Source organism: Phocoena phocoena, chromosome 17 (genome assembly GCF_963924675.1).
Source record: "Phocoena phocoena chromosome 17, mPhoPho1.1, whole genome shotgun sequence".
Lineage (NCBI taxonomy): Eukaryota > Metazoa > Chordata > Mammalia > Artiodactyla > Phocoenidae > Phocoena > Phocoena phocoena.
Window position 1 is genome coordinate 6,620,366 of NC_089235.1, and position 576,716 is coordinate 7,197,081.

At 39.2% G+C, this 576,716-nt stretch overlaps 1 protein-coding gene and 1 non-coding gene across 2 annotated transcripts; both read right to left on the reverse strand.

Annotated features, from left to right (window-relative positions):
- Positions 1–90,912: 90,912 nt before the first annotated feature.
- On the reverse strand, positions 90,913–393,027 carry TOX (thymocyte selection associated high mobility group box). Its single transcript, XM_065895390.1, has 9 exons — positions 392,809–393,027; positions 242,817–242,882; positions 224,014–224,256; positions 137,116–137,397; positions 124,114–124,344; positions 112,067–112,147; positions 99,171–99,536; positions 92,247–92,392; positions 90,913–91,912 (listed from the first exon to the last, which is right to left on the reverse strand). The coding sequence occupies exons 1-9, from the start codon at positions 392,908–392,910 to the stop codon at positions 91,876–91,878; spliced, it is 1,554 nt and encodes a 517-aa protein (XP_065751462.1). The 5' UTR covers positions 392,911–393,027; the 3' UTR covers positions 90,913–91,875.
- A 1,884-nt stretch (positions 393,028–394,911) lies between these two features.
- On the reverse strand, positions 394,912–395,018 carry LOC136137368 (U6 spliceosomal RNA). Its single transcript, XR_010656708.1, has one exon. It is a non-coding gene; the product is annotated as a U6 spliceosomal RNA (small nuclear RNA).
- Between the last annotated feature and the right edge of the window lie 181,698 nt (positions 395,019–576,716).

The following is a 576,716-nucleotide window of genomic DNA, read 5'->3' on the forward strand; positions in this document are numbered from 1 at the left end:
ACTTGTAAATGGATTTTCCAGGCAGTTCCCAAAGAGGAAATTTTAAAATGTCTTGGGAAATAGTAGCATTTTTTGGAATAAAGAAAAAAAAGGTGTCGAGCTATTTAGAGATGACAAAGCATTTCAACTTTATTTTCTCATTTAACCGTAACACAGCAGAAAAGTAGATGAAAGGGATATTATTATTATTATTATTGTCCCCAGCATGTGGATGAGAAAACAGAGACTTGTGGAGGTCCAGTGTCTGGTTCAAGGTGCTGTAATTGTCCACTGTGGGAGTGATTAATCTGGACACGGGACAGCAAATCCCATGTTCTTTTAGCTCCACCACAACTCTACAGTGACTAGCTGTTCAGGGACATTATTTGAGATATAGTTTATGGTATTTTTGCTTTATGAAAAAAATCAGATAACTCTTATCATAAACCTATACATCTTGTCACATTAAAAAACTATCTGATGAATGGGAAGGAAGTCTGGAAGAATATCTGTCCAACCTGTTAGCAGTTGAAGGGTAACATGATATTATTTTCTTCCTGAAACAACACGAATGTATGTATTGACAATCAGAAAAAAAGGTGTTATTTGTAAAATCAATTTCAAAAGAATTAATTGCAGAGTTCACAATTCATAGGTTTTTTTTAAATTAAGATTTTATTTTTTTAGAGCACTTTAAGTTCACAGCAAAATAGAGGGGAAGGTTCAGAGATTTCCCATATGCCCTCTGCCCCACACCTATACAGCCTCCCCCATTATCAACATCCTGTACCACAGTGGGACATTTGCTACAATTGATAAGCCTACCTTGATACATCATAATCACCCAAGGTCCGTAGTTTAAACTACGGTTCACTCTTAGTGTTGTACATTCTATGGGTTTGGACAAATGCATAATGACATATACCCATCATATATGTAAGATGATGATATCAGAGTATTTTCACTGCGCTTAAAATCCCGTGTTCTGCCCACCCCCAGAAACCACTGATCTTTTGACTGTCTCCATAGTTTTGCCTTTTCCAGAATGTCACAGAGCTGGAATCATACAGTGTACATCCTTTCCAGATCGGCTTCTTTCACTTAGTGATACACATTTAAGGTTCCTCCATGTCTGTTCATGGCTTGATAGGTCACTTCTTTTTACTGCTGAATAATATTCCATCGTGTGAATGTACCACAGTTTATCCACTCACCTACTGAAGGACGTGTTGGTTGCTTCCAAGTTTTGGCAGCTGTGAATAAAGCTGCTGTAAATAACCACGTGCAGATTCCTGTTGCTCTATATCCTCAGAAGCACTGAGTTGTCAGTGTTCCAGATTTTGGTCATTCTAATAGGTGTATAGTAGTATCTCACTGTTCTTTAAATTTACATTTCCTTGAATTTGCATTTTCTTTAAATAAATTTTCAGAAGAGGAGTTTTTTTTATTTTAAATAGATAAATTCTTGAAAATGTATATAGGAAGAAGTTATTCTAAACTCGTAACTGAATAAGAACACATACGGTGGGGTCGGACATTTTTTAGTGATCTTTGATCTATTTGTTTAAAAACCTCTTTGAAATTCTAATGAAAATTGTGAACTCTTTCATCTGGAATATGTACATGATTTCAGAATTTTGCCTATAGTTAATTTGTGGGCGATCTAAGCACCATCTGGAGGCCATATACTACCTATTCCTGTTTTGTTTTTTTTTTCTGAGAATTTTCTTTACAACTATCAAAAGTTTATTTTTTATGTATTAGATTTATAACATCTTAATTGGTAAAATTAAATTAATATCTTCTCTATAAATGGAGGAAATATTTCTTTATTAGCATAGAGATATTATTTTTTATCGTCTCTCTGTGCATAAGTACCTGAATGGGTTAAGGTCTCCTTAAGAACATTATTCAACCTATGGACTAAATTTCCTCCCTTTCCCTTCCCTGACTCCCTTCCCTCCATCTCTTTCCAGAAAGGATTTAAGGCAGTTTACAAACATGCACTAGATAAAGGAAAAATAAAGATAATTCAGTGAGTAAATGTGGGCAAAGAGAGACTCGGCATAGGGCAAGTGAATTGAAATAATGTCTGCTTGGATGATCTAGAAGTGGACCACCTCTTGGACTCCGAGCTGATGACATCGAGAAGGAAATGTGGTGTCTCAGGTGAGTCAGTGATCATAAGAGAAGACTTAATCACGGCTTAGGAGAAGCACATTTATTTTTGGCACTAAGTCCAGAGAAAATGTTTTTATGGCGGTTCTTATCAGGAGGACAGGAGCAGTGGACTGAACAATATCTTTAAAAATATCCATACTGTAAACAGAGTAATGAATTACTCAGGGCTGCTTCTTATAGAGAAGATCTCAATAGAGATCCATCACAGTTCAATGAGCAACTTTCTGGGTAGGGAGCCTAAGGAATATGGCCCCTGTAACCAACACTACGACACTCTGACCTTAGTCCAACAACATGAGTAGAGGAAGGGTTAGATTGTCTGTCCTTCGGCAATCTTCCACAAAGATAGCTTTTCTCAACGACTTTTGATAAATATTTTTAAAAGCTCTATCAGGATAATACATGCATACAGTAAAGTACTGTGAAATAAAATTTGTATTTATGGCAAGACAAGAAAAATTTAAACATAAAAAATTTTCTCTTCCCTTTGACCTCCTCTCTCCCCAATTCTGTGCAATGTGTATCTACGTAATGCGTTGACCAAACCTGCCCCATCGGCAGAAATACCTGCTTAACCATAAAGAGCAACATTCTTCTAACCTCAACAGGACAACTCGTAGAAGACAACATTCCTACCTGATCATGTAAGGGGCCAGATCTGGATTGTGTAAACTGTCAATAATACATCATTTAATGTACAGCCCTCTGTTTCAAAAAACTTATATAACCACACCTTGACTTCTAACGGGCGCAAAGTTCTCGAAGCTTTCTGAGATTCTGTTCTGTTTCTGAGTTTTAATCCTCAATTGGGCTTGAATAAAAATTTCCATTTCCTTCTTAAATGGACTGATTAATCCTCCGTTGACAGTATCCAATAGTAGATAACAGCTTTGACACAAGCAACAACTTCCCCCCCCCCGCCCCCCGTCCTCCCCACCCTCTAGACTCATTCCACAGAGGCACTTACTACACTATGCTTATTTCTTCTAGTGGCTACTTTCAGAACACTAAGTAAACTTTCTTGATTTATAAATTTTAGGTAAAATCTAAACTTTAATTTTAGATTGAGCTGCGCTATATTACTCATCTCTGATTGGCAACTATTTTCAGTTCTTCTAAAAACTTACACTAATAAAACTCTCTCATACTTCATCTGCATGAAATAAAACTCTATTTCATCTGCATATAAGATGAAGATATTGGCACATCTAAATTTCTTCCCCCTTACCTGCCTTCCTTTGTAAATTATACTTTCATTTTCACATTGTAAATATTGCTAAAGTTTGCTACCATTGTATTATATTCTGTAACCTTGCCTTCTTCATATGCTGAATTACTTCTGATAAGCAGTTACCTTATTATGGTTACTAAATTATTATTTACTTTTAGACCAAGTGGTATACTAGGATTACATGTCCTTTTTGGCGGGTCCATAAAAATCATACGACATTTGAATTTGCTAATTTGGACCATAGTTTTCTTTTACAGCATTTGGTTTTGCCTAGAGTTTCTAATAAACTTTTATTTCTTGTTCACAAAATAGTAGTATTGATATCCTCGTATCCTCATATTTTCACATTCTTGCAGTTGGGCTACCTGTTGTGTGGGGTCCTTTTGCCTGGGGTCCCCTTTCTCGGTGGGGAGTCCTCCCCATGCTTTGTCCTCTGCCCCCATCTGGGTCATGTGTTCTCTGGAGCTGCGGAACTGCGTCACCTTTGGGTTTGTCTTCACTGCTCAACCTCTCAATGGTTAACCAAACCTTACATCTTTCTCTTTCCTCTATTTTCTTTAATCTTCCAAGTAACGTCCTAAGAAAGGGTATGAAGGAGTTAAATTTTCTAAGTCTTTCTTTGAATGGCTCAATATGTCTTTATTCTGCCCCGACATGTGACTGATCATTTGTCTGGGTAGAGCATTTAGGTTAAAACTCACTTTATGTCGAAACGTTGAGGGCCGTGCTCCATCGTCCTCTCACATCCATTGCTCTTGATGAGAAGTCTGGCATCAGTTTGATCCTTGAGTTTTTGTAGGTAACCTGTTCATTCTCTCTGGCAGCTTTCAGGAAATTCTCTTTATCCTGATGATCTAAATTTCATAGCAACGTGTGTAAATGTTTTCCCCACTCATTACATGGTCCTGTTCAATTGGTGGGTCCTGTCCTTCTGGACTTATTATTCAGATGTTGAACCTAAAGAAATGATCCTTTAATTTTCTTATATTTTCTCTCCTATTTTGTAGTCTTCTTTGTTCTACTTCCTGGGATATTTTCTCAACTTTATTTACCAACTTTCCATATTCGATTGACCCTTTGTGCCTCTTTTCTCTCATTCTCTATTTTTGAGGGGATATCTTTACCCACTTATTATACTTTACAAAATCTGCTTTTACTATTAACATTAAAGATTCTTTCCCAAGAGCTCTTACTTGGCTTCTTGATTATTCTCTTTCATGGCATGCTGTTCTGTTTTTGTGTGGTTATAATATCTCAGTTCTTCCTGAGTATACTAAAAATACATTTCAAAAAATCTATTTTCTGAATTTTCTGTTTTCTCTTTGTTTATGTTTGACTTTCATGCTGCTGGGTTTTCTCCTATTCCTGGTGATTTATGATTGACATTCCTATTTAAGAGAAAGCTTAGGGAGCCCCAAATGCCACAACAAGATCAGGTGTGGTCTCTCTAGGCAACCAAAACCCACACTAGAAGCTGTAAAACTCTCCAGGGAACATTCACATCTTTAGTAAATAGTCCTCTGGATTTTTTTTTTTCCCCAGAATTAAACGCTAGATTTCCTGATTACTTTGAGTGGTTAGGCAGGCTGAGGAACTGAAGGGTATATCCTTTGTGTACCCAGACCTTTAACAGATTCCCTGCTTCCAGCCCCACTTGTTGCTCCTGCCCTCTGTCAGATCTTCTGACTCTGAGCCTGGAGAATCATACATGTTCCCAAAGGCAGACGGTTCCCATCTCTTGTGCAACACCCTTGGAGCACATTCCTGATGGTCGCCCCTCCTGCTGTGTTCCACCTGACAATACATTCCACCCACTTAACTGTTTAAACATTTATTTATTTACTTATTTGGCTGCACCAGGTCTTCACTGCAGCACTCGGGATCTTCGTTGCTGCATGCAGGCTCTTAGTTGTGGCGTGTGGGATCTAGTTCCCCAACCAGGGATGGAAGCTGGGCCCCCTGCATTGAGAGTGTGGAGTCTTAACCACTGGACCACCAGGGAAGTCCCTCCACCCACTTTACACGGTCCGCCAATTTGTCGAAATCTCTCATATGCTGTTGATACTTCTCATTTGCACTGCTCTTACAAGATATTCTTTTAATGTATTTCTATAATTTTACTTCATTGGGAGGAATAGAAGACTCCTTCCATAAGTACTCAATGGCAGTCAGCTTCAGATTATGCTCTGTTATGCACTCAACTGTGTCACCTCAAAAGCCATAGGTTGAAACCTTAGTCCCAAATGCGACTATATTTGGAAATAGAAGCTTTAAGGAAGTAATTAAGGTTAACTAAAGTCATATGGGTGGGGCCCTAATCCAGTAGGACTGGTGTCCTTGTAAGAGGAAGAAAAACCAGGAATGTACATGCAGAGAAAAGACAATGTGAGAACAAATAAGAAGTTGACCATCTTCAGGCCAAGGAGAGAGGCCTCAGGAAAAACCAAACCTGGCAACACCTTTTTCTTGGATTTACCACCTCCAGGACTATGAGCAATAAATGTCCATTTAATCCACCCAGTCAACGGTATTTTGTTATGGCAGCCTCAGCTGACTAATACTTGCCCTAAGAATAGTACCCATAGTTCAGACAGTCCATATTACCAAGTAAGTTCTGGGCTTACTATTTCAGCTGACACATTCCCATGAAAGTGAGGAGTTCTAATGCTACATGGCAGTGGACTAAGGGAATTCTCAAGGCTGGCTCCAGACATTCATTTCTTAAGAAATGGTTTGGGGACTTCCCTGGTGGTCCAGTGGGTAAGACTCCACACTCCCAATGCAGGGGGCCTGGGTTCCATCCTTGGTCGGGGAACTAGATCCCTCATGCATGCCACAACTAAAGATCCTGCATGCCGCAACTAAGATCCTGCATGCTGCAAGGAAGACCCGGCGCAGCCAAAATAAATAAATAAATAAATAAATAAATAATATTTTTTAAAAAAAGGAATGGTTTGGGCTGTAGGTGATTTTGTACATATATATATATATATATATATATATATATACACACACACACGTGTGTGCACACATATACATATATGTATGTATGTATGTATTAGTAATGGGAAGGCTTTTCTAAAATTTATGCTAAAGACATAACTCAATGGAGAAAAGTGATCAATGTGATCACATAAAAATGTAAAAGTTCTATACAGAAAAAAATTGCCTTGATAAACAAGTTCCGACCATATAGCACGGGGAACTATATTCAATATCCTGTGATAAGCCATAATGGAAAAGAATATGAAAAAGAATATATGTATAACTGAATCACTTTTCTGTACAGTAGAAATTAACACAACATTGTAAATCAACTGTACTTCGATAAAATAATTTTTTTTTTAAATTCCCTTAGGCAAACAAGAGTTGAAAAGCTGGGGAAAATATCTGGGCAAGACATTTTTTAGAGACATGGGCTCAATGTTTACCAGTTAAATACTTTTTTAATGAAAAAGGTAAATACCATAAGAGAAAACAATAGAAATCAAAAGATAAGAACAAGCAACTCATTAAAAAAAGAAATATAAATGTACAAAAATAGATGTAAAAAGTATCACTGGTTTAGTATACCTGTACCCAAATACCACCACCTGGAATAGAACTGATCATAATGCTACCTGTCTTGGAATTATTCCCCACTTGCTCTTTGTATGTATGAAACAGCCATTGTCTGTGGTACACTTCCCGCTAGTACAAGCCAGCAGCAGCACGAATCATGCTCTCTGCGCCGTGAGCTTTGGCACTCTATACTGTCCTCTAAACGAGCACATGCTCTCCCAAATTAAATCTACTCTGCTAAATGCGGTATTTATTGCTTGGCCGCTAAGATATTTGTGTTTGGAAATAATTTTTACTTATAATGGCTGAAAAACGTATGCATGTTGTAGTGTTGAATTATGCAAACAATCAAAGTTAGAGCACCACCATGGATGCTGAGATGGAAATTTTAAACAGTTGCTTAAAGTATTTTTTAGAAAATGTTGAGGATATAGAATGTGTGGTAGCCACCTTCTTAGATGGGTTAGTTTCCTGTGGCTGTTATAAAAAAAAAAATACTGCAAACTTGGTGGCTTAAAACAGAAATGTATGTGTTCATTGTTCGGGACGCCAGAAGTCTGAAATATATCATTGGGTCAAAGCCAAGGTGCTGGCAGGGCCATGCTTCCTTTGGAGGCTCTTGGGGAGAATATGCTCCTGGCCTCTTCCAGTTTCTAGTGGTTCCTGGCTTTCTTTGGCTTGGGGCCACATTTTCAAATCTGTCTCCGCTCCATACTTACATTACCTTCTCCTCTGTACGTCTGTGAAAATTCCCTCTGCCACTCTCTCGTAAGGACATTTGTGATGACATTTAGTAGTGTCATCCACTTGGAATGTGCAGAATAGTTTTCCCATCTCAGGATTCTTAACTTAATCACGTCTGCGAAGACTTTGCCATACGCGATAACATTCACAGGTTCCAGGAATTAGGGCTTCCTAACTTTTGGTGGGGGACAAGATTCTGACACCAATCACTATGTGTGGTTTCTTCCTGCAGCGAGCAATTCTCAGACACCAGCTGGGTGTCCTACAATTCAACTCAATTCTGCAATTATGGACCTAGAGGTAGTGTCAGATCCCACAGGTTAAGAGCTCAGTCGTACAAGATTCCCTCCCCCACCACTGCCCCAACTTCAGAGGCTATTTGCAAATCCTCGTTGTCATCTGTGCTTCTGACCAACTAGTTATAGATTGAGAGTTCCAACAACCCCTTCCTTGGGTTCAATTAATTTGCAAGAGTGCTTCACAGAACTCAGAGAAATATTTTACTTATTAGATCACCAGTTTATTATAAAAGGGTTTAGCTCATGAACGGCCAGATGTAAGAGATGCATAGGGCAAGATATGGAGAAAGGAATGTGGAGCTTCCGTGCTCTCTGAGCAGGCCACTCTCCCCACAAATCCATGTGTTCACCACCCGGAGGCTCTCCGAACCCTGTCCTTTGGGGGTTTTGTGGAGGCTTCGTTACATAGTTGTGATTGATTAAAACACTGGCCACTGGTAACTGAACTCCATCTTCTGCCCCTGTCCCCTCCCTGGAGGTGAGACTGAAAATTCCAATCCTCTAATCCCGTGGTTGTTTCCTCTGGTGACCAGCCCTCATCCTTAGGTTACCTTGGGGCTTTCCAAAGGTCACTGCACGGACATAACCAAAGACGTCTTTATGGCTCTTCTTAGGAAGTTCCAAGGGTTTTAGGAGCTCTGTGCCAAGAATAGGGATAAAGACCAAATATACGTTCTGATTATAAATCACAGTTCATGGACAGGGGCACGATTCTTTCTGCCACAGTGGCCCCAGTAAACCCTATCTCCTGGTGCTCACAGCCTTGTCTAGTTCTCGCGCATATTGACTAGGGTTGGGCGACGTGACCAATAACATAGAGCGGAAGTGATGATGTCCCTTCCGAGATTAGGTTATAAAAGACTGCAGCTTCCATCTCAGGTGTCCTCTCTCTCCCCGCCCCCCAAACCCCACCCCTAATCACTCATCATTCTGGAGGAATCGAGCTGTCAGGTCTTGAAGACAATCAGACAGCCCTTGGGAGAGGCCCTCGTGGTGAGGAAATAAAACTTCCAGCCAACAGTCAGGGGGGAACCGTGGATTCCAGCTTTAACACGTGAGCGAGCATCCTTGGAAACGGACCTTCCAGCCGCAGTTAAGGCTTCAGACCACTGCATCCCAAGGCGACTACTTGACTGCCACTTCCTGAGAGACCCTGAGACAGGACCACCCACACTGCTCCCACATTCCTGAGCCTCAGAAACCATGAGATAATAAATGCTGTTTTAAGCCACTAAAATTTGAGGTGAATTTGTCAAGCAGCAATAGATAACTAATACAGAAAGTAGATTGGTGTGCAGCTAGGGATTGGTGGAAACGCACTGATATTGTGAGGGGCCGCACAAATACCCCTACAGTCTGTATTACGGTCCAAAAATTGTATAAAAGATAGAAGAGTTACCGTAGGAAGCCTGCCATGAAAACGTGGAATTTTAAAGAACAAAAAGAACAATTGCCAGGCTTCCCTGGTAGCACAGTGGTTAAGAATCCACCTGCCAATGCATGGTACACGGGTTCGAGCCCTGGTCCGGGAAGATCCCACATGCCACGGAGCAACTAAGCCCATGTGCTGCAATTACTGAGCCTGCGCTCCAGAGCCTGCAAGCCACAGCTACTGAGCCCACGCGCCACAACTACTGAAGCCCACGGGCCCTAGAGCCCGTGCTCTGCAACAAGAGAACTTGAGAAAAAGTTGTATTTTGTTTAATGTCAATCAGAGCAACTTGATTGACAGTGCCATTAGATTGTCTGTATTGTTAATACTTTCTGCTTCCTTGACCTATGGATTTTTGACAGAGGGGTGCTGAAGTCTCCAACTATAACAGTGTCCCCAAAGCCACTATAACAGTGGCTTTGTCTATTTCTTCTTTTTTAAAAAAATCAGTCTTTACCTTGTGTATTTTGATACTCTTGTTAGCCACATACATGCTTAGGATAATTATATCTTCTTGGATAATTATATAACCTCTGTAGCATTATGTAATGCTCCTTTATATTTAAGATAATTTTCCTCGTTCTGAAGTTTTGCGTTTGTTCTTTGTATATTTCCTCTTTTATGCCTTCTCAATTTTTAATGAAAATTTTTTATATAATCCCATTTTATCTTCTCTCTCAGTACATCAATTACACTTCTTTTTTAACATTTTCTTAAGGGCTATCCTAGAGTTTGAAATATACATTTTAAATTAATCTAGAGTTTGAAATATACATTTTAAATTAATCTGAGTTCACTTTCAAATAACACTACCCTGCTTCATGTGTGGTGCAGGTCTCTTATGACAGAATTCTGAACTCCCCACTTTGACATTTCTATCATGCATTTCACTTATCCATATGGTCGAATGACCCAATTGTTGTTACCATCATTAAACAGTTATATTTTATATCAAATAAGAATAAGGAAAATAACATACTTTATTCCTCCTCCAGGACTCAGCCTTTCTTTGTGTGTATACAAGTTTCCAACCTATATCATTTTCCTTCTGTCTGAAGAATTTAACATTTCTTGAAAGGCAGGTCTGCAAGCAATGAATTCCTACAGTTTTTGTTTGTTTGAGAAAGCCTTTATTTCTTTCACTTTTTTTTTTTTTTTGGCTGAGCCACATGGCTTGTGGGATCTTAGTTCCACGACCAGAGATAGAACCTGGGCCCCCTGTAGTGGAAGCACAGAGTCCTAACCACTGGACCACCAGGGAATTCCGTCTCCTTCACATTTTTTTTTTCCTCTTTTTTTTTCTCTCTTTTTTTTCTCTCCTTCACTTTTGAAGGATAATTTCTCCGAATATAAAATTCTGGGTTGGTGGTTCGTTTTTCTTTTTTAATACTTTAACTATTTCAGTCCACTCTCCTCTTGTTTCATGGTTTCTGACAAGAAGTCTGATGTAATTCTTATCCTTGCTCCTTTATAGGCAAGCTGCTTTGTTTTTCTTTCTGGCTTCTTTCAAGATTTTCTTTATTTAAAATTTTTTTCTGTAGTTTAAATATAATGTGTTGAGGTGTTTTTGTTTTTATATTTGTTCTGCTTGGTGTTTTCTGAGCTTCCTGGATTTGTAGTTTGGTCTTAGTGAATAATTCTGGAAAAAATTTGAGTCATTTTTACTTTAAATGTTTCTCCTGCTCCTTCCTCTCTGTCTTCTCCTTCTAGTATTCCCATTATGTGTATGTTACAACTCTTGATATTTCCTACAGTTTTTGGATATTTTGTTCTTTTTCTTTTTGAATTTCAGTTTGGGAAGCTTCTAGTGACTTATCTTAAGCTCACTGATTCCCTCTTCAGCCATGTTATGTCTACTGACGAGTCCACCAAAAGCATTTTTCATTTCTGTTGCAGGGTTTTTGCTTTCTAGCCTAACCTTTTGTTTCTTTCTTGAAGTTTCCATGTCTCTGCTTACATTACTCATCTCTTCTTGCATGTTGTCCACTTTTTCCATTAGAACTCTTAGCGTATTTTCATAGTTATTTAAAATTCCCAGTCTGATAATTCCAAAATTTCTACCATATCTAAATCTGGTTCTGATGTTTATCCTCCCTCTTTAGACTGTGTTTTTGCCTTTTATCATGCCTTGTAATTTTTTTTAAAACCTAGATATAATGCACTGGATAAAAGGAATTGAGGTAAAGAGGCCCTTAGTGTGAGGATTTATGTCAATCTGGTTAGGAGTTGGGCTGTGCTTAATGTCTATCGTAGGTATAGGTGCCAGAGGTTTAAAATCGCTCTAGCATCCTAATTTTTGTCTCCCTTCTTGACTTTGGGCTTTCCTATGTACTCCTTCTTGGAGACTGTGTCTTTCAGCTCTTTTAGCTGTAACTCACTGTTATTATAATAGAGCCATGTCAGTGTGGTGGTAAGGTATGGGGGACAGGGTAGCGTTCTATCATCTCAGTTTATTTATTTATTTTAAAGGATTTTCTCTTTAATTTTTCAGGCCCTTTTAAATTTATTTATTTATAATTTTTTTGGCTGCATTGGGTCTTCGTTGCTGTGCACGGGCTTTCTCTAGTTGCAGCAGGTGGGGGCTACTCTTCATTGCGGTGCGTGGGCTTCTCATTGCGGTGGCTTCTCTTGTTGTGGAGCACGGGCTCTAGGTGCGTGGGCTTCAGTAGTTGTGGCACGTGGGCTCAGTAGTTGTGGCACATGGGCTTAGTTGCTCCACAGCATGTGGGATCTTCCTGGACCAGGGATCAAACCCGTGTCCCCTGCATTGGCAGGTGGATTTTTAATCACTGTGCCCCCAGGGAAGTCCCCCTGCAGACTCTTCTTTACCTTTATGTGAACAGGAAGGCTAGAGGGGACTGGAAAGTCAAGCTAAAAGTACCTCTAGCAGCCTCCCACCACCCCCGCCACCAACCTAGTGCTCAGTTCCTGTAGAGAATGTGTCTCTCAGAGAGAAGCTTACCACTGTCTCCACCCTTATCTTAGCTCCAGAGCCCTGACTTAGGGATTTTATCTGAAATGGAGAAGCAGGCTGTAAAACAGATAGCTTCTAATCTTTTCTTAAAGGAACTGATTCCATATACAATAGAGTATGGAGAAAGCCAAGTCTAGGGGTGACCTCAAAAAGAGTAGATTATGATGGAAAACAACTGGAGCAGATTCAAGATACAGATACAGGCTAAGCTGTAGGCTGGCCAGGTTGCCAAAGAAAATTAGGGAATAAGTCAGCTGGGAGAAGCCCTCGTATTATGAACTAAATGTATGTGTTTCTCCAACATTTATTCAAAGTGACTGTGAACATAATCAACTCTGTGCCTCCCTGAGGAAAAATATCAGAAGCTTATGCTCTGGGAGGGGAAACAGACTTCTCTAAAATAATCCAGCCAATCACTAAACAAATAAACAAGCATATATCAACAACAGACCTCAGAGAGGGGTGGCCAGTATGAAGAGTTGCTGTCATGTTATATAATATCCAGTTTGCAACAAAAATTTATTAGGTATAAAAAGGAACAGAAAAGCAGGACCCAAAAAGTAGGCAACAGAAACTTCCTGTGAGAGTAACCAGATGTTGGATTTATCAGGCAAAGATTTTAAAATACCTCTTATAAACATGTACAAAGAATTAAAGGACACCATGATTAAAGAAATAAAGGAAGATATGATGACAATGACACACCAAACAGAGAACAGCAATAAAGAAATAGAAAGTATAACAAAGAACCAAATGAAGTTGGAAAATAAAATAACTGAAATAAAATATTCACTAGATGCCATATGCTCCAGAAATTGTGCTCCTTAGTATTTATCCAAATGAGTTGAAATTTTATATCCATACAAACACCTGCACACAAATGTTTATAGCAGCTTTATTCATAATTATTCATAATTTTGTTCAGAATTCAAAACTTGGATGCAACCAAGACGTCCTTCAGTAGGTGAATAGTTGAGCAAACTATGATATTTCATACAATGAAATATTATTTAGCAATAAAAAGAAATGGGCTATCAAGCCATGTAAAGACATGGAAGATCTTAAATGAGCATTGCAAAGAGAATAAAGCCAATTTGAAAAGACTACATAGTGTATGATTACAAATATGTGATATTCTGCAAAAGACAAAACTTTAGAGATGATAAAAGATGAGTGGGTGCTACAGGTTTAGCAGGACAGGGGCAGGGAATAAATGGTGGAGCAAAAGGAATTTTTAGGATAGTGAAGCTATTCTGTATGATACTATAATGATGGATGCATGACTTGATACATTTGTCAAAAACCATAGAAGGTATAACACAAAGAGTGAAACTTAGTGTATACTATAAAATTTAGTTAATAATAATGCTTCAGTATTGACTCATCAATTATAAGCAACTGACTCATCAATAATAGAAAAGTTATAGGAAACAAGACTGAAACAAATCTAAGAGGACCTCTCCTAAAATAAAATATTTTAAATTAAAAAAATAATAGTGTTACAGGAGAAAGCATACATGGGAACTCACTGTACTTTTTGTTCAGTTTTTCTGTAACTCTAAAAATATTTTTCAAAAAAGTCTCTTCATTAAGAAGTATTCAATAGAGGGGCTCACGAGTATATCTGAACTGACAGAAGGAAAAAGTAAGTGAACTTGAAGATAGAGATTATTCAAGCTGAGGAACAGAGAGAATGAAGAAAAATAAAAACAGTATCAGAGAAATGTGCAGCGCCATCAAGAGCACCAATTTATGCAAAATTGGAGAGGAGAGAGAGAAAGGAGGAAAATATTCAACAAAATAATGGCCGAAAACTTCTCAAATTTAATTGAAAGTCAAAAGACCTACACATCCAGCTAAAAAACTCCAAGTAGGATTAAATGCAAAGCTATCCACTAACAGATACATTACAGTAAAAAATGCTGAAAGTCAAAGATAAGGCAAAATCTTGAAAGCAGCAAGAGAAAAATAGCTCATTAGTTGCTAAGGGTCCCAATAAGATTAACAACTGACTTATCGGCAGAAACACTGGGGGCAGAAAACAAAGGAATAATATATTTAAAGTGCTGCATGAAAATAAAACAACTATATCAACCAGCAGTTCTATACCTGGCAAAGCTATGTTTCAAAAATGAGGATGAAGTAAAGGCTTTACAAGTTAAAAAAAAAAAAGTAAGAGATTTGTTGTTAGTAGACCCGCCTTACAAAAAATGCAACAGGAAATTCTTCAGGCTGAAAGCAAGTTACACCAGATGGTAATTTAAATCCACCCCCCAAAATAAAAAGCACCGGTAAAAGTAATTACATTACTATAAAAGATAATAAAAATGAATATTTTCCCTCCTTTCTTCTGTTAATTGATTCAAAAAGCAATTATATAAAATAATATGCATATAATACATTCTTGGGCCTGTAACATATACAAATGCAACACTTGTGTAATATATTTGCCAGTAACAGCATAAAGGAGGTGAGTGGGACAGAGCTGTGGTGGGCTGAGGAAATAACTACAGATGCTAAAGTAATTGACAATGTATTATTCCATTGCAACATTAATAGGTGTAACATGTATAACAGTAATATCACAAAAAAAGTGGAAAAGGGAAAGGAGTAACATTTCTATATATTACGGGAATTAAGCGTCTATAAACCAAAGTTGCCTTCTACCAAAAGTTTAAATTAATGCCAATGACTAATAATATATGCACATTCAAAAGAGACAGTAGTCTTTTACATACATAGAAAAACATGTAAGGCTAAGTGTTGAAAGCGGTTATCCTTGTTGGTGAGATTATGAATACTAAAAATTTTCTCTTTCTATACATCAATGCTTTCTACCATAAATATCTATCTATCTACCTACCTATCTATCTATCTATCAACTTTGTACTGGGAAAGATATTTAAAAATGATTTTGCTTCTGCTATAACACAATCAAAATCCCAGAGATTGTGGCTACAGCATTTTATCTTGAAAAATTCTCAAAGAAATTTTAAGCAAGAATCTAAACTTTCATAAAGCAACAATCTCAGGGACTTCCCTGGAGGTCCAGTGGTTAAGACTCTGCCTTCCAACGCAGGGGGTGCGGGTTTGATCCTTGGCTGGGGAGCTAGGATCCCACATGCCGTGGGGTGTGGCCAAAAAATTTAAAAGAAAACAAAACAACAATCTCAGTAAAAGACTCGCAGAATATGTAATTTTGAGTAATATAACCTAGCGTGCCCTTCAAGATTAACTGGCTAGAAAATCCTGGTAAAAAAGAAAGGGTACTTTATTGAGTAGGGCAGTAAGCTTTAAGCCCATTAAATGTTAAACAATATTTATGAAAACACAACTTTCACTTTGAAATAGTTTATCTGAATACTTTCTTTTTAGTAGCAATTAGATTGTTTAAAGCCACTCCTAGATTGGAACGATAAGACCTTGCTCTCTGTGTTTGGGCACTTATCTTTTTTCTACGTGAAAGTGTTAGTTGAATAGTGAAGGGAGTAATGTATCTAGTTCATTCCAAAATGTCATTAAATCTTTTTAAAAAATTTTTATTGAAACATAGTTCATTTACAATGTTGTGTTAGTTTCAGGTATACAGCAAAGTGATTGTTATGCATATATATATTCTTTTTAGATTATTCTCCATTATAGGTTATTACAACAAAAAAATGTCATTAAATCCATAAAGGATATTCAAAAGAGCAAAGAAAACACTGTGCATTCATATACTGTAAATAGAAACGTAAGGTAGCTGTGGTATGTGGGAGAAGTATAGATATTTATATAACAGACTTACTTACAAATCTCTCAAATGCTGTTTCATTCATATATATTTTAGATATATTATGCCAGAGTAAGGATATAGTTACCTAAAGTCATCCCCCCCACATGTCATCAATTTTTTTCCTTTCTGTTCCCTATTCCAAACATGGGAAACTATTTATAGTCTGTAACTGAAAGTGTTTTTTATCATATCAGTGTAGTAGTGCTTCCTTTTGCTCTTAGGTACCTCAGTTTATACGATAATTTATAAGGTCACCTGATCTGTAAGAATATGATTTAGTGTCACAGTTTGAAATATATGTTTATGGGTTTAAAATTATTTTACACATTTCTCTGTATGTATATTAAATGTGAACTTTTCAAATGGGTAGAAATGCAGGTGGGCCCAGTGAGTACAGAAATCAGGAAGTAATCCAGTAACATTATGGGTAGCATTTATTAAATACCTACTGTGGACCCAGCACTACTTGGTACTTTGCATGTACCTTCTCTTTTAATCCACACAGTCAGCTGATAAAGCAGGAACCTTAGGCTCCGAGAGTTTATATATCTTGTTTAACATAAACACACACTCGGTAAGTTACAGTTAGGCTTGAACCAGGTGTGTCCATCTCCAAAACCTAGGCGTTTTCCCTAATACCTCGGGGGAATGAAAGGATTCCTTTCTGATCATCTCATAGGCCTGGCTAATTTATGGGTATACTCCTTGCACTAATGTTGGACAGTAAGTTAGGCTTTAGCATCAAATAAGGATTTATGCTACTTACTACATGTATAATTTGGGGAAAGGCAGTTAAGCGTACCCGTTTTCTCATCTGAGAGTAGGGTAGAATACTACTGACTTCACTAGGTTGGTGTGAAGAGTAAAGGTAATTGCTACATATAAAGTCTTGGCACTGCTAAGTAATTGTTGGCTCTTATTGTAATAATGAGAAAACTGTCCTATCGAATCCACAAAATAAGATCCCACTGCTGTGATCATACTGGGTATCCCTTGAGGAGAGATGAAATTCCTATTGTGAGCCATCTTTGGAATTAGAATATCCTGGCCAGGAAGTGAGGCCTTGTAGGCTGACTGTAAACTGGGGTAAGACACATTCGCTTCTTTGAGCATCTCTCTCAGGCTTGGACTCTGGGGCATCTCTATGTCATTGAGGATATTCTTGTTTGGTGTAGAAACAATGGCTTCTTCCTCATGGAAGAAGCTGTGTCCTAAGCAAAGAGGCACACGTACAAAGGCAAGAAGGCAGTCATGCTAGAGACCTCAAGTACCCAACCTCTTGTGCCTGCTGGCTCCAGGAGCAGAGTGACCACATCGAAAAGGTCAATGTAAGTCTCACTCAGAGCTGTAATTTCCTCAGGACTTTAACACTGAATGCATGTTTCAGTCTGGTCTCAGCTCTGCTGTGGGAAATTAACCAGAGGCTCTGCATTCATGCTCTGGCTGGAATGGGAAAAGGCAAGAGAAGATGCCATGGTTTAACAGTTGCAATTGTTATATGGTACAAAATTCTATTCTACATGTATTTGTGGTTTGTTGAAATGGGTAGTTAAATGTGTTAGTTTGGTTTTCAACTGAAAAGTTGCTCCTGACACTGACACTGAAGTGAACCTATGCTTTCTGTTTCATTCCATCCATTCACTTATTTAACAAAAATGTAAGTACCACCAATTATAAACCAGGGCTTTTTCCAAGTGTCGGGGACATAAAGCTGATCCCTGAAAACAAACACACAATAAGGAAGCTGAATATCTGAATAAGTTACAACAGTTTTAAAATGGGGCAAGAAAAAAATTCTTTGAGACTCTAGTAGTGATAATTCTCTAGGATAAATACAGAACTACAAACAATAGGATTCCTTCAAATAGGAATAGGTTAGATATTGGGCATACCCCCAAAGACAAATGACCAATGTAACAACCCTAGGGGAAGATCCTAATAATATTCCCATTTGACTTATGAATAACTGAGGTAAAGAAAAGTTAACTAGCTTGTACCTGACCGCACAACCAGTGAGGGGCAGAACACGGATTTTAACCCACTTATGTCTGACTCAACTCCTGTGCTAGACTAAAAATGACTGCTATCACCGACTTACTTGTGCGCAGTTGATTGTTATTTGGAAAAAAGATAATTTAGATGGCGCCTCAATTATAAAAAAAGATCCCCGATTGTAGGACTGTACCTGGTATTAACTAATATAGGTATTTTTAAAATTATCACTTCAGATGGCATTAAGTATAATTTTAAATAAGATGGGCGCCTTATTTAGGGATATCTGGCATGTTTGGCAACTTTAAGATGGTTCTGCTGACCTTACCTCTTGGTATTTATGCCATTGTGTAATCTCCCCTTTTGAGGGCTGGTTCTGGTAACTCACTTCTAACAAACAGAATACAGCAAAAGTGATTCTTGATATAAATAAAGAATTGAATCAATCAATCGAGCAATCAATCAATCATCAATCAATCAAGGAGAAGAAACAGTTCTTCCTCACAGTAGAATTCCAACTAATAAGTTTAAAAGAAAAGTGGGAAATAGAGAATCACATTAGGCAAACACCATAGTAACAAATATTACGGACAAGACCACTGCTGGATGCTAAATTGACGGGCAAAAGTTTGAGGAGAAATAGGCCTAGTCTCAGATTATCTCCACCAAAGATATTACCCATTTCAGCGAGAAAGAGAGTACCTACAGCGGAAAACCCAGCCGACATCCACCTAACCAAGGGCTCAAGGCAAACATAACTGGTGATAAGACATTACTTTGGAATTTTATAAACAAAATATGAAACACAAATCATTAAAAGAGACTATAATAAAATTAAGAATGTTTACTTATCAAGACAATTTAGAAGGAGAGTAAAAAGGCAAGTCAAAGTAGAAGAAGAAATCTACTCATATATAAATGACAAAGATCATGCCCAGAATATGTAAAGCGCTCCAAAAACCAGCATGAAAAAGACAACCCACTGAAAAAAGGGAAAAATCTTACTTTAGAATTACCGAGCAATTCTGCTCATGTTTATACCCTCCCACACAACTTCAGAATTTTATGCTGAGAGGCACCAAAACACATGTATGAACACGTTCAAAGCAGAATTATTCATAATATCCTCAAATTGGAAGCACCCAGATGTCCACTGAAAACAGAATGGTTAAATAACTCATGCAATGGAATATTATATAACAATACAAGTGAGCTCACTATGTACCCTTCAATGTAGATCAGTCTTAACAATCTGTGGTTCAGGGGAAGAAGCCAGTCGCTTACACACACACCGCATGCCTTGTGATTTTATTCAGGCAAAAACTAAAATATTTCATTTAGGGCTACTCAGTTTGAAGCTAAATTATAAACAAAAGGAAAGGGGCAACCTGGGGCCTTTGGGGGTCCAGAGAATGTTCTATTTCATAACGTAGGTAGTGGTTACATAACTTGTTAAATTATACATTTATTTATTTAAAAAAGAAAGAATATGGTATCCATGCAGCCGTCTTCTGGGCAAATGACACTTTCCTAGTGCCACAAAAATATTTAATACATGACGCAGTGTGTTTAAGTACTTAATTTTTAGGATCATGAGTATTTAGATTTTTCTGAACTTTTGATAGTCATATACTTTTTTACCATAAGTGCTGTAGACAGAAAGATTCCTCACAAAATTTGTTGACAATGACAATCTGTTTTATCAAATTTTGCAGAAAATGTGAGCCAAGTTCTCTTATTACAACCATATGTAATGTGAAACTAAAAGTGAAGATTTTCCTTAATTTACTCCATTTTCAGTGAATGCCTCCAGGCATAAGAGGGGGATGAAGTGTCTACAAGTCATATTGTAATGAAAACATTCAGAAATGATACTTCTTCAACTAGTCCACTTGATGGCACTAAACTAACATAGAATGTGGGCTAATTCTTCATAGACGTTTGATGCATTGATGTGTTTTCAATATGTTGGCCTAATCTTAGACCTTATGAATTCTAAAGGTCTTTTTTGGCTTAGAGCTTTGAATATATTCAGTAGGAAAAAAAAGGATTAAAAATTCTTAAAGAATTAAAGCTGGTTTTGAGTGCTAAAGAAAGATATATTAAAAGTCTCAGGACAAATTGAGCTTTTCATGTCTTCCTGCCTCTTGCTTCTCCCACATCTCTAAATTATGTACCCTAGGAAAATAATTTTTGGTTCTAAGATTTTAGAAGATCAGGCTTGATAGATCTACATGCACTGCAAGACTTCAAACTGAATTCTTTTATGAGGAGAATGAAGTGGAGAAGATTTTGCCCCTGTTGTCAGCTCGGGCTGACTACCATAGACTGGGAGACCTTAAACAACAGACATGTATTTCTCACAGTTCTGAAGGCTGCAAAGTCCGAGATCAAGATGCTGGAAGAGTACGTGTCCGGTGAGGGCCCGCTTCCTGGTTTGCAGGTGGGTGTTGTCTTCTTGTACCCTCACATGGCAGCGAGCAGAGAGGGGAAGAGAGCTCTCCTGACTCTTCTTAGAATGGCACTAATCCCATTCACGAGGGCTCCATTCACAAGACCTATTTACCTCCCAAAGCTTCCCCCACCCCATACCATCACAGAGAGGATTAGGATTTCAACATGTGAATCTGGGGGGACACAAACATTGTTTATGATGCCATGGTCCATGCTCTGCACAGCAGACAGAGGAAGGGGCAGAGCCTTTGCATGCTGGCAGTGAGGATGCGGTTTCACAGGCTTGGGTTCTGCAGTTCAAGGAAAGAGGCTGCTTTCCTTCCTGGAGGAGCATCTTTGCTATGACTCCTCATCTGTAAGCCGTGGGAAGTGGTTCTTGGCCGGTGAAGAGAATTGGGAGACTGAAGAAATGGGAGAGGCTACTGTTTTTTGGGGTGCATTTACTGAAAATGGAGTAAATTAAGTGGTCCTGACTTCTAGTTTCACAATACCTACAGCTCTAAAGAAAGAAACTGTCCCACATTTTTCTGAGTGAAATAATTTGTTTTATGTGTGTCAGAATTTGGCATTGCAAAACAGTCGACAAACCTGTTAGTGCTACATGGAATACCAATAATGATCCCCAAAGAGAGCTACAAGGATCTCTGTTCTTAGATTAACCATAACAGGTCCTTTTCCTGACTCGAAATAAAGTAAGACATTTCACCTAAATTCTTTTTAAACATCCTGCAATGACTCCCTCTTCTGTGTGAAGACTTCAGGGTGCCGCTTGCCTGCCAATGACCTCTAGAGGTGGTGGGCTCTGTTTCCCAGGGAGACAGGGAAGCTTCTTGAGAGCAGAAAGAAGCTGCTCTTATCTCTGTTCCTTATAGCAGAAAACCCAATGATTTAGAGAGATGGATACTCAATAAGCATGAATATGACGACTGAACTGTCATTAGGCTCAATCTAAGACCTGATCTTATAGTTCCTTCCTTCCTGTGAAGATCTGGTTGTCTAGCATGTCCATATATGAATTAAGGTCATCGCAGCTTAAAGGTAGAAAACGTGATAGGAAATGAAATACTTTGTGTGCATACTTTTAAATCTAAATGGTGTACTTTTAAAAATAAAGCACCGCTCTGTGCCTTCCTTTCCACTTCCTTCCCCTTTTGCTGCAAAGGACCAGCAGTTTTCTCCATAATACTTCAGATAACGTTTATTTCCCTCAAGACTTGAAAAAGTTTGTGAGCACTCCTTCAGCATTATTTGACAATAGTAAGCAATTTTAGTTGTCTATTAAGTTTTAAAATGTTACCTGTAAGAAACAAACCAAAAAAAAAAAAAAAAGATGTATTAGAACAGTAAGAATTTAAAAATAAGTAGACCTTTTGGACTTTAAAAAAATATAAAAAACAAAAACCCAACACAGGCTAAAAAAACACACAAAATCTGATCCTTTTTTTTACAACACAGGACTCATCTTTATGTTTCTTGAATCATCAGCCATTTGTCAAAATGCCAGTGGCGATGTTATACACAGGAGGGTTATTAATCTTAACCTTAATTCAGCCAGGAAGAGCTCTGTGAGCCAAATTTGCGTTCATGGAGCCTTTACACAAATTCTCTGAAACGTTAGAGCAATAGGAAAGGACCACAGTGCATATTTCCTAAAATTTAACAACATAGTTTAAAAGCTATGAATAAAAAATCTCCCACCTTTTTAAAGAATTGCAGTATAGTTGATTTACAATATTGTGTTAGTTTCAGGTAAACAGCAAAGTGATTCAGATATGTATTCAGATATGTATATATATGGTTCTTTTTCGGATTCTTTTCCATCATAGGTTATTACAAGATATTGACTATAGTTCCCTGTGCTATACAGTAGGTCCCTGTTGTTTATCTATTTTATATATAGTAGTGTGTATCTGTTAATCCTATACTCCTAATTTTATCCCTCCCTGTCCCCTTTCCCCTTTGATAACCGTAAGTTTGTTTTCTATGTCTGTTCGTCTGTTTCAGTTTCGTAAATAAGCTGATTTGTATCAAACAAAATCTCCCATCTTTAATGAGTTTCTCCTGATGTCGATAAAAAAAATCTTCACAAGCAATATCAAATATTGCTATCATATGCTTTTATAAATAATAAAAATGTACAATAATTTTAGCATATAAGAAAAATTGCTAAGACAATGGTTCATATGGGTCTTTCTGCCTGGGCTTAAAAATGTTTTCATATTTTGACTCTAAATGTTGTTTCTATGTTTTTTTAAAAAATTAACACATGGAGGAGAAAAGTTACTCAATGGCTGAGTTTATAAACTAACTAATATTTGGTACAGACAAAAGTCTCCTGTTCTGGACATGTGTCCTCACTGCCTTGGCATAGTGCCTGAAGCACAGAAGGTGCTTGATGAATATACTTTTTTTATTTGTAATATTTTGTTTTGCCTTTATTCTTTCAGTTTTATTGAGATATAATTGACCTCCAGCACTGTATGAGTTTAAGGTGTACAGCTTAAGGACTTGACATATGTTGTGAAATGTTTACCACAATAAGTAAGAACTCTTTTTAAAACATAATCACAATATCCATTATCACAGCTAAAAACAAAGAAGTCTAACAGTAATTTTTAACGTAATCAAATATAGTCATTAAACAAAAACAAACAAAAAAAGGCCACTCACTTTTTCTGACTTTAAAAGCAAATTTCAAGGTTAGGAAGCACATGTGATATTGTCATCAGTGCAAGGTGACTGATCATTTGGTGTCAGAAACACTACGGATCAATATTCAGGAAATTACAGCAATATGTTTTATCTATTATTTGCTAACAACAATAAAAAATTTTCGTAAACAAACTCAAAAATAACCAATAGAAACAAAAGTAATTTAGGCTATCCAATTATTCAAAACAGGCCAAATAATCCTGATAATAAAAATACATAACTACCTCACACCACTTAGGATAGCTACAAGCAAAAAGCAGAAAGTAAGCGGTGAGGACGTCGAGAAACTGGAACACAGTGTTTGCCTTTTTGTGACTGGCGTATTTCACGAGCACAATGTCCATGGTGCTTATTCATGTCGTAGCACATGTCAGAACTTCTTTTTAAGGCTGAGTAACATTTCATTGTATTATACGTATATACCACATTTTGCTTATCCATTTCATTCGTCCATGGACACTTGGGTTGCTTCCACGTTTTAGCTATTAAGAAAAATTCTGCAATGAACACGGATGTATAAATATCTTTTTGAGGCTCTGCTTTCAATTCTTCTGAGTATGTACCCAGAGGTGGAATTGCTGGATCATAGGATAGCTCTATTTTTAATTTTTTAAAGAAATGTCATGCTACTTTGCACAACGGCTATACCCTTTTACATTCTCACCAACAGCAGAGAAGGGCTCAATGAATACTTACTGAAAGAAGGGACCACTGAACACTGTGGATGCTGCTTTCTCTTGAGCCCTTTCGTCCACCTCCACACCAATGTCACTGTCCTAGCTCTGGTTCTCATCTCTGGTTTATTTACTGTACTAGCCTACTGAACTGTCTCTCTGGTTACCGCCCATGTTTGCTCCTGTTCATTCTCTGCCATATAACTTCGACCTTTTTCCAAAGCAAATTAGGTCATGGTAGTAGCTAATATTTACTGATCCCTTGTATGTGCCAAACACTTTACATGCATCATGGAATTAAATTCTTGAAGCAACAATGGTAAGAAGGCATTATTGTTCCTGATACTAGAGATCAATAAATCAAGGCACAGAGAGGTCAAGTGGATAGACCAAAGGCAGTCTGGCTCTGGCAGTCTACCCTTCTGTGATATTACGCCACCTGATGTAAGGGGGAGATTAACGATCTCAGTTTTCCTGGAACTGTCTTAGTGTAGCACTGAAAGTCTGGTGCCATAGGAAACTCCTCTGGCCCAGGTAAACTTCAACAGTTGGTTACCCTACATACAGCATAACAACCTTGCAGTAGTGTACTTTCATTTCTCCCCTCCCAACTCTTGTGCTATTTTATCATACATTCTACTTTTCCATATGTTATAAATATTTCCATATTCCATTTCTAATATTTTTGTTTAAATAATTATTCTGAAAAGAGATTTAAATAATAGAAAAATCTTGCATGTTTTCTATGCTCATCAATCCTCTGCGTAGATCCAGATTTCCATCTGGTATTCTTTTCGTTCTGCCTAAAGGATTTCCTTTAATATTTCTTACAGTGTGAGCCTGCCGGCGATGCTTACTTCACCTTCTGTATATCTGAAATGTCTTTATTTTGATTTCATTTTTGAAAGAAAATAGAACTGAAAGAAATAGAGTTACAATTTTTTCTTTCAGTATTTTAAATCATTTGATCTACAGAATTCTTGCTTGCATCATTTCTTTTGTTTCTCTCCAGGTTTATTGAAATATAATGATGTATGATATTGTATTAGTCCAAGGTGTACAACATGATTTGATACATGTATATATCGCAAAAGGATTACCACAACATTAGTTACTATCAATCACCTCACATAGCTATAATTTTTATTTCTTCTGATGAGAACTTTTAAGATTTATTCTCTTAGCAACTTTCAAATATTCAGTACAGTATTGGTAACTAGAGTCACCATGCTATACATTACATCCCCAAACTTACTTAGAACTGAAATTTTGTGCCTTTTGACCGACTTCTCCCATTACACTTTACCCCACTGCACCTCTCTCCTCTGGCTACTATGAGTTCTTTTTTTTTTTTAAGTTTAGATACCACATATAAATGAGATCATACAGTATTTGTCTTTCTTTGTCTGATTTTTTCACTTAACATAATGCCTTTGAGGTCCACCCATATTGTCAGAGATAGCAGGAATTCCTTCTTTTTTATGCCTGAAAAATATTTCACAGTATATACACACCACATTTTCTTTATCCATTCATCTGTTGATGAACACTCAGGTTGTTTTCATGTCTTGGCTATTGTAAATAATGTGGCAACAAACACAGGGGTGCATATATCTTTTTGAGATAACGTTTTTGTTTTCTTCAGATAAATATCCAGAAATGGAATTACTGGATCATATAGTAGTTCTATTTTTAATTTTTTGAGGAACCTCTGTACTGCTTTCCATGTTTGTTGCGCCAGTTTACATTCCCACCAATGGTGCACATGGGTTCCCTTTTCTCCACATCCTTGCCAACACTTGTTATTTGTTGTCCCTTTGGTAATAGCTATTCTGGCAGGTGTGAGGTGATATCTCATTGTAGTTTTGATTTGCATTTCTCTGATGATGAGTGATGTTGAGCATCTTTTCATGTGTCTGTCAGCCATCTGTATGTCTTGGAAAAATGTCTATTCAGCTCCTCTGCCCATTTTTAAATTGGATTATTTTTTTCTAATGCATTGTATGAGTTCTGTATATATTTTGGATATTAACACTTTATTAAATGTATGATTTGCAAATATTTTTTCCCATTCTTTAGGTTGTCTTTTCATTTTGTTGATAGTTTCCTTTGCTGTCTAGAAGCTTTTTGGTTTGATGTGGTCTCACTTTATTTTTACTTTTGTTGTCTTTGCTTTTGATGTCAAATCCAAAAAATCGTTGCCAAAACAGATGTCTAGGAGCTTACCCCTATGTTTTCTTCTAGGAGTTTTATGGGTTCAGGTCTTTCATTCAAGTTTTAATCCATTTTGAGTTGATCTTTGTGTCTAGTGTAAGATAGGGGGTTTGTGTCTAGTTGATCTTTGTGTCTAGTGTAAGATCTCCCCATGTATAGTCTTGGCTCCTTTGTTGTAAATTAATTGACCATATATGCGTGGGTTTATTTCTAGGCTCTCTATTCTGTTTCATTAGTCTGTGTGTCTGTTTTTATGCCAATACCATACTGTTTTATTACTACAGCTTTATAATATAGCTTGAAACCAGAGAGCACGATGCTTCCAGATTTGTTCTTTTTCTCAAGATTGCTTTATTGGGGTCTTTTCTGGTTCCATACACATTTTAGGATTGTTTATTTCTGTGGGGAAAAAAAGCCATTGGAATTTTGATAGGAATTGCCTTGAATCTGTAGGTAAGTTTTGATTAGATGGATGACATCGCAAATTTTACCTTTTAGGTGATGGTTTTCTTCTATTCTTATAAATATTCTTGAGGTTTTTTCCTGGGACACAGTTGAATTACTTGGAAACAGGTGGATCCTTTCAGGTCTTGATTTTAATGTCTGTCAGGCAGAATTCGAGCTGTGCTCAGCCTAGGAATAATTTTCCCCCACTTCTGAAGTGAGACCCTTCTAGGTAGTCTACTCAAAGTCCCACGGATTATGAGGTTGTCCAGTCTGGCTGGTGGGAACAGGCATTATTCCTGGCCCACGGCAAGTGCTAGACATCATTACCTCTGATCTTTTGGATGGTTCTTTTCTCAGCCCAAGGAGAGCTGCATGTTCTGAGCTGGACTCAGCTGAATATCTAAGTGGGACCCTCTACTGACCTCTCACTGTGCAGCATTCTTCTCTTCAGTATTGTTCTACGAACACTAGCTGCCTTGGTCACCTGGAACTCTCAGCCTATCTCAATCCAGCAAGTCCTCTGGGTTCCCCCTCAGCCCCCATGCTGCACCACTGCCTGGAAAGTCTCTCAAGGCAGTAAGCTGGGACAATTGTAGGGCTGAATTCTTTGGTTTGTTTCTCAGGGATCACAGTTCTTTGTTGCCTGCCTAGTGTGTTATGAACTGTTATTTCATATATACTTGGTTTTTTCTATTTTTTATTTTGGCTGCGTTGGGTCTTCAGTGCTGTGCATGGGCTTTCTCTGGTTGTGGCACGCGGAGACTACTCTTTGCCGCAGTGCGCGGGCTTCTCATTGTGGTGGCTTCTCTTGTTGCAGAGCACGGGCTCTAGGTGTGTGGGCTCTAGGGAATGTGGGCTTCAGTATTTGCAGCACGCAGGCTCGGTAGCTGTGGCTCGTGGGCTCTAGGGTGTGCGGGCTTCAGTAGTTGTGGCACATGGGCTCAGTAATTGTGGCTCGCGGGCTCTAGAGAGCAGGCTCAGTAGTTGTGGCACACAGGCTTAGTTGCTCCGTGGCATGTGAGATCTTCCTGGACCAGGGCTCGAACCCGTGTCCCCGGCATTGGCAGGTGGATTCTTAACCACTGTCACCAGGGAGGTCCCTCATATATATTTGTTTATTGGCTGTTTCAGGTGGAGGATAAGTCCAGTCCCTGCTTCTTCATTTTGGCTGTGTGAGACCAGTATGTGTTGAATAAATGACCATAAAATGTTTGTACTCCCTTTCAGATTGCCACACATATTAGCACGCAAATTTAGTGTGACTGTTTACATGTTTTTGAACTTCATTCAAAATTGATTTCATGTCGTTAAATTACCAAACTTATGTTTTTGTTTATCTAGACATGATATAAATGAAAGGACTGAACATAAAATGATTAACTACAAAGATTCGCTACTTTACAGGAACAAGATAAGCAAGATAGTTCTTGGTTTGCTTATTTATGTGCATCTTACCAGTTGCTTTACTGGCATTTTGAAATAGCTACATTTAATTGTGCAAAAATATTTCAGATGGTCTGTCTAAATGTGATCTAGTTAGGTAATAAAATAATAATTCTTTTGAATGGCTAGTATCAGTTTACATGGATAGAATTATGACCTATGTAATCCGACTTATTGGAGTTCAGTGTTTACTGGATACATTCTATGTGCTGGACACTGAGCTAAGTCTGGAGACAGAGATGAATAGTAAATAGCCTCTGCCCTGGAGGAGCTCAGAGGAGGCAGGACTGATAAATGAGTTGACAGTGTGATAAGCGCTGCAGCTACACTAATTACGGGTTGCTATGAGAGCACTGAGGCGGGGCACCTCACACAGCTCGGGACAGGGTGATGGCTGTGGGTGGGAAGGTGTAGCTGATGCTCTGGGTGACCTGCTTCTCTCCTTCTTCCTTTGCTGCAAGAGCCCTGATTTGATGATGCCCTCTCCCCCTCCCCAGTGGGACCAGGAAGTGAATGTTCTCAAGTCTAACTCAGTCACTGGCAATCTGCACTCCTATGCTCATTTTCAATGACTGGTTTACGTGAAGGCATGTGACACACCCCCTGGGAAGGAAGATGTAAAAGTAATGCTACAGATGGGACTCGGGACAGCTTTTTCTCCTGATAGAAGGAGCCATGCAAGGAGAAACTTCTTTTCTGGCTTTGAGCACAACGTGACATCTGAGCTGTGTCATTCATGTTATGATCATGAAAGGACAGCCTCAGAATGGGCTGTAATATGCTGAGGACTGAAGAGCAGAAATAAGGAAAGCTGTTGGGTCCTTGCCGACATCACCGTGCTGCTAAATTACAAAGTTGGAATCTTCTGTCTCTATCTATCTTTTCTTGTTGCTGTTATAATGAGATAATAAATCCTTCTTATTTAAGCCACTTTCAGTTATTCCATTACATTCAGTCAAAAGTATCCTAACTAATATAGAAGATTTCCCAAAGAAGTGAAGCTTGGTTAAGGCCTTAAAGGACCAAAGATATTTAGCCCTGGACTTAGCTGGATGGAGGAGAGGGAGAGCTTGCTCCAGGCAGAGAGAAGAGCTTATTCAAAAGCTTAGAAATACAAAGCAGTACGGAGTGCTTGCGAAAGTACAAGCAGTTCTGTACTGGACTGCTGTTCTAGTAATTCAGATTTTCTCATTTGGGTAGAATGTCTTTTGCACATAGTAGATATCCAATTACTATTTGTTGCCTGATTGCTTTTATAATGTTTTCTTTAATTATACTGAATTCAGTCCAAGAATGTCTATTGATGTGCCAGGAATTTTACAAGCACATATGGTAGAATCTGACTCTCGTCTGTGGCAGTACCCACCCCAACCCCCTTAAAATGCTAAGAACTAAAAACTACATTTCCCAGACTTTCCTGAGAGGGTTTTGATTTATTTTCCATCAATTAGATACAATCACTCAGGACTCTGACTTGAAAAAGCACCCCAGTGAGGAGAGAAGCGGAACATGAGGCATCGGTGTCGAGGGTGTGAATATGGCCAAGGTGACGTGTGCACAGATGTGCTCCAGTGTCCCCCGGTTTGCACAAGAGGCAGCAGTCACCTTGGTGGCTCATGTGGGCAGTGTATTAGGAGTTATTCCCGGAACCTCAGCCTGGAGTCTGTTTCTTCAGCCCTCCCCAAAACTTCGTAAGTCATGTATACTCCATATTCAACTCTCTTTGTATAAGCTACTGTGGGCCCGGCGTCTGCATTTAGGAACCCTGGCTGATACAACGTGTGAGACAGCCCTGGAGCTCAAAGACCTCAGGGACTAGTGGTGCAGAACAGAGTCACCTTACTCTGGGATTACAGGATTACAATCTGTATAGCAATTAATACTTTCCACAGCACTTTTAAAGCACCTCACTTTTGTGAAGTTAATAGGGCTTCTGTGACACTAATAGGGCTTTAATATATGCTCTTTTGACGAATGCAGAAATTGAGGCCCCTGGGAAGTTAAGAGAGACAGAAATAAAGTAGTGATTGCTGAGACTAGAATCCAGGTGTTTTTGCCGGGTGCTGTGCCCCGGCTTGCAGGATCTTAGCTCCCCGACCAGGGATTGAACCCATGCCCCCTGCAGTGGAAGTGTGGAGTCCTAACCACTGGACCGCCAGGGAATTCCCTAGAATTCAGGTTTTATAACTCCTAATCTAGTGCTCTTTCCTCTAAGTGCCATTTGGAGAATGGGCTGTCCTACAGGGAACGCTACTGGAATTATATCTTTGCATTACTGGAAACTTGTCATACAGTCAGACCTTTCTAACAGAGATGCTGCACCCACTGGCATGTAGGTGAAAAGCTTTGTGGCCCATTACTGGTCCTTTGAATCACCCCTTCTCACTTGAATAGCATGTTTAATGGAAACTCATCAGCTAAACCAGAAGTATGTCAAGCGTTACTATCACTTCCTCCACTCTACCTTCTCAGAGCTCATTAAGTGGCTCCATTAAGTGTAATGGAGACATCATATTGACAAAGATAAATGAAAAGTTGCTCTAAAAGTTCAAGCAAAGTCTTAACGTATGTTTGATGAGAATCTACAAAAACGGTGGTAATAAAGTTTCTAATTGCATACTATCCTAAAACAAATTTTCAAGAAAAAAATGGCTTAATTTTTCATATTGTGTTTTGCTTCTTCAACAAAGAGAAATTAAATGCTTTTCCTAGAATTGCTAGAGGTGCTAAACGTAGCTACAATAAATGTTGACAATGGGAAAAAGATGTGAGCAAAATAAAAGAGAGCACGAAGGCCTGAGCAATCTGAATTCAGTGGACCAATCTGGGGCTCTGCCAGCTACTCACATTTACCTATTCTGACAGTGGGAATTGCAGAGAGATGCCATTTAGCTGGAGGGTAAACACGGTATTTATTTGACTGAAGCTTTTCTATTAAAAGGCAGATTAAGAAGACTGGCAACTCACTTTCTCCTTCCCTTCTATACTATCAACTTCTCCACTTTCTACCACTCTTCCCCCGTCCCCCCCATGTATGAGATTCATGCACAATGAAGGAAGTAAGACTCTTGCTCAGGGCAGGTTAGGAATTCTGCTGATACTCTTATAGTCACATAGGTATAAAAATATGAGAAGTCAAGGCAATTTCATTATGGGCATGAGTCAATGACTTGCCCCTGTGTCTTCTGGCCTCTGCTACAAGGAACATTTTCAGTGGCAGTGGGGTGGTGAAGGAAAGAAAGAGTGAACAAATACTGAGATTTACCATAGTTTAGTTGCTGTGCTAAGTCTGCATTTCCTCATTAAATTTTTACATTAGCTTCTGAGATAGTTACTATTATTATCACTATATTTGACATATGAAGAATCTATGAGTTCCAGGATTTTGTAACTTGACTGAGATCGTACAGTTAGGGGGCTTCAGACTTGTGGAGTCTCCACATCTGTGTTCTTTGCCACAAAACTAAACCTACCAGAATGAGACTTACTAACAAATTGGCTCCAGATAAATTCAGCAAAGTTTCAGGTTACAAAATCAACATACAAAACCCAGTTGCATTTCTATACACTAATAAGAAACTATCTGAAAGAGAAAAAGCAATCCCATTTATAAGAGCATCAAAAGGAATTAAGATACCTAGAAAAAAAATTTAACCAAGGAGGTGAAAGGCCTCTACACTGAGAATTATAACACATTGATGAAAGCTATTAAAGAAGACACAAAAAAATGGAAAGATATCCCACCTTCTTGGAACGGAAGAATTAATATTGTGAAAGTGTTCATACTACCAGAGCAATCTACAAGTTCAATGCAATTCCTAGTAAAATTCCAATGGCATTTTTTACAGAAGTAGAAAAAAACAATCCTAAAATTTAAATGGAACCACAGAAGACCTCAAATAGTCAAAGAAATCCTGAGAAAGAACAAAACAGGAGGCATCACACTTCCTGATATCAAGCTATACTATACAACTATAGTAATCAAAACAGTGTGGCAATGGCATAAAAACAGACAAATAGATCAATGAACAAAATAGAGAGCCCAGAAATAAATCCACACATATATGGTCAACTAATTTTTTTTTTTTTTCCCCACTAAGCTGCATGAAGGATCTTAGTTCCCTGACTAGGGATGGAATCCGCCATGCCCCCTGAACTGGGAGCTTGGAGTCTTAACCACTGGACCACCAGGGAAGTCCCACGAGTCAACTAATTTTTGACAAGGATACTAAAAACACACAATAGGGAAAGGATAGTCTCTTCAATAAATGGTGTTGGGAAAACAGAATAGCCACATGAAAAAGAATAAAACTGGACCCTTATCTTACACCATTAACAAAAATTAACTTGAAATGGATTAAAGATTTAAATATGAGACCTGAAACCACAAACTCCTAGAAGAAAACATAGAGAAAAGCCCTTTCACATTGGTCTTGGCAATTATTTCTTTTTTTTTTTTTAACATCTTTATTGGAGTATAATTGCTTTACAATGGTGTGTTAGTTTCTGCTTTATAACAAAGTGAATCAGTTGTACATATACATATGTTCCCATAGCTCTTCCCTCTTGCATCTCCCTCCCAGCAATTATTTCTTGAATAAGACACAAAACCACGGGCAACTAAAGCTAAAATAAGAGGGACTATATCAAACCAAAGAGCATGTGCACAGCAAAGGAAAAAAATTAATACATTGAAAAGGCAACCTTATCAAATGGGGAAAGATATTTGCAAAACATATATCTGATAAAGGATTAATATCCCAAATATATGAAGAACTCATACAACCGAATAGAAAAAAGCAAATAATCCATTTTAAAAATGGGTAAAGGACCTAAATAGTCATTTTTCCAAAGAAGACATACAGATGGCCAAAGGTACATGAAAAGGTGCTTATCATCACTAATCATCAGAAAATGCAAATCAAAACCTCAAGCAGATCTCACCTCACACCTGTTAGGATGGCTATTATCCAAAAGACAAGAGATAATAAATGTTGGTGAGGCTGTAGAGAAAAGGGAATGCTTTTACACTGTTTATGGGGATACAAATTGGTACAGCCATTACAGAAAACAGTATGGCAGTTCTTCAAAAAAGATTAAGCACAGAGTTACCATATGATCTAGCAATTCCACATCTGGGTATATTCCCAAAAGAATTGAAAGAAGGATTTTGAAGAGGTGTTTTTACACCCATGTTCACAGCAGCATTATCCACAATAGCCCAGATATGAAAACAACCTAAATGTCCTTCAATGGATGAATGGATAAAGAAAATGTGATATATATACATACATATATATATATATATATATATATATATATATATATTCCCTTTTCTGTACATCCTCACCAACATGTTATCTCTTGTCTTTTTGAGAATAGCCATCTCATCAGGTGTGAGGTGATATCTCCTTATCATTTTGATTTGCATTTCTTTGGTGATTAGTGATGTTGAGTACCTTTTCATGTACCTTTGGTCATCTGTATGTCTTCTTTTGGAAAAGGTGATACACACACACATATACACACAATGGAATATTATTCAGCCTTAAAAAAGATGATCCTCCCATTAGAAACAATATGAATGGACCTTGAGGGCATTATTCTAAGTGGAATAAGAGACAAAAAGACAAATATCATATCACTTATATGTGGAATCTAAAAAAGCCAATTTCACAGACACAGAGGATAGGATGGTGATTGTCAGGGGATTGGGGGGAGGGGGTATATGGGGAGATGTAGGTCAAAGGGTACAAACTTTCAGTTATGAGAAGAATGAACTCTGAGGATCTAACATGCAGCATGGTGTCTATCATTAATAATACGGCACTGTATAACTGAAAGTTGCTGAGAGCAGATCTTAAGGGTTCTTATCCACACACACGAAGAGTTAACTATGTGAGGTGATGAATGTGCTGATTATCTTGATCTTGGTAATCATTTCACAATGGATAGATATATATATATAAAATCATCACGTTGTACACTTAAAAAAATAAATATATGTAATTATATTTGTCAATTATTCCTCAATAAAGTTGGGGGAAAAAATCCCCAAAACCCAAATTGGCTCCAGCTAACTCCTTATTATTTAGTAGTGGCTGCCACCCCTGGGGAGGAGTGAATGACACAAAGGGTGCCAATGTGATTTGAAAATTATAAAGCACGTGTTCATTTACTTGTTTCTCAAGTATATTTACTGAATGCCTGTGTCACAGATTCAGAGAAGAAAAGACAGTGCCTGCAGGTGAGGACTTAATTAGCCTTAGGAGGAGATGGACAACAGTTACAATAAGAGCAGCGTCTGGGAGAAGTAAATGTAAGGGGAGATTACAGATGCCTCTAGAAGACAGGAAGGACTTCACAGAGATGGCAGGATCTGAGCAAGACTTGAAAGAAAAATAGAATGTTGTCAGTGCCGTGACCAGAGAGAACGTGACCCTCGTGTTTGTGGAATCACAATTACTTTAGCATCGCTAGAGGTCAGGCGGTAGTCGGTCAGGGGTCTGGGGTGAAACAAGCCCGGTTAGATATGTAGGGGCCAGATCATAAGAGACCTTGTAAGATACACAAAGGAATACACATTTCTTTAAAACAATCTTTTTTCGTTGCGGTAAAATACACTTAACGAAAGGTTTAACATCTTACCTATTTTAAGTGTATAGTTCAGTGGTATTAAGTGCATTCATAATGTTGTGCAAGCATTACCACCCCCATCTCCAGAACTCTTCATCCTGCAAAACTGAAACTCTAAACCCGCTGAACAATAACTCCCCACCTGCCCTGCATCCAACCCCTGGCAACCCCCATTCTACTTCCTAGAATGGTGATTTAGACTATTCTAAATACTTCACGTAGGTGGAATCATAAATTATCTGTCCCCTCTGTGACCGGCTTACTTCGATTAACACGTCTTTCATCTACGTTGCAGCACTGTCAGAATTTCCTTCATTTGAAGGCTGAGGAAAATTCCATCTCGTGTTTGTACCATATTTGCTTACCCAGTCACCTGCTGACGAACACTTGCTTCCATATCTTAACTATTGTGAATAATGCTGCTATCAACATGGGTATAAAAATATCTCAAGCTCCTCCTGTCAATTCTTTTGGGTATATATCCAGATGTGGAATTGCTGGATCATATGGTAGTTTTATTTTAAAGTTTTTGAGGAACTTCTTTTATAAATTTATTTATTATTTATTTTTGGCTGCATTGGGTGTTCGTTGCTGTGCGCGGGCTTTCTCTAGCTGTGGCAAGCGGGGGCTGCTCTTCGTTGTGGTGCGCGGGCTTCTCATTGCGGTGGCTTCTCTTGTTGCGGAGCACGGGCTCTAGGCGCACAGGCTTCAGTAGTTGTGGCTCGCGGGCTTAGTTGCTCCGCGGCATGTGGGATCTTCCCAGACCAGGGCTCGAACCCGTGTCCCCTGTATTGGCAGGCGGATTCTTAACCACTGCGCCACCAGGGAAGTCCCTTTGAGGAACGTCTATGCTGTTTTCTGCAGTGGCTGCACAAGGGTAATGGGTATACATTTTAGCCTCATCTGTGAATGGGGTCAAATAAAAAACTAGAATAAAATTATAACATTTATATGTTGTCAGAGGCGGACAGTGGCAGTGTGAAGGACGAATGAGGGAGAGGAATGCTGTGGAGATCTGAGCACTGGGGACGAGGAGAACGTGACTTACGTGAGAGCTCTCTGGACTGTAATTTCCAGGACTGGATATTTAATTGGTGAGTAAAAGAGAATGGGAGGATTCTAAGGTGACTCCAAGGGTTCTAACTCTGATAAATGGTTCAATGGTGCATGGCATGTTGATGTCATTGCCAACGAGAGGCAGAATAGGATGGGAAGTCGGCTTAAAAGGGGGAGGTGAGCTCAGGCTTATAAATGTTGGGTGTGCAGATCCACTGGGATATCCAGGAAGAAATACCCGGCACACAGTTAGATAGTCAAAGGTACAACTCACCATTTTTAACAACGTGGTGTTGTTACACATATACACGTATATATACATGTACATGACTTTCCTTATACATATTCTGAACGAGACTGTAAGCTCTTTGAGGGCAAACTGTCTTGTTAACTGCTATAAATTTCAAACCTACTAAAACATCTAACAAATAATAAGTGTTCAATGATTACTTGTTGGATAAATATATGGGCCTGAACACAAGAACAGGGCCCAAGGTGGGTATGAAGCTTTGCAAGTCAGCAAGTAAGTGGCAGATGAAGCTTTTTGTACCAGTTGGGGTCACAGCAAGAAGCAAATGGAGTTAGCTGAAGCTAATTTAATCCTTTACAAAGGTGTCAGCATGGATAAAGGAGCCTGAAGCCTTTATCAGAGCCTATAAGGGCTGGAGCCATGGAGTAGGGGAGGTCTGGCGGGAGATTTGGTTATAAAGGTAATAACGCCTGCCAGCACTGGGGCACCAAACAGAGAAGGAGAAGGAGAAGGAGAGAAAGATCCTGACCTCTTTTTTGTCCTGCTATAGGATGCCTCCTATTGGTGGAACCCATCGGAGGGCAGGAAGCTTCAGTGATATAGTCCATAGGGGTCACTTTCTCCATGGAACGTGCACTATAGTTAGAAGCATGCAACAGTAGAGCTACTGGTCCATGGTGAGGCCTCTGCATAGCTCCCAAAGAAGATAATGGTTGGTTGAGTTTCTGAACGCTTATTTACAATAATTGGCCTCGGATCTCCATAACCAGACAGCTTCTGCAAATACACTCCCATTCTGGAACTGTCCTTTTGATCACAGGAAACACTCCTTCCTGGTCACAGGTGTGAACTTGCCTCTTTCATGTCATCACATCTCTGACCACATCAGATGTGAGCCAAGACAAGGGCGTGCCCTTAGATGCTTGACCACCTGGGAGTTAAGTACCACATTCCTCCTTCCTTCCAGATGAATTTCTTTTTTAGAACCGACTCTCCCTCCTAGAGGTAAATTCTGATTTCAAACACTCTTTTCCCCTGTGCTAGATATACCTTGGGACAAACTGCTGGGACTTACCTAACACATGGCCAGGACAAGGCATAGGGTGAGACCCAGTTCTGTCCTCTAAACCTCTCCACTCAGGAATGCGTGAAAACCCCTTTACAGCACTTTTTCTGCCCCCTCATCCTTTCCAGTCCTCTCCCCATATAGCTGACAAGTTACAAGAATTTGAACCAGGACATCAGAGCATGTTCAGTTTTTGATTGATTATTGAGCTGTCCTCAGCGCTCAGAGCAGCTCTCTATGTCTTGGGGCCAATAGATGCTAGCCGCCACCCTTCTCTTACACAGCAAGTGAACAGTCTCAGGAAAGTCTTCCCTCATACTGTGCCCCTTCCCCGCTAAGCCGTTCACTGTTTCAGACATCTCCCTGAGCACAATAACAGAGTCTCTCTGCAATAAGGCAGTTCTTAGGGGGGTTATTGCACCAGATTAGATGGCCACCTCTCACTCTGTTTAATTGTGTAGTTATTCAACACCAAAGAGAAATTTCCTGATCCTCTTTCATATTAAGCATAGCATAAATAAGGGAGAATAAAAGATAGCTGACTTATCCAATTTATATGTTTAATTTTATCTAAACTACACATTCACAATGGTAAGGTAAAACAGAAGAAGAAAGATATGTATGTGTTTACAGATATATACAAAGAAGATGAAAAAAAAAAAAAAGAAAGAATAATTTGGAGCACCAGGCTTCAGGCTTAACTCATTCTTTCCTCAAGAGCCTATGTAACGAAGTAGGATAAGCCATGGATTCAATCACCACGAGTGAGTTTAGAGTGTGTCTCTGGACTCCTCTCCACACTGGGTTTAGATACTGTTTGATTCTCTGCCTGTCCTGTGGAGGGAAGATGCTATTAGATTTCACTCCTCTAAAGATATGCTCCTTCTTTATCACAAATTCCAAGGTTCACTTTTTACCATGACCCCTGGAGCAATGGTAGAATGTCACTTTCAACTATGATGGCTTCTCTGTGTGAATGTCATGTAACAAAGAGGATAAACCAGATCTCACCCCGTGTCCGCAGTTGGCTTAGTTTATTATGGACAACAAAACTAAATAGCAGTGGGAGAATTCATTGAGTTGTTGCCTAAAAATTCCTTCTGGGCCAAGGAAAGAAGAGTTGCTGGCATGTTACTTTTTATTTCTTGTTTGTACTTGGCCTTCTCCAGACGACCATGACTTTGCTCTCATTCCCCGGCCACACACCCAGTGGTGGCGGTAAATATGTGTGGGGCATTTTAACATGACCTGAAAACAGTCCCCTCTTTCAGTACTGGGGAATAATAGAAAAACAGGGAGCAGAGTTACATTCAGCCCTAAGGCATTTTTCTAAGTCATTTCAGTAAGCAGGGAACTAGTTGCATTGCTTTAGTCAGAAAAGTTTTCTAGGAAGTATGTTTCATCGATTTTACTGCTGAAAGTTGGGAATCTAAAGCAAAAAGACAGCTGTATCGTTCAGAACCTTGGAGTTGACCAGCCACAACTCAGTAACGTTCTTGATTCCCAAGTGTGATTTGCAGGATGAGAACGCACATGTCTCTCCAGCTTCTGAGATCAACCATCTTCAGAGTAATTGTAGCACAGTTGTTTATATCAACACGCAATTCACCCAATTCCAATTATCAAAATACTTGGGCCACAATATGGTTAGCCCAGATAATTTTAGTCAATTCATATCCAATTGACCTTTAACTAGTGATTTGAGGACTCTGTGATCAGCTCCTATGGCAACCAAGAAAAATACAACCAAACTGTGACAGACTCAGTTAAGCCTTACAAGCATTGTGGTGAAGCACCGCTTAAAATGCCCATTTGCAGAAAGGCACACACGTTGGCAGTTGGCCATATAGGCCTGCTCAAGTGCAGAGAATTACATAGTTTCCTTCAAAATCAGTCCGACTGCTAGCTCTTTCTTAATTAAAATAAACCCTAACTCAAGTCACATTCACTGCAGCACTCTTTGTTTTTCAGTCAATTAAGTCAGGCTTTTAACACCTAAGTTTTCCACAAACACCTGCTAATGAATTTCATTTTTATTCTGCTTTTCAAAATTCAGATAGAAAAGGCATTTGCATTATTATTAATATCCTTTTCAAAAATAACGTATTTCCGTTCATTTTGAATGGCCATACACTTTCCCCCAAGTTTGGGTGGAATCTTTCTGCATCTGGATTGTCACACAGACCAAATAAAAGCGATGTATGAATCTACTTCCACAGCTGTTCCAAACATCATCACCACCATCACCATCATTAACTCCTTACCATGCACGGCACATGAGTAAATGATTTCTGAGTAAAGTGAACTTATTTTTAACACATGTAAGCATACTCAAAACCCAAATTTTGTATGCTATTTAAAAACTTAATATGCCATCAAAATGATTTTATATTAAAGTTCTTTTTTTCTGTAAAGAGAGCTATAGCTAATCTTACCGGTAAGGTGTGCATAAGAATACAGCAATCCTTCTCATGGATAATATTGTTTGGCTGTATTTTGATTGTGTTACTATTATTTTTTTTTGGAGAGTATATGAAATTTATTTTCAGATTATATCATTTGTTCAGGGTTTTCTATTTCTATTTCTACACTTTCCATACGAAGTATAACACTGTGAAAGCAAATCCCCTGATTCTGTCTCGGCACCGATAATATGTCACCTAAGATACAGGACAGCTTTTTCTGTCTCTAGGGGCCGATGTGGACGGATCATGAATAATAAACTACCTGGTGGTTCTAAGGGATGAGTGCTTCTTTCTAGTTCTGCTGTACAACACGGGTTCTCCCGCGTGTAGAGGTGAAGCAGGGCCAGAAATGAAAAGTCCTAAAGCAGTGACGTGGAAATTCTCGGCATTCTCTTCTTTAGTCTCCCACAAGCGCAACACCTCTCAGAAATTTCCCCTCTGTCAGCCACTTGACAACCAAGAACACATCTGAATCCAAACCTTTGGTAGTTCAATATTTCTCTCATCAGATTCTCCACTCACCACCCTCTCCCCAAATCAGCAAACCACCCTCCACAAACACACCAACGCTTGAGGCTGATCCAAGTGGAGTCTGTCCTTTCTAGCGCTGTAATATTAATGTCGCTTCGATAAACGCACAACCCAGACCAGAAAACCCCGCAAATGCAGAGGGAGAACAGGCTCTGTTTCTTAATGACGTCAAATCATAGAATTTCCTGTCCACAGTCAAAGACTCCCAGACTGCCATGTATTTGTGCTACCCCTGATCTGGGCCTACACGGGTAAGATGGACTTTAGAACTCTGGAACCACAGTTCTCACCTGCAAAGTAGCCTGGCCTTGGGGATAAGGAAAGGTCTACAAAAAACTGTCTGGAAGCAGGACAACAAAACCATTCTGAGTGGGTGCGTTTTCTAATTTTCTAATTTATAAATTGTCTTCTGAGTATAATTCTGCTATTCTCAAGGCAACAAAAGTAGTGATGGCTTCACTGGAGCTGGCTGGCCTCACTGTACACGGGATTACAGCCACCTCCGCGGAGAGGTACCAGAATTAGAGGACGGCTGTTCTGGAGTCGGGGCTCGCAGCAGCCCCCAGTGGGGCAGCAAGGCCATAGGGCAAACGGCGAGGGGAGGGGCAACCCCATGTTTGTTTAGGTCACTGATTTTTTTACATGACAAACCAGGCCAACTTAGTAAAGCTATTTGAGTATATCAGCAGTGGTTTCCAGAAAGTATTGTTACCACAGATGTTACTGCAAGATAAACAAAAGAACACATCTAATTTGGGGATGTAGAGTACTTATTTCTGTTGCTGATTCTATCATTTGAAGCTTTCAAAGCTGAAGCCTTTCATGATTAAGCACATATTATTCTCCTGGAAGATATTTCTTTTTTGGCAGATAAGATAATGGAACAGATCCACTGTTTGTCAAGAGGAGTTACTGTGTCATTAAAAAGCCTTTAACACAATGTTTTTCTCTTTTCCAGGCTGATTGAAAAGATCTGAATGCAAAAGCACAGATATAACAATAACAGTACAAAACCTAAATTGTCCATGGAAAAGCTTAAACCAACTTAAAATTTTCCATTTGCCAAATGCTCCTCAGGCAATTTAAATGTAATTCAAAACAGGCACTCAGTAGCCACAGATGTGTGTTGCCTCAAAATGTTCTTTGTCTTGGTTGCATACATCCAATTTCTCTCTAAAAATTGTCTCCATTACAGCAGGACAAAAAAAAAAAAAAAAAATACCCAAATTCAATTATGAAATTGATATGATTAAAATCTTTTTTTGCTTATTAGTCCTGGAAAAGTGTTATCTTTTATCTCCAAAAAATCCTTACAATGTTCTTTAAGACTTCAGAACAATGCCAGAAGGGCTTTTTGCAGCGTAATGTAAGTTCATCCAATATCTAGAGTTCCGAAATCAAGGAAATGCCCTGAAACACCACTAGCCCGGGGAACGGACACGGAGGGGCTTCTATTTTTTCTCACGTGTACAGCCGAGGCCATCACAACATTGTGTCCACCAGAGGACAGAGATGCACCTTGAATATCTTTCAGGAGACAGTACTGCTAGGCATCACCCCGGAATGTCTGTTCCCTCGAACGTGTCTTTTGATGAATTTACAGTTTAGAAGACGCCTGAATAGGAAAAGTTACGAACGATTTCTGGGAACTTTCTGGAGGTGAGTCAAGGCTCCCGAACTGGCATGGACCAAAATATGCTTCTCTAGGACCTTCCTTTGCCATCTCCCATCTAGGCCCACACAGGCACTGTGCTCTACAGAACTCTTTAACCTGAGTTCTCCCCGGAAAAGTGGACTGTTTGGTATGTGGGTGCCACCAGACAATGATCTAGAAAGGGAGCTGGCTCTTTGGGGCGGATTCTCTCCTGCAGCTTCGGGGTCCTCAGGACAGTAAAGGGCCCCCGGAGCATCTGAGCCACCTCCTCCTTGTTTCCACACACACTTGGGGAGGGTGGTGATTGAGACCTTGACCTTGACCTTGACCTGGGTGGGCCGCTGGCCACCTCGGGGAGCAGGTGTGTGACTTCTCCGAGCCTCGGGGCTCAGAAGTGGTGTGAGTATCCGCCCTCAGGGCTCGGGAATTAAATGAGCTCCTACCTGCAAACGCTCAGCCTCAGGCCTGCCCTGCAGGGGCGCTCGGTTCTCTGGGGCGGGGAGTGGCGGCTCTGCAACTCGGGACGCTGGCGATTCCGCTGCGGAAAACGTCGAGCAAAATCCCCACGAAATGTCACGGTGCGCAGCTTCTCCTCTCTCAGCGCCCGTGCAAATAGCACTATGGCGCCGTGTGATCTGTCGAGGCCAGTGGCGGACAGAAGTCATCAACTCTACCCCACAGCTGTCTGGTGGCCTGCCATCCTCACCACAAAGCCCGGTAACAGTTTCCGCGGGATGAAGACAGAACCTGGCTAATAAAATTAAGTCTAACCTTTTTTTTTTCCTTGGTGTTAGTTTAGCTACACTTGCTCGCAGGCTGCCGTGTGCCGAGGCCGAAGCCCCAGCCCCAGCCCTTCCCACGCGAGCTCCTGGGGCAAAAGGGTGGATGCAAGATCGCGTCGGCCGCTGAGGGCAGGGGGCTGCGCACTGTGTCCTTCCCCCAGGAACCCCGCCCCCTCCCCTCTGACCTACAAAGCAGCCCCGCCCACAGCCAGTCCAGAGAACCTGTGCTCTATCTATCTAGAGAGTTCCCACCTGTCCATTCTCTGATCAAAGACTAAAGCTTTCCTTTGCTTCTGAACCCAACTTGGTCTCGTTCTATTGGTGCCAACGATACCGGGCAGCGGACCCTTATTGGGCCCCGAGTTTGGAAAGGGTGGGTCACACTGTCTCCCTTTTGGAGCTGGTCTCCTGTTGGGTATGGGAAGCGCGTAGATGAAGCAGTAGGGTTGCAATCCATTCTCTTCCTATGGGACCTCTTTGAAATCGTGTAAACACGCTAATGACATCCCTGACAAACAAGCTAAATGTTTTTTAGGACTGCTGTGGTAAACAAATCTGGAATCTACAGATATTATGGGACATGGCATCCCTGGAACCCCTGCAACCCCTCACAGCAGCTGTGCAACTCTCCGAGCTGGAAAAACTTCCGGCCTGAGACGGTGCTCCTCTTGTGTCAGTGATGCAAACCTCTTACGTAGCTTACAGATTTCAGATGTTAATGGGACTAAAGGATGCCTGCTATGGCCCGGCAGACCCCAGAGAGCCGCGTGAGGGTGACAGACCTCTCTCTGCTTTGTCTGTGACTCACAGTGACCTGTATCCTTGAAATTATTACTGAAGCTTGAGGCTGGGCCAGATCTCTGATTCCACGTGCATCCCTGACAGTCTGACCCTGTGTGCTGTCGTGTATGAGCTGTGTGGACACATCGATTCCTTTTTTTTCTTTAATTGAAGTACAGTTGATTTATAATGTGGTGTTAGCTTCAGGTATACAGCAAAGTGATTCATATATATACTCTTTTTCAGATTCTTTTCCATGACAGGTTATTGCCACACATGGATTCTTAAATCACTCTGAACACTAAGAAGGAGTATAGCGCCTGGTAAATAAAAACGTTCCTCCTAATATCTGTTGAATAAATGAAAAATGAATGAATGGGGACTTCTTATAGGAAACTCAACTGAAGACATTAAAAAAAATGAAACACTGAAGAGTGACCTTTGATAGTGCATTTCTGGGCATCACGATTGAAAGGGAGATAAGCAGATCAGCAGGCTTCTGGAACTCTTCAGACCTAGAACCCTGTCTGTTTGGTCTTGTATGGATTTATTGGAGGAGTAAGGTCGGGGGGAAGGGAGGTTGTTAGCTCTTCTAAAGGATACACCAAAATGAAATTTTCTGGATTAAAGTTAAGGGATAATTTGCCTTCAGACCTAGAACCCTGTCTGTTTGGTCTTGTATGGATTTATTGGAGGAATAAGGTCGGGGGGAAGGGAGGTTGTTAGCTCTTCTAAAGGATACACCAAAATGAAATTTTCTGGATTAAAGTCAAGGCCTGGTTATGCCGTAGCCTGAGCCTGTAAAACATTTGCTCATTGGCCTGAGTGCAAATGAACTTTAAAAGGACATTTTGTGGAAGAAAACGACTTGTTACAGGCATAGAGAGAGCTCTTAGAAGAAATTTTAGGACTTAAAATAAAGCATGAATCAGTCAAGACCTACTGAACATATTTTGGAATTACAGATTCCTGACAGTGTATAATAAGCCGAATCTTTGTACCAAGACTCCATCTTAGCTTAGAATGGATTCTCCATTCTATGCAGATCAAGGTGGGCATCAATGAATGGGATATTGTTGGTCTTACTGGAATAGACTTGGGGGGAAATAAAACTGTCACATCTGTTCTTTTCTAAAGTCCTGTGTACTTTCTACCTGACAGAGTAGAACTTGCATGATACTTTCAAGCTTTTAGGCTGCAAGAGAGAGGTCCACCACAGACCTCACTGAGGATTGATTAAAGGTTTATGATGTTATATTTGGCACTGTGAGGAAACCAAAGCTAAACTGATAAAGTTCTTTATAATCGACTTAAGCAAAGCAATGGAAAACCCCCAAAGAAGAAAACTCCATCACTGTAAGTTACGTTCACATCTGTTTTGTTCACCTTTGTATTGTAGCTTTATTGTCTGGCAGAGGACTTGATATATAATTAAGATTCAATAAATATTTGTTGAATTAATGTATAGAATTAATTTACTCTATTTTCTTAAACTTCAAAATGTTTGTGATCATCAGAAACTTGCTGCATCCAGTTATTCTTTCGGTCCTTGAGCCCTATTATGTGAGGGCAAAAATGAGAAGGCACGTTTGTTTGCTATTAGTGCTATATTTGTGAAAATTTCCACAAGAGCACACAGAATTCTGGGCTGTGCTGTGGGAGCTACAGGCTAGCTTTCAGAGTAAGATATTTAAGGCAAGCAATCTTATAATTATGTCAGCAGAGATTTGTAAATAGAAAAGAGCTACAGCCTGCCAAAGTATTTTTAAGGAGAGACATATTGTCGATTTGTTCCACATTTAACAACTAATAGAAACAAGAAAATTCCTGCCTGTTGTCATGTGTCAGACATTCTGTCCTTTAGAATAACTGCAACTTCTTTGGAAAACACATCTGGTTTCTGAGCCCAGCCCTGTCCATCAATAAAGCAGATGGTTTTGAAAGACAGAGATCAGAAGGCAGCACCATGGATTAAGCTCAGGCGGTTTTCCAAGTAGAATTTCCTTCTTGATAAGGTGAAAGCTTGGGATCTTCCTTGAATATTGAAACTCCATTTCGTGAGTTTATAATGTGCTGTGAAATATTAAAATTTAGAAATAGGAGTGATGGTGTAAACACAGAATTCACTGTCCACCTTTAAATCCTTAAATTCACAATTCTGGTTGCTTAAGCTGTAATGATAGCAGTGTGCTAGAAGACAAGGAAAAGTGTCATAAAAATGCATAGGTCAATAGGGAGGGTGGGAGGGAGACGCAAGAGGGAGGGGACATGGGGATATATGTATACGTAGAGCTGATTCACTTTGTTATACAGCAGAAACTAACAGACCATTGTAAAGCAATTATACTCCGATAAAGATGTAAAAAAGATGCATAGGTCAAAATTTACACTTTGAGTTCCATCTTTAGGTAAATGGCTAAGCATTTCTGGTCTTAGTATCCTTACCTTCAAAGTAAAAAATTAGGCAGGTGATTCCCAAGGCTCCTATTAGTCTTAGAATTCTATGGCTCATACATACCCTCATGGAGTTCTGAACTGGTACACCCTTTCTGAAAGACTACACATGTCAAATATATCAGAGCCCTAAAAACGATAACATATTTTGACTACACAATTCCACTTTCACACATACACCCTAGGGAAATAAGCGGACACGTGTAAGTTTGTATGTAAAAGGTTTATTACAGAGCAGTTTACAATAAAAAAGTTTGGAAGCCATAAAAACATTCATCCAGAGATGATAAGTATATAAATGTATTATGGTATATCCATAGGCTTGAAAAGACAAAAAAAGATTTCTATATCATTCTCAGCAACATTTTATTCTTACTAAATGGCATGACCAGAAAAAAAAAACAAAAGCCAAAGTACCATGGACGATACGTATTTGGGAAATGACATCATAGTGAGAGCCTATGAGTAAAAATTTGGCTCCCGGCTTTCGGACATTCTCCACCCCTGGGACTCTAGCAAAGGGGCCACTGGGGTAGGACCCTGCTCTAGTTGTTACATGTTAGGATTCCGTGTTGAGGCAGGAATATAGGGAAGGAACTATGGCCTCTCATGAGATTCACTCACTGGGCTGCCATTAATGCTTGGGAGTGGCCTGGGTAAAATTGGAGATTCAGGTAGACATAGCATGGTATCTAAAAAACTCAATGTTAAGTCACAGTTTCTGTCAATAACCAGCACCGAAGGATCCAGATGTGTCTTCTTAGGTGGACAGAGCAAAGACAATGATGGGATCCAGTTAGGGGTTCAGGAAAGAAGTACAACTAGAGAGGTCCGTCGATTGGTAGCAGGGGTCAAAGATGGGTGGGATTCAGGAAGAAGTTGCCACGGTCGGGGAGGAGATCAGAGGAAGATGGGTCACTATATTATTTCCTGAGACTGGGGCACACAGGGTAGAGAGGTGTGGGGGAAGCTGACTTCAGGAGTCAAGCCTAGAGCCATCTTCTCAGGACAGGTAAGGGGGGAAGTGAGTGACAACTCAGGCTCAACTCAGAAACCTACGTTAGCTGAGTCCTCAGCCTTAGATGGTTTAACGGAGAGGGCAACTCCAAGCTGGGGCCCAGTTAGAAGGTCTCATGGATGGGGAGGCCTGGTAGGCCAGGGTGGAGCTATGAGGGAAGGTGGTGATGCTGTGACCCTGGAGTGTGGTCCCTGTGATCTTTGCCACCGTCATCATGACACTCCAGGCTTGCTAATTTCATACCAGTCAGTCTGGGCAGAAACCAATCCAAGGACAAAAATGGAGCCAAGCAAGAGCTGGTGAGATGGTGAATTTGATGGCCCATTTTTCAATACCACCATGTTTTTCAGTTCAGTGAGGTTTCTCATTTCACAGTTGTCCTTGGACCATCGCGTAGCAGCGGTGTGTCTTTGTAGGTATCTACCGAATGGGCTTCCTTACACAGTCCACTGATTGCTTAATTCAACAGGCATCTGTTGAATACCTACCATGTGCCGTGGAAGCAGAAATGAGTCTCACGTAGCTCTTATCCATGAGGTGCTCTCTCTACTCCATAAAGGACGGGTGACTGTAAGCTTCTGGATATCAGGGACCATCTTTTCCTCTGTGTTCCCACACGATCGGTGCAGAACCAACTATTCATCCCACACGTCGTCTCATCTACCACTTCCCATGTTCACCGATACAGAGACCTAAGGGACTTAAATATGTGGCCCAGCACGATAACAAATGCTAACAATTACACAGCACTTGTGATAAGCTGGGCCCTTTCCTAAAATTCCATGTTATTAAATCACAACAACCCCAGGAGGCAAAGTACTTTTATTATTCCTGCAATTTGCTCAAGGTCACAGTTACCAAGTAGGAAGCTGGGGTTTGAACCAGACTGCCCCATTTCAGAGTACAAGCAGTTAACAATTAAGTCATGTCTTATTGGTGGTGGGTAAAAGAAGGGTATAGTCTCTACCACTGAGGAATTTATAATCTGCTTGGGGACGACAAGGCTGAATTTCTAAGATCAACAGTGGCTGACAGAGCACTGAATGTGTGTTCAGACTATAGAAGTTGAAGAAGGTGAGTCCAGTAGCAGGGAAAGGATTATTGGAGAGTATGTTGGAAAGTGAATAGGTTTGGGGAGATAAAAATGCAAGGGGAGGGCTCCCCTGGTGGCGCAGTGGTTGAGAGCCCGCCTGCCGATGCAGGGGACACGGGTTCGTGCCCCGGTCCGGGAAGATCCCACATGCCGTGGAGCGGCTGGGCCCGTGAGCCATGGCCGCTGAGCCTGTGCGTCCGGAGCCTGTGCTCCGCAACGGGAGAGGCCACAACAGTGAGAGGCCTGCGTACCGCAAAAAAAAAAAAAAAAAAAAAAAAAAATGCAAGGGGAGGTTGCTTGGTGAAATGGTAGTCAAGTGCGTGTGGGGTACACTGCTCAGCGCCCTCTACAGGCCAGTACTAGGTACCAGGCACTGGGTCCCAGAGGAGGGTGCAGGCAAAGTTAGGATGTGGTTTCTCTTTTTTTGCCCTTGAGGACAAAAATATTTCAGACGAACATCTTTTATTCATGCAGTCCTACTTCTGAAAAGCTAAAAGTAACCTACAGGGTCTTATCAATTTTAGAGAAGAAAATCTTTTCTGCCGAATTTTCAAAAACTGGTAGGATTATTAAAATTTTTAAATATTTGGGTTTAAAAAATAGAGTCGCTGCCCGTAATATGCTCTCTCTCTCTCTCTCTATATATATATATATATTTAATTTTTATTGGAGTAGAGTTGATTTACAATGTTGTGTTAGTTTCAGGTGTACAGCAAAGTGATTCAGTTATACATATACATGTATCTATTCTTTTTCAAATTCTTTTCCTATATAGGTTATTACAGAATATTGAGCAGAGTTCCCTGTGCTGTACATTAGGTGCTTGTTGGTTATCCTTTTTAAATATAGCAGTGTGTACATGTCAATCCCAATCTTCCAATTTATCCCTCCCCGCCTTACCTCCTGGTAACCATAAGTATACTTTCTACATCTGTGACTCTATTACTGTTTTTTAGCTATGTTCATTTGTACCTCTTTCTTTTAACTGTTGAATAATTTCGAACAGATAAAAAAAATTTGCTCAATACCTTTTTTTTTATCTGTACAAATTTATTCAACAGTCAGGACCAAAGTAATTACTACCACTGGGGCTTACTTATTAAAAACATATTCAAAGTTGATCTTTCCTTTATTTTAAACATAAATAAGAGCCACTAAGTAGTTGTGTGAACGGAAGATAAAGTCTGTGTTGTGATGACGCCAAAGCATTCAGTCAGTGTGATTCACTGAGGGGAAAATAGGCCAATGCTGGTTTATCACAGTAAAACAAAAGAAAAAAAACAGGAACATTATAAAATATGTCCCACATGCCAGAATTTCTGTTAATTTTTCATGCACTGCCTACTTTCATAGTCACAAAATTTCTGTGAGAAGGAGATTCATGTCCCTATTTTACAGATGAGAAAAGTGAGGTTTTGAAAGGTTATTTTCTCCAAATCACATGTGTGATAATGAGAACACAGTCTTGAACCCAGCTTTCTGCTTCATTGCCTCCACACTCCTAAAAACCACAGTTGGCTCAGTCCCAGATGCAGTCTGGTGTGACTCCCCGTAACACGACGGCTGTCCTCCGGGTCAACATTGAGGCCCCGGGGTTCCCTCCAGACCCTCCTTCTGCTGTGCAGACAGGAGTGTTTCCAGGTAGTGAGTGCAGCGTGTGGTGTGTGGATTGTAACACTTGGCAGATTGACTGTAATTTTCAGTATTCTCCTTGCACTCTTGCTGTCATCCCCGGATGTTTAACAGCTTACTCAAGGTTACAAAAAGGAAACCCAGCACTTGCTCTTCAGCCAGACCTCTGCTTTCTCCTCTGTTGGACTATTCCACTGGATTTAAGTCAAGCTTATTTTCAAGATGTGGCCTGCAGACAAACAGGCCTAACTGGAAGGACATCTCCAATTCCTCTAATTCCTTTAGTAAGAAAGAAGGTGCCTGTATGTGTTAAGAGTTGGAAGTGAGGGGGCTTCCCTGGTGGCTCAGTGGTTAAGAGTCCACCTGCCAATGCAGGGGACACGGGTTCAATCCCTGGTCTGGGAAGATCCCACATGCCGTGGAGCAACTAAGCCCGTGAGCCACAACTACTGAGCCTGCGAGCCACAACTACTGAGCCCATGTGCCACAACTACTGAGCCTGTGTGCCACAACTACTGAAGTCCGTGTGCCTAGAGCCTGTGCTCCGCAACAAGAAAAGCCACTGCAATGAGAAGCCCGCGCACCACAATGAAGAGTAGCCCCCGCTCGCCTCAACTACAGAAAGCCCGCGCGCAGCAACGAAGACCCAATGCAGCCAAAAATAAATAAATAAATAAATTTATTTTTTAAAAAAGAAAAGAGTTGGAAGTGAGGGAAAGAGGCATCCTGTCTGGTTGGCTAAATGCTATGCCCACAGCCCTGCAAGTCTGCTCCCAGCCACAGGCCTCTGTAAATTCAGAGTTCTTGGAAATTTTGTTGTGTTTGATTTGGCCACGTGTGTTTTGATACCTTGGAAAAGAGGACATCTTGGACATGAGAAATAGGAGAGATTGATGGTAAAAGGAAAGAGTAAGTTGGGATATTCATTAGGCTTCAAAATGAAAGGCTCATCCAGAGTAGCTCGAGATGCTTTAGCAGTTCTTTCTAAAGAGAACTTCTACTTATGACAAGACATTGCAGGGGAAAAAAAGTATATATATATATTTATTAAAAATATATATTTCAGGGAATTCCCTGGTGGTCCAGTGGTTAAGACTTGGCACTTTCACACTTTCACTGATGTGGACCCGTGTTCGATCCCTGGTCGGGGAACTGAGATCCTGTAAGCCACACGGTTTGACCCCCGCCCCAAAATTACATATATATTTATTTATTTATTTCAGTGTACACACACTTCCATTCCTAGGGGGTATTTTGAAACTTGGGGCTCTAATAGCCAGTCTGCCAGGGTTTAGATCCTGGTGATTCTAAATAGATCAAACAAATAGTAAATTTTACCTCCTAGTTACCCTTTCTAAGTATCAGTTTCTTTATATGTCAAGTGGAAACGGTAATAGTACCTACCTCATATTTTTTAAGAGTTAAATTTTTAAAAATCCATATGTACAAGTGCTGAGCACAGTGCCTTATTGATTAGCCAATAGTAACAGAAATACATAATAAATGAAGTCGTCATTAATATTATATTGTGACCATTAAAAAATGGATATAAGATATCTTGATCCCTTAGTAAATGAGATCCTAGATCTCTAAACCCAGAGTGACTGTACCCTGGTGTGTCCCTTGCCTTTATGATCTAGGCTTGGGAACTCTGCGGGCCTAGTCTGTGTCCATTGTGATTCTTCTGGTAGCTAACATCCCTTGGTTGGGGCCCAAAGCACATGAGTTAGCTGAATTTTATATGACAAGTCTAAGGCACCCTTTTTGGTATTCATATACCAATGGTCTCAGGCTAGTTTTAAAATCTTTTATTTTGACTTTACTTTTTTTTCTTTTTAAATAACTTTATCCACTGTTATAGAACAGATGGAAACGATTTGATCATAAAATCATCACTGCTAAATAGCCTATCTTTTTATGCACGATACGATCACCTTGAGAAACTGAACTGACCTCACGTTTTGGGCTTACATCTGCTTTTCCCACACTGTGTCAACTTAATCATGACAAAACCCACAAAACCTCCCTTACTTATCTCAGGGAAGTGGCCGATGTTAATTATACAGGTTTATCTTCTTTTAACCATGGTCTAGGAGAGTCGTTTTGCTACTTTATCACAGCTCTGATATTACAAGAAATGGAAAATTCATGCCTGCAAATATTGTTTATGAATATGGGGCAGGTCTAGATGCATCTTTTATGAACCTGGAACATTCGGCTTTGCATCTGGTAGCGTGGAGAATAGCACACTCAGCCCTGCACTGTGGGAGACGTCCAGATTACTTTACTATTACAATGGTTTCGATAACTCTATTGACTTTTCAGGCACCTGTGTCCTCGTAAACGGTTCAAACCTCACTGATAGCATTTTATTTCTATGACTTTTGAGAAGTTAGAGATCATTTGAGCTAGTTGGGTTTCTAAAAACATATGGGAACTAAATGCAAGTAAAGCCTTAGAAGCCAAATTTGTTAGTGCTTTATTTCACTGTTGCTACCCTTTTAAGAGACGACTCAGCTATGGAGAGCCTGCGATGGCTGCCATCAAGTCCAAGGCTTCCCTTTGGAACACATCACTGGCTCACTCTCTGTTGGTCTTAAGTCACCTCTTGATTTCTGGTGGGATAAATGTAACTCTTCTGTAGAACTTAATGCATAAATTGATTAACCCACATTAGTCTTCCGTATTTTTATAAGGAGCTCATAATTATATCTAACATTTATGTTCTCCAAGTATCTTTGAAATCTCCTATCTACTTTCAATCTTGCCCAGGCTACTCTATTGTTTGAAAGGATTGGATAGGAAAAGATGACTTGGCTTTTAGTACAAAAGCCACCAGAGAGCCTTTGGAACATTCATTTGTGCACTTGTGTCTTTTGACACTCACTCAGTAGGTGAACTTATGCAGAAGTGAGCCGTGTCTAATGGGACTGTCTGATTCTATTTATTTTTTGTTATCAACTTGCAGGGCTGTTTTTGGCATGCAGTCATTTAAGTCGCCAGTCTCCAAAAGACTGGGTAATGCCACGCGGGTAATTTCAAGTTTTCCCTAAACACCCAAACACTGACATTTTCTATGTGCTAACTTGGGTTTTTGTCTTTGAGAACAACTAGAAAGCTAAAGGAGAAGTGCCTCTCTTCTAATCTAGTAATTTAAATGTCTTTAGGTCTTATTTAGTTTTATCCTTTAACATTAATTTAAATATATTTGGGTTTTATTTCATTTCATTACTATTTATGCAACTTTTACTCCTTGCCATAAAAGAGTTTTGCACATTTTAGTTTAGGTCTTGATGTGTGTGTGTTTCGTACAAGCCAAATAATAACAAGTTCATGTGTGTCTTTGGCTGAGAACCAGGAAACAGACATTTGTCTCAGGATCCTGGACTCCATTTTCTGGAGCCCCAAAGAACTCCCCTTGAAACAACGGTCTGGAAGCTTTTTGATCTTACAATGTTATTGATAAAATATTTAATCAGCACCCCAATATATTTTCACATACTTGTCACCTAACAGTTTCTAAGTGGGCTTAGAGATGCTGAAATGCCCTTCCCAGGGCCCGCAAGGCTGTACGTGCACTGGCCCCTGCTTCTGCTCAGCCCTCCTTGTTGAGTGAGTGAATCATGCACCCGTCACTGTAGTCATAGAGCATTTGTATTCTAATCACAGACAAAAGCTAAAAAGATGACGTAACCACAGTGAGGTACCACCTCATAGCCATTGGGATTTTCTGCTTTTTTCATAGCGGCCGTCCTAAGTGCTAGTGAGGATGTCGAGAATGAAGTTGGAACCTTTGTGCCCTGCTGGGGGGAGGGGAGAATGGGGAGGGAGTTGTTGAATAGATACAGTTTCGGTTTTCTAAGATGAAAAACTTCTGGCGATTGGTTGCACAACAGTGTAAAAATACGTAACACTGTTGGACTGTATACTTACGAATGGTTAAAATGGTACATTTTATATCATGTGCATTTTATCATAATAACAAAGAATAAAATATTCAAGTCCTTAATATTTTTTCCTGCCTCCAGTGGATGAGTTTCACTTACCTCAGACTGGAGGCCATTGGTTTTACAGTGTGTCCACAGTCAGTTGGTGATGGACACACAGCCACACCCCCAGTTCCCTGCAAGAAGGATGGGCTGCCCAGCTGCGGGGAGTGTGCTCAGTGGACAGTCTGCTGTCAGCCACCCTGGGACCTACCTGCTGTGGACAGGCACCTGGCTGGGGTGATGTCCCTCCTGGGGCATCGGTGACTGACTGTGACTGGTGGGGAAAGCCTGGTCCTTTCAACTGGATGTGGGTCACTGGCAGTCAGCCCCCGTTCCAGACTTTCCTGTAATGTGGCCAAGCCTTCTTCGTCCAGCCTGCATTGTGGTTCTACTTCTTTCTCTGACCAAATCTACTTCCTTTCACAGGTGTGGATTCCTAATAAAAAATGTGCACCCAAACTCCATCTCGGCATCTGATTCTGGAAAAGTGAACTTGCAACACACATCAAGATGCTATTAAGGATGGGAGGGGGCTGGGAGGAGGATGGATTGGGAGTTTGGGATTAGTAGATGCAAACTACTATAGGATGGACCAACAACAAGGTCCTACTGTAGAGCACAGGGAACTGTATTCAACGTCCCGTGATGAATCATAATGGAGAAGAATATAAAAGAGAATGTATATATGTCTAACTGAATCACTTTGCTGTACAGCAGAAATTAACACAACCTTGTAAGTCAACTATACTTTGAAAAAAAGATACTATTAAGGTTAATGTAACCTGATTCTTTAATTTCTAAACATGAGTGAACAAATTTTTAAGTTACTTAGTGAAATGATGAAGGCCATTACATTTGAAGAATAAAACAAGTTGGAGTTCTGAACAGACATATTAAGGCCTTTTCTGATTAAGAAACACACACACATGAACCAAACTAACATTAAAAATAATGCCACAAAATGAATACGAACCTTTGCTCTGTTGAACTTGCAGTGTGTGTACTTCACGTAAACCTATTTTATACAAAGCAGGTATGATCAGACATTAATATTTGTATGCTTCTCCCAGGAGCATCCTCCCACATTGTAAACGTAGACAGTGATCAACAGGTTTGAAAGAAGAAGAGTTACACATAAATATCCAAAGACAATAAATAGGTTAATCTATCATCAGGCTAGTTCATAGTTATGGGGAGAGTAAGATAAAATGTGCAGGAAGGCCAAGGTGGGTGCTACCAGGTAAATGAATAGTTACCCTTTAAATATAGTTATTCCCTTTTGAGTAATTAGAGCTGTATCTCTGATCCTTCTCCCTGCCTCTGTGAAAGCCCATGGAATCTCAGAATTTCTATGAGAAATTCCACAAATTCCACAAAAAGAAATTCTACGAGGAATCTTTGCAAACATTACAGTCTCTGCAAATGTGTTTTGTGCTCAAATATAATTTAATTTCTACCTCACTTTGGCTTTACTTATCTGGATTTTCTAGGACCTTCCACAGTAGAACATTCTTAAACATAAACATATTTAAAACCTTCAAAAACAGAAGTCAATTGTTTGTGATCACCGAAGAAAGAAGAGAGGTGAAATGGTTTGTGACAACTGAATTAATTCTATTTCCACTTGGCCATGGAAGGAGCTAAAAGCTCAGCCTCCCAAGGTTTTCTAAACTGTGATAATGATATTCACTCAGCCTGCCACACGTACTTTACTAGGGTCATCTCAGCATTTCTTCAAAACAGCCTGCAAAGAAGGAATCATTGTCATATGCATTTTACAGTAAGGAACACACAGCTTGGAGGATTTAAATAACTTGCCTAAAGCCATAGGGGAAGGAAGTGAAAGAAACAGGAGGGAACCTAAGTGGCTGGCTTGAGAATTGGAGATCATAATGGCCCTGACTGTTACAAGTGAATGTAACCAGCCAGTTCAATTAACTGTTTAATTGATGGTTTACGTTGTGTGAACTGGTATTTTAATGAAATGTTCTGAATCATGGAACTGTATTACTTTGGACCATAGACTTTTAGTTAAAAAGCTACAAGACACTTCAATCAATTTGAGATCTTTTTCCGTTAAAAATAAATGTTGCAGCCATATTTAAGGAAAAAAATATCCAGACTAGTTGCAGTAAATGAATTGCTTTTTGGATGACTCACCTAAAGGAGAGAGGAGTGAGACATCAAATGATACATGTGATCATCGAATCTCATCTACTAGGGAGAGAATGATTCTAATTTCCTGAACTTTGAAGTTTACCCAACTGGTTGCCAGAAACATCACTGTGGAGCACAGAAATGGCAAATACATGCCATCTGTCCTGCCTGTCCTCCCTGCTATGCCTGTGGCAGACAGTACTAATAGATCACAGCACCCACGGAGCCCAGATGTGGTCAGGAATCTGTTTCAGCAGAGTCCACAGAAACCCGACGACTGGAAAAAATTCTACTGAGAGCAAAACTTTTAGTTCTCTAGGGACTGAAAAAGGGAGTCCCTTGAGAGACTGGAAAAAGGGAGTTCAAGGTGCAGCTCTGGGTCTATGAGGCATTTCTAATAAGTGATTTTTTTCAACACCCCTGAACAGTCCCAGCTTCCTCTTCTAATCAGGCATTTAAGGAAGAGAGGTTTTAGGAAAGGGCTATTCTCTCCCCTTCCCTTGAGTCCTTGTTAGGCAACTGGAAAATTAAATAATACAATCTCACTTAGATTGATAGAAGCTCAGTATATTGGTCTTCTGGCCAATACACTTGCAATGGCAAAGGAAATTTTATCTGCCATTCAGATTTTATGAACATTTATGTGCCAGACATGTTAGGTGATTTCAGAATCACTGGCTCTTGGAAACACACAATTGCACTGTTGGTTTCTTCATAGAACTCTACAGGCTAACAGGGACAGTTACTTTGAAACAAACTTTTTGGCAAACCTCAGATAACGACTCACCAGAGGTCCCTTTGCGTATGAGTAGGAATGGACTGTGGCTTACAACTAAATGGAAATAAATGCTCTCAGCAGGGAAGAGTCATTACCAATTTAATGAACCAGAGTTCTGTTTATAGCTCTGTGAAGGATCATAATGTGTGAATCTAAATGAAACACCATGGCTTTGATTTTAAGTGTTAATATGTGAAATATTACTCTCTTCCTAACTTTAAAAGTAAAACGTATAAAATTTGAATGTGTCTATCAAGTTTACTGACAGGCAATACACAATGAGAGACCCCAACAGAGATGCAAACAGGGCTCTAAACAGTGACATTGCAGGATCTGGGGTCCACGTGAATCAGTAATGTTTCATCTGTTATAGGGTTGATGGCTTTAATTAGCAAATTACATTTAAACATACATTTCTATACACTTGAATATGACACATCTTTTAAGTTGTAAACCAAAGCAATGAAAATGTCCTTTAAGATCGACTGGAAAGTCTCTTCTCAGAGTTCCTTCTGTTGGACTCTTCATCAACCCTCCTTATTTGTGGCATTTTCCATTGACTGACTGTAAACTCCCACACGTGGGGAAATGCCGGCCCTGTCCACTGCTGTCCTCTCAGAGCCTAGTTCCATGCCTGGTCCATACTTGGTGCTCAAGAAATATTTGTTGGATAAATGAACAAATGACTTTTCGAAAAGTCTAGCAATTGAACAAAGGCTCTTGTTTAAGGACTTCGTTTCCTATAATTAATGAGTTTAAGTTCCTGAACAGTTCATTTTTTTAATTAGTACATTCAATTGTCTGATATCCAGGGGAGTTCTATTTCAGGTGGACTGAATCAGCTGTCTTGGAACTGGGATCCAAGTACTTTTGGGGATGGGAAAGATTTTCCAGGTGGTCCACAGACAAAAACACTTTAAGGGAATAACATTTGGATGTTTGATTTCCACATATGCTCTTTCTCCTAAAATTAATTTTCCTGAGAACACACATGCAAATCACCTCCATGGTCATTATCATGTTTCTTCCACTTTATAAAAGAAAAGCATGTCTCACTCAGTGTGAATCCTGCGTAGAGTGGAGAAACTCTTGTGATGGTTAAACCTATGATCCAAACCTTAGGGGCATTTCTGAGAGTGAAAGTAGGCTCTATACATAATTAACTTGGGACAATTAACATTGACAAAGGCGTTTTGAAGATAACACAATTAAAATTCCCATCTCCCCTTCTGAGAATACTGGGCTAAAGGGACCGCTTAGTGAAAGAGTAGCAGGTAAATTAATAATCACTTAGTGTATATTGATAAAAATTTTAAGGTATTCTTCCCAGATATTGATAAAGTAAACAAATATAATGAGCTAGTGGTTTCCAAACCTTTGTTAGAAAAAAGGATGATGTAATTGAGTTGTCAGTGGATAGATCAAAAGAGATGTGCAAACACGTTTATAGCAGCATTATTCATAATAGTCCAAAGAGTAGTTAACCCAGAGCTCCATCAACAGTAGGATAGATAAATAAATGGTGACATAGGGATACAGTGGAATCCTACATAGCAATGAAAAAGAGCTATTGCTACATACAACATGGATGACTGCTGGGCTGCAATTGCAGGCCTGAAAGCTTTGTGTTGCCCAGCCTTGAGACTGAAGAAAGAGTCTGGAGACAGCCACAGAGACATAGACAGAGACAGGCTTGCTGGACGGGGGAACTTACGCAGTCTTGGAGCGACACCCTACCGCTTACAGCAGATGGCAGGCAGACAGGCGCACGGGCGGGCAGGCGGGCGGGCGGGCAGGTAGGTCATGGCAGCAATCTTCACTACTCGGGGGAGAAGTATGGGGAATTGACGTCAGATGGACTCAGTTACCAGAGACTAATTAAGCCCTATAATTAAGAGGATTGAATAGTCATGTGAGTGAAGCAGGGCCTGGTTGAGCAGGGAATCTACAGAGAGCTAGAGAACAGTCATCTTAAATGGCCTGACCACACAATGACTTTCACAGACACAGTTTCAGAGGGTACATACTCTATGATTCCATTTTTATGAAGTTCATCAACAGACAAAACTGGTTTGCGGTGTTAGAGATGAAAATAATGCTACCTTTGGGTGGATTATAGGCTAGCAGGGGGCATAAGAGAGACCTCAGGATAGATGGAAATGTTCTGTTTCTTGATCTGGGTAGTGGTTACATGGGTCTATCTGTATGTAAAATTTCACTGAACTGTACCCTTGAGATTTGTAAACCTTATTGAAGTTATACATTTACAAGAAAGAAAAAGAAATGGATTTATTTGATCAATAAAGGTGTGCTTATATACAATGCTAGGTGCTGCTGTTACAATAATGAAGTTTACAGATAGGATAAACGTACCCTAGTTAAGCCCTTCTTTGGCCATAATTACTAACACCTACTTGCATTCCCCAACATGTGCTGGTTTGGGTGATTAATTACACTGCTGCCCTATGTTCCAGTTACCTATCACTATGTGAAAAATCACTCCCCAAACTTAGGGGCTTAAGAGAACAATAATTTTAATATACTTCCTGATACTGTAGGTCAGGAATTCAGGTAGGGCTCAGCTGGGCAATTCTTCTACCTCTGTTTGCCTTGAGCGGAGCCCTTTGTGGTGCTTGACCGGCAGACAGGCTCAAGAAGGCTCTACTCACAGGCTCTAGTGTTTGGTGGGGAAGCTGGGAGGCTGGGGTCAGCTGGGATGATGGACTGGAGTTCTCCATGTGGCCTCTCCAGTGGGTGGTCTCAGGGTAGTCAAACCTCTAATGTGGTGTCTGGCCAGCTGGAAGCCACATGGGCTTCTATGACCTGGCCTTGGGAGTCACACAGGGTCTCTTCTGACTCACTCTGCTCACGTTCGAGAGGAACAGACGTAGGCCCCTTCTGCAGTGGAAGGAAGTCAGAGAATTTGCAGCCATTTTTTAAAAACCACAATGCCAAACTCATAGACAGGATCCAAGGAGACTTACAAGTTCTACATTCTCAATATCTTTTGCGTCTTTCCCCTTCTCCATCTTTAGTGTGACCTCATTAGCTTGGATTCTCAGTCTCTCATCTGTACCATTAGACGATGCTCTTAGTTGGTCTCTTGTTCCTGGCTTCTCTCCCCTTCATTTGATCTTGCTGGATGTTAACTAATATTCAATTTTGTGTCTGTCAAGATTTTGCTAAAAAAAAATTCATAACAAATCCCTCTTTATTTACTAACTAAAATCCAAGCTCCTTTGCCTGCCATCAAGGCCCTTTATCACCTAGTGCTACCCTAACTTCCAAACTCATCTTCCATAGGCCCTTTCATGTGCTTGAACATTCAGCAAACACCCCTTTTTAATTTCTCCCCTGCAGTGCCCACCCTTCACCGCCTCAGTATGAACTCACAGAGTTTCTTCTGTCTGAAACGTGTGTCTTCATCAACCTTCCCACCCCTCCCCACTCCCTCCACCCTCACCCAAATCTCACAGTTCTGTACGGTTCTGAGGAAACGCTTCCTCCGTGATGCTTAGTTCATCCAGCAAACATTTATGGCAGGGCTTTTTGTCAGGCTCTGTTTTAGGCTCTGGAAACACAGGGGGACAGGCAGACAAGGTCCCCAACCTCACAGAGTTTACCAGTCCTTATTTGGAAGTAATCTTGTCCCTTGAGGTCTCATGAAAAGTCATTGGTTCTTTTCTTATGCTACTTTCGGAGGTGGTGTATATGGAGTAGCTAAACAGTAAGGTCCTGAAACTGTGTGAACTTGAGAAAGTTTCTGACCTTCTCTGGGCCTCAGTTTTCTTTTCTGTAAAGTAGCGATACTAACTGTACCTGTCACATAGCTGCCATAAAGTTCAAACATGTGATTAAATATAAAACACCTAGAATAGAGTTTGGTAAACAGTGAAACCTAAATAAGCTTTAGTAATTATTATCATCATTATCGTTCTCAGTTATATATATATATTTTTTTTCCTCTTCTCCTGCCCCATTAGATTACAAACTTACTGTTTTGAAAGTGGGTAACATATCTTATGTATTTATGGTGTTTTGAAAAGAGTGTGAGCTTTTAAGTCAGGCAGAGATGTTTGAGTCCAGCTCTGCATCTCACTAACTGTTAGACCTTGGGCAAGTTACCTTTCTTCACATTATTTTTTTCATATTTAAATTCGGAATAATAATACCTAACATAGAGTTGTCATAGGGACTTAATGTGGTAACATATGTAAATCATCTGACCCCTAGGATGCGTCCCCCAAATGACAATGATGATAATTATGGTGAGTATAATGATTTTGATGCTAAAATTATAACTCTGACAATTCCTCAAACCCCCTCTACTTAATACGATACATAATTTAGTAAGTATCATTTTGGACAGCCCAAGGCCTTTATAAACATAATTTTCTCTAATTAGGATTATAATATGCTTAATTAATCTCCTTTTTTCATTCACTGTAAATAGTAGATGTCTTTAAATTTGAACCCATATAGTTTTGCCTCATCTTTTAAAATAATTACGTAGCATTTCTTTATATATGTGTACCATAATTTAATCACGCTTACAAATGAATATTCAAGTGTTTCCAATTTTTCCCATTATATGCCACCCTGTAATCAAATGAATTACATACACACGTTTCCACCCTATCATTTCTTTAAGACAAATGATTAGAAATAAAGTTATTTGGATAAAGGAAATATGCTTACAGATTTTATACATATTGATATGTTGCACTCCTGGCTAGTTGAATCTACCATTATTCCCCCCAGTGGGGGCCATCCCTATTTTAGACGTGTTTTCAACATGAGACTTTGATCGAGAATTTACATCTTCCTCAAGATTTATTTTTTCATTTATCCTTTTAACCTGTCAATATATCCCTAGTAACCCAAGCTTTAAAAGAAATGCATGTGTTTTTATTTCCCCTGGACTATGGGCTTCTTGAGGGAGAAAACCTTCATTCTTTTTGGTTGTGTCCATGAGTCACCGGTCCACTTCATTGGAATCTAGAATAAACACTTCTCTTTCCTCAGCAATTCTTTGCTGCTTTAAAGTTGATCCAGGTCTTAAACAAAGTCACCTATTTATTTGTTAAAGAGTGAGTGAGGCAGAGGTTTTCAGGTGATTAGAAATTAAATTTACATTTAGAATTTCCTTTCCTTTCAACTGTAACTCCTTTTCTTTCCTGCTGGTATTTCCCAAGTAGAATAGATTTAGAGGAGCCGAATGCTGCACCCACTGCTGCATATAAGGACTGAAATGGGATGAGGAGGGGTAATCTGAGAGGTTGCTGGGCAAGCACAGAAGTGACTATCTCATCTCACCTAACCAGCCAGACAGAAACCCTGTGCCCAGTCAGTGTGTTAGAAAAGATTTCGGCAAGCGTGGTTCCAAGAAGAAAATCATCTGGGGCAAAAGTGAGAGGAGGTGGCTGGTGATTACTATTAGAAGGTTTGGAGCAACATACAAGCGAGATGTGGTGCAGGAATACTTTCCTGCGTGCCGCCCTTCAAATGACAGTGGTACAGAAAATCATGTAGAAAATAATAAAAGAATTAGAGAAGCTTTCATATGAAAAGCATGAAAGGTTAAAAGAAACCCACTACATTCTAAAGCAATCATTTGCCACTTTAAGTGAGTTCAATATCCCAAGTAATATCTCAATATCCCAAAGAATTACATCTTAGCTAACAATATTGGTGCTTGAAAAACCTGGAGGTATCACACTCCCTGATTTCAAACTATACTACATAGCTATAGTAATCAAAACAGTATGGTACTGGCACAAGAACAGATGCATAGATAAATGGAACAGAATAGAGAGCCCAGAAATAAACCGACACTTATATGGTCAATTAACTTATGACAAAGGAGCCAAGAATATACAGTAGGGAAAAGACAGTCTCTTCAATAAAGGGTGTTGGAAAAACTGGGCCGCTATCTGCAAAAGTATAAAACTGGACTACTTTCTAATACCATATACAAAATAAATGGATTAAAGACTTAAATGTAAGATCTGAAACCATAAAACTTCTAGAAGAAAACTTGGCCAGTACACTCTTTGACATCAATATGAGCAATATTTTTTGGATCTGTCTCTTCAGGAAGGAGCAACAAAAGCAAAATTAAACAAATGGGAATACAACAAGCTAAAAAGGTTTTGTGAAAGTCATCAACAAAAAAAAAGGCAACCTACTGAATGGGAGAAGATATTTGCAAGTAATATATCTGATAAGGGGTTAATATCCAAAATATATAAAGAACTCACACTACTCAATAAAAAAAAAACCCCCACAATAATTCAATTAAAAAAATGGGCAGAGAATCTGAATAGACATTTCCAAACAGGACATACAGATGGCCAACAGACACACAAAAAGATGCTTGACATCACTCATCATAGGGGAAATGCAAATCAAAACCACCATGAGATATCACCTCACACCTGTCAGAATGACTATCCTCAAAAAAGAGAACAAATTACAAGTGTTGGGGAGGATATGGAGAAAAGGGAACACTTGTGCACTGTTAGTGGGAATGTAAATTAGGGCAGGCACTATGGAAAACAGTATTGCGGCCCCTCAAAAACTTAAAAATAGAATTATCATAGGATCCAACAATTTCACTGCTGGGTATTTATCTGAATCAAACAAAATCACTAATTCAAAAAGATACATGAACCCCAATGTTCATAGCAGCATTATTTAAAATTGCTCAGATATGGAAGCAACCTAAGTGTCCATGAACAGATGAATGGATAAAGAAGATGAGCGATGGAATATTACTCAGCCGTTAACAAGAATGAAATCTTGCCATTTGCAACAACGTGGATGGACCTAGAGGGTATTTTGCTTAGTGAAATAAGCAAGACAGAGAAAGACAAATACCATATGATTTCACTTAAATGTGGAATCTAAAAAACTAAACAGAAACAGACTCTTAGATACAGAGAACAAATTTGGTAGTCACCAGAGGGGAGGGGCAGTGGGCAAAGGGCAAAATAGGTAAAAGGGATTATAGAGGTACAAACTTCTATTTATAAAAGAAATGTCACAGGATGTAATGTAGAGCATAGGGGATATAATCAATAATATTGAAATAACTTTGTATGGTGACAGATGGTTACTAGACTTATTGCGGTGATCAATTCTTAGGGTACAGGAATGTCAAATCACTATGTTGTTCACCTAAAACTATTGATAATATTTCATGTCAACTATACTTCAGTTAAAAAAATGGTGCTTCCCATTTTATACAGTGCAGAGTTGTAAACTGGAGGCCCCTGGGCTACACTCAGCCTTCAAATATGTTTGGCTTATGCGTCATTGTCCAGATAGTGTTTTTAAAAAATTTTAGTGGTTACTCTGATTTAAAATCGCAGACGGGCTGGCTGTTCACCAAACTACTTCTGCTTCTTCCTGGGCACACGGCTTGGTTCATTTCTCAGTCTCCATTGCAGGAGTGAGTGTATGTCCATGTGACCGAGTTTTAGCCAATGAAACATGAATGAAAGTTATGGGCACCTCTTCCAGGTCTGAGCTGTAAAACCAGCCGTGAGTGACCCTCCCAGCTCTTCGCTTTGCCCTATATGGAAATATCCAGGGCAACCCGTTAAAGATGATAGAAACCTAGTAGCCTGTTTCCCTGAATGACAGTGTGGAGCAGAGCCTGCTTACCCACCCTTCCTCCTCCTAGGACCCGAACCCAACCTGGACCAAGATTACGTGAGCAAGGAATCCATTTCTGTTATGTCTGATCCATTAGGTGTGTTGAGGCGTCCCCACCATATCATCCATCCCATGATTTGGTGGGCAAGTCTGAGATGGCAGCAACGAAAATACCCTAACCCCTATTAATCATGGAGCATGAAATGAAAACAGTTCCTAATATTGACTTTTAGTTGGTGTTTCAGTTCCTAAAAGTCCCTGGACATCATAGAATAATTAGAAGAATATATTAGGACAGAGCAAATACAGATGATTCTACACTTTCAATAATTTTCTTCAGTGTTAGAATAAATTTTAAAATGGAAGAAAAAAGCCCCAGGCATCTTTCTCCTATAAAATCCTAGATGTTTCATCTATAAGAAGATTTATGTATCTATCTTAAACATTCTCAAGTCTCAATATATATATTGAGACCCTATTATGTGCCAGACTTTATACCAAATTTAAAAATGAAAAAGGTGACAGACACAAGGCAAAGCACTAAGACCAGCTAGGACAGTTTTACAGAAAACCAGGAGGAATTGTTCTTTACAACAGAGCAGAGAAACAAAATGCAAGTTTTAGACAGAACAACCAAAGAAACAATCCAGAGAGAGGAAGCAGCTTTAGTAAACCATCATATTTGAAAATTTAATTTAGACATAAAATCAAATTTCTTAGCTCAGTCTCGTTGTAATCAGGTGGTTACTTAAGGGAGCTCTTAAAATTCCTCTGGATGATCTCTCATAACGCAGTCCATGTAAGTGGTGGGGCATAAAAACCAGGTGGGGCACTAACATGCCAGAAAATAGGTTGGTTCTACGGATTCTCTCTCCCAGTTTTAGGAGGCCTCAGATTTGTGTGTTTAGGGGTATATCAGAGTTCTCCAGAGAAACAGACCCAATACGATGTGGGGTATGTGTGTATGTGTGTGTGCGTGTGCGTGTGTGTGTGTGTGTGTGTGGAGAGAGAGGGACACAAAGAGAGAGAGATTGAACTTATTTTAGGGAATTGGCTCATGCAATTGTAGAGGCTGGCAAGTCCAAAACCTGCAGTGTAGTGTAGATCCAGGGAAGAGCTGATGTTGTAGCTGAAGTCTGAAGGCCGTCTGGGGGCAGAATTCCTCCTTCCTCAGGGGACCACAGTGTTTTTCTCTTAAGGCCTTCAACTGATTGGACGAGGCCCCCCTGACGTTATGGCGGGTGATCCGCTTTATTCAGTGTCTACTGATTTAAATGTTAATCACATCTAACAAATACCTTCACAGCGGTATCCAGACCCGTGTTTGACAAAAACCTGGGTATCATGGCCTAGCTAAGCTGACACGTGAAATTAACCATCACTGCAAGGGGTGTAATTTTCCTTCAAGCAGGACTGTCACTGAGTGAAAGTGGAGAGGGCTGGTGCCTTCAGGGCGATGAGTCTCTGTAGGAAAACAGCACCTGCTGTGAGGGAGAGTCAGTGGCCTCGAGGAGGATTTGGGCAGAGGGACACCCAGGCTGCCCCCCGTCGTGATCAGAGAGAATAAAGCTGGCCAAGAAGTAGGAGGGCATGGAAAGAGGACAGAAGTGGGGGGAGAGCAGGGCATGAGGAGGTGCACATTCCATTAAGCCTTTTACCCACACAGAAGTAAAAGAACGAGATGCCCTAGAGTTGATCCAACAGTTAGGAAGTCCCGTCCTCAGACCTCCTGGGCTTCTGAATGCCTTAGGCCTAGAGACTCCTTCCTGGGATGGGGGCCACCAGTCAGCACCATCGAGAAGAAGGGTCTCTAACTGAAGGGCTTCTGAACCAAAGAGTTCAACTCTTTGCCTAAGAGAAGTGAGGTCATGGCAGGTCCACCACGGGGCTGCTTGGGGTTTCGGCCTCCTGTCACACATCAGTTGCTCTTTCTATCCTGGTGGGTGATTTTACCCACATGTAGAGCTAGAGAACCGGATCTGTCCTGAGGTTGGGAAGCTGGACCTTGTTCCTTCCCACATCCAACACCATCAATCGGGATATTAAGATTGGATAATCCTTTTGTCAGGGCTACTTCCTTTAATCCGTAATCCAATTAGATCCATTATTATTCTATAAATTTAAAATTTCCCTTTGCATTAATTTCAAAGCTTCATAATGGTTAGCTTTAATCAAAGACATTAATAATGAATGTTAAATAGATACGTTTACTTCACATAAATTCTTGTCTCTTCGAATTACTGTCGCCAAAATATTATAACGTTCATGTCTATTGATGTCTGTTATTTTTTTTTATTTTTATTTTTTTTGCGGTATTCGGGCCTCTCACTGTTGTGGCCTCTCCCGTTGCGGAGCACAGGCTCCGGACGCGCAGGCTCAGCGCCCACAGCTCACGGGCCCAGCCACTCCGCGGCACGCGGGACCCTCCCGGACCGGGGCACGAACCTGTGTCCCCTGCATCGGCAGGCGGACTCTCAACCACTGCGCCACCAGGGAAGCCCAATGTCTGTTATTTTTTAATACATCTCAAAATAAATGTCATGCCACGTGAGGCACCCAGAGAAAAACAAGGTATCTATGTATGTGTCTTTTTAAAAATTAATTAATTAATTTTTGGCTGCATTGGGTCTTCGTTGCTGTGTGCGGGCTTTCTCTAGTTGCAGCGAGCAGGGGCTACTCTTTATTGCGGTGCGTGGGCTTCTCACTGCGGTGGCTTCTCTTGTTGCGGAGCAGGGGCTCTAGGCACACGGGCTTCAGTAGTTGTGGCTCGCGGGCTCAGTAGTTGTGGCTCACGGGCTCTAGAGCGCAGGCTCAGTAGTTGTGGCGCACGGGCTTAGTTGCTCCACGGCATGTGGGATCTTCCTGGATCAGTGCTTGAACCCATGTTCCCTGCATTGGCAGGCAGATTCTTAGCCACTGCAACACTAGGGAAGTCCTTCCTTGGCCAAGATTGTATCACATCTTTCAAACCCAGTCATCACCGTTCAGGGGAGGGGAGATGCATGGCCATGTGGAGGAGGGGTGGCATTTCTCCCAAATCTGGTTTGTGACAGAAAAGAGGGAGTGGGGGGATGAATGTTATGTAGGAGGCCAATGATGTCTGTTTCCCCTTTGTTCGGACAGCTGAAGACAAACAGAGAGTTAGGATATGAGTGCTATGGAGTTATTATAGGGAATTATTTTTTCCCCAGCTCTGTAGAGCATGAATTATTATGTCAGAATTCAAATATAATGCTCTGGGGCAAAGTGGAGGACACTGGACATTTAGGAAGAGCAGATGGGTCATCTGAAGTGGACATTCAGGGACCTCATCATTGCACTAAATCAGCCCTGCTAAGGACTATACGGCCAGGGCCTGGGACAATTTCTAGTGAGTCAGAGAGAGGACTGGTGATTTTCTTTTATCTTCAAGCTGTGTAGTTATGGGGAAAATGTTGCTTTAAAACAGGTGTACCCACAGACACAGACACACACACACAATAAAATATTAGAAGTTATGGTAAATTGTGCTCTGTCCATCAGGTGTAATACACTGAACTGTGAAATAACCCCTATCCTTTCAGATCCTAGAATTTTCCGTTAAGGCCAAGGCCGGAGCACCATATGCTGAAGCTGAATAAACTACCAATGATCAGGCTGTGAACTGAGCGACGAGTGGACGTGATTCTTGCCTCCTCCAACCAAATGAGGACAAATAAGGCAGTTGGTGAAAGGTCAGCTGTAAAAAAACTTCAACCACCGAGAGAGTGAAGGTGTCCCTCCAGGAGAGGGTGACTCCAAGGGGCAGTGCTGTGCAGGCTTTATCTCCACCAGAGTTAAGCAGTTGCCTCAGATTTGGACTCTGGACTCCAGTGAAATCCCTCAGACCTCATCAGTTAGGTGAGGCCAAGGCAGTAGGACTTACATTTTAGAAAGGAGTTACAATTCTAAGCGTTGTATAATCACTATGATTTGCCATGAACAGCCTCCTAAACAGACATAGAAAGTAAGGTGGCCTGTTTATACTTTCTGTCTGAATTCTCTTAGGTCCACCCTGATATTTTTGGTTCTGATGTACATAAGCTTTGTTTATTTCCATGGTTATTATGGTATTGAAACCTCTTTAGACCTTTGATTAACTGATTCCTCATGAACGACAAAAAGATACTAATTTGATTCAATCTAGAATATGTATAAAAATATAGATATTCATTGTGCCATGAACAACTGAAAACATACCTCACTGCTGGCGAAACACCTCTGAGAATAGACGGAAACATCAGAGAAGTGCCACTTCAGGGCTGGTTGCCTCTGGCTGATGGTAATGCTGGTTACATCTCAGACTATGTTCACAGGCAAAGGTCGCAATATACCATACAGGTAAAGGATGCAGGGGAGAAAAGGAAAGAACCAATGTAGAAATCACTGAAATGTCAACTATTACAGGAATAAGAGAAAGGCTAGGAATCCTCAGAGGATCTGGATAAAGGATGGTCCAGAGAGGTACGGGGAGATAAGAAGAGCAAACAGTGTTTTGGAGAACACATGCCTAGAAAATTCTAGAAGGACTGGCAGTCAGCTGTGCTGAACCCTGCATGGGAGGAGGATGAAGGTCAGCATTCCCTTAGCCATTGCTTCATGAGAGAGTATTATCTGTGGGGCGTGGTGCTAGAAGCTAGGAATACAAAGAAAATCCAAAACATAACTTACCTTCGCATAACTTCCAATATGCTGTGGGAGAGAGATGTGAAAATAATTTAAATGCAATGAGGCAAATGGCACAATAAAATTATGTGAGAGGAAGAGGGCAGGGAGAGAAGGAATCATGATGGTTTCCTGGCAGAGGTGAAAGGTAATATGGAGCTAAGTCTTGATGAGGAACTTCCATGGAGAAAAGGGAGGTACGGGTGTTACCGCTGAAGGACGCAGGTAAAGGAGAGGGGTCATGAGGTCGCGATGCTTGGGGAGGGATAGCTGAGTGGGCTCAAGAATATGAGGTACATGCAGCCGCAAAAGCCAGCAGGACACAGATCACAAAGGGTCACGCACAGACGCTACATGGAAGAGGTTGAACTTTATCTGCAGGGAGTGAGTAAGGTGCCACTGAAAGACTTTTAAGTAGGAGGGATTTGAATGTTTCCTATTTTACAAAGATCCCTTAAGTGACACAAAGGGATGGAGCAGAATGAAGGGATCGCCAGCAGGAAGACCATCTGCCTACTGCAAATTCTGAGTGAGAACGAATGAGAACTACAGCTGAGGCAGTCGCAGTGGGATGGAGAGAAAGCATAGATCAAGAAGGGCTTTGGAAGGTTACAGCTAATTTTAGTGAACATTTCATTACAGGAGGTGAAAGAGATAAGAAGAAAGAGACAAGGTGGCTTCCATGTCTTGGTTTGGGATCAATGAGGAGAGAGTGAAGGATGAGAAATGAGTCGAGGGCCATGAGAAAACCAGTAGATTTTAAGAAGGATGGACATAATGAGTCCAGTGTCGTGTAAGTAAGAAAAGGATCACCATTGGATTTGTTGATTGGGAAGTTCATTCGTGATGAGAGAGAGACAAAGACGGAGAGACAGAAACAGTCTGAGAAAAGCAGAGAGGTACAAAGAGCAAAAAAAAGGAGAGAGTGAACAGGAAACTCTGGGCGGGAAGGACTCTCTTTCTCTAGTTTATTGCATATTTCTGGCATTTAAGATAGTTCCTTCCTCACTGTGTGTCTCCCCTAAATCTTGAATGGAACTGAGAAAGAGGAAGGGTTAAACCCCAATTAGGAAGTGGGCTCAGCCCTACCAGAAATACTGGCCAAAAATTTCATGCAATTAAAGGAAGAACCGACAGAGTCACTATGGTATCATCCTTTAAGAGTTACTCTAAGGAAATAAGATCACATAAATGGTATTTGGAGATTTAAAGTTTTGAACATCTGGCCATTATTTTAGCCCAGTGTTAGTATTAAAAATACAGTGGATAATTTTGTTGTCGTTGTTTAATAAGTGAAAGGTTGATAGATTCAATTGTCCGACAGCCCACGACAGGCCACTTGTGAACAACTTTGTCTTTGAACTGATGCTCAGAAGTTGGCCTACATTTTAATATAGAAACGACTCGGTTCTCCAGACTTGGTTATAATTGTTCCTGGAATAATTTCTAGGATTGGAAAAAACTCTACGTGGAGCAGATGTTCTAATGAAAGATTTTCGGATCCCTACAAAACTACCTCTCGTCCTCCATAGCAGGGGTTCTATTTAAGGGGGAGTATGAATACAGACCGGTTTTGAAAATCAGGCCCCCGAAACCCAGAAAGTACCCATATCAGCTGAGTTATATTTACATAATAGGAACCCTAGAGAAGATAGGCATATAAAACTTCATCTGCTGTAGTGGAGTTGACAGACTTTAAATAAATTTTCTTTTTAGGGTCCCCTGAGATTTTTTTGGTTTTCATTAATCTAACTGGATATTACCCCAGAAAGATAAGGCTACTTAATTCTTTCACAAGAAAATAAATGAATTTAGTGATTTTTTTTTTTAACAGAATGATCTTTTTAATTTTTTGGCCCCATGCATGACTTGTAGGATCTTAGTTCCCCAACCAGGGATCGAAGCTGGGCCTGCTGCCGCGGAAGCGCTGAGTCCTAACCACTGGATGGTCAGGGAATTGCCCAAATTTAGTGACTATTTTTATTATGTTGGGTTAACCAAAGAGTTTCCAGAAAAACATTTGAAATATGGTACGCAATCTGTAGGTGGTAGGAACAGGCATTAGAGGGCAGGACAAAGGTCATCTGGGTTCAAATAGCAAAAAACAGTGTAGGAAGCAGGAATCCCAACCTGTTCTTACTCTTCTGTCACTAGTGGTTTGCTGTGTGTCTCTTGAGCAAGGATTTCTACTAAATTGACAGTATAACAGGGAAAACTAAAGAAAGGCCTGTATGTGCCCTCTGCATACCTGTAGTCAGCATGTCAGCCCAGTGAGGGCAGGAATTACGTCTTTGATTTGAATCTCCAGTCCGCAGTACAGCAAGGCAATGGGACCAGAAGACCAAGGGGAAGAATCTGAAGGGGGTTCAGGGGTTTCCAGCTTTATTCAGGCTTAGCTTGGTTTTTGTTGAAGCGTTTAGATATTATTGTAATGACGAAGTAGATGTACCCATCAACCCCTCATTCTATGCAGGAACTTGTAGATTCGCCCCGGGGAGAATCTCCCGGGCAGGAACAGGAACAAGAAAATACGTTTAATTTTCTTTTCTCAAACTCCTGCCTGACTCAAACTGCCTTTTATAAAGAATTCAGAGCAGTTCTTTCAAATTGCAATGTTCATTTTTCTGTACTTGCCCTCATCATCAAAGAAGCTAATCAGGGCTTCCCCAGTGGTTGAGACTCCACCTGCCGATGCAGGGGACACGGGTTCGTGCCCCGGTCCGGGAAGATCCCACATGCCGCGGAGCGGCTGGGCCCGTGAGCCATGGCCGCTGAGCCTGAGCGTCTGGAGCCTGTGCTCCGCAACGGGAGAGGCCACAGCAGTGGGAGGCCACGTGTGACCCCCCTGCCTGGACAGAAATCCCACCTGGCACCTCTGAGTCTTCCTTTCAGTGGCTGGGCCTACTGCTGTGGCAGTCTTCGTGGTGGTTGCTGAATAATTCAAGATACCCCCGACCCCGCAAACCAGCCCCAGCACCTCCGGAAAGCCTCAGCGGAGACATGCCGGCACACTCCTTTCCTCTCCACTCCCTTACAGTCCTCTGCTTATTCCTGCGTCCCGCTCATCACGGGCCATCCCTGTCACTTTTACTGTTCTTCAAATCACTCACCTGTTTTATGCACGATGGTGGAAAAATGGTCGAAGCAACAAATGTAAATTCTCTACCTCACCATTTTTCTCCTGGGACTCCTGGGGTTCTGGTCCTAGGCTGGTCCTTCCCGGCGCCAGGGATATGTTGGCCTTCCATCACCCTGGAACGTTTTAGAGGATAAGTATTTGCGTAAGTACAACTGAATGGCACTGCGCTTTCATCATTAGAACACAGAACTACCTCCTGCTGGAATTTTCCTTCCTCCTCCTCTGATTTCCAGCCACACAGTTTAGGCAGCTCAGAGACAGTGGCGATCCCTCTAGCAGCCAGGATTTTGTCGCCCTCAACCAGTGAAGAGCCATATAGACTGAAACCTATCAACTTCAAAAACCGATCATTTCTCCCCTGGTTTATGAAGGCAAAAGAGAGACAGAGAAGCTTGGGTTTTCCTTGTTCCTTAAATGACAAGCTCGGGTTCCCCGAGGAGTATAAGCTCTCCTGCTTTGCTCGCTGACTCCCTGCCTGATGACAGGATCATGCCTAGGGATGAGAGTCTTCTTCCCACACCCTGTCATTACCCACCCAGCTTCTGTGATGGGAATCAGGGTCCTGGGGTGCAGACGTCCCGCCTGGCGTAGTCAATTTGCTGCTCATAAAGAGACCAGCTCCCCTCTTCTCACTTCTTTTCTCCTCTCCCTTTCTATTTGCAAAGCTAAAATTGTGAGTGTGTTGGGATCAAGATAACATGTTAACTCTAGATCCTAGGATAACGTAAGAGATGTTAGAAATTACTTGTGGGCCACATAATTTATGTTGATCCAAAATTGCCAAAACCGTCCTTTTCAGATACGGGATGGAGTCCTTTTGTGATAACTCAGCGTGGTGCAGATGAAAGTAATAGCGTCGTGTGGAGACAGCTCTCCAAAGCAGAGCTTCCAGGCCGTTCAGCCACTCCTCCATCAGCTTTCTTTTCCTGGATGGCACCTAACCTCTTTACTTTACCTCTTCAAGGACATTAGCCATAGCCAGTCTTCCACGAGCTATGATCTTGGCCATGTGGCAAAACAGATGGGGGAACTCTGACTTGAATGCAAAGCCAGTGTGAACTAACCTTTAGGCATCTCCTTTCTGCGGTTTGTAAGATGATGTCTGCTCACCGAGTGAGAAAAAATACGTTCTGTTTGCAATGGGATGCTACTGGAGTTTACAGGATGTCCAGAGAGTAACCAGGAGAAAGTCACATGAATCTCTTAAAATTTTTTGTTTCAAAATTCCCTCTACCCTCCCTATTGTTGGTTTACCTCTGAGACTAGGGCTCAAGGGAAAGTCAAACAGCAAAATGAAAGGGATGTTCAAGAAAGCCCCAGAGGCTTTAAACCAGAACTCCTACGATTCTTCAAAAGTAGGAGCAAACCCCAGTCCCACAATACTCAAAAGACATCCGCAAATGAGCTGCCTTTGCGAGGGCGCTGCTGGGACGCGGAGCAGGTGTGCCCTGCTGGGTGACGTCACGGTCAGCCCTGTGGTCTAGGTGTGCAGCGTCCACGAGCACCTCCTGGTCACCCGGTCCTTCCCCAGCAGTACGCACATACAGATATTTTATGTCCATTGTCTTGTTGCACTTTTGGTGCTATTTGTCTTCGAGTGAAATGAAGTCATAGATGGGAATACACAGAAAATACCCAAATTGTTATGGAAATAGAATGTTTTAATATAATCAAAGGCAGATAAGAATGGAACTCCCAGATTCTGTTGGTGGGTGTTCTGCGCCATCTTACTGTCTCCTGACAGGCTGGACCGGTAACCTGATTCCTGTTGCGTTGATCTCTCTGTAGAGAACACTGTCCCTGTTCCTACTGGTTTGCCAGGCCGGGTGGCACCTGGTCACAGCCTCCTATTCTTTATGGGCCCCCAGGAATCCACCAGAGCCTGATGGCAGGAGATATCCTGGTGTGTCGGGCCGGGGGGAGGCGAATCCCAGCAGCTCCAGCACTGCTGGGGGCAACTCAGGAGATTCTGGGCCATTTCTCTGAATCTGCTTCTCAAAAAGCATCTGTCCCTTCAACAGTCTTTCTGACAGTTTGGGACGCCCAATCTCCATTTGCAGTGTGGGACCACTCAGGAAGCTAGAGAGCGAGAGAGGACGGAGGGAGAAGGCCAGACACAGAGGGGTCTTGCCGTGAGCGGTCCCTTTGATCTATCGTTTTCTAGAATCTCAGATTTCCTTGCACATCATTTCTGAGGGCTGTTCCTGGGCACATCTCTAAATTATAAATTCATATTAGGTACATAAAAGCTATGGATTTGGGGATGGACTGCACTCTGCAGGTGAGAGGCCTCCATTCTCCTTCTCTTAGAGGTTAGCTTGTATCAAACTAATTAATCAAACGAAATCATTGGTCACACAAAAGAGTAATACCACAGGAGCAGGTGATTTCAATTCCCACACTGCCCTTGGAGGGGGAGCAACTCTGAATAGCTAGGGAGTGGGGAGGGCAGGGCAGGCCACGTTTGATGCACGTGGTTTTGCAGCTCGCCTTGGGTTGGGGGGTCTCAGGCCTGTGGGTGAGAGGGAAGGGTTTACATCTGCGGCCACAGGATCCGTGGGGTCAGTGCTAACACCGTACCTGTGTAGTTTTGTTCACAGTCCCTTTAGGTATTCAAGATAGACCAGGATCCTGTACGGCAAATCCTATGTAATAATTTCTGGTCCTCGAATTTCATTCACCTAGTTTCAATTTCAATACGAATGGATTGTGGTTCATAATTTAAAAGGAAGGATTTATGTGCACAGAACAATTTCAAAAGTGGACTCTTGATCTCTTATTCTGTAGTGTCTTCCTGCCCTTCAGCTTACAGGGCTTTGTAGGGGATAAGAAACTAGACCTTGAAGGGTACTTTTTGACTTGTCCAGAGGGTACCTTTCTCACTGATCAGCTTTAGAGAATTCCCGTTGTCAAACGGTCAAACTTTGGTCCAATCAGAAGCCGGAGGGACAACCATCCAGCAAAAAATGAAAGGTCAAATATGAGACATATGTTCCTTCCCAGCCAGAGAAATGAGCGAGGAGGAGAGATGCACCTGGAATTAGGTTCTGGGAACACAAAACTAGGCCTTTGATGTTTGCATTATCAAAATGCAATGGAATCTTCCTGTTTTCTGGCTGGACCGCTATAGAGGGACCTTTCCTCCTTGGAGCTATCTGCAGATCAGGTAGGTTTCCCCAGGTGGATGATAATAACAGGATAGGTTTTATTTTCAGACATGATTAATGTAATGTCAGCTAATTGGAATACTAGGCAATTTTAAAAATATGGTTTTATATATATAAGTTTTTTAAAAAAAATGTCTTTATTAAAATAACTGTCAAATGACTCAGCGCTTGTTGGTTAGTTAAAGCCGTTCAGGTACAAGTCCTTATGCTGTGCGCCGGTGACGCCTGTGTTTTCTTTGAGTCTCGCGTGGCTGACGGTTGGCTCACTCCTGAGAGAGAGCAGGTACCACTTTTAACACAGTTTCTTTTTATTTATTAGTACTTCTTTCATCCAAGAAACCAAAAAAGACGAACGATGCATTGTTTTAGGTTGGGTTTCCTAGGAAACCAACCCTGGGATAGAGCTCTGTGTGCATGAAGATGGTTGGGGAGGGCTCCGGGGATCCACATCTGTGCAGGATGAAGGAAGGAGGAATGGACAGAGGGAGGACGGCGACACGGCCACCACACAGGCTGCAGCTGGACCCCGCACGAGCTCTGGGGTGGGAATGGTCCTGCAGAGTTTGTTCTGGCTTGAGGCAACCACAGTGCCAGCCACGGGATGTGCATTGCCCCTGGGGAGGGGCCATGAACTTGGACAAGGCAGAGCAATTCCCAGAGAGGGACTCGGCTGAGATCCCAGAAGCTAACACTTTCAACAGCTGGAGAGCGAGGCTGGAGTTGTGCAGGGGGAGGTCTGGGTGGCCCGTGATGGCAGCCAACACACGCTCCTGTGTGACTTAGCTCTTAATTGTCTGCAAAGCCTGGCGCATCTCTTTCCCAAGGAACTCTTCATTTCCCATCAATATATTTGCTTAGTCTTGGGGTTAAAGTTCCTCTGTGCAGTGTGTGTGTGTGTGTGTGTGTATACACACCCACTATCATATATCCGTGTCTATTGCTATATCACATGATCTATGGCTGTATCTACCCTGGTGTGCTGTGCTGGTGGGCTCAGTGTTATGGGCCTTTCTGGGTGTGCAGAGGCAAACAAAGGCTAGAGGGGGGAGGTGCTTTTGAAATGAGTTTTTAAAAAAATGTATATGATTTAACATCTTCTGCCGGGCCTGGGTGTAGCTGTAAGGACCACAGCGTCCCGAGCGTTTGTAGCCCCAGGATGACCAGATGAGCATTTTCCCTCTGAGAGCAGTTTGTGGTCACTCTCTGGCACCTGGGCATGGGCTCTTAGACCAGAGAAACACACACCTCACGGAGGCGTCTCGGCTCTGAGACCTTGGCTGCGGAGAGCTGGTGAGTCCTAGAGGGCTCAGGGGCTGTGCTGCGGAGGTCCGCAGACAGTCCGGAGGTGGCTCGGTCCTGCTCCTGAGAGGCACGTTTCCGAATATCATTCACAGACTCAGGGGCTTAGGCTTGCACAGTGCTTGCCGTCAAGCCCCCAGACACTGGGCTTCCCGCGGTCCGATTTTACCAAGGAGGAGGTGGCTCCGTGAGGTGACGGCCTGCGGGGCTCATGACTAAGGTGCTCGGCTTGCCGGTCTGTTCAGCGTGGCCCCTGTCCATTCTGTTGCTCTGCTGTACGTCTAAGCAGCACCCCTTTCCACCCACATGAATTTCTTGATTCAGATGATGTGTGATCTGGCTTTTGAATCAAAGCCTCTTGACACCAGATCTCGCAAACGCCCTCTAGAGCCTGGCAAATGGCCTTAGGAGGTTAGAGCTTGTCCAGTGCACGTGGCCTAAACAACCTGGAACAGTCCCTTCCACAAGAGCAGTGTCCTTGGCTCTGCCCACGTCATCTACCTTCCTCCACGAGACAGACCAGGAGCAACTGGCGTCGACCACATTTTCCACTAAGGGTTTTTTTCTCAAACATACAGGATTACAAAAATCAAAACCAAAAGAAACACTGGCGTAAGGCCGAGATGTCGACTTTTATTAGGTTAATGAGGCACTTTTGCAATTTTTAGACTCCGGCCGTTTGGACGTGTGCTGGTTTTTATAACTGAGCTATACCATCTGGTGAGTAGATTAGCAGTTTAGCCTCTGAAAGTCATCTTCAATACTCTGCCCAATGAGATGCTTGGTGTTTTCCCAGGAAATGGCACCGTGAATAGAGCTGCTGGTAAGAAGAACCCATACCGCTCTTCCGGTATGAGGCTGTTGGCACTCTCTTGGTGGCGGCTTTGGGTGTGAGGCTGGCATTTGGAGAGTGTCTGAATAGTGAGAAATGCACCAGCATCAGCTAGCTGCTTCATGGCAGGAGACAGCATAGCACTAAAAGCCATAGAAAAACATCTCAAAGATTCCCCTCCCTCAAATAGTCCCAAGTGTTATCAAGCCTTTTTTGGTCATAAGAGCCATGATGGGGTATGACTTCAAAAAATATTTTATAATATTAGTTTAATATGACTCATACTTCAAAGCAACTAATTGGTTGGCTCAACATGCAAAAATCTATTCAGAGCAGGAATTAGGACACCCTCTCTTAGACATCGCCTAGAAGAGATGAGGCTTATCTTAGCAGTGAGCATAGATTTCTGTTTTTATTTAAAATGGCATCTCCCCCCTCCAACTTCTTTGCTAATGGTATAAAAAAAGAAGCTTTTTGGTTGGAATTTAGTTTAGAATAATTTGAGTAGTCTTAAAGAGACTAATTTCCAAAAAAAAAAAAAATTCTTATGCTTTTCAATAGTTTCACCATCACATGGTTGAAGGAGGAAAGAGAGATCTGTTTTTTTCATAAGTGACTTTTTAACCTACCGGGGGGAGAGAGGGAGAGAGAGGAGGAGAAAGAGAGACAGAGAGGGAGACACTAGGGTCTCTTTTATGTGTGTGAAAATAAGAAGTTTCTCATGAACATTTCACTTCTTGTTAAAATATACCAGCTAAATTAGAGAATTAGAAAGCTCCCAATTTAAAAACTAACAAATACACCCAAAGTAAAAGCCAAAAGCCAGCTAGTAACCCTCTCGCCTGAGGTTAGGAATGAACAGAAAATACCACTTACTCTTCAATAAAAACAATGGATGTCATTTTGGTTTCCAAGTAGCATTTTCCTGTACAGCTTCAGAAGATAGAATTCTCAGTTAAATAAATGACTCACTCGAAAATTAAAAGCACTGGAAAGGGCCCAAAGCAAAGAAAGAAAGGGAAAAGAAGAGAACAGAAAAAAAAAAAAAAAAAAGAAAGAAAAGAAAAGAAGAGAAAGGAGGAATCAACTAACTGTTCCTATTCTTCTTCTGAATTATTGATACTTACCTGGCAGCTTCGGGAGAAGAGTGAAGTCTCAGGTTAAGCTTGCTGTAGATACAGAAAAGTGTCTCTGGGTCACGTCTCATCAGAATTAGTTAGGCCTGTGACCACCTCAAATAGTTCAGTCACCACCATCCCCTCATCCCAGTTTTACCAATTTTCTGCTTCCGTGGTCCATTCATGACCTTTTTCCCTTCTCTTACTCGCCTCGCTGCCCTTCCAGGCACCCCAAAAATGTGGGTGCTCGCCATTCTGATGGGACCTTTTGGGCCCATTCAGTATGAAGATGCAATTTTGAAGAGACCATTTTGATAGAGCTTAAAAAAATGTAAAACTCCAACTCTTTAACAAATTACTAGATAATGTGTGGAACAGACATTATTACCTTATTCACGTACTTGACTTATTCTACTCCCATCTGGTCCTCTGGTTGCAGCCCGAGCCTTTGGGAAAGAAAGGAATGGGGTGAGTGTGTGCAGAGGTATCAAAGATTAGTTGGTATCAAAGATTTCTCTTTACACTTTCACTCACCTGTTTTGATATGACTGCTTCAAATTATTGCTCCCCAAGCGCCTGGCTTTGGAACAAGTCATCTTAGAGGAAAAAAGAATAATACGTCCAAGAAATGATGATGTAAAGAATTCCGAACTGGTTGTTAGCAGTTGCCCCAATTTTGGTTTCTCTTTTAGCATCCTTCTTTTATGTTATTTTGAAGATAAGCCTTTATCCCATTCGGGATGCTATGAAGTTCATAGCAAGGACTGCTGGAGTTAGAAATTTTCTTGGGATAGAAAATAATAATCTGGATAAAATTTCCTATTATTTCCTTCTTCAGCCCGGTCATGATATATAAGGGGGAAAATGTAATATTGTAATGAAATAAACAGAAGGAATAAAAGCAAGTCTGATTATTAAACTTGTATTTGGATGTTCACCCAAAGATTTTGAGACCCTCTCTTTATTACCGATGACAGTAATGTCGATGGCGTACGTACATACTGTCTGAAACCTACTTGTTCGTAAGATCTGCTCAAAGCCCCCTTTCCACGTCTCGTGGAAATCCACTCTTGGCGAAGGGGTGGGAGGATGGTCCTCACACCTCACCGGCACTCAGACTGCCCGTTCCTACATCTGCTAAATTTGGGGAGGTTTTTGATTATCTTGTTGCGGTCATGCAAGATGTCACTCTTCCCACTGCACTGACCGGTGTGGAAGTCAGCTCCTTTCCATGATGGCCACCAAAATTATGCATATAAATCCTTATGTCTATAGACTTAATGTTCCTGGACTTAAAAGTCTTTAAATTATTTGTATTTGGGATTAAAACTGAGAAAATTCAAATTGTGAAATCTTTGAAATATACAGGCGGAAACAGCTAATAATATAATGACAGCCAGTGTACCCACCGCCCAGACTTACGAATCTTAACCTTATGCCCTACTGTTTTGGATACATCTTTTCAGAGCAATAAAACATTATATAGTTAAGGTTCCAGTGCGACCCTCCCTGACCTTGGTCCTTCTGTCCTCCAGTACATCACTGCTCCCATAAACTGTTTATTATCCTCATGCCTGGCTTTGTGCTTCTACTTATACATGTAGCAATAATGAGTATAGATGATGGTATTTCATGTTTTTAGCTTCACATAACTGATATCAAACTGTACGTAACATTCTTCAGCTTGCTTTTTTTTCATCCAATATTGATGTGCGTAGCTCTGGTTCATTCCTTAGTAGCTGTATGGTACCCCACTGTAAGAATATTCCAAGAATTATCCATTTCCTGCTAATGAACATTTATGTTGTTTTCAGCCTTACCTGTCACACACAGTTCTGCATGAACATTCTTTCTATCTTTCCTTGAACACATGTGTGAGGGTCTCCTTAGGGGGTGAACCTAAAAGCCACCCTGAACTTTTAGCCACACCAGAGCTTCACCTGTCCCAGAGCCTCTAGCCTCAGGCTCCCTGCTGATTCCAATATTCCTTCCTTTCTAATTCCTCTCCCTCACTCCTTTTTGTGTAAAATATCCTCTGTCGCTTAAAATTATCTGCATTCTGTTTGAGGGCAGTTCAGCTCTTTTTAGCCCTTCCACTTAAACTCAGCTCCTGGTTCACCTTTGCATATGCAGGCCCGTTTTGGCATTCTGCAAGACAAAGCCAACCAGATAAGCCCCCTCTTAATAGGACCCAGCCTCTTTCGAAGGTGGTCATGATTGTAAAAGCAACTGATTTCTCCATTGCTTTGGGGAAAGGATTCTCAGAGAACGATGATTTGATGTACCTCTTTGTCTAGGGAATCATCACGTGCTTGTGAGGTTTTGTCTTGAAGAATAAAACAAACAGTATTCATTCCTTCAACAATCATTTAAATAAATGTTTACCTGGCACTGTACTAGGTGCTGGAATGGTCACAAAGATGAAGAGAATCTAAGGAACAATCAATCTTCTCAGGGAAATAAACCCTTAAACAAATACTTACAATACTTAAAAAAACTTTCCTCCAAGAATGGAACAGAGTGCTGTGGAAATATTGAGAAAATAAGTTTAATTTTATTGAGAAAGCTTCAGAAAAGAGACAGCAGCAGGAAGAATAATTGCTATACCAGCAAGAGCCTGGGAGTCTAGTGTGGTTGGGATTGGCAAGGAATTTGGTGGCCAGATTTTAGAATCTTGGAAGGAAAATTGAGAAGCAGTAACAAGGAAGGTAGATTGGTGCCAGATTTTGCGTGGTTGTATGCCCCAGGCTCAGCTGTTTGAATTTTAATCTATAATCAATGGGGATCCACAAGAGTTTAAAAAATGAAGGCGTTATAGTATTAAATCTGGGTTATAAAAAAGAAACTAGCGGTTGTCTGTAAACTTGGAGACCACTTAGGTCATTGTGGTGGTGTTCCAGGGCAGAAAGTAGGGGGACTGAACTGAGGTAGGTGGGAAGAATGGCAGGAAAGTAATTCAGGAAACTTGAGAACACATCAGGACTTACCACTGTCAAATGTAAATAGACGGTCCTATACTTGTGAGTGATGAAAGGAAGAAAAAGTTAAAAATCAAAAGAATCTTAGCTAGGGAGGCTAAGTAGGTCAAGATGCTGTTCTCCAAGAAAAGGACCTTGGGAAGAGAGACAAGTCTTTGTTGGAAGGACGTGAATTTGGTTTAGGTAACTTTTAATGTCAAATGCTCATAAGAAACCAGATGGAGTTGTCTGTCTGTGGTCAGAACTATGGTCTAGCATTTAGGAGAAGTAAGAATGAAGGGAGAGATCTGGCGGAGGGTTTCAATATTGCCAAAAGCAGCAGAGAAATCAGGGAAGATGAACGAGGGATATAAGGCCTCTGTGGTCGGCAACCAGGGGACACTTCTGGATATGTTTCAAGAGCAAAGTCAGTAGCGGGGCAGCAGAAAAGGCTTCGGTTGAATCAATGGAGGCTGGTGTGTTGGACACTGATACCCCATCTTGCAATTGTCTGTTCTCCCAGTCTTCTTCACTAACAGAACTCTGGTTTTATTTAAGGGGCAATGAACATCCAGGGACAACGCTGTGACATTGTTCTGGTCAAAGGGATGTAAGTGGAGATCGGTTGGGGATTTCTGGGGAAGTTCTGGCATCCTGCTAGGCATTGCTCCTTCTCTCCTGGCTCTTCCTCCTTCTTCCTTCCTAGAGCACTAAATGCGGCAGCAAGGATGGGGATGGATGCCTGCACGTTCAGGATGACGGGGAAGACGGCATTGCTGAGCGCCGTGCAGGCCTGGCCTCTCTGCCCTGCGAGCGCTTGCTGTGTAAGACCAAGAGCCTGACTTAGATAATTTAGAGATATACGAGCTGAGTGTGTTTTCATTATCAGAAGCTGATTCCTCAAGTCCGTATTAACCCCAGGAATTGGCAACAGAGAATCTCAGAGTCTTCAAAGTTGATGGCAAGATTGACTGGCCCTCCCCTTGGAAGGGGAATCTCTTGTGATAGCTAAAGAAATGCAGACACTAGGGCATCACCCTAGACTAACTACATCAACTTACCTGAGAATGGAGCCTGGGAATCTACTTTTAATACACTAAGGTTTGAGGAATACAGCTCTAATTTATGATTCCTCTATACCACTTTCAGGTTCGTGCATGCAGGCACATAATCCACAACTATGGGCAGCTAGTGAAACTGACTTTGTGTCTATTACATCGTGTCTATTACATCCGATGGGTTAAAAAATAATTAAAGGGCTATTTTAAAACCTAGTGGTGGAGAAAGTCAGGTTTGCACGCTGACATGCTCTGGCTTGATCCTATAAAGCATAAATCCTTGGTGCCTTTAAAATCTCCAAAGGAATGGCAGAGCTCCAGGCTACCTAATAACCAAGAGGGAAATCTACTCAAAGGAGTGAATCTACTCATCTCCCTGGCCACTGAGCACACAGGCACACGTGATACCATCGGGAAAACAGTCAGAAATATACCCATAGAGGTGAGGGAGGTGGGGAGAGGGAAACTGGAGTTGGAAGACAAGTTGCTTAGTTTACACCAGATACGTTTTGAGAAATCAGCCAAGTTTTCACACCACTGTATAGTTCTTGTTGTGAGTCTCTAGAGAAGATTATTATATATTTCCAGCCACCATTTTGATCCTTAAATAACAGCAGATAATTCTTTAAAATTCTTGTCCTTAACCCAGGAACACAAGGTAACATCTAGCAAGTAGTGTATGTCAACCCTGCACAACAACCAATAAGTGGGTAAAGTTTTGCGGTTGCTTATTTGCAGTCTCACTCTTTGAATATGTATTTTAAGAGTCCTTTTTTCAGTACGGTGTGCTGTCCAAGTGAAGATATTCTCCAAAGTAATGACATCAAGATAAAACCAAGATAGAGCGCTGGCATTATTACTTCTGGCAGCACACACGATACCTACAGTGAAGTTGAAAAGGTCAAAACTAACCTCATGGAAAAATGCAAACACTCAAAGGTTGTAAGAAACGATGCTAAGTTAAACGTGTAAAGCAATTCCAACGCCACTTTGTAAAAATGTAAAGTCCCTCGTAGAGGACTCATCAAATTCACTCTAGTCCGAAAGCTCGTTGGGTGGCAGGAATAATGATGATTAAAGTCTGAAACATCAGTAAACTCCTTTACAGCTACAAAAAGGGGAAAAAAAACCTTTAGCCAAAATGCTAAAAATAGACTCATTTTGGTGAAATGTAGCTGTTTGAATAAATGAAACTAATCGTTTTTATCGAAACCATGTGCAGTGTGGAGTGGGAAGTCGTGCAGAAAGGTCCTGACAGACTTCTGTTTGCTTTACATTAGTAAGGAGAGGGGAGAGAGAACTCGGAGTTTCCTTCCGTCTATCTGAGACTTAGCAAAGTGATCAGCAAAGTGACGATGGAGGCCAACCTGTGCTGGCTGCTGGCAACCTGGCTCCCCCTGTGAAGAGGGTGAATGTTCTGGAAACGCGAGACCAGAAGTCATTCAAGAAACTGGTAAGTTAAATAGAGTAGCAGAATCTTTGCGCTGTAAGAAAAGCAAGAATAGAGAGAGAGAGAATGAGAGAGGGAGAGAGAGAGAGAAACCCCATCTAACACTTCTGCTGTGTCGGTCGGCTGAAACCACATCTTGAAACCAGGTGTTAAAAATGACCCAACTCAACAGCGAGAATGGCTTTGTAGATAAGTGTATTTTGTAATACTACCCGGAAACTGCAGTCACATTTAGATAGACCATTCTTCCTTTCTTCTTGTATGAAACTCTTGCCAAGACCAGATTTAGGTTTCGGTGGGTCTACCCTGATAAAAAAACAAAAACAAAACAAAATACAGAATACTCCACAGAACTGGTTACAATTTACGGAGAGGTGAATTCTAAGGGGTTTCCTCAGGCTTTGGAAACTGGATAAAACTAGGTCAAAGATAAATCTAGCCATGATTGTTGGTGCGAGCTGCTTTCAAAAGGTACAACTTGTACATGTTTGAACATCATACCAATAATGTTGTTTCTGGAAGGACTTTATCCACGGACCGCGTGCCACGGGGATGGCATCACTTCCTTCACTGTTCTCTTTGGTTCTTGTGCAACCATAGTGGAGTGCTCCACAACTCACTGGACTCTCATCTAGTCTGTTGGCTTCATCAGATTTAATCTTTGAATTAGTTTATTCCTCACCTCCCACACTCAGTTTACTCATCTGATGGGAGAAAACGAAATCTATGAAACTATGCAGAAAAGTTTGCCAAATGTTCTCCTGCAAAACATGCCTTAAGTAATCCATTCCCCCTGCCCTCACCCTGGACTTTCTTGGATTCTATTAGAACTAATATTAATTTTTTTGGACTACAAGGTTGATGCTGTGTTCTCTGAACTCAATCAGCTAGCTGCAGGTGTGCTTGGACTCCAGCTAGGGCGCTGCCCCTTCCAGGTAAGGTCTGAGGAACCATCGGACCAAGCCGAGTGGGTGCATTTCTGCACAGTTCAGTATTTGGCCTAGTTTCTGGGTGGGCAGGTCCCTACAGCACCAGCTCTTGCCCTAGAAAGTGGCCACAGTACCCATAAGTCTAGGGCTATTTTAGGACTTAGAACACTCTGTGACTTAGGGCCATAGATTAATTTTTAAGTGGATTCTGCACTCAGATTTCCCTTTGCCCATTGCCTGGGCATGAGCTCCACCAGGAATGAACGCCCCAAGCCGGGAGTCCAGCTCAGTGGGTTCTGTGGGGCTCAGTGAAACACACATCTTGCCTTCTGTTCTCAACAGCGAGCCACTTCATTTCTCTACGTAAGTGCTGAGTTAGTGTTATTTCGTCCATCTGCGGGTTGTGTGTCGAGGATTAGGGATAGGGCTCGTGGATGACCGTGGAGGAACGGCACACTCTTAGGGCTGAGCAGTAGAATACATTTGTCTATGCCTTGGAGTTTGACTGGATTTGATTCTAATTCAAATGGCAGGCATCAGACTGCAGCAATAGCAAAGACTTCCAAAACAAGTTATTTGGAGGTTAAACATTGACAAACACCTGCCTTAAATGTCCATCCTGAAAGCGTAGCTCCTAGGCCAATTCCTTCCCCACCTCCGACACACACACACACACCCACACACGAGGTTTAACGGAAAGTGCCAATGGTGGAAGGGTTAAGAGATGACCGTATCCTCTTGCGTCTGCTCTGCCTGTTGCAACTAGAAAAGGTTGAGATTAATCTTCGTAAAAGCAGTCACATTGGAAAGACTAATGTGACTCTCACCATAACACTGGGCCCTTTATAGCCTGATGTCTAACTACATTGGAATGTTATTCTTTCCATTGCCTTTGTGACTGTACTTGGATTTGAGACTACCGGGTCTTGTTCCAGTACAAAACTTAATCTGCCCTTTCTTTTACGGACTTCAAAACATCCAAATCTGTCTTATTCTACAGGTTTCCACCGAATCAAAATGCGAGGTGCATCTTTTACCAAGTGCCTCTGTCCCCTTGCAGAGTCCTAGCGAGGAACCCCCGTTCACAGGGTAAAGATGAACGGCCAGCACTGAACTTTCCCCAGCGTCCCACCGTAGGGCCCTTGCCCAGCCTGTGGCCAATAGGACGTGCGCCAGTCTGAGGAAACAGGACATTAGTTTTGGAAATCTGATGGTACTAAGCCTTTGATCGCCAATTTCTAACTGTCTTGAAAACCTTTTTCGCCTTCCAACAGTTGCACACTGTGGTTTTTTGTCTGTGCGAGGTGACTTCACGGCACCGGCACTCTCTGTGTGGGGAATGCATTCATCTAGCACCCAAACCACCTACCGACTTCCGGGACCTCTTATCAGCTAAGCCATCGGCCACGAGCTGACATTTCAGCATTCAGAAGCTCCCCACTCCCACCTTAAAAAAAAAAAGTGACAGGAGGAGAAAAAGGCTCATTTGGCAATAGTTTGCTCTTGCTTTTTGGCCTGGAGAAAGACATTCAAAGTGGTAAAAGATTGTTTAGTAACAGCTGGCGAGCACCAGGGTGTGAGGCTGATTTTCAGATATGACAGGCACTTACAGGAATGCTGCCAGATACAGCTGTTTAAAAGCTTTAATAAACAGCAAGTCAATACTAATCTTTGCCAAATTAATCTTTTCCCTGACAGCCCATCAGAGCAATTGCGCTTAGGCTTATTGTAATCACACAATTGTCAAACAGGGACGCTGCAGCCTTTAAAATACTGTAGTTTGGTTTAGTCTCTCTTTAGAATGATTTTTTTTTTCTTTCTGTATGTAGAATTATGTCTTTCCATTTCATTTCCAGTCACTATTTTTTTTTTTTTTTTCTGGTCTCATGTCAGAGTGAATGAAATTTCACTTTCAAATGTCTTTGCTGGCAAGCTGTTAATAAAATGTGAAATGACGACAGTTGAGGATGCGCGCTGGTGGGTTCAGATAATGAGGCACAAGTCTGACCAGTGCTGACAAATTACACGTCTCTGTCCTCAGGGGTCTCCAGGTCCAGAGCAAGCACTTCGTCTTCACCTCCTACCTCCTACAATGTAATCTGCTTCTGGATGCAAAGGACAAGATGCTGGCTGCGTAAGAAAAGAGAAAACAGGCTCATGTCGCTGTAGACACACGTGTTGCAGAGCGTGTCTATCTTGCGTTAGAAGTGACCCCTCCCTCCCGCAGCTCCCAGCCTCCCTCCTTCGGAACTGTGATATCAGGTGGCTCCCATGCTCTTTGCACAAGCAATAGTCTTGTGTGAAGATTTGGAAACTTGTCTGTGAGGGAAGGCTCTTCCACGCTGGGACCTGGTCCAAAACAGACCTAGGGAAATCTCCTTTGAGCATCTTTCAAAAAAAGGACGGTTACCAGGGGGGAAATCGGGGGTGGGGGTGGGGGGATAAATTGGGAAATTAGTGTTGACATAGACACACTACTATCTATAAAATAGATAACTAATAAGGACCTACTATACAGCACAGGGAACTCTACTCAATACTCTGTAGTGGCCTATATGGGAAAAGAATCTAAAAAGTGGATACAGTATATGTATAACTGATTCACTTTGCTGTACAGCGGAAACTAACACAACATTGTAAATCAACTATACTCCAATAAAAAAATTTAAAAATAGTTAAAAAAAGGACCACTTCTTCTCATCCTGGTGTAATTTAAATAGAGTCCAGGATAAAGGGTCTTTTATTTGTTACAACAAGTCATACTTGCACTTGGTAATTAGAAAAACAACCCAGCATCCCGTTCATCAGTGTTTTAATTTAGCATTCTATAAACTTGGCTCCTGAAATTTCTCTCCTGCGCTCAACACTCCTACTTGTCTGACACCTTTTTTTCTCCTTGGCTTCTCATTTTCTCGATGAGACTAGTGTATGTTCCATCTTTTATTTTGTTTGTAACTAGAAACTCTTGTTTGATTATGTAGACCCAAAGAATACAGCATAACTCATTCTAAAATTCCTTCTTTCAATCTTTTTGTAACCTTAGGTTACAAAAAAAATTTTAATAAAAAATTTCCATTCTTCTTCACCTCCCAGTTCTCGTCTGTAATATTTAATTCCCTTCTATATTTAAAGGGCTTTTAAATGATCAAGAAAACACCATAGAACTGCTATGTGATGAGGATAGTTTGTGATGTGCCACTGACTTTTCTACATATCATTGTATTTATTGTACACCTACTATGCGCTATGACATTCCAAGTTGCTTTGGAGGTAAAGAAGTTATTCTATCTTAGGGAAACAGATTTGTACTGTTGGGTGACTCACATGGATTCACCCATTAGGTGACTCAGGGTAATAAATGTTTGGGGATTAAACTTATGATGTGAATTCTGTACCTTGCCTTGCCATTATTTCAATGTTCCGCCATCAGCAAAACAGGTGAATTTCTCTGTGTTTCTGTAGTTACCTTAAAATGAGAGTTATGAATGGAATAAGAAAATGCAGGTCAAATCCCCTTTCAACAAATAAGCATTAAGAGAACATCTGTGTGTAACAAAAACTTTCATGTTCCAGCAGATAATCATTACAAATTTCCGCATTAATTTTTTTAATATAACAAAGAAATAGGACGTTTATTGGGGTTTCCTGGAATCTGGTAATTTGAAATATTCTTTGTTTGGTTGAACGTAGCTGTCTGGGACTGACTGGAAGTGGGGCATCTTGTAAACAAGCACAACATTACTTCTTTGAGTCTTTTCTCTTGGGACTTTGTAAAGAACTTCTAACTCCATCTGAAATCATATCGACGTTGTATCCGAAATCCCATCGTCTCTAGTTCTCAACCATATTGGGTGGAACCGTATGAAATTGCCGTTTTGTAGGTAAAGGGGTTGTAGGTAAAGGGGTTGTAGGTAAAGGGGTTGTATATGGGCAATTTCATACGGCTAAATCTAATTACCTTCCAAACATGTGTGGCAACTCTCTTGCAAAAGGCTAAAGGTCCACAGGAAAGGTAAATGGATTGTTGATGTGCCTATTTTAAATTTTGAATTCATAAATTAAAAAAATTTCTTAGCAATGAATCTGAGTCAGGACACACAGTTCTTTGTTGTCAGGACACACAGTTCTTTTTTGTCATGACCGTTGACGGACCACTGATGCCTCAGTCAGAAGGGACTCCTTTCCTTTAAGGCAACAAGGTAGAAACAATCACAGAGCCCAGCTTTCATCCTTAGCTCTGTTCGATAATTTGCGTAGCTGAAAGTCATTATTTGACTGTTTTTCCATTGTCAACTCATTCACATTAGAATGGGAATTGGGATTTTAGATTATTCTTTCTTGTGGATGTTAGAGAGACAACTCAACCTCTCCTAGCCGCTGTCACACCTTTTTGTCTTTTTTCTTTTCTAATGAGTTATAATTTTGACTTTGGTGTGTTGGAAAAGATATTCGATGATCAGCATTATTGTTGAGTCTCTCAGAATGCTTTTACTGGAGGTCCCGGGATCCTGCGGAAGGCTACATAGCAGGGAACTCGGTGGACACCATCACTGGCCCTTACAGTTACAAGCTAGTAGCTGCTGGGCTCAGGCTGGATTCTGGGTTCCTTAAAAGTAGAGGATTTCTCAGGCAACACCTGACAGAGGGCGTTCTCAGTGTTTCAGGAAGGAACGCCTGTGGCTGGGGCAGCTGTTCATCCTTTCTGTGCCCGATCGCTTCTGCCATGAAATTTATTTAGGATCCCTCATCTGGCTGGGTCTGTCTTTCAGAGATTGATGGATATCCAAATAGAATATGGTCATGCATGGTCAGAATTTTAATTTATGATTTTTTTTTATTTATATTTATTTTTTACTGTTTTTGGTATCGAGTTTCAATACTCTCTCTACCCTGGTTGCACACCTGCTCTAGAAAAACTGTAAACAACATTGTACTTTCCTGTACAACCCACCTGTCAGAGCCAAAGCTGGTTGTTCTCACCCCGGTAATTACCTTCTCAGTTTAGACTTAACACAAGGGCAAATGTTACTTTATCATAATATAATAAATAAAAGACATTAGGTAATTAGTAGCGCTGGTATATTTCTAAAATACTAAACAGACAAACAATAAACTGTGAACTTAACCACATGAGTTCTTATACAGTTTCAAGACAGGAAAATTAGAGCTCTCAGCTACAGTCATTTTAATAATCACGTTGGATCTGCATTATTTATTTGTTATTACATGCTCAGCTGATTCAAGGTTGTACAATGCCTACAATCATTCCAAAGCAAGCATACCTTTTGTCTTTTTAATTCTGACTGGATTACACAGTGCATATATTTGTATTTAGTTAAATTGCTAAGTTTATTTCACACATTCCACGAAAAAGACATCAGCCATTCTCTTGATTTCTAACCAGACTAGCTTTCTTGATAGAACCCTCTGTAAGGGTGTAATTTGCTCTTTTGGATGTAAAAGCTATGCAAACCTTCAGCCAGATTCTCAATGCTTTTTGTTCTTTAGCAGATCTCCAGTACCCTCAGAATTCTCTTGGAAGACCCAGGAATTCTGAAAAGACAGTAGCTTGTAGAGGCACAAATGACAGCAAGAACCTCAATTTCTATCAACGGTTTTCGAATTGGGACTGCTTCCCCTTTCCTGTTTCCTGTCTGGTTACTCACCTTTCATTTTTAGATATATTCTTGACAGTATGCTTCCCCTTTCATTCCTCCCCCCCAACCCCCGGTTTAATTCCTAAATGTTTTCTGGATTTTGTGAAAAGCATGCAGCTTGCAGAATTTGATTGATTTGACTTTAATTCTTTTTTGTGGGGAGGGGAGGGAGTTTACAGATTGACTAAAACCAGCTGAGAACCAAGAAGCCACCTTTTTCTTTCAGATAGAGACCCATCTGTTTAGCCTTGGAGCCTATGTGACTTTTAGGGCGATTCTCTGTTCTATTTTATGAAGAAAGTTCTTAAATATCATAGTTTTTCGTTTGTGTCAACCAAAGAAATATAGAAATAAGGGTTGGTTACTTTAGCTTGCTGCTAAAATGAAAAGTAGATTTGGCTTTATTCACTGTAAAAACTAAAGTATTCACACCAAGCGTGAATTTTTTTTTTTTTTTTGCCAGCAAAAGTTAAAACATCAAAGAAACCTCTTTCAAATACTAACAAATTTACTTACAAACACCTATATTTATTATTTCATAAATAGGCGCAACAGTTTCCATAAAAAAAGATTAAATACAGACACAGTATGAAGAAATAATGATACAGAGCCGCATGTAAAGGTTATAATTTAGCTGTTTCCAATCTGTTTCTGCATCTAATAAAATACCATGTAAGCATTTGGCAGTTTTATACATAAAAGGACTTAAATGACATTTACTAACCATTACACAAAAAGTGATACAAAAAAGCAATTTTTCTGCAGTACAAAATAAACGTGTTTGCACTTCCCTTCACACTAGTTTCTTTTTGTCTGATCAATGAGACAAAGCCAATTTGTTTTTAAATGAAAATCGTTTGGGAATACGGTTTTTTTTTCAAATATTTTGAAAATATAGAACTATTAGTCAGTTGTTTTAAAAATGAAGTAAAAATATGAATGTTTGCCAATTTAACCCCTATTGTGAAATCAATAAACTGGAATGAGCCAGTTTCAAATCACAATTTAGCTACAAAAACATTCACATTTTATACTCTAGGAGAGTGTGACATAGATGCTATTTACAAACTTGCTATGACTGCTACATCAAGCCATTTAAAAAGTCTTTAGTAGTTTCATATAAACACCCATTATGAAAACCAATGGAAAATCCAGGACTTTTATCCAAGACATCTATAGTTGCTAAGGCAGTTACTATAGCGCAGCACTTCACAGCAAAAAACCAACATAAAATCTGAATGGTCCAAATTTCCTTCAGGGAAGAAGAAAAACAATGTCCATAAAGGATTAAAAAAATAATAAAGAAGCATGACTATTTCTTCCAGAGTGGGTGACCCACAAGCTCAAATGGTCCTAAGCGCTTAGCAACTTGTATTTTTCTAATAAAATGGAGAACTGCCTTGACTATACAAAGCAATCCACGGTGAAAAGACTTCCCTGAATGCCTCAGTGGAAAGAAGAGGTGTTCGGATTTTCAGGTAAGGTACAGTGCTTTGTCCCTCTGCATGCCCCTGTGCGAAGAGAAAACAGACAAATGATGCCTTGTTAACAGGACAGCCTTGCTACAGGTGACCAAGGGGGACGTGTCTATCTGCTCTAGCTTGAGGGGTGGAGTTGGGCACTGGGAAAGTGCACAGTAAAAGCCAACAGGATCTAAAGTCATTTATTCTTGGAATGGTTGGAAGGATGCTTAAAAATTTCTGCTTTCACGAACACGGAACCGTTCTAGATTATCTTTTGTAAAGCAGGAAGAAATGACGGATCTTTCCAACGACCAGAGAGCAGGGCACAACATGCCTGCTAGGAGAGCTGTCTGCCACCAGGTGGCGATGGCTGGCCACTTACCCACTACTGCAGTAGTCATTCCAGTCCACGGGCTGGGCGGGAGGATTTCTGCACCCAGAGCGCACATATTCCATGGCCTGGGTGACCACTTGTGCAGCTGTAGACGTAGGATTGATTATAGTCTGATAGTCGGGAAGATTAAATCCCTGAAAGGGAAAGCAAGTCCACAAATAAGGATCAAAGTGCCTTTTTAAGGAGAAAAGCACCTAAATATTTGTCCATTGTTTGCAAACACTACTGCCTTCTTGCTAGTGTCCCTGAAAGGGCAAGCTTATCCCAAGGACGCAGAAAACTTAAAACAAAGATGGAAAGGAAGTGCCCACCACCCATCCTTTTTACCTTTCCTTCATTTAACCATGTGCTAGAAAACCTTGAATTATACTCTTGAGCAGATAAATTGAATTTAGAAGCAATTTAAAATTTAGAAAAGCCAACTCAATCAAAACAAAGGGGAAAGGCCCTAAACCCCTCAGAGTTTATGTTTTCTATCAAACCTAAGGATGCATTAATAGTTAATCCCCAGAATATGCAACAGAATCTTTTTTGAAGGATCCAGGCAGCAGGTGGCTGAGTGTTTTATTAGACTACACCTATTCACATATTGTGCTCAAAACTCTTTTTCTTCAGTCAATCACAAAGGGACCATCTGCTTCTTCTTTTATTTGTACTTCTTTCTCAGCTAAAAATTTCAACCAAAGCTTTTTAACAGTTGTTGGACTAATATAGGGAAGGAGATTCAAAACAACTTGCCAGTGGAAAACACAGAGAAGGAAAAGTATAAGATAGAGCAAATATTTTTAAATTGAAAAGTCTATTAACTAAATAATAATCAGACTTCAGGAAGGTTCTTTTAATACACTGGTATGGTGAAGTGTTGACTGTTAATCCTTGCAGAGCTATTAAAAATTCAAGGACAGAATCTCTGAAGTAGATAGCTATATCTGGTAAACAAAAAGCATTACACGCTAAGGTTTATTTTTAGCTTATCTGGTGAATTCAAGAGCAGCATAAGCAAGCTTTACTGGAAATGACCAGAAAGGCAACTTAATTAATCTTGTGGCTGTCTCTTTTTGCAGCCGATTTCATACATGGTTCTTAACCACCGAAAGATCAAGGGATTTGAAAACAATTCATTCTCTATTTACTTGCAGGGAGCTTCTTTTGAAGGTATATTATTGTTGAGATTTTCACCTTTTTAAAAAAATTCAGCAGAATGAACAGAAAATTGATTTTCAACTATGGCTGTTTCCTTAGACTTTCACTCATTTGAGGGTACCTTGGGTAAAGACTCAAAGACATCTATTATCAAATGTCCTCAATTCTCAGTATTGGCTTTAAGATATTAATTTATTTTCCATTCAAGTGATAAAGACTTCAAGCCAATGTCCACACAAACTCCCACCAAAGCTGCTCATGAAAGACAAATCATTGAAAAGTAGAGTATTCAGCCAGCTGCGCTATTTGACCTCACACAGACTAGAAGGAATAGAATGTTTCCTAAACTAACAACTGGCTTGTGGGAGGTAAGTTAGTTTATGCAGACACCACCTGCAGCTCCAGCCATAAACATTTTCCAAAATAGGGGGGTGAGAAGTGAGAGGTATATAACTGGATATTTGGTTCTCCAGGCCTTTCCAGGCTGGCATCCTCTCTTTCTCCAGACCATCCTGTACCTCTGTGACACAAGGAGTTTCACTGGCTTCGGCAAACTCTATCCGTTTCATTATGGTCCCATAATGTCTTTATGGGGCTCACTGTCCAGCTTTCTGGACCTCTTCCCCGAGTGTCTCATGTGATGCTGTGTGATGCTAGGCAGACAGCAGGAAAACGTCCCCAGAGAGAAGAGCCTCGCGCTGACTCTTATTTCAGCCCCGTCATCAGGGCTGCCCAGTGACCAGAGTGTTTGTGTTGCTTACTGGATATTCTCAGGGTCGAACCCACAGTAGTGGGTCAATAAATCATGTGTTCCAATAAATAAATTTTAACATTGACTATCTGATGCTAATCTTGGAAAGGCCTGGGGAATATAATTGTGTAAATACCAAGGCTTTCCTATCTTTTTATTTATGTAAAGTTCTCCATGTTGGTTTTTTGCACAATCAACAATACGTAACCTAAAAGTAAGTAAGTCTCAAAAACAGAGTAGTTGAAAATATCTCGCGTTGAAGGTATGGAAACATATGAGAAAGCAAAAAATAAATAAAAATCAATCAACCTGCTTCCACCCAACACCACACAATCAAAAAACGGAAATGACCATTGTTTTTTTTTTTCCTATCCAATGAACATGGTCCCTCAAGCTTGGGAGAGAGAATATCAGGAGAACATTAATTTTTAAGTGATCACTTTAAGACTAAATGGGTAACTTCAGTTTATAAAACCAAAATTATGTGTTATCTACAAAGCTCAAAGATTTAAAATTCAGCTAACTTCAATGCCTAAATTTAAGATCACTAGTATTAAAACAACCAAGGACCAAGAAAAATACAAGCAAAGCCTGAAGACCATTATTTCACTTGCTTTCAATTTAGAAAATGAGACATTCTTCTGAAGACTGTATTAAGAGATGCTGAGGTCAAACCCAGAACTATGGACGTTTTTATTACTGATGTAAATATGAAACAACAATGATGATATAAATTTTTGAAAAACTGTTTGCTTAGCAGTCTAATTAAACAAGGCCGAATATTTTGCATCTTAATGCTCAAGAGAAAAATCACCAACTGTTTTGTAGCATGCCTGGAATTTTAAATTTCATTTTCTGGTGCCAGATTGAAATAAAAATAGGAAACATGATAAAGATTAATTTGATGTCAGAAGGGACATTTGCTCTTTAATTAGATTTCTGTAGCCCTAGCAGTTTTGTTGTGCCACCACAGCAAGTCCTAAAAAAGCCTGCAGCAATACCAAACAGTGATCTTCATATCCACACTTTACTGGGAACTAATTTCATTTCCTGCCTGTCTGGAGAGGTATTTTCAACAGGCATCAATGTTTTTGTCTTCACAACTGATTTATTCATCAATCTCAATGTGATTTTTTTAAACCTTTAAATTATACCCACATCCTAAAGCAGCTGTTTATTACACAAGGAAATTGAAAATCTGTCTGTGTGATACCATACAAAGATTTTTTTCTTAAGGTTATAAAGGAAGTTGACAGATATTAATGATTTTTTTTCTCTTAACATCATTCGACAATATAGTGAACAAAAAAAAGAAGAACATTGGACCAAAAAAAGCCCAGGTCTATGGGCTTACTGTATAAAATATTATTCCAGGAAAAAAAAACAAAACAAAAAACGATTACTCCTGGTGGACTATACAATCATTTTTGCGGGATACATTCATTTTCCAAAGGATAATAAAATAACTAAAGTAATACTGAAATATGAAACTCTACTTTAAAAATACAGGAGCCATTAACTTTCTCCTTCTCTTTTTTTCTTTGTTTGGTGTTTGAAAATGGGAACATGGCCCCCGTGCCCAGGAAGCAAACATTGTCAGGATAAAGATGATGGACCAGACAGGTCGAATCCCATTCATTAGCTCTACAACCACAGGCTAAAGACCCACTTGGATGACATGAACACTGGCCCCACAGACCGCTGTGACTGTAATAAGCTGAGTGACATGGAGCGGTGATGGACTCTCTGATCCTGATTGTAGGGCTGTCAACTCGTTGGGGCTTCCAGCCCCCTTAACCTGCAGGATCCTACTCCAGTGACCTACCCATGAATCTGACCTCATTGCCCACCACTCGCCCTTCCTTGCCAGGCTCCCCACTGGCCTCCTTTCCACATCTGCACAAGCCACACCCCTCCCAGTTAGGTCCTCCAGCCAGGAGCCCCTTTTCCTTGCTACTGCTCTCTGCTGGTATCTACCCTTCCCACCTTCTGATTCTTTTTTTTTTTTTGCGGTACGCGGGCCTCTCCCGTTGCGGAGCACAGGCTCCGGACGCGCAGGCTCAGCGGCCATGGCTCACGGGCCCAGCCGCTCCGCGGTATGTGGGATCTTCCCGGACCAGGGCACGAACCCGCGTCCCCTGCATCGGCAGGCGGACTCTCAACCACTGCGCCACCAGGGAAGCCTGCAACTTCTGATTCTTAAAGGCTGCTTCCTCTTCTCATCCACCTGCTCTTGAGAGGGGCCTTCTTTATCCATCCCAGCAAAAGACCTGCCGTTCCTCCACACACCCTGCAGCTTGCCCCCTTGTTTTACTTTTTCCATGGGATCCTAGTTATTTATCTGTTTATCTTATTACTACCTGCCACCTCCCCGCCCCAACTCTGATGTGAGCTCCATGCGTGCACAACTCACTCAATTTCTAGAGCCCTGACAGTGCCTGGCACACGTTAAAGGGTTCAATTAATCTTTTTTGAATAAATGAAAAGATTTAAAACTTCCAAGGATTTGAGATTCTACAAACAAGCTTGTAATTTCTTCCAATATTTAAACTTTTACTACTAATTTTTTATTCACTCATTTGTTCATTTGTCCCTTCAACAATTATTTTATTGACTGTCTACAATGATCAAGGCATCGTTAAAAGTGAGTTCAGTCACTGTGGTCTCTGCAGCTGTACTGCCTCTCCATTTTGGGTTCATGCCACTTTGTCTTCTATTATTAATGTAAATTGAAATCAGGTCCTACCGTCTCAATTAAGAACACTTTCTGACTTAAAGACTGATGAGTAACTTGTCCAATGTAATCCGTTCTATTTTTTCCTATTCAGTTAAGATTCTATACGGAAAGACACATCTCTTAAGTTTCCGTGTGTGGCCTTAAGCAATTTTGAAATGTTGGTCACAGCCAGCTCATCGAAGGTATGAGTATAAATGGAAAATGAACTGTCTCTGAGTGGATACATTAGTAGAAAGGCATTCTCTCTGCACAGAGCTCTGGCCCTCAGCTCGGGGAGGGGACCGTGACTTCCGTATTCTTTTCTCTGAGGAGAAACACCCCTCACTACAGCAGCACACCTAGGCAGGACTCGAAACACGTGACCGAAGGTCGAGTCCCTCGAGGTATTAGCTCTTCACTCAAACACTACTGGTTCATTAAAATGCGAGGACACCCAAAGAGTGTCCCTCTTATTGAGAGTAACATCTGATGGAAAGAATGGCAATTGGACCCTTTGAATATCACTTGCTGGTCACAAACCCCGCTGTAGACAAGGCAAGGTGGTGGATGGAGGTTGGCTTTCCCCAGTGGGTCGACAGACAGTCTGCTGACAGGTAAGTCAGTTGTCTGAGCTTTATCAATATCCTTGGCTTAGGGACCAAAGAAGACTTCAGTAAAGAGATGAGTCCTTTGCTCTCCACAACCATTCAATCTCAGAACTAACTAGGATGTAAAGACCCTCCCAATTCTCAGAAGAAACTGTTAAGAATTTACAAGAATGATTAAGAGTGAGAGGCCTAGCGTTTAAGACTCCAGGCTCTGGGCTTCCCTGGTGGTACAGTGGTTGGGAATCTGCCTACGAATGCAGGGGACACGGGTTCCAGCCCTAGGTCCGGGAAGATCCCACATGCTGTGGAGCAACTAAGCCTGTGCGCCACAACTACTGAAGCCTGTGTGCCTAGAGCCCGAGCTCCGCAACAAGAGAAGCCACCGCAATGAGAATCCCGCGCACCGCAACGAAGAGTAGCCCTCGCTCGCCGCAACTAGAGGAAACCCACACACAGCAACGAAGACCCAACGCAGCCAAAAATAAATTAAAAAAAAAAAATCCAGGCTCTGATTGCTGAACAGAGTTGGGTTTGAATTCCAGCTCTGACCTTACGGGCATGTTACTCAACTCTGCTGAGCTTGAGTCGCCTCACCTGTGAGATGAAGGCAACATCAGGACCTGCGCTGTAAATTTTCTGAAATTAAAGATGAGGTAGGGTAACGTCTTAAGGTTGGTCACTGTCACCTCCTGGAAACCCTGTCTATGACAGCAGCACCAAGGATGAATTTACTATATTTGACTGCTGTCTGCCTCCTCTCCACCCCACTGTGGCAAACTCTAGGCTCCAAGTCCACAGAGGGCTAGATATCGCTCCCACAGGAAGACTGTGCTTGCACATTTAATTACAGCTCTGGGACAACAGAGTCATTGGATTATAAAAGTGAGAGATTAATTTGATATGTTTTATAGGCTTTACCTTGATCTCTTTTGTTAAAACAAGCTTTTAGGATTTTTAAATGCTTTACGTTCAGTTTACATCATTTGCTCCTTATTCCCAAATTTTAAAATAACACCAAAATCCAAAAGGAAAAATTGACTTCAAAGAAAAGTTAAGATTGCACACAAATGTTTTCCATCACTGGGGGGTGGGCAGGGAGGCTTCCAAACCTCCTGTGTTTTCTAATCTATGTAGAAGCCAGATATCCATTTTTAAATAAAACTCTGGTTAACATTTTCATTTCTTAGGACTCTTAAGGGTGCACCAAATTTGATATTTCTGACTAGAAATAGTGGGCCTGATTTCATCTTGCAGCATTTACTGGACTCAACGGGCATATCATCAAGGCTTTCTCATTTCCAAACAACACAGGCATATATTTTAAAGGCAGACTTCTCAACCCCAAAGAGATCTTTAGCAGTAGTGGCATCCGAAAACAACAAATGTACTTTACTCAAGAGGCAGAAAACAGGAAGGGTGATTAGAAACATGAAGCAAAACGGGTATCATGGGAAAGAAGCCAGGGATTATGAAAAGCAGAAGCTACTGTGATCGTATGAGGCTGCCCAATTCCCCTGTGAATTACTTTTCGGGAAGCAGATATTTGTTGAAGATCTTCCATTCTCTCTCCACTTAAACAGAAGACCGGACAAGCCCCCCCCCTCCCGCCGCCGCTGGATGAACAGACCCTCCAGCAGCTCCGAAGGGGAGTCCAGCGCGCGGCGCGGCGCGGCGCGGTGCGGAGCGGCACGTACCTGCTGCATGGCGGGGGAGTGTAAGGCGGGCTGGACCTGCACGGGGAGCTGGGGGCCAAGGGGCTGCTGCATGTTCAGATGCTGGTGAAGAGGGGGGCTGATCTGGAGGGGAGGAGCGGGGGACACGGCCATGTTTGCTATAGAGACAGTCACTGGCATTTGGTTATTGGCCTTGGGGGCTATGCTCCTGGGGAGACTGGGATGCATGGTGGTTAGGTGAGGGTTCATTCCTGGTTGTTGGTGATAGTGAGAACTTAGGTACAGAGCTGAGTGGGCCTGGCTGGGCCCAGGGAACACTGACGGCGGCTTTGAATTGACCAGCTGCGGAGGCTGAGATGTCTTCACGTCAACGGGTTCGCTGTAGCTCTGCGGAGGAACAAACAAGAGCAGAGTTAAGAGACAGACACACGGGGGTTGCTTTTCCTTAGGAAGATGCTCTGAGTTCACTCGTGAACGGTCACGTGAATCAACACCTGTTACTACTCCTGACTCTCAAAAACCCCTCCTTCATCACTTGCCACGTGACTTTATGCAAGTCTGAGCTCATTGCACCTCTTTTATGAGGTGCGACGTATGATGACATCCTTTTTTCTTTGCTTAAATGCTAAGCTCTAATTTGGTGACTTTTCTCATCATCCAAAGAGAGAGAAAAAGATGAGGGGTGGGGTGGATGCCATCAGTGCCCTAATAGGAATTACCAGCCAGTGTGGCTCACTTGGAAAGGAAGTCACTTCTGGAGTTGTTCTGTTGATTGTATGTTTAGTTTTTTATTTTTCCTTTTTATATTCTCAGAGAGCCTTGGCATAGATATTTGCACAAAGAAACAAAGTTGGTTGATGGAACTGGATAAGGAAGAAAAGAGTTCAAAAATACCTTTCTGAAGTCATATAAAACCACATTAATATATCTTCAAAGTAACCATAGAACACGTTTTGATTTTTTGAAGAGTTGGTGATGAATTATCCTCAATAATGAACTGGATAAAAATAATCTCTCTTAGAAATTTTAGACTCCATCATAAATTAATATAATTTTGCCCTAACTTTTTTCACACCTTCACACGGTCATTTCCTAATAATCTTTTAATTGACTTAAAAACTAGACATTTCAGTGGAAGCTGAAAAGCATCAAGAATGAACCCCAAAGCATTTCTTCTTGGGCATGAACCTGCCTACTTCTGGTGAGAGGAAGAGGCTGATAAACAAATGGTGAAAGGTGAGACCAGCTGGAGAAAGAAAATGCTGAAATGTCCTTCTGGAGAAAAAAGTCACTTGGTCAAAACAAGGTCTTGAGGATGCCTCTGTGCCCTTGTTCTGTGACCTTGATGTCATGCTTCTTCCGTTGATAAGTCAGCATGAGCTTCTTGTTACCCAGAACTGTAGGGCCTTCCTGGGCTCCCCTGGCTGGGTCTCCGCACAGCACCGTGGACAGACAGGCACGTTCACGAGTCTGGCTCATCATGCACAGCGACGTGAAACTCCGCGTGGGAACTTCATTGCACAAGGCGGCCAGCAACACAACTCATTTCCTCCCAACGGTGTAGGAAAACTGAGTGAGAGCCGCAGGAAGAACGGCGCTGCACGTGTGCTGAGCGGAGGAGGCCAGGCTGGGGTGAGCACTGGTGGCCTCACATCCTCTCCCTGTGGGAAGGACGCGACTGCCATCTCTAAAAACATGTCAGCCATGGAGACATGGGGTCCTGTGAGACTCTGATTTTACTCCAGGCAGAGTAGATAGTAAGGTGAACCCTAAAGAATCCAAGCTCCTCTAAAGAATCCTCTCGTTATATTTTTCTCTGTGTTAGTAGTGATGCAGATTTTCTGAAATAGGAATAGACATGCAGACTCCCTGCTTTCCGCATTAACATGAAAAAGGTCAAAAACTGTTCACAAAAATTTTCAAGGGGAGGCTTTAGACCAAAGAAGCTTTATGAAATGTAGTACCTAAAAGGTGCTTTCAATTAAAAAAAAAAAACTTAAGTCATTTTCTTTTTTTGGTTCCATTTAAAAATTCTTATTGTTGATGTGCAGAGCAGTGAACAATTCAAGGAAAAGGTCAAATGGGTTAACTCAGGCTGTGTAAACAGCGACTAGCTTTACATCAGAATAACAGGTACTGCAGTGATATGCCTCAAAAGTCATTCCATATATGCCAAGGAGATTATGCGCTTATTGTGTGTCTGTGCGTTTAAGTCACGAGGCAAAGTGTTTTCATTGTGTTTGCATTCCCTCTTCTCTGACCTAGCACAGAAGGGCTAATTTCATATTTAGTTACATACCGCATCAACTTCATGCAGGAAAGGAACAGTTACACAATGACCAGATAGCTACAAAAATTAATACATGTTAGTGTGTCTTCTTTTTGGCCTTATAGTTGCTTTCATTTAAACAGGAGAAAAATCACTCACAAGTCCCATACTGCCCAAACTATAAAATCTATGGAGTTGTAAAATGTTTTCACTTTGTATTTCTGTAGCCAATAATCGCATCATTATCTAGTGATATGGTACACACAGAGCAGTGGATAGGCAGCCTGGGCTTGTATGAACACATATGTGTGTATGGGAACACAGCATGACAGGTTCAGATATGATCATACGATCGTCCCAGGAATTCCAACAAGGCAATTAAAAACATATTTAAATTAAACAAACCTAAAGGGATATACTTATGCTACACTTAGAAATCACGCTTGGCAAGCAGTTGGGCTGGCTTCATGGGCCAGAAGCCAGTCCTGGCAAAGCAGCTCTAGGGACTTTGCCACTTTGCCCCCCACCGACACAGTTTCCAAGTTGTATTAGAGGGGGTTTGTGGAAACATAAATGTCCTTAAGAAACAAGTTTCCATGACAAAATATGTGTGGGAAGAGCACTGGGCCACATCAGGTTAAGAGGGTGCCTCTCCTGCAGGACTTGTCAGAGTCTTGAGTGTGTTAATGTACGCTGTGAATCTCCAAGGGACCATCACAGAAGTCTTTCCTCAGTGGGCCATTTCACTGAAATAGTCTTCAATGGAAAACACTGGTTCAGAGGAAGAATTAATAAATTACACATGCATATTTAAAATGACAAATAGAACATACATTTCAATTTAAATAGTCATATTTCTTGCCTCAAATAAACTAACTTGTATTGCCCCCAAATACATATATAAATTACATCCATCCAGGTGTAAAACCAAAATTATCCTTTGTTTCACGTTTACTGGAATACTATCTGCATAGAGAATTTCATATTCTAGGCCAAGGAGAGTGACACCACTTCCCGAAGGAATTAGGAAGTCGGTATCTTCTCAGCTATAGCCTGGAAGAGCTAAGGCATGGATACATTAAGGCAAATTCAAAATAAACCATGAACCAAATTCTCCTGAATTCCACTTTCTAAATAATAACGTGCGGTCTGATGTATAGTTAGATGACAGATAGATGTAGAGATAGAGATATAGACAGATAGATACAGAAACAGACAGCAACTTACTTGAGGTACTTTACTGCCAACCTTGAGAAGACTCCTTCCTCATAGTAACTAAACACAAAACATTTTGTCTATCCAGCCATTAGTTTGTCATTTGTCTTCTCAATTCTAAAGCATGTAGAGATCAGTAGTTAAACCTATTTTGAAATAGTAGTAGTTTTTAATCACTAGAAGGACTATAATGAAGTGAAATTAAATAGATTTCCAAAACCAAGGATTTAGACAATACTTGAAACAATTTTTAACACAGAGAGAGAAAGAATTTTTGGGAAGTTACATGTTTTCTCTATATTTTCAAAGTCGTTGAATATGACAAGATAAATAATAACACATCTAGCTACGTGCCTAAACATTGCAGGCACTCCACTGGGTGTTCTCTTCCTGCATTCTCTCTTCACCATGATGTCCTGCACCAACAGGAAAGATTTTTTTTTTTTTTCTTTTTTTTCTGGCTGCGCAGCTTGCAGGATCTTAGTTCCCCCACCAGGGATTGAACCTGGACCCCGGCAGTGAGAGCACGAATCCTAACCACTGGACCACCAGGGAATTCCCAGGAAAGGATTTTTTAAAGGTCGGGACTGGAATCTTCTGTGTCCCATGCATCTGACACAGTGCCAAGTATAGAGAAGACAAACATGTTTGTTGAGTGACTGAATGACTGTTCTTGAACAATACCGCAAGCAGTCACTGTTGCCCTAGCTGATATTCCTGACAAGACATTCTGTTCCTCTTCCTAAGGGGTAAGGAAAGATCTGAAATCTCTGAAAACCCACAGAATATCAGATTGATCTTCATTCTCTGCTCTCATCATGAACCACAACCTTCCAGAAGAAATGAGAAATTATAACCCTTAGCTTTGCCCTTTGGTTAGGTACCACGTGCTTTGTTCCCCACTGGATCTTGGGTGGATGGCAGGAAGCAGGGAAGCTTACCGTGTTTCATCCATATTTTGAGAATTTGTATCTTTATGTAGAGATTCACTCATTTAGAAAGGGAAAAAAAACTGCTTCTAGCTTCACTTCTGATGAATTCTTAATCAGACTAATACAACAGACCACCTATTAATTACAGAGATATTTTATTGTTTTGGAAGATAGGCAGAACAAGTTTGTTTTCCATAGCAAAGTGTCATGAATTCACAGCAAAGCGTCATGATTAAATGGAAATATGAAGAAATCATAAGCTTAATATACTCTCACTGTCATTTTCTTCCAATTAAACTATGAAAGCAGGGCTACTATTTTGCAAATAATTACATTGTATATGAAGATCTCTATACCTTCCATTCAGAAACCAGAATTACTTTCTCATACAGTCTAAATCATTTAAATTTGTTTCTAATCTCAAATGCATTAACCACTTTTATTTAGTGGTGTGTGCTTTGTGTCGGTCACCTGCCAAATATGACCCTATCAGTGTATACACAACTGAAAATCCACCCTCGAATGTGACATTTTCATGGGATGAATGTGTATTTGCTATTGGTTTATAAGCTCTATTTCCTGTTTTCTTTTGGGCCCCTGATTCTAAAGGATGTTTTCTATAAGCAAAATGGAATGTGTGTGTGGGGGGCACAATGAAGACCTTTTGGGTCTTTTCAGTAGTCTTTCACAAAGGGTACGACTCTATAAACATTAAGGTACTTCTTATTAATCAAGTTGTTGATTGTCCAAGATAGTTTCAATCCCATTTACTTTGTATAATGAAGATAATAGTCTATAGTCTATAATAAGAGAATAGTCTATAAATGATAGACTAGTCTAATAGATAATAGTCTATAAATAGTCTATAAATGCTCCCTTTCTGGGATAATAAGTACTATAAAAATGAAAGATTGACAAAGCAATTGTTATTTAAAACAGCAAAGTATAAACACAAGACATAAAGCTCAGTGGAAATAACAATATAGGAGGCGCTGAACCAAATCAGATTAATAGTCCATCTAATTTGATTCTTGTTTCCAGTGCTGACCAATACTTGATGCATTGGAAATTAAAAAACAAAATGTATGTACCTACTCAACTGTGCATTGTTACTTTTGGAAGGAAAATTCTTCTTGGTACTTGCAGGTGATTAGCTTACACCCTGAAGCATGAGATTTTACTATCTTTAAATCACGATCTGGGCTTACAGAGCTGCAAATTTTATGTTAACAGTCATAAAATGATCCATCCTATTTTCATATTCAGACTAAGTATTTGTCTCAATAGCTCTCTACGGCGTGAATTCTATAAGTTACTTTCATCCTGTAAAAAGAAATCATTTCTTTTGTTTCAAATTTACTATCCTTTAATTGAACTGAGAATTGTGTTTCTTTACTATCGGTCATGGCAACAGAGAACTTACTTAATTTAGTTCAACACTGTCCTATACTGTACATTATAAAAAGCTTCCATCATCCTCTGTAAGTTTCGGCACCCCAGCTCAAGGTACAGACAAAATCTCGTATTTGATGTGTGACCTTAAAGTCATGAATCTGATTACTTATACTGAACATACCAGAACATATTCATCCAAACACTGTCTCTTTCCAGGCTGGCACTTCTGAGCAGCTGTACGCTTATTTCAATAATGCTGCTTTTACTTGGAATATTTGGGAACTTCCGTACAGGATTTGCTTCAGCGCCTGTGGGACATCGCTTTACATATCCTCAGACAACTCTTTGTCTTTTGGTGGTGAATTTGATTTTTGGGAACAGCTAATAGTCACTTGAAGCCAAGTCTGTTGGATGTATATGGGTGATGTTTGGGGAAAAGAATGAGGTGTGAAAACCATGCGACAATGTTATTTGCTAAGGGGGCTCATAAACTTTTGCGGAGTACGGTTCTAAAAGAGGACCTGCCGAACGTCTTCTGAACTCTGGGGCGATCATAAAGCAAGTGTGTAGCCACCCAAGGTGAGTCCTTTGAATGCAACACTCATTTTGGGAATATAAATTCTGGTCTATGAGATAAGATAAAGCTAGTTCCAGTTGCTTTAAAGTTATACGTTGCTTTCAACGTAATTTAGGCTCATGTCCAGGAATTCCTGAGTCTATGGAAAAACTGTATTTCCTTAAGCTTTACTTAACAGTCCAACCCAAAATGACCTGAAATAGCAGGTAAAACCACTGCAGCCCAGAAACCGTAGGCTCCACAATGGAATATATTCTTGACCTTCAGACTATTCGTAGGCTCCCTCAGCTAAAGGCTCATAAAGACATTTCAATTAAGGAACCCGTGTAGGTGATTGTTTTAAATGTCTAGATCATTTTTTATCTTTATAAGAGAAAATATGTATGAAGCAAATTTTTCTTATTTTAATGCCACTTTAAAATTTTCTTTACATCAAAGCGGCCTTGCAGACATTGAAAATATGGTCCAGCTATATCGCGAATCATATACAAAACTTTCCTAGTTCTTTGCACACCTATCAATAACGTTAAACATAAAATTGATAGTAATAATAATTGCCGGTATTAAGTGCTTTCCTGTGTTCAAGATCCTGAATCATGCAGTTTATATATAGTTTCCTATTTTATTTTAATGGAAACCTAATGATGTAGCTCCTATTATCTTCTCTGTTTAACACATTAGAAAATTGAGACTTTAAATAGTTGAATAACATGCATAAAAGCAAGTAGTTAGGAAGTGAGAAACCTGGAATTTGAACCCAGATGGAGCTGCCCTGAGTGCCTGGGGATGTTTCTGCCCCCTGAGGACTCGTTTTGTGTGACACTGGTGGTGCGTTAGAGGTTTTTAATGCTTCCCTTGGTGCCTGGGGAAGCACAGGTGCTGAAGACGCCTTCAAGATCTTCTCCAAACCTTATTTATAAACCTTTGCTTCCTGCTTTTAAATTCTCAATGGAAAGAAACGGTTTGCCTAAATAATCCAAGAGTTTGGTAATGCTCCCTGTTCAGATTAAATTCCTCTAGGGTAACATGGTGTTTCCATTCTTGTTCTGGATTCAGAGAAAGCAGAGCACAAGGAACCACTGCCCATGCCTGACACCCATCATGGGGTGAACATGCCCACATATGTGTTTCTCAGACTTAGTAATGCCAAATCCACTCTTCTCTGCTACTATCTCCCGCCCTCCCTTTTCAGTTGCTTTATGACTCTTTCCTCTGCAATCCCCCCAACTTCCCTCTTTAAATCATAGAGTCTAAAACTGAACAGGTTAGTTTTTCCAGGTGTTACCCGGGCTGTGCTTGCAGCTGCCAGTGTGCTCCCTTTCCTGTGTCCTTCACTGCGCGTGTGTTTCCACGGCAGAGGGGCTGTGCTGGGCGGGTCTGTCACCGAGCAGATCTAACCCTGGGTGGGTCTGTCACTGGCTCCACGTGACTGGGTAAAGCACGTGCACAGCTGGACAGCAAGGCACAGAACAGGGCTTCCTAAACATTCCGCAGGCCCCAGCGTCCTCTGAGGGTCTCGGGCCGGCCTCTGGTGGTGGGCAGTGGGTGGAAGGGAGGGGGCAGCTTTCTACCCTCATCCCCAGCCTCATTTAAACGAGAACACCTTTACTCTTGGCTGTCTAACATGTAAGAGTTGGCACAGAATTTTACTGAGGATAATAAGAGGCCGCAGTTCTAAAGATATAAAAATTGACAGTCACCCAGGGTAGAGAAAAGCCTACAAGCTTTGGAACCGGAGAGCGAGTGTGAGCTCTCCCTCTGCTACCACCAGCCTCTCCTTCGTCTCTTAGACTCTCCAAGTCACTTAGTCTCTCTGCCTAGGGACTGTCTAGAAAATGGGGCTAAATCTCACTTCGCAGGGTTATCGTGATGATGAGTAGAAATATATGTAAAATGCCGAGCACAGCGTGGGACACATAGAAGCTACTCGATAGCAAGGTGCCATGTCTATTTGCGTTGTTACTGAAAAAACTTGGGTGTCCAGCTGAGAGTGTGTCTGTATTGTCATTTTCAAGTACGAAGGTTAGAATATTCTACTACGACTTCAATTTTATTCGGGTCCGGAGTCATGTTAATTAATATGCCGGGTTAGATGGTGTATAATTCATTTAAGCTAAAATGTAACTGAAAGGAGAGGAGCACTGTTAATCCTATGACTCAGTCTCTCGGGTGGACCAGTATTCACTGGCTGCCTCGATTTTTTGTTTATGTTCTGTAAGAAACAGCTAATTTTAGAGTAGTGAGAAGCAGTTAACTTTAGAGTACAGTTTCAAACCTCTCAAGTATCACGAAACACTCTGATCTGTTGTGCCCACCTTTGGGCTCTCAGCACCAAGCCCTGTGCCTGATGTGGAAAAGGTGTTGTGCAGCTCTGGCTGGGATGCAGACTAGGGCCTGGAGTGGAAGCAGTGAGAAGTAGCCGCCTTAACGTGGTTACACATCAGAGAGGGCAAGAGCTGTTGGCCCAGGGATACAAGGCCTTGTTGGATGAAAGACATTGCATAGAAAGTTGGTACCAAAATACGTAGCTCTGGAGGAGTAAATCAAAATTGCCAGCGAGAACCTAGGGAACTGGACACAGAGCTTTGGCTAATACGGTATTTCACTGACAAAAGTGACCTTAGGAATCCATCAACAAAACGAAAAGACAGACTGTGGAATGGGAGAAAATATTTGCCAATGATGAAACCAACAAGGGGTTAATCTCCAAAATACACAAGCAGCTCATACAACGCAATATCAAAAAACCACACAATCCAGTCAAAAAATGGGCGGAAGACCTAAATAGACATTTCTCCAAAGAAGACATACAGAGGGCCAAGAGGCACATGAAAAGATGCTCACCATGGCTAATTATTAGAGAAACGCAAATCAAAACTGCAGTGAGGTATCACCTCACATGGGTCAGAATGGCCATCATCAAAAAGTCTACAAATAACAAATGCTAGAGAGGGTGTGAAGAAAAGGGAACCTTCCTACACTGTTGGTGGGAATGTAAATCGGTGCAGCCACCATGGTAAACAATAGGGAAGTTCCTTAAAAAACTAAAAATAGAGCTACCATACAATCCAGCAATCCCACTCCTGGGCATATATCCGGAAAAGATGAAAACTCTAACTAAAAAAGATACAACGCACCCCAATGTTCATAGCAGCACTGTTTACAAAAGCCAAGACATGGAAACAACCCAAATGCCCATCAACAAATGACTGGTTTAAGAAGATGTGGTTATATATATATATATATATATATATATATATATAAAATGGAATATTACTCAGCCATAAAAAGAATGAAATACTGCCATTTGCAGCAACATGGATGGACCTAGAGATTGTCATACTAAGTGGAATCAGTTAGAGAAAGACAAATACTATATGATATCACTTGTAAGTGGAATCTAAAAATAATAAAATGAATCTAATATATACAAAACAGAAACAGACTCACAGACATAGAAAACAAACTTTGGGGAAAGGGGAAAGAAAGCGGGGGCCGGGGGGATAAATTAGGAGTATGGGAATAACAGATACAAACTACTATACATAAAATAGATAAGCAACAAGGATTTACTATGTAGAACAGGGAACTACATTTACTATCTTGTAATAACCTATAATAGAAAGTAATCTGAAAAATATATACAACTGAATCACTTTGCTACACACCTGAAACTAACACAATATTGTAAATAAACCACCTTAAGTGGGCCTAGAACAGAGAAGATCGATGCTCCATCCTGACTTCTGGGGCAGGGGGTTAGGGAAGCAGGTCGAGCGCCCTGTCAGGACCTGGGGACAACATGGCCCGGCACAAGGACTGAGGGAGCGGGAGGTCAACACAGGGCTTGGGCACTTCTTGCCTATGTGATACTTTTCCTCTTCAGTGAAATGTTGACAATCAAGCCTACTTTGAGGGGTAAGGTATGGGGAGTGAGGGAAGTCATTCACATAAAGTTATCTTTTAAAATATAAATCCGATCACGCCATCCCCCTACTGGAACCCATTCAGTGGCGTCCCTTTGTACAGAAAACGAAACCCAGCTCCTTTCACCATCCTGCAAGGCCTTCGTGACTTGGCCGCTGCCCATCTTCCCAGCTTAGTCTCAGACCACACTCCCCTGTTCACTCAGCTCCAGCCACACTGACCATTTCTCCATCCAAGGAGGTATTTTTGTCCCCCGAGCCTGCATTTGCTGCACTGCCTGGTCGGCTCTGTCCCAGGCTCCCTGTGTCCTGCAAGCTCCTGTCTTCCCTTGCTCTCAGCTCCAGGGTCATATCTTCAAAGAGGAGTCAGCAGACCACCCTATCAGATGCCTTCCTTGATTTCCCAGAAGGCTTCAATTCACAAAGATCTTGGTCATTCATTAACTTATGTTTTCACTAGTGGTCTCCCCGGACTGAAGAGAAAGTTCTTTAAGTGCAGAGGACGCACCTGCCAGTTCTCCACTGTGTCCTCCGAGCCTGGCCCAGCGCTCGGCACAGACCACATGCCCAGGGAAATTCACCAAATGAACACATGAACGAGTGAACGGAGAAGATGGAGCTCGGCTGTCACACTGTGGTTGCCTGGATTGGTGACTGTTATTACCATGTAGCATTTTATGATTGCACCTTTAGATCTTCAGATCTTTCAGAATAGGGAAATAATTTATAACATACTAAAAAAAAGTATAACAGAAAAATATATGTGTAAACATGAATGGCTGCTATTTTCCTTGTGATAATTTTAAATGGAAAAGCAATGGATTTTTATATATGTTTCTGTGTGCAATCAGCGGATAGGCTGGTAAATTTTCTGCACGTGTCTGCAAGGTTAAACTGCAAATATCCCATTCACATACAACATCAGAAGGCCATTTTTCTAACCTGGAGAGGGTGTTTATAACTATTCTGCATTTTGTATACATACAATAGATAGTTGTACATAAATAGACATTCAACAGCTCCAGCAAAATTCCTGCTGCCAAAGAGAAGAAAAACGTCAGAGTAAGCTCTAAAGAAAAGTGCTGGGTTTTTTAAAATGTAGAAATGGCAATTCGCAGCATTTATACAAATTGCCGTATACTGAGGGTTGCAACTCTGAGAATGAATAGTAAGAAAAGTTGCAGCTAAGAGCAAATCTGAGGACACTTGTTTTGAAAGTAAAGCTTAGTCAGTATTACAGCATTCTGGCAATCTGCATAACATTAACCAGAGTGCTTTGTATTGGGATTGACACTTCACGTATTGATTTTCTCATATGTAAAATGTTCTGACTAAAACTTCTATTTAAAACGCTCCAGAAGAAACTTATCTTGGATGAAGTAAGAAGAATTCATATGCCCCCTTACATCTTGGGCATATTAATCTGAATAATACCAAGTAACTGTACAACCCAATTGTTGGATGGATCTAATATTTTGCACCTTGTTTTTTTGCTATAATTTTACATACATGCTGTGAATTCTATAAATATACAGAAATGTGTGACGGTATCAGCAGAAAATGTAAACAGCTTCAAAAGGAGTTAGAAAAATGAGAAAGTGTGAGATCCATAGTGAGATAGTACAGATGAGCTAGGAATTCTAAGGTTAAATAATAAATATTAAGTTTTCCCACAATGTCATACCTTAGAAGTGGAATGCAAAGTTGCATTAGACCAACAGTGTACCGAAATTTCTTATGCATTTGTATTTTGTGCTCCTTTTTCTTCTCTGTATCATATATTCAGTATATGTTTTCCCCAAGAAAAACTAAATGATATAATTACTTTAGAGCTGTTGGAAGGGGAATGGATATTTGTGGATAAAACAGAAAGTATTTTTCATGGGTGAATGGAATGAAGTCCAGAGCCCCACCCGCACTGAGCTGGGTACCAGCCACATCTGGACTTAAGATGCCACAGTGTCCAGTCCTCACAGCTTCAGCCCTGTCTCTGAGGTTACCTGCCTGAGAAATCTATAAAAGGAGATACAGCTTTAATAATCCAACACCAAACAGAGTTAACTCTTGAGTCTTTATACCAGCAAGGGCTCGTATTTGAGATATTCTAAAGCATAAACTATTTTAGTGGTGCTTTCATTTTCAAATGAAATGATGCATTTTCTTCATTTGTTCGTTTGTTCTGGTAGGCTTACATTCTGATGATGTTGTAATGAGGCTAGGATTAAAGACAGCTGGCATCTCCTCAGCAAAGACCATTGGGATGGGGTCAGGGTGGAGGGCAATTCAAGCGTGGAACATGGTGAAACAGAAAGTTGGTTAGGGATTAAGAATGCACTGTGACTAACCCACAAAATCAGTAATCCACAGGTGGGCAACAGTACACAGAAGGATGGATGGAACGACACCAGGGGATGTTGTTCTGGTCCTCTAGGTATGAACAAATACTTTCATAACATATAGCTTTGTTTAGGATTTACTTTTTCTTTTTCAGCAAAGGAGACTGTGCAGAAATGCTACAGTAATCTTTTATGCTTTCACATGACCATCAGAGTCTGCAATGAGATGGCCACAATCCATCCCAATACCACATGGTTGCATGTTACCTTGGATACCAGGCTGGCTCTGTATGCTGCTAGTTGCTTCAGGTACTCCTTCTTCGCAGCCTCTGTTTTCTTTTTATAGACCTGTAACAACAGAGAGTCTGAAATTAGGGATTAGAAAGCGCATCTGCTTTTGTTTCCAGAGAAGTACAGCGCAGAATGATAACTGTGTGTTCGCACACACACACACTCACACACACATAATACAATAACATACATCTCCCCGAAGATCGTGTTTTCTTACTGAAACAAGTTTTTAAGAAGTATGGCAAGAGATTAGATAAGAAAAAGATTAACTATAGTAAAATTTTCCATTTTCCATAAAGCATATGTACCGATTTATCTGGGGTACTTTGACAGTGGAGGTAGTTGGCTTAGAAAGATACTATTGATGGAGGTTGCCGGGGAAAGAAACTACATGTGAAAAAAGAAGTCATTCATATTTACATAATGGGCAGAGAATTCTACAGTGCATTCAAATCCCGATATATATTCTCCTTGCTAAATATAAAAACAAGGACAGAATTAAAAGATGATCAATTATGTTCAACATGTTAATCAAAGAAACAGTTATGGAGTTCGCAGGTTCATCGCTATTTTAAAATTTTGTGTCTTGAAGCTCTATTTTCAAAGACTCAGGAGTTGGTAGTGGCAGTCAAAGTCACATTTGGGAGTGGGCTGGGGACCCTGAGTGGCCGAGTGGTCATGCCCTTTCCAACAAAAACACTGGATGGCATGAGTGTGTGGAAGCCTCAGTGTGAAGAGGTAAAAATGTTCAGAATTGATTTTCAGTTTACAGAAGCTTTTCATTTTTCACAGGGGATCATTTTGCAAATACAAGTAAAATCATCCTAAAGTGAGCAAAAGTACCAAAAAATGACTTGGAGGTAGGCTAAAGGTCACATTGCTAAGTGAAACAGAAAAAACGTCATTAGAGTCAAAAACGAAAGATTAGCAAAGTGAATACACACGGTTGTCTGCTACCATTAAGCTCATTCTTTCAAGGCTTTAGAGTCTGTTCTCGTCAATCTTTTGAAATCACCCCTAAAGAATAAAATATTTTTCACCATTGGATGTATTTTCATCGATAGGACTAGTTTAAATTTCCCACATCTTGAATTTTACAGCAGGGAATGAGGCTTGCTTGGCTAGCATTTTGTAATGCTGAGCTCAAAACTAGACACAGCTCAGTGTGAAAAGTGGCTTTGGAATTAGTCAAAATAGTTAAATATAAATTATGTCTAAAGACCAAGTATCTGCCACAGTCGGCAGCAGAGGTCAGTTTATGGTTTCTCATGTGGAAGGTGGTTTGCTGAGCCCAGTCCCCAGCTGTGAAATTCAAGGTGTGAGAAATATTACTTACTTATGAATATTTTAATTAAAGCACAACATTTTATTTAAGGTAAACAAATGAGTAACCTTGTCAGCAGAATTATAAAGGACCCTGTGAAATGAAAGTGCTAATTTAAGGAGCTCTTCAGCCTAGTCTTTTATATTCGGCATTTTGCTATATTAAAGGCTATCATAAGAAGGCGATTAAGAATTTGTGCAACAGTGTCATACAATCATTGTGTCATCTTTACAATATATGGAACTAAAGAAACTTAAAAGAAATTTTTTAGTAAAAAGCCAAATTAATCCTTTGGTTCAATTACAAGAGAACTCTTAATTTACGGAGCTAATTATTGGAAATAAAATTCAAACCCTGTTTTAGACATTCAAACATGAAAACAAATAAACGCTGGATTACAGCAAACGTCTCTGAACAGCACGATTCGTGTGTATTGCATGCTTTGGTCACAGCCACAATCAGAAACACAGAGCCCTCCTGCTTTCTACTGATTTATTTCTTTCTCCAAAGACAGATTTCTGTTTGTAGTTCTTTCTCCCTCCAATCTCTTCTCCAAGACATAATTTATAATTAATGACCTTACACTGAAAATGTTTACATTTACTTTTAATACCTTAAAACTGTTTGGAGAGGGTTCTTCTCCCACACAGACAGAAATCCTATTCAGGACTTTGAAGCAAATATTTAGCAAAAATATCTTTGATGGTAGTATGCTTTTGTATACTAGAAGCATTTCTACCATGTTTTTTATTCATATGCTACTCTAACTGACTCCCTGGGCAGCTAACTAGGGTTCATTTAGCTTCCAAAGGCAAATATTACACACTTGGGTCCATAGCATTGCCCTAAGCATCATTTTCTAAGTGGCACAGATAAGATAGTGTTGCCAGATGGACAGATTGTAACATCTATCCTCTTTCTTGCATTTGGTTTCTACTGAAACAAGCAACAGTGTTACTATGGTGGGGTCCCCAGGGGTTAACGTCCCACAAGGTGTTAACTTCCCTGAAATTTGTTGATTAATAACCATGGGAGAAAGGTGGCAACTCAATGTGTTTTAGGCTGAATGTGTGCCCCCTGGTTTCACTGGGAGATCGATGTTGTTACGGGATACCTGACCAGCATTCAGAGTGCCCTGTTTCCTCCAAATGGCTCCCTATTGGCTACTCATGATTGGCTATGTGAGATCATCGTACAAGCGCCTAAATACCGCTTTAGAAAAGGGTAAACTCATCACGTCACACTACACGGATTGATGGGTCCGCTCTTTCCTGAATAGACGCAGGTGTTCAGAGGGAGGATGCAAAGGGTGGTAATTTCAGGAGGTATATTTCTGTAATTGTGTTTAAAGGGGGCGGTACCCTAGATCAGAATTAACATCTGAGGTGGTCTCCCCGATAGTAATTTTGAACCTCCACCTTTGAGAACTAGCTAATGCCTCAAATATTATTCACCCTGTATGTCTCTATGATGCTACCTTCTAAAATCGCACAAGGATGCTTTCTGAATTCTATATTTGATGGAAATGTCTGAAGAAAGGCCTCAAATGTACGCGTGAATGATAAAAAACATGTAAGAATTCCACATACTTAAATTCCTACTTGAGAACAGATATTTAAAAATCATCAGTAAAAAGATCCTCAAAAACGTTTCAAAGCTCTATTTATGGATGGAGAAAGTCTTCTGCTTGCTGAAACCAGAGATGACGCTGACTGCGTTTGGCAATGAACAGCCCACTGCAATGATCAAACCTTCTAATCTAGGAGGATAGGTCTGATTTATATCAAAGTTAAGTCTGGGAAAGAAATGGTCTCTCTCTCTCTCTCTCAGGGAAAGACAAATATTTTAAAGAAATGTGATTCACACAGTAAATATTAGTACTCAGTTGAACTACAAAATGGCTTCCAAATGGTCTACAGCTGTTTGAAATAAAGTGCAAAGTTGGCCAGATGAGGATTTAAAAATCATAATACATCATTCATCATTTTCCCCAGCTCATCCAAACACTTTTGAATTCATCCTGTCCTAACTTAGTTATTTGCTGTGGTTTGTTATTCTAAGAAAGCTACCATATCCTATCTAAGGATCGCATCTCAGTGGTTAAACTAAAACATATATAATGGCTAAACTAAAACATACATCAAATACCAATTCTAGAGAATCCAAATTCTGTTCATGTAATCTAGTGATTCTGTGAATCATTTTTTAAATGCTCTACGTTCCAGCATGTGTAATATATATGTCTTATAGGCTAATAATCTCTAATTAAAATCAGCAGTTCAGTATCAGTGAATACGATGCACACAAACAGAAAAAATTCTAATACAACCTGCCATTTTGCTTTTTCCACTTTCTGCTCCCTCCCCAAACAATCTGTCTAACTTATACAAAAAAGTAAAATCTTATAAACACCATTTAGTTCCTTCTTCCTTCCCTCTTTTCGGCTCTGGCCCTGAGTTAATCTCTAGTTGTAGTTGATTTCAACTCTTTACAGTAATAATAAGAAAAAACATAATTCTTCCAATCCTGGATTTTATCCAAACACTATAAAACTAGAAGGCGCTTTTCTTTTTCGTTAACTTCAAATGCAGTTTTTCCCCCCCAGTATAAGTTCATATTTATAGAAAATGCTTAGAAATTCAGTTATATAAGAAATACTAATTCAATCACAATTCCCCGTCATACACGGTACTGGAGAAATTAATGTCTGCAGCGTCTCTGAATGCTGTTATTATTTAGGATAGTGACAGCAAGTGCCTCTGTGTTTTATACAGAACTTAGTCCTTAAATGCAGTTAAATTTCCATTTGTGTAACGTGCTCAGCGTTTTCTTAAGCATTGCAGAACTCAGAGGACTTTATACATGAGTATTCAGAGCACTGAAAATATTACACAGTGTGTCAAAAATCTTGCTCTCGATTCTTTTTGGGATCCATCAAATGCATACAAATCGTCTACACAAAAGTGGTGTAACCTGGTTTTGGAATGGTAGGGATCAGAGAGAAGCAAGCTCCCCATCTGAACAAATGGCTGCAAAACATATCTGTAGATTCATTAAATGAGGATGACCGGGGCGAGTATGATGTCGTTTGGTTATGCTTAACAATGCATCGAGTATCTATTATGTGCCTTCATGGTGTGAGGAACTGAAGCTACAGAACCAAAAACAGGCATTAAGAATATGCCTCTAACATGTGCTTTTTTTGTGTCAGGCACACAAGAAATGCAGACAACCCCCCCCACATATACATATTATACATATATGTATAATCACATTGATCTGGTATCTAAGATCCATCTTTGCATCTTTGTTCATGCAATGGCTCCTCCTGGCTGCATGAGATCTCCCCCTGATGCCTCTCTTAGACCCCCAACTGCAGGGCCTGTCATCTTTTTGTCCACAGCAGAAGCCCCAGCAGGCAGGGCAGAGCTTGGTGCATAGTAGGTGCTCCGGAAATACCTGTGACCCAGTGTATAATCCCTAGTCTCAGGTTTCTCCTTCCATGAGTCAGCATGGGCATGGGTGTGCATGGTAAAATACCGAATTGCATCTTCTGAATTAGAGTGGGCATCAATAGAAGTAGAAGATTTGATATACAGACAGACAACCCGCCCACCCCAAACATGTTTGCCAATAATATACATAAAGCACAGCAGACTTGAGTATTATATTCAAGTTCTCTCCTTGCTGATGTCATGGAACCTTTCAAGTGGAATGTCTGCTCGCTCTGTGTATGAGCGTGGAATATTTCTACGTGTATTTATACCCATGAAGGCATTCCATAATCCCATTTATGTACCAATGATTATATGTATTTATACTTACCTGTGTTTTAGAGGTGAAATATGCTCACCATTGCATGTAATATTTCTAACTGCTGTTTTAAGTTTTTACAAATATAAACTTTTCTTACATTCTACAGTTTTTAAATGAACAATTATTTTATATATCCTTTACTCCTAGTTTAAAAAAATTGGTGAAAATGCATAGTGTTTATAAGGAACTGGCCAAGATAAACACATGTGTGAATGTGACAGTGCAATAGGATTTTAGTTAACCTGAAGTGCTGTTGACATAAAATCCACATTTTATCATGAGATACGGGGCGGGGGAAAAAACCCCGGCAGCGTATCTGTAGTGGGTGTTTGAGCACCAGTGAGGAGTAAATGATTTGATTCCGTGGGCTCAGAGGATTTGTCAGCTGCCTTATAAGTATAATTCTGGCTCTTCATATCCCTGCTGCTTCTAATTTAGCAGGACAGGCTCATAATTGAAGCAAATTAACTATTTACACTTGCCACTTCTACCAGGGGAAGAGGACACAGCAGCAGGAAAGAATGAGCAGGAAATTACATTCTTCCCACTTGTGTCAGATCTGCCCTTATATAAACACATTAACAGTAATTTCATAAGGCGTCAAACATAGGAATAAATACTGAGGGATAAAATAATGAGGTGTTGCTATTGAGCTGAACTGCTACGGCTAATATCCTTGGATATGAATTATGCATCCTGAAAGAAGGCAGATGTTACAATATTCAAACAGTTTCCCTGCAAGTGATATCTGCTCATTAGGCTCTGGATCTCGAGGTAAATCCACTCTCTGCTCCCACAACAGGGCTAGCATTTACAAAAATAGGCTCTCTGGGCACCGTGGGCTGTGGTTTCTCCTGAACACACCAGACTCTGAACCGGCCTTCCACTCCATTTTTAGCCTAACAGCATGTTTATTCAGCTCTTTGGCTGAAGCTCTAAAGCCATTTAATGTAATGTAAACAAGAACATTTTGTTTGTAATTTGCTAAATGTATTACAGCCCAACTGTGTCTCCAATTAGGAACTTAAGGTTCACTTAGTAATTTACATCTGGTTCTGATTTAAGGTGACTTTCCTTTCCCACTTAAGAGCTGACTTTCCATGGCTAAAAAGGACCCAAGAACACTTTACAGCTTTTTGGACCAATCTCTTCTGCTTCAAAGCTGGACGGACTCCTTAATTTAGTGGGGTTTGATTTGCTCTCCGTTAACTGGGAACTCAGATCCCAGGCTTGGATGACCAGAGTCGCAGAATTCAGAAATAACGGGGAGAGACAGGAAATCTAACTGGACCTTCATAAAGAAAGATGCTGAGGGTCGAAACTCCAAGGAGTCTAATACAAAGGGCGTGATCTTGTTATGTTATTATTTTTCTTTCTCTGTAGGTTCCAGTCAGTGAAAGATAAGTAGCAAAGACCAACATCACAGTCACGCTTATGTTTTACTTCCCTCTCTCCATCTCGTGCCTTTTTAAAACAACTTAGTACGGCTCTGAACTGGGCTGTCCACTGTCTTAGGATTCATTAGCATTTAAAACCTCCAGTTGGAATCCCAAACACTATCCTGCTCCCATTCCAGATTCAGCACCATCTTCCAAAGTATTAAAACGGAGAGATCTCTGACATGTGAAGTTTGTTCAGTGGCTTTGGTAGGAATGATTCATATGGGAGGTTTTGTGTTCCTGGAGGACTTTTAGCACTTCTTTCAGCTTCCTTCTGATTTTTCTTCTTTGAGAGATTCTTCATAGGAACCAAAGGACATATAGGTTCTCCCTTATCATGGCTTCTGAAAATAAAGATCTGCCCATCTGCATGGCTTGTTAGCCCCGCCTGAGCTCCACAATGAGGAAGCATGTGACACAGACACACAGCAGCCCTATTAGTCCTGTTCCCTCTGGCTGGCAAGTAAACATTCGATTGTAATCTCACTAATAGCTGTTTTTCCTTAAGTATTGTAATTTTCTGAGCCCCTAATAAGTCATCAATAATTTTGTCCATTTTCTCCAGTCCGTGTTTACATTTGTAGCTGTTCATAATTGGGGGCTGTTATGACAACGGGATGTTTGAACAATGGTGGTGCATGAAATCCTAGCCTTCTACTTGAACCAGCTGCCTACACGATGCCAACAGCATCACGTGGGGCTGTTCTGAAACATGCACATTTGTCCTAAAATTTGAAGTTTAATGGTCTGCCTCTAATCGGCTTCAGCAACATTCCTTTCAAAATACATAGCATGTGCTCCCCAATTTGAATATTAAATGAGAGTAAAATACAATTAATTTAAGCTTGAAATAGAGATATTATATTATGTTGGCACAATGAGTCAACATAAAGGGGAAGAACAGGTGGTAACACATCATGCTAACACTTTAGGATACTTTGCTGACATTCTCTTGATGCCCAAACGTGCGTCCTAGGCGGGCATGCACGCTTCTCTGGCCATTCCTGCAAACTGTTACACGGGGGCTGCCACGTGGTGTCCCAGCAGCCCCGTCAGATGCAATATGCTCCCTTTTGTAAGCGTGGCGTCTGATTTCATTCATTGGACCCTCTCTCTGCTTGTCCCTGGGATCGACTTGCACCCTGTGTCATAAACCATCCTTTTTGGCATACTCTGCAGTTTCACTCTCTTTATTAAGCAAGATCATCTTTTAAGAGAAAAGGATAAGCTATGCTGAACCCCTGTCAAGTCAAAGGAACATAAGGCATGGGGACAAACCATTTTTGAGTGACTCAGACTGCTCCCAATACCTTGTTTTGAAAATGGTGCTCAAATGTTAAAATATTAACTTTTCTAGAAGAGACAAAGATAGTTATTTCTATTAGTATATTTTCCTAAGCAATCTTAGCATAACTTTTTAAAACAACTGCATTTTGATTATGAAATTGCTTTATAATACCCAATGAGTTAAATAGGGTCAGCTATTATATAATTTCATCCTTTACTTATAAAACAAATTCTTGAAAAAACCCCCAATTATTTCCATTAAGAGAGAACCCAGCGACTTCCCTGGCGGTCCAGTGGTTAAGACTTCACGCTTCTACCACACAGGGGGTGGGTTCGATCCCTGGTCGGGGAACTAAGATCCTACATACCAGGTACAGCCAAAGTGTTTAAAAAAAGAGGAGAGAGAGAGAGAGAGAGCGAGAGAGCGAGAGAGAGAGAGAGAGAGAGAGAGAGAGAGAGAGAGCCCAAAGACAGACTCATTACAGGTTATCAAATTGGAAATAAAAGAGAATGAGGAAAATGTTTTGTCATCACAAGTATACTCGAAAGAGCTTACAGCATTGAGGCCTTGTCCCTATCCAAGACTACACATAGGGGTTGTCAAAGCAGAGAGAGAGGTGTGTCTTGGTGCTTGGATCATGGGTGGAGCAGGGACAGGGATGCGGTTGGGATTCCTGGTGGATGTGCACTCAGTTTCTCAATCCATGAAGCTGTAGTGAGTGGAGGAATGAGTCCCTCTACAATTCCAGCATGAGTGTCCAGCATCAGGGGGGAACCACACCTCAGCCTTGGGAGTGTGAGAGCAAACTGATCTGAGTTAGGATAGAAACCAGCTCTGAAATCCTCAAACAACTATTTCAGGTTTTCAGTGGAATCATAAAATACAATGTCAACCACCCTCTTAATTGTGAGATGAGTATTTTAATCGAATGCAAGGAGAACGTTTCTGTGGTGTGTTTTCCAGCCTAGAGACGACTCTTGTAGCAGAGCTCCACATGGTAGGCCTGTGCTTTCCTGTGAAGCCCTTCCCTGGGGCTGGCAATCTTGCAAAGGACATAAGAAAATGTGTAGCGACTTCAGATCATAAAGGACAGCTTTGGCTTACAGTAAAGGGGGATTGGAGAGAACCGGGGGAGTGGGCTCTGTGTTTCCTTAGCAACTGGTTTTACCATCACAACTATAATTGGTTCCATGAATTGGTGAGAAAAAAACTGTTAAGTTGAATGATAAGTTCTAGTGATAAGTTCTAGTCACAGTGTGGAATTTTAGACAAATCAATCAACAGAATGGGACTCTGTCTTATTCTCTGCTCTACTCCCAGTGTCTAGAACAGTGCCCGGGGCACACAGTAAACATGCAACAAATATTTGTTGAATGAATAAGTGACTGCATTTAACCATCTGGCCCCATTTCATAGTCTGCAAACTTCAGATAAAAGTATCTGTGAGGAAGGAAGACCCCTGCTGTGGGCTCAGCAGGTGAAAGAGCAGCTCCCGAGACATGCCAGTCTGTATTTTTGCTGTGCTATTGGGGATCAGGGCAGTGAACTAATTACCCTGGAAATAATTCATCATTATGTGGAATTACTTGACAAGTATTTTGGCAGTGTGTGTGAACTTGACATCATCTTTAATTTTGAGAAGGCTTATTTTATTTTGGATGAGTTTCTTTTGGGAGGAGAAGTTCTGGAAACATCCAAGAAAAATGTCCTTAAAGCACCTTAGCAGGAGGAAGCTGAAACCCCACCTAGTGTTCTCGAAGAAACTGGACTGACATGAACTCCCCTCCCCTGTTGATGACTTCTTGTGGCATTTCACACACTGTAGATGGTCACTGCCTTCATGTCCATGTTAGCTAAGGGCGTAAGATGACATCTTGTCAGTATTACTGTTCTGCTAAGCTGCTTCATTCAGGCCTACACAATTTTTTTTTAAAGGGAACTTTGGTTAATCAAGTGATAACAAGGGACTTAAATATGAATTTAGAATGAATGCAGGAAAAGAAAGGTACTTTTTCTGGCTATTTTAAAGTTTATAGGTCTGTTTCTCTTGAATAGATTATTATCATTACCTTGATTATGTGTATCTATGAATATGACAATCAGGCAATATACACTTATTAATTACTGTCTTTGGCAAAAAGGTTAAATTATGTGAAGCCTGGTTTTATGAAACCAAAGACTAGTGCATTTCAGTATATATGCGAATAAAGGGAATTGACATGTCACATATCAAGTGAATGAAAATTTCACTCTGTGTTGAAACTTTAGAAAAAAAACAAATGCATACCAAAGACCCTTATTAGAAACTAAACACCTTAAAACAAAGGGAATACACAAAAGGCTAATGGGATGATGCTGTTTTACACTAAAAATTATTTCTTAGGCATTCCAGACCTGGGAGGAGGATCAGAGATCAGCTGTTTCATAATAGTAAGCATGTTATTTTTAAGGCCAAGGAACATTCAACTCCTGAGATAAGTTTCTCGTTGTCATAATCATTTAGTCACTTAGTTGTATTGTTTTTGATGCCTCCCCAAATAAAATGGAAATGTTGACTTACCTGGGATCCTTAATAACAGCATCTTACGGAAAATGTTTTACTCTCTTCACAAAGTGTTGCATAAGTCATTGTTTAAAGCATGAATATTCCTTCCAGGGTACTTGTTACAGCCAAATGTATTTTACTCCCCTATTGCTTCCCTCCACTTAGAAGTGGAGCAAACTTTGGGGCAGCTTCCATCCCTTCTATGGCACTGCCTAGATATTGGAAGTCATAAGTATAAGACAGATACCACCTCCCATATGAACGTGTGAGTTGAATGGGGTAAAACGACATTAGTGGGCTCTATATTTTTTAAGGATATACAGTTGTTTCAATGTCACTTTTATATGTACTTCTACATATCTAAACATGTCTTCACAGTTTACACTTTCATTTGTATCTGCTGGGCTGGATTAAGCTTTGTTGTGACTGTGACCAATGTCCAGGCCACGTGAGCACTGTCTTATCACATCGCCAATTAGTTGTAATAAATGTCCAATGTACACCAAAAAAAAAAAGTATCTACGAGTATTGAGCAGAACAAATGAGATAAATCATGTAAAAGTGTTCTTCAAAGTATAAAACATGATATACATTATAGAGGTTGACGGATAATACAATATATAGTTCTTATAGATGTACATAGGCTTGAGATGTTCTGTTTCTTACATACTTCCCTGGACCTGGTGGGGAGAGGTAAAGAGTCTCTGTCAAGAATCCAATGAGACTAACCTGTCATTAATGCCGTAAAGTATTCTGCAGCAGCTAAAGCTTCAACTACTTAATCGTTTCAGTAACTGAACTTTAATGATAATGCTTGTCTAATTTTTCCTTCGTGACCATGAAATTCTAGATGGTGACAATGGCAATCTGGTCCCTGGTTTAGGAATCTGGGATCAATATTGCTTCTTTGTTGAAGTGGGCTACGTCTGCATACTGAACTCTTTCTCTCCACAGTTCCCACCCTCCTTAAGACATTCTGGGCTACTCGCCCTATGGCTGAGATACAAAGTGTCTCACGGCCCTCCACCGCCAGCAGTGTGGTCCTGAATCACACCACGGCAATCCACAAGAGAAGAAGAAAATAACCAGGCATCTGGGCCCATTTAATACAACCTAGAAATATAGTACAAGTGGGATTGAATAACATACTCGGATGGTCTTTAGGGAATGGATAAGGGTAGAAACCCTTAAATTTGAGGTTCATTTAGCAAAGAGCAAAGAGGGATTTGATGACAAAAGAATAAATAGTAAGTGCTGAAGAGAGGTGTGGACAGTTCTCAAAATACTTTTAGTATTTTTTTCTGTCTTTATGATCGCATTGGCAACATTAAGGAATGACGTAATCCTGGCTGGGATGCGTAAAAGTCCTTCCAAAAGTTAACTACGCTATATAAACTTTGAAACAAAGGAACTAACATGTTACTTATAACAGAGCAATAGAGGAGTATAAAATTATGTCAAAGTCCCCTGAAGTCTGGTTCTGATGGGGTACATTCTCAGCCTCAGTCCTAGTATCTGAAGATTCACCCAACATCCCTAGAAGCCATTCCTTTAGAATGCGTACACTTTCTCAGACCATGTTGATTCACTTCCTTTCTCATCTTTTCTTACCTGTTTTTGCTCTTCGCCTAAACCATCCCACATTGAAGCCACAATTTTAGAGACTTCACCAAAGGTAGCATTTGGATTTTGGCCCTTGATGGCAGCCTGAGTATCACGAAAGAATAACGCATAAGCAGACACAGGCTTCTGGGGCTCATTAGGGTCCTTCTTCTTCTTCTTTTTGGGGGTTTTTGGTTTTTTCCCCATGTCAGAGGCAGGTCGCTTCTCTCCACCATTGACCTGAAATAAAACACCATCTGAATTATAGAAGAACTAAGAAAATTTGAGGGCAAAGCATATTGCTCTCCCTTGAGACTTACATAGATATACTCACCCATGCACATCACGCAAACACAGACGTTTCTAAGGGACATTTGGTTTTGTTGGTGTTACTGTTTTTTCAAGTAAAACTTATTTCATGTAATTTTCAAGTAAAACTTATTTCATGTAATTTTCATATTCATCCTTTTCCAGCCTAGTTTGCATAACTTTAAAATAATATTATTGATTCTCTTTATACTACTACTGTACGGTTAGATATTATACCTTAACTCGCTCAACGTTTTCTTGTTCTCACTCAGGAAGCTGAATGAGGAGCAGCATCGTGACTGACAGCAGCAGATTCCTCGTGTGGTAACCCTACTGGATGAGCAATCGAACCTGTTTGCTTCTGGGGGCTTTATCCTCTTCCTCCTACTTATGATTTTTTTTTTTTTTTTTTTTTTTTTTTTGCGGTACGCGGGCCTCTCACTGTTGTGGCCTCTCCCGTTGCGGAGCACAGGCTCCGGACGCGCAGGCCCAGCGGCCATGGCTCACGGGCCCAGCCGCTCCGCGGCATGTGGGATCTTCCCGGACCGGGGCACGAACCCGTGTCCCCCCGCATCGGCAGGCGGACTCTCAAGCACTGCGCCACCAGGGAAGCCCCCTCCTTATGATTTTTAAACAACAGTGGGCAACACGTCCAATGAATAAAGTTGAATGGCTTTTGGTGTTGCACTTAGGTCTACGGAATGCTGCTGGCGTGGAGAATGGCATAATCTAGACCCTAGATCAGCGATGTCCAACAGAAGTTTCTGCAGTGGGGGTAAAGTTCTAAAATCTGCACTATTCAATATGGTAGCCACTAGTTACATGTAACTAATGAGTATGTGAAATGCAGCTAGCAGGAATAAGAAACAAAATTTTAAATTTTATATAATTTTAATTGCCTTAAATTGAAATAGTTACATGCGGCTAGTCGCTACCATATTGGAGAGTGCACCTCTGTAAACTAGACCCTCAGATCTAGACATTTCTAGAACAGCTTTAATATTCAGTTTCAGGATAGATTCCATTTTCTCCCATTTTTCCTTGAGTATGAATATTTGGATAATCTGAATTGTTATTATGCAAGTGGGAAAAAACCCCCACAATGTATTGATATTTAAGACGTCTGCATTTGAACTTTGATACTGATTATATGCGATGTCACTTTATCCACCTCTATAGAATGAGAGATTTGGGCTACGATTTCTTTCTAGTTCTAAAAGTATATGAATCTACATGAGTATCGAGTACTGCTGTCTCGGAAGGAACCGTCTTTCCACACGCCTCTCCCACCAGCACGAAGGCCCCCGTACACTGTCTCCTGAGGAAGTCACCATTATCAGGGAGGTTCTGCACCCTCACCTTCTCTTATTATGACGGTTGTTGCTTTTTTCTTCTTGGCAAACAATGTAATATGTATCTTATTCAGATGAATTGCCAGGTAGAGTAATATGTGTAAAGTAACTGCCACCATTGGAGATGAAGCATGATCTCCTGAGAGGCCAGTGGATGTGACATCAGAGGATCCACACTCATGTCCTCCTTTACTATTTTCAGCTGTGAAATCCTGGCAAGTTACATAATTTCTCTGGGCCTCCATTTCCTCTACTGCAAACCAGCTGCAGTGCCATTTTGTGATTACTGAGATGATATATATATAAAAATATGTTTAAAACTTTAAAATGATATTCAGATGTTAATTATGACATGGTAGTAACTTTTTACTGAATGAATGGAAAGAAATGACCTTAACACTAATTTGTGATGCCATATGGTCTTGGTTTAAAAGATATGCCTTGGGAACCGAACAGAGACAGGAAAAAAACTAAGTGAATTCTTTGGCTTTGGCTTTAGTGAGAAAGTTATTTAAAAGATTATCATTTTGAAACTGTCTACTGAAGCAGAATGAACAACCCCATGGGGACAGGATGCTCTGAACTGAGCTGACAAGCTAACATAGATTAACACGAGAAGATAACTTCCCCAGGATGGGTTTGAGGTGATCCTGTCAAATGACTGGCCCTCAGGTAAATCTGCCAAAGGACAAGGATGCTGGGACTGGGCTGAGTTGATACTGGGCAGACTGGTGTAACGGCTCTAAACTAAACATGTAGGCAAATATGACCTAGAATGGTCATTCTCAATGGCTGAATGTTAGAATCACCTGGGAAACTTAAATAACACCCTCATGTCCAGGCTTTAGCTCTATACTGATTAAACGAGTGAGTCTAGGCTCAGTCACCCTCAACTCTACTCCTCCAACTGCCCTTTAACTACTTCAGACACGCAACAAACAAGCCAACTTTCTCTTTGCCCCAAGGCTACACAGAGCCATCTTCCTCCTCTTCCAGCCAGACCCCTCCACGTGCTTGTGTTGGCTGCAGGCAGCTTCGGCAGCTCACTGTACCTCCCCGTTGCTTAGCTTTCAATAAGGTCGCCAAGGACCACGCTGATAAACCCAGTGGGCTTTTACTCTTCCCCTGACCTGCTTTCTCACGGGAGTGTCCTGTCTCTTCCAAGGGCTCCATGACATCACGGTCTCTGGGTTTCATGCCTACCTCGGTGCCCTCACTGTTTCCAGAATCATTTTTCGGCCCATCCTCCTCCACCTGGCCATTAAATGGCAGTGTTCCTGATGGTTTGTTTCTTTTTCTTTTTTTTTGCTGTAGACTGTCTTCTCTTGTGAGTTTGTACTTAGGATTGTCTTAAGACGCAGGGTTTCCATTACCATTTGTGGGTGGATGAGTGTCAAGTTCTTTTCCTCTGAATTCTGAGCATAGAAACAATTGCTATTTGACATCTTTATCTTATTTTTTTTATAATTTCCAAATTTTCTAAACATAACTGTTCCTATATTCAAAATAACAAAATATCAAGAAGAAAAATAAAAAGGATTCAAGAAAGACCACAATGAAGAATATTAAAAATGAAGGGATCGTGACATTGGAGGTCATATTTCATCAAAGATTGGGAATTTTTAAACAAAGGGAACGAAGTGTAGGGAAATGAATGGTTCTCCATGGGGAATATTTACCTGGACTCCTTTTAAATTTTAATTGAAAAATTAGTGATCTGAAACATTAAAATCTCCATGATTGCAGATTACATCTGTCTTTGTAGAAAATAATCAAATGTCAGTTGTAGAGATAAATTTCCTATGATTCATTGCAAATATTTTTATTAAAAGATTTTCCCAAATAATTTAAATAGTTTCCCGATTCCATTGTCCAAAATTGTGTTTGAACTGCTGATCTTTATGCTTCCTTTCTTTTTAAATTGGGATTGGACAACATGGTGCGATCTACTGGATACGTGATGCCCTGTGATAACAGAAAGGACAGTTATCCTCCTGCTGGGCAACGTGGCCCTTCTTTCTAGGGATTCTCTGCAGAAGCAGGAGAACCTGTTACTGCCAGTGAGAAGCTCTAGGTATCAAGTGTATGAAAACCACAGATCACTGTCTTGAGGCCACGTAGAGCAACCCTATAGGAATCTCTGAACAATTCCATGCAGCCAATCAATTTGGTTGGTTTTCTGGAGGCCTCCCCTACTGTCCCAGCTTGTTCCTATATTCTTGGTTCATAATATTCTGGCCACTTATAAAACTGAACTATGGTTTAAGATAACGCCCCTTCACCAAAAGCTGATGTAAGAGGAAACAATGAAAATAAAAATTATGTATGAAAGAGTTTTTAAAAATAAAACGTGCTTTGAAGGGAATCATTGTGATACTGCTCAGTGTTCCTTGTATAAAGACTTACTGGATATGTACAACGTCTTTGCTTTTAGGATGCAATAACGGGATGCAAATTCCTTGTTGTGGTCTGATGTCTAATGCACCCATGCAGGTGGGCAGTGCTCTGTGAAGTGAAGGCTGTCTGCCACGTGAACACTGGGCGTTGCCTCCTGATGTGTGAGGGTCTCATTTTTTATTTTGCCTTTTGCCTGTGTTTGGGAAGGTACAGAAATGAGCTGCTAGTTTAGAGTCCGTATAATGAACTGGGAATTTGTCAGGCCTACTATCTGGCGGTAGTTTCATCACATATCTGAAAACCACATGATCATATCTCATATACAAAGCCTCCCTAAAGAAAGAAATGTGGCTATAATTTGGATCCTCTTACACGCCAGGAATGGATTGTATCTTGAAAGACACCTGGCCTTTCTGACCATCAACTATTTGGAATGAACACAATGATGTGAGGAAATTAGCTAAGTGGATTTGTAATACGTGCCTGGATCTTAATTTTGAGTGTTGTCTGGATCCTGAATTCTTACTTAGAGGAATGAAAGCTTATAATTTTATGTCCTAATTTTCTAAGAGACCCTGACTTCTGCAGTCTAGAGCAGTACTATCTTATGGAATTTTCTGGAAAGATGGAAATGTTCTCTGCACTGTTTGAAAGGGTAGCCACTAGCCACATGTGACTATGGAGAATGTTGTGCTGGAGCAACTGAGGAAATACATTTTTTGTTTATTTAATTTTAATTAGTCAAATTTAAATGTACACAGTCATACAGGACTTGTGGCTACTGTACAGGACTGTAGAGCATTGTGTACTGGACATTGTTTTAGTGTATAACATTTCTAGAGTTACTAGGGTTCTAAGACTGAAGAGTTAAATTTAATTCCAACGTCATAATCTTTACAATACAGAAGGAACCATATAATGCAAAAATATAAACTCCCCACGATGACGAGCACATTGAGAGTAAGGACAAGATTCCGCTAATCTTTCCATCCTCACAGCATCCGTTCGGAGTCTTACGTGCAGCGGATCATCACACATTTCCACCCCTGTATTATACAGCAGTGGGCAGAGGCTTAGAATGACAAGGAAAAGGACATTTGAGACACATATAAAAGTTGTATGAGGGCTTCCCTGGTGGCGCAGTGGCTGAGAGTCTGCCTGCCAATGCAGGGGACATGGGTTCGTGCCCCGGTCCGCGAGCATCCCACATGCCGCGGAGCAACTAAGCCCGTGAGCCACAACTACTGAGCCTGCGCGTCTGGAGCCTATGCTCCACAACAAGAGAGGCCGCGATAGTGAGAGGCCCGCGCACCGCGATGAAGAGTGGCCCCCGCTTGCCACAACTAGAGAAAGCCCTCGCACAGAAACGAAGACCCAACACAGCCAAAAGATAAATTAGTCAATTAAAAAAAATGCAAATTCTTGAGTCCTACTCTATTCTATAAAAAAAAAAAAAAAGTTGTATGAAAATCATAGCAACTAAGAACATGTCTGGTTTGAGGCTTTAACCATAATCTCGATCACCCACAGGCTTATTTCATATTCACTTTAAGCACTCATGAATAAACAAATACATACACAAATACATAAAGATACTACTCTCACATAAGCTTTACACAGATACATGTGCTTCATGTAACTTACTTGTAGACACAGATGTATTTCCCAAATCCCTAGGGGGTGTCCTTATGCTTCTGGTAATCCACCTCCTGTCATGTCTTATTGCTTAATTATAGTGATGTATTTAACTTATTAATCACAAGAAAACAATAATTTTTCACTTCAAAAAAGCCATGTGTTAATGGTGCTACTTAGAGAACACTTCTTAAGAATACAGAGTACTGGAGTTAAGAGTCTCAAGGAAAGAGAATCACTGATGTTGAAATGTCCCTGGAGAAGTTAGAAACGTCTATAAGCATATTAAAAATAACCTGCCACAGTCCCAAAGCCTTTAATGGAGCTGGGAGAGCTGTTTAACGCACACGAACTTGCAGTGATCACTGTCGTTTAAAATAGATTTTAATCAAGCACCATCTGCATAATAGGCTGAACAAACAACACAGAGCTCCGCTTAGGACTCTTAGCACGTAAAGTAAATATTATAAGATCTTCGCCATAGTAACAGGGCACATCACAGCACTTTTCGTGATGGTACTGTTTCTGAAAGTGAAAAATTCTGCTACTTAAATTCATTCTCTCTTTTCTTTCTAAACTATGCCATCTAAAATCCCCTTATGAGAATAAATTCAAATAAGCATGGAAAGCAAGTCATCTAGTTACTGTGAAATCAGCAAGGTTGTAATACCTCTTTCATTTTACAATCGGGTTTATTATTATCATTAATAATAACAGTACATTTAATGACTCAAAACATCAATTCTAGAAAACCACATATAAAATGGTATACTCTTGAGATGATTCACCAGTGCAGGGCGTTGTATTGGTACTACAGTTTGTAAGATAAATTCATCTTTAAGGATCCTTGATTCTGCCAAAGATAACTGAGTTTAGTTTTAGGATGAGGTTAGCAAAAATACTCAGTGGCCTTATATAATAAGGTAAGAAATTTGGGCTACTGTCCAGAAAAATCACTTTAAGGTAAAGAAAAGATTTGATTGTAATTATATACACCTGTTAGTTATGCTTATCAATTTTGTTAGATTCATTTGGTCCTTTCTAAATTTGCCTGTCTAGGGCAATATGTTTACTTCTTATTATTTTTGACTGAGGGTTTCTCCTGCCTTACACAGAATGCACAAGCTATCAATACATGGTCCCAGTGAGTAAAATGCCAGGTGCCTACGTGTAGCCTCACTTGAGTTTTATTCCATGACTTAATCAAGTATGCTCGATTATCCAGAGTATGAATCATCTAAGAACATACACACCTTGAAAATACTATATCCTAGTATAATTTAATTACTTAAATGGATTTTAGGAACGATTATTTGGAATCGAGTACTAACTGGTGCTCGACTGAATTTTACTATTTTCCCCAGAACTACTTTGCTAAGTTCAGCCTTAACCGATGGGATACTTTATTTTTGATAAACAAGTACATATTAGCTGCTGGGATACTTCTAAGAAATTCTTAAAAGTATCATGCATATTATATCATGTGAAGTGTTTAACAACTGTGTAATAAATACAGTTCAATGTGGAAAACACCAGACTTTAAAATCCCAATTTTAAATATTCTGTCCTAATGTTAGACAGTGTGACCAGACATTTGGTACCAACATTGCTTGATTTCACTTCATGTTTATAGAAACCTGTCTGCTTATCATTTTTATTTTATTCCAGGAATCTTCTAGCCTTCAGAACGGTGGTAAATAACAAGTACTTTTCTAAAGGCTTATTTAATTGTTGCTCTAGTGACACCCTATTTTTTTTGAGAAAAAAATCCCTTCTCTTTCTGTCCAGTATGGTAATGTACATGCAGTGATGAACTAGCAAATTCTAAGAAACTCTTAAAAGCAAAAAAAAAGTAAGCAAAAGCAGGAACCCGGAGAAGTAGGCAGAGTACTGGAGCCAGCTTTCACCTTGAAGACAGCTGCTGAACCTGGTGAAACTGAGTCAAAGTCACAGCAGATAGAAGACAAAGCCCATGGCTGACTGAAAAAAGTGGGATGTTTAACGGGAGGCTTCCTATTAAAAGTCAGGACACAAAAGAATTAGACTTTCAGTGCAGGGTGAAATAAAATGATCTCCCTTGCACGTTCCCTCCCGAGACCTGCAAGGACGATTCTGAATGAGAGGGGAGGAATATCTTTTGTGATAACTCACAAACAGAAGCCAGCTTTTGTAAGGATTTATACCCTGAATGCATACTACTCGAGTGGTCTGAAAAACTTTAAGCCCAAAGCGGTTCTAGATTGTAATGGTCCAAGACGCTTGGGATGCTTGGCAGAAGCACACACAAATCATCCTTAGCGGAGTCCACTTTCCAACCAGGTCTAACAGAATTCTTATAAAGTTCTAATGAACATCAGCTGCTATTCCAAAAGCAAAAAAGCAAAATGAAACAAGGCAGTAAAACCAAGAGCCAGCAGCAACAATAAACAATAGAATCAGACCCCAAAAGGCATCACCTATTGGAATTAGCTTAAAGAACAAAAGAGATTAAATCTATGGATAAAGAGGAAGCAACTAAAAAAACAAACAAAAAAAGTCCAAACAGATTTGAGAAAGAACCAAATAAAACTAGAAATATAAAATAATTGAAATTAAAACCTCAATATATCGGCTTTAATTTCAGATTTGATATAGCTGAAAATTGAATTACAAACTGGGAAATTGATACAAATAAATTAATCAGAATGTAATACACGGCAAGAAGGAAACAGAAAATATGAAAGAAAAGAGTCGTGGAGGACAGGATGAGAAAGTCTAGCATTTATCTTATCAGAATTACAGAATGAGAAAGGAGTAACAATAGGGTAGAGGAAATTTCTGAAAAACACCCAGAACTGATGAAAAACAGAAATATTTAAATTTGGGATAAATTTAAAGGAACCCACATACTACACAATGATGCTGCAGGACACCGAAGGCAAGAGACGATCTTAAAACTAGTCAGAGAATAGAGGCAGATTACTTTCAAAGGAAAGACAGTGAGGCAGCAGAATTCTCAAAAGCAATAATGAAAATCAGGATTCAGTGGAGTAATATATTATCTTCAAAATTATAATAGAGAATCACTGTCAATCTAAAATTCTTTTCCTAGTGGAAGTACTTTTTAAGGTAATCATGCTCCCAATAGATCCTCACGAGAGAAAATTTTAAAGGCATAGGGAAAATGACGTCAGATGACAAACTTTACATGTGAATAAATCTAAAGAAAAAAGACTATAAAGACAATAAAAATAGTATTTCATGGAGTTCATAAAATTACATTTAATTTAAATTTAAGATAAATTATAATTTAAATTATAATTAAGACAAACAACAGCAATAACTGCTCCAGTATAAATTGAAAGGAGGGTGTTTGGAGTTAAAGTAATTTAAGAAGGGTAAAGATATCGATCAATGTTAGACTTTCACGCATTTGTGTGTCAGGAGTAGTTACTAAACAAAGAGAAAGATTATAAAATTTCCAGTCTTAAAATGGGAAATTTTGGAATGAGAAAAGTAAGAACATTCTTAAGGAAGGTAAGAAAGAGAAAAGAAACATAGACACGTGTGGGACAAATAGAAAGCAACATATCAATACTGAAATGAGAAATAAACCCAAATATTTTAGTATTTATATGAATGTAAATGAAGTCAGTTTCATTTGAAAGTAAAAATTTAACTATATACCACTGACAAGAGACACATATAAAACTTAAGAAGACTTTTAGCAGAGAAGCTGAAAGTAAAAGGATGGAAAAACATATCTTGCGATTCTTAGCCCATAATTTCCTTAAAGGGAAAACTGTGCTAAAAATACAGTTGTAATGCCAGATACTTTAAGTGTCTTAAAGTGTCTGTTATATTACACATATTGGATTACAGGCTTAGAACCACAAGCTACCCGAGTTTGTATCTCTTTGATGTTTGACTGCATGTCTAGTTTATGACTTCAGGCTGTCAACACAGCTCCAGAGCAATCAGAACCGTAAGGAGTGTTTATAAGGTGATAATTTATTTTACTGATGTATTTACAATATTTCTCTCTGTCAAAACAAAGTTATCTCATTTACTTGTTCAATTAGATAAACTGGAGTTAATATGCAATTGCTTAAGAGAGCACAAAGTATTAAGAGGGAAGGTTTAAAGCCTTCTTTGTCAGGTGTGAGACTAAATATTCTTTTTTTAGATCTCGTTGGAAATGATTTAAATGATCCTTTTGACTTAGCGCTACTTCACATTTAACTGGAGCTGCTGCAGTACAACGGTGCACATGAATCCTGCTCATACATGAAGGAAAATTCCGGTTTAATCATTAGCTGTGATGAAGAATGCCTGAGCATTTTCATCAGAGGAATTTTTTTAGCCGTTTAATAAACATAAGTTGAATAAATGGGCAGGAGAATTTTGTACTGGAGAGAAGGTGAAGGACAGCGCGTAGAGCTGGAATGGGAGGATGGATTTTGAGATGGAAAATGCACTTAAACTCAACATAAATTTGAGAATATTTGTGTAGACAAAAAGTCATTTTAATGAGGGCATTCTTGAGAAATCCACCCCTAGGCCTTCACACACAGCTTATTCAAGACTATACGACTATGGAACATAAATTCCACTATACAATGCTTACGTGATCATTAATAATAAGCTATACATTACTTTGAGATATGGATGTTAAGTGATTGGGTAGGATACTCACTGGCAAAGTTTCATGCTAGCCTGGAAACTCATAACATACAAATTCATACCTCAGCAAAATTGTAAGATATGGACCTTATGCATCAGTAGAAAATGGCAGAACCTGTCAATATTAATTCTATGAATTTCTGGTTTCTACTCAGTCTGCTACTCATATAAATTGAAGAGTGTGGAAAATGCTATTGTAAGTCAGAATAATCCTGCATAAAATTTACTGTCAGAAGATGCTAATTTTGCATTAATTTCCTGAAATGTCAGCAGTGAATACTGATAAAGATATAATCCAGATGCACCAATTGATCTTTACTATGAGTAGAACATTAATTTTTCCCCTTGCAGTATAGTACTTAACATCTGTGTTTAGAAATTTAACTTGAATTATCCACGTATAATTTGATATCTAAATCACTGGCCACAAACAGATTCCTGGTGCTCACACTTAGATCCAGGTGCTCATTAGCTGGAGACACCGTTAGAATAATATAGATTTTCTTAAAAATTTATTTTGCCCTCTAAGTGATCAGCCAAAGGTCAGGCTTCTCCTAGCCCAATACATTATTTATGTAATATCAATTAGTCTCCTCCCTCCTTTTTACTTTCCCTCTTGAGAGGCTGGCTCACTGACAGGGGGAGACTGCGCAGGTAGAGGGGCGCTGATATCTAGCTGTGCAGCTGTCCTGAAAGGTACCTGGGATTTGTTTTCATCAGGGACGGTGGACAGCAGACATGGAAATGAATGAAGTTTACACTCACACAGACCTAGAAACAGGAGGCCCGGCATGGCGTGCAGGGTCGTCAGGAGGCAGAGACGGGAGAGGGCAGAGAGTGCCCAGAGCCTTTACTGGGGTTTTTGTGGGAAGGAAGGGGCGAGGCAGGGTAGGTATACTGAGTAAGCTCAGGACTGGAATGTTTGAACAGTTTCAGTGGGCTTGGCTCTAGAGGCGGTCCCTAGTTATCCATGCCTAGCCCTGGGGGGAAACTCTGCGGGGAGGTGGTGTGTGAGTTTGATAAAGGAGATGACTGGGGTGTGGGCTCTGGATTGGTTGGTGTGTTTATCAAAGATGCGCTCCCAGGGGAGTCATTCACTACCTCTAGGAATTAGCTTCCCTGGTAGAGTTTCCAGGATCAAGGGCCTACACGCCAGAGCTTCAAGAATACTGAAAATAATGAAATAGAGCCAATAGAGCAGCCTTGCCTTTGTCATCAGGCTAAATAAATCTATGTGTCACTATCTGGGTTGTTAAAAGATTAGTGTAGCTAGCTAATGTTAAGTTAACCACATAGATCAGAATCCCACGGTATTGCCATTTGTCTCCCCAAAACAAAATTCTCACAAAGTGAAAAGAAAACGAAGGGCTGACACAAGTGACAATTCATTAGTGACATTAAACAGAGAGGAGGAATATGAAGTGTGCATGTAGCCACCAGTGTTTTTCACAGGAACCAGGCAGGGGTCCTTCTCACTGGGACAAATTTGGAAGATGCCTGACTGATAACCAAGGCAATAAAAAGATGATTTCGATGTTCTTGACTGAGAGTGTCCTTGGTTATGATGCAGTCATTTGAAAAGGCTGCCTTGAATACTTTAAAGAACTAACTACCTTTTGTAGCTAATTTTCCAAAATAAGGACAATTACGACCCATCTTCTTATACAGATAACTTAAGGTGATGCAGATAGACAGACAGACAACCATACTGGCCTGGGGTTAACAAGAGATATGTAATGAAACACCTAGGCTCCTTCTTCTGGAAGGGAGTCATCTAATATCTCTGGCCCTTCTTTTCTTCATCCTAAATATGAATTTTTTTAAAAAAATAAATAAATAAATTTATATTTTGGCTGTGTTGGGTCTTCGTTGCTGCGCACGGGCTTTCTCTAGTTGAGGTGAGCGGGGGCTACTCTTCGTTGCGGTGCGCAGGCTTCTCACTGCGGTGGCTTCTCTTTGTTGCGGAGCACGGGCTCTAGGCACATGGGCTGCAGTAGTTGCGGCACGCGGGCTCAGTCGTTGTGGCTCGCGGGCTCTAGAGCACAGGCTCAGTAGTTGTGGCACACAGGCTTAGTTGCTCCACGGCATGTGGGATCTTCCCGGACCAGGGCTTGAACCCGTGTCCCCTGCATTGGCAGGCGGATTCTTAACCACTGCGCCACCAGGGAAGTCCCCTAAATATGAAATGTTTGGATAAGATGATCTCAAAGGATTCCTCTAACCACAACACACACACACACACACACACACACACACACACACACACACAGACAGCGCCATCATTATATCCCTGGGATGTTGCCTTCTTAAAATAAAGTGGTTAAATTGAAAGATATTTTGGAATGAGTGGTGAATTAAGCTTGATTTTGGACACCGAGTCCTACAAGATTATTTATTTTCCCTTACTCACTATGCAGACCCTATACTGTGTGGGTACAACCTATTTTTATGTTTAATACATTTGCACTGAGAGGATTTGTTAGGAACTTAAAAATGCAATTAGACAAGCAGGTGATTTAATCCATTCGGTCCCCCACCAACGTTTCTCATTTGGACGATATAACTTGCATCCGCCATAGGTCAAGGGAAGTGCCCGTCAATAGTTTTTTTAGGCAGCAAGCCTTTCCTATTGGTCCCCAGAATAACCTCGTCATACCTTAGAGGTATCATCGCCTTCATCCTCATGCACTGAGCTGGACGGTGAAGGAGTTGCAGACTTGCTTCCGGGAGGAGACGGCGAGTTGTGGGGGACACTGCTTCCCCCCATGTTCAATCCAAGCTGAGCACTTAGCTGTGATTGGTTGATGGTGGTGAGCTGGCCATGCTGCATCATGCCTGGCTGCTGCCTGAGCTCTGCAGGCTGACCCCTTGGTCTCATGGCTGCCATCTGAGGATGGGAGCTATACTGACCTCCTTCTGGGCTCCGTATATCTTGCATCTGTAAAAAAAATGCAGAGGAATAATTTTTCACAAAACTTGTTTCTGGAAAAAATTTTAAAAATTCCTTAGGCTTTAAAAGTCCGTTAGGATGTCCTGCTAAACTATACACACTTCCACCCCGTCCCTCAGAGTAGGATAATCCTAACGGCATATATCACCCTGAATTTGAGAATTCAGTCAACATCACTCAAGACCTGGTTGATTACACTTACAGTCCTTCTTTACACTGTAATGAAATGCAAACATACAGCATTAACAGCTATTTATGGTGTAAGTTTCAAAATACTGATGCTTATTAGAGTGTCAATATTATATCATTATTAGTGATTACAGCATTCACAGTAATCCATGAAACTCTATTTCTTTGATTCTCATCATTTAAAAAAGGTTCTGAAAGTTAAGCATACTATGGTTCTCAGTTTACTTCTATATAGGCTAGTACTGGCCAAATGATCTACGAACTTCCGACTCAGAACATTTACAGGCTGGTATTAACCAATTGATTAATTGACGATTGAAATGATTTGACTACACAGTCCGATTTGAAAGTAAAGCTCTAAAGTTGCAAGGTCACCATATTAATCCATTATGCTATCTGGGTCACTGCTTTTTAGCCTTAATGAGACTCACTCTTACAATTCAAGCAGTGAATTTTATCTCTGCAAGAATTAGAATTAAAAGCATTGGAGGATGAAGCTCTTAACATGTCTAGAGGTCAAATGTGTTGTCAGAAGAGTGTGGTGGATTTCACTTAATGTTTCTCTGGCATATTTTTAAAATTAAAATAATGGGGACTATTTTGTGGTGCTTACAGAAGCAGCTCAGTTTTGTTCACTCTGAAGGGCATTGGGGAGTTCATGCAGGTAGAGGGTTTATAAAACAAGAGAGAGAAAAAGAGAAACAAATGGAAAAAAGGAGGGCAGTGAAGAGATATATGTTAACGTTACATTTGGGAATGGAAAAAGTAAAACTAATGTTACCTTTCTCTATTTCATTAAAAAAAAAACCCATATAGTGTCAGATATTACCACCATGACATGGAAATAATGAAAAGGTCAATTAAATAACTTAGTCATAGGAATTTTTTTCTTTTGGTAATAAAATCATTTTCTACCAATGCTCTCTAGTCATTTTACCAGCCTAGTTAGACCTCCCTGAAACTGGAGTGGTGACTGAAGAGGTGTCTGCCTGTGTTCTCTGTATTAGGTTTACTGTCTCCACCATAAGGCATCTTATTAGCCAATACCTTTTGACCTTTCCAAGTCTTGCTACTGCTTCATCTTCAGACTCAGTTCTAGGAATCGTAGACTCTGGCTCTCCTGGGTGAAGGGTTAGTCTGGCTCTATGGCTTTGTACCCATTGATTGCCTGGTTTAAATCAACCTTTTTCCCATAATTTAAACCACATTCCAATCCTTCAAAAGCAGCTCATAGCTCTCCTTTTTATGAAACCCCTCAGTAAGCAGGTATCACTATTCAGTGATACATGTGAGCGCTGCAGAGGCTCTGGTGACACGTTCTCAATCCACAGAAGAGGAGACTGAGGGGCTGTGAATGTCTGTTGAATAAATATATAAATGAATGACTAAAACCCAGAGATCTTAAATGACTTCCCCGAACCACACAGTTGGAGGTAAAACCTACATCCCTCAACTCCAGTCTTTGATCCTTCCTACTGTGTTAAGGAGCCGGTGCAATGTCTCACGCATCCCAAAGAGCGGGTTACAGTTAACTAAGGATAGCCGGGACGCCCATCCAGTGTCGCCCACACAAATCCACGGTTTTTACCTAGTCCCTTCATGTTGCCTCCACTCACATTGACTAAAATAGTTTTTGTTCCTGCTTAACTGTCCCTATAACTTCCATAATCTGACCTTCCCTGTGAGATAATACTAGCTTTCACAGTTATCCATAAAGTTGTGCTACTGAGTCTTTTCCAGGCCCGTACTCTAAGGCCCTGAGGTCCTCTTGTGTTCTTCCTTAGACCCTTAGCATGTAGAACTGGGCTCTCATTGTGGGCACAGAGTAACGGGTGCCCGTAAAGGGCACTGTCCTATACAGGGCAGCTCCCTCTCCCCGCCCTGCATCAAATAAAGCACTCACACGCATATTCAAACATATCTGTTTGTAGAGGACACATTTTTAGAGCCCTGCGAATCAAAAATGTTTACTAACAAAATCATACTTTAAATTATCTTCCCAAACATATGTATGTAGCTAATTGATATCGTTATTTCTCTGTCACATAAATCCCAGGTTACAAGCATGAACAGTTGTAACCTATCGGGAGCCCACTTCTCACCCTTTCAGAAATATTGTGGTTTCCACGTGACATTGCAGAAGATGACCTCTAAATTGACTTACACACAGAACTTCCAGATTTACGACCACAAATTTCACTTTAGAGCACCTATCTCTTCCTCCATTTTGTAATCCTTTTTATTGTTTTCTCATGCTAATTAGTGTGGTGGGTAGACCTCTGAGAACTAACATTGTATTTCCACCTTTGTTATATTAGTAGAAGGAGGTGGGCATGGTGGAAGGGGGTAGGGAATCAATCTGGGTCGGGACCACAGAGTACTCAACAGGGTACCACTGTTTCAACAGACTCATCGTTAGTTCAAAATATGGTGTCACCATGGGCTTCCCTGGTGGCGCAGTGGTTGAGAGTCCGTCTGCCGATGCAGGGGACGCGAGTTCGTGCCCCGGTCCGGGAAGATCCCACATGCCGCGGAGCGGCTGGTCCCGTGAGCCATGGCCGCCGAGCCTGCGCGTCCGGAGACTGTGCTCCGCAACGGGAGAGGCCACAACAGTGAGAGGCCCGCGTACCGCAAAAAAAAAAAAAAAAAAAAAAAAAAAAAAAAAAAAAAAAAAATATGGTGTCACCAATGGTGTTAGGCCAGCAGACAGCAGCTTTAACACTGAATCAAAGAATAATTTTCCTTTGTGGAGGGTGGCAAGCACAAATCAGAGAGCACACTCATCTCTTTAGGCCTCAGATGCACTTAGAAATAGATCTTAACACCCTTGGTGACATTTCTGAATTAGGAGGAGTTTTTCCATTTCACCTTGCTTTGACAGAAGCCAGTTTACTATTTATCACTGCCTAATGTATAATATGGGGCAAAGTAAACTGGAGGGACTCTGATTACTGAAAACTAAGAATAATTAGTCAGCTCATGAAGGTAAGCAAATGTTCTGATTACTGGTTTCCTTCTAGGAAGATGGTGACTAACTACAGGTCTTAATGTGAAATACGAAACTTCAACTTGCAAAATATTATTTCCTGTTACTCTCCGGTATTTTCAATTTACCGTGAATAATTCACTTAAGTCACGCTTAATCTCAACTGCTGTTCTGATTCCTCCCAGCTCCTTCACTGACTTTATTCTTCTTACAACTTTCCACCCCTAAATGGTTCCCTAACATTCTGTCTTTGAGTCGCATTTCTTCATCCAGCTAACGTGCATAATGATCTTGTTAATGGGGAACGTTCTAAATGAAAATGTACGATTCTGGCCCAAACTCCAGGTCTAACTCCGCTAGATGTCACTACTTGGACATCACCCCTGCTGAAAAACCGAATAATGTCTTCTTTCTCAAAACTATTTTGTACTCTGTGCCCAATTTCTTTCGATGATACCTTCATCCTCCCTGTCACTTCTACTCAAAATGTTCTAGTAATTTTGTGTTCATTCCTTTTCTATCAAACTCTTGTGAGTTCCACTGAGTCTGCTCTACAATACCTGTTCCATCTTCCCTTCGTCTCACTCACACACCATTCACGTATTTCAGGCCTTCATTTCATCCTCACTTGCAATAGCTACGTAACTAAAAAGAATATCTTCACATCCACCCCAAAGAGTACTGTAAAATTAATCTTCACGAGCCAGACTCAAAACCTTCCCAGTGATATCTGCCTACCAAATTGAATCCAAACTGTTTAGCATGCCATTCAAGATTCCAAATGAACTTTACTCCTTCTAAGTGTCCTTCACACACTTGATTGTCCAACCAAACCCAACTAATTGCTTTCCTTTGCCTCTCTCTCCCTTGAACACGTGTCTTTCTCTATGCTGCTCTTTCAGCATTCACTTTCTGAGCATTTGCTGTTTGAACTTTTGAAAAACAGTTACAAAAAAATACTTTGCTCAGTGATTTCTGGTTTGCACAGAACTTTTACCTACTGGGCCTCATAATTCCCCCTTGAGGTAGTCCTATAGAAATGGCTGTTTTGTACAAGTTTATTGAGAATGGTAGAGGAAAAATGGGCTCAGATCTCTCTACCAACAAAGATTAAAGTAGAAATAAGTTTATTTTACATATTTGTGATCTTTTCACAATTCCACGACAGCATTACCATATTCACATATCCAAACCCTGAATATACTGGGTTGGCCAAAAAGTGCCTACGGTTTTTAAGTAAAAATAGAAGACACATTTTTCATTTTCGCCAAGAACTTCATTGAACGACGTATTCACCCTTTTATTCCACTACCTTCTGCCATTTTCCAGGCAACTTCATAATTCCGTCGTCCCAAAACATTTTATCTTTTTGAGCAAAGAACTGTTCCAGGTGACTTTTTTTTTTTTTAACGTCTTTATTGGAGTATAATTGCTTTACATTGTTGTGTTAGTTGCTGCTGTATAACAAAGTGAATCAGCTATACATATACATATATCCCCATATCCCCTCCTTCTTGCGTCTCCCTCTCACCCTCCCTATCCTACCCCTCTAGGTGGTCACAAAGCACCCAGCTGATCTCCCTGTGCTATGCAGCGCTTCCCACTAGCTATCTATTTTACATTTGGTAGTGTATATATGTCCATGCCACTCTCACTTCGTCCCAGCTTATCCTTCCCCCTCCCCGTGTCATCAAGTCCATTCTCTACGTCTGCATCTTTATTCCTGTCCTGCCTCTAAGTTCCTAAGAACTTTTTTTTTTTAGATTTCATATATATGTGTTAGAATATGGTATTTGTTTTTCTCTTTCTGACCTTCTTCACTCTGTATGACAGACTCGAGGTCCATCCACCTCACTACAAATAACTCAATTTCGTTTCTTTTTATGGCTGAGTAATATTCCATTGTATATATGTGGCACATCTCCGTTATCCATTCATCTGTCGATGGACACTTAGGTTGCTTCCATGTGCTGGCTATTGTAAATAGTGCTGCAATGAACATTGTGGTACATGACTCTTTTTGAATTATGGTTTTCTCAGGGTATATGCCCAGTAGTGGGATTGCTGGGTCGTATGGTAGTTCTATCTTTAGTTTTTTAAGGAACCTCCATACTGTTCTCCATAGTGGCTGTATCAATTTACATTCCCACCAGCAAGAGGGTTCCCTTTTCTCCACACCCTCTCCAGCATTTATTCTTTGCAGATTTTTTAATGATGGCCATTCTGACCGGTGTGATACCTCATTGTAGTTTTGATTTGCTTTTCTCTAATGATTAGTGATGTTGAGCATTCTTTCATGTGTTTGTTGGCATTCTGTATATCTTCTTTGGAGAAATGTCTATTTAGGTCTTCTGCCCATTTTTGGATTGGGTTGTTTGTTTTTCTGATATTGAGCTGCATGAGCTGCTTGTAAATTTTGGAGATTAATCCTTTGTCAGTTGCTTCATTTGCAAATATTTTCTCCCATTCTGAGGGTTGTCTTTTCGTCTTGTTTATGGTTTCCTTTGCTGTGCAAAAGCTTTGAAGTTTCATTAGGTCCCATTTGTTTATTTTTGTTTGTATTTCCATTTCTCTAGGAGGTGGGTTAAAAAGGATCTTGCTGTGATTTATGTCATAGAGTGTTCTGCCTATATTTTCCTCTAAGAGTTTTATAGTGTCTGGCCTTACATTTAGGTCTTTAATCCATTTTGAGTTTATATTTGTGTATGGTGTTAGGGAATGTTCGAATTTCATTCTTTCACATGTAGCTGTCCACTTTTCCCAGAACCACTTACTGAAGAGACTGTCTTTTCTCCATTGTATATTCTTGTCTCCTTTATCAAAGATAAGGTGACCATACGTGCGTGGGTTTATCTCTGGGCTTTCTATCCTGTTCCATTGATCTATATTTCTGTTGTTGTGCCAGTACCATACCGTCTTGATGCCTGTAGCTTTGTAGTATAGTCTGAAGTCAGGGAGCCTGATTCCTTCAGCTCCGTTTTTCTTTCTCAAGATTGCTTTGGCTATTTGCAGTCTTTTGTGTTTCCACAGAAATTGTGAAATTTTTTGCTCTAGTTCCGTGAAAAATGCCATTGGTAGTTTGATAGGGATTGCACTGAATCTGTAGATTGCTTTGGGTAGTATAGTCATTTTCACAATGTTGATTCTTCCAATCCAAGAACATGGTATATCTCTCCATCTATTTGTATCATCTTTAATTTCTTTCATCAGTGTCTTATAGTTTTCTGCATACAGGTCTTTTGTCTCCTTAGGTAGGTTTATTCCTAGGTATGTTATTCTTCTTGTTGCAATGGTAAATGGGAGTGTTTCCTGAATTTCTCTTTCAGATTTTTCATCATTAGTGTATAGGAATGAAAGAGATTTCTGTGCATTAATTTTGTATCCTGCTACTTTACCAAATTCATTGATTAGCTCTAGTAGTTTTCTGGTAGCATCTTTAGGATTCTCTATGTATAGTATCATGTCATCTGCAAACAGTGACAGCTTTACTTCTTCTTTTCCCATTTGGATTCCTTTTATTTCTTTTTCGCCTCTGATGGCTGCGGCTAAAACTTCCAAAACCGTTTTGAATAACAGTGGTGAGACTGGGCAACTCTGACTTGTTCCTGATCTTAGTGGAAATGGTTTCAGTTTTTCAACATTGAGAAAGATGTTGGCCTTGGTTTGTCATATATGGCCTTTATTATGTTGAGGTAGGTTCCCTCTATGCCTACTTTCAGGAGAGTCTTTATCATAAATGAGTGTTGAACTTTGTCGAAAGCTTTATCTGCATCTATTGAGATTATCATATGGTTTTTATCCTTCAATTTGTTAATATGGTGTATCACTTTGATTGATTTGTGTAGATTGAAGAATCCTTGCATTCCTAGGACAAATCCCACTTGATCATGGTGTATGATCCTTTTAATGTGCTGCTGGATTCTGTTTGCTAGTATTTTGTTGAGGATTTTTGCATCTATGTTCATCAGTGATATTGGCCTATAGTTTCCTTTTATTGTGACATCTTTGTCTGGTTTTAGTATCAGGGTGATGGTGGCCTCGTAGAATGAGTTTGGGAGTGTTCCTCCGTCTGCTATATTTTGGAAGAGTTTGAGAAGGATAGGTGTTAGCTCTTCTCTAAATGTTTGATAGAATTTGCCTGTGAAGCAATCTGGTACTGGGCTTTTGTTTGTTGGAAGATTTTTAATCACAGTTTCAGTTTCAGTGCTTGTGATTGATCTGTTTGTATTTTCTATGTCTTCCTGGTTCAGTCTCAGAAGGTTGTGCTTTTCTAAGAATTTGTCCATTTCTTCCACGTTGTCCATTTTATTGGCATATACTTGCTTGTAGTAATCTCTCATGATCGTTTGTATTTCTGCAGTATCAGTTGTTACTTCTCCTTTTTCATTTCTAATTCCCTTGATTTGAGTCTTCTTGTCCCTTTTTTCCTTGACGAGTCTGGCTAATGGTTTATCTGTTTTGTTTATCTTCTCAAAGAACCAGCTTTTAGTTTTATTGATCTTTGCTGCTGTTTCCTTCATTTCTTTTTCATTTATTTCTGATCTGATCTTTATGATTTCTTTCCCTCTGCTAACTTTGGGGTTTTTTTGTTCTTTCTCTAACTGCTTTAGGTGTAAGGTTATGTTGTTTATTTGAGAGTTTTCTTGTTTCTTGTGGTAGGCTTGTATAGCTATAAACTTTCCTCTTAGAACGGCTTTTGCTGCATCCCATAGGTTTTGAGTCATTGTGTTTTCATTGTCATTTGTTTCTAGGTATTTTTTGATTTCCTCTTTGATTTCTTCAGTGGTCTCTTGGTTATTTAGTAGCATATTGTTTAGCCTCCATGTGTTTGTATTTTTTAGTTTTTTTTCCCTGTAATCGATATCTAGTCTCATAGCATTGTGGTAGGAAAAGATACTTGATACAATTTCAATTTTCCTAAATTTACCAAGGCTTGATTTGTGACCCAAGATAGGATCTATCCTGGAGAATGTTCCATGAGCACTTGAGAAGAAAGTGTATTCTGTTGTTTTTGGATGGAATGTCCTATAAATATCAATTAAGGTTATCTTGTTTAATGTGTCATTTAAAGCTTGTGTTTCCTTATTTTCTTTTTCTTTTTTTAAAAAAAATTATTTATTTTATTTATTTTTGGCTGTGTTGGTTCTTCATCGCTGTGCATGGGCTGTTCTCTAGTTGCGGCAAGTGAGGGCTACTCTTTGTTGTGGTGCATGGGCTTCTCCTTGTGGTGGCTTCCCTTGTTGCAGAGCACGGGCTCTAGGTGCACAGGCTTCAGTAGTTGTGGCTTGTGGGCTCAGCAGTTGTGGCTTGTGGGCTCTAGAACGCAGGCTCAGTAGTTGGGCACATGGGTTTAGGTGCTCCGTGGCATGTGGGATCTTCCCAGACCAGGGCTCGAACTGAATTCCCCTGCATTGGCAGGCAGATTCTTAACCACTGTGCCACCAGGGAAGCCCCACCTTACTTATTTTCATTTTGGATGATCTTTCCATTGGTGAAAGTGAGGTGTTAAACTCCCGTACTATGATTGTGTTACTGTCGATTTCCCCTTTTATGGCTGTTAGTATTTGCATTATGTATTGAGGTGCTCCTACATTGGGTGCATAAATAGTTACAATTGTTATATCTTCTTGGATCGATCCCTTGATCATTATGTAGTGTCCTTCTTTGTCTCTTGTAACAGTTTTTATTTTAAAGTCTATTCTGTCTGATATGAGAATTGCTACTCCAGCTTTCTTTTGATTTCCATTTGCATGGAATATCTTTTTCCATCCCCTCACTTTCAGTCTGGATGTGTCCCTAGGACTCAAGTGGGTCTCTTGTAGACAGCATATATACAGGTCTTGTTTTTGTATCCATTCAGCCAGTCTATGTCTTTTGGTTGGCACATTTAATCCATTTACATTTAAGGTAATTATCGATACGTATGTCCCTGTTACCATTTTCTTAATTGTTTTGGGTTTGTTATTGTAGGTCTTTTCCTTCTCTTGTGTTTCCTGCCTAGAGAAGTTCCTTTAGCATTTGTTGTAAAGCTTGTTTAGTGGTGCTGAATTCTCTTAGCTTTTGCTTGTCTGTAAAGGTTTTAATTTTCTCTGTCGAATCTGAATGAGATCCTTGCTGGGTAGAGTGATCTTGGTTGTAGGTTTTTCCCTTTCATCACTTTAAATATTTCCTGCCACTCCCTTCTGGCTTGCAGAGTTTCTGCGGAAAGATCAGCTGTTAACCTTATGGAGATTCCCTTGTGTGCTTTTTGTTGCTTTTCCCTTGCTGCTTTTAATATTTTTTCCTTGTATTTAATTTTTAATAGTTTGATTAATATGTGTCTTAGCATGTTTCTCCTTGGATTTATCCTGTATGGGACTCTCTGTGCTTCCTGGACTTGATTGACTATTTCCTTTCCCATATTAGGGATGTTTTCAACTATAATCTCTTCAAACATTTTCTCAGTCCCTTTCTTTTTCTCTCCTTCTTCTGGGACCCCCTATAATTCGAATGTTGGTGCATTTAATGTCCCAGACATCTCTGAGACTGTCCTCAATTCTTTTCATGCTTTTTTCTTTATTCTGCTCTGCAGTAGTTATTTCCACTATTTTATCTTCCAGGTCACTTACCCGTTCTTCTCCTCAGTTATTCTGCTATTGATTCCTTCTAGAGAGTTTTTAATTTCATTTATTGTGTTGGTCATCATTGTTTGTTTGCTCTTTAGTTCTTCTAGGTCCTTGTTAAACGTGTCTTGTATTTTCTCCATTTTGTTTCCAAGATTTTGGATCATCTTTACTATCATTACTCTGAATTATTTTTCAGGTAGACTGCCTATTTCCTCTTCATTTGTTTGGTGTGGTGGGTTTTTACCTTGCTCCTTTATCTGCTGTGTATTTCTATGTCTCCTCCTTTTGCTTAACTTACTGTGTTTGGGGTCTCCGTTTCACTGGCTGAGGTTTGTAGTTCCCGTTGTTTTTGGTGTCTGCCCCTAGTGGCTAAGGTTGGTTCAGTGGGTTGTGTACGCTTCCTGGTGGAGGGGACTAGTGCCTGTGTTCTGGTGGATGAGGCTGGATCTTGTCTTTCCCATGGCAGGACTGCGTCCGGTGGTGTGTTTTGGGGTGTCTGTGAACTCAATATGATTTTAGGCAGCCTCTCTGCTAATGGGTGGTGTTGTGTTTCTGTCTTGCTAGTTGTTTGGCATAGGGTGTCCAGCACTGGAGCTAGCTGGTCGTTGAGTGGAGCTGGGTCTTAGTGTTGAGACAGAGTTGTCTGGGAGAGCTCTTGCCGATTGATATTATATGGGGCCGGGAGGTCTCTGGTGGACCAATGTCCTGAAGTCGGCTCTCCCACCTTGGAGGCTCCGGCCTGACACCCGGCTGGAGCCCCAAGACCCTATCAGCCACATGACTTTTGGGAAGTCTGAGGTCTTCTGCCAGTGTCCAGTAGGTGTTCTGTAGGAGCTGTTCCACATGTAGTTGTATTTTTGATGTATTTGTGGGGAGGAGGATGATCTCCACGTCCTACTCCTCTGCCATCTGGAAGGTCCTCCCCCGGTGCCTTTTACAGTCTTCCAGGGAACTGAAAGTTTTTCCATTAAAAGAATTTTGTAAAGACCTAAATAAATGGAAATCCGAAGGTGCAGTGTCTGATGAATATGGAGAATGAATCTGAACTTCTCAGCCAAGCTGTAACAGTTTTTGTCTGATCATCTAAGAAACACGCAGTCTTGCGTTATCCTGATGGAAGATAATGAGTTTTTTGTTGACTTAATTCTGGATGCTTTTGTCAAGTGCTGCTTTCAGTTGGTCTAACTGGGAGCAGTACTTCTTGGAATTAATCGTTTGGTTTTCCAGAAGGAGCTCATAATAAAGGACTCCCTTGCAATCCCACAATATACACAACATCAGCGTCCTTGGATGAAGACCAGCTTTTGGTGTAGTTGGTGGTGGTTCATGTCACTTACACCAGGATCTCTTCCATTTCACATTACTGTACAGTATCTACTTTTCATCACCAATCACAATTTGTTTTAAAAATGGAACGTTTTCATTACATTTAAGTAGAGGATCTCATGTGGAAATATGGTCAAGAAGGTTTTTTTTTTGCTTAACTTATGTGGAACCCAAACATCAAAGGGATTAACATAACCAAGCTGGTGCAAATGATCTTCAATGCTTGATTTGGATATTTTGAGTATGTCGGCTATCTCTCACGTGGTATAACGCTGATTGTTCTCAATTAATGTCTCGATCTGATCGCTGTCTACTTCAACTGGTCTACGTGACCGTGGAGCATCATCCAGCAAGAAATCTCCAGCATGAAAATTTGGAAACCACTTTTGACATGTTCGATCAGCCACGCCACCTTCTCCTTAAACTGCACAAATCTTTTTTTGCATTTCGGTTGCATTTTTACCTTTCTTGAAAGAATAAAGCAAAGGGACTTCCCTGGTGGTCAGTGGTAAATAATCCTCCTTCCAAAGCAGGGGACACAGGTTCGACCCCTGGTCGGGGAACTAAGATCCCACGTGCCGTGGGGCAACTAAGCCTGTGCACCACAACTACTGAGCCTGCACCTCAATGGGAGAGCCCACATGCCACAACTAGAGAGAGAGAACCCACATGTCTCAATGAAGACCATCCTGCGTGCTGCAACTAAGACCCAACACAGCCAAAAAAAAAAAAAAATTTTTTTTTAAATTAAAAAAAAAAGAAATAAAAAAAAAAAAAAAAGAAATAATAAAGCATAATATCCCAAAAATGTTGTTTTCTTCCACCTTCAATATTAAAATGCTACACAAAAATTCACCCATTTTGATAAGTCTTTTTTTAAATGCATGCTGATATGACAGCTGTCACATATGATCTAACAAAATTGTTTTGAATGAAGTTAGAGACAACTAAGTGCTATTCTCATAGCCACCTTACGGAAGAAAATCAATGAACCTTTTGGGCAACCCAATATTTTGAAGTGAAGTTCAAAAGTCAGCTCATCTACAAAGCTTTAAGAACCTTCTTATTATGAACTGCCAGAGCATTCTGTTTGTACTTTCTTTGTGGGACACTACTTTTAAATTTCTTAAACGTGTACTCCTAGACAGTAATCATGATTTGTACATGACTAATGCATTTTTCAATCCTTCCTGAGATCTCTTTTAGTTACATTAGGTATTCCAAGTATTCAAAAAATACCTGCCCAGTCAGTACATAAATGAAGAAATAAACACTACAAGTATAAACTGACTTTAACCAGTTCGATGATCTTTATTTTTTCCTGTGAATGTCATCTAGCATTAGTCCCAAGATGAAAAGAAAATATGAATAATGTCTGCTTCCATTTGTGGCAGAAACCTCAAGCTGTGCCCTCTACCACTCATTTACTTTTGTCTGGAGGGACAGGCCTCCGGTAGTTGGCTGTCTAGCTGGAAAGCTGGCTAACAGAGGGCACTGCCTCCTTCCTTTGCAGCTCTGTATGGCCATGTGACCATGTTTTGGCTACTGAAATATAAATGAAAGTGCTGGGAGGTACTTCCAAGAAATCTCCTTGAAGGAAGGGTTCACATTCTTTTGTTCTTTTCTGCTGGCAAAAATGTGGATGTGATGATTAGAACTCAGGAAAATGTCTCGGACCAGCGCCCTTAGGATGTTGGAGGCACAGGAAAGAAGCTTGAGTGTCCAATTATCATGAAGACACCGGACCCTGGACAACCTACTTACTGTGGGAGTATTTAATGTGGAAGGGAAGAAAATGTCAATCTTTTTTCAGTGGTTTTGAGTTTCCTGTTATACGTAGCGGAACTAATCTTGACTGATACACCCTAATAGATTCAAAACTCAAAAAGGCAGGGATAGAATCTACTTCGTTTACCATTTTAGCTCTAGTATCTAGCACAGACCTTGGCACATAGTAGATACTCAACACATATTTTCTTGAGTTCCACTGAATAGATGCTCAGGTACATTTAAGATTGATGACTCTGGCTTCACATAAATAATACCACAAATCCCTGATCTTTGGGAAACTACCTTTGCTAAATTCTCAGGACTCAAATGTCTCAAGGTACTTTCTAACCTGTGTGTGAATTTCTCATTTTGTTTATTTCAAGCCCAGTGAGCTTTGTTTTTTTCTTGGCTAAAAGTCCTGCATGTTGTTGTATTTTAATTTTGAATGGCTCTTAATATTTATCTACCCATTGGGGAAACTCAATCCATTGAAAATGGATGCTAAATTTCACTTTTTTGAGAACGAGAACTGTTTCCTTAAATTTTGCAGATTGTTACTGAGGACCAATATTGTTCTTTAATTATGGGAGCTCACAAATGTCAATTAAAGTAATGGAGGAAGATTATGATGATGAAAATTATGATGAACTCCACTGAGTTCCTTCAAAACCTTTTTCCAATTAATGGAAAGCAAAAGCTCAGTTAAAACCAATTAGGAAACCAAAGCAGATATCATGTGTTCTCCCTCATGATCTGCCTTGTAATCCATGGCTTGATGCTAATACCATGTTCCTTTCTCCCCTGGCCCATACCTACAGTGTAAGAGCGCCAGGTTGAGGGTACAGCTTGAGTGGGAAACTTCAGGCACGCTATTCGATACATATTTCAACACGTGTTCTCACATTATTTTTCTTGGATTCTCTTTGAAAAGGAAAAGAAAAAAATACCCAAGTTGTTCATCTCAGATTATTTTTAAAAATGAGTAACACTTTGGTATAACTAATACCAAAAGAAAAGAAAGATCCTTAAAACAACATTAGGTGTATTCGTGACAAAAGGGCGTTAAAATCTCACACTTGAACGGCACCAGAACAAATGAAGGCCTGCGTTTCAGCATTTAAAATTGTGTGTTTCACAATCCTTCAGAGTCTGTTTTCTTCTTTCAAATATCAGCATCCTTCCCAGTCCAACATGTGAACCTCGAAAGCTATCATTATCGCTGCCTCTAGCAGACAATCCATATCAAAACAGTCGTGCACATAAAGCTCTAACGATGTCTTGGCTTTCTCTGCTCTGATCCAGCTGTTTGAGTGAACAGCAGTTGGTGAACAGAGCCTGGAACATGGGGAGCCCCCAGGCCTTATTTGCTAATGCGGCTCCACCAGCTGCTGCCTTCTGTGGGCTTTGTGGGCGAGGCCTGGAATTTTGCCAGTTTCAGCAGGAAGAAGAGAACGTGAGGAATCTCTGAAGCCCTTCCGTTTACCCCTGTCTGTCAGAATTTGACACCCTTTGCTGTTGAGTGCTTTTCCCAGGGCTATGAGGAGACCCCGCCGGCTTAGGCTGTGACAAGTGCTTACTCTCGGTCCCTTTTGTACACACTATCAAACACACACCGTCCTCAGCATCTAAAGAAAAACTTCTGAGCCTTGCTCTTGGTACCCCATTCAGCCTTGCATGATTAATCAGGCCAGGAAGGCTAAGCACTTCCATTTTTCTTAGGAATAATGCACTCTGAGAGGCTAGGAGAAGAATGTAAATGTTGATATTATTTAAGTCCCCAATTTGATTACATATTTTTGCCAGGGATTCAATTAATATGTAAATGTATACACCCAGACAAATTCGTGGGTAAATTTAATAGTCAAATTTTATTTATTATTTTCCTGAATGCATTTCCAAGAGGGAGCTAAATTATTTGTTGTCCAAATTAAATCATTTCTATGTGATCTCCTCGTGTGATCTGTTTATTATTTAAAAACGTATTTTAAATAAACTTTAACACTCTCTGCTATTAGATTTCTGATTTTGAAGACTGATATCTAATATCAGAAGAGGGGAAATCTGGGAAATACATATGCAGTTCGAAAGAAACATTAAAGATTTTTATGAAAATGTATTTTTATCCTAATATTTGGTCAGAATAACTTGATTTCAACTCTGAAGTTCCAAAAAAATTGTTTTTGAATTTAACATTCTACTTTTCTTCCAAAAGACAATATGAACAAATAGCGTGCAGGTTTCTTGACAGTGCACTAAAATGGAATATTTATAGTTTAGTTAGGATAGTCATCATAAAACTATTACAAGAAAGCAAGAACTCTGGAGCATAATTCATTAAATATTTGCCAAAAGCCCAGACACAGCACTCTCTAGAATTACCATCCTTGGGGAAGACTAAAACCACCTCGGAAAGCAAGCACTCATGTCCATGTGACATTCCATAACACCTGACCATCCTCCGCCCTCAAACTGGGGTCTCTCCCTCATCGTAGCCTCTTCCATGAATCAGGACCCTTATTACACAAGGGATTTGATATGATAGAGGAAAACATCACTGAAAGTTTTAAACATCATGGCTAAAGATCATTTTAAATTAAAAAATTTTAATTTAATTAACTTTTTGTATGCTCTCCCAGGGATGAACCAAAGATCAAACATCGAAGACAGAAAGCCACAGAAGGAGGGAGGACCCCCAACCTCTGAATGTCCTCAGTGTCTTTGCCAGGTCCTGACCCTCCCTGACAGAGCTTGACTTCTATTTCTGTTACATCCCCTAGATCCAGAAAGAAACATTTTAGCTGCCCTAGTGTATGCATCCGGATTCATTTTTACAAACTGGAAAAGCAATTCTGTATCATTTTATTTGATTTCTTTTTCTTCCTTTTTCCAGATGGGAGGTAGTGTGCTATGGTGGAGGAAACCCTGCTCATGACATCATCAGACGAGCTCTGATCCTAATGAGCTGTCTTACTTTTTTTTTTTTTTTTGCGGTATGTGGGCCTCTCACTGTTGTGGCCTCTCCCGTTGCAGAGCACAGGCTCTGGACGCGCAGGCTCAGCGGCCATGGCTCACGAGCCCAGCCGCTCCGCGGCACGTGGGATCCTCCCGGACCAGGGCACGAACCCGTGTCCCCTGCATCGGCAGGCGGACTCTCAACCACTGCGCCACCAGGGAAGCCCTGTCTTACCTTTAATAATTAATCTGGCCCTCATTTTCCACCTCTGCAAAATAGGTGGATAACAACTTTTCAGCAGCAAATATTTATTGAGTGCTTACTCTAGAGGCACTGCTCTAGGTACCAGGTAAACAACAGTGACCAGGTACACTGAAATCCCTCCCCTCCGCAGCTCGTTTTCCAGCGGGGCAAACAGACAATGTGATAAATAAGTGTTAGACGTAGTTTGTTTGATAGTGGTAAGTTTTAAAGAGACTAACCTGAGAGAAATGTACTGACCTTAATGCTTGCTTCAAAGTGCACTTGTGAGGATTACCTAGAATAAAAACTATGAACATGTTCTGCCAGATGTGAACTTATTTTGTGGTTGGTGCTCACATGCATTACCTTTTGTGGAAGAGGCTGATGTTTACCTTTTGCTATCAACCTTGTGTCACTTTCCCTGACTAGTTCTCTTTCATGGTGAGCCACTGACATGGTTGTAACCAAGCATTCTGGCTGCCCAAAGCTTGCATCTGTGGGGACCTTCCCTGGGATAAGCTGGGCAGCTCATGTCACAGAGTACAGGGGTTCACTGTGAGAAAGTAAATAGCCCAGATAACGGTTGAACTTATAACCCAGATTTTAATAGCTCCCTGATCAAGGCTAAGAGGCTAACTGGTAGATAAACAGTTCAAAAAATTTTTAATGCGTACAAATGGATTGCAGTTCATAGTATACCATTCTCTCCCATCAACCCTGTACATACAGTCTCTCTTTTGGATCACAATGATGGCCGGGAGGTTACGGGGTAGAGTGATGTCTTCTAACTGCACAGTTGGAAAGATTTTTTTTTTTACTCAAATCGAGGCACTCCATTTTTGATTGCGTCATGCCAACACTCTGTCTCTTGCTGTTACTGCTAAGCTATCAACATTTCAGTGTTACCAAGCTTCACGCTGTGCTTCAGGGAGCCCTTGAACGGGTCCCTCTGCCCAGCTCAAATAAGGGAGACACGCAAATGTACAGTGGGCGAGCTTGACTCTTAGCTGACAAGGAGCATCTCTCTTAATTCCAATTCATGGCAGGACGTGAAGGCTCAGGGACTGGAATTTCTCCCGTAACTATCAATAAAAGGGTTTGGGGGACCATGTGGTCCACCCTCCGTTTCCCCAGACATCTGAAGTAGCAGTTCCTACACACTTGTACACTTCTGGTAATAGGAGTCCATGAGTCCGCTCTGTGTCTACTGTGATTAGAGTCAGCGAAGCCCTTTATTTGTATAGATCCTGGCTTTCACGTCGGCACTGCAGAGTGTAGGCAGCGCTGTGTTCATGGGGCTAAAATCTTATATTAACGTGTATTCAAACATGCTAATGTCTGTTCACATTTCCTCTGCTTTGATGTTCTCAGAGAAGGGACTGAATAATGTGCCTTATTTTCAGAACTCTCTCAAAGGATTGTGTGCCTTGGAACAAAAAGAATGGATTGGAAGAATAGGTGATAAGAAAATTGGGAAATGTTACGAGACCTGCCCTGTGGGAGTTGTGGTTTACCTACGAGAACTTGCTCTGTATATTTATAGCATCACAAGTCAGCTTAAATGGTTTCTTATATTATACTTAAACCTGAAAATTTAAGTGAATTTCATAGTTTCTACTGGAATATTAATGGGATGCTGGTAAAAGTGCAGATGTCAAGTGGAATATTGACATCTTAACATCAGTTCAGAAAAGAGATATTTGACTTCATTTAGAGGCTCTTAAATCATTAGATACACATGACATTCCCTTAAAAGTGTATCTCAAGAAGCAAAATTAAAACCTTGTAGTCTGCTTGGCCCAGATAGCTTCCCTACGCAGAATATTTGTATGCTCCCAACTTACTGGGGACTTGAAGAAAAGTACAATTTTAAATTAGTATGTTATTATGGAAATCTTCCAATAATCCTTTTAATAATGTATTATAAAACATTAAAATAGCCTTTCTAAGATAGGAAAGGCTGGAAATCCTCTCCTATTGAGTATAATATTAATAAATTGGTAAAATCAGTCTAGGAAAATTACAATGTCTTTCAGTTCCTTTGAAGTGTCTGACTTGGTAAGTGACCTTAAGCCCCTTTAAAACAATTAAAAGATTCAAATATTTGTCTGCCAAAATTTTATAGCATGTTAGATAATGGGGTGAATGTAGTTATACATAGTCTCTATATTTCTGGGTATACCTAATTTAGTTAATATTAACATTACTCACTCATTTATGCTTTTATACACTTTGAGTCATATAAGGTCAAGGTCTCAAAACTAATCATAAAACTACAGAATGCTATTCATGCTAATATAATAACTCTTTCTTTAAAACAACTGCCAATAAATTTCATTATAAAAAGTTACTAAAAGTGTTAAAAACCTATTAAACGTCAAAGAATTTGCCTGACTCAAACTTCTAATAAAGAAAGAGAATAGGCTTTCTTTCTGAATTATTTAAATCTTTACTGACTGTGCATTAAACCATGAAATTAGAAAAGTGTTATTAGAAGTGTTCTCTGGTTTTTATAAAAGTTGGATCCCAGAATGTATCAAGCTATAGTCTTTAACTAGACTAGTTAAAGCCGTAGGTTTTTAATCCCAAATATATGGCTTCTACTGATATAAAGGTCATAATTAAAACTCTATCCTGTAACTTGGTGATAATAAAATTATTATTACAGAAGCACACATGTCCATTTAAAATATATGAACTACATGTTCCAATTTTAATTTGGACAAATATTTTCATTTTTTTCAATCTCTCAATGTCCACTAAACTGATGTTTTTAGGTGTCCTTTATAAAAAACGATGGTTGAAAGAACTTACTGGGGAAGATGTGGCTAGAATCTCGAATGACTGAATTTAATGCACTGATTCCTTGGGTAGGAAATTCAATTCGATATGTTTTCCTTCACACTTAAGGCAGGCCTGGTACTATTAGAGGCCCTCAGGGAAATAAAGACAGATATACTGTCCCTGTGCTTGAAGAGCTCCCAGTGTAGGGAGACATACTATAATACAAGTCAGAGGGGATTAATTCCTGTAGCCGGAAGTACCCTACTGTAGAGTTGCAGGGGAAGGAGTGTGACTTCCAAGTAAGGGACTAATGGTTGACAGATGGTTCTGAAATGTGCAAATAATGCTGCAACAAGGAATGTGTCTGCATTGCATTGAAACTGTAGTGAGCACCACTGAGAATTAAGAGTGCTTCTCAACATAAGAAGACATTTGGAAAATGGAAATGAATAGAATTTACCTCTGGAGGCTATATTATTGACACTAGACACACCAACTGATTGTCATGGTCACCATATCTGCTGCATTTTCAAGAAAGTAATGATTTGCCTATGGTAATATGAAATAAAATTGAACAAAAATAAAATAATTATGTGGCTTTTCCACTAAAGGATGATTTTTAAATATTAAAAACTCAATGCACGATCAAATCATATTTTTAAAAAATGTGACTAAGAGCAATCTGATAGTTTGATTTCTGTTTGGGAATCAGCAATTTGACTTTCAAGTGTTTTATCTTCTGAATCTTCGGATGCCTAGAGACTTAGTCTGTAGTTTCAAGACTATAAGTCAGAGTATATTCTGAAGTATCAAGGTGCTCTAACTGAAAGAAGCCAATAAAACTCACTAACATTTGATGCTACATAAGCAGAGAGACCATTTTATCAGTCCCCAGACCATTTTATCAGTCCCCAAATATGGGCCTGCGTTCTAAAAAAATATCTATGGGCACACAAACAACAGCCATTTTCACCTGGATCTTTACAACATTCATTTCATTAACTAAAAATGTTGCCACGTAAATTACGCTTTCACGGAACAAGTGGATCTTGTTTTCTTTATACTGCCCCACCTGTCAATCAGCGCCATTCACTTGTTAGTGAAGTATGTTACCCAGAAGGAAGAAAGAAGCAAAACACTCTGTGAAAGGAGGTAAGTGCACAAATCTTACTGTAGGTCTAGGTTGGGCTCATGGATAAGTGATATGAAAGCTTCAGACCTCTCTGAGACAAAAAGGAAAAGTACAAGGAGTATAAAACAGATTCCTTGTGGGGAATGAGCACTGAGTGGACATCATATGCTTAGAAAAATAAATTTCCTTCCTCTTTAATAGTAAAAGTTAGCTAAATGGATGCTTGATGGGTTTATGAGAGCTGGTATCAGGAACTCTGAACAGAAAAGAAGCGCTTTCTACACATTACATTCAATTTTTGATGAAGACAAGTTTTCCACCTGATTAATCATTAAGTGGCATCTCTCCCACCTGCTCTCCCTGAAGAAGTGGTGGATGGCTGGGACACTGGGGGAGCTGTTGATCTCGAAGCACGGTAAAGGGGGACCCAATGTAAGTTTTAAAAGTGGTCTGCAAAGGGTTCATCCACAGGAGGGTGATGAACACACGTGTTGATGATCATGATTCTGACGTGGCCTCTGCCTTGACAGGAAGGCTATCTTAGAATAAAAATTCACTTAAATTAGCAGCAACTCTGAATATTCATGCCCATAATCTGGGTAACATAATTTCGGTAAAATGTGTAAAAATTCCCAGGAAAGGGGGTGTCTCTTTTAATTTAATTTAAATTTAGTGTCTTGGTTTTTTGTTTAATTCTTGTTAAAAACGGTTCTAGCTACCTTTGCCCACTTTTCTGCCCCAGTTAAACAACTGATTCTAAATGAAATGTAATCCATATTCTTTTTATCAGGAATCTTGAAGGATTTCAAAAGCTTGGATCTGCCTCTCAATAATCATTTTGTAGTTCTGTGGCTGTGGAAAGTGAACTAATAGTTTGCTGATCTGTGGACGCATCCTTCCTAATGAACGTTTTTCTGATCTTTAAAGTGCTATGTGGCAAAAAAAAAAGTAAAATAAAATAAAAAGTAATAGTGAGCTGAGAGGTCTGCTTGAGTGGACTCTTGTTAACAGAGACATGCCAGGGGAACTTTGTTTTTATATTAGAAGTTATACTCAATTTATTATTTTATTACTTTTCCCCCTAAATTTCAGTAATAGCATTGATGTATTCTAACAACAGAAAAGAACTACTTCACCTTAGATAAAGCCTAAAAGCCTGTGTTTAGGCTAAATCCATATACTAACAGAGCTATTTAAACAATAAAAACCTGTATTATAAAAGAGTTTGCTTGCATCTAGTACATACAGAAATTGCTGTATGAGAAGGTATACTGACACTTCATCAAGCATTGGTTCAAAAGGAAAGCCCAACAAGAACAGAGTTCTGGACATTAGAAAGGATAAATAATTTCAAGATTTGCATAATTACAAAGCTGATAAGCCCCAAACGTTTCAATGCCACCAGAATAAAAATAGGAGCATTGTGTATTATGAAAATTTAATTGCAACAAAGTAACTGATAAAAACGACTGTTGTATTACAATTTACTTCTGGAGACATTAGTAACTTTTATGCTTAAGCAATGCCATGGGAGCATCTAAGAACATTTCTCCAAAGTTATACACTGCACCCAGAAAAAATGTCCATTTGTAGAATGGCCACTTAGAATAGCAGTAGAATCTTACTAATTGGTCAGTTATATATTGATACTTAATATTCTGCTGTCCCCTTATTCCCTGATAATAAAATAATCCAAATATCAATGCCAAATCGAGTAGCTTTTAAAAGAATGTTAAATATGTGTGCTACTGCAAGACAAGATATTTCTTGCAAGTTATGAAAAATGCACTTTGCTCATGGGTAAAATGTAGTTTAATGATATGGAAATAAGCTCACAGTTCCTCTGTATTGTATTTACAATTTTGTGTCTAAAACAGATTTAATATCTCTAGCATAATTATATGACCACAAGATGACAATCCAATAAATGGGGAAAAATCTCAATTACATTGATCAACTGAAGGGAAAGAGAAAAACTTACAACATTAAAGTTTAGAGCCTATTATAAGGGAACAAGGAAGAATATCTAGCCAGCAGTTTTTAACTTTAAAACCATCTGATCATTTTTCTACATTTATAAAATGTACATCTACATTTATAAAAGCTAATAGAAATTTCCAGTTACAATTTATTTTCTGAAGAAAAAAATGCTCTTGGAAAAGACAGAAGTCAGAACCTTTTAAAAGATGCATTGCATTTTATTTCCTCTTTCACAGGCCAGGGGTATTTTAGTTGAAGACTAGAAATATTTGTATTTTCATGTTCTTTTTTTAATGAAACAGGCAGATAGCTTTTTTGGGGCTTACGTTCCTTGTCTTGTTTGCCCCCAAAACTTTCACTGGATGCTCACTGTTTGTGGCACGCACTCAGGTGTGGCCTGGATTTGGTGGCGGTGGGGTGGAGGGAAGAACTGACTGGGGGGCGGGTGTCAAGATGAATAAGGCTCTACCCTTCGGTCTCTCGAAGGCAGCCTCCTCAGAGACACTTGCCTTGACAGGCCTACCAAAGTACATCCATCCTCCCCATCCCAGGCATCTTTTTCACAGCATGATGACTACCTACAATTATCTAGGGCAGAGCTCTGCAAATTTTGACATGCACACGAATCCCCTGCGGATCTTCCTAAAATATGATTCTGACCCAGGGAGTCTTGGGAGGGGCCTGAGATTCAGGGTCTCTGACAAGGTCCCAGGTGGTGCCAATGTGGCCGGTACATGAAGCCAAGTTTGAGTGGCAGGGCACTAATCAGTGTGTTCGTGATTGACTTCCCTGACCAGACTCTGAATTCTGAGAGCAGGGTCCTTTGCCTGCCTTGTTTGCTGCCCTTTCTCAGTGCAAGACTCAGGTACCCCGAAGAACTGGGCTCAGGGAGAATCATGCAGCAGCAAACTGAACTGCAGAACCAGCTGGTAAAGCTCCCAGCTCTCCCAAGAGAGTTTTGTCTATCCTTTGTGGATCCTTTTGCGTGTTTTTTTTTTTTTTTTTGGGCAGTACGCGGGCCTCTCATTGTTATGGCCTCTCCCGTTGCGGAGCACAGGCTCCGGACGCGCAGGCTCAGCGGCCATGGCTCATGGGCCCAGCCGCTCCCTGGCACGCGGGATCCTCCCGGACCGGGACACGAACCCGTGTCCCCTGAATCGGCAGGCGGACTCTCAACCACTGCGCCACCAGGAAAGCCCCTTTTGCTTGTTTTCACGCCGGGAGATTATGGTATAGAATTACCGACAGACAATGGGGCACTTTGACCTGGATTTTCGGTGGGTGGACTGATGAGAATGTTACTTCTTGCAGGTCTCAAGCTATTATTAATTAACTGGGGATGAGGAATGGGGGAGCCTCCAGCCACCAAACGTGACAGTTTATTGGCTAATGTGGGAATAAACTGTGACTCTTGGTCTTCAAAATTTTTCAAAATATAGGGCACAACCTTCCTAAAGTAGTTAAAAATTAGTGATTTAGAATTTCTTTACATGTAAATAACTTAGAAGACTAAGTGAAAATAAATTTTTATTTAATAAAATAAAACTTGTGTAATGCTGCAAAAGCACTGCTTAGAGGGAAATTTATACCGTTAAATGCACGTATTAGAAAAGGAGAAAGGTCTAAAATCAGTAACTTAAGCTTTTATCTTAGGAAACTAGAGAAGGAAGAGCAAGTTAATTCTAAACCTAGCAGAAGAAAAGAAATAATAAAAATTACAGAGAAATCAATGAAATTGACAACAGAAAAACAATAGGAAAAAAAAAAATCAACAAAGCCAAAAACCAGTTCTTTCAGAAATCATTAAAGTTGATAAACCACTAGTCAGGTTAACCAACAGAAAAAGAGAGGACACAAATTACCGATATCAGAAGTGAAAGAGGAGTCATCACTACAGATCCCAAGCACATTAAAAGGATAGTAAAGGCATAACACAAAAAACTCTATGCCCGCAAATTTGACAATTTTGATGAAATGGAACAATTCCTTGAAATTAAAAAACTTCCAAAACACCTACAGAGAGAAATAGATAACCCAAAGAATACTATATCTATTAAATGAATTATTCAATAATTAACAACCTTCTAAAAGTAGTCACCAGGCCCAGATGGTTTCTACAAAACATTTAAGGAAGAAGTCATACCAATTCTCCATAATACCTCCAGAAATTAGAAGCAGAGGAAACACTGCCTAACTCATGCCATGAGACCAGAATAACTCTAATACCAAAACCAGATAAAAACACTGCAAGGAAACTATAGACCAATAACTCTCATGAACATAAATGTAAAAATCATCAATAAGGGCTTCCCTAGTGGCGCAGTGGTTGAGAGTCTGTCTGCCGATGCAGGGGACACGGGTTCGTGCACCGGTCCAGGAAGATCCCACATGCCGCGGAGCAGCTAGGCCTGTGAGCCATGGCCGCTGAGCCTGCGCTTCTGAAGCCTGTGCTCCGCAATGGGAGAGGCCACAACAATGAAAGGCCCGCGTACCGCAAAAAAAAAAAAAAAAAAAAAAAAATCAATAAAACATTCATAACTTGAATCTAATAATGCATAAAAAGAATTATATACCATAAACAAGTAGAATTTATCCTAGGTGTGCAAGGCTAGTTCAACATTAGACAATCTATCAGTGTAATCCAATACATCAACACACTAAGAACAAAGATCACATGATCGTATCAATAGATGCAGAAAAAGGTGTGAAAAATCTAAACCCATTCATGATAAAACCCTTAGCAAACTAGGAATAGGAAGGAACTTCCTCAACTTCATTTAAAATATGTACAAAGACTCTGCAGCTAACATCATACTTAATGGTAAGAAACTGTATGTTTTCCCCCTAAGATCAGAAGAAAGGTAAGGATGTCTCCTTTCACCACTCCTATTCCACACTGTACTAGAAGTCCTGGTTAATGCATAAGGTAGTAAAGACATAAAACAGCTTGGAAAGGAACAAATAAAATCGTCTCAATTTGCAGGTGACATGTTGTCTACGGAGAAAGTCCTACAGAATCAATAACGACGACAACAACAATCTCTTGGAAATAATAAGCATGTATAGTAAGTATGCAGGATATGATGCTTTCCTATTTACCAACAGTTAAAAACTGGAATTTGAAGTTTAAAAAATGCCATTTACAATAGTACTCCAAAAATGAAATGCTCAGGCATAAATGTAACAAAACATGTACAGGCCCTATAAGCAGAAAACTAAGAAACACTTATGAAAAAAATCAAAGAAGATCTAAATAAGTAGAGAGACATTTTGTGTTCATGGATTAGAGGGCTCAATATTGTTAAGATGGCAGTTCTTTTCAACTTGATCTATAGATTCAACACAATCCCAATCAAATCTTAGCAAGCTATTTCATAGTTTTCAACAAACCGGTTCTGGAGTTTATATGAAAAGGCAAAGAACCTGGAATAGCTTACATAATACTGAAGAAGAAGAACAAAGTTGGAAGATGTACACTGCCTGGTTTCAAGACTCTCTTTAAAGCTACAGTAATAAAGACAGCATGGTACTGGCAAAAGAATAGACGCACAGATCAATGGAAAAGAATAGAGAGTTCAGAAATAGACCCACACAAATATAGTCACTGATCTTTGGTGAAAGAACTAAGGCAATTCAATGGAGAAATATAGTTTTTCAACAAATGATGCTGGAACAATTGAACATCCATATAAAAAAGAAAAAAGGTACAAGATCTTTCATTCAGTACAGGTGGGACTGTGACATGGTACAGCTACTTTGGAAGACAATTTGACAGTTTCTTACAAAACTAAACCTAGTCGTACTATACAATTTAGTGATCACACTCTTAGGTATTTTCCCAACTGATGTGAAAATTTATGTCTACCTAAGAAACTGCACACCGGTGTTTATAGCAGATTTATTCATAATGGCCAAAAAGTCCTTCAATAGGTGAATGGAGCAACAGATTCTAGTGCATCCATACCACTGAATATTATTCAGTGATAAAAAGAAATAAGCTATCAAGCCATGAAAAGACATGGATGAACCTTAAATGCATATTGCTAAGTGCAAGAAGCCAGTCAGGAAAAGCTACAAGTATGTCTAATTCCAACTACATGACATTCTGAAAAGGCATTACTGGAGGGATAGTAAACATTGGTTGCCAGCCATTCAGAAGGGAGAGGTGGTTAAATAAGTAAAACAAAGATAATTTTTCAGGGTAGTGAAACTATTCTGTATGATACGGTAGTGGTGAATACAAGACATTAAGCATTTGCCAAAACCCACAGAAATTTACTGTACAAAAAGTAAACACTCATGTATGCAAATTAAAAAGAATATTTAGGAGGCTGTGGGTGAGATGCAGGACATCACAAAAGAATCTTAATGTATTGCAAATGTATGAAACAATCTCATTAAAGGGGACGGGTAATACGTTACTGACCTATGTGACTTTGGAAACGAGTAGAGTCTACAAGACTAAAGGTAAAGGAACTGTGTATAAGCACCGTATCCTACTCCATAAACTTGTTTCCCACAGGAGTGTGGGTTAACAATTCTGATAACGTGAATAGACATTTCCAGGAATGAACAATGACGTAAATGGATAGCAGATGGTGGGGGTCAGGTTTCTCACTGTTGATGTGAGAGGCTACAGATAAGCAAGGGCAGAAGGCTATGGCAATAGATTAGAGTTGAGGACATCAGTATGAATTAATGTTCAGCTTAAACTAGATACAGATGGTTACACATAGAAGTCTTTACAGATATGTGTATGTACGTACACAGGTTAGTATTCATACGTATATCCCCCTACTCTGTCAGCTGAGAGGTCCTAGAAGAAATGAAACCCCAGTAGCAATGGGCAAACGTGGTGCCCAGATCTTAGTTTCTCCAAGAAAAGGAAACAGGGCTTCTTGGAGAATGGCTGGTTCTAGGACAGGAACAGGAAATATACAAGATGAGTCTGGAGTATACTGCAGTAACAGAAATTAAAGTGTTCAAAATACAAAAAAAATGAACACCTCCCCCCAGAACACACACAGAGTGATGGGTGTAATCCAGAGGGGTACAAGAAGCCAACTGAAAAGGCTCCAAATCCCCAAAGCTGGAATAATCTGAGATAGATGGATAGGTAGATAGACAGACAGACAGACAGATAGGTGGATAAATAATATTGGATTATAACCCAAAATGTAAAAATAAACACCCATGAGCCCATACTAAAAAAGGTAAATGATTCAATGAACAAACAAGTAAAAAAATAAATGGGAGAGAACAGGCAAGTCTTCAATGCGGACAATTTCAAGTAATTTATGTAGATACTCACCTTCAAGGATGGAGAACAAAACTCCCCACTCCTTGAATGTGAATTGCACAAAACGACTTTCTTCCAAAGAGTGCGGTATGGAAAGGGATAATAAAAAAAGAGTACATTTACAGTTTGGAAACTTGACAAACACTACTTCAGACCAGTGATCAAGCTTACCATCAACAGTGCTAAGTCATGTTGATAATATGAACCCTTGAAATGATCTGATGAGAATATGGCACTTTATGGTTTTCCTCCTAAAACTGCGTTACTCCGATCTAACCATAGTAAAAACCTCAGACCAATCTCGACCAAGGGAGATTCTATGAAATACTTGACAGTACTCTTTTTTTTTTTTTTTTTTTGTGGTACGCGGGTCTCTCACTGTTGTTGTCTCTCCCATTGCGGGGCACAGGCTCCGGACGCGCAGGCTCAGCGGCCATGGCTCACGGGCCCAGCCGCTCCGCAGCATGTGGGATTTTCCTGGACCGGGGCACGAACCCGCGTCTTCTGCATCAGCAGGCGGACTCTCAACCACTGCGCCACCAGGGAAGCCCGACAGTACTCTTTAAAATTGCCAGGGTTATCAAAAACAAGGAAAGTCTGAAAAACTGCCACAGCCCAAGAGGAGCCTAAGGATATATGATAGCTAGATGTTGACCAGGAACAGAAAATGGACATTAGGGAAAAACTGAGGATATCTAAATAAAGTATGGACTTTAGATGAGAATAATGTATTAATATTGGTTCATTAATTATGACGACTGTCCCATACTAATGGAAGATGTTAATAATACAGAAACAAGGTCTGGGGTAAGTAGGAACTCCTGGTACTATCTTCATAACAATTTTGTAAATCTAACACTGTTCTCAAATTCAAAGTTTATTATAAAAAAAAAAAAGCTGACCCAGTTTTACTCCCAGTAGTTGAGCTATAAGCTACACAAGAATCAGGTATATTAGTTTCCAAACCTGTTTATGCATGTTGTGTTTATTAATGCAACTGTAACATTTATTCAAATAGCATATAAACGGATTAAATTTGCATGCATGCAAAGAGAACTGTTTCTATATAAATTAAGTTTAATGCTCTGGAAAGGCTGAATAAAGATAGGCTACTTAAAAACTTGCTGCCTAATTGTGACCTAACGATGCTGTAAAAGACTAAGAAAAGTATTTTAAAAATCCATAAAGAATCTTCTTTTGGATGGTCTCATAAGTCTCTTTAACTTCTTGCGCCATTTTAAAGAAGCATAAAGAGAAAATATTCATAGACAAAGTTTTATGGCTGTTGTTCACATTACAAAGGCTGCACAGGGTTGCCATCTTGGATGCAAACACTAAGACACAGTGTTGGTCCTACCCCCGATGACAGGGCATTGACACGCTTAACCGCTTTTTTAACCAAGTAGCTGCTGTGTTCTGATCTTTCTTACTACAATCTAGAAATTTTAATTACATGTAGAAAGAGGTTCTCTGCACACCACAATGTCACATGTGTGAATCAGCGTGAGGCTAAGAATGTCAGCACTGGAGTTCTGTCTTTCTCCAGGTGCTCGATGGCCTAGCATTTCACGGAACTGTGCAACAAAAAGGCACCAAACTTCTACTGTATTCGGTATGCTAGTATACTAGCCGAATATCTGAATATGTTTGGTCTTTGCTCATGAGGGAGACTACATGTAGCTGCCTAGTTGCCAGAGGGTCCATGAATGTTGGGTATTTCTCCTCTCCTCTACAATCTGTTTAAGGGCAGAGACCAGAGATTTCCTGACTTGTCCCTTCTAAAAGGAATATACAACCCGAACGCCAGCACTTTTTCTCACCAAGATAGATGAGGACTCCTTGTTGGCCAAGTGTGACAGGAGCTGGACCCTATCATTAATCATACTGAAGGCACACAAACTCCCAGAGTGTCCCTTTTACCTGGCTAGTGAGTCTACTGTAAGGGGCTTCATCCATCGGTGCCTGGCACACACTCCACCAGATTTATAAGGGCTGCAACTGTGTGAACAAGCCCACCCGTGTTTTCGTTATCCCCTAGTAGATGTGTAAAACGTGGGTATTAAACTTTCTGTGAGGGAATTTTTTACTTTCCACAGAAATACAGGGGTGCCTTTTCAGAATGATGGGATTTTTATTTTGTTTTGGAGAAGGACAGGTCTGAGGGGTGTTTTGAGTGTGTGTGGGTAGACAGTGGTAGGGATACATGTGCTCCCAAGAACATCTTGGCTTCCTAAGACTGAGAGCTCTAAGGTAATTCTGGCTTCTGGAGTCACCGACTTGAGGCATTTCTGAGCCAAGATTAGAAAAGCAGAGCCAAGGATGAGAATCACGTACTATTTCTTGAGAGGAGAAAGTATATTTGTATTAGACTCAATCCCCAAAGAAAGATGTCTAAAACTCTCAATGGATATTGCAAAACGCTGAAGGCAAAATTAATTTTAATCCATTTTAATTTGAAACACAGATATTACGCCATGAAAAACGTTTAGGAGGAGATAAATGTGTTGCAAATGATGCAAAAATATGTGGGGTGTCCAACACCAGAAGGCTGGAGTCTCGTTGTAACTGAGACCTTTGGAGATTGTGTCTTTCTCTCTTCCACCCTGAAGCCTCTATCTAAACACTCAAGAGGAGGATTCCTACGTTTCATTTGTTCTGGAGGTCAGTGAGCACACAGAAGGCCTTTCGAGTACAAATCAGAGTTCACAGTGCCTTTCGATAGTACTTTTTAGTGTTTGGGACTAAGTACAAGCCCTTTCTAGTGATGAATTCTGTCACTGCATCCGTGTCACATGTGGGAAGACTACTAAGGAGATTTTATTTTTTTTTCAGACATTTCTTTCATTTTTTGTAAAAATAGAGATAGCGGCTCCTAACATGGTGAGCCAGCATGCATTTCAGAGATTCTGCTGAGTCAAGAATTTATCTTCCTTAGAAACTCTTCTTAAGTCACTTAAAGACCTCAAGGATGAAGGTATTACATGGATTGTCCGCCAGGTGAGGGATGCACTGGCAGAGTAACTCATTAATATTTTGCATTTGCTCTCTGCCATCAAGTTTCTCAAAGAAGATGTTCTGAACTCAGTGACTTTTTTTCCAGGGCAGACTCAGAAAAGAAATCTCCTCTTAGAATAGTAAAACAATCTAAAATAGAGCATTAGTAATTAAAAAGACCATGATTTACAATCTCCTGGCTGTCCATTAGAATAACTTAAACCAAAATTCTTCTGGTAAAATATCTTTAACATTTTTGGCGACACTCTTTGGCAACTGGTTTCGTGTGCAGTGAGAGCAAACAGGAGTGAGGGCAGGTACGACGCATGTCCTGACAAGTTCAGGACAGATCAGAAGAGCTGCACTCACCTCTAGGTTAGCCACAATAGACAATCACAAATCGTCTCTAAGCTTCAGATTTTGTTCTCTAAAATAGGGGTGTGACCAGATGATTCCTTAGGTTTTCCCATTTTGGGACTGCCGTTCACAAATGTATATTGTGTGAGTTACAAAAGAATCAATGAACAGCTTTAAGTCAAGATCATCGAAGCTGTAAGTGATGCTTAAGACAGATAGACTTGGCTCTCAAGTTCTTCTAGATTATTTTTTTTCTTCATGTACTTAACCCAAAATATTTGATAAAGCTTCCAAGGATGCCTCATTTTTCTGTCAGGTGATAATATTTCATTAATAAACTAAGTAAAGAGATAAATATTTCTAAACATAAACATTTCCACAAAATACATAAGTACCTCCAAATGAAAATATAGGTATTTATTTAATAATATATGATAGAGGGCTTCCCTGGTGGCGCAGTGGTTGAGAGTCCGCCTGCCAATGCAGGGGACACGGGTTCGTGCCCTGGTCCGGGAAGATCCCACATGCCGCGGAGCGGTTGGGCCCGTGAGCCAGGGCCACTAAGCCTGCGCGTCCGGAGCCTGTGCTCCGCAGTGGGACAGGCCACAACAGTGAGAGGCCCGTGTACAGCAAGAAAAAAAAACAACAAACAAAACAAAAACAAAAACATATATATATATATATATATATATATATATATATATATGATAGAAATTACATACATATATATATGTTTTTATCGGCCTGAATTTCAGCATGAGAATAAGGTTGTTAAATCAGGTCAGTCTTGGGTATTGGTGGGCAGAACAGAATGTGTTATGATTTGAGGAGGTCTATAGCAGCTCTCCAGACTCCAAGTACCTTGGTTAAAATGCACCCTTAGGCAATCACTAATTTGGATTAACATTTTTCTCTTCTAAAATGGGGGAGAAAAGGGCAACAGTAAATATATGAAGCCAGCCATAATCATGCACATCTCTGTTTGAATTACTCTAATCTGATTGCTTTCCTTTTAGAGTTTATGTGATCAGTTTCACCGAGCAAATGTGGTTTTGAAGGAGAGTGGAAGAAGATGTGGATGTTCCTGGGCAGGGGGCGGGGGGAGTGGGGAGCAGAGAGGATACAGATGCCCTGCTATGTGCAACTAGCGGGCAGCATGAAAGAGTCTAGGTGTTCAAGGAGCAGAAAAGAGGGATACTTAAAAGGCTGGAATAAAAAACTCGTGTTTTAGAATTTTCATTCCACAGCTCTTCATGCAGTGCCTTCTAAATGTCTGGCACTCTGCTGGGCGGACGGGGATAGTTACAATTTTGCCTAGCCCATTCTGTTTTTCTCCTAGAAATGCAAATAAACATGAACAATATACTTTCAGACATCCAGAGGCTTTTCAGAATTCCAAGTAGTAAAGTCTCTTCAGTATATTGTATTTTGAACTTTTAGGAAGAGACATTAATAATTTAACTTTGAAGTGAACTAAAGTGAAGTGATGTAGAATTAAAAGCATCACAAACGCTGCTAAAATATTTATGGAGACTGTATTTTGACTAAAGGATTACAGTTATAGAATGATTTATGTCCTAGTTCCTGAGATCTCAGTTTACAAAAGGAGCCAAAGCTGAAACCAAATTTCACAATTGTGCTTTTCATTACGAAAAAATTTTCCATATGTCTTCCTTTTTATTAATTATTACAATGATGTGTCTAGATGGTCTATAGCAACATTATATATTACTTTCATATAATTCTTCCATAAACATGGGGCAGATCTTCTTGTAGTCTTTATACATTAAAAACAGCAGTGAAATGGTGACATGCCGTTTAACATAACAGATGCATCAAACAAGAAAAGAAAATAAAAGCCCCAATGTTGTTAATTATAGTAGTGCTAGAGGGAATGTGCTAGAGGTCCAGCACAACTTCCTCTAAATTTTACTAATTGTGCATTGGTCCACCCTGATTTCAGTAAATGTATTCACTTTCCAATCTTGTGAAGGAGAGAATCAACGAGCCTTTTTAATAACCCTCCAACCTTGCCTGCTGTTTGCTCACACAGTTAGTGGAACCACAGCACAGTACATAATCCAATAAAGCTCACAACAGCCAAGATATATGTAATCAAGGATCTGAAAGAACATCCTCCACGTTAGATTCAGTCGCTTTTAACTTGTACTTCACAAAACAAACAGTCTCTTCAGGCAGAAGGAAAATACATGTTTGTCATCCAAAGCAAATATGAAGTCACACAGGGTACTGAAAGGTGCAGGCCTGTCAAACGCTTTTTAAATCCAGCAACAGCCTCTGTTTCACTGCAGAAGTAGTCGAATATTTGGGGAAAGCAGCACGTTAAACAAAAAGCGGCGGGAGAACTCTGCACTTGCTTTCGCCTGCTCTAAATATTCTATTCTGATTGCTCAGGGTAACGGGGATGACACTGGTGCTGCTGGAGGGTATCCTGACTCTATCTCCAAGCAGGAAGCAGAATAAGAGAATCAAATACTGATTCCCAAACAAATACCAGGTATCCAAATGTTCTCAGCAACCATGGTGCCTAAAGATGCGCTCTTAGGTTCCAGAAGAATTCAGATCTGGAACGTACCACCAGAAGTGCCAGCAACCTCTAGTTTAGCTCATCTTCACTAACAGCTCTTTCTTCTTCTTTACAGGAAATAAGCAATGACTCAGAGTCAGGTGGTTCTTAGAGGAAAAGAGAAAATCTAGAATCTTCTTTGCCCTCCCCAAGTTCATCAAAAGAACAGGGAGTAGTGCCATAGCCAAGGCCAAACAACATTCTGTAGAGAGCATGCTTGTATAACATCCTTTCTTAAAATCCCCAGAGAAATCTTTTGCGAGTTCAGAAAGAAACTTTAGAATTTTAGGTCTATCATCTCAGTCATCCTTAAAATCACTGGGGTTTACCCATTTTTCTTTTTTAATTTGCTCTGAAATAATTAATTACTTCATTCTTAGATGAATGTTGGGATAAACCAGGTCATTTGAAAATAGAGAAATCATCAATCAAATTCTATTTCACAGCAATGACACCAGAGCAATGTGTTCTTGGCCTAACACAGTCAGCTTCGTTTATCTTTGATAGGAATTCAATTTTTCCGTCCCTTTTTTGGGTCCTGTAACATTCCCAGTGCCTTTCCGTAGTTCCCAGCTCTCTTTCGGCTGAAAAGGAAATAAGCCTTTGTGAAGGCATTTGTTGGGAATATTTTATTCTTTGCCAGTACAGAGAGCCTCACATAAGAATTGTGTTTGGGTAAATGCAACAGAAGGAAAATGAATAAAATCTCATTTCCATTAAGAGCTACATTCATGTGCAAAGACCTCCAATTAGAGTTCTATAGAATCAACGATGCTTTGATATTTGCTACAGAAAGCATACTACACTATTGGCATGATAGCTAAGAATCTCTATGTTTCTATGGTAATTTATTTTAGATAGTTTTGCCATCATGGCTAAAATGAAATGTCAGTTAGTGCATATAATTTAGAAATTACCCTCAAGTCTTCCAGAATTTTAAGTAAAAGTCAGACGCTCTCCCCAAAGAATAAAAATTAACTTTATCCAAACGAGCATTTCAAGCAAACCTAATTCCTGCTTAAACCAAAAGGAATCACTTAATTTTGTGTATCAGAGAGTATGTGAAGCAACATATTTTTTGTCATAGTTATTACATCAGGCAAATACACTTTATTATAAGTGAAAAAAGTATATGCCCCATGAGTGCTCAACCATGTAATCTAGCTGTCTAATAAATTCTTCATTGTGGCTGACTAGTCCTTTGGGAAATGCCACGTTCATTCCCTGAAAAAAATCAAGGGACTGGCTTGTAACAAACAAAGCATTTCTTAAAAACGAAATGAAAGGAAACAAAACAAAACCTTAAGTTTGTAGTTGATCAAATTGCAAAACAAATTAGGCTCTATTGGACCAGTTTTCTATGACAAATCTCAGGATACATATTTTAGTTATTTGATCCCCAAGAATTAAAAAAAAATTTTGTAGCGCCACCACACATAGAATCTAGGCATGGGGGGGGGCCTTTTCTGACACTTCTCTTTTTATTACTCTCTTTGTTTTAACAAACAGAACTGAATAAGGGGTTATTATGTTTTATTACCTTCAGTGTCTTTTAAAACTGTTCAGATCTGTCTTGGAACATTCAAAAAGAAAGACTGGTTCACCAGGAAATTGATTTCTGAAGAGAACGAGAGCAGCCTACACAGCTGCTAGTCTGGAATGAGATTATTCCTGCTGCCCGGGAGGCTTGTAGAGGCACATACAGGCAGCCCTAAAGATAGAGGGAAAGACGGAGATGTGCCAGTTGCTCCTGCCTGCCCAGAAGTCAGAGTCCTGGGGAAGCAAGGCTGATGATGGCGCCGCAGAGGGAGGGCAGGTTATTTAACAACGCGAGCTCGAGTTCCCAAAACGTAAGCTGGGGGATGATAAGACCCAATGGCACAGAGCTGTGAGAAATAAATAAAATGTGCAAAAGATCTAGCATATATTTAGATCTTAACAAAGGGTGACTGCTATTAATACAGCCAGTAGCTGGAGAGAGTTTTTACACACTTCAGATTTTATTTTTCTACCAGAGAAAAGACCAGAATGGCGATGGCTACCTGGAGGTAGATGAGAAAAGACCAGAATGGCGATGGCTGAATATCCTCTTAGTGGATACTAGATGGGTTATCAAATAATAGGAAATGTGGGCATTCTCTTTCTTTTTACTAGAATAAAGACTCTAAAAGCTAAACACAGCAAAGCAAATGAGAGGAATAGGGATGTGAATGGCCCGGGATGGTGAGGGAGCGCACAGCAAAACAATGAGCTGCAAAGTACTTATGTGGACCTAAGATTACCTTTGAATCTTATTACAAATAAAATCTCCGTGCTATCCAACTAAGTTATTGATGCTTTAATGTAGCATTACTTGAGAAGAAGCAACTGGATTTACTGGATATACTGAGAGTCTTACTTTTGATCAATTCACGTATTGAAAGTCTGAGCAGCTACCTTAAAAATGTGACCAATACACCATCTAGCCTCTAAAGGAAACACATCCCCAACTGATTAATTTATTTAACAGATAATTCTTGTGGGCCTTTTATTTATTAACATAAGCTTTGAGCAATTTATTATCATTATACAGCACATACCTATAGTTATCATACTGTGCTCCTTACTACACATTGGATTATATATTATTACATAGATATTACATATTACATATTATCTAGTTAAATCCTTTCCTTTTTTTTTATTTTTTACAAAAACTAAAAGCCAGAGACATTTATTCACTATTCTAACGTGGTTCTGTTATATTCAGAAGAAAGGATTGAATATATTGGAGGTGAGTAAAGAAAGAAAGAAATCTAGACTCTTGAGAAACTAAAGAACCATAAAAAACTTCATTGGTGTTTGATGTTAGTCATCAAAACCTTTGAAGAAAGCTTCTTCTGAAAAGTGCTTTCAGAAACTGAGCATCAACAAAGCTGTGGTGCTGGGCTATAGCAAAAACTTCCCTTCTTCTCCTTGTACCACTGCTGTCATCTTAAAAGTCCTAGCAATTTAATCTGGTTTAGTGTAGACTACTTAATATTTTTCAGTACCATAAACTCTGTTTCTCATGTCTTCTTTTGACTTCGTGGATTCTTTCTTTCTTTTTTTTTTAACATCTTTATTGGAGTATGATTGCTTTACAATGGTGTGTTAGTTTCTGCTGTATAACAAAGTGAATCAGCTATACATATACATATATCCCCATATCCCCTCCCTCTTGTGTCTCCCTCCCAGCCTCCCTATCCCACCCCTCTAGGTGGTCACAAAGCACTGAGATGATCTCCCTGTGCTATGGGGCTGCTTCCCACTAGCTATCTATTTTACATTTGGTAGTGTATAGATGTCCATGCCACTCTCTCACTTATAAAGGAGGGATTTTCCTGGAGTGAGAGGGCAGGGGTGGGGCGAGAATTGAGCTGTAAAGATGTACATCACACATACCCAAACTTTAGGGTTTCACCACCAACAAAGTTTTTCCAAATGATGGGAATGACGGAGATTTACCAACTTTTAATATTATTAAACGAGTACACTGCAAACATGATTACTGGCTCATCACTATTTCATAAAAGATATTTTAATACTAATGAAATCTGGACGTGTCTGAATAAAGCATTATCCTCAAAAGGGAATAAATCTTGCTTTATGAACAAAAATTTCCTTATTTTTGTGAGGAGCACTAAGAACTTGAGTTAACTAGCACCCATTCTTACATGGGCATATGAGAACCGCCGACCAGGGGGCCAAGAGCTTACACTCTAGTTCTGGTAAAACGACATGTACACCGAGTCACAATATCACAACCGGCTAAGGGACCTGCGGTTATTATCATCTATTGATTATGCAACATCTCCAGCATAAAACTACCCTGTAAGGCAGATAGGGAAGGCATGATGTTCACTTTTTTTCAGAAGAGGCAACGACTACTTAGAGAGGGGCAATAACTTGCCCGAGGTCAACGTAACTGAGAAAGTGACTAGAACCCCACTTTACCACTCCAGTGCCATCTCACGATGTCACAACACGTGCCTGGTGACTGTGACTTGTAGAGAAAATAACCACTCTTGTTTTCTAGCCACACAAACCCTAAGACGGCATATGTATGGAACAAGGAGATGGTCCTAGACTGATTTCACTAGAGACTGACCCATTTCCTCAAAGAACACACAGCCAATGTCACTACAATTTTGAAAAAATAAAAAAAGCCTGGTTCAAGTTCAACATTAAAAAGACCTTTTAGGGCGTCCCTGGTGGCGCAGTGGTTGAGAGTCCGCCTGCCGATGCAGGGGACACGGGTTCGTGCCCCGGTCCGGGAAGATCCCACATGCCGTGGAGCGGCTGGGCCCGTGAGCCATGGCTGCTGAGCCTGCGCGTCCGGAGCCTGTGCTCCGCAACAGGAGAGGCCACAACAGTGAGAGGCCCGCGTACCGCAAAAAAAGAAAAAAAAAATAAAGACCTTTTACCCACAGACTGTATGGTATCAGAACAGGCTGCCATGCAAAGAAGTCAGCTCCTATCACTGAGAATGTTAATACACACGCTTGATAATGACATGAGAGGCAAGTTACAGACAGGTTACTGCACCAGGGAGAGGGATAACTGGGTGTGTCACTGTCAACTGCAAGATTCATCAAAGTGTCCCACACAAGCTTTATTTAGTGTTGGATCTATAGAACTCATGAGAGAAATATCCACCCAAATCGGAGATTCCACTCTTTAAGGTAAAGAAAAACAGTGCCTCACTTGCAAATATCCATTTATGAATAAAATCATTATCAAGGTAAACCATGAGACAAAGGTGGAAGTGTTCAAATGAGAGACGAAGAATCAGAAGAGGCTCTAAGGTCACATGCGGGACCCCACCTGTTCCGTGCTTTTGTCTTTCATTCTGTCTTCTCAGCAACCTGTGTCCTTATGGCTTTCTCAGCAGTGATTAGGCACAGTGCTAGGCTCTGGGGTTACAACCACTGTAGAGTTCAAAGTTCCCATGTGATGTCCTATGTGATGTCAGCACAGGAACCCCCAGCTCTGGGCTCCATGTCACCAGTGCGCTCTGACCTCTGACAGGAAGACATGCCTTAGACTCTGCCAGGCCTCAGTTTTCTCACCAGTAAAATAAAGGACTTTGATTACAGGACCTGTTTGTTTCCTTTCAGATCATACATTTTTAAAAAGTCTATTTTATTCCATTATATTCTCTCCATGTGGCCCATTAAAACTTGTAAAAATTTTACATGAAAAATGACTGATCTCACTATTTTTGTGTGTGTGTGTGGCTAATGATAAAAATGTTTAGTTTGGGAAGCTGAACTATAATAAACTACACTAAAACTTCTCTTCTTAAAAGCCATTTTCTAAATCTACAAATAATCACTCTGGTTTCAAAATTTTTCTCCAAAGCTTTAATCCTATATGGACATTAATCATTGTGACAACTTTGTAGAATGAAAACTACCATTTTCAAGCCCAATTTTAATCACTTATGGAAAAACATCATATGTTAGAACTTGTTTGTCTGGTTAAGTAGAAAAAGTATGGAATGTGGGGTTTCCATGAAAATTGTTCATTTGTATGTTACTTTTTGAAAAAGGTCTACCGAGTATGCAGAAATTGTAATAATGAGAAACAGGCCATAAATTGAAACCTCAAAGAAGACATCTGATTGACTTGAAAAATAATTGGTATCTTTCCACTTAATCTACATTAATGTAAACAATAAATCTTCTCTTAAACAAAGATTCTGTGAATCTTCATTTATCTTTTATGACAAGAGAGCAAAGGTTGTAGTTTAATGAATGGAAAGAAGCAACAAGGTCAGTTTTAAAAGCCTCACAGGTCAAATGTCTGACATCACTGAACATTAAAAAAAGAAGAAGCCCAAACATGGTTAATTTCTATTTTAGTCAAACCACTAGGGTCCAGCTGAGGCTTCAAGTAGAAAGAAAGAAAACACCATAATTTAGTAACATAGAGAAAAGTAATTGTAATGACAATATCCTTTCAAGATGTATTCACCAGATTTTAATAGGGTTGAATTAGGTAGATTTTAAAATAATTTTGAAGCTTCCAAGTTCTGTTGTCCAGCTGACAACAATCCCTGGCATTAATAAAGGGATTGGAAAAAGAAGAGCATATACTTTTATTTTACATATGCATTGAATTTCTCCCAAATGGAAGACCTCTGTCATCTAAAAAGGTTATTCATAGATCCAAAGAGCTGATCAGGGTCATTAATAACAATAGTAATCTGATCATCATTCCAATGGGACCTGACAAGTTTCTTTTCAAAGTGGATACTAATGTATTGATGCTTGTGAAGTTCATTACAGCAGTAATAAATCATTAGTCTCTGCAAAATGATTTATAAGTTGGTTGAAATGCATTACAATAGACTGTCACAGAGCTTTGCAGGCACAAGAAGACTCTCTGATGCTTTTTACTCGAAGTGAGATGGCTTACAGTAATTAGACACCAACACCAACTCTAACACTACAAAATACATTATACCTATGGCTGTTTCTTGTTCGTTCAAAACCAAGTTTTAATTCAGCACAGCCTTGAATTATTATTATCTTACAAAGGCTTTAAACATTATTTTTTCTTTGTTTACTCTATAAAGGTTCACTGTGACCCCAGCTAATTAAATTTCTTCTAGCTTTACCAAATAATAAGAGCATTTCTAGTTGCAATTATTCCCTTAAGACTAGGTGCATGTATAAGAACATGCACAGTAAAAACATTCTCAAGCATTTAACATTATGAATTAACACAGTAATGAAGTGATTCACAGCTGAACATGGGCTGAAATGTTTATTTCCAAACATGTGTAACAATATGTCTTTACATATAATGCTTTCAAGAGTTAGATGTGTTTGTAGGTACTATTTGTCCTCAGAGAGAGAGGGAAAAAAAGCTTAAGATAAAACAGTATTAACTTTTTCCAGAAAATAGGAAGGGCTTTCTGATGGTAAGGGTAGCTCTACATTACAGCAGAGAAATGAGTTCTAGATGATGTCTACTTTTTTAGTTTCGGTGTGGACTTAATGAAAGAAGTTATTATATCCTCCATTGTTCCTATGCTTATTGGGAAATATGGCAAAAGGAGTCATTTCATGGCTGTTCCTATCCATTTTAAATGAATCACCTGACATTATTTTCTTTGATTACAGCAGTCATATAGGAACCTACCTGTTGCTACATCTGGCTGGAAAACTGATACGAGTGTGCTTATGTGCAAACAATCTCTTTTCAGGGTAGCTTTAAACTGTGTGAGAAATCCCACCTCTTGCTTTATCACCTTTCTCTGGTCACCACTGACTGTTGACCTTGTTCTCACAAAATGAGGCTGTTCAGATAGAAATAATAATTTATTTGGCTATCTAAAGAGTTTTACTATATTAGTTAAAAAAAAATGTCAGTATGCCCTGTGAATGCCAAACATACCCCAAAGTGATTTTCAATTCAGATTACTTTATCACCTGTCCTCGTCTGTTTCCATGACTTATTATCACTTCATGACAAAGACTGCTCAAGCCCATGGTTAACAAGAGCCATCCTGCACTGAAGCACTGCAGGATGGTCTGATGTGTTTGCTGTGCCGGATTTTCAGAAGTTATTCGGTACAATCAAGCCTCAAAGCCTATGCTTCAATGAGGCCTTAAAATATTGTATAATTTGGCTGTCACTCTAATAATGCACATATAATATATCCTGAAACTTCAATCAAAGTGTTTACCTAGAGTAGGATATCTGCCTTAACATGGGTTTTGTTGAGGTATTAAATCATGACTCCATTTACAACATACTCTTGAGATGGAGACCTTGAATATAACTGCATGCTGAGGTTTCTGGGATTTCAAACACTGGTACACGTGCCAAATTTATTCCTGATGATTCTCCCAAAGCGCATTCTACCAATTGATGCTATCGCTGAGTCTAAACCAGAGACCCTAAGAGGGTTCAGGAGACAGCAACCTTCTTATTTGTGTCTGCTTCCAGCTAGCTTTTCTCAGAGGGACTCAGCCTTCATGAGCAGGATGCTGGAATCCCTAGCCTGTCACCTCCCCTACCTTCCATTCTCAACACTCTCACTCATGAAAATATCAGATATTAAGAAAAGCTACAGTAGACACGAATGCCATACAGTTTAATTTAAAAAAATACAACCAACTCTTAGTTATTTTATCAAATTGTTTACTAAATCTATTATTTTCTGCTATAAATGATAATAGTTGAAAGTACTGACACCACAGCTACATCAGGGGAAACTGGGTGCCAATCAGTATTTGATGAGATGCCATCAGGATGGCATGTTGACTGTGCATAGATGTATGTGTCTGAAGCGGATTTCTTCCTAAATGAAAAATAGCCACTCTTGCATCCCTGGAATAAAACTTACTTGGTCAAGATGTATTCTTACTCCTGATTTCTGTTTTATATTTTAATTGGGCTTTTGTGTTGATACTCATTAGTGAAACTAGTTTTATTTTTTTTAGCATGATTCTCATCAAGTTTTGGTACCAATATAGTACTCACTTCATACCAAAAAAGCTGCAAATTTCTTTTCTCCGCTGATGCTTTGGAACAATTTTTAACAGCTTTAAATATTTGTTAGAATTCCTCTCTACAGCCATTTAGGCATGATGCTCATTTTATTGGGAAGGGGGGCAGCATTCTTATTTTCTTCTTTTAATATCAGTCTATTTTGATTTTCTAGTTTTCTCTGTGATCAGTTTTTTATAAATTACGTTTTTCCAGTTTTTCAAACTTATTTACAAAGAATTAAACAAAGTAGTCATTTATGATTCTCTTAATCCTCTGTATGATTCTGCATTTATCATGTGCTTTACTCTTTTCTTCGACCAATTTATTTTTTTGTCTTTTCAAAAAACTGGATTTTGATTTTCTCAGTTCTAATGTTTTCTGTTTCCTAACTTGCTATTTTCTGCTCTTTATTAATAACTTTCTTTTGCTTTCCTTAAATTTATTTTGTTGGTACTTTTATAACTTACCCATCTCTCAAATCTAACTTATTTCATTTAAATATATTTTATATACTTACTGACGTATTTAAGGCTAAGAATTTTCCTATTAACACAGCATTAGCTATATTTTATAGGTTCTGATATGCCATATTTCATTTTTATTTTTTTAGAAAGTGTCCCACCAGATAGAAAATAGAAGAAAACATCCCATTATAACAGCAACATGAAACATAACTAGTAATAAATATTTAGTAACAAGTTTTAACAAGAAATATGCAAGATATATAAGAAGAAAACCTTAAAACACTACTGAAAACCACAAAAGAAGACTTGAAGAAAGGAAAATACATACCATGTTCTTGAAGAAAAGGACTTAATATCATTTATATATTGATTCTCTATAAGTTAGTTCAGAAATATAGTATATCAGTAAAAGAATACTAGGAAATATTTGTTTTATGGGGTTTGGCAAGTCATCCTAAAGTTCAAATAGAAAAATTAACAGAAATAGTCTGGAAGAGCAATGAGGAAAGATTAGCACTAATAGATACTACAGTGTATTAAAGCATTGGAAAAATTACAACAATGGAATATTAGTACAGGAACAGAAAGACCATAGAATAGAAAATCTGGAAAGAGACTCAACTACATGCATGAATTTACTATATAATAGAAAAGCCACCTCAAATCAGTAGACTAAAGATGGGCTGTCCACTCAATACACGATGAGCCAACTGACAAAAATTAATTTGTATCCATACCTCCTACCTCATACCAGGAAAAGTTCTAACAGACGGTTCATGAAAAAAGGAAATAGGAATGGCTCTTAAATACACGAAAAAACTACTTAGATTGTTTTCATTTGTCAAACTGACCAAAATCTGAAAGTGTTATCAAGTTAGAGTGAAGCAGACACTCTAATAGTTAGACAATGATAATGTAAGTTGTTATAACACTCATAGAGTGCAATTTGGCATATCTATTAAAATTACAAATGCATATGTTACGTTTTTTTTTTTAATTCTCAGCCTGAGGTTTTCTTTTTCTTTTCTTTCTTTACCTTATTTTATTTTAATTAATTAATTAATTTAAAATTTTTGTCTGTGTTGGGTCTTCATTGCTGTGTATGGGCTTTCCCTAGTTTCTGCGAGTGGGGGCTACTCTTTGTTGTGGTGTACACGCTTCTCATTGCGGTGGCTTCTCTTGTTGCGGACCATGGGCTCTAGGTGCTCGGGCTTCAAGCTCTGAGGCATGTGGGATTATCCGGACCAGGGATCGAACCTGCGTCCCCTGCACTGGCAGGGGGATTCTTAACCACTGCACCACGAGGGAAGTCTGTGCATATACTACATTTTTTTTTTAATCCAGAAATTCCACTGCACTTGGTCTCATACAAAATATTTGTACAAGACTCGTTATTGAAACATTATTTGCAATAGGAAAAAAAAAACTAAAGCAAAACACCTTGCGATAGGAGACGGCTGAATTGAATTATGAAGCATCTACACAATGGAACACTATACAACCATGAAAATGAATGAGGCAGCTTCGTACTTATGTGAAAGATCTCCAAGTGAAAAAAGAGGAGCAGAGCAGTATGTCATCTTTTGTAAAAAGAAAAAATGGGGGAGGGAATAAGGATCTATAAACTCTGGAAAATGAAGAAACAACGTCAGTGGTTATTTATTTGGATGGTGTGGGAAATGGGAAGATAGAAGAGTAAGAAAGGAACATCCCTCATGTTAAATTATGTGAATGTACTAATAATTCAATAAAAGGACAATTATACTATGAAAAAAAATCTACCAGCAATAGATGGCTCTCCTGTAGATACTTTGAAATAAGATTTTACCTCTTAAGAGGGAGCTTATCTAGTAGAAGTCATGGGTTAAGAAGTGATTTGCTGTATTCAAAAGAACTGTCACAGCAAAATTTCAATGCTCAAATGCCTTGCATTTACTCTAATTAATAATATTGCTAAATGTGTATTTCAAAATCAACTAAAGATATATTATTAGTTGCCAAGAGTTCGAAATTCAAACTATGACTAAAGTAATCTCTTAACATTATAAAACAAGGGTTCCAGTTTTGAAAGCTTAGAGGCACTATATACTATGAGATATGACTCACACTCTCCCAGATGGCTATGTACTACAGGCATACCTCATTTTAATGAACCCTGCTTTATTGTGCTTCACAGATAATTCATTTTTTTTTACAAATTGAAGGTCTGTGGCAACCTTGTGTTGTCAGATGATGATTAGCATCTTTTAGCAATATTTCTAAATTAAGGTATGTACATTGTCTTTTTTAGACATAACGCTATTGCACACTTAATAGACTACCATATAGTGTAAACATAGCTTTTATATGCACTGGGAAACCAAAAAATTCATGTGACTTGCTTTATTATGGTATTTGCTTTATTGCAGTGGTCTAGAACTGAACCCACAGTGTCTCCGAGGCATGCCTGTATTCACCAAAGATGGGGTGTGAAAATAGAAGAATATTTTAAAACATTATGTTGATAGAAAATCAGAGAAGGTATAGTCAATCATATACATTTTATAAGACATTTTTATGTCCATAACTTTGATAATCATCTTTTGGGGGGCTCTAATTAAAAATAAGATATATTAGATAATATATCAATTCATTCAATCAATATGAGTTACTACGTACAACATATGGTTGGCACTCTACACTGGGGAGAATTCAAAGAGGAAGCTAACGTAGCTCTCATGTTCAGAGAGATTACGGTAGAGTAGAGGACCTACGACACCTTGACGATCGGGGCAGAATGCGGCAGACCACCACTGGAGGGGTCCACAACGTTATGAGGGTACATTCAGTGTAGGAAACGAGATGAGAAGTAAAGAGAAGCAAGGCTGTGATGGGAGGTGGCGAATAGCTGACGTAAGACCTAGGGAAGACAGGGCCGCCATGCTGCATGCCCCCAGCGGGTACGTGCCACAGTGGCAGCTCTGCCCAGGGAGTATGTGTTTTCTACTGGGCAGTGAGGGATCCATCAAGGACTTCTGAGCACCGAAACGATACAACAAACCTATGTCTTAAAAGAAGACATTCTTGCAATTTTTGCATAAGGGAGTGGATGGAGAAGAAACAGTTTAAGACCTTAACAACATTACTCCAAACAAGAGACAATCTCTTACTTTCCCTTGCTTGGAATAGTTAGAAATCTCTCACATTGGATGCTGATGCTTGGGATGTGCAGGAAGTAATAATGTGAGCGCTAATGTAGAGTCAGAAATAGGCTTTTGGAGACCAGCGAGCGGCAAATGTGATACTAAGATTTCGGGTCTTGGTAACCAGAAGAATAGTAGTAGCACGGGTGACGTTAGGAGGAGGGACTACGTGTAGTGAGGAAGCTGTTAAATTTGACGTGCTAGCTTTTTGCTACCCAGGAGGGGTGTTCGAGAGGCATCGGAAGTCATGGAATTAGAGGCTGAAGATTAGAGCAGCGTGGGAGACACTGATGTGTACATTCCCTAAATGCGGTTGTGGTGGAAAGTGCGGGGCTGTCTGAGATCACAGGGATGCAGACACAGGCAGCACCATGGTGGGTGTGCTCACAGGACGACCGGCGGCAACTTGGAGTCTCAGACTCACATTTAAGCAGAAAAGGCTCTGAGAGCTCAAAGCGTTCCTTCCCTTAAACACACCGATCCCTAAGACCCTTCTTTCCTCTCTTCCCTTCCTGGCATTTTCCAGGTGAGCAAACTGAGGTCATGACAGGAGAAAAATGAGCCAGATGGTTTCCATCGATTCACAGAAGGAGACGTAGAGGCCTCCACTGAGGTCTGGGGTAAAGAAGAGGGGAGAGATGGGGCAGGTATGTGAGTAAACAGCAGTCCTTTGCAACAGTTGCTAACTGCCTTTTAAGGAAATAGGAGACTGATACACATCTGTGAGTAGGAGGTCAGTCCAAACTGAGAGACTCAATATTTAAAGATAAAGAGGAACATTGGAGGGCCCAGCGTACATTTAGACATGTTGGGTTTTTTCCCCAGCTTTCTTGAGATATAACTGACGGACAGCCATTTAGACATGTTTAAAAAAAAAAAAAAGGAGAGGCTTCTTCCTCAGAAGCCAAAGGGAAGGACTAATGAGAGGAATAAGATGCCATGCTGTGCTTTATATATTCAGCCCTGTGTTCTATGTAATTTCGAGAACACCAAGGCCAGGAGGGTTGTGGACACTGGCCGGCCTCGCACGGCGGTGCACTGTGAGGGGGCCCCACCCAAGCAGTCTGCTTCCCTGCCTCCTGTTCACCCCACCCTGCGGCTTACAAAGGGAAAGGGAGCAGGCACAAACAGAGAGGACACTTAGGAAGGGAAGAGGGACGTGGAAAGAGTCTGTGCTAGATAACTAAGACTTCTTCATGAAGTGAAGTTAGGCTCTCTCATGGAACTGAGACGCTGGGGGCTTAGAGAGACCGGAGGAGTTGCATTTGAACATGATTTTAAACACGGGAGCAACGCTACTTTTTGCACGTGAGACGTGCAGCGCCGCTCTTCTGCTTCAGCAGACTTTGCTGTGGGAAGAGGTGGGCTCTGTGTTTGGGCAAATAGTGTCCCATAGAGCGCTATGGCGGGCTATCATTTTTATTTACACACGTTGGTCCTCGAACGAAATCACCCAGATACTGCCACCCAGCACGCTTTCTAAACCATTCGTATTCACAGTGTACCATAGATAGAATTAGACAATGAGACTGCTACTGTGTGAGAAGGAAAAAAAAACACCATTCCTGGGTGGGAACCATTTCTAAAGAGCTTACTCACCGAGCTTCTCAGAAATTTCAACAATTTACTGTTGTTATAATTGCTTTGCTCCACTCGCTACTATGCAGAAAGGCATTATACAGCCTAACATTTTGGTTCTCAGTGTTTCTTCATTTTATGGCATTTCTAAGTGCAAAGTAAGGCATCCAGCTCAATGATGGGTTCAATTCCAGGATGAGCAAAGTTCTGAATGAGGCAGATTTAAGCGGGGGCGGGGGTTGGGAGACAGACAGACAGAAGATTTATTTATAAGAGACATTTTCTTCTCCACTTACAATGAAACTGCTTTTCCTGGTGGTTGGTGATTGCGTTTTTCTAGTGGGCACTGTAACAGTTAAACTGAACAAACATAAACTTGATCTGCCCTGCTATTAGACCGAAATCCATTTGGATTAGAGTTGTATAAAGGATGTTACCTATACTGTATCTAAAACTGATGAAAAAGGAATGAATACGGCTTTGGGCTCCCTTAAAAGTGCCACACAGCCACAAGAACTATGCTTGTGCAGGATTTAAAGTACTGAGTTAACAGAGAGATATGAAAATCACACACACCGGTTATATCTGATTCAGACGCAGCCTGCACGTGTCAGTTCTTGACTAAATGTATGGTTGTACTGCTCCCACGAGGTGGTCTTTGGATAAGTGCTATATTGGGAATAAGCTTCTCCTTGTTTTTACCCTCACTTCTGCATTAATTCTGTATGACTGTGGGCAAGTCACTTAATCTCCCAGCTCCCCGGGCACCCTACTGCTCAGGAGAGTTGGAGCGATCGTGGGGACTAAATATTTAGAATAGCAAAGATGTAAGCAACCGTAATATAAAATGTTACAGAACTATGTAATTACCTAGTCTTAGAAATAACTAGAAGCAGATGAATTTGTTGGTCCACCACCATAGGCTTCAGGTCAAATAAAAGTTTAAGTGCAAAACAATTCTCTTTATATTATGCTACTAAATTCCTTTATTTATTTTGCTCCAATTGCCATTTAACCCCTTAACTGCTTTGTGCCTATAGGAATTTTGTAAAGTTATAATTTTGCATAGGAATCATGATTTACCCTTCAAATTGCCCCCAAATTACTTACACACACACACACACATACTTACACACACTGGTATAAATACTGGAAAAAACTGAGTTCTCAGCAATTTCATTCTCATCTTTGGCTAGAAGAAAATATTTCTTGTTTCCCTCAAAGACACTATCTTTATCTCTTTTCTGAAATTAATGCCCATTCCCAATATTGCCCATTTCCAGATGACATTCACTATTGCAGTGGTTTCTAAGTAACATGTACCACACATCCTAGAAACAGCATTCGCAGAGTCTTTTCAAAAGAGAATATTTGGGGCTTCCCTGGTGGCGCAGTGGTTGAGAGTCCGCCTGGTGATGCAGGGGACACGGGTTCGTGCCCCGGTCCGGGAGGATCCCACATGCCGCAGAGCGGCTGGGCCCGTGAGCCGTGGCCGCTGAGCCTGAGCGTCCAGAGCCTGTGCTCCGCAACGGGAGAGGCCACAGCAGTGAGAGGCCCGCGAACCGCAAAAAAAAAAAAAAAAGAGAATATATGATTTAAAAATCTATAGCACATAATTATTTTTAGTACATGTTTATATAAACTCTTTCTTTAACCTGCCACACGTTCAGTGCAATTATCTTCATAAGACTGTCTGTTTCATTTGGCAGAAAGTAACAAAAGCTTTCGGGAAGTTTACTTCAAAAGACAACTGAACACTGGGATGTACCTTAATGTAAAAGCTACAGGAATGAAAAAATTTTTTAAGTATAAATGCATGAAGTAGCGAATTCAAAATATGCCCTGCTACTTAGTCAACAGGTAAAACTAAGAGCTATCCTAGTTAGCAGATGGCTTCGAAGACCTTCACTTTCCCCTTGCAAACTAGATGCACTATTTCCATATAAGGATCCCTTTTTTAAAAAAATGTTTTTTATTGTGGTAAAAGTCACATAACAGAAAACATATTATCTTAACCACATGTAACTGTACAGTTCAGGGGCACTAAGTACCCTCACATTGCTGTGCAACTCTCACCATCATCCACCTCCCTTTAAACACTAACTCCCCCTACCCCCCCAAAGCCCCACCCTCTGCCCCTTTCTAACTGAATATAAATCATCTTTACTAGAGTAAAATGGGCCAGCCTTTGGCTTACTGAAAACTTGATTTGCGAGCTTGCCTCCTTTGCTAAATTGTACTCGTGTCCTTTGAAGTAACAGTGTGATGATGATAATTCAAAGTTCCTTTGAAAGCTGAACACCTTGCCGTAGCACAAGCCAATCAGATTTGGATTCGGTGAATCTTTGTTGATTGCCAACCTTACTGCAGTTCTACAGTGATCTGGGCAGGTACTTTAGAAACGTAGTGATATTTAGTTCCCAACACAGCTCAGTGAGGGAGGTTCTATTATTCCTGCTTTGCAGATTAATTAATAAAGGCTCTTTGAAGTTAAGTGTCATCCACGACAAGTAAGAAGTTGGGCTGAGCTTTATTGACATTGATTTTAAAAGACTAGAAGAAAAAGCTAAATTCACATCAGCTTTGACATAACGATGCATTCTTAAAAGACTAACTGATATTGGCTTATTTACCAATCATTTACCTTTCCTAATATGTGCGTTATTAACAATTTTGGTTATTTTGGGGCTCTTTTAACTTGCATTCTTATTAGTCCAGTTGAGCAATCTTCCTTCTATTTTTAAAATATGACTGGTCTTTGGAAAACAAAAAAATACTTGGAGAGTCTATCCCCATAAACAAAAAGACTGTAGTTCTTTATGCATAAGATTATTTATGCATAAATAAATATATAAATATATACAGGAGCCCTGCCTTATGCAGAGTTTTACTTTCTTTGGTTTCAGTTACCTGCAGTCAACTGAGGTCTGAAAATATTAACTGGAAAATTCCAGAAATAAACAGTGCATAAATTTTAAATTGCACACCATTCAGCACACCGTTCAGTGATGAAGTGTCAATCGGTCCAGTTCCAGTCCCCCAGCCCCAACCACTGACAACGTCGGCTCCTGACATTCAACCTTTGACATCATCATGGCTCGATGATCCAGGATCATCCAAAGCAGCTGAGAGCCTGACCCACACTGGGTGACCTAAGTTATTAGAGAGTGATTTGTTACATATCCAGATTACCCTCAAAGGGGATTTAAAGGAAGGCACAGTAAGTGTTAGTAAGACTTATTATCCCTTTTTCACTCTTATTTGTGAGGGGGCGATATTAACAAGATTCTCATGTTTATGTAACATTGATTCACCAAATTGCACTGCTCTCTGCTTTTTAGCTATGTCAGAACATGGTGTAGAAGCTTCCTGGCATGATACAGATGGACTAGTCAGGCCACAGCCCCCTCACAAGGAGGCTCCAGGGACAGAGGCCTGGTGTAGGAAGATGCAAACAATATGGCAAGGGGGGGATGCCACACCCACCTGAGGAAGGGGCTCTGCTGCTGGGTCTCTGGTAATGGCTGTCACCTCCTTGAGCTGGCCTTCAGAATGCCATCTCATTCCAACATTGAAAAAGCCTTTTTAACCGTAAATACTGCCATTTCGGTACTTTTGTTTATATAACAGGCCGAGCTTAATACTATTATCCAGCATGGATCACCTGACAACTTGCAAAATAGGCAAGAAACCCATGATTTGCTTACTCACTATTATCCATCGCACAGGAAGAAATGCTGAAATTTATTACTGTACACATTCCTGAATTAGGAATGAGACACGTATTCTGCCTCAAGTAGCAGAAAGGCAAATAAGACATTTTGGTCTTTTATTTGTCAGACTGCCATGTTTCTTTTTCTAAAGGATAGCTCTGAATTTTTGTAATTCTTGTAACCTGGAGATATTTATAAAACATACTCCTTAATAATTGTTATCAGCCTTCTAGTATCACCACTGATGGATTGAAAGTCAGGATATTTATACCCAATGTTATAAAGTATCTTTCTAGAGACAGAACATTCTAGAAGCAAAATTTACCTACATGAAGTTGCCTTGCTTCTCCTAGATTATCATTACCATTTTCACTAATTATCACTTATACCATATCCTACAAACATGTTTATTTTATTTTAAATTAATATTCAACCTACTCTTGTTATGGATTTTCTATCTGCATGGCAGAACTCAGGAACCTGAACGTAGAATTCCTGGGTACTACAGAATTAATTAACAAGTCAGAAAGACAATATCCTGTGTGGGCAGTGGCTTTAGGACACATTCAGAAGAGCGTAAGCTATATATCATAAACGCATGTCAACCACAAGCAGAAAGGACCCCACCGTATGGAAAAATGTATCCCTCAAAATCAAAGTGTAACATCAACTAAAACTCAGTAATGTGTTCTCTGCTTCTTTTTGACCTTCTGTTGTTGCTTATTTGAAGATCTTGGCAACTGTCAGTGATGGAATATTCATGAGGCTATAGTCATTCCAAGACTAAAATGTTAGATTCTGCCACTTTTTCATAGACGACCGTAGAAGTGGGATTTCATTTAAATAGAAGTTTTTTTTTTTTTTTAAACACATCCTACATACATGAGTCAGTAACAATTGTGGTTGAACCATGAATGTAATTTTCATGAATGATAAATCCTGTTTGCCCTCTTACCCTGGATATTTCTACAAAAAATTTTTTTATTCTACTAGTGGCTTAGCAATCCATCACAAGATTGGCTAGCTCGCTCCCGACTGCCTCTGTGGAGAAAACATGTTTAAATGAAACATTTTTGTGTTAAAATATTTATTTTGAACTTAATACTGCTTTCCCGTAATCAGAAGGCAAACTAATAATAGGGTCTTAAACTATAGCAATATGATAACATTTTGAGAATATATTTGATACAAACATAAAATATTTTCGGGCACCTTTCTCCATTAACAGTCCTTTTGCTAGTAAGCGCACGGTAAACACAAGCAGAATGTATCTCGTAATTCTCTGCAAATATCAGAAAATTTCGATTTGGCTGTCTCAGTAACTACACACGATTATTGCGAGTGTAACAGTTTTATGTTCAAGTGGGATTCTGCTGTATTAAACTCACTGTTAATTGAATCAGCCAAGCTCTCTCTGGAATTTCAATTTACACCTTTGCAAAATATTAGCAGTGATTAATATGTGATTTATTCATGTTTGATTATTCATATACACCTTTAAAAAGAAGGCTCTCACCTCCCAATGCTGTATTCTTTTATGTTTAGTTATGCTGAAAAACATACTTACATTTTATTTTAGTCCCAGTAGCTTATCATTAACTCTGGTAATGTAACTGTTAATGCATTAAACATCAAAGCAAAATGTATTCTACGAAACTTCTGATTTCGGAAAGCAACTCATATTGTTTCTAAGTGCAAAGTATTTGTGATCTAGTAGCAGAGCATCAGGCCAAAAAGTTTCAGGAGATGCTAGCAGCGGGCTCAAGAGAAAGGTTTCTGGTGCAGGGGGATAAAGGCAGCACTTGGGTTACACCAGTGAATGACAGTCATTCGTGCTCACACTTTGGCTTGAGTCCAAGTTGTCCCTTTACTTCCCAATCCAGTTCCTTCACATGATTCCTTTGCAATGGAAAGTGCAGGGGTGGAATCTGCTAGCACACCAAGCAAGATTTAGAGGTGTTCAGCCTCATCCCTGCCTTTTCATCTGTTTGACCTTGGGAAGTCAGTCTAAGGTACAATGTTGCAAAGTGGTTATTTAGATTCAGATTCTATTCTCTTGTATTCAGTACTTATTACATGCTAAGTGCTTTTGCACATTTAATTTTGAGGCTAACTCTCTGAGGAAGGCAGTATCATCTCCTTTGAAGCAAATCGAGGCTCTATATAAGGTCCAGTGACTTGGCCAAGGAGACATAGTCAAGGGGCAGCCCTGACCGGAATCCTGGTCTTGTCACTCCAAGTCTGGTGCTTTTTGCAGTAAACTCTGCCTTTCTTAACGCTAGGGCCTGTCCTACTTATATCACGGGGTGGGCTGTGGAAATCTAATGAGATCAGGTAAAGGAAAGTTCTTTGTGAGCTATACAGAGCTGTAAGGTACAGGCTAACACAATCATTTCTCATCTTTACTTTCCTTTCTCCCACTAAGTGGTTAACAAGAGTACAAGCTTCTTATTGTCGACCAGGGAAGACCGGCCCTCACAGACAGTCATTCTAGGAAAAACCCTAATAATCAATATAGGTAGACACTCTCATTTTTCAGTTTTTGGCCAAAATCTGGGCTTTAGTCTTTTAAAAAGATATAAGTTCTCTCTCTTTTGATCAGCACTTTGAGACTTGCCCAAGCAAAATGATATCTGAGTCTCACACACAATTGTAATAGAGTGCTCAAGTGTGAACTTCTCTACCTTGAAAATGAGAAAACTGGGTTGATTATGGAATTCACAAAAAGGGAAACACCACTACCCTAACTTTAGTTAAAGGGATAACATAAGATAAGCTAAACACTCACACTGAAGTGAAGGTCTGAGGCTGTCAGTTGGAAAATTCAGGCTCCAGAGAAAACACTAGCACTGAATGCTACTGTCTGAAGTTACAAATTTGTTTGCGTTGTACACCAATCTGTTTCAACAAATACATTTTCAATGCTCTTTTTTAGTTGGACTGTAAAGATTGTGCCAAGATGGTCATTTTAAGAGATGATCCTTTCGTTGCTATCTGTATGGGTAGTTATTCTGCGTAAAATTCTTTCAATTTACAGTGATCAATGACATTTCCATCTGACACTGCCCCCCCCCACCCCCCCACCTCCCACCCCTTGAAACTACCTTGCTCTGGCCCAGGCTTGAATTGAATAGATACCTAAGGACAAAGAAATACCTACTATTCACCCAGTGGAATAAACATTGGCCCAACGTAGCTCTTTTTTCAACCAGCGATTATGTTATAAAAATGAATCATGTACTGAACAGTCAGGAGCAATATATTATACAAAATGGCTATTAAAAATGTAATGCTTGGCATTTAAGTAATACAATTTCCATATGTACATGAGTAAATGAATACATATGACACTATATTCTGCACAGCAGGATAAATATGGTACACAGAATATTCTAGATGTATACATAATGCTAATATAGGAATGTAGAAAGTGAGTAGCCAAAAAGAAAATCATACCCGATGCTTGAGCTCCCATTTTAATAGTTTCTGCCTTCAGCTGTTTTTAACTGTTTCCTCAATTTTTTGGTTGTTTACAGTTTCTACGAACCTAAGCAGAAGATCTGATTTACTTTAAATTGAAAAAATGCTCATACAATATAACAATTTCAAATATGTACTTTTAGTAGCTTCGGACACCACCTATTCATGTCATCCCAGTGTATTTCTTGGCACAAGAGACCTTCAAGGCAATACTATACAGACCATAATCTAATCACTGCAAATAAGGAAAACCTAGAAATAACAGAGAAATATATATATTTCTCCATGTGGACAGAATGCTAAGATTAAGATGTTTAAAACAATAAAATAATTAAATAGAAGATAATGTATAATTGGCAGAGTTTTTGGTACATATTTAGACCTCTGTTGAAACAAATTTGTACAAATAGCCATGAGTAAGATTTTAAAAATCCGTTCTTCTCTTGCATTTCATTGTCAACAGAATGGTTCTACAGTTCATACAACCAAGAAGAACCCACCATCTTAACCTCATACATACCTTTTACAACATCAGTAGAATTTTGAGTTATATCTAAGGCCATTCTTAATTAGAAACCAGTAATGGAATAGCTTATCAAATATTTTACTTCTTCCTTCAAAAATCCACATAGAATTCTTTGGTGACTTTGCTTTGAAGAAAGTGTCTTTTATTACTTATTTTAGTACAACACATTAAAATCAAATGTCTTCTGTAGCAAAAGGATTCAAGTCCCTGGAACTCAAATAATTTTCTAATAAAAAATGCATGAGATAAATAAATGCACTTTATGTTCCACAAGAAAAGGCAGTTTCAACAGGCTAATGCTCAGAGAAAATTCATTTTATCAACCAGCCATTTCATTCTTTGGTGCTGTTACAAGCTCCTTCCAGTTGCTAGGCAACCATAATTCATAGTACCTTTTAATGGATACTCTGCTACTGCTGAGAACATTAAGGTGAAGAGAATAAATGCCTTGGGTGAATCTTGAAATCTTTCATTATGCATGTCATTCTATTTCTGTAATGCTATAATGCTGAAATGTTTCTGTGGCAGGAAACTGAGTTGTAGTAATTGCATATTCCACTCATATATGTTTTGTAAGCAGAGCAGCACGTACTTGTCTAAAATGAGTTATTTCAAACATGATTGAAATTGGACTTTTCTACTTCTAAAGGTAGTAAGTAAATCTAAAGAAAGAAAGAACAGGTTTAGAGTAAAATGTCTTGAAATTTCCAGGAAGAATGAAGAAATCTTACAGCACAAACCAAAAGTAGTCAAGCTGGTTCAAGCTTGATTGGGATGGTTTATAAATACGTGGTACATGCAAGTTGAAAGGTAAAAATACAACAATGATTAGCCTACAGTACAAGCTTTCAAGGCCAACTTCATAAACAGGGGTATACATGTGCTAGTGATATTCATGTGTCCAAGGTTCACTGATTAGGACTGGGAATGCACCATGTATACTTTTCACACTGTTGTCAAATGGACAAGGTATCATATCTATTAACACAAGGTTATATTTATTGTATGGCATATGATTTTTGGCTTAATTCTAAACACTGTTTTAATCTTTCAATACTAGTAACTTATTTCTATATTTTTATATGTAGATTCATCTCATTGCATTAAAAAATAAATCTAGGGTTTCAACCCAGGGCAATCATCAATAGAATAAGTGTGCCTTTTTTTCTCTTTTCTCTTTAGCGTGGGGTACATATTTCTTTCAATGCAAAAGTAACAGCCTTCTTCTAGTAGGTGTCACTTTTAACTTTGGTCACCATCAATTTCTGGACTGAAAAAGAACAACCATGCCACCATCTTCACGTGTTAATGAAAAACAAATAATTAGATCCAGCGTCTACATGTTTTGTTCTTTTTTTTTCTAACATCTTTATTGGAGTATAATCGCTTTACAATGGTGTGTTAGTTTCTGCTGTGTAACAAAGTGAATCAGCTATACATATACATACATCCCCATATCTCCTCCCTCTTTTTTTTTTTTCTTGCGGTGCGCAGGCCTCTCACTATTGTGGCCTCTCCCGTTGAGGAGCACAGGCTCCGGACGCGCAGGCTCAGCGGCCATGGCTCACGGGCCCAGCCGCTCCGCGGCATGTGGGATCTTCCCGGACCGGGGCACGAACCCGTGACCCCTTCATCGGCAGGCAGACCCTCAACCACTGCGCCACCAGGGAAGCCCTCTCCTCCCTCTTGCGTCTCCCTCCCATCCTCCCTATCCCACCCCTCTACGTGGAAACAAAGCACTGAGCTGATCTCCCTGTGCTATGTGGCTGCTTCCCACTAGCTATCTATTTTACGTTTGGTAGTGTGTATATGTCCATGCCACTCTCTCACTTCGTCCCAGCTTACCCTTCCCCTCCCCATGTCCTCAGGTCCATTCTCTGCGTCTGCAACTTTATTCCTGTCCCAGCATCTACATGTTGATCCAAACCAGTGGTTCTCTATTGCTGGCAGTTATAGGGGGCTTCTGAAAAGAGAATCGGTTGGCTCACCCAGACCTACTGAATCACAATCTCTGGAAAATGGGTGTCGGTGGGAGAAGCACCTAGTTTGGGACTCAAACCCAGGCTGAGAATACAATGTCAAATCTGGAGGCTTCCCCAAATGGAGAATTTGGGTAACGCTTTAGGTTCCATTTTGCATCAGGGAACTTTTATTATTACTATAAGGATATGCTTTACATGTTGCCTGGAAAGATGAGCTAGTTGATCATGTTATTTTGTCAAAAATAGGACATAAATCCTTCTGTCTTCTGATCACTTGGGTTATTTAAATTCATTTTCCTTTTGATAGCTGCATGAATTACATCGACCACTTCACAGTAAAATATGGCTCTTTGTTTCTTCCACAGTCCATCCTCATGCCTAAAAATAATGCTGAATAGCTTTTGTGAGTGTTTGAAAAATCCAGCAATCTTTTCATGAACTCTACTCAGTACCCCTTCCTTAGAATAATGCCAGCTCTACTAGTTCTCTGTGTCACCCCGTTACAAAGCTTTAAAATGACTTTGTACTACCCTCTGCTCTCACTAAGTGCTGGCTGGAGGCCCAGCCTGAAGCATGGAAATGAAAGTAACTGTCCTAAATTTTAAAATAGTGTTTACTTTCAAAAACTATGTCTTTGAATGAAGCTTAACCTTTTATGAGAAGCACTAACTGAGCAAATAGGACTCATATGGTCCATCCAGGCAATGATCACAGAAATTAAGAATTGCAGAATTCAGTCAGAGTGAGACTAGAGGCCCTGGAGGTCTTCAAAGACACAGTTTTGTAAGAATTAGTGCTGTTAAAACACAGTATTAAACAAATGTTCCAAGATGGGCGTTAAGGGAATTTACTATATTTCAAACATGTAGTGGACTGTAGTTTTAGATGGGGTGTTAAAATTGACGGTCTTGATCATATGCCATCATTAAAGATCCCATGGTAAATGTACTTCTTGTAGAAGGAGGTGGGTTAGTCAAAACCCTGGACAAATTCCAACTGCATAATTACATCCTATCTAAATTCCCAGTGTAGTTTCAACTGGATAAGGTATTTTTCACTTCTAATCCAAAATTCAGCTATAGGTTTTCTCTGCACTGCTAAACAGCTGCTGCATTTTTACCCCCAATGGTATTTAGAATTGGATTCAGATGGGTTTTCCATCATTTCCAGGAATACTCATCTCTGCTTTCCAAGTTTAATAAGGGTTCTTTCTGAATGTTGGCCAATATTTACATTAGTAAAACTCTTACTAAATTGGGGCACATGGTAAATACAGAATTTTTGAACAGGGAGAGACCTCAGGGATCATCTAGTCTTGCATCCTTCCTTCATGGGAGAAAACCGAATTGCTAATGAATTAACATATATCCAGGGCCTATTATGTAGACTTAGAAATATTTAATGAATGGCCCAACATTACACAAATATATGATGTTAGATGCAGAACTCTTGACCCCGGGCCCTGGCCTGCTCACCCAGGACTCTTTTCACTATGCTATTTTGGTTTTATATATATTTCTAATAAAATGGATTCTCTTACTCCAGGTTACAGAGGTTAGATGAGCAGCAGTATAAAAATGAACCATACAAGTGACAGCAAAACCTTATTTTAGCAGTTAAGTAAGAATATATGTTTAGGGAACAGGGCTCAGATTATGTCTTATCAAGAGACGTATGGTGTGTTCCAAAGGAAAACTATTCAAATACACTGATTTGAATGGTTTTGTTAAGAAAGAGACAAATTCTGGATCCACAAAATGCTACACAGTAACAATTTACAAAATGCTTTTTCATTGTTAAATGTGTGACTTTTTGGTATGTGTGTTTAATATCTGTCTTTCCTGCTAGACTGTAAATACCACGATTGTAGGGACTATATATATACATATCTATATATATACTATTTTTTTTTTAATGCTGCTAAAACACAGAGCCTCGTTCCAAGTAGGGGGTACAATATCTGCTGTTAGATTATTTAGGGGTTTTTCTGGTTACAAAGAAGCACTTTTATGATTTCACTCGACTTCGTAGCCTATCGGGGACTGGAGAACCATTTCCACCTATGGCTGAGCTCTGGCGGTCCACGACAATTGCTGGCATTCTATTGAAACGAAATGACCCGTTCTAACCAGATTTCTGGCAGGCTCACAGATTACAGCTATAAGCCAACAATCACTTCTCTTTTTTTCTAACTCTTAAGTAGTGGCGGCAGAGGCCTAGCCATGGTAATGACCCTACTGTCTACTTTTTCTTTTCCCACGTTGTACTGCCTGATCGTGAATTAGTCTCAAAGTTTCCATGAGCTCACTATGACGTCAACATGCCTGTCCCATAGTAGGACCGGAATGTTTACTGATGAATGAATAAAAATAAAATTACCAAATTTGAGTGAATGCAGAGGAACAGAACAAGGCTCAAGAGTCGGCCTCTGGTCTTCACCCATGTTTTTCATGAATTAGCTATGTAACATTTAACGTCCCATATCTGGGGCTTCCCCATCTGTAAAATGGGAGGGAGGTGACTAAGTATCAACGAGTCAGTCCGCAGCTCTGAAAGCACTGACAGGCTTGACTTTCAAATCCTTCACCCCGTGACAGTGGTGCCTGGGGATAGGAAGTGAGACAGTTAAACGGCTGGAAGTCAGGCAGCAGATGAATGAGCGATAACATGTCTCTATTACACAGAAGTAGATAACTGGCCACTGAATCATTTGAAATTATCTTTTTGCGCTACCACCACAAGGGAACAATTATATTTATTGGTCGAATGACCACTTTTCTGAAACATTTTCTCCTTGAAAGGTCTCACTCACGTAGACAATGTTTCCCATTTGAAACTTTCCTGATTTGAAAGTTGTCCCTTGGAAAAAAATCTTTAATTACAGTTTATCAGAGATGCTTCGCTTTGTTTTGAAAATGGAAAATGCCTCCAATGCTTATGCTGCCAGAAGGTGACCAAGGTCAGTTATCCGTCAAGTTCTTTGTTTTCTTGGCTGGATAAGATGTATAGGTGGGGACTTTTCGATCAACGCTAAGCTGAGAAGGCCTCCTATATGTTGCGCTGACTTTGCTTCCATACGTCAATCTAAGGTTTCCCCACAGTTTGTTTGGGGACAGGTGTTCAGTGATTGTACGGAACGAGTTCACAACGTACACCACGGCTTGCATCACTCCTTTGTACTGTCAAAAGTGTAGAGTTACAATTCGGATTCCCTTTTCCATTATGTTCCATTATCCAATCATCTGATTTGGATCCTATGGCAATGTTCAGTCACACTTCTGAATGTTCTTTATGAAGATCGGGCGATGTTTTGTCACAATCATGCCGAAGACTCTGGGCAGGAACGGTAAAGCAGCTCATGATTTTGCCCTGACAGCATTCTGAGGCCACTTTCCTTTTAATTACTGTCAAATTCAATTTCACACCTTTTCATTCTTTGTTAAAGGAGGTACTTTTCTAGGGAATATAAAATATTAACTGGTATTTACACTTTGCAGAAGCTTCCTATTAATCTTTTCCTGAAACAAATTTAACTGTAAGTTCAATATTAATTGGAAGTTGATGGGGACGGCTACTACATAAACAGAGAAAATGAATTTCAAGTAAACATGCTTTTTCAAACCTTCTGTTTGGTCCAGTACGTGTACTGTAAGGGTCACAATAATTCAAGAAGAGCATGCAAAACGAATATCTTAGTTGTGCAATGAGCAGAAGAAAGTGGCTTCTCAATACCATTTACCAAAGTAAGAAGAAAAAATAAAAAATGAAAACAGAGACCCATCCAGTGGAAGGTCACAGCCAATAACGTTTCTGCAAATAGAAAAAGGATGCTGGAGCATCAGATGTAAATTGCTGTTTGCTGAAGAATTTTAATGGAGTTCTACGTCACATTATAAAATGTTTAATTGTGCCCCCATTTTAATAACACCATCTGATTAAATGAAAAGACGCCTTGCTGATCGCAATTACAATCTGTCAAACTGCATATTTATTTACAGTTTGGTTTTCTAAAACCATAAGATAAAAAAAGAAAACTCCATTCAGCTTGTCAGGAAACTATAATTATTGTGTATCCTTCTGTCAGTTTCTGCATAAAACTTTTGGTCCTAAAATGGATCTAATTATATCTACATCAACATTTTTATAAACGCTACATTTTTTTCTCCATCTCAGTGAAATCTTTGTCGTTAACTAGGAAAAACATATTCTCTCTTTTAAAAAGGCATTAGCCAGGCTTGTTTGCTTTCTTTCCTTCAAGATGTTATAAAATAAAACATCCTTTTCAAAATATAAAAATATTTGCTTCTATTCCCCTCTCTCCTGGCATGAGATTATGAAAAAAAAACACAAAAAACCAAAAAAACCTAACAGTTTTTGGCTGTTCTGGCAACACTGTTTGCGATTGTCTGGGATAGCATGAAATTCCTTCAGTCTGCAGCCGTGAAAATCGAAGTCTCTTTTCCTAATCATATTCTGACATTCAAGGCCTAGGGATCCTCTACAGCTGCAGGTAGGAACAAGCTGCTGGAATTCACAAGGGAGGAGATTGGTCAGCTGGGTTGTCCTTCCTCTGAGATCCTCCCAGCTTCTCCTCAAACCCCCTGTGTTTCCGCCGCCCACCCCCTTCCCAGGCACTCAGTGGCTTCACTCTTCCTGGGGTTGTGCTCTTTGTCAAACACCCTATGGAAATGTACCAAACACTGAATATGTATCAAATCATGCGTGTTTTACTTCCCGCCCTTTTAGGGTCCACTTAGGAGAAGGACTTGCTAGTTTCTATGTTTATGTTAAGATGTTTATCATTAAGGTGATCATGCTTGATACTCTGCCCATTCTGGGAATCATAATTACGGCCTTCAACTAACATGTAATAAAAGAGCCAGTGACCCCATTTAAAGGAGTACCAGAAATGTGGATTTCAGGCACAAAGGCAGCACATAGGGTAGCTCAGAACGAGGGCCCGAAGGGACCCTTCTGGCGTCCTAACACCTAGTCCAGCTTTGATGATGTTCTCTAATAAACCACTGGATTATTTCAGGTTAGTACAGTCATATCAACTTAGAATAAAACCATGGCAATTCTTGGAGAGCGCAAACGATGCTCAGGTTTTTTATATGGAAAGTTTATACAAGGCAAGTGATATGAATCCAAGTCATTGGTCTCAAATATGCTCAGTGTCGTCAAATATATAGAAAGATCCAAATTTATAAACTGGGAAGAGGAACTGTGATGTGCTAAATATGAGACAGCTACATGATGTTAAAAAGTCCTCATAGTAGAACTGCACGGTGATCACACGAATGTGGAATCTTGAGGTTCTACTTCCCACCGTTTACACACAACCCACACATCAACCTAAACATGGCCTTTATGATGGGACTCCTGCCCACCTGGCTGGCCTCCGCTCCCTGCATGTGTCTTACGATTTTATGCCTAATCTCCCGTTTCCCAAACATGCCACTCTGACCTCTGTGCCATTCTTTGATCATGCTGTTCCCTCACCCTAAGAGCCTGCCCTGCTTGTTCATCTGGGTTTCACTCCCCCAACACGGCAAACCTCAGCTTTGAAAGATGCTTGAAAGCCATTTCTGAACACTGCTGGCAGATTCAGAAGCGATTTCTCCTATGTTCCATATGCAATTCGTTTATACCTCCTCCAAAACAATGACCATAACATGCTATGTGATTTGTATGTCTTTTTATGTGATATTAGAGTCAAAGGCCATGGTATCACAGCAAGGCCTGTGCCTAGCACAGTGCCTGGAACACAGAAGACACTCAATATATATTTATTGACTTAATCCAAGTGTCTTGTTTATCCTTTTCCGATAGAGAGTCCTCTTGCCTCAAACTATTTCTTAGGGATAAAAATTACTTCAGCCTAGAGCAGCCTGCTCAAGGCATAGGCAGTTCTATTTTATAAGTGTTTTACTACACAAGGTTGAAAACTGCCTATAGCTTTCTCTCTTTTTTCATCATTTTGTCCTCTAGAGTTTCTCATGGACAGGATGACATTGTCTATATTCCCTTATTAAGAACCAGTAGGTTTGGAGATTAGTAGCTTTGTGGTTTTCCACCCTGGTTGCATGTTAGAGTCACCTGACGAGTTCTGAAAAACTACTAACCTTTGGACCCCACCCCAGAACAAACAGATCGGATGGCTCTGGGGCGGGGCCCAATGCATTCCGCCTGCTGGTGAGCACTTTGTCTTGACAGCAGAACTCTTCTTGCTGCTTAAGTGAGGGACCCTGGACTAGTGGCCAGGCCTCACCTCTCAGGCCCCACCCCAGACTTGCTGAACCAGATTCTACATTTTAACAAGGTCTCAGTGATTTGCATATACATTAAAGTTTGAGAAGCACTGACTACGCCTCAATCTCTTTTAGATCTCAAGCTCCCACACTGTCCATCAGGGAGCAGATCATGCTTCTGGGTAGGTGATATGGTAGACGAGGTGGGAGAAACGGACCCCAGCCTCAGAGGCCATGTTAGCAACACGTGTAATTGTCCTAATTGTCCCACATATTATGCAGTAATACCCCAATTTAAATTAGGACCTTTTGGGGTCACTGCAATGGTCTAGGGATCCATATGCAGACCATATAAACATATGGATGTATCTGACAACATTTTCCCAAGTCTATACAGAAGCTACTGAGAATCATAAAGTACAAGTGAACTCAGTAGCATTACTGAATCCTTGGGATGTTACCTAGCTTTTAAATCAATGAATCTTGAAAGTTTGACTGTTTTTAAGGTTGGAGGAATTTGATGAAGTTTTGGAATTAAAATGTAAAAAGTTTGGAACCTACTAGAGTTAAAATTTTAAGGGCTATCTGTCAAAGAAAGGGTAGATGTTTATTGGACCCTGTGTGAACAGAAATAACATGAGGTTTCAACGTCCAGCTGGCTCTTTATAAAGCAGTGGATACTTTCTTATGTCTAGTAGGTGGCCCACGTTTTGCTGGAGGATGTTGTGACAATATGAATTAGATTACTTGGGAACTTATTTCTTTCTCCTGGAATACCATTTTGATATTATAAAGTAAGTTAATTGAAGAGCATGATTTGATTTAACAAAATGTATTTTATAAATATCTTTTAAAGGGCTCCGTTTCCTTAGCAGCATAGGCCTGTAAATTCTGTCCAAGGCACAAAGAACTAGGCCTTGTGGAAGACTTATCTGTATTCCCCTATTTTAGCTGTGTGTATCCCCTACCCTGGGTCCTAGCGCTAGCCTGAAGCTATCGCTGGTGTTTATCAAGGAGATCTAAAGAATAGTTGCAAATAAACACAATCATGGTCAAATGATGTTAGAGATCTGAAGGTCAGCAGTACCTGTATCTTGGATGACTAAAGACACCTCTTTTTCTAAATATCTTGCTATATTTAATTGGTTGGTACAATATTTCCCAGTCCTCATTTTTGGCTTCCGAGAAGCATTATTCCCCATCATGTATTTTGTAGTCTTTTTCCTTTTCACTGTCAAATTGCACAACCTCTTGGATGTCTTCCAAATTCCCTTGGGAGTTTATTTCATGCTTTAATACAGGATGGCCCATTTTAAGCAGTTCCCTTTGAAAGCGTTGAGCAGGGACTCTTTTAAATGGCTCACTCTGAGTTTGGGACAAGAGCAGTTATTCAGTTTAATATCGTGGACATGTAGCTGAAGAGATCATTCGGAATGATCTCCAATGGTAATTGGAGTCCAGACACTCCAATGGTAATACTTGAAGCAGAATGGAAACATGTAAATAAAGTCAGAAATATCTAGCTCTACTCTAAATTTTTAGTCTATAGTATTTCTCTTCCTTATTATAGATATATATGTATATACACATATATTGAAGATATGTGTACTTTTTCTTACTAAATTTACTCTGCTTTAGTAATTTAATGATTAAATTCATAAAATGCACAATTACATAAAGTGTTACACCACAGATAAGCCTAAATTGAAAGTTATGTATTGTTCAGCATTGGTTCAATGCTGACATGGCTGAACTGAAGCTGGTTATTTTGAACTGCAGTGGAAGATGACCAAGTCATCCCAGAGCAGAAAAAAAGAATATATAATACTTAAGTTCAATTACTTTTCAATTTAACTCTCCTGCCACCACTCCAGCTAAAGTCACGGGCTTGAGCTAAAATGATAATGGAATTTTGGTGTTCCAGAAAGTATCTTTGTAATGGACTTTGGTTTTGTTATAATTCCTTCTGGTTATGGAACTTTATCTTATCTGTTTGTCTCCACAGATTCTATCATAATTTTTCTTAAATTTAACAAATTCATATTTTGAAAATCAAAGAAGTGTGGCCCACTTTGTTTCTTTCATGCATTTAAATAAGGTTTTCAAATAGATCGTTTTGTTCTTTCACTGGCGTAAGGAAACTGCGGAGTGCGTTTAAGTTCGTTTATGATTAGCTTATATCCTTAAAAAAAATCATTTTATTGAAGTATAGCTGATTTACAATGTTGTGTTAATTTCTACTGTACAGCAAAGTGATTTAAATATATATATCTGAATATTGATACGTATATATTGACTATACTTCCCTGTGTTATACAGTAGAAACTTGTTGTTTATCCATTCTATATATAATAGTCTGCATCTGGATTAGCTTATATCTTAAATAAAACTAGTTCAAACTTGGCCTATGATTCTTTGTATTTTCTTTTTTTTAAGAGCGGGAGGCCTAGATTTTCTTTTTTTTCTACTGAGCGAGAAAGAACAGTATTCCTTTGTTTTCAATTAAGTTACTCTAGAACATTGGTTCTCAAACTTGAGCATGCAACAGAATCACCTGGAGATCTTATTACAAGACAAGATACCTGGGACCAATAGCCCGAGTTTGAGAAGGTATGAGGTAGGGCCTAAGAATTTACCTTCTTAACCAGTTCCCAGCCGATGTGGATGCTGCCCATCTGCAAGCTGCACTTTGAGACAGCCCATGGCTCATGAATGAACTTTCCAGACCCAGTGGGGCACATAGCATGGGAACACAGAGGTGCTTTTTTTGTTTATCACCACCATTTTATTTGTATCAAATAAACATACCCTCTCCTTTCTCTCTGTGAGCACGATGATTATGCTAACTTTGGGCTTTCCCAATGTACTTCAGTCATGCTTTAATGTTAGGCAGAACTCTCTAGCCATGTTTGAAATCCACAGAGTGACTCAGGAAAAGAATGGTAAGCTGTTCAACTCCACCAATCATGTCTCCTTTGATTACAAATCCTCCATCGGTTCTCACTGACTAACAAATGAAGTTCAAATGCCTTGCTTCTTATTCAAGGATCTGTATGAAGCGGCCCCAGCCTAATATTCGTTCTTTCATCTATATCCACTCAATGGATGTTTGATGAGATCTGGTTCTTTGCCAGGAATTATCCAAGATACTCCCACTTTATGTGTCATTTCTCCCTTTCACCCATTTTATGATGTAATGAAATTAAATATTTTCGTTTGTTTTTGCTTTCCTTCACATATGCCTTTGCTTGTATTGTTACTAATACATTATTTTTTTGTAAATGTGGGAAATAACACGCATTTCAAATTATATAGTATGCTCTTGACTAATGCCTGTTTTCTATTTTCTCGTCATCTTTTCTTAATATTCTTAGTGCTTTACCTATAGTGTCATAGTAAAGTCATCTTCTAACTATTGCTTTAGTTTGACTTACTCATGTCTTGCCTCCTTAGCAGGTATCTCACTGATTTCCATATTTTTCACAAGGGTAGCATTCTACCTTGAAGCTAGTAGATGCTTAATAAAAATGTTGACTGTTACTGTCTTTATTATCAACACTTAAAAGTATGAGAATGTTTTATGAAGATCTATTCAAAAGTGTAAAAAATATTTAGTGCTGGATTTTAAGATGCTTGCCAAAAAAGGACAATTTGGATTTAAGTTAGAATTTAAGTATCACTGAATTTTGCTCAAAATTAGCTTTCATTAGCCATTTTTCAAGAAAATATAAATCATTTCCTGGTTATTGGAATGACAGTGGAGAAAGAGAGCTGAGTGTGCTCAGTGGAGTGGAGAGAATTGTATGTGACAGACAGTCCACCTGGCCTCATTCTGCAGCTGACTACATCATGGAAACTGGCCTAAGTGTGTTTGTCAAAATGGTTACCCAAGGAAAACGGTGAAGGTCATAGTTTTAAACACCATGCTGTCAATATCAATGCCTCCTTTATCCAGCAGCAATGAACTACAACGGCAAGAACCCGAAGACCGAGTCAGAAGAGGCTGGCCTAGTCCTGCCTCTGGTAGCTGTATAAATTTAGGCAGTCCTGAACAGCTCTGAGAATTGACTTTATTGAGTTGTCAAATGAAGAATTTTGCTTAGTGATCCACACAATTTCCAGCTCAAATCTCCAATTCTATGATTGTTCTTGCAAGACTAATACTACCAATAGGTGGAATCTGCATTTGCTCTTGCAGTGTCCTTTTAAGAGAAGGTCTGTGCAAATCTCTGATCACTGCCCATTCCCACATTTACAGAAATTATCTAGTTAGAGTGCGGTTCTCATTCAGGAGCAGTTTTCCCTCAGAGACATCTGGACACGTGCAAATCTCTGATCACTGCCCATTCCCACATTTACAGAAATTATCTAGTTAGAGTGCGGTTCTCATTCAGGAGCAGTTTTCCCTCAGAGACATTTGGCCATGTCCAGAGATTTTTTTAGTTGCAACAACTGGAAGGTTTGGGGTGCTACTAGCATCTAGCGGGTAGAGGTCAGGGCTGCTGCTAACATTCTACACTGCAAAGAACAGTATCCCCCTCCCCAACAAAGAATTATTCAACCCGAAATGTCAAGGGTACCAAGGTTAAGAATCCCTGATCTAGATAGTAAGCTAGATAATAACTTCTCTGTAAGAAGTTATTTCCTTGGCATCTATAATAGTTCTGGGCACAGAGTAAGAGCTCAGTGTATTTTTAAAGTTTCTGATATTCCCAGCTCATTAATCATTCCTTTGAGTTAAGATTTTGAAGAAAGATCATGCTAAAAATGCATCTATGACTCATGATGAGTGACAGAGAGACTGATTTCTTACATTAAGTGTCCAGTCATCTATTAGGACATATCCAGCTTTGTGGGGAGACAGTCAAGAAAGGAAACAAGAGACATGAAGTGCCATTCATTAAGGTCATACCACACAGAATGTCACAGAAAATCCAGCCTGGGGGCTGAAGGTTTTCCATCATCTTTTCAAGATGTGCAAGCTGTATTTAATTTTTGAAAAATTATTATAATAACCAATTATAATAATTATATAATAATTATAATATTGGTTATTATGATAATGGTTATAATAATAACCAATGGTTATTGGTTATTTATTATAATAATTATTACAATGCTTATTTTTGAAGTTTAATTACTAATCTATTGATACTAAGGGTAAAATAAGAATGAAGTCACCTAAAAGTCCATAAGCAACTTCAAAGAGGATATCCAGTTGATATTCCAACCCACAGAGGAATTGACAGGGTCCACATTTCATAAACAATTCTTTAAGACGTAAATCTATATGACAGTTCTCCAAAGCCCAAATTATTACCTACAGTTACAGAATGTCATAACCAAAACAAGCATTAGAATACATTTGGTGTGAAGGCCCAGATAAGTTAAGAACTTGCCAGGCTCTTTCAGTTACACTCTCAATACCTCTAATTACTCCAAAATGAGTGTGAATTTCACTACACAACAAGCATTCTTTTCCTGACTAGATTCCTAGAGGCAGAAATGGGAGAGAAAAAGAGAAGTTCCAAACTGTCTTCTGACCTTCTCTATACATTTTGTAAATACTTATGTAAATTATTTGCCAATCTACCAGATCTTATCAAAACTTTTTGACGTGAAAATTTTATAATTGTTTTTCAAAATTAGGTCATTAAACTCTTTCTAAACACCTCTTGGCCTCTTTAAATCTCTGAAAGAAGTTATGTTTTCAGTTTTCAAAGCTACTTGACTACATATACTTTTATCTTAATGTTTATACTTTAAAAGTATGTTAAGTCCAACCAACCACATAACTTTCATTATTTTGATGTTACATGAGCTACACCCCCCCAGATTTTATTATTTTGAGGGATTAGAATCAGACACCTTGGGATGGGAAGAAATCTGTGTCAGTCTCTCAGTGCCTCATTTCCCTCCCTGCTGGATTAGAGAATTCTGCAGGCTGACTCCATCTAAGGCGTCTGAGATGGGAACAGTAGCTGTTTTTAGTTTAGGATCTTCCTAAATGAAGGAGCTATGTAAATGCCTGTTAACAATGGGATAATCCATATGGCTTATACATCAGTCTTCCTGGTGTCTCAGTGATTTGTATGTTCTCTTGGAATTGTCCCAACTAAGTGCTTTACAAATTTGAGGTTCCCAGGATTGAAGTTTAGGAGGAAGAAGCCAGAGAGGAAGGGAAAGATAAGGTATGAAATATATTCTAATCATTATAAATGAGCACACTTACACAGTTAGAGTGTGTGTAATAAGTGTGTGTGTGTGTGTATGTGTGTGTAGACATACATATACACATGCCAAGCTGCTCTTGCACCTGCTACTGTGGAATCCCTGTTACATTAGGACAGCAAGTGTGAACTTCCCTGGACTCTTCAATTTCTTAAGGACTCGCTTAATCCAGCAGATACAACACTGAGTGCACACGCACTCACTTGCCAACCGCTGCAGGGGTGTCTCCTCTGACAGCGCTTCAAGGTGCGCAGGGTGGGGCGGGATTAGACAGCCAAGGTCCCCCACAGCGTGAGAGGCAGTGGGAGGCAGATCACCAACTAGCCGAGCAGACTACATAACTCGGGGGGACAGGGCTAATATTTATTCATTTTTTTTAACATGCGAGATTTGCAGTGTCCACTCATTCCATAAAACATGGCAGTGTGATGCGAGGTGAGTGGTGGTGGTGGGGATGGGGGCAGTGCCAGTTTAGACCAGTGTTTCCGAAAGGTGACATTTGAGCTGAGAAGTGAGCGTGAAGATCTGAGCCAAGAGTATCCCCAACAGCTCGAGGGTCACTGGGTGGGAGGCGAGTGACGGAAAACCAGGGTGGCTGCAGCTCAGGCAGGGGCAGAAGAGTATGAAGCACGGCCAGCAGTCCCAGAAAGGCCCTCAAGGTCATGTTAAGAAACACAGAATTTCTTTTTGTCTTAGGTGTGATGAGACGTCACTGAAGGGTGGCCAAGCTAATGTCTGCTACGATCGCACTGACGCTGGCGTGGAGAATGTCTGACGGGGGGAGGAGGGCTAGGAGAGGAGGCCAGCGAGGATACCTCTTCCATGATCCCGAGAGAAGACGGCACTGCAGGCCATGGTGGGAGCAGTGAAGAAGGAAGCTATGTGGGTAGATTCCAAATATGTTTCGGAGGCACTTCAGTCAAGACTTGCTGCTCATACACTGGACGTTTGGAGTGAGAGGAAAAGATGAACCAAGTCTTGAGGCCGAACACCCGGGGTGGACGGTGATTCAGCTCACACGGTCCATACTCAGTGAAACTCCCTCGCTCCAAACACGCCTTCCCCACGTCTCCCTGTTAATAATCGTTTCTCGAGACCCTGTTCTAACTCTACCCCTATTAGGTAGCCTTCCTCGGTTCCTCACGTCATTTTATAACTCTGTGATAGTAAGTGCCATGCTTTGAAATGCTGGATGACTTTTTAAGTATGAAGCTCATTTGTTTTTCTAGACACTTGAGGGCAGGAACTGTTCCCGTATCATTTTTGCATCATCAACATGCTCAGTGTCTCACAAACAGTCACTGGAACTGAAATTCCAGTGTCCCCAGGACAGTCCCAGTTTTAGGTCTCATCATTATTAGTTAGGTGCTTTACTCTCAAAACCGTGTTGGTTTGAATGATAAATTATATGGTCATCCTACCTATAGTAGATGCCCAATACTACCTAATTATTCTAAGACTCAAGGCCTATGTATATGAATGCAACACAAAGAGGAAAAATTGGGGCTCAATTTTAGACTCTGCCAGAGTCCAAAAGAATGAATTTTCTGATAAAGAATCCAACCAAAAAGCAAAGACACTTAGTACTGCCGAAATGTGATCTCCGCCTACAAAGAGGAAGTGGAATGCAAAACGAGCTGCAGGTATTCAAAGACCTTCGGACCTCAAGCATCTTGCTCTTTTAGGTAAACATGCATTTTTGGTATTGTACTTCTGTGATTTTCCATTGACATATGAAGTTGCAAAGATGGAAGAAGGGATTTCCAGATTGTACAGTATGTGTTAGAGTCGTTCTCACCTCTATTTTTAAACTAAGCAGCAATAGAAAGGGTTTGAAATGAAACTCCCTGATAGCTGTCAACAGGGTTACTGCCATAAACATTTGATCAAATATTCTCAAGGCAAAGGACCTATAACCAGGTTTATTCCTTGTCAGAACATCTGTTTGCCCTCTCGTGGACATAACCCTAATCACTTTCTCATCTCCTGCATTTTATGCCTGAGTGGCCGTCTTCTTCACAACTTGGACCAAGAGCGCCTTGGGCAAGATTCTTCTATCCCGGGTAGAGTGCAGCCCTGCATCCATGCAGGTGCTTATCCAATCAACTGTAATAAGAAGAATCCACGATTTTATGCATCATAAAGTTGTCATCCAGGGGCCTGAGGAAACCCTTTTGTGATCCAGGATTCAGAGTTACGTGCATTTGTCTCCCAGTAGATGTTTGATATTTTCTCGTCAGTAATATATTTTTCTCAGTATTTTGATAGATTGCCCAGGGAGATTTAATTCCTAATTTCATCTTTTCTGGCCTCTGCAGGAAGCTGTATACTGTAGTCATTTCTTTTCTGTTTACTTGGCCTGTGTTTTTTTGGAATAGTTTCACAGTTTTTCATTTCGTATCATAGGGTCACTAGAGAATGGCGTGAGAACATGTGAGGACAGCTGAGTTCCTCCCCTTCCTTGCTGTACAGTGCTTTACTGGCAAGAAGAACCCTGCAGATTCCACTGCGCCCCGTCCACAGCCACAGCCCATGTCCCGCGGCCCTTTCACCCTTAACACCAAAGCTTTCGATGGCAAGTCATGTGAGATTAACTCCAACTCTTCAAAGTAACCATGCTTTACAGCCTCAGAGAGTTAGAATATATTATTTTTTCTCTTTTCTTGTTTTTTTTTAAGTATAGTTCAGGTACAATATTAAATAAGTTACAGGTGTACAGTACAGTGATCCACAATTTTAATGGTTATATTCCATTTATACTTATTATAAAATATTGGCTACAGAATCTATTATCTTTTTAATTTAAAAAAGCCAAAATTTTAAATGAATATGAATAAGAAAGCATTACTTTGCAAATCATATCAGTAACATATAGTATAATATTTAATTGGTTTAATAAAACCTCATGAGAATTAAGGAAATCCCAATGTTAAGGTACGTTCAAAAGAAACAGATGTTCATCACCTGTTTATAATTTACTGTGTGAGAACCTATGATGATTGCCTTACTTGTACTATGTCATTTAATCTTCACAACAAGAGAAACACACTCTATTGCTATCTGCATTTCACAAATGGGGAACCAGCTGAAGTCCCCTGTGCCAGGTCCTGCAGGTAGGAAGGGCCTATCTTCATTTTTTTTTTTTTTTTTTTGCGGTACGTGGGCCTCTCACTGCTGCGGCCTCTCCCGTCGCGGAGCACAGGCTCCAGAGGCGCAGGCTCAGCGGCCATGGTTCACGGGCCCATGTGGGATCTTCCCGGACCGGGGCACGAACCCGCGTCCCCTGCATCGGCAGGCGGACTCTCAACCACTGCGCCACCAGGGAAGCCCAGGCCCATCTTCTTAATCACTGCATGAAAATGGAACTTCGAACTTAATGAGGTCATGTTTGGGATTCTCTGCCCTCAGACATCCCTGATTTCAGTACTCTTTCCATTGTACCAATGGAATGTGCTAGCATTCTAACTGTACCTTTTAAGTTACCTTGTGCTCTAAGAAGTAGCTCTTTGTTATACCACATTTAAGGGACTGTTCTTCCATAGCTTATGCTCTCTACCACTGAGGTGCCATTTTACTGTGCATGGACTATTCCAAATAGGCAAGGGTGGTGTGTCCCTTTCCCACTGCTGTGGAGACTGGTTGTATGATGCATAAAAGTACTTAGTCTAAATAACTACCCTGGTAGATCCACCCTAGACCAGATCCTGCTTGGGAAACCCTGTGTAGGCAGTTGAGTGCCGGGGCTCACTCGGATCGTGAATCACTGTGAAGACCTCACTAAGTGCTGACATGTTCAAACCTTCCAGCCCCTCCTCCGAGATAACTACGTGTGGCACCTGCAGGCAGAGTAAGTTGCCAGCCAGTCTCTGGCCCCACGAGGGCATCTCCAGAGCACTGCTCGCAGGAGCCGGGATGTTCCACAGGCTGGGTGAGAAGCAGGAGGCCGGTGACGTGGAGAGCTCTGAAGCCCACATTCTGACCCCACCGCCCTTCATGGATTGAGCGTCCTCATTCGCACTCTGGGGTTGATGGGGGGGGCCCTTAGCTCATGGGGGGCATCTGAGCACACTGTCCCTTTGGGACTTGGCCTGTCAAGATGCTTTTGTGACCCTGGCCACATTAATTTAGCATTATTGGACAGGAATGAAGAAAATCCGGTTGAAGTTTATACACAATTCACTGTCTATTTCTTTGGCTTTTATCAATTCCCTGTCATACAGAATATTCAAATATTTATGAAGAGACAAATCAATATGAACATATCAGAAAAAGTAGCAGGAGTTTAATAAAGAGAAGGAAACACTTCTAGCTAATTTCAGATCTGCTATCCTTGGCAAGATGCCCAGAATTTTTACTTCTTTTATTTATAAAATAATTTAAACATCTTTGTACTTTTAAAAGTAAATTTTGTATCTTAACGATGGAGAGGAAAGAACATCTTGAAGCTGGCTGATGGTGGGTTCCTGGCGCGTGGCAGACAACCCAACTACTGGTCACAGCGCAGAGCTCACAAGAACATGTCTGTTAGCGTAGCCTGCTGCCCCCTGAGGAGTTAACACCGCCTTCCTCACGGAGGACTTAAGAATATAAATTTCTGGATTTTTGGCAAAGAGCTAATATTTTTCATTAGCTGGAATGCTAATTTATTCAACATGATGACTAGAAAATGTACTTAAACTGTTAGGTACTAGAGATACTAATCTTGTATCTCACTTAATCCCCCAAACCACACGGTGCTGTAAATACTGTTGTCATACCATTTTCTTCCTGTTACAGAGAAGGAAACCGAGAGTCAAAGAGATCCAGTGATTTGTCAAAGTTACCAGCTAGAATTCCAAGCCCAGCCTTTTTTCATTGGACTATAAGATCTCTCTTTTCCTCTGCTCACTCTCTGATTATATTATTTCAGCAAGGTAGACATGAAGTGAGCTTATATTGTTAGAAAAAAAGAAGGCAGAATTGGGAATGTTGTCTGGCTGGCACAGCTGGTGTGAGCGGTGACGGCGTCAAATCCGTCAGAAACCTCCACGGGGGGACGGAGAGAACCGGAGGCCCCGGTAAGGCTTTCGGCGCAGAGTCATCAAGCCCTCACCCTGTGAGAGGCACAGCCCCTGCCTCACCGGGAATGCAGAGTGACAAAGACCTCGGCCTGCCTGCTTCACCACCTACAGGCTGCCACCTGCGTAACCTGCCTCTGTCCACAGTCCCTCCTGGGCAAGGTAAGGATCACACCTCCCTCTCCTAGTGCGACTGTGGGGATTAAGGAGGGAACTGTGTAAAACACTTTGCCCAGGACCTGGCAAGAGCAGGTGTCCAGTGAACATCAGCACAGTAGTTCTCGGAATGAGCCAGGCAGGAAGGACACTAGTAACTAGAAGAGGAACGACAGACAGTGTGAGGAAAACCCAGACAAGCAGCTGTGGGGGCTTCTGAGCGGGGGGAGAGCAAACAGCTGACATGAGGCACACTGTCTGCCAGGTGCTGCTTGAGGGCTTCAGACGCCTGGACCCACTGAAGCCTCCCAACCCAGGACAACGAGGCACACGAACTCACTCGCACACAACCACATGCAGCCAGTGAGCGGCCAGGCAGGGGCCAAGTCTGGGCTGCCTCGTCCCCTGAACCAGCGGGCGCACCCAGCACCCACACTGCTCCTCCGGACCCGGAGGCCACTGGTTGGTTTCTGCAGGTGACCGGCACTCCCTGGACAACTTAAGGAGTGGACCGCATCTGGGAACCTGAACTTACAGAGTCTCACATCTTCCGGGTTTCATATACGTAACCCTCACCTTTCCAAGTGAACTGTCAGCTCCTGGATTCTAACACTGCACGTGACACCTAGTGGATTGGAGGCACAATGAAGACACTCCAGAAACATGTGAAGATTAGGGTGAAAAGCCAGCTTGAAGCACCCCTGCCAGGAAGGCAGTGTCTGCTGTCTGCTGGGAAAACAGCCCCGTGGGCTGCCATAATCAGAAATGAGGCTGCTTTGGGGAAAGCAAGAACAGCCACAGAAACAAGAAAATACCCCAGGTGACACAGCAGCTGTCGACCAAAGGTCCCAACCTGCATCTTCCCGGTGGGCGGAATGGCCATTGCCAGCCACTGGTACGCTCACGATGGGATAAGAATCCCCGACACACACACACAATCAATACCTAAATGTGTAACTGCATATACTTATGTAGAAGAAGAGACAGAGATACATATATAGATGCGAACAGCTTACTTTTATTCTAAGTGAATATAGTTACATGGTTGAGCCTGACTCGTCTGCTCATCCTGGTAACTGTTCAAGCACTGTAAGATATGTGTACCACACATTTTAAAGCATTTTCTTTAAGGCATTTTAAAGAAAATGCTTTAAAATGCTAATAGCTTTATTTGTCTTTTGATAGTCTTAATAATATCATCGTTTTAGCAATAGCCTTTATGAATCTATCATCTTAATTAAAGAGGGACTTTATTTTTCATCCAGATCGTTTTCAAGTTTCATAATGTATGAAGGATTGGTCCTATCTCGATTTGGTAAGCCATTATTTACGTCTGCTGGTTAGCAGAAAATGTGATTAACTATGCATTGCATATAAAAATATGAAAAATGTTAATAGTGTAATATGTTTTGGGGCTTGAATAATATTTTATTAAAGACAATAAAGACTTTGATTAAAAAAACCCCCAAATCCCTTAAATGTTAATAATACTTTTCAAATGTAACGAATCTTGAGAAAGTTTTTTGCCTATCCTGAATTATAAAAAGGAGTTGAATCCTCCTTCTGTCAAATAGTACTTAGATTTCCCTGGGGAATTTGTATACTCCCTTAAATTCAGAGAAGCTCAACATATCAATTCTGTTATTATATATCTATCAAAATGTTAAATATATTTATTAGGTGGAGAAAAATAAAAAGACCTGTTCTCTGGATTACTATGGCATTTGTGATATTGTAAACGATCGAGAAAAGGAAAGATGAATCGAATATTTTAACCACTGCCCCAAATGGTTAAAGACTCTGCAGCACGTCATACCTTTTCTCCAATGGAGTGTGTGTTGCTTCTGGCAGAGAAATGTATATGAATGACTAATCTAAAACGACAAATATTATGTTCCTGTAGGTACTGTTTGTCCACATAAGAGAACTCAGAACTTTCAAACTGGAAAAAACTGAAATGGAAAAAAAAACAAAACCTGCTCTTAAAATGTTCCCATATGCTCTAGATAAGAACAGTTAATGAATAATGAAGGAAGTGGTGTCTTGGAGTGAGACTGGTTCATTGTTCTCCTGAAAAGCATTTTAGACTAATTCTCCTATGATTCCATGACTAAATGGATTTATAATGCACCACTTTAATGTTAATAATCTACTCGCCCAAATCAAGCAAACAGCAAGACAAAGATTGAATCATTTTGTGATTAAAGAAAAAAATCAACACTGGTCATATGAGCCAATCTTTAACGAACATTAATTCTCCACATTGTTCCTTCTGCCCCCAAGATTTTGGGGGACTAGGCAGAAATTTGTTCCTTTAGATGTCTTGTAATTTTGCTGATAATTTTTCTCCATAAAAATAGCTCTACTCAGAAAATGAAACTGTTCATCTAAAAAAGATCAACTATACATTATAATTAATTATCAAATATATCAATTTAATAGTGGTATGGGTTAGGAATGATTAGTAGTGAGTTGACTAAGTGTTAAGACTACAAAATAGATTTAAGTTTAGGGCTCAAATTCATTTAGCTAAATTGAAAGTATTATAGCAGTCTCGGTGCATTTAGACCCCACAACACATGATATTACACTTTTTTAAAAGCTGTAATATTTGTATTATTTTAGAAGACTACACAACTTAGAAGTGTCAGCAAAAAAAAAAAAAAAAAAAAAAAAACCCAGCAATAATGATCCTGTACTTGTCTGGGGAAAACTTTAAGGGTTCCACTGGGGACAAAGGAGTTCATTTATTGGATCAGAAATAGTTATCGAGGTCCTACTATGAGCCGAGCACTACTTATAATATTGTTATTAATGATTTCCACGTGGAAGTCTGGACAGCGAAACCAAGTGAGCTCTCAGGGTGTCTAGGTCCTCTTTTCTGCAAAGAGCTTGCCAGGCAGAGGGAGAGGCAGCAGAACTTTTCCCCTCCGCTGGGGGTGGGGGGTGGGGCACGGCCTGAGCGCTAAGCCAAGGGCCAGGCAGGGAAGGCGAGAGCCGGAAGGACACGCGTGCCTCGCTCAGCTCAGGGCCTGACTTAAGTCCAGGCTTGACCCATGAAGTGCTGTCATTCTTACTTAGGGTAGAGGGGTGAGGGTGGAACACTGCTCGGACCCGAAACTAGGAGGAGACGCAGACAGCACTCCTGGACGGCGGGGGGCGGGGAAGGGCCGGGCGGAAGGGCCCAACGCAGGAAGCACACATCCCACGGAGCCTTCAGGTACACGATTTCTCTCCTGAACAGGCTTCCTTTCTCACTTGCTGTTTATTCTTCTCACTCCCACCTCTTTTTCCTCTAGGCTCTGTGTTGCTTTTCCCCAATTCCCCCTCAACACTTTAGGAAATATTTTATTAACAACTGGAGGGTGCAGCTAGTGACTGAAACTTCATTGCCAGGACCTGGGGAGTCTCGCTTACGGGCCTACTTAGAACCTATTTGTCCAAGGACAATTAGTAGCCCATAGCTCTGTTTTTCTTCCCTCTCTTTGTTTGCCAAGTGCTATTTAAATAATGGATACCCAGCCAGAAAAAAAAGATGCCTTGAAGAGTAACACCATGATGTCCTTCCCAGATGTTTGCCTTTAGGATGAGAAATGAGTTACACAGAAACAAGATGGGGAATTGCTGGCTAGATACCAATACAGTAAGGGACACATGCTGTGGGAGTGATCGATGGTTCAGAAATCAAATATGTCAGCAATCGATGATGCTATTAAAGAGACTACCATAAAATGTCCATGTGGGGACAGAGAAGTATTTGAAAAATTCAGAAATTAATCTGCAACCTCAGGCAACGTCTGGAGCTCTGCCTCCCATTGTGGTCGGCATTCCTTAAAATCACAAATTAAAAAAAAATAGTTAATTTGACGTAAAAGTTGAAAAATAGGACCTCTGAGGAAAGGTTAAAGGAATTGGGGTTATTTGGGCCAGGTAAAGCACAACTGCAGGACTGACTCAATAATGTCAAAATACTTGAAATCAACTGTTCTTCAAGCATTCAGATGTCTGCGGCGGACGCAGCAGAGTGAAAGTGCAGTAAGATACTTCAGTTTAACTTTAATAAGGAACTTCCTGGAAGGAATCTAAATCTCTTGCTGCAATTTAACTTAACATTACAAGGTTAATTAAACACAAACAGACTACCAAGGAAAGCTGTGGAATCTTGGCTCTTAGATCGAAAACCACGTATCCTAACTGGTTTAGGTTTACTTCTGTCTGGAATTAAGAGACCGGATTGAATAACTCCCCGAGTCTGCTTACAGTATATTATATAACTGGTCTTATAGCTTTCTGATGTCTTCCGCGCATGGGCGAGGCACTGATCCACATGAACACTAGGGGTGAAGAAAAAGTACAGCAAGCCCTACATACAAAGTGAATCTTGAGTTTTTTGTACTTGGCATAAGAAAGGAAAAGTGTTATTTTTAAATTGACTCCTTTCCTGAACACTATTAAGGAGAGCTCTAGTTTGAAACAATATTTTATTACAGCACTAAAGGATAGTCCCAAACCATTAGCATACTGAGTCCACTGAACTACTTATCAATACTACATTCAAAGTAGTCTGTTTTGAGCAAAGAAAGGGCTTAAGTAGAGCTTAACAACTAACCACCACCAACGCTTATTTTTAGCCTTATTAGGGATCTGACATTAAAAAAAAAAAACCCAAACCACACACTTTTATTATATATGGTAAAAAATAAGAACAAAAATACAGCCCATTTTTTCACAGTATTACAGTGGTTTAATACATTGCTCTCATGTGCTGCAATATTCAAAAAAGGATAATTTGTGAAAAAAAATGGCTGTAACTGCTAAACATTTAATGAATTATGGTATAATTCTAAATAATTATTCTTCGTCTTTTTTCCTCTGTCAAAGTGGGCAAAATCATTTCTTTTTATTGCTTTTCTCCCCCTATTTTTTAAAGAAAGAAACAAACCAGGGTGACATCCATTCCATTTTAAGCTAATGCTTCTATCATTTCATATCTGAATGGGGCTGACATCATCAGCTCCTGCGTGTCCCGAAAGATACTTAGCTCTAGTCCACTGTTACATACTTTATGCATTACATGAAATAAGATATCTCCAGATTTTGAAAATATTTATTGTAAAAACAGCAATCAAATTGTGTGTAATCACATTTTCTGCCTGGCTTTGAAAGCTACATTATTCAATATGCCAGTGGTCCTTTCCATCATGGCGACATATTAGCAATTCATGCTGCTCTAATACATCTGACTTCCTTGATGTACAGCACGCCCTACAGACCCAGAGAAACACTCCTGCTTCAGTTCCGTGTGTACTGCCGCAGTACCTACCGAAGTGATGGTTGTCAAAACAGTTGTACAGTGGCCTTTGAATGCAAAGTGTGCCGTGACTGAAAGCTTCAAATAACAATAAATCTGAGTATATACATTATGCTTGCTTTTGTTGCCTGGAAAAACTAAGGCATTCGGGAAATAAACCCCCCAATTTTATTGCCTTTTAACATTTTTTTCCATTTTAAACTCCAGAACTGGAAATTTGAAGCATTCAAAGAAATTGAAATCTCCTTTGTTGCATTTTTCATTGTAAATTTTCTATACTGTGTCATTAGGAACCACCCTCTACAAAAAGCCCAGGTTCTAAATGAATCCCTTCTGTGAGGCCATTCTAAAACTTTGCACGGTTTCTCTTTGTATGAAAGAGCTTCTGTTGCCTGCACAAAGAACAAGCGATCACCACATATATCGGCCAGGCAGGAGCCTTCGATGACTTTATACAAGGTTGCATTTTGCCTTTTACCAGTCCGTGGTGAAACCCAGCAGTGAATGTGCCAGGGTGGAGAGAAAAAGGAGAGGCTCTTGATTTCAGTTTGTACGAATCAAAAGATTTTTCTTAAACCATGAATGCTTAATATGAACATTTTCTTATTTTACCCTTCTCCCAAAATAGCTCTGTAGTTTCTTTTTAACAACATGAAAACAACATCACTTTCTTCTTAATGGCAGAATAATATTTTCCACTCAAAAGAAATGTTCTGTCCAACAGGTTCAAATATCTTAATAACCGATTAGGTTTCGGGGTGGGGGGACAGGTAGAACACTGAGAATCTAGTCCAAGTGATGCTGGGGAAAATGACTTAGTAACTAAAGTGACAAGTTGAGTGAGTCGTGACTCTGGATCACAGTTGTGTGGTCGATAGAGAATGAATCATAGGAAAATGCCAGCCCTGGAAAGGGCCTCAGAGATCAGCTAGTTTTGTGGTTTTCTGTCTTCTTTGGGGGCAGAATCCTATGTTCAAGGGAATTTTTACAAGAAATGTGAACGAGTGAGATGAATCAGCGCAACACCGCTCTGGCTGATTCCTGGCTTCCCCTGGCTCCGCCTGATCTAGTCCAACCCCACTGGTTACACACAGGGTGCAGTGAATTGTCCACGGTTAACAAACTTATCCCAGGCAGGGCCTGGCCTTCCAGACTCTCATTCAAGTGCTCTTCTAACCAGATTCCACTCTTGGAAAAGCATAGGCGGTCAATTATCCACTATCAAAATAACTCAGGAATTTTGAGAGAAATGGAACTCTTGCATATTGGGTCGTGAGTGGCTGTTTAACTTGGACCTAGAGAATCAGAACTAGTTGGCACCTGTTCAACAGTTTATACTAATAGAAATTCGACACTGTTTTATAGGCTGGTCTTGGAAAATATGGACTTTAAGACAATGGAATCTTTTTTCAAGTGCCAGAAACCTTACTTTTTGCAGGAGTCCTGACTGACTACTAACACATAAAATGGCACAGGCAAGAATATACAAAAAGGAAGTGGTGGGAGATTTGGGAAGGAAAAACTGTCACCCTGTGTATGTTTCACCCCTGTATATGTTTATGGCAAGTTTCAGAAGGCAATCTAGATTTTCTACCCTGGTGACCTTTTTATCAGAAAGGGATTCCCACTGAATATATCTAGCACCTACTGTGTGACAGGCACTACTTTACAGATATTAACTACGTTAATGCTACAACAGTATGGGATTAAGTGTCTTATTATACCTATTTTATAGGTAAGGAAACTGAGGCACAAAAAGGTTATGTAAGTTGCTCAATGTCATGCAGCTGGTTTAGGTCTGTGCCAGGATTTGAACTGCGGTAGTGGTGGTCCAAAGATGTCAGTTTTAATCAAAATGATGTGTAAGAACACTCAGTAGAAGGTAAAGACTTCTTTGGTGACTAGCAGGCTTATTGCCTTTTTTTCTTTTTTTGGACAGATGTGAAGAAGATTAAGGATTTAAGTATAAATAACTCTTTTGGAAAATCTTCTCTCATGCACTTTAACTTCTGCAAAACAGTTATACATATACAGTCTTGCTTTTCACATTTTTTTTAGCAAACATATAATAATGCTTCCTATGTGCCAACCAATGGTCTAAGCAATTTTTAAATATTCATTTCACTCCATGAGGTAAGGACAATAATTTATCCTTGTTTTTCAGGTAAGGAAGCTGGGGTGTTCACTGGTTGAGCCACAGAGCAAGTCTCTTAAGTACCCTGAATCTCCATTTTTCATTTGTAATATTGGGATAATAATACTCACTCAGATATTGATTTCTAATTACAGACTAAATTTTTTACATCTAATATATTAGAAATTTGTTGGTAATGCTTATAACCAGTAAAACTGTATCACTTATGTTGCCAGTGGGGAAAGAAACAGGTAGAGATAAGAAAATTTAAATTTAAAATAAATTTTCAGAAAAGATTATATATTATACAAAACAGCAACATATATAACATATAATAATTCATGTATGTTAAACATTACAATAACCTCTAAAATATATACAATATCTAAATGAGAATTAAAATATTTTCACCTATTTGATCCATTCAGATTCTAAAATTCCATCATGTGAAAATACTAACACAAAGATCTGAGCACCCTACTAACAGAAAAAGTCTCAGCTTTAATAACACTGAAGAGTTTCTGGAAGATAAAATTGACGACAGTTGATCCTATACATAAATCTATCTAGGGTGGCTCATACTTACAAGATTTTAAAATCTACAGCAAGTTCATTATTTAGAATCCACAAGTGTCAGCTTTTATTGGTTGTTCCCAAACTGTAGGTGACCTTGAAAGGAGTTATCAGAAAGAGCCCTGCAATTTCTAGGTGGGAAGCTTTTACTTCCTGATTCTGTAGCCATTATTTCCTCGTCTATATGAACACTGATAACCTAAATTGTGCACTATTCCATTTCATACATATATCATAAATACAGGGGCTTCCCTGGTGGCTCAGTGGTTAAGAATCCGCCTGTCAATGCAGGGGACACGGGTTCGAGCCCTGGTCCGGGAAGATCCCACATGCCGCGGAGCAACTAAGCCCATGCGCCCCACTACTGAGCCTGCGCTCTAGAGCCCGCGAGCCACAACTACTGAGCCCACGCACCACAACTACTGAAGCCCGCATGCCTAGAGCCCGTGCTCTGCAACAAGAGAAGCCACCGCGACGAGAAGCCCGCGCACCGCAACGAAGGGTAGCCCCCGCTCGCCTCAACTAGAGAAAGCCTGTGTGCAGCAAGGAAGACCCAATGCAGCCAGAAGTAATAAATAAATAAAAAATAAATAAATTTATTAAAAAAAAAATATATATATATGTCAACAACTGATAAACCAATCAATCATCTGGTTAAATTTTGTGATCACATTATACACGAGCAAAGTTGCTGGGAAAGAGTTTTAGTCAGTTTTTATAAAGACACATGAAAAAAGTATCTTATAGACCTAAAGTTACTTCAAAGAAAATAATCCTTAGCCCTTTTTAACTATAAAATATGGTTGTTCATCTTCAGATTCATTGATTTGGGAATGATGTGCAAACAACTTAAGAGCTCGTATTTCTGTTCTCACTGTCACCACCCTGTATGTCTTCACACTCCTTGCCTGAGTTACAGCAACAGAGGGCTCCTCAGACCCTACACAACTCCAGTTTCCTGCCACTGCGAGATCCCTCCAGAGAGATGCCAGAAGGATTCTCCTTTGACACTGCTTTCATAATGCTTTTGCCTTGAGTGAAAACAGCCAGTGGTTCCTTAGACTCCCTCATATCAAGCCCACAGTCCTTAGTGATTTTTGAAACCTTTTGTCAAATCTCCTAACTTAAAATATCCAGCCTGCTTTTCAAATGCTCTCTCTCCTAGATGCCTTTTCTTTCCTTTCTGTTTGTCTAAATCGAAACCATCTTTCAAGACCTGACTGCCATCCTACCTTTTCCACTAAGTTTTATAAACTACCCAAACCAGATGACTATAATCTCTTCCAACCAGGATTCCTACCGGGTTCACGGCCAGTAAAATTGTGTTTAGCCCTTCTCCTGCCTCTAATTGCTTGATGTTTCACTCAAACTGTTTCATACGTGGTTACGTTTTTTCTGTAGTTTACAAGCTCCTAAAGCACACTGACCGTATTTTATCAATCATTTGAGCCCTTTCAAACATTTAGAGCACAGAAGGCATTTAAAATGTACACACTGATGAGTGGCATTCTAAACACATGATAGCTCAAAATAAGATTGGAGATGCCCCTTGTTTCTCAAAGGAATTAGTAGACTCCAGTAAAGTCGGCCTTTCCAACTTCATTAAATTTCCATTGCAACTTTGCAGTATTATCAAACTCTGGCTCTCGCAATCCAGTCAGAGATCCAAGCCTTGAGAAAGGACTCTTAAAACAAATTTCATCTCCAAATGTACTTTCTTCAAGACCACGCTGGCTTAAAAAATGGGTTTCCTGTAGATTTAATGTTAAATCAACATAATTAACTGGACCTACGCTCTCCAGGATAGTAGCCACTAGGTACATGTTGCTACCTTAAATGTAATTAAAATACAATAAAATAAAAATCAGTCTTTCAGTCACGCTAGCCACATTTAAAGTGTTCAATAGCCAATGACTATTGCTACTGGACAGCATGCATAACAGAAAAGCCATCATCACAGAGAGTTCTATTGGACAGTGCTGAAGCCTATCCAAAGTCTCGCCAAAACTTAATTTGTTGGAGCAGCCTTTTACTTACAGCATAAAATGCTAGGACCAGTACTGTGAGAGGCAAACTAGATGTCCACCTCAGAATACGGTTTGGAGGTACTGGGAAGTCTCACCATCCTATGAAAAACCCAAACAGACTCACTGTGCCAAGAACTGGAATGGAAATTAGAGCTTCACTCGCTTAGTTTAGGCTGAACAGGGACCCTCTGCCTTGTAAAGTGTGAAAAGTTCCAAGGGAAATACCATGTTGATGCGAAAATACCGAAGTCCGGTTTCTGACAGTGGGTTGGGTGGAAAGGAGCATAAAGAATTAGGATGAGCAGGGGCTCCTGACACGGAAGGAGGGAAGCGTAGTAGAGGAAGGGCCTAGAAAGTGGTGCTACACAGCTGCGACGAGATCCAGTCCCGAGCACATCATCTGAGGCTGGAGTGACTTAGCAAGGGTGGCCAAACTGGGAACATTCCAGGTGCATGTATACTGAGGTTGCACAAGCATCTCTTAAAGAGTGAATGGCGAATTGGGAGGGTCCTGGAATGCTGAGAAGGCAAATTATATAAAAGAAAAAGGGTTTTGAGACTAAAACTATGTAACTGAGTATCTCATTATCCTCCTGTGGCCCAGCTTCATTAGCACATGAGGAAGAAGCATAGAGGACAAAACTGGTATTCTATGTGCTGTGTTCGTCCTTCCTCTCCTTCTCAGTGAACAGGGACGTCTATAAAGCATGACATGGACACCTTATTGGCTCATGAACTGGGTCTGAAGGCTTAGCCCCAAAGAGGAATAGTCACGTGATTTTTCAAGGTCACTACTTTGAAGTACAACGTTCATCAGAGTTACACACTTAGCATGTTTTCTAAAAAATCCATCTTCCATTTTATGAAGCCACAGTTAATACTCTTAGGATAAATCTATACAGGTGGAGTATCATCTAAAAACCGGGACAATGGTGTCGAGTTTTTTGCTCCCGCTGGTGCTGGGAACAAGTCCTCCCCTCTTGTCCACCCAGCTACCTGCCAGTTCTGAGGAGAATTCTATACCCTACCATGGCCTGTGACATTAGGCTCAGGGCTTCATTCCCCCACAACTACTACGGGATCTCTTTCCACTCTCCTTTCTCCCCCCTTTATGTTCATGATTAACAGAAAAACCTTCTTGTGAAGTCATTCAAGTTAGAGATACATCACCAAATGATTTAGGTAAGTGATAACACGAAACGCTTTCCTATCAGAAACAACATAAGATGAGCAAGTTAATCGATTTGTTCATTGTGAATATGACAGAACTGTTCAGTGGCTTATAAAAATGACAACAGAGGTGGTTGGACTGTTAAGTGATTGAACAATGCAAACCAAAGAAAGCTCATTAGAAGTCACTGTTAACCTGAGAGCGTTTCATTACATGGTAGAAAGCTCTGCCCTTGGCCATATACTACTGACAATATTCTCTACTCCTTGAGATATAGACAGAGAAAGTATTAAGGTTTTAGATGACATAAAAATCAGACAGAAAGATTTTATGATGTCAGTATTTCTCAAGCATGGGATACTCGTTAAAAATACAGACTCTTGGACTTCCTGGGTAGGGGCTGGGCATTCACTTTTTGCTAGTCTTCTGGGTGATACATAGTCTCACTAAATTTGAGAAGTTTAGAACATTAGAAGATTCAAAGTGACAAACAAAGTCCAAGAGACAGAAACACTTCAGTAGAGATAAATTTTGATCACCCAAATTATACCTTGAAAACAAAGATGAAAATTGTTTTCTTGCTTTTTCCTATTATATAAATTGGTGGAATTTGAGAGCAGAAAATAGGGCAGCAACCAACTTTCACAGCAGTTCCTAGAAGAAGTGGGGATCTTGCTTGTGGTGAAGAATCCTGCACTAGATGAGATGTGGCACCTTTATGATAACTTTTTATCTAAAAGCTAACAAGACATTTTGACCATATGACCACACATTCAGTGTCAAATAGTATTTAGGACTTCGGGTTATAAATATGAGTGATCAAACATGTAATTAATTGATTTTGCCTTGACTTAAATGTAAAATGGAAAATTGCTTTAGGATTTTACCGGATCTATGGATTTAGGATTTCATAGCTAAAAATGATTCTAGTTTCAGAAAGCCACGTTACGATGATTGAAAGCTTCTCACGTTAATTTCGACCTTGTCCTCGCTGTGTCCCCTGCTCCCCCCCCACCAATCGGTCAGCAGACCCTTACCACAGAAATGGAGTTGGGAAGCAGCGCTCCGTCCTGTCCCAGCATGTTGGAGACGGTGATTTCAGGTAGGTCCATGTTTTGTGGATGAAACGGTAGCAGGCCATTATGGTTCATTGGGTGACACAGAGAGTGGTAACCAGGTTCGACCTCATTCAGGTGCACCAGCGAGTGGTCGGGGAGGGAAGGAGGAGTGATGGGTGGAATGTTAAAGTCTTCGCTTTCCAGGCTTGGACCAGGGTAGGACTGAAAAGACAATGGTGATATTGATGCAAATTATCATCCCCTTCTTTTCATCATGGTGAACAAACACACACGACCCTTTCAGATATTATTACAAGCATCATTAAGGATTTGGCAAAGACACTGCAAACACTCAGATTATCCTGCTGCAATTTCTCTATCATGCATGGAAGGAAATCACCTCGAAGGCATAGCCACTTCTCGTATAAAGAGTGCCACCATTAAGCAGTTTTATTGTTCCAAGAAGCTGAACTCAAACAGATTTCAAAGGTCCCATTAAAATGCTCCAGAGTTGTAATCTAGCTGAATACCTTTTTTCATGGGAATTGTGGGGAAGGAAAGGCAATTTATAAAATTAATATTTGATCAAACATGTTTCATGGGGCTCCCTACTGCTCAGATCATGAGATGTAATAAAACGAATTCCAGAAGTTCTAAGGCAATTGCTTCTGGGTTTTGAAGAGCTACATGCTCACAACTGACAAAAAAATTTGGTAAAGCAGTAGCTTAACCAAGTTGCATAAGTGTGACTTCAGAGAAAGTGTCATATATGAAGATAATGCCATTAAAAGCTATTTTTATCATGAAGATTGTGCCATCAAAATAAAAATGAAGATGGCTTTCTTGATTTCTGACTACTCACGTTTATTTGATCTACCCCTAGAAGGCAGTAAATAATTCTGTAATCATTTAAATGCGGTTCTGCCAATTTTGAAAGATAAAATTACACAAATATCATTATAATACTAATTTAGGAATAAAAGTCAATCAGTAAAATAAATAACAACATACGTGGGGCTTTTTCTTTTAGAAAGTAGCTTTTAGATAAAACAGGAAGGGAGGGAGCAAAGAAGGAAGACAAGAGTATGTGAGGACACTCCTGCTCACAAATAGAATGTGGTAAACATGGACCATATAAGGAGGAACTGAATAATAAAATATTGTTACCAATTCATATCAAAACACAGCAATACTTAGCAGTCTTTAGAGAGCAGGTGCCATAATACGAAGGAAACAGAGCGGGTCCAGATAACTCTCACAAGCCTATCTTTCAAAGTACGCGACTCTTCCTAGCGTCTGAGCACAGGGGTAGCAAGGACCCGCTTGTCTGGCAGTAGCACGCCTGCTGGAGTGTGCGAGATTGGAAATGAGCAGACTGAGGGTAGGAGCCAAAGAAAGGAGTGTAGGGTATTCACAGGGTGTTCAGCCAATCAGCTTCATGCTCCTGCTTCCAAGTGCCTGGGGTTATTTTTTTCCAGATGACGTCTATTTGTCTAACAGAAAGAAAACCTTCAAGTTGCACTTGCTAAATGTTGTACAAGTTTTGATATATTTGTTTAGGTTTTGTCAGGAGACACGCTTAAATGGAGAGCTACTTGGAACATCTGGCATTGAGACGTGGTCCCGTAGAGGCACGTGTGGGTTACAGACTGGGGGCGTACGAAGGGAAGATTTAATTCATCTCTGCAGATAATTTTTCTTAAGTATCTAAAGTTCTGTTAAAAGAAAAAATCACCAGCACTAAAAGTTCAATCATAAGTTATCAAAATTTCCTGTTTACAGCATCTACCTCTTGTCTGAAAAATATACTAGTGCCCTGTGTCAAAACAGCAAGTTTGATTAAATTCTCATTTGCCTAATATAATTTAGACCTTTAATCTGTAGACCGTTTTAAACCATCAGCCCCTGGTACAAGTATTCACATAAGAAGCATAAAAGACACAAAATGGTGGGGGGTGGGAGGGAGAGGAAGCGCACTTATTAATGCTGGCTTCGTAGAAAGCGCTGTGTTGAGTCCTTTGACTATGCTGTCTTCATTTAGCCCTTTGTCTTCAATAATCCTTTGTGTAGCTATTATTACCCTGTTTTCCTGAACAGAAAATTGAGAGTTTGAAGTTAAATAACATTCACTTAGCTGGTAAGCAATCGACTCAGTACATCTGAGGGATGGATATATGGAGGAGGAAGGCGTTTTTATTTCTAACACTTCCATAACTAGTTTAATTGCTATTATTTTATTAAGTTGAATGATACAAAGTTGCCAATACTCAACTGTTTTTGATCAATAAAATTTCACAATTTAAGAATCAGTATTAGCATTAGTATCAGGTTTTTCCTCTTCCCAAATTCCATCCCAATGCCCATCCCATTAAAATCAAATCTTTACCCTAGAAGAGCAAGAGTATTCCTAATTTGTCTTTCTGTCAACATTTCTAAGGCTGAACTTGTTGATACCTATCTTTTAAGAAGTTAATTGACATCTGTTTGAAACCTTCCTGAATAAGATACAATTAACGCCAGCCATAAAGGAAAAAGATGTTTTTAACTTTATAAATGACATTAAGCCTCTGAAATACCCAGGGATAGTCTACCTATGGTGTACTATAAATTTACATTCTAGAATTTCTCCAGCAGTTAAATCTTAATTTGTGGTGTTTTAAAGGAAGGTTTAATTGGTATCACTTTACATCCAGTGATAACAATTGTACTGCAATTTAACTAAGCTACATGGTTTATTTTCATGTAATTACACATTAATGTTATTTAATCCGTGCACTTACATACCAAAACCACAGATTCCACAACTTAACTGGTAATGCGTAGTTATGTGGATCAAGAATTTTAACAACAAAAGGTTACTTAGTAGTTTCTATTCTTCACATTAGAAGTCATGAGATGGTTATTTGCCAGGAGCCTATTACAATGTAATCGATGCCATATAAAAGTACCACGGTAATTGTATAAATGTCAAAATGTCACAGAACTCACAAAAACTTCAATGCCAGACTAATTACTAATTATTTTTTAAGTTTGGAAGTGAATTAGCTAATTCTTCAACATTGACTTCCATGGCATGACATCTTTATTTTGATTTCTTAAAACCTAGGACTTCCCTGGTGGTCCAGTGGTTAAGACTCCGCACTTCCACTGCAGGGGGCACAGGTTCGATCCCTGTTTGGGGAACTAAGATCTCGCACGCCATGCAGCGGCCAAGAAAAAAAACCTAATAAGTTTGACTTAACCACGGTAAGTTATACATTAAGAGGCAATTTGCCGTTTTGGGGGTGATGTAACAATTGCATATGATTCAGTATTTTCCCTCATTCCCCATGAAGCTGCCTGGTTACAATCAGTGTTCAATGTTTGTTGAATGAATTAACAAATGAATCACTGAATGAATGCATATAAGAAGAAATGAATGTGAAGATGACTCTTCAAAGGCGTGAAGTTTATGACTATACCACTGTTATGCCATGGGCTTGAATAAATATCCTGTATTCCCAAGAATGCACTGGCTAGATGACAGCATGGTATGGAATGCTGATTGCTCAGCATGTTGGGAAGCCAAAAGTACTGTATCCTGTTAAAGATGTAAAGGCTTAAGCAGCCTGAGAAAGGCTGGGGTAGGCGAGTTTAGTGTCCCTCTCTGGCTGTTGATCTGTCCCCCTGAAGTGGTTTGCACTCACCATCCCGTGGTAACACAGAAGTCCCAGAGGATTCCTAAGGGCGAGTTTGGGGCCCCCTCGCTCTCAGAAGTTGTTTGAACCTAATCCCTACTGCAGCTAGCTAAGGACCTGGCGGAAGCCTTGGTTCCGCATCAGGATCCCTTGGGGATGGCTACCAGCAAGGGCCTCACTAGACAAGTGGACAGAGAGTGCATGAGAGGGTGCTCTGAGCACAGAAACAGGGACATTGGTGATGAGACCAGGGACTGAGTAGTCAGAGAAGCTTCAGTGAAAATCATTCCTTGCACTCTCTCCTGATTCAGGGTCCTTTTCTGATTCGGGCTTATTTTCCTCCTTCAAGTCTCAGTGAGGCCAGGTATTAAAAAAAACTTTCATTCTCCAATTCTATTGAGACCAAAGATCATTTGATCCTTCCTAAGACCTTGCATATCCCGATGAGACACTGGGCTACTTTTTTTAGCCTGAGTGAGAGACCACCAAGGAGTCAATCCATGGCTTCTGAGAATCTGGGGGGCTAGGCTCCAGGCTACAACGCTGGAGAAGAGCAGGTACGGCCTTTCAAGGCGGCATCATCTTCCTTATCAGCCTTTCTAGTGCCTCTTACGCCTCCCAATCTAGAGATCAGAATCTTCTCAGCAGCTGCCTCTTCCCCAAGAAATGATAAAAGTCAACGGTGACCATCTACACAAATGAAGAGAAAGTACTTAGGGTTAACGGTATGAAATTCAAGACAATATATTTAATTTTATCTTGGATCTTCACCATGTTAATGAAAGGTAAACTGGAAACAAAGCAGCATGCAAAGTGATTTGCTCTAAACCACAGCTAGTCTGCATGATCTACATGAGTCAAAGACCTCAGAATCATATTACTGTTACTCAACCAGATTCTCCCTGATCCTAAGTTACTCACTGGTCCTAGACACAGGAGACTCTCCTTCTGTTGCTGGCGCTGGGATAAGGCTCTATCCTAGAGGGGGAGGCTCTGTGAGTCCCTGTGTGTCCAGGGAGCAGAAGCCAAGAGTCGTGATATGTGGGTAGAATGGGCTGTGCTTTCACGAGGCTTGGCTAACGCTGGACTATATATGAACTTCTCAGAGGCCATAAGGGGACTGTTGGAAGCATTAAAGTAGTAATTTCAAAATTATCCTCCTCAAGAGACTATTTTTATGGTTCTAAATAATAGATCCAGTGACTGTTTCAAGCCACTTTCTTGAACCCTTACCATTGGCATTTGCATATTTAGCTACAAGGTGCTACATCTTTCTCTGATGAGGCGACAGATCTTGGACCGGTTGAGAGTACTTATAATGCTTCCTCAGTGACTGATAAGAAGGCCACGGAACATGCTGGAAAGACTGGAAGCTCTGGAGTCCAGCAGACAGAGCTGCTGCAGGCTCTTTGAAGCATTTGTCAGTGTGGGTTCTGGGACAGGTTTCTCCTTTGAGCCTCAGTTTCAAAACCTGCTTTATGGGGTTCTTATGAGCATGAAGACAAAAAACATAAGATAGGTAAAAAGCCTAATAATATATGTCTGCCACATAGAAAGTTCTTGATAAATGGCAGCTTTGGCATAGCTGTGGTTATTGTTAAATGTGTTTATATATGCCGTGGATTGGGTCATGTCTGAGAAAACAACTATAGACCAAATAGGAGAGGATTTAGACATCGTAATGAAGGAATTTCAGTATATTTGCCATTGATCAGACCTCATATTGAAGCAAAGTGTAGCCCTATTCATACATAATGTATTCATTTAATTGCTCCCCATAAATAGCATTTGTTTTTATTTTAATGGGATTAGATTGCAGTTTTGAAATTAAAGAATAAAAAGATAGTGGGAAATGGTGAATAGGCGAAGATGCTGGAGAGCTCAGACAATAAGGACCTCATGTACAGAGGGCCACAACTCTGATTCTTCAGAGAGCTCTGCTGCAGGCTGGCCCCAGGCTGATCAGTTCCTGACAGTTCCGTCCTACTGACCCAGGTAAAAGGCTAATGAATGTGTGAAGCAGAATTTCAGTGTCTAAGTTTGCAACAAAAGCTATACTTGCTCACATACTGTCTTGTGTCCGAAGGAAAACTATATTCCCTGGGAGACTGCTGTCAAGTTGCTGATCAGATGGTTTGTTTTTGAGACAAGAATCAAGAGTTGGGTTAGGAAAGTAACAGAAGATCCTTCCGATCTGTTTTGATTTGATCTTTTGGGAACCTTTCTAGCCTCTTGACTAAAGCCATTGTCCTTCCCCACGTCCAACCACCTCCAGCATCCCCAATTCAGTGAAAAAGGAAGGAAAACGTCTCACCTGATTTCTGGACGATCTCATTCCCCTGCCTGTTTAATGACATGCTCACATTTCTTTTTCATCATTTTGCTTTACATATTCCATGGCCTGGGTATCCTGTTTACATTATTTTCTCCTTCTGCAATCCATACTTCCTTTCACTACAGCCTGTTCTTATTTTTTATTCTTATTCTACATTATTACATCTGGAGGTGGGATGTTAATTAGGCTGATTTTTCTTTTGACTACAGAGAATTTATGTTTTTGTACTGTTTAGATAGAGCGTTAATATATGCTGACTGGGAACAAATAATGGGAAATCTCTACTGGACTTTGTCTTGTCTTCTCTTCTAAAAATCTAGTTTCTCCACCAGAAGGGCCTTGTATCTGTGGGGTTTTGTCCACATATTGCAATCATTATACAGAGTATTCAATCTTTGGTGACAAGAGGTCCCATAACTCAGAAGAATTCAAAAGATATCATCTTGTACATATCTTTAAATTATGTGATGGCTTCATGCAATCATGCACACACTAAAAATATGGCTATGGTTATAACACTGTAAAATATGTTTCTCATATAGATCTTTATCTGAAAGATAAATAAATAGCACTGCCATCAAATTTATATGAAATGCCTTAATTTTTAATCTATAACATAATTTCTGAAAGTTCAGGATAGAAAAATGCCCATGTTTAAACATGTTTCATCTTGTATTATTGAAAATTCTTGTTGCATAATTTAAATAACTGAATGAAAATAAATAAATAAAATTAAATAAATTAATTAAATAAAATAATTAAATAAAATAAATTGGGTTCATTAGAAAAATAATAAACTTCCTCTGTATGTTTTCAGAAGTTGATATTGAATGTAATGGTGATTTCCCTAGGAAGAGTTTAAACAGCATCAACATTATCTCCAATTTCTTTTGAGAAGACCTTCAGAAGTAGGTATTTTTCAGATTCTTTTGTTTCTGCATGAACAAGCGTTGATAGCGTGAAACTATAATGTATTACTGTGGAAAGCTTTGGTCTGTTACATAAATCATCTTAACACTCAGCAAGAATTGTCCAGCAGGTGCCACTGATGTGCTCAAGCCAATGATCCTGCAAACAATTTTTTTGTCTTTCTTTAGATGTTAGACAATAGCAATAAATCATCTTCATTTAAAGACACACAATGTACTAATTTTTCAAGCAACAGTTATCAAAATGCATTTTGGGTAGAACGTACCACATTTATTTTATTTGTGCTCATTAGTTTTTGTAACCTTATTAAGTAAAAGGCAACGAGAGCTTCATCTGTCATAGAAGCATTTGTTGTGTACCTACTGTGTGTAAGGCATCCCACAAAGTATGATTTGAGATACAAAGAACTATAACAGCTTGTCAGAAAGGAAGTAAATTAGAAGAGATATAAAAACTTAGGCTTCCAATAAGCAGCATGTTCGACTGTCAAACTAAGTGATATCTGAGTGTAAATGAAAGAGGAATTATTTGAAGCTGGGATGATGGGGGGTGGGGAGGTTGTTATAAACAGATTTACCCTGACAACAGGACCTGAAGATCAGACACTTCTGCTGACATGCAGTAGGTGATGAAGGGAAGACCACAAAACTGACAAACGAGCGAGTCCAGACAGTGCAGCAAGGAGGTTCAACAGGGAGGTCAGGTCTTCACTATCTAAGAAAACTTCAAGGGCGAGATTGAGCCCACCGATCAAAAGAAACTTTGGGGTACTGAGCCCACTGCGAGCCTCTGTTGGGACTTGTTTTTATTGGATCACTGAGAACCAGGGTGCAAAGCCTCAACGAGACCAGAAAACAGGGTTAGCTTGAGGCCGCCCCAGAGAGTATCTGACACTGGGGCTGGGTTTGGGAGAGCTCTGACCTTGAGCTGGGGTTAACAGGCTGAAGCTTTCAGGATCTGTGGGTGTTAGGGCAGTGGGCCGGGCACTCTCAGATCAGGGGTGGGCAGGGCAGGGAAGTCCAGCACTCTTCTGTGTGCCATGACTGCTGCTAGGGCCACTCTTAAAAAAAAGTTTCTGGGAAACAAATAATGTGGCCCCCCCCCACCCCCCAGCACAACCCAAAACCACACATGGACGATGACTAGGGAGAGCATATTAAAGTGGGGAAGCTACTTCTGAAACCCTAGTGGGGGCCCCAAGGATGTTCCGGTAATAGGTCATCATTCCGTATTCAGTGTTTAAAGGGGATAATTAAAGCATTTAAAAATTCACTGCTTAGAATAGGTTTTATGTACAAATGCAGTCCGTCTTTTTGTAGTTTTCCAGATGTCTTCAATTCTCACACTGAGTTCTGAGATTCAGTTCTACAATTTTGGGGGGGGTTTATTTTATAAATAATACATGTTAATGAGTGAAAAAGAAGAAAATATACATGAAAAAAAAATCACTCGAATTCAACCACTCAGGAAAAAAACCCACAAACCTACACTATTAAAACATGTGCATTCTTTCAAGAATCTTTTCAGTCCACATTTGCTATCCTGTTTTGGGCTTTTGTTTTGTTTTTAATAAAGCTCTGATTTTGGAGCTAGAAATGCTATATGCAAATCTCATCTCATCTCTTAGCAGGCGTAGTTACTTAATTCTTCTAAACCTTAGTTCCCAAATCTGTAAAGTAGGGTTGATAACAGTATTCAATTCATTAAGGGTATATCAGGATTAATTGAGATAAATGAGATAATGATTTACATTATTATTACAAATTACATTATTATTACAAATTATTATTACAAATTATTTAAATTTGAGTAATATACTAGCTCATAAGAGCTATCAATAAATGTAAGCTATATTATTATACCATCATATAATTTAACCTGGTCACTTAAAAGGATGTGAATATTTTTCATGTCAATAAATATCATCTATTACATTTTGTTTAAATGACTACATATTATATCATTGTGTGCATGTTCTGTAATTTATTCCAGTTTCTAATTACCAAACATTTAGGGTATTTCTAATTTTTCTCTGTTATGAACCTCACTGTGGAGAATAACCTTATGCATTTTTTTTCTTAGGATAATGTTCTTGAGTTCTATATTTATGCTCAAATGAAATTACAGAATGCTCGCTCGAGAGAAGACCTCAGAGACTACGCTCCCACTTTGTAGATGCGAAAAATGTGTAAAGAGGTTAAATGATTTGCCTGTATTCAGAGAACTAGCTGAGCAGAGGGGAAACCCATAGCATGAATACATAGAATTTTTTACATTTCATAATTGAATAAAATGCATCAGGGTTTTTTTTTTAATTAATTAATTTATTTTTGGCTGCATTGGGTCTTCGTTGCTGTGTGTGGGCTTTCTCTAGCTGCGATGAGCGGGGCCTACTCTTCATTGCTGTGCGCAGGCTTCTCATTGCAGTGGCTTCTCTTGTCGCGGAGCACGGGCTCTAGGTGCACGGGCTTCAGTAGTTGTAGCACGCAGGCTCAGTATTTGTGGCTCACGGGCTCTAGAGCGCAGGCTCAGTAGTTGTGGCACACGGGCTCAGCTGCTCCGCGGCATGTGGGATCTTCCTGGACCAGAGCACGAACCCGTGTCCCCTGCACTGGCAGGTGGATTCTTAACCACTGCGCCACCAGGGAAGCCCAATGCATTTGGGGTTTTTTTTTGTTTTGTTTGTTTTTTTACTTTTTGCTTTTGCGGTACGCGGGCCTCTCACCGTTGTGGCCTCTCCCGTTGCGGAGGCACAGGCTCCGGACGCGCAGGCTCAGTGGCCATGGCTCACGGGCCCAGCCGCTCCGTGGCATGTGGGATCTTCCCGGACCAGGGCACGAACCCGTGTCCCATGCAGGTGGACTCTCAACCACTGCGCCACCAGGGAAGCCCGCATTTGGGTTTTAATATACTATTTTAAAGCATGTACGGCCTTTGAGCTTTAATAAAATTTTCTTTTTTAAGAAACCTGTGCTAAATTGATTTTTGCTTATGGTCAGATTCTTTTTGCTAAAGAATATATAGGCAGCCAGCATGGAATTAAGCATTCAGTGTTGGCCTATTTTTATATGTACATATTTTTGTGTAAACTTTAAAATACACACTATATGTGTTTATGGCCATTCTTTTCATTTTTTCCCATTGTACAGAAATCAGTAAATGTTGCATAGGTAAACCCACATTCTTCATGAAAAAGCCAGATTAGCAGAGGAGCTAAACAGATGGCCTCTGCTCTTGGTCTGGCTCCTCCCACAATCAAGAGGGCCAGAAAAAGGCAAGATCATCATTCACCGACAGGCAATTCCCACTGTTTGGATCTTTTACCAGGAAGCAATTGCAGTTGGATCCCTAGGTATCTGAGGACCATCTCGCTTCCTACAGTCTTCGCTACCAAGAAAGCTTATGCTGAAGCGGAGCTGAAGATAGGGGCAAGGGAAAAAAAAGACGAACAATTGGAGATAATTTCCTGAGTTTAAAAAAGACAGACTTCCTCCTCCTTCGGTTTCCCAGGAGCAGGATCCCTGAGAAAGCAGTGGAAGCGGTGCGACGTCTGTGATGGAAAGACCTCCTATACTTTGTTTATCTTTTGGTGGAGAAAAGGAAAAATGACAAGAAGGGGAAGAGTCCTGGACCCAGACAAGGAAAGCAATGAAAATACAGAGGAAAAGGGGACAGCTATGGAGGCAAAGGTTTGGAAAAGGCTGGAAAAGAGGGGAAAGAAGGAATCACCACTTTGGATAAAAGAAGCCAGGGACTGCAAATAAACACCTCACCTCTGCACAGCTTATGTGTGTGTTTGAACAAATATGAAATTGCTGCTTTGGTAGGGAAGAGATGGTCAAATATTTGGTTCAACCTGCTTTTTTTTCAGAGTATTCCCACGCACGGTAACACACGCAGTTATCTGAATACTAACAAGGTCTGAGGTTAGCACATCAACATTTTGACCTTAAAGTTCTAAAATACGTGAGGCCTTGCTGCCCATGGATGGAGTCTGACTTGGGCATTAGGCCTTTCCGGGCCAGGAACTTAGCTGGGATATGTACTATCTTTTTGATGTTTGGCCAGTCCCTCTATCATTATCATCCTCCAAGAACTGTTGTAAGGATTAAATGAGATAATGAGTGCAAGGCCTTTGCTAAGTTCCTTACAGACACAGGTAGCTGCCAACTGACAGTTGTTATTATTATGGATCGACTTCATTCCTTACCGTGGAGGTAGGGGAGTGCTAACCTAAACTTCCAGCCAAGCAGAAGCTTCCTACTAAAACTTACCATCGTCTTGGCAAGCAAGACATTTAACTGAAGTCAGAGCATAAGAAATAAACAGCTCAGTGCTCACAGTACAGGTGAGTTCAGGCCTCCCTGAAGGCAACTTCCGTACAGGGCGCTGGCCCTGCTCTATCCCTGCCCCCAGCTCCCCCTCCTCCATGGCCACTCTGGTGTGTGAGTTCAGAAAATAACTACTCACAATGGGCTTAGCTATTCTTGAATGCAGGACTTCTCCTGAAATGCTAGGAGGCCCAGTCACATCCAAGGAAGGCTTCATTACTGGTCTCAAATCATGACCCTCAGAGCCCTCCTGAGTTTCAGACCAGGATGTTCTATTTGAAAAATCTGATGCCAAAACCAAGACGTCACTTGTTTGACTTTGCTTGCAACAGGATCAGTGATCATAACTTACAAAGAGGAAGGAGTGTATGGAGAGCATTTTCCAAGATAGCCACCAATTACTCTCAAACCATTAGGATTATAGTTAGAAATTTTTATGTCCAAACTGCGAAGTAACACAGATCAGAAAAAACACAGGAGAAAGAAAGAAAATGTGGGATAAAGATGAAACTGAAACTCTGTGTTTCTGGGAAGTCCAGCTAAGTCGGCTCTAAAACCAAGGTACTGAAACTGCAAAGGGAAACTTGACACTTTTTTAAAGGTGTTTGGGTGGCAGGTGAGGATATGAAGAAGGTGGTCTCAGAAGATATAGGGATGGGTGGAAAAACTGCTTTTCTAAGCCTTTTCTAAGTGCTCTTATACTAAAAATGGGCAAAGTCGCTTCTACTTGACATACGGGCATAATGAAATTTTAGTGTTTGTTTGGAACAATCTTAAAGTGTCTTGGAAGTAGAGTTGGCATGGACAGATAACATCATTCAACACATTGCTATTCTTAACTTGAATATCATACCTATTTTTTAGACATCCTTCAGCGACAGGTTTATTATGAGTGATAGAAAAAAAACTAACACATATATATATATACTGCAAAATTTAACAGGAAGGATCATTTAGTTTTTCATCACTGCTCATGTGCTAAAGAAAAACAGCTGCAAAAAAATACGATTCTGAACAAGCTAAAGGGCTGTTTTCAAAACGTATCAAAATCAACTGTATAACTGGTCAGGCTGTGTGTTAGAGTCACAGCACCTCTTGCTGGTGCCTAAATGTCTTGGTGTCACTTGACAGCTGTTCACTGAGCAAACCATCCTTCACATGGAGCTCGATGCTTTTGGAGAATCTGTTTTTGTCACACATGCTATTCCATACAGAGAGTTTCATAATTTTTATCACTGAAATGCATTTGCCTAATGCTTGAAAAAACATACTATTAGACAATTATAATAAAATTCTCAAGCATACTCAGCAACAAACATTTATTTTCTGAAATAAAAAATGAGTCTTGCATTTGCAAATCCCACAGCTTGGAAATGTATACGATACACAACATTTAACCTGTCAGCAGCCTCATTAGTGTCAATGAGTAGGAACTGGCAATCAGTAGATGGTGTGCTCTACATGTGTTTGTGTTTTAAAATGTTCCCAAAATAGCTCTGCTACAGAAGTTGATATAAAACACTTCTACTGGACAAATGAATTTCACTTTAGATTTTACTGTCTACTTAAAATTTTTTTGAGGAATTCTGTTTCTCATGTAACTGATCATTTATAGGTTACAGAGTCGATACCCAACTAATAATAATAAAGACTGGGTGGGTAAAAAATCATCTAAATTTCAACCATACCAAAATGTAAATGATCAAGAAAATCTGCAGAAAGACTAATGTGTGCTTGACTGTCAAGAGCCCTAAGATATATATTTGCATGGCGCCGGTATTCAGTATCCATACAGCTATTAAGACATTTTTATAAACTGTATGAAATATGTGAGCTCTTTCAAGATATAATTCTGAAAAACAGATTTCCATGTAAGAAGCCAATTTAGGAAGAAAACAACATAAACAATAGTAACTTGTGTGCTCGAGTGAAGCATCTTTTTAATTTTGAGTAATGAAGATGTCAAGCCAAATGCTAGAGTAGTTTAACTTAATTAGGTGGCCTATTTTTCCAGGCAGCCTTTCATTTCCCATTGAAAACTCAGCTTGTATGCAAGGCAAAAGAGCAATTTTGTCTGTAATGAATACCTCCGGGACTGCGCAGAGTAATCATTTGAACGTTACACTGAAGACTGGGTTTGAGTAACTAGTTTGGGCTTGTTAAGATGTCAGACTTTGCTGGACTAACTAGATTACTCAAAGCCTGGCAGCTTTGCTATTTTATTGGGTGAATGGTCAAAAAGTCAAGCTGACCTTACTCCCGAAATTTCTGCCAAAAGGAACCAATCTAAAAGTAATTGGTCTAATTTATAGTTCAAATTTATGTCATGATCATGGAAATTTTATGGCCTAAGTCAAGAGATGTTTTTTCCAAAGTGCTCTTAAAAAATATTATACTTTCCAGGCCCTGTTGTCGTACCTCATTTATATTCTATCTAACCCTGAGAATTTTCTCATTAGGAAAACATGTAACTAAAAATACAGATATAGCTATTAATATGTTTGCAAACCTCAAAATATTACAATTCTAACAGTAGATTTAAGAGAACACTGCACAAAAAAGAACTTGGAAAGTCCTATTGGTTCTGCTGCCATTATATTGCATATGACAAATAGCAATCCGATATTATTGTAAGAATAAATGCCTGTTATTATCTAGTCTATCATCACATTAGTTCTCTGAGTCTTGGACTTGAAATAATCCTCTGAGGAGACAGAAGTGATGGTGTCTTTTGTTAATGTGCAAGGTGCTGACACCCAGGAGGAGGGGTGCTCCTGGAATGGAATGGGCATGGCCAGATTTGCTAAATGTCTGCACAGGAGGGCTGAAAACCATCGCAAGGAGAAGACTCAGAGAGTTAAGGTGATTGAAACATGTACACAAAATAATGCTGCACACTTCCAACGTGTCGGGCATCATCTAAGCACAGGAGATCCAGAGAGAAAGAAGGGCGAGTCCTACCACAGTCAGGTAGGCAGGCTACATGCCACAGCAGGGCAGATGTGTGCCTCGGTAAGTCCAACCAGACGCTGGAGAGGCACGGAGGTGTGTAAGGAAGGAAGGAACATGGATCGTTCAGCAACAGCAAGACGAGAGAAGGAAAGATGGAAATGAGGTAAGATGAGCTGAGTTAATGAGAACCTTTGAGGTCCAGAGCTCAGGCAGTAATTACACAGAAGGAAAAGAGGAGACAGATTCAGCAGTGATGCAGAGAAGTAGAGTCAGAACTACCTGGGATCAACTCAGGGCTGAGAGTGTAAGGGAGACTCTTCAAGTTTCTGTCTTGAGTGACGGGGCTGGGGGTGGTGTTAACTCTCACAACTATAGGCAATATAGGAAAAAAAGAAGCTTGGGGTGAGGGAGTGGGCTGGAGGTGATGAATTTCAGTTTGACGAATGGATATGTTGAGTCTGAGCTGCTGTTAGGGACAGGTGCCCAGGGAGGTTAGAAATCAAACCTGAAACTCACATGAGAGCTGCCCTAGATGGCGCTCTTCAACTTTTCCATTCAAGATGGATGGTACAAAATGCACGTTAGATGCTTAGTTGTAAGATTCCAGGAAAAAATAATATTGCTTTATTTTATCATAGTTATTTTTAATCTTGAAATGTGAGGAACCAGGTAAGAGAGACAATTCCAGTGCAGGAAGAAAAAAGAAGCAGAGAAAGCTGATCACAACCTAAAAATAATCTAAAACAGGATCTTAGGTCAGGACACGTAATACTTAGGGTTTACTATGATGTGCAGAATTAACAACAAAAATTAGTTCAAGCTTAAAGGATAACTGTTCATGGAAGGAAGGAGGATGGAAGGAAAATACGAAGAAGGGGAGAAGGAATGAAGGAAGCAGGGAAATAAAGAGGGAAAACAAGCAGAAAGAAATGGTTTACTGGAGTCAAGCCCAAGGTCAAGGAGGAAGTGATTTATTTAAAAACATGGTTCAATCAAGGAACCAAATCTTCTCCATGATCTGACACCAGAAAAATCTTCTGATTTTCCCTGTCAGGTGATTATTTCTTGTGTGTATGTGTGTGTGTGTATATATATATATATATATATATATATATATATATACACACACACACACACACACACACACACATATTAAAAAACAACAGTCCTTCTCAATCTTTTCCACACAGTTCCTGAACTGAGACACAGGTGAGAAGTGAAGAGTTCCTATGTCCATGGAACTGGTAAAGAATGTTGCCAGTGTGGGTGGAAAGCATGGAATGAATAGGTAGTCATGGAAAATGATATTTTTGTAACTTCCATAGAAGAAAAAGAATGAGGAAAAGAAAACTGGAAAAATAAGTAAATAAATAGATAAATGACCTTGGTGCCATAGAAAGTTCCTATCAAGAGAACCGGACTCCTGTTTCCTTTGATGTACTTAGTTCAAATGAACATTTATATCTTGAGCATAATCAATCACATATAAGGAATTATAGAAGGTACTAGAATTGTAAGGGCTGGAGAAAGGAGCTTGAGTTTTTCAGGGAAAGAGAAGGATCGATCCCCAGCATGAGTGGGCCTGGGCTATTCTGGAGAAGGCGCAGAGCTCTGGCGGGCAGCCCAATCCCCTTCCACCTCCTTGTCGTGTCCTTCGGCATGTTGGTCAATCAAACATGACACGTTAAGAATGACAAAGGAGTGTGTGATGGCCAGTGGCCCCTCCTCATGTCTGGCTTCCCTTCCATTAGCCACTCACATTTTCCCCCAAACTCTACAGAAGGGAACCTGCAAGTTCATGAGGTATCAAGCAACATGGGCCCCCTTAGCCAGGGTCTAGAAACCCACCAAGAAATCTTGCATTGCATGGTTCAAACGCTACCCAGAGTAAGAAAAAGCTAAATGGTCTCTAAAGCACTGAGTGGCACACTTAGGGCTATTATAGGAGAAAACAGTCAATATTCTAAGAACGAAGCCGGGAGAAGTGGAAATGTCATGGGTTTTTATTGCATACTTGTCAGGCTTATTACAGGGTGGTATATTCGATGTAAAAGCTGCCTATCGATTACAAAATTATATGCAAAAAAACTTAAGGATTTGTATACACTAGCTTAAGAGGTATAGAATTCACGTAGTAGATAGTGCCAGAGAGCCCTCTGGGACTGTCTAAAAGAATATCATTAATTTTTACAGCGTCCTTCCATTTCTGGAGCCATTCCAGCACTGGCTTTCTATAAAAATCATTTCAAGTTTAGAATCATGCTATTTGCCTGCAGCGACATCACAGGAGCAGTAGTGCGCCATATGCCACTGCTTAGCACCTTAGTCTGTTGGGTCCCAAAGCATGTACTGATTTGACAATTGGACAGGAATTAAAATTGTTGAGAGATACTAAGAGGCAAGTTGTCTTGGATTACTCAACTATGCAGATGTTTGATGTTATGTAGGAAAAAGAACAAAGCTATTTTTTTTCCTGCAGGATGACTAAAATCTTATTTATAGTTGCTGAAAGGGGTAAATTGATTAAAATTCCCAAAAGAATACCAGGTAATGAATTCCTGAATATACCATATTACAGTAAACAAAAGGAATGTCAAGTGTAAAATTTAGCTAAGGCCATTCAACTTACGTAATTTGTGAAGCTGATTCTCTGCCAGAGTGTGTATTATTTTACATTAGTGGAATTTTTGAAATAGCACATTCTAAAAACATTTTCATATGTGCTGCATTATTAAAAAATAGTTTGCTTCAGGCACACAAACCGGCTATATCTTTACAAAGCACATAACGTATCTGGAGCTCTTTCCTCCTTCATGAATTATCACTGGTATTTAAAACATTCTTGGTAACTCGACTTAAATATTAAGAAAAATAACGTTAGTTGTTTGATTTTAGTCAGGGTTTAATATTATTCATTGTACTTGAATTTAAAAATCTAAGTTGTTATAATGTATATCCTTTGAATTTCCAATCCTTTATCCAAAAGTCTTTAAGACGGACATAATGATTCTCTGAAAGGGAGCAGCTGCTTTATAACAGCAATCATTTATTGAGTTTGTGTTTCTACTGTTTCAAACAAATTCAATTAGCCCTTACACTTCAAAACCCTAAAGGCAACAAAGAGATGATACCAGGTTGCTTTAATCTAATAGTAATACTAAACTTGTCAGTACAGTTTTGGGATTGATGGTTGGAAGAAAATTAATAGTAACATTTTTCATTTTTTAATCAAACAGTCCTACTCAGAACTACCTATGGATCCTGCCGGCTACTTAGCTGAATGAATTCAGTTAAGTAAAAATTCTAAATGCAAAGCCCAGCCTTCCAAAGGTATTCCGAGAGTGATCGACTCAGTTGAATGGAAGGAAATGTAGTCCGGATCTTTGAACTTAATGATGACCTTCTCATCTGAACAATATAGTATAGTTTCCAGAATGTCTGCCAGAGAAGGCAGTGATCATAATGACTTCTAAATGCAAAGTTCATGGAGAGGCAGGCCTGCCTCTGTTTTGAGTTAAGCCTGAGACATTTTGTTCTTAGAGAAATTTCAAAGCCCCATAAAGTGCACCCCTGACACATACATTAGATTTAATTCACTGACAAGCATCATGAAGAAAAATCGTTCTATTTTTGTTCCCTGTTCCCCCACCCTTCCCAGTTATCACATCTATTGGGGCGGATATGAAAACAACTGTTTTCAATGTCTGAGTTTATGCTATAGTTACTGACACATGAAACTCCAAGCTACCATGGTTTTACTCTTCCAGAAAAAAATATGTGCAAGTCCAATGCTCCTGTGAACTCTGCCTCACTTTCATTTATTCATTTATTTGTTTTTGCTTACAAGTTTCTTACATATCATATTATAGTGGCCCCCTAGGGCAGTTACCACTTTGCTTCAAACGCCCTCTGTGGATCAAGGGGCCTGGTCTTAAGTATCTAAAAATAAATAGCCAAGCCTTCACGTCTATAAATGTAACCACTTACATTTTCATTGGACTTTTGTTGTCACTTCTCATGATGAAATACCTTGTCAACCGTTCCCAGGGAAATGGATACAAACGTGCCCTTCAAAGGTTTCCCATCATATCGCGGATTTTGGCTTGAAAACAGACATAGAGCACTTTCTGGCCCTGCGATGCTGGAGATCAGTGGAGCATTTTATTGAAAACTGCCCCAATAATTGATCATTAAAGCTATTTGCGACATGTGTAGCTTATCATGATTAACTCATCTATAGTCAGAAGCTCAAATAACCTGCACCTGTAAAGACTTTATTTCCTAAAGGTAAAACAACTGTTTAGGAAAGATCATGCTGGCAAAACAGCTGCTTGCCGTTCTGGAGAGGAAACAAGGTATTATCTTTCAACAAATGCCAACTCTGGTGTTTTATCAGCTCGATCTCATTAACTGAAAACAAGGCTTGAATGCTTTGTTTATAAATTATGATTATTCCTGATTGCGGCAGTTACTGATAGTGCTACTCATTTGCAATGCAACTCTTTGAATTTGTTTAATTACAATTTGAAACAAGGCAGAGAAGATTAATTAACCCACCTGGCTGGCTGGCACATAGTCCTGGCTCGGCTCTGTCATGCTCATATACATGTTCTCACCGTCAAACTGCGAATGAAATAATAGTAAACATTCAGCAATCTTGACTGCGTGCATGTTTGTTTTGTTTTGTTTTGTTTTTTTCCACCATCAAACTGGAAAACAGTAGCCATAAAAAAAAAAATACTGTGGTTGGAACTACGCAAAATCTGTCACAGCAAGAGAGCCACATCTATTCTTTGATGTTTCTGTTGTCATTCTCCTGACCCTGGATGTCAGTGATTTGGAGTAATTAGTGCTCTAGTAATTACAGCAAGCAAGCAAGAAATGAATGGTTTCCTTTCGTCTGCAATCTGTTTTAAAACAAAATGGCTCATTTTGCGTACCACGTATATACATATTGCAGTTCGGCTGTACTGAAGTATTAAGTGGATGGCATGATTTCTGAAAGAAAAGGACAATGGAAAATACACTGAGGCACAGCTCAATGCATTCTGAGTTTGGCTCTCAAAAATGAAAAAGTGCAGAGTTTTCATAATAGACTGAAATTGGCTTCATCACAATAGCCTTATGATTAAAGAATTTTATAATAATATTTGAAAAGAGCCCGTGCCACTACAAGCACGGCTAAGAATGATAATAATAATGGATAACAATAAAAATATACAGGCTCGATGATTAAACTTTCCTCTCCGAAGTTTTTCAAAGACACAGAATTAATGTAAGTATTACGAACGCATAGAAATCCGTATAGGAATTTAAAAATTAGGAACGAGATGGGAGGAGCAAATTCCTGGGGGCAGTTCGAGTGCAGAGCTGTGGAAGAGTTCAAACAACAACAGCAGCAGCATACTTTTCATTATTCGGGTTTCTGAAAGCAGTAATCACTCCATTCAAACTTAATCCTCAGCTATCTTTAGTCACTAGATAAACGGGCAAAGCATTTCCCTTTTAGTTAAAAGAAGAATTTTCCCAAGGAAATAGTCAAATGGACTAATACAGCCAGCTTCAAAGAGCTGAGTCTGAATGCTCTTTCACTGCAGGCTAGTTTCAGACACGGGAACTTGAAAATCTGAGAAGTTATTTTTCAAGACACAACAGTGTTCCTGATGGAGATACACGCGCACAGTTCTGTGGATGTACTTTTACACCACCGGAAAACTGTGTTATAGACATGGCATAAGAGGCCCTGCGAACGCTGGGGACACACCACAGCTTCGGAACTGGCTCTGAACTACAGACAGCAGCAGTCAGTGCCCTGAAGAGTCGCATAAACGTGAGCTGTACAAGTAAAGACCTCCCTAAGGACACTGAAGCACTCATCAAGTTCAAAGAACCGAAGGATTTCCTCACACATCATCCTGCAAATGTATTTCATGTTTTGTGAACAGACTTACCTAAACAGATCTGAAGTCACTCACTGAAAGATGTGGTTGTTCGGACAGATCAGAAATAGCACACCCAGAAAAGAACAGCTGGGCAGTTTGGCTGCTCTGTCATCTGGCATAGGAGCCCTGAGTCCGAGTGACTTACCCAAGGTTGGTTTTCCATCAGTCAGGTGAATGCCTTCAACCCAAAGGTAGTCTAGCCCCAATCGATCCTCCTGTTACTCCTACCGGCTCAAAACCTAACAAAGAGCATCATTTAGCATTTCTCCACCGCCACCCACTGTTGGTTTGTTTATAAATGTTTTTAACGTTAAGATGCCAAAGAACCATTTAAAATATGGACAGTTTCTCTGACTGTGGCAAACTAAACTGAAGTAGTGAAGTGAATCAAATACTCCACTGCCTATGCATATTCTATAAATGTGTTACTTTCTATTTCATCTTCTCTTACTCATTTTCTAAATCTGGTGTCATTCTCAAGCCAACTAAAGCTTTGAAGTTTTGGTTTTAGTCTATCCAAAGTGTATGCTAATTGAATACATGCAATGTTACTGCTCCTGAGGACTCTTTCCTCAAAAAGTATCAGCACTTAAGTAATACTGAGCCAGGGCTGAAACAGCATTTTAAATAAAAGATATGTGGCTACAGGAAAAACTATTGTTTTGAGTATATTCTATGTGCCTGTAACCTACCTGTATCTTTACGTGTATTAACTGGTTTAATTTTCACAACAACAAAGAGTTAAAGTATTATTATTACCTACAAAGGCACAGAGAATCAAAGCTAGAGGCTCGAAATTACACAGCTACTAAAAGGCAGGGCTGGGATTCAAACCCAGGAAACGTGACTTTCTAGCACGTGTATGTAACCCCCATAACAAATATAAATATATTCTGAATCATAATGATGAGTAAGCCATCAATTCTGAAAATGTCAATATATTATCAAAGCAGAGTGATGACAGTATCTCAATGGCGTTGAGATACTGTACAGAATTTCTATGGTATTGTGAGGCTTTCAAAAAAAAACAAGAGTCCCGGTGACCTGGCAATTTAGGAATCAGGCTGGCAGAATATTCCTGGATGCTTTATAATTAAGCCTTAAAACACAGGGAGGTGGTTTGACAGTTAATTTCTTGTTTGTTTGTTTGTTTGTTTTGCGGTACGCGGGCCTCTCACTGTTGTGGCCTCTCCCGTTGCGGAGCACAGGCTCCGGACGTGCAGGCTCAGTGGCCATGGCTCACGGGCCCAGCTGCTCCGTGGCATGTGGGATCTTCCCGGACCAGGGCACGAACCCGTGTCCCCTGCATCGGCAGGCGGACTCTCAACCACTGCGCCATGAGGGAAGTCCTGACAGTTAATTTTATGTGTCCATTTAGCTGGGCCACAGATATTTGGAAAAATATTCTGGGTGTGTCTGTGAGGGTGTTTTTGGACAAAACTAATTCAAATTGGTAAAATGAATAAAGCAGATTGCCCTCCCTACTGTGGATGGGCCTCATCCAATCAGTTGAAGGTCTGAATAGAACAAAAAGGCTGACTTTCCTGAGAGTAAAAAGGAACTCTTCCTGCCTGACTGCTTGACCTGGGACACCAGTCTTCCTGCCTTCAGACTCCAACTGAAACATCAGCTCTTCTTGGGTCTCAAGCCTGCCAGCTTTTGGACAGGAACTATGCCATTTGTTATTGTTTGAATATTGTTTTTTATGAAGAAAAAACAAACAACTCCTGGGTCTCCAGCTTCCTAAGTACAGATCTTGGGACTTCTCAGCCTCTATAATCATATGAGCCAATTCCTATAATAAATCCTCCCCTCTCTCCACCCCCCTCCTTCTCCCCATGCCTCTGTCTATATCTCAGTATGTCTCTGTCTATATATATATCTGTTGGTTCCATTTCTCTGGTGGACTCTACGCAGGTGGCTTCTTCTATTACTATCAAGATATTCACAACTCCTCTGAAAGTTTATCTCTGGAGGACCTGAAATGTAGAGACACATAAAGAGATGACCTCTATCTTACACTACTGCCTGCTTTCTAGGGGAGCGGAAGCCACAGTGATTTTGCTGTGAGAGTCTCTGGCCTCACCATGCCCACTTCCTGTGCCCCGGTGCATGTCACATACATCTGCACCTCTTTGTCCAGACTGCCTTCCTTCCCTTTTACTTGTTAAAATGTTTCTTACACCCCTCAGTTCCCTTTAGTCAGGGCTGTCTCTAGCCTCTGGGCACCCTGTGGTAGCTTTCTGGTTCCAGGCAGGTTTTGTTGCCAGGGGACTAACTCCATGGGGCTGTGAGCTACAAGACAGTACACATCTTGGTTACCTTTAGTGTCTTTATAGCTTAGGGCTGGCATATAAGAAGTCCTCAGGCAATGTCTAATTAACAAAAATTAAACTATATTTGCTTGGTTAAATAGATCATCTCCCTAGAGAAGGCAATGACTTGAGAGGAGGAAGAATATTCAGCTTTTAGAGAATGGTTTGAAGGCTTCTGAAAGGGGAAAATTCATAGTCTTATAGTGGATTAAAACTGGAGCAGAATTAAAATAGGAGCAGAAGCTCTTACGAAGAAAAAAAAATGTACAGAAATAACCAGGAGACCAATACTTAAATGCTGGAACCTGTCCTTCCTCAAGATTTTTATTCAATTAAGAAACATGTAGATTGACCAAGAATCAAGAGATCTGGCTATAAATTAACTTATGGCCTCTTTTTGAAGAATTCTGAGTTGCCAAACAAAGATAAATGTAGGTCAGAACAATCCTGGTCATTCCCCCTGTGTTTGGACAAAGTCTTGAGCCCGGGGAGAAAAATAAGCCAAGATCCCAGTGCTCCAGCCCCACCCTCTCAACCACAGACTGCTTTCAGGTTAATGTCATCCTTGTACTTTTTACAGCTCCACCCAACCACACCCCGGTCCAGGAGCTGGTTCCAGGGATCTCAACAGGCCGTGCGCTGACGCAGCGTTCTTAGAATGCACCCTGTGGCTTGGGTTTCTGCCTCGTTGCCATCTGAAGTTGAATGACAGTGCACAGAGTCCTAGAATTTCGGTCTTGGGAAGGTCCCTTGAAGGCATCACATCTGAACCCCTCATGTTATGACTGAAGAAACAGACTTTTTACTGGTCATGCAGTACATCTGGGTGTAGAATCAAGGTCTAGATTCCTAGCAGAAGAGTTTTCCACTATGACACACTGCATCACCCATATACTCCATCACCCACAAAAAGTGAGGGGGCATACTCTACGGCTACTGTTTTATACTCCATCGCAAATAATAAGTGGGGGGTCAGATCTCCGATGTTCTGTGTGTGGCTTGTTTGCCTACCCCACAGTCTGGAAGGCACAGTATTTGCGTTATTCCACTAAGGACCCCAGTTCACTTCATCTGGACCACATATTAGATGAACCTTATTCGTAATTGTTGTAATAACATGATTTTATTAAAAATAACTAACTTCATTTCCTTACTCCTTACGTTTGTCACAGTTATTCTTAGAAGTCAGCTAAATTTAGGCATTATAACTTTTCAAAATATATCTAAGCATCCTAGGACTTAAAATTTCCATGTATTCTCAAGTTAAAACCTGAAGCAAAGTTTGAAGGAATAAATAGGCTGACTTATTTAAAGCTAAATGTAAATGGCATCAACTCAGGATTAGCCTTTCTGACCAAGTGCGTTATACTCTTCCTCATGTTTTGATTTCAAAGCACCAGGGGATGCAATCACATAAAAAGTCATTTATAATCTTCTACTACAGTTTTTAAAAATTGTTTTCAGAGGATATTAACCAAACCCATAATCCCAAAGAGCTTTTCAAACTAGGTAGTTATTATTTCTTCTATTTAAAAACTGAAAGCAGACATCCAACACTGTCTGAACATAGTGAACGAAGAGCAGAAATGAGTAATATTAGGCTCCCAAAACCACTAACACAAGAAAAATCAAAGATAGAATGTGAAGTATAAAGCAATCATTGGCACTGCTATAGGAAATGGGATCTATTTAGGGAAACCATTAGAAGAAAACCAGAAAACTGCTGCTGGGGGAGGATGGGGGGACCTCATGGGATTCATGAAACAGTACCACATTGTATCTCCTGTAAAAGCGAAAACCTTACATTTCTGGGTGTTCTCTGAAGGAATATTGGATACTCTGTTTTTGTTTTTTTTTTAAAGGAGCTAAAAATGGAAATGTTTATAACAGAGAGTTAATTTGATATTTCTTAGAAGATAATAAATCACTATAAGACAGGGTAATATCGTCAAAGTAAAATGTCCACTTTTTACTGCTTGGCTCAATGTAAGATTAAAAGTCACTTTTTTTTTTTTTTGGTAATGAAACAAATTGCGTAAGTTTGGTCGATGAAAGCAAAGACTTTTGCTGTTTCATGTAGAGCAAAGCATTTTAAAAGCTATAGCATAATGTGAAGGGCGGTAACACGCGCTGAGCACAGCTGTCACCGCTGTTCACACGCAGAGTAATGTGTAGCCAATAAAAATAGAGCAAGGTGAGCTCCTAGCTTACTACGCATCCTCCATTCTCCAGGAACAAGGTCAGGAGACACTGGAGAGGGAGTATGTGTTTATTTATCTTCCAGCCCCAAGGCTGACTGTGGAAATGTGAGATGGTCTAAGGCAGTCCGCCTCCATGCTGCGCCAGGCTGAAAGAAACGTACTGAGCACTGGGGCTGGGAAAGCGGCTCGCATGCACTGAAAGGAGACCAGGGAGCGCAGCCCATCAACACCCAGAGAAAAGGAAACAACTGCTGTTGGTGCTTTGAATGGATGTGCATTACAACCTGGGGGCACACAGAGCTGAACAGGGAAGGGAAACCCCTCTCGGTCAGCTCCCGTCACTTGAACTTGAGTGGTAAACACTCTGCTGCAGATCTGAATGGCATGGAGAGGAAATATGATCTGGGCACAGAGTGGCTGCTTGAACACGTGGCCTCTGGAGGAGGAGACAGAGAAAATATCATCCCACTTGGCTATAGTGTCCCAAGTAGAACACTATACCCACCGCTTAGAATCTAGGCTCCACTTGGGAACTGAATTTATATTCACATCTTTGTCCTAGTGATATATTTATTTGGGGAAGAACTGTATATCATGCTTCTGTTGTTAACTTTAATAACTGACATTTTCAGCAACAGGGCTATGCATTTACCTTGATCCTGTCCTCATAAACGCTGTCCTATACCAAGGCCCAATGGCATGACTCGTATGGTAGCAGCAGTCTCCCTCTGCTGTTAAGGGTACAGCTACAGTGAAATGTGTGTTTGCTTTTTTAAACAACACACCAAACTTATTAACTCAAATGCACTCTGTATTAGTTTAAGTAGTCACACTTGAAAGTCACACTTGATGACTCCACACTTAAGATAATGATGCCATAATGGTTCAAACGAGTTCTAACCTTTGCAGGCACTTCCTAACCACGTTAAATATATTAAGCCACTTAATTTTTATAACAGTCTTGTAATATGGTGACAACTGTTACTCCCATCTTACAGATGACAAAACTGAGATACAAAGGAGTTAAGTAACCTGGCTGTGATGGATCCAATCACATATTCCCCAGGTCTGCTCAGCCTGCTTGACCCTCAGGCCTTGGCCACTGGCCTTTAATTCCACGGTGCTCATGGTGATAAAGTCGCCAGACCCACCATTCCTGCTGCCACCACAGGTACAGTCAGAGGTGCCCCAAGCCCACACCAACTGACATCAAGAGGCTCTGGCCCGGGGCCAGAGCCGAAGAGGTTCTGCCTTGCTGAGTCTATGCAGAAGGGCTGGTAACAGACCCTGAGAGCGTGGGGGAAGTATGGCCGAGTGGAGAGGACTGGCTCCCGGCGGTCCCTGCGGCCTTTGTAGAGAAGTCCCCTGTGCCCCACAAGCAGCGGTGACTGGCTGCAAAGCTACGGCAAGCCTGGAAACACGCGCCTTGTGTTCCGTTCTCCCTGCTTCCCTGCCGTGGTCCCCCTTGCTCTGGATTCCCTGGGCCAGCTCTCCTGGCATTAACATGCGAGCTTTCACCACAGGCTCTGCTTTCTGGGGCACCTGGACCAAGACAATGCCCAGTGAGTGGCCCAAGGTTAGTACGTGACAGCTCTTAACTGCAATGCTACATTTCATGCCGTCTTTATTCTGCTTCTATTATATTATTGAGTCATTAGCTCTATTTTAAATGCCAATGCAGAGACAGAAACAAATTTATGAAACAGTAATCAACAGAACTAAGACTTTCCAATACCATGAAAATATCACTGCATTTACTAAAAGCCCTCCACATGGTGTCTGATATCAGAAAATCAGGAGCAATGATTTCTGATTCCATGTAGGAGTTTTGTTTTTCAAATGAATTTCCAAGTAAATTCTGAATTTCTATAAAGCAAAAAGCTGTAAAACTATATACTGTGTAGTTGAAACTCAGTGTAGTTTCAAATGCTTGTTTCAGAACATTCCCCTGATGTATCACGTTGTAGACAAGTTTTTCTGAATCCATCTACTAAGAGAACAATTTGAGAAGTACATTCAAGCTTGCTGGCAATCCTTACCTAAGCGCACCATTTCCACATCACATCAGCTCTCACCTCATTTACCACAGTACCTAAATCCTGCATGGACGTGGAATGAAAAGTATGAAAGTCATTATTTGGGGGGGGGGTGGCTCTTTTATTTCTGGTATTCCTTTGAAAGCACGGTGAACATTTTCCAGTATCTGACACCTGACACATAGAGAAAAAGGTGAGAATATTTTTCGCACGTCTAGTCTGGAAGAGCATGCTCTATTCTGGGAACCTCAAAACAAGAAAAATGTAAGACTAGAAGTTCAGAGCATTGAGATGGTTCTGAGACTTGAACAACAGATGTAGAAAAAGATTAACAGAGAAGTTACATTTAGACTGGGATGGAAACTTTTTAAAAAGAGTTGAGGACAAACAATTATTGAATAATTTTGAGAGTAAAAGTAGTGGTACCAAATAAAAATACAAATAGGAAGGTACAGAGTTATTAAGATGGAGATTCTCACTTCCCTATTATTATTACTCAGAAAATAACACTGAGACTAAATATAACAACGATGTTACAGGAAGAGACTTCTGGTCATTAAAATCTCCTAATGGTAGGACAGGTGTTGAAATATATTTTGGTATATTCAGGGCAAACCTGACCAATTAGAAACATAAGAAGCTCAGTTTAGATCTACTCCATTTCCTTTTTGAGATCATATATAGCATTTATTTTTTTCAGGCTCCAGAGAGTTTCTGTTTTCTGAATGAAAACATACTGACATTTTGAAGAACTGGATTAAATCTTTCAAGTCATTGAGTATAAATCTGTCCATTAGGAAAGGAAGCAAAGCTCTGTTAGCACGGATCTTTCACTTTAAGGAACCTGAGAAGACACTCAATCCGTTTGTTTTATCAAAAGGAGTATAATTCTTAAATTTTCTTTGAGATCTTCAAATACTATATAGTTATACTTATTTTTTTACATCACCTTCTTTGAAATTTAACCCATGATCCCATGTAAATTTCCCTGCTGACTTATCCACATTTTTATGAAGATGATGGCATAATTTTCCTTGCTTTAGCTTAAGACTTCATGCATAAGATGCGCCCTTCCCAAGGCATGTTCATTACATGTACTTATAGAGTTTCAATTCCTAAGTTTCTTTTTATTGTCTTCATGTTTACAGTAGTTCTAACTAGTCCCCCTCCTCATTCTCCCACTCCAATTTGAATTTTGTTTTTGGTAGCATCCTCCCAAATACTTCATCCTCCTTTTGGACAACCTCTTTCTTATAGCATGATATGGTGCCAGAAACATGTCAGATCCGAAACAGGAAGTCTTGTTGCTGGAAACTGCAAGCCTGCTTCCACTCAAAGCCTTATTTATACTGCACGGTGAGAAGAGATTGGTCTCCTTTGTTGTACTTTCTGGAATGGCACCGTGTGATGCTCTTTTACTGAAAGATTGAGAGAATATCACCACATGGTACTATGGGGGTAAGCCACCTAGCACGGTCTTACTGCCATACAGTAAAACGTAATGGTAACCAACACAGTCCCAGATAAAAATGCGGTAATCGTTCATTCAACAAATGCTCGTTTTCGCACCCACTGTGTGCCAGGCCCCGTTCACAGTGATAGCAGCTAAGCTAACATTTATTTTATACTTACTGTGTGCCAGATGCACACATGCATTCACTCATTTGATCCTTATAACAACCCTGTGAAGCAGGCAGTATTCATGTCCTTTGACCAATAAGGAAACTGAGCCTTAAAGAATTAAGTCACTTGGAAGGGGTAGAGCAGAGCCTTAATTCCAGGTCTGTTCGAGGACAGAAAAGTACCTACTAGAAGGACATCTGCTAAAGGGAAACAAGGCCCTTGCAAAAGAAGAGGATCAAGCAACATGAAAGTTTCAGGTATCCCAAAGTGACTGTACAATTAATGAATATCGTTTCCAATTCAATGGCTACCAGGACAGCAGACTTCGTTATACTATTTTAGTGACAATATCCACGTAATGACAGTGGGTATTTCCTGTAAGTACATACTTTATTCCACAGTCAACGCTAATGGGACCAGAGCAGTCCCATTAGAGGCAGGAAGTGCGTTAGGAAGACCACAGAGTTGAATAATCCAGAGTAGGGTTTGAAACTCATGTTTGCCACTCAATAGCTGTGAACTTGGGAAGATGTGGCCTCTATGAGCCTCAGTGGCCCTCTCACAGGATTGTCAAGAAGACCGTACCTGCTTGGGGCATCGCCTGGCACAAAGTACATGACTAGCTGATTCTCAAAGACAGTCCCTTACCTTCCTGATTACTGCTTGATGACCTAGACCAAGCCAGACGCAGTACATTAAACTAGTCTTCCTTCTTCTCCCCGACTGCTTCAAATCTTTCAACGCTCCCTAAGGTTTTCAAGGGAAATTCCAACTTCCTTAGTTTAGAACACAAGGTCCTTCATGATGAGAACAGCAGTGCCACCTGTTTATGGATGGTGCCCACGCTAAACAGCCAGTGCCAGTGCCATGCCAATGTTACACATTTTTAACACCACTCCTGTCTACATCTCATGTCACTGATTGATTGTGTGGGTGGCAAATCCCTGCCTCTGTTCCTCCCCATCATTCCTTCTGCTTGGAATACCTTTCCACCTCCCACTCCATTAGTTCTCTCCCAATTTTCAAGTAAAAAGATATCAGGGAATTGATCAACCAACCTGGAACACTTCTGAAAAGTGAAGGGAGGTACTATTACTAAATATGATTGAACATCAGGCATATACTTGGCCTCTCCCAGACAAGAAGCATCTTCCCCCCAGAAGGTAAGCCTTCTCTGATGTCACTGATGACTTAGGGTCCCTCCTCTGTGCCTCCATAAGTTTGCTACAGCATCAGATGCTTATTGCAGCTTATATCTCATTGTGCTGTCACTGTTTTGTGCTACCCCTCTCCTACGCTGGACTATCAACTATGAGAGGGCAGGGACCTTCCTGTTTATTTTTCTATCCCCAGTAGTTAGCATATGTCAAGCACACAGTATTTACTAAATAACATTACATGAATGATTAAATAAATTCAGTGCAATATTGTGAGAACTAGAAGCATTTCAGGTATCTCACCATTCTGCTATTCTGCAGTAGTATTTATTCTATGTGCTTTCATTTCCAAATCAATTTCCATCCATGAAAATAACTGATCCTCCAGAGGCACTGGACAAAAGCTTCTGTAAGCCAGATCACACTCCAGTTTTCCATTTCTTCCTATTCCAAAGGGGCCGATTTTTTTTTTTTTTTCAGTCACTCCAGTTTGGATAATGTGAAAAGAAGTTCACTATATGAGCACCTAGATAATAGTGAAAACCTTCATGGCACCAATAGGCAAGCCCAGTTCCAGTAAGCAGACTGTGCCCATGCTGCTCCAGATCAAGCTGGTTTATTTTTTCACACCGACGTCAAGCTGCTGGTGAACACTTTGCTCTCTGAATCATCTCCAAATCTATACCAGCAAGCTAATGAAAAGCCAACTGGATTGGCAGACAAGAGTGCAATTCATTCCTCCCTTTTCCCCATGTGGTTTCTGAGTAATCCAGGGCCTCTTATTCCCTTGCAGGCATGGTAGAATAGGGGCAGAATTTAGGAGAGATTCTATCATAGACTGGATCTGAAATAAGAAGACCCAAGTAGGACTCCTAGTTCTGACACTTCCTAGCAGACTGGTCTGAGAGTAAGAATTATACTTTCTTCATGCGATTATTTCAGATTCAAATGAGATATGGGAAAGCATTTGTAAATTGTAAAGCACTAAACGTACAATCCCTGTGCTACATTCTGGAAACTATGGTACTTCCCCTCTGATGGCAAGTTTATCTGATTGTTTTCATCATTAAGTGGAAAGATCAACAGGCAGAAAGAGTGCAGAATCAGGCTAAATGTGCCCTAAATTAACCTATGAAGAGGTTTTTAATATGGAAAATGACATGTAGACATTATTTTTTTATCACTATATACAGAAGGGCAGAGTCCTACCTTAAATATTAGGTAAGAGAAAAGCAATGGAGTGGAAAAAAGAAAATAGTAGTGTAATTACCAGATAAATGAAAACTTTGTAGAGCATCATGTGTATGTATGTGCACGTAAATACATACACGTTTTTTTTACATACGTACATATTTATTTACTGCATGTGTGTATAAAATATTTTTTTCCTGAAATGTTATTTATTTCGTTTTTATTTAAGTTATTTTAAGCTACATAAGGGAGAAGCTATTATGGTTCAATACATTAAAAACTGCTACACAAAATTGCAGGAGAAATTGCCTGAAAATGTAGAGGATTACTGAACTCTTTTTTTTTTTTTTTTTTTTTGTGGTACGCGGGCCTCTCACTGCTGTGGCCTCTCCCGTTGCGGAGCACAGGCTCCGGAAGTGCAGGCTCAGTGGCCATGGCTCACGGGCCCAGCCACTCCGCGGCATATGGTATCTTCCTAGACCGGGACACGAACCCGTGTCCCCTACATCGGCAGGCGGACTCTCAACCACTGCGCCCCCAGGGAAGCTCTGAACTCTTCTTTCAATTCACAGAGAAAATATTACGCTGTCATGGCAGGCTACAACATATCACATTCACTAAAATTGCTTCAGGCAGATTTATTGTCATAAAATGAAGATTTCAGGCAGTTTTTGGCATAAAAATGCAATATTATACTTAAATATTAAATATATAGTAGCATGATATAGAATGATATAGGTTTCCTATTGCATTTTATTTTCCTTAGCTTATTAGCTCCATACATTAAATTATCCGTAAGGTAACAACTGCTCATTGTGTTTTACGGAACTATATATAACAATTTTTGTTCTAGTCCGACAATTGCATAACCTAGCTAGATACTTAAGCTGTTTCAGTAATCAGTTAATGTTCCTTATAATGCTCACATCAAAACAATTATGTAATCTCTACTACTCTGTAACCTATAATTTCACTTTCTGTAAGAAACATTACATTATTAATATCTTTTGCACATTTCATATTTGCTATGAAAAATTCTGGCATAATATATTTTTATAACCATTAAGTAAATTAACATTAATGGTAAATTATGTAGTTTCAGGAATTTTTGTTTGAAATGCCTTCTGAATAGTTCTGAGTGGAACATACGTATTTTATATATATATATATAGAGAGAGAGAGAGAGAGAGAGAGTCTTGTCTCCAAGAAATCCTTCAATGTTACTTGAGACATTAAACTTGAAACAATTTAAACAAGTATTGAAATAAGAATAGGATGGAAACTAAACATTAAAGCAAATCAAATGATCTAAGATGGACTTTAATTTTAAAAGCAGAATGATTTGTTTTTTCTTCAGAGTTAACCCAACTTTTCTCAGAAAGTTCTATTATAGTGCCTGCTCCCCATTCCACAAAGTTTAGGCAACAAAGCTCTTTGGACACAAGACAGGAAAATATCCCACATCTAATATTTAAAATCCATATCTTACAATATCCCCACTGCATACCATTTTCAGGCAGTGAACCTGCCTTTGTAACAATCCATTCATATCAGTGGTTCCACAAGCTAACAGGGTTTCTCAAAACGTGTACACTTGAACCTTTATGTAAAATTTTAAAACTGTACTTTTTAAAAACAGTACACTTTCACCCTGATTCTTGAAAAGGAAAAGGCTTGTGGATGTGTACTTTTAGGAAAGCCTATGAGGCACCACACTTTTTACCCATCAGCAGTCACTGAAGACTTTTCAGTCAAACGTTCCTTAAGGTGAGAGGCCGACTTAATGAAGGGTTTCTGTAATGCCAACTACATCAACCATATAGTTTGGCCATTCCATTATTTAGATGGTAATTTAGCATTTCTTTGGATCTTTTTGTATTGTTGCTTGGTTCATTCTATTTAATAATATCAGGATAGATAGAACACAATGAATGCAACCCGTATCTTCTATGGGAGTAGTTCTCAACTGGGGGAACTCTGCTTTTGCTTGTTACGACTGAGGGGTGCTACTGGCATCTAGGGTGTAAGGGCCAGGGATGCCTCTGTACATCCCGCAGTGCACAGCACAGCCCCAATGTGAACAGTGCTGCTCTTGAGCAACCCTGGTCTATGGAATGGGTTGAGTCTGAGGTTTTGGTAAACTGTGACATGAGAGATAAGATTCACTATGAAATGATTCATTTAAGTAATAAAGGTAACTCAAATCCTAAATCAATTCATAAGTCTATTTAAAAAAAAAATCATTCAGGTACGGCCTAAATAGTTTGTACAACGCAATATAATTACCCAACTCTTACGGGGCTGATAGCAATATTCCAGGTGCTTTGGGCATGGTGTTCAAAACAACAGGTAAAGAGCCCTCGTCATCCCATGCTTACAATTCTATTACTTCAAAATAAACATACGCCATATCACTTAAACTTTGGAGTTATAATTAGTCTAGGTACCTACAGAGTAACAAATTCTTCAAACGACACACGAAAACTGCCACCTGTCATGATTAAAACCCAAAACGTCTAAGAAAAATTAGTGATTTGTTACTTAGGATTCTACTTATCTTTTCATGCACAAAACTAACTATTTGTTTGCAAGATGTTGCATCTTCATTAAAACCATTAATATTCTGAGTAGATGGCGGTATTCATTTTATAAATAAAAATGGAATTTCACCACTGTGTTTCATGCAGTTCTTCGGACAATAATATTCTCACAAGATGTTATCTGTCTAAAAAGGCAGTTCTTTATCATAACACAAAGCAGTTATTGGTACATCTAATTCATAGTATCCATTATTTTTCAAGCAGTCTTCCTGGATATCAAATAGGCATATATATTACTCTTTGAGAGATACATATGCAATATGTGTATATAATATTGTTGGGAGAGTGTAGACGCTATTTACCAAACCCTGTCTTCCCCAAATACTGTTATATTTTAAAACAATATAAAGCCATCTCTTCAATTTTTCTAAAAAACGAGAGTCTATGACCAGGTTACCTTCTAAAAAAGCAAGAGCAAATAATCTAAAATTAATGAATAAGTGCTCCTAATTTGGTAAGTATTCCATATTTCTTAGGCAGCATGTTTATCCCCCCAATCATAACTTCATTGGTTAATAAAGTTATGAGGTTCATTCACTGGGAATGTGGTCGTTAGGCATCGAGATAAGTGTCTCAGGGATGCTCAGAGCAGCTAAGGGAAGTCAGCAAGGAATTTTAGATGGCCCCAGGCAATTCACAAAGTAGATGATCTGCCCAGTGGACGACGGGAAGTCAGAGAGGGCAGCCGACAGGGCCACTTCAGTTTGAGTGGAAACAGAAGACACGGCAAGTCAGCAGTGTTCAGGGAAAAACATCTACATTTAGGCAGAACTCTGGGAGGAGTTGGTCTGGGTCCTTTGCATCTTAAAATGGTAGACACTGTGCTGCTGGGGCCGACCTTTCAAAGTGGTTCAGTAACTTTAATGAAGAAGGCAAGGAGTATGTATGCAAAGTACTCTGATGATCTTAGAGGAAATAAACTACCTGTATGTTTGTAAATATTTAAATACTATTCCCTCCCAGATAGAAAAGTATACATTAATAGACCTGCTTTTTAAAACAGCGTTATCATTTAGCTTCTTAGAAATGAACAAACTTCACTTTGTAGAGCAGTTTTAAGTCCACAGCAGGACCGAGCACGAAGTGCAGAGAGCCCTCACACAGCCCGTCCCCGCACACGCACGCAGCTTTCCCCCACTTCCGACATCCCTCACCACAGCGGGGCGCTTGTTACAATCGCTGAACCTATACTGACACGTCATTATCACCCAAGGTCCACAGTTTACATTAGGGCTCGTGTTTGGTGTTGTACATTCTATGATTTTGGACAACTGTGCCATGATATGTATCCACCACTATGGTATTGTACAGGAAAAGAGCTATATTGGTGCCTTTTTTTGTTCAGTATTTTTTGTCTATACAGAGTTAAGAGGATTCTTTTTAGCCAGTACTGCCTCTACCTCCAAAAAAATACTGTTGCTAAAAATAACCCCCCTCGTCTAAGCTTCTACTTGTAGTCCTTACCACACTGAGAATGAATTGGATTTTTCTCAAATTAACATTAGGGAGGAGTATGGAAAATGACACGCCTGTTCAACGCTCTGCTCATTTGACACGGTATCTTTCCAGAAATATCTGTAAGTAGATACAGGATTTTACATGGATTAAAACGTCAGTAGTCGATTTCACAAAGAGGCAATACCACAATTACCGAATTTCTGGGAACATTTCCAACCTTCCCCACCAGTCTTTCTAGGTTGGTGACGAGGAATGCGTGCAAGCGACTAAATTTGTATCATCTGAGCAAAAACCTCCATTTGTGTTTCAGGCTATGTTGATACACAACAGAGCAGAGAACTGGCAATTATCCTATTAATTTGGTGAACGTGGACAGCCACACCAGATATTTCAAACCACCAAATAGAACTTTTTTTTGTCTCAACGATCTATTTTGTTAACCAGATAACTGCCAAGACTCCAACTTTGCTCTGTTCTGGATAAAATTACAATTTCTCTGCATCTCCAGTATCAGCTACTTAAGGGAAATATGTGGAGAAATGTATGGATATTTTTGCATTGAAGCTGTACTTCTCACTCCATACTGATGATGCAGCGTGAAACACAGAAAGAACATAGATAGTTATGGCTATTTTTATCCTGCTTCTCAAATAGCCAGTATTAAAAAGTATATTAAAAAGCAATATGGCATCATGGCTAAGATCAACAGCTTTGGAATCAGCATGCTTGAGTTCTAATGATGGCTCTGCCTCTTACTATATATGTGACCAATGCCTCAGTTTTTCTGTCTGTAATATGGGAACATAATAGTGCCCATCTCATGGGTCACTGTGAGGATTAAATGAGTTAGTTCAAATAAACTGCTTAAAATAGAGCTCGGATCATGGCAAGCAATGAATAAATGTAGCTATTACCCTTATCTTAACCTCATCATTAAGATTGGTTAACCCATGAAGGATCTCTGAGGGATAATGAAAATGCCCTAAAACCAGACAACTCGGTAAATTTAATAAAAACTCATTTAATTGTCCATTTAGCACAGGTGAATTTCATGGTAAGTAAAAGGCACCTCAATAAAGCTGTTAAAAAAATGAAACAAAATAAAGATTGTCCAGCCTTATTAACGCAATAGCATTAGGCTCCTGGGCTGTAAAGCCTGAGAGGAAGAATGGAGAAGCACGGTGCGGGGGAAGGAAGAGAGAAAATCTGAGGTCTCTCCCACTGTGTGAACAGTGGGGGAGGGGCTCATCAGCTGTCTTCTGTGCACTGCTTCTCAGCTTGCCCTCCCAGAGCCCACTGTCCAGCACTGGAAGACAACTTTGAAAAAGCTTAAGAGTTACTCCTCTGCTGAGAATGCGCTTTGAGTCTACTCCTAAACCCTCCATTTCCTGCAACCCTGTTACTTAAAATCAAGTACAAACGAACAATACTCAATCACTTTCTCACTTTCATTATCTCACTGACCGATGATCTTAAAACTTTGTTCACTGATTCAATCCTTAATTCAGCATTTATTATGCTACCACCCCTGTGCTCCAAGCATATTCCTAGAAGGTAGAGGGGGAAAAAAAGACCAAGATAGTGCGGTCCCTGCCCTCAAGAGCCTCGTAGCTGCTAATGTGGTTTAATCAATCTGGATATGGCCCTCTTTTAAGTCTACGCCCTGTTTCCCAAGTAAAAAAAAAAATCTTGACCCTTCTCCTAAGCTCCTTCCAACTTTCTGATGTAGATAATCCCTCTCACTCCCTCATCTCACAGGTCAAGAGGTAGAGATCAGAATTGGTTCCTTCCAGAACATCACTCCACCGCCACTTTCCACTTGTTCTCTTTTGGAGTCTACATCATCTGCTCATCCCACATTTTTTCTGTCTTAATTGTCGTCATCTGCCATTTCCTAGGACACGTCTACTATCTTTCCCTCTGTATTCATTACCTTTGCTGGTTTCAATATCCCTGTTACTGATCTCTTCAAAATTACCATCACTTTTTTCTTGTTGTTATTGCAGTTTTAATGAGTGACTGCACTTCAACTTCCTGTGGGCACTGGTAGCAATGTGGACTTGTCATCATACAGAATGCCTCTATGGATACTGAGTTATAAAATCCCTCGCTCTGACCAGAATTTCTTCCCCTTCCACTTCTTTCGCTTTTTAAATTTCTGAGTCTTCTATCTACTCTTCCAATTACCTTTAATAACTCCACCTCCCTCTAATCTTGGTTCCACTGACACCAAGAAGATGTAGACTAGATTTCAGAGGTGGCCATCTCAAGGAAGCTCTATTACCCCATTTCTTTTGACATCTTTGAGTTTTCCCCCGCTACCTGTCTCACCCTTCCCCAAACTGGGGAAATCCCACTCTCTTGCTTTCCTAGTCTCTGCTTCAGAGCTACATGAAGCTGCTAGAGACGAAATGAAGTTGAATTAATTAATTCCACTATGCACTTGTGTTTTCCAATCTTACCTACACGTTAATTAGCTCAGCCTTTTTTTGAGCAGGGGGAATCATATACCAGGCTGCAATTTTAGAACTTATTCTCAGAATTATATTGGATGGATTGCATTAAGAGAAGCCTGGGGATAGAAGGCCAGTTAGAAGACTAGGCATTTTGGACAAGAGATGATAAGGATGTAGATTAGGACTGAAAGGGTGGGAATGGGTATCTGAGATCTATAATCTGCAGGACTTGGTGTGCAAAGGGAGAGAAGTACTCGAAAGATATTTAAATTATGAGATTCAGTGACTAAGGAGCATGAAATGTGTCACTAATAAAAACAGAGGAACAGTTTTAGAAGGAAGACTCGAGCCTTGAATACAGTCATTGTGGGATTCCAACAGGTTTCTTTGATGACAATGGTCAGCAGGGAGTAAAAAGAAAAAGATGGATGTAGGTGGAAACTCTCATTGAGAGTTTCTATCACATTCCCAACCTAGCCTAATCCGAGCTTTTTCCTGAGAATCCTTTAGCACTCAATCCCTGATGAGCTCTCCCCAATGGAGACCCTGCTTCCTACTGTAGAGAAAAAGCTACCTGAATAAGCCACCTCAATTCTCCCCCTCTCCACCTCCAAACTTTTGTTTGAAACCAAATTCTTTCTTCTTTCCTTTTGGTTTCAGAGATACCTTCCCCCCCACCCCTTCTCAAGTACAGACCTCCCCTTGCACTCTCAACTATATCCTTCTCTGGTATTTGTCCAGTCAGTTATTTCTCATCTTTATCACTCCTCTGCCTACAAAATGGCTCAGCTCCTTCTTTATTCTTATAACAAAACAAAACCCAATCAATCAATCAATGGTTCTTTCCGGAACTCAACTACTCCAAGTTACTCATTTATCTCTCTCCTTTCCATTATCACAAAATGTCTCAGAATAACTTGGTGGGCCTGCTGCATGCTTTTCCTAACCACTTATTCACCTGTCTCTTGAACCCGTGAAGTCTTGGGCTGGCATCTTCACTCCTTACACTGTGTTTCTCCTTCTCTTTCCCTCATTCAGAACTGACAACCAGCCCTTCCCTTTTGGGTCTCTCCATCTTGGATTTTCGTGCTGATCCCCACAAAAGCCTCTTCTCTGCCCCCACTGCCCTTTCCTTACCCTCGAGTGCCATCGAAGGGGGCGGCTCCCTGAATCCCCTTCTCAGGAACGAGCTCACGTTCAAAGAATCTACTGATTCTCAAATATCTTTTTAGGAATGATTCCTCTGTCTACACCCATCTTTTTACTTTTACTCCCTGATGGCCATCGTCATCAAAGAAACCTGTCAGAATCCCACACTGACCGTGTTCAAGGCTCACCTCTTCTTCCTTCTAAAACTCTTCCTCTATTTTTTATTACTGGCACATCCACGCTCCTTAATCAACGAATCTCATAATTTAAATATATTTTGGATACTTCTCTCTCCCTTGCATACCAAGTCCTGCCGCAGATTATACATCTCAAATGCCCATTCCCACTGCTTCAATCCTAACCTATGCCCCATCACCTCTTGTCCAGACTGTTGCCATAGTCTTCTAACTGACCTTCTACCACCCAGGCTTCTATTCCATCCAATACAATTCTGAGAACAGTTTTTAAAATTACACCTTTTTTTTAAATTACAGGCTCTCCCCTGCTCAAAATATGCCCTGGCTTCTCACTGCCAACTGAATAAAATAAAGTCTTCTTATTCTGCTATCCAAGCTTCTACCATCTGCGCTCAGCCCAGTGAAGCTGGAACCACGGCCAACCGGAGCTGCTCCACACGCCCTCTGAGCTCCCCCGTTAACTGCACTGATTCCCGTGGCACCTCTGTCTGGAATGTCATCCTGTATCTCCAAATACCTAGATTCAACCATCCTTCTTTTATAGCCTTCCCTGAACCTCAAACCAGAGTGGTATTTATCCCTCCTCTGAATCAGAAAAACCTCCATTAGTACTTCCCTCACACTGATGTCACAGTCTGCATTTGTGCATGTGTCTACTAGCTTGTGAGGTCATCGAGAGTACAGGTTGTGGACTCAAGTCTAGCTCAGTGCCTGTACACACACCACTGCAGAGGGTGGTGGTTCCCATACACGTTGTGCAGAGAATTCCCTACAGGACTTGTTAAAACAGAAACTACTGGACCACCCCCCACCCCCGACCACGTTTTTGAGTCACCTGGTCAGGAAAAGGGTCTGAGAATCTGCGTGTCTAACAAGTTCTCAGGTAATGCTGATGCTGCTGTCCAGGAACCACACTTTAAGAACCACTGGCACAAGAAAACTGAATCCTTCTAGGCTCAAATTTATTTTCTACCTCTTAAATGCCACAAAACTTTGAATAAGTAGACAAATTTTCTGAGCCCCAGGTTCTTCATGAGTAAAAGTGAAATCATGATACCACTAGTTCTACATACATCAAGCATGGTAGTTAAAATCAATCGCTAAATATATGTAGAACGCCATATAAATAAATGTCAGATGAATAAAAATAATCAAGCCATCCACCTTGGAAATCCAAATCCATTTTGGTGATACTTTTCTCAGTGCCCCTTTCTTCTTTCTTCAGTGTTTGCTTTTTGGTTGATTCTCCAGTGAAATAATCACCTACCTCCCTTTTCTCCTGTAGAGGTTCATCTGTAAAAATTGCTGAATAAGCCACAGGCTACATTCAAGACCAGATGCAGTGAATATATTTCAGAAATTCTCCACTTGGGTCTGTCTACAAGGTGAACATGGAAGCTATTTGGCCCATCAGTTGAAAAATTCCCTTCAGTGGAAATGAATGACTTGGTTCATTCCATATGTGTCCCTGAAGTTCAGGGCTAGTACTAGGGTGAGGCCAGTTTGCCTCAGGAGAAAAACTTAAAAGAGTGTTAAAGAACACTTTATATTGAGTAGTCAATATAAATAATATTTTAATGCAATATTAAAAAAATTAATGCAAAAAACCCCATGATGACAGGGAACAGCTGGTACTTGGTACTTAGTACTTCCCTCACACTGATGTCACAGTCTGCATTTGTGCATGTGTCTACTAGCTTGTGAGGTCATCGAGAGTACAGGTTGTGGACTCAATTTAGGATTTGGTAATGATTTATTGGGTATGATAACAAAAGCACAGGTAACAACAACAACAAAAATAGATAAGTTGGACTACATCAAAATTTAAAACTTCTGTGCATTAGAGGATACAATCAACAGAATGAAAAGGCAACCCACTGAATGAAAGGAAATATTTGTAAAGCATATATCTCAGAAGGCGTTAATAACCAGAATATACAAAGAACTCCTACAACTCAAAACAAAACCCAAACAACCCTGTTAAATTCAGGCAAAGGACTTGAGTAGACCTCCAAAGAAGGTATACAAATGACCAGATGTTCAAAATCACTAATCATCAGAGAAATGCAAATCAAAACTACAATAAGATACCATTCACACTCATTAGGATGGCTATTATATTTAAAAAACACAGAAAACGACAAGTGTTGGCAAGGATGTGGAGAAATTAGAACCGCTGGACACTGCTGGTGGTACAGCTGCCATGGAAAACAATACGGCAGTTCCTCAAAAATTAGGCAGAGAATTACCATATGATCTAGCAATTCCATTTCTGGGTACATACCCAAAGAATTGAAAGCAGGAATTAGAAGAGATATCTGTACACCCATGTTCAGAGCAGCATTATTCGTAATAGCCAAAAGGTAGAGGCAAACCAAGTGTCATCAACAGATGAATGGATTAACAAAATGTGGTACATACATATTATGGAATATCCAACCATGAAAAGGAAAGAAATTCAGACACATGCGACATGCTACACATGGATGAAACTTAAGGACATTAAGGGAAATATGCCAGTAACAGAAAGGTAAACTGCATGATTCCACCTATATTTGGTATCTAAAGTAATCCAACTCACAGAAACAGAAAGCAGAATTGTGTTTGCCAGGGCCTGGGGGAAGGCAGACATTCCCCACCCTTGGTGCTTTACCAGGAATAGACATGATTGAAGTATGCAAGGAGACCTCCCGTTTTTAAAACACCCATTTCTTCTGCTTGTGAGGAAGAGAGAATCTGAGAGGATAAGGGGCCACCTAATAACTCATCAATAGTTATGAATCTTGTAAGGAGCCTTGTATCGTCACCGTTGAGCTATAATTTAAGTGCTCTGATTATTGCTCAAATACTAATCCTTATAATAATAAACGCTATAGTCTAGTGTCAGTGCACATCAATAAGCTCATTTAAACATCTTCACTACTCCTCTTAAACACAGTACTTAAGTGTCATCACTTAGATTTACTGATGTAGAAACACAGGACAAGAGAGTAAGTACACTTAAGGGAAGAACCCATGGCTCTGCTAATCAGAGGACGTGTTGTAAAAGAGCAAGAAAATCTTCATGGTGCTCAGGGCTGGGCTCTGGTGTCTCAACCATGGTGTCTAGGGAAAACTACCATTCGATTTAGAAAGAGAATACAGACTCCCGGTGCTCAATCTCAGTTACTCATCTGCAATTCCATTGGTTGCAACCGAAGCCACAGAAAAGCAAGCGAGATTATAGTTTGGCCTTTAGTTCACACAGCGCAAAATAACTTTAAAAAGCGAAGTCAGAAAGTGACTTGATGAATGTCTTTATACCTTTCATTTAAAAAAGCTGAAAGAGGAACCTGAATTATATATTCCATTTTATTTCTTACTGTTAAACACAGACACTGAAATGTATATCCAGTGCCTTTTAGGAATACAAAGTAAAAGCAATGCCAAGTATCGTGCTCCAGCAGGTAACACAGCAATTTAGGATTAGCCAAGAGATTTATCAAGCAGCTTCCAAGGGAAGCAGAGTTCAAGTTCGGGCTCATCAATAATACATAAATAAACTGAACAATTAGGTACAAAGTGGCTATCTTGTCAGAGGACTTATTGGCCGATAAATGATACACACTCTCTCGCTGCCTTGGGTACAGAAAGAAAAGACGTGTTAAGACCGAAGAAGGGTTGAATGAAAAAGAGAGAAGCAGCCCAGCGCTGCCTAACCTCCCACAGCCTCTGGGCTTCATTCCTGTGTCATCCTGCTGTGAAGGGAGGCCTGGGTGTTAACATGTAAAGGTGAATGAAGCAACACTTAGGAGCCTCAACTCTGAATTTCATTGCCTCTTTAAGCAGCCTAGAGCTTGACGTCGATAGGTCTGCACATGTTTTGGAGAAACTGCAGACAAGCTGGGAGTCCAGCAGAGTTTCACTTTCTGTGGGCTTAGGTTCTCAGGTGAGTCCCTAGGGCGGAAATTGGGGATTGTCAAATGACCCTAGAAAAGCCCATATTCTGCCTCATCCATACCAGGGAAAGCACAATTTTGAGGGTGAATTATAAACTGCTGCAACGTGAAAAAGTGAAAAAAATGATTGATTGTTAATTGAGGTACCAATTCCGGAACTGAGGTTCAGCTATAGATCAGTGCTAAGTTAACTGACAGGTAGAGTCAGAGCTATCCTCCACAGCTAAGCCTCCACCTTGGTGCCCAATGAAGTAGTCGGCTTGTGTTTAGCAACCGTGGGGTCCTTTGGCTAGTATCATAGCCAGCAAGATCTTGGTCAGCTCAGGGCCAGATTCACACTATCGGAGACACAGAAGTGAGGCTGGCAGCAGAGAGGTTGGGAGAAAGGACGGCAAATCCACATCCCTCAAGACACACATACTTTGGACGGTTCTACCCCCTACCCCCCAACACCAAGCGCTGGTGGAGACTTCTGCTCTGTAATGGAAGCTCTCTCTATTTTAAAGATATGTGGGGCTTCCCTGGTGGCGCAGTGGTTGAGAGTCCGCCTGCCGATGCAGGGGACGCGGGTTCGTGCCCCGGTCTGGGGGGATCCCGCATGCCGCGGAGCGGCTGGGCCCGTGAGCCGTGGCCGCTGAGCCTGCGCGTCCGGAGCCTGTCCTCCGCAACGGGAGAGGCCACGACAGTGAGAGGCCCGCGTAACGCATAAAAAAAAAAAAAAAAAAAAAAAAGATATGTGAATGAAGGCTCAGAGAAAATAAGTTGGCCCGAATCACGCTTGTTGGAAGTAATGCAGCAATCCCAACCCAGGGGTTCTTCTGAACCCCCAGGGCTTAGATGGGTTTATTACTGCTATGCAGTTGAGCTAATAACAGCAGGTAAACGCAAAGTTTAGATGAAGAGACACTATCTGAAAGGCACACACTGGACGAACAGTGATTTGGAACTGTCAGTGATGAACTAAAGTGTCCATTTCATCACTGCAAAGCCCGAAATGAGACAACTATAAAGAAATGAGACAATTATAAAACCTCAAAAGAATGAGTCAAAGGCTACTAAAGCAAAGGTTTTTGAGAATAAAAGTAGATTCTTAATAATGGATTTATTCATCTAATTCAGGGATCCATAAACTAGGGCCATGGGCCAAATCTGGCCAGCCACCTGTTTTTATAAATAAAGCTTTATGGGAACACAGCCATGCTCGTTTACTGACATACGGCTATGGCTGCTTTTGTCATACAATAGTCAAGTAATTACGACAGAGACTGTCTGCCCTGCAAAGCCAAAAATATTTATTACTATCTGGGCCTTTACAGAAAAAGTGTGCCAACCCCTGAACTAAGTCACGATGAAACCAGTACAGATTTAAAGGTATTAGTAACTAGTCATATTTGTTAATCCACATGAGTAATTCTCAAACTGTGTCTCACACATTCTTTTGAATGTTAAGAATTATTATGTGAAAATGGTTTCAGTGGACCAACAAGTTTGGGAAAGGCTGAAAAAAAAATATTTTTTAAAAGCCCATATGCACTGTGAATTTCCAAGTTAAGCTGAAGGGTGTAATTTTATGCAGTACTTCCCAAACTCATTTGACCAGTGGTGTACACACCTAGACCCAATGGTCTCAGTGACACCTGGCTGGTCCTCTACTACAGCTGTGAGATCTGGAGGAAGAAGTAAAGGAAGGCACAACTGCTAAGACTGGAAGAAACTTCCCTATTTCCTTACTGGTTCATCAGGTTCTTCACATGTAAGATAGAAATAAATTGTTCTCCTCTGAGAGTATAGCAGAGTTCAACCCACTATTACAAAGCCTTAGGAAATACAAACTCTTTTAGCTAAGCGTAGTGCATTATACTATAAAGTGCCCTTCTCAGTATAAACTAGTGTCTCCTGAGAGACCCAGTGGGTACTGAAATGCTGAGATGCAAGGTACCCATGAGAGAAGGAAGCATCCCTCTGCACAATGATGTGCCCAGTATTTGTGCGTGTGCGTGTGTGTGTGTGCGTGTGCATGTGTATTTAGCAGCTTTGCACATTTTGCCTCCAGTGTTTTGTTCCCATTAACTATGAGCTAAATGTCTGCTTGATTAATTGTTTCTCCGTTGGTGCTAACAAAAGAACATATGCTATTTCACTTGCATCTCATTAAGCTCTTCAAATATTAGAGTTGTAGGAGACTTGGTATTGCTACAGAAAAAAAGAATTAAGTGTGTTCCCATTAGCTGCATTTGACAGTGTGTTAATTATTCATGTAAACTATTCTCGAGTGAAACGTGCTGTGGCCACTCTTCCCTTGAACTCAGCAGGGTGTGCACACGCCACGGCCGGAGGGCTCATAAGCAAGACCCCAGTCCAATGAGACAGGCTGGCCCACGGGAGCCCTCTCCACACCTCATGGCAATCACACCAACCTGATCCAGAATTGGGGGCAGGGCATCCACAGGTACCCACTGTTCTAACTTAACCAGCCCTCAGGCAGTGCTTGCTGGGTCCCACTGTCCCCAGCCCTTTCAGAGTCTACTTCTTTTAATTATTATTATCTCCATTTCTCAGATGGGGAAACTAAGGCACAGATCGGGTAAAGAACCAGCCTATGATCACACAGCTAGCAAGCTGTAGTGCTGGGATATGAACTCAGACTGGGTTTGGGTCCAGAGTTTGTGCTTTTAACCACCCTGTGGTGGCTCTGGGGTTCTGCCGTCCTTCGAGACTTGCTTTTTCAATTCCTGGATTCCATGAAGTACTCCAGTATCCTACTAAATGTTCATTTTTGCTTAAGCAAGCCAGAGTTGGCTACTTGCAACCAAAAGAAACTTAATAGAGGAGAAAGCACTCCTCTCTTTTCTCCACAAGATTTCCCATAGAAACCATATCTGAAGGATGCTAAAGTCACTGTCCGTTTCCACCCTCAAAGCCGCAATGCTTCAACGCAGGAGTAACGTGGGGACAGCAAGGATGGGTGGGGGGCCGGGCCAGGGGAGCTCTGCAGACGCAGGGCCCGTGGTCGCTGCTGGCCAGGACAGTTGCGCCTTCGCAGCTCCCTGTCACAGGCATCTCCGTGCTGCTCGGTTGGTAAGCCTGTGACGGAGCACAGTGAGACTGGTGCCCACCTGCCTGGGCTCTCGGGGCGTCGTCCCACCCTCTGGCCCACCCTACTGTGCTGTGGAGCACAGTCAAGCTGAACGTATCCCTGAACAGTATCCTTTAGAACAAAAGGGACTTTTCCCACTTAGCTCCTCAAAGACAGTTCCTTTGCCCAAAGGCTTTCATTTTCTTTTTAATGCAACATTTATTTATCACTTAAAAAATTGAGCACTTTTCTAAGTGCTTTACCTTTATTAATTCTTATAAGTCCCACAAGAATTGTATGAAGTTTTACAGATGGGGGAAAGTGAGGCAAAAAGGAAGTGTGCAGCCAGGATCAAGCTAGGCAATGGGTCCCACGTCTGACACAGTCACATCGATTGTGTAAGGAGGTTCCCTGCTATCCCTATCTCTGTGGGTAAAGGCAACCAGCCGCATGACCTTCCCCTTTATGTCTTGGTCAAGTCTATCAACACCACCATTCACTACAGGTAGAAACAGAATGTTGTTTTCAAAAATGGAAATACCATAATACTGTATAGATTTTTCTCTTCCCTATATTGGCACAGAATGTCTGTCTGCTTCAGCAGTGTACAAACTATTCATATTCGGATATTTCAGAATGAATTTTTGCTTTTAAAATCACGTGCACATTTTAGGTCCCCGACATCATTTTTTGCTTTGGGTAGCAAATTCCCTCTTTTTGCCTGCGTGAATTGATGGTCAGTTACACTCTGTCATCTTCTGAACTTACTGTAAAAAATCTTTAGCATTAGCCTTCTATAGAGAATAATGGTCACTTCCTCTAGTGAAAGAAAACATCTACATCCCAATCAATCATACTTATTGAACTTACAAAGGGCTCTTTGCCAAGTAAAAGCTGCATTTTTAGAATTAAGCATTATTCAACCTTTTTGAAGCCAACTCAGTAGAACTCTCATCACTGTTTAACTGGCTTAACATTTTTCACCTCAACTCTCTTCTTCACTTACAAATTAAATTTGAAGATGGAGATGATAAAAATGTAAAGAAATTCTCTTTATCTGTGACTGTTTGCTAACTTTATAATTGCATATGTAAGGTATTTTCATTTGGTAAGATTCCAACAATGGAAGTTAGGATGGGCTCCCCCAGACACCCAGGTGAAAAAAGAAGCAGAGGACAGGTATTGTGGGAGAATGTGGGCTCCTTGTCGGGAAAGGCTGTCGGTCACTGGGCTCCGGAAGTCCAGCACCTCTGTTGTGTAGGTGGGCGGAGAACTGGGGCTGCAGCCCAGACAGGCAGCAGGAAGTACGCCAACTGCCGGGAACCCGAACCTTCAGGAAGAGCCAGCTATCTTGCTTTCGAGGCTGACAGCAGTGAAGGACTTCCTAGCAAGGACTGCAGAATTTCTGTGTATGAGAGGGCTAGCATCATTGTCTTGAAGTTACCTTTTTATAGCAAATATGGTGTTCAAATTGAGGATAGATTTCATTTGGGAGAGATGTGGGGGTCTGTGGGCAAGGGATATTTATGGCTATAGCCTCTTCAAGAGGCCACTGACTCTTCGATTAATGAAGCTCCACCAGGAACAGTAAAAGGAGGAACCTGTCAAGTAAGCACAGGATGTTCCCAAACCCAGGCTAGGAAAGCACTGGGCCAGATGGGAAAATGTCTTTCTCATCCACAACATGTGGGAACGGCCAAGCTTTCCATGGAAATACAATGAATGCATTTAAGATAAGTTGAGGCTGAGTTTCTTTTGAGAGGAAATGAAAACCGTGATAACACCCAGAGGCAAGACGGACATGGGGTTCTGGGGCTGAGAAGATGCCATTTCAGTCATGCCATTCAGTGTTCAAGCTGCTGGACAAGGGTAAGGGTCAGGCAGGGAGGGAAGACTACCTGAACATAATCCTCTAAAACGAGGATCACAGACCTTTACTCTTGACTCATCAATGTTGTCCTTTCACATAATATGCATTCTCAATTTACTTTAATAGCCCTTCTGGGAAATTCTAGAATCTTCTATGATGACCTAAGGGGAAAAGCATCTTGCCACATTTTTAGAATAGAGGGATCAGCATTCCCCGCATGGCTGGGTGACCAGTTGCCATGGTAGCATAATGTATATGGACTCTGTGAAATGTTCTACCTGTGGAAAAAGTTTTCAAGAATAGAGCACTGTTTACTGTAACGTAAGTCCACAACATTTTCTTGTCAGTTTTTTTCGGGTTTCTAGCGATCTGAGCCAAGTCTAAAAGAGCCAGAAAGCAAGAGTGGATAACTGGAAATAGCCTTTTTTCTTTGTCAGTCAGTCCTTCCACAAAGACCCATGTGAACTTTCTTTAGTCCAGAAAAGTCTGAGTTTTTGGTGGAAGCTCAGTCAAAGGGTATGACAGTGCCTGAGATGGACTTAGACAAATAAGCACTTAGCTTTGTAATGAGAGAAGTACAGATGAATCCATTCAAATTCGTGTAATAAGGGAATGAACAGAACAGATACACACATACATACATTTCCATTAAAGAAAAAAGTCAGTAAAGTCATATATCTATATTTAAACTGTAGCTTTTAAAATACCAAGCTTTTTTTTTTTTTTTTAATTTTAGAAAAGACTAAAATTGCCTAGGGCTCTTGGGAACTACAAGTCCCTCTAGTAGAAAAGTCCTATTGTCTGGAATGCTGAATTTTTTCCTGGCACCACTGCTAATTCTCTACTGCTAACTTCTAAGTACACCCAATGGCAGAAGTTCTATGGTAGTATTATGTTACAGAGATAAGAGGATGTGCATAAAGTAAGGCCATACCATTTAAAATATATATTAAATCAAACAAAGGTTCTAAAATACCTCCTAATCTTTCAGAAATGACCCAAAACTCAGTTGTTCCAGAGAAAGTTGTTGGTGTCTCTCCCATCTTGATGTGACTCTCATTTCCATACAGGTGACAAAACACTGGAGGAAGAGCCAACCTGTCTAGCGGTAGGATGCAGCCTATTGCCCTGAAGACGCCAAGAGCTGATGGCTCTTTATTACTTTCTGGTCGCTTCAGTCAACTTTTTTCTCATAGTTCAACACTCTTCAATGTTACTACCTCTTCCACGCATCATACATCCTTTATCTTTGTGTACACCACAGTCAGATTCAATAAATTATTTACACAACTGTCTGTCCTACTAGACTATGAGCTTCTCTATGGCAGAGAACATGTCTTTATTTATGTATATTCAACTGAATAAACAAAGCTTATTTAAATTTTTTAACCTTTCATCACCAATATCATCATCAATATCATTCTCCACTAATTTTATTTAAATTTCATTTGGGGAATAACTGCTAAGACAATGGAGATACAGATCTAAGAGTACAGCATTTATTATAGATTCCAGTTTATCTCCTCATGTGACTTTTTTTTTACTTCAACTTTCCAAAGACAAAATTAGATTCCTGAATTTCTGTTTATGGGTCACAAATTTCTTCTGATTTTACTTTTAAGAGAGTGCACGGCAAACACTCTATGAACCTACAGTCCCCTAAAGAGAAAAATAAAGATTGCAGAAAAAGCAATCATCTTGTTTCATTTTAATGTTACAATGAATATTATTTATTATTTATATCAATTGAACTAATACATAGTGAACACAGGCACTGTTTATCAAGATCTCTCCACTCCTCTGGATAACACATATGACGGAAAAGGTATGATATGAACAATAAAGCTAGGAATACACTCAAAAGTGATTAACTCCAAGATAGAAAAATAAATGTGTTCATTTTATGTTATAAAAATATGGTGAATTGGAGGAGAGAAATTAGACCCATCTCTTCATATGCTGGTCATCTTTTCCATCATGAAAAATATACTTCAGCATCTTGTACCTCAGTGACTGATGTACTTGCTTGAATGAATCCTTACCACCAGGTAAAACATCATTTCGATTACTTTGTGCCATTTCAGAACCGAGGTGACGCACTCAGTAATGAGATAGAGTAAAAAGCAGTTGTTTTTAGTGGGTTTTTCCTGGGGCAGGGAATCATTTTAATTTACTTGTCCAAGATGCCACATTTCATCGAGTTGGTTTTCTCTCTGTCACTGGGCCTGTTCTCCTCTTACTCAATAAATATGGAAATCTATTCCTAGTCCCGTTTGAACACTGTAATTTTTATAGCAGCTTTACTCTTTCTGACGAGCATATTTCCACTCTCCTTTCAGTCCTGGAGAATGTGAAGAGATGCACTCTTCCCTGAAAATGCTTTGCATGTGTGAGACATATTTCAGGGTTCAAATTTTCTACAAGTATTGTTTCATTAGTCTTTACAACAAAGGCCTCATGGTCTCTCCCACACTAGGAAGCTAAGCAGAGAATGAGTATGGAGTGACTGGGGCAGATCTGGCAGAGGCCAAGTCAACTTCTAAGTCCAATTTCAAGGGTCTTCCCTTCCAGGGTCTCCTTTCTGAGGAGGATCAAGCCCCCATCTCAGAGATCTTGAGGTCCCAGTCCTGCACACAGATTAGCTTCTAATCATTTTCCTTTCTTTGCATCCCTTCTGGAAAAAGGTGGGTTACAACGGAGAAGCAAATAAGTAACCAAGTAATTTAATAATGAAGGGAAAAACAAATGAGGTCAAAGCCCCTTTCCTATCATGTAGAGATACTTCTTTGTATCTCTAACACTAGCCAGTCTCCTTGCCGTACCTTGGTATTTTTTGTGCTGAATTATATCAGTGAGCCCTATTTGACAAAAACATGACATGAAAAATATTTATTTATATAAGCAAATTACAGCTACCTTTATTGCCGGTAAAAAACTATTCTTTGTTTAATAAAAACAACAGCAATGAACTATGTCATACCAATGTCTTTTGAAAGGGTCTTGATACCTGACTTTCAGGTGGTGACATGTTGGGCATGAGCTGAAGGTTTAGCCAGTTGTGCAATGAATGCACCGCAGCCTCGGCGCTGGAGCCCTACCCCAAGAGCTCTCTTTCCGGCTCGTTTAACTGTGGTGTTGATCTCCTACCTAAGTATTTTTAGAAGTGCACCATGATATGAAACACATATCTTCAGACTAGTAACCAGAAACAGGCTGACTGACCCCTCTGTCAGCACACTCTGAAAGAGGCCTTATAAAAATACAAAGGTTAAGACTATCTCCAATGCAAAACAAAACTAAAGGAGACACAGCCTTCCCTCCAAACATTCACAGGTAGAAATGTGAACGCTGTAGGAGTCCATGAAAAAAGGCAGGTATTCACAGGCAGATCTGATGAGAACGGTAACAAGTGGAGGGCTGCTTTGAAAGTTACTGTTGAGATGGGAGCAGTGAGTAGACACAAGCAAGACTTAAATAAAGCCAGGCTGGAGACCGGTGGTTTAAGACATGAACCAACAGTCCGGTTAAACAACCTCTGGACCCAATTTAAATGCATCTGTGACAGGGGACTAGGCCTTCGATGAGTCTTTTACTTCTGAAGACTTCACTAGGCCTCAAGGCTTCAGAGTCACAGATTCTCATCCCATCCAACTGGAGCAACTGTATTTATCAGCCTGCCAAGTGCTGAAGGACGCCAGGGTTAATCAGTGAATTATTCCTCTGATCTACTTAAGTATTGTGTTTATAGATATTATTCGACAAGATCTTATTGAGCATGTAGAATATCTTAAAAAGTTCAGAGTCACAGCCAACAGATAAACTGATATTTCACTAGCAACTTTTTACTTTTGACCCTGTATAAAGTATACATCTAAAATATGCAAATTGAGACAGACACCCTCTGACTTGAACTGCAACGTTGGCTTTTCCCCAGGTCTCCAGCTTGCTGGCCCACTCTGCAGATTTCAGATTTGCAGCCTCCATACTCACATGAGGAAACTAAGACTCAACAACAACTAACAACTTGCACTGCTTGAATGGACATTGGTTCAAGATGGCGGAGTGGAAGGACGTGCACTCACTCCTCCTGTGAGAACACCGGAATCACAACTAACTGCTGAACAATCATCAACAGGAAGACACTGGAACTCCCCAAAAAAGACGCCCCACATCCAAAGACACAGGAGAAGCCACAATGAGACGGCAGGAGGGGCGCAATCACAATGAAATCAAATCCCATAACCGCTGGGAGGGTGACTCACAGACTGGAGAACACTTACACCACAGCAGTCCACCCACCGGAGTGATGGTTCTGAGCCCCATATCAGGCTTCCCAACCTGGGCGTCCGGCAACAGGAGAAGGAATTCCCAGAGAATCAGACTTTGAAGGCTAGCAGGGTTTGACTGTAAGACTTCAACAGGACTGGGGGAAACAGAGACTCCACTCTTGGAGGGCACACACCAAGTAGTGTATGCATCGGGACCCAGAGGAAGGAGCAATGACCCCATAGGAGACTGCACCAGACCTACCTGCTAGAGTTGAAGGGTCTCCTGCAAAGGCAGGGGGTAACTGTGGCTCACTGCAGGGACAAGGACACTGGCAGCAGAAGTTCTGGGAAGTACTCCTTGTCTTGAGCCCTCCCAGTGTCCGACATTAGCCCCACCAAGAGACTGCAGTCTCCAGTGCTGGGTTGCCTCAGGCCAAACAAACAACAGGGAGAGAACTCAGCCCCACCCATTGGCAGACAAGTGGATTAAAGTTTTACTGAGCTCTATGCACCAGGGCAACACCCACCTCTACCCACCACCAGTCCCTCCCATCAGGAAGCTTGTACAAGCCTCTTAGATAGCCTCATCCACCAGAAGGCAGACAGCAGAAGCAAGAAGAACTACAATCCTGCAGCCTGCGGAACGAAAATGACATTCACAGAAAAACAGACAAAATGAAAAGGCAGAGGACTACGTACCAGATGAAGGAACAAGATTAAACCCCAGAAAAACAATTAAATGAGGTGGAGATAGGCAACCTTCCAGAAAAAGAATTCAGAATAATGATGGTGAAGGTGATCCAGGACCTCGGAAAAAGAATGGAGGCTAAGATCAAGAAGATGCAAGAAATGTTTAACAAAGACCTAGAAGAATTAAAGAACAAACAAACAGAGATGAACAATACAGTGACTGAAATGAAAAACACACTAGAAGGAATCAATAGCAGAATAACTGAGGCAGAAGAACGGATAAGTGACCTGACAGAATGATGGAATTCACTGCCAAGGAATAGAATACAGAAAAAAGAATGAAAAGAAATGAAGACAGCCTAAGAGACCCCTGGGACAACATTAAATGCACCAACATTCACATTATAGGGGTCACAGAAGGAGAAGAGTGAGAGAAAGGACCTGAGAAAATATTTTAAGAGATTATAGTCGAAAACTTCCCTAACATGGGAAAGGAAATAGCCACCCAAGTCCAGGAAGCACAGAGAGTCCCAGGCAGGATAATCCCAAGGAGAAACATGCCAACACACATAGTAATCAAATTGACAAAAATTAAAGACCAAGAAAAATTATTAAAAGCAACAAGCGAAAAACGACAAATAACATAAAAGGGAACTCACATAAAGTTAACAGATGATTTCTTAGCAGAAACTGTATAAGCCAGAAGGGAGTGGCACGATATATTTAAAGTGACGAAAGGGAAGAAACTGCAACCAAGATTACTCTACCCAGCAAGGATCTCATTCAGATTTGAAGGAGAAATCAAAAGCTTTACAGACAAGCAAAAGCTAAGAGAATTCAGCACCACCAAACCAGCTCTACAACAAATGCTAAAGGAACGTACTGCTAACTCGGAAACACAAGAGAAGAAAAGGGCCTACAAAAACAAACCCAAAACAATTAAGAAAATGGTCATAGGAACATACATATCGATAATTACCTTAAATGTGAATGGATTAAATGCTCCAACAAAAAGACACAGGCTCGCTGAATGGATACTAAAACAAGACCCATATATATGCTGTCTACAAGAGACCTACTTCAGACCCAGGGACACATACAGACTGAAAGTGAGGGGATGGAAAAAGATATTCCATGCAAATGGAAAACAAAAGAAAGCTGGAGTAGCAATACTCATATCAGATAAAATAGACTTTAAAATAAAGACTGCTGTAAGAGATAAGGAGGGACACTCCACAATGATCAAAGGATCAATCCAAGAAGAAGATATAACAGTTATACATGTTTATGCACCCAACATAGGAGCACCTCAATACATGACGCAAATGTTAACAACCATGAAAGGAGAAATCGACAGTAACACAATAATAGTAGGGGACTTTTAACACCTCACTTACACCAATGGACAGATCATCCAGACAGAAAATTAATAAGGAATCCCAAGCTTTAAATGACACAACAGACCAGACAGATTTAACTGATATTTATAGGACATTCCATCCGAAAACAGCAGATTACACTTTCTTCTCAAGTGCATTCTCCAGGATAGATCACATCTTGGGTCACAAATCAAGCCTCAGTAAATTTAAGAAAACTGAAACCATATCAAGCATCTTGTCCAACCACAATGCTATGAGATTAGAAATAAATTACAGGGAAAAAAAACGTAAAAAACACAAACACATGGAGGCTAAACAATACGTTACTAAATAACCAAGAGATCACTGAAGAAATCAAAGAGGGAATCAAAAAATAACTAGAGACAAATGACAATGAAAACACAATGATCCAAAACCTCTGGGATGCAGCAAAAGCAGTTCTAAGAGGGAAGTTTATAGCAATACAATCCTACCTCAAGAAACAAGAAAAATCTCAAACAAACAATCTAACCTTGCACCTAAAGGAAATAGAGAAAGAAGAACAAAGAAAGCCCAAAGTTAGTAGAAGGAAAGAAATCATAAAGATCAGAGCAGAAATAAATGAAATAGAAACAAAGAAAACAACAGCAAAGATCAATAAAACTAAAAGCTGGTTCTTTGAGAAGATAAACAAAATTGATAAACCTTTAGCCAGACTCTTCAAGAAAAAGAGAGAGAGGACTCCAATCAATAAAATTAGAAATGAAAAAGGTGAAGTTACAATGGACACTGCAGAAATACAAAAGCATCATAAGAGACTACTACAAGCAACTCTATGCCAATAAAACAGACAACCTTGAAGAAATGGACAAATTCTCAGAAAGATATAACCTTCTAAGACTGAACCAGGAAGAAATAGAAAATATGAACAGACCAATCACAAGTAATGAAATTGAAACTGTAATTTAAAAATTTCCAACAAACAAAAGTCCAGGACCAGATGGCTTCACAGGTGAATTCTATCAAACATTTAGAGAAGAGCTAACACCCATCCTTCTCAAACTATTCCAAAAAATTGCAGAGGAAGGAACACTCCCAAACTCATTCTATGAGGTCATCACCACCCTGATACCAAAACCAGACAAAGATACTACAAAAAAAAGAATATCACAGGCCAGTATGAATGATGAATACAGATGCAAAAATCCTCAACAAAATACTAACAAACAGAATCCAACAACACATTAAAAGGATCATACACCATGATCAAGTGGGGTTTATCCCAGGGATGCCAGGATTCTTCAATATAAGCAAATCAATCGCTGTGATACAACATATTAACAAACTGAAGAATAAAAACCATATGAGCATCTCAAGAGATGCAGAAAAAGCTTTTGACAAAATTCAATACCCATTTATGATAAAAACTCTCCAGAAAGTGGGCACAGAGGGAAACTTCCTCAACAGAATAAAGACCATATATGACAAACCCACAGCCAACATCATTCTCAATGGTGAAAAACTGAAAGCATTTCCTATAAGATCAGGAAAAAGACAAGGATGTCCACTCTCACCACTATTATTCAACACAGTTTCGGAAGTCTTAGCTACAGCAATCAGAGAAGAGAAAGAAATAAAAGGAATCCAAACTGGAAAAGAAGTAAAACTGTCACTGTCTGCAGATGACATGATACTATATGTAGAACATCCCTAAAGATGCCACCAGAAAACTACTAGAGCTAATCAATGAATTTGGTAAAGTTGCAGGATACGAAATTAATGCACAGAAATCTCTTGCATTCCTACACACTGACAACAAAAAATCAGAAAGAGAAATTAAGGAAACAACCCTATTCCCCATTGCAACAAAAAGAATAAAATACTTAGGAATAAACCTACCTAAGGAGGTAAAAGACCTGTACTCAGAAAACTATAAGACACTGATAAACGAAATCAAAGATAACACAAACAGATGGAGAGATATACCATGTTCTTGGATTGGAAGAATCAATATTTTGAAAATGACTATACTGCCCAAAGCAATCTACAGATTCAATGCAATCCCTATCAAATTACCAATGGCATTTTTTACAGAACTAGAACCAAAAATCTTAAAATTTGTATGGAGACACAAAAGACGCTGAATAGCAAAAGCAGTCTTGAGGGAAAAAAACGGAGCTGGAGGAATCAGACTCCCTGACTTCAGACTATACTACAAAGCTACAGTAATCAAGACAATATGGTACTGGCACAAAAACTGAAATACAGATCAGTGGAACAGGATAGAAAGCCCAGCGATAAACCCATGCACCAATGTTCAACTAATTTATGACAAAGGAGACAAGGATATACAATGAAAAAAAGACAGTCTCTTCAATAAGTGGTGCTGGGAAAACTGGACAGCTACATGTAAAAGAATGAAATGAGAACACTCCCTAACACCATACACAAAAATAAACTCAAAATGGATTAAAGACTTAAGTGTAAGACTGGACACTTTAAAACTCTTAGAGGAAAACACAGGAAGAACACTCTTTGACATAAATCACAGCAAGACCTTTTTTGACCCACCTCCTAGAATAATGGACATAAAAGCAAAAATAAACATATGTGACCTAATGAAACTTAAAAGCTTTTGCACAGCAAAGAAAACTATAAACAAGATGAAAAGACAACCCTCACAATGGGAGAAAATATTTGCAAACGAATCAGTGGACAAAGGATTAATCTCCAAAATATATAAACAGCTCATGCAGCTCAATATTAAAAATCAAACGACCCAATCAAAAGATGGCCAGAAGACCTAAATAGACATTTCTCCAAACAAGACATACAGATGGCCAAGAGGCACATGAAAAGATGCTCAACATCACTAATTATTAGAGAAATGCAAATCAAAACTACAATGACCACCTCACACCAGTTAGAATGGGCATCACCAGAAAATCTACGAACAACAAATGCTGGAGAGGGTGTGGAGAAAAGGTAACCCTCTTGTACTGTTGGTGGGAATGCAAATTGATACAGCCACTGTGTAGAAGAGTATGGAAGCTCCTTAAAAAACTAAAAATAGAGTTACCATATGATCCAGCAATCCCACTACTGGGCATATACCCAGAGAAAACCATAATTCAAAAAGACACATGCAAAAAAAAAAAAAAAAAAAAAAGACACATGCACCTCAATGTTCATTGCAGCACTATTTACAATAGCCAGGTCATGGAAGCAACCTAAATGCCCATTGACATACAAATGGATAAAGAAGATGCGGTACATATATACAATGGAATATTACTCAGCCATAAAAAGGAACAAAATTGGGTCATGTGTAGAGACGTGGATGGACCTAGAGACTGTCATACAGAGTGAAGTAAGTCAGAAAGAGAAAAACAAATATCGTATATTAATGCATATATGTGGAATCTAGAAAAATGGTAAAGATGAACTGGTTTGCTAGGCAGAAACAGAGACACAGATGCAGAGAACAGACGTATGGACACCAAGGGGGAAAAGCTGGTGGGCGGGGGTGGTGGTGGGATGAACTGGGAGATTGGGATTGACATGTATACACTAATATGTATAAAACAGATAACAAATAAGAACCTGCTGTATAAAAATAAAATAAAAAATTTAAAAAACAGTTGAATGAAAATAAAATAAAATATGCAAGTTATTTATAATAGTATTATAAATTGGGAAATTTCTTATTCTCAGGCCATTAGCATTATATTAATGTTCAGACAATAATTATCAGATACAATACTTTCATCATATTAACATCAGATAATCAATGGTGAATATGTACAAAATAATTAATTTAATATGAGGAAGAGGATTAGCCTTGACTCAATAACAATATATGGTAAGATTGAAAAAATGTTTCAGTTATTAATCAGAAGCAGCCTAAAAGTATATCTGGTCCCCAAATAATTAGGAACACATGATCATCATTCACTGCCTACAAAGACTCTATTAATTGAATAATCAATTCAGAAAGTTTTCCTATTTTGTAGTCCAAAGGTGGAGCTTGATCTCAAACAGTAAGACAGTCTGAGTGCAAAAAATTAGGTGAATTTCCTAAATCCTTCCAACAGAGTGCACTCCAAATTCGCCAGTAACTAATTCCTTTTATTAATTCAGTTCAATCTGTTGCTTCCTAGAGCTACCAAATGTTTTCTTTGGCATCATGTTTATAATCAAAATGTTTGCTTTAAAATTAAAACATTTGTTTTGGTGACATGAATTTCCAAGAGCAGCTGATTCTTCCCAATAACCGAAATGAAACTAAATTCAAATTGTTATAGAGAATTTTGGCAACTCTCATTGGTATCCAGACTGCCATCATGGGAGAACAAAATGTTTTTGCTTTTAAGATTAGAGACATGACTGAAAACAACTAATATAAAGACAAGTGGCCAGCCCATTTAAAATGAACCTGATGAAGAAGCCTGAAAACAAAAGAAAGCTAAATTCTGTGATCTTCGGAACATCAATACATAACTTAGGAAAAGATAAGAAATTAAAGCACTATGACCAGAAAAAGGAAATTAAGTCGTTGTATGGTATAGTAAGTCAAAAGTGAAAAGACACTAAAAGGTAAAGTCGACAAAGTTTCTGAACATGAACAAACAGTCAAGACTTTTGTGTAATACTGTAGACCCTGAAGGGGAAAGAAAAAAGAATGTGGAATTATGGGGTCAATGACTACCTAGGACCTATTTTGATATAAAATGTAAAATAAACACATTGAGGTTTGGTCACTTTGAGATAAGAATGCTGGAACAGAGGACATATCTTTTTTTTTTTTTTTATTTTTTGCAGTACACGGGCTTCTCACTGTTGTGGCCTCTCCCGTTCCGGAGCACAGGCTCCAGACGCGCAGGCTCAGCGGTCATGGCTCACGGGCCCAGCCGCTCCGCGGCATGTGGGATCTTTCCGGAGCGGGGCACGAACCCGTGTCCCCTGCATCGGCAGGCGGACTCTCAACCACTGCACCACCAGGGAAGCCCAGAGGACATATCTTAAGGAGGTAGATTCATGAGTCTTGATAGCACGACTATCCCCATCTGTGTGTGACAGAGACAGCAGAGAAAAACACTGGAGGCGGAAGCACCAAAGACATAATGGCACGGGGATATATTTTTTAAGAAAGAGGTATATGGGGAGCTACCGAGTCCAATTCACAATGTGACGGGGGATTTCTAGAGAAAAGCAGATTTATTAACTTGAATGAGTTTCTATCATGTCATGAGTGGAAGAGACAGCCAACCCATTTTGTGTGATCAATGCAGGAACTTACAAGGCAGACACAAGAGGGGCTGGATTTGGTTTTAAAATTCAGGTTTAACACTCAAAATAATGTAAAAGTATTTTTCTCTGTAATTCTGCAAGCCCAGAAATCAAGACAGGAAGAGCAAAAGAAATTAGGAATCTGGATATTTAGTTAAAATACTAATATATGTGTGTGTGTGTGTGTGTGTGTGTGTGTGTGTGTGTGTGTACACAAACCCACAATTGGGTACCCTTTTAAAATATGTCATGTCTTTACAGGAGGAAGAATTTGATCTAAAAAGATCTACTATATACAGGGTAAAAGAGTAGGGAATCCTTTGGAGGAAATGAAAAGAATGAATGTGTATATTCAGTTCTTATAGATAATAGCTGAGGGGGTTATAAAATAAGGCTAAATCAAATTGATTGGCAGCAAGGGAGAAGTAATATTAAAGAGAAAGTGATAAGAAAGGAAAATCACATCTATGGTGATACACTCTAGGAATAATAAAGTAATTATAGTGAAGACACTATGGGAATATGCAGCATGTACAAAGGGAGGTGCTAGAGGCTACATGAATATTATTTAAAGTTCATTGGAAAAAACGAACTGGATAATATGAAAAATGCAATTAGATATTGTCCTATCTGCTGGATTCATAAGTGAGCCAACGTTTTTCATTACAAATAGTTTTTAGATCAACCCAATAGTAACAGAACTTTCTTGTTTAGACATACTCAGTTCGGCTGAAGAATCTTTTAATTCCACTAGTAGTCTGTAGAATTAACTTGATTCAAATTATTTAGCCTTATTACTTAGTAGGTAACTTGCTCTAGATCAGCATTGCCTTGACTCTTTTCGTATAGCTGTATACAGAAATTGAGTTGAAAATTTCTATGTTTGACACTTGTGTAGCGATATTATTTCAGTAATCATAAACAGATACACACATACTAAAGAGATCAAAACTCCATTTCAAAGAAAATTTTCTTTTTGTCATGTATCACTATACTCACAGTAAAAATTCAGGAAAATACTGAAGTAATTCAAGAAATTAAATTCAAACCAGGCAATTCAATTATGAAATTCAAAAGTGATTTTTATCTCATTTGGGGTGTTTCTATCTCTCTTCCCACAAATCTATCTCGATTCTCTGAATAAGAAAGAGAATATGGACTCGTGATAGAATTATGATAGCAAGCTTAGTACAACTGGTAATGATCGTAGTCTCTGCCACAACAGCAATCTCTACAACAGTCTCCAAGCAGAGGTGAGTCAGCTAAAAACTGCAAGAACGGAGATCACTCTTTATCTGCCTCAATTTATTCACCTCCCATGTGACATAAAGCACTTTCCCAGGTTCCTCGCGTTTATACTGAGTTTCAAGGTTACAGCCTTTTAGATGTAGACTGTGATGCTCATATATCAAACAAACTAGCAAGGGCCACCTGAAAGTTGTTTTTGTCTTTCCTCTTCTAATTCTACACAAATAGTTTTCTTGACTTAAGTAATCCTAAATATTCGTGGTTCAATCTCCTTCACTTCTACCTAATGCATACTTCCCATCCACACCCTAAAAAACTGCACTCAGAAACAAGCCAACATCCAATGATGGAAAAAGTGAAGCAACTCACTGTAATCAGACATCAGTTTCTATGGGTCTTGAATTGACAGGACTAAACAAAATTGAGAACACGGTATTTTGTGCCTTACTCACGTAAGTGAGCGTACAAGATGCAAATGAGTTGCCATCGTCAGTTTTAATGACAGACCTGAGTATGAAGATTAAAAATAAGGAGCTCTCGGGCTTCCCTGGTGGCGCAGTGGTTGAGAGTCCGCCTGCCGATGCAGGGGACAAGGGTTCGTGCCCCGGTCCGGGAAGATCCCACACACCGCGGAGCGGCTGGGCCCGTGAGCCATGGCCGCTGAGCCTGCGCGTCCGGAGCCTGTGCTCCGCAACGGGAGAGGCCACAACAGTGAGAGGCCCGCGTACCGCAAAAAATAAATAAATAAATAAAAATAAAAAAATAAGGAACTCTAGAGATCCATTAGTAGAACAAAACCAAAAAAGATTAAAAAGTACTATTGTTTTGAGTAACTTTAGTCTGTTTTTTTTGAAATTTTTATCCTATTCAATTAGTAAGAAATAGCTTTCAGATGACAAAATGATATATGTTGCACTGTTAGTTGCAAACACACACTCAAATCTAATGAGAGGAGACCAGGAAAAATAACTGATAACATACTCAGAGTAGAATTATTATGTCTTATGACTAAGTTGGCTATGGAAGCTTTCTCTTTATCAATGAAAATGTCTCTCTGTTGTCAAGGAGCACCTTGACAATGGTACAATTTAAAATACTGAAATACTTTATTTTAAAATACAGGCACATAATAAAGTGAAACTCTAGTAATTTATTATTATATCTTCTAACCATTTAATACATATATGATACTAGCAGGTGAATTAAAATTATAGTGCTTTGCTTTTGTTTCACAAGGCAAAAAGACAGTAAATGGGCAATAAGATAAATATTATGACATAGTCTTTCTTACCAGGAATAAATCAGTCATTAATTTTAAGAAGTTTTGTGGCAGAATGGATGCACTGCAAGTTCAAGTCAACTAAAGCCATTTCTTGATGTTCTCAAATTGTTGAAAATGGTGTCTAAAATGAATAAAAAGGGATACATAGATGCCTATAAATGCTGAAAAGGAGAATTCCATTTCCTTACATTTAGAGTCGTGTTTCATTGCGTTTTCAAATTTTTAACTGGAGCCTTCAGAGCTAATTTCATGTTGATAAAACTGACCTTTGGTTCATCCTCTTCCAAAAATAAATGGCTTTGATGTAAGTAAACAAAAATCAAACCAACCTTCAAAATATTTTTACACATTTACACTTTTCATGAAAAGTATACTCTTTTCATAAAAGTTAGACTCTTAGTTACTAGGTAACAAAACTTAGCCTATTATTTCAATGTAAAAAGAAATAACAACTTGCATGGTTATTATTTTGAGTGCCTTTGTTTCCGCCTTGGTTACTACGTTACTTTGTTAAGTTACACTCATTGAAATGTTTTCTTTTTCAGGTCTAATTGAAGATTATTCTGCTACCCTGACTTGTCAGCCGTGAGGTTCTTTACACTCTGCTTTGCTCTGCTCTCACCTGAGCCTGGCCTATTTCCAAAGATCTATTAGCAATGGGATTTTAATGAGTGACAGAAAGAAGAGGGAGCTTACAGTCTTTATGCAAGTTCAGAATTCATGATGACTATGGAAAAGTACAACAGTGAAAGGCAGAAAAAAGAAAAAAAAAAGAATGAATAAAATGTTTGGGCTCCGACGTTAAATGATTGAAACAGTTTCTATTTAAATGCAAATTTTATTTTTTAAAAGATGGGACTACCAGTAACTGCACCCTAAATGGTAAAATGAAAATCAATTTGAAATATGGGATGAATAAAGTATATGTGGACTTCCTGGGAATAATTTTTTATTATGAAAACCTTGATGCATTTTCCTTTGCTCAATCCATCGTATAGACTTTGGACAGCTATGTCTGAGATGAAATGCAAACATTTTATAATTTGTTTAAGCACAGACATGATCAGCTCACTAGAACCTTCCTTGTTCATTCAAGTCAGATTTCACAAAATAATGATCAATAGTATGATGTATGTAAAATACAAGACCAAAAATAAGAGTTTAACTGCAGCATTATAATGACCAATAGTCACTATGTGTTTTTTACGATGTTGGGGAAATCACTTTTAAAAAATGGAAATCACTACATTCTATTGATTCAGGAACAGAATCTTCAGACATAAGTCAGCAGAGTTGACACTTTCAAATACATAAAATGTGACATCCGCGTTTACAAATGCACTACACAGGCTGTAAATCATCAAAGAGAAAAACAGTTCAATGTCATTTCAGCCACTGTAAGCTATGGTTTACAAATACAACTGAAAGATAAAAATAGTCATACTGTCTCTATGACATCTAAACCACTTTTCTATTGCAGTAGCCCATGTTCTAATTTATCTTTGTGGTTGAATAACTCACAATCAATTGTAAGCAACTAGTGTAGTTAGATTCCAGTCAACTTCAATTTTCTATAGCTTTATCTTTTCTCCCACTGAGGTGACTTTTAGTAATGTCCACAACACACTATCTCCATTTTTGTGGTTGCTTATGTAGGTCAAGCTTTTAGTCATCATTCTAAGGGCTAATATATGACACCAATCCATAAACGAAACATATTTTAAATAGAGACATTAGCACTCGTATGCATTATAATAATTAAAGACCTATATTCCACTGGAAAAAGAAGTTTTTTATTAGATTTAAGATAAGACCTGAAAGAGCATGGTCTTTGTGTAAGATTCCTGGTTCTACCACTTATTAACTATGAAAATTCAAGCAAATTATTTAACCCCTATAGGAATCAGGTAACTCATCTGAAAAAATTGGATAAAAATTCTTATCGTTCAGGGGCAGTTTTAAAGATAAAGTGAGACAACGTAAATACCTAATAGAGTGCTTGACATGTACTCCATGTAACATAGTAAATGGTGACTATTATTACTAATGTTGGGTTATTTTTTATTATTATCATTGGTGGAATAATAAAATAGCACACTTTTTTCTGTGGCCATAGTAAACAGCAATGTTTGTTCACTTAGTCCAGCATTGAAAGAACTCCAGCATAGTAACCTATACCTGAAATATGTGTGATTATACTTTAATTTTATTCTGCAAATAATGCTAATATTTAACTATTTTTAGAAATTTATTTTGTGTAATCGTAACATGAAAATGTCATTATCATAAGTGGTTTTTAAAAATTCTACAGTAAAAATGATTATAGCAAGTATTACAACCTAGGTATCATGTGTTTAAATTACTGAATAGAGCTAAAAGGAAGGTAGGTATAAATGAGTAACAATTGCTGGTAAATGGGAACCTATACATATCGATAGGGATTTTATCACATTTTTGCATTTCTAAATAGTAACTTATTACAATCTGGAAAAGTAAAAACTATCACAATAAACTATAACTAGTTTTCTAATAGAATTCACTTCCTAAACAGCCATCAGTTACCAAATTTCTATCATCCTTTTTTTTTTAATGAGCATGAAACAATGAGGAACGACCTGTTAACAATCAAGTTGGTTTCTGGAATGACCAAGACTTGCTCACTGACAACCTTCTTGGAACTGAAACGGTGTCTTTCATTTTTCTCCAAGGTACTGCTGCAGTGAAGCTCGAAGCCGACTATCTTGCTACCCACCAGCCCTCTGGCCCATGTTATGTTGAAAGAGCACCGCTGTCCTGGGTGGATTTAAAGCTATTTGTTTAGCAGTTTGGATGCATTTTTCTTCTCAAATCTTTTTATTAGTAAAAGCAGCACAGCCAGGGTCTGTACTTATCAGACCATTCTAGGCACAGCCTTGGGCTGCCCTCCTGCCTCGGTTTGCCAAATGTGCACACAGTGATTGTCTAAAGCACTCCCTGTCATATGCTCTTGCTTATGGAGACGTTTTGCATGGATTCCAGATTAATGTTTGAATAAGCCCGGCAATGCACTTCGACTTTCATTTGTCAGAGAACGAATGTTCTCTGAGCATTCACGTTTTAGATTCATGGTGTCCATGCTGCTTTTCTTTAGTAAAAGAAAAGATTTGACATATGACTCCTAAGCCTCTGGTCTTCGCACACATACGCGGGAACATACACTACGAGATTCCTGACAAAGAACAAAAGACATAGTTTCAGAAAAACTGGGATGCTGTTTTCCTAACTCACTAAGTCCTATCACTGGCTTTTAAAGTAATCCCGTGCCCTGATGGATTTACGTCCTCTTTTGGAAAAGTAGCTGCTGTTCTATTATGATGGACGTTTTCCTTGGGAGAAGGAAGGGGGGGTGGGGGAGGAAAAAAGTTGTAATTGGGTATACGCTTAGATCTTTTTGATTGGAGTCCTGTAATTCTATCCGCATTGTCAAGGACTGCTAGATTGCAATCTTATCAAGAACAGGTGTCACTTCTTTTCTATACTTTATATTTCTCCCAAAGGGCCTAATGTATATCTCGCCCTCTGATAACATTCATTAAATATTGACGGAGTGACTGCAATACCAGTAACCTTCTTTAAAACGTAATATTTAACTTTGGCCTTGGACATACCACCGGCCCTTAATTCTTAAGACACTAACTTTAAATAGATAATTGTAATAAGTTGGCCGAATTTTAGAATTTGTCTACTTCCACACTAAAAAATAACTCTTCGAGAAAACTCCATTTAAATGCAGGCATTTTAGTTGTGTCTTCTAATATTCCAGTGCCTCCAGGAAACCTCCTTCCTAACTCTAGAATGTACAGATTTCTTTCTTCTCTTAAAACTTCCATCAGGAATAAAGCTGAGTACAGGCATGAGTTGGGTACACACTTGCCAATAGACAGAATCATGTTGGAATTGGGCAGCAAAATCCTGGACCACCAAGGTTCAGAGAAACTAGAAGTGCCTTAGCGTAGCACCCTGTGCCTGACAAGGCCCTGCCAGTCCCTTGCATTCTCCAAGTGATCACAAAACCAGCCACCACTTTTCACATGTTCTTGGAGCTGTCAGCATCACCACTGCTCTGCAGGGAAGTATGGAGTTGTCACAACTTTTTTCAGTTAAGAAACCTTTTTTTTTTTTTTAATTATACTCTGTCATTTGACACAGTTCAATGAAATTATTCTTTCTTGAAAAGTTAATTTAACCTACTGGGACTATGTCTAAAATTGGTAGAAAAGAGGAGTAACACATAAACCGCAATGCATGAACTTCTTCAGTAGAAGACCATATGTATAATGTTTTACGTGATGCATGGGAGTTGTAAACTAGTTTCTAGAGTTTAGAACTGTACATCTCAAAGTGTAAACCAAGGCTCTATATTCAGAGAAAATATGAAGGGATCTGAAACATTCAGTCGGGGATAGAAATCAATGAGCAAAATTTGAATAATGATATCTGATTAATGTAACTTGTTTACAACCAAACCACAGTTTAAAGAGGAAGGAAATAAATTGTTGAATGAACAACAGAACCTCTTCCAATTCTTTCTGGAAACTGTGGGTACTAAGTAGATAATAAGTAACGGGGTAACACTATGGGTAATAAGCAAGTAAATAAATAAAAGAAATGTTGGCATTTTTGAGCAAACTTGATTAATCATTCTGTCCATGAAGTTGTAACATATGCTGACGTTATTCAAATATTTTCTAAAGATATGAAACTACATGAGTAAAAACAAAGTTGACATATGGGATAGCCAACTTTGGGGAAGTCTGAGAAGTTGGAAGGTTATCAGCTATAGCACTGATAACATAATTGAGGAAAAGATTTCTTTCTTAAGAAGACCCGAGTTACTTTCAAATTTAGCATGCCAATTTTTCCATGCAGTTATCTTTTACCTGCTTCACTTCCACTGAATTCAAATTTGAACTCATGATTATTTGGGCTTTCAAAATAGATAAAGTATACTACACATTTATTTTTCATTTTTATAGATTAAAATTATTTCTTTTTACTCTTATCAGTTTCTTTCGTCAAATGCAAACTTTAATTGGAGTGATTTCCATTTTCCTCAGGTCAACTGGTAAAAGACTGGTTAAATTATGTGTGCATTTGCTTGAAGGAGAAGACTGTGCTCTATCCAGACTCACAAGTCTCATCTTAATTAACCACATTTTGAGGCTAATTTAGTGATAGAATGAAATATATTAAAGAAACTGTACAGGTTTAAATCGCTGTCTGTGAGATAAGATTTTTAATGGATAAATGAGAAACAGTGGGAGTTCCATTGACTACACCCACCTTTTAATAAAAGAAAAAAAAAATCTGTGCTCACTGAGACCCTGTCCTGTCGGAGGGGCTGCAGCGAGGTACACGTGTTCCCGTCTGCCAGGCCTGCCCTAAGCCGTGAAGGGACACGGTCGGTGTGGCAACCCACTCCTTCATCTGAAGGTGGGTCCTTCCGTAAGGAGACACAAAAGTCACTGCTCCAGAAATCACATGAGACTTAACCAGTCGTAAAGCCTGCAGAGTTCCGTGGGAATGACGCATTCCAAGAGAAGTCTCTCAGTGTGGCCTCCTCAATGGCAACAAAATTTCTCATGGTGGTGGCCTTGTGGCATTTTTTCCCCCTGGAAAACTCACTGGCCGATCACGCTGTCTAGCTATAAAGATGGCCACATTCGTAACCATCGGTGAGTCAATTTCTTAACAGAATTTGGCACATTACAAATATTCAGTTAACCTGGATTAAAGCTATGAACAACGCTTTTTCTTAGGGAGCACAAAGGGAAGAGTGGGGCGAGGAAGATTTCAGTAGATACTTCACTCCAGTTCTTTTTTCTGGCTTGAATTTTGTTTAGTTTTTCTTCCTTCCCTCCAGCTCTCTATCCCTCCTTCCCTCCCTCCCTTCCTCCCTTCCTCCCTTCCTTCTTTTCCTTCCTCCCTCTCTCCCTTCCTTCCTCTTGTTATTCATTAATTCTTTCCTTCCTTCTTCTCCTCTTTTTTCTTTTTTCTTAATGAGTACAAGTCTCCCAGGAGCACCCATTCTCATCTTCCACCTTGAATTCTCTTGGTTCTTCCATCTCCCCTTTCCTTTCCACTCCCTTCCTCTTCCACATTCTACCTTTTCCTTTTTCTTTACTTTCTAACGGAGGTAGAGTATATTCTTTTAGATCCCTCCCTTTTCCACTGTAAGTTCCAGACTCTATTTCAGGACAATCAAATATAAAGTGAGCAGCTCCCAGTTTTGCACCTTCTGCTGCCATTTAATCTCACCTGCAGCGTTGCACCAGCAAAGGGCAAATGTGAAATAGGCAAGAAACATGCAAATGAAACATGTATTTAAAAATCTGACCAGCTGTCAGTAATTTGTAACACAGATTTGGAATAAACATGGAAGGAGAATAGGATGTCTCCTTTAGAGTTTTTGTTTGATTTAGAAGATTAAAGAGCTGTTGGGTTCCTATCAGAACTATACTCTGGGGTGGGATAGGGAGGGTGGGAGGGAGGGAGAGGCAAGAGGGAAGAGATATGGGAACATATGTCTATGTATAACTGATTCACTTTGTTATAAAGCAGAAACTAACACACCATTGTAAAGCAATTATACTCCAATAAAGATGTAAAAAAAAAAAAAGAAAAAAAAAGATCTTTAAAGCTTGTTTAAGATATAAAATAGTGCAGAATTTATGAGCATAGGCTCTAGAATTTGGTCTGGATTCACTTCTAGTTTTTCCACTTAAGTAGTTATAAAATCTTGGGCTAGTTTCTTAAAATCTAGAAGCCTGAGTTTTCTTACGAATAAAATGAGGATACAAAGAGTATTTAATGAAAAGATTATTGCAAATATTAAATGATACAGTGTAAATAAAATGTTTAATAAGGTACCTTATACTCAAAAAGCAGGTCATAAATATGTTAGTAATTATTACGCCTATTATTATTACTGTATTTCAGAAAGACCATCATGGAAAAATTTAAATATTGCAAAAGACAGCTGAAGTATTTTAGGTGGGAAGCTGCTGAGAAGATAATATTAAAATCTTGCATATAATTTTACGAATGAAGGGGTCAACCAAAATTGAAATGTAGTATCTGAGAAGGTTTCATTTACAGTTACCTCTCTGCCTGCCATAATCACTCTGGATTCCACCACGAGGTAACGGGTTTTGATGGGAGTGTGATCCCAGTTGTATCACCTGATAGCTGTATGAGATTATGAAAGCCATTTAACCTTTCTAAATCTCGGTCCTCACAGCCCTCTTCAACAAAACTGGGCTAATAATGCCTACCACACGGAGTTACTGTGAAGATCAACTATAACAATACATTCGATGCTTTATAATCAGCCAAGTGCTATCATCAGCATTCACTGCACTAAGGAAAACACAGGTTATTTCTCCTATAGACACAATCGCTATGAAAAACAAATGAGTTAAGGGACAGGACCAGCAGGGGTTTTGAAAAAAGATCACTGTGCATGTTCCCTCCACCGGCCTCCCTGATAAAGTCCAGGTTGCCGGTACGTGTGTACGTTTGCATACCTGAATCACAGTGGGAACAGTCGTGATAGTAAGAAAGGGTGTTTCTCGTCATTGCTCTCTGAAATGAAATACAGCTAGTGCCTCTGAGAAAAGAGGTATGCTTGGTTAAAGGAAGAACTCATGGAAAAACCGTGAAGCTAATTTCAGACATTGTTTTTTTAGATCCCTTTTCACTTGGTTCATGGAACATGTCAGTATTGACAATTACGCATAATTTATCTAAAGACCACAAAGATACAGGTAGTAACTGGACATATGTAACAAAAGCCAAGGTAACAAAGAGACCAAGGATTAGCCTGCCACCAATGTGGTTTCAATCCATCAAAAACTCTTTCCTTTGGAGGAAAATCCTATTTATTTCTATTCTATATCCTCAGCACGATGAGCAGCTTTCCCGTGTGGAAGAATCCCTGCCCCCAAAGCAACCTCACCCAGGAAAGTCTACTGAAAACAGCCTTGTTTGTGTGCTTGTTTTTTAAAGGAGCTTAAGCTTTCTGGACATGGCAGGCTGGGTTGGCAAAACTCAGCAAGTCCTTTTTCAAGTGTCCTGAAATCTTCTTACTAATATCTTTACTTGTTCATCATATCTTTCAAACTCGGTTAACTCTGGTCTGCAGGATAGGTAGCCCTGTCACCTACTGTCTAGAAGTTTTGATCAAGGTATTTAACTTCCCCCATCTCTTCTTATCAGCTTCCTAATTGATGAGAATAATGGTAATAATAATAATAATAATAATACCACCTCTCTTTGGGATTTACTTGAAGATTAAGTAAGATTATACATGGAAACTCCGATCCTGATTCCTGGTTCACAATAATAACCCCAATATCTTAGCTTCTCTCCTGCCACCTCTACTCTGGGGCCTGTGTCACCTGCTTTCTCTTGCAAACAGCAATTCAACACACTACCACTCCTTAAAGGAACATAGTGATGGCAGAAATGCCACAGGGAGGAATTCATTAAAGGTCATAGTGAAGCTGGACACACGAATTCAAGGGGGAAGGAATTCAATTCCGACGTGGCCTGATCTGACTTTTTACGGTCAAATCATCCCTGGGTGGAGCGAGGTCACCCTGGCGGCATCAAACCCCCTCCTCCCCATCACCCTGGCCTCCTCTCAACAAAATGCAATCAACCTTTCGATTCTTTAATGTGGCTATAGGAAAAATGAGGTACTGCAAGGTTTAGGAATTTAATGGTGAAGTGAACCAATAAGCAATCTGATATGTGGATTAGTGGCAATTGGAGCACCTTTGATTACTAGGGTTTTAAAATATATATATATATATTTTTTAATTTATTTATTTAGTTTTGGCTGTGTTGGGTCACTGCTGCACGCGGGCTTTCTCTAGTTGTGGCAAGCGGGGACTACTCTTGGTTGTGGTGCGCGAGCTTCTCATTGCGGTGGCTTCTCTAGTTGCAGAGCACGGGCTCTAGAGCGCAGGCTCAGTAGTTGTGGCGCACGGGATTAGTTGCTCCCCGGCATGTGGGATCTTCCCGGACCAGGGCTCGAACCCGTGTCCCCCGCACTGGCAGGCGGATTCTTAACCACTGCGCCACCAGGGAAGCCCCTGATTATTAGTTTTGAACAAGAGTCTTAATCCCATGTTTGGAGAAGGGTCAGGGGAGCTCAAGGAACAGACATTTCAGCAATAAGTTTGGGGCACACTAGGCATATTGGGAGGGGATGTGAGGGGGAAGCAAATGGACGAGGGAGGCCCAAGGCAGTGGGGGTATTTGGAGAATGAGATTTAAGAGACGTTGGCTCCCCCACAGGAATGGACAAGCGCCCACAGAGAACTTACCCTGCCCAGGGAGAGGCTTCAAGTCTCAACCACAGACCTCACACGCAATCACATTTTTTCTTGGAAAAAAAAAAAAATCTGATCTAAAAATCAGAATCAGGATATTATTTTCACTATAGAAAAGGCTTCTGGAATTATAACTAATGGAATAAAAACTAGGAAATTAATTTGTATTAATCCTCATAATTGTATCTTTCTTTAATAAAATATCCATCATGACCATAGCACATTTAAAAAAAGAATCATCTTTGTGCAAACATCTCACTTTCTCTTTGACTTCAAAAAATACAGAATCATAGGGAGGTGAGGAAACTTAGTCTCTCTACTTTACCCAGAAGGAAACTAAGACACAGAGAGTGAAACGACTGGCCCAAGCATGCTCAGCTGGCCAGCAGGAACCAGCAGAAACCTCCCGTTTCCAGGTGGTGTACTCCTGCTGCACCCACATCTGTTCCCAAAGGTTAAAAAATACCCTAAAAATAAACTGAGTCAGGAAACACTAGTGACAAACAAGCTAACCTGTGGTTAATCGAGTGCTATAGAGTCCTTCGTAATATGCCAGCAATTCTAGTCCTACTGTTGCTTGCAGTTTACAACTATCAGCCCACGTGCACATATTCCTTCATGCAACTACGGGTCTTAATTCTAGGATTTCCGGCAGGCATGGGGTGAGATAATTCCATACCAGCGACTTGCTTTTGCCTTTCTCTCCTAGGACCTTACTCCCGTCCTGGATTTTGGAGTCTAACAGAACTGTTAAGCAAACATTTTATTTTGCATTTTGTCATACAAGGCTACCATCAAACGTCTAATGTACTCCAGCCATAATGTCCTAAGTATGAGGTTTCAGATGACGTTAAAGAAATCATTCCATAATTTAAAACTCTAGGTTTTAAATTCTGCCTCTCAGATAGTCTTGTATGAGGCGCAACTATTCACATGCTGAGCATACTCTGGCCCCAATTTTCCCCATCTGAATTTAACTGCAACTAAAAGCATTTTAAATTTAATTCAATTTAGTTAAGCAGACTGTGCAAGATAAGTGAAGTCATGTTGTTTCCTTCTGTTTATTTTGATTAGAAAATTAAGCAGCATTTTATGAAATAACCGTGTCTCTCTTTCGAGGAGTAAGTATAACATTAAAACACCTTGCCAGACTCTAAAGGAACCTTTTTCTAAAATCCATTATCTGGTAGGGAGAGAAAGGAAACAGTCATTGTTTTAGAAATGAATAATGTAAAGAAAAAAACTGTAATCATCCAGCATATTTAGAGAGCGTTATTTATTAAGTATTAATGTATGAAACTGTTATTGGTATATTGAAAATAAGACTTGTACAATGGTGAAGTTGACAATACGTTATTATTCTGTGGGGTACATAAAGAAATTAATGCATTAGCTCAGAAATAAAACAATGATAAGAGTAGCTAAAGATGTGCTTCACAGAAGTTCCTTTAAAACCAGACCCTACAAAAGGTGAATATTGGAAGCCTCCCTGTAAAATTACCAAGTTCACTTTATCTCTCTCAGCACTAATCATCTGAAATTCTCCTGTCATCTGTTTTCATTCTGAATGTCGAGCTTTATTTTCCCCAAGTCTCTGGAAGGGAGGAGGAATCAAAGTCTATGTTGATATGTAGAATCTACACTGCAGCTAAAACTGGAAACGCTTCCTACCGCCAGACAAAGCAATCCAAAATCAAGCAACTGTTAGGTCAAAACTCGTGAAGACAAGATAGAAAAATACACTGAGGGAAATGCTGATGACCTGCTTAAAGCTTAAATATCTTTGTTGCAAGGACAGTGACAAACAGAGAACGGTTAAGAGTCATCTGGAGTACCAAAATTTCATTCCACAACTGTATTTATTTTTAGCATTTATTATTATTCATTGGGTGCTCCTAGAATAATGGTGGTGTGAATTATGCGTAGCAAAATGGAATGGAGGAATAGTGTTTATAATTCTAAATTTACAAACACGAGAGAAATTAGTAATACTATAGTTATCAAAGGAAATATTAAGGAAATAACTGCTACAAAACCACATGCAACTCAAAAACAGAACAAGACAATGCAAATTTAATGAATGCCTTTAATATTAATTACAGAATTCTTAACAATACATTGGGACAGCTCTCTTGGAGAATTCGGCTTACTGTTTAACAGTTTCTGACTAATTTTATTAACCTGTACATCTGAGAGGATCAACCCCCTCTGGGTTTAATTAGAAGAAAATTCAATTTAAATCTAAATGTCAACAGTGGTTACTAATTATGGCAGGGCCCTGGACGGGACAGCAAGTCTGTAATCCAGCAGTTCCCTGGTAACAATTAACACTTTTTCTGAGTTATGAGTGCGTTAGGATATTTTAAAATAAATACGATTCAGCATGGGACACTGCTAATATCCATGAGCCCCTACTGCTAGGTGCAGACACGCAGAATAGGATGCCAAATTAAATTACAGAGATTTCTCAAACATACAGCTGAATAATAAGCAGCTACAAAACTAGGTCAGGGTCGAAAAGCCAGAGCTGAATGCCCCTCCCCCAACATGCAAAATAAATATACCCACTATCTCTGAATAGAAATCATTCTTTTGTTATGCCCTCTGTCAAGAATACATTATTGCAAAATGATATTTATTTCCACAATCTCCACAGCTGTGAGCACGACTGAATTAATCTTTCTAGAACTGATTTCATTTGCAATTTCATGATTACGATTATAAAATGTAAATTTATTACTTAAAAAAGAAATGATTATAAAAGACAGATAAAAAAAGACAGTTCTTTATCTATTGGTTTGCTTTGCTCGATACTAATGGAATAAATAGCTGACTAGCCCTGAAATAAAAACAAACAGTATAAAAATGATTGTAAAAATGTGAAATGAAAGCTAGGAAGACAATAAAAAAATCAACTCTTTTAACGTAACACATACAGTGATTATGTGGCTCAGAGAAGTAAGTACCAGGACATGCAAATTTTTTCCTGGTGAGGCTAAAGCTTTAATGGTTTAGTCATTTGAGATTTTTCTATTGCTGCCATTCTTTAAATGTTAGCATTAAAGATAATACAGAATATACTTGGGTACTACTAATCTTTTTTTTTCAGCTTTCAGTTTTATGCTCTTAAAAGATAATCTCCAGCAGGCCATTTTCAGACTGTTTAATATTGATGACCTAAATAACAAATTAGTTTAAAGAAATCCATATTTATAAGACCTCAATTTTTAGTGGAATTCAGTCACTAAATTGGTCTCTCCTTGAAATATATAGCTTCTTTTAATCAATATTAAGTGCCTACTGTGTGCAAAGAACTGCACTGGATGCCAGGGTATACACAAGAAGACAAGCATGAAGACAAGCATGGCTGGGTTCAATATTACTGGTAAAATAATAAAGTCAGGTTTTTGTAATAACTAGGACCAAAAAACCATTTATTTTATGCAGTAGCTTTATTTACATTAACTCACTTTTCCCCCCAAACTAGTGATCCATTTTAAAAAAAATATCGATTGAATTTTCCCTGTTTAACACTGTGACTCCTAAATACACAAACACAATTAGTACAGTTATATTAAATATACTGAGTGTCAAGTGTCTATTTACAGAAAGACCACTGATGGTAGCGATGGCTCAACTAAAAAATGAATGCCAATAAATGGTTGTAAGCACTTAAGTTCATAATAGACGAAATAGCATCTTAAAGTAAATACTAACATGTTAAAAGTGCTATTTATCATGTCGACTCCATCACTAGAGATCATATTTCTAATACCAGGACTGCATCGGTTAGCTTTCTGCAAAGCAAAAATGCAAGCACTGTCACATTTGTGGTATTCAGCTGGATCCAAACTAGCTGCAGAGGAAAAGGCTATTTAAGCTTATGTGACAAAATAAGCTATGTATATAGAATAAATTATTTTTTACTGCATGATTCCTTTCCATTTGCTTTACCTGTCTCAGAGTCTGAGTTTTCAATAAGCTATTTCTACTTAAGACTTTCATAGCTTTGTAGAATGTGAGTCTGGCAGAGTTTTGGGTCATTCTCCCAATCCAAATATTACCTATCACTCCTCTAGCAGGAAGGTTAATAACTCTTGGCTGAAGATGTCTCTATTGCTTCTTTACTGTTCAGAGCCCTGGACACTTCCACAGGCGTGGAAGGCATCCTTCATCCTTGAAGAGTCCACATTTCACCTCTGGGAGGCACGATGCCTCCACCAGGCTGCTACCATCAGAGTGCCTAGCTTTCAACAAGCAATCACCAGGTTGGTGTTATTACATTTTACAAGGAAACCTTTAAGTAGGTTGAAATAAACATACCTTGCTTGGCATTGTCATATTGCTTTGTAACTCCACGTTTAAATGAAATATGGAGAAGCCACACCTATATAAACTGTGCCTTGATTTTTTTCTTTTCTTTTCTTTTCCCTTCTCCCTCCCCCTCCATCTCTCACCTCTCTTCCCTCCCTCCCTCTCTTTCTTTCATCTTTTTTTAAATAGCATTGCGCATCAGAGAGGTTTTCACTAACTCCTTCAGCTTTCTCCAGTATCTTTCAAAAAGCTAGCCCAGAGGGAAACTGCGTAACAAGTGTGCCTTGCTGGTTAACTGTAAAGTTCTCTTGAACTAGTAATTAATGACTGGTTTGTCCTTTCCCCAGGATACCTTTATGATAATTTTCATAGGCATTCCATTATTAGGTACCTGTTAGGTTCTGGATCTCTCAGAAGAAAGAAACATGTTCTTTAAAACTAAGTGAAGTGAATAAACAAGAACAATGACATTAGATACATGATAGGCAATATAATAAGACATATTTCTTACGCCAGTTTAAAAATGTAATTTACCGGGTAATATTATTCTGAATGTTGTATTACAAACACAGAACAGGTGTCTAGAACTATTTTCCTACACTTTTAAATGTTAACTCTTTCTCTCTGCTTAACTGAAGCTTTAGTTAAGTAAGATCTTGTGATAACAAAACGGAAGCTCTATAACCACAGCTCAATAATAAGGTGAATGGAAAAACAGTTGGTTTCCGTCGCCCTCAACTGCTTACCTTGATGTGTTCAAGTCAAAAAGAGAAAGAGAGAGTGTATGTTCTCCATTATACCAACAACCACAAAGGCAAACGATAAATACAAAGCACTGTTTTGTACTCCCTGTTGGTATAAAGTCTTTATTTGTTAAATCTTATGAACATTTTATTTTAATTTAGGACCATAAATTTCAAGCAAAGACTGAATGGTTTCACAGTGTCACACTGTTCAAAAAAGTGTTTCCAACCATTAAAATGGTAACGTTTTAAAGAAATCAACAGTGTTATTTTAAACCTGATGTCATATTATGGTACTTTCACAGTAACTTCTCGGAGAAGCAGATTTAATCCTTCTGCGGACAAGGACCCAGGTGAGAAAGAAAATACCCTGTGCCCCAAGTGGGTGTGCCAGTGGGAACAGGGAATTAGGAAGATTCTGGGGAATTGCTCCTCCATCCTTCCCCCAACCCTCTACCCTGGCGGTAGAGTTTAGCAATTCCCCAGAAGAACTGCCCTCATGTTTAATTTTAGGATCAGGAAGATTCTAGAGTAGCATTTCCCAAAGTGGGTTCCACAGCATGATGGGAGGTTATACTTAAGCAGGTTAAGTAAGCTGGGACATGCCAGGTTAAACAAAGGTCAATAAGCTTTATTGAGAGATTTCTTCCCAAGGGCTCTGAGTCAGGCAAAAGGATTCTAAATCCATATACTCCACGTGCTTTTCTCACCTCTTTACTGTCTAAGGCGTCTCTGAATTGTTCCACTCCTACGGAGGGACTTCAGAACCTAGGGTAAACTGAAGCTCACTGTGGACTCCCCAGGCTGAGTTCCACAAGTGTGGACCAGAAAGTTCCGGCCTTTCCCCCTTGATTCTAGTAATCTGTTGATACTGAATGCCTTTCTTGCTGAAAACACACACACACACAGAAAACACGACAAATTTCAGGGTACATCCAACAATCCCACTATGATTACCCAGGGCTGAGAACAGAATAATTATAATTTAAAAAGATGCTGATTATTATGGTTGGCTTGACTCACGGCTCACTCTAAATGAGTTAAGTTGCCAAGACAGTTCTGTAGACTTCTAAGACGGCTGCGTATATAGTTAAACCTTGTTAATCAGTTAATCACTATCGCTACCTTGTTTTAACTTCTTAAAATGGGCCTTCATGTTGGGGACTTCGTACTGATCACTAATCTCTATTTTATAGAAATTTTTTCTTGGGTAGGCCCTGATTAATTTTCTCACCAGGATAACATCTTTTGCTTTCTTTAATATTTAAAACTCATTTGATTTATTTAATATTCAAAATTTAAACATTATATGTTTTCTAAAATTGAGATATAATTCCATAATCTAGAAAAAAGATATGCAATAGATTAATAACCACAGTATTCTTCAGGGCATCAGGTCTTCAAACGTGCATATTGTTAAGTAAGGTACTTGTTAGCCTTCGGCACTGAAGCCAGATTATTAGCAAACAACTAAGTAAAACCAAGAAAAAGCTACAACCCTGACCTTATCAGAATAATTATAGAACCTTTAATGTCCCACAATGCACAGAGAGAAAAAGAACGCAGCAGAGAAAGAGGAGCATGATGCAAACAGACAGAAGTAGGACAGTCATTCTACTTCTTACACAGCAGACACAAAATACTGTGGAAAGTTGAAGAGAATACAAAAGCGATCACCAAACCAAAAATGAAATTGTAATCTGTGTCTCAACTGAAAAATATTAAGGAAATGTATCTAAGTAAAATAAAAATAAATTGTAATTTAATTAAGTTACTCCTGTTTTCATATAGATACATAATTGTTTAGGTCAACAAATGTATACTCTTATGCTTGTGTGCATGTATGTGTGTATGTGCATACATATGGCGTTTATATTTGACTACATAAAACGGAATGTAAGTATGCATAACATGTGTTTTGGAATCATTACAGATTATTATTTTACTCAGTGGACAGTGACTTAATGTCTTACAGTCTGGCTACATAATACTTATAAGTTGACTTGCTACACAAAATATTCTTCTCCTAATGAACTTTGCCTGCATCTCTGCAATAAATCATATTTCTCTCTGTAAGTTTAAAGATGAAACAAAATACACTTATCAAATAACTGCATGGCACATGGTAGCTACTCAGTTTGTAAAATGACTGAATGAATAAATGAGTGAGTTCTAGATCTTGCCCGTGAGTCATTTCTACAGTGGTAGCTTTCACCTTTCGCTTGGAAGATAGCACTAAGAGTTGTGAGCAGGTGCTTTAAGGGCTAGCCTTCAAAAGCAACTACTTCGCTTCATAAACTATATACTAGGGTTCTACTCAAAATTTCACTTATAAAGGACACAGTTTTTAAGGTAAAAACTGCTGGTCCTTGTTATGGTTCAAGGATTTCACAGTTGGTTACCACCCCATTTTCCCATCTTTTTTCTTTGTCTTTCACTTGGGACAAACTGAACTACACATTTGTCATCTCCATGACTTCCCACCAAGTGGGACTTGTGTTGCTCCTTCCTGCACAGGACGCTTTTCCTTATCCCCTCCGCCTGTCTAGAACGTACTCTACTTTCTAGGCCCAGCTCCAAGTCAGAGTTTCTGCATAGCTTCCAAACTGTCCTCACAGCTACAAAACATAAATATGTGTTGATGAATACAATAGAGTATTTAAGCTACAGTTTCTGTCAAAGCCCTAAAATCCCAAAAGCACTTATACGAAAAGGCATCAACTAGTTATACCATCAGACGTCTTAGGATTTCTTTTTGAGTTTCATCTGAAAGTGTTACCATACCCTTCATAAAACAAGCATAGTAAAGTTTATAGTGAAAACTGCTGATAAATATCAACTTTCCTTAAAGTGTTATACTTAAAGAGGTATCTGTAGGATACAGTTCAGGTAATATTAATTTTTCCTATGTACAAAGGAAGTTTTTCCTTTTATTAAGAGTAGATTTAATTTCCCTAAGATTTTAATTTCTCTAAACAAATGTAACAGCAGAAAATGTCTAAAATTTTCTAACAAAGGAACAATTCATTCCAACCTTTTTTTTTCATGTTACAAAAAATCCTATGACGTCCAAGCGCTCCTGTGCATACCAGGTCCTGCTGGAGGTGGTGGTTCGAGAGAGACACAGTGTGAGATTCCTTGGTAGCTAATAAATACATGACTACTGTCCCTGAAAACACTGCCATCTGTTGTCAGAAGAGAAAGGTCACTTCTGAAATTTTGCCAGGCGATATTTTTTTCTTCACTTGTAGAAAACCTATCTGGGACTGTTTCTTAACTGAGCAGGTCATCCTACAGGAGAGAAAGGTCTCCACAGAAACTACAATTTGGAAGATGTCCAAAGTTCAAAAACAGATTGGTTTTCTCAAATAGTGAAATACTTCTCTAAAACAAGGTGACACTGTCTATGCAGCTCTTATTAATTACCATATACTGGTCTATACTTTCATTTTCTTTCAAATACATACAGAGAGCCAAAATCATGATTGAAATTCCAACCATCACATCTGGTTAATACTATCTTTTTCTTAATTTTTCCTAAAACTTTCCATTAAATTTTATTAGGCAATAAATGATACAATATTCCCTGTGGATCCATAATAGAAGAGAAAGGAGAAAAATCACCCAAATCATCACCTAGTCAGTCTCTATGTAAGGGATTTTAAAAGTCTGTAGTAACATGTTATTTTCTGTTCAAAGTAATTCACATTTCATGAGAAGGGATCGATCGTTACAGAAGCTATTTGTCAGTTACCCACCCTCTGAAGTTTCACCATTTTTAATTAGGAAATTTAAGTTGCAGCCCAGACAAAATGTAGAGGTGTTTATGAGTCATCATTACATCAATTTAGATTTTCTAAATTAGACTGAATATCTTAACTATGACTTAGAAACTGTAATCATAAAGTGAAACAGAGCTAAACTTAGGTTTAGTAAATTTTATGAATTTCATTGGCATGTTCCCAGTTCTTAAACTTAACCATTTTAATTTTGGTCACCCACAACTGTCTCCCTAATGAAGGGGGAGGATCAGTGTAGAAAATCCAACCGAAAACTACACCAGGTCCCATGCTAGGGCTCGACATACAGTCATTTAATCCACAAAACAACCGTATGAGGTTGGCTTTCTGAACTCCATTTACAAATGAAAAATGAGAGAAATCACATATCTTCCCTAATTTCCCACAGCCCGTAACAGACAGGATTCAAACCCACGTGCCTCCAGCTCCTTAGTCCTCGCTTTTTCCTATATGTCACACTGCCTCCGCACATGCACAGTTCTACCTGTTTCCAAACTGTGTAAGATTACCTTTTCGTGTGCATGGTGACTGATTTGCTTTTTCTTCAACCATTTCTGCTTCTTGAAATACAGCAACTGGTAGACTCATGGGGGTGAAGGTATCAGCTAGGACTTCCAGGTGGGAACTGATCATTAGCATGACAGATGATTCACAAAGTAGAGATAAACAGGTGAGCAATCAGGGTTGGGTGTAAAAGGCTAGCAGACCTGGATGCTGCACGGAGTGGCCTGTTGGTTCGCTTTATCTAGAGGGCCACTGCCTTGAGCGTGACAGCAAAGCCCAGCTAGTTGTGAGGTTTGGAACTGATACCTTGACGACTCTAAGGGGAGAGGTGAAAAGCATCTATTAGAAGCACACACACCATTCCCAGATGGCTGGGAACCAGTTACTACTCTGAACTCAGACTCCTTTAACTGACAGTTATGTCTGAATTATGAAATCTCAGTGGTGTATGACTTCCACTATGCAATTTTTCAAGTTCATATTAATGATGTTTGGCAAATCTGCTTTGAGATCCCATCCTGCTGAGAAATAGAAGGCCTTTGAGAAAACCTTTGAGCCCATAGCTTAGCTCATGGGTGTTCAATGCCTTTCACACCATTTGAGAATAATGAATGAATCCTGTTTAGTACACAGTTAATGCCCTACCTAGGCCTGGTACTGTGATAGTCCATAATCTTAATAACAGTGGTTCATGGGTCCTTCAGACTCTCATGAACTGTGAAACTACCTGAACAGAATGTTTTTATTAAAAACCATCCTAGAGGTACTCTGTGACTCTGGTTTTCAATATGTGAGAATCATGTAACAGATAAAAAATACTTGTGTGTTTCATCTAGTCACTCCTTTAATTTTACAGTTGGAGAAAGCTACCCAGAAAGGTTAAGGGACTTGCTCAAAGTCCCACCACCACTTAGTAAAGAACTCATCCACAGCTCTTTCCACTATATTCCAGATAAAAGGCCCTATTATTTTTCCATAGTTGAGAAGTTTTGACTGTCATAACGCCATGTTAGGTCACTAAGATTTATTTTCTGGGCTTAGAGACTATTGCTAAATTATTATTTTTAAATTATTAGCTTCTCTGAACATTGCTTTCTTCATCTATAAAACGGGAATAGTAATAGTTACTCCAACATGGAGTGCTGTTAGGCCAAATAAATGGGTTGTTCTCCTTCCAATGAAGTGTCCCATCCCAAAGTGATGACAGTCACTCTGTGGGTCACAAGAGCTTGGGCTTGAAAAAAAACAAGTGAAGCGTGTTCGAACTCATCAAACTTTTTACTTTCAGATAAGTTATGGGGAAAACCAGAGAGAAGAATTCCAAGTTATGCATATGAAAGAAAAGAGTTTATAGTTTTCGCTCTAGTCAAAAGTATATTTAAGATCCTTATAGGTAAGAGGAAGAGTAAGCAATAATAATAAAAAAAAGGAAAGGGAAGGGAAGGGAAAGGAAGGGAAGGGGATGGAAAGGAAAGGAAAGGACATCTGTCTGGGACTTTCTGGGGAAAGCCCTCTAAGTCGCTGGGTGGCATGTCTTTCTCCCTGCTTACCTTAGGTCTCTTCCACTAGATTACAAACTTCTTGAGAGCAAGCCTCATCCATCTTAATCTTTGTAATTCCCCAGAAGTTAACACAGTGTCTGACATATGAGAGGCATTTAGTAAGTGCTCTTTGTGATTCAGAGACAAGCTGTCTGGTTAGTTTTCTTTTACTTACAGCTCAGAAAGAACCTACCTTCTAAAAAGCTTTTTAACCATTTTGAATATAAGTATTTCTAAAATGAACTATGTAATTATGAATTTATTAAAAAGCTTACTTAACATAGTTTCTTTATTCTTGATAAATCAGAATGGTATACGCAGTATGAGATTGAGGCCCAATCCCTACTCCCCAGAGGCTGACCATTATCTAACTGGGGAGGCAACACTCATACACGAATCAGGCAGCCAAGTTTACATCTCTTAGCTAGGCACACAGACCTTCATGATACAATCCCAGCCTCCTTTCTAGTCTCCTCTACAGCCATTCCAACCTTATAAATGCTGCATTTTAAACACACCAATTCAATGGCTCTTGGCAGAGAATATCCGATACACACGTTTGCACATGGCTGTCCTTCTGCCCTCTTCCCCATGTCTCTCAATCTCCTCGGTAACTCCTTCCTCAAGGCCCAGCTCAGACATCACCTTCCCAGCAACGGCCGGCTCTCTTTCCCCCTGGCAGGACTATCTGCGTTCCCCTTATACTTCGTACTCATCATTATTACTGCACCTATTGTGGTGTAGAACATCTTGTGCTCATAACCACCTCCCCGAGTAAGAGGACTCGTCAAGGACAGGGACCTTGCCTTGCTCCAACTTCACCTCTAGGACTAGTGGAGCTCCGAACATGGAATGGGTGCTCAAAAATGTTGACTGAATGGAATTGAATTGCTTGTGATAGATGTGTCAATGAGTGGTACAGACACTCGGGACTACAGCTCTACCAAGGTGTTAAGTCTCGAGAGTGAAAAGAATGAGACAAAGGTTACACACACGCTCTTCACTCATTCAGGGCCATTGATGAGCTTTAGATTTATGTCACTTCATTTATTCATTCAGTCATTCATTCAACGAAGTAAATGACCCCAACTGAGTCAATATTGAAATTGTGCAATATCTGCTTCTAGTTTTTGTTTTTTTTTTTTTTTTTGCGGTACGCGGGCCTCTCACTGTTGTGGCCTCACCCGTTGCGGAGCACAGGCTCCGGACGCGCAGACCCAGCGGCCACGGCTCACGGGCCCAGCCGCTCTGCGGCATGTGGGATCTTCCCGGACCGGGGCAGGAACCCGCATCCCCTGCATCGGCAGGCGGACGGACTCTCAACCACTGCGCCACCAGGGAAGCCCTCTGCTTCTACTTTTGATCCACCCTTTTCCTAGGACATTCCACAGTTCTGTGTCATTGTGATGGCTTACTTCAGAGTGCTGCTGGCATCTTAGAAGGCATGGTTTTAGTGGCAGCAAAGTCATGGACCAACAGGAAAGCCTGAGGCAAGTGTAAGAAAAGCAATAGAAGAATGAAACTTAGCAAGCCATGAACGGGAGAACCTCACTTATTCAATGCCAAAAAAAAAAAAAAAAAAACAGGAGAGGTGTGCCTTCTCTGCACAAAATCATGTTATGCAGTCTGAAAGGTCTTCTTTCAATCTGATAAATGAGCTATTTTCCTCTAGCAATCTGGGTTTGGATAAGAAAGATTACAAGATCTGGAATCCACTCTTACTGTCAGTCTTACAAGCCTATAACCCTTGGACACCAAGAAATGCGATTAAGAGCACTTGCCATTTGAGTGACGTTCAGGTACTGTGCACTGGACAGAGTGAGTCTATTGTTTCACTTCTCGAAGTTTCAAGTTGCCAGAAAGAAATATGTTTCACTTAAGTTCCAATATTTAACAAATGTTTGTTTTCTGCCCTTCTTGCTCCAAGAACACCAAATATTTGGATGCAAAGTTTCCATGAGAGCACGAAGCAATTTAACACTGCTGTAGAGTTGCTGTAAAAACACAACAAAATCAACAAAAAACAGCGTCCTTGTGATTAGGCCAGAAGTGAGGCATGAGGGAAATATGGGGTGGGGTTTGGAAGGTGGAGTGGTAACTGCTAAAGGCTTTCATGATCACAGCAATTCCACTGACTAATTCCCTGCTTTCACCTCTGCACCTCTTTTATTTGTGGTCTCACCAGTGAAAGCTACAACCTGTTAAAGAAAGAGACTGGGTGCAACCTACAAGGAAATGCTTCTGGCTTTTGGTTCAATGTTAAAACTGTGTCCTGACTGTCTGGTCCTTAGCTCTGCGACATTACTGGTTACTACTAAAAGACTAGGTGACTGAGAAGGTCAAAATTTCACATAATATATAAAACTATCTATCTATATATTACCTGTCCATCTCTCTAATCTCTAGTACGAAGATGTATCTATTTATCTAAGAAATGTTAGAATTACAGAATATGAAGTCATCCTTCAATTTCACTTCAGATCAAAAAATGGAATCTTTGTGATTTGCAGGCATTTTTGCAGTTTCTTGTCTTTGTTTCTGTTACTCTTTTTGTAACATGAACAGGTTTGTTCTGATTTTTTCAATGAACTAAAGATGATTCAAAATACAGAAATGGTTTCTTTTTAAAACCATCCTTTCTGCTCAACAGCACCCACTGGTTTGAGTCTAAGCACCTTTGGATTTGTTGCACAGATTTATTTTCTTTCCATGTTCCCTCTCATCATTAAGCTAATTATGAAGGAATTATTACCTTTGCTCAACCTGACTTTTTTATGGACTTCACTGAAACAGTCTCATCACTCACGATACACTCAGGAGACTGACCCATCCATCGCTCAGAAGCGCACGGAGGATATTTTTGGTGAACTCCCATTAGCCTTACGAGGAGTTACCCACATACATATGATCCTCATCAAAAGATGGATACAGACATCTATGTATTTGAACATGGTGATAGATCCCGTCTTGCATAACTGTGACCTACTGCTCTTTGTTCACGTGCTTGTTAGCCAGTTAAATTTAGGGAGGCTTCATATTTCACTGCTATCCCTGGTGAATTATTAGGCATCAACTCCCCAACATCAGGTCTTACAACTCTGTTCAAAGCAGAAACATCTTTGAAACCTTTTGAAGCATGACTTCATTAATAGATGATATACTAAGCATTAGAATTAAGCGTGTGGATTTGTCTGTTACCATGATTTGTGTGAAACAGCAGTGGGATCGCCTTAATAAGCAATTCCTTTTAATATTGCTAATCAAAATATTTTTATTTCTGTTATTACAAAAGCAAGTTTGACCCAGTTGTACCTAACTTATAATTCTTCAGTAAGAAAATGAGCGTTTTTCCTTTTTAAAAGGAAGTTTATAAATATGCTAGGCACATATTTCCAACTCTTAATTTAAAACTGATGGCTATAATAAGAACTACAAAAATGAAATGTTCTTTGTTCAGCGCCATAATTCAGAATGGATTATTTTACAAAAGCTTAATATCTATATATTTTTGTATCTTCTTAGATGTAGAAAATGAATCATTTGCAAAAAAAATTCATGATATATGCATCTGGTTATTTCAGCAAATGGACAGTACTGAGGACATCTGATATGTATATTACCTGTGAACACTTTTCTAAGTAATACTGGAGGTTCAAACCCAGAATGTAGATTAGGTTGGCTCCTTTTTTTGGCTGCAATGGCAGTCAATGCTAACAATTAGATCTTTCGAAAGAACTTTTCATTTTCACAGTTAGGTTTTAAACAATGCAGATTTCATAACTGCTATTAACATAAACAAAGTCTACTTGATCTTTCAAAGTTACATTAAAAAGATAGTTTCTGATCTACCAGAAACTTTTTTAAAAAGGATAATTATGCTAACCATAATTTTAAAAATTGTTTTATCACTGCTGTAGTTTTAGGCTTGATTAGCAAATAATATCTTCACAAACCCTGAGGTTCACAAAGATGTAAAATTCTGATTTACGACTCTGGAAAATGTGTTTGGTTGTTAACAGCATATAGATAGACAACTGCTCGTTTTGGGGCAGAAATGCTTTATAACCAAAGTACTTTTCCCTGCAGGGACTCATACTGTCATTTGTTTTTATTTTCAAAATGAAAACAAATGGCACTATGATTCCTAAGGGCAAAAATGACTTCAAGTCTATTTCTTCTCCTGTGCATGCTCATCTACTCATTTTTAGTTAGATGGAATATACAGAACCACCACCCCCCCCCCCCCCCCGACTTCCACTGCTGCAAAATGTATGCACTCACTGTACAGTAATTAACAGCTCTTGACTGGAAAACTGCCAGCATGTACAACGTGACACTCTTCCTTTGAACACTAACAAAGTGCATAAGTAATTTATGTTGGATTAAATATCCCTAACAGGGACCCTTAAGTAACCCAATCACTTTAAACAGGCTCCACATGCATGCTCCAGTGCAGTAAAAATGTCAGACAGTGATAACCCACTAATAGCACAATTCTAACTATATCCCAGCCATTAGCATTTTATGACATCAATCCTCATTAAACCTGGCAAGGAAAAAGATACTAATATTTCCCAATTTTACAGCCAAGGTGGAAGAGAAATGGAGAAAATGTGTAGACAGGTGCTGTCTCCCAAAAAGGATTAACATTTTTTAAAATGTGGTAGCAATTTTCTGTTAGTACCTTTGTTTGCATTGAAAGAGAGACAACAAAGAGGTAATGGCTACAAGGACCTTGATGGAATTCAGCCAAGAGTGAAAGAAAAGACTGGTATTTCAGCCATTGTGCTCACTGCTAAAGCTCCGTGCCAACTCATCTTCCAACCCATTATATGAAATTTAATTTAACCTGCTATGCAATTAATTCAGATGTTCAGCCTATTTTTCTCATGGCAGAATCCCTCACACAATGCCTCATTTAAATATTAATCAGTCCTCTTTCAATTAGGACTAATTTGCTTCACAGGGTTTCTCTCATCTTCTGATTGCAGGAAAATGGAGGTAACTTGCAACGTTTGAGGATAATTAACATGGTATTTTTATAATACTGATACATCAAATGGGACCTTAATGAACCCCGCTGATTCCATTTAGTAAAGCATGCCTCAAAGTTATAATCAAGAGGAAAGCCATTGCCATCTGTTTGAAATACTAAGGAGCATAATTTAAACACAAGATGCTTATTTCTCTAAACTGTCTATTGTAGAGGTCTGCAAAAGTCATTTTTCTATGCAAACTAATTGTACAGTATTTTAATTTGAACCTTTTATTGCACATATACAAAACAGTGACATCTTAAGATGTAGGGGCCCTGTTTAATTAAATGTTGACAACCACAGAAATAAGTATTGTTTGTCAATGTTACTTCTTGTAAGCGTGCTGTGCAGTTGTCGCTAGAGCAGCAGCAGTAAGTTTTACATTTCTAGTGAATCTAATATTGCACAGCCTTTTGTTTAATAGGTGAAGAACTTTTCTTAACAAAAGCCATGAAGCTCTATGAAATGGAAAGACATAAGCTTACTTTACTGCTCTCCTGACGTCACAGAGTAAACAGGTTAACATTTACACACGGCCAGGTGGGCACAGTGTTCCATCTGCTTCCAGGCAGGTTGAAGGTCAATGTTTTAGGCTTTGAGCTGTTCTAGAGTTCCTTGGTTACATCTAGGTTACAGAGGCTATTGGCTCCCAAGGTCATTATCAAAGCGCTCAACATATTCCAATGGTAATAAAACATGATTGATAACAGATTGCTTATTTACAGTGTTTACACTGTGGTCACAAGGATTTCCTCTGTTAACTTTTTCTAAAAAGTAGGCATTACCTGTGTGTGTTTTAAATAAGAATCAGAATCTCCCCTCATTTTCTTTAGAAAGCAACTCCACATGCCGCGTCATTATATCAGAAGCATCAATAGGTCAGAAAATCGTTGTAAAAACAAAACCAAACATTTGATGTGAAATATCACATTCACATTAGGTATCAGTCAACCAATAAAAGTATCAACTGTGTGTCTTAGATGCATTTACCAGATGCAAAGAAGAAATAATTGGAGGCACAAAGGACAGGCCAGCCCAGGGTGGGAAACACATTCCAGTTAAACCTGACAGAAAGAGCAAGAGAGGCCATGGTGTGTAAAAAAGGACAATGAAGAGATTAACTGAATTGGAGAAAGGAGATTTGGTTGAGGCTTTATGGAGAATAAAACTCACAGCTACAGGAAAGTTCTGTTATTTCGTTAGTCTAAATTAACAGCACATTGAAATAATTTATGTTTGTTACTTTGAGTTTGAAAACTTGTAGGATGAAATCCACAAATTTCTCATTCCAGTGCCCACTGCAGGGCCGTGTTTTACGTAGTCAGGGCACAAATCAACTGTTTATTGATTTTAATAAAATTCTGTGCTTGTTTGGCAAATACCTACCAAGCACACACCGCGTTCCAGGCACGTTCTAACCACTATAAAGTATAGTGGTAGTGAGCAAAAGTGGTAGTATAAAGTGAGTGGTAGTATAAAGTAGTGAGCAAAAGATAGCATATCCCTGCTCTCAAGGAGTGTAAATTCTAGTGGGGTGGGACAGGCAATTCAAAAGTTAAACAAATCAACGGGATAATTTCCAACCATAGAAATCTATGAAAAATGCAAAGCTAGGTGTTAAGAATACAAATTGAATGGCGGGGACATTCTGGATTGGGTGGTCAAGGAAGGCCTTTCTGAGGAGGTGACATTTAGGCTAAGAATTTAATGACAACAAGCCAGCTTCAAGGAAGACTGTGCCAGCCTGAGACAGCAGGTCAGTGGCAACCATGAGTCCAGCAGAAGCTTGGCTGATGTGAGGAACATTAAAAATAAATAGACAAATAAATAAATAAACTAGAGAAAAACACAAAATTGGGTTGGACAGATGGACAAGGACTGGAAAATTCATAACCGGGAGTTCATGAAAAGAAATTGGATTCTCCCCTCTAAGTGCAATGGGAAGAAACTGGAGGGCTGTATGCAGAACAGTGGCATAACCTGATCTACGCTTTCTCTCTTATCTTCCATGTGAAACAGGCATGGTAGACGAGTAAGCAGAAAATCACAGACACCAGTTAGGAAGCTTCTGCAGCAATCCAGGTGAACTATGTTCATGGTTTGGCTAGAGTGGGAATATCAGCAATGGATACAGATGCAGACAGAGAAAGAAATGCAAATAAGAGAGTGAAGGAGAGCAGTGTGGGATCAAAGATGACTTGCGGGATGTTGCCTTAAGTAATTGGGTGTCTGAGATGGAAACACTAGGGAAGGAACAGCTTAAGGGAAAAATCTAGAGTTCTCCTATGGTCGCTTTAATTTTACAAGTGGAGTTGAGGCACAGTAAAAGCAACTAATCAAAATAATATTTAAATCATTTACTATTATTAGCGATGCTATGAATATTCCTTTCAACTTTTGAAATGGTTATTTCCTTTTAGTTTCACTAGCATAGCACACAGTCAGATGCCTCTGAAGATTTACTTACACCACCACCTCTGATTGCATCACCCTTCCTAATGTCTATCCCTCTGGCTAATTTCCACACTTTCTTTAATAATAATGGAAACTCATACTTATGACTGGTCAGTGAGTGCCAAGCACTGTGCTAGGTGCTTAGATGACATTTCATTCAAAGCTCACAAAAACCCTATGAGGTAGTCTCCCAGTTCTGTATAAAAGAAACCAAGGCTAAGAGAAATTAAGATTCAATTTGGATTGTCTCTCCTTGGAAGCTTCTCCTGGTCACCAAGGCTTGGCTAGGTTCTCTGCTCTAGTCCCCTAGGCATGTCCCACTGTGAGTCTGTAGAGGATTTTAAAAATGACCCCCAAATTGCTAGACTGTCCTTCCATGACATCCTTGAGGGCAGAGATCACATCTGACTTCCAGCACATAGTAGGCAAAGCCTTGTTGAAAGATGAACCATCCACAGTGGTTACAAGGGGCTGGTGAAGGGGAGAACAGGGAGTCATTACTTAACTGGCACACAGTTTCAGCTGGGGATGATGAAGGTGTTCTGGAGATGAATGGTGGTGATGTGACACAAGCATTCGAACGTACTTAATGCTACTGAACTATACTCTTAAAAATGGCTCAAGTAGTAAATTTTACGTTGTGACTCTTTATACCCCTCTGCAGACTCACAATACGACCTTGCCCAGAGAACAATTTTAAAACTGAAGTATCTATTCCCAGTCACCTTTACAAGAACGGAGGGATCAGTTGGAATTTACCCCATCAATTAATGCAGAAGTTTGCTGAGCTACGAGTTAGGAGAATCTACTGTAGAGAAAAGTGGTGTTGTTACAGAATTGGAGCAAGTCATAATTATATACAGAGAGAAAGGGAGAGTCCAATTTGTCCACCACGTCCGTGGAAGAAAACTATTTAAGGCAGAGCCAACACTGGGATGTATGCAAGAACTGTATTCAAAACAGACTGTCTTGAGATCCACTCTACGGAGTGCTTCTTCTGGTAGCAAGGAGAACAGGGTGGAGTTGCTCCTATGATTTCAGCACATCAGGCCCCCTCAATGTAGATTTCTAGAGTAATTTCTTAGCTACTCTGCCCTTTCAGACTGGAAGTCCTTGGAATCCTTGGGAAGCTCAAGAAAGAAAATGTACCCAAATAAACCTCAAAGTAGTCAAGATTTTGATTTGTACATGTACCATCTACAAAGGGACCTACAGCCCTCTGCGTAAACTGTGGTTCCAGTCTGATGGGAAATCCTTGAAAACACTTCCCATGATGCCCAGGACTCCTTCACAGTCCTCCATCCAATTACTTATCCCTTGCAGCTTGAGAGATTGTATCTCTCTCACAGTTTAAAGACAGAACGGCTGCCAAGAGGCCAAAACGATCATTAATAAGTTAACTGTTACCAGATAAGATTGCAATCTATGCCAGTCCTATTATAAAGTAATCTCTACTATAATTACTACACAGACTCTGCCAAGACACAAACTCTGACGTGGGAGCCAGGTGAGGAGGTTATGTGTCCACGCACAGCTCAACAGGTGCCTAATGGATGTGCCCTTCCCCACCAAGCCCCCAGCCCCCATGATGAGCAATACGCAATGCTTAAAAGGTATTAAAAATGAAACCAACGCTTTACACAGCCTCCCATCCCCTTAAAACCTGAAACAGAAAGGCTTGGTCCTGTTGGCTGGTTGGATGCCCTCATAAGAAGACAGGCCCGCTGCTGAGTGCCAAGGTGGAGACCAACAAGAAGAGGCCCCTGCACCCTCCACCTGGGCACACCTAGATGTGAATTCCCACCCAGCACCCCACGACTACACCACCAGCTCACCATCACCCCATTTTGCATTTGGATTTTTAGAGGAGAAGAAAATAGCAAGTTAGAGAAAGAAGAGCGATGGTGTTAAAACAACAAATCCATATGTAGCACTCATTTTGTGCCAGATGCTGTTTGCTTGGGGCTTTCAAAGATGAACTCATTTCATCTGCACAACTCTAGGAGACAGGAACGATTATGATGCCCATTTTATAGACGTGCAGATTTAGACACTTCATAGAGTTAAGAACCAGCTCAGTCTCACAATTAGGAAGTACAAGAGAAGAGGGAAGAGAGGCAGGTGAGCAGGGACCCGGGAGCAGGCACACGGGGCAGAATTTCCACAGAGGAAAACTGTGGCATGCCCTCACGACCAACTGTACCCGCCAATCACCCAAGCTCATCACAAATGGCATTTCACAGAGTGCTACACTATTCTGTACAGCCTACTCTAGTACTGAATAATTAAATATTTGCCTAACTAGATTTTAATTGAAAAAAATAATAAGTATGTCAAGCCTGTCAAATGGTACTAAAAGACAGACAGTAAAAAACATACTCCTCCCTCGCGAGCCGCTGGCCAGGTGCCCACTGTGGAGGGTGGCCCTCTGGCCTGCACATCTGGACGTTCACTAAACAGCCCCGACCTGTTGCTCTCTCTGTCCATTTCTTCTAGTTCTGTCCTTGTAGACACTAACAGGCTAGCACTCTCCATAAAAGTATGAACACATATACTTAATTTAATGAAGCGATAGATTTCCATTGCTAGGCAACATAGATGTGTGCACAGTTGAAGATCAGAGCCAGTAACTTAATAACAGTTATGGTGACTACAGTGAAACAGTAATTCCCAGATTACGTCTAATTTCCATTCCTATATTTCATTTGCTTATGCATGAAAACAGACAAAAGTCATATGTTCCATGGCTGACACACAGGCTCTCAGAGGTGATAAGTAGCCATTCTCTTTTCCACCATTTATTCACTTACTCAACAAAACACTTAATGAGAAATATTATGCGCCGAGGGTACAAGGCCTAAAGTGGCATGGCAGGTGCTCTCTTCTCTGAGATCAGCAAAATAGTGTAGTGCGAGTGACAAGTAATCATGACAACAGTAATGACGACGAAGCAATAACGACGCAAGTCAAGATGCTGATGAGAACTCACACTTTCGGGGTTTGCTGTGTGCCTGTTCTAATTGCTGCACATATGTGAAGTCATTCCAGCCTCAGAATAACCCCATGAGGCTACTGTCATCCTCATTTTACAAAGAAAGAAAGGGCTCAGAGAGCTGAAAACTTGGCCCACAACTCCCCTCGGTCACTCAGAGAGCAGGGGGTAAACGGGTAAGCCTTCTGCACCAGGCACTAGCTCTGGTCTTTGGCCCTAACCATCACATGACACTGTGCCCGTAGCAGTCCTGTATAGAGTGGCCCAGAAACTCAAAAAAAGAGATGCGAGTCAGACTTAGGAGGTGGGAGAAGCGTGTTAGGGAAGCCTCCAAGAGGAGGTGCTCCTTGAGTTGAATTTTTAAGTATGAATAAGACAATTAGATGACAGGGGTGTGGTGTGAGAAAGGGAATGCAGTATCTGAAGAGATGGAGTCCAGAAACAGCCGATCCCTCTTGGAAACTATATTGTAGGCCAGTTGTGGACTGAGGTCACATTTCAAGGAGTAGACAGAGAAGCCTGGAGAGTCAGGCCTCTCCCTGTGCACAGGTCCTTATCCTGCTCAGTACTGGGATAGTTTCTTATCTCTACGGTACCTCATCCTGCCTCTTACAGAAAACTATCATTTAAAATTTTAATAATTTGGGGACCATGGTGGTATTGCTGGAGAGTATTTGCTGGAATAACATTTGTTGGAATAAGCAGCTCATCTCTGTGTAGTAGTGAGGCTCTTTCCTAAATTATTAATGAAAATATTATCAACCGATCAATGAAACTAAGTTACATTCACATTATATCCACCCTTTCTTTTCTAAGCTGGCTATCAGTATTTATAGGATGAAACTGCTTTATTCACTACTGGTTTTAAAATTGGTATAATTTATTCTTCATAAATCTGGTGTGTGCGACATGTGTGTGTGTGTGCATGACTGGAAAAGTTTCATATCATTTGTCCTGATAAGGTCCAAGTTAAACTGATTGCTCTATTTTTGCCTGGGTCATCTTTCTATCCCTTAAAAAACACAGGCCCTTCTGTGTCCTTTCTGAGTCTTTGTGTGTTTCTCTGCTTTATGTAGAGGCCCGGAAAAATATGATCCTTCGAAGATAAAATCTGGCAATCCCTCATATACCCTAGGATATACATCAAGAGGTGCCCATGGTTAGACTGTGCAGGCTTTTTGAGACCTCAATTCAGCCATTTCCCACCTGTCAGACCCCTCCTGCAGTGTGATTTTGTGATCACAAATAACCCTTGTGTTGAACAATTAAGATACTACGACTACCAGAAGTAAAGGAAGGAAAAGTAAACCGAGCGTGAAAAGAGTGTTCTATTGCACTCATAAGCCAGTGTTTACAATTATTTAAAAAGTTGTTTTCTCCCCTCTTTGGCTCTAAAAATTTCTTCATGCTCTTTGTTAAGAATTTTCTGTAATTTTTTTTCTTCTTTGAGGATTATCCTAACATGGCACTTTTCCTTAAGAATCTTAAGACTCTGAAGGCATGTCAAATTTGTGTGTTCATCTATCCCGTCTTAATGTTGAAAAATGATCATAAAATAGCAACATTACACAAAACAATCATAAAATATGAGGGGTCCAAGACAGTTTTTGTTTTTTGTTTTTTTTTTTTTTTTGCGGTACGCGGGCCTCTCACTGTTGTGGCCTCTCCCGTTGCGGAGCAACAGGCTCCGGATGCGCAGGCTCAGCGGCCATGGCTCACGGGCCCAGCCGCTCCGCGTCATGTGGGATCCTCCCAGACCGGGGCACGAACCCTTGTCCCCTGCATCGGCAGGCGGACTCTCAACCACTGCGCCACCAGGGAAGCCCCCAAGACAGTTTTGAGAGCACCTAGTAGTCGACGACTTCTGAGATGTAAAAATTCTCTGTGGAAGAATTTTCTTATGGTGACACCAATTAAATCCTGAATTAAGTCTCCAACATGAATTGCCTGGTATTTTTTACATATCTGCTTTTAGCATATACCATAGTTACAATGGTAAACTCAGGTTATTTATTTTAGGAAAAGCCTTTAGAATATTAAATTTCATTCTGGCATAATGGTTAACATATTTTGCTCTAAAGAGAACTATTTAAGTTTTCTTCACCATCTATGGCTATCTGAACTCAAAGTTGAGGTGCCAGTGCTCTAAACTTTCACGTGAGTTTGATAATTGTCTACGCAAGACCAAGAAGGTAGATGATAATTAAATAATGACAAGGTCAAGTTTTTCTGTTTTGTTTTTTACAATAAAAAATGTGTTCTTTGCTGGTGCTATCTCTTCCCTTGTGTTGAGCTGAGTTATTAACATTTTTCTCACATTCCATCTGAGATTTTCAGCCAACAGTATCATTCTTAAACAACAACAGTAGCTTTTTCAGAGAGATTACACTACTTATTTTTCCTCATTTTGATAAGGAATGAACCACAAGTGTCCTTAAAAGTTGAGATTATCACTGGCACCCATAATATTACATCAGAATTTTAAAGCTGGAAGAAACTTTTGTTTTCACCAGATTCAGCCTCTGCCTCTTATAACTAGAATAATCTGCTCTCCCCCTAAAATGAAGCTATCGTTCTCTGCCCAAGCTCACTAATTAGCAGGGACCTTTGAGAGGGGCTCTGGGCTCCTACACTGGTGCTAATTCTCCCATAACACATGCCTCTCCCTCAGTGATTTGTTCCCTTAAAAAGGTTTTGCTTATTTTCTCTTGGGTTTGCTCCATTTTGAAGCAAAAAACAAGTTGACTGGTAAAGTGGCAGCAAAAAGAGGGAAGACTCTTTTCTAAATTCATGTATTTCTCCACTACTGCCCTGACATCCTGGAGCAGCCTGGTGTGACGAAATCTCACTGGACTGGGGGAACGTGAGTAATTCTTAGGATGCTCCTAACCAGCCTTGGGCCTTAGGCAAAGACATGTAGCTTTTCTAGGACTTTATTTTCCTCTTCTATGAAATGACAGTTGGGCTAAATGACCTCTGACCTCCCTTCCCTGCTTTAGAATTAAAACAATATTCCCAAAATACACTGAAGTCACTCAAGAACTGCACTATGGTAAACCTACATTATGTCAACTCACATCAGTCATTCATTAGTGGGACATATCTAAAAAGTAGAACAAGCTTGATTAAGCAAAGAATGTCAAACTCAACCAACCTTATCAAACGGATTTGATATGAATAGGAAGTGTCTTGTTCACACACCTGTTATGACTGAAAGCAACTATCAAATATTTTCCAAATTGTCTTCTAATGAATCTAAAAGACTGTTTATATAGTGGAAAGCACTATTGTTATAGACTTTTCTTCTTTCCTTTTTCCTTGCTACAGTTGCTTTAAGTTGCTTGCTGTTCAGTAGTACTCTATACTTCCCTACATAGTGAAGAATACACTTAAAGATGAGGGAAAGAAGGATTTTAGGAGTTTTGTTATATCCTCATTATTTCACTGGAAACGATGTATACCCTTGCTCGTTTTCATTAATGCGCCCCTTCTTTCTTTATTTCTTCTTCCCTCTCATTATCCTTCTAACAGGATAATATCCTTTCATTGTCCATTTTTCCTCATTTCTCTATTATCATTACCCTAACTACCTCATTCTGGCATCCCACTAGTTTTCCCTTTAGGCTAAAAATTAAAGAATCTAAAACATTTCTGTAAATTGCTGAAAATGTTTTTTTTTTCTTTCAGATAAATATTCAGCAATAACTTATAAAGCCTTTATGTATTCACCTTCTGGTTTTGAACAAAGGAGAATTAATTTTAAAACATTAAGAAATTATATCCTTTAAGATGAAACAACACATTATTTACTAAATTAACACTTTATTCTGATTTATGCTATTTAAATCCATTAAAGGGAAGATGAGAAAAGCTCATAAAACAAGATAATTTTAATGTTCCTTAACTTAGAAATTCACATGTGAAAAATAATTTAGTCACAACTAAGACTCTGAGAAGCATCAGTTTCCTTCTATCCCAGAAAATTCCAAGGTCCTCTGCCATCTGAGATCAGCAGAAGCAACTGAAGTTTGAGGCCTCCCACAGTGGGCACAGCAGTAATCTCCCACCCACCAACGATGCACATTTTGTCAAGCTCAACAAACACTAATTTGAGTGTTAATCTTCTGTGTGAAAGGCACTAATCAGGAGTCGAACAAACAAGCCATTTGAGTGTACAACTGTCAACACGACCAAAATCTGCTCACACTGGATCGACACCATGCCCTAGCCAACTGCTGAAGTGCCACAGACCCCACTGGCCACTGCCGCTAAGTCACATGGCTCTGTTAGCACAGCTTGGGCAAAGCATTCCTTGACGGTAAGTAAAGGGCAGTCTGAAAAGAATCTCAGATCAAAACTGCCTTTGGAGCCCCACTGCCACTGCCTTAGGAAAAGCCCTTCCTGCCTCTGGGTCTTGGCTGGCCCTTGCTGGTCTCCCTGACCCCCATGCCTCCCCTCACTGGTCTACCCCCCCGGCTCTTCTCTTATTGGCAAAAACCAAAGAAAGGTGGTCATGCCACCCTTTTGCTTCAAAACTTCCATTGGCCCCTTGCCAAATGAGGTCAAAACAAGCTGTAGCATCAGAGAGGACATGTCACTATCTTGTGCTCCAACCACTTGCTAGCAGTGACACCTTTGGCCATGGGCAGGGAGTGCTCATAAGAGGGACAGAATTAGTGTGAGGGAGTGTGTGTGTGTGTGTGTGTGTGTGTGTGTACACACATGTATAAACCACCTGGCACATAGTGGTTATTAAATGTACATTATTTTCCTCCCTTTTCCTATTTGATTGCTGGAGTAATTTCAAATTTCATAATATGGCATAATCAGCCCCACCCTCTGAACCAAGCTGCGCTGCTCTAACACCTTCTTTCACTCTCCCATCCCTACCCCCTCGTTAGAGACATCAGTGTTCCCAAACTCACCAGGTGCCTCCAGGAGGCTGTGTCTTGCACTAGGGTGCTCTTTACCCTTTCCCCCCTTGAAAATGTGCACTCATGATTTAACAGCAACCTCATGTCTTTCCCAAGCTCCAACGGGTTACAGCTCCTTTCTGCCTCCACCGCATATTCATTCATTCGTTCATTCATCCACTCGCTTACTCACTCACTCACTCAGCAATTCTACTTTGTGATTAGAAGCACGGATTCTAGAACCAGCAGCCCGAATCAAATCCCAGGTAGGCCGCTCACTCACTGTGTAAACTTGAGCAAGTTACTTAATCTCTGCGGCCCAGTATCTTTAGCTAAAACAAAGTTAAAAAAAAAAAAACCCTATTTTAGGAATTCTTGACATACTGTAGGAAAATAATTAAGTGTGGAAAGCAAGAGTCTTGGGTTTTTGTCTTGGTTCTACCTTTTGTTATATGAATGAACTTAGGCAAGTCGATGAAATCAACACTAACTCTTGACCTTACTGAGTTATCCAGCGTCACCTTCTATGTAAAATGAGGGGACTGAACTGAATAGTCTCTCTAAGGTCTCTTCCATGTTAACAATTCTAAGATTTTTCTCTTAATCTGTCTATTTATAATCCTTCAGAGCTATTTATGTAAGTTTTTCTTGCATTAAAGTGCCCACAGAATTCCTTTAACACATGCCACATCAAATGTTACTTCCTTCAGATGGGAACACTTGTACAAAGGGATTTCTAATAAAGTCCAAATTGTGTCCAAGTATTAAGGTATTCTGATTGCTAATGGTAAAGGGTTAGGAGCCCAACAAATCCAAGATTACAGGGATTTGATGTTTATGGGGTTTTGTTTTACATGTCAAGGAGTCCAAAGTATTACCTGCCAAGGATCAGAAGTTGGTCAACCAAACATCATTTCCTATCATTCACATCAAGATTAACATCCTTCAAGTGTGAAAACATGATACTAAAGTCATGAAGACATTTCAGACCTTCATGAATGAAAGAATTTTAAAGCCAGAGGAAACTTTAGGATTTTTAACATATATTTTCTCTTTTTATGTCTGATACTAACTTTAAGTATTAATCCATATTGTAACAATGGGAGAACTAAGAACAATTTACTTCCCTATAGAAATAGTTGCATTTTTATTATTATAGAAGGTTTGGGGGCTCAAAAGTATCACATAACAGGTATGAATAAATTCATCTTTACTGTCTGTCGAGTCCATATACCTAGTTTTTATTATGTGGCTTTAAATGTAGTTACATGCGCTTGTAGATGTCTAGATCTAATCTTATAATAAAGTAGTCATATGACTGATGCCATAAATGAGGTGTGACTCTAAAGTAATATGATTAATTTTTAAGCAAATATATCAGAACTTAACCATAGATATTAACTAGTCCTTTTTAAAGTACTGAAGTTATTCTTATGGGTTCATCTTTATCTCAAAACTCCTGTTTTAGAATTATCTACCTTTGTGTGTGTGTGTGTGTGTGTGTGTGTGTGTGTGTGTTCGTGGTAAAACCTTTTGTTAGGGTGAATTAAATTTGGAGAAACTACAAAAAGTCAACCAGCTATGCATCAGGGCAAGTATAGCATAAAGTTAGGTAGAATCTAGCTTTGCTTTAAAACCTTTCAACTAGGCTGTATGTTTGAATATTTTCCATAATGAACTGTAGAGAAAAATATCAGGGCTAAATTTAATGAATAAAATGGGAAATCTGTTGGGTAATAGACCGACTCCATAAAATAACGTAAATGAAACAACTAAACCAAGAATTTATGAGCTATGATGTAGATCTAAATATAGAAAATTACAGAAGAGATGTTCTCAACATGTTTCAAACAATGGCACTACTTTTAGATCAGCTGTGTCATGTTAAAGGGGAGTTCACGTATTTAGATCTCTACATTCCCACAATCATATTCTTTATAGAGCATGGAGTCAACTTTATGACTTACCTCAACTATGAGATGCTAGATCAATGTGTATCCCTGAAGTAGTTCTCTCATCCCTCTACTAAAGTATGCTTTCTGCAAGGACTATGTAGCAAGAATGGAAATTTGATCAAACGTGGAACTGACTGATGTTGGCATTCAGCCCTGAATTCATTTAAATTATGATACCAAATACAGTAGAAAGGGACCAAGACTTATGAATGGATACTTCCTGTCTTTGCACAGCTCTGAACCCCAAGGGGTGCCCTAAACCATAAGTCTTACAACCACAAAATCTACTCTTCCTTTTTTCTGTTCCCTTTTCTCTTTTGGAACCCATCAAATCCTTCATACATAGCTACTTCCCTGAGCCAGTTCTGGTGTAACATTTAAAACTGGAGAATTATGCTGGGAGGTTAGCACCCATTCCATAACAGAACTGTAAAACTGTTCTGAATTCAGAAAAACTATGGTGGTATCATTAAAGGCTTCAGAAGGAAAAAAACAATTCCAATTTCCCTTTCAACTCATCAAAAAAAAAAAAAAAAAAAAAGGTGGACTACAGCCACCAACACTGTGTGAAGCAACAGCTCTGCCAAAACTGTGAATAATTAACAGATTTGAAAATATAAGTAGCTTAAGCCAATCATACATTTGGCAGAGATAAAAGTTGACTGTGGTAACTTGTTACTACAAGTGCCCTCTTCTTCAAAAACATGATTTCCCACCTGTCCCTCACTGACTACACAGCGTTGATTCTCTGTCCACATTTCCACAAGCTGCAAGGGTGCATCTGAAACCCCAGAGAAGGTAACAGGATATTTATAACATTTTGTACTCAGAGCATTTCAGATAGTTCTATGTAAAAGAACTTTTTTATGATTTAAAATAAATTACCTTATTTCTCCAGGTATATATTCTTCTTTCACCTAGACTAGATGACAAAAAAATATCTGAATTTCCCCTTTTACTATAATAGAGTGTTTTAAAATTCTACATGGGGACTCTCTTGAAACACAACACCTTTCTTCTTCACACATGCGACACTGGACAAAGCTGGAGTATGTATTTTAAGAATGAGCGGTGTCACTCATTTAATGTCCTCCTTAGGGAAAAAACTTACACACCGACTTCTTATCAAACTCAGAATGCACAAAATGAAAAACCAACAGATTCGTAGTATGTATGAATAACTGGCTACTCACATGTTTCGCTGCTTTCAAAAATCCATTTTAAATTTAAGTATTAGTGGAATAGCTTAGGAAACTTAGTTCATCAGTGTATTTAACCCTATACATATCATTCCTCGAAGCCAAAATGGTGCGTATTCATCTTTACATGGAACTGTCTTAAAATGATGGGGATTTGTACTATTTTCCAGCCTTTTGTGTGTGTGAAAATCAGGCTAATTTTTTTCCTACCCATTTTCATTCTCTCTTTCAACTATTTCTTTTTTTTTTTGCTACTTTCACATGATTCTCCTTAAGTTTTACTTCCTTAATTACCTGCAGACACATCTTTTTTTCTGTTATTCTTTAAACAAGCTATACTTAGAAGTAAATGCACTGTTTCTTTTAAGACATGAAAGAGAGTTTCACCTTTGATAGTATACATCTGTTCCTTTCTATGTTTATGTGATGGTGGTAATAAAAGATTTTTCAAAAATGTCTCAGGGCTCAAGATTTTATTTTTTAAATAATTCATAGGCAAGACTTGTAACTGGTACAAAAATAATTCTGCTGCTCAGACGTAAAGGAATCATGTTTGATGTTTAATAGCCAGGATTCTATTTCCTACTCATGGTTGTTATTTGAATAATGACACAGTCTAGATGCAGGGTAGTTAAGTCTGCAGAATATAGCAAGGTCACTCTAAATTCTGGAGAGCTTTCGGTTCCTCCCAACAGTCACTCATGTTAAAATGAGGCCTGATCAGTTTTCCTGTTTGAGGCAAGACACAATGAGACCAAAAACATCCAAATCAGATAAGCAAAATTCTGGGGGTTGGTGCTCCACTCTCTACCTCTCTCCTGCCTAGAAAAAAACCTACTGATCTCTTCTAACTTAGGAAAGGATTAAATAATGATTTAGTAGAAGCTGACATTTATAGGACTCAAAAAAAATGTGTTGGCAGAATACCTGTGGCTATCATGGAATGAGGCCAAAATATTTGAAGGGCTTCTTTTTGCCCTTGACTTCAGAGAGATTTTACCAGAAAGTCAGAAGTAAAACAGGGCTCCAGCTTAGGACCAACAAAGTTACTCAAGGTATCCTGGGTTAAGTTGGTGCATCCTACCCTTCCCTGGCAATCACGACTCATGCCGATGTTTACACCCAATGGTGATGGCCATTATCTTGGGCTTACAGGCCTCTGTACACAGTCTGTATATGCTGACTTTTAGGAAACTACAACATTACAGAAACATGCTGATTTTTACCCTTCATGTTGAGTGATTCCATTCAATTATTCATTTGACAATAACAGCACAAATTATAATAACATAAATCCCATATTTATGGTGAGTCTACCATGTGTCAGGCCATTTTCCATTCAATATACATACAATATGAAAAATTTTAAACATTTGACTAAGAATTAATAATGACACCGTGGAAGCTTCTTATAAATTAAATATTTAATCCGTATTTTTTTTTTAAACTCTGCTATTCATTATTCCAAGACTGTTAAATTCTCCTAGTGCTCAAGCTGCATCAACACTTTGAGTTCTGAGGGTCTTACTAGGCAAGCTACAATTTCAGACAACTAAATAATAACCCAGGTGCTAATGAAACTCAGGATTGCCGAAGGTTCATTATTTACAAACAGGGAGCAGCTGAGGGACTAAAGGACCAAACATCATCTTCCTGTAGGAAAACGATACTTTGAGCCTGAGTTTAAGTAAACTGGATCACTGTCCATGCCTCATGTCATGTTTTTCAAATTGCATATGGCACAGTACGTATTTCATGGCTATATTTCAGGTAATAGTTCCCTGGTCCACGGCATAGGCCAGGCTAGCAAAGAAATGTGCACATGGGGTAAGAGAGGAAGGAAAGAGGTTCCAGCTTTCATGTATTCTGCTCACTGCTGGAACAATACATCTATACTCTCACTGTGCAAATTAATTAAATTCAGTCTTTTAACCACAGGTTAGTTTACGTTGAATAATTCCACAAGGAACCTAAGAAAGAGCTTAGCATTGTGCTGCAAACAAAAACACTAGAAACAGTTCAGAGGATTTTGAAAAAAGGAGCCTAAAAAACACCATCTCCACTAACTAATTTCAAAACATCACAGAATGAAATGATAAACAATCTTAATTAAATTATCAGAAAGGTGAGTGTAGTAATTTAATGGCAAAGTTTTATTCAGAATTCCCCTCTTTGAATTGTAAGTAAAAAAGAGAGTACCACGGCTAATGCAGAGTTTTTGCAATACAGTGTCACATGGATTTTAAACACCCAGTCCCAACCTGAAATGATACTAGGAATAGAAATGAGTTCAATAGTAATTGTTAAGTTATTAATCCTTATTATAGTAATGTGACATCAGAATAAAGTCTGAAGTAAATCTTTACAGAAAATAATCCCTACTTTCCTAAGAGTAAATGAGTTCTACTCCCTCCTGTCCACAAGGTCAAGTGGACATTGTTCCAAAGGCTGAAGTCACAGTGCCTCAGAATCTCAAAGTACGAAAGAGTTTCTCAAAATCAAGCTGCGTTCTAAAGTCTTCTCTTTTAGCGGGTGAGGGTACATTTATATGCTGGCAGGTTACAGTTCTAATGGTAACTGGAAAATTCTGCTCTTGGCCATTATCAGTAGCAATAACCAGGAAGCAGCTGAACTAACCAATCTGTTGGACTGTCTTTAGCAATTGCTCCCTGCCTGGATCTTCAGGTATCTTCCCAGGTCTACACCCCACAGACAGTTCCATGCAAACTCACCATTTGAACACTGCAGATACTTTCCTGTTTCATTGATGGAGACACTAAAACATCAGGAGGCTAGGAAACTCACCCCCAAAACACAGAACTTACAAATAGTAGAGCAAAATTTCTGGTCTTCTGATTTCAAGTTAATATACCTTCCCCCAAAGAGCAAGCAAAGGAAGGAGCTTTCTTGGAACTGTCCTTACTGTTTATACCATCATGAATGAATTGAGCCAAAAAAAAGAAACAAAAAATGGAACCTACTGCTGGCTTTCCCCTGGAGACATTATTTAAACATCTAAGTAACATCCTGTGTTAAAAATAATTTGTATTTGCATCATGTAACATACTATTTATGTGTACATGAGTATGCATGAGCATATTAGACACTAATATATGAAATATAGTTATTTCAAAGAAATAAAAACATTTTCAAAGTGTTTTAATTCATCCAAGGACACAAATAAAATTAGTCATAAGCTCTTTTCAGATAATTTGGAATCTAGTCCTTTGACTCATTTTCAATGATGTTATAAGCAAATTAATGTACCTATCAATTATTACTTATCAGGTAATGAAACCAAAAACAAAAACAGATGGTGATATAAGAGCAAAGACATGCTTTAAGCATCTTAACTGTATTTAAATCCATAATGTAAGTCAGTTTGCTCTTTTAACTTAGGGATCGTAGAACAGCTAATTAATCACTCAACCGCTAACAAATGTTACTCAGGCTTCACTTGGCAATTACGTGGTCATTCAGAGAATCAAAGGCAATTAAGTAGCTGATCAATGAGCTCTCCTCTTCAATGGATAACAAAGACTCCCAAGTTTTATCTCCTGTTCTTCTAAATAAACTAGAGAAAACATACATTTTTTATCAGCATATTACGCTGAAAAAAACTTGAAACTCCAATATCTTTCAACATTTTAATATAGATTAAATTCCATGTGTTAATGATCATATCTACAATATAACAAAGTATTAACTAAGTATTAGAAACTAGGTTTAGGAAAAAGAATCCCTTCACTGAATAAGATAAGGAAAGCAGACCAATAGCTAAGCAATCATTCAGCCTACTGAAAACAGCAGTGTGATGAAACGACCCGGCTCTGTCTTTCTAATCTATAAATTATTTTAAATCCCTTGTAAAATGATTTCAATAGGATTTCAAACAATGGTTTTCAAACACTCAGGTAGAAGAACATTTCTGCTGGCTACTGATACCTTTATAACTCCTGAGTTAAACCACTTCTGTGGATCACAGAGCGCTTTATAGTTTCCCCAAAGAAAGTGAATCTGTTTGAAATATGAGTATTTAGAAAGTTCGCCTCTCTTGCAGAATGTAGTCAAAGAAGAGAGCAGAGTGGAGTGATAGGGGATTCTATACTAAGCGGGCTTTGAAAATTAAAAGCAAAGAAGTATATGTTCTTGTATTATACAGTCACCCTAATAAAAGCAATAAAACACATCCGGGGGATGCTTGACATGAACAATTTCATAAGCCTGGTATCGATCCCCCGATTCTTTTCAAGGGAGGCTGCTTTACAGTAACCCGTTCCCTTGTGCATTTCCTATCACCTCACTCTCCCAAGCCTTGAACTACATATAGGAGAGCGTGTAATTTCATGTTTTGTGACAATTTATTGTAACTTATGTCCTATTATAAAGTTTATAAATATAGTCAGAACTAATGCAAGTGCATGAGTAAAGCAGATATAATGAAGCAGCATCTCAGAGTTGACAGGGAAACTGGACTTGGAATTGGAAGCCAGGCTAGATTTTAGTCTCCCTTCCAGGTTAAGTTAGCATAAGAGTAGATAGTGTCTGTGAAAGAGTCTCAAGAACAACACAAGACTACCCAAGTACTAGAAATTATAAACCAGAGAGTAAAAACACCTACATCTGCCATCTTCCCAATACTCAACACTTTATTTCCTTGATCCAGTACTTAAAGAGCCATCAGATTAATGAATTAAGTAAAATCAGAATTACATAATCGTTAGTTGAGATTTTTTCCCCTACCGAAAAGCACTAACGTAAAGAGGGAAAGCCTGTGCTCTCACTTCATATTAATTCCCTGTATTGATATAAAAACCTGAATGTGTTCTAAGCTTCTATGCATCTGGCAAGAAGCTCAAGCTCACCTTCTGGATCTTGTATTTGCCTCACCTAACATCTGGAGCATGATAAGTTTTTTTTCACCTTTCATACCTTCATTTTGACAGCTTGAATTGTTTTTGTTTTTGCTGTGAAATATCTATGAAAACAAAACTGAAACAGCTCAGTTGCTTTCTGTGTGTTGCACTCTGCAGTATTTCACTAATATGGAAATCTTTTCATTATTTCTGATAAAGGTACTAAATCATTCTTTGCTTTCATGATCACTCATCATCAAATATTTATGGGAAGCTATTATATGCAAGGCGCCACACTAGAAACTGGTCATACAAAGATTAAGATGAATATATATATTCTTACTGGTTTATCGCATAAAATTATCAGCAGAGTCAGGATGATTTTAGATGACTTCAAGAACAAAGGAAGAAGGGTTGATAGTACAGTACAGCCTTAATGTTTGACACCAAAATATAGATGGCATTCATCATCTACAAAATGACCCTTCACACCACTTACTGGGGGCATTATACTGAAGAGAATGAGACAGGTTTGGTTCCTTTTGAAAAGGAAGAGACTTCCCACTGTCTGATGAGGATGTAGTTTCCCTTAGTTAATGTGTAGGAAAGTAGTAGATTGGCTTAAGAAAATATTGAGGGCAATTAATAATTCTAAAACAAACCATAGAAACTTTGGGGTTATGTTAGACATCTCAAATAGTCATAGAGTTTGCAGTATCTTCAGGATACAAATAGAACAGATAACTTTAAAACAAACACAATGTGCATTTTAGTTAAGCTTTGTACCATTTTTCCTTATAAATCCTAAATACCTCTATTCAACCTGAGTCTTAGCAAAGACAGAAAGAAAAATCTATTTTGAATTTCAAAAACTTTTGCAAACAATCTGGGCCTCCAGGAGATGCTTTAAAAATACGTGTTAGGGGCTTCCCTGATGGCGCAGTGGTTGAGAGTCCGCCTGCCGATGCAGGGGACACGGGTTCGTGCCCCGGTCCGGGAAGATCCCACATGCCGCAGAGCGGCTGGGCCGGTGAGCCATGGCCGCTGAGCCTGCGCGTCCGGAGCCTGTGCTCCGCAACGGGAGAGGCCACAGCAGTGAGAGGCCCGCGTACCGCAAAAAAACAAAAACAAAAACAAACCCAAAAAAACAAACAAAACCTGTTAGATTAAATTGAATGTTTAGATCTCTCACTGAAGTCATAAAAATGATACAGATGATGGAAGAAGTTGAACTGATATTCAAACTCCCAACATTACACTGACTTCAGGTTTGTCACTATTGCAAAATTAAATGGAGAAGTTGCTCAGCTCTATTTAGTGAGTCCGTATAATGAATATACCTGAACAATCCTGAATCCATTTTATTACCAGCAGGTGTGTTTGCCAAAACAAAAACACACCTTCTGTTTTGATATTTTGTCTTTTCTTTAGATTCATAACACTGTTAAGAATTTATATGTGAAGAAAAATACAACTAAACTAATTTATTTGACATAATATTAAACCTACAAAGAAAACAGTCTGGGGTGAAATCTGAACATATGAGGAATCATCTTATGATACTTTTATACTACCTACTTTTATAACAGATGAGAGGATGAGAGGATTTTAAATATGTAGCAGAAACTCCTGAAAGTATCACTATAACATTACTTTATATGGATAAATGTTTTCTTACAATTAAACTTATAATCATGCCAAGAGTATATCTCCTTACATACTGACTCACAACATACTAAAGTCATTTTCTGAGTAATATGTAGTGTATCTGCAGAGCATACAGTGAGATTCTAGACTATGGAATAGATCACTTTAACAAAATCGAATGTCACCTGTAATGTAGAGGTAAATCACATTATTTCTGCTTATTTATTTTAAAGAATAAATAAGCTTTTACCTTTCGTACTGAATTTTATGCACCTGAAATGGTAGAGCATCAATAATTTGGAGATTTACTTCTCAGAATTAACTCAACCATGGATTTTAGTTGACTATTCTTAAAACAAAAATCCCAATTTCCCATTTACCAGAAGGTTGTAAGGTGCTCCACCAGCAATGGTCTTATTGGGACTGAATGTCCATATATGCTGGTATGTTTTTACTGGAGGCAACACAGTGCACCTGATTCGAACCTCAGTTCTGTCACTCACCAGCTGGGTGATGTCCGGCCAAGTTACTTAACATCTCTGTTCCTCAGTTTCTTCTGACAGTATCAGTATGCACCTCACAGGCTTGACATGACATGACATTCTTCAGAATATTAGCAATACATCTCACAAAGGTGCTAAGAGGTTTAAGTTCTTAGAAAAATGCCTCACATGTAGAAGCTCTAAAATAATTTTTTTAAATATGTGCATATCACTTATATAGGACCAAAATCTGAGTCTGAATAATGAAGAATATAGTTATAAATAGTTCCAAGACTTATATAAGTCTAAACACATCCTTGAAATTCATATGACAATAAAGCTAATGATGATTATTAGTTTCAGAGGATGTCTTTGACATTTCTTTTTTTAAAATTGAAGTATAGTTGATTGCCCTTGACATTTCTTGAATGAAGAAAAATCACATATACTATCAACCAAACCATTGTTTGACTCCATGATAAAATTATTTTTCAAAACTGTTTTGCTTAGTGCCCAAACATACACTCTCACTGACTAAGCCATTCAGTATTAAGATAAAAAACTGCAATGCTCAGTATTTTGACCAAAAAAATGGCAGAAATCCCTTCTCCCTTTCTATCATTTAAATATGTTACAATGAAAAAAAATGTTATCTTCCATAAAACAATAATGACCTAAAATCCCTAATGGAAAGACCAACAGAACACATGGTTTGCATTTGCCCACATTCTACAGCAATCCACTCTCCACTGCACTGCCTCTAGCATCTCAGCAGGTTTGCCTGGGAAATATACTGGTCTGCCTCAACTAGAAAAAACATAAAACATAATCTTGACTTGTTTCATTCATTTTATAAGAAAAATTCAGTTGTCTTATATCCAGAAACGCAGTCTTTATAACATGTTCTGTACTGACATTTTTATACCATTTTTCTTTAAGTGTCATATATTTCAACTGGCTTCAGAGTTAAGAGTTATTGCTCAAAAGTCACTGCTTCCCTTATGGAATCTAGGGAATATGGATCAATGTGTAAGTGGTATTAAGAACACATGTACACTGTTTAAGGATTTAGAACTTATCATTGGTCCGGAGATAGTCAAACACCTAATCTGTTTCCATTTGAAAGGAAAAAAAAAGAGGATTCTCTAATAATGTTTTAATGTCACTTTTCTTAGAATTATAGTCAGTCATTCAAGACCAAGCAATATTCTTGCCTACTATATATAACATATATATATATATATATATATATATATATATATATATATATATATATATTCCCCAAAGATCACATGTACTTTTTTTTTTTTTTTTTTTTTTTTTGCGGTACGTGGGCCTCTCACTGTTGTGGCCTCACCCGTTGCGGAGCACAGGCTCCGGATGCACAGGCTCAGCGGCCATGGCTCACGGGCCCAGCCGCTCCACTGCATGTGGGATCTTCCCAGACCGGGGCACGCACCCGCGTCCCCTGCATTGGCAGGCGGACTTTCAACCACTGCGCCACCAGGGAAGCCCCACGTGTACTTTTATTAAACACTGTTTTCCAACTTTGCATCCGAAGTCTAGGATTAATTTTAATCATATTAGAAAAGCTAGTAGAGTAGGGTAAAAGAGTGGTTAGTTCAACTACTTGTACTAACTTGAAAGTTAATCACCTGTTCAGTGTTCAGGGCTCAATGTGTGAAAATGAACGACCAAAATGATCTAACAAAACTCTCCAGTGTTTTAAAGCTACATGTGCACAATAGCAACTTATTTTAATTATTAATCATATACTTACATTAAAATACCCATAAATAATTGAAGCTATGATTAACTTTCTTACAAACAGTTCATGAGTAGGCATGAGTACAGAGGTCATCAGTGTATAGGAATCATCCCCATCTTTGGGTACTCTCTTTCCTCTGGCAGAAAGAAAGCAAGAAAACATTTCTAACTACATGACAAGTTTAAGCCTTGTCCAGTGTTCCCAAATGTCAGAGATCAGAAACTGTTTTGTCCTGCCAATCTAACCTGACAGTTATGAGTTCACTGTAAATGGCTTTTGTGATTTGCATCATGTAATTTAAAATTGTCACTATTCAGTAATTAAAAGGGAAGAAAGGTCGGGGTTTGGTATTAAAATTTTGACAGAGACAAATATATTGTTTCAAAAATATGCTTAGCAACTTTTCCAGGAAAAAACAATAAACCAAAAACCCAACATAGTTCTGAGAATTCTATTAAAGACTAGCCCATTATAACTCTGCAAAAGGAAGTTTCTTACCACAAACCAAATACATTTCTCTAAATGTACACGGTCTCATGAATTATAGAGATGTTCTCTACTATGTACCACTAGCCACCACAAGCTCATAGACAGTGAGAAAAAGAAAGGAAGGAAGGAAGGAAGGAAGAGAGAAAGAAAGAGAGAGAGAGGGAGAGGGAGGGAGGGAGGGAGGGAGGGAGGGAGGAAGGAAGGAAGGGAGGAAGGAAGGAAGGGAGGAAGGAAGGAAGGGAGGAAGGAAGATTGATTTAACCGGCTTCATCTTACAAGCTTACGGTTTTCCGGGTACATTTCTCGGACTGTACCATGCCCACTGAGCTTATGTGACGACCAGTTTGCTGATTTACTCTGCATGTTCTAGAGTTGATTCAAACTCCAGGCTTGCTGTGATCTCAAAAGGGGAGCCATGCTCAGATCAGCTGCAAAAAGGCCCCAGGGACAAGAACTGCCGTAAACCAGTAGGAGCTCTACCCTTGAATCAACAGTAGCACACAGGGGCTAGATGAGCTTATTACTCTGCTTGAGGCAGACGGGGGGGAAGGCTTTCTCTACCTACTCCCCTCAACAGTGCCATTTTCTCAGATCTGAGCTTGTGAATAAAGAACAAGAGCCAAGTGTGTCCAGCCCCTCTGTTTAACCTGCCAGCGTTAGTCCACTACAGAGTTCCAGGCAGCAAGAAAGGCTGAGGCCAGGGCTGGGAAGTGAGGATTCAAGTACAGCCACCACAGAGCTGCATACCTTTTAGCCTAAATGGACCGAACCAAAGACAAAGGCCAAAGACATATGGGAAATTGAACACGTGACAAAAATGCTGTTAGGGAAAATGTTAGACACCTTAGTCAAAAACAAATCATTAGAGAGTCAAATATTCTGAAGTAAAAAGTAAAGTAGAAAGTACTTTAATTCTAAAGCAGGGAAGGCCTTTCAAAGTATAACACAAAGCTCTCTCTAAAGGTCTGAATTTCCTAAGCCAGCAACTGGGTCTCTGCACTCCTAGTACTCGCTCACTTTATCTGGACTAATCTCCAAGTCTGTCTGTCCCATCCTGCAACTTTAACCGGCCTACACAGAAAGACATCTCAGGATATGAGAGCAGTGGCCTCTGGACACCATCCTACAAAGACACTGGCAACAAAATACAAAAGTTCAAGTTACTCTTTAGAAGTCCTAAAATAATTTTACTTAAAGTAAGTGCCAAGTGACACTGTGACTTAGGACACTCTTCATACACATTTCTTTTGCCAAAGAGATCAAAACGTTTTGCTATAACATCCTATAAAAATTAGTAAAAAATGAATAATTTTTAAAGTTTTCACTGGAAATGTTCCCAAACCACGAGTGCAATCAGAATTGTACTGACGCCACTACGATGAGACTAAAATGGTTAGGTGCTCTTTACAATGCCCCTAGGACTGTAGTTATAAGTTATCCTCAACCCCAACCTCTGATGTGAAAAACAATCTGTGAACACTGGTTATCTTCCCTGATTAAAGGGCTAAATCTTATCTTATGGAAACCCCCAAAAATGTTTGCTGTCATATGTCACTTATTATATGAAAGAAATGCACGTCAGTGCAGAAATTCCCACTATAGGTTTTATTAACTGGAAAGCCATATTCCCTCTTATTAGGACATATCTGATAAAGACACCAACTGTGCATGGTCTGTATGCCCATGTGAGGAACAAGTAGGAAAAGGCAAAGCAGTGAGTATTTGCAACAAGTTAAATCTCCACATTTTAACTAACCACTTGGGAAGAACTGATAAGGTCATGACATATCTAGAAAAACTATAAGCTGATTTGGAACAACAGATAACATATGGCAAGCTAGTCCTAGCCTTTACTAACGTTAAGAATCTGGATTTTCTCCCTGGAAGAAAGAGTATGAATGATGTCCTCAGATTTATATTTTAAGATATTAACTAGTAAATTTATTTTTAAATAAAAACATCATTCAGGGAAAATATCTAAACATAAAATGAAACGTACGCTATTAAGCCTTCTATTACTAACTAGCCACATTTTGTAAAAAAAAAATCTTGTACAAATAGTTAGCATTTACTATACCTCTGACAACACACCAAGTGCTCCACAAGACAGTTCACAAAGAAAGGCAGTGTCCCAATACACACCTCATGGGTTTGTTGTGAGAATTAAAAATAGTTATTCTGTGAAAAACAGAACAACGTCTTAGACGTTGGAAACATTCAGTAAGTATTAGTTCCCAGTATCTCATTTAATCCTCTCAACAAACACTGACGGCCAAGAGATATTGAATAACTTGCCTAAAGTAACACCACCTTACTCCAGAGCCTATGCTCCTAATCCCACTCTTCCTGAATATAAATAAATAGTATATAGGCTCCTTCCTCTCTTCTTCTTTCTCTCTCACCATACACTCTACATAAACAGAACAGTCTGTATATGAATGACATATATTTATATATTACACACACGTAAATGCTGGAAGAAAATGTCTGCTGAGTGGTGGGATTACATATTTTTATAGCGTCACTTACCATATTTTCTACACGTAACATGTGTTCCTTTCATAGTCATTTATTTTTCAAAGATCTTCAAAAAACTTAAATCATGAAAACCTTAAGAAATTTTAAGTGCCTCATATTATCTACCATCAAAATCAGCAAAGATTCTTTCTTAGTAAAAGCTATTATTATAGCAAATTATTCCTTTAAGCGCTGAAAGGTGTCCTAGTAGATAAAAGGAGTTTGTCTTACACCGTTCCAGATGTCCTAATTTCTCATGGGTCAACAGCGTAACAATTGCTTTTAATATTATTTGGAAACATCCACAGGGCACCCTAGAATGTGGACCAAAGACAGGTCAGTCCCTGCTCTAGGCAGAGAAGGGAGGGGGCATTTTTAAAACATCAGTTAGAAGGGTAAAAGTTTCCTCTGATACAGAAATTTAAGAGAGAGCTCAGGGTATCAAGGGAGACACCCAGCTCAGGTCTTCAGTCTAGTTCAACAGCCATACCCTGAAGGCCAACTTCCAGCAATGGTGGGTCTTTCTAGAACATGTGAGGCAAGGAGACAAAGCACTCTTAAGAGTAGCAAGAGGAATCTGGCCAAAGAGGATTTGAACTCCTCTCTGCTCTAGTACCCTGGCAGCCTTTCTGTTAGTTTGTAGAGGGGAAAAGGTAGAGGAATTTTAAATAGATAGTGAGTATGGCTGACTAGGGAAGTAAGAGCCAGTTCGCTCTTAGTAGTTGTTTTCTGGAGTATAAAAGGAAGAGAATTTCAAAAGCACAGACATATATACACTACCAAATGTAAAACAGATAGCTAGTGGGAAGCAGCCACATAGCACAGGGAGATCAGCTTGGTGCTTTGTGACCACCTAGAGGGGTGGGATAGGGAGGGTGGGAGGGAGACACAAGAGGGAAGAGATATGGGGATATATGTATATCTATAGCTGATTCACTTTGTTATAGAGCAGAAACTAACACACCATTGTAAAGCAATTATACTCCAATAAAGATGTTAAAAAAATAAAACAAATAAAAAGAAAGAAAGAAATAGAACCAAAAAAAAAAAAAAAACCAGTATCTTCTTTTTTTAAAAAAATTCTTTTCCATTATGGTTTATTACAGGATATTGAATATGTTTCCTGAAGCATGGTATCTTCTTACTCCCCTTTTCCTGTGTCACCAAAATCAAAATAAAATTAAATACGTGCACATACAGGTTTCCTTTCTAAGAGACTAAGAAGGTGAGGGTATCTTTGATGTTCAATGAAAAATCAGGTGAGCCCCCAAAGACTCCCTGTTTCAGGTATGGGGAGAAAACAATTTAATTGGAAGGAAAAACTGAAGAAAGCTTTTTACTGTTTTAAAAATCATTTTACGAAAAAATATTACCTATTTAGTAAAGATACAGAGTGGAAAAGGAAAGAAAAAAAGAACTAGCAATAAATGTATTTCCTTTGAACAAATTAATACTAATATTGTTTCTTAAATGTCCATACAGTAGTCTACTGTCAAATTAGATAACATGGATTTATATTATTATTCAAGGAAGAATTCCCTATCAGGAGGCCCATATTTCAAGGCAGAAAGGATTACATTATTTGTCAAGGAAAACAAACTACTCTTTGAAAAACAGAAAAGTTGACCTTGGCAAACAGTTAGTGAAATTGTTCCCTACTTGATTTCCCTTACATGCAACGTGTGGGAGAGCACATATTTAGTGCTGCTTTGTGGCATTGTTTCAAAGGAACTCTCAGTATTATACCCAGAAATGAGTAGGGAACATCTAGAAAATAGTTCACGTTACAGTGTTGGGAAGTGATTGAATTCTTGTTTCCATGCTTTATGTTAGGTAGTAACAAAGATTTTGGCGGTAATTAGGTACTGGCTTAATACATGTTTATCTTTTTCCCTTGATCAACCATAGTCATTTTTTCCATAACCGGAGACAAATAATAAGCTTTCATTCTTTGTTAAAATTCTAAAATTGTGTAACCATCTCCCATGTTACTAGGATGCTATTACTTTATCATTCAGCTTTGTTTCAAGTGACACTGCCACTTTTTTAATATAGAGTGTGCAATTCCGTTAAGGCAAAATCTGATATCCTCATGTATCTCTGCGTCTTTGTCTATGGATTACTCAATCTATCTCAACGGATTTACTTATCCCAACTCTTTTCGTTGTCTTTATCCCTCTGGCTCCCAATCTCACTACTGTTCTTGGTATTATCATTTTATAGACTAAGAATAACATAATAATAATAACAACAAATACTTTTTGAGTGCAAGTAACTTTTTGAAGCAAGTTTTGCATGTTATGTCATTCAATTCTCTCAGCAACACTGTAAATTAGATAATACCATTATCCATGCTGCAGATGAGGGAACCAGAACTCAGAGAGACTGACTGTAACTTGCCGATGTCACAAAGCTCTTACTGCGTGGAATGAAGGACATTTCTTTCTGATGCACAGTGCTGACGGATCCTCCATGATGGCAAATTGCTCTGTGTTGTTTAGTCTCCTTCATGGTTTACATTAAGGATGAGAAATTACACCACTGCTAACCAACCAAGACTAGCTGGTGAACAATTCTACTGTTCGGGGAAAAACTTAATTGAAAAACACAAGGGAATTTTTCATACTAAATGTCCTTCGCTTTTGTCACTCCCTACTTAAAATCTACCATAAAGCTCCATCTTTTTCGATTTACTGAGAAATGAGTCAGCCAGGATTACAAGAGATTACCAAGAGATTGTACAGTAAAGATGACAGACCGTAAAAGAAAGCAAAATAGAAGATGAAAACAGAATTTTTTTCAAAATTACAAAACAAATCTGTGTTTGAGTGTGTCTATGATCAAAATATGTTATTAAATGACTGGATCAAGGTATTATGAATGGCAATGCTTCAGCTTCTAAACTATCAGTGTGGATCATCAACAACAAATGCAACCAAAGCAACTGGTGCTGATTGCTTTGAGAAAAGGCATTTAATAAAAGAAAAAAAAAACTGATAAAAACAGTACCATGAACCATTTCACCTCCTGTGAACAGAGATACAAGCCTTGTATCTCTAAAAGATAATGTGCAGTAAAAGTTTAGTAATTACCTGGCATTTCCTCTCTTTGATGGCCTCTGTCTTCTGTAATTTCCTCTACCACAATTTTTAAATAAATTTTTAAAAATGATGGTAAAAATCCCCACTCTTCCCCTACTCCATAGTTTCTCACTACTAGCAAAACTTCCACATGGCCTTTAAGATTCTTAACCAGTTTCATAGTTAGTGGCCAAGTGATCTATCTGATAAGAGGACAGCAAGTTCGTGAATAGAGCTTGTTCCTTTACTTTTGGCCATTGCACCATTTGACACTTTCCTACATAAAGCAAGGGATCTAGACAACAAGCAACCCAGAAGGTCTGGAATTACGTCTTCTTGGACATCACCATGGAGAAAGAAGGCAAAACTAGAGAAAACCAGACTCTAGTCCTCTGCCCCAGTCAGGAAGGCCAAGAAAGCAATGACAGAGCAAATTCACGTCAATCCTCCACCATATTTCTCAGCTCTTCCTCTTGTTCAGACTTGGTATTTTAAAAAATTTTTTTAAATTTTATTAATTTATTTTCATCTATATTTTATAAATTCAAAATCTTGTTTTGAGGAATATTTACTTTTCCTAAACCAAACACATCTAGAAGTGACCCCCAGTACAGCATTTTGGGGATCTCCATTATGTCCTCCAACCTCTGAAAAAGCTACCAAAGTACCCACATGATCTTTCTTTGACAGAACCAAAGGTTTTTGTGTTAAAATTCAAATGTAAAAGCAAAGTAAAAAGGAGCTAAAGTATAGAAAGACTACCCACTACTCTCACGGCGATGTGGCTCTTTCCTCTCCTGGTCCCTTTCTTCTCCTTCTTTCCCTCTCTCCCCTGGTCTCAGCTGGCACCACCCCAAACTCTTTCTTTGGGCTTTTATAAATATTCACTTTGTACTTACCACTCACCAAGCACCTTGCTAGAACTGGGGAATTTAGGATGAATAGGACAAATATGTCCAGCCTTAAGAATTCAACTCGAGAAGATAAGACTTAAAACTGGACAAATAGCTACAAAGCAGTGTGATAAGTGGGGGTGGGGAGAGGAGAAGGAGGTCCTACCTCCCCAGAGATTAGGAAGGCCTTGCTGGGAAGTAAATCCTTAAAGGAGACTCAAAGCATGAATACAGTCCTGCCACGTAGGCCGGGGAAGACATGTCCAAATAAATTAGCTTTTAGAGCAAATATCAACACAAGGGGGAGCAGGGTGATTACTCAAGAAAGCATAATAATTTGATAAATACGGAACATTTAACTGGATAATTTAATATGAATTGAGTCTGAAGGCAGCATGGGAGTAAGGGAGGAGACGGTTTCTACTTAAAGCTTTTATTATTTGTGTGTTTTGCCACAATGGCTCTTTTGGGTGATGATTATTACCTGTTCTAAGTATATAGCTTAGAGGGATATTGCAGATGGGTCATCTTCTCCACTTAAAAAATAAATTCAAGAACAGGTGTTTTGTGTTATACTTGCTCCCCAGTTACAGAGGTTGTAACAACCATAAAATTCCCCAAAGCTTTGCTCCTTACTAGTGAAATCAAGTCCCCCACTATACCTTCTTGTTTCCTCAAAAATTACACAACCTCTGACAATTACTTCCAAGAGATAAAGGATGTGTATGCGTCTGTGTGTGTGTGTGTGTGTGTGTGTGAGAGAGAGAGAGACAGAGAGACAGAGACAGAGACAGATTCAGAGACAGAGGAGAGAGTTAAAATGATGGAATAAAAGGAAATCAGATCTATCACCAAGCTTTAAGTCTATTGAGATAAGTTAGCTTTTATTCCCCTGATAATATAGATTAACTTCTCTAAATGATTTAATTTAATGCCTTTAAGAAGATTAAGCCATATGAAGCCTTCATAGTAAAGGGGAGAAAAGCTTATGGATTTATTCTATATTTTTATTCTTGCCTGTTTTTAGTAAAAATAAACTTGTGAAACTTCTTTAGAAAAGGCATTTTTTAGCCTTACAATGCACATTTTTAGCTGATATTGCTTACAAGGAGCTATCTACCAAAACCCTATACATTCACTCCTCAATAAAACTACTTAAAAATTGAGGATTAAGAATGTGAGAACCTTGGGCTTCCCTGGTGGCGCAGTGGTTGAGAGTCCGCCTGCGGAGGCAGGAGACACAGGTTCGTGCCCCGGTCCAGGAGGATCCCACATACCGCGGAGCGGCTGGGCCCGTGAGCCATGGCCGTTGAGCCTGCGCGTCCGGAGCCTGTGCTCCGCAGCGGGAGAGGCCACAACAGTGAGAGGCCAGCGTACCGCAAAAAAAAAAAAAAAAAAAAAAAAAAAAAAGAATGTGAGAACCTTGATCAAATATTGCCAAGACTGTGTCTCTGACGTGGGCTGAGACGGGATCCACCTGCTAACTAAACCGGTACCGGTAAATATCTCAACACAACAGTTTAAGTGCTAACTGCTTATTTTTATATTTTTCATCTGACGAAAACTTGCAAATTTATTTTATTCCAAAAGATTGAACATTGGCCAGACTGGTCTAGCTAATGATGGGATTTCTTGATGATGGACATGGATTTTTACTGAGAGCATAGCTTTAGACTTAATCTTAACTATAAAAGACTACTTCAGTACTGTGTTTCTGAAAATCATCACTGTTAATCACAAAATGGGAATGTCTAGGACACATTTAAGTAAAGAAAAACATTCTTAATTCTTTTGCTGTGATGATATATATATACATAATGTATGTTACACATTCCTTGAGGACCAATGCTGTACTAAATGTACCTACTATAGAGAGAATAAAAGACTTTGGAAATGACATAGGTTCAAAGTCCTTTTACTAATTCCTCTGAGATTATTCAAGGGCTTGGAAGGGGAGGCGAGTGAAAGCAAGGATAGAAAGGAGACAGATATTAGTGCCTGTTGTAATTACTATGTTCCCCATGGTCTGAAATGCTAAAAACGAATGTTTCCTCTATTACGAGGATATAAACCTTTCTCACTGCAAAGCTATTAGCATTTACAATGCACATGTCTGAAAATCATGGCTTCTCTGTCATTCTTTTGAGAACTTTAGGGACTTGGGTTACTGTATAGTCTTGAATTACAGCCAAAGCATAATCTGTAGTCCTCTAGTTTTCCAGCATATTTTAAAAATCAGTTTAAGCAATTTTACTCATATTTAATGGCTCAGTCTTTCCCAACAAATTAATATGTTTGTATAGTCTTGGCTCTGGAAAAAACTGCTATATGATTTGCAAAAGAGAAGATACATTAATATACTTCATCAACTGCCCGCATTTCTATCAATGAGATGATTTTAAATTGTAATTCTAAATTTACTAATGTAGTATTTCTCTAAAAATAAACAATTTCTCAGAAGTCAAAACATATATAAACTCCTGATCTGCTTACACCACTCTAGGGCATATAAAATTACAAGAAAATGAATGACATTAATTTGGGCCATTTGTACAAATACATTTCCTCCTGTATTTTGGGGACAGAAATTTTACCTTAACACACACTACATTTTTTCTCTGATTTCGGTTCTTTTATCGCAGAGGTTGAATAGAACAAGAAGTGTTACTGCTCTTATTCAGTTTTATTTCAATCTGTGTCAATTTAGAATATTTTAAATAGCCTATATAATTTTTATAAATAAAAGAACCATTCTAATGTTAATTTGGATCAACCTTCCAAACACATAGATTCTAGGTTTCTAAAAGGGGCCCTCTCGAGGGGGCATTTTTAAAGTCAACAACAACAACGAAAAGCACCCTGAGGCTGCCCCGTTCACATTTAACCTACTTCCATGCAAAAGGAACTGCTTTGGTTAAGAATAAACTTCCACAAGCTCGGGTTCAAGCTAAACACGCCAGCATATTAGTGAGGAAATGAGACAGCAAATAGTAACTCCTTTCATACTAGTAAAAGAATACTGTATTTATTTTAAAACAGCTGGCAGAAATTCTCATTTTAATTAAATTACATTTACTGAAATAACATTTTCATAATTAAAAAAAATAACCCATTTCTCCCAAAGAGCTAGCAAAATATAATCACAGTAACTTAAAGTGGGCAAAGGCGTAATACGATGGTTAGAATAAAAGCGACTAATTTGGATTACGATTGTGCGTTAGTTCAGTGGTTTTCAGTGATTCAGAAGCCATTACTACCCTCTGTTGCCCTGGAAAGTTAACACAAAGTAGGTAGCAAGTTTTGTTATTAATGATCTTGTGGAAGTAACTTAGTACAAGTTTCATATCTTATATTTTTACTGCTTGCATGTTAGCCTAAAGATATTATCACTGGACCTCTTCCTTTTACAAATGACGAAACTGAGTTCAGAAAAGTTAAATGTCTTGTTCTTAACCATGTAGCTAGCTGGTTATAAAGACTAGTTCTGGAACTTAGCAGCTTTCCACCGCACAGCTCTGTCACAGAGCCGAAACATTTATACCCTCATAGATGACAGAAGGAAAAAGAAAGTGGTGCACGTCTATATGAATTATGGTAGAAACAAAATTCCATAACACGCTAAGGTTCGGTTTCTTTCACTCCTGGTTCCCTCCTTCTAAAAGTTCATGTGAGAATCAAAGTTCATGTTTCAGAGAAACAAAATTTGTTGAATAATCAGGTTAAGTCTCATGTACTGATAAAACCAATGAGTGAATAATATGTTTCCATGGTTTACCAATGACAGCTTGAGTAATAGCAAAATTTTCCACACACAAAATAATTCTGAACGCTAAATTCCTCCTAATAGAAAAATGAGGGCCAAATCGGTCAAATGATAAACTTCAGTGGTGGAAGCTACACAGGAAAAAGAAGGAACATTTAACTGAAGAGGGAAAGCATACCAAAACATGGGGAACAACACACTTCCTTCTTGGATATTACTGAATGCCAGTCTTATGAAGAGTAGAAAGCATTATGTGGTATAGCTCTGCCAAATAACGTTTCTACCATTTAGAAAAAAACTCACAATAGTTTTATACATGTGCTGCTGGATAATTTATGAACAAATATGTCATGGTTGAAGCCTAGGCAAGTAGGAAGTCTGCTTCACTTGTACAAAAGGAACACCAGTGAGCTTTCATTAGCATCCTTCTCCATTATTAGGTCAAATCAAAGTACCAATGAGTGAGCAGCCACACAACAAGTGCCATTTGAGAACAGGTTAATAACGTTTTAAATGCTTACAATCTTTACTAGTTGCAGCACGAAAGTCAGAAAACAAATACAAGTTAAATCCCATAATGCTGAATATTTGTGACAATGACTAACAAAAGGAGCCCCTGTTCTTTACTAATTATGGATTGCCTGTCATCCCCCCTCAAATTATACGTCTCATAGCTCAATTAAATAGCCCCACAAATCTTTGCATTTCCAACCTGCCCCAAGATTCTTTAAGTGACAATCTACTGGTTTTTTCTGCTCTGTGTGACGTGGAAGTGAACCACTGCATGAATATCATTTAAACTCAGAGGGCCCAGGGCCCTTTAAGAAAAAACAAACCAAAAAATCCCCCCCCAACAGTCAATTAATGTCCCTGTTAATTGTCAGTTACTCTCAACTTAGAAGCTTGTGGGTCAAACTCATTATGACCAAAAGCTCAGTATAACTAAAATGCAACAAATTTAATGTTAATAAAAATGATGCACTACATTTCATAGAATTAAACCCCAAATGGTAAACACCAATATTATGCAAACTGTGTTCCACAGATCACTAACGTGCCTGGAAATATTAGTAGATATTGGGGTAGAGGAGGATAGGGTTCAAGAAATAGTGAGTTAAACCACGGTGAACAAGTGCCTTTTCTGCAGACCCTCTTAGTAACTCTTAATCTCACTGCAGACCCAAAAGGAGGGGGGTTTGGTGTACTATCATTTTCTGAACTTACTTAAGCACAGAAAACCAAATTTCCTGAAATTCCTCTTCATTTGTGGAAAAGAAAAAAAATCTTCAGGATATAGCTTAGCTAATGTTCCAATTTAAAACTACAATAATAACAAACGTAACACATTATTATCTCTAAACACACTCCCTCCTCCTAAAGGCACTGTGGAAAACGGGAGCTTACAGTTCCCACAAGCTGGGTTGTCCCAATGTTACTCTTTGTCAGTGGTGCAGATAAGAATTCACTCCAAGGATCAGGCTCCCAAAAATGGAGATGCTTCTCTCCTATTAAAAACTCCATCCCTGATTAGAACTGTTGGCACAAGTTTAAAAAATTAAGACTTTATTTTACCTATTTAACTTGCATATCTGCCACACTAAAGATTTTCCATATATCTTTCTCGGATGGAAAATGGCATTTCTCTCCTTGACTTTCCAAGAAATAAAATCATATCTGTCATTTCTTTTCTAGTAGGAAAAGGTATAATTACAATAATTATTATATACAATTATTATATATAAAATAAGTAATCTATGTAAACTGCAAAAAGTAACTCATGAATATTAGACCTTATAAATGGAAACAATAATGGAGTGAGTTCATACATGCAAAGCTCTTTTAACCATTCCTGACACATAGAAAGTGATATAGAAATGTCTGACATTATTCCTGAGAACAGATTAATAACGTTTTAAATGCTTACAATCTTAACTAGTTGCAGCACAAAAGTCAAATAACAAATACAAGTCAAATCCCATAATACTGAGTATTTGTGACAGTGACTAACAACAAGACCCCCTGAATTTACTAACTTACACAGGACCTCGTTCTTGCATATGTAGCATTCACACAGGTTTCTTAAAGACCTCTGGATTTTATCATTAATTTAATGAAACATATTCCCTAACACTGAAAAGTGAAAATAATTTTTTGAAGGTAGAAAAAACATGATATTTTCCCCACTGTCCAGGAAGAAATATTCTCTACGATAGGTCATGGGGCACAGAATTGAATATAACATAGTCTCAGTACCCACAGAGCTTCCACAGAGGCCTGACTGGAGAGGTGGTTATAACGGAGGAAAAGGCAGAGAATGAAAAAGACAAGGAGTAGGGAGGAGAGGAGGAGAAAGAGGAAGACGAAGAGAAGAAAGAGGAGAGGAAAGGAGGAAAAGGGAAAGAAGAGGAAGAAAGAGGAAGAGTAAAAAGAAAACTAACTTTTCTGAAAACTTACTTTTGTGTACCAGGCATTCTAGGTGTTTGCAAATTTCTGTTCATTCAATCTTTACAACAACCTGATATGCTGGGTAATATTATATCTGTTTTAAAGATCAGGAAACTGAGGCACAGACAGGTGAGGTTAACTTGCTACCATCATGATGTGACGGCTGGAACCCAGCCACTTCCCAGCCAGCCTGACTGTGGACCCTAGGTTTGTGACCACTTCACCAACAGTGACGATATTCCCTACTGTCCGAAGGTTAGGATAAGGTATTTACAGGCAGCTGGGGCCCAGAAGAAATGCTTCGAACTCAAGCTGGGTCTGGTGATGCTGGAAAGACTTCTGGAAGGAGTGATATGTGAAGAGTTTGCAGAAGGCAGCCAGGTAAGGCAAAAAGGGGGCATCTGAGGCAGGGAGAGTAGCCCATGTTGTTTCACGATGGCCTGAAGCAGCAAGGTACGGGAAGGTTCAAGGGCACCGTATGTGTGAGGGAGTGTTGAGGGCAGACACACAGGAGCAAGGCAGGTGTCCAGCCAGGAGGGCCTGTGTGCCACGCAAAAGAGTCGACAGCAAGAAGGATGGATGGTCAAGTGATCCAGTGAGAAGTGGTGAGGGCTAACATCAGAGAGAGCAAGTAGCAAAGGAAACAGGGGTGGTGAATAGGAGACAGATTTATTTCAAGAACAGAGAGATGTTAGCAATACATTGGATACAGAGGATGATAAAGAGGGAACACTCTAGAGTCCTCCCCAGGTAGCCTCTTTAAAGGCCTGAGCTTCCTCTGATTTTCTTGTATTCTCCTTCCCTTTTCCTCACCTTCCCCAGGAACCAATGGATTACACATTATAGGTGTTCCGATAAATGTTGAATGAGTTGGAATCCACTGTATTTCAAGTATACAGTTGTTGTTTTTTTAGTTTGTGACTATGTTAACACATAGATCAACATACTAACCAAAAAGGAAATAAGACTCCTGCATTTCTTTTTTTTTTTTTTTTTTTTTTTTTTTTTTAAACATCTTTATTGGGGTATAATTGCTTTACAATGGTGTGTTAGTTTCTGCTTTACAACAAAGTGAATCAGCTATACATATACATATGTTCCCATATGTCTTCCCTCTTGCGTCTCCCTCCCTCCCACTCTCCCCATCCCACCCTTCCAGGCTGTCACAAAGCACCGAGCTAATATCCCTGTGCCTTGCGGCTGCTTCCCCCCAGCTATCTACCTTACTACGTTTGTTAGTGTGTATATGTCCATGACTCTCTCTCGCCCTGTCAAAACTCACCCTTCCCCCTCCCCATATCCTTAAGTCCGTTCTCCAGTAGGTCTGCGTCTTTATTCCTATCTTACCCCTAGGTTCTTCATGACATTTTTTTCCCTTAAATTCCATATATATGTGTTAGCATACGGTATTTGTCTTTGTCTTTCTGACTTACTTCACTCTGTATGACAGATTCTAGGTCTATCCATCTCATTACAAATAGCTCAATTTCATTTCTTTTTAAGGCTGAGTAATATTCCATTGTGTATATGTGCCACATCTTCTTTATCCATTCATCCGATGATGGGCACTTAGGTTGTTTCCATGTCCTGGCTATTGTAAATAGAGCTGCAATGAACATTTTGGTACATGACTCTCTTTGAATTTTGGTTTTCTCAGGGTATATGCCAAGTAGTGGGATTGCTGGGTCATATGGTAATTCTATTTGTAGTTTTTTAAGGAACCTCCATACTGTTCTCCACAGTGGCTGAACCAATTCACATTCCCACCAGCAGTGCAAGAGTGTCCCCTTTTCTCCACACCCTCTCCAGCATTTATTGTTTCTAGATTTTTTGATGATGGCCATTCTGACTGGTGTGAGATGATATCTCATTGTAGTTTTGATTTGCATTTCTCTAATGATTAATGATGTTGAGCATTCTTTCATGTGTTTGTTGGCATTCTGTATATCTTCTTTGGAGAAATGTCTATTTAGGTCTTCTGCCCATTTTTGGATGGGGTTGTTTGTTTTTTTGTTATTGAGCTGCATGAGCTGCTTGTAAATTTTGGAGATTAATCCTTTGTCAGTTGCTTCATTTGCAAATGTTTTCTCCCATTCTGAGGGTTGTCTTTTGGTCTTGGTTATGGTTTCCTTTGCTGTGCAAAAGCTTTGAAGTTTCATTAGGTCCCATTTGTTTATTTTTGTTTTTATTTCCATTACTCTAGGAGGTGGGTCAGAAAGGATCTTGCTGTGATTTATGTCATAGAGTGTTCTTCCTATGTTTTCTTCTAAGAGTTTGATAGTTTCTGGCCTTACATTTAGGTCTTTAATCCATTTTGAGCTTATTTTTGTGTATGGTGTTAGGGAGTGATCTAATCTCATACTTTTACATGTACCTGTCCAGTTTTCCCAGCACCATTTATTGAAGAGGCTGTCCTTTCTCCACTGTACATTCCTGCCTCCTTTATCAAAGATGAGGTGTCCATATGTGCGTGGGTTTATCTCTGGGCTTTCTATCCTGTTCCACTGATCTATCTTTCTGTTTTTGTGCCAGTACCATACTGTCTTGATTACTGTTGCTTTGTAATATAGTCTGAAGTCAGGGAGCCTTATTCCTCCAGCTCCTTTTTTCGTTCTAAAGATTGCTTTGGCTATTCGGGGTCTTTTGTGTTTCCATACAAATTGCGAAATTTTTTGTTCTAGTTCTGTGAAAAATGCCAGTGGTAGTTTGATAGGGATTGCATTGAATCTGTAGATTGCTTTGGGTAGTAGAGTCATTTTCACAATGTTGATTCTTCCCATCCAAGAACATGGTATATCTCTCCATCTATTTGTATCATCTTTAATTTCTTTCATCAGTGTCTTATAATTTTCTGCATACAGGTCTTTCGTATCCTTAGGTAGGTTTATTCCTAGATATTTTATTCTTTTTGTTGCAATGGTAAATGGGAGTGTTTTCTTGATTTCACTTTCAGATTTTTCATCATTAGTATATAGGAATGCCAGAGATTTCTGTGCATTAATTTTGTATCCTGCTACTTTACCAAATTCATTGATTAGCTCTAGTAGTTTTCTGGTAGCATCTTTAGGATTCTCTATGTATAGTATCATGTCATCTGCAAACAGTGACAGCTTTACTTCTTCTTTTCCGATTTGGATTCCTTTTATTTCCTTTTCTTCTCTGATTGCTGTGGCTAAAACTTCCAAAACTATGTTGAATAAGAGTGGTGAGAGTGGGCAACCTTGTCTTGTTCCTGATCTTAGTGGAAATGCTTTCAGTTTTTCACCATTGAGGATGATGTTTGCTGTGGGCTTGTTATATATGGCTTTTATTATGTTTAGGAAAGTTCCCTCTATGCCTACTTTCTGGAGGGTTTTTATCATAAATGGGTGTTGAATTTTGTCGAAAGCTTTCTCTGCATCTATTGAGATGATCATATGGTTTTTCTCCTTCAATTTGTTAATATGGTTTATCACATTGATAGATTTGCGTATATTGAAGAATCCTTGCATTCCTGGAATAAACCCCACTTGATCATGGTGTATGATCCTTTTAATGTGCTGTTGGATTCTGTTTGCTAGTATTTTGTTGAGGATTTTTGCATCTATGTTCATCAGTGATATTGGCCTGTAGTTTTCTTTGTGACATCCTTGTCTGGTTTTGGTATCAAGGTGATGGTGGCTTCGTAGAAGGAATTTGGGAGTGTTCCTCCCTCTGCTATATTTTGGAAGAGTTTGAGAAGGATAGGTGTTAGCTCTTCTCTAAACGTTTGATAGAATTCACCTGTGAAGCCATCTGGTCCTGGGCTTTTGTTTGTTGGAAGGTTTTTAATCACAGTTTCAATTTCAGTGCTTGTGATTGGTCTGTTCATATTTTCTATTTCTTCCTGATTCAGTCTTGGCAGGTTGTGCATTTCTAAGAATTTGTCCATTTCTTCCAGATTGTCCATTTTATTGGCATAGAGTTGCTTGTAGTAATCTCTCATGATTTTTTTTATTTCTGCAGTGTCAGTTGTTACTTCTCCTTTTTCATTTCTAATTCTATTGATTTGAGTCTTCTCCCTTTTTTTCTTGATGAGTCTGGCTAGTGGTTTATCTATTTTGTTTATCTTCTCAAAGAACCAGCTTTTAGTTTTATTGATCTTTGCTATTGTTTCCTTCATTTCTTTTTCATTTATTTCTGATCTGATTTTTATGATTTCTTTCCTTCTGCTAGCTTTGGGGTTTTTTTGTTCTTCTTTCTCTAATTGCTTGAGGTGCAAGGTTAGGTTGTTTATTCGAGATGTTTCCTGCTTCTTAAGGTGGGCTTGTATTGCTATAAACTTCCCCCTTAGGACTGCTTTTGCTGCATCCCATAGGTTTTGGGTCGTTGTGTCTCCATTGTCATTTGTTTCTAGGTATTTTTTTATTTCCTCTTTGATTTCTTCAGTGATCACTTCATTATTAAGTAGTGTATTGTTTAGCCTCCATGTGTTTGTATTTTTTACAGATCTTTTCCTGTAATTGATATCTAGTCTCATGGCGTTGTGGTCAGAAAAGATACTTGATACAATTTCAGTTTTCTTAAATTTACCAAGGCTTGATTTGTGACCCAAGATATGATCTATCCTGGAGAATGTTCCATGAGCACTTGAGAAAAATGTGTATTCTGTTGTTTTTGGATGGAGTGTCCTATAAATATCAATTAAGTCCATCTTGTTTAATGTATCATTTAAAGCTTGTGTTTCCTTATTTATTTTCATTTTGGATGATCTGTCCATGGGTGAAAGTGGGGTGTTAAAGTCCCCTACTATGAATGTGTTACTGTTGATCTCCCGTTTTATGGTTGTTAGTATTTGCCTTATGTATTGAGGTGCTCCTATGTTGGGTGCATAAATATTTACAATTGTTATATCTTCTTCTTGGATCGATCCCTTGATCATTATGTAGTAAGACTCCTGCATTTCTAACTACTGCAAGAATACCAGTTTCCACTGTATCCTTCCTTGATCATCAGGCATTCTGACACAGACATTAAAAAAAGGGGGGGGGGGCGGAATTCTTGCAATAACATCCCTAAACATACTGCCCTGTGGGTAGAAACAGTACTGAATGTTTCTTTTTGTATCACCAGTGTTTTGCCACTGCTGAACTACACTAGATCAATGACATCAGCACATCCCAGTGATTCAGGAAGGCCTCCTATTCAAGAGGAGACTGCCTTATATAGAAGACATTTTTCAAATATTAGTATTTTTAGGGAAATAAATTATAATGATTGGCAAGTTGCACAGTAACGACTGAAGACTTAGTTGTTTGGTATCTTGCTCTGAACACAGCCACATGGCTGCAAATCACAGAAAATCTGAAACCAGGGAGACCTTTGTGGACCATGAGACTATCTTTTCCAGCTGTAATGTCTTACACTGGGAAATACGACTAAGGACGCATGTCATTTATGTTACAGTATTTCTGTTCCATTCTTCCATTATTGTATTACAGCTATTTCAAGTGCCACAGAATTAGTCATACTTTTAAATAGAGCAAAATCTATTATTTACAACATACGAGACATGGTGCTAATTTCATTTTCTCTTCATTTTTTCATTAAAATGTCAAAAATGTTTTTTTTTAATTTTGCTTGGCATTATATGAAATTGTTATCAAACTCAAATCCTTGTATTTATAATACTACCTAAAAGTAATTAGTCTAATTTACAACAAACACATGACAGGGCAATTTTTTACAAATAAGTGATTCTCCCACATTTTGATTCTCTTCTGAATGTTTAAAAAGCTTAAGCTTAAACGGAAAGTTAAGGCCAACCCATGCACACCTCCCTATGGATCTCTTATACCTACACAATGACAAAATCCAGTTGAATTTCTAAACTAAGTTTTCAAATTTATGCTAAAAAAAAGCCAAAAAACAAAAAACAACCCCATATAACTGATTCTACCTGGGAACATGCAAATCTCTCCACATGCTTCTGTTTAATTTTAGAAGGAGTTAGAAGCATCTCGGAGATCAGCACTACATAAACGTCCTTAGTTTCTATAACCATTATAACCTCTGCATTTTGTTAAATATCCCTTTGCTATGCCCTAGAAACCATCAAGAAAACCTCAAAAAATGAACAAAAACAACAACAGCAGCAATAAATATCCAAAACTTTATTGAGTAAAACCACACTAAATATGTTATTTGAAACCAAATCGCTATTGGGGCTGGTGGGGGCATGGGGATCATGGCCATAGCATTCAGGGTCCAATTTATTTTGAAGCCAGCACGGATAGTAGTATATTATTTATCTTAGTTTTTCTTTCACAAAATTCAAGTCCTAGTTTTTCTTTCACAAAATTCAAGTCCTCAAGACATTATCATTGGACAGTATCCCAGAAAATTAAACACAAATCCCTGAGCTAGAGAAGAATGTTCATGGTCTCCATAAATCTACTTAATGGAAATCCAGTCTTCCCTTGGACAGATGTGGAAGACCTGACTTAAACAATATTAAGTGTTCCATCAAGAAATGACATAATTTGCTCCATTCGCCCCCTCTGCCCTCCAGAGGACCCCAAAAGACACCTCCGAGTTGTGACCAGGCACTCCCTTTACCTAAATAGGGTGGGTTCAGTGTGGCTTGTAGATATTATTATGCAAAGATAAAGCATTAATTTTCAAAGTTCATAAACTATTCTATTTCCTCACTGTCCTTGATATTTATAGATTTTTGTGCTTTTTTTTGGTATAACTTGCATTATCCAGATAATTTTAATTCCCTATTTCAACCATGGCAACAAGCACTGCCACAGAAATACATAAGCTTGGGCAAGTCTCTTCACTTCTCATTTCCTAATTTTTCCAACAATAAATCTGCCTGCAAACATGCCATTTATCAGTTCTCTGAACAAATATCTACCAAACTTCTACTGAAGAGAGGCAAAGAACTTGTGTTCTCTGCTAACAGTGCCACCCAAGTGCTCACAGGATGGGTGCCTAAGAAATATATTGATAACTAACCAGAAAACGTACTTCCTACACTTGCATTTCTTAACAAAATGTTGAATATTTGTAGAATAGAGAAAAAGCAGCAGGTAAGGAGTGAAACACCTTCTTGGTAAGAAAACTTGGTAAAATCATCAATCAAGCAGTAAGTATTGAATGAACATTTATCTACCAGGTATCCTGTAAGATACCCAGATGGACCTAGAGGAAAAACATCTGGCCCCTAAGAGCTGTACTTCATTGTTGAAACATTATTTATTCACAAAAACATGATGGAGTGACCAGGAAATATAGTGTAAAAACAGTGCAATATTAAGAACTAAAATATAGTAGACTGCCTCTGAATGTTAGAGATTGAAATTAGAGGAAAATGAAGGTGAACTGGGATCAGGAAAAGTTTAGAAGGAAGATGTGGTCCTTGACCCTGTGGCTCAAAGGAAGCAAAGAACTTGGGTCAAGTGTGAGCATTCAAGGTGAGAGTGGCACGGAAAAGATAGAGACACAAGAATGTATGTACAACACTCAGAGGGAGCACGAGACGCCAGGCCTCTGGAAACAGAGGGCTAGCATCACAAGGAGGCCACGCAAGGTTTAAGATTTCATGCAAGAGAAAGCAAAAGCAAGCCGCCAGTAGAGGAATGAGGAATTACATTGTGACTAAGGAAGGTCAGACGACCCTTTGTTACCTGTAAGCAGATCTGAAGGCAGGGACAGCAGATAAAGGCTCTTGTGGTGACATAGCTGTGAGATGGTACTGGTGAAAACAGGAATTCCAGCACAATCCCAGAAGACAAACTGACAAAATTAATTGACGTGATGAAGAAAAGTGTGCAGTTAAAGAAGACTTCCAGATTTTTTGCTTGAAGGACCAGAAGAACAAAAGATGATAATGGCAAAAATGATGAAAGGGAGATAGTTGATAAGTTTGACTTCGGAGATGTTAGCCTAAAAAAATCTGTAAAAATGAAACACAGAAATCACAGGATTCGATGTCTACTGATGTTAGTTTTTTGGTCAGTCTTACAGTCACTGCTAAAACCGTGACGGGAGATGTGCCGACTGGAGAAGTAAGGGCAAAGAGAGAAAGGCAGCAGCTGAAGGATGACAAAGACTCCTTGACCAAACTTTAGTCAGGTTCCTCCGAGCCCTCTTCCAACCATGCCTCAACCTTGGACTACAGTGTCTGTCCTTGCAGTGTCCAGTTTTAGCAAGAATCTTTCTAAGCTAGTTTAGAGAGAGTCCTCCCCTCCAATATCTGATCAAATTCCCCATCTCGCATCATCCCATTCTTTGCATCTGACCACCCTGGCCTGTCTTCAACAAGAATCCTGTTAGGTTGGTTTAGCAAGAATGACCCCTACCACTGTAATTACCCTTAATAACGCTCCATCCTCCACTCTCTCCTGCAAGCTAGCCCTTTGACTATAAATCCCCACGTATTCTTGTTGTATTCAGAGTTGAACCTGATCTCTCCCCACTGCAATAGTCTTGACACAATAGTCTGTCACAATAGACTGGATTAAAGTCTTCTTATCATTTTGACAAGTTTCAGAATAATTTTCTCTTTAACAAGGGTCAAGTCAAATGGCCTACCCATTACTAAGGGGTCATGAAGAGTCCACGTGCAGGGGAGAGAGATCTCCATTTCTTAGGAAGGGTAAAAAATATACAATGTGATTAACATAATGGTTATTTTTCAGGCTGGTAATTTTTTACTATTAGGGTAGTTAATTGTTGTTATAAATAAATCATCTCTCGTGTATGTTTTAAGTGAAAAAAATAATTTCTATTCAAAAAGATACCCTTCCCAATAAGTATCATAGATCAAATCTTTTTTGCACACAAAATGCTAGCCCCACATTTAATTATGTTCTTCATTATTACTGTTTTCTAGTGGTATCATACATGGTCTCTCCAAACACTTAAATTCAGGGAAAAGATAGTCTAACAACAAAACAACAACTCTGACCCTATCAGGAGCAATACTAGAATATCATTCGTATCGTACTTTATAAAGCAATTTCACGTACATCATCTCATAGTTAAATCCTCGCAACGGTCCAAAAAGTCAGTAGAATTTTTTTATTTTCCCAAACAAATCAAAAGTGGAGAGAGACAGAATGGGCCACGGTCACACAGCTCCTGTACCATCTGTGTCCCTGGCAGAGTTCTGGCCAGGAACTTGGGTATCAGAACCCCAATGACTGCTCAAGGCAGCTCTGGTCTGGGGTGAGCGTATCTGAGGAATTCTACTGCAGTCACAGATGACCACTTTTCCTGAAATTAGAAGCGTCCCCCTGTAATGTAAAGTCTATAAGCATGGAAGTAAGTGCTCTTTGTTCTGCCGGTGAGCACACTACTTCCTAACGTGCTTTCAGATGCCCAGTGTCTATGCTGCGACTCCAGCTCCCTCTTTCCCTTGCAAGTTTGGATGAAGACAGATCACCTGTTCCTGATCCATGTCAGTTTACAGTGTGTCTTTCAGTTCTTTTTCATCATGAAGTCTCTGTCAGAGTGAGGCCATTCACTTCCCCACTGGGACATGATCAGCAGAGGCACGACGCTTGGTGCCCAAAAATGTGTGTCTCATGGCTCTGGTCCCTGGGTTTCTGAGGCCCCTCTTACAGAGCTCCCGAAACATACCGAATATATACAAGCACAGATTTGCTATTATTCTCGCACAGGGTACTGCTCCTGCACTGATTCCCTGCTGGTGGGAGTTGGAAGGTTCCAGATAGTCTTGACGAAAGATTTGTCCAGACTAAGAGCCTGAAAAATTGACATTATATTTACATGGCTGATACTGAATGAAGTCCAATACTTATTGATTCTTGCTTGTTTGCTAAGAGCTATGATGTAGAAAATGTGCCATTAAAAAAGGAAAATTTACTTACTGGACTATAAAGAATAGAGACAATTGAAAGCCTGAAAATCCTATATACAGAACAATCATTTTGTCCCTTTAGCGCATGGTAAGACAAATGTTTTAAACATCCTGAGTGGCAGCCCACTGCTTCCAGTGCAGCCTTGGTTGCACTTGGGAGTGCATGTGCTACTGCCGGGGGAAGATGGATCGACTCAGGAAGAAAGAAAGGAAGACAAAGGAAGTGGAACAAAAAGTATTTTCCACACAAACAGCTGAATTACGAAAAATATTAGTACTGTCACCAAGAATCATAAAACCTAATTCTACTTGCGCTATATTCCAAGCCTGGGAACAGGTAAAGTTTCACGGGCCAGTCTGTGAACTTGGGACAAGGGCAGAGCGAGCGAGCAAGGGGCGTGAGCTGCCACCTTCTGTCTCTGCAGTCCTATGGGAACCTCTGCGGCCATCACTCTTCCTCCCGGAGCCTGGGGCGGCAGCCCCTCCCACTGGTTGGAGTTCACCTGTGGGGTGGTGGGAATTACAAATGTATACATGCTGTATCTGCCAGTGCACATGCAAGGGTTTTAAATGGGAGAAACTCGATTCTTGTATAGAAAGGGAGTTTTCAAGTTAATTCAGGATCACAGCACAAACGAGTTGAGAGACAGCCAAAACTTAGGTGTGGTTCCCACACAAGACTCTTGCAACTCCTTAAGCCATACACACTCATTTGCTTAAGGCTTGTTTTTATATCTGTTATTGTGCAACAGAAGGGCATCATTCAGTATCTCCGAAAAGCAGCGCTTGAAAAAGTATCTTTACATGATGTCTAAGAAAAGTAGAATAAAACACCTCTGAAGGTATTGATCATGTTACTTGGGAAAGCTCTAATACCTGTGACTTGTCAGGCAGAATGAAGCACTAGCTTCTTTTGGCATCATATTCAAAGCACCGGTGAGGAAGTGGATAAAATTGAGGCAAAGAAATAACAGGTAATTCCATCCTATTTTAAAAAGCCGCAGATAACTGACAATGGAGTTATGTGAAAAGGCAAATACTGCATGGCAGGCTATCCATGGCTACTGTAATTCTGTACCTTTACCAAAAAATTGTGTATGTATTTCTTTTCATTTTCCCATAATTTAAATTGAATCATTAAATATTTATAAAGGAGAGAAAAAATAAAGTTTTTTTACCTTGAGCCATAATAATCAAAGAGATTTGTTTTAATTTGGTTCTCTGCTCTGAATGTTTCCAGCGAACCCAAGCAGTGATTTGGTTCACTGTGACAATCTGAGGATAGCTTTTTGAAACAGCAACATCATTTCAGCTGAGTTCTGATCTTGCCTTACTCTTGTTAATAACATTTGATAGGCCCATAACTAGTACTTTTCGGACATTAGCTCAATTCTATTTTGTAACAGTTTGTATTTGTTTGGCTTGATTTTAGTTTGGAAAAGGCTCATATTCTTTTTTACTTAAAGGAAAACCACTAATTCCTTAAAAGTCTGCTTTTAAAAGAAAATCTTCCACAGAGAATCGGGAAATTGAAAGCATCACTTTTAAATGGGTCAGCTTGGCCGGACTCTACCTTAAGGCCATGAGCTGGGAGGTGTCCTTGAGTCAAGCGGCATGGTGAAATCTACTGACAGCCAACAGTGAGGGGTTGCTTGCAAACAGTATGACTGCATGGCTAAAACTATCTTAAAATATATTTATGAATCTTACTTCATTAATGCCTATATGTACTGTACACAGCTACCCTTCACACAACCGTTAAACATATTCATTTAATGCCTTTTAGGGGTGTGCACGATGATCACTGCTAAGGGAATAGGACAGTGAACAAGTTAGGGATTTTGTCCTCAAGGGAAAAGCAAGCTAAAATTTATGGGATACCTACTATGTGCCATACCGTAGACTGTATCTTTGTTACAACTACAATCGTTCTCAAGAATAATGTTGAGAAGTCATACGACTTTTGTCAGCTAAGGGATAAAATGGCTTTTAAGTTTTCTTTTAATATATCTTCATTACTGTATCTCCATACTTGTGAATTTGTATGATTTCTGTATAAATTAATGGGAGGAAAAGGCTATGTCCCTCATCCCCTCCCTTTCTTTATTCTGAAATTAGGGAGGAAAAGAACCTCACATTTATCCAATTTCATTTCTCCCTACCCCACCCCCTTCACTATTTTCTTAAAAGAATTCACAGTCAGTTAGAGATTTGCACTGAAGAGGCTATTTCTCCGCTTCTATTGCGGTAGTTGGGGTGGGGGAGTGTGGGTAAGCAGAGAAAACCTGACTCCAAGTACAGGCTTTCCTTTGTACCTCGATGGACAATCAACAGACTAACTCAGGAAAGGAATTCCAAGTATAGTTGCCTTAATAGGCTAAAATTGGAACGAGGGGTAGGACAGAGAAAGGAGGAACAGAAAAGGAGGGAGAGAAACAAGGAGAGGCTACATAAATGTACTTTGTAAACTCTTCCTCTTGGAACCTACACATTATTATTATTATATTTATTTAACCAAAATTTGAAATCACTATTTAAATGCTAGCTGTCTCTATGTTAAATCCTCTTAGTTCTCTATATCATGGGCGGGGTGGGGGGGGGGGGGGGGAAGAGAGCTTAACAATCCAACTGTCCTCCTATCAACAATTCAAATGATATTTTGAGAGTCATTCCAATATATTTGGTTATTAGACAGGTTTACCGGAAAAATAAAACAAAAATGAGTGCCTGATCATTTCAGTTTTTAATCCAACACTACAAGAAACATTTATGCAGATGAAATATACTTGCAACAATAATGCTTTGAAATAAACGCTATTAAGAAAGCTTAGGGAATGATTATATTTTATTTCAATAGAAAAAAAAAAGACAATTGAACTCTGCTCTTGTCTTCTGTTTCAACATCATGTCTCTGTCCCTCCTCCTCTTGTAATAAATATTCTCTTGCCAGCCCTGTTACTGACAATAATGTAGGTGAACTCTGCACCATGGACAGCTGTCATTATTAATGACCATGCAAGAGAGAAATGCTAACTCTCTCTTTTAGGAACCAAGAAGGCAAAAAACGCTATAGAAATTTCCTTTCGTGTTTTCTGACGCTAGAATATTTGCATTTATCCTTTCTAAACTCACCAATAAGCCTCAGTGGCAGAATATGAAATAACCCTCACATTTTTAAACTTCAATTGAAAAATACTGTTGATACAGAAGACACTTGTTGCTATATGAAAGTTTTTATGAAAACAATACTATACTCAATGTTTTAGGTATACAATACGTATAATCCTTTTAAAGCTCAGACTATAAAGAAATGTTATGGTAGGAACATTTCTTTTACTCACAGGCTTAAATAACTTTTAATATGACTAGCCCACAGAATGCTCTTACTAAAATAAAAGCATTCCATTCACTAAGTTTATAAAAGTATGTATTTATTTTAAATTATGCCTCTTAGGTATTTGTACTTGAATTTTGAAAGTATTAAAATACTGGTTTTATTATCAAAATATAAACTAAATGCTATAGAAACAAAGAGCTTCTTTAAGAACAAAGAGCCCTTATTCACTTCTCAGAAAAATGAGAGGACGATTGTGCTAATACTGTGCTGGAAAACAGCCACAGAAGTCTGTATGAGCCACTTTTTAATTGAAGGACAGATAACATTCTCTAATAAAATAAAAATATACCAGTTCATGCAGACATTTTATTTCAAACTAATTCTTAGGCAACAACCTTCTGTCTGTTCTCAATTTTAAACTACCTACTCTTAATATCTTTTACTTCTTAGCATTGATGCTGATGAAGTGTTGTCATGGGTTACTCTGACTTACTGGAAATGGACTTTTCCAGAACTTAAAGTTTAAGACTTCAATAGATTGGGAGGGTTCAGTTTAAGCCACTAACATGCTTTTCTAAGTCTCTCTTGTCTTCTCACTGCTCCTTGCACTGTTCTATTGACATGCGAAATTCTAGAGATGTCAGCTTTTGTCAGTGTTACAGTCTACACAGCTATTAGTAGCTTTTTTAGAAAGTATAAAGAAATATTAGAAAAAAATTTGTCTTTCAACAGATTTTTAGAAGACATATCCAAATTTTAAACATTCTCTACCCAAATTCCAAACTGAAATATAGTTTGCCAAATGCAGTGCCAAGTATAAATGTAATTGTATATGTCAATGAATACTGTAGTAACAACTCCAGATTTTACGTCTGTTTAAATGATAAATCATGCCAAATAATAAGGAAACAAACCAAGCTAAGAAATATGAAAATAGGATGGTCAGAAGTGGGCCCTACACATCTCCCTGAAAAATGTCAGCCTCCTCCAGATACTACACAACAGCAAGGACCAAGACAGCCTTTGATCTGAGATATATTCTACTACCAAATTTAAAGGAAAACAATCCCCTCGATTCTTATGCGCATACTTCAGTGAATGAATCAACAATAATTAGTCATATTCCAATTATATATTCTACCAGCCACCAAAGAGTACACTCAACTTTGAAATAAGTTTGTCTACATTCACTTTAAGAAAAAATTAAATCCAGTCAAACGGTTTTTTTTTTTTTTAATTACATGACACCAAAATAACCCATTTGAAATTGTCATTTTCCATTTTCTTGTTGGTTCAAATGTAAATATACTGAAGGAAGGCAGCAGGCTTTGTGCTGGGAGAGGGTCTCTTCTATCAAATGATCCTAGCACTTCTCTTATTATCATAGAAGTGGAATTAAGGGTGTGAGTTTTGGGAGAACGAGAATGGGAGAGGTTTTTCTTTACACATCTTCCTTCCTCAGAGTCTCCTGTTACAAATTTTCAGGGTGAATCAAACCGTCCCACCAAAGCTCATAGAGAATAAAACCTGTTTGACTCCTGGGGTGTGGGGAGCATGATTTCCCACTCCCCAACTCCGTGCCTGATCTCTCTCCCCACCTATGCCTGTCAGATGACACAATCAGGCCAAATGGGTTTGTTTCTCTCTCTGCTACTGTTTTTGCTTAAGAGACTCCCCTCATCAGAGGCCTAGGCCTTAGTCCCACTTAAATTTTTAGTCACTAAAACTGAAAAAGAAGTATCAATAAACATTTCAGGAACATAAAATCATTCCATTCAACCAACCGAATCAAATTAGTTCAGAACACTTTATCCTTAAAACTGCAAAAACATTGTGATACTAAATATTCAATATTATCAGTCAGGCAAATTGGCCCAGATCAAATGAGCAAATTTTTTCAATGAGATTGCTAAATTTCTTGGCTTATAGCTTTGTAATAAATAATGTGCTTCTACTCAATCCGTACATTAAGTCTTTTATGTGGCCTTAAGGCACTCTCTGATAGCTTTGCCCATTAAAATGTAGCCATAGAAACTGACACATTTATTTCTTGGATTAGTGTGCCATTGAAAATATTAATATGATGCAGTAAATGGGGATTTAATCTAATCTACTGATGGTAGGATGAAGTTAGTAAAAGGTTGAGTGCCCTTATGGAGAAAGAAAAAATTATATCTGCAGAGAAAAGCTTGTTATTGGTTACAAAGATCAACTAAACAGCCTATGACATATTATGCACTTTCTACATTTAAACAGACTCTGTCAAACTCAGCATGGAGGCTTTCTGCAGGCCGAAAAATGCTTTTACACATATATATTAAAGATTTCAATATCCAAGCTGAAACCCCTTTTATCTACAAGCGTAAACAAAAGAGCACACCTCTCACAGCATACTTTATGAAACATGGCACCCAGGGTGAAACTGGCATGCCCAAAACCATTTGAGTAAAATTTGTTTTATTTTGAATTGAAGGTATTTGCTTAGCCTTTCACCTCTGCTAAGGGTTTTTAAAAAAACAAAAAACAAAAAAACACCAGAATAACTTCACCAAAGAAAGCCAATTTTATTTAACATGTTCTGAGAAAATGCAGCTAATCAATTTCACCGTTAATTTCATTAATTTCTAACTGGAAATCAGATATGAATAAATACTCCTTTTGTTGTGGGGTAGATCACACTTGACTCTGATGTCTCCTAATAATTCATAGGATTCCTGGTCTGTCCCCCCTTTACTCTGCAGCAAACTACATAAATTTCAAAGATATGTTTTGACAGATGAAGCACTGGTGAAAAGCAAAGTACAGCACTTTGTCCTTGAAAAGTTAACATGCAATGCCATAAAGTATTCAAATAATAATTTACTCAATCTTTCAGGGTAATTAAAATGCTCGAGATGTTGGAGAAAATCACCTTGAGCTTATAAAACTGGAAAGCCCCCCCTCTCCTCTCTGCATGCAAGCTGCCCCTGCAGACCTACCACATGCTTTCCCAGTTATGGGGTTTGATTTCAGAAGATAATAAATAGCCAGGATCTAATTTTGCCATGTCACAACCGATTATGTTTCACAAGAAAAGGTGGAGTGCTCACCTACCAGATGAAGGTGAAACATAAAACCACTTTTATTTATGTCATGTGTCCAAATTCAACTCAACCCGGCACTGGGTACTGTGAGTGCGTGGACTTCCATTGTCATGTGAATTTATGCACCTCAAGCAGGTGTCACATATAAACATAAATTTAATCAAAGGGTTGGAAACCTTTATTACAAAAAAAAAAAAACCAAAAAACACGTTTTTGACATCTAATATAAATTATTTTAATGTGTTTTGTTACTACTTTTCAGAAGGTCACAGAGAAAGAATAAGACATTAAACAGATACAGCCTATGGCTATATCTTAATTCCGGTGATGATTAGCAGTATAATTTAGACCCAGACTCACTTTTAAAGGTTTTTTTTTTTTTTTTAAACTTTCAGAAGTTCATTTCCCCCCCCCCCCACTATCTTAATCAATTGTACTGGAAAGTTGCTCAGTTTTAACAACGTAAAGGAAAATTTATCATAGGAATTTATATTTCCAATGGGAATATAATCAGGCCTGAGTCTTTGACCCTTCAAGTAAAATGAAAGCCTCCAGACATTTTCTGGATGAGCTAGGTCAAAAATACGTTTGTAGGTCATGAGTATAACTGCTCCAGCATTACATTTTGGGTGCAGAATCAAAGGCAAAGTTTGGACATCAGAGCTCCTGCTGCTCTTCATGTCAAGAGGATAAAACAGAAGGCTGATAACAATAGATTAACAAGCCCCGGGTATTACTCAGCCGTTCCCCTCAGTTGGATAGGCTTTGGACAGAATTTTAATGACTTAAAAAAATTGCATATGATGAATAAGGATGTCGTTTTCAATTAACATGAACAAAGGATCATTCCCATATTTGGCAAATGAGGTAGCCGTGGTGTAAGCAAAGCTGGGGCATTCACAGACAATGCATCATCCTCGCAAATCAAAACAAGCTGATGACATTCAGGTACCTTCGCACTGACTCGACTGCACTTTCTAGCAGGTACTTACCGGCCACCGGTCATAGAAGGTACTAACAGCCTCCTATTGACTAAAAACAATACTGATTTTAATATTATTACCAGTTAGTGAGAGGGCACACTTAAACCTAAATGGACGGCAGAACTTGTCAGCACCCAAGTTTATTTAAGATAAAATGCCTAAAGGCCCAAAAAAGGACGTACGATTGGTATTCCACGACAAACTGGAAATCAAAACCTTAATAGTTTAACCTCTGGGAACTTACTTTCCTCAAGGCCTTCGAAGACCGCCTCAGGCTGACAAAAAAGGTAACGCGCTCACTCAGGACGCAGCACTTGCGCTCACATCGCAGCTTGTGTACGTGCTCAGGGCTAATATGCGTGCTCAGGACGTAGCACGTATGCCTGATCAGGACGTGACGTTAACGTGCGTGCTCAGGACGTAGCGTGCGTGCGTGCTCAGGACGTAGCGTGCGTGCTCAGGACGTAGCACGTATGCCTGATCAGGACGTAACGTGCGTGCGCACGACGTAGCGTGCGTGCGTGCTCAGGACGTAGCGTGCGTGCGTGCTCAGGACGCAGCACGTATGCCTGATCAGGACGTAACGTGCGTGCGCACGACGCAGCGTGCGTGCGTGCTCAGGACGTAGCGTGCGTGCGTCCTCAGGACGCAGCATGTATGCCTGATCAGGACGTAACGTGCGTGCTCAGGACGTAGCGTGCGTACGTGCTCAGGACGTAATGTGCGTGCTCAGGACGGAACGGGCATGCTCAGGACGCAGGATGAGTGCTCCGGACATAGTATGTGTACGTGTTCAGGACGTAATGTGCGTGCCCAGGACGTAGCCTGTGAGGTTAGGGCTGTATGGTACAGCCCTTATCTTTTGGTTACTTCTGGTTGTGTGTTTCCTCACTCTAGGGGCCTGTCTTGAGTTCAGTTGGTCGCGGGACCATCATAGTTACCTCTTTCAGCTAATAACCTGGGGGAACAATCAGTTAGAATTCCTGCAAGTCCCTCAAGTATCTCCTATCTTACCAATAGTGCTGTTGGAAGTGACTTCTCAGATTCAGTGACTGCCAGGGGATTCCTTTCACTCTTTGGTGGCATGTAAGAGCCTCAGGGAAGCAAGACCAGGCTTACTTAATTGAAAGCATTAACCATAAGCGCTGTGGGCTAGCAGTGCCATCCACTCTGAGAATGTAAGGCTTTTTAACTTAACCATCGGTCTCCAGTGATGGCACATCAGACTGACCTACCCACCAGACTCAATTTACTGGCCACTGATGTGGTCAGGTGCCTTCAGTGCAGTATGGCCAAATGTGAAATCATTTTTCCCCAAGCGTGTTCTACTGGGTTACACAAAGTTAAACAAATGATAATCCAGCAGGACTTCTCAGAGCCTTTTATAAGCTAACGTGTAGTGAGTCTCTTGAGAATGTATGCAATGATATTTTAATTTTTTTGACCTAGGAAAACTCTGCTGTCATGGAGCACCTATTAACTTCACAAGACACTCATATTCCCAGCAAATAGTCTGGAAAATCCTGCTGTAGGTAACTGAAGTAAAGTTATTATCAGTATACTAACTGCTCTGTAATTCTTTAAGTTTTGCCTAGTTCTAGGAGCTCGTTGGTAGTACCCATTTGTTTTGTTTCCAGTGCATAATATGACCAGCCATCATCTAATGTCAAGATATGCACTTTGTGTATTTCTAATGAAATTTAGAAGGAAAAGGCAAACCAGAGAATGCCAATAGTGCCTGATATTAACAGAAGCACCTCCAAAGAAAGGAGGGGTCCAGGATGCTGGGGAGGGTTAGATATAACTTTCCCAAGGCTATGAGCTCCTTGGAGAAGAAATTCAGGTATTCCCAGTACCTGCTTTCAGATGAGTCCACAACATTGCCCACAATTCCTTGTTCTTATCTTGGTTGGCTCCTTCTCCCTCATTTCACAGCACCTGTTCCAAACCTTCACTCATCTTTTCAAAGCTGCTAACCAATCCCATCTCATCACTCTGAGCATATGACCCTGCTCTGTTCACTAAGCAACCAGGGACATTGCTGGGCACGTCCTCAAGTTAGAGCCCATGAGATATAAATCAACCACCTTCTGAATTTTTCCTTACTTGCCTCCTCCAGTTGCAAAGCATTGGTGCCCTTCCTTCCACTGAAGGCAGCGCCATTTCAGCTCCACTCCAGCCCCAGTGGGTCCTGCCCAGTGGGTCCTGAGACTGCCTCCACAACATTGGGCTTCATCAAGTTTCACCACTCACTCCTTATCCAACAGCACTATCTTCTCCATATAAATATACTCAAGTCTCTCTGATCCAAAAATAACCACTCCAGCTCTCTGTCTCCCCCAAACACTGCTCAATCTCTTTCCTTCCTCCTCAGGTAAACGTACTGAAGAGCCACCCATACTCTTGGCCTCGACAGCCTCAATTCCTCTCATTCCTAAGTCCATCATTATCTGACCTCTAGACTCATCACTCCATTAAAACTACTTTCATCAAGTTGCTGATGATGTCCATATTGGCAAATTCTGTGGCCATTTCTCAGTCTTTATCTTATTGTAATATTCACTATTGACAACACACTCCCTAGAACTCTTTATTCTCTTGGCTTCAGTGACACCACTCTATCCTGATTCTTTTTTTTTTTTTTTTTTATCTCTTTCTCTGGTCATCACTTAAAACTTGGGTTCCCCCATGATTCCATTCTTGGTCTATTTTTTGTCATTCCTAATAAGCTCTTCCTGGATAATACTGACAGGTCTGGGTTTTAGTCTTAGCTCGGTTTTGTGCCTAGCTCCTTTAGCCTGTTTCCTCATCTGTAAATTAAAGTTAATGATAGCATTTCTTTTATAGGGTTGTAATAAAAATTACATAATTCATGTAGAGTATTCAGCACAGGGCTACATACATGCCTGGTACACGGTATCAGTAAATGTTGTTGTCATGTTGGAAGTGATTTTCTTTCTCAGTCACTGGCATCCAGCCATCCATCCACATCTGATTTTCCCTCTTGTATACATCACAAATCCTTCCATTGATCTCTGCCATGTTAGATCAGTGTTACCACTTCATTCTCCCTTCATCTACCTCTAGGTCAATGGTTTTCAAAATTTCTTCCAAAAAGTTCTAAGATTCCTCTTTTTCTATCTCCTATGTTTATTAAATTTCAGTGTATATGTTTTTCAAAAGGTTTTGCTGCCATAAAAAGTTGGAAATCTATCAATCTGATGGATTCCTGGTTGCTATTCCTGCCTTCCATCCTGTCTTTACAAATCCATTCACTGCACCAAAGCCAGAGTAATCTCTCTATAACCTACATCTGATAAAGTTACTTCCTCAATAAAACCTTTAAATGGCTTCTTATAAACAAGTAAATGTCAACCTCTTTAACATAAATCATGAGGCCAGAGTCTAACCCCAGCTCCGATCCTTCTTGTTCTGGCAAAACCAATCTGCAAGCAACTCCCCAAAGTCTCAGGACGACTCACACCCACCTTTGTTTATGTTGGTCTCTTGATCTGGGAAACACTTCCCACCTTTCACCTGGCTAATTCTTACTGGATTCTTCATTTCCCATCATCTTCTCCATGAAGTCTTCTTTGAAGTCCAGGCTAGACTAGGGCTTCCCTTTGTCCTCCCTTTAGCATCTTCCACAGTACATTGTCATTACCTGTTTATTTATGTGTCTCTTTGCCCTACTAGACTGTGAGCTTTTCGGGACAGTGACTGTATGCTGTTTACCTTGAACCTCCTATGTCTAGGTCAGAATAAGTGCACTAGAAATGTTTGTTGTTCTGACATAAACTGTGTGTTCTTGAGAAGCAACAAGGTATAGCAGAAAGAACATTGGAAATGACTGGCAAACAGGCGGTGAGCTGCTTTTGGTATCCATACCCAAACCAGTGAGCACTGCATCTAGAAGGGGAAAGGGAGGCTAGCTCTGAGCTGAGCGAGAAAATTCAGAAGACCGATTAGCACTTTCTCCACGGGCATGGGATGGGGTCACGGTAGACGTTCTGTAATTCAGACCTTTCTGTCCTTCCTATGTAGGCTCTGAGGTGACAGCCTCCTTCCGATTCTGGTTTCATCGCTTACTGACTGCCAGTTATTTATTATGCCTGAGCTTCATCTCTCTATAGCCGTGCCCATTCTCCATCATAGTTGCTAAGAAATAATGTAGGTGCAAGCATTTACAGAAGTGGGAAGTCCTTGAACAAACTGTGTCTTATTCTTAATTCCCAATAGAATCAAGCAAAGGTGGTGAACGTTCAGTTAGCATTCAATGAATGATTACTATGTACTTCGTTATATCTCGACATAGCCTAAGTGCTGTCATATTTCAATTACTTCTAATTGAAATATTTCAGTTGCTAAAAATGCTTTTGAGCCAACTCTTGGGAAAGTTGTTACTCCAAAAATGTTTCCTTTAAGCCTGGTGAAGTAATTAAATATTTACAGCTATCTCTACACAAATGGGGGAATACCTGCCTAGAAAATGTACACGAAGTCTTTTCTTTCTGCTGTAAGGTACAAACTTTTCTGCTTAGTTGCGCTGGCAACAGGGACCTGTCTGCTTGAAGATACATTCTTGCCTCTGTACATATATGCTTAATTAAATAGTAGTTACGTGGTAACATGTCTTAGCTACAAATCCTATTTTTTCCCAAATAATTCAATCCTTTTAAAATAACTCAGGAGGATTCAATTATAGACTTGATCAACTTTTATTGGTCTGTTGCTAAGTGCCAATAACAAAATTCCCTGCAGAGAATGTCACATCATTTGCATTTACTTATAGGCTTATTACGCTAAACAAGACAAATAATCACTTATAACATCAAAGTATCAAAAGAGTGATGGTAAATTATTATTTACTGGAAAATTATGATAAACTAAAACACAGTACAACAGAGCATGATTCCAATATGGTTTAAAATTACATGCTTTACAGATTCTGTGATACTCAGTATACGTTAAATGCATCTCTAATAATATAAACATTTATGCTTAAATAAAAATAGTAAAAACAATGGAAAGATACACACTAAGCTATTGGCAGAGGTAATTTCTGGAGGTAGCACTGGAGGGGAAAGTGGGAATGTTTTGACCTTTTATTTTGTTTATGTCTGCCTAATTTATAATATAAACACAAGAATAAGTATTATAATTATTACATAATTATTGGGCTTGCAAGATTTATAATAATAATCAAATTTTTAATTATTATTATGAGTGATAATAATTACTGCATTTGAAAGACTTCGTAATTAAAATTTTTAGAAAGACAAACCAATAATTGGCATGAGTTGCAGTATAGGATTTGTGAAGCAGTGCAGCATTTGGAAATAAATACACAGACTGTACTTTTAACAGGTTTGACATTTCTGAAGAACGAGCAGTATTCCTCAAAGTTATCTACGTCTCCAAGGAGGTATACATTTTCGCGGACAACTTTATAAGGGAAACATATATTTTAGTCACCTTTCATCCTGGTTTCTAAAGAAAGGACACTCAAAGAGCCTTTTTGTCTTACTGATGTCGTTATATTTGGTAGCAGCACAAAAAAGCCCACTGCTACATTGTATCCCAAAATAATGGTACAAGTGAAGACTAGATAATGATTTCTTTTCCTAATATCTGAATACCATTATTCAACATTTACTAACAGTTGCATTTCTTTTACAGCACCGTCACTAACTTACATCCTCATTATGCAAATATCTTATACAGCCTATAATGTTCTAAGTGCCCAAGAGCAGGAATTATATCTAATCATAATTGTATTTTCCATGGTTTTGTTAATTTCTGTTAAGTAATTGAGGTCACTCATTTTAGGACATACTTTAATTTTCCAATTAGATACATAAAAAATATTTGCTTTAAAAGTCATATTTTTTAGCTTTCCATAGAAATTCCAGAGGTATATTCTGCCCATATTCCAGCACGTTAGAAAAATTATGCTTAAGGTTGCTAACATTCACTTCAAGGGGAGCTCTCTTGCATTGTCAATGTTGACTTTTTATGCATTTAGTTTTCTCAAGAATACCCTGAAAGAAAAGTCATAGTAAAAATAACAGAAGAGAAGCAGATTTTTGCACATTGTTTAAAAACAAGCCTTCAATAAGGTGAAATAAACTAGCATTTCCTTGGCTATTCTCCCTGAGCCATGATTTGAATATTTAGGCAGACATGCTGGTTGTCTGCTTTCTTCAAGGACTCAACAGAACCCATGTACCGTAGAATAGATATCTGGAGATGGATTTATGCCAGCTCACTCATTAGCATATTCCTATTCAGTCACGTACTAGCCACGTGATTTTAAATAATTCACTTAAACGCTCTGAACCTCAGTTTCCTTTACTGTATAGCAGATATCCAACTCTACCACACTCCTTCTGCCCCCAAGTGTTGTTATACATTTCAAATATGTGTACAAATGCCCTGTAAACAATAAGGGAGAATACCAATTAAAGGATAATTGCTCATTATCAAATTACAAGTATAAATGGAATGGTAATGTCTCTTTCACACTCTTATTATCACCTGGTAAAATGGACAAACATGGTGTTAAAAATGACTTTAATTAGTTTAATTTTCTAACACCCATTCGCACTCCTAATATTAGTAGCATGAAGAGCTTTTGTCCATCCCTGATATGTGGGTCATTACTAACCCATCTTAACTTCCTTGTACTTTGTCTATTCACTTTCTACTAACTTCAGACCAAAGCTGAAAGTCATAACACACAGAGAGTGCATACCTCCAACGTAAAAGTGAGTGCCTCTCACCTTTTCTGGAATGTGTAATAGTCAAACTGTGACAATGAAACTCAGATTGTCCTAAAATATCTTAGAAGTAGTTCTCCAAACTCTGTCTCTCTCACACACACACACACACACACACACACACACACACACACACACACACATTATAAGTCTATATTTTAGTTAAGAGATTAAAACTCCACTCAGAAATCTAAACAAAGACAATTTGGCTTCCGCTTCACAGACAATGGTCGTAATATAATTTCGGGTAATTATAGAGAAAATAAAAAAGATGGTGAGAGGCACAGAGGATCGTAGGAGAAGGGGCGTTCTGTTGACTCTTGTGGATTTGTGGACACCTGGAACCCCTGCAGGGCAAACACTGTTAGGAGCCAGGTGAAGTGCATAACTGGTGTCTTTGCATTGTTTCTTTCAGTGAAAGGCCTCCGGTTCTGTCCATCGTGCGCCCAACTAGTGTGTCCTGTGTACAAGTCTAGAGGCATCTTGGGTCAGAACTTCTTTGTCTGACTTTTCTTGGGGCCTAAAGTGTCAGTTTATTCATGAGATAAATTCATCTCAGCAAGTGTATCAGGGAATGAGGCTAGAGGGCCACCCCAGGTGAGATGCACATTTTACTGTGGCCAACTGTTGCCCATGCGTCAGCTTCTGTTCTGGGACTCGGCCTTGCCTGAAGGTGCCGAGAGCCATATGTGGGGGGAGCACCTGAGGTTCGGGAGGCCTGCCGGCACCTTCAAGGCAGGTGTCTAACTTAAAGCGATGCCATGTCTGGGATGGTTCTGACCATTGGACTAAGATGATAAGTGCACGCTCGTGATGGCACTGGCGTGATCTTACAACAGTGCAGCCAGCTTCAGCACCAGTCTGAGGGACTCCAAGGAAGACTAAGTTAATGAGTTTCAGAAGTGATGTTTACAAACAGCATGAGGCCCTCTGGCCATGTTGATGCAGCCAGAGTGAGTTCTGTAGCAGCAGCAATTAATGATCACTGAACACTTCTGTTCCAGGCAGGCTGGGTGGAGTTTTACACAATTTCTATAATTTAATCCTCACCATAAACCCTATAAAGGAAATAGTATTATTGTTTCCATTTTTCAGATGAGAAAACTGAGGCACAGAGAAGAATGACTGAAAATCGAGCCCTAAGAATATTTCTCTTTTATGTTATTCTCTCCAAATTTTTAATTTTTTTTTGCGGTACGCGGGCCTCTCACTGTCGTGGCCTCTCCCGTTGTGGAGCACAGGCTCCGGACGCGCAGGCTCAGCGGCCATGGCTCACTGGCCCAGCCGCTTCGCGGCATGTAGGATCTTCCCGGACCGGGGCACGAACCCGTGTCCCCTGCATCGGCAGGCGGACTCTCAACCACTGCGCCACCAGGGACGCCCAAATTTTTAATTTTTAAAGTATAAACTCTTTTTTTTTTTTCCTAAACCAAAACCTTCTTGAAGTCAGGAACTTTGCCTTCTTAAATCCTGCTGGTATTTTATTTGCTAAAGAGGGCAGACTGATAGAAGGAAGGCCCGTTTGGAAGGCCTGCAAACTCTCTTAAAATAGGGCCTTTCAAGGTGCCTGAAACAGCAATGCTAGGATTTGTCCCAGCAACATAAGAATCCTAATAACGATGATGATAAGCCCGCGTGAGCCGCGGGCAAGAAACTTTCAAGTCATCAAGACGCCTGATTGTGGATGCCTGGCTCACTCCTTCAGGCTGAGCTAAACCCCTGGGCCCTTCCCAGCTCCCTGGGACTCCTTGACTTCTGATTCTCAAACACCTTTCCTAACTCACCCTATTAATACAATGAAACAACAGAGAAAACGTTTATCATTTGCCACTTTAACAAACTAAAGTTGCCATTGAGCCCAAATGGTTCAGTTTTTAAAAGTGACCTCAATATTTAAAAATGACATTTTTCTATTAAGATGTCAAGATGGAACTGGTTAAAACCATGTTCAAGATATGCTCTAAGATTTGCTCCTTGGAAACCCACTTTGCTGTGTTGTTTAGTCATTAAACTGATCAGGTTATAATGAATACTAGTGGTATTTCATGAATGGCAACACCATTGAACTTGTAAATTTGGTGTCTGTGATAGAGAGGCCTCTGGTTCCTTTTAGTCGCAGGACCTCTTGATATTATGGAATTTACTATTTTACAAATCAGCAGATACCCCTGACTCTTTGGTCAGGAAAGAATATTGGAGGTAATGGAGGCTCTTGTTTTGGAGAAAAGATGAGAAATTAGTAACTCATCCCACGTCATGTGGTTAGTTCTATAATTAGCATCTACATCTTGGGATTCCTTCTGCATCTTCTTTCTACCACACAAAGCTACAAATAGACCATTTAATCAACTGATTTCATTACCATTACTAATCATCAGAATTATGTAAGAGGTTACCTGGAAGACAGACACCAAATGGCTTAGTACCAAATAAATGAACAATTATGTTGTTTCAAAAAGTTTATTGATAAACTTTTAAAATTTAGTAAAATCGAGGCATGTAATCAATTATCTGAATATTCCTGAACATTGGACATTATAGACTTCATTATATGTGGACATTATAGACTTCATTATATGAACACACATACCCATAGGATAGTAGCATTTGACTCAAATCTGTCTAATTTCTCAAAGAGGGAAGCAATCACTCTGTGTTGGCATGTGACAGCAGGAAACGCATAAGCTGATTATATTTTAACTATTTCCTAGTATATATATTTTAAATGTCATAACTTAATAAAAGATGGCCTTCCATGTAGTTGTTCTAATGTAAGTACAGTTTGGGAGTGAAATAGACTGGTAAAGAAAAAAATCCACTGAAGAGGGTAACAGACTGTACCATATGGCTCTCAAAGTCAACCAAATCTCTTTTTGGAAGACTCTCAAAGACCCTAAGAACTGGCTTTTTTTTAAAGGCGAACATTTCTCTTTGTAATGTAAAAGAAAGTTCCTTGATTTTGTCATTAAATCTAAATGTATTCCATATTTGAATATATGGCATTCCAGTTTCCATTTATAGACATGGAGTAGAGTTGCGTCTTTTTTTTCCCCTAAAATGCAATTATGGAGAAAAGAGCTTTTGAGTGAATTATTTGAAGTAGAAAATCTTAAACAACCTCTCTCAGGGAAAAGGAGCTCTAACATCGGGTGACATGATGCTGCGGTTGCCACAGACACAAACACACACTATTAATACTGTGTTGTTTTCATTTCTTTTTCTCTTTGACAAAGACCACAAATAAATATCCGACATTCTAAAACACACATGCCTAATTCTGCAAGCTGTTATAATGAAGTCCTTTGAATTATTATAAATGCTTGAACCTTAAAAATTCATCACCAAGGAGAGAGAGGTGCTTTCTATTTGCGGTGCTGAATTTAAACACAACTGCTAAGAATGGCTGATTGTCCTGAGGAAGCACCGCTGACAGCCATCAGCAGGTCTGTGCAAATGGTGTATGGAAAAGGTAATAAGAGCTTCAGGAGTATATTTCAACCATATAATAAAGTAATTGTGAAAGTGTAATTGCAGTCTGCTTCCATACCATATTAGGGTAAGAAATGAGATGGTAAGAAAATATGAGATTCACAGAATTATTTTGTAAGCAATTTTGCGATGACTATCTCCCAGAATATGCAGTATTTGTCAGAAAAAACATCTAAAACTACACAGTAGTGTTTACCTTTTGAAATCCGTTATGATGAACCTGAACAAAATGAACATTGATTATTTCACCATTAAAAAAATACCTCCGAACTTAAGAACAACACCAAATGTAAAAGTATTATTGGATAATATTAAGCAACTGATTTCAGCCCATTAAAGCACTAAAAAAAAAAAAAAAAAAAAAAAAAAGAATTGCATATAAACCCCATTCTTTATTTCTGAATGATATCTAGTTAACATTTCCAAAGATTTAAATATTTGCAAGATTAGAATTTCAATTTTAAAAGATTAATTCCTTGGGCTACTTCATAAAGAATCACTATTGGTTTAAGTTACCAAGTTACCATATCCCATAGGCTATCAGATGCTCTCATAGCAAGACTTGAGAATGGGCAAGGAAGGCTAGGTCTACTCTCAGCCATATCATCTGGACTAAAAAAAGGAAAAGGAGAAGAGAAGGTAAATGCATGAATGAACACAGGGATATTCAGAGCTTAATATGAATAGCCTTGAGGTCAAATATGAAAGTTGTCCATTTGATTCTCACTTCACCCATCTTCTATTAATAGGATTATTTATATCACATCTAAGATGGTTACCTCTGTAAGTGCACTTTTTTTTTTCTTTTTTTATTCCTACCACTTAGCACAGTTCCTGGTGCATAGTAACCACTCAGAAAATAGTTAATGAATAAATTAACCAATATTTGCAAATGCCATGTTGTGGGAAGCTGGGTCTGTAGCAACCCTGGGGCATGGGCTCCAAAACTCATGGAGAAACAGGCAATGGAGTCAAATATAAGGAATCTGCTTCCCCTTTTCATTAATTTTTTGTTCCACTTTTGCAGGACCTTGCAAATAAATGTGTGTAAACTACAGACACATATTCAGTATTCATTCCCCTGGCCTGCCATTTCAGATAAAACTTCAAAAGATGTTTTAAGTATGGGAAAAGCTCCTTGATTTGGGTAAAGGAAAAATCTAAAATGCTTAACTGCCTAAATGAAGTTTCTAGAAGAAAACACATATTTTTGTCATTAAAGGGGATAGCCATTATTTACACATGCCCGACTGGTTTACAAAGAACTCATTTCAAAAACAGGTTAAGACTTAAATGAAGTAAAGGAAAACAAACGAACCAAGCCTGATTTAATGTTGTGCTATGGACATCAAGTAGATTGGCATTTGTTAGGAAACCCTGCATACACACCTAAAATCTATCCATGTTGTACTGCATAACCAGAACTACTGTTTTTCCAAGACTGTTCAGTCCACTGAAGGGTGTCCTAATGGTGATGCGGAAGGCAGGAAAGGAAGGCTGCCCAGAAACAGAAGCCCCTTTTAGGCAGGTGAGAATGCAGGTAGAAGAATATCTAAGGAAGTAAGTGTAAAGGAATCTTGAAAATAATGTCAATCATCTTACAAATTATGTCTGTCTGTGGTGGAAGGAAGGGAGGAAAGGAAGGAGGATGGGAGAGAAGGAACCCAAACCTCAGCCATCTGTTATGTTATAGCTCTTGCTCTATCCTATACCTGCTCCCACCCACCCCCAAACCATCACTGTAGCCATTCGATTTCTTCATGATCCATTCCTTTTCTTGGATTTTCCAAATTCTTTTCAGGTTAGGTTACATACTAGTGTCTAACAACATAATACCACTCTTGACAACCTTTCCCATCACTAAGCATTGTCAGGTTTTGCAGTGACTCTGGGATTTTCCTCTTCCATCTACACATGGGATATTTGACTTCCTCCCTCTGTGCCATTCTCTCCCTTTAAGCATAATGTCACTATACCAGCAATTATTGAGCCCTACCTACACAGTCTTCCAATTTAAACCAAGATCAAGTACTTTGTCAAACTTTCTTATCAAAAACAGAATTAGTGAAAGTCAGGGAAAGAATAAGGGTGAACAAAATGTTCCTATCTCTGTGGGAGAGATGACCTAACAATATCAACTCCTGCAAGGCCTCCAGTCTATTTCTCAATAAGGATAAAAGACTGTTATGTTATTTCGTGTTTCTCAAACTCATTCCCCTAAGAGCAAAGAGTGATATGCCAAGGCAATAGAACTTTAGAATAACATAGACTATGTTTCTGTAGCACAGCATGGACTCAATTGTAAGTCATTTAAAGTATTATATTTACATGAAAACAGGGATGCGTTATGGAAAATATTATAAAATCTACATATTTCTTAAAGATGAAGCACCATCTTTTTCAGACCTCTGTAGATTTCACAGGTACTTCTGGGGTCTTCCTGCAGCCCCTCGGGGTATAAATCCATCAGGGCACTTCAGTAGAAAAATGTGAGGACTTTGCTCTGTGGCTACTTGAAGACTGTGAGATATCTTTAAAATTGCTGTTGACGTTTCTGAATATGTTTGGATACTTTACTATATTTTCCCAATTTACTAATAATTGTGTGCGTATTTGTCACTGAACAAGAAATTTCAGCAAAGCAACTACTAATAACTTTGGAAGTTAACTCAGCAGGTGCACTTCTAAGACTACACACAAAGCAAAACGTTCACATTAATTGCTAATGATTGGGCTGATAATTTTTTTTTTTTTTTTTTGCGGTACGCGGGCCTCTCACTGTTGTGGCCTCTCCCGTTGCGGACGGAGCACAGGCTCCGGACGCGCAGGCTCAGCGGCCATGGCTCACGGGCCCAGCCGCTCCGCGGCATGTGGGATCTTCCCGGACCGGGGCACGAACCCGCGTCCCCTGCATCGGCAGGCGGACTCTCAACCACTGCGCCACCAGGGAAGCCCTGGGCTGGTCAATTTAAAAAAGAATTTGCAGGTAGACTACAATACTCTTGTGTCCCTTAAGAAGTTAGATTTTAATGTATCTCAACCTTTTGGCGGAAGTATAAAACCTCTAAAAGCTTATTCATCTATAATTGGAAAGGTCTTCAAAAAAATAGGTGAATACCTGATGGTTCATTTTACCACAGAACTCCCCCAGGCAGTTTTCTCTGGTACATTCCTATAAGGGCTAAGCGTTAGCCCACTTACAATAATCAACGTGAATTCCACCCCAGCTGCCCCTAAACCCATCTCTAGAATGGCACTGGTTACCTTCCTAACTTGCTAACTTAGTGCCCTATTTCTCACTACAGACACCTCAGCCTCAACCCAGGCACCACATCAGACAGCCCATGATGTCACACCTCCATCTATTTCCTCATTTCACCGTCTTTCATGAGAGAAAAATTGATGAATAATTAGTGTTCACATGTCTCTCAGACAATCAGCATTCTGTCACTCATTGTATTTCCATTTTTGCTCTGTGAACAAGCAAGAGCCAAATTTAATGTTTAATTATAGGGAAAAATACCTGAGCTAAGAAACATGTGGGCGTCTTTCTTCCTGGCTATCATATTCTGCATTAATATTAATAGCCTTATTGTAGGTGTTGGGTTTTTTTAGTTGCCTCCAGTCATTTTGAAAAGAGGTAGGAAGTCTAAAAAAATAGTTCAAAAAAAATAGGAGTAACTTTCCCCCTCCTCACTGCGTGATTTTTAAGGGCAACTAAAATGCCACTTCCTACAGGAAGCAACCCGGATTTCCAGCACTACAATCCATTAGTACTTCCTCCTTCTGTACTGTCAGCACTTTGACTACAGACTCCATCCATATCACATCAGTTGTACCAGAGCTGGGTTATGGTTATTTGTATTCCTCTCTTGGCTACTAGCCACACAAAGGCAGGGCCAGGGCTCACTCATCTCTGTGCCTCTCCCTGTCCAAACCCCCCCCCCAACACTCAGCATAAGGCTCTGCACACAGTTGGTGTCCAGTAAATGCTTTTCAATTTCTAAAAATGAATTAAGTGTGCCTTATTAACAAAGCCCACAGCTTCTTTACAAGGGCATTCCAAATTTTTTTAAAAAGTCTGCTTCTCGGGCAAGAATATTCTCATTTCATCCCTGTGCAAATATTTATGGGGACTGCATTGGAGCCACCTGAAAACAAGAAGTTATAATGGAAACAGAGACACATCCTTAAGTGAGGCAACCGAAATAGGAACTACTTGGATACTTTCACTTAAATGTTCTCTGCTTGATAAAGTTCATTACCAGAATATCAGCTTTAAAAGTGAGATGCATTCAGTTGAGCACTTTTTTTCATTTTGTAAATAGATTTTTCCTTGCCTGAGCTCTCCGTATAAAGTACAAAATAGTCTTCCATAACATTAGAAAAATGTCACCCCGTACATAAAGCTAAATTTTTAAAAATAAAATAGATTTTTCTTCTTTAGTCTTTTAAAGGTACAGCAGCACCTTCCCAGAACAACCACCCTGTACTAAACACTATACTAAGGGCTGAATCATCAACCTGCAGTGTGATACCTTCTAAAATGTGTTGGGATAACATATTAGAGCCCAGAACAAAGTTAAGTCCCCATGGGATATCCTAAGACTATAAAGTCACCACCTCTTCAACATTACCCTACTTATTACTAAGGTTATATTTAACCCTAGTAATATTTTACTAGGCGTTAATCTTTTTCTCACCCATTCAAAATGACATAGAAAAGTAAGCTAGGTGTTAAATTTACAACCCAAGTGCCAAATTTGCACATCACATCAAATGAAAACTTATATATAGCATATTCATTGCTGAGTTTTTTTATTTTACTTTGATTTCCTGATCAATCTGGGGTGACTGTAGCCAAAGTTACCTTACAAAGTTTTACTCCAAAGATCTCACATGTGTTGGATATAGACATGGAAGTAAGATAAATGGTTTAACACCACCATTGCATCTTGGCAAAGAGGTGATAGCAGAAATGAAACTTTGACCTTTAAATTTTCAGCCCAGGAGTTATTTTTCTAAGAAATGAACATTCATTACTGTCATTTTACCATAAGCATTGTATTCTTGCTATTCTTAACCAAAATTCAGATACAATTTTATGGTCCTTCCCCCTCTCAGAAATATAGCCTTTCTTCTCCACTCCCCACTCCCCCCCAATTTTTTTTCTAAAGATTGCAAGTTATAGAGAGGCAACTGACCTCAGTAAATTTTTCCGCTGGCTTACATTTTTTTCCCTTTCTTTTCAAAGTACTCTTTAGGGGAAAAAGAAAAAGATAAACACACTTCATATAACAAGTGCCGTAAGAAAAATATGTTCTGGCAGACTTTTCCCAACTTGTAACAGAAAAGAATTTACATCATCCAAGTATAAGTGCAAAGAGTAAAAGAAAGAAATCTCCAAATGGATTTCTGTTCCACGTTCAAACTCCAAGGCTAAGGGAACACAAGTGTTTCACTTCAGAAATGAATAACGAATGACTTCAATACACATACACCTTTCTCTTTTTGCAAAAATTGCACATAAAAGAGACTTTTTTTGGCATGGCTGACCTGCAGAGATGTGGAGCTAAGCAGAGTCATGAATCCACTCGCTCTGATATGCACACATGATACGCAATTAAAATCTCCATTCACATTCCTGCCGGGCTGTCAATCATGAGGAAAGCCTTTTTGACAACATTCAGCGAAGCGTACCAACTAACCGCTCGACAGGAACTTAAACAGTAACAGCTTTTGTTACTAGCAAGAACGATTTTTTTTTTAAACCAAGATTGGGTTCAGTTTCTGAGAAATCATTATGCTCTGAATTTTAGGGCCTTTCATTAAAAATGAAAATGTGTCAAGAAGATTTTGTATGGCAAGTGATGTGATGTAATATCTAGAAAATAGGAAATACATAAAAAATTCTGGCCTTTTCAACTGCGGGGAATCTTTTTAACTTTTCCCGTTTAGAACAATGAACAATGATCTTACAAAGCAGTGTTCTGGGAAGAAACGTGACGTTTCTAATTCATCCTGAAGCTTTTTACTAGAATTTTCAAACTTTTCAAAGAGATCGGGGCTCTAATCTCACTTGAAAAGTGACTGACCAGTTTATAAGCCAATAGGAAAATGACTTTTTTCTTTAATCATAAGAAGAATATTTAGCATGTCAGAAATACTGCACGCATCAAACCTTTCAATTTATGGCGCTCCACAGAAAATATTATGCACATAAATTCTCTCCAGATGAACCCAGAAGGTCCTCTGCTCATAACTTACTTTCTGTTGAACATCTAATCAGAGACTGTGCGCCCTTCATAATAGAACATTAGTGTGCTTTAAAGTCATAAATCCATAAAAACGGGGCCCAGTAAAATTGAATACAGGATGCTTGTTAATCGGCTACTGTGTCTGCTTTGAGCAGCTAACCTTGGATTATAAATTCGAAACAAGTTAATACTATCAGATATTGAAATATTTGTCTTCTTACTTATCATGCTCTGTAACGGAGAGAGAGCAGATGCACTGTGACCATTAGCAGTCATGACAAATTGCCTTGCTAATGAACGTTACACACTGAAAGTGCCATAACTGATTAAACTACAATTTCCCACTACCAGAGAAAGAGAGAGAGAGAGAGAGAGAGAGAGAGAGAGAGGAGAGAGAGAGAGGGAGAGAGAGATAGAGACAGAGACAGAGAGAGAGACAGAGAGAGAGAGAGAGAGAGAGAGAGAGGAGAGAGAGAGGAGAGAGAGAGAGGGAGAGAGAGGGGGAGAGAGAGAGACAGAGAGAGAGACAGAGAGAGAGAGACAGAGAGAGACAGAGAGAGACAGAGAGAGAGAGAGAGACAGGGAGAGACAGAGAGAGAGAGGGAGAGACAGAGAGAGACAGAGAGGGAGAGAGAGAGACAGAGAGGGAGAGAGAGGGGGAGAGAGAGAGAGTTGGGCACTCCAGCAGTGGGCAACTCTGATATTCTGCCAACAGGCCTTCAGGCCACAGTGTGATATTTTGAAAAACACTCTGAATTCCATATGAACAGATTCTAGAAGCCTATGTGTATACAACAGGTTTTTAAAGAACATTAGAAAAAACAGCTTAGGTTGGAGCTGATGAGCCATGAAAAATAGATGTGTTTTAACTATTTGGTATCCTTGCAAGTAGGTGTTAAAGGATATTCTCTAGGGTGGGTTTCTCTCTCTTTCTCTCTCTCCTTCCCTTTCCCAGCCCCCAAAACATCACGTGTGCTTTGCATTTCACATAAAATCTTTCTTTTGTCAGTTCTTTTGTTGGTGCAAAATTGGCAGCAGTTCAAATTCAAAGTACTCCTATTCATTTACTGACCAATGTCATTCTAGTTCACATCAGCCAGCGAGCTAAGCTCTAAAAACATAAAAGACTTGCTTCACCACTGACGAATAATGTGTACATTTTTACAGAGCTTAAACCTTAATGCTGTCCCTGAAACTAACAATACAGTATATCTTATCATCCCTTTTTCACGAGCAGGCAGCTGCTGAAACGCTTGCCACTTCAAAATATCAACTGCTTGCCAGTTCTCCTACACACACCCTGTCAAACTCATGTACATTGTGCAACGAAAATGGTGCAGGACTGAAAGCTAGAAATTGTGTCCAATTCTGCTGTAAGGGTATGATGTGCAAAGAACAATGTATGACAACCGTAGAGACTACAAACAATGGCACCGGAGCCAGGAACTTCATAGATCACAACTGCGCCTGTACATATTTCATTGTAGGCATTATGTATTTAAAGCATGACAAATGTACCCTCGTACATTATGTTCTGAACGAACAGAAGCTCCTCCCACCAGATCGCCTTTTGCGTTTCTCTTGGTGATGGAAACACAGTTGAGTTTCATTTCTTTTTCTTCTCTTGAAACGTTTAAGGTTCTCAAGCCCTAAAGGAAAAAGACACACTCTCACAAGCACACACACACAAGGTTATCAAAATGAATAACAGAAAACAGAAGACAATAATACAAGATGAGAAAACGAGATCTTGTTCACTTAACATTTTGGGCTGCTCTCTGAGGACACAAAAGCAAGGATTATCTTAAACACTAACCAAGGGTGTCAAGAGAACTACACTATCACTATGCCTATAAATTGCTGTCTGCCCAATTTTAATGCAGATAAGTGCTGGCTTATTGATTTGCATGATTTTCTAGCAAAATGGAATTCCCACGTGAATATGTTGGGTGCAGAAAATATGGTTTAAGAAGCTTTTACTATTACTGCTTCCCTATGCCAAAAGAACAATTAAGCAAATAATATTTCACTACTGTTTCAGGTCTACAAACTAACGTGGATTCCTGTCTGTTTAGACTTTAAATATCCCTTCCTGTTTCGCGATTCGCTCTGTTTACTTTAAATGATTCTGCTTATTGAAAAGTTGATCTTCTTCCAAATGTCTCTTTAAATAACACGTAAAATCTGAAAACGTTCTCCCTCTGGAACACACCTACTTAATTACAAAGGGGTTCTTGGCTATACCAACTTCACACTAATTCAGTCAATGACTGTGGAAATGGAAACATGTTTATGGGAGAAGATTAGTATGAGTCTACATTCATCTCCTCCACAACCTCGCTTAGGTTACAAAACCTTTATCACACAAGTAGCTTGGAGTGGAATTAACTGACTCGAGGCTAAGGAAGATGAACAGATATGCTTTTAAGGTGTTAATAAATATTTTGGAAAGAGAATAGGTAGTTTAGGTGCTTAGGGGTGCTGACCTTTGCTGTGTTGATTAGTGGGACAATGATACATTATTAACACACAGCAGCTGTACCTGAACTGCTGCCATGAATATAATAGCCTTTTATAGCCATCAGGGGAGTGAGGTAGGAGGCCTTTATTAACCACTAGACATGATTAGCACATTATGTGAACTTTAGTAGGCAAATTATCTCTTATTGAAATAGAATGTTGGTTGTAACTAATTATAAACATGATTTTTAAAACTTCCCAGTGAACAACTCAATGTTTTACTACCGTTCAGCTCATTATTGGCTGGTAATCGACAAAAATGGGTTCTATTATGGGATGTACTTACAGGAGCTGAATCTCCAAAGGCAGACCTTGTCACCGAAGGCTGACTTTCAAATTGTTTGGCATTACAGGTTCAGGGATATTAGCATACGTGCAAACTTTCTCTCTTTAATTAAGTCAAACTGTTCATGAACTAGAAAAGCTGCTTTGGGAATTTTCTTCCTCTTTATGTCTTTAATCAGTTCTTAAAAGATTAGTTTTGCAGTAAATTTTGGAGAGTTACCTTGAAAAATAACAGCATAATTTATTTCAAAAAGCTTAATTTTGGGAGAGTAAAGATTATCCCATTAGCCTTAGTAAGTGAACAGGGCGCGGAGAGTCCATTATGAACAGTCTTTTATGCCCTGGCAGAAAGTCATTAACATAAAATAAATCATTAGCTTTGATATTAAGCTTCTAGTATCTGCAGGTTTCAATGATTAATGTTCATGACTGCATCTGCCAAATGATAAAATATACTTTTTGTTGAAAGGTTATCCTGCCTCTTTATTTTTAACATTTCTCTTTACACAATTGTTCCTGGCATTTTAGGCAGAGGCATTCTGGCATAGAAGGAAAGAACTGGTTTACGCAATGGCTTGGAGATGCCAATGCATATAACACTTTACCCACCATTTTTCAAATTACCCATTTAACTGAGTTAAAGGACTTAAGGAATTCAGGTGGTGCACAGATATGCTTTCAATGTAATTGGACTATCTTTAGACCCAGTTGGTCCATTCTTTAATTAATCTTGCACATTATATTTCCTATCTCTGACCCATACATCAGAGGAAGGTGGTGAGGGGCAAGCTTGCTTGCCTGAAGTCAGGAACTACAAGAGGGCATTTCCCTCTGGAGCAGGCAGTCTCAACTTTATTTCATCCTCTTACACAGCATCATAGGCAACAGCTTCCATCCTAGCATCTCTCATTAGGTGCACTGACTCGCAATGCAGAAAGGGAAAAAGACGCCCCCTGGGGGCTTATCAATATCTGAGAGAGAGAGATTACAGGCTACCTATGTAGCTACACACACCCCATTTTCCCCAATTCACCTTGGACCCTCTAGAAAGGTTATTCTTTTCACTCCTTTCCTGAAAGAATCACTAGTCTACGACTTTGGAAGACACATTCATTTCAGTAAGGTAGCCGAAATAGAAGAAATGGACCGAGAAGATGGTATTTTTCTAAGGTCTACCACTGTTTGAATTTTTGAACATCTTTCCTCGTGTGATTTCTAAATAATCTACCTGTGCTGACTCCTTGATTCTCATAAAGGTGCTTTGATACAAACATTAATTATTTCCTCCTGTGGATACATGGAAGATTGGGACACAGGTGGATTATAGGTTTTAGTTTCAGAACTTTTACCAGACATCAAACGGAGTCAGGCTTCTGAAGAGAATGGGAAATAGAGCGGGAGGGAATCATATCCTTTCAGGGTTATATTTATTTTTCACAGGGGGTAAGTCAACACAGGTTCAAGAGCCCCAGTTTTTATATGAAATCTTCAAGAAGAGTCTTTTCTTCAGAAAGGCCTAGGTGTTCCTCAGAAAAGATCCAGTTCTTTAGTCTTATTAAGGTATAATTTGCCCAGTTAAAGCCCTAGCATTGTGAAAAGCATCATCTCATGTGAAATATGGCTACACTTCTTTAAAAGGAGTGGTAATGAGGCATTCCTACTGACCAGTATGATTGCCTTTGTTGTTGTTGTACACGTTGAGAGATTCTGCCATTTATGATAAATTCTCATGCATCTATGGGCAGATTATATCCAGGACCATGAGAAACACAGAAAAACACATGCTCACCCAAACACACACACACACACACACACACCCCAGTTTCTCTGACTAGGTAACTTCCAGATAGGGGCTCAAAGACTTTAATGGAAAAGTATTCCATGCAGTAGCTGATAGTGTTACAACTGTGGATCAGATACCTGTAACTTGTAAGTCACATAGTAACTCAAAACATTTTATATTTTCTTGGCCACTAGCAAAGCTTCTTATCAGCCAACCATGGCCCTAGTTTATTTAGGAGTCCTTTCAAGACAGTTTCATCAAAGCACATAACTCAAGAATGAAAAACAATAAATACTTGGCTAATGCAGAACCGTTAGAAACTCCAAAGGGAAAAATGGACAAACAGAAAAGCATTAACAGTGACACTGGTTTCATGACGTTTGTTACTATAAATATAAATCAATGATGATGTTTCATAAGTACAATGGAAATCTGAAGATAGATTTTAAAAGTTAACTTTTTATTCAAGGAAGGGAAACTTGCCTTACTTGCCTATTCAAACTAAAGAGATCTGGGAAGATATCAGCACCTCCTCCAGTGATAGAGCAGGGGGCTTCTTTCTGGCCTCATCCCTCCTCTGATCTTTTCTGCTACACCATCAACATCCAGGCACAGAGCAATATAATGTTCCCATTTTCAAAATGAATGCTATAGGGAGGAAAATGTTATAACCAGGAAAGTCTCATTCAGGTTAATGTGAATTCCATGTCTCAAAGTATTACAGAAGAACTGCTATAATTAACAGTCTTTTGGCACTTCCATTATAAACCACATTTCTGAGCAGTTTATAACTCAACTGTTTTTAATGAGAAATTACTCTTCGGGATGAAACTTGGCATGCATGGTTTAAAACAAAAAAATGCTCAAATTCATTAGGGCCGATGTAAGCTGTAGCGTCCTGGTGCTCTGCTTTCCTAGCGGGACATTTAAAAAATTCACTGTCTAGGGCTTCCCTGGTGGCGCAGTGGTTGAGAGTCCACCTGCCGATGCAAGGGACATGGGTTCGTGCCCCGGTCCGGGAAGATCCCACATGCCGCGGAGCGGCTGGGCGCGTGAGCCATGGCCGCTGAGCCTGCGCGTCCGGAGCCTGTGCTCCGCAACGGGAGAGGCCACAGCAGTGAGAGGCCCACGTACCGGAAAAAAAAAAAAAAAAAATTCACTGTCTACAGCTGGCCCCATCAACCAATGGAGAACAAAGGCTATCTGACTCTGGAAAGTGCACCTTCAAAGAAAAAGATCAACTGAAAATACACTTGCTCTTGGGCATCCTCTGGGGACTGGTTCCAGGACTCCCCTCGGATACCCAAATCTGAGGTTTCTCAAGTCCCTTATATAAAGTGGTGTAGTATTTGCATATAACCTACACACATCCTCTCCTATACTTTAAATCATCTCTGGATTACTTATAATACCGAATATAATGTAAATGCTATGCTAATAGTTGTAAATACTATGTAAATGATATGTAAATAGTTGCTGCTGATGCGCGGCAAATTCAAGTTTTGCTTTCTGAAACTTTGTGGAAATTTTTTCCCCAAATATTTTCCATCCAAGGTTGGTTAACTTGCAGACGTAGAACCTGCAGATATGGAGAGCCGACTGGATATCAATAACATCAAAGTGGAAGTAAATAAGAGAAAAAATATCTTCAAGATTGGTAAAAGTAAATATTCCCCATGTTAAAATTTTAAATTCAGTTTAAACAAGGCAGCTTTCAAACATTTAGATGCTTTATGTGGAAGCTTCTTGCAGGCAAGATTATAGTTATGGTTTTGGGGGCCACAGTATTTATTAACAATGGTTTACCACAACCTTGTTTTCTCCTAAAGGTATACATTTTAGATTCTTAGATTTGGCTGTATACAGTATAACTTTTATCTTAAACAACTGATAATATTTTTTAAATGTAAATGTTAATAACATTTAATGAAGTCATGATAACTATATTTAATTTTCTTTGAGGTATAAGTTAAATATTCTACCTTATGACTTCCCAGAAACCCTGAGATTCACGTTTGGATAAGCTAAGATGTAGGATGATAAAAGTAATTACTTAAATAGGTTCTGCATTTCCAACTATTCCCATCTTAGTCATCTATGCATATTCTGATAAGAACACATACATAGGCCAACCCACATACTCACTGTACGTGTAACTCAGCTAACTTACTACGTGCAACTAAACATCAGGAGATCACAGTCCCACTTTCATACTATTTTAGAGTCTAAATAAAGATTTCTCACCGATAGGGGATGTTCAAGGAGCTGATTTCAAGCTCTCAATACACTGCAATAACATGTGCGGGGAGAGGTGAACTATAAGAGCTTAGCAATACCCACATGGTTTTCCTCTCAGCATCATGTCTTAGTCTGTGTTTTCTTAGTCTATTATTCTAGGCTCCAATGTCATTCATTCAGATGGGGGAAAGGAGAGTAGCCTAGTTCAGGATTTTAAGAAGTGGATATGGGCCTGAGGACTGGCAGATTCCAACTTCCTTACCCCAAAGAAGGTCAGGTACTGGAGGAAGAACGGATTTGTTAACACGGTTATGATAACAATGATGGCAAGTAGAAAAGGGAGCATGGCGGCCAAGACAGCCACGATGGTGAGTCAAGCATCTGAGGAGAGGGAGGGCTTCAGGTTCGGAAGTGCACACCGCCCAGGTTCAGACCCAGACTGGGAAGGAGAAAAGCAGGGGAGGGGGAGTCGTTCCAGGATTGGGGGTGTTTGGGAAGGGGGTGAAAAGGAGGGAGGCAAGAGGCACCAGAAGCACAGGCAGAGCAGCTGCTGAGGGCAGGCTTCCAGCAGGGCAGGAGGATCTCCAATAGCTGAGAAATATCCCCAGGGTCTTTTCAACTTTCTAGGAAGTTAGCACAATGCTGGGAAGCAGTAGAATAAGTCATCCTTCATAGCTAAATAGGATTCTCACCCCTATCCCAATTCTCTAACCCAACCCTTTCTTTTTATTTTTTTTATTTTTGTGCAGTACGCGGGCCTCTCACTGTTGTGGCCTCTCCCTGTTGTGGCCTCTCCCGTTGTGGAGCACAGGCTCCGGACGCGCAGGCTCAGTGGCCATGGCTCACGGGCCCAGCCGCTCCGTGGCACGTGGGATCTTCCCGGACCGGGGCACCAACCCGCGTCCCCTGCATCGGCAGGTGGACTCTCAACCACTGCGCCACCAGGGAAGCCCCCATCCCTTTCTTGAATTGAGCCCATCACACAAAAAAAGTATGCCCACAAGAAATAGTTCCACACACCAAAACCCACATTGGAGACCCAGTTTTGGTCCCAAGAAAACCATTCTTAAACTTGGAACTTTCCCTTCAGGTTCAGCTACCTTACTTCTTTCCTCTGTTCTAAGCCCTTGCAATCATGTCATTTAAAAAAAAAAACGACAACAAGCAAATGAGATCATATTGAAATATCAGCTTAGTTTTTCCAACGAAGCAAAATATCAAAACGTTCCTTAGTATCGTCACTCAGTAACTTCTAACACGTACGATAAACTGTGAGAACACTAAACCATGCGAGCATGTTAGAAATAACATCATGAGCTCCAAAGCTCAAAACTGTAATTGTTGCATAGACATTTAAAATTGGAGTTTATGACACTGAAGTATCCCACAAAGTCAAGACAGCTAGCTACATTTGAGGGTTTTGTATGCTATCTGATTTAGTGGCCAAAACCATGATGGCTCCACTTACGCTCTTACCTATAAATTTATTTAAAACATACTTAAAGACCTCAAAACTTATGAAAGATGCCAGCTTAATAACACTCCCATGGGAGTTTTAATTACACTAACGATGTTCAGAGTATTGACTATGAATTTCCCAAAGTCCTAGAAGTTACGGGGGTGGGTGGAGAGCTAATCAAGCATGATGCTCTAGATTGCTTATAACCCTCCCCTTCCGCCTCCTCCTTTTTCTTACATTTATTGAAGTAGAAATAATGACTCCATCATAATGTGCTTGCAAATCCTGTATTTTAGAAAGGATGAGTTTTGCCCCATTGAAGTGCAATACGTAATACTCTAAATAGGAAAATAAACTCGAAGGAGATTTTGCAGAGATGACAATAAATCTTGTTTTTCTCAGAAGTTATCAAATGTCTAATGTTAGCCCTGACATTTTAACGCAGAGTTCATCACAAATAGGTCCTTCCTCCTACGTTTATGTGAAAAGATTATACACTGTCCTCCCTCATTTCAATGATAAAAGCCCAATATTCTAAACGCCCATTATTCTTCACTCTGTATATAGCCAGTATGGGTTTGTGTTTTGAACTTCCTTGTGTCTAAATCAACCAAAGAAAGATTCAGGACCTGATTCCACAAAAGCAACCGCTGAGAACAGTAAAGACCATTATTTCCTCTCCCACTGCTGGCAGAGGTCAGCATCCCTGTCATTAGCCATGTCATAACATAATTGTATTACTACTCCTTCTGTGGGCAGATACTGAGCAATAACTGAACACATCATATCATTGCAAAAATGAAAAAGTGCCATTTCTTTGTCCCAATTTAGCATAAAATCAGTGAAAACAATCTTCAGAAATGACACTGCACTAAGAAACTGAAAGGAACTGTTATTACTCTGTGGGTATATATTTAAACTGATGCTCTGACATCTTCAACTAGAACCAAAAAAGAGGACTCTATTTTACTACTGGACTCCAATTGTGAGCTCCTATAATCCAATTTCTTTTGGTAACATTCAGCTCAATTAAGGGATACACTGTTACTTAAAATGGCCTTAATTAGACGAAACTCCAGTATGGTACCCATCTCTCAATGTCTGAAATAGAGCCATGCTTTAAGTTGCCAGAGGTGACCACTGTTACTTCCAGCCTACATGTTTCCGTCCAGTCTATGAGCTACACTGCTATTTCAAAGGCTGACCTATATACAGCAACGTGCCATCCGTTCTGGCTGTTTGTATAAGAGATGCCTCGCACAGTTGCCATAACCAGCATTGTTGCATTGTTCTCACTTTTCTCCTGCAATGGGCTATGTGAAAATGGAGGCCAGTTTGCATAGTGATGTGCTCATAACGTAATGTGCTCTTACGATAGAGCGATACTAAATTAAACTGTTTTCCAAAAAATTCCTCCTACAGAGTTTATTAACTGAACAATGTAAGTAGTGTTTTGGCAAAATCTATAGAGCAGCAGTGCTGGAAAATGTCAGCAAAGTAAAACAACCTCATTTTAGTTTAGAAAAGCTTCAGGAAGAGGACATTCATTTTCTGGATTAGGGTCTCTTCTGACATTGAAAAAAATGTCACTGGAGAAACTAGTTACAACTGTGTGATGCTGAAGCACAGAGAGATACTGGTTCCTCTGGGATTCAGCACACTGACTTTAGTAAAGTGTTGACAGATTTTAAATAAAGACAATTAGTAATTTATGATCTTATCATCCTATTGAAAACAAATAACCTGACAAAGTGACTGTTTCTTGTAATAAACTACCTATTCATGACACCTCTGAAAGAGACAAGGTTTACTTTGCAGTCTCCTCTCTCTGGGAGAAGTCAGGTCCAACTTGTTTTTACTAAATGTGGATACAGATTTCTTATTTCACCTCTTTCAAACTTCTGCCCACCTTTCAGATCCCTGCAGATCTACCTGAGTCACCGTAAAAATGAATTCTGGTTGACTACATTCTAAGCAACTAAAACTGTGGAGTTGGACAGAAATTTTGTGCCAATGCTAATCATGATGGAGTAGAAAACACTAGTGCCCGGGTTTTCTGGGGCCTAGCAAACCTACTCAGTACACTGAATATAAGCTGGGATCAGTGACAAATACATTTGTTAGACTGCTACCCAGAGAAAGGCAGGAGCAGACATCCTGTGAGAAACATTTCCATGAAGTCTCTTCCTACTATTAAAAGTGTATCTTATGACTGTGCATCTTTAAAAATCCATTATTCCCTGGATAAGTAAAGTAGGAGACTTGCATCCAGTCTATAGAAAGGGTGGCTAATTTGCATTTTAAAAGAACAGTTTGCTCCTCATACACCGGGTGACTTAAAAGGAACTTCAATGAGCTAGTAAAGAAATTCTGAAGACTTTCTAAATTAATTTATTCAGTTCACAGCACAACCCACTAAAATTATTTAAAGCACTTAATTGGAAAATGATTTAATATATTGGAGTAATTCTTGATTTTCCAAAGCATTTAACTTTTAAATTAAATCTGACCCTACTATCACAAGAATGACGAGTGAAATGTGTATCCAAGTCATTACCTTCTTTTTGGAGCCTAAAATCACTGATAAATTTAATAGGATTTGTCCAGTTTCATTGCCAAAATGTTTCTGACCTTTTGGTTCCAATTACTACTGCGGAATATGTCTTTACTATCCAAGATAAGACTGCTGCTTTATTATTACTGTTAGTAGTAGCAGTGTTATAAGCAAAAATAAAATGTTGCAAACACAAGAGACCTGCTCATTAAGGCAAAACAGACTGTATTACCAACAAATAATGAAACTTCATCACGCAAACTTCTCTGGCCAAAGTTACCCATGCCTTCCATGCCTCTAGCTAAAAGGGCCCCTTCCTGCAGGATGAAAAGCCTTTCTGCCTTGCACAAGACTAGATTTCCCTAGTTTCTAACTTGCCTAAACATCATCAACACATGCACATCCCTTTTCCTGGGTTTTGCACTGTACACACGGCATCGGGGAGTTTCTCCACGGGGTGATATAACTCACAGCTCTGTGTCTGTGTGTGTGTGTGTGTGTGTGTGTGTGTGCGCGCGTGTCGACGGACCAAGACTCGGAGTTGCGAGTTCGTTGCGTGATGGGGAGCCCGGGGGCCGAGGATGCAGCGCGCTAAATACCTCTGTATCGCGTAAAAAGCTGTTTGATGATGACTCGCCACCAGGCAAATGTTACTAGTCCCAACGATTTATCCAGCGGAATTCACCGAGAGGCCGACACGGAATTGCTCGCAGGGGCTGGGAGTATCTGACAGGGTTACCACGGAGCGGGAACTGGGCGTCTAAACGTCTCGCCCTGAGTCTCAGAGAACTCCATTCTCCCCGCCACGTTCACCGGGCGGGACTGCTTAGACACGTCCAAAAAGCCCGAGGCGAGGACAGCCGTGGACCTGCGGCTGCTCTCGGAGTCTGGTCCCCGCGCGTCCTCCCTCCGTGGGCTGAGAGTTCGAGGAACCCCGAGAGTCACTCCCTCCCTACGTACGCCCTGACTGCTGCATCCTTCGGACGAGCGGACCTCCGCGGTAGCCCCGGTCACCCTCATGGCCCGCCTCGCCTCGGGCCCCCGCGGCCTCGGCACCTGGGGTCACCGGGCTGTGAGCATAGCCCAGCCCGGGACCTGCTCCAGCCCCGCGCCGAGGGCGGCAGCTTTGGACGTGAACGCGACGCGCTCGCCCGGCTCCTAACAAACTTGCTGTTTCTGCGCGCACCCCTGGGCGGGAGCTGTCCCCCGGCCCCGGCGCCCCGGCGGCACCCCGGCCCGCAGGCCGGCGCCCGGACCGGTTCGGGAAAACAAAAGCGTTGCGGAGCGCTGTGCCCGGCGGGGGGCGGGGGGCGTCTCCCGGGTCCCGGCACCCCGACTCCCGGCGGCTCCCCTGGCAACTAATCCCGGGCGGGGAAGCGGTGCCACGAGCCCCCACCGCCGGGAGAGCAGGGAGGGAGGGAGAAGGGGAAACCAGAAAATAAACGGAATTCTCCCACTCTCTGCCCGTGTTCCCGGACCCCAGACACACCCCCAAAGTATTCCGCCGTTCTTTCCTAATTTTTTTCAACGCCCCCCCGGCAAACCTAGGCAGGGAGCCTTAGTCGCGAACAGCGGGAAGGAAAGGATCGAGCAAATCGTGTCACTTTCCGCACCATCGCGGGGGCCGGGCAAAGCCCGGGAGCGGCTCCGCAATATTTACTCCCCGAGGGCACGCAGGGCAGCCGCGGGCTGCGAGCCGAGCGCGCCCGGGACCGGCCTCGGGCGACCGACCGCCCGGCCGCCCAGCGGGCTCGCCGCCGCCGCCCCCCTCCCGGGACCGAGCACTCAGAACACGGCGGAAACAAAAGCAGAGCATTCACCTTGTTGCAATAGTAGGGGTCCAGGCAGGGAGAAGGTCCCAGACAGGGAGCGTCGGGCGCAGCGGCGGGCTGGGCTGGAGGTGGATAAAATCTTACGTCCATTTCACTTTCACATCAAGCAACTCCTTTTCTTTGCCTTTTTCAAAAAAGTGTCCAGCAAAACAAGCTTAGACGGAACAGAGAGAGGTGTCTGGACTCAGGAGTAAGAGAAACACCTTCCTTCCCTCACATCCGTTTGTGGTTTGTTTAAGAAGAAGAGGAGAAAAAAAAAAAAAAAAAAAGAAAAAGAAAAGGGGGGGGAAGCGCTCAACTCTCCCCCAAGCCGCGGCGCGCACCCGTCGTCGCCGAGCGCGCAGCCTGCTCCGCCGCCGCCGCCTCCCGGCCCCGCCGCCGCCGCCGCCGGGCAGGTAACTTCATGCGCTCATTGTCCCCCCCGCCCTCCCCCCCATCCCCGCCTCCCGCGCCCCTAGCCGCCCGGCACACGCGCTAGCGCTCGGGCTCTAGGTACTGGGCGTTTTATTGGAGTCTCTGAGTTGCTCTGCTTTGAGTTTATTTTCTCCACCTTGGAGGCCTGGGATGGGGGGAGGACTGGAGAGGGAGACGGGGCGGGAGGTGGGGGGGGGGTGTGAGCGCCCGGGGCCGGGCGGGGTGGAGTGCGCGGCACGACGCGGGCAGCTCGCGGCCCAATGGCGGCTGCTCGGGGCTGGGGGCCGGCGGAGGGTGGAGCGAAGGAGGAGGAGGAGAGCGCTGCCGGGCCCGGGCCGAGGCGGCGGGACCCCGGGGACCCGCCGCTGCGCCCGGGCCACGCTCCTCCGGGCCAGCGCGTCGCACACAAAGGGGCCGGCGAGCCCGAGCCAGCTGCGACCGCGGGACACGGCGGGGAGCGCGCAGCCAGGGGGCGCTGTGGCGCAGCCCGCCCCGCAGCCCCGCCCCCAGCCCCGCCCCGGCCCCACCCCGCTCCCACAGCCCCCCTCCGCGGCCGTCCCCACCTCTTTCTCTGCGTCCCGCACCTCCCGCGGCGCGGCCGTTCCCCACCCCGCTGTCTGCTCCCCCAGCCCTATTCCCACTCTCCGGTGGAGGTGACTTTTCTAGGCAGCGCCGCTCTCGGGGCTGGGAGCCCTCAGGGAGCGCCAACCCTCTGCGTGCTGAGAGTGGGCCACTGTCCCAGGGACGCGAAAGGACTGCAGGGTGTGGATGGGCTGGAAAGGTCTCCCCTCTCCTGCTGCTCGCTCCCGCCTCCAGCCCTCGCCTCCCCGTGATCTCTGTCCCCCAGGAGGGTTTGCGAAGGCTAGGGCTGCCTTAAGGACTCGCAAAAGACCACAGGGGTAGTTCAAAGGGTAAATAGAAAAACAATGATCAGCACACAAGATTGGGCTAGAGGGAAAACACGTGGGCTTGCTAATTGCCCATTACTGGATTCTTGTCCTTTTCTAGTTGGAAGCCCAGTAATTCTCTTGGAGGTCCACGGAAGACCTGGAATCAGCCTCCCTATTTCTCTGTTCCGTAAGTGGGACGAGGAAAGCTCCAGTCACGTTTTCCCGCCTTCTCAAACCCGGAAACTTGGAACTTCGTGTCTCCTGGTGGTTGGAAAGTTTGGCGGATCTCGGCCGCTGTCCAACAGATTTATTCCCGAGGCTGTCCTTGGTGGGAACTCTAACAGGAGTGGGCGATAGTTACCCTCCCAGGAGGGAGCAGCCCCGAACACTGGACCCAAGGCCCTACAAAGAAGCCTGGAAATACTTCATCTGTTCCACATGTTTCTGGTGCCAAGAAGGATACTAATAACATTTCACCACCGGGCACAGCCTTCTAGTGCACGTTGATTGCCAACTGCTCCGTATAACTTTCCCATAGCTATGTTGCTTCCTTTGCAATTGAGAGCATCAGTCACGTACAAGCAGAAAGATCTGAAAGAAAATCTATGAGGACAGTATAGGAATGAGAAAATGAACATCACTGGGCGTCTATACATGGCTCCTTTAGGAACATTTTGTTAAGCATTGCTTTATACTTCTTACAGCCTTTTTCTTGTAAGCCATGGTTTTCTTTCTTCCCTTCATCATTTTTTTAAGACATGTTTATCGGAATATAATTGCTTTATAAAAAAATATGGAACGCTTCACGAATTTGCGTGTCATCCTTGCGCAGGGGCCATGCTAATCTTCTCTGTATCTTTCCAATTTTAGTATATGTGCTGCCGAAGCGAGCACACCCTCATCATTTTTATAAGTGGCAAGAATCCAGCTTTCTCCCTACCTCCAGATTAACATGGTGCAGATTGGTGTAGGGAGAGAGAAGTGTAAGAAAAAATAATTTTTCCCCACTGGATTCAGAAGAGCCTCCATATTTCCAGATCATTCAAGGCACAAAATAAAAACTAAAAAGTAGAAAATATGTTCTTTCTTTAAATAAAGATCTTTATAATAAAATTTAAATGAAGTTTTGTGGTTTGTAACATCAGTGTTCAAATTTCAATTGTAGATGCTAAAATGTGCCTATATGCATTTTCTTCCATGATTAAAAAAAAAACTTTTAGGTTTAAATTAAACATTTCTAAGCTTAAATTTCTGTCAGCGATCCAGCATTTATTACCATCGTATTACATCTCTTCAAAATTGGATTTTTAAAAACTTCCTTAGCATCTGTAATTGATTTCTGTTCGATGGCCTTGTGAACATCAGAAGATGAAATAGTTCAGGGCGGAAGCAATATTATCATCAACATCTTGACACCTGGGGGAAGATAACGATGTCTCCACTTTGCTCCACAGACTTACCACTTTCCTCTGTCTCGAGGGAAAATCCACGTGCAGTGTGTAGAGTCAAAATGACGGGTTTGTGTGTGCGTGGCGGGGTGTTATGGGTGAGAATGTGAACCGTTGATAAAAAAGCTCTTCACTCCAATCACTCATATATGGAGAGTAGCCCCTGAAGGTCAGTGGGGAGTGGAGATGAAAATGGTGTGAATGGTCAGTCATGCCTGTGTGATGATGTCTCCATAAAAATCCCAAAAGTACGGGGTTCAGAGAGCTTCTGGGTTGGTGAACAGTGGAGGTGCTGGGAAAGTGGTGGCCCCGGAGAGGGCATGGAAGCTCTGTGCCCCTTCCCAGGTACCTTGCCCTCTGTAGCTCTTGCATCTGTTTGTTCCTCTATATCCTTTGTTATACCCTTACATATTCAACTGGTAAACAGTAGTCAACTGTTTTCCTGAGTTCTGTGGGCCACTCCAGCGAATTAATCAAACCCGAGGAGGGGGCCATGGGAACCTCTGATTTATAGCTGATCGGTCAGAAGCACAGGTAACAACCTAGACTTGCAATTGGTATCTGAAGTGTGCGTGTGTTTGGTGGGGGTGGGGGTGGCAGTCTTGTGAGAATGAGCCCTTATCCTGTGGGATCTGATGTTATCTGCAGGTAGATAGTGTCACAGCTGAGTTCAATTGCAGGACATTCAGCTGGTGTCACAGAATTGCCTGATGTGGAGAAAACCCACACACCTGGTGTCAGAAGTGTTGAGTGTACTAGTAGCGTAAGAGCAAAGGAGAAACACAGGAGGAGGACCGAGTTTTACCCAATTCATGTGGGAATGTGAGCTGTTGGTAAAAAATTTAAAAATCCTTAACTCCAATCCCTCATACATAGAGAGTAGACCGTGAGGGTCATCTCGGTGTAATCGGAAAAAATACTCTCTTTACAATGCTCCACCCACGACCTATCACGTATTGAATGGGTGCACTTCTACCAAGAAAAACTTGGGGAAATTTGAATAGCTCGACCTCTGAGTAAATCTTATTACTTTGGAAGATAAAATAGTAGAGAGTCATTATATTACTTTTCAATTTCTGGAACACTTAACTCTATGTCACAGCTAAGTGTACTCGTTTGTCCATTTATTCATGTATTTGTACATTCTTCAACAAAGCCACATGAACGGGGGGCGGGGGGAAGCACTATGCTATATGTTGTGTGTAGGTTAACATATAAAAACAAATCACTTAAAGCAGTTTCTTCTTTAGATGAGTTTAGAGTCTTATCCAGCAGTATTTCCAACATCGTTTGGTCAGTGGAGTCACCTCAGAAGCTTTGAAAAATACTTGTGCCCGGGGTCCTCCTGCATAGAATCTGATTCAATTCATTTAGGGTAGGGTCTGGGCAACAAAACATGAATGAATTATTGTATAAGGTCCAAAATACAATTTGGTCATCTGAACTAGGGACTTTATATACTCTCATTACCAGAAAGCATGTGTCTATGAAGGAAACATCTCCGTACTTGCATTGATGTAATAATATGGATAGCTACAATATATAAAATGCCTCCTATATCCTAGACCCGGTCCTCATTTCTTTACCTTTAATTTCACTGTCTCATTTAGTTTTACAAATTACATTGGAAATCCTAACCAGTAATTACAAACCACACTTAGTCTTTGATTTGGTACCCTGAATATTACCCATCTTCATTTTAATTATGGTTTCATAAATTGTAGTGTTTTCAAATTTGCAGTTGTTTTCCTTGACCACATTTTATGTTTACTGATTCTTTGTACTATGTCGGTAAGTCCTAAATCTTGTAGTAATTTCTCCAAATTACATACAGAATGTGTTACTTTAGGGAAAATATCCCCTAGACAGTTCATCCTATCCGTGATTTATGAGAATCTTATAAAAATCATTCAACAACAAAGTGGTACTTCCTGAGGGACTTTTTTTTATTAGGTTTGGGAGTTAATTTTTCTCTGAGGGAGACTCCCTCTATATAGGTACTATGAGAATGAAACATAGGGATTTATTTTGAAATACCAAATTTTAAAACTAAAATCAAAGTATGCCATATTTTATAACTAAATTAATATTCAGTCTTTCACTGGCCTCTTATTTAAGGGTGACCTTTCCAGTAAAACTAATGCCTCAATCTCTCCTGTAGAAGAGAAGACTTGTTCTTTTTACAGACCATTCATTTGAACCCCACTGGGCCACCTTCTGTTTTAAGGCACCTCATTATGAATGTGTATATAGGTTGACCTTCCTAACAAGGTTATGGGGTGAAATAGCTGTTTGTTTCCTTAGAACCTAACCAACCCGGAGTCCTACACGTTTTAAAGTTTCGAAAAACATCATTAATGGTTTTGATGGGAAAGGTTTACATTTTATCAACTCGCTAGTTAGAATTTACTGTTGTCCAGAGTCATTCAATATTTTTCTAAAGTAATTCAAATGTAAACTAGAGTGATATGCAAATACATAATATAATGCAACAAGAGAACGCAGAGTACTGAAGTTTGTTTCCTGGGGAGACTAGCGAGAAATGACTAGATTCTAAGTCTTTCAACCAGAAAATAAAGGATTTCAGAATGATGAGGAAAGTTTGAAGGAAATGATGTAGGGCCCACGGATACCTCACATGGTACCCAATGACTCATAAAATGCAGTAGTTTTTTACATAATATGGGAAGTGTGCCATGCTTGTACATTTTACCATTGAGTGTGGTACAGTACTTTGATCTTCAACAATATACAACATTTGTGGCATAATAGCTATAATAGGACTATTCAGCTATTTTACACAGCAATAATCCAGTCCTCTCTCATCAGGATAAACTGTGAGGACAAATCCTTTCAAAATCAGAATTAGTTCCTTGTAGGAGAGGGAGGCTACAATTATGCCTTAAATAGGAGCAGCTGCAACATGGTATCGGCCTGGAGAGTGGCAGTGAAGTGTTTTTCCAATGCAATTAAATGGATTTTTTTTTAATGCAAACTAATGTTCTATAAAAAGTCAACTGCAAGGTGAGTAGGTGTCGGATTGATGAGATGAAAGGAACAAGCATTTTGCTTACCTGAGTTAATATTCCTGCCTTGGTAAATGAGATTTTGGTGAAAATGGATAATCAAGCCTCCTACTTTCCCATGAAGTGGGCCCAAAGGGGAAACAGAGTAGCACAAAGGAAAGAATTCTGTTTCACTTGTACACCCTGTGTCTTATTTCAAAATGTGTTCAAAGCTATGTTTTGTTATTGTTGCTTTTCAAAAAGATATGATGAGTCAACAGCAACACTTCGATTTAAACAAGAAAGGCAGCCCTTGGGTAGAAAAATCTCAATATAACTCATAGGACTTAAACTAGTCAGCACCTACCTCCACGGTGAGACAAAGAGGGAAGGGCACTTCGTTTTTGACCATCGAGATGATTAAAGGATTTGAAAATAAGAACTTTAAGAAAGATGAAAGGACCGGAGAGGGTAATACTGACAGGCAATGTAATATCTTCAAATTGTGTATCTCAAGAGTTCTTTGACAAACAGCCAGAGAACACCTCCACTGAAGATACGACATAAAGAACTGGATATAATTCTAGAGCACTGAGGATTTAGCCGCACATGAAAATAATTTCCCCCAGTGATCTTGAATGTATTGCCAAAGGAGAGTGTGGGCTCTCCTTAGGACAGATTTTAAAATCTCGGCACCCAGAGAAAATTTGTGAAGTCACCTAAGCATCCACTGACACCCCTCCTCTTCTTGAAATACTCCTTCCTTATAAAAGGTCCAGTGGACAGAGGGTTTGAACTTAGCTCTAATTATCTAAAGGGTTTTGTGCTCATAAATTTTAGTTAGGATAAAGTTCATCCAAAAAATGAACGAAGACATCTCCTGTAGCTCTTTGAAATCTAAAAAATGCTTTCTTTTACATTAGCTCTCATTCCTGAGTATTGTCAAGGACATTGGTTACAAACAGAAATAGCAACATCTGATTTTGCAGGCAAAATTTAAGATATGATATAAAACTAGGAATTAAAATATTTAATATATTTTTAGAATGGTACTTTTTAAAAAGGATAGTCTCAAATGATAGAGATGACCTTTTGGGATGGTCTCAGAGCCAAGAATGAAAGAAAAGGAATCCTCCCGCTTCACTATACTGTATTGTAATGCACAGCCTTCAATTCGCTAATTCGAAAATCACACATATTTAAGACAGCAAGAGACTCTTCAGCTCCCATTCAGGCTGATGGTTGCTGCCGGATCCCCACTCCTCCCACCAACTCTTCCAGGGCAGATTAGGCAGGTGACTCTTCACCCTTAACCTTCCCCGTTTCCACCTGTAGTTCCTGATCTCTGCCCTGATTAAGTACTCACTGCTTCCTTCCACTATAAATCTACTTATACTTGACCTTTACATAATGCAATTACCTGTCTATCCATGTATTGCTTTAATGTTTCCATTTTGTTCCTACTGGCATTCCAACATGTCTGTCTGTGTTAATGTGTTTGATGCTCTACTATAAGCTCCTAGAGGGAAGGGACAGAATCTCTTTAGATGGGATCGGTGGCCCTCATATATCAAGTCCCTAAAAAGTGTTCTTTGCAAGAAGGCAACTTAACTTGTATATTTTTCCTTGGTCTTAGAAAGATTTAACTTAGGAAGCTATTGGTAAAGATTCAGGATGTCATAATATGTAAACACTTCCACTTTATTGACAAGTTGGGAAGGGTTACAATAGTGCTATATTCTCTATGTTGCCTCATCTGGATTATTATGGTTGAATATCACTTATAGTTAAGGAAACCACTATTAAGTTCCCTCTATATACCCATACCCTCTATATACTGCTTTACCCAACTATAACCTCTAGAATAGAAATTAAGCAGAGAAAGAATGGAGAAAAGCACATTTAAACAGAGAGAAGAGCATAAACAGAGTCAAAGAGGCTTTCAAGACAAAAGTTTGGGAACAATCAGAACAAGCAACTGGGTATGTGTTGTAGTTTTTAAGGTGCCTGGTATTAGGACAGAGGGATGGGAGTCACGGAGAGGGAATCAGATCCCTGAAAGTTTGTCTAAAAGCTGGAACTTCATCGTGAAGGGACTGGGGATTCTTGAAAGGCTTTTATATAGGAGCTGACTTTGATATATTTGTATTATAATATTTTATGGACAATGGGATTTTCGTGTATTATTTCCATTACAATAAGGATTTCATAAGCAGTTGTAGGAGTTTGTGACTAAAGGAGTAACCAGGGTACTCCTTTTACTCAGATTTTGTTAATACGCCATTTTCGTAGTTGTGGTTTATAAATACACCTGGAAAATATTAAACCGTGCAAAGTGATATTCTGTGATCTACCTATCTCTTCAGCCTAATCTTTTCCCGTCCTCACAATCAACTCCCGAATTATAAATTACAGCAAATACTAAATTGGCTAGACAGGACTACAGCCCCTTAATCTCAATTCTGAACTTCAAAAAGCTCGATAACTTGAAGGTGTTTCATGGAACATTCAGCAGCGAGATCTAGAGGCAACATCTAATCTGAACTGACAAGACGCTCTCTATAGAACTTATTGCTCAGACTTGGTGACTATATGTTTTACTGCAGATAGTATTCTGTTTGATTATGGGGTCCTACCCCAAATCTGGCATCAAGTGGGGGGGTTATTTAATATACCGTATAAGCTTTCAAAAATTCAAAAACTGTGAATTTCAAAACACATTTGGCCCATAGGGTCTCAGATAGGGGATTACGGACCAGCACTTGTAATAATTTAGTCACCATGATTTTTTTTTGAAGACAAATCCACTGAGAAATAATTTACCTACAGTAAAATCTGCTAATTTTAAATGTGCAATTTGATGAGCTTGAGAAATATATACATTTGTGAACCATCTTCACAATCATATAGAGCATCTCCATCAGTCCAGAAGTTTCCCTTGGCCCCTTTGCAGTCAATCCTCTCCCCAAATCCCCAGTGCCCAGAAACACTTGACCTGATTTTTGTCACTCTAGCTTTGTTTTTTCCAAAAGTCATATAAATGGAATCTTTCAATATGTGGTCTTTTATGTCTGATTTCTTTCTCTTAGTAAAATGTGTTTGAAATTCATCCACATTGTCAAGTCTATTAGTAGCGTGCTCCTTTTTATTGCTGAGTAATATTCCATTGTGAATATAACACAGTTTTGTTTATCCATTCATTGGTGATGAGCATGTGGGTTTATTTTAGCTCTAAGTACTATGAATAAAGCTGCTATAAAAATCCAAGGGTAGATACTTGTATGGACGTATGTGTTCATTTCTTTTGGGTAAATATCTAGGAATGTGACTGCTAAATTGTATGGCAAATGCAAGTTTAAATTTATAAGAAATTTCCAAACTGATTTCAGAAGTGATTATACCCCTTTTCATTCCTGCCAGGAATGTATGCAAGATTTGATTGCCCCCAATCCTTGTCAACACTTAGCACTATCAGTCTTTTTAAGTTTAGCCATTCCAGTGGGTTTGTAATCATATTTTTAAAATTTAATTTCGCTAATCACTAATGATGTTGAACATCTTTTCATATGTTTGTCACTAGTATATCTTTTTTTTTTAAATGAAAGGTTTTTTGAAATTTTTATTTATTTATTTATTTTTGGCTTTCACTGTTTCTCCTTTCTCATCTGGACCATTGTTGTAGCTCCCACTGGGTCCCCTTACCTACAATTTAGCGTCTTTATACCCACCATGACTGTCAACCTAAAAGATGCCTTGAGCCCACCGTTTCCCAGATTAAACACAGCGGCAGCTTTCACCATTTCCCCAAACCCTCCACCAGACCGTTTACTCTCCTGCAAACAGCCCCAAGTGCTTGCCTAGCTTTCAAACATTCGCACCTCGGCTCACTCGGGCTAGGAAAAGCACCCCTAGTACCAGATAATCACATGACCTCCAAGGCCCACAGCCAATATTACCCCCGTAAAGCCATGTTAAGCCCTGCTTTCCCCCTCCACGGGCATGCTGTGTATTCCCTCATTACCATGTTGTAATGGTTAGTTTATAAGCTCTTTTTCTTCTGTTCTAGATTACATCTCAATCATCTCTGTACTTCTAACATCTGGTATAGAAGCGAGTACAAAAAGCTAGTTTTGAAAGGGCAATTTTTTTTTGATTTTGATGTGACCAGCTTCTATTAGGTGTTATTTGGGAATAGCGTCATATATTTTATGGTGAATACTGTAGTTTAAAAAAAGATTTAGCCACTTCCTTAGCTGTGGTTTATCTCTCCCTCAGAGAAAACCAGAAAGAGTTTTTTAATAAAATGATTGAAAAGGTACACTGAATCTTCAATTTAATTATTTCAATTCCTGCAATAAAAGGTCTTTCAGAGAGGCTGCCACTTGGTAAAATGTGATAAAGTTCCAACACATTCTTAAAAATTGTAAATTAATTTATAAATTTCCATTCAAAGTTTAGTCTGCTACTTTCACATAAGAAAACTCATACGGTTGCTTCCCTATTGATTTACTATCTTTGCATCTAGAGTTTAAGCCAGTATTTAATCTCTTTCTAGAAGCTTCCATAGGCGCTGGGTACATATCAGTGAATGTGGCCCATTTTTATTGCTTTTGAAGTTAAGTAAGAATTCCACATGCATCATTCCAGACACTGGCTTGTTTCCAGTCTTAGTTCTCTCAGTTTTTGTGTTTCTACCAGAGCAGATCACTTCATATTCTTTTAACGTGCCCTGACTTTTTCTGGTTTCTGTGTGTTTGTTCCTAAGCAGTGTCCTGCCTTCCACTTCCCCCTGTCAGCATCATTATCCCCTTGCTTCTGTTCTTCTCTTAACTGCCACCGCCTCCCTGAAACTACTCCTCATTCTTCCATCTCGATCTGGGCTTTCCCTGCTCTCGTTCCTGGAGCAACTCTTGGTGATTCTTTCATGGGACTTCTCTTCTTCTTTCACCTTGTGTTACCGCTCTATGTACTTTATCCAATCTTCCTTCTCAATAAGTTATTGGGGCGGTATTACCGGGTCCCGTTCATCTCTGAGACCCCTGCAATGCCAAGCACAATTTCTTGAACATAACAAGGGCTCAGTAATTATTTGTTTAACTGAATTGAGGTCAAATAAATTCAAGCAGTTTTCTCTTCACTAGGTGTTGACAGAATAATTATAACAAGTCCATAATGACAGTCAGTGGTAGAGCCAGGACTTGAACACGAGTAGTTTGCTGCCCTTTAACCCCTATAACTTTGTTATCCCTACAATAGACAGAATATGTATTCAAAATTGTTGGTCCAGCTACATAATTTAGCTCTAATTGCTAAAGCGGAAAAATTATCCTGATAATACTGAGCCTGTTTTCCCTGACAGTGTGTGATAAAAAATGATTTTATTTTTCTGTGACACTTGTTTCAAAGAGTGGGAACATATACCTATTTAAGAGCATTCCTTTAATAATTTTATTATGACATCATTTATTGCCTATCGGAATTCTTTCAGCATCTATACAGATGTATATACACACAGATATAATCAAATTTACTATATAATATTGGATTGTGTGTCCCTAATTGGAAGACTATTTGGACTTTTGCACACTGCTCAGGGGCTCAAAAAGGTGGCAAAGGTGTATTTGGAGCCAAAGATGGGGGGTTTATAATAAACTTGGCTTAGCACTCAGGGGGTTATTTTGGGTCTTTGGGCTTTTGATAAGCTGGAAGAAGCAAGGAAGCTGCAAAACATCTTTTTAATCTCAGTGTTGGGACTTGAAAATTTAAAAAGGGAGTCTAAAAAAATAGCACTAACTTAATCTGTCCCCAAATAAAGTAACCACTTGTTCTAGTAGAAAGCACTGTTGTATTTATTTTTAGAATATGAGAAAAAAAACTGAGGGAAGCAATGAAGCAACCATGAACATCCCTTCTGCCTTGGGGGTGTATTTGAACCTAGTTTTCCTTCGTGGCTTGGTTTTTTCTGGGGAACCCGAACATCAGAAAGTGCTTTACGATGCCCTTTAATAGTTGTGTCAAAATTCTCCTGAATTGTCTGCAATTCTTCCTGATTTGCAGTTGAGTTTACTTTACTTTTACCAGGAAATGTTTCAGGTCAATGTGCAGTTTGCCACCAGCTTCTGGATGGAAAACTCCTTTCAGCTCAGCAGCCCTCCCTTAAAATATCTTAAGCAGGTTTTCTACTTTACTAACCGCGTACAGTTTCCTTTCTAAAATATTTTGAGAATGTGAGGTTCTGGCAGGATAAAGTGACTACAAATCAGATTAAATAACACCCATTGCCAACTGATCGGACAGAAAAAGAATTGTACAGATGAAAACTAATGACCACGCTGACCACGGCTTGGTGGTGCTTTGTGGGATGCCCACGAAGGGATCCAGTTCCAGTGGCCGTGAGTGCTAGCTCCTGGGCTGCTTGGAGGAATGCTGGTCTGCTGCTCCAGAACGAGAAAGACCATATCAAGACAACTTCAGCAAGTGTGATTGCTCTTATATTTGCTCTATGGGCACTGGCAAATAAAGGCAAGTCTAAGGTTTCATTTATCTGGATAATTAAATAAGCTTGGAAGAGTATATTGTGAAAATTTTCCCTTTTCTCACTCTTTTTTAGTTGGCATCATTTGGCTTTGCTCTCCTTACCTTGAAACTAGCCCAATGCAAGCAACAATTTTTGCCAAGGCAGTCGAAAAACCACCTCTGTTGTTTGGGCTACCGCATGCTTTCAGGAGGTGCGAGAGGACGGCATGCTGATTAAGAGCCCTTGATCTGGGAGCCACCAAGCTGGGTCTAAATGCCAGTCCTGCTATTTGCCCAGCTTTGGAGGCTGAGTCCATCTTTCGGTGCTCAATTTCCCCATCTGTAAGACAAGGATGCTAATAATAGTACAAAGCATACCTTATGGTCCAGAGGCTCACAAAAGCTGTAAATTAGTAATTCTGATATGTACTGAGCACTAAGCATAGGCACTGATTTAAGTTTCTAATATATATTACCCCGCTTAATTTCTTACCCCATGAGGTCGGCTCTTTATTAATTAATCCCAGTTCAAGGGAAAAGAGCCAGGGGAACAGAGGAGTAAAGTAGACGAGTAGGGATGCTCCAAGGTAGGAAATGGTTGGACCGGGATTCCAGCCCAGGCAGGAAGCTGCCACAGGTACATTCTTCCTCACCATGCAAAACTGCTCTTTCACGGTCATGGCCAAGGTGACTCACGGTGCCTTCAGGGCACGTGGACACGTGTGCACCTGATAAGCTGAGTGCTCTTGAGGTGTGCTGCAAGGCCCAGGGAATCATCCAGGTTTGGCAAGGGCCTGCAGTTCATCACCTGCCTGTGCAGGTCCTGGGTTGGGGCTTTGGAGAGAAAGTGGAGCCCAGAGGCCAGAGTTGGGTCCCTGCTACCTTGCTGAGCCTGCTCTGCTCTGAGCTTTTCCTGGAAGCCTGAAGGGGGATCCATTTTCTTTTCCTCCCTTTTTTTTTGCTTAATATTTCTGCATCTTATTCCCCTCCCCCATAAAATCCTTAAACATCATCGGCCAAAGAAATAAAGGAATACTCCTGAGATTGCTATTTTTAATCCCTGTGGGCAGAAAGACTTCAATAAACTTGTCTCTTGTATTGGTTAACATGTTTTCTTGGCTCACCTCATGTTTCAAGATGCTCCACAGATACAGCTCTTTGTTAAGTCTTTCTTCACCTCCTCGCCCCAGCTTGAGTGTATGTTCTTCTCTTATGCTGTCTTCTACATGCTGCTATAGATTAGGCATATTTGTGTACCTTTCTCAACCAGCCAAGGGGCTGTAATCTTCTTGACGACAGGGATTCTCACTTGCGTTATCATGTTATTCCCTGCAGCATCTAGCACAGTATTAAGAAACAAAAGTTCATGAAGAAATAGAAACATGTAAAGCATCTATAAGTTCAACCGTCCCATTGACCAAGTGAAAATACAAAGGACAGACTGGGAGAAAAGCTTTGCAATTTATACAGCCAAGCGTTGTCATCCATAACATACGAATAATTTCTTCAAATTAAAAATAAAAGTAGCAAAATTATTTTTAAAAATAGATAAATAAATAAATGGCACAAATAGTTTACAGAAGAGGAAATGCATGTAAGCAAACAGTCAACAATGTGAGAAAAATTTCTAATCCTCACTAGAAACTGAGAAAACATATAGGCAAACGCTTAGAAAGATCTACTTTCAGCCAAAAAAAAGGAGGGGCGGCGAGGCTCCTGTACAATGGGGAGTGTCAAGGAGTTTGAAACCATATATTTCATGTGTAATTACGTAGTATGTGTTAGTTTGCTAGGGCTGTCATGACAGAGTATCACAGGCTGGGCAGCTTAAAGAGCAGACATTTATTTTCTCACAATTCTGGAGACGAGAAGTCTGATATTAAAGTTTCAGCAGGATTGGTGTCTTCTGAGGCCTCTCCCCTTGGCTTGTAGATGACCGTCCTCTCTCTGCCCTTGGTAGACTGTGTCTATGTGTGTGTCCTAATCTCTTCGTCTTGTACGGACATCAGTCACATTGTAGTAGGGCCCTCTCTAGGACCTCATTTTAACTTAATTACCTCCTTTAAAGACTCTATCTCCAAATACAGTCACATGTTGAGACTGGAGGTTAGGACTTCAACATATGAATTTGGAGGGACGAAATTCAGTGCATAACATATAGATTATATAATAGATACAGATAGATACTTGATGTACAGGTATGTGTTTCAGAAACAAACCAAGTAAGATAAACTCCAAATTGTTGGCAATGTTTACCTCTAGGGTTGGGATGGGATGGAAAGGGAGTTTTAGCTTCTTTTTACAATTTTAAAAGATCTGGGATTATGTATGATTTGTTCCTTTTTGAGTTGTTCAGGATTTTCAAATAATAATAATAATAAAATGATAGAAATATCATGTACAGAAAACATATCATCATCAGAGACACAACTTGACCAGATGTCCATCAATACTGTTTGCAGTCCTGGGCACACAGGAAAGCTGCATTGCCCAGCTTCCCTTGCAGTTAGGGTGAGGCTGTGAGGCTGAGTTTTGGTCAAAGGATTAGGGGTGAAAGAAAATAAGCCACTCCAAGTCTTGGCCTTAAAAATATCTCCCACTAGCTCCTTACCCTAACTTTCTCTCTTCTTGGCAGCTTGTTGAATGTAGAGAAGCCATTGAAGGAATTCTGAGGACATTCTCTGAGATGGCAGATCCTTTCACACAGTGAAAGGATCTGGGGTTTCTGAGTAACTTGAAAGGAGGGCTGTCCAAGATGGCTGCCTGACCCACGTCTGACTTTCTTTGTGTTAAGTCACTATGTTTTAAGGTTACTTGTTCCAGCAACTGGCATTAATTACTCTGACAAATATATCACCAATAGCTTCTTTCTAGAAAGTAAAATTTGTCCATTAAAATGAAAAAGGTATATACCCTTTGAACCAGAAATTACTCTTTTAGGAAATAAAGTTTTACAATTAAAAAATCATAAGCATACAAAAATGTGCTTGTAAAGGTATGCTTGCAACAAGAAGAGAAAGTCAACTATATTTTCATCCACTGGGAAATAGTTAAAAAATTACTGCACATTGATTTATTAAACTCTACACAAACTTTAAAAGGAATGATCTAGTTAGATGTGCTAACCTAGAAAGATGCTCATCACCTAGAATCATTTACATAACAAAGAGATGGAGATGAATGCAGCATGATTTGTTTTTATTAAAGTTACACTTAAAGATGTGATTAAGCTTAAGGAAAAATTAGGAAGAATAATGTTTACAACTTTATTCTAAACAACTGTTATCTGTCAGATGGATAGATTTTTAAAATAGCCCTGTTTCTTCACCTCTCTCTTTTCCATACTTTTGTGCAATACAATTTTGTAATTTCTCCCCTCAGGAGGTGGCGTCCGTTTCTTTATTCCTTAAGTCCAGATTAATACTGGAATTTGCTTTGGACAAGTACAAATTGTGGAGGCTACAGCATGCTTCAAGCCTAGGACTCAGGGACCCTGACACACATCCATTATCTTTTTCTTATTTTTATTTTTTGCCTAGGACAACCCTAGGACTCAGGGACCCTGACACACATCCATTATCTTTTTTTTATTTTTATTTTTTGCACTGTGCCACTGCCATGAGAGTAAGCTCAGGCTAGCCTGCTAGAAGAGACCAGCCAGGATCAGCAAAGGTGACTAGAGATGTACAAGCAAATCCAGCTGAGACCAGAGGGCTGCCTAGTCACCCAGCAGACTCTTCCCTCTCTCCTTCCCCACTTCACTCCCTCCCTTATTTCTTTCTTTTCTTTTTTTTTTTTTTTTTTTTTTTTGCGGCATATAAGATCTTAGTTCCGCGACCAGGAATCAAACCTGTGCCCCCTGCATTGAGAGCACGGAGTCTTAACCACTGGACCTCCAGGGAAGTCCCCCTTACTTCTTTCTTTCCCCTCTCTCTTTTTCAATAAGTATAAGGGTTTCTTTAAAATTGCCATAAGTGGTGTAGGGTACTCTGCTAGCCCATCACATATACCAGGATTAGGCCTGCACTGATTGAAATGAGGAGACGCTTCTTAATTCTGCAACTGACAAAGCAAATGGATGCTTCATGAAGCCAGTTCATGGGGGAAAGCAGTGTAAAAATTACCATAGCAAAACAAAAATTATTTTCTAAATAAAGCAGCTTCTTTGTACATAGTCTACTTTCTTCCTGCATTCGATTTTACCTGGTTCTATTGTTTGAAGTGGAAATATATATATTTCCCTTTTGTCCTCTGGTGCTTGTTACACAGACAAATGAACTGTGTGGGTATGTTTTTATTCTTGCCTGCAGCATACATGCTCAACTGACCCTCTGTCTCTGGATGTAAAGCGAATGAAGAGGTGTAAAGCTTTTTATCTGGGGTTTGAAGAAATATCCTGGTGAGACTATTACACAATTTCATCGAGATAGACACATTTTCACATGAGTGGCCTTCACTAAGATGAGAAATTATTATAAGTAGTATTACAACAAGAAGACAAATGAATGACTGTTCCAAGGGATGTATCCCATGGAAAGAATGTTTTTTAGAAGGGAAAGGTTAATTTCATAAGAATGTGAAGAATAAAACTAAGAGAAAAGCCAATGGTTTTACCATCATTGTATTACATTGTTGTAAATAATATCTCAGAATTACTTTAGGTAATAATCATTAGATCCCTTCCTAGAGATAATGGAAATAAGGAGTAGAGTTGGAAAAGATGTTGATACAGAAAATAGTAAGTGCTGAACAGTTCCAAAACAGCCTGGGGGTGGAAGAGCAATATTTTTTCCTTTTTTTAAAAAAAAAATTTATTTATTTGGCCGTGTCGTGTCTTAGTTGCAGTGCGCAGGGTCTCTAGCTGTGGCATGGGCTCAGTTGCTCTGCAGCATGTGGAATCTTAGTTCCCCTACCAGGGATCGAACCCATGTCCCCTGCATTGGAAGGCGGATTCTTAACCACTGGACCACCAGGGAAGTCCATGGAAGAACAATATTAATTGTAAAACAGCCAAATTAAAAATCATTTAAAGTCAGATTTCAATATGGTATTTTCCTTTTCAATAGAAAGCATGAAATTATATTAAGGCTCACTCTGATTATTCAAAACAGTGAAATAGAGATCTTTTCTTTTGTACAGCAGTGGGTTTGGTGAGCAGAAGCCCTCATTTGCTGCGACGTTTCCTTGCATCATTACATAATTGTTCCTTTGTATGCCAGTTATTCCATGGGTATTGAAGTATGCAGGGCTGTTGAGCTAATCCGTAGTTTTAGCACGGTGCTATGCTTAGAGTAGATTCACAAATGAGTGAAATGAGTGAAAAAATGAACAAATCTCCAAGCTGGATAATTAAGGTCACCTGATATTCTTACAAGTGAATTGGTTAAACATATAGCACAGTCAGTTAATGTTTAACCTCATGAGTAATCAGGAAATGCACATTAAATCATCAGTGATACATTGCTTTTCACCTATCACACACTGCAGTGGATTGTAAATTGTTACAAGCTTTCTAGAAAGCAATTTGGCAAAATGCACCGTGAGTCCTAAAAGAGTTCATACCCTTTTGTCAGGATAATAACACATTCCAGAATGTATTCTGAGGAAACAATCAGAGATACAAAGAGTTTTATACAAGGATATTTGTTGCAGCACTATTTATAACTGTAAAAATATTAAGGTTTCTGAAATCTTAATGTCTGAAAATAGAAGTTAGCTAAATTATGTTACATTTCTATGATTAAATTCTGTGGAGCAATAATAATGACATGCTTGCAGAATATTTAATGACCTGCAGAATGATTCGAGTTATGTTTGTATTGTGTATGGATGTGGATGTGTGTGTATATGTGAAAGAGAGAGAAAAAGAGAGAGATGTTTAGAAAATCTCTCCTGCTCTAGGTAAAAAAAGTGCAGCTGTATAATATATATGAACAAATATTTTTAAAGCATGGTAAAGCTTCTGTAAAAGATAAAGGATTCTTTTACAGAATTCAAGAACTGGATTTTACAAAGAGGGCAAGAAAGGGAGAAATTCCGTGAAGCGGCTGGACCCGTGAGCCATGGCCGTTGAGCCTGCGCGTCCGGAGCCTGTGCTCCGCAACGGGAGAGTCCACGACAGTGAGAAGCCCGCGTACCGCAAAAAAAAGAAAGGGAGAAATTATGTGGTAAATAAGCACAGGTGTTAGGTTTACACTTAGGAGTGACCTGGGTTAGTAAGTCTTGTGTGTAGGGGGTAGGAAATAAACCACAGGGCTGAGCAGGGCTAAATATCAAATTGCAGCTCACATGAAGAGGGGAATTGCTAAAGTGTTACAACACCTTCCTCAGTAGTAGATAGAAAAAACAGTCCCTAGAGAGATGGTGGGGATGTATGTCTATCTTGTCTTTGAGTGAAAAAGAAAAAGGAACCAGAGAGAAAAAACAAAAACCTTTCCTTGCGAGAAGGTATAAACCTTGCTTACACTTACTGGAAGTTTGGGTCTGAATTGCATTACAAGATACGTCTCCAAACTTCCAAGCTGGAAACTTAGTTGAAGAGCTCTATGTTGGTAGTGGCCTCAGAGCCCATGTTTTATTTGCCTCCTCTTCATCCTATTGGTGGGTGAGGGTTTCCTACCCTAGGGATATGAGGATGACTGAACACAGGACACTCAATCCTGGACGTGAAAATGGGTAGCCATATATACTCACAGCCTTGGGGAGGAGAGCACTGTGTCATGCAGGCTCACTCAGAGGTTGCACTTGCAAACAGAGTGAATACACAGGAGATGTGAGAGGCAGTCTTTGTAGTATGAAGAGGCTGAGGTGACCCCTGGTTCCTGTGGGAGGATATGATTGGCTTGTTTGAATAATTCTGCAGGCTGGTAGGGAACTGAAGCCTGCTGCTCAGGGCTAAGCAGGCACTGTGCCTAGTCTCCATCATCAGGAGGGTTGTTTAACTAGAGGACCTTAGCCAGACAGTGCAGTGGGGAAGGTGAGTTGTGATTGGTCCATTTGATGCCCTCCAGGTTTCAGATGTCAATGCAGTACATATTATTGAATCTTAATTTCAGGCTTTAACCATGCCCAGAAGAAGCAAAAGCAAATCATCTCTGGAGAAATGCACCTAAAACCAGCCTCAGGGAATTCCCACAGCTGACGTTCCAGGAAATATCTCTAGACACAGGAGAAACCAAGCTATCTGAGTGAGAGTCATATTAAACAAAGAACTACAGAATCAAATCTTTACTCTCTAGACATTAGAATTATCTGATAGAAATATAAAGCAAAGTTTAATATATCTTTTAAAATATAGTATAAAAATATGACAGAAGAATAAGAGACTACCAAAATTGATCAGGGAAATTTGATAAGTAAAATAAATAGAGATTCTAGAAATGAAATTAGAAACTGAATGAACTGACTAAACAGTAAATTAGAAGCAGTTGTAGAAGGAATTAGCAAACTGGAAGAGCTTCTGAAAAAAATGAGAGGTTAGGAGACTTGTATGACAGAGTGAGACACTCCAATAAATATGTAGTCAGTGTTTCAGGATACAACAGGAAGAATGAAGGAGAAGAACTATTTAAATGTATAAATGTGTAAATAAACCTTAGATTCAGAAAATTCAATGAATCACAAGCAAGAAAAAAAGATGTAAATCACCAAACAAAGAAAAAGTGTTTAACACAAGGCAGACAGAACTCAAAACAATTTACATGTATTAACTCCTCTATCCTCACAACATGTGAGGTTATTTAGGCATAGAAAACTTAACTTATATGGCCAACGTTCCACAGCTAGCAAATTATAGGCGCAATCTGTCTCCTGAGTTCATGCTATTAACTATTATATGATACTGTCTCTTGAAGAGAGTCTCAAGTAGGAACATCTTAATGCAATGGCAAAACACCAAAAGCAGTGAGATCTTGAAAGCAGTAAGAGAGAAAAGACAGATAACCTACAAAGGAAAGATAATTAAATAGATAGCTGGCTTCTCAACCGAGACACAAGCCAGAAGAAAAGTGCTTGGAAAAATAACACTCAATCTGGAATTTATCTTTCAAGAGTGACGGTAAAATAAAGACATTCAGACCAATAAAAATGAAGAGAATTTAATACTAACAGGCACACAATAAAACACACGCACACACACAAAAAAACCCCCCAAAAACCCCAAAACAAAAACACATACTTCAAGAAGGATCAAGGATCATGAGATGAAAGATGGTATATTTCTAAATTAGCAGAAGGATAACATGGGATGAGGGCAGGCATTACAAAAAACTCAATAAATCTAAAATAACCACATGAATAATTTTAAAAGATATAAATATTCATTCAGGGATTATCAGACTAAAAACAAAAACAAAATGGTAGGCAATAAAGGAATTTGCAATAAGTGTCAGTCTCTGAATCAGAAGGCACAGAAGGATTAAAGGATGGAAAAATATAGACCAGGCAAATCTAACAGTGCCAGGAAACTGCTTGTTTGCTCTCACATCTGTCTCTCACTCTTCACATTGCTCTGCTGTTTATCATACAGCCCAATATCCCCAGGTTCCCTTGTCCTCTGGTTTTGTGTAGTTTTGGCCAATGGTAAGCTCTGACAGAAGACAAGAGGACAGAAAGAAGGGAAAAGACGTTATTTCTTATAGGTGTTCTAGTAGCTTTCTCTCCTCTGCAGCTGTACTTCCTTTGGAAAACCCCTACCTCTGTGTTTTCAGTTTCTGCTGGGCAGCTCCTGCTTTGATCTAGCTCTGGCCTGATAGAACATGCTTCGGGATTCTGGAACACCTGCTCCTCTCCTTGTCCTTCCAGTGATGGGGATGGTAACAGCTTCCTGCTGCTGCTAACCTAAGTTGCCTCACTGGTCCCTCTTTGCCTCTCAGTTCTTCAATCACTTGTGTAAACAATTCTTTTTTTTTTTTTTTTTTTTTAATTTTTGGCTGCATTGGGTCTTCGTTGCTGCACGCAGGCTTTCTCTAGTTGTGTTGAGCAGGGGCTACTCTTTGTGGTGGGCAGGTTTCTCATTGCGGTGGTTTCTCTTGTTGCGGAGCATGGGCTCTAGGCACGTGGGCTTCAGTAGCTGTGGCACGCGGGCTCTGTAGTTGTGGCTTGCAGGCTCTAGAGCACAGGCTCAGTAGATGTGGTGCACGGGCTTAGTTGCTCTGCGGCATGTGTGGGACCTTCCCGGACCCATGTCCCCTGCACTGGCAGACGGATTCTTAACAACTGCGCCACCCGGGAAGTCCAACTTGTGTAAACAATTCTTAATGTTAAATCTCACTTGATTGGAATAGCAAGAATGTTTTTGTTTGTTCATAAAAAACACGTTAGGAATTTGCAATAAGTGTCAGCTTTGTTAACAGGGGAAATAAAAGAACTTTAAGGCCAGAAATGATTATTAGTGATAGCCACTATATTTGATTAAAATAAATTGACTTGAAATATTAAAAATTATATTTGTATGCACCTAATAAAACAGTTTCAAATCAAATCAAATAAAAATCAACAGAACCTCAAGGAAAAGGTGCAAATCAACTGTCAGAGCAGGAAACTTTAACACTCATCTTTCACAGTTGACCAAAACAAAAAATTGGGATATAGAAGATTTAAACAACATAACTAACAAGCTTAAATGAGTGAACATTTATAAACTGAATCATGGAGAACAATTACAAGATTTAAGCATATATATATGGAATCTAAAAAAAAAAAAAAAGGTTATGATGAACCTAGTGGAAGGATAGGAATAAAGATGCAGACGAAGAGAGTGGACTTGAGGACACAGGGAGGGGGAAGGGTAAGCTGGGACGAAGTGAGAGAGTGGCATGGACATATACACACTACCAAATATAAAACAGATATAGCTAGTGGGAAGCAGCCGCATAGCACAGGGAGATCAGCTCGGTGCTTTGTGATCACCTAGAGGGTTGGGATAGAGAGAGTGGGAGGGAGATGCAAGAGGGAGGAGATATGGGGATATATGTATATGTATAGCTGATTCACTTTGTTATAAAGCAGAAACTAACACACCATTGTAAAGCAATTAAACTCCAATAAAGATGTTAAAAAAATCTTAAGCATATATTATGCTATAAAACATGTTTTTGTAAATTTTAAGCACCTTTTTCTCTCATTTTACAGTTCTCTCTCAATTTATAGTTTTACCCCCCATTGAAATAATTTTGGAATTAATTGCAATTTTGAAACTTTGTTTGCTGCCTAAATATTTATAAATATTCCATGGACTTTCAAAAACAAAATATAATATATGAAGAGTACATAATTCAATATAGACATTAGCTACAGGGGCAAATTCTATATCACCACTGTTTTGTTTGGTTGTTTGTTTTTTGATCTGACAAAGGCCAAGAGAAGCACTTAAAGTCTCCCACAAAATTTGTTTTTCAGATTCTTCTTCTAAGACAAGAGTCTTACATGTAGTGATGCAATTTTATTCAACATACAGTATATCTTGTGCATATGTTTTAATAATGTGGCCAAGGAAGCCCTCTTTGAAGAGGTGATATCTGAGCTGAGATTTGGTTCATGAAAAGGAGGCAACCATGTGAGGATCTGAGAGAAAGGGGTCAAAGCTAAGATCATAACTAGGGAGAGAGTTAGGGAAGTTTAAGGAAATGCAAGGGAACCAGGCGCTGGAGCTTGCTGTGTGTGTGGAAGAGTACTGGGACATGAGGTTGGTTAGTTGGCTGGGATTCTAGAGTTCCTAGAACATTGAAGAGCCTGGTAAGATGCAAGTCTGGCTGCAGTGGCACGAGCCTGTCCCATCAGCAGCTGCTGAGAGAGGGACAGGAGCCTGCAGTGGCTCCAGCAGACAAGTTGAGTGCAACTGAGATGAGAAGTATCATCTGTCAGGCAACAGGTTCTCTTGGGGAAGGGGGACCAAAGCAGCTTCACTCTCCTGAGTGTGCATGTCCATCAGGAGAGAAGAGCTCCAAGCAGACACTCAGGGAGCCCAACAGGAGCCAGATTGGATTCATCATGTAATATAGAATATGAACTTTAGCTGTCTATATTGGGAGACTCTCTCCAACGTGAACTCCAGGAAGGTAGGACTTTGCTTCATTCATAGCTATATGCCCAGTACCCAGAACAGTGCCTGACATACAATATTTCAATAAATATGCATCAAATTAACAAATAAAAGAATGATAGTAGCTAGGATCCCTGATTTTTTTTCTATGACTAGTGTGGACCGGGAATGTAAGAGTTAATGTCATTTTCGAAATGGAGATTCTTCTTTAATTTAGCCACATGGTTCCAGATTGTCAATATGTGTATAAAACACAGCCAACTCTTTCTTTCTATCTAGTCATATCTTATCAGTGTCAGCTGAACACAAAGCCCCATTGTTGAGATATTTTTCAAGAGAATTTGCCTTTAGTGATAATGAAAATCTGAAAAGGAGAATTCTATCAACTTCAAGACTTTTCTTTGTTTCCGTATAATTATTAATTAAAACTTCCCACTGAGGAAGTAATTTTTCCCTTGTTAAGCATGATTGAATTAGGAAACATAAGAAAAGCACTTAAACCATAATAAGAATGTCACTTGGTAGTTTATTAAGCTTTTGGATCTGATATGCAGCCCAGAGAAGTCATTCTCTGTCTTCATGGGTGAAAGGACTAGAACTGACACAATTCATGAGCATGAAAAAGTCTGCGTCATGCTTTGGAGAAGCCTAGTTACTTCGTCCAATTTCTAGTACTTTTAGATAGTAGGAGATGATCATTTTACGAGTAGCTACAAATGCTCAGCTCTCTGTTCTTAGTATATGCCTGCATGTGACATAGAAGAGAAGACAATCTCCACTCTTGGCCTAAGAAGAGTTGCATGTCCAAACCATTAAGAAACACGTTATTGTTCAGTAAGATTGCACTTGTAGATTTTTAGCACTTTTGCCGTTAGCCAGATCACTTACAAAGTCATATGCTGTCAAAACCAAAAGTATTCCACTAAAGACTGTTATTTAAAAGGTTTCTAGTATTATTTTCAGCACAGCTAGTGTTCACTGTGAGTCAACTTCAAAAACCATAGAGTTTTGATACACTTCAAGTAATTTCTATTTGTTCTTTTTATTTATACAGATGGTCAAGTGAATATGAGATAAATCTTTGTTGATGATGGTAATGGTAAAACCAAAAAATTTTTACATGTGAAAAACACTGTCATGATTGTGATGCTAGTCTTAGTATATTAAGTGCTTATCTGAGAATTAAGACGCAAACTGAACAATCCAATTGTGAAAAAGCCGATGTTTCAAAAAACTTACAAACTTGGTAAAAGCAAAATTTTTCAACTTAAATTGAGTGCTGAAATTGGTATAGAAGTGAAATGTTCTTTCAAGCATTTTAGGACCTTTTCTTTTGTAATAATAAATGTGGTTCCTATTACATTGCTTCTCTTTTGGGACTGTATCACTATGACTCATGAAGAAGTCAAGAAAATACATAATAACTGCAGATAGAAAAACACAGAAACACTCATTACATGGTTAGCAAGTCCGTACTGAGAAAAAAGCTTAGTAGTGGAGTTTCTTATTCTAAATTTTAACGTGGGGGTAAAAAGTTATCACCTGTCAAAATTTATTTGAATCTATCTAATTCTCTCTACTTCTACAGCCAAAAAGCCTCTACCACCTCCACGGCAAGAGTCTTTTAACTTGTCTTTTCCTCCACTCTTGTCTTTCCACCATTCACTCTCCAATAGCAAACGTGGTGATCTTTTTTAAATGTTGTTTGGAACAAGTCACTTTCCTGCTTAAAACTTCCCCTAATATCCCCTTCACTCAAGATGCAAAGTCATATCCCTACCCCTGGCCTGTAAGGTCTCATCTGATCTTGCTCCTGGTGACCTTTCTTACTACCTGCCAGCATCTCTCCTGCTCACTAGACTCCAGTCACACCTACTTCTTCTAATCCTAAAACACATCAAGCTCTTCCATGCCTCAGGGCCTTTGCACTAGCTGTCACCTGTGCCTGGAAGGTTCTCCTTTTGCCGAGAGCTTCTCAGAGCTGTCTCTTTCTGTCCATCTAGCTCTTGGCTTAAATATCAACACTGCAGAGGTGTTTCCTGGCTTCTCCATCTCAAGTCACTGCTTTGTCACTCTCTCACATCACCTTGAGGTATTTTTGTCACAGCCAGAGTGCTACCTGATTTATTTCTTGCTTCTTAACCTGTTTACTGTCTAACACATACTAGAGAATGAACTCCATAAGTCCGGGACATATTATCCTCTTATTAACCTTTTAAAGGCTGCAAGATCGGTAGTGGTATCCCCTATTTAATTCCTGATGCTGGAAATTTGTGTCTTCTCGACTTTTAGTCTTGCCCATCATGCTAGAGACTTTAATTTTCATTGATTTTTTTCCCAAAGGATCAGCTTTTTGTTTCATTAATTTTCTCTATTATAGTCTTATTTTCAACTTCATTAATTTCTTCTCTCATCTGTATGCTTTCCTCTTCCTTTCTTTGGGTTTATTTTGCTCTTCTTTTTCTAGTTTCTCAGTAGAAACTTAGGTTATTGACATGAGACCTTTCTTCTTTTTTAATGTAAACATTCACTGCTATAAATTTACCTCTCAGCACTGCTTAAATTACATTCCATATATTTTGATAAATTTTGTTTTCATTTTCATTCCATTCTGTGCATTTTAAAATTTCTTCTTTGACTAGGGACTATTTGGAAGTGTGTCTTTAATTTCCATGCATTTAGAGAATTTCCTGCTGTCTCTCTAGTTATTGACATCTAGTTTCATCCTACCACGATCAGAGAACACATGCTATTTGATTTAAATTTAAATTTGAGGCTCATTTTAGCATATCCAGGATATATTCTAGCTTGGTGAATGCTCCATGGGCTCTTGGAAAAAATATGTATTCTGCTGTTGTTTGGTGAAATGTTCTATGTATTTCAACTAGAGGCTGTTGGTTGATTGTGTTGTTCAGATCTTCTATACCTTTGCTGATTTTCTGTCTAGCAGTTCTCTCAGTAGCTAAGAGTGGGGTGGGAAGTCCAAGTATAATGGTGGATTTGTGTACTTTTCTCCTTTGAGCTCTATCTGATTTTGCTTCATGTATTTTGAAGCTCTGTTGTTTGCTGTGTACACAGGATCACTGTTTTCCTGGTGGATTAATCTTTTTATCATTGTGTACTATTCCTCTGTATCTAGGAATTCTCTTTGGTCTGAAATCTACTTTATTAAAGATTAATGTAGTTACGCCTGATTTTTTTTTTTTTGGTAATAGCTCCATTGAGATATAATTCACATATCATACAATTCATTCAATTCAATAGTTTTTAGGATAAAATGTTGTGCAAACATCATCACAATCATTTCTAGAACATTCTCATTGCTCCAAAAGGAAATCCCATGCCCTGTAGACATCACCCCTCAATCCCTTCAATCCTTCCATCCCCCACTCCAGACCTAGTCAACCGCAAACTGACTTTGTCTCTATAGATTTGCCTCCTGAACATTTCATATAAATGGAATAATATATGGTCTTTGTGACTAATTTCATTCACTTAACATAATATTTTCTATGTTTATCTATTTCATAGCCTGCCAGCACTACTTCATTCATTTTTATGGCTGAGTGGTATTCCATCATATGAACATACCATATTTTGTTTATCCACTCACCAGTTGATGGACATTTGGGTTATTTTCCCCATTTGGCTATTATGAATACTGCTGCTATGAATGTTCAGGCACAAGTTTTGGTGTGAGCTTATGTTTTCAATTCTCTTGATGTATACCTAGGAGTAGAATTGCTGTGTCAAAGGGTAATGCTATGTTCAACTTTTTGAGGAAGTATTAACATGTTTTATACAACGTCTGCAACATTTTCTATCACACCTGCAGTGCATGGGGCTTCTGATTTCTCCAGTTCTTTACTAACACTGACTGTTGTCTCTGCCTTTTTGATTCTAGCCATCCTAGTCAGTATGAAGTGATATCTCACTGCGATTTTGATCTGCATTTCCCTAATGACTAATGATTTTGAGCATTTTTCATGTGTTTGTTGGCCATTTGTATATCTTTGGGAAAATGTCTATTCCAACACTTTTTTCTTTTTTTTGTGTGTGTGTGTGTGGTATGCGGGCCTCTCACTGCTGTGGCCTCTCCTGCTGTGGAGCACAGGCTCCAGACGCGCAGGCCCAGTGGCCATGGCCCACGGGCCCAGCCACTCCAAGGCACATGGGATCCTCCCGGACCGGGGCACGAACCCGTGTCCCCTGCATCGGCAGGCGGACTCCCAAGCACTGCGCCACCAGGGAAGCCCACTTTTTTCATTTTTATACTGGGTTATTTGTCCCTTTACTGTTGAGTTGTAAGAGTTTTTTCTGTATTCTAGGTATAAGTCCCTTATCAGATACATAATTTGTGAATATTTTCTCCTATTCAGTGGCTTATCATTTCAGTTTCTTGAAGGTGTCCTTTGAAGTATAATGTTTTGATTTTACTGAAATTCAATTTATCTGTTTTTTTCTTTTGTTGTTTATGTTTTTGGTGCCGGGACATCCTACCTCACACTATAACCAAAATTTAACTCAAAACAGATCAAATGTCTAACATAAGAGCTAAAACTAGAAAACCCTTAGAAGAAAACCTGGGTAAATCTTTGTGACCATGGATTTAGGTCATCTTTCTCTTATCACATTTTAGAGTTCTCCTTTGCTTGTCTCTTGCACCATTTCAAGGATCTATACTTGTGCTTAGTAGAGAGGAGCAGGGAAAACTGGTTCAATGCCATCTAGTTCAGACTGAAAGTTCTACCTAATAAGTATTGATACTTTTAAAGTGATCTAATATAGCTCATCCAATCTTTGGGTCTCCTTACCTGAGCAGCCTGGGGTGGGTCATTTCAGTGGAGTTTCTCCGTCTTAGCAGGATTCTTTGGGGGCTTGATCCATCCCATTTACCTTCTGCTTAATGGACTTTATCTCAGGTCATGAATGGGGGTTGTGATGAGTTATCAGGGAACCTCTCAACTCTAAGTTCCAGTTCAGTTAAATTCCTTTTACAAAGGGAAGTGTCATCAGTCACTGCTTTGTCAGGAGACTGGGAAGGGGAAAGCAGTGATGCTCACTCTAGAGTGAGAGCTAGGGTTTACCAGCTCTGTGGCTCTTCTCAGGTCCCCACTATAATTGCTAGGATCCTGCACTGCCAGTGTATTGATTCCCAGAAAAGGGGTTAGTCAGAGAATCCATTGCCTGAAATTTTGCAAGGCTGTGATTTCCTTATTTGGAATGCAGAAATCTTATAACACTGGTGAATATTTATTGAATGTGTATTTGACCGTAAAGGATGAGACAGGGGTGTTCTGTACATAAAGACATTGTCTTTGTGTTATCTGCAGGTTAGCACTGTTTTCGAAGTAGGCATTTCACGCTATATTGGTCTTATGCTTTATTTAGAAAAGTGATGTCCCAATGCAAGATAAAACATTTATTCCTTAGTGTACAAAGGCTTTTGTAATCCAGATTGAGCATATCTCTCCAGGCTCTACTCTCTCATAATCGTACTTTCAGAAATTATTTGCATATCCCACACTCTTCTTTAACCTGAATCTTTCTCACATCATATTCCATTTCCCTGAAATATTTTTTATTTGCTCTCCAGAAAGGTCTATCTAGCTTTGTATTTATTTTGTGTAACTTCCTCATTAACCAGTATATAGCTATCAAAATTTAGAATGTTTTTAATGAAGTTTCTTCCTTGGATGACTTTTAGAATCTGAATCATTAACGTAATCAACACTGGCCTATTATATAACGATATGGGGTCATCTTCAGGCAATGGCTACAGCAGACTATCAAACACTGGTATCATATCCAGTGGTCTTCACTTTAGCATATGAGCCAAAAGGAGAAATGTAAGTCTAACAACTCATATGAAGTCATAAAACTGTATATGTCTTATGGTAGACTGGATAGATGCTCACCAAACACAGTATTTCTTTTTGAACACATGGTGAACTGTTAAACTGTACTTCCTAGCTTCTCAGCATTTAGATGGGGCCATGTGAATAGCTTTAACCAACAGAATTTGAGAAGTAACATATATCACTTCTAGCCTGAGGCAGGTAACAGCAATTGTTCCTCTCCCTTCAACTTTAACCCCACCACCTTCTAGCTTACTGATGGGAGGCCAAGCTTTAAACTATGTGGTGAAAATGGTAAAGATACAACGTGAAACAACCTGGACTGGATTGGATCACCCATCCCCCCTCCTTCATGGACCCACACTGAAATACACTGAGGTGATTATTTTCAGCTGTTTGCAGACTCTGACTAATACATGTTTTATTATTTAGCTAAGTGCCCCCATGATTACTGTCTCTCCGGGCATGTAACCTATGATTTTGAAGAATGATAAATAACCAAAAATTCCCTCATGCTTTTTAATAAGCTCTATATGAATAAAGCCGTAAATATTTATTAATTCTTAATTCTATATGGGATAACCAAACTCCAAGTAGTAAGCATGTATTCCCTAAGGAGTTCTTGACTTCTGAATAATAAGGAAAATGTCATAAAAATCTATGTGCGCTCATTAATTTTACCCAGACTTCTCTGAAGATGCCAAAATTTGCCTGGAAACCTGTGTCACATGGCTTCTTGAGTCTTTTAGGAAAGTCCTGTGCACTAGGCCCCACTTCCTTTTGCCGACGCACAGATACTCTTCCAGCAGTTCTCTGTTTTCTCTTCTGCATCATCAATATTTTTGCACCTGATGAATCTTCCTATCGCCAAACCAACATGCTGTTATTTTTCTCGTGTTACATAAGAATTCTCTTGACACCACATTTCCGTAATTTACATTCCCATTTCTCAGCTCCTTTTTGAAAGAGAACTTTTCAAAGAGTTGCTTACGTTTGTTTTCCTTCATTTTTCCTGTTCTCATTTTCTCTTAAGCCCCCACCAGTCAGGCTTTTGCTCCCACAATCCCACTGAGCAACTCTTGTCAAGGTCACCAAAGAACATCCATGTTAGTAAATTCAGTTGTTGGCTCTCTGGCAAGTGATTTCATGCTCCTAATTGGGACGCTTTCTTCATGTGGCTTTGAGGACTTCAGTCTCTTTAGGTTTTCCTCCTAAGTTACTGGCTACTCCTCAGTCTCAGTCTTATTGGTTCCCCCCATGCTCTACAATGTCTTGGTAGCACAGTGCTTTAATTGTAGTTCTTGATCTTCTTTTCCTCTCCATTTATACTCACATATTTGTTGTTCTCATCTAGCCTCATGTCTATAAAACCACCTAAATGCTGACAGTTCCCAAACTCATGTCTCCAGCTTAGAACTCCTTCTCAAATTCCAGATTCATATCTCCAATTCTCTCCGAACATCTCCACTTGGGTGGATAATAGATAAGACGTCTCAAACACACACTGTCCATGCCTGAAAAAGCCTCAGGTTTCCTTCTACTCTCTCTGCTGAGAATCTGTTTCATCTCTTTGAAGGCAACTATCCATTTCCAGTTTTCAGGAAAAAAAACCTTGGAGTTTTTCTCGGATCTTCTCTTTCTCTCACACTTCACAATCAAGTCTTCAGGAAATCCATTTGGCTCTATTTTCAGAATATATTCAGACTTTTAATACTTCTTACCACCTCCCCTGTTACTATGCTTCCTAGCTGGTCTCCCTGCTTCTATTCTTGTGTTTCTACAGTCTGTTCTCAACAATAGACAGATTAATTCTTATAAAATGTGAATTAATCATGTTACTTCTCTCCTAAAATCCCGCCAGTGGCTGCCCATTTCAGTAGAATTGAGGCCAAAGTCCTTATAAGATCTTATATTTTCAGGCTCCTGGTTACCTAGTTGGTCTCATTTCCTACTTTTCTTCCTCTTTTTCACTCTGTTTTAGCTACTTTGCCTTCTTTGTTTCTCCTTGGATGTGCCAGGAATTTTTCTAGCCTGTGTCTGTCTACAGTCTCTGATAAGAACACTCTTCTCTTAATTATCAAACTCCTTCAGCTTCAAGTTTTCATTCAAATGCCATCTTTCCAAAGAGGTCTTTGCTGGACATCCTATTTAAAATTGCAGCCACTCTTTTCCCTGTTCCAGCTCTCCAAATCCCTTACCTTGCTCTCTCTCTTTTTTTTTCTTTTGCCTTGCATTTAAAATCGTGTAACACACTCTCTAACTTACCTATTTACCATACTTATTGTTTATTGACAGCCTCCACTTCCTCCCACTTCCACTGGAATATAACTTCCACAGGAGCAGAAATCTAAGTCTGTTTTGTTCACTGATGAATTCAAGAACCCAAGATAAAGCCTGGCACAAAATACATGCTATGGACATATATACACTACCAAACGTAAAATAGATAGCTAGTGGGAAGCAGCCGCATAGCACAGGGAGATCAGCTCGGTGCTTTGTGACCACCTGGATGGGTGGGATAGGGAGGGTGGGAGGGAGGGAGACGCAAGAGGGAGGGGAGGGCTTCCCTGGTGGCGCAGTGGTTGAGAGTCCGCCTGCCGATACAGGGGACACGGGTTCGTGCCCTGGTCCGGGAAGATCCCACATGCTGTGGAGAGGCTAGGCCCGTGAGCCATGGCTGCTGAGCCTGCGCGTCCGGAGCCTGTTCTCCACAATGGAAGAGGCCACAACAGTGAGAGGCCCGCGTACCGAAAAAAAAAAAGAGGGCGGGGATATGGGGATATATGTATATGTATAACTGATTCACTTTGTTATACAGCAGAAACTAACACACCATTGTAAAGCAATTATACTCCAATAAAGATGTTTATATTTATTAAATGAGCGAATAAATGAATCTTCCATCTGAAAAAGTCAAAATCATCACCAAAGAAATGATCATTTCTAATTGTTACAAATTAATGACTTTGATCTTTTTTACATGAAAAACATCATTCATCATCTAACAGATCATGGAAAGATTCACAAAACAACAAAATATGTAGACTGACAATAAACTTATAGACAGCAAGCATTATTTTTCCAATCTGAATCAGAGGAACTTTACCAGAAATAGAAGGTCTTTGATGCTGAGGCATAAATAAAAGCCAACACCCCAGCCTGATTAGATTTTGCAATTCAGAATATGAACAAATCAAGTCTTTGTGACTATTTTCAATGGTTATTAAAATAAATTATTCATATTAATATTGTAAATCATACTTGGAATATATTCTTAACTTGCTTTATTAGCCATGTAGTTGCATAAATGTAATTATTGATTGCTTTTAAATTATTATCTGAAAATTACTTAAACTTGTAGCTTCTAAGTTAATGTTGCTCAAAATGTGTTCCAAGAAATGTTAACAGGCATTTCATGAAAATGTGGAGTCCAAGCTCAGGTCATTTTGGAAGACATTGAGTGAAACAGGTTTCTTTACTATGGGACTGCATTGTGGATTTCAATTTTCAAATTTGTGGGCAGCATTTCCTAAATTTACTTGATCACAGAGCCTTTTAATTAAGAATTATTTTAACTTTGGGAAATGATGCTACACACAGGTCATACAGATCAAGTATCACACACAGATCAAGTATCAGATTTATGGTCAAGTTTCTGTTGTGTCATTCATTTCTTCACATATGATTACTTAGTGATAGCAATTTGTAGAATATCAGCTGTATGAGTAGAAAAGATTGCAGATGTCTGGATAGAAGACATAAAAAACCTAGGTGGAAAATAAATATTTGTACTACACTAAGGTAGAGGGTCTAGGGTGTCATGACAGCCAAAACTTGAAGGAAATGGTAAATAGAGATTGAGGAAAGGATGGAGAGAGGGTTGAGGAAAAAAAAAGTACAATTGATGCTTTCCATTCCTGATATGCAGACAGAATCCAGATTTGGGGCAAAAGAGAAAGCTCTGTGGAGGCCTCTGAGCTTGTGTTTCATTGAAAGTGAACAAGAGTGGGAGCCCCTGATCTATTCTTCCCTCTATTTCTTCTTACATTTGTATGAAAATGATCAAGAGTAAGCAAGGGACTTCCCTGGTGGTGCAGTGGTTAAGAATCCGCCTGCCAATGCAGGGGACATGGGTTCGATCCCTGGTCCGGGAAGATCCCATATGCCTCAGAGCAACTAAGCCTGTGCGCCACAGCTACTGAACCTGCGCTCTAGAGCCTGCGAGCCACAACTACTGAAGCCCGCACGCCTAGAACCTGTGCTCCGCAACAAGAGAAGCCACAGCAATGAGAAGCCTGTGCACCGCAACGAAGAGTAGCCCCTGTCGCCGCAACTAGAGAAAGCCCGCACTCAGCAGCAAAGACCCAAAGCAGCCAAAAATTAAAAAAAAAAAAGCAAACAAAATGTGCATTTCATATTATACGATTGCTTTTTTTTCCTAGGAAAAGAGCAACAGAAATCAGATTCTTGACATTTGTCGCTCTTTATCACCGAAGTAGTGTTCATTCTCAGATTCTAAAGACATCCCATTAGCAACACATGGGTGACGTCATTGAAAAAGCATAACTGATGTGTCATAAAATGTTACTTGAAAACGGTAATAGGAAAAAGAGGGTGTGTCATCTGGGGAAAGAAGTCAATAAATCTCAATCAGTTATTAGTTGCATTTATTGGAGAAAAGAGAACACATTTTTACTAATTTTATTATGGCTCAATATTAAACAATTTTATTTAGGGTTACAAAACTACACAGTATTGAGATATCACTTAGCTTTTGAAAATGATCATTCATCTTTGACTATGTTGCTAAATGACCTATAAATAATTATATAAATTTGATATTTAGTTTGTTCAACTAACTCTGTTCTTTAGGACGATCCATTTTAAGCAGGTGTGCTCAATATTTATGGAGAGAGATTGTTTAGGAGTGAGGTATATCATTTGAATAAGAGCTATACTCTGACCAGTTGGTTCTCTCATCATATCATCTGGTAGTATGTAGTTTAGCAGGTTATTTACTTAGTTTTGATATCTAGTGTTGGATTAATAACTTCAGCACTTTGTGTAGATGCTATAGGGAGAGAAGAGTCAATTGGGTGCCTTTTCCTGCTTGGGTGCCAGTCCCAACAGTAGCTTCTGCAGAGTCAGAACTTGCAATGGAATGGAGCGTTTTTCCAGCCCAGTGGCTTCTGCTGGGTTGTAACCAGTTGGCTTACTTTTAAGGAAGGTTGCATAGCCTATAACGACGACACTAGTCCCAGCTAAGTCCATTGCTTCTGCCACCTGCCTTCTGGCTTAATGTTGGAAGCAAGAAGCATGCAATTAAGTACGAGGAAATGAAAATAAATGACACCGTTCATTGCACATTACAAAATGCCTGGCAGAAAGCATGCTGTTTGTAGAGACCCAGTGGCCCTACAGAAAATGCAGCTCTGCCTGAGAAAATGCTGGGGAGTGAGACAGCGACTCAGGTTTTCCTTGTAACCTGTTGTGACCGCAAACCAAATAAATTACAGGTGCAACTCTATAAATGCCCAGGATTTCGGCATGTTTAATGATTTGTAGAAAGTCAATAATTAAATTTGAGTATAAAGGAATATGGTCATAGTGACATGTTTCAGCTGATTTTGTGAGGTAAATTCTAAAAATAGTAATGACTTTGAAGTAAATAATTGATTTCTTTTGGAGGACCAATCATTTGGAAATTGTTTTATAAAATAAATATTGAACCCAATTTGTTTTCAAAATCATTTCTTAAAAAGCATTTAAGTAAGCTGTATTGGGCTCACTCAGTAAAGGAACGTGCTGTTCATTTGTGCTAAATAAACATCGAAGAATGGGTTCAGGATACTCCCTTGAGTTCTACACATGGACAATTCTACCTCCTTTCCAATGAAGAGTTGAGAGTAGAAGGCATATCACTCTTGGACACTGAGCTCAGGAGAGCACCACTGAGCTGGCAGAGAATCTCAGAAGCCTTCAGAGATTTAATCTAGTTAATAAAGGCATCTTATGGTTGTGCATATCATTTCAAGAAGAGAATAGCATTACAGATCATTCTACCATACCCATTTAGTACATGCTGGAGAGAAACTGCAGAACAATTTATTATATGTGATATTTTAAAAATATCAAGAGGGTTGGGGAATTTGTAGAGTATTCAAGAAGCTAAGGAACGGTTCTTGTAATGAACCTATCATTGCTATCTGGAGGAAGCCCAGGTTACAAAGAATGTAGCCTGTAGGTCTTTTCATTTTGCAGAAATCTGCCATAGTCAGGGGGAGAAATAAGCTCTGGCCAACATTCTAATAATGACCGGCATGGGAAATGGTACCTCTGAAACTAAACTAAGATAGAAGAATAAGAACTCAGTAATTAATTAATACTTGACGTTTTAAACATTTACTGTAATTCAAATTGCTGGTGTCAACATTGCTAATATCAATAGCAACATAATACTTCAAGTTATGTTAAAAATTGTTCATTCTGGGACTTCCCTGGTGGAGCTATGGTTAAGAATCTGCCTGCCAATGCAGGGGACACGGGTTCTAGCCCTGGTCTGGGAAGATCCCACATGCCGGGGAACAACTAAGCCCGTGCGCCACAACTACTGAGCCTACGTGCCACAACTACTGAAGCCCATGCGCCTAGAGCCCGTGCTCCGCAACAAGAGAAGCCAGCGCAATGAGAAGCCCGCACATGGCAACGAAGAGTAGTCCCCACTTGCCGCAACTAGAGAAAACCCGTGCAGCAACGAAGACCCAACGCAGCCAAAGATAAGTAAATAAATAAATAAATAAAAATTTAAAAATTGTTCATTCTAACTCACATTTTGATGTCAAATTGCTCAGCAGGTAGAGAACAGAAGTTAAGGGTGTGGATGGTGGATGCCATGATGGCCTGGGATGCACTGCCCTGACCCTACCCCTTCGTAAATGAAGAACTTATTCCCTCTGCCGCTGGGAGTGCTGCTGGAAGAGGGCTCCCTGTTGTAGCTCCTCTTTGGGGTTGCCTTGGCTCAAGACAATTGCCTCACTGAAGAACATATCTCCTTTCAATGACTAATCAACATCGATATTTAAGGGCCTGTTCTTCCTGCCCTAACTCAGAACTAGGGTTTTGGAAGGAGTGCAGTTGGAAAATTGGTGACAGGGACGTCAGGGGAAAATATGTGGATAAATCTCTCCAAACGGTCCCAGAATGTAAAGATAGCTGTGTCGCACGTGAAGTCAGCAGAAGTGGATAACAGGATTTGTTTTGTTAATATCAGTCACCATTCCTCAGCTACTCCTGTCATTGACCAATGGCTCATGAACAAAATGGCCGGGTAGCAGGAATCAAGGGTACACGTGGTCACAGCAACATAGGTGTCTACTCACCAAGACTAACCTGGCCACCGCCACTGCTGAGTGCTCGATCCGCCAGCAGCAGAGGCCAGTACAGAGTCTGCAATGTGGCCCCCTTCGCCAGATGATCAGCCAGCTACTTGGGGGCAGGATGGTTACGCTGGAGCACTTCCATGATGGAAGGGGCAGTATTTTGTTCTTGCTGGAATAGATTCCTACTCTGGATATGGATTTGCTTCCTCTGCCTGCAATGCTTCTGCAAGACACACCATTTGTGAACTTACAGAATGTCTTATTCATTGTCATAGCATTCCACCCATATTCACTTCTCAACAAGGCGCTAATTCATAGCAAAAGAAGAGTGCCAACGGGCCCATGCTGGTGGGCCCTTCTCTGGTACCATGTTTCCCACCATCCTGAAGCGGCTTGCTAGATAAAATAGTGGAGTAGCCTTTTGTAGACTGAGTTATGGCATCAATTAGGGGACAGCGCCTTAGGGGGAGGGGCAATGCCCTCCAGGAGGTGGTATAAGATCTAAATTGGCATCTGATACATGGTGCTGTTTCTCCCATAGCCAGAAGTCACACATCCGGGAATCAAGGGGTGGAAATGGGAATCCTTCACTCACTATAACCCCACGGTGTCAACTAATGAAAGGTTTGCTTCCTGTCCCTGCTACTTAAGATTCTGCTGGACTAGAGGTCTTAGTTCCAAAGGGAAGAAAGGGGGTCCAAGAATGGTTCTATGGAACCAGAAGTCCACACCGTCGCTTGGTTTAGAAGGATTTGTGAAATTCTAAATTTATTTTCTTTTCTAGATGCAGAATTATCTTCCATCTCTTGGACCTCTAAGAAGTGATATGTTTGTTTTCTGTAGCTATACTTATATTTACCTACAAAGAGAGAAAGACAGAGAGAGAGAGAGGGCGAGAGAGAGAGAGCGAGCAGGAGAGACAGAACATGAGAGGAGCACACTCTATCTTTGTCAATTTTTCAGAGAAAGAGGAACATTATTTCTGTAATTCATAGCAGTGGCAACATGGCAAGAAAAGCCCAGGCTTGGAGTCAGATGGGCAGTTGTGTTCAAATCCCAATTCCTCGATTTACTAAATTACTAATTTTTCTGAGACTTAGTTTTCTCATCTGTCAAACAGGGATGATTATACCTGCTATCCATCTATGTTGTGAGTGTGAAATAATTAAATACGGCAAAGCACGTCTTAGACGCGGCGTAGTGCCTTCTTGGTCATCTGGAGGGACACTCTTGTCCTGCAATATTTATCCATAATGATCTTCATTAGTACTTATAAGTGTATTAATGATTATAATAATTAGTAATAGCACTCCCTTTCAATCTCAGAAATCAGGATGATAAATTACATGTTCACTACAATCATCACCAAATGTTAGTTTGCATTCGCCACTTCTATATTTTTTATTGTTGATAAGATTGCCATAAAGCAGAATTCAAAAATAGTGCTACCTGTGTCTGGTAGACTCGGATTTTAGATGGTGACTGGAACTCCTAGTTTTATTCTGAATAAAAGAGAGTGTAGGTGTTGAAATTTGACTGATGATTAAAATGCAAATTGATTATCTTATTCAAGGAGTTGGCTTTTTTCAAGGGAATGATAAAACAGGTAACTTCTGTCCCAGTAGAGTTCTTGAAGAAATCGTAAGATGAATAAAATGTTACCCACCGCTTAAACATTACGATGTGAAAGGTTAAAAAATATTTAGGAGAATCATTATGGCTTCATATTTTTAACCACTTTTTACCTGGGATTTCTTGTGCATTGTTGCACACAAGAATATTCTAGTGGGTAGGGCCTTCAATGGCTTTCTCGCCATGTTCACCAGAGATGGGAAGTAGGCTCGTGGTCCTCTTCACAGCCTCTGAGGACACATTTCTTATCCTTTCTTTGCTGGACAATTTAGAGAAGAATGATCTGTCAGAGTATTTATAGAAGCCATTAGCATGATGAGTGAAGGCTACAGATAACTGATGGCTCTTTAAAAATATGGCCTTAAGAAGGGAAAAGAGAAACTTGTAGGGTGTCTTTTCCAAATAGCAAATTGCTATATTTGGGTGGTCTGGGATTATGACAAATGTCAAGGACCACACACCACACAAAAGCAGCTCATCAGAGCTGCACACACAGAATGCCATGTTCAAGGCTGAGTGGCTGATTTTGCTATAATTTTCAGATTATACAGTTTGAAAATTTTAATTAGCTATGAATCCTTGAAAGGATAACTTTTCTACACCTCTTTATAATACTGTAAAAGTAAGTTAGATTCTGCTTCAGCAACCTGAGAGCTCAAAATAAGGGTTTCTGTGTGATATTGATTGTTTCTTCTTCAAATGTTAATTTTGAAAATTCATATTTCAGAAGAATTAATGGCCCAATCCTGTGGCCATTCCGCATTTCTAAATGTCTTTAAAGTTATTGAATTCTGAAAATGAAAAGAATGAATCTGGTCTTTTCAATTCGATTGAAATTTTACTATTTAATAACATCAGGTCCAGTAAATCACTTAAATCTGTTGGTGGTATATACCTTTTAAATGACTGTTGGATTCATATGCAACACCTTTATTGCTGGGAATGTGGTGTGGACTGTGTGGGGGACAAAGTAATAAAGATTCACTTAATGTACTAGGCTATTTGGACTCAATATGCATCATATTTGGCAAACGTGAAAATTCAGTGAATTGCCAAAAACACAATCCTTGGCAATGGAGGCATTCCACAAAAGATTGCATTCTTAAGGATGATGCCCTAAGTGTGTGTGTGTGTACATTAGAAAATATATAAAATACATAAATAAAAAAATATAAATATACAAAAATATATAAACATATAAATACATACTACATATGGATATTTGTATTTATATATGTATACGTTATATATTTACATATATATGCTTAAAATTAGAGCATCAGAACAGACACAGATCATATAATTCTATGTAATAAATTCAGTGTTACAGGTGGGCTATTAACATTCTTGCCTCTCTTATATAACTTTTGCATTTCTTTCCTCTATTGAGTAGGTAATGTCAAATCCTTATACACTATACTATGTGTGTATGTTTACCCTCTGATTCCAGATCCCCCCAAATCCATGTTTTAGAGAGTCTCTGGGGGACAGTGTATTTTCCTTTGAATTTCTATAATTCAGATATATCTATAATTTTCTTGTAGGCTTAAAGCTTCAGGAAGCCACAAATCTGATTCTTTAATCTTTTTCCCTGTGGGACGTTCTAAACCTACACCATCTAAAACAAGAGGTGCACTTTTACAACCTCGTGATTCACTTGTTAGCATCCGCATTTTGCACATGGGGATACTGAGGTACAGAGAACTCAAGTGCCTTCTCCAAGGTCACACTCTGTCATAGGAACCAGAGCTGGAGGGCTGTCTTAGCACTGTGTTCATGAACAGGCTGCTCCCCTACAGTGCTTTGTGTGTTGGATCATCTCTAACACCATTTTATAGCCGTGTTATTTGTTAAGCATTCTTCCTGAGAAATATACTTTGTTTTACCCAAGTTTCAATCCATTTCCTTTGGTCTCAGAACCAATGGGTTGGTTTTCTTCAGAACAATAATTTCTTCAGATCTTCCTTTCTACCACTCAGTTTGTCTAGCTCTCCTCTACATTTTAGCGGGTTACTTTAGGCAAGAATATTTTCTTCTACTCAGCGGGGACACTATGGTTGAGAAAAAAGTTGAGGACTAGTAGTTCAATAACAACCAAATTTTCATCCTTGATTTTCCCAATTTTATTTTGTGGGATGTGAAAGTGATCACCTAAACTCTCTGCATCTAAGTATCCTAATCTATAAAGTGATGTTATTTTTGCCAAGTTTCTTCACAGGTTCCATGTGAAGAATAACATAGAATAAATTTGAAAACTCTCAATACTAAGAAAGAGTCACATACGCCACCAATAACTGGAGGAAAAAACTGGTTTGTCATAGATAGCTCAGCTATGGGCCACCAACTCCTGGTACCTCAGAACATGGAAAGCTCAGGTCAATGGGAATCCGCAAGCAGTTCCCTGAATTCTTTCTAGCAATTAGCTTAAATTTCCTTTCCACCATGCTTTTTTCTTTTTTTCCAGACTGACTAAATGAGGATGTTTTGTCTTTTGGTTAATTTGATTTTGGGTTTTCTTGCATGGAGCCTTCACTAGGCAATGTGGCCTCTATTATGGTCTGAACCCGACTGGATTTATTGCTCTGGGTAAATTAGTTAACTTTTCTAAGACTTTATTTTTAAATAAAGATAGTAATCATTCCTTTTGTGATGATGAAACGAGATAATATATTTGTAGAGTGCTTAGTATTGTGCCTTGTTATTTGGTATTTGATAAATGGCAGCTATCCTTTGGTACCTCTTCTGATCTATTTATCGTCATGGTTTATTCTGAGTGAAGACAGTATCTACACATCTTTCTTCTTTGATTTAATCATTTGACCAACTTCCTAGATGTGTGTCTAACCCTGGTAGATGAATAAGAAATTTAAGAAATTGTCTGTGTACTTATTTACTAGAAATGTTTTAATATTTTCTTGTAGAAAATGAAATCCTGCACCTCACTCTGAAACCCATTATGACTCTAAGCTGAGGTCAAACAAGGGGCTACGTTTCTGGATTTCTCTGCGTAGCACACTGATTTTGTTGCTGGCTATGTTTTGGTCAAGTAATTCATTTTCACTGTTAACCAAAGAAGTCAACTTGTCATTCAGGGGGAAAATATGTAAAGTTAAAAGTTCAGCCTGATACCTGATATTTCTATATAAATGTTAGGATTAAATCTTTGGTAGGGCAGAAAGATAAATTACTAGAATTTGTTGTCTTTTAGGATCTTTGCTGAGGAAAATCCTTTATTGGCCTTCAAAGCAGAAGACTCTCCTCATTTCATTAAAATCCTGAATGTTTAAATTTAAAAACTGTCCTACAGGACAATTATCATTTCATGTCGTACAGCAAACCCAACTATTTCTATTAGGATGTGCAACACTCTAGATATAATAATGATGATGATGGTAAAAATCATTTGGGAAGGATATGTTAAGAGAAACTTCCCAAGTCGCTGCATTCTACTCCAGTTCTGGTCTTTGTTCTATCTCCAAACAGCCAGGTAATGCTGGTCAAGGATATTAACCTCATTAGAGTTCATTTTCTCACCTGCAAAATGAGTGGATTAGAGGTTCTCCAGATTTCCTTGCAGCAATAGAGTTCTATGATGTTGCTTGGCATTTGGTGACCAGAGTTTCAGTCTTGACCTACTTGTGTGAACTCAGAAATGGATATAATCTTTTTATGACATATCATACTTGTTTAAAATGAGGATGCTAGAATTATGAGAAAAGATAGAGTGATAAAAGACTAGTTAACTGTTTTTCTAAACACTTTTATTATTAAGAATGAAACCAATAACTGTTCATACCACAAACAGCATCAAACCAAGCAACGCTTTTGCTTAAAATCCGTGATGATCTTATATGATAATAAACAAACTCAGAAAGCTAATTGAGCACAATTCTAGGAAAGCAGTTAAAGCTGATGAGAAAATTCAGCTACATTACGGTGTAAACTTTATATTTTTACCAGAAATCAAACCAACCAAACTACAACAAAATAAAACAATTCAAATAGGAAGTTAGTGGTTAATGAAAGTACCTAGGACTGACGGGACCCAAAAGAACAAGTCATTAAAATTCTGTAGTTTCAGAAGTTCCTTCTTCACAAGTATTTCATTAGAAACTACTTCAGCTAAAGAAATATGATTTGATGTTTACATTTTTCAGTTCATGTCTTTACTGTGAGATTTCTCTGAAGGAGACCTGCTGTGCACCACAAAGCTTCAAGATTGTTCAGTAGAGCATTCTTTACCCAGTATCTTCACTAAGCCCTAGGGAAACTTTCCAAGTCTCTGCTGAACTCACTGACATGTAGAATCTCTCTTGTCTAGAATTCCTAATTTGAAGAATAGAGTTAAGATCAAAATGCATTGTGCTGGGTACTAAGATCAAAGCAATATACTTTCTTGTATATAAGCTATCTGTTTTGTTGAGTCATAATTTGTGCTCTCTTGTTAAAGAGTGAATTTTATAACGCTCTTGACTGCTCGAAAAAGTAAGTATAGCACAAGATATTGTAATTTCTATAAGTAAAAAAAAGAGCCTCACTGAAATCTTCTTCACAGATACACTTTGTACGAAATAGGATGCTTTGATCAACATATATGTAGTCTCAAAAATCTCAATGAAAATACCATAGCACCTATAAAGATCTTTTAAAGATAGGAAGTTAGATTCACAGTATAAGGAATTCCATCTATCAGCATTCAATACATATTTATATCAATGCACAAGTGTTCTAAAGAATGGGGAAGATAAAATCCCTGAACTCAAGAATCTTTCATTCTAGTGAGAACCAGTCATATAAATACCGATGTTACTGTGGAGTCATAATTGTTAGAACGGAAGTGTGACTGGCTAACGGTTATTAATATATGAATAGTCCCAGCCTTTCCCTATCTGTCAAGCTAAAGAGGATTCTAGCTCTGTCCACTTCAGTCTCATTTCCTCTCCAAGGAGGAAATGAGCTTTTGGGTTTGAGGGGATGAAATATTGTGAGTAAAGGAGGAGGGGAGAAGAACAAGAAAATGTGTATATGGAGGAAGACTGGAAGAATTACTTTGGGAGGGAGACTTTTGAGGAAAACTGCTGTGGTTTATGAAGACAGTACATTAGAAATAGGGACAGAGGGGATCTTAAGTATTTCTGGGGATCTATGAGTCCCCTCAAGGTGTTTGAGAAAACAAAAATGTTGATTTATTTTGAAATTATTTTTGGATACATATGTTCTCTTTGGAACTGAATCAGGCAGGTCCTAATTAATCCTTTATAGTATTTATTGGAAGATAGAAAGTAAGCATCATAGAATATAATTGAAGCAAAAGAAACTGCCTGTTCCATTAGTCCTTGAGGGACTAGGAATTTTCTAGAGATAGGAAGGTGTCAGTTGAGTTTTGAGGGATGAGTACAACCAAGCAAGCAAAGTGGAGGAGGTTGGGCTAGTGGCAGGGGTTCTGGGAAAGGAGAGCGGTCAAAAGGAGGAAAAGTGCAAAAAAAAGGTCAGAAATGGAGAGAGAAACAATGGAAAAGAAAAGAAGGATTGCTGCATCCATGGACTTTTGGGAAATTTTTCATGTTTCATACACATATATATATGCTTTGCCATGACAAAAAATGCTGCAATAAACATATGCTTTTTTTCTGTAAGCTAGATTTCTAAAAGTAGATTGAAGCATCAAAGAGCATGGTATAGTCTTATTTTAACAAATATTTCCGGAATACTTCCCAAAAAGCTTGCAGCAACTCACACCCTCACCACTGAAATCCTAGGGAGGATTCTGATTGGTCTGGCATGGGTCTGACTGACATTGTGGAATCATCACTGTGACGGATGGTGAATGAGAGGCCAACACTCCCAAGAGGTCACAGGCCACAGTGCCATTCTTATTCATTGTGTATCCTCAGCTCAAGAAGAGCGTCAGGCACATATTATATATGCGTTCATACATATTACTGAATTAACGAATAAAGAGCAGTGGGTGGGAAGAAACCAGGAAGTGGCATTAGGGGCAGAAATATTGGCAACATGCTGAAATTACTTAGAAGGAAGTCTTCATAGAAATTTTTGACCAATTGGATGAAGAAGGTAAGGGAAAGGGAAGAACAGAAGAAAACTCTGAACACTTTCCTTATAAATTATGTATGCATTTATTGTTTAACTTTTTAGTTAATTTACAATCTACATGTAGAAGAGTGCATATATAAATGTTCAAGATGGATTTTCACAAACGAGAGATATCTGTAAGGAACACATGACTTCTAATCAACTGACCTCTAAAGAAGAGATTAATTATATAAATGGAACCAATTATACAAATGGAACTTCTTTTATGGAGTGGTTGTAACATTGATTCTAATTGTTGAATATCATAGATTCTTATCGTTGAGTAGCCTTCCAGGTGGTAGATAATTTGAAAAGAAATGCCATCTTAAAATATTGAGCTTTCTAATCTATGAACATGATATAGTCCTGAAATTTTAAAAAGATCTCTAATGCCTTTCAATGTTTTAGAAATACATATTAGTGTAGATATTTAGCATAAATTTATTTATATTTATTATTGAAATATTTGAAGATTTTGATATTATTGTAAATATTGTTTTTAAAAGTTTGCCTTTTTGGCCTTCCCTGGTGGCACAGTGGTTGAGAATCTGCCTGCCAATGCAGGGGACACGGGTTCGAGCCCTGGTCTGGGAAGGTCCCACATGCCGTGGAGCAACTAGGCCTGTGAGCCACACTACTGAGCCTGCGTGTCTGGAGCTTGTGCTCCGCAGCGGGAGAGGCCGCGACAGTGAGAGGCCCGCGCACCGCGATGAAGAGTGGCCCCCGCTCACCGCAACTAGAGAAAGCCCTAGCACAGAAACGAAGACCCAACACAGCCAAAAATAAATAAATAAAATTAAAAAAAAAAAAGAAAAGAAACTTTTTAAAAAAAAAAACTTTTTTGATGATATATAGGAATACAATGGACTCTTTCTATTGGCTTTGTATCCAGACACTTTGTTAATTTATTCATTAATTTAGTAGAATCTCTGTCGATTAATGTGGATTTTCTACATATACAATATGATGTCTTTAAAAAAGACTGTTTAATTGCCTTTTTTTTTTGCGGTATGCGGGCCTCTCACTGTTGTGGCCTCTCCCGTTGCGGAGCACAGGCTCCGGACGCGCAGGCTCAGCGGCCATGGCTCACGGGCCCAGCCACTCTGCGGCATGTGGGATCTTCTTGGACCGGGGCACGAATCCGTGTCCCCTGCATCGGCAGGCGGACTCTCAACCACTGCGCCACCAGGGAAGCCCAAAAGCTTCTTTTTCAACTAACCATACAGTCATGATTTGTCTTAGTTGTTACATTTCCTGATTTAAAAAAAAAAAAATTTTTAATTAACTATTAACTCTATCTTTACACATAGCTGAAATAAAGATCAGCCATAACCAGCTTAATGGGAGGACAATCCACTTTCTAATCAAGAGAAATTGTATATCTTTCTTCAAAGGTGGTTTCAGTTTCTATTCCTTGGCTTGGTCATATGCATTTCGCTCTGGGCGATATGTTAAGGACTCTTCCTTCTAGTCATACAGAACTGATTGTATCTGTACCTTGTGTTGGACTTAGAAAACTGGGCCACTCTTGAACTTTAGCTTTGCCTGTAGTAACCCTCCTAGCTGCTCCATCTCTAGGGTGTGGCTTCTGCACCAGTTCCTAAAATGTATACATATATTTCTGTTTATCTCTAGGACTGGCTCCTGTTATTGAATCCCTGGCTACTTGGCTATCGCCCTGATCCTGTATGTTGTTCTTGCTAACTTCTTGTCCTTGAGGTCTGAAGCCTGTCTTTGTTCTACAGGTTCTAATTTGGAAGGGAATTCCCACACGGTTCCAGCATCATCTTTCATTCTGGCAGTATTTTTATAAATAGCTGACCTTTGCCCCTTATAAATCAGACCCTGTGTAAATAAATATGTACCTGAGTACAGCCATGCTTCTTTAGCCATTGAGATTTTGTTACTGGTTACTTTGGGGGGGATCAGCTGAACTATTGAGTTAATCATCCTAGACTTGGCCTCTTTACTATTTCTTCTTCTCTCTCCACTCCAGAAGCTTTGTGGTTTACCTATTTTCTACATAAGTTTACATTTTTCAAAGACAGCCACCGAGTAAAGACTCACAGAACCACTGAGCAGCTAATTTGGAAGAGCCACGAAGAAAAATACCCCCTCCACTCTCCTAAGTCATAGCAAGTCCAGTTCACTTGGACGAGTAGAAGAATATTGTTTTTATATGTTGAAACATCAGTCTCTTTATAAGAAATACATGATCTGAAATTCTTGCTGTCTATTTCTCTGTAAATGATCACAGTGAAACTCTATGAAAAGGCTAAAGGAAAATGAGAAAGAAGCTGGTGGGAGATGCCTTGCCCTGAAGGGGTCTTTCATTGTAACATTTTCATCTTAGGGACACTCAAACAACCATGATTTCTTGAAAGGAGGCTCCAAAGAGGTGTGATAATTTCTGGAACCACTTTCACTTTGGTCTGATTCTATAATCAATAGGACTAGATGATTTCCCTCTTACCTACACTTAATGAGGATCACTCCACCAGCTTCCCTTCCCATGAGGCACAGGAGTTGACCAGGATTTGGAAGACTCCTCCATGAGGTGGTTAGGGTCGGGTACCTGGTAGCTGCCAGGTCTTCCCAGGCCACATTAGCTGTAAATGTGTACAGGCCACATTAGCTGTAAAAATATGCAGGTTGTTTTTCTGTCCTAAATGTCATTCTATTTCAGTTATAAACTATGCCTTAGCTATTAGAGTTAACCAGTTCTTCACAGATTTTTCAAAGTTGAATCTGGATTTATTCATGTAAGAATCTATTTGACTCAGCGTAATTATCCCCTCTTTTAAAACCAGGTGACATTGAGATCCATAGTCGTGTAAGTATTGAGAGGACTTGTGCTTTTGATTTTATTGTAATTACTTACATGACTGAAATAACGGAATATTGCAAATTGATTGATTTTCCTTAGAGTTTTCATACATTTTCTTAGAAGTGCTAACATTGTGTTTGTAGAAAACTTTTATTATAAACAATTCTGATATACTTACAATCAAAAGAAGAGAAGAGAACTGCTTTCCTAATAGGATATGTTTTCTGCTATGGTGTAAGTGTCTTATAAGAGCTAAATAAATAACAAGTAACATCTTATATTTACCTTGGTGCAGGTGAATAAATAAGGTGACAGAGAAATAAATTATTTTCCCTGCTAGCGAAGCACAGAGTCAATCTTCCTTAATAAGGTGATGAAGCAACAGAGCAATGCTTCATTTGCTTTTTACCTTTATTATGGGAGAATCACATCTCAAGGGAAACCAGCTTTCAACTCTAGAATTACAGGAAACATGATATCATTGTCTGTTTTTAATCCATATAGTCAATCTACAATTTCTCCTTTGGTTCCTACTTAATTACTCCTTGTCTTAAAAAATGCTTTAGGACCAAACTATAAGGGCTTATGACCAAGTTATAAGACTCTAAAGATAAGTTATTTTAAAGCCATGACACATCCCATGGTATATATATATATATATATATATATATCTGTGCATACAATCTTCTAGCATATTTTTTTTAAATTGTGTATTTGGATACAATTTTTAAAATTTAAATGTTTTAAAAACATTTTAAAATTTTAAAACCTGTATCCAAAGACACAATTATGAAAAATAAATTTTTACATTGTCATAACTGTCTGTGGTTATTGTTGTTTTTTGATGTGTTTTCTAAAATATTTTTTATTGTGGTGAAATATATGTAATATAAAATTGACCGTTTAGGCCATTTTCAGTGTACCATTCAGTGGCATTAAGTCCATTCATACTGTTGTGCAACCATCACTACCATCCTTCTCCAGAAGTTTCTTATCTTCCCCAACTGAAACTCTATAGCCATTAAATAACTCCTCTTTTCCTCTTCCCCTAGTCCCTGGAAACCACAATTCTACTTTCAGTCTCTATAAATTTGCCTAATCTAAGTACTTCATATAAGTTGAATCATAAAATATTTTTCCTTTCATGACTAGTATATTTTACTTAGCATAGTGGATGAATATCAGGGTTCACCCTTATTGTAGCATGTGTCAGAATTTCCTTTCTTTTCAAAGCTGAGTAATAGCCAGTAATAGTAGAAGTATTAAAAATAACTGTCAGAGATTTTCATAATAACTTCCAACATTATATTCAGAGGGACATAGGGGAATTTAACGATAGAATGGAGTTTGGAGGAACATACACAGAAAATATCTCTTTTGTATGCATATTGACTCTCTGACTACCCTGTAAATGCCCATAGCTTAGCAATTAGTAAGCATAACTTTAATTGCCTATTTACTTGTTGCCTTTGCACACTAAACAGTCCTCTTGGAAGGCAGGGATTATGTCTTATTAACCATGACATCTCCTAAAATTAAAACGGGGCTTGGCAGTTTTAAGTGGGCCTTTGTTATTTCTTTGCTGAAAGAATGGAATGAAGAAGTCCAAGAGGGACTAGTAAATTTACCTCTAATTTGTGCTTGTAGTATTTCCTGCCGATATCTTGATCACTGTTAGATTTGAAAACAGTAGCATCTCATATTTTTTTATATCTGTCAGAATTTATCACATTTTTGGACAGTGTTGGTGCTAAGTAAATATGCTTTGATTCAGCATGGGGGTAAAATGTGGGCAGTATACTTATTTTATAAGGATGTGATAGAAATACACACACATATACCTACATAAGTGTATATATAAAGCTTTAGCCTATATCCCATATATAGTAACTGTTACTTTTATTACAATTGTCATGGAGATTGTAATAATGAGAAAACACATCTCTGCTTTTACAGTCACCTACCTTAGAAATTTCTATTATTGATAAATAATATTGATAACCTGTTGATAAATAATGTAAGGAAAACAAAATCCCTTTAACCTTAACCTCTTTGGGAAGCCAGTTCTAATTGTGACATTTCGTTTTTTTTTTTACCGGCACCTTTTAGAAAACTGATTATTTTTGGCCGTGCGACGTGGCATGTGGGATCTTCGTTCCCCTACCAGGGATTGAACCCAAGCCTCCTGCATTGGAAGCGTGGAGTCTTAACCACTGGACCACCAGGGAAGTCCCAGTTTGTTTTTTTTTTTAATCTAATTCTAACATTTCTTAATCAAGGCAGTAACAATGAGAATTTTTGGACTAAGAATCTTATATTTCTCACCCTATGTTGTTGTTTTCTCAATTTGTAGGCGTAAGAAGAAGCAGTGTTCAGAGCTGAAAGTGGGTACCAGCCGACTCACCATCCAGAACCTTGGTGTACCAGATGTTACTGATAGGACATAAGTAACACGAGAGCATACGGACTTGTACCTGTTTTGTTCATTTCAGTGTCCCAAGAGCTTGCCTCAGAGTAAACCTTCAATTTATATTTTTCCAATAAATGAGTGCATCATTGTTATTTAAATTTTAATATTTAATAAAACTTCCTGCACTAATGCTTGTAGGTTTTTATTTCAGAAAATGATGTTGTAGAACAAATAATGTTTAAAAAAAAGGGAGGGGATGGGGGTGGTGGGAGAGGCAGCCACAAAGAAATTTACGTAACCAATAGAGAAAGTATAAAAAGGCATTTGAGAACATCTTGTAAAACGTGTTACTAGTATAAAGGTTTGGCTAAATGGTAGTGGTTCCCAGGGATTTTGAGGAGGAAGAGATGTATAGACAGAGCACAGAGGAATTTTAGGACAGGGAAACTACTCTAAATGATATACAGTGGTGGATACATGCCGTTATACATTTGTCAAAGCCCATAGTGCTTTGACATACAGCACCAAGAGTGAACCCTAAAGTAAACTGTGGACTTTGAGTGATAATGCCGTGTCAGTAGAGGTTCATTGATTGTAACAAAGGTCCTCGTCAGGTGCTGGACATAGATGGTGGGAAGGCTGTGTGCTTGGTGACAGGGGTATTTGAAAAATCTTTGTATCTTCTTCTCAGTTTTGTTATGAACCTAAAACTGGTCTAAAAATATATAGTCTGTTAAAACAGAAAGCCTAACGGTGACCTCATGGTAAATCTTCCACTGAGCATTATAAAATAAAACCACTTTCCCTGGAAAATTAATAAACGAAGTCTCTTTTGCTTTCCATCTTTGGTATCTTGGCTTAATCATTTCAGCTACAATGGAAAAATTTGTTACTTTTATTTTCCCAGAAATTATGTTTCATTTTATAATAAATGCATAAAATGGTGTATGAAACTATAGTATTTTGGGCTGCATAAATCCAGCTATTAATAAAATAATTAGTTTGTTTCATAAACAGTAATCTGGAATCCAAATTGCCCAAGCTCCTGTGCCAAGTGTTCTTACAAATCTGGAGATTTTTAAAATGGTAATCTGCTTCACTTGCGAGGTGGCTTGCCAGTTTCAGATATTTATACCTTTTTAAAAATTTTGTTGCTCACAGCCCTGGGCAGTCAACCAGGAAGATCTGAAACTTCCACTCGAGAAGTTTCTGTTGACTGAAAAAAAATTATATTTTTGCACAATAATAAAATTAAAGCGAAATAGAAGTTTCAAATGAAAACAATTTCCTTGTACCCAATTATCTTAATAAAATAGCTTTAATTAAAAAAAGTTTACCTTTCAGACTGTTCATATATGAAGAGTAATCACCATTGGTTCAGAGGTGGTATTCAGAGAAATGACTTATTTACCGAAGGAGAAAAAGTTATCAAAGTTAGATACGAGAAGTAAAATGTGTTACTACTCAGATTGGGAAAAGGTGCAGTGGTCAGCAAGACCTTATCAAGTAACAGAGCATGCGAACTGATCTAGTAAGAACACAGTTGTTAAAATAACCAGGTAAAGCTAAAGTCTTTTGCAAGATTGAATTTTGGATGCCTGGTGCTGATGGCGTTTCCCTTGTTAATGTTCCCTTCACAAACCGCTAGCTTACGAAAGAAGCAAATAGGAAAGAGAGGAGGAATCCTCTGTCTAGTTCTGCCTCGGAGACAGCCAGTGGGAGCTTGAGAGGAATTGGTACCGCAGGGGAAGGTGAGCTCATGCTGGATGCACTTGGAGGTAAGGGTATAAGAAAGCTTCTGAGGACGGCAAATCCCCCCTGATTTTGAGGGGACTCACTGTGGATTCTAATGCACGGGGTTCCAGAATTCCCTGGCGGTCCAGTGGTTAAGACTCGGGTTTTCACTGCTGTGGACCTGAGTTTGATCCCTGGTTGGGGAACTAAGATCCCACAGGCCGTATGGTGCAGCCCCAAAAATAAAAATAAATAAAATAAAAACTAAAAAGTGGGTTTTCACATCTATGCTGTCTCCTCTTCTGTCAGCCTGGCTGTCTGAGAGAAAACTTGGAACGGTAAACACTGGCAACTGGTATTGGAGAAACTGTAGAAATGTGCTTATTTGACGAGTCTTGCTTCTCACTAGTAGACAGGACGTTAGGCTTACCCAGGGGGCCCAAAGTTGAAAAAAGGCTCAGTCTTGCCCATAATAATTTCTGAAACCGTAGAATGAAAGTCATTTCTCATTTTGCTTTTACTTGGCTTCACTTTAGATAATAACTAGATTTAAACCTGCAAATAATTTTCTAATTATTATTTCAAGTGACTGCATCATATTATAGAAGATGTGCATTTTACTATTTCTAGGCATCTAGTGGCATCTAATTCATACTTTATAATTTTTATTATACACGTTGATATTGTGAACATTTTATAGTTTATATTATACATATTAATGGTGTGAACATCTTTATTCTGTACTATGGCAGTAAATAAAAGTGCAGTTGGAGGGCTTCCCTGGTGGCGCAGTGGTTGAGAGTCCGCCTGCCGATGCAGGGGGACTCGGGTTCGTGCCCCGGTCCGGGAAGGTCCCACATGCCGCGGAGCGGCTGGGCCCGTGAGCCATGGTCGCTGAGCCTGCGCGTCCGGAGCGTGTGCTCCACAACGGGAGAGGCCACAGCAGTGAGAGGCCCGCGTACCGCCAAAAAAAAAAAAAAAAAGTGCAGTTGGAAATATCAACTGTAGTGTCGGGTACAAGTGAACAAGGTTTAAAGGCTTTGCCTTTGTTTTAATTTTCTGCCAGAAATAGGTATGCCATTAGTTCAACTTGTATCTCTTTGTTATTAGTTAAATTTCATTTTAATTATTATTTCCCCTTGCCTGTGAGTTACTAGCTCATGTTATCTTTTTTCCTCTTTCCATTCCGCCATCTTGCCCTACATTTCCCGCTGTGTATGACTTCGAATCTAGTAGGAACAGTAAGGGAATGTGTTCAAATAACTGTAACATAAGTTAAAATGTTAATCCTCTTTAATTAGACTAATATTCCTACCCCCTCACTGAAACTATTCTTGACAAGTTTTCCAGCACCACTCTTCTTGCTAATTTCTAAAGTAAACTCAGATTTTTGCCTCCTTTCCTCACCCCAAGAAAACTCCTCTTCCTCTTTTCTGTCTCTATGAATTTACCTAGTGACACAAACCACAGATTTTGGATCTTATTAACTCTTGTCTTTCCCTCATCTCCTACATCCATGCCGTCTCCAGGCTTTGCCGATCCTGCTAACTAAGACTCTCTGGCAGCCATCCACTTTTCTCTGTTCCCACAGATATTACCTCAGTTCAAGTCACTCTTGTTTCTCACTTGGTTTGCAGAACGGAGGCCTGACTTTCCCTGCCAAGGTTCCCCCCCTAATCCATCCTCAAAATCTCCTCTCCTCATCCACCTGCATTTCTTCTGGGCATTTTCCCTTTTCCCCTTTGCATGTGAATCTTCCTCCACCGAACCGTTGAATTTTGGAGTTCCTTCCTTCTGTTCTCACCTCATTCTCTCTCTCAAGGGAATCACAGCCGTACCCTTCTCTTTAGTTCAGGACCTGTAGCCCAATTATTTTAAAAACTCTACTCTAGACTTCTGCGATATGATCCAGACTAATCTATCCTACCATTTTCTAAATATTTCTGCTCGAATGTCTAGATCTCAAAGCTTCCCAAGGTCAACATATAGGACACTGAATCGTGTGCTTCTCATTTTCCCTTTTTCCAGCTACCCACAAGCTTGAACCCAGGAGTCCTTATTGTCTCTTCTTACTCCCTTATTTATCTTCTCAATGTCTAATCCATTACCACATTTTGCACGTGTCTCTCTGCCAAATATCTCTTGAATCTATCCACGTGTCTTCTATCACCATGGCCGCTATTCTAATCCAGAATATAATCCCAACTTGCCTGGAAACTCTCACAGTCGTGCTCCTCTAACTGAATCCTGTTTTCCACGCTGCAGTACCCGATATTTTGAAAAATTCTGATTACGTTGCCCCGTTACTCTGAGGTTAAAGAATAGAGTCCTTATCGCGGCTCCACGGCTGTGAATATCCTGACCCCACTTCCTCCTTTCCTGTGTTCTCTCCTGCTCTCCCTGCTGTCTGTGCTCCCATGCTGCCAGCCTTCCTTCTCTTCCTCCCATGTTCCAAGTTCCTCGCAGTCACACGCCCTGAGTCTAGAAGATACACTCGCCTCCTCACGTACACACTGCCCAGGAGTCCTTCTGGCACGGCCTTTCTCACCTCCAGTGTCATTTCCTCAGGAAAACCTTTCTTGACCCAGAAATCTAGCTCGGGTTCCTCTGCTACAAGATCTGAGCAGACATGGATTCTTTCTTCAAGGCCTTTATCTCCTTTATGCCCTCTGGAGACTCTAAACCAAGTCTGCAAGGGCCGAGGCTCTATGTGGTGTCCCACTGTATTTCCAGACACCATCACGTTGCCTGAAACTCAATCACTATTTATCAAATGAATAAATGACCTGTATTTCCAATTCAAATGGGACCGTGCTCTTCTCATGTTTAAATCTTTTAGATAACCTTCCACTGTGGCCAGGGGAGTGTCCAAATCCCTTAACGTGGCTTGTAATTCACCTCATGCTCTGCTTCCTAGTCGGTCCGCAACCTCATCTCAATTCAGTCTCATTATACCAGTATTTACTGAGCACCTAGAATGTACCACACGGTGCTAGTGAGAGGATTTAACAATGAACACGACAGATGCTGTGCTGACACTTGTGGAGCTTGTTGTCCAGGACAGACATTAAATGAGCAATGACACTTCTGATGAACCAAATGTCATATAAGTTATAAAACACTTCTTTCATACCTTACTTGCCAGCAGCCATAGCAAGTTATTTTTATTTCCTACCCACACTGTAGGCATTTGTCTTGTGGTCTTTGCACACGCTGTTCCCTTGTCTTTCTTAGATTGGTGCACTTGTGTTTCCTCTGCTGCCCTTTCCCCACTTCCCACCCAGTTTTGTCTGGCTCGCTCTTTCTTACTAAAATTTAAATCTTTCCTATCTTTCCCTTCCTATGAGCTCCTATAGCACCTTGTCTACTTCTACTACCTTCATACCTACAGCTCTGAAAGTGTCTCTTACTTGACTGTATGCCCCAGGAGGGCAGGCTTTCATCTGGCTTCGTCCTGTGTCAAACACATAATAGGTGCTCATAGGCACTCACTAAATAAATCTTGATTGAGTGAATGGATGAGTGTCAAGTGAATGGGTGAGCGAAGTGGGATGGGAGTTCAGATTAGAGGGATGTTACTATGTGAGGAATAATTCATGAAGCTGATAAGATGTCTTATTTAGCCAGAAAAAAAAAAAAAGTTTTATTTGGGCTACAGCCTTGTCAAAAGCAGATTTAGAATTACCAATGTTTGACTTTTTCCAATCAAGCCGCTGTTATGAGTTGGCAAGGAGATTGAAGCTGTCAGCAAGGACCCTGCTATCAGCAAAAATTCTCTCCAGCACTTTTCTACTGCCACTCTTCCAGGCTGGGTGTTAGAAAAAGGCTAGAGATTCCTGAATAAAAGCTACTTATGGACAAATATTTTGGCAGTCCTATCCCTGACCTCCTAGGATCAATCATACCCCATTAGAACCAGGGAAGGTAGCAAACAGGGCTTTCTTGGATGCACAGTTGGAGGCCATTGTATTAATTACCCAGTCCTGCCAAATGGCCCTGGAAAGAGCGTGCCTTTCTCACTGATAGAGCCTTAGAGGGGTTGGGAAACTTGAGTGCAGTTCCCGACTTGGAAAACACGGAGATATCCAAAATAATGTGTTTTTGAGACAGGAAATAGTGCAACACATACCTTGTAAGTGTCGGCAAGGAGGCACGGGCGAAGAAGACCCTAAACAACAGTGCTTGGGGAATTCCCAAGCTTGGGAATACCTGTATTTGGGAAACTGGGCTATTTTCATGTTTGTTTATTCTCTAATTACTTTCATTTTGTTCTCTGTTAGCATTTGATGAAGTTGTCTTTGAAAATGCCAGCTGGTCTGAAGTGTGCAAAGAGGAACCAAGGAAAAGTGTGTTTTGTGTTGTTAAAAGGTAAACTGAGGTACCTTAGGTTTTGGAGATAACCTAGCACAGATTTGGATTAGGTAGCACCAGAATGACAGTGGTTAGGGACCCCTGCCAACAGGAGTCGGGAAAAGGCTTTTACAGAGTAGACACAGAAGCAAAACAAGGCAACGATTTGATTGGCTTTGATTGGTCACCTTTTCTGGGAAAGCCTAGTTGGATGTTGGTGATTGGTTGTTCTTAGGTTATGATTTCTCAGCCTCGAGGCATTTACAGGAATTGACTCTGGCTTAGTTTTCAGTTTGCTTCCCTAGGCTGCCAGGGCGTTAGAGCCACCGCAGTCTAACAACATCCTCCTTTAACTACTTTAACCGTGTTTTTGTTTGTTTGTTTGTTTTGATGTGAGTTATCAGATCTGGTCGTGATACTAGAAGCGGTGTGTTCTCCCTGGAGGGTCAAGCATAGGGGCAGCAGCAAAAATTAAAGCAGGAGATTATAACACAGTGAAATAGTAAAGAAGAGCTGACTTCACTTGTTCCACCAAAATTTATTCAATCTGAGATCGTTCTTGCCTTCCATTTAATGAGGACTTTAATCTCTGAAGCCTGATATCCAGCATATAAAGACCACACGCTGCAGTTTGATGCCTTATTTTCTTCACAAAGAATGTTCCCAGAATGATGATGATGATGACAATGATCACTAACAAACTACTGATGATTTTAGTTACAACTTCAACGTCTGACTTGAGTACTGTCAGACTGTCACTTATTTAACTTAAACTGTCATTTATTTAGCTGTTTTTTTTTTTTTGCGGTACGCGGGCCTCTCACTGTTGTGGCCTCTCCCATTGCGGAGCACAGGCTCCGGACGCGCAGGCTCAGCGGCCATGGCTCACGGGCCCAGCCGCTCCATGGCATGTGGGATCTTCCCGGACCGGGGCACGAACCCGCGTCCCCTGCATCGGCAGGCGGACTCTCAACCACTGCGCCACCAGGGAAGCCCTATTTAGCTGTTTTTAATCACAGATCTTATTACATGAACCAACACAGACCAGCACAGAGTTATTGCTGCTCATTTTATGCTGATATTTTGGAGGGAAATTATAAACCATTCAGAGAGAATTTTGTGTGCCATTAATCAAAAAAGAAAAGAAAGAAAGAAAAACAAGAGAAAAGAAAAAGAAAGAAAAAAAAAAGAAAGTATCTTTCTTCAAAATGAAATGCAGCAACTGTGAGGCAACAGGAACATAACACGGTCTTCACCTTTGCGTTATTGCTTTGCATTCAAACGCTCATAACTGTTTTAGAAAGCTTGATGCTCACACGGCGGGATCTTGATCCCCTTTAATTTTCTCTAATTTGTGTAGTAAATAACCAAATACTCATAATGCAATTAGAAGATAATCAGGCTTGTAATTATGTTAATTGCTGGAGACTTACGTCAATCCTCCAGCAAAGTGATAGGATTTCAGGGGAACTATTAACAGGGCAAGAGGGTGAGGGTGAGACCACAATGGGAGGGGGTAAAGCTATGAGCTCCCTGACTTGCATCACTTAACCATGCTGAGAAGATGAAGGAGCCTTCAGGAAAGATGCTTAGAAAACTGAGCTTTACATTCCAGAACATCAACCTCTTCTGTTGGCTTTCTTCCCATAAATAATCACATTGTTCACCTATATTTATTGTAAGATGCCTAATTCAAAGAAAACAGGTAAACAGGTGAGAGAGGAAAAGTGAGAGAGGCTTATTACTTGCCCTTTACCTTTGTCTTCCCTGTTGCTGAAAAAACAAAACAAGATATGGCAGGCAACCCTTCTCCACTGGAAGCATCCTTTCCTCATACGACGATGATCAACCGTCAAGCCATTACTCAAGTGTAACTGTATTTAGATCACCATTCACCTATTCAATCTACACAGCCCTGACACTGAGTTCCTCTCCAAATACATTGCATTAAAATATTAATGAAGATTTTCAACTTTTCTTTAGAGCTGGGGAGAGCTAAGCTGGGCATCCAGGGGCATGCCCTGGCTGGCTTTCTTGCTCTCTTCATTAACAACCTAAGTGTTCATAAATGAATGAATGGATAAAGAACACGTGATATATATACACATATATATTGATGTGCGTGTGTGTGTGTGTGTGTGTGTATATATATATATATATATATATATATATATATATATATAATCATGGCCACAACAAAGGTGGAAAACCTGTCATGTGAACAACATGGATAAACCTTGAGGGCATTATGCTAAGTAAAATAAGTCAGACAGAGAAAGGCAAACACTGTATGATATCACTTATATGCGAAATCTAAAAAAAAAAAAACCAAAATCATAGGAACAGAGCACAGACTGGTGGTTGCCAGGGTGGGGTGAGTATGGGGTGATGGGTTAAATGGGTGAAGGTGGTCAGAGGTACAAACTCCAGCTATAAGATGAGTAAGTTCTGGGATGTAATGTGCAGCAAGGTGACTATAGTTAGCAATACTGTATTGTATATTTGAAAGGTGTTAAGAAAATAGATCTTAAAACTTGTTACCACAAGAAAAAAAATTTTAACCATGTGAGGTGATGGATGTTAACTAAACTTACTGTGGTAATCATTTCACAATGTATACAAATATCAAATCATTACGTTGTACACTTTAATACAATGCTATGTGTCAATTATATCTCAATAAAACTGGGAAAAAATAAAGGGAAAAGCAAAAGGACCACACAGGTCCTTTAGGAGTAGAGAGCTTGGTTAGAACTGATGTTAAAGTATATTTAACTACCATCAACCCCCTTGGTTAAAATGGGGGGGGGAGGATTACCTCACGTAGATTTTGTTTATTATCTGTAAATAAAGGACCAGGAGATCCTCTGTGTAGTATTTAACTCAATGTCACCTATGAATTATGAGTAAGATAAATTGAAAGGCTTCTGTTTTTCAAATGCAAGCAGACTAAAATGACCCTATGCAACAAAAGTAGGACCATAAACATCAAATCTTTACTACTGCTACTCAGCGTGAGTACGCACAAATGCTCGTTTCCATCACAATTTTATTTCATATCCCTAATGTCAAAATAAAGTGACAAATTTGAGTTTGTAGCTCACCATATGTTTACTGCTTCTTGGCCATTTGGGAAGCATATTGAAACTATATGGTATATAACTGAACTGTAAGAATGCTCTGAGCTGAGTTAAATAAGGTGTGTTACATAATATTCACTCATGTTCTGTCGCGTTTTTGATGAACTGTTAACCATTAAAGCAAACACAGTTTTTTTGGGTTTATGAAAAATTGAGTCATTAAGATGACCCACATGATTAGATTTTCCTGACTACTAGAAAGCCAGATAGAAAAATCTATGCTGAACCCACAGCTATTTGAAAGGAGGTAGCTCCTTAGAAGGTGACAGTCAACAGGCAATTTATTTTGAAATAAAAAGATGATGCTGTCGTCAATCATCAACAGAAGAGTCATCACCTGTTAAAAATATTCAAGAATAAATAAGGAATTTGAGAAAAGGCCAAATTTCAGGATATGTAATGGTAGGAAAATATATTACTCATAGAAACTAGAAACTTTTCCTGTAACTTATTTACTGTTGGCAAATTGTTCAAAAACCTAATTAGACAAGCTGATGTTATTGGAAGAGATCTCAGACTAGTTCATTACATTAACACCATAAATTTGTTCTTTCAGAAATCCCCAAGTAGGCAGCGAATCATGCAGAGAGTTTCTTGCTTTTTCTCAGTCCTTCATTTCAACTTTTGTCATTTTACTTTTATTGAGAATTTTACTTTTATTGAGCACTGGAGTAATGGACCCAGAAAAATTTATTTAGCTTATAAACCATCACTTCAAATCAGACACAGATTTGGAGATAATTTATTTAACATTCTACTATGATTTCTCATTAATATAGAAATGTGAATTTCATCTCCAACCTCTTTAATTTATGAGAATAGAATTTATGATAGTCTTGTTATGTAAGGAAGGAAAAGACATTAATCCTAAAAACTGTACTCCTCAAGATTGAAATGGGTTTTATATACAATTTTTTCTTTTTCATTTCTCTCAAGGTCATGGAACAATGGAAATGCTAATGGTGGAAGATGAATCCAGTAATTGTGGTCAAACTCACAATGAATAGATGGCTTACATTCTAGCTACATGTAGGTAAATACACCATATACTATTTATAAATAACTTTTCTGTATGAGGTAAATGGGATATAGTATCTGCTATATTAATATATCACATTTTAGTCCAATTAGTTTTATAAAATGCTATAAAGAGAAACAAAAAACACATTTTGCTTTCATATTTCTTCTTTTCCTTTACCAATGTGCTTTTTTCTATGTTCCAGTTTCTCCTATAATTAACAAATTTGGGTCTGTGCAGATTTTCCCCAAATTGCATCCAGGTTTCTATTAATTCTGTAGCAAGATTTTAGCTTATTCCACTTCATGCTGATTTATTTCCTTACTTGTTAAGATACTTCAAATGAGTGATTAATGAAATGAAGAGTAGCTAAAACCTGTATTTAAAATTTAAAAGATTATTGGGCCCAGACATCCTGAAAGTATTAAAAAATTGAAGGAAAGTGGCTAGACATGAACACTGAAATTACTTAAGAACCAGTATTTGTCAAAATTTAAGCTTATGGCTCTGGACAGGGACATTCAAAACATGTTTTAAAAGAAAATATTCCATCTGTATAACCTGAAGTCCTCTGTGAAAACTCTAGAAAGAATTGCCTTAAAGTATGACTAAATTATTTAAGGCTGGCTCATTTTGAAGTTTAATTTGTATCCCTAAAAGATATTAATAGTCAAAAAGAGATTCAGAGTTGAAAATGGATATATGCCATTTATGTGATAAAGAAACAAAACCAGGAGTATGTTTGTGTACTTATATAAACATTAACCTTATTCGGTTTAAATGGAAAAAAAACCTAAAAGGAATGAGAAAAATAAGGAATTTTATTTTTACAAGTTCAATCCTGCAATCTCTGATACCCATTAAGAGATGCCTCAAAGGTTACATAAAGGATTTGAATTGCTTAAGAAGAGAATGGCTGATCTTGGGGCTAGAGAAGAGTTAAATACGTGGTTTCCATTTACAGAATAAAGACGGTTTTCAGGAAAAGAAGGTAGAAGTAGTAAAACAAATTTTGAGGATATTTAGATAAACTATTGTTTGTGTGCGTGTGTTTGTGGAGAATTTTAAGAGTATATAAGCATACAACTACAGATAAAGGTCTGCCTTGAAATGAATCTTTAAAAATTTGATCAAAGAGGTATGTTAGTTTAGAGACAAAAACCTTTTAGTCATTGTATGGTCATGGAAGTGAAGATATTGAAAGATGAGATAGAAAATTAAATTTAAAAATTTACACAGTAATGTAAGTTCATTAAACTCACGGTTGATGATATCGGGAAGGTTTATAAATCTTGGATGAAGGACTATTATTACAAAAAGGGCATGTAAAATTTAAAAAAACTCTGAATTTAAACCAAAAGTATGCCTTAAGATGGAAATAAATCTTATGCACCAAAACTGCATATAAAGGCTTATATATAAATCAAATATGGTGTTTCACAAAATGTTCAGAATATGCCATTGTGCAAATGGCATTATAACTGTGGAAAGGTGTACCCTCTGCTTTTCAACAGTTAGTGGCTTAAAATAACACACCGACTGTAATTAATCATCAATTGGTCAGTTATGTTAAAGCCAAATGAATGTTGGGTTACAAAAATATATTTCTTATAAGAGTGACAATAAAAGTGTGTTTATGAGTTATAAGATTATAAGTTATATAGGAGCTATGTAAAGTGAGGTTGCCAAATGGCACCTATAGATAAATCCTAAGAAAATGGAAAATTAAGAAAATAATGAAATCGTTAAATTATCATGGCACCTTTGAGGAGCAGGAATTGCCAAACAAGCTTGGCCATTGACAGGTTCTCCCTAAAGGGACCGAGGAGAAAAGCCTCCTTATGGTTATTCAAATGAATACTTATTACTATTTTTTTGTTAAAGCATCATACTCTTACTGGTATGGAATGAAGAATCCATAAAGCATTTTGATTAAGCACACTAAAATTGTGTTTCTCTAGATAATATATGAACCGAATTAGAATTTATTGAAGATAAAAATGTCACTTTAGGTATGTAATAACTCCTGTGGTCTCAAATGAATTGTAATATCTCAAATGGATGATAAAAGATTAAGTCCATTTTACATAATAACTCATGTAATTTAGAAAGCAAAAGACTGGGTGGAAAAGGACTCTGTTTTTAATACCTCTGATTTTCCTATAAATGGAATACAGTAGAGGTGCAAATATAATCCTAAATGGTAAATAACTCTCTTGCTCCTCAAATCTATATTTTACTTTTCAATGAGTCGTGATTTATATGTCACTCTTGATCAAATCTTCATCTTTAAGACAACTGGTAAACCGAATCACCCTTCTCTGATGCCTCTAGGTATCTTTGTCTTATCTGACTTGTAATAATCCTAAACAAGTTCATCTTAATCACAGTCTAACTTTTAGATTTATGGAAGGATCTCCATGCTCTCCATCTTATCTAAAGTAAGTCACATTTCACATGAAATAAAATCTTTTAAAATGTCTACAGTCTGGCACATATGGGTATTTAATAAATGTTTACTAAGTAATGATTGAATAAACAATGAATAACATGTTTTTGATCTATGTGACCTTGGGTAAATTTTATTCATAGATCATTGGATGCTTACTATGTGAAAGACGCTGTACTAAGTGTTCTAGGTGAAGCAAAGATAGAAAATTTGAAGCTGTATAGTTCCTTCTGCTCTCTCTTGGCTTTCTCCTGTTCTGTCCTTCCTTACATATAGAGAACCACTGACACTAAGATTATGGGCTTGGTGCTCATCATGCTTTTCCATTTCCATCTTGGGAAAGATATTTAATTTCTCTGAGCCTCAGTTCTATTTTATATATAATGGGAATAATAATACCTGTACCACAGGTTATAGTGAGAATTATATGAGGCAAAATATGGGAAGGGCTAATTCCAGAACTCTGCCCTTGACATATGCTCCTTAATATTGAGTTCCCCTCTTCTCCTTCCCCTCCAACCTTTTCTCAGGCCCTCTCTAGTTTCCTGAGTGTTTTGTTATATCTTTTCCTTCCATATTTTGGTTTCACTTTAAATCTTATTTGCGTTTAATTCGCACACATTAGTACTCTTTTGTCCTCTGGTGCCACAGTATCTTTGCTTCCATTTCCCTTATTCTTTATCTTGATTATATCAGCCTGTGCTTGCATTTCAAGCTTTGATTTTTGTTTTTCAAATACAATAAAACCAAGCTAATCCAGCCAAAAACTCAAGGGTCTAGGATGCCGAATAAAATTATTGACCATGGCTTTCAGAAGAATTGTGAACTTTCAGTTCAGTTTCACAGTTGGTTGGTGATAGCAGACACCAGATTCTGGAGGCTTACTGAGTGGCCAGATGGTGAGGAAATGCAAGTGGACATTGTGAATTATATGCTACAGATGATCAGAAAAAGGAAAAAAAGGAAAGGTGTTATGTTATGTTATGAGAGCCCTGAAGAATGAGATCCTACAGAGCAAGGAAATGGGAGCCAAGAAGGGAAAGTTAGAACAGGCAAGGTTCACATGGGGGAAAGGAATATAAGAAGGAAAACAGATTTGAAGGTACAAAGAGAGGAAGTTCATTGTTTGCTTTGGAGGTTTTCATTTAAAAGTTCACTACAGAAGTAGAGTCAACTTTTTTCTTCTTAAAGATTCTTCTTTCTTTATAAAATATGCAAAAAAGAGGAAACGATTTTAATTTAAAAGTGAGGACCAGTCAGTTTCTTTTTAGTCTTTCTCTTATTAATTGTAAAATAGACATAAAATAGAAAAAACAAATAAAAAATATATAGTTTAATGAATAATTATGAAAAGACTACTCATGTTACTACAATTCACTTCAAGAAAAAGAACTTTGACTGCCTCCCCAGGGTCCCTCTGTTCCCTCCCCCAATTATAAGACATTCTCTTCCTCTATTTATGGCTTTCAAGAAGGTGTTATAGTTTTCTCTGTATATGTCTTGCAGGTCTTTGTGAGATTTATTTGGCACTTAGTATTTTATTACGTCTAGTATAAAGGCACACTAAGTACTATCTTTTCCTTAATTTATTCACATATTTACTAAGTTTTGCTGTTCACTCTTTCTGGGACTTTAATCTTTCTATATGATATCACCTTCCACTGTCTGCAGTACATCTTTTAGAATTTTCCTTACTGAGGCTCTTCAAGTGACAATCTCAGTTTATTCCATCAGAAAATGCCTTTATTTCACATATAGTCTTTTTTTTTTTTGCGGTACGCGGGCCTCTCACTGTTGTGGCCTCTCCCATTGCGGAGCACAGGCTCCAGACGCGCAAGCTCAGCAGCCATGGCTCACGGGCCTAGCCGCTCAGCGGCATGTGGGATCTTCCCGGACCGGGGCACGAACCCGTGTCCCCTGCATCGGCAGGCGGACTCTCAACCACTGCGCCACCAGGGAAGCCCCACATATAGTCTTTAAAAATATTTTCACTGGGCATCTAGAATTCTTTCATTCAACTGAAGATTTGGTTCCACTCACTTGCAGTTTTTATTGATGCTCTTTGAAATATCACCCATTAGTTTAGTTGTCATTACTTTCATTGTAATTAAAAAGTATTATCTGGGGCTCTAACCTGGTGGCGCAGTGTTTGAGAGTCTGCCTGCCAATGCTGGAGACACAGGTTCGAGCCCTGATCCAGGAGGATCCCACATGCCGTGGAGCAGCTAAGCCCGTGCGCCACAGCTACTGAGCCTGTGTTCTAGAGCCTGCGAGCCACAACTACTGCTGCAACTACTGAAGCCCGCGCGCCTAGAGCCCATGTTCCGCAGCAGGAGAGACAACAGCAATGAGAAGCCCCTGCACCACAACAAAGAGTAGCCCCGCTTGCCACAACTGGAGAGAGCCCGTGTGCAGCAATGAAGACCCAAAACAGCCAAAAATAAATTAATTAATTTAAAAAAAAGTATTATCTGGCTGCTTTAAAAAATTTACACAGTCTTTGGTGCTTGGTAATTTCACTAGTATGCATCTAAGATTAATTTTCTTTTTTTAAAAGAAAATTTAGCTAGGGTTTGTTTAGTATAAGTATCTATAGGTTGGTGTTTTTCCATCAATTATGGAAAAGTCTCATTCCATACACCTTAAAATATTACCTTAACCTTTCACTATCTTCCCTTCTCTTGTCTTCTCTTGTTTCATCTTGCCTTCTCCCCCGACCCCACCCTGTGTCTTCTCTTTGAGGAACTTATATTAAAAGTATGTTATATGAAAGGCATTCCATGTTCATCATGGGAAGATTCAATATTGTTAAAATGTCAATTCTTTCCAAACTGATATATAGGTTCAATGTAATCTCAGTCAAAACTCCAACAAGTTACTTTGCAGGTATTGGCATAAAATTTTTATGAAAATGCTGAAGACCAAGAATATCCAATACAATCCTCAAGAATGAACAGATGGGAGGACTCACTCTGCCTAATTTTAAGACTATCAAGCTACAGCAATCAAGACAGGGGTCTACTGGCAAAACAACAGGCACGTAAATCACTGGAACAAAATAAAAAGCCCAGAAATAGACCCACAGAAATATAGTCAGTGGATCTTTGACAAAGGAACAAACACAATACAATGGAGAAAAGATAGTGTTGTTTTTTTTTTAACAAATGATGTTGGAACAGTTGAACGCCCATTTGCAAAAACAAATGAATCTTGACATATATACACTACCAAAGGTAAAATAGCTAGCTAGTGGGAAGCAGCCACATAGCACGGGGAGATCAGCTTGGTGTTTTGTGACCACCTAGAGGGGTGAGATAGGGAGGGTGGGAGGGAGATGCAAGAAGGAGGGGATATGGAGATACATGTATACGGATAGCTAATTTACTTTGTTATACAGCAGAAATTAACACAACAATGGAAAGCAATTATACTCCAATAAAAATGTTAAACAAACAAACAAAGAAAACCCCCAAATGAATCTAGATATAGACTTGACATTCTTTACAAAATGTAACTCAAAATAGATCATAGATGAAAATGCAAAATGGAAAACCTGAAGAACACTTCCTCAAGCTGGGAGTCAAGGTCACCATCAACAGTGATAAGTCATGTTGACCATGAAGAATAGTCTGAGAAACTCTCACAGCCAAGAGCAGCCCAAGGAGACATGACAACTAAATGTAATGTGGTGTCTTGGATGAGATCCTGGAAATGAAACAGGACACTAGAAAAAAGTTAGGAAACACTATACTGACATTAGTTAATAGCAACATACCAATATTGGTTTGTTAATGATGATAAATGTGCCATATTATTATAAGATGTTAATAATAGGAGAGACTGAGTGTGGGGTATATAGGCACTCTCTGTACTCTCTTTTTGTTGTTGTTGTTGTTGTTAGTTCTAAAACTCTTCTGAAATGAGTAAAAAAGAAGTAAGCTAGGCTTCCTCGATAGGTGTTCTTGGTTTCTTTACCTGTTTTCCTTCTCTCTCTCTCTCCCTTTTCTCTCTGTTGCATTCTGGTTACTTTTGAGGACTGTAATCCAATTCACTAATTCTCTCAACTCTGTGTAACATGCTGCTAGTTTCTAATTTTGGCTTTAGTATTTTTCATTACTAGAAATTCTTTTTACTTCTTTTTCAGTTTCTTGTGGATATTAAGCTTATTATTATTGATACTGATAACATTATTGCTATTGTTATTAAAACAGTAAGCATAATCATTCAATAACATGTTCTGAAAATTTTAATAGCCAATATTTGTGTGAATCTATTTCTGTTCCTTGGTTTTGCTAGTTTTTTTTTTTTTTTTTAAATAGTGCCTTGTTTATGTGTTTGTTTTTTTTGACAGTTTGTTCATTGTCCTTGAAAAACTTATCTGAGGGAAGGGATTTTTTGAAGACTAGAATTAAGGTGACTTTATTCAGAGAAGATTATTTATTTATTTTACTACTCTGGGGACATTTTTATCCTGTTCAAGGCTTGAATTTGCCTGGATCACCCAGGTCATGGGAACCAAAGTTGCAAATGCACCCACAAGTTCTCAGATTATTGTTTCTCTTTCTTTTTCACCCTGCTTTGTTTAGTGCCAAGATAATCTTCCTTGTGATCCATTGTGTGTGTTGTTGCATAGATTAATTTCTGGTTTACCTTTTACCTTAAGCATTTAGCACTTTGAAAATCCTTCTTACTGTAAAGAGTTTCTCCTATTAAACTCCTAATTTTGGGTGGCCACTCAGCCTTATCTCACCTGATGAGGCTGCCAAACTGAAGCCTAACTTTTCAGGGAGCAGCAAATTTTTCAGAACAAAAGTGGCTCCAGTGTTTTGGTTATCTGCTTCCCTCTTTGTGTTTCATATTCTCCTTATATTTTGGCCAGGCAGTACTTTCTTTTGTCAGCTCTTTGTTTTGAGAAGATACTTCTAACATTTTATTTTGTGCTTTAGTTTTCAGAGGGAGGTATGGTTTGAATAACCTGGCCTACAATAAAGGAAAACAAACCTCCAATATGTTCTTTTAGTAAATATTTGTGTTTATTTTGTTCCCAACACCGTTTTAAGTCTGGAGGGACAGCAAAGAACAAGACAGTAATCTCTGTTTTCAAGGCACTTATGTGTGATCAACGAAGATCAAAAATTTTTTAAATAAAGTAATAAGAAAAATTCAGACATCAATGTTAAGTGATGTAAATATTCTTAGGAAATTAGAATTCAAGGACATTTTATGAATGTGTGAGGATAAGTGTGGGATTGGGGAGCTCAGTACCCTTGGGAGTTATTCAGCACGAGTGATAGGATTTCCAGGCAATAATATGAGTCCAGTTAAATTTAAGTAGGATGTGTTTAAAATGAATCCAATCACTATAATTGATAATTTTCCTATCAGTTCTTGCCTGCTCAGGGACAAGAAGTCGGGAAAAGGGAACCTTATACTATTTTACATAAATGTATGACATGCATCCCCCTAAAGCATATAGTTTGAGTCCAAATCTGGCTGCTAAAATACTTTTTTAAGAGTGCCACATATAAATATCATTTAAATTGCATTATACCAAAATGTATGAAATTTTTACTAATTTCCCTATTTACTTGTTAATCCAGATTGTCCTGGGCCTTGACAATATATGAGTTCAAATGAAGTTATAATAATAATAATACTCATTAACTCTATTAATCTTTTCAAAGACCAACTTTTGTATTTCTTAATTTTTTATATTGTATTTTAGTTTTTATATTATTGATACATTGGCTTTTCCGATTATTTTAATTATTTTCTTCTTTCTACCTTCTTTGCCTTTCTTTTCTTTTATTAATGTGGAATCTTACATTATTGATTTTCAGCTTTTTTTCTTTCTAAATATATCCTTTGAACGCTATAAATTTTAGTCTAAGAATTCTAGCTGAGTTCCACCAGTGTTAATATGTATTTTCATAATCATTCAGTTAAAAATATTTTCTAATTTTTTGTGATTCTTCTTTGACTTGTGTGTTATTTAGAAATTAGCTGCTTAATTGTAAATAGTTGGTGATTTTCTAGTTATCCTCTGTCATTAATTTCTAGTTTAATTCCTCCATTGGCAGTGTACATACTTCGAGTGAAATCAGTCCTTGAAATTCTTAAAGGCTTCTTCCATAATGCAGCATATGGTTAATTTGGTAAGTATTCCATATGTAGATGAAAAAATATGTATTTTGTGGTTGGTGAAAGCAATGTTCTATACATTTCAATTAACTTAAATTTGTTAATTTAGTTTCCCATATATTTATATCTTTTTATCTTCCTGTTCTATCAGATATTGAGAATGTTTCATCTCTCAGTATAAGTGTGAATTTGTCTACTCTCTTTTAATTCATTAATTTTGTTGCATACGTTTTCATTTTGTTACTGAATACATCCTGATTTTGAATTGTATAACTTCTTGGCAGATGGATGCTTTTATCATTATGAAATATTTCTATTTATCTCTAGAAATGCTTTTTGTACTAAAGTATGCTTTAATATTAATACAAAAGTAATGGATTTCTTCTGGTTAGTGTTGTCATGGTATATATTTTCCACCCCTTTACTTTTAAATATTTTGTTTTTTATAGTTATGTCTCTCATAAGTAGCATTTTAAAATTTTAATTAAATGTATCATCATTTCTTATTAAACTGTTTTAAGCCAGTTTGATTATCTCTAAGGAGATTTTGTAAACAAAGGCAAGACTACTCAGAGAGAATCGAGGAGCCTTGCCTTTATTTATAAAATATCACAAATATTATTTAAGTTTGTTTCTGCCGAAGGCCCTTTCTGTAACGAACTCAGACATGAATCCACAAGGTGACTTGAGGACCAGTCCCCCAAGGATCGCAGTGCCAACGTCTCATCCCCTCCCAACCAGCATTCATTCTCCTTCCGCCTAACTTTTCCTCGGGAATGTGATAATACATTTGAAGTTTTGGTTACTTTTACCTTTACTCTGTTTACTACTTTTTAGAACTATTCTAGAACCCAACTTGCATCCAACATCTGCTAATAATTTCTTTCAAACGCCTGACTTTATTTTGCTATTTTTAAAAATTATGTCATTTATTGTGCTTTGAGTATAATTGCCAAAACAAGCAAACAAGTAATTTCTGTGATTACTTATTGGCCTTATAACAGCATCTATAATTTCAATAATAAAACCAGGCTAGCTGGGTGCTTCTTTGCTCAAAAGAATTTTTTTTTTAACTATCTAGGCTGCGAGCTGATACTTGCAGAGTGAAATGCTCTTCAGAGCTTTTTATTTCTTGCCTCAGCATCCAAAATATCTGTCTATATTCCTTTTGTCCAGATCAGAAATAGAAAGAGTTCATGATTAAAGGATTTCTCTTTTAGGGCTAGTAAGGTGCTTTGCTGTGCTTCCTCTTCAGCTTCCCTAGAGCAGCCTGAAGTATGTGTAACTAACACAGCCGAGTTGTCTGCACCCTTTCCTCTATTACCTTCCCTTCTAATTCTTTGTGGCCCTTGCATACATACAAACAGCAACTCGTGGAAGCCAAAGATATTGGCGGTGAATAGTTTTCTAGCATTTGATTTATTTTTCACAGAACGGTTTTTAGCAAGAAAAGTTTCACTTACAAGTACTAAGGTGTTTTTTTTTTTTTTAATTATTGAACATGAGAGGTACATGGCAAATTTGTTATCTTCTGCAGAGATTAGAAAGATATAATTTTTTTTTAGAAAGATACAATTTTTAAAGATTTTTTTCTTAGTCTCTGAACTGTAGATGATATGTGGTTCAAGATGAATACTAGGTCATTTTAGGTTACATGTACAAATGCTTGATATTTGTGAAGAAGATTTCACACAACAAGCCCAAAGAGCTTACTTCCTACTACAGCAAGTCCCCTACATACAAACCTTCAAGTTGCGAACTTTCAAAGCTGGGAACGTGTACTCCATCAATGTCAGGTGTGAGTGACACTGAAGCCTGCCCTCTGTGTCCTACCATCTCCCACCTCCTCTCCCTCCTCCAGTCAGTAACTCTTCTTGCCTGTCCACTCGATGCCAGCCGCTGGATGCCAGCCGTTGTACTGTCCTACTGTCCCTTTCAAGGTACTGTACTGTAAGATTAAAAATGTTTCCTTTATTTTTTGTGTTTGTTTTTTATGTATTATTTGTGTGAAAAGTATTATAAACCTATTACAGTACAGTACTATATAGCCAACTGTGTTAGTTGGCTACCTAGGCTAACACTGTTGGGCTTACAAACAAATTGGACTTATGAATGTGCTCTCAGAACAGAGCTTGTTCATATGTAGGGAACTTACTGTAATCCAGGCTTCTCTGGGCCACTCTTGGCCTGTTGGTTGTTACTTAATGGCCTGGGACACCTCCTGGAATAGAGACTGAATAATGTACAAGCCAGGCTGGCAATTCCTCCATTCAGGCGGGGAATGCTGACCACATCAGCTTGTTCTCTGAAGGTGGGAGGCGTCAGGGTTCACAGCTAAATTTGGGTGTTGACACAGTACAGGGGTTACTCACCCTCCCAGATTAGGGAAAGACCCTGGCTCCTGTGTAGGAGAGTTGGACGAAGCAGAACTGAGGGTAAGGGAGGAGGGTGGTGGGGATATCTCTAGGTAGTGTCACGCTAAATCAGATCATCTATTCAGGGAAGAAGTTGTTCCGAGAACTGTGTAGGATATTTGGAATCCAAACATCAAAAGACCCAGCTACTGCCTGGTGACTTGAGATTTTTTTCCCCCACTTTACAGAACTAAGGAAATCGGTATTTGATTTCAAGGATGTTAATAACAAAAGCTTGAAGACCATAAACAGAGTTTCCTAGTTTCCTTTAGCTTTTATCATGCACTTCTCCTTGTCATATAATTACTACAAAGGAAAGTGAAAAAAATATGTTCCATTTTTAAAGGATTCAGTATATACCTGTGTGGATGTCTGTAATTTCCATATATATGTATCCAACTACTGACTCAATAGTTTCCATCCAAACTTTTCCATCACAAGTCTTCTGTGTCTAATTCAAGCCCAAACCTTGGGAGTCATCCCCCCTTCTGCTTTTTCACTCACACACCTCACATCTAATGTATTACCCAGAACTTCATCTCTACCTCTAAAATATGTCCCATACCTCTCCGCCCTTATCACTACTGTCGCTACTTCAGTCCAAAACTTCACCAGGATCTACTAGCTTAATTCAATAACTTCCTTACATTTCTCCTAGTTTTCATTCTTGTTTTTACACAATCTGAAGTCTATTGAGGTTTGCTTTGCTGTACACCTGAAACTAACACAGCATTGTAAATCAACTAAACTCCAATAAAAATAAATTTAAAAAAAGAAGCCAGAGTGATCTAGAAACGTCCATCAGGTTGCATTGCTCTTCTGTTTGTCACTGAATTTAGAAAAACAATCCAACCTCTTTATTACTGCCTTTAATTCTTACATGAGCTCGTCCCTGCCACACACTATGAATGAACCTTAATTCTGTTCTTGGATTTGACCAAGTCCATTCCCAATTTGGGGCATTTATACTTGCACTTTCTCCTGAGATCTCATAGCTAACTTCTGCATCTCAATCAGATCTTTATTGGAAGATTAATTTTCTGTCTATTGAATGTAAGGTGGCTTCCTAGTCACTATCTATAATACCACCATCTTTTATTATTTTCCTATTCCTTATTAGAATATCAATATATCTATTTTGTTTATTGGTTTAGCCATTTACTCATTTGAACTCCATAAGGAGGAGTATCCTGTACGTGGTTGATCAAAGCTCTATTGCCAGCACCTTGAAGAGTGCCTGGCACACAAGAGAGGCTCAAGAAATAGCTTTTATATAAATAAATAAATGGATATCCAGTACACTTATGTGAAAGAGACTTAATTACATTAGTGGCATTGTATTAAAAAGTGTCAATTGATAGCAACAGATCCCAAGGAATACAGGAGAAATACAGTGGAAAAAGAATGTTTTCAGAGTAGGCTGAGATTAATCAAGCAGGATTTAAGAAAAAAATAGTTTTAAGAGTTATGTTTTAAAGATATGCACTATAGGAACTGTTTATTCTCAACAAAACGAAGCTTTTAAAAGTTCCCACTTCCAAATTCAGTGCTATTAGTAGTAGCATGATGGTAGAAGGTGGAGAAGCAGGTGGTTTTAATGCTATCTGTAATAAACCTCAACTATTAACCATTTGATGAAACAGGGAATCTACGTGGTATTGACTGCTCTTATCGATAATAGATTTCATTTTTAATCTTCTCAGAAAATGTAGTCTGTCCTTGCTCTTAAGGGTCATTCAAAAGGCTATATTATAAAGGTACAGCTCCTGCTCTGAACAACTGGGTGAGTCCCGATTCACTGTTGTCAGGGCAAGCAATCTGGTTGCTGCCCTTACTTCTCCCATGTGCAACCCCTGAAAGGTGAAAAGAAACAAATATATTTCTGCTGGAGCACAAAGTTCCAACCTTTTCACTAAGCTTTTCTCTTAAGGGTCTGAGTCATAACGTCTGTTCAACTTCTCCTGATCATTTTCCCCCATAGGTAATAGATGAGGGAAAAATGGGTCCCTAGAAGATCAAAATTCAAGAGTAAATAACTTTAATGAAAAGAACAGCAGGCTGAGAAAATGAATTAAACTAGTATTTGAAGTCCTGCTACATGTCTAGCTCATAGAATAGGGCATGCTACTTTTCCAAGAGAAGTGCACTTTTGTCATCTTGGGGTGACAAATTCACATTCCTGGAAAATGAGCAAACAGTGATGTGCCAAATGGATAATGAGCCCAAAATAATTATTAATAACTTTATACATTTCCTGTTAACTATCTTATAGTCTCTTTCAGAGTCTCCTGCTTTTTCCTACCATACCATTCTGAGAATAGAATTCTTCCCTCCTTTGTTCCCTTTCTGAATCCAACCTTTCCTGCAAAATGATCGAGTTTACTCAGAGGAATGCCTTTCCTTCGTAAGCATAAAGTCTCAGGTAGAAAGGGATAACCAGGTGTGGCTATTTATCTCTTTCCTGTCTGTCATCCACATTTCATCTTCAACTTTTGTTTTCAGCAAGAGTAAACATACACTTTCCTTTTTTAGCAGTGATATTTCATTACCGGTAGGCTTTGAGTTATTTCACATCACTGAAACATTTCAACAGAGGGTCAAATTTGTATTAGGAAGAATTTTTTAAATGTCATATTGTTTTTTTCCCCTACACTTAATAAATTTTCACCTTCTGTTAAATAAAAAAGAAAGGTAAATCATTAAAATACAGTAACATTTCCTATCTTTCTGCACCATATACTTCTATAAATCTTATCATAAACTGAATTGTCACAAAAAGATCATATTTTTCTCATTAGAATGCTATTAAATCAGAAGCCCTATTTCTGATGTAGGGAATTAACACCAGATTCATCAGTAATTCTCAATTTTTTTGGGGGTGGCAAATCCTGTGGAAATTATGCTACAAGAAACATGTAGAATCATCATATGAACCAAGAGCAATTTTATTAATATAAAATAGTATTATAACACATATGATGAGCTTTTAAAATAATACTATACCACTATATCATTAATGTTTTTAGAAACACTATTTCTACTTTTCCTTTTATATTTTGTCACTTTTTTATCTGTTTAGTCAACTGCTAGAATGACAGACAAATTAGCAGGCAGAAAAGGTAAGGAAAATATATTAGGAAAATCTATTATTGAGAATCCATCAAATACATACACACACACACATTACCATGTATGTTTTTAATTGGAAACAGGTTATCAACAACATTAGATTTGAACAAAGGAACACCTCAGCCTATTTTGTAAAATATCAATGTACTAAAATAAAATGTGAAATCCACTTAATTGTAATATAAATGTTATTAAAATAAAATTAAAATATTCTTATTAAAATTTTGTTAAAATTATAATATAAATGTTATAGTCCAATTTCTACAAAGTGGACATATAGTTCAAATATTGATTATTAAATATGTTTCTGTGTGTTCAAAAATGCACATCCAAAACATAGACATAAAATCATGAAATATAATAGTAATAATGAATATTGATAAATCTCTATACTGGTGTATCTAATGAATACTAGATCAATTACCTAATTAGAATTTTCACTTTGTTTTTGATGGGCCAGTCCTCTTTATGCACCTCTCCAAAGGGTTTTCATCATAATATTTCCAGATTCTAAGCATAGAATAACATGAAGCAGATTTTCCCAACTAGAAAACTGGATAAAACATATGTAATAGCAATTTTTTACATTAGACAAGAGATAGCACAGAACTGTGATCTTTTCAAAGAGGGAAACAACAAATGAAATAGGCCTTAGAATTGCTCTAGCTTTCTCTTGGAGGCACATGTCAGTTCATGGTGTAGAGAGAGGGATCCTAAGCAGAGGAGAGAGTTTGGAGATAAGGAAAGCTGAAGAGCCTGGAGGTTGTGGGGCAGAGTTCCAAAGGGAGGGATACTACAAAGAAAAACAATTTTTGGAAAACTATATGTGAGTCCTTTAGAGTCCTTGTTTAATCCTAAGATGTGTGCATATAGAATGAAAGTACATGAAGCTAGGTGAAGCAATGCCAGAGGTCTGTAAGCTGTATAATTCCCAAAGCTTACACAGGGTAGAGAGATATTCAAGCTTTGATCAGCTAGAGCAGAGCATTCTTTCTGCTCACCCAGGGAATCAATTGAGATCCCAATGTGTTCTTACCTTAGTAGTAGGGCTAAACAATAATTAAAGACTGCTCTGAACCCACCCTAACAAAGCTGAAAGAGTAGCCTCATGAGAATCTAGTTTATTGAAAGTAACAAAGCTTGCAAGAGCAAAGCTTAACACTCTTTCAGAGAAGGGCAACAAAATCCAAACTCAACTATGTAACAACACAATACCCATCATCTAATCAGAAATTATCAGACATGACAAGAAATAGGAAATCCAATCTATGGCTAAGAGAAGCAAGACCCAAAATGACACTGAAGACAGAATTGGCAAAAAAGGATTTTAAAAGAGCTATTATGTTCTCTATGTGAGCAGAGACTTACAGGAAAACATGAACATAATGAGGTGAGAAATGGGAGATTTTTAAAAGAGCCATGTAGAACTAGAGATAAATAAAATATCTGAAATAAAAAATACATTGGATGAGATTTATAGCAGATTAGACACTCCAGAAAAGAGATTAATGAACTTGAAGACATAGTGATAAAAACTACTTAAGATGAAGCACAGATGAAAAACAAAACTTAATAAAATGTATAGATCTTCAGTAAACTATAGAACAACATCAAGTGGTCTAACATATGTGGTATTTGAGTCCCAAATGGATGAGAGGAGTTCAAAGAAAAAATTTAAAGAAATAATTTCCAAATTTTACACCAAGCACATCATAACTAATTATTGCATACAAGTGATAAAGTATTAAAGGCACCCAGAAAGAATGAACATTACTGACCACCTAGGGGGGTGGGATGGGGGGGGGGAGACGCGGGAGGGATGAGATGTGGGGATGTGTGTATGTGTATAGCTGATTCACTTTGTTGTAGAGCAGAAACTGACACACCGTTGTGAAGCAATTGTACTCCAATAAAGGTGTTTTAAAAAAAAAGAATGAACATTACATACAAAGAATGACAACAGACTTCTTGTCAAAGATTATGCAAGCCAGAAGACATTAAAACAACATCTTTAAAGTGGTATACCAAAAAAAACAACTTGTCAATCTAAAATTCTATATGCAGTGAACATTTGCTTCCAAATATGAAGGCAAGGTAAAAACTTTTTTGCAGGTAAACAAAAATGAGAGAATTCATCACCATCGGACATGAATTATAAGAAATGTTAAATGAAGATCATCTAGCTGAAGGTATCAAATGAACATGTAGATCTACACAAAGGAATCAAGAGCATCAGAAGGTATAATTATGTGGATAAATATACAATAATTTTTTCGCAGTTTTTAGTTTATAAAAAGATATGTAATGATCATTTAAAATATAATAATGATGCATCGTGAGGTTATAAAATATGTAGAAGTAAAATGTATGACCAATAAAGCACAAGGAAATGGGGGAGGATATGGAAGCACACTCCTTTAAGGTTCTTATATTTTTTGTGAAATATTATTTGAAGGTAGAGTAACACACATTGAAGATGCTTGTTGTAGATCCTAGAGCCAGTACACAAAGAATAAGTAAAATGAGATACACATAAAAAGCTAATAATGGAGATAAAGCAGAATACAAACCAATAATCCAAAAAGAGGAAGAGAAAAACAAAGAACAGATGGAGAAAAGGGAGACAAATAGAAAGAAGGTAGATTTAAACCCCAATATATTGATAATTACCTTAAATTAAATTCTAATTAAAAGAAAGATTGTCAAGCAGGATAGAAAGTCAAGATCCACTTATATTTTGGCTAAAGTAAACCTATTTTAAATATAAAGAACCAGTAGGTTAAAGGTAAAAGATGGAATAAGCTACACCATGACAAACTTCTTCTAAGAAATCTGGCAAAGCTGTAACATATCAGATAAAATATACTTCAGAGGAGAAAATATTATTAGAGATAGAGGAACATTTCAAAGTGAAAAAGGAGTCAATTCACTGATAAAACATAGTAATCTTAAATGTGTACATACAAAATAATAAAGGTCTAAAATACCTGAAGCAAAACCCAACATTTGTTAAAGAGACATGGTTGAATTTACAGTTATAGTTGGTATTTTACCCTCCTCTCTCAGTAATTGATAGAACAGATAGAATATCAGTAAGGGTGCAGAAGACAATTAAGAAACTTGACCTAGTTGATATTTATAGAACACTCCCAGCAACAACAGAGAATGTGCACATGAAATCTTCACAGATAGACCTTGCTGTGAGGCATGAAATTAACCTAAATAAACTTTAAAATATTGAAATAATAAAGGTATGTTTTGTGAACACAATGGAATTAAAATGGAAACCAGTAGTAACACATATATCTACAAAACCCCCAGTTGTTTACAAATTGAACAATACAATTCTAAATAACCTATGGGTCAAGGCAGAAATTACAGGAGAGTTCAGAAAATATTTGACTAAGTGAAAATGAAACCACAAAACATTCTAACTTGTAGAATGCTGTTAAAGCAATGTTTAGTGTGAAATTTATAGCTTTAAAGGTTTATATAAGAAGGAAGTCTACAAGTAAGTTATACAGGCTTCCACCTAAAGAGCCTAGAAAAAGACCATGTTAAACTTAAAGTAAGTAGAAGGAAGGGAATAATAATAAGAGTAGATATCATAGAAAAAGAAACTAGATGAACAATAGAGAAAATCAGCGTTCCAAGGTTGTTTTTCTGCATAAATCAAGAGAGCAGCACCAAATCATAATTTTGGTGAAATATTAGGTGGTTTGGGATAAGCTAAATTGATTAGAAAGGAAAAGTGTGGATGCTCTTTACTTTTATAACATATTTGACTACCTCAGAGCTACTTGATACTTTGTTGGAATACTATTAAGAATAATCTGAAGCTCATTAAAATAGATAGTATCACCTCCAGGTAATTTTCACAAATCTTTTAAAAATAGAATTTCAAACTACCACTCACAAGACTGCAAATAAAGACAAAAGGCATTGATGTGATTGAAATGGGGTCTTTTGTCTAAATAATAAGAGGTTTAGCATTCTAGTCTGTAGTATTTAAAAGTTTGACTAGGTGATCTATATATTTCTGCCTAACTCTACATTTTCATGACTTTATATATGTGAACATCCAAATTAATTGATAAATAAAATGAGAATTTGAGCATTTAGAGGACGTATGTAAATTAAGCTTAATTAACGAGTCCAATAGCAAAGTGCAAAAACTGTCTGAAGTCCCAACCTGATCATTTCAACATCTTCAGTTTCAAGTGAGGTTAAGATTCCTACAGGGTTAATAAAGAGCTTAAGTCCTGAGTTTTCTAGATAGAGTAATACCTCCATTCTTGCTCTCATTCCTCTTAAACGATCTTCCTTCCTTCCTTCATGCAATATTTAACAATTTATATGTCTTCGTTTTCTCTTGCCTTTCAGGATATCACTTTAGTTTGGTTCCCTTCCTTTTGCTGAGATTGTGGCATCTAGATTCCTCTTTGTTGACTTTCTATTTACACCTCCCTCCAGCCTCCTTCCCTCCCTGCCTCTCTTTCTTCTGAGTAAGCAAGTGTACAAGAAGTATACATATGAGAATCGATGATGAATAACATCTGAAAATTACATTTTGGACTAGCCATTCGTTTGGCTATTGTTTCCAGTGACTTTGTAAAAACACGTACAAACAGATGTCTTCAAAATGTTTAAAATTTTCAAAATGTTTTCTTTTGTGATATCATCTGTGGCTTCACAGGTTAAAGAGATATTAGTTTTGGATAGTTGGAAAATATTCAGAATTATTCTTGTCCATTAGGAAACATTCTCAAGTACTATGATGGGGTCTTGCAAGCTCTCTCACCATTTTCAAACAATAAGCAGTGATCACTCTAGTAAAGTATTTCTAAGTAGAATAAGTACTCATTGATAAATGTTACTTATAAATGTAGAGAAGATGCCAAAACTAGAGATATCATTTAAAAGTATACTCTTTGGGATAAAAATTGGTACAAGTTACAGAGTTAATGACAGATTTACAAACACAATTTTTTGTGTATTTTTATTTTTTAAAAATCATGCTTTTATTTATTGTGTTCTTGAAATGTATTTCATATAATGGGCCAATTTCCTCTCATCTTTTTTCCTTCAGTAATTCTTAAATATCATTTCCTGTGGGCTCTTCCTTATGAACTTTAGAAATGTTCTCCTTTGTTTTAATAAGGATCCTTCCAGAATTTTGTGTAAAGCTTAATTAACTTTATAATTTGTTTTAAGAAGAGTCATTAAATACTATTATTTCCCATTCAGCAGAAACTATATATCTTAAATGTATTGTGGATTGCTTTATAATGACACACATATTTCTGAAATTTATTCCTAAAATGTTTAAACTTCTACAGGTTGGATCTTCTGGATTCCAATGTGTATTTCAGCTAAGTACGTAGAAATTGAAGAATATATTGATTTTTTATATTCTTATCTGGAATATAGCTATAACTATATTATAACCCAACCCAAAGAAAGGACTAACCAAGTGTCTACATTCTGCTCTAGTATTTTGTTTTTTAAACAAATTCCTATAGTTCCTGTTGATATACATTAATGTCATCTGATAATGAATCTAATACTGTTTCTTCTTCCCCTAAACTAAGAATTCTAATTTTTTCATAAGGTATGGCACTGTGACAAGTAAGCACCTTTTTTTGTTGCTGATGTTAAATTTGGTGAAAATGCTTTGAGTTTTTAATGCTGAACTTTTGGTTTAAGATAGATTTTGTTTGTTAAGAAAAAGATTCTGGGGCTTCCCTGGTGGCACAGTGGTTAAGAATCTGCCTGCCAATGCAGGGGACATGGGTTTGAGCCCTGGTCCAGGAAGATCCCACATGCCATGGATCAACTAAGCCCGTGTGCCACAACTACTGAGCCTGTGCTCTAGAGCCCGCGAGTCACAACTACTGAAGCCCGTGTGCCAGAGCCCATGTTCTGCAGCAAGAGAAGCCACCGAAATGAGAAGCCCGTGCACCGCAACGAAGAGTAGCCCTCGCTCGCTGCAACTAGAGAAAGCCCGCGCACAGCAACGAAGACCCAAAGCAGCCAAAAATAAATAAATACAGAAATAAAAGAGTTTGTTCTTATTAAAATTTTTAAAAGTTTGAGTATGTATTGAACTTGTCATAAAAATATAAGAATGTTAATTTTCTGGTTTATCTTATGCCTGTGATAGTTATTCTAATAACTCTCTTAATATTGCAGCATCTTTATATTCACAGGATAAAACTTTCTTGACCATGGTATAGCATAGAGTTTGGTGAAAGTAATTTTGTGAGAAACAAATTGATCATAAAAATAAAATTAGTCCTAAAATAAATATTCCTCATCACTCTTATTTTTTTTTTTTGAGATATTTAAAAAACTTTATTCATAATGTCTCCAAAATTCAGCATGTATTTTACATGATAGCACATCTTTTTTTTTTTTTTTTTTTTTTTTAACATCTTTATTGGGGTATAATTGCTTTACAATAGTGTGTTAGTTTCTGCTTTATAACAAAGTGAATCAGCTATACATATACATATGCTCCCATGTGTCTTCCCTCTCATCACTCTTATTTTAAGCAGGATTTATCTCTAGTGTTAGTCATCAACTCTGGATCAATTTCAGTAGGTTTTTTTTTTTTTTTTTTCTTAATGACACTTGTTTGGCATAAAATAATTAAAATATTTTGTGTGCTTTTAGTTGAGAATAAGAATTTAAAAGGAATTGTTGGCAAATAATTGAAAACACTTCTAAAGGGGAAGAAGCATAAGTCATTAAAATTAATTGAATTTAAAATGCTTTAACAATCTTAAAGCTTGGAATTACATAGTGTTTTAAACGTCTACTTTTCATAGATTTTAATCTTTTTTCTCAATCCAGATAAAAAGAGATGATCAAAAAAAGGACAAAAGAGAACATCCATCATATAACCCACCAAGAGCCTTTCACTATTAATATTTTCTTCCATACTTTTCCAGACCTTTTTCTTCCAACACACATACAATCACACTTAAAATTTTTTTCCAAAGATGGAATGAATAACATATGTACAATATGGTCTGTTTTCAGTATTGTCTTTCCGTAGCAATGGGTAAATTTCTCCAAGATCATTATTAACAATTATATACAAATCCACTCACATATATTGTATTCCATTGTACCACTGTTTACTTAGTCATTCTCCTGTTATTGGTCATCTGTATTGTTTCTGTTAATTATTATAAACAACACAGAACAAAAATTATTTTAAGATATTGATTGTTAACAAAATGAAATACATTTTGAACCAAGAAAATACAAAACAAAATTAAAGTCTCCCATCATTTAAAGGGGAAAAATAAAAACACAAAATAATTTGCAAAAATTCTCCAGGTAACCAGAGTTACCTATCAAACTGCTAGAAATACTAATTTTCAAAGAGTTAGTTATGGTAACCAAATAGATTTTAAACAAATTGACTTTCACCTTTTAAAATTTAACCTGTTTGTTTCTATGTTTGATATATTTATCAATTTTAATAGATATTACATAGATAACCTCAGTTTGATATGTTTATCAAACTTAAGGTTTGTATTCATATTCTCCTCATTGAATAAATTAGGTGGCTCCCACTATTTTTGAGTGTTCTGTGATAAATTATCTAACATAAAAATATTTTTTTCTGTGATAGTTCAAATAAGTATTTAGTAAATCTATCAATATTTCGTGTATTTTAGAGATTGATTTTTAATAAATGTTTCATAATTCTTTTATATTTATGGACCTATATAGATATCTTAACTCATGTCAAATTTTACACTTTGTAATAATTTATAGAATTTCAGCCATTTGCTTGAGTAATTAAAATTAAGTGAGACTATTACATCATAACACTTAAAATAATCTTATTTTCTTTTCCATTCCTATTTTAATTTAGGTTTTTCTTTTTCCCATTATTAGATTTGCCATTTAAATTTTATATTATTGGTTGACCCGCAAAATTAGCTTCTAGATTTGTCATCCATCTATTATTTTTCTACCGTCTAAATCGTGTTATCCTACTATAAACATCAACATTTCCAGAAATAATGGTGTCCACCTACTATAGATTGCTGGAAAATGTTGTGATCCTTCAGTGGTCAACCCAAATTTCTAAATTTTGAAGACCCTTACTTTAGCCAATGACACACACACGTTGACATATAAAAGCAGAGGTAGCATAGCTAGGAAGCCTTTTTTTCTAAAATAAATAAATTAATAATAGAACTACTGAACTTACAGTGTACTATGTAGAAATAATTTCCTAAAATTTCTTCCACCTTTATCTCCTGTGATCAGATTTGTAGTGTTTTCATCTGCAGTAATTTTTAAATATTCTATAAAGTGATCTTAACATTTTTCTTTGAATAATTGTCATTGTGGGAAATGTGTCTATGAGTTTTTGCATTTTATGACACGCAAAGTATTTGATTTTATCGTGTTGGATCTTGGGACAATAATCCATACAACTTTTTGGTGTTTTGAATCTATTTATTTTTCTTTTTGGCATAGCACAGTATCGGTGTTTCTATGTTATCTGTGGACACTTGACAGGATAGTGGGGGAGGAGATGGCTAATGATTTTGAAGTAACTACCATATAAAATGCTTGCAATATTTCTCTCTTTTAATCCCCATAGCAATCCAGCAAAGTAAGAATGATTATCTACGCTTTTTTTGCAGTGGAAAAATAGATTTAAAGTTAAGTGACCTGCCCAGATCACATCTTTAGTATGTGGCAGTGCTGGAGCTCAGAGCTGGGTGTGTGAGATGCCAAAGCCTGATGCCTATTTTACTAAATTAGTGTCTTTCAAGGAGATGTAATTCCTATTAGGAGTGTACAGAGTTTGACATATATCTAATTGTTGTACATTTACTGTATTATTCATTTCTTTGCTGTCCTTATTCAATTTTTAATGGGGATTTACCCAGGATAATTGGATGCCATAATTTAATAGTGGAGTTTTTGAAATATGTGTTCCCCAGGCCATCCATCTCATCTGTGCTGTGGTTTCAACTGCTACACTTCTGACTGTCAGCTTCCAAACTTATTTGAGCTCCAAGCTTGAGCTCAGCAAATGTTTTTAAAAACTCAGATTAAATACTTTTACCATTTTGGATTGAGTAGTAATAATTATTAATAACCATTTACTGCAGAACATTTAGAAAACAATGAGAAACATGAAAAATACAATAAAAATCATCTCTAATTCCACAAGCTGAGAGAACCACTGTTTTTATGAATTTTTTTTCCTATCCAATTTCTTTGTCTTTTATAGGCACACACATATATTTTATTTATCAATTGGAATCAAGTCAATGACTCTGGTTTCTAAACTCCTTTTTTTTTCCTACTTAAGAATATAATGTGGAAATTTCCATGTTATCAAATATTCTTCAGGAATTTGATTTTTTTTTTCAATTACCTCATTGTATTGTGCTGTGTGTATGTACTATAAGGTAACGATTCCATATGCTTGGGCATTTATGGCAATTATAGATAATTTTTATGTAAATCAAGGGATTTTGAATTGCATCTCACTACATAACAAATGAACTTACTTTTGATAAAATTTCATCAGGCCTTGAAATTGAGCAGCCAAGAACAAATCCTGGTAAACTATGCACCATACCTTCCATGACATCACTGTTTCTCTTAATGGTACACTCCATTTCAGGCTGGGTTTCATCATGAACTACCTCTCCAGTAATGTCCCAAACCTTTCTCTCTGCAAAACTTGCATTCTTTAATGAGTCTTTCTATCAGGGGTTCTCACGTTGCCAATATTTTTTCTATGCCGATGACAACAGATACAAGAACTAAGGTGACTGCACTAGATAACGATCAGCTGAGGACGGATAAGCTTAGAAACCACATCTTAAATGGAATTAAATGCAGTAGTGTAAATCCTGATGAGATTATTCATTACTAATGCTGCTTTAGTTCTTGGAATTCCCTGAGTTTCTTCTCACACGTTCTCAAATCTGTTATCTGTACGTGTTTGCCTTCCTGTAAGTGTTCTGTGAAATAAAGAGAACATTTACTTCCCATTTGGCTATTTTATAATAGTTTCTAAATAGGAAAGTTGTGAGAAGATGTTCACATATAATGTGAAGCTATTGAATTTTTTCATAAAAGGCGAGAAAAAGCAAAAAAAAAAAAATCTCATTTCACCTAATGGATTTCACAGATTGCCATATACTAAGACTCTTTATCATTGGAAAGAAAATGCTGCTTTTCTTCAGTAGGAAACAAACATATTTGCATCATAACAGCATGGGGAAGCTGTAAATAGATGGGTAAATTTTGGTTGTTGCCATGTAGACTGAGCTAACTGTCATAACCCTCAGAGACATTTGGAGAATATTTTCACGCGAAAGGTGAGAATCTAATCATTTATTCATTACAGTCTATGACTTACTTCCCATACATAAGTAAGCACTTTTTTAAAAAAATTAAAATCCCAGTGACTTCAAGTCTTCTATCCTATTTCCAATAACCATCTAGGGCAACTTCATTATCTATCCTGATGGCCCTTTTAAAACTGGATTCACATCTTGTTTCCAGGAACTTCTACATCCACTTGGCTTTAGTCAACACCAGCCATGCCACTGATCTCCTTCTCTTTTTGACTTGCTCTGATCCCCCTTCCTTTCTAGAGAAACCATTCTTTATATGCACTGCCTCATGTAATCCTGATTTAGTCCCATTGCATTTTCCATGTCCATTGTCACTTTCTCCATTATGGTGGTCTCCCTTTCCAGCCTGGACTTGTTGACTTCTTGCCATTCCTGCCTTCTAGTAGATTAATTAGTGTAATTGAAATCCCCAGATTCCACTTTCTATTGCTACTCTTATTATGCCTGAACTGTCAAGACCTGATACAGTGGCCATGCTGTGTTGATGTGCCACAGCGTGTCAAAGGTATACTGATACATGGATTTCCATCAGCCTTGGCGAGTTACTCCCAGTCACCGGCAGCCCATTTTCTCCAGAGTGCGATCCAAACGTGTGTGCTGTGATGTGGTAAAGATTAGAAATCACTGATTAGGGGGTAACAGTTTAATAAATGAGTTGATCATTGTTATTTACTAATATTTAACTTTAAGTGAATCGCTTAACTTCTCTTTCAGTTTCTTTGTAGGATTGTTCCAAGGGTGAGTTGATCTTATTCATGAAAACACTTTGCATTATTTCATTACTAAATGATGAAGATGATCATGCAAGGAACCATGGTACAGATTATGGATGACACAGAAGAAGTGAGGTACTCTGTCCTTAAAGAGATGTTGGTACAGCTGGGTAGAGAAAGGCACCCAGAACTACCAAAGGAGTCCATGAGTCCATGATAGGTACCAAATACATGTTAAGGACACAAAGGGCTCGAGGGTTCAGGGGTCAAGTGTAAGGGAGAGCTGCCCAAGAAAATAAATAGTAGCTAATCTCCCCCTTTTAAGTTACAAGATCGAAAAATTTAAAAATCTCCATACATTTAATTTCTTTTGTCTGTGTTTATTTTGGGAGGCTATATGTTGTCCTTTGTGCTTTTGTTTACTGTAGTCTTTCTTTTTTGTTTCTTCTTACTTTTATTTTTCCTTTGTTTATGATCAGAATGACTTCAGTTAAAGAAGGGAGAAATCGGGGTTCCCCACGCAGGAGCAGATGGCCCCCTCTGTGATCTCAGCCACTTGCAGCTTTGGATCAGCCAAAACAAAGAAAATGAGGAAAAGGAAAAAGTGAGAAGAACGAGGGCAGTCTGTAAACCCATTCTCCAGCTCCCGACTCCACGACCTCCAACTGGTGGGGTCCTTTCCTCTGAGTACTTAGGGTTTAAAACTAAGAAAAGTGAGCTGAAGAACTGAAAAGTAGTACTTGCCTTTTCAAAATTTCCTAAAATGGTCTCAGCAGCAGTAGCTTCAATGTGATGCTGGGAATACATTTCCTTTTAAGCAACATTTGCTCTACTGGCTTGTGGTTTATCTTAAAATGAGTCAACCTCACTGATATCTTAAAAAACACTTCAGTGTTAAATAATTAGCTCTCAACTCTAACCTGAGGACACAACATTAGTTTCCTGTAAATTTCTATATAAGCTCAAAACCATTTAGAACACGGAGCACTTGATTCTTTCCAGGCACAATCAATGGAATGCCATTTTTCCTCCATGGGAGAGATACGGTCGAGATTTTGTTCCCCTCCGTGATGCACTAGTCCATATTATTGTAACAATACAAACAGTACATTAATGAATATAATATTTCAGTGGTAGGGATCATTTTTTCTACTTATTAGGAGGACCAATGTCATTATTAGGCGACGGATAGATGGAAATTTTTCAGTGTTGTCCCGAACAGATCAAGGAGTGCTGAGGTTCTGGAAGACTTGATCAGAGATTTTCAGGAAAATTGCTTAGAAGACAAAAAAGTGGCCTTCATTTCTCTCTGAACCTTCCCATGGTGATCTCCCAATTATTTTCAGCAGTCTTATGAGGTCAGACTCTAGTTCATTCTTTTCAGCACATGAGTCCCATTGCCTAAGGGTACCCAGTCCGTAGAGGGGTCAGGATGTGTGTTGAACAACTATGAGCTGTGTTCTGGGAACCGGTGTGATTCTTTGGCTTTCCTTTTTGTATCTTCACCACAATTTATTCATCCTTTACTGGAATCCTATTTGTCCTAGGCTGTGCTAAGTAATAATGAGTTAATTAAACAGATAAACTCATAATTAACTCAGATAAACCTGCTGGGAGGAAGGCATTGTGCTAGCCCCAAAAGGTCTTTTCATGGGGAAGGCACCTCCCTAGTGAGCTCCACTGCTGGGGAGCCTTTAAGAACCCTTGGGTTTGCACAGCGCTTTTTGAAAAATCACTGAACTGCATTTGCTCTGAGTTCTTTTTCAGATTTAAAATTCTCTGATTCATGACAGATTAGTCCTGTTCTTTTATGACTCACGTCTTATCCAAAAGGATATAGCAAGCTGTAAAGGTGTCACTAAGTAAACATCAATACATTCGAGGCACCCATTTCCATGCTTAGCACATTCAATGGCATTACCTCCAAAACCTATCCAGATGCTACACTTTTTCTCCATCTTCACGAGCGCACGTCTAGCCCAAGCTTGCCATTTTGCAAAACCAAACACTTCCAGAGGGCTGACCACATACCGAGGTCCTAAGCATCCTCCCAGCAACTCCACAACAAAAGCATTATCATTATCTCCATCTTACAAACGAGAGAGAGAGAGAGGCACAGAGAGGTTAAGCTGCTTGCCCCGGGCCGCCAAGCTAACATACTACAAAGCCACATTAGAGTCTAAGCTCCCATCGCCCAATCCAGAGACTCGCATGGTCTCCCACCTGGCCTCCCTGTTTCTACTCTTGCCTGTCAGCATTCCGTTCTCCACACAGCGGCCAGAGAGCTTTTCTAAAAATGTAAAGAAAGATCCTGTCATTTCCCTGCTTAAGATCAGCCAGTAGCTGCCAGTTACACAGAGAATAAAATTGTATGCATTTTTCCAGTGTCCTTGCCTCCTTCCCTGTCAGTTTCTTTATAGCACAGTGTAAACTGCATGGGAGCGGGGATCTTGTTGGTCTTGTTTAGTGTCACATGCCCAGCATGTTAACAAGTACCTGTGACATCGCTGGATTGAAAGAATCAAACAATCTACATAAAGACCATTCAGACTGAAGGTAGGCAGATAGGAGAGGAAACTTTATTATGTAATTGTTCATTTTGCACAGATTCTTTCGAAAACCCTAAGCTCCAATAAACTAAGACGAGTGTCTTGTCATTGCCAGGTTTGCCAAACCTTAGGTACCTACTTCCTTCTTAGAAATCCATTTTCATTAGACCCAGAAAACATGTCTGCCCAAGTCTGTGTTCATACATACACTATTCAATAAATACTTAGGAATCTTTTTAGGGAGGAAAAATTGACCATCCTGCCTTTCGTCTTTTAAACTAATCACTTTACAAACTCAAAAGCCAGTATTTGCTTAGGAAAAAATGCTTTCACATTGTAATTTGTTTTTGGTAACACCACCAAACTATCAGAATACACGGAAGAGAAAAATTTCATCTTCCTTCTCTAGTGACTGATTCAACATGAATCAACTGATTCAACAAGTATGTTTTTTCTTTTCAATGATCTTTTCCTGCCTCTCTTGGTGAATCTTTCCATATACTATAAATATTTAAAGTAAATGTGCTTTGTAATCCCAGAAAGAGATGGGACTGTCGCTTCAGGGAGATTTTCACATATTCTATCTCATTTTTAAGAATGTGTGTACACAGGTCCTTGAATGGATAATGCAAGATTCTGTCTCTGTTGTCATGTTCCCTATCATTTTTCTGAAGTGGATTTTCCTGCTCTGAGCCCAAATTCCTTTATTTCTTCCCTTGAATAGAGAATCCTTCTTGGCCTATGACAAAGATTTTAAGAGTTCTGGTATACATTAGAGAATTCTTCGTGTCTTTATTATCGCACTTTGTTTAAGCTTCTTTGAAGCAGTCGGATTTGCTGAAGAACAAACCACTCCATAACTTAGTGGATGAATACAACAGTGATTTATTGTTTATCAGGATTCTCTGGGTTGCCTGAAAGAATCCTTTTCTGGCTTCCTTTGGCTCAGCGCAGATACATTCAACTGGAGGTTTGGGGCAGGGGGCAGGAAGGGCTGAGACCCCTTCATTCACACATCTGGCAGTCAGTGCAATGCTGACCTGGGGGTGTGGTACCTCATTCTCCTCCACAGGGCCTCTCATGCCCCAGGAGGCTAGAATGCTTCCTTGTGTGATAGCCTCAAGGAAACAGCAGAAGCTGCAGGGCCTCCTCAGGCCTCTTTCCAACCTCGGAAGTTGCATGGCTCACTTCCTTTGCATTCTGTTGGTCAAAGCAAGTCAGAACGTTAGTCTGAATTAAACGGTGAGGGAGGAGATGGACTCCACTCGCTGGGAAGGGAGGCGAAGTTACATTGGAAGAGGGTGCACGTACTGGGATGGGATGAACTTGTGGTCACAGTCTTCAATTTACCACATTCATCTACCTTGCACATTTTTTGAGTCAAACAGTTCTTTTCTGTTGAATTCCCAGAAATCAAGTCCAAAATCTACCAAATTTTATAGGTTTGAGAAAAAAGGAAGTGTTTTGTGTTCCTTTATTCTCTAAGTAACAGGAATCCAGGAATGTCTTGATCACATAGCCTATAACCCTTTGAGTCCCTCCTCTCAACGTGTGCAGTATCTACAGTCGGTGTTGTTATAATCAGCTGCCACTTGGATAAGAGTCTAAATTAGGTGGATTATGGATGAAGAACTCTTTAGGATTCTTTTAGTTCAAATAACAGAAAATTCAATTCAAACTGGCTTAAACTACAAAAGGATGTTATTGGTCAACATGAAAAGTCTAAACAAGGGCAGGCATCAGGTAGAGCTTGATTAAGGGATTTAATCCTGTCACCAAGGTTCCCATTTCCTTTTGTTTTCTACTCTTTCTGCTGTGTTGTTGACTTCATTCTCAAGGCTTTCTTCACCCATGGCTCCCAGATTAATGTCTGAATCTCCTAGAGTGATCTACTTACATATATTCATGTTCAGCATGAAACATCTTTGCTCAGAATTCTAACTGAAATAGTATTTTTTATTCTATTGATTTGTTACTTGCCCACTCCTGAATCAATAGCTTTAGCCAGAGGGGTGGGCTTTGCTGATTGGGTTAGTTTAACCCACCTGCTAACAACAACTATTTAGAAACAAATGCTTTCCTAAATGGAAACTAACGATTTTGAAAAAGATGAATGGGTGCTGGGGAGGCAACCAGTGCAACAGTGGATTAGAGGGGATAATGAGTCTGTTCTAGGATTATCTTGGAGTGTGGTGAAGTTTATGTGGAGATCCTAAGGCCAATCCATATATCACAGCCTGCATGCTGAGAAGACCAAGTGTGAGCTGGGAGCTGAACTGGTGGGCTGGAGGCCAGCAGATCAGTGGGGAGCTACAGCCTGAGATAAAAAGGAAGACCTTGGTGGGCATGAGGACATTGTGGCAACCTTCTAAACAGAGCTGATCCAAGTGCTCTTGACACCCGGAGGGGTGGCTTGACAACAAGCCGGGCCTCAGTTGTGTTGGCTTAGGAGGAAACACGTGGCAAGATCTTAAATAGGCATGTCCTGGCACTTCCACCCAACACCCCTGCGGAAAGGGCAGAGGAGCTCTCACAGGATGCCAGGCCACACACCCTACAAACAGCTACAGCACCCCCTGGGCCCTAACTGTTTGGATGTCATTGTTTTCCACAGCGGTATCATTTGCATAGTGAAGGAAACTTTACAAAGAAGGACTTCCAAGTGTGGGCCAGAAGACTGGCAGGATGGCTATAGTCATGCTTTGTTTGACACACTGTGTTTAAAAAGAAATGCTGAGCCAGCTTTGAAAAATGGTTTTACTAATAAAAACACGGGTGTTTGTTTCTTAGAAACACAGGGCCTGCATTCTCACAGGACAACTGCTGCCTAGATCCAGGGGTTACAGCTTATTTTTGAAGAGTGTGTGCTCTCTATGGGGTTCATCATTGAGATAGTGTGTGTGCAAGCATTTATGCCTGCACGGACCCTTGATTCATTTGAGTTTGGACCCTTAGTGAAAACTAAGCAGAGTTAATATGAGAAGTAGTTAGAGAATCTCAGACCACAGCGGCTGCTGCTTCTTATTCTTTTGATTTCAGAATGGGAAGGTATGGATTGAGCGTGTGAGGGGCATGGGAACACTTTCTTGCTCACAGTTGTATTCTCTGTGCAATTCTCACAAGATGTGTGGAAGAACTGACTTCATTTAACGGGTCAGATGGAAGGTGGTAGCCATCTTAAATACCATCAAATTATGTTGATCAAATGAAAAAAAAAACAAGCAGAAACATTTCTCTTGAATAATCTGGAATATTGAGGTAAGAAGAGGTCAAGGAAGAGAAAGATATTTTGTTTAGTCACTTGCTTGCTTATGGGGAAATTGATTTCCTAAAACTAATATTATAGGCAAATAAGATTGTTATTAATGTCATATTTGAAACATACAAAAAGGTGAAATATATATGCAAGTTACAAAGCACAATAATAAAAGAGACAATTGTTAATCTACTACCTAAGACTCAGACAGCATCTGCAGTGTCACTGAAGAACCTAAATGTGTCCCATTTAGATCCTTTCTAGCTGTAGTATTTGTCTTTCTCCGTCTGACTTATTTCACTATGCATGATACATGCTCTTGCAAATGGCAAAATTTTTATGTCATAAATTAATTGACCATATATCTGACTTATTTCACTATGCATGATACATGCTCTTGCAAATGGCAAAATTTTTATGTCATAAATTAATTGACCATATATGTGTGGGTTTACTTCTGGGCTCTCTATACTGTTGCATTGATCTATGTCTGTTTTTATGCCAATACCACATTGCTTTGATTACTATAGCTTTGTAATATAATATGAAATCAGGGAGTGTGATGCCTTCCCCTTTGTTCTTTTTTCTCAAGATTGCTTTGGTTATTCAGGGATTTTTGTCTTTTCACACAAATTTTAGGATTATTTGTCCTATTTCTTTGAACTATGCCATTGGAACTTTAACAGGGATTGCACTGAATCTGTAGATTGCTTTGGGTAAGTATAGACTTTTTAACAATATTGATTCTTCCAACCCAAGAGCATGAAATATCTTTCCATCTATTTGTGTCTTCTTTGATTTCTTTCATTAATATCTTGTAGTTTTCAATGTCCAGGTCTTTTACCTCCTTGGTTAAATTTATTCTTAGGTATTTTATTCTTTTTGATGCAACTGTAAATGGTATTGGTTTCTTTATTTCCATAGCTTCTTAACAAATGGGAAAAGAAGCAAAATTACTTGGTATTAAAGCCATTTTCTAATCCAAAATTATCGTAAGCAGCCTGAACAGTAACAAACAGATGGATACTAAAGTGAAACGCTTCCCAGACTCTGAAAGTGCTTCTTGGGTGGCAACCACACCTCTGGTCATTGCCTGGGGCGCAGGAGGCTGAGCCAAGGCACCTGAATTTTGATGCAGGTTGTGAAAGAGCTCTATAGCTTGTGTCTTGCTGCTGTGCCCTGGGATATTAAAAAAAAAAAAAAAGCTTGTTTTTCTCTATCTTGCTAACAGGTACTATCTATACGTAGTGGAGAGACAGATACATAAGAGGGAGGAGAAATTACTCACATATTTTTCTTTTTCTAATATTTCATTTGTGTTCTGGCTATAAAAGCAACATATATTCATTATAGGGACTTGGAAAATATAGACAAAAACAAATCAAGGGGAAAAACCCCTCCTTTCATTCTATCACCCAAAGGCAAGCTTTGATTTATTTCCAATTCTCCCTTTATTTCATATCCCCTCTTCAGCTACTGACCCATTTTTCTGCTTCTCTTTACAGAAAATGTACTCAAAAGAGTTGTCCTTTCCATCTCTAAATCCTCTCTTCCCATTCTCTCAGGAGCACCCTGAACTCTTGGGGTTCAAGTCACAAATGAACTCCCTGGTTCTAAATCCAGTGACCAGTCCTCAGGCAGGATCTGACACATTTGTTAATTACTTCCTTCTTGAAACTGTTTTCATTTGAATGCCGGGACACCACTCTCTAGTCTCCTCCCATCCTTCCAGTTGCTTCTTCCCAGTCTCTCTCTCTGTGTCTCTCTTTTTTTTGGCTGCGACGTGCAGCTTGTGGGATCTTAGTTCCCCAACCAGGCACTGAACCCAGGCCCATGGCACTGAAAGTGCCAAGCCCTAACCACTGGACCGCCAGGTAATTCCCCCAGTCTCTTTCATATCGTTTCATATCGTTTCTTCACCTTTCTTTCACCTTTGGACAGGTCAGGGCTCACTCTCACTTCTTTGTGTGAATTCACTTAGTCTCATGGCTCTGAGTATCAAATTCTTATCTTCAGCCAGGACTGCTTCTCTGAACACTACGCTCACATTTCCACTTGGCTATCTTGGTAGGGATACTATCTTGAACTACACCAAACTTTTCATTTCCCCTCCATCCTACTCTTTCTGTGATGTTTCTCATTTTGGCAAATGGTAATCCAGATCGCCTAGATGAAAAACCTTGGAGACAGCCCAATTCTTCTCTTTCTCTCTTACCTTAACACAACCCATCCACAAATCATGTTGGCCTTAGGTTCATAATATATTCTGAATCTAACCATTTCTCCTGACTTCCACCTTTACCAGCCTAGTCTGAGCTATCATACTATGACTAGGTTATTGCAATAGCTTTCTCAGTGGTCTTTGTGCTTATGCCTTACCTCCTTTCAGTCTATAATTAATCCAACAAAAACCCAAGTTAGATCATAACGCTGCAATGTTCACAATTTTTCAGTGTGTTCCTAACTCTATGTCTTCAGTTTACATAATCTGGCACTTGGCTAAATCTCTAATCTCATGTCTATTTCTTCTTCTTCTGCTTAGTGCACTCCAATCATAAAGGCCTCCTTTCGGTTCCTTGCACATATAACATGCTCCTCCCTCAGGACATTTCATCCTGCTGTTCCCTCTGCCTGAAACTCCCTTTCCCCAGAGTTTCCCAGCTCATTTGCTCTCTCACCTCCTTTATATCTCTGCTCAGAGGAATTTTTTATCAGTGACATCCTCTTCAACCATTTTATGTAAATTAGAAGGCATTTTATTTTAGCTTTTGTAAGTCTTTTCAACTGCCTTAGGAATTTTAGAATCAGCTTGTCGATTCTGAAAAAAAGAAAGAAAGAAAGAAAAAAATCCTGCTGGAATTTTGATTGGGATTGCACCGAAATCATAGATCAATTTGGAAATAGCTGATATCTTAAGAATATTGACTATCTGACACATGACCACAGAATATCACAATTTACTTAGGTCCTCTTCAATTCTCACCAATGTTTGTAGTTTTTACTGTATGGGCCTTGTACCTCTTTTGTCAGATTTACCACTAAGTATTTCATATTTTTGATATGATGTTAAATTGCAGTTTTTTGTACCTATTGACATGATTATATAAGTTGATGCTGAAAAATCATTAAAAAATTCCAACCTCCATTCCTTATAAAAGAAAGGTCTTAGCACAGTAGGAAAAGGAGGGAAATTTCTCAACCTAATAAATGGCATTTATGAAAATCCTAAAATTAAGAGTGTACTTAACAGCAGAAAACTGAGTGATTCCTCTCTGAGGTCAGGAACAAAAGTGTTAGCATTATAGGAGAGGTTCTAGCCAATACAGTAAGGCAAGACAAAGAAATAAAATGCATCCAGATTGGAAAGGAAGAAGTAAAACTGCTTTTACTCACAGATGACATGATAGTTTATGGAACCCCATGGAATCTACAAAAAAGCTACTAAAACAAATGAGTGACATTAGCAAGGTTGCAGGGTATAAAATCAGCGTGGAAAAATCAGTTGTTTTTCTGGTTTGTTGTTTTTTTTTTTTTTTTTTTTGATGGGGACCATTTTTAAAGTCTTTGTTTAATTTGTTACAATATTGCTTCTGTTTTATGTTTTGGTTTTTGGCTGCGAGACACGTGGGATCTTAGCTCCCTGACCAGGGATCGAACCTGCACCCCCTGCTTTGGAAGGTGAAGTCTCAACCACCAGAGCACCAAGGAAGTCCCCTCAATTGTTTTTCTAACAAAAGATGTGCAAGATGTGTACATTAAAAACTACAAAACACTGGTGAGAAATTCTACAGACTCAATGAAATCCTAACAAATGAACATTGGACAATTAAAATTAAAAAAAACATTTTCATGTCACATCAAAAATATGAAATAGTGATAAATTCTTACATGGTGGATTAATCACACATGGTCATTACATATTTTATATATTTTTGGAAGCATTTTGCTAAAATTTTGTTTAGAATATTTGCACCCATGTTCATGAGGCATATAGGCCTACAGACTTCTTTTCCTAATACATTTTTTTCTGGTTTTAGATAAAACTGGCATCAAAGAATGAACTAGGAATTAGTCCCCCCTATTCAATTTTCTGGAAGAATTTGTGTAAAATTGGTATTATTAATTTATTTTTGGCTGTGTTGGGTCTTTGTTGCTGTGCTCGGGCTTTCTCTAGTTGCAGAGAGCGGGGACTACTCTTTGTTGTGGTGCACAGGCTTCTCATTGCGGTGGCTTCTCTTGTTGCAGAACATGGGCTCTAGGCATGCGGGCTTCAGTAGTTGTGGCTCGCAGGCTCTAGAGTGCAGGCTCAGTAGTTGTGGTGCATAGGCTTAGCTGCTCCGCGGCATGTGGGATCTTCCCGGACCAGGGCTCGAACCCGTGTCCCCTGCTATGGCAGGCAGATTTTTAACCACTGCGCCACCAGGGAAGCCCGGGTATCATTTCTAAGTCACTTTGATTTAGAGTTTTCTTTGTGGGATGATGGTTTTTAAATACAAACTGAATTTATTCAGTAGAAATAGATCTATTCAGGTTGTCTATTTCTTCTTGAGTGAGGTTTGGTAGTTTGTGTCTTCAGAGAATTTGTCTATTTCATTGAAATTGTTAAATTAGTTCACATAAAGTTATTCGTAATACTTCCTTACTATCCTTTTAATAAGTGTAAAATCTATACTGATGATGCCTCTTTCATTACTGCTAAAGGTAACTTTTGTCTTCTCTCTTTTTTCGTTTCCAATCAGCCTGAATAAAGTCTATCACTTCTATTGATCTTCTCAAAAAATATATTTTCGGTTTTGTTGACTTTCTCTAGAATTTTTTTTATTGCATTGATTTTTTTAAACCTTTACTACTTCCTTTCTTCTGCTTACTTTAATTTGGTTTTCTTTTTCAAATTTCCTAAGTTGGAAATTGAAGTCATTGATTGGAGAGTTTTCTTTTTTCCTAAAATAAGTATTGAATACTATAACTTTCCCTATGAGTACTGCTTTAGCAATATTCTACTGATTTTAGAATATTGTGCTTTCATTTTTATTCACTTAAAAATACTTTCTCTTGTTTCCTTATTTTTTTAATTTGATGCAAGCATTATTGATAAGATCAAGTGTATGATCTTTCTATTAATAATTTCTAATTTAATTCCATTGTGGATAGGGAAAATACTTCCTTTATATTTCTGCAGTGTCAGTTGTTACTTCTCCTTTTTCATTTCTAATTCTGTTGATTTGAGTCTTCTCCCTTTTCTTGATGAATCTGGCTAATGGTTTATCAATTTTGTTTATCTTCTCAAAGAACCAGCTTTTAGTTTTATTGATCTTTGCTGTCAGTTCCTTCATTTCTTTTTCATTTATTTCTGATCTGATCTTTATGATTTCTTTCTTCTGTTAACTTTGGGTGTTTTTTTGTTCTTCTTTCTCTAATTGCTTTAGGTGTAAGGTTAGGTTGTTTATTTGAGATGTTTCTTGTTTCTTGAGGTAGGCTTGTATAGCTATAAACTTCCCTCTTAGAACTGCTTTTGCTGCATCCCATAGGTTTTGGGTTGTTGTGTTTTCATTGTCATTTGTTTCTAGGTATTTTTTTATTTCCTCTTTGATTTCTTCAGTGATCTCTTGGTTATTTATTAGCATATTGTTTAGCCTCCTTGTGTTTGTATTTTTTACAGTTTTTTTTTTCCTGTAATTGATATCTAGTGTTATAGTGTTGTGGTCAGAAAAGGTACTTGATGTGATTTCTATTTTCTTAAATTTACCAAGGCTTGATTTGCGACCCAAGATAGGATCTATCTTGGAGAATGTTCCATGAGCACTTGAGAAGTAAGTGTATTCTGTTGTTTTTGGATGGAATGTCCTATAAATATCAATTAAGTCCATATTGTTTAATGTGTCATTTTAAGCTTGTGTTTCCTTATTTATTTTCATTTTGGATGATTTGTCCATTGGTGAAAGTGGGGTGTTAAAGTCCCCTACTATGATTGTGTTACTGTCGATTTCCCCTTTTATGGCTGTTAGCATTTGCCTTATGTATTGAGGTGCTCCTATGCTGGGTGCATAAATATTTACAATTGTTATATCTTCATCTTGGGTTCATCTCTGATCATTATGTAGTGTCCTGCTTTGTCTTTTGTAATAGTCTTTATTTTAAAGTCTATTCTGTCTGATATGAGAATTGCTACTCCGGCTTTCTTTTGATTTCCATTTGCATGGAATATCTTTTTCCATCCCCTCACTTTCAGTCTGGTTGTGTCTCTAGGTCTGAAGGGGGTCTCTTGTAGACAGCATATATATGGGTCTTATTTTTGTATCCATTCAGCCAGTCTATGTCTTTCGGTGGGAGCATTTAATCCATTTACATTTAAGGTAATTATCGATAAGTATTTTCCTATTTCCATTTTCTTAATTGCTTTGAGTTTGTTATTGTAGGTCTTTTCCTTCTCTTGTGTTTCCTCCCTAGAGAAGTTTCTTCAGCATTTGTTGTAAAGCTGGTTTGGTGGTGTGAATTCCCTTAGCTTTTGCTTATCTGTAAAGGTTTTAATTTCTCCATCAAATCTGAATAAGATCCTTGCTGGGTAGAGTAAACTTGGTTGCAGGTTTTTCCATATTTCCATCTCATATAATTTTCTTTCTTCTTGAAGGACATTAATATTTCTTTTCTTTTTTTTTAAACATCTTTATTGGAGTATAATTGCTTTACAATGGTGTGTTAGTTTCTGCTTTATAACAAAGTGAATCAGTTATACATATATATGTGTTCCCATATCTCTTCCCTCTTGCGTCTCCCTCCCTCCCACCCTCCCTATCCCACGCCTCTAGGTGGACACAAAGCAACGAGCTGATCTCTCTTTGCTATGTGGCTGCTTCCCACTAGCTATCTACCTTACGTTTGGTAGTGTATATATGTCCATGCCTCCCTCGTGCTTTGTCACAGCTTACCCTTCCCCCTCCCCATATCCTCAAGTCCATGCTCTAGTAGGTCTGTGTCTTTATTCCCGTCTTACCCCTAGGTACTTCATGACCTTTTTTTTTTTTTCTTCTCTTAGATTCCTAATATTTCTTGTAGTGTAGGTTTGCTAGAAGTTTTTATTTTGCTTTTGCTTTGGAAAGATGTTTTTGCTGGGTACAGAATTATAAGTTGAAAGTTATTTTCTTTTATTATTCTAAAGATATAGCTTCACTGTTATCTTGCTGTCATAATTTCTGATGAGAAATATGTCCTTCTCATCTTCTTTCTTGGTATGTAATTTTTTTCTCAATTACTATAAGATTTTCTCTTTATCACTGGTTTTGAGATATTTGAATACGAGGTGATGGTGTAGTTTTCTTCATGTTTCTTATGCTTTGATTCATTGATCTTCTTGTATCTGCAGGTTTGTGGCTGTCATCAAAGTTAGAAAATTCCTACTATTTTTTTTTTGAGCAAATTTTCTGTATTATACTCTCTCTTCTTTATTAAATTGCTTATATATTATGCCATCTGAAGTTGTCCCCAAGCCCATTAAATGCTTTTTTATCTCTGCATTTCATTTTGGATTGCTTATTTTGTTAGATTATTAAGGTTACTCATCTTTTCTTCTGCAATATCTCCTCTGCCATTAATCTCATTCAATGTATTTTTCATCCCAGACACTGAAGTTTTTCTCTCTAGATATTTAGTTTAGTTCTTTTTTGGATCTTCCATGTCTCTCCTTAATATTTTGAACATTTGGAATCCAGTTATATTAACTGTTTTAATGAACATGTTTGCTATTTCTAACATTTATGTAACCTTTTTTAATGAAGTAGACTTAACAATATTATATTAGTTTCAGATGTATAACACAGTGAGTCAATATTTTTATAGATTATATTCCATATAAAGTTATAAACTATTGTCTATATTTCCTGTGCTGTATATTGCATCCTTGTAACTTATTTATTTTACAAAACTAGTCATTTGTAGCTCTAACATTTATATAACTTTTTGACTGCTTTTGAATGAGTAATTTTTCTCCTTATTATAGGTCATATTTTCCTGCTTGTTTGCATGCATGATAACTTTTCACTGGATGCCAGACACCATGAATTTTACTTTTCTGAGTATTGAAAATTTGAACTTCTTATAAATATTCTTATGCTTAGTTCTCAGTCAGTGTCAAGTTACTTGGAAATAGTTTGATTCTTTCAGGCCTTACTTTGAAGATTAGGTGAGTCAAGTGTAGTGCTTAGACTAGAGCTCATTATTTTCTACCACCAAGGCAAGAACTTCCTGTGTACTTTACCCAGTGCCCCAGGAATTATAAATTTTTGTAGTCCGATTGGTAGGAACAAACATTATTCTCTGTACTATGTGAGTGCTGATGAGTACTGTTACTTCCAATCCTTTTTAAGTGTGTTTTTCCTCAGTTTTAGGTAATTTTATTCCATGCATGCACTGATCAGTAATCAAGGGGGACAACTGATCACTACTTAATGAGAATCTCTGGAATTCCCTGTCAGCAACAGCTTTCCTGTCCTGTATTCTGCCCTGGTAACTCTAATTGCCTTGATCTCCTGGACTTAACTTTGTCTCAACTCAGGGAATCCACTGGATTTCACCTAGGTTAAATCTCCCTGTGCTGTTGCCTGGAAACCCTCAAGGACATAATCTATGGGCAGTCATATGGCTCATGCTGTTTATGTTTCATCCCTCAAAGATCACTGTCATTTGTTGCCTGGTGTTCTGTGTCTTTTAAAATGTTGTTTCATATATTTCGTCCAGTTTTTTTGTTATTTCATTTGGGACTACATATCTGGTTCTTGTTACTACATCATGGTTGGAAACACAAGTTTTTGTTCATTGTTAAATAGAACTTTTTAGTAGCTTTTTTTCATTAGGGTCAGAAAGTATGGCTCAATGAGTTCTGTTTTGTGTATTTACTGAGACTTTCTTCTTGCCCTAGTTAGTATGCTTAATTTTGGGGTGAATTTTCCATGGGTATTTGCAAAGAAGGAATATTATTCATTTGTAGGGTATTAAGTTTCTTATATAAAGATGTAGAGTTTGGCTATTTTTTAATGAAATAAAATTAGGAAAAACATGTTTACAAAAGCCAAAGAGAATAGAAATAATAAAATGAGAAGTAAAATTTCTTTTTATTGGTTTAATACATGACCAGGTCCTCTCCCAAAATTAAGTATTATTAAAATTTTTTTGGCACTACTTTTATACATTCACTAGAAAGGTTCAGTATAACTTTTTATCTCACTGTATTATATTTGTTTATGTAGTTTCTTTGATTAGAGTAGCATATAAATAGTTCTTTATGATTAAATGAGGGTGTGTAGCTTATTCTATATTTAATATTTATTAAATTCTTTTAGGACTTTATTAAATAATCAAATTGAGATTTTTCTCATTTCCTTCCTGATGCTGAAATAGATCCAAGTTCTCAGTTTGTGTTTCAAAATTAGATATAAGCAAAATATTTTGGAAATATGCTCAAGGAACATAGATTTTTGTCTTATCAGACTCTTATTAGCTCTGTGTTTATGTGCAAGTCATTTAGTCATTCCGAGCCTTAGGTTTCCCATCTGTCATTAAATTATATTGAATCAGATAATATCTAATATTAATTCCAACTGTGAAATTTGAAGTGCATACTTATGTCTCTTCTTTAGGTCATTATAAATACACAGAAGAGTTTTGATGAAAGCCTGGCCTATCACTGGTATGTAACTAAGGGACATTTGCCTGGCCTTCATGTTCACCAAGGTCTTAAATTTATATATTTGATGTTATTTCCAAGTGACGTGACACACATTATTGCAGAGAAACTATGACCGAAATGAAAAAACATGATAATCACAGAGCTTTATGTGCTCCTCCCATTACTAGGCCACGCTCTTTGTAAGTTAGATATATTCTTAATAAATATTATAGCTATCCTGTGAAAAGCATATTTATATTGCATTGCATTTTTATGTTAAAATGTTAACTTGTTAAATGCAAACATTTAAACTATACTACAACTTTTGTAACTCTGTTTTGAGATTTCACTATTTAATTTTTAACTAATTGTGAGCGTAAAGATTTAAGTTAGCTGATCTTCTCTTGACTTGAGGGTCTGTGTTTGGAGTATGCGTATCATAAGTATTAAACTTAATACACAATACCTTGATTAAAGAGCTTAGATTGGCCCTCACAATCCTACCAGCTGAGGCCATATTTTGAGTTTGTTTTCCTTCTACTTATATACACACATACATATGGTAGGCCCGAGATAATGAGATTCTTTTCAACTTAAGCTGCCTGTAGTTAGACATATGAACAAAACACCTCCATATAATATGCCCTCCTTAGTGGCGTTTACATGGGAGATGTGTTTTGATTTGCTTTTTGTAGCAAATACTGTTATCTGGGCCAAAAACATTTCACCATCAGAATTAGAAACTGTAAGCACAGCTGATTTTTAGGAGTATTTTGGGCAGCTGCAGAATTCTGATGACTATCCACGAAGCACTTCATCTCTTCACTGCCCAAATTGAGTCACTTTCTATCTTAAGTCTAACTTTATATAAAAAGTATCGTCTCCTTCCTACTGATGAAATAAATATAAAAAAAAAAAAAACTAAATGAAATAGGAGCTATGTCTAGTGAAAAAGCTTTATATTTAAGAAATGCACAAATAATTTTGAAATTAAGCCAACGGCCATCCATGTATCTTTGGGCCAAAAGTTCACCTTTTTAAATTCCATCAGAAATTGTCATTTATTTCTGAAGACTTACATATGGTTAGATATTTTTCTATTGTAACAAAAATAAGATGTATGGGATAAATGGACCTTTAGATTAGGGCATGATGAGGAAAATTAATACTTGATTTAAATTTGCACTAGGGAAAAGTTGAATTTAACATGAAAAGTGTTAATTCTGGCTAAATTTAGGGAAGGTCCATGAAGACACTTCCTAAAGCTTCTTTCAGAGGCTACTATATAGTTTCTACTATTTATTAAATCATATATTAGTTACTGTGAGAAAATTAGTTTGTTTTATATTTTTGCAAATCCTGTCTTAATATTATTCATCCTATTTCACAAAAAACAGGGCTTACAGGACAAGTTATACAGCTGGAATGGGGAAAGGCCTGGATTTTAATCCAATCCTGCCTGAGGCAAAAAGTCTGTGGTTTCCACTGTAAGAACCCTCCCCCCAACCCCGTCCCAAAACCTAGCAGTTAAGGATTGGGGCTTGTTCTGACATGGCAGTTTGCTTGCTCTCGAATGACCAGTTGTCCCTCAGTGGAGTCACTGTTACTTGTCCACTCACAGGGCCACACATCTCCATCTGACCCCACCTGTCCTTCCTGGGAAATGGCCCAAGGCAGGGCACACTGTTGTCCTCCACCCACGCCCAGGTCAGAGTTACCTTCTTAGTTCAAGGAGCTAATTTGACCTGGGTCACATCACCCAGACAACTGCTGCTTCCTTTCCTCCACTCCCCACACCATCCCAGGCCTGCTGAGGGCAGCCTGAACTCTGCACTTGCTAAAGCATTTTGAGGAACTAGTAGGTTGTTGAACAGTAGTGGGCCTTGTGGGCACAGAATGGTGGAAACCGTTGGTTAAATAAAGTTTAACAGGGTCAGTCTTTGATGTGCTAGTCTGCTTTATGAGTTTCCAAGGGAGAAAGTTAGTATGCAGAACGCTCTGGAAGTGTTTGACCACATCTAGCTGTTTCTTTTACTAGAGGCTTTAAGGATAGTATTCCACGTAAGACACGTTGAACATTGTTGACTTGAACTAAAGCAGTGGTAGGAATTTCCTAAGCCCTTGAGAGGTGAGTAGGGTACATCCTAGAGAAGATTCTCCCTTTGTAATATTTGAGTCGGTATCAACTTAGTAGTACCTGTTCACAAGGCTGACCCTATTTCTGATACTTTCCTTAGTAACAAACTGGGCAGTCCTTTCACGGGAAACTTTATAGAGTAAACATCATCCTGGAATATGTGAATGCCTGCCCCTGGCTGAAAGTAGGGATGGGAAACTAAGAACAAGAACCTAAAGCCAAGAAAAGAGGCTGAATCCATGACCGACGTTCAAAACACAGGTGTGCAAATCTGTAATCATGGGTTAAAGCAGGTGAGTCCTTCTTGTCTTCTGGGAAGGCTTCATGGAAAAGGTGAGTCCTGAGACTTTGCAGAAGCGTGCTGAGAAGTCCTCCAGGCATGGCAGGGAGCGCGGGTGGAAATGGTGAGTCACATCCTGGAGACAGCAGACAATTTATTTCTGCTTCCCCTGTCCAGGCAGGTCTAATCAAGTTTATGCTCCTTTATAGAAAAGGGGAAAGGGCGGGGGAGAAGGAGGAGACCTATTAGCTCCTAAATCTTTCCCTCTCACTCATTTGGGCTGACATATCCATGCAGATTTCCCCTAAATAGATACATTCCTACTTTTCAAAATATGGCTGGTTGAACCAACCACATTAAAATAAGTGAATATTTTTCTATTCAAAATTGGGTTCTTGGAAGTTAAAAGAATAAGAAATGATGTCCAGGAGCAGTAGCCCAACCAGCAGAGCCTTAGAAGTAGCCAGATGAGATATGCCTTTCACCTCTCTGCAAGGGCTCTCCAGACCCCAAAGGGCCAGGCGAAGACCAGGTCAAGGAACAGGATCCCTCCCTGTCTACTTTTTCTCACCCCCACTGCCCCATCCTGCCTACCTGCTCCCTCTCTCCTGCCTTATTCCTTCTCAACAGGCTCTGGGTACCACTCTGCCACAAAACTGATGCTGATTTTCTGTACAGGGAGCAAATGGGCTTTTTCAAAATGTAAATGGGATCGTGTCATATCCCGTGCTCAAAACTCTGGTGGTTTCCTACCGCCTTTACAATAACCTTTAAACTTCTCACCGTGACCACGGAGCACGGCACACCTCCCCAGCCTCTCTCTCTGTTGCTTCAACTAAGCTGACCTTGATTTTCCACCTTGAGCCTTTCTGTAGAATTGTTCTCCAGCTGCTACCTTCCTCTCTTGCCATCAGAGGCTGGCAAACTATGGCACACGGGCTGGTTGGCTTTTGTCATGCTTCTGTAAGACCCTTGAGCTAAGAATCATTTTTACATTTTTAAAAGGTTATAAAAATATGTGGCAGAGATCAAATGTGGTCTGCAAAGCCCAAAATATTTACTACCTTGCTCTTTACAGAAAGAGTGTGCCAACTCCTGATTTAGATAATTTTTTTCAACTAGCCCATTCTTGGTATGTTCTTTACATCATGCACCTCAGGTTGCAATTATAAGCTTATTAGTGTCTTTACTTGCTGATCATCTGCTTCTCCTCCAGCCTCCACGAAGACTGGGGCCATCCTTGAAGAATCTTCGAGAATAGAACCCAGTGTTTCCCACACTTGTCTTGCCATCGTGAGCATTAAATACGTACTTGCTGCTCACTTCGCTGATACCTTTTTATGGCTGGTGCTTGCTGTTCACATCACACTAGGTTAGTTATCATCCCTGCCTTATCGTCCTCTAAATAGTCCCAGGCAATTTCTACATCAGGAAACTCAGTCCAGTTGTGGGAATAAAGCTCAGAGCCAGGCCCTTCCAGTAAATATTTATTCAGAGGAGAATCTGACCCCACGTCCCCAAGTTGTACCTAATGGGTTCCTACTGTGGGTTTTACAGACAGATCAGTATTCTAGTAGGAAATCAGGAGGCTGGTGCTGGGGCGCTGTGGTTATAGCCTTTCAAGTTGGGATGGCGACCATTCTCACGTTCGTCTGGGCACGGATGATCTGTCTGGCTGAATCTTCTGTTACTGGAACTTAATAAAGAGGAACATTTCTGAAATTTTAGAAATTGGATTACTGTTGATAATTTTCTCTCTATAACCATGGAAGGTCCATGTTAATAATTCTTTGCAGTGCTATTCAAAGATGACATCTGTTTAAGCATACATTATAAAAGTCAGATTTGCTCAACAGAGACTTTATTAATTTGTTACTTTCCCTGAGCAAATGTGATTGCACATTTGCTTAAATATTTACAAATGTATGTGAACGAGCTGCAGAAGAAGGTAAAATTAAAGCCAAATAGGACACGTGTTTTTAAAGAAAGATAAGGTTTCATTTACTCTGCTGTGGTATGAGTAATAACTCAGTACAGAAAATGTGATCTGTTCAAACAGGGCTTCCCATACTCACTGACTGAAAAGGGACAGTTCCATTTTCGGCAGTGCAAAACCGAGTCATTCTTATTAAAAGGTCACGGGGAACTGGGGAGAAATGTCAGGCACACAGACTGACCTATTCAGAATATAATCAAGCTTGCTTTAAAAAGACAACATCTACATTACGAAGGGGAGAGATCTGATTGTATACTCTGTGCTTTGGTAATACAGTTAGTGCTGATAAGACCTTGAGACAATCCTGCCTTTCAGAAAATGAGTGTTTATGGTGGCAGTGGATGCGGTGGAGGGACACCTTGACGTAATATGGCTGAGATCATCACTTCAGCCACTGCTTCCTTTTGAATTATTGAACTTACCATTGCTTTACGAGATGCACGTTTTTTACTTCAAAGATAGCTTTGCTCCACTTTAATTTTCCCTTTGATTAATTAATTTCATAAGGAGTTGATGAAAGTGGTCCCCTGGATCCAGCAGCAGATTGACGACAACACAGCTTCAGTCATCTGTTTGCCCAGAGCCTGAATGTCGTGCAGAGGTACCGTTTCTGCAGAGCGTCCTCTGATATTCTCCCATTTCGTTTCAAGAGACCAGCTGTAAAGGCAAGATGGCAATTCCATTTTCATGCCAGTTCATCCTTGGCCTCTCTCCAGGTTTCTAGTACTTAGGGCTTGAGTTTGCTGGCTGCTTTATACCTTGTGTGCACAGAGCTCGCATTGACTTCATTATGAGAAACAGAATGATGATAAACTTCAATGGTAAACAGAAGGGTTCTTCACTTCACTGGGAATTCGGCATGTATGGAGAGACGTGGTCCAGTAAAATCGGCCCATTTCAGATCAAATAAATAAGCATAATAGTATCTGCGGCGCCAAGTCGGCGTCATGTGACATATATCTAAGAGAATATGGGCGCTAGAGATTCTATTTGCATCTGATGGGACCTACTTGATTTCTTCAACCTCCTGGTTGGAAACCAGGAGCTGGTTATATTCCCTTCTGACTAGGATGGATCTTTCAGCAGATGTATACATACACATGTTCCTTAAGAAGCTGTTTTTTTTTTCTTCTGAAGATGGATCACAAATAAGGCCCACTGGAGCAAAAAAATTATGGAATCTTTAATATTTGGCATTTCTTCATTGGTTCAAAAAGGTACGGCCAACAATCCAACAATGTTGTATATGTTTCCTCCTAAACTGGCCATGTAGCACACTAGCGTCCTGTGGCTGCTTCTGCCAGGTTAAGTATTCAGTTCTAATCGACTTTTTAAAGCATGCCTAATTAGTTGAGTCAAAATTATAGCATGCTTATTTAATTGTTGCTGATTGTCTATAAAATAGTATTTTGCTAAATGACTACATTGCTAAATTTACTAATTTATTGTACTTTAAAAAGATAAAGCCCAGGTTGGAGTTTGAGATAAAGAAATAAAAGAACTCAGGTACAGTAAGATACCCATTTCACTAATGGTTAAGTTCTGTAAATATTGGTTAGTCTAGATGTGTTTTCTCACAAGGATTGAAGAAACTTAGCTTGCTATGTATCTTTTTTGGCTTAGATGAAGCTTCAAACCTTCCAATTAGCATATCTGGGTAATGAACTATTTATTCAGATTTTTTCTGTTTAAGATTTTTTAAAAAATTTTTTCTTGATTTTTCTAACGAGATAAACCCAAGAACTTTCGATGTATAACCATTACAGAAAAGATCCTTTTTACTTTTTTTTTGAATTAATTAATTAATTAATTTTTAATTTTGGCTGCTTTGGGTCTTCAATGCTGCGCGCAGGCTTTCTCTAGTTGCAGCAAGTGGGAAATACTCTTTGCTGTGGAGCACGGGCTCTAGACGCACGGGCTTCAGTAGCTGTGGTTCATGGGCTGTAGAGCTCAGGCTCCGTAGCTGTGGTGCACGGGCTTAGCTGCTCCGCGGCATTCGGGATGCAGGATCTTCCCAGACCAGAGCTCGAACCCGTGTTCCCTGCACTGGCAGGTGGATTCTTAACCACTGCACCACCAGGGAAGTCCTCCTTTTTGTTTTTAAGTTTCTTGACTTTCTGCTTTCTCTTTCTCCTTGACCTTTCTGATACTTTTTTTTTTTATTCGGTGTTTCTTAGAAGCTGGCTGCCGTTCTTCCTTTTCCCCTCATCTAAGTACCGTTTCATTGTTATCTTCCTCTTTCTGGTAACTTGATTAATCTAAATGTTACTGGAATATTTACCAACAGTCTAAAATTTTCTGGATGCTTCGCAGCTTGGCCTCTGGCATAGATTACACTTTTAGAAAAAAAATCCCTATTTTTACTTTTCAGGCATTTAGTTTCTGAAAACACATTTGAATAGGTTTTAACAAAGCATTTTTCTCAAGAAATGCAAAATGATTTCTCTACAAAACTATTGTATAGCCTAGTTTCAAAGGCTTCATTAAAAGCAACAAGACTATAAATAAATTAAGTGACTCAAAACCCCGGTATTTTCCATTTTGTATTATATAGTTTGTAAGCTACAATTAAGTGGGAGTAGTAAAAAATTGCTGAGTAAATATTCAGAAAGATAACTTGGAAATTTGAGTGTTTAAAAAAATATTGGTATAATTTTCTCAAGTGCAAAGACAAACTTTTTTCCTCCATTCATTTGACCTATTTTTCAAGAAAAATTTCATTGAGGAAGCCAACAAGAAAAAATATGGGAAGACATATGGTTCTTTCCCTTAGCTAAAAATGAAATGAACTAAAAAAAAGGGGCGGGGGAAAGAATTAAAATTTTTGCTACCTCAAAAGATTAACGTTATTTTTTGATAGAATTTTTAATGCCATTTCAAAACATATCACAAATATTTTTATTAGATTTCACAATGCCACTATATAGTACAAAAATGAAAAAAAAAAAAGCCAAAACGACAATATTCTGTGGGTGTGAGAGAGAGAAGAAGCAGCTTGAGGAAGTGAGAGAGTGGTTATATTATGAAGTATTATGTCTTGGAAAAACAAGTCCATCCAATAAATGACCACCAGGAAAGGTGAGACACAAAGGAATAATGACTTACTGAAAATATAACAAAAAGCTCACAAAAATTAATTCTCAAAGTCTCCAGTGATTTGCAAAAGTCATTGACAATTCATTACATTGTTATTGCCACACTGAGTACAATAGTGAAAAGAAAGGAAAACTAAGTGTTCAAAATCAAGGAAATGGTGGAGTAAATGATGGTATTCCTCTGGATGTAGTATCATGTAGCCTTTGTTTCAGAAGTCTTAGAGGGCTTACAATCACAGGGCAAATGCTCCTGCTGTGACCTTCTGAGCAAGCAGAATGCAAATTGTCTACAGGGAGAGGCAAGTGAAGTAAGTGTAACTTTTGTGTAAGCAAAGCATATGGAAACGCAAAAGAAGACACAGTGGAATGTGAATGAGAGTTTGAGGAAAAGTTCTCCGTAAGCCAACGTTTCAGCTATCTTGAAGGGACTCGTGGAATTCTGATATGCACACAGGTGGTGGGTAGGAACCCGAATGACCCAGAGAGGAAATGGGTTGAGGCACCCGGAGAAAAGGCAGGGGTGTTGGAAGATACAGGAGGAGCTTGGGGAAATGTGAATAGTTTGACAAGCACATAGGAGCTGTCCCAAGACAGGGCAGGGAACGATGGGAGGTTAGGATGGCGCCAGACTGTGAAAGACCTTGAGTGTCACACTAAGGACTTCAGACTGTATTCTTTGGGCCTTGGGGAGCTGTGTGCTGGGCTTTTTGAGAAAACAATGGACGTGGTGACGGAAGCAGAAGCAGAAGAAGGGAGATGTGAGATTCATCTATTGTCTTTCTTTAGTAGACAATAAGTCATATTTTTATAAATATGCTTTTAATATTTCATATAAAAATAAAATATTTTTAGTTTTGGCTGTACTGCACGGCATGCGGAATCTTAGTTCCCCCACCAGGGATGGAACCCTTGCCCCCTGCATTGGGAGTGCAGAGCCTTAACCACTGGACCGCCAGGGAAGTCCCTAAAATAAAATATTTTAATAAATATTTTAATAAATCATCTGTCCCTGAGTGCCTTGATTTTTCCTCATTTCGAGCTTCATTTTTAAGCATTTTAAAGAGAAATGTAAATTTGATAGAAAAGCATTAACAGAAAGAAAGGTGTCATGTAAATACATATTCCTGCTTACTTTATTTCAGGGTTTCTATTTCTATTACTTAATAAGACTTCAAAGTGAACGAAGACCAGGTCTGAGTGTCAACTCTGATTTCCCAAGTCACCTCCCCCAACTGAGCCTCACCTATAAGCAACTGTAGTTATTATTTACTACAGAGGCAGACACTAAATAGTGCTTGTTATACATCAGGCACTCTTCCAAGTGTTTCTTTTTTAAAACAATTTAAATTAGATTAATCCTCATATAATCCTCTACAGAAGTCCTAGTTTTATCTCTGTATTAGTCATGAGGAAACCAAGACTTAGAGAGATTAAGTAACTTAACAGTTAGTGGCAGAGCAGAGATTTCAGTTTGGTCTATATGGCTCCAGAATTTCTCCCCTTGAATTCTGCTTTATTCTGCTTCTCAATGAGAATAGCAATACAATGATAATGATATGATAGAAACATAAAAATAGTGATAGTACAAGAATATGGTAATATCAATAATATTGCTGGAGAACATTGATTGGTGTGACCGTTAGCTGTGCTCTGTCATTTTTCGGACACTCCTATTTATTCTCCCAGTAACACTTGAGAGATCATTTCTGCAATTACCTCTGTTTCTCGTATCTGCATCTCATGGTCCCACAGAGAGAGGACTCAAACCAGGGCGAATTTAATGACAAAGCTGGTGCACTTAACAAGTGTTCCCTGGTACAGTGAGGAAATTAGGCCAAGCAATCTCTAGACTCACATCCAGCTCCTCTGTGTTATGTTCTCTGGTAGGATGACCTTGGAAAAAGAAATCAGGGGTGCCTCTGACCCTGGTTCTAAGGACAGTGAGTGAGTTTGGTGACTAGAGTTAAGAGTGAGTCTTCAGGGCTTCCCTGGTGGCGCAGTGGTTGAGAGTCCGCCTGCCGATGCAGGGGACACGGGTTCATGCCCCGGTCCGGGAAGATCCCACATGCCACGGAGTGGCTGGGCCCATGAGCCATGGCCGCTGAGCCTGCGCGTCCGGAGCCTGTGCTCCGCAACGGGAGAGGCCACGACAATGAGAGGCCCACGTAACGCAAAAAAAAAAACAAAAAAAAAAAAAACAAAAAAAAAAGAGTGAGTCTTCATATAAAAATGGGGAACATCTGATAATTTAAAATTAAACGTTTCAAAGCCAAATTTCAATATAGTTTCATTACAGTTAATGTAGGGGAAATTAATCTTACAAAATTATGCTGTATTTCCAGTACCCCGCAAGGTGCCTAGCAGAGTATGCACTCAAGGGATGTTTTGAGAATGAATAAATATTAAGATAGAAAAGTACTTTCTTCCCTCGCACTGGCCTCCTTCCACGTCCTCTGCTCAGTTGGTAGACATTTGTTAAGCTATTAGGTCTGAAACTTACTTCTTGTAGGATTGTACATCCTACTGATATACAGCCACATCTAAGGAAATGTCTCAGCACTTAACTTCTTCATGGAGACCATAGGCCCCGTCCCTTACCTTTTCACCGTGGAATAGGCAACAGCAAAGCTAGATCCTTCAACTGTTTGGTCTTTAAGAAATCCACCTTAGAGGACTGACCTTCAAGAATAGAACTTTTTAAATGGTTTCACAAGCCCTTCGAAAGAAAAACTCCTCCATGATATCGCACTCATATTTGTGCTGCTGATGTCATACACTCTGAAAGCAGGCATTTCTTTGCCTTCTGTTGGGAGTGTAGGAGTGAATTAATACTGAGAGATAAAATCTCCTCCCAAAGAACGGTGCTTTGTACTCCATAAATACCATACGGGTGAGACTGCAAAGGTAATTCTCTGGAGATGAACCTATTTTTGTACAATTCATCATGTATGCTTATGTCTGCAAAGAAAGAAATGTCCTTGCAATTCTTACCCAGTGTTCCTTTTAATATTTTATAGTATTTAGCTACAATGAAAATAAATATGCAGCATTAATGGAAGTCAGTAGAAATCCTGTTTATAAAAGTCTATTAATATACTACTTGTGGGGTTACAGAATAGAGATGTGTTGAGTGGAAACATAGTAATTAAGCAGCTTCAATGTGCCCACAGAGTTAAACTGGAATTAAGAAGCATGGCAATAAAAAAGTCCATAAAGCCTTTTTTTTTTTTGTATAATCTGGAAATAACCCGATACATAGAGCACAAGATATCTGTCTAAATAAATGTATTTATACTCTATTATTTGAATCTCTAATGGCACCTCCCTATAGCGATAGTTCCTGGAACCTATTCTCCGAGATTATCTCAGAGATAAATGCTTTAAAAATAAAGTTATTTTGACTTCAGTGACTAATGAGTTATGACCTCAAATCTCTGTTTTTGCTTTATCATTTAAATTCCTATTTTTTTGCACATTTTCCAGTTCCATTTTACCTTTCTTGAATTGTGGCCACTAGAGCCAGGAGAAATATTACAGACACAGATGCACCAGAATTTGTTTTACTCCAATAAACATCATGCCCACCATTTGTTAGCCTTTTGGGCTGCAAAGGTACCCAGAGTATTCCTGATATTAAGAACTGGCATCCCTCCCAGGCAGTTACCACTTTATTGTTAGTATAACCTTCCTTCCAAAGAACTGAAGTGGTCAGCATTGGCTGGTGGCTCTGTGCCTCGGAATGGAGATGGCCTCACGCTGGTGTGTAATTGCAAAGACCTTTGATCAAGGGAACTGGTACAGTGAATTGCCTGGGAAATTTTAAGATCTGCTGCCTGGTAGGAGGCGTGGAAGAAGTATATAACGCTTACCAAAAACCTGGCTTTCTGCACACCCACAAACTTGTCTTTTGTGATAGAACCTGGGAGGAATAGAACTAAAGTGTATCAATGGGTAATTAACAGAGCCATGAAAGAATCTCAGGGATAGCAATAGTATCAAAACTTATTTCTTGGCTATTTCTAGTGTCTTAGTTACATCCTGTCTGTTTATCTGTCTATCTATCTATCTATCAATTATCTGTATTTTATCTTTCTCTATCATCTATCTATATATCTGTGTGTGTATGTACGTATGTACATGTATATGTCTGTGTATAGTCTGAATCTCATATAAAAGCCAGATAAGCTTGCCATGTTATCATGCGCCCTTTATAGAAGGGAAAATATGGTTTGGAGTTTAAGTAACTTGCACTATTAAGTCACAGGCTGAGATTTGAAGATTTGAATTCAGGTCTGTCTGATAGCAAAGGCTCTACACCTTTTCATTATATCTGAGAAGACCATATATATTAAATACTGTAACACAGAAGCCAACTCTCGTTATTAAAACCAATAATTACTGATCTGTAAAGAACAGGCCATCACTGTACTTTTCCATACACATAGCTATGCACATAACACTTTTATGGGTCAATTACAATCAGTATCCATTGTGATCTTGATAGGAATTGAATTGAATCTGTAGATTGCTTTGGGTATTATGGACATCATAACAATATTAAGTCTTCCAGTCCATAAACACAGATGTCTTTTCACTTTTTTTGTCTTGTCTTCAACTTTATCGAGATATAATTGGCATTTTATGTGTTTTTAAATTTCTTTCATCAGGGTTCTTTAGTTTTCAGTATACAAGCCTTTTTCCTCCTTCGTTAAGTTTATTCCTAAGTATTTTTTTCTTTTTGGTGCTATTGTAAATGGAATTGTTTTTCTAATTTCCTTTTTAGATAGCTCATTATTAATATATAGAAACACATGATTTTTAAAAAATTTTTTTTTTTGCGGTACGTGGGCCTCTCACTGTTGTGGCCTCTCCCGTTGCGGAGCACAGGCTCCGGACGCGCAGGCTCAGCGGCCATGGCTCATGGGCCCAGCCGCTCCACGGCATGTGGGATCCTCCCGGACTGAGGCACGAACCCGCGCCCCCTGCATCGGCAGGCGGACTCTCAACCACTGCACCACCAGGGAAGCCCTAAAATTAATTTTTGATTCAACATGTCTCCAAGTTGTTCTCTTTAGTTGTAAGTTATACTCTCAGGAATCTGTAAGTTCTCCCTTTAGCAAAAAAAAAAAAAGGCTAACATTGTTTTGGTATTGATACGTTTGAATAAGTTTCCACAAATTTACATTGTTATTTTTTCACACATGTGAAAATTCTGAAACCGAAGCCCTCTATGTGTTCAATGATTAGGTCACAATTTCTAAATGTAAATTTTCACTACTTATAGCACAAGCTGAATGAACATTATTTGGCTGTCATCTATTCAGATTAAATTATTTTCAGTGGCAGGCACTGCTGGCTTTCTTGTCCTCTTAACTTCTTTTGAAGTATTCTTACTTTCCCCCTCCTGATGATTCCCTCAACCAGGTACCTATGTGCATTCCATTTCTAAAGTCTGTTGTTCTGCCATCTGTCAGTTAATTTCCATATGATATAGTTGATAAGGCCATTAGGGACTGCCCTTTCCAATAACTTTTGGATTTAATATGGGTCAATAAAGACACCAAATAATTCTGAAATAGAAATGATTTGATTTCTAATAGTGAAATTCTAGGCACAGATATTTTCAAGGAGAGAGTCTTATCCAATGCTTCTTAAATTCTGCCTATTTATATACCTACTTATGTACGAATCCAAATGATAATATCCTTCTGTATGTATATGACTTTTATTTTTCTTGTCCTTTTAACAGGTGCTAGAGAATCATTTTTGGAACTAGAATCTCACTTTAATCACATGTGTGACTTAGGTATTTTTATTCATGTTGGAATTTAGTCTGAAAAACAGTGACTTTTGTTCAATAAGCATTTCAACAATCAAAAGGACATGCTGTCAGAATCTTAATTAGAGTGATGTTATGGGGCACTTTCACAAAACAACATGAGTAATTATATAAAACAATCATCAACACCCACAAGTACTAACAATGTCTGACATACAGTATGTGAAGAATGTAATGACAATCTTTCCAGATTGATCTAAGTAATTTTTTATAAAACTAGTTTGTTAGAGAAAATATATCCTATGGATTTTTGCTTTTGGGACCGTATATGGTGGAATGATATGCCAAATAAAAGAGTCTTTCTGTTGTAGACGTTGCAAAATACTGCCAAAAAATTAGGGGAATGAGTGGCAAGAAAATTAAGTTAATAGAAGTAGAGAAATTATAGATGGAACATTTAGGAAAATCAGTGTAGAAAAGCTAAATCTTTTCATAAATGAAAAATATCCCTACAATTAAAAATATTAAAATAAATGACCTAAAAGAATTCTATTGTATCAGAACCCAACCCAAATAAACTGCTACAAACTCACTGGCAGATAGAAAGGCCAAAGGCAAAAACAAAAACAAACAAAAAAAAACCAACCAGAATAAGTTTATGACCTGTAACAGATGGAAAGAATCTTGGAAAAGTATTTTGTAAACATATTCATGGGTACGCTAGTACTTGTTTCAGAATGATGTGAATGGTGCCATATCCCTGGGTCTTTCATGAAAAACGCTGTCCTACACATGGCTTTCTCAGTCAAAGAGAAGCTTTCGAGGTTACACATTAGGCATCTTTCCATTCTACCAGGTAAGAGCTCATTATAAGGGTTTAGTTCAAATGTGTTTATTCTTTACTTTTCCGGCCAAGTTTTCTTTCAGTTCAGCAGATAACTATTGTTGGTATTTGTTAGGTATTTTTGAGGTATGGGCCTAGCCTTAGGTTGAGACGGGGAAGTGGGTACTGACAGATCATATTGTAACATACACACACATCATGCATACTGAACATTGCAATGTTCAATATCCTTAAAAGGAAAAAAGAATGGGACAATTAATCAGACAGGCAAACGCTTCCTGAAGGAAGGGTGTACAAATGGTAGATAGAAGACTTTTTAATTAAAGACAATTGTTTCTTGCTCTGCCTCTTAATTATAAAAGCCTCAGGCCCTTAGTCTTGAAAAAAATTAAAAATCATCAGTTTTTTAGGTCATCCATGTGTCCAGATGTCTTGCTCTGGTTATCCTGTGCCCATAGAAGAATACCATCAGAAAGGAGGAAGATGGCGGAAGAGTAAGAAGTGGAGACCACCTTCCTCCCCACAGATACACCAGAAATACATCTACACGTGGAACAACTCCTACAGAACACCTACTGAACGCTGGCAGAAGACCTCAGACCTCCCAAAAGGCAAGAAACCCCCCACATACCTGGGTAGGGCAAAAGAAAAAAGAATAAACAGAGACAAAAGGATAGGTACGGGACCTGCACCAGTGGCAGGGAGCTATGAAAGAGGAAAGGGTTCCACACACTAGAAGCTCCTGCGCGGGCGCAGACTGTGGGTGGCGGAGTGGGGGAGCTTCGGAGCCGCGGAGGAGAGCACAGCAACAGGGGTGCGAACGGCAAAGCAGGGAAATTCCCGCACAGAGCATCAGGGCCGACCGGCACTCACCAGGCCGAGAGGCTTGTCTGCTCACTTACCGGGGCGGACGGAGCTGGGAGCTGAGGCTCGGGCTTCAGTCGGAGCGCCGGGAGAGGACTGGCGTTGGCGGCGTGAACACAGCCTGCAGGGGGTTAGTGCGCCACGGCTGGCCGGGAGGGAGTCCGGGGGAAAGTCTGGAGCTGCCAAAGAGGCAAGAGACTTTTTCTTCCCTCTGTTTCCCGGTGCGCTAGGAGAGGGGATTGAGAGCGCTGCTTAAAGGAGCTCCAAAGACGGGCGCGAGCCGCGGCTAAAAGCACGGACGCCAGAGACGGGCATGAGACGCTAAGGCTGCTGCCGCCGCCACCAAGAAGCCTGTGTGCGGGCACAGGTCACTCTCCACACCCCGCTTCCGGGGAGCCTGTGCACCCCGCCACCGCCAGGGTCCCGGGATCCAGGGACAACTCTCCCGGAAGAACGCACTGCGCGCCTCACGCTCGTGCAACGTCACGCCGGCCTCTGCCGCCGCAGGCCCGCCCCGCACTCCGGGCCCCTCCCTCTCCCCCGGCCTGAGTGAGCCAGAGCCCCCGAATCAGCGGCTCCTTTAACCCCGTCCTGTCTGAAGGAGGAACAGACGCCCTCAGGCATCCTACACGCAGAGGCGGGGCCAGATCCAAAGCTGAGCCCCTCGGAGCTGTGAGAACAAAGAGAAAGGGAAATCTCTCCCAGCTGAGCCTCAGAAGCAGCGGATTAAAGCTCCACAATCAACGTGACGTACCTTCATCTGTGGAATACATGAGTAGACAACAAATCATCCCAAATTAAGAAGGTGGGGGCTTCCCTGGTGGCGCAGTGGTTGAGAGTCCGCCTGCCGATGCAGGGTACGCGGGTTTGTGCCCCGGTCCCGCAGGATCCCACATGCCGCGGAGCGGCTGTGCCCGTGAGCCATGGCCACTGAGCCTGCGCGTCCGGAGCCTGTGCTCAGCGGGAGAGGCCACAGCAGTGAGAGGCCCGCGTACCGCAAAAAAAAAAACAAAACAAAACAAGGTGGACTTTGAGAGCAAGATTTATGATTTTTTCCCTTTTTCCTCTTTTTGTGAGTGTGTATGTGTATGCTTCTGTGTGAGATTTTGTCTGTATAGCTTTTCTTCCACCATTTGTCCTAGGGTTCTAATCCGTCCGTTTTTTTTTAAATTTTTTTTCTTTTTCTCTTAATAATTATTTTTTATTTTAATAACTTTATTATAGTTTATCTTATTTTATTTTACTTTATCTTCTTTCTTTTTTTCCTTCCTTCCCTCCTTCCTTCCTTCCTCCCTCCCTCCCTCCCTCCTTTCTTTCTTTCTTTCTTTTTTCTACTTCTACTAATTCTTTCTTTCTACTTTTTTCCCCTTTTATTCTGAGCCATGTGGATGAAAGGCTCTTGGTGTTGCAGCCAGGAGTCAGTGCTGTGCCTCTGAGGTGGGAGAGCCAACTTCAGGAGAGTGGTCCACAAGAGACCTCCCAGCTTCACATAATATCAAACGGTGAAAATCTCCCAGAGATCTCCATCTTAACACCAGCACCCAGCTTCACTCAACGACCAGCAAGCTCCAGTGCTGGACATCCTATGCCAAACAACTAGCAAGACAGGAACACAACCCCACCCATTAGCAGAGAGGCTGCCTAAAATCATAATAAGTCCACAGACACCCCAAAACACACCACCAGACTTGGCCCTGCCCACCAGAAAGACAAGATCCAGCCTCATCCACCAGAACACAGGCACTAGTCCCCTCCACCAGGAAGCCTACACAACCCACTGAACCAACCTTAACCACTGGGGACAGATACCAAAAACAACAGGAACTACGAACCTGCAGCCTGCATAAAGGAGACCCCAAACACAGTAAGATAAGCAAAATGAGAAGACAGAAAAACACACAGCAGATGAAGGAGCAAGATAAAAACCCACCAGACCTAACAAATGAAGAGGAAATAGGCAGTCTACCTGAAAAAGAATTCAGAATAATGATAGTAAAGATGATCCAAAATCTTGGAAATAGAATAGACAAAGTGCAAGAAACATTTAACAAGGACCTAGAAGAACTAAAGAGGAAACAAACAATGACGAACAACACAATAAATGAAATTAAAAATACTCTAGAAGGGATCAGTAGCAGAATAACTGAGGCAGAAGAATGGATAAGTGATCTGGAAGATAAAATAGTGGAAATAACTACTGCAAAGCAGAATAAAGAGAAAACAATGAAAAGAACTGAGGACAGTCTCAGAGACCTCTGGGACAACATTAAACGCACCAACATTCGAATTATAGGGGTCCCAGAAGAAGAAGAGAAAAAGAAAGGGACTGAGAATATATTTGAAGAGATTATACTTGAAACTTCCTTAATATGGGAAAGGAAATAGCTAATCAAGTCCAGGAAGCACAGAGAGTCCCATACAGGATAAATCCAGGGAGAAACACGCCAAGACACATATTAATCAAACTATCAAAAATTAAATACACAGAAAAAATATTAAAAACAGCAAGGGAAAAATAACACACAAGGGAATCCCCATAAAGTTAACAGCTGATCTTTCAGCAGAAACTCTGCAAGCCAGAAGGGAGTGGCAAGACATATTTAAAGTGATGAAGGAGAAAAACCTACAACCCAGATTACTCTACCCAGCAAGGATCTCATTCATATTTGATGGAGAAATTAAAACATTTACAGATAAGCAAAAGCTGAGAGAGTTCAGCACCACAAAACCAGCTTTACAACAAATGCTAAAGGAACTTCTCTAGGCAAGAAACACAAGAAAAGGAAGACACCCACAATAACAAACCCAAAACATTTAAGAAAATGGGAATAGGAACATACATATCGATAATTACCTTAAATGTAAATGTATTAAATGTTCCCACCAAAAGACACAGACTGGCTGAATGGATACAAAAACAAGACCCATATATATGCTGTCTACAAGAGACCCCCTTCAGACCTAGGGACACATCCAGACTGAAAGTGAGGGGATGGAAAAAGATATTCTATGCAAATGGAAAGCAAAAGAAAGCTGGAGTAGCAATTCTCATATCAGACAAAATAGACTTTAAAATAAAGACTATTACAAGAGACAAAGAAGGACACTACATAATGATCAGAGATGAATCCAAGACGAAGATACAACAATTGTAAATATTTATGCACCCAACATAGGGGCACCTCAATACATAAGGCAAGTACTAACAGCCATAAAAGGGGAAATCGACAGTAACACAATCATAGTAGGGGACTTTAACACCATACTTTCACCAATGGACAAATCATCCAAAATGAAAATAAATAAGGAAACACAAGCTTTAAATGATACATTAAACAAGATGGATTTAACTGATATTTATAGGACATTCCACCCAAAAACAACAGAATACACATTTTTCCCACGTGCTCATGGAACATTCTCCAGGATAGATCATATCTTGGGTCACAAATCAAGCCTTGGTAAATTTAAGAAAATTGAAATTGTATCAAGTATCTTTTCCGTCCACAATGCTATGAGCCTAGATATCAATTACAGGAAAAGAGCTGTAAAAAATGCAAACACATGGAGGCTAAACAATACACCACTTAATAACCAAGTGATCACTGAAGAAATCAAAGGGGAAATCAAAAAATACCTAGAAACAAATGACAATGGAGACACGACGACCCAAAACCTATGGGATGCAGCAAAAGCAGTTCTAAAAGGGAAGTTTATAGCAATAAAATCCTACCTTAAGAAACAGGAAACATCTCAAATAAACAACCTAACCTTGCACCTAAAGCAGTTAGAGAAAGAAGAACAAAAAACCCCAAAGTTAGCAGAAGGAGAGAAATCATAAAGATCAGATCAGAAATTAAAAAAAAAGAAATGAAGGAAACAATAGCAAAGATCAATAAAACTAAAAGCTGGTTCTTTGAGAAGATAAACAAAATTGACAAACCATTAGCCAGACTCATCAAGAAAAAAAGGGAGAAGACTCAAATCAATAGAATTAGAAATGAAAAAGGAGAAGTAACAACTGACACTGCAGAAATACAAAAGATCATGAGAGATTACTACAAGCAACTCTATGCCAATAAAATGGACAACCTGGAAGAAATGGACAAATTCTTAGAAAAGCACAACCTTCTGAGACTGAATCAGGAAGAAATAGAAAATATGAACAGACCAATCACAATCACTGAAATTGAAACTGTGATTAAATATCTTCCAACAAGCAAAAGCCCAGGACCAGATGGCTTCACAGGTGAATTCTATCAAACATTTAGAGAAGAGCTAACACCTATCCTTCTCAAAGTCTTCCAAAATATAGCAGAGGGAGGAACACTCCCAAACTCATTCTACGAGGCCACCATCACCCTGATACCAAAACCAGACAAGGATGTCACAAAGAAAGAAAGCTACAGGCCAATATCACTGATGAACATAGATGCAAAAATCCTGAACAAAATACTAGCAAACAGAATCCAACAGCACATTAAAAGGATCATACACCATGATCAAGTGGGGTTTATCCCAGGAATGCAAGGATTCTTCAATATATGCAAATCAATCAACGTAATACACCATATTAACAAATTGAAGGAGAAAAACCATATGATCATCTCAATAGATGCAGAGAAAGCTTTCAACAAAATTCAACACCCATTTATGATTAAAAAAACCCTGCAGAAAGTAGGCATAGAGGGAACTTTCCTCAACATAATAAAGGCCATATATGACAAACCCACAGCCAACACCATCCTCAATGGTGGAAAACTGAAACCATTTCCACTAAGATCAGGAACAAGATGAGGTTGCCCACTCTCACCATTATTCAACATAGTTTTGGAAATTTTAGCCACAGCAATCAGAGAAGAAATAGAAATAAAAGGAATCAAAATCAGAAAAGAAGTAAAGCTGTCACTGTTTGCAGATGACATGATACTATACGCAGAGAATCCTAAAGATGCTACCAGAAAACTACTAGAGCTAATCAATGAATTTGGTAAAGTAGCAGGATACAAAATTAATGCAGAGAAATTTCTGGCATTCCTATACACTAATGATGAAAAAATCTGAAAGTGAAATTAAGAAAACACTCTCATTTACCATTGCAACAAAAAGAATAAAATATCTAGGAATAAACCTACCTAAGGAAACAAAAGACCTGTATGCAGAAAATTATAAGACACTGATGAAAAAACTAAAGATGATACAGATAGATGGAGAGATATACCATGTTCTTGGATTGGAAGAATCAACATTATGAAAATGACTCTACTACCCAAAGCAATCTACAGATTAAATGCAATCCCTATTAAACTACCACTGGCATTTTTCACAGAACTAGAACCAAAAGTTTCACAATTTTTATGGAAACACAGAAGACCCCAAATAGCCAAAGCAATCTTGAGAACGAAAAATGGAGCTGGAGGAATCAGGCTCCCTGACTTCAGACTATACTACAAAGCTACAGTAATCAAGACAGTATGGTAATGGCACAAAAGCAGAAATATAGATCAGTGGAAGAGGATAGAAAGCTCAGAGATAAACCCACGCACATATGGTCACCTTATTTTTGATAAAGGAGGCAAGAATATACAGTGGAGAAAAGACAACCTCTTCAATAAGTGATGCTGGGAAAACTGGACAGGTACATATAAAAGAATGAAATTAGAAGACTCCCTAACACCATACACAAAAATAAACTCAAAATGGATTAAAGACCTAAATCTAAGGCCAGACACTATCAAACTCTTAGAGGAAAACATAGGCAGAACACTCTATGACATAAATCACAGCAAGATCTTTTTCAACCCACCTCCTAGAGTAATGGAAATAAAAACAAAAATAAACAAATGGGACCTAATGAAACTTAGAAGTTTTGCACAGCAAAGGAAACCATAAACAAGACCAAAAGACAACCCTCAGAATGGGAGAAAATATTTGCAAATGAAGAAATTGACAAAGGATTAATCTCCAAAATTTACAAGTAGCTCATGCAGCTCAATAACAAAAAAACAAACAACCCAATCCAAAAATGGGCAGAAGACCTAAATAGACATTTCTCCAAAGAAGATATACAGATTGCCAACAAACACATGAAAGAATGCTCAACATCATTAATCATTAGAGAAATGCAAATCAAAACTACAATGAGGTATCATCTCACACCGGTCAGAATGGCCATCATCAAAAAATCTAGAAACAATAAATGCTAGAGAGGGTGTGGAGAAAAGGAAACACTCTTGCACTGTTGGTGGGAATGTAAATTGATACAGCCACTATGGAGAATAGTATGGAGGTTCCTTAACAAACTAAAAATAGAACTACCATACGACCCAGCAATCCCACTACTGGGCATATACCCTGAGAAAACCATAATTCAAAGAGTCATGTACCAAAATGTTCATTGCAGCTCTACTTACAATAGGCAGGACATGGAAGCAATGTAAGTGTCCATCATTGGATGAATGGATAAAGAAGATATATACTTATATACAATGGAATATTACTCAGCCATAAAAGGAAACGAAATTGAGTTATTTGTAGTGAGGTGGTTGGACCTTGAGTCTGTCATACAGAGTGAAGTAAGTCAGAAAGATAAAAACAAATACAGTATGCTAACACATATATATGGAATCTAAGAAAAGAAATAGTCATGAAGAACCTAGGGGTAAGATGGTAATAAAGACACAGACCTACTAGAGAATGGACTTGAGGATATGGGGAGGGGGAAGGGTAAGCTGTGACAAAGTGAGAGAGTGGCATGGACATATATACACTACCAAACGTAAAATAGATAGCTAGTGGGAAGCAGCCACATAGCACAGGGAGATCAGCTCGGTGGTTTGTGACCACCTAGAGGGGTGGGAGGGAGGGAGACGCAAGAGGGAAGAGATATGGGAACATTTGTGTATGTATAACTGATTCACTTTGTTATACAGCAGCAACTAACACAACAATGTAAAGCAATTATACTCCAATAACGATGTTAATTAAAAAAAAAAAAGAATACGACCAAATATGCAGCACCCATAGCAGAATTCCTGATTCTCTGGAACATACTGATATGTTGGCCTCAAAGGAGGTTGTTGAGCAATGCAGAGACCCAACACTCAAGGCAAAGCAGTCAGAGGTATGCCATACAGTAACGACAGTAATAGATGCTACTCATCTCCCGAATACTTGCTATGTTCCAGGCACTCTGCTCTATACCTTACATCTGACATTCAACATAACTCTACGAAGTCTACGAATTCATCATTCACTCATTCATTTATTCAACGCTTATTAAGTGTCTACTACCAGGCAGTTGTGAAGCAAAGGTGACTTAAACACAGTCCCTCCTTCTGGCAACTCACAGGGTAATGGTAGATGAGCACAATGGTAGATGATTGTACCAGTCAGCATGGGAACCAAGAGGGGAATACTCCTGGCGAATTCCGAGTCCTGAAAAGAGAAAATGCAGCTGTTAGGTGGACAAGTAGAGAGAGATTACTCTAGAGAAAAAGAACCATTGAAGGAATAGGAAAGAACATTGAAGCAGGGAAGAACAGGTACATTATAGGGGAGGAGAGTATGTGGGGTGGGCCAGGGGAGATCCTGAAGAATCTGTGTGAGAGCCAAAAAGTTTGGAACTTTGTCTCTAGATAAATGGAGAGTCAATTAACAATAGACTTTCCCCCCTTCTTTTATAAGTGACCTATGTTTATTGGGGTGGCTATAGAAAAACAAAAAGAGAACAGTATAAATCATCACACCCCCATCCCATAGATTTAACCACCTGGAAGAAATATACAAATACAGATATGCATATATAAAAATAAATATAAGACACGTATGTATTTTTATGTATACAGACAGCCCCCGATTTAGATGGTTGACTTAACCAGTTTCCACTTGACAATGGTGTGAAAGTGATACACGTTCATTAGAAACCATATTTCAAATTTTGAATTTTGATCTTTTCCTGGGGTAGTGTTCTGTGGTTGGGTCCTCTCTCCTGATGCTGGGTAGTGGGAGTGAGTTCCAGTCAGACACGTGATCACGAGGGAAGACAACTCCTACACTGAGAACCATTCTGTTCTTCACTTTCAGTACAGTATTCAATAAATTACATGAGATATTCAACACTTCCTCACAAAACAGGCTCCGTGTTAGATGATTTTGCCCAACCGTATGCTGATGTAAGTGTTCTGAGCATGTTCAAGGTAGGCAAGGCTACGCTGTGATGTAGGTTTGGTGCATTAAATGCATTTTCAACTTATGATGGAATTATCAGGAGATGATGTCATCATAAGTCGAGGTGGATTTGTATATGTATACATACATGTATATGTATAAATGTATTACCACTTTTTTTCTCAGTGTGTGTGTGTTAATATAATTGTCTTTTACAGATCTCTATTACAATGCACATAAAATTTTACAATCTGCCTAGTAATATATATAGAATATCTTTTAGGTCAATAAATATTCTACTGTAAATTTAATTCTAACTGCTGTGAACCAGGGAGAGGGAGGATGCTAGGATAGCTCTCAGGCCTGATTGGATGGTGGATGGTGGGACTGGGAGACGCTGAAGGAAGTGGAGAGAAGTTTAATTTTGCAATGTTGGCCTTAAGAGGTCTGAGTTTGATTGTGTATCTGATTTATCTTTCTTAGCAACAGAAGTATTCCCTTGAAATGGATACTACTTGTTGTTCCCTATCTACCTGGCCCTTATTTTTCCTTCTCACTCCTGTTTTTATCAGAATGTCTTTAGTTACCAGGCTGTGTCCATGTCTGACATGCTTTGAACAGTGCCAACTGCCAAGCTGCATTTCATGTCCTGACATGATTAAGATAACCCTGGCAGAATGATGGTCCTGCGGTCTTTTCTTTTTTTTTACATCCTATGAATTCACTTTGAGTAAAAGTGGCATTTCAATGCTAGATAAAACATAATAATCAAAATGGGAGCAATTTTTAACTTGACTGCAAACTTAATTGTCTGAAAATTAAGATTTAAAAGTGTGATCCCTTGAATCAGGCTAATTGTATGCCGTGGGGAAGGTTTAGTTTGGTAGAATACCTTTGGTGAAAGATGCCAGAGAGAGATCAATTTGCCTCCCAAACCTACCTATGAGCAGTTATAAAGTTCTTGTTGGCTTCTTTAAAATCCAAAAGAAAAGTTTTTAAACATACTTCAAAACACTTTATACAATTTAGAAAATAGAAGGAAAAAAAAAAGAAAATAAATATTCCACAATGATTAGATCTGGGGTTCCAACTAAAAAGTAATTTTGCATTAATATAGTCTGATGAAACTGAATAAGAGCAGTATCCTAACAGGAGGATCAGCCCAAATTAAGTGTCTTCTCTCATAAACTCGGCATCATAAGTTAGGTGGACACACACACAGTAACAGGCCTTGAACGTTGTTGCTTTGGAAATTTTGTTTAGGAGCCCAGGATTGGCTGTCATTTCTATGTCTCAGCACATCAGGCCAAAATCTAAATGTGAAGAGTATATTAACTGTTTTGTGGTGTAAAGAGCTTAGAAGCTTCTGCAGGAGGAAAAGTGACATAATTTTCACAGCTGTTTTTTTTGGTGCAAACTCAACACATTCAGAGAAATGTACAACCTACGGTTTGTGTTATTTCTGTAAGGAAAACACGGCCTCTCATGTAGATACAAAATGAATTTAGCAATATGGAATATTAAAATTCTAGGATTCTGAGTTTTCATAATTCTTTCTTGACCCAACTGAGAATAATGGTCAAAACACATGCTAGTTGTAAATAAGCATAAACTCTAGTTTATAGTTAATTGAAAATGGCTAATCAAAATTATCGAGAAACTGAATGTTTCCATGGACATACACTTTACCTCTTCGTGTACTTAGAAATTGACAACTTATTGCAAAGCCACTTGTATTATTTCTAAATCTGAAGAGAGTTTTTAAAAAGAGGAAGATACAACACTTTTCAAGAGAGGGAAAAACCAGTGAAAGAAATGAAAGAGTTTTAGCCTAAATTAGAAAGCTTAAAAGATAGCAAATCATTAAAAAAAAAGAATAGCTACCTAGAAATCATGAGCTTTTAAATATTAACTGATATTTCCATCCAATAGAATTTTTCTTATCAAATAATATAGCTGATAATAAGGGTAAGCAGTAGCTATCACTATTCCACTAATGGAGTTAAAAAGCACGCTTCTTACCTTCATTTATGTACAAAACGGAGGTAAGTAAAGACCATAAAATAGGACTTTTGGCCGTGAGGTAAGGGAAGAAAGAAAGGAAGAAGGAAGAAAATGCGGTCAAAAGAAACCTGATTCTAGTTTGTCCTAAAGGGAGGTTCAATCTCAAATTGAAAACATTGGGCTTTAATAAAGGACGGTCTTTGTTTAACCATCGTTTCATTTTTGCTTGGATAAATGGAGGCTAAAAAGATACTGCTTGTGTTCCATATGTTACTCATTAGGCTGCAACAAAGATTCGAAACACAATCATTTTGTGAATCAAGATTTCTACTAAGTGTAAATTATGGCCTCAAAGTGTACAGTCCCACAACTCACCTGTGTCCCCAGGTACCATAGAGGGTGCAATAATAAATCTCAGGTAGACCAATTATCTACACATTAAAGCTCTTGCTTGTTCATATGTTTGGCATAGGAATGCTATAATTTGCTGATCAACTGTTCCTGGCAATGTTTTCTGTGGTTTCCATAGAAACTTGTAGGAAATGATAAGGTCATAAGTTACATATTTGAGTTTGGAGTCATTAACTTCATGTTATATGCCACATGTAATAACCTCTGATAAATTTTAATCTATGTATTACTCAAATGTGGAAAATTCTGGAACTAAAACCACAGATAGTGTAGTAATTAGTTGAAATTAAACTAGAGTTATATCCCAAATTAATATCCCACAGAGTATTATTATTATTACAATCTATGAGTGTGACTTAACATTTTTTGTTTTGGTAAGTAAAATTCTTTAGTGTTTGGATACCATAGTAGGAGATTTACAAGATAAGTAATAAAATTAGGTACACATAATTGATAAATATAGGCAATTTAGTAAAAATCAAGTTATTATTATTATTTTGCTAAAAGAAGTGTGCCTGTGAGTCATTTCTTTTTTAAAATTTTGACCAGAATCAAAGGGCTTTGTCCCATCCAGAGCTACAAAGAGGCTCCCCAAGGCCTGTTTTCTTTTTGTTTTTTTCCTGTTGGGTACCCCTTAGTTACGTTAGGTATTTGCTGGATGAATTCATTATTCTCTTATCTGATTTTGGCTTTTACAACTTATTCGTTCATGCTCTCATTCAACCTCTCCTCCCCACCCTGCCATAAGTTGGCAATACTCCAATAGTTAAATCCTATCTTATCCCCAAAATGTTCCCTGACCCCGCAGACAAACTCTTTCCTCCACTATTTGGCCGAAATATAATCTGGAATAATGCTCCTCATACTGTGGGAACACATTTTTATTAGTCAATTGCATATATATCAAATTATAATTTGAATGCCTTTAACGCATGTAGGAATGTCCTATTTTTAAACTGATTTTCTTTTTTTTTTTTTTTTTGATGTGGACCAATTTTAAAGTCTTTATTGAATTTGTTACAATATTGCTTCTGTTTTATGTTTTGGTTTTTTTGGCTGCAAGGCATGTGTGGGATCCTAGCTCCCTGACCAGGGATCGAACCTCTTGCATTGGAAGGCGAAGTCTTAACCACTGGACCTCCAGGGAAGTCCCTGAACTGATTTTCTACTTCTCCATTTTGAAGATCTTAAAAAAAAAAACTCAGCTGAATTGAATTGAAGACATTAGACTCTCTCAATAGAGTCATATCAATAACATCTATTGAACAGCCAACTCTGTGCCAGGTGTAATTTCAAAGAATTCCACGAGGTAGAAATGTTCATGCCCTTTTTGCTTCCGAGGAAGTGGGGTTCAGAGAAGCATAAATTCCCCAAGGTGGCAGAGCTCCCTTTGAACAGTGCCAGGTTTAGGTGCCGCCATGATCGTTTTACAGAATGGTCATGACTTAGAGTTGTGCAGGGTACAACCTGTACAACTGTGCATGGAAAGCCTCCAGGATATAACTCAGGGCTTTTCTTTATGTCCAAATTCCTTTCTAGTTATGTTGCACTCTGGAAGCAATATGGAACCAATTCTCCTTTATGGGAGAGGCGGAACAAACTGTGACTTTGTGTAGATGTGAAGAAGTGGGGCCTGAAGAAGGCTTGGTAAGTGAGCTTTGTTCACAGTGGCCCCTACTCCACAGTCCCTTCATCCTCCTGGTGGCCCGTGACCTCTTGCTGTCTCTGTGATTGGAAACTCCAAACAACCTATTGCAGACTTGCTCTCTCTCCCACTGGAAACTAGATTTCTCTTGAATCTCATTTTGCTGACTGTGGCTCATTTAAGTCTAAGTTTTATCACAACTACTTCTTAGCTTTGTGAACTTGAGCAGCTAACATGTCTGTTCTAAGCCTTTGTTTCTCATAGGTAAAATGAGAATAAACTGACACAATTTTAATGGAAGGATTGAATACGACAATACATGTAAAGATACGATGTCAAACTTGACACACAATAAAAGCTCTATAAATTATTCTTCTCTTCCTCTCCTTCCCTCTCCTTCCCTCATTTTTACATATGAGAATTGTAAATTTGACCTTTCTTTCTTTGCAACCAACCTCTACAGTCTATTAAAATAACCCAACAGTGGGAATTCAGGCCAGTTTTGAGGGCCAGGGGAGAGCCCAGTAGACCAAGAGTAGAGAAGCCACTTTTGCTCTTTTCCTTTTCGGCACCCAACAAACCACACAGGGCCTGGCCCCTAATCTCAAGGACTTAGGACATAAAGGTTGAGATGCTCACATAGGGTTTGCATTTCCCATGAAGAATGTAACTGAGACCACTTTGCCCAGTTATCAGGAAGTTTAGAGAAAGAGGCAGATGGGGAAGCTCTTTCAATGATAACACTGCCCTTACCTAACTCTTCTCGCTGAGCCTTCCTCTGAGTTTTCTGTGCCGTTCTTGCCTTTATTCCCTCCCTTTCCCTCTCCTCTGCTTCCCATCTCCTTTCTCTTCCCTTCACTTCTCTCCCTCTCATCCCTTCTCTCCTTTACTTAGTCTAGTCTTGTATCTCTCTCTCCCTCCTTCCCTCTGTCCCTCCCCCATCTTTCATCTTCCTTCCTTCTTCCCTCCCTCCCATCTTTCTTTCTTTCTTTCTTTCTTTCTTTTCACGTCTGATATAAAATGATATTCAGACTCCCTTACGTTCTGTAACTTAAGCCTTGCACATATTTCTGAGTAATGGTATTTACATGTCTAGGCTTGAATTCTACGAATATTATATAGGTTAATAAATTCAGCAAAGAACACTCTAAAAATAATTTTTCTAATAGAAATATTGCATACTCGAGGAGTGCCAGGGCATTTTTTCCCCTTCCTCAAACAGCTGGTAACAAAATTTATTGACATATAAACTTAATAAGCTGTTAATTGAGTAATTATCGATTGCAGGAAATGTGTTCTTAAAAGTCATATTGACAATTGGCAGAGAGGCAAAAACAGAACAGACTGGGTTTTTAACTCACTTTACAGCATTACCTTAAAATTGTAAAGAGTTAATTTTATCACACTACACACGGCTGAATTTATAAAAGATAAAATCACAGACGAGTAACGCACAGTTACTTGTTACGTATTCTTCCCATTACAACTGACAGGTTCATTAATCATACAGTGTATTTTACTATTAGAAGCTATAAAGGAGATCAAATCTCGAGTAATTTTTCTTCTTCCCTTTCATTTGATAAGTGTGTTGTTTCAGTGTGCAGATAAAATATCGTGTCAGTCACCAAGAGTCTCAGGAGACTTTCACTTTTCCAGTAAGAATATTCTTGCTTATTTGCAATGTAAAAATTCCCTAGATCATGCATTATTTTCCCTTAACTTGGCCATCAGATCAGGTAAAAATTCTCTGTGCACCAATTTGCAGAAGTGGTCATCCAGAAGTAAGTGCTGGGCAGAGGGATATTGTTTTCTGGGATAGTGGTATTGCTTACTGAGCTTTGATGGTATTAACGACGAACACCTCTATTCATAACGTAACACTGATTCATAATTAAGGTTCTTGTAAATTACACAGATTGCTGACAGATTTCATAAGCTGTTCTGAGGAGAGGTGGTGAATTTTACAGTTTGTCACAGATTGCCAATGAATCACTTGAAAGCATAAATGAAATACAAGAATATTTGCCAATAAATAAGGGAGTCTATGATATTCCCTTTCATGGCATGTGATGAAAAAATATATTTAAAAAGGGTCCTTTTCTGCTTAGAAAACAAAAAATTGTGATTTTTCTCCAGTCTAGGAAGAAAACCTGAAAGAGATGCCATCAATCCAAATAGCAAAAACAGATGGACGTATTTTAATTTTTTCTAATTAGTAAGGAAAATGGAAACATGCCTTTTTAACTCTTTTCAACTTAAAGAGGGGAGAAGTCAACCTCGAGAGTTCTTCTGTGTTGTTCAGTGTTCCCATTTTTTGACTTTTAAAAGTATAACTTATAAATAAAATTCTTAGAATTTCTTAGTTTTGGTGATTTGTGTGACACTGATGTACTGTAATTTATACAAGAACTACTTCAGTGTTGTTTCTCAGTGCTTCTTGCCAACCTAAGTCTTCTAAATATAAACTGAAGAAATTCGGTCTGGCACAGAACAGCTGATGAAATATTCTGGGCTTGCATTCCACTATTTTCCCAGAAGACCTTCTATGAGAAGCAGGGAAGTAAAGAGATCTTGATTGAAGTGCAAAAGCGTCTGCAGTCTGGGTGCAGTGTAGACTCGGTTCAGAGTCTACCCCGATGGCCTCTCAACTCCGTTACGGCCTCCTGGGTTCCAGTGGGCACACAGCTGCGTGCACGCTCCTCTATTTTGGGGCCACAGCTAATTTTCCGTATTATAACTCTCCCCTAAATAGGCGCAGTTTTGTCATGTCTGCCCAGTAGGATATCTGCAGGGGCTGGACTGGTAAAGCTATCTCCTTAGTTTCATCCCCAACTAACTTAAAACTGCATTTTCACACCCATTCGAGAACTGAGCAATCATTTGGTGAATCTGAACAGAGTAAACAGTCTCCACTTGTTCTTCCCACAGTGTTTTCTCCCCTTCTAGTTATACAGATAATTGCCTCAGGTCTATTTTTTTTTTTTTTTTTGGTATAAGTATCATGCCTTATATTTGAGATATGATTCTCATAGTACCTTTGGTTTGCTAAGAGCTAGATACATAAGATTAGCTTAAAACCTCAACTAAGGGTTTTTATATATAAACCCTTGTATATATAGGGTTTATATATAGAAACTAAGGGTTTCTATTCCATGAAATCTGATGCCCTAGCTTGATGTTATGATACCACAGGGGACCTGGCACATCACGTCTGACTCCACAGCTGGAGTAACTATAGGTTCTTATGCCTTGGACACTTCCCTTCATTTTCTTCACCAATATAGAGTATCATTACTGTATTTACATCTCTTCAGAGTACAAGATTATTGAAGAAAAGCATCACTAGGAGTGGCCATTAGAAAAATGAAGAAGGAATTTCTAAATGTAAAGATTGCAAGGATCTCTCCACCTGCTTATGGTTACTGGGCTGAAGCTTCCATTTGAAGATGTGATTTGACTTTGCTGGGCCACCCAAGTCAGTGCATTTTGGTTTTTCAAGGACTTATTGGGATGAATGGGTGAATAGAACTTTAGGGAAACTCTTAGGTACTTAAGTGCCCTCCTTTCTCTTGCTGGAAGAGTTTATTTCTAGGGAGTTTATTGCTATTGTTGTTCTTTGTTTGTTTTAGACCAGCCCGCAGGCAGACCGAGGCAAGCAGAGCCCTGTACCAGGTCTGGAATCGGAGCACCTTTCTCCAATTTCTATGTTCTCTCTACCCTGTCCCCTTGCCCAGGATGCCCCATCCCATAGCACCATCTCCGCAGGGGACTTAGGCCAGACTAGACCCCATCTGCATTCCTCCCCTCCTGAGCGATCTTCCACCCTCCATACCACCCGTCAGCTTGGCTCCCCTGGGCAGGTCCTTGATGCCTTGGCCTGGCTCCGGTTGCACGTGGGTGCTTGACCATCCACTGTAGCTCCTGGGTCATCTGACAGTTCACCAGAACGCAGCCAATGTGCTGATGCTAAGTGACCCTCCTGTAAATGGAACACAAGAGGGGCTCACGGGTCTTCCCTGGTCTTGAGTCGTGTGGCCAGTGGGTTGGCTGAAGCACCTGAAGAAGGATGCGGGCGGGGCAGAGGGCCCCCGGGGCGGTCCCGCTTCCCTCTGTGCATGCGCACTGCAGTTAAGCACTCTCTGGGCGTGGCCGCCCCTCTCCTCCCAGGACTTTCCTGACCCAACTCCTCCGGGCCCTTCAGTTCGCTGTCCTCTATTTTCCCTGGCAGATGTGGTGACGATACGCACCGCCAGGTCCATCTTTAGTTTTGCGGAAGGAACCGACTGCTCTTCTCACTCGCCTGTCTTCGGGTCTGGTAACCACTGAGAGAGGTCCCGTTGTAGGGTGCAGTGAGTGTGGCCTGAAGCATTTGAAAGAAGACTGTGATTGGAAAATGTGTTGGCCTAAGTTGGTGTTATTCAGAGAGGTTAATTTTTTTAAATTTGTTTTACTGAGGTATAGTTGACTTACAATGTCATGTTAATTTCTGCTGTACAGCAAAGCGATTCAGTTATACGTATATGTATATACATCCTTTTTCATATTCTTTTCCATTATGGTTGATCACAGGATATTGAATATAGTTCCCTGTGCTCTACAGTAGGACCTTGTTGTTTATCCATTGTATATGTAATAGTTTGCATCTGCTGACCCCAGACTCCCACTCCACCCCTCCCCCACCTCACCTCCCCCTTGGCCACCACAAGTCTGTTCTCTATGTCTGTGAGTCTGTTTCTGTTTTGCAGATAAGTTCATTTGTGTCATATTTTAGATTCCACATACAGTGATATCATGTGGTATCTGTCTTTCTCTCTCTGACTTCACTTAGTATGATAATCTCCAGGTCCATCCATGTTGCTGCAAGTGACATTATTTCATTCTTTTTTATGGCTGAGTAGTATTCCGTTGTATATATGTACCACATCTTCAGAAAGGTGAATTTAACACGAGCAGAAACTGAGTCAGTGTTCACACTTTCCTGCATGTTCTGGATAAGACTTGCACTCATGCTTACTCTCCAGGAAGCCCAGTACCAACCTTGCCGTTTATCACTGGAAGCTGGTGTTCTGGGCAGGACAGGCAATACAGCTCAGGAGTAGCATGGAACCAGCCCTAAGGAACTGAAAGAACATGAAGATCAATATTGTTTCAGTACAAGCAGGTTCCTGAGAGCCTCGGCGTTGCAACCTTTTCTTGCAGAGGGAGATTTGAAATTTTTCATCCACTGATCCCTACTCCTCACATGGGCCCATGAATTTTGTGATGAATTTGTAAAATCAAAATTGTCTATACAGGGCCCCCACAAAATAATATTATACAGACTCCCATACACACTAGAGTCAAGAAGAAAAAATATTTTCTTCTTGACTCTCCTAAATATTCCAGGTCCTTGCTTTCATCTCATCCCCCGTAGACCCTGCTCCAAACAATGTACTGTCTCATTGTGCATCACACAGAGTTTTCTCTACCATGACTCTCTTGACACCATTTTCCTCACTTTGAATAACCTCTGATATTTTCCATTCCCCACTTCCCACCCCCAGTCCACTTCTTCTCTCTGCTTGGTGCCCTGCTATGCTGGACATTATGAACTGGCATCTGTGGGTTTCCTGTCCTTGGCTTCTGATTGGGTTCTGTCAGTGGGAGGCACCTTCAAGTGATCAGAGAGTGTAAGGGGATCCTGGGTGCTCAGGGCTGTGGCTTCCTCCACATCAGGCCACAGTCACTGCATTTCCCTTCTGAAGGCCAGGGCATCTGTCAAGTGCTGAATCATTACAGCGCTATCCAGTTCCTGGAACTGCTCCCACTTTTGCCTTCAGGCTGAGGAGTAGCAATGATCTCCCACTCCTGTTAGTTCTAGAGTGTTCCATCAGTGCTGTGGGCTTCCATTAGCTTTGCATGTCTAGGTAAACAATACCTTCATTACATTCTCTTATTTCCCTTTTCGAGTGTGCCATCTCACTTGGGCCAAAAACCATACTGGTACAGATTCCTTCTATCTCCTCTGGTTTCTCAGAGTTTATATCGTTTCTAAATTTAATAAACAGAGCAGGTTCTGGATTTCTGCATCTTGTCCCTGGACCCTTCTGATTATCATTGATTAAGTGTTAGGATTAGGTTTGGCATATAATAGAAAGATAAATGTTTTCTCTCAAATAATGTTGCTTAAACAAGATAGAAACGCATTTCTCTCTTACGTTAAGGAAGTTGCAATGTATCTGGTTGGCCAAAACGTTTGTTCAGGTTTTCTGTAACATCTTACGGGAAACCTGAACAAACGTTTTGGCTAACCCAATAGATACTCAGGGCATTTATGGAGCCCTCGTGAAGGTCATCAGAAAGCCAGGATCTTTCTTTTCACTATTTCACCTACTGCAGGAAGTCCAAGGTGATTTCTAGGTGATACATCTGTCTCTGGGTGGAAGAACGGGGAGGGACACGGTTGGGGTTTCTCTGTTCTCTATTAAGAAGACCTCTTGGAAGTACAGCATAACACCGATTACATTTCATTGGCCAGGACTTAGTCCAACACCTTCCCTAGCAAGGGAAGCTAGGAAATGTAGTCTTACGTCTGGCTGACAATATGCTCAACTGAAAGCCAGAGTTTTGATATTTAAAGAAGGGAATCATGGATGTTGGGAGAGAACATGCAATCTCTGTCAAAAATGGGAGCTGCCGGGCTTCCCTGGTGGCACAGTGGTTGAGAGTCCGCCTGCCGATGCAGGGGACACGGGTTTGTGCCCCGGTCCGGGACGGTCCCACATGCCGCGGAGCGGCTGGGCCCGTGAGCCATGGCCTCTGAACCTGCGCGTCTGGAGCCTGTGCTCCGCAATGGGACAGGCCACAGCAGTGAGAGGCCTGCGTACCGCAAAAAAAAAAAGGGAGCTGCCATATACCTGGAGAAAGCCATAATTTGATGCACCCCATGCATCCCAATGTTCACAGCAGCAGCACCATTTACAATAGTCAAGACATGGAAGCAACCTAAATGTCCACTGACAGAAAAATGGATAAAAGACATGGTATATATCTACATAATGGAATATTACTCAGCCATAAAAAAGAGTGAAATAATGCCATTTGCAGTAACATAGATGGGCCTAGAGATGATCATACTGAGTGAAGTAAGTCAGACAGAGAAAGACAAATACCACATGATATCACTTAAATGTGGAATCTAAAAAAATGATACAAGTGAACTTATTTACAAAACAGAAACAGACTCACATACATAGAAAACAAACTTATGGTTACCAGGAGGGAAGTGTTGGCGGGAGAGAGATAATTTAGGACTGTGGGATTAACATAGATATACTACTACATATAAAATAGATAATCCACAAGGACCTACTTACAGCACAGGGAACTCTACTCAGTATTCTGTAATAACCTATATGGGAAAAGAATCTGAAAAAGAATAGATATATGTATATGTAGAACTGAATCACTTTGCTGTACACCTGAAACTAACACAACATTGTGAATCAACTCTACTCCAATATAAAATAAAAATTACAAAAAGGAAGAATATACATAAACTTTAAAAAAAAATGGGAGCTGCCATATTCTGGTGATCATGTGAGGCATTCAACACCTTCCTTTCCTACTGATTATGTATCTCAAATAGCTAGAAAAACCTTCACAGTAATGACAGCTAATTACTTATGATTTCTAATTTATTTGAAGTGGATTGAATTGTCCACCTTCACTTACTCCTTTTCCTTCCTAAATTATTCTTTCTTAAGAATAATGCAATATGATTTTTATCCCAACAAATTTATTTACTCTATTAACTTAAAGATATCCAATCACTTCCTTATCATAAAATCTAGTGTCCTCTTTTCCATTGTAATTCTCTTTAATTTTGTTGCAGCGTTAACTCTCTTGTTGCTTGGCTTCGGACATACAACATTTTCCTGTTTGTTCACTACCTCTCTGGTTGCACCTTTTCTGGCGTCCTTTGATGGTTTCTCTTTCTGCTTCCATCTGCTAACTCTTCCCATTCTTTAAAGTTTTAGGCTTCCATTCACTCCCAGCTTCATTACTTGGCTTAATGATTAGATATCATCTTACAGTTCAGCTACATTTTTTAGTGCCCTAAACTTTGGCCCAATCTCCAACCTCATGTCTTTGAACTACTTATAAACAATTTCAAAGCATTTCAAACATGATACGTGAAACCACATGGCTCTTCCTTCACAAATGATTCTCTTTTACAACTTCTCCATTCGTTTGTCAACCACACCACATCTTCCCTAGCCACGTAGACATAAAGCTTTTGAATAATCTTTTATTGGGCCGTCCTCTTCAATCTGTCGTTTAGTCAAACCGACACTTCTTTTGAAATTTCTTTTAGCTCCATCCTTTCCTATCCTGTGATCATCCAGATGTTAATGTTAGATGCTAAATCACTCTAAAATCTTTTTGCCCATCTTTCTGAGTATAGTTGGTAGTGTGTGTGTGTGTGTGTGTGTGTGTGTGTGTGTGTAGCTAATTCTTTTTGTATAAAAATAACAGGCCACATTTCCTGAGCACATATGATATGTCAGGAACTCTTCTGTGCATTATAGATGTATTAACTTATTTAATTCTCACAGGAACCAAAGGAGGATGTCTTATTGCTATTTAAAGTTTTCAGATGAGGAAACAGAGGCATTGAGAAGTTAAGTGACTTGTCTAAACCCAAATCTAGCAAATGAAAAGCCTGGGTCTCAAACCAGGCCTTCTTGCATCAGGGCCTGAACTCTCAAAGTTTTGCTGTACTGCATCTTCTGTTGCTGCTTGGTTAATGGGCCCTGCTATGGTACAACTAAAAATCCCCCTGTCTGCCTGGGACACCAAGGATAACCCCATCCGCCTTGTTTCCTTGGTTCTCCGCAATCCAGCCCTACCTGATACACCCAGCTCTGTTTATCACCACAGTCTATATATATAGTGTGGTATATTGCTGGTTTCATTTCTCTCAGCTCCCCAGATTCAGTTGTTTCCTCAGGCTGCAGCAGACTTGCTTCCTCCTGGGGTGACACTTTCTTGTTCCCATGTCTTGTCAAGCAACCTCCACCCTGGCTTGGCCCTGGGAAATCATGTATCTGAGGGCTGCCAAGGAGGGACCTGCCCTTCTCAGACTCTCCCCTGGAGTGGAGCCCTCTCTCTGAGGAGGAGGGAAACGACATGAGCTGAGGGATGGAAATGCACCCCGCCTTGGTGCATTATCTTCATACATAATCCTTTAAACCAAAGCTCAGATGCGATCTACCTAAAGAGTCAGTCATTGGCAATAATCATAAAAGATAGAAGTTTTGCACAGAAGTCTATATATGGTCAAATCCCCTCCTTTTGAAGTTGAGGAAACTAAAGTACATTGTATTTCCATAATTGGCCATAATTCACAGGTTATAGGTGAGAGGACTGGAATAGAAACCTGGTTTTCTGGCCCCTTAAACAAGCCACCGTACCTACGTCATTCTAGGGATTCTCTGGAATCCTGGTGAGGGACAGGCAGGGCGCACCATTCTTCCTCCTCATGCTGATTTCATCATTGTCTCTATTGAGGTTTATTGCACTGTTCCATTTGAACAAGGAGATCTGCAGCTAAAACAATTTTGAAACCCCATGGTTGGTTGGCCAACCATGGCCTCAGGGCCTGATCTGGTCTCCAACCTGTGTGTGTATGGCCCATAGACTAAGAACGGTTTTTACATTTTTAAACGGTTTTAAAAAATTAAAACTTTAACAGCAATTGAGACTCACTCTGCAAAATATGTGACCAGTACCCCGCAAACTGTCAAGTTCATCAAATACAAGGAATGTCTGACAAACTGCCTTAGCCGCGTGAGGCCAAAGAGGCATGACCCCAAAATGTAGTGTGGAGTGCTGGATGGGATCCTGGAGCAGGAAAAGGACAGTGGGTAAAAACTGAAAAGATGGGAATCAGGTATGAACTTACAACAATGTATACATACTGATTCGCTAATTGTAATAAACATACCATAGGAATGTAAAGTGTAACAGGGGAAACTGGGTGTGGGTATATGAGAACTCTCTGTACTATCGTCACATGTTTTCTGTTAAATCTGAAGTGGTTTTTTTTTGCGGTGCGCGGGCCTCTCACTGTTGCGGCCTCTCCCGTTGCGGAGCACAGGCTCCATACACGCAGCCTCAGCGGCCATGGCTCACGGGCCCAGCCTCTCCACAGCACGTGGGATCTTCCCGGACCGGGGCACGAACCCACGTCCCCTGCGTCGGCAGGCGGACTTTCAACCACTGCGCCACCAGGGAAGCCCTAAATCTGAAGTTTTTAAAAAATAAAGTTTATTTTAAAAAATTTTTCATGAAACGTGGAGATGACATGAAATTTGAAGTCAGTGTCCAGGAATAAAGTCATGTTGGAATATGTCGCCTTCATTTGTTTTTGTATTGTCTGTGGCTGTCCTTAGTGGCAGAGTCGAGCAGCTGTGACAGAGACCATGTGGCCCAAAGACCCCATGTATTTTCTACCTGGCCCTTCAGAGAGCAAGGTGCTCACTACTGTGTTTCTCAATGTTGCCTTACCGAGCACTTCTTTCTCTGAACTTCTATACCATTTACAGTTTGCATCACACAATTTTTGAGTGTACAACAAATTCTCATTGAATTAGTTGACCAAATGTGTTATCTTAGTTTCCTATAGAATCGTGAATGCCATATTCGTTTTCTTTGGCTGCCATCACACAATACCACAGGCTGGGACTTAAACAACAGCAGTATATTTCCTGGTGATTCTGAGGCTGAAGGTCTGAGATCAAGGTGTCAGCAGGGTTGGTTTCTCAGGAGGCCTCTCTCCTTGGCTTGGGGATGCTGAATTCTCTCTGTGTCCTCATGTGGCCTTTTCTCCATGTGCCAGTGGCCTTGGTGTCTCTTCTTATAAGGACACCAGTCATATTGGATTAGGGCCCCACCCTTAAGATCTCCTTTAGTATTAATTACCTCCCTAAAGGCTGTACTTCCAAATGCAGTAGCAATGGGTGTTAGGGCTTCAATATATGAATTTCAGGAGGACATAATTCAATCATAACTCATAACAAGGGATACGCTTTTAGGATGCACCCTTTTTAATCAGATTATGACACCCTGGAGTAGAAAAGGGTGAGAAAGCATAGCGCAGTGGTTTTGTTGTTAGCTTTGGCCATACTAGTCTGAACTCTGATGCCCCGCTCTCTCTGTTATCGTTACTGACTCTAATCACATCAGGTCTGATTGACTGACTGGGTCTGCTTTTCTCATTTCTCATCTCTAGAATGCAAGGGTTTTACATCTCTCTAGACAAGTCACATAAAAGAACAAAGTACAACACTGAAGACCTTGAAGGGAAAGCAAAAAAAGACTGTGTAAAGTAGAAGAGCATCTTCGGTACTTTCTAATGTCATTAGCGCCTTTTGCTCTAACCCCAAGTGAGGGTTAGAAGCAGAGAACATCAAAGATAGACAATCACGCTGGCATCCTGTCTCTGCCAGCGGTGCCACTGTTGTCATTGTCTCACTCTGATAGGACAGTGATTGGAGGCTGTTAATAATCACCACTGAATGCCTTTAGAGCTGGTCTCCTGGGCTCTATTAGTCCCAGCAAATGCTTTGTCTAAGTAAGTGTGTCCTACGTAGGGGGCAAAAGTGGGATCTGACTTGCCGTAGAAAATTTGGAAATTATATAATTTTCTGAAGGGTAATTACTTAAGATGTTATAGAAAATTTGGAAATGATATACTTTTATAAAGAATAATTTCTTAAAATTTTGAGGTGGGGAAAAAAATAGAATCATTTTTAAATGTAAAAGTGAAAAAATTGGCCTTATCCAAAGAACATATGGAAGAACACATTTCTGAATTGCATCCTGCTAAAAAAAAATCCTTCTCCAGTCTCAGTTTTTTTCCCCACCACTGTTATGCCAATTCCAGTTCCAAATATGTAAATTGCACCAATAAGGTATATGAGGGTGTGGCTGTCCTACCAAAATCACGCAGAGAAAGATTTCTTATTGGTGTCAACTTTTGATTTCCTCTGGTTCTAGATCTGTCCTGTCAAGTCATTCAAACTATTCATTGCATGGCTTGATGGCACTGAAGATGGAGGTGGAAGTAGGTATGTGTGTGTGTATGTGTGTGGGGGGCTGGCGTGCATGTCTATGTAGTATTGCTATTAGCAAAGATGTGTGTTCCATTTGCAAGAGAACATCAACTAGGTTAAGAAAAGTTTCTGAGAGCATCAAAATAGTATTTGATAATTTACTTGGAGTACTTGATTTAAGCAGGTTCTGTGTTGAAATGCGAAAAGCATGGTCTTTGGAGACATGGTCTTTGGATTCCAGTCCCAGTTCTGCTGTGTCCCAGCTGGAAGACCTTGGGCTAAATGGCTAACTTTTCTAGTTATCTAATCTGGACACAATAAGGTAATTGTTTCTATCACAGAGTGCATTTTTCAAACTTTAAAATTTGCAACAAGAAGCTGCAAAAATAGTGCAAAATTAGTGAAAAAAGCTCAACAAAGACCTCATTTACCCTTAGTTAATGCAAAATAAAAAAGTTATACAAGATAGTTAAAAAGTAGTGCAAAAGCCGTGCATTTTTTGGATGAATAGTTCCATGTAATTTTATCATACGCACAGATTTGTGTAACCACCGTCTAATTGGAGTACAACACTGTATCATCACCACTTAGAAACTTCTCAGGGTGGTTTTGAATGTTGAATAATTGTAACAGTTAGTATACTCATATGTCTTTCTTTAAGAGGGATGCTTTTATGATTTTCTCACCGCTAGGAAGCTTAGTTATGATAAGTGGGATCTTTCTTGTTATAAGACATTTAATCATAATACCTAAGAGGTGTTTAAAATGATGTCTTTTTAGAAATGACAAAAAAATTTGTTAAAAATTTCTGAGCTCACTCTTCTTCACAAGAATAGTATTCAATTTACTGTACTAGAACAGATTAGAACAGATCCTAAAGTTAGAGATAGGTTCTGATATAACTAGGGAATTGGTGTTAAATCTAATTTCTTTGCTTGTCCAGCCAGCATTCTCTTCTGGGCGTCCTGTGTGGTCACATCTGTGCTGGCAGCACATCTTCTTAACTTCAGGGCTAGGATTTTCTGTCATATGGTTCTTAATCTTTAGTAACCCAAGCTAACCTGCATAGATTAGAAATTATTTCTCTCCTAAGTTCATTTATTCTTCCACAAATATTTACTCGGTACCTACTTTGTGATGAGCACAGAAAATGGTGCCTGGACATAGGTGGACCCCTGCCTTCATGGACGTTCAAACTCAGTAGGAGTGGAAATTAGTGGATAAGCAATTATAATACAAAAGGGTGAGCGTTAGGGATGCACAAGGTGCTATGGAGGCCCCAGGAAGTGTATCTAGCCTGAACCCCTAGAGAGTCTTGAAAGGTTTCATAATAAAATGACATTTAAGCTGAGTTCTGAAAAGCCCGGGGAAGTTATCTAGGCAAAGAAAAAAAAGGAGGGCAGTCACAGACAGAAAAGTGAAGCTGAGGAAGAAACAAAGGAATACATGTGGTGTGGGTGCAAACCAGAGCAGGCAACGGGCAACAGGTGAGCTGGAGAGGAGAGCGGGCTCAGGCCACACAGGGCCCTGTCCCTGAGTTTGATTTGAGGGGCCTGTGTCCCCATGCCTGAAATGACAAGGAACCTTCTTTAAACAGACTCACGACCCTTTTGCAACACCAGCCCGAAGGCTCTGCATAGAATGGGAGCCTGGTCCTTATGTCATTACGAACTGGTGAGGCTCATCTAGCACAGAGTGGAGGCTCCAATTCTAGAATGGTCCTGCTTTTCCTGTGATTGTGTGATTTTCACCCTTTCTTTCCTTCTGCTTTGGTTTGAGTCCTTTCGACTTAAAGGAAACCTCCAAAATGAGTTTGGGTTTGTACAAACTGTATTCATTTCTGTGTCTTTTAAAAATATTTTTATTCCTATTTCTGCTTTTTTAAGACATAAATTCAAATTCAGAAAAACAAAGTACCAAGGACAAGTTTACTTTTTCATTTAATGTAGAAAAGCTATAAAAAGTGATACAGATACTAAAATATTCACATAGGAGTTTCAAAATATAATACAGGAACGAGTAGAATGCTTCAGAAGAGAATATGCGTTTCTAGAGGAACAAGAAGAATGATGAACTAAAACTGCTCTCAGGACATAGATTTTATAACGCCTAAAGGATATTAAGTTTGCACCAGTCAGCTACAATAAATGACTAATTTTATTACAGCCTTTAGAAAGAATCCTGCACCCCAAGTGATTATACAACAGCTGTAATGATTTGATGTGAGCTCTCTCTAATACAGAAGATTTTTCTTATTTCTCATCTGTCTGGTTATGGCTATTGCTTTGACCTTCTTTATGTCACTCATGCAGAGAATACATCTAACTGTATCTTGAAGTTCCTACCTCAGAGTGTTTGAAGCAACTACATGAGTTAAACGTTACTAGTGGGGTTAAACTCCTATGTCACCCTTAAAGCAAGGATTTCAAAAGGGCATATTTACATACTTCCAACTACTGTTTTGTTAACATTAGTTCAACTTAACAACTCTCCCTTTGAGTATCCAGCATGGGGAAACACAAATTTGGCATTCTATCCAAAGGCCATGGAAGGGCCAAATCTGGACCATGCCCTGAACTTATCAAAGCAAATGTTTTCAGTTTGTTCCAGGGAGTTCTGTGTGCTAGATTCAGCCAGCTGTTGCTTGGATTAAATGCTCAGGGTGTGGAAATTGATTCAGTCTCCTACTAATAAAGCTATACCCTAGAAGGGCTTTGGGGTTCTCCTCATTACTGCTATCTTTTCTAAGTCTTCTCCTCATTATGTGTTGAATGCATATTAGATGCATGAAACAAAGGTAACATCTACACGATACCAAATATGCAATAAATACAATAAATTTGGCCAAAAGTTTACCTCTGATTTTTAAAAAAAATTATAGATAAAATGATTTCTTTTGAAATAAAAATATTTCAATGGTTGAGTGTCTCACCTTAAAACTGTCTCATAATGTCTCTTTAGATAATTTGTTTCATAATCAATAATCATTATTTGTCTCATAATGTCTCTTTAGATGATTTAGATGATTTTAGAGATCTACATATTAAAAATAAAGGTAAGAATTGACAATAAATCTGATCAGAAAGTCAATGTGGACCATCTAGTTCTCCTGGTCTGCTCAAGGACCTGAGTTGGCTATCTGGAGTGATGACCAGCACTGGCTGTCCACACCAGTTAAGTTAATCGAAGAGATTCCAACTCACAATTTATATAGGATGCCAGAAAATCAGGCCGACTAGTCAGTAATTCTTTCCAGATTGATTCAACCTCAGTGATATTTTTTATTGTCAAATGTTTTACTTTCATCTACTTTTGAGAACAAATTCTGAAACATTTTTTTGTTTGCTGAATTTAGTCCCTTACATGGGAATGATTTCTCTTGAGACAAGCGTATGAAATTATAGGTAGATGACTGGAAATAAAATGATCATGATTCATCTGTGGTTGGTATTTTCCCAAAGTGGAATTCATTTAAATTAATTCATTATTCAAAAAGGAAATTGTCTTGACAGAAGATAACTCTGACTACAGTCATAGAGAGCAACAAGTTTCCAACTTTAAGATTAGAAGAGGAACGGGTTGTTTGTACCAGTTCTCACTCTTGTTACGACTGTTGTTATGAGAATGGATTCACGTTGTGCCATTTTCTGTACCTTTGCCATTTTTTTTTGTCACAAGAACAAGACATGAGAATCTCAATGGCTAGTGTTGTCTGTGAAAGGCAGTAAACTATTCTGCCTTCACCTTTTATATGGTCTCCTTTTGATTGACTAGCTATTCTGCCCCTTTTTCCTAAGTTACCAGTGGTGCTAAAAGGAAAGACGAGAAATGGCTGCCTAATCAAATGAAGGACATTAGAAAGGTCAGAGCTGTAGACTTGGCCGCTGGCTTTCACAGCACGGATGAAACATTTTTTTAAAGAAAAAACTTATTCTTGTGACAAAGATTGCCATAAGAATAGAAAATGTCAGATCAGGAATCTATTCATGTGACAATGATTGTGATGGGAATGAAAATAGTGCACACTTTATCCTTTCTCTTTATAATCATAGTAAAGTAACTTCCCGTGGTGCCGCCTGGGAGCTGAACTTGAGAATTCTGAAACTGGGGGGAAAAAAAATCAAAGGAAGAGTGAAGCATAATGTAAGAAGAATCAACATTTAGGTGACCACCCAAGGTATAGACACTTCTCAATTACAGAATGTGAGCGGTTTTAAGTAAAGGTCTGGTAAAATTGGTCTGCAGATAAACCACATAGAGCTAAACAGGGATCCTATTTCCACACTTATATTGCTTTTGAAATATCAAACTGTGAACCTTTCTTTATTATGTAAATAATAAAACTGATTTCTAAGTACATGTAAACTGGTTAGTAGGTCATTCAAAAAACACAATATGTTGATTAGTTTTTTTCTATGACAGCAAATGACAAATTACTTAATATTTTTTTCTGGGTCCTTTTCTAGCACAGACGCCTAAGTCGAAACTTCCAGGGCACTCAAATCCTGTTGAATTAAACTGAGTTGAGTTAAGAAAAATTGTTAAGAAGTGGTAGTGGACAGCAGTAGCTTTCCCAAGGTTAAAGACCGCTGTACCTTTATTGAGATACAAAACCAAGGAATGAAATAAAAACATTTGATCTAGCACTCTAACTTGATAATTCATATATTTAGATATTTACTGTGTACCTAATGTTTACAGCCAGATCTGTGGCCCTGGGACTCTACAATCCCACCTCTGCCCAGTAAATCTTTGCCAAGTCACTGTAACATTTGCTTGAAGTTTGCAAAAAAAAAAAAGAGAGAAGTAGAGTAGTATATATTTATACTTGTATTTATGATTTTTAAAATTTAGATGTAATTGAAATATCATATCAATTTCAGGTGTACAATATAATGATTGGATATTTGCATATATTGTGAAATGATCACCACAATAAATCTGGTTAACATTTGTCACTATACATAGTTACAAAAAATTTATTTTCTTGTGATATGAACTTCTGAGATCTGTTCTCTTAGCACTTGTCATATATGCAATACAGCATTATTAAGTATAGTCATCGTGCTGTACCTCATGTCCTCAGGACTTATTTACTTTATAATTGGAAGCTTAGAGCTTTGGACCCCCCTCACTCGTTTGCCCACCTCCCAACCCTCACCTCTGGCAACCACCAAGATGTTCTCTGTATCTATGAATCTGTTTTTTTTTAGATTCCACATATAAGTGAGATCATATGGTATTTGTCTTTCTCTGTCTGACTTATTTCACTGAGCACAATGCCCTCAAGGGCCATCCATGTCGTTGTAAATGGCATATTTATGATTTTTTATTAGCCTTATACATATTGGGAAGGGATAATCAATAACAGACTGACTTCTAGATTTCAAAAGAAAGGATTTGATTAAGATTTTTTGGTGTGGTTTTATATGAGTATTTTGAACAGAGAGCAGCAGATTTATCATCCATAACTTGAGATCACTAAGTTTACTTACCCCAGAGGATGTGGGGTTTCTTTTCCATTTGCAGGAAGACCCTCAAAGATCAAGGCTGAAGCTTAGTTTTAAGCATAAACATTAGTTCCAAAATGGTTGTCCATACGCTATATTGGTATTTACATTGTATGATATTATATAACAGAAGCAGCAAACGCTGCAAGTTCTGGAATACAGACTTGGGGGAAAAAAAACAGTAAAGTTCACTTCAAACTCCTACGTGCATTGTACTTTTAAGTTTGCCATCACAATATGAATAGAGGGGAAAGTTCTTTGGCTGGAGTTTAGACTGTTAGCTCCTTGAAGGAAGGGACCATGCCTTGTTTTTTTTTAAATTGAAATATAGTTGATTTACAAAGCTGTGTTAGTTTCCGGTGTACAGGAAAGTGATTCATATATATGTATATATATATACATATATATATGTAAATAAATATATATACTTTTCCATTATGGTTTATTACAGGATATTCCCTGTGCTCTACAGTAGGTCCTTGTTTTTTACTTATTTTATATATAGTTGTGTGTATCATGCCTTGTTCATTCCCAGCACAAGGTCTGACATCTAGTAGTAACTCAATCAGCATTTTATGAATGAACGAATGAATGGATATGTTAATCAGACACTTGTGAGCCTTTGTCTCCAAAGGCCCTGGCATCTCACACTCTCCAATATGCTGGAGGAGCTCCCTTACAATATTTCAAGAAGGGACCCAATGATGCTAGGAGTTAGTGAAGCAGTTTTAATAATGCCTGTTTTCCAGCACACACAACAAAACGCCATCAGTAGAACGGCTATTTTGAAAGTACGCATTCATGACATATTTCTGCATATGGTTTTGATTTTAGGACTTTTAGAAGACCCTGCCCCACAATGACTATCCACTTCCCTCAGACGGAGTCCAAAATTTCTGACTCCAAAATTCTATAAAAGAGCTGGAAGACTAAGGTCATGACCCTGTTACAATGCAAGTATCCCTGATGGGTAAACCCCCAACACCATAAGTGTTTTTTTTTTTTTTAGCCTTAACACCTTTATTGGAGTATAATTGCTTCACAGTGGTGTTTTGGTGGTGCCATATAACAAAGTGAATCAGCTATACATATACATATATCCCCATGTCCCCTCCCTCTTGCATCTCCCTCCCTCTCTCCCTATCCCACCCCTCTAGGTGGTCACACAGCACTGAGCTGATCTCCCTGTGCTATGTAGCTGCTTCCCACTAGCTATCTGTTTTACGTTTGGTAGTGTGTATATGTCCATGCCACTCTCTCACTTCGTCCCAGCTTACCCTTCCCCCTCCCCGTGTCCTAAGTCCATTCTCTACATCTGCGTCTTTATTCCTGTCCTGCCCCTAGGTTCTTCAGAACCTTTTTTTTTAGATTCCATACATATGTGTTAGCATACAGTATTTGTTTTTCTCTTTCTGACTTAATTCACTCTGTTCACTCTGTATGACAGACTCTAGGTCCATCCACCTCACTACAGGTAACTCAATTTCGTTTCTTTTTACAGCTGAGTAATATTCCATTGTGTATATGTGCCACATCTTCTTTATCCATTCATCTGTCGATGGGCACTTAGGTTGCTTCCGTGTCCTGGCTATTGTAAATAGAGCTGCAATGAACATTGCCAACACCGTAAGTGTTTTTATGTCCTCCGTGTAACTTGCTCATCAGGGCCTGAACTGCAGGCAGGCTTTCGAGGAGAGGAAAGGCAATCATGGTCGAAGATACTGGAAAGAGAGAAGTTGGAGATGTTGGGACAAATTTCATATTCACAGGGTTGCTGGAACACAGACATGCAAAACATATCCTGTTTGAATTACTGGAATTAATGCAAATGACTTTCCTTTAGAAACCTTTTTCTGAGATTCAGTGGCAATACACATTTAAAAAATAGAATTTAACTTTCTCCCCTTTATTTTGTGTTTCTGCCTGCACTGAACTTCTGGCCTCAATTGTCAGTAAAAATAGAACCCTGGGGAGTTTTCCTTTCTTCTCTACCAACTAATCATCCAGAGGTGTTCAAAACCAGGAAAGTCTGATGTGTGCTTTCATTTATCATTTTAATTCTTTCTACTCTACAAGGGAGAAGCATTTTTCTCTCTTAGACTTATTAAGTGTTGCAGAGAGCATTTATATTCTTAACTGATGTTCTGAAAGCAGGTCAGTTTTTGTGTTTGTCATTTAGAAACCATGATTCACGAACAAGGTTGGTTACATTAGCTGCCTAGGGGGGTGTTATCATTGGGGTGGCCCTTGGTTTGATGTAGAAGCAGAAGTGCCGATAATATCTTGAGAGCAAGCAAAATGGTTTAAAACTATGGGAAAGAGATTCTGATATGACCTGGGATTCTTTTTTTTTTTTTTTGCGGTACGCGGGGCTCTCTCACTGCTGTGGTCCCTCCCACTGTGGAGCACAGGCTCCGGACGCCAGCAGCCATGGCTCACGGGCCCAGCCGCTCCTGCGGCACGTGGGATCCTCCCGCACCGGGGCACGAACCCGGGTCTCCTGCATCAGCAGGCGGACTCTCAACCACTGCGCCACCAGGGAAGCCCTGACCTGGGATTCTTTGACTAACTGCAGGCCACATCCCATTCTATGCCTTCAAAGCCAGTGTGAATGACTAGAGATCATCTGTCCTTTTAGTACATGCCCACTTGTTCTAACCTCCTGCCTAATTTAATGTAAATTTTCAAATTGACCCTTATTTTTCCACAGTTTCATGGATTATCCTTGAAATATAATATCAAAGAATCTGGTGTATGGGGTAGTTATTTAGCACAGTAATTCTTGCTTTTAATGGATCTTAATTTTATTATGAACACGTAAGACCACTTTCTGTAGATTTAATCTTGATGAAAAGTTTAAAAACTATTAGAGTCCAGACCACCTTGGGTGTAATCATGGGAAAGGAGCAGGTGATGGATGGGAGAAAGGCACCACGATCCTCCTCTCATGGACACAGTTTTGAGAAATTTAGAACTGGATGCAAACTTATGGGCCTGCTTCACTTTTTCAGATTGGGTGAATATTAATTAGAAACTCTTCAGAACAAAACAGGAAAAGATATTTTTCTACCTATCGTCTGCTCTCTTCAATTCAGCAAAACAATTGACTTAAGTATCTTTTTGGCAGCAACGTGGCTGGGAAGTGACACACTTTTAGTTTCAGAGAATCTTGATTAGTCAGGGACCATTGCATCTTTTGCTGAGCTTGGTCCAAATGGAGAAACCCAAGTGATGAAACCCCTGCTACTTGGCCGTACAGCCTCTGCTTATATATGGTCAATGATATGGAATTATTTACTTTTCAAGGAAATCCATTTTATTTTTAGATAATACTTATTGTTGGAACATTCTTTCTGATCAAACACAAAACTGCTTCCCTATGAATTCCAACATTTGTTTCTGCTTTCTGGAACTTCATCGAATAAATTAAATTTCACATGGAGATCATTCATATGTGTGGCATGCTGAGTTTTGAAATCAAACATTCTTAGCTTCTTCAGCTGCTCCTCACATGTAATGGTTGTGAGACTTCTCTTTTCTGCCTCTCTTTGGATGTACTCTAGATTGTCAATGTCTTCCTAAGGTAGACACTGGATAGAACTAAACATATGTATCCAAATGTCATCTGAATAACAAAAAGTACGATGTTTCTTTCACCTCCTTTAACCTGAAAACTATACTTCTTATGATGTAGCCTAGAATACCTTGTTCTTTCCAGCACTTGCTAAATGAGCTCATGAGAATCTAAAAACCCAAGTGTTTTCCACCAAGAACTTCTGACACACCAGCACCTCTTTCTTCTTCTGTACCAGTGCAAGCACGTGAAGGGAAAAATAATTATATTAAGGACATTGTTCATATTTTTCTAGGGTGATAAAATCATACTATTCTGGAATTAGGTATGACTTTAGAAGTCATCTAGTACGATCCTGAAATTTCACAGGGGAGAAATTTGAAAGTCCGGAGAAAATAAGTGCATTGACCAAAGAACATGTGACAGTACGTGCTGAGACAGGGTTAGACCCTCGATCTTTGGATTTGCTGAGAAGAAAAATATTGTCTAGTAACTCCTTTACTAAGGCAGAAAGGGAACAGTCTACTGAGAGCTGGTAAAGCAAAATGGTTGAGCCCACAGGCTAATATTAATCATTATTATCTTTAAATGAATTGAAATAAGCTACATCCAGCTAGAGATGTGAATGGTAAAAGACAACTTAATATTTCTTTAATGTAAAAGCGTAGAATTATTTTACTGTCTTCTAAATGCTCAGCCCCTGGCCGCTTTAGGGTCTCCGTTAGGATTATGCTACGCTGTCTTTTTTTTTTTTCTTTTTACTTCTTTCAAGTGGTGCAAGGACAGAGTAGCAGAAAAAGATGCAGTAGAACCAGGAAAAGGAAACCACAGAAGAGAAACTGTTTTTTTTATCTTGCTTGCTGGTAGCTATTCTTCTTATAACAGTGAGGGAGAGAGCAGGCACATTTCTGTCAGATGACAGCAAGAAGTGCTTTGAGGAGGTTGAGGATAAACTCCCTGAACATTTAGAACTCATTTTCAGGGAAAAGAAAATTTCAGGATTATCGAGAAAAGTATAGAATTGTGCCCCAAGTTAGTTGTTATTAGCGGGAGGCGGAAAAGTATAACACAGTTGATCTCAAGTCTGTCTGCATAACCCAACTGCCTGTGGAAATGTAGATATTCAGATTCTAATTCAGTGGACGTGGAAAGCTTCCAGTGCTTTCAAGAGACACTCCCCAAGACACTGTGGTATAAAGTCAAGTTTTATAATCATTGGTATATTGTTGAGGGTTTGGGCTATCCAGTTGGCCTGTTCGTTTGCATCTAAGCTGATCTCTTACCCACTACATGTCTTAGCACAAGTTGGTTAACCCCTCTAAGCTCCATTTCCTTGGCTGTAAGATGGAAATAATATTGGGAATGGTATTATTATTATGAGCCAACTCCAAAAGCTTGTCATGAAGATCAGATGAAATCATACTTCTAAATCATACAGCGCCAGGTACCCAGTAAGCATCCCATGCATATTAACAACTGAGTATTTCTTTAGGAGTTTCTCTAAAATGCTATCTTTATAAATATGATACAACTTATATATTACATACATAATTATATATATATGATGCTATTTATATATTATATTATATAATCTACTATCTGCTGGGAGAGGCCAGATTTCATGAGCTGGCAAACAGGATGTAGTGTATCAGAGCAACAGAAAGGGCTGAAGAGTACACCTTGTTGTTAAAGAAAAGTCTGGAATGCCAGGTAAACTATTGGATTAAGGGAGAAGATTAAGTATTCCAGGGGGTTACTATACGTTGAGCACTTGTTGTGTCTCATTATTTTATTTAATCCTCAGACTCAATTTATGAAGTCAGCACTAATTTTATTCCGTTTTCAAACAGGGCAGTCAGGGCGTGGAGTGGTTACATCCTTGTGCGATTAGGACGTTAGCAAGTGGAGACTTTCAAACACACGAGGTAACTGCCATTTAGATCACGAAGTTATGATTGAAGACCTCCTGTCACCTAGTGTCCGTGTACCCACATTGCAGGCTTTTTTAATTTGAGGGCTGAAGACATTTTCACACTCAAAGTTTTAGAGGAAACTGCATTTTTTAACCTCTAGGAGTGAGCTTTATTTCCTCTTGTGTAAGATAGTGATAAAGTTTCACAGTTTTCAAATTTTTTTATGCATTAGAAATAATACATATACAAAGAATTTAGTGCAGTTCCTGGCACGTACTAGAGGCTCAGTGAATGGTGATGTACTTGCTTTGTGTGTACATTTAACTTACCTAAAAGCAACTATGGACAGAGAGAAGGGAAAGGAATGCTTAGACCAAAAGCAGAGATAGAGGAAGTTAATAACGGTTGGTTGGATAAGTGTCTACTCCTAGACAATAAAGTGTGATTTAAGTGACTTTATGGGGGTAATTTTGGCTTAATTTCCTCCTTACACATTGACCAAAAAAAAAAAAAAAAAAGTGAAATGCTCTCCACTGTATTAGTGGTAACAATAATAGCTAGAATATTATAATTACATTACAGTATATAATGACATAATAAACGTGTCTCTGTTTTAAAGGTACTGATGAAGATGCAGTAAGATAAGATTGAGAAGTAAAATGTCTGGCCAATAACTGATGCTCTGAAGTGTGAGTTTCCTTCTCTGTTGTTGCAGGCACGTCCCCTTAAAATTCTCCTGTCAGAACCTTCCAACAGGCCACTGAATTATAATTCACCTATCATAGGTTCCCCTCCTGCCAATAGAATGTTGAGAATTTTTGTGAAACGATTTGATTATGCTCTTTCACAGAGCATTAAAATAGAATTATTTGTTAGTGATTATGAACTTAGTTTGGAAGGCATAAGAGTTTTGTAACATATTGAAATATGGGAACATTTAAATTACATCTCTTCATTTACTTCAATTCAAAAATTAGCTGTAATCTTTCATTGTTTTGGTCTACCTTCAATATCTAAACCTGTCTTTCACTCCCTAAGTTTTACTCTTTTGATTAATCTGATGTTAACAGTAAAATATAAAGGGAAAAGCAATGGCAGAATGATGGCATTACCACAGTTTCGGGGAAAGCAGTGGAGCTACCACAGAACTTCCTTTCACTTCTCCCTTCCCCGCAGGATTTAGGCTTTGGAACTTTACAGTGGAAAAGGAGATCATAATTATCCTCTTCATCCCCCGCTTTCCTCTCTTTCTTCTTCCATTCCTGGAGTGACATTTGGGTGGTCACATCTGGGATCTCTACCTTGGGTTGAATGAGAGCTGGTAGGGACAGTGAAATGGACCAAGGAGTAAAGACCAGGGGTAAAGAGATGCCTTAAGTGTCATACTTGAAAAGGAAGCAAACAGGGGCTGGTCAAAGATGGCAGGTGTCTCCACGAAGGTTGCTGTGACCTAGCAGCAGACAGAGTACAGGTAAAGGTCAACAAAGTTACGGGGAGATCCTATTAATGGCCACCTTGATTCATTCGAAAATAATTCCCTTAAGCCCTCTGCCCACAGTTGGTGCCCAATAAATGCTTTTGAATTCATGGGGGAACTAACAGTAGGCACTCAGTACGTGTGTGTTAAAGGTGATAATATAAACCGGCCGACAATTCATTGGGGTGGGGTGGGAGGAGAGCATGTGTTGGCGCAGAATCATTTTTCTCTCGGACCATCTCACATTTCTTATTGTCCTTTAGCTCCTGTTGTTTTGCTGGGTCCCAAGATTTCTGCTCATGGTTAGGGTGGCTTCCTGTGCTCTAAATCTCCTCTTTGTGGCACGATCCAGGGACTCTGCTGTCCTTTGTCTCCTCCTTCAAGCTGCCCCACCCATTTGGATTTTTCTATCAGCCTCGTGGTGGGAAAGGACACAGTCCCCTCAGCTCACTGTTTCGTTCCTGATGCTGAAGATAGGCACACCAACCATTTGTGTTTGTAGGTTTTTGTTGTCAATTACCGTGGAGAATTTACAAAGGATTACAAAAATACAAATTATGAGAATGATACTAAAGTAAATGAACCCTACAAAATATTTGCTTGCTGGTCTCTTCCTACTCTTTTTTTGTTTGTTTGTTTGTTTTGCTTTTTGGGGTATGTGGGTCTCTCACTGTTGTGAGCTCTCCCGCTGTGGAGCATAGGCTCCGGACGCGCAGGCTCAGCTGCCATGGCTCACGGGCCCAGCCGCTCCGCGGCATGTGGGATCCTCCCGGACCGGGGCATGAACCCGTGTCCCCTGCATCGGCGGGCGGACTCTCAACCACTGCGGCACCAGGGAAGCCCCTCTTCCTCCTCTTGTATAAGCTTCTATCTTGTATTTCCTATCCTCTTAATTTCAAGGAGATTCAAAGAGATTAATATATGCCCCACCTTTACCTTGCCTAGAGCAGTCTAATTATACCCCAAGCACCTTTAGACTGGACGACACCCGCTCAGGGTCCAGGGTACTTCTTCAGAACCCTAAGCATAAATGATGACTCATTTCTACTTTTTAAAATTCTAAACTGCATGTCTGAATTTTGCATTAGAAAGCCACAGTATTTGGTACATCTAAACACACACAACTTGCACTCACAATTGGAATAAAACTGCATTTTAACTTTAAATTGTTTGTTTCTTTTAAGATTATAAGTATTCTGCTATACTCCTAAATAATATGGAACATGTAACTCTGAGGGCTACTAAGCCCACCATATGGATTTACTATAAATTTAACTGCTCTTAGGTATTGAAATTCGTTCCAATTGTCTAAACTCAGAGAATACCCCAGTGAAGTCTTTGTATACCTTGGTCCTCATTGCTGATTATGAACTCCCATTAAGTACCTAGAAGGAGAATTTCTTAGTCAAATAGTTAAGTAGCATTTTTTAAAAACATGTATAAAATTGGCGTCCTGAAGAGTTACATTAACTCAAGAGACTTTCTGACACAGTCACCTTTGCCTTCTTCAAATCCTGGCTGGCTTTCTTCTGTGGCTTTATCAGGCATCCAGATATGAATTTTACAAACACTAGGGACCAGGATGTAAGCAAGTCAGTCCGTTGGGTTAAGGCAAAACTACATTGCTGGGAACTTCTATATTCATATTTTAAAGGTTTTATCCTCTTTAGTATTTTTGTTTTTCACTTTGACAAAGTTGCAAAATGGTATTAAGAAATCTTGTATACCCGTTACCCAGCTTCAACAAACGTTAACATATTGTATAATCAACCATTAGTACCCTTATCCAAACCAGGAAATTAATATTGATACAATACCCTTAACTTATCTAAAGACCATGTTCAAATGTTTCAAATTGTCCTTTTTGTGTTCAAGGATCCAGTACAAGATCCACATCCATTTCTCCTTATTTGTCTCCAATCTGGGAAAGACTGAGGCTCTGCCTTTATTTATCATGGACTTGACTTATTTTTAATTGCATTGGCCCAGCATTTTGCATAAGTTCCTTAATTTGAGTTTGTGTGATGTTTCCTCGTGCTTAAAATCAGGGTATGCATTTTTAGCAGGAACACCATCTAAGTGATATCGTCCATTAGGAGGCAGATGATATTGGTATACCCCTACCAATAGCTAGTGGTCATGTTAACTTTTGTCATTTATTTAAGATGGCATCTTCCAGGTAACTCTGTAATTGATAAGTATCTTGTAGAGAGATACCTTAGAATCTCATCTCTCTAAATTTTCAATTTTTGTGTGTTTTATTGTGTATATACTGTATTAGTAAAATGGTGAATGTATATAACTTATAAACAGCTTGTCCATACACATAGCACTCAAATGCTCAGATTTTTTTACTGATACGGCTATCTGACTAACATTGTTTCAGAAATCTCTGCTCTAACTCATGTTTCTTCTTCCTTAGGCTTAACACGTGACATCCCCATTGTTTCTCACAAGAAAATTTCTACTGCTGACTCTGTCCTATTATAATTTTCCCCTTATCTGCATTTTATACTGTCTTGAACCTGTGCGTATTTGCAATAGGCTGCTTTATCTGTTTGCTAGTTTTAAAAGCATCCTCATTTATTACCATGTTTCAGTGCCAGGCATACTTATCGAGATTTTAATGTAGTCAAGGCTTACCTTATATATGTTATATATGTCATAGTCTATGTACGTTTTTATTGGGCTGTGTCCTGCGAAGGTAGCATCTGTGTTTGGTTTATTTCTGTACCTCCCATAATATAAACATAATGCCATGCACATGAAAAGCTCTCAGTTAGGCTTTGTTTATTGACTGAGTGAGAGGATAAACATCTGGTACAATGTTTGCTCAGTGAGGAAACATAATTACTTTGGTTCAATGACTGTGGCAGACACTCTTGGATGGCTAACCAAGTCACCATTTCCAACTTCTTTCTAACCAACTTCTAGTTAGCGATGGGCACACGACATAGTTCCAGCTAATGAAAGAGAAGGGGAAATCTGATATGCAGTTCTGGGAAAAGCTTCTGCTTTTCTCATATCACCCCTGAAATTCTGCTTTCTTCCAGCTCTTTGCCTCAGGTGTAGAGGTGATGGCTGGGCTGCAGCAGCCTTTTAATGACCATGAAGGTTAGATAAGAGAAAAGTGGTACCATTGGTCCTTACATTTTTAAACTGAAGAAGCAAAACCAAGAACTATTTACTTTTGAGCATCTTACTGTATAAGAAAAGAAATACAGATTGGTGTAAGCCATTGTAGCTGGATTTCCTTCTACCTGTTAAGATAAAATATTCCTGACTTATACTCCAATAGACCAGAGAAGTAAGAATCGCTCTTTGATCTATTCAGAAAAACTTCATTGAGAAAGGGGTGTTTCATGATCATTTTTATAGTGGGAGAAATGACTTGGGGTATTTGAATTAGAGGAAATTCCCATGATGTGGTTCTGCTTTAGATCCTATCTGGAGGTGGGGATAATGTAAGCCATATAAGCGGAGCTCATTTCTGGATTATGCCAACGGAGGGGGTGTGGGATGCCAGAGATGGGGACAGTGACTTACACCAACGTAAGGCTTGGGGAGCTGGCAGCAGGATGGCCCAGCTCATAATGGATTATGGGAATTAGGTAAAAATGCAGCGGGCAGGTCGGAAACAGCGGCATCTTAAGGAAGAAAGGGGAAACCTGCAGAAAACACTGGACATGTTACGGAATCTGGGGCAGTGGAGTACAGTGAGAGCTCAGAGCATATAGGGTCAGAAAGTTGGAATTAAAACCTCATTTCTGCTACATACTAGCTGAACAAGCTGGCCAATTCAGGTCCTTTCTGAAACTCAGCCTCCCGTCTATCTGATAATAATAAGAGAGGTTTTATTACCTTTCATGAGGTATGCACCTCAAGAGAGATATGAAATAATTACTCAAATGAGGAACGCTGGAAACTTGTAAACAAATAACATTTATCGACACCAAACTGTAGTCCAATCTCAGGGCGATTTTACACGGCATGTTCTACATGAATGTGGAAGAGAATTCTGTAAGATGTATTTTCCCTTTGAGGCTCAACCAGTAGAAGGGATGGCCTCTAATAAAAGGTGTACCTCAAGTCTCAGCATCTTTTGTAGTTCTGTGTGATTGGGTTTCAGTGGTGTGTTGAATTAAACCTCTGGCTTTCTGGCAGGAAAATTCAGTTCCCATAATCTCGGCAGGTTAGACCCCCTAACAGTTTTTAAGCCAGTAGTAGTTGATGAATGCTACCTTTTGGTTTTTTCACCTGTTTTAATTGAGGAAACTTCTGTAAAATGCTGTTTTTGGTTCCAGCACACTCACTAGTAAGGATTACTACTCAAAGCCAAACTCATTCAGCCAACAGCACTAAAAATACTCTTGGTTTCTGTCAGTCAATTTTCTTCTATTTTCACAATTAGTTGTTCTGCCTGGAAACTGCCTGCCAACATGCAAATATCGTCCATGGGCTGATGGAAATTTGAGAATGTGCTAAGCTGTGTAAGGTTTAAGAGCAACATTATTCATTCACTATTTGAAATACTTAAACAAATGTAAATCAAAAAAAAAAGAGATGAAATCTCATTATAAGAATGAACGGCTGCTTTCCACTCTTTCTACAGTATAGGCTTGATACCCGTTTACATACCATTTGTAATATTAATATAGTGAAATAAATCACATCCTTCACTTTTACATTTTTAATTACATTTTACCGCATCTGTTCTTTTGTTTATAGTTAACTAGTAAAACATTGATTGCATCTTACATATATGTTGGAGGTTCTGTATTTTAATCAGATTTCACACATAATCTTTTCTCCCTCTTTTTGTATCTTTTTTATGACCCTATGCACCATGGATGTTGTTTTGTGGAAACCTCATTATTTTTTAATGCATGGCTATTTATTAATGTATTGTGTATATAACACACTGTGCATTTCTTTGAATTGATGAATACATTTACATCCACTTGAGAATAAAAATTCCCTGAAGGGCCAGCCTCACATTTCTCTCGCTGTGCTAGAAGCCTATACTGATTATTTTTTCTTGTTTCGTTGAGGAATGAAAAGTGAAAAGGAGACAAGAAAAAGACAGAGAAAAAAGAGAGACACAACGAGTAGTATTTTTAAATTTCATTTTCTGAGAGAACTTTCTCCTGAGGTCAAAAATTAATGCCTCACTGCAAAATGGAATTTTCAGAGCATGCAAATTAATTTACCCTTTGCAAAATCTTATATTTGATATGCATTTTATGTTGAGCAATTGACCTGCTGTTTCTCCAGTTCATTTCCATTGTACTTGCTGAATCACCTCTTCCATCGCTCCACCATGTTGCACTTAGTGGATTAGATATTAATTGAATGAGGAGTGAAGAACACAGTTAACTACAATAGCAAGTACCACTGAATGTAATCTTACAGCTATAAAAAAACAAAAGACTCTCTCATTGAAAACCCTGCTGCTAACCATGAGCCCAACTCCCCACAAGTCAGACAGTCTTTGTGAACCACACGGTAAGCAGGACGGAAACAATCTCTCTCCCAGGTTAATTCATCCACTATTTGCATTATTTGAGAATTTTTCTGTGGGTTGTTGGGCGTGGGCCCTCGCCATGCATCTTGCTAGGCACCCTGCTAGGTGTCCTCCCCATGACTTTTGCCATCTTTTAAGGACACTAGTCTGAGCTCTTTCTGGGCTAGCACAGAACAGTGTCTAGCTTAACTGACTGGGAAGACCAGTGACCTTAGCAGATTGACTGTTCGGTGAACGAGATTCAGGTTTAGGTGGAAGGCTGTGGAAGGGAGGGGAACACGACAGGTTTTTTCTCTTCCATTCTCTAGAGGGAGTCGTTTTGGGTGCTGCAGAGAAAACATGAAACCGAGAGGAAAATGTCCTCATGTTATTTTTCTCTCTCCTTCTCCTTTATACAGTTTTGCCTGACGTCCTCAATTAACCACACATTCGCAGTACTCTTGGACGTATTCCCATGACAACTCCCTGTTTTAAATGATTCTCTGTTTCCAAGGAATATGTATAATTTTCATATGGTATGAAGAGGGTGCTGGGCAGGAAATTTATTGTGACCTCCAGTTTCAATAAGCAAATATGTCAATTGTGACTGTGTATTCAGGGAATAGGAATATAAAATGCTTTCTAAGATAGAATGTAGTAGAGGAAGCATTACCGTCTAGTCACAGAGAGACACAGCGTGCACTGGTGTTTTCTAACCCAATTGATCTTTTTTTTTAACATCTTTATTGGAGTATAATTGCTTTACAATGGTGTGTTAGTCACTGCTTTATAACAAAGTGAATCAGTTATACATATACATATATCCCCACATCCCCCCCCTCTTGCGTCTCCCTCCCTCCCACCCTCCCTATCCCACTCCTCTAGGTGGTCACAAAGCACCGAGATGATCTCCCTGTGCTATGCGGCTGCTTCCCACTAGCTATCTATTTTATGTTTGGTAGTGTGTATATGTCCATGCCACTCTCTCACTTCATCCCAGCTTACCCTTCCCCCTCCCCGTGTCCTCAAGTCCATTCTCTATGTCTGCGTCTTTATTTCTGTCCTGCCCCTGGGTTCTTCATAACCATTTTTTCCTTTTTTTTTAGATTCTATATATATATGTGTTAGCATACAGTATTTGTTTTTCTCTTTCTGACTTACTTCACTCTGTATGACAGACTCTAGGTCCATCCACCTCACTACAAATAACTCAATTTCATTTCTTTTTATGGCTGACTAACATTCCATTGTATATATGTGCCACATCTTCTTTATCCATTCATCTGATGATGGGCACCTAGGTTGCTTCCATGTCCTGGCTATTGTAAATAGAGCTGCAATGAACATTGTGGCACATGACTCTTTTTGAATTAGGGTTTTCTCAGGGTGTATGCCCAGTATTGATATAGCCACTATGGAGAACAGTATGGAGGTTTCTCAAAAAAACTAAAAATAGAACTACCAATTGATCTTTCAAGCCTGTGCTTCCGTGGGGCTGCATGCAGGACCGCTTTGGCAATTAGGAATATTCTGGATACTTTCTTACTACCTGTGGGTGACATTCCCAGGCATTCAGGTTTCAGAGGCTTCCCAGGCATTGTGCTCACATGTCTCTGGCTTAGGGGTGCTCAGAGGTCTAAATGGGTAAGACGCTTGTCACCTCTATGTTCTCCTAGGACCCCAGCAATGGGAGATAGGCTTTTGTTTTGTTTTTTTTTTAATGAGTGACTAAGAAATGTGTTTAAGGATGAATACCTAGAGTGTTCTCAAAACATCCAGTAAACAAGACTGTAGACCAAATGATATTGTTCATTTGCTGTTCAGAGTCACTTAAATTCTTAGAACCTCAGGGTCCTCATGCTAAACTGGGACTAGTAATAATAAAGCCTCCACCAATGTTAGCTCTCAGTATCACTTCTGAGGCTTCATCTAATGACTAAATGTTTTCTGTTCTTATTTCTTTGTTTTCTCTCCATTTGTCCTCTCCCTTGCCATATCAATATGTTCTAGTCTCCCACAAAAATAATGTCTTGACAGCTCTGCCATCTCCCCCTTTTTTTCCATGAAATCTCTCAAATTTTTTGAAGATGAGCCTAAGCTATTGTTCTCACCTGCCCTTCACCTCTGGTCACCTCATGGGCCTAGAACTCCTAGTACTTGTTCCCAGAGCAAAATAGGTCTTCAATAAATGTTAATTTCCTCCCTGTGTTTTTTTCTCTTCTCTTCTGCTCCAGAAATAAACATTTTAAAAACAATTTTTTAGAACGATTATAGATTCACAGTAAAATGGAGAGGAAAAGTCCAGAGGTTTCCCATATACGCCCTGCTTCCATACATGTAGCCTCCCCATGACCAACATCCCTCACCAGAGTGGTACTTTTGTTACAGCTAATGAACCTATATTGACACATCATAATCACCCAGAGATAATAGTTTACCTTCGGGTCCACTCTTGGTGTACATTCTATGGGTTTGAACACCACATAATGACATGTACCCATGCTCTTCGTTACGGTGCACGGGCTTCTCGTTGCAGTGGCTTCTCTTGTTGCGGAGCACGAGTTCTAGGTACATGGACTTCAGTAGTTGTGGCATGTGGGCTCAGTAGCTGTGGTGCACGGGCTTAGTTGCTCCGCAGCATGTGGGATCTTCCTGGACCAGGGCTCGAACCTGTGTCCCCTGCATTGGCAGGCGGATTCTTAACCACTGCGCCACCAGGGAAGTCCCTGAGAGCATTCTTAATAGAGACATTTGGACTACCTCTCAGTGCCTCTGAACATGTGGAACAGATAACAGTTCAGTCAAGTGTGTTATTTGACTTCGCGTAAATTCATACTATATTCAATTCAGTAAACAGATTTTTGTGTTTAGAAATTACCTAGAACCTGACTAGTACTCATATAACAACTACATAACTACAAAAGTGAAGAGAAAAACATATTTTAATTGGTGAAGAGAGTAATTGCGTGGGTCTCACATAAGGAATCAAATTTTATAGTGAAATGTGACAACACAAGCAACTTGTTTAAAGGCTCCTGCGCTGTTCAGACCTAAGACCTGTCCTGTGGTTCTTTGTCTTCAGGTGAACCATCGGCAATGGTTTACAGATGGATTTTGTACAAATTTTAGCAGCAAAAGTCTTTGCTGTTATGCAGATGACTGTTTCAGGGGGAACGTCTTATTTGGTGATATTGCCTTTTCCCCCCACTTTTCAAAATATGTGAAAGCAGAGCTCTATTTATGTAAAACTATCACAAACAGACTAAAAGTAAATAACGTAATCAAAAAGTTTTTTTGTTTTTATAACAAATAGGGGGCTTGATCCATCTCTTCTCTGAAGGATACGTCAAAACATGAACGCAAAATAAATCATTCTTTGCATTTTTAGATGTTCACAATTGATGGTTCTGCTTGACCACATCAATTTTACTGATTATTCTTGGATTCATGTAGATCCTGATGCTGGAATTATTGGAGGCACACTTTGTTCTTCTCCCTTTTCCTATTTAGGTGTGTCTTAGCAGGGTCTTGCTTGTACCAATGGGAGGAACTCCCAGAATCTCTGATTCCCTTCCATTCTCCTTACCACCTCATCCATTTGTCAAAATGTGAGGATGCAGAACACCAAGCTTGAAAACTGTGTCACTGGTAATCAAGGAATATTGATGGTAATTGAAGATAAACGAAATTCACTTTATCCCTCGTTATCTGAATTTTAAGATGCGATGAATTAACTATGTATAGATGTAATTTTTAAAAATATGCTTTGAATGATATATGTAAATGGTAATGAAATTAAGACATTGGATTTCATGACAAAAATTGAAAATTCAAAGTATGTCCCAACAGAAGTTATATAGTCAATTATTTTCACTCCCTCACTCTCCATGCTGTTTGAATTCGTTTTTCTCCATAGCTGTCTGGCAAATGAATGAACGTATCAGACCTCGTTGGGAAGAGACAACACTGTTACTGTACTCACATCCTGCATTGGCAAATTCCATGAACAGAGCAAAACATCATTTCTCTCACTTGTATATGATACGCTTTACAGAATGAAAAATCACAGATGGCCAAGCAGGCACAACTTTCTCCTCTGTATTCAGTGGGTGTTTCATTTGAAATACAAAATCAAGATATTGTGTTTTGAAATTTTGAAACTTTTGGTTTAGTGATGTATAAGTGTATAGGAGAATTTCCTGTGATGTCAAATTGTTCCTTCCGGTGACCATGGAGATAACAGATGTATACAGTGTAGTTGGACTATAAGTTCTTAGCACTTATTAACCTGGTGCTATTACTTTTGTTCTGTACTTGTTTAAATATCCTTAATATAAATTATATATTTTAAATGTTATATATTTATTACACTTAATATTTATTATATGTATTATTAAATTCTTTATAGTAAAATAATATATTTTGAAATTTATATATAATAATATATATAACATGTAATTACAATGTAAAAGATATAGTTTAATAATATACTGTACATTACTTAAAATATATTATATATTATTAATGAATGTTTATTTTTATATAAAGTTTAAAATATACAATAATATAGAAATATAATATATTTATAATTATATTTATTTATAAATATAATTATAAATATATTATATATCTATAAACTATATATTTATATTTATACACATTTATAAATATACTCTATTTATACATCTAACCATTGATTTCACACTAAGGATGGTTCTCTAAGTGTGTAGTAAAAGAAGCAGGATAAAAGCATTTTGAATTTTCTTTTATTGAGAATAATTTTATTTTGTGGAAGGGTGTTAGAGTTTATAACAACACCAGCTATTAAGATGGGTTTCCATTTTTTCATAGCGTTTACTTAATATTGCATTTTCCAGTAGTTATTAAAATTAGATAATTAGCTTTGAACATGGTGTTAAAAACATCAGTTAAGGAACGAATTTATTAATATATTGTATTTAAGTGGCAATACCTTGCCGCTTAAATTATGATTGTGTAGATGCTATTCTGGTTATGTCACTTATTCAGCCCTGGATGCCTCCTAAGGGCCAGGTAATTGTAGGAAGTGGGTGGGATTGGGGGAGAATGAAGACTTAACCCTTCAGGGACTCACTGATAAATGTACAAGGTGCAGTGGTAGCATATTGAAGTTGCCTGTCATTCCCATTCTGAAGTGGCATCAGTAAGATGGACAGTTCACTGACCCAGATTGGCCATCTCTCGACCTATTGTGCTATTAGCAAACCTTACCAAAGCATAATATGAAACTAATTTTTAAAATATTCCTAAATATATGTTCAGAATCTTATGAGATATCTACAAGCCTTCAGTTTATAACTAAATGTAGGTAAGAAAGGAAGTGTGGAATCTTGCAGAAATGCTGCTCTTAAAAGCCTAATTACAAACTTAAAAAGCTTTTGGAGATTAAAATATGTTTAAACAAAATATAAATATTAAATAATACATAAATATATAAAATGAATCACTTATAAGACATAGAACTCAGAAAATGATCCTCTAATTACCTTCTATAATCAAGCATCATTTCCTCTAAGAAGCTGCAAGCTCTAGTAATCCTTTAATTTTCAATTTCATCCGCATAGCCCCACTTCTTCTCCTGCCTTATGTACGCTTGCAACAATTATTCCTCTGATCGAGAGAGAAGAAACTTCCTACCATTATGGGGGGATAGAAACTGATGAAACAATGAGGGAACACATCTGACCTGTGTGAAGGTAGATGCAACGCCCTCACTTACCTGATTTTGACCATGTCTAAGCCCAGTTCCTGGTAGGTGGTAGCTGCTAGAAAACCTCGTATTCTCTGGAACAAACCAGGAGGCGGCAGCTGCCAGGGATCTCAGTCCAGCCAAGGGCTCCTCTTTGTCTCCCACCTACTTCATAGGCCTTAGGTATTTCTTTAGATCCAAAGAAAAACATTAATTTTGCTCTCACGCAAATTTAGAATCTAATCAAGTTAAATTACAAAAGAATTATGATTGCACTTAATACTTGAAGAAACTTTCTCCCAGAACCTTTGTAAGACATTAACGTATGAATAGAAGAATTTTGGATTTTTTTAATCTTTCTTTTTTATTTTTATAATTGAGTATAGTTGATTTACAATGCTTCAGGTGTACAGCAAGGTGATTCAGTTATACATATATATACACATATATATGTATATAATCTTTTTCAGATTCTTTTCCATTATATGTTATTACACGATATTGAATATAGTTCCCTGTGCTCTACAGTAGATTCTTGTTGTTTATTTATTTTACATATAGTAGCATGTATTTGTTAATCCCCATTTCCCAACTTACCCCTTCCTGCCCCTTTCCTCTTTTGTAACCATAAGTTTGTGTCCTATGTATTCTGTGAATCTATTACTATTTTGTAAATAAGTTCATTTGTATCATTTTTTTAGATTCCACATATAAGTGATATCATATGATGTTTGCCTTTCTCTTTCTGATTTACTTCACTTTGTATGATAATCTCTAAATCCATCCATGTTGCTGCAAATGGTATTATTTCATTCTTTCTTATGGCTGAGTAATATTCCATTGTGTATATATACACAACTTCTTCATCCATTCATCTGTCAATGGACATTCAGGTTGCTCAAATCATCAAATCTCAAAGGCAGTTTTTAAAGTATTTTCTCATTAATATTAACATGAATTTTGAGAAAACCATGCAACAAATTCACGTCCTCTTTGGCAATAAGGATGATATTTAATAAGAACTTGTTAACTAGATCCCCATAAAGATATAAAATCAACAGATGTTACTATTGTAAGATGTGCCCTTATATTTCTGATAAGCACATGACTGGCCTGGATTGCTTTAATTTTTAAATAATAATGGATAATAATGGATAATAATAATGGATTTAGATAGGTATATTACTAAATTTAGAGTTATATGTCTATAAAACTATAGTTTAGAGTGACATATCCAATATATCAAGATAACTACATATTCTCTGACTTATATGGTGGTTCCAGATATTTGTAAATCTCATAGAATGAAAATAACATGTTGCATTCCACATTTCATCTCTTTAAGAAAGATCAGAGTAAACATTTGAAAGATATTGTCAGAAACATTTTTCTTTGTACTTGGCAACTATCTGAAGGTCAGGAAGGGAAGGAAGAGTCAAAGGTGAATGGAGCCCAGTTGTCTGGAAGACTGAGGTGCCAGTAGTAGAGGTCACCACGTCAGGAGAGAGGGTAAGCACCTGGAGTAAAACATGAGTTAATTATTATTTTTTTTTTTTTGCGGTGCACAGGCCTCTCACTCCTGTGGCCTCTCCCGTTGCGGAGCACAGGCTCTGGACGCGCAGGCTCAGCGGCCATGGCTCACGGGCCCAGCCGCTCCGCGGCATGTGGGATCTTCCCGGACCGGGGCTCGAACCTGTGTCCCCTGCATTGGCAGGCGGACTCTCAACCACTGCGCCACCAGGGAAGCCCTGAGTTTAATTTTGTACCTGTACTTGGAGGTTCAAATCAGATATCTCGGTGGAAGAGCCTAGAATTCAGTTGGGAATGAAATGAAATAAAGTTGAAGTAGAAAAAGAGATTTGTGATTTCCTTACGTAGACTGGAAACTGAAGAGTTTGGATGGTGAAAAAAGGGTTGAGGCTAGAATTTTCTAGAATCTGAAACATTCGCTCCCTCTATTTTCTAATTTATTATTTAAATTGGGTCATAGTATCAATATATAATTCAGTTAGAAAGTAATTACCTCAGATGGACATATAAAATATATGTCCATCCAAGGTAATTATACATATAAAATATACATATATGATTTTATACATAAAATATAATATAATTAATTTTATACATATAATTTATATATAAATTATATTACAATTATACTATATAATTATATATATAATTCTATACTTATAAAATATATGATTTTAAAATATAAAATCTTAAAAAGCAACAATTGTCTACATCAAGAGTATTATGTGGCATGGGGTAATGCATAAAATAATCCATCAGTTACCAATAACGTAGATATTAAAAGAAATAGGCATTATAAGTAATTACTTGCTTTGGAAATGTTTCCTACATTTTGACTCTCAAATGTGTGTACCCCAGCCAATTTATCTCTTCTTTCCAGAGTGTGCTTTTAATTAATGTTTGCAGTATGTAGACCACTAGAGATTTAGTTTGAAATGGAAGATTAAATTCTGAAATTTGTTTCAGTAAACAGATGAAGGTTTAATAATTTTGTTGACTTTTAATGCTGATTTAATGGGAAGATTTTTGAGGATCAGATGTTAAGACAAACAGAAAAAAAACGAGCCTGAGATGTATGTTTCTAGGCAAATAAATGAAATATTTACATCTATTTTGTAAGCTTCTTCATAATGACTTGTTTTCCAGTTCTGAACCATATTTTGTTTATAGAAGAAATTTCAATATTATAACATAAAAAGAAATTGAGCCTCTGTGATATCAGAGTGAGTCCTAAAGTTCATGAGTGGAGCAAGGTAAGAGACTGCAATTGTTCTGATTGTTCTAGATTCATAAGGCAAAGGCGGTTTTGGTCAGTCCTGGGAAATATACTCTCGCTCTTTCTCATTGGATTTGAATGTGAGGAAATGAAGTGTAAATGTGCTGTGTGAACTTGTGCCTTTGAAGGGAGAGCTTGCTGAAAATGAAGCCATCATGGATGGGAATTGGGACTTGGTAACAATATCTGAACCTTGGGCCATGTTGCCCTGAAGCTGACCGTGTCTTTGATTTTTTTCAGTTATGGTGCCTAGCTCTTTTTTTTTTTTTAAATCCTAAAGTCAATTTGGGGAGGATTTTCTGTCCCTGTAAGCATCCTAAATGATAGAACAGCTCTCATTGTTGATGACTTTGTTTTTTCCTAAGAAATTCCTGAACACAAAACCAAGCAGAAAAGTCACATCTTATAGTTCCTGGTTCAAGCAATGACCATATCTTACCCAGTTTTCAGGAAGTCCTCTGGGTCAATCTGGTTCCTTCACCGCCCCAAGCAAGGTGAGGTGCTTTCTACACTCAAACAAAGTTTTATATCCCTGCGGCTTCACTTTAACTTTTTACCTGGGGGCTGCATGGCCGTAACTGAAACACTGTCGCCTGGTATATATTCTGAGCACAAGACTGGGAGATGCTGCAAGGTCCAGTGACTGGGCATTTTTGTGATGGATGTTGGGGCATCTCCTGACCACAAGTATGCATGGCTGAACCACGATGATTTCTCAGAAATGATACACACTGAGTTCCCTCTGTCTTTTTATCTCTTTTCCCCTTCTTTTTCAAGGAGGAAGAGTTAAACGTAGACTCTGTGTAAAACCCTACATTCTTTGCGTGCATTTTAAGGCAGAAGCAGGTGTACTTCTGTGTAGCCCAGTGCCCTACAAGCCCTTCATAAGTGTGACCCCAACCTCTGAGACTCAGTTATAATTTCTGTCCAAGGAGACATGATAATAACCCTTCATTGTACTTTACCTGATATTCACATGCCTAAAATCAATCACATGTATTTGTGCCCTTGTCTTACAGACGGGGCTACTGAAACTCAGAGAACTGGGGACTAGCAGACAGGTCTTTGAATAGCAGGTCCAGGCTCCTGCCACCATTCACGAGCGTGGCTTCGAGCACTAAGGTACCCAGTACATGCTAGTACAGCCTTCTGTCTCCACATTCAAGGACCCGGCTGCCCTCTCCCAAAGGGAGCGTCAGAGAGAATGATCACACGCCCTGCCTACGCTGTCCCCTACACTTCCTCTCATCCTTTGACTCTGTCCCTCTCACAACATCCCCAGAGCAAGAGCAAGAAGGTGAAGATACGCTTGCTTGGGTACACACACACACACACACACACACACACACACATACACACGGCCTCTCATAACACCACTCTCTTTGGACTAGCTCTGTTTGCATTTTATCCTTTTTTTAAATTAAAGTACAGTTGATTTACAATATTCTGTTAGTTTCAGGTATACAGCAAAGTGATTCAGTTATATATATATATTTTTTTCTTTTTTTTTCAGATTCTTTTCTGTTATAGGCTACTACTAGATATTGAATAGAGTGGAACTTGCCGAGAACCTTATTTTCAACCAGTGCAATGATTACTATAAATTTTTGTCCATGAAAAAGCACAAATCCTTATGGAAAACTCTTTGTTTCTTCCTTTTGACGTGAAGAAAACAGAAGACATTAGCTGGCTGCTTAAACGTATTAGAGTTTGTTATTATTTAATAAAATATGTCTCTGTTTACTGGGTTTTTTTTGCAAAAATGTGTTGTGCCATACCAAATTCTTTGCAGTAATTCCAAGCTGCCAAGAAAGTCTCAAAAGATATTTTTAGTGTGATTTTTAAGCTCTGTGAAATCAACTCCTTTTTGGACTTTAATTAGAACAATACAACATCAGATCTTTCCCTAAAGCTAGCTGCTGATTCACCTCCTGTACTTGCTTCTTAACCCCATGGCTGGTCAGGGGAGAGTGAAAGGAAGGCTTTAGAAACCTTCTACTTGCTCTTTGCCCAAGTGTCATCTTCCTCCCAGGACTGAATCAGAAATCAATCTTGATCCCTTGCTGGTGGGAAATCTATAACAGCACTCTCTCCCCATCCTTCTGTTTGTTTTTAGAACAACTCCAAAACGACAACATTTTTCCAGGAGACGCATCGCTTAGCACAGGGAAATGCCAAGCAGCCCTGTCAGTTCTTATCTCAGAATCCCTACAATTCTTGTTTTAGGAGATTATAAGGATTTTAACATTTTTATTTGTTTTTTAAAAATAAAGACTACATCCCCTGCAAAATAGCGGGTGTATTAGAAGAGATGCTTCTTTGGTTGTTTTGCATGAAGACATTGCGTTTCTAGAGGGAGAAGTCAGATGTTGGCTGAAGTAGTTCAGGGAAGTGTTTACATCAGGACTGTGGGCTTCTTACAATGCGAACTGGACCATATGATCAGACTATGTAATCAGACTGCTTGATCTTTTTTTTTTTTTTTAGATTAGAGCAGGACAGTACTTATAGTAACAATTTAATTGAAGTTGCAAGCACTTAAGGATAATGAGGGGTGATGATTTCATGTCTCTTAGTGGTATGCTATTGTTACATGTTTCTGCCAGAGTGAACAGGCTAAAACGGAAAGTTGTCTGTTAGTTATTCATAGGTATTTTTCTACAATAAGTTTGCCTCGCCAAGCTTGGTTTAGAGAAAATATCAATATTTTCTCCCTTAGAACATATCACCTAGAGGCTGTGACAAACACACACTGGATTGCTTTGACGAATTCTTTCAAAACCTCCACGTTAAAAAGTTAGAAAAGGAAAAAGGGTACAATAATTTTACTCTTGGTTGCCATTCAGCAGCATCAAGCTCGAATGGATGTTCTGCTTTTAAGGATTAGAGAAGAAAAGAAATTGATCCGTGTTTTTCTTCCCTCCCCCTTTTTGGAAGAAATTATGATGGGCTGATTCCACATCCTTTTCTTCAACCATTATCTAATAATTCACGAATTTATATATTCTTTCCAGATTTTTTCAACCTCCAATCCTGAATCCAACTGGGCATGCCCTACAAGTATGTCAAACACAGTTTTCTCCCCAGACATGCTCCTCCCCTGTGGACCTTTAGCAATTGGTAGGTGCCATCATCTACCCAGTTGGCCAAACCATGCTTCTGTGAGTTACCATTGACCTCTGAATTTTTCTTACCTGCCTTTTATACCACTAAATGCCATCTTTTTGGAAAAGACCCCTGGTCTGGGCTGTTCTGTCATTCATTAAAGCAACAGTCTTCATCTAGTTTTGGACTCAATACTGAAGAGTTCTGAAAAGTTTAACCCATATTTACCAGCCTAACTGTGGCCAACCAAGTGAAGACATGAGATGTGAGAGAACAAAGATGGAACCACTTTCTTGGACATGTTCACCTGTGTGCAGGTGTCCAGTGTTGATAATCCAGCCAGTGTTTTAACTCCTGAGATGTGCCCGAGGTGTTAGGAGAAAGTCACACCTGGCATCCGCACATTGCCGTCCTCCTGAGTCCTCTTCTCTGGGAGAGAGAAGCTGGAAGGCTAAAGTCTCATTGCTCCAAAGGATTTCAGAGGGAGAGGGAGTGGCATTCCATGAAATAGGAAATGTGGGGTTTTTGTGCATTTGGAAAAGAGTGAATACGAACCTTTCATCCATCCCCAATTTCATATGCTGCTGCTAATTTATTATGGCAATGATTCATGGACAAAATAATCCAAAAAGACAGCAGATCAGTTTCCAGTTTGTTAACAAAGAATATATATTAAAAGTGTGATTAAAATGTGATTTGTAAGAAATCAGTATCTGAAAATCATTTGAAATCTCATTCCTGGGACTTCTAAGCTTCTAGAATTAATATATTAAGAATTCATCAATTTCTCTCACTTTAAGAAATTGTTGAATAGCCTCGAAATTAATAAATTCGTATATTTCTTTTGAAGTAACCTGGTTGCTTTTCCTTGGGATTCAGTAAGTCATTATTATTCTTAGGAGTAACTTCAATTTACAGCAATTTTCTTTTTTATTGTCTCTTAAAATACACAGTGCATAATAATGCCACATTTTAAACACTTGATCAATACACAAGCTCATAAATGGTCCTTTCTCTCCTCCACCTTCTATTCTGCCGTCTACCCATCACCAGCAAGGAGAAGCTACAATGGATAACAGTGAGGATTCCCCCAGGTCCTCTGTCCATTACTGCATTGCATTTAATAAAACATAACTAGATCTACTGTTTGCCTTAGTCTTATTAGCCTTTTTTCTTCAAAGCATGAGCCTCTGACTCTCTTTTTGACTATTACAGTGTTCTGCATATGGAAGGACCCGTTGATTCAATGATCCCTCCACTGCTGTGTATCTTAGGGGGGAAATAGATGGTGCCCATGTCAAGGCTACCTCCTAAAATATCTCTCCACAATTTCTGCTCCGCCTGCTGGCAGAGGTTAGGGCACTATCGACCCTTTCCTGAATCCTTCCGACAACCTCTTACTAAGCTATCTCTCTTTCTCTAGCTTTCATTTCTCTGTAATTCATTATCACCTGCAACTGATGTGACTCTTTTAAAATGCAAATTCCATTTTATTAATTCTGGTTTATACTCTTTCATTTGTATAGGATGAAGCCCCTCTCCTTAGCATAAGCAAGACCTCTTATGAATGAATCTCTCTTGTGCCTACTTTCCCCACCTCCCCTCTGTCCCTTCACCTCTGTGCATCCTGGATGCCACACAAGCCATCTGCCATTCTCTGAATGTACCCTGGCCTGTCTTGTCTCCATGTCATTGACCTTGCTGCTTCATAAGTGTAGAGTCACTTGTTCCGTTTGGCTTTTCTTGTGAACACCTTTGGACTCAATTCAAATATCATCTCAATTTGCCTGGTTTTCTTTCACAGAGTTAGAGACCTTTTCTGTGCTTCCGTAAGCCCTTGTACATATCTCTGCTCTATGTATTTCAATGACTATCTCCTATAGGGACCATGTTTTATTAATTTTCATGTCCCCAGCATCAATCAGAATGCCTGAAAAATAGTAGAGATAAAAGCAAAATAAATATTTATGTAATGAATAAGTGAATGAAAGAATCGGCAAGGGTGAAGGTCAGGCAACCTGACTACCAGGAAACGGAAATTAAAGGTAGGAGAGAGAAATATACAAGGCATCTGCACTTTATCAAGCAATTTTTAAAAATCAATTGACCCAAAGTCATAGTATTTGCGAAAGACAACAAAATTCAACATTTCAGACTCAAACCCATCAACCTGGCCCCAACCCACTCCATCTTCCCACCACAGTATCACCTCTACCCCTGATCTGACCTCTATCTTTTTTTCTGGACCTCACTCTTAGTTTACCCCTATCAATAAGTTTCTACTCTTCTCCTAGCCTCCTCTCTACTTCTTACAGTCTCATGGCTCTTGACACTCTGATCAATCGGACACCTCTGTCACAGTGCTGATCCAGACCCAAGGGGCAAGATGTAGCATCTGTAGCTATTTTACTTCCACTGAGATCGGAGGGAGTTGAGACTCAGTTTAGATTTTGGATGCTATCGCATTTCTTTACGCACAAGCAGATTTGTTCCTTTATATACACAATAATGATTGTGCTGCTTTTAATTAGCAAAGTTAGATTCTTAGATACTATTTTTTCCAGGGACTTGCCTAAAATTTTGCTAATTGATTCCAGATGAAGAGTAAGACTGGAAACGTCTCCATGGCTTGAATCGTAAGGTTTCATGTAACTGTGGATAAATAAAATGAAATTTAATACGAGTCATTCAGCTATGCCTTTCAGTTAAGAAATTTTATGTAAATGATAAAGCCCAGAAAATAGTTTCTAATTGCTAAGCTTTAAAACAAATGATGCACAATTTAGAGCAATATTTTAATTTTATTTTTTATTTTTGGCTGCGTTGGGTCTTTGTTGCTGCCCGCAGGCTTTCTCTAGCTGCGGCGAGCGGGGGCTACTCTTGGTTGCGGTGCGCAGGCTTCTCATTGCGGTGGCTTCTCTTGTTGCGGAACATGGGCTCTAGGTGTGTGGGCTTCAGTAGTTGTGGCACAAAGGCTCAGTAGTTTTGGCTCTTGGGCTCTAGAGCCCAGGCTCAGTAGTTGTGGCACACGGGCTTAGTTGCTCCGCGGCATGTGGGATCTTCCCTGACCAGGGATTGAACTTGTGTCCCCTGCATTGGCAGGCGGATTCTTAACCACTGTGCCACCAGGGAAGTCCCCTAGAGCAATATTTTAAAAGCATAAATATCTAGGTATCATCTGAATCTTTATCATGAATATCAATGTTTAAATGATGCTGTTTATTCTAATCATACTTAACCCTATTTTTATGTTTAAGACTAAATGAAGAAATTCATCCTGCAACCTACATTAATGATAATAAAACTTGTCACCATTTGTTGAACGTTTATTACACATGTGTCTGGCATTTCATTTACATCCTTGAATTTAAATCTCACAACCAGCTATGAGGTAGGCATTACTTTCTCTGCTTTGCTAATGAGAACACGGACTCTCAGAAGTGGAGGTGTCATTCCCAGCAGAAACAGCTCTTGATTGGAGGGACAGACACTTGCATCCAGCTCTAACTCAGAAGTCTGTGCAACAGCCACCAGTTGCTCCTGCCCACTACCCGCATGCGTCTATTACCCCCACGCCTAGGGTTGGAAGCATTTCAGAGCAAATGAATGTAATTCTGTGGCTTTGGGACTTTGCTACATTTCAGCGCCCAACTCCTTTGTGGGTCATCTCTCACTACATGGGTAGGCTTAACGAGATTAAGGCTGTTTTGTCTTTTTAATGTTCCATTTCTGGACTCATCATCCCGCTTCCCTTGTGACCAGCAGAGAGGAAGTGAAATATTACCTGAAGCTCATCTTAGGTCGTTGATCCCAGGCTTTGTTGGGCAGAAGAATTAGTGCAAGAGCCAGTTGAAATGCAGACTCCAGGACGTTGTTCCTCAAGATGAGTTTTAGTAAATCTGGGATGCAGCCTGGCTGTCTAAATTAGTAAAAAGAGCCCCTGCTTCTTCCATCCCCCCTTCTTTTTCTTTAATGCAATATAACTAACGTTTAACATTATATTAGTTTCTGCTGTGTAATGTAATGATTTGATATTTATATATATTGTGAAAGGATCATAACAGTAAGTCTAGTTAATATCCAACACAATTACAAATTTTTTTCTTGTGATGAGAATTTTTAAGATCTACTCTCTTAGCAACTTTTAAACATGCACAGTGGCACTATTAACTATAGTCACCATGTTGTACGTTACAGTCCCATGACCTATTTATTTTATAACTTGAAGTTTGTATCTTTTGACTCCCTTCACCAATTTTGCCCACCCTCTACCCCTTGTCCTCCGGAAACCGCCAATCTGTTCTCCGTATCTATGAGCTTGGTCTTGTTTTTTTCAAAAATCATCTTTATTGCTATATACTAAGTGTCTCGGAGACAGGGTTTCACCAGAGAAATGGAATCAGTAGGATAGAGATTTATTCTTTTGTGATTGTAGGGGCTGGCTAGTTAAGTCTGAAACTCTCAGGCAAGCTGTTAGAAAGGGTATATGAGCTTGGTTTTTATTTGTTTGTTTTAGATTCCACATATAAACGAGATCCAACGGTGTTTGTCTTTCTCTGTCTGACTTACTCCCCTTAGCATAATGCCCTTAAGGTCCACCCACGTTCTTGCAAATGGCAGGATTTCCTTCTTTCTTAAGGCTAACATTCCATTGTGTATATATGCCACATCTTCTTTATCCATTCATCCATCAATGGATACTAAGGTTGTTTCTATATCTTAGTTATTATAAATAATGCTGAGATCAACATGGGGGTACAAGCACCCTGATTCTGATGTAAGTGGTACATGAACAGAATTTGGGAAACCAGTTAAGACCCTAGAGCAATGCTGCCCAATAGAAAGATAATGTAGGTCACAAATGGGTCATTTAAAATCTTGTAGTAGCCACATTTAAAAAGCGAAAAGAGACAGATAAAACTAATTTTAATAATATTTGGTTACTCCATGCATTCAAAATACTATTTAAAAGTTGGAATCGTATAAAAAATTATTGAAATAGTTTAAAGTTTTTTTATACTGAATCTTTGAAGTATTTTATGCTTAGAGTACATGTCGGTTTAGACCAGCCACATTTCACGGGCTCAGTAGCCACATGTGGCTGCCATACGTGACAGTGCAAGTCTAGAACTAGAGAGGAACTTTGTTTCGAGGTAGTTGGAACTTTGTTTCAAGGTCATGTCACAACTGAGGGTCAGATGAGTTACCAAGCATGTCTTCAAATTACTTGCTAGGTCAAACATGTCCCACAGACTGGAAGTAGACATGAAAATAAATTAATTGAAATCTTAAGGCGTCCTTCTGGAGGAGATGAAGAGGGATAAAATGAAGTGACAGCACAAGGGAAGCAGTGGGGCTTTAGAAGAGGCGAGGTGAATCTCCCCATCCCTGAGGCCAGGACCACTGTTTGGTGTAATCCTGCTGGACTGAGGAGGGGTGGGAGGCAGGAGAGCAGGTGCTTAGGGCTAGACAGAGTTTACTTATCTGTACAATGAGAGTATCAGGTAAGTTCGCCCCTGAATCTTCACCATTGCTAAAATGAGATGATTCTGTGGCTATGAGGACCGTGCCGTATGCACATCCATGGAGAACGATGTCCTTTTTCTACCTGGAGAAAATATCTTTCCTATGGCTCACTCCTGATCAGCTCCCAACCTTTTGGAACTGAGGCTTGAACTTGAACGTACAGTATCCTTTGCTACCATACATGAAATTCAAGTTTTATACCCATACCTAATTCTCATTCTTAAAGGGCCAGACCCCTTTCCCCAAAAGGCAATTTTAAATTGCCCAGGAATAGAAGGGACCATAGCTTTGATACAAAGATATAAGATTGGTTATTCACAAATTATACAAAGGCGTGGCTTTGGCATTGCATTAAAATGGCTTTTCTGTGTTCTGCATTTGAAGCACACAGAAAATTCAAAAAACAAAAATACAAACTATTGAAATAGCACTTTGTAATTGATCAAAACTTGGAATTCAGGGTTATATTATAGCTCAGGTTGCTTAAGGTTGCTGGCATATGCAGTCTCATGAGCTAACACATCCTAAAGTTTCAAATATCTCATCTCACATATATACGCGCATATATAATCAATCTACAGCTACTGATCTTGCATTTAATAACACTGCCCCTGATACATCGGCCAAAGTGGGATAAATAAAAGCCAGAAAATATGATGCTCTCAAACTTTTAGGAGAAATGAAACACAAAGAATACAAAGGCATATTTGCCAAGGTCAGATACATGGTATAATGTGTGTTGAGAGTTCAGAGGAAGGAGAGATTATTCTGGGCTAGGTTAGTAGGGGCAAGAGTATTAAAACCAGTGGAACTTGACTCTGACTTGGATGCTGAGCTTAAGGTTTCTAATACTATAGGCATGAATCCACTGTCTCATCCAGTACAGTCAACTTCAATCGTTGGGCAGGGCTGCCGAGGGCACAGTAGCTGTGATGTGCTCTTGGAACCCAGTACAATTCCCCCTGTACCATGCGGTAAATGTCACCTGGCAGGACGCGTTTCCCTATTCTAGCTCTGGTAAGCCTGGATGCTAGACTCGAGGCTCAGAATAGCCGGTGGAGATTTCTACACACCCAAAAAGGGACAGAGTAGGTGATCTCCTCTGCGTAAAGGAAGGATGTGGGCTAGCATGTTCTGCACTGATAGAGATAGTGGAAGGAAGAAGAGGGGAAAGGATAGGTTAGAAGCTCAAGTTCCACTTTTTGACATTACTGCAAATTTGTGTAGGGTAATATTCATCCTCATGAGTAGTCAGCTGTAGCCTTCTTGATTTTAATTATTCCCAAGAACAATAAAGACACACATTTTATTAATTTCTCAGCAATGTAATGCTAATTAAGATGTTTTTCAATTCTAAAGCTCTTTCCACTGGAGCTTTGCAAAAATAATGGATCTGAGAAGTATAACTTTAAACTATATGTAGTTTCAACTGTATTGTTTTGAAATGCAGTTCCTAAAAATCTACAGTTCCCAAATGGATTGCTTGGGATACCCTTGAATCTCACAGATATTGTCAAGGAATTTAGGAGATTCTTTGCTTCACTGAATGAAAATATTCCAGTTAGGTCTAACTTTTCATGAAGAAGGAGCAGACGGCTGCATATTGGCATTCTCTGAGATGCATTGGAATAGGTACAGCTATTCTTTTTTTAAAGTGTTCTCTTCACTGTCTCTGCCATGGTATCTAATATGCCATAAATTAATATTCTTCTTTTTTTAACAAGACTTTGCAAATACTTATTAAATGTACATGTTTTCTATGTGGGATAAGACACATAATAAACATTGACAACATAAGCATATATGTGAAATCCATTAATCATTACACTAATTCCTTAGCCATGTCTGGAAGGCATGGGATTTAAGAATGAAGTGTACACTTTGTAGAGAGGTGTTGGGTGTGGGGATTAGATACTGACGGTGGGTAAGTAGTTGCTTCCAAAAGGAGGAAAAATATGCAAAAAGTAGACAAAGTGACAGGAAAGACAGGAAATGTTGCTTGAGTTAACATTATTTATCATCCACGGTGTTTCTCTGGTTACCTGGAGGCAAGGGAAAGGATCTTATGACTTATTTATTCACTGTATCTTCTAAAAAGGAATTGAAATTTGAGAGTCTCACAAGATCTATCTATCTATCTATCTATCTGTCAATCTATCTATCATCTATCCATCTGCAATTTCACTCATAAATAAATGCTCCAAATAATTGAAAATGGATATTCAGACAAAACGTATACAGGAATGCTCATAGCAGCACTAATGACAGCAGGCAAAAGGTAAAAACAACCCAAATGTCTGTCAGTGGATGGATGGATAAACAAAATGTGGTGTATGTATACCATGGAATATTATTCAGTTATAAAAAGGAATGAAGTTCTGACAGAGGTTACAACATGGATGAGCCTTGAAAACATGCCAAGTGAAAGAAGCCAGAAACAAAAGGTCACATACTGTATGATTCTATTTATGTGTAATATTCCAAAATAGGTAAATCCATAGAGACACAAAGCAAATTAGTGGTTGCCAATAGTGATTACTAGGAGTTGGGTTGGGGGGAATTGGAAGGACTGTTTAATGGGTACTGAGTTTCTTGTGGGGTTGATGGAAATGTTTTGGAGCCAGATAGATGTGATGGCTGCACAGTATTAGGAATTTTCTAGATGCCATTGTGTTACACACTTTAAAATGGTTAATTTTATATTATGTGAATTTTACCTCAATTAAAATAAAAAGTACAATTTGGAAAATATGGATGAGTGGAAGCTTGCTGACTTTGTGCAATCCTCTGTTAAATTCTTTTTCTCACAACCTGGCTTTTGATAGAAAGTTGGGTATCTGAAGGATACAGTCTTTGACTAGTATATAGTATATGGGACCTCCATGCTGTTACTTAAGGCAGACTCATATTCGTTGAAAACCCTTGAGCAGAGGTTTGGGTTAATATGAGTCTATGAAAAATAAGTGGCCAAACAAACATCTTACCTGAGCATATGGCCTCTCCTGCATTCATACAGAGTTGGGCAATGCAGTCCCCTCATATAAAGCAAGTTTTATCTCAAACACAGATCTCGGTTCATTCTAGTGCATAAATATGTGAATCCCTTAAGTCCTCAATTGTACATAAAACAGAACAGTAGTTTCCAAACTATGTGGGGGAGAAAACACATATTAGAATAACTTAAGATTTATCTTAAATAAATAAAAGTCATCCAAGTTGGAAAGAAAGAAGTAAAACTCACTATTCATAGATGACATGCTATTATATATGGAAAACCCTAAAGACTCCACCAAAAAACTGTTAGAACTAGTAAACGAATTTAGTCAAGTTGCAGGATACAAAATCAATATAAAAAAATCTGTGGCATTTCAATATGCTAATAATGAACTACAAGAGACAGAAATTAAGACAACAATTCCATTTGCAATTGCATCAAAAAATAAAATACCTAGAAATAAATTTAATCAAGGAGGTGAAAGACGTGTACACTGAAAACTCTAAGACATCAATGAAAGAAGTTGAAGACAACACAAATAAATGGAAAGACATTCCATGCTCATGACTGAAAGAATTGATATTGTTAAAATGTCCATACTACCCAAAGCAATCTACAGATTCATTGCAATTCCTATCAAAATTCCAGTGGCGGGCTTCCCTGGTTGAGAGTCCTCCTGCTGATGCAGGGGACACAGGTTCGTGCCCCGGTCCAGGAGGATCCCACATGCTGCGGAGCGTCTGGGCCAGTGAGCCATGGTCTCTGAGCCTGCGCATCCAGGGCCTGTGCTCCGCAATGGGAGAGGCCACAGCAGTGAGAGGCCTGCGTACCTCAAAAAAAAAAAAAAAAATTCCAGTGGCATCATGGAACCACATAAGACCCCAAATATCCTAAGCAATCTTGAGAGGGAAGAACAAAGGTGCAGGCATCACACTTCCTGAGTACAAACTATATTACAAAACTGTAATAATGAAAACCACATGGTATTGGCAGAAAAACAGAAACATAGATCAATGGAACTGTATAGAGAGCCCAGAAATAAAACCACATATATATATTCAATTAATGTATGACAAAGGAGCCAAGAATATACACTGGGGAAAGGACAGTCTCTTCAATAAATGGTTTTGGGAAAACTGGACAGCCTCATGCAAAGAGTCAAACTCGACCATTACCTGACACCATACACAAAAATTTACTCAAAATGGATTAAAGGATTGAATGTAAGACCTGAAACCATAAAACTCCTAGAAGAAAGCCTAGGTAAACTCCTTGACATCAGTGTTTTTGGATTTGGCACCAAAAGCAAAGGCAGCAAAACCAAAATAAAGTGGGTCTACATTAAACTAAAAAGATTCTGTACAGAAAAGAAAACCATCAGCAAAATGAAATGGCAGCCCACAGAATGTCAGAAAGTATTTGCAAATAATATATCTGATAATGGGTTCATATCCAAAATATATAAAGAACTCACACAACTCAATAGCAAAAAAAAATCTGATTAAATAATGGGCAGAGGATCTGAATAGACATATTTCCAAAGAAGACATACAGACGTACGGCCAACAGATATATGAAACGGTGCTCAACACATTAATTATCAGGAAAATGCAAATCAAAACCACAATGAGGTATCACCTCACACTTCTTTTTTCTCTCTCTCTCTCTAGTTGTGGCGCATGGGCTCCAGAGCACATGGGCTCTGTAGTTTGCGACACATGGGCTCACTAGTTGAGGTGTGCGTGCTCAGTATTTGTGGCATGTGGGCTTAGTTGCCCCATGGCATGTGGGATCTTAGTTCGAATCTTCATCCCCTGCATGGTAAGTCCCCACCTCACACTTCTTAAAATGACTATTATCAAAAAGACAAGAAATAACAAGTGTCAGTGAGGATGTGGAGAAAAGAGAACGCTTGTGTGCTGTTGGTGGGGATGTAAAGTGGTGCAGCCACTGTGGAAAACAGTATGGATGTTCCTCAAAAAATTAAAAATAAACCTACCATGTGATCCAGCAATTCTATTCAAGTATTTTATTCAATTCTATGCAAGCAATTTAAACTGAAGGAAACAAAAACACTACCTTGAAAAGATATCGGCACCCCCCATGTTCATTGCAACATTGTTTACAATAGCTAAGACATGGAAGCAACTTTGTGTCCATAGATAAATAAATGGATAAAGAATATATATATTCAATGGAATATTATGCAGCCATAAAAAGAAGGAACTCTTGCCATTTGCAACAACATGGATGGACCTTGAGGCATCATGCTAAGTGAAGTAAGTCAGAGAGAGGAAGACAAATACTTTATGATCTTATATGTGGAATCTTTAAAAAAAAACCTGAACTCTTAGATACAGAGAACAGATTGGGAGTTGCCAGAGGTGAGGGGTGGGAGGTGGGTGAAATGGATGAAGGTGGTCTTCTGGTCATAAAAGAAATAAGTCCTGGGGATGTCATTTATGGCCTGGAGATATAGTTAATAATACTGTATTGTATATTTGAAAGTTGCCAAGAGAATAGATCTTAAAAATTCTCATCAAAAGAGAAAAGAATTGTACCTATAAAATTTTCTATTTCTGTCAAATGTTTTTATTTCTATTCACTTAGTAGAGCCCATGTGCATGATACCAGAGTCCCTTGCTCCATCCTTAGCCCTCAGGATAGGCAGGAGGCAAGTTGGCTGTGGGCCTGGTTTGCCTGGACAGTGTCAGCTGGTGCCTGTGGTCTCAGGGTCCTGTCACATCGGCCTCGCCTTTTACGCTGAAAGTAAAAAGTGGACAATATATTCTGTGCTCATCTCGACAGAGGAGGTCCTTTTTGTCTGGCTCTTCTCTGTTGAGGGAAAAAAGCAAGCAGTGAGCTAGGGACTTGCCTAGAGTGCATATTTATTTACTTATTTATTACAATTTAGCCTTCTTGCTGGGGGAAGGGAGGCAAAATCCACGCTTGGCCGTTGAGTATTAACCTCAGAGCTCTTCTTTCATCTGAAAGAGTAAATAACGCTGCTTCATGGGAGAAGTCAAGGCAGTTAGGTACTTGGTAAGGCCATGGGAAGAAAAAGTAATTGTTTTCAGAGCCTTGCCAGAATGAGTATGGAGATAGAAGACTCTGGGCTTTCTTTCCTTTCGACTGGGTGAAATGTTTTTTTTCATTTTCGCAATATTTGCAATTATCTTGTCAGCGTTTGCAACTCCATTCGTGAGCACTTAGTGTTCGCTTTCCAGTGAGCATCTGTGGCCTTCCAGGTGATGGCATGCTGGAGTTTTCATTTTCCGCTTCCCGCCACGCAGCAGCCCACGCGAATAAACTCTGAAATGCTCCTAAATGCTGAGGTTAGCAGATGAAGCAGGGACTTGGAGGAGGCCACACATCGTTACCCTGTCAGTCATACGTGACACCATAGAATACTGGATCACTGGGAAGTTGCCTTTATTCTCTAGCAGGATGTCCTTGGAGAGAACCTGCAATCACTTGGCTGCCGTGAGCGCTGGAGCAGTATGGCGCTAGGAGCGTTGTGTTACATGGACGTGCATTCTCCCTTGAATGTGAGAACGCTTCATGTTGTTAACAAGTAGACCTTGAATAGAAAGCTTCTTGTAGCATATCAGCCACATGTGCTAAGTGAACTAAGATTTATTGAATGTAAGACACTGCTAGTCACTTCTGATAGATAATCTAATTGGTGTAAGAAGTTTGCAAAATAGGTCGTATTATTATTCCCATTTCAGAGATGGAGACAGGCTGAAAGAGCTATGCCTGCTTCCTAATTTGACAAAGCAGGTGAAAATTCAGGACTTTCTGACTCAACTCCAAAACCTATTCTTGTTTTATTTTATTATATTGAAAAGTGAAAAGTAAACACAGATACACCAACTAAATTACAGACCTGAGAAATTCGTATCTGTGTATATTCAAGGACTGCACTATAATATACCAGACCAGTGGTCTCACGGCTTGTACTGATTGTGACTAATATTTGTATGACAGAAGTACAAAACTGAAACACACGGCGTTGGTATTTCCACTTGTTTAAATGTTATCTAGTGGCTAAAGTCCCTGTAGAGCTTAGCTGTCACCTCCTCCCTCTCCAAATGCTTTCTCAATCTTTCATCCTCTGGGAGAGGATGAAGAAGTTAATCTTCGTATGGAAAGGGTACTTTGTATTTAAAGTTAAGCTGAGGCCCAGTTGCTACCCTACAGCAGCCAGACTTCATAGCTCTATTACAAGCATTGTTTCATGTCCTGCTGCTGAAGTCCGTCTCCTTTCAGAGCTTAAAGCAAGTAATGCAAAGCGCTTTGTCATCCATGATATATGCTAAAATCACAGGTGGGGAGGTGTGAAGAATTTTTATTCTCCCCGTCTTTGTGATGTTAATGATTCTGTCTATAAAACCACTTCATTTCATGTAAAATTAAAACTTCATAATCTGTGAAACGCCTAAAGACTTGGTACTGGCAAACCACTGACGACCACCGAAGTAAGTAGAGTTGATTCTGCTTGTACTTTTATAGACAAACAGAAAAAAAAAAACAGCTTTAAAAATTCTTTGACCCTGCTTTTTGCCATCTGAATGGTCATGGTTGAGTGCAAAATCAATGAAGTACTGTGAGAATTGCACCTCAGTGTTGCCGACAAGGCACACAAAAATCCAACTTTTCACATGAGATGAAGATTGCCTTTGCTTCATTTACTCTCTTAAGACACATTAAAATCAAAGCTATCACCCCATTTGGCCATCTGTCAATGCTCACCACACAGTAAGTGGGTCGACTTTGTTCTTGGATCACCAGAATACGAGGATGTTTTGTTGTTGTAATAAATGGTTTTAGGCTTAAGAGACAGAAATAAATCAATGCAATTTATAAATTTGGGGTGGAAATGTTAGAAGCTGTTTTATAAACCGCAGAGAATTATATATGGATGAGTTGCACTAAATAAAGCATAGCTTTAGCTGTTCACAAAAATAAATGATAAAGATGAAATAAATTAATGTATAGCCTTTTATTTGGAATCATCTCTTGCTCTCCCCAAACGCATGCCATGATCCTTTGCTCGTTAAATTGCAAATTTCAGGTTTGAACGCAATATAGTAAATAATGGCTCCCAGTTTCCCTCCTAAAGTTCAGTTTCCAAAGTTTTGTTTAGATGAGAAGCCAAACCTGAAAACCTAGTTTCTGAAGGTTCCCAGGCAATTGTTCTCCCGTTTATGAACAATGCATTGCCTTTTAACAATGGCTTGTGTTTTCAGACTGAACATACTGAATCCAGTTGGCTGACCCTGAACTCAGTTAAACACAAGTGCTCACCCTGCAGGTGCTGGCTCATAGAACTTGTGTGGCCAACATCTTCAGAGCTGGTCTGGGGAACGGGGGCACCCTGGGCCTTGCAGACAGGCACGTAGAGGGCTCTTGTTCTCACAACCAAGTTCCAAGCCTACCTCCTTGGTTTACCATTTGCAGTAGATTTGGTTCTCCTATGTTGGTGGACTTGATCAGGCAAAAAGAGTAGCGAAGCATAAGCAGTGTTAATAACTAGTCAGTCACACATTCTCCTAAACATGGTTTTGTGTAGAGATTTGTGATTTAGTCTGTTGGAAAAATAGAAACCACGAAACCATAAAATGTGTAATATTGGAAAAAAACCAAATAACATCAAACTACAATCAAAATGTTTTCCTCTTTAAAAGGACATCGTTTCTTTTCAAAGCTTAATTTTTTTGGTGAAAATCTCATTCAGTTCTAATATTATCACTGTGTCTTTAAAAAGATATAACAACAATATGAGAGTGGTTCCTGAAATATATTCTGTGGAACACTAGTTTGACAAGTTGACAAGTTCACAGATATTCTGGTTAAGGCAATATTTTATATCATTACTTTATGTCTTTGGAGAGAGCCATATGCTCCTTTAGATATTAAACACCCAGAGAAATCCTACAATAAAGAAATACAGTTCAC

Bases quoted from the DNA above. Each gene is read 5' to 3' on its own strand.
- TOX (XM_065895390.1), bottom strand. From the start codon at position 392,910: ATGGACGTAAGATTTTATCCACCTCCAGCCCAGCCCGCCGCTGCGCCC. The intron at 242,883-392,808 runs GTGAATGCTCTG...TTTCATTCGCAG, and splicing joins ACCCCTACTATTGCAACAAG to TTTGACGGTGAGAACATGTA. The intron at 91,913-92,246 runs GTAAGTGGCCAG...CTCTTCGCACAG, and splicing joins AATGACTACTGCAGTAGTGG to GGGCATGCAGAGGGACAAAG.